This window comes from Maniola hyperantus, chromosome 1 (genome assembly GCF_902806685.2).
Source record: "Maniola hyperantus chromosome 1, iAphHyp1.2, whole genome shotgun sequence".
Taxonomy (NCBI): domain Eukaryota; kingdom Metazoa; phylum Arthropoda; class Insecta; order Lepidoptera; family Nymphalidae; genus Maniola; species Maniola hyperantus.
In genome coordinates, this window is record NC_048536.1 from 5,331,026 (window position 1) to 5,853,556 (window position 522,531).

The window sequence follows — 522,531 nt, forward strand, 5'->3', positions numbered from 1 at the left end:
GGACGCATAAGCTATCTCTGTACCAAAAGTTCATTAAAATCGGTTGAACAGATGGGCCGTGAAAAGTTAGCAGACAGACAGACACACTTTCGCATTTATAATAATAAGTAGGTATGGATATGGATTCTGTGCCGTTGACCTAATGAGGCTTCAAAAGATTGTTACTTATATCTACATATTATTATCTAAATATAATAGGTACATAGATTCTATAGAAACGTATCACACGCAAAATCCGATGGTTATAATTCCACCGAATTTATTGTGCCAATATTTTTTACGCTAGAACGGTTCCCGGGACGATACCGGGACAATGTGATAATCCAATTGTAGTCGGTGTCCAAAGCTCGTGCTCAATGCGCGTGAAGTGCACTCGGATGTACATGCTCATACAAGGATATTGTATGTTTTGAAATAAAATCACGATCAATGTTATGCTTCGTATACATTAGAGCCAACCGCTTGTCGAGGTACTGCCTCAACACGAGGAACGCCGCGAGTCTAGGTAACGATGGTCGATGACGTCTGCCGAGATAACGGAGGTATTCTATCAAGGTAACGAAAGTCGATGTCGAATAACAAAGGTCGATGTCGACTGCTGAGGTGACGAAGGTCGATGTTGACTGCTAAGGTGACGAAAGTCGCTGTTGACTGCCGCGTAGACGAAGGTCGATATCGATTGCCGAGGTGACGAAAGTCGATGTCGACCGTCGAGGAGACGAAGATCGATGTCAATAATTGTCAACTGTCGTATTAAAATTGTACGGTACATACACGTACGTATTGTACAATAAAGAGCTGGCGAGACTAGTCTTATTAGTAGGCAAGTGCCGACTATTCCATTGCTAATTTACTTTTGCCTTCTAGGCACTATCGAGTATCGATCTACTTACCTACCTAATATTTTTTTGTCGTATGTCACCATGTGATATAGGTATTTACATGGTATTTAACTATGCCAACCTGCTTAAGAGCGATTGTAAAAATAAATGACAAAATGTCACCTCGACAACTCACCATTAATTACTATTCCGATGTCTTAACTCCGACATTAATGATTCTGTTACCTATTAGGGGTATACAACTGCCAGAGGAACCTACCTACGTCTACAGTGTAATGTTACTCAGTTTTTATCTTAGGCCTGAATATATTGGTCCCATTGGTGCTTTGTAGTATAACATTTTAAGTAGTTTTGAATTAATTAAACCTTTTTTAAATACTAACTATAATTTCAAAATGGTTCTGAAGGCAAAACGGCACGGCAAAATTTCAATACACAATTTTCTTTTTCTTCAAAACTAATAAGCATTGGTATATTTTTGAATACTAATTAAGCATCTCGTCCACTCATTTTGTCATGAAAAGGACAAAAAGTCTTCGGAAGGCTTGTGTTTACATAATCATTCAATTTGCAATTTTAAGTAGCGACCATCTGGTTTTCTTGCTTTTAACTCAATATAAATATATTAAAAAACACCATTACGACATTGAATTACAATAAAATTAATATTTGTTTCCTTCGTTAATGTATTAATTAAAGAAAAGCTGGTGTTTTTACATATTACATATTTGGTAAGAACGGTAATAAGTAGGTACTTTTATCAGCGAAGTTAAAATTACCTAGTCAGCCTACAAACCTACAAATTATCTAACTACCTTCTTTACATTATGATTTCTGATCATTTGAAAAGGAAACTTTTACGAAAATCGTTATTTGAAATAAACTTTAAGCTTTATGTATTCGTCCACAGACAGACAGATTCGTGACTTTTTCAATATTTACTTAATGCCTTGTGTATCAACTATCAATGTACGAATTAGTTACTTGATGAAAATCAAGAATCTGGCATTATTCGTGGAATTTCGTCTAAGGTATTGGAGGTAAATTGAAACAAATGAGTTAATTTACAAAATTTAATTTCTCCTCCCTCTGTCTTTAAACTTAGGCTAAAAAGTTGTAATGTTCTTTTTTACTTTTGCAAGTAGTGGTAACACCATACTGTAATTTTTTACTAAAAATCGCAAGACGAGGTCATAGCTTTTCGTACATTTCCCAACACTTCATAGTATTAAAGGTAATCGTAAATCTATGCAGTGTATTTTCACCTTATAATTCAGGTGACGTCGACAGTGGATATTGGTGATAGATGTACAACCAGCTAAGCGTGAACAGTTACTCATAAAACACCCTGAGAGATGGCAAGATTCACTAAACGCTAACATTTTATGTACATGTATTAGTATTATGTCATGGTTCATTACAATTAATTCTAGTTATACAAGGGCCACGTTTGATGAGCTAAAATTATGATGACGTAATTATTTATACATACAAGTAGCCTATCTATCTTAGTCATATTCTCGGCTTGTCGGCCTCTCTTTTACAATGAGCTTAGTACACCAGTTCAACGAGAGCTGGTGAAGGAATTATTTTAGCGTTCGCGTCGGTCCGATGTAGAAGGCTCAGCGAAAAGTGTTTCAACCATCGATTTCAAGTCAAAAATCTCACCTTTTGATATTATAAACTCACCTGAGTCACTAGATAATGCACGCGACTTCGTCCACGTGGATATTTTTTGAAATTCTCGTGGGAACTCTTTTCTGGGATAATAAATAGCCTGTTATTCTTCAGGTCTTTATCTCTTATATTTATTCATGCAAATCATGAATTCGTTACTCCGTTGCAGCTTGATTGATAGACAAACAAACACACTTTTGCATTTATTACATTAGTAGAATTTCTGTGCGATAATAAAACTATAGGAACTATGCTTTATATAATAGACAAAAATATTCCTTCTGAATGTTTATTAAATAAGTTTAATGTCTTCTTTAAATTACCAAAAATCATAATTTGTTAGTTTCTGTAAAAAGAGTTTTCTGAGTTTAAACAGTTTTGATAAAGGGGGGCGAAATTTGGGTATAATATTCCCAAAGGCGAATAAATATTGGATTCATAGTATCTATATTGTATAGGTCTGTGGTTGGATTAGTTAGATGTCAGACCTACGCTCGCTGGACCGGGCGTTTACGCAATATGAGACACTAACAATTCCCGGGCACATTTTGTAGCAAAGTAGGTATCACAAGTCACGTGGCCTATGTATAAATAGTCCTAAAACGACATTTCTTTTATACTAATATCTTAAAAGATATCATTCTGTGTTTTGTTTCAATTATTCATAATATGTCATGAAAATATGCCGTTATCTATGAAACACCGACATACATGTAATATTGTGTAGCAGATAATTTAAAATACGTATATAATATATATGCAATAATTGTCTTACCTAATAAGTAAAAGGAATGTTAGCGTTTAAGATTACTTACATTCGAGTCTGATTCTAGTTTCTCTTGGTGAAAGTATTTTTTAACTAATTTTTTTAATGATAAGGACGCTTGACTTTCTGAACCTAGCTAATCGATTTACGGCTGAAATATAGCCGGATTGGATTGATTAATATTGTATTTATTATTTCGGCCATTAGCAAAAAGCTAGTCCTCCTGATAATTCACATAAATGTCTGTTGCACTTTGCATCGAAATAGTTTTACAGGTACAGTTCTTGCAATTCACGAAGACGAGTGGACTTTACTTGTGGTTACGTCGGATACGCGGGCATTGCGTGAGTGTGCGTGCATGTCACCAATCAGTCGCGAGCAAGCGCTCGCAAACGCACTCATTAATTGTACCTTCCTTATACCGATACGACTTAAACACAAGCATGAGCCACTCGCCTTCGTGAATTGCAAGAACTGTAGTAGGTAGAGAGACGGTAGACAGATTCAGTGTACAACTTCTGTCAAATGGGCGCGCGCAAATGGCATACAATCAAAAACTTGTCTCAAGTCCGATTAAAAAGTACGGGACTGCATTTCTAGCAGAATCAAATCGAAGCCTAAACGTTGCATAGTCAATATCGTACCGTCCTAGTTTTCGTTTTTAATTACGAGAAGTTAATCTAGAATCTGACTCTTTTCTGTGTAGATATTTCGTTCACTTCACGTTTGTAGGATTAGATCTGTATTTACAAATACCATAAGTAACCAGAGAACTTCGAAGACGTTGGCATCAAAATTATTGCTAAGTTTGCTCCTAAACTTTAGGTACAAGTGTCTACTTAAATCTAAGTTTTATTCTAATATTTACAAATTTAATGAATAATATAAACGGGCTATTAGAAGATTAAGTAACAGCACGTTAATTATAAACGAAATAACAAATTTATTCGAGTTATTTACAAAGTTTGCAAATCACAGAGCATGCGTGCGACAGAATTTTGTAGAATTAAATAACGTTAATTACGTAAGTATAAAAGGTACGTTTTGGCAAGAATTAATATTTATTACCGAAATAATAAAATTATAACAAATATTACATGAGCGACATAGTTTATAAAATAAATTTATTGCTTGATTTAAATTCCTTGAAATGTAAGTATAAAAAATGTGATTTGCATTCGATTAATTACATAAGTGATATTGTTCTAAAATGCGTTCGTTTGAATTAATCTTGTGGTATTAAAGCATAACCGAAATAGGATAAAAGCTTACCTAAAGAAGATTGAAATTTCATTAAATAATAAATAACGTATTTTTTAAATTGAAAATACCCAGTGATAAAAGTGCTGAAAAGGATACCTACTTATATAAAATTAATAAATCGGTTGTAGCGTAGGTCATTTAATTATTCTTTGTATAGAGCTCTAAAAATTACTTCCTTAAATCACTTAATTGTTTAAGATATGCCGTTTTCATTTCTCCATTTACTTACATTCCTTATCACTTTTCTAAAGAAACAACGCAACTTGTGTTTAACATCCCCATTCACATTATTTCTTTAAGTATTCAGAATTGCAAGGACATTTACATAGCAGCGAGTAAGTTTTACATAAATTGCCATTTTCACAACCGAAATTAAATATTTAGTGGGTACAAACGCCAGCATAGATACATAATGCAGAGGAAACGTAGGTATAGCATAGATTTCGCATAGACACACGAACTTTGAAGTTTGTTTTAATTACATTACAACCATTTCCCGAAAGAAGTAATTAAATTACTTATTGCTACGTAGGTACCTATCTACAATTTTATATTTCATTTATACAATCGAAATATTAAATATATATAACCCAAATAGAAGTGTGCGATCTATAACGCTCCAACCAAATACTAATAAATTATTTATTAAGTTGTAGACACATAACTGTAGTGATGTGTCGCAACGAAATCTAGCTCTCGATCGATCAATCGGAGCGGGCCTCGGCGGCAATTAGGGTGCCGGTGGTACATCTTTCAGGTATTTCAAATGTTTGCGATCGCCTTCTGACGCATCACGACATCACAACAGTAATGTGTTTGCATCTTTAGTACTTGTATTTTGTCATTTAGTTCTAAATTCTCTATGCTCTAAACATAACTACGCCTAAAGTATGCAATGATGGCGTAAGTACCGACTTAACAAATATGTATATAACTTAACAAGGGCCTCGTCAATTATTACTAACCGCATATTCGTTGAGATAAGTATTTAATAAGTAAAAGTGCCGCGAGTAATAATTTACTATTGCCGTAGAGTTCTATAGTCTTTTGCACAACACTGTCACTCGGTGTCCTCGTCACTGCATGGTCGAGGTTTGATGGTCGTGGTGAGGTCCAGCGCGGGTTCTGACATGGTGGAAGCTGTGGCAGGTATGTAGGGCGCCATTCGAGTCGGTTCGGGCTCCGGTATGGAGTAAGGTGGAGTCCAACATCCCGCCAATGAAGGTTGAGCTTTCGGTCCCGTTGCGCTGAGATATGAGCACGCCATCATCTGCAAAATGAAAAATGGTTCGATTAATATAACAATACTAATATTTTTCTTTCTCATTCGGGTAATTCAGGGTTCGATCTCGAGCACGCATCTCTAACTTTTCGGAATTTGTGTGTTGTGAAGAAAAACATTCGTGAGGAAACTGCATGTTTGAGTGTTCTCCATAATGTTCTCACATGTGTTTGAAGTCTGCCAACCCACAACTGGCCAGTGCGGTAGACTACGGCTTAGTTCTAAGAGACCTGTCTTCAGTAGTAGGCCAGATATGGGTTGAGATAAGATTATATTTTATTTAGAAGTTTTATTCTAACGTCATTAGCAATTTAGAGCCTCAATAGCTCAATCGGTAAAGGAGTGGACTGAAAACCGAAAGGTCGACGGGTCAAAACCCGCCCGTTGCACTATTGTGGTACCTACTCCTAGCACAAGCCTGTCGCTTAGTTGGAGAGGAAAGGGGAATATTAGTCATTAAATATGGCTAATATTCTTATTAAAAAAAAATATATATATTTGTATGCGCATTTTCAGCAGATACCCAAAATTATTGGCCAATCAGTGTCAGGATTCTTGCAATTATGTCAATATTTTAAGTAGAAAATAAATAAATATTTTATTGGCAAAGTCTGTAGCCATTTGGCGCGTCAAAAGGCAATCCTCGTTGCGAATGTAATCACCGAGAGAGTAGATTGGAGTAAAACAGAGCTTACATAAATAATGAAATATGTATTATGAGATGAGAGGCCTAAAGAATTCGCGAGTGGCGCCGGGTACTCTAATCACGCTAATGGCCAATGCGCACTCTCCCCTCCAGTGTCATTAGTATGAGATTTTACATCTAACGTGGATAGAGTTCGAGCGTCAAAACCGTAAGTAACAACGGATATTCCGGCATCCGCATCGGCAAATGCGAAACATCCGCATTAATACAGACATCCGCATCCGCATCAATTAATGCGGATCTTAAACGAATGCGGATTCATCTTTGCAACAAGTAACGACCTGCAAAAAAGTGGGCGGGGCCTGAGTGGCACGTGCCTCCGCATCCGCAGATGTCAAAATATTGGCATCCGCAACAACCGTGATCGACACTTCAGCGTTAAAGTGGACCTTAACTGCCTTGTTTTATTGTAGACTGTAGAAGTTCGTCATACATCTACAGCCAGTGCTTCAGTCGGAAACTGTTGAAATATGAATATTAAAATCGGTGGTACTGCATTTTTGATTTTAAATGAAAACCTTTAAGGACATTTTACTCTGACAGTAATTTATTTAACGCTCGAATTGTATCGACGTTGGTGAGATGTAAAACTCGTACTAAGCACACAGCAGGCTTTCAGGCTAATATAGGGTTGCCATACATACTGGTTTTCTGGGACATAATATACCAGTTTTACGATAAGAGGTTCTATGTATTAGTTCTGTAAACAGATTTATTTTTAAATTTATACAATTTTTACTGTAAATATTATATGGTGTCCGCGACGTCGAACGCGTGGATTAAGGATTTTTTTTAATCCCGTGGAAACTCTTTGATTTTCCAAAATAAATACCTAGTAGCCTATGTTACTCTCAACTATACCCATGCAAAAAATCACATCGATCCAGAGCTCTATGTAATTGAAGGCCAAACCAACAAACAAACACATTCACGCATTTTTAGGCATGTGCCGCGAATATAAATTTCTTATCTATATTTTTGAATTTCCGTTCGGACTGCAGAAAATCGGATAATTCCTCTGACAGAAAATTTCGAACAAGTTCCTCTTCGACAAATTATACGACAATGCAAGTGCAGCAGACACATTGACAAAAAACAGAGTTTTTAGTTAAATGTTTCGATATATACCTATATATAAAATATTAACTGAACCCTGAGTTTGCACAGACAAACACAAGGTTAAATTGATATTTTTGTAGTCACACGGCCCGGCAACTTTTCTGGCACTGCACAGCCGAGGAGCATTGTACTGTGTACATATATTATCTCATGCGTAGCAACCCTAGGCTAGACTTATGTACAGTGGGCGCAAGAGCAACTAGTTTAGTATAGTATAAGAACTATAGACCGCGTCTTTTCTACAAAACTTTCTTATTTAAGAGTAAGAAGCGCTCGACTAAATCAACTGAAATTATGTCCGTATCGTATATTTTTACGCGACGCCGAGTTTATTCTTAATCCTTTATGTACAAAACAAAGTTTCGTAATATATTTTCGTTTAGGATAAAATCTTTTTATGTAAAAGTTTTATCTTACTTTTTACTTACGTGAAAAATTGATAAGACGTAGAAATATGATGCCTAGTAATAACAATAATTATAACAAGATATTTTCAGTGAACGATTAGGTACTTTTTGCGAATAAGCAAGAAGTGAGGACCTAAGCTTGCAAGGTGTCGCACAAAAACTTAAATTTTGTAAGCAGCAATGTAGTTAAGTCTGTTAAGTTACATATTCTTTATTTTGAGAGATTCGAAAAATAATAATTGTAATTGTTGATAGTTTTGTATCTACCAAGTTTGAAAAAGTTGTTAAGGAACTTAGATACGGTATTTAACCTTCTAAAACCTAATGGAGACAAAGATTAATAAAAAATCAAACCTTGTAGAGAAACGACCTCATATATTATTATACAGATAATTAATGTCAACTAAGCCTATAACAAACAGTCGATTACCGTTAGTAGTATCTAATAGTGTAGGCGTAGTCATTAACAGGCGTATAAAAGCTGCAAGGTGACTAGTCCATCGATAGATTGTTTCCCACGTACCTATAAACTAATTGCTGATATATCTTGAGGAAATTATAAATATGGCATTTAGCCGGCTATACATCATGGCCGGTGCACCGGCTATTGGCGTCCATTTTTCACACTTCGTCTGAGAAATTGATTATACGGTGCAAGCTGCCGTTTGTAAGCCGTGGTCAATAAATTCTATTACAGGGTGTAAAATATATATATTTGTTTTAATGTAATCGATTAACACAATTCGTTTATTCTGTTACTATCTAATGAGGAAATTGGTAAATGAAGAAAGGTCATGCTGCCGGGGCAGTACTAAAATCTTTACGTCATTTAAGTAGGATGTACGGTGTAAGTGTCTGTTATTATTACAAGATTGATCAGTGATCACCCTAATCACCCAAATAGTTATCTAAAGACGTACCTATATTTTTTTATAATAGCCTAGGTGCATAGGTCTTTTAACTTCTTAATACAACATCCACACAAACTCTGGAGAGTTTTTGGATGTAAAGCGGATAAATGTACATTTATTATTTTGGTCGAATTAAAGAGAAAATAAAATAAAAATATATATAAGAATTTTATATTATTCTGTTGTACTCTAGCTCTACAATGATAGGTCTAAATGATAGCGATACATTTTACCCTTTCATAATTTTATTCTCCCTGCAAAAATGGTAGCACTGAATTCAGACAAAACTTGACTTTAAAAAAAAAAAAAAATGTAGATGAATTTAAAAAAAAACGTTCCCAACTCTATTTTCTTGCTGGATTTGAACTTAGCTGCTAGGGCTTAGCTGAGCTAAGCTGCTTATAATGAAAATGAAGTTGGTACTACACCCCACGAACTTTTATAGATCTTATCACTGCTGGATAATATTGAAAAATTGGGCTAAAAATGACGCTGCCCTTGAGTTTAATTTAGTTTTTACTACATTTAGAATTATTACTCACTAGCTGATGCCCACGACTTCGTCCGCGTGGATTTACATTTTTCTAAATCCCGCGGGAACTCTTTGATTTCCCGGGATAAAAAGTAGCCTATATGTTAATCCAGGGTATAATCTATCTCCATTCTAAATTTCATCCAAATCCGTTCAGCCGTTTTTGCGTGATTGAGTAACAAACATCGAAACATCCAAACATCCACACTTTCACATTTATAATATTAGGTATATATATTAGGATAATAGGTACTTGTCATAGAAAAATATCATCAAATCGCTTATTAAGTAATGTGAAATACACTCGCTAGGATTGATGTCCCGTAGGTTGTAGGGATGTCTATTTGCGGGTGACTAAAGAGCTTTCACTATTAGTAGGTAAATTATAAGTAATTAAAAGTCGGTCCGGCCAGTGCCCGCACGAGGATCGTCCAATATAAACAGTCGTTAGTGTTGTTACAATCGAATACGACTGTCCCGGCGTGGGTATCGCTCGCAATCGTTTTGTGTTCACTAAGAGAGACTATACACTGGATAACTAAAAAATATAAATTGAAATAAATGAATTACTCTTTATTATACAAACGCTAAAATAAAAGTTAAAATCAAATATGACTTATTGGATTAACAACGCCGAAAGAAAAAATAATAAATAATTCGTAATATATACTTAAAATAATAAATATATAATAATATAATATCTACTCTTTATTTGGGACATTCTGAGCGACATAGTACAAAATAAGAAAATCACAGTCAGACAATAAACGGAAATCACGCGAAACACTTTCATTGCATAAAAATTACGAAATTGACGTTGCCTATTAATGTTTTCTTTTTTAACCGACTTCAAAAAAAGGAGGAGGTTCTCAATTCATCGGAATCTTTTTTTTTTTTTTTTTTTTTCTTTTTTTTTTTTTATGTATGTTCCCCGATAACTCGAAAACGCCTAGACCGATTTTGAAAATTATTTTTTTGTTTGAAAGGGTATATACTTCAAAGTTGGTCCCATTTCAATTTGGTGAAGATCTGATGAACATCTTCGAAGATAGATACTGGAACTCCTCAACGGATAAGAGTAAATTGCTCGCGATCAGTGTAATAGCTTAGTAAACAGTAGACTTTTAACCAGTCATAGCATAATTCCATGGGGCCACTAAAAATTGTGAAATAAAAAATTTTTACAAAAAAAATAAAAACCGACTTCGTTACACAAACACTAAAAATTGAAAAATAATTTAATTTATTACCGAATATATTATGTATACAAGAGTTAATATAGTTCCATAATAATATTTTTTGGGGTCGGTGCCAATGAGGTGCCATTGTGGAGTCCCATAAAAATATGAAGTCTAGACGATTCGCGCAGCTAAAGCTAATTGGCACCGGCACCAAAAAGTATTATTATGGAACTATATTAACTCTTGTATACATAATATATTCGGTAATAAATTAAATTATTTTTCAATTTTTAGTGTTTGTGTAACGAAGTCGGTTTTTATTTTTTTTGTAAAAATTTTTTGTACTAATATCGAGACTATGATACCTGTAAAGTTGTTATTGTTCAGTATACGTGTACCTTAGTTTCTCTACATCCCGCGATATCTGCTGATTAGTTAGTTAATTGAATACCTATTATACACGCGCCTACCTATAGAATACACGCGCAAAGATAACTTTGTATTCATTGCCAATATTTAGTACCTATGTAGGTATATACGTTTTGCACTATTTTTAGAAGAGTAACAAGAAAAATACATGTATTTACGACGCTTTTCAATTATTTATTTAATTGAACAGTTTCAATCAAACATAAAAATGTATCACTGGTAAATTTTAAGTTGTTTATGTTCAGTGTACAGGTTTCTTTAGAACGAGGATGCGTCCCGCAATGTTTGCCGACTAGTTAATGGAATGCCGATGGACCATTGTACGCGTCGAGACGTTTTCTATTCAGCGCCGATATTAAATTAAGCGCGTTAAGCCGTGTATATCCCATCCCAAGTTGTTCATACAAACTGTTATAGTAAATCAATTAACTTGTGATTCAGTGCCTTTGTTATGGCCTGTTTCTATTTAGTGTTTATTGTTTTAGAACATAACGGTATCCGTATATAGCCTATTGTATAAGCTGTATTCTAAAACCTAATGCACACTTGGTCAAGAGAACGCGCTACGCTAAGGTCTGATTTCCTCTTGCGCTGACGTCGGTTGCGTATTATCGGTCACATACTGAGGCACATGAATATCTAAAGCCTCTGTGACTTATATTCACGCGCGTTTTTACAGCATACCCAATCCTGCATGCCACTCGCACTCCTTTAATAAACTTGTACGTATGCATGCCATTAATCGCTTAAAGCGAATGCTTGCATTAAACTTGCAATTAAATTTGCATGCATCGCACGAACACAGAATAGTATAAGAGTACAATTTTCATTACACGCCTAATTGAATTTGTTAGTCGAGCAAATTACATCCCCAAAGGCCTAAACAGACTTCGCTAAGTAATTGAGGACCTCCTCCTTTTTGAAAGTCGGTTAAAAATGCGTCTGACCCAAGGTTCAGCCGCATAAGCGCATCGAAGTAGCGCAGATAATGTCAGTAGAGGTATGTGCTGACGTAACCTCTATTTAATCCTTTTTATAGCATACCCAATCCTGCGCGCTATTCGCACTTCTTTAATAAACTTGTTCGTATATGTATTCCATTAATTGCTTAAAGCATTCCGTTAACTTGCATGCATCGCACGTACACAGAGTAGTATAAGAGAACAATTTTCATTACACGCCTAATTGAATTTGTTAGTCGAGCGAGTTACATCCCCGAAGGCCTAAACAGACTTCGCTAAGTAAAACCGAGGCCAATATGCTTTATTGTCCTGCTTATTAATGCCTCATTTCTGTTTTATTATTTAAAAAAAAATTCTTTTCCTTTATTATAAAACTGCCGAAGTAGTTAACTATATCAATGTAATGAATATTTTTTTTAGATTTAAATTTGATCTCGATGGTTACTTACGCAATTTTTCATAAAATTATTTAAATCTTTTTGAAGTATAGATAAAGGTATAGGAAGTATAGGTATTTTATAAAAAAATCACATTTAGTTATAAGATTTTTGCCCTAGTTTAACTAGTTTAATTTTCGGGATAAAAGTGACTTTCCAGATCTTTAAATATATCAAGCCAGAAAAAAACCAACAGATAAACACACTTCCTATTTTATCCAGTATTTATAATATAGCACTCGGGGATTATGTAACTATAATCAGTGAAAGAATTTTCAAAATCGGACAATTAGTTCCGGATATTACTTCCTACGTACAAACTTTACCTCTTTATAATATTAGTGTGAGGTGAAAACTAAGAATGTATAAGGAATAGAGTCAAAGTCAAATCGTGAAGAGAAAAACTTTAATTTCGAATGAACCCAAATCACACCAGTAACATAGTTTTTTTTAATAAACTTGTAGGCAGAGCAGCGGGTCACATCTAAACAATAAATATTAACAACACGCTATAACAGTCTAGGTGACAGTTTACTAGTTTTCCTTTTTTAATGCAATCAATCGGACATTTCCCTGGTAAACATACCCGGTTCCACCGAGGGGAATATGCACGCCCGAGCAAGTTTCAATATCGTTTGGAACGAAATTGTTTCAGCGCCCGTGCCCGCGACAATACGTCGCCTAACAAATATTATGCATGTTTAATTGCCACCATTCCTAATTCATAATCCGACAGTGATAAATTAGACCTTGTCCCTAGGGATGTGACTGGTGAACATCGATTTTTAAATAGTTGAATTTTTGGATAACCGATTATTATTAATAAAATCAATTGATTTTATGCTTGTAAACGTAAAATTTTTGAAAGAAAATAATTAAAAGTAGTTTTTCCTCACGGAAATAAGTAGAACCCATCTAATGTTTTTAGGCATTTGCTAAATCTGCGGCTTGACAAAATTCTTAACAATAGTGTTAAGAAATTTATTCATTATTTATACTATTATAATCAAGTGGCAGGCCACGCAGAACTTGCTTAAACCCTTCTAATGCTTCATGCATTTATTAGCACAGGGTTTTTTATATAACGTAGGTGAGCACTAAGAAATTTTTGAAAATTCATCTCCTAACGAGTTTAAATAGGAGATGAAACTATGGAAGTTTGTTCGGAAGTTCGTCATTTTTAAAGTTGGAAACAAGGAAATTGGTGTGTAGACTGTTCTTTTTATAAACAAAAGTCTGACAGTGATTTTCACTCATTTACGAAATGAATTTATAAAAATGGTTCTTGAGATATTGCCGATGGGAAATATCGGACACACACAAAATGTTAGTCATGTTTAGCATGACTAATATTCTCCTTTACTCTCATAAGGTTGGGCTGCTACGAGTAGGTGCAACAATATTTATGGATATTTGTGGTATTTCAGTCCGTATTCTAACCGTTTAATGAGTCTGAGAATCACGATATAAAAATCGATTTTTATCGTAACAATCGGTTAAAATTAGAATCGATTATCTTCTCACATCCCTACCCGTCCGCCCGTAATTAGGTACGCAATTATCGCGGCTTGTTTGAATTCATTACCGAAAAGTACTCGTGATTTATTGCGTAGTGTCTTGGTATAAATAATTTATTTTAATATCGTTACACGTAGGTACCCGTACACTGACCCCCTTCTTGTCTATCAATCACGATTATACCGGTACAATTTTAATCCGGACAATTGCAATGCCATCAATTAAATAACTGTGCTTTTTAAGTAGGTACGTTCCATTGATTTATATTTTTCATTATCTTTTTAAAACTTTATTATTTATAGTAGACTAGCTGATGCCCGCAATTCAGTCCGAGTGCATTTAGGTTCTTAAAAATGTCGTGGGTAGGTACTCTTTGATTTTCCGAGATAAAAAGTAGCCTATATCACTATCCAGATCTTTAACTATACCCATCTACACCAATAAAAAACGCAGGTCACACGCGTACGGGGGAAAATCCGAAAACCGTGAATTTGTGGTTACATCACAAAATGTGGTCATGAACAACTAACTTTCAAAGTAACATTACCCACTATACCAAGTGGGGTATCATATGAAAGGGTTTTGCCTGTACATTCTAAAACAGATCTTTTTTTATTTTTATGCATAATATTCTTTGATTTATCGTGCAAAATGTCGAAAAAATACGACTGTAGTACACAACCCTCGGTGCGCGAGTCTGACTTGTACCTACTTGGCCGGTTTTTGTTTATATTTTCGTTTTGTAATTTAATTGTTTAAACGCACATAATATCTAAAAAGTGAAACGTGCTTTCCCGGGATGGTACCCCTGCTTCTCCGAATACCGAAGTCTTAGCGACTAGGGAGGTTAACACAACTATATTAAGAAGTTACATTTAAAATAAATATTATTCACCCTCCCAGTGTTGCCAGACTTGTTAGAACCATTATAGAGCAATAAGCGCGCTTTCCGCACCGATGCGTTATTGGAAGCCCTATACGGCTATTTAATTCAGCTAGACCGACGCTACCTGGCTCGATGGCGAAACAATTGCCGAGCGCCTAATTATATTTTAATCGCAACGCGGAGGGACCAGGGGCACAGTCCACGCCCAAAAGCCAAGTCCACACTATTGAAAAATCTCTAAAGACGAAGAAGAAGACCATGTAGTCCTCCTTCATAAACTTCATATTCTAATGTTTTATGTATTTAGTGATTACCGATTTGACAGACTAACATTTTATCCTTAACTAGCTTATGCCCGCAACTTCATCTGCGAGGACTACACAATTTTACCTCTAGGGAATATATTATTAAAAAAACTTTATTAGTGGATGTCTACGTCATAACTCATAGTAGCGATCTGCGTGAACTCGTAATAGCAGTCAGCTTTTTTTTTTTAATCTCCGCAAAAATGTCCGCTCAAACACGATTGGGTATATATTTGCCCCTTATTACAAAATGCGAAAGTGTGTTTGTTTGCTGGTTTGTCTTTTAATTACGTCCGATGTGACTTTTTGCATGGGTATAGTTTAAGACTTGGAGAGCGACATAGGCTGCTCTTTATCCCGGAAAATCAAAGAGTTCCCACAGGATTTTTAAAAACCTAAATCCACCCGTAAGAAGTCGCGGGCATCAGCTAGTTTTTAACCGACTTCAAAAAAAGGAGGAGGTTCTCAATTCGTCGGAATCTTTTTTTTTTTTTTATTTTTTTTATTTTTTATGTATGTTCCCCGATTACTCAAAAACGCCTGGACCGATTTTGAAAATTCTTTTTTTGTTTGAAAGGGTATACTTCAAAGTTGGTCCCATTTCAATTTGGTGAAGATCTGATGAACATCTTCGAAGATAGATACTGGAACTCCTCAACGGATAAGAGTAAATTGCTCGCGATCAGTGTAATAGCTTAGTAAACAGTAGATTTTTAACCAGGCATAGCATAATTCCATGGGGCCACTAAAAATTGTGAAATAAAAATTTTTTACAAAAAAATAAAAACCGACTTCGTTACATAAACACTAAAAATTGAAAAATAATTTAATTTATTACCGAATATATTATGTATACAAGAGTTAATATAGTTCCATAATAATATTTTTTGGGGTCGGTGCCAATGAGGTGCCATTGTGGAGTCCCATAAAAATATGAAGTCTAGACGATTCGCGCAGCTAAAGCTAATTGGCACCGGCACCAAAAAGTATTATTATGGAACTATATTAACTCTTGTATACATAATATATTCGGTAATAAATTAAATTATTTTTCAATTTTTAGTGTTTATGTAACGAAGTCGGTTTTTATTTTTTTTGTAAAAATTTTTTAATAAAAGAAATTGCCCTTTTTGCGTTTGGTTTCCGTGTAGTGGGTACCACTTTTGTTTAACTAGTTTCGGTCAAATTAAACACGCTTAATTATTCCCCAATGTTCCACAACCGTCCACTGCCCGCGGCGTTTGGTTACTCATATAAGTTTACCCCTCATACAACACTAACGGTTATACATAATATTAGTTTTAATTAATGATCGCAGTGTAAACTCATCTTAAGATTTGGGGACAAGCAAGGCCGGAGGCCGTAACTCCACTAATTAATTTGCGTAGTACGACGTCCAGCGCTTTTGGCAATTGGTTGTTTTCAAAGTAGAGTTTAGATCATAAAGCAAAACACAGTATCGATTAAAATTAATTTAGTGTATTATTATTATGTAATTTTGCAATGCAATCTATCTTCACTAGATTATTATTTTGTGTCCAGGGCAGTTTAGTAAAAAGAGTAAGACCCATAGCTTAGTAAAAAGAGTAAGTACATTATTACACAATATCGATTGTAATTAATATTGAATCTCACAGTGTAAACGCATCTTAAACAATTTTATTACAAGCAAGGCTGCAATTAATTTACGTAGTATCGTGTCCAATGTCGTTGGTAATTATTTCCTTGCGGAGATTCTAAAGTATAATAATACTAGCTGATGCCCGCGACTCCGTCCGCGTGGTTTTACATTTTTCAAAATCCCGCGGAAACTCTTTGATTTTCCGGGATAAAAAGTAGCCTATGTGTTAATCCAGGGTATAATCTATCTCCATTCCAAATTTCATCTAAATTCGTTCCGCCGTTTTTGCGTGATTGAGTAACAAACATCCAAACATCCACACTTTCACATATATAAAAATGAATCGCTAAATGTGTTGCTGATCGCAAATCTCGAAAACAGCTGAACCGATTTCGCTAATTCTTTTTTTATAATATTCCTTGAAGTACCTACGGGGATGGTTCTTACGGAGAGAAAAATTTAAAAAATTTGAATCGACTGTTAGGCGGTACGAAGTTCGCCGGGGCAGCTAGTTTATAATAATATTAGGATTAGGATTAGGATTATAACGAGTATTCGACCTATTACAGCAGCTACTGAGTTTCTTGCAGACTTCTTGTTCAGTACAATTTAGCATTCCGAAACGGTGTTTAAGTCACAAGTTCTCTTTCGTCGACGACGAAAAGAAAACTTGATCTGAGCTGAAAAAGCTTGAAACATTCAAACACTGTATAATTTTGTAAGCGGTTTGTAAATTGCTTCAAGCAATTTCGAATGTGTGGACGCCACGTCGAGTAATGTTAGGCGATACGCACACCGACAGAGTGGAGTAGAGGCGGGGCGCAGTATCAACAATTTAAACTTACCACGCTCTAATTCTAATCTAATTTATTTTGGCATAAAGTGCTTTGACCGAACTGAAAACAAAACACGGCGAGTTTCAGTGTTTTGTTTTCAATCTACCAATTTTAACCGTGTATTAACGTGCATAAAACTGAGTTTCGATCGTTATCAAAAAGGCTGGGCTCACCACGTACTTCGCCTGTGTGCACTGGTCTTATAAGCTCTATAATATGAAGCTCGCTTATCAAGCCCATTAAAGCTTAATTAATTAAGAGATCTCATAACTAAACAAGACTGACAGATCTATATGTAGTGCTGTTCATTTTCACAATATTACCAGTGGACTTTTTTTTGCAACAGATTTAGCATCATTGTCTCTGCATCTGACTCACCTATGTATATTTTGTAAATGCAATGTAAACGTGTCTTAAGAGTTAGGGAAAAGCGAGAGGGACAAAACACTACTAATTCATTTGTGTAGCTGGCCGGCTAGCGCCGTTGGCGATTGTTTATTCTCATAGGAGAGTTTAGGTCCTAAAGCAATAGCGACGGTTAAACATATTAACTAAAGCATTTACGCGAAGGACTTAATTATGCACTATACGCTTTAGCGTGGGTACAATAGCGCCAAGTTAATTAAGCCGTACATTGTTTTGAAGGCATGTCGTTCATAGACATAGACGCTTGTATTGAGGGTACTTATTTTTATCCAACATTCTGTATACCTACATCTAATTAAAAAGTCTAAGGGTCATTACTTGAAGGTTGATTAGAAAAAAGGTTATATTAATATTAATGAAGTGGAAGGGTTAACAGACTTTTGGTTGAAATTCAATTTGAAAAGAAAAAAGAGAAGGTTTTATTTTAATTTGATGAAATCCATTTTGGTTGAATATGAAAAATATTTTGTATGAATAGGTAAATGAACGAGTGATGTTTTTTCAGGCAGTAGGGCAAAGATTTTTACAAGTAATCTATACAAGAATACAAGATAAGAAGCATGCCGCTTTATTGTACAACTAGCTGATGCTTGCGACTTCGTTCGCATGAGTTTAGGTTTTTTTAAAATCCCGTGGTAACTCTTTGATTTTCCGGGATAAAAAGTAGCCTATGTCACTCTCCAGGTCCTTAAATATACCCAATACCCATGCAAAAAATCACGTCGATCCGTTGCTCCATTGCGACGTGATTGAAGGACAAACCAATAAACCAACAAACAAACACACTTTCGCATTTATAATATGGGTAGTCATAATATGGGTAGTGATCACGTCTGTCGGAAAGTAATGATATCTAGTTAAAGGACTCAAAATATTTCTATTTCTACTAGAAGACTATTAAAAGAAGAAATTACATACTAATTATTATCCTTTGAAAGTCCATAAGCTACCTACACGGTAGGGTGGTCTTTTTCTTCTACACTAATATAGAGGTAAAGTTTGTAAGTTTGGATGTAGGTGGTAATCTCCAGAACTAATGATCCGATTCTAAAAATTCTATCACTGATAGATAGCTACATATCCGCGATTAATTATATCAGGCGGACAAGGTCGCGGGTAGAAGCTAGTATTTTAATAAAGTGACCTCAAAAGTGTCCTATACGCCGGAGAGTTCTCCATAATGTTCTCAAAGGTGTGTAAAGTCTGCTAATCCGCATTTGGACAGCGTGGTAGACTATGGCTAAAAATCATTCCCACTCTGAGAGGAGACGCGTGCTCTGTAGTGAGCCGACGATGATGATGATGATGAAGACCTCAAAATGAATGCTAACTAAACCACCACAATGTACCTGCTTAGTCGCGGTAAGGTTTATACTACTTGCACTAACTTCCGCAGAGTTCATCAAGTGCAATAAATATTAAAGTTACAATATCATTGTTAGAACACCCCGTATACGAGCAGCTGTTGGCGAACTATTGCCAATTGTGTGGAGACCTTTGTTCGCGGCGCTCTATATGAAAGTGTCATTATAATGTATAACCAATTTGTGTTTCAATCCAAAACTATTCTTACACATCGTTACTCCTGTTCTATGTTGCATTTTCCCTGGATTTAATAGGGTTGGCTCTGTACTTTATAATAATTTTCATAAGTTCTTGGCTCTGGATACTAAAACCATTGAATCTTTCTTGAGCAATATAAAATATGTATATCAACGCATAGCTCAAACCATACTGGACGGATTGGCCTGAAATTTGGCATGCAGAAAGGTTTTTTGAGAATTCAATCCCTAAGGGGGTAAAATAGGGATTTGAAATGTGTGTAGTCCACGCGGACGAAGTCGCGGAAATAATCTAGTTCCTACATATAATTAAAAAACCGGTCAAGTGCGAGTCAGGTTTGCGCAACGAGGGTTCCATACTACAATCGTATTTTTTCGACATTTTGCACGATAATTCAAAAACTATGATGCATAAAAATAAATAAAAATCTGTTTTAGAATGCACAGGTGAAGCCCTTTCATATGATACCCCACATAATACAGTTATCTTACTTCGAAAATTGAAAATACTAATTATTAGTTCATGACAACAATTTAATTTTTTTGTGTGATTTAACCACAAATTCACGGTTTTCAGATTTTTCCCCGAATGTCAGTTATGAGACCTACCTACCTGCAAAATTTCATGATTCTAGGTCAACGGGAAGTACCCTGTAGGTTTCTTGACAGACCGACAGACAGACAACAAAGTGATCCTATAAGGGTTTCGTTTTTCCTTTTGAGGTATGGAACCCTAAAAATACGCCCAAAAAGAAGGAAAACTAGTTTATTTTAAAGTAGAATAGTATTCAATATACTTAGTTTCAGTAGCATAGGCGGTTTCTGGTTCGGTAGTCCAACACAAAATAGTATAAGAGAACAATTTTCATTACACGCCTAATTGAATTTGTTAGTCGAGCGAGTTACATCCCCAAAAGGCTTGAATAGAGTACAACTGAGTCCAATATTCTTTATTGCTTCGCTTATTAAGCCCCTCACATTTACAAAACAATTACATTTTACATTTAATTTTATATCCTGGTATAATGTTATTAGGCTGAATTAATTTATATAGTACTAGATGATGCCCGCGACTTGGTTCGCGTGGATTTATAGGGTTTTTAGAAATCCCGTAGGATTTCTTTAATAAAGTAGTAAATGGAAAAAGAGAAAATACACCATAAATAGCTGTTTTCTCTTTCGTATAATCTCGAAAAATGTAATAATATCGAGTAGCGATCGTTATTCGTTACTGAACAATCATTATTGCAGTTGGAGACGGTGGTGACCCCTGTCCGGCAGTGGCGTGCACAGTGTTTGAAGCCAGGGTAGGCATTAGTTAGGTAGGAACCTGTTTACTGACAGGTCATAATGAAAAATATGCATTGAGCTATTACAACTGGGGTAAGCAGTGCATTTATGCCTCTATGACCTGCACGCCACTGCTGCCTGGCCACCCCTGCACCTTGCACATGTTACTAATGAAGCTATGAAATTTGACAGCGGTGGTTAGAGGGTTTTAATTAACAAATACGCTCCAAAACCTACACACATTAATTTGTTACCCATAATTAAATTAGAGAGGGAGATAAATAATACTATGTAGATGATGCCCGTGACTTCATCCGGGTGGATTTAAGGTTTTTTTCAATCCCAAGGGAAATTTTCTATTTTCCGGGATAAAAAGTAGCCTATATACATCCTCGGGATGCAAGCTATCTCTGGACTGAAATTCGTCAAAGTCAAAAAGGAAACCTTATCACTTTGTTGTTTGTCTGGCTGTCTGTCTGTCAGTCGTGTCTGTCAAGAAAACCTATTCCCGATGACTTTTTTGATTTTTTGAAATACACTATTTGAAAATAAAAATAAAAATGTATATATTTCATGGAGGACAACTAGTGTCTCGAAAGCTACGTTTGTGACTCTACCACCGGTTCAGAAAGCAAATTCTAATGAGAAGAAACGCCAAGAAACTCAGCATTTCGGTCAGTTCTTTAGTCTAAATAGGTTCTTCACTATACATAATTATTGTATTACAATTAAATAATATTGCGTCTATGGAACAAAGTCAATAAGTCAACGACTCACGAGTTAATTGATTTACAATAACAATTTGTATGAACAACTTGGGATAGGATTAATATCGATACTGCATAGAAAACGTCTCGACGCGTACAATGGTCTATCGGCATTCCATTAACTAGTCCGCAAACATTGCGAGACGCATCACTTTATTAAGGAGCCTGTACACTGACCATCAACAATCGTCGCGTCGCATATATTCTTGGATTAATAAATATAACTCAGAATAAATTTTATCTTTCATCTCCTCTCCAAAGGCAACCATGCTGAATTTCGGGATAAAAGTCCAGTCCCATCCTATATGTATGAACTCAAATCATACCAAGTTTTATTGTAATTCATTCAATAGTTTAAGCGTGATACGCGGCCATGATACAGACAGACAAACATAGAAAACAAATATAGATAGATATTTTAGAAGATATCTTCAATGTACGGAATTGGACCTGAAAAGTAAATCTGAAGCAGTGAATCCACGTGTGCATTTATTTTATAATATTTTTTTGTACAATATATATACTCACTAAATACTGCTTTAAATAAAAATCTCATGTTGTTCAATTGATATCCAATTTATATATTTCGTTATAACAGTTTAGGAATTGCGATCGACGCGACGCTTCCAGTTTTTGAAGAATTTTGTTTCGAACTTGTCTGTACCTAAGCGCACACTCACGATAAAAAATGATTGCTAGCGATACTCTATGCTAGGACAATCGTATTCGATAGTAACAGAACCGACTATTTATATTGCAGTTTACGGGTAGGACTCGGCCGGACTGACTTCGCGACATAAAGCATGGATGGCCACCTAAATAATTTAATAGTTTTGTCTTGAACTCGACTAGTGTGTGAGCACTCTTACGCAATACGAAATGATTGCTAGCGATACCCTAAGCTAGGACAATCGTATTCGATAGTAACAGAACCGACTGTTTATATTGCAGTTCTCGGGTAGGGACCGGCCGGACCGACTTCGCGACACAATGCATGGCCGCCTAAATAATTCAATAGTTAAAAGCTTTCAACTGTTCGCAACTCCATAAACTGCTGACGAAGTACGAGGATGTTTGTTGATGTTGGCTTGTTGTGAGGTCAAGAGGAATTAGGATAAATCGCAACGTATGTTTATTTTTTATTTTATTTATTTTTATTCATCACAGAATTCAGGAGCGGTAAGTGTGTTGCCGCGCAGATGCCTAGTATTTGCATCAGCGTTTGTTAGTGTATAGACATAAGTATTATTTGCATGCAGTTTGCATGGCACTACAGTTTAATGTCCTTTGCTTTAAAAAAATTATGTATATGTATAGTTGCACTGCGACTCCCCCTCTTACAGTTTTATAAGTTCTTAAGTATGGGTTGCCTGGAAGAGATCACTGTAATGATCGCCTGGTCGCCCTTTGTTTTTAAGTATATCCTGTATTTTTTTATTATTTGTCATAGTATTAAGCAATAAAGATTTTTAAATAAATAAATAAAATAAATAAATCTCTGTATGTGCTGCTAAGAATCTGTGGCACGCTGTCCTGGTATTAAAGAGAGGTAACACCATTTCTATTAAATTAATTTTGAATTCTGTGGTTGAAACCTAGCATCACACTGGAAATTAGTCTAAACAAGTACCTATAAAGCGTATAATTTTAGTAAGTTGAGGCAGAGATACGGTAAGATAGGGCAGTGATAGCGGCCTAGCGGGGGTGGAACAATAAATAAGGGTGGGGTTGGTGGCGTGCGCCGCGGCCGTTTGTCGCGTCGCGTGCGCGCGCGCTCATTCCTTATTCATGCGGATGTGGCACGCGAGTCGAGCGCTGGCACGCATTTGTCATCCACGTCTTCTATCTGTTGGGTTCAGCTGAAGATTTGACATTTACTTAGCAATACCCTATTATTATATTTGCTTACGAGTATGCTCTAACTGAGACATAGTAACTATAAACTCATTTTGCTATATGTAAATCCGATAGAACTAGACAAATTTCTATGGTGCAACACATTGCAGGTAGGATATAAACCAACCGGCCTTGCACCCATAGCATATATTGCAATGATTCAACATGATTTTTCTATACGTACGGGTAGGTAGGTAGACCAACACCACACAGATCCTTAAAGAATCGGGCTTTAAGTCGCACAGCACACTACGCTCATTTCACGACTGAATCCCGACTCACTCCAAAGGATTCTCAACAGAACGCACAACTGAAAACCGGCCAAAGCCAAAATTTTGGAAGAATCAGGTTACGCATAGGAAAATAATTTTGCTGTGTTCTCGGCTCTTGTAGAGTCTTTAAAAGCAACGCCTGTTTATATCTAACATTTAAGTATGTTAAGTATTATGTTATCCAATCCAATGCATCAGATTGTATGCGTCCACTCCTGGACAGAGTGGACATAGGCGATTAAAAGCATTCCATCAAACACGGTCCTCACCCACCGGCTTCCCGCCACCTTCTTCGGGTCATCACTCCAGCGGGACGGAGATCGTCCTACACTGCGTATACCTGGACCACACTCCAGTATTATGTTAACCAAACGACAACTCTCATGGAACTATCAGCAGATTTTACGCAATTGTAATTCTATTGGTGCGGACGATCTACTTCTGCAGTAGGTTTTGAAGGTCCGAGTGAACTAATTTCTACGGCTACGAACATTCAATTTCCTTGCTTTACTGGGGTTATATTTACGTAGGTAGCTATAGAGTGCTCAACATTTAAATAAAATTGGTCTTGCGTAAAATTCTCGAGAGACCATTTAGGTGTTCACACATGACTGCTTAAATATTCCTATATATTTTACATAATAATAATATTATTATTAGGAATCGTAAGCTAGAACGTCAAAGGATTTAGCATTATTCCCGATTCTCGTTATCGTTCGAGCTCTCTTACTTCAAAGCGGGGTTCAGTTACAGTTTATTATTAATAAAATTTGGTCGCGTATGCGGTGCGGCGGGCTAGTACGGCTACTGCGGTACGGGCTATCCGTAATGCCCGGGATACACGAGGGTAGATCTTCAAGTCAAATCAAGTGAGCTAGTATTAGGATAATTGTTTCCGAAGTCACTGTTTCAATCGAATTGTGTTTTTTTACGAATGCAGTTGTTCATTTTACTTTACGAACGTCATGAACCTGCAATGTCACTGCAATGATACTGGCTTAACAACTGCGCTGCCAAAAAACGAAGTATACAAAATTTTCATTTGAAAATGTGGTTTTTTCAAAAAAATTATAACTGATGTCACTCGGGATGATGTAAGGGTTCTAACGTAACCCATACATCCAAATCTGTCTAAATATTTAGAAGTTTCTAAAGCCGTTTGCGAGCTCCTGTGAAAAAGGACCCCGAATGGGTTCGAAATTAATCGGGCTTACGTCGACTAACCACGTGAGTACATCAGAGAGCACATTTAGAAATTATGGTGGAATAAAGAAACTCACATACATACATGAACTCTCAAACACTTCTTTTTTGGAGCAGTCATGTAAGAACTTCGTGTATCCCGGGCATAACGAGGCGGGCCGGCTCGTTATCGGGCGCCCGCGCGCCGGTCAACGCCGCGGAAAATTTGCCCGAAACTGACGCGCGTGAAAATTTAATGAACGGCCGGACGCTAGTTAACTAAAAGGTAAAGTGCACCCTCTTGACGTGTTCGGTAAATATTAATAGTGAGTGTGCTAGCGTGAGCCATTAAAAATGCACGATTCCGCGGACACGGGGCCCGGCCTCGTTCATTAGCCTCTTTACATGCGTTCCTATACAAATTACTGCGATACCCTCCACTTACGCTTGCCAAACAATGAAACTGATGTCTTCGTTAATTTTATTTATAGTGACTGGGTACTATTGGATTTAAATAGACGACTGTGACTACTCCGAACAAAAATCGTGTTCTATGAAGCTGTCAAAATTAGTATAACAACGAGTGCAGCCTGCAAAATATTTGTTGAGAACGACTCGTTTATAGTGGTAGTTCTAGATAGAAGTCGTTGATGACTTTAAGATTCCCGTGACCTTTTATTATTATTCTTATGTAGAACAGAAACTTACGTCCGTAGGTCTCTACCTACGTAAGAGTTTTTACCCCCGAATATTTAAATATGATCGTCACTTTTATGTTTTAATGAAACGTTTGTATATAGCATTTGTAACTGAAAAAATATAATTGTGGAAATTTATTCCCGATAAATCATTTGTTTTTGAACTACCTGTGTGCCCTGGCGATTCGTACGTCAACTTTGCAACCCGCTGATCTGTGTCAGTTAACTGACACAGGTCAGCTCTCTTTATTTCTGATTTGATCACGTAGAGAAACTCCAAGCATATCTCTCAATCGCTAAACTTAACACCGATAGACGACCTAACAGGAAAGCGCAGTGTTGGAAGACCCCCCTAATAGTTGGACAGAAGAGATCAAACGAGTTACAAAAAGGTGCTGAATTCAGGCCGTGCAAGACCGTGGCGCGTGAAAGTCCCTACAAGGCCAGCAGTGGAAGTCTAGCTGTTGATGATAATGAAATCATTTTTAAGCTAAGTCTATGTACGTGTACAAATTCTATTTATTAATATTTATTCCAGTATACATCTACCCACTGCCGCCACTTTTCCGACAGTTGCACTTTGTGATTATCGAATTTGTGCAATAAAATCCATTCAATATGAAACTTCCGCGTCGTGTACGTGGCCCAGAGAGCACTTCCTGAGCGGAACAAGTTCTGTGTCTGAGCCATTTTAAAACTCTTACGACTACTATTAGGGATAATAGAAACTGTTTAGTTTGGAACTCAAGGAATTATGTGAGCCGTTGGAATGATCTAACTTCCGCCTCTCGTGTCGTTGGCTGGAAAAGCAATGCAGAGGACGCGGTGCGCAGTAATAGGTTTTTTAAACGTTTTATTTTAATTTATATTCTTTTACTCTTTATTTTTGTATAGATATTTGAACCTTAACTTGTGGTCTGTGGCTTTTAGATTTCAGGGTATTGGGAGCGCAATACTAGGACATAAACATTAGTTTTATAAAACTAATAGGTATTTAGATAATAAGTTTGTACTGTGGTATTATTAACTACCGATATTATTATTATTCCTTTATTCATTTATTATTCATGCATTCCAATATTGATTATATAAATTATTAAACAATTATTTTTATAATTACAATATTGAAACCCCGTTGGGGCACAGCAATTTTAATTATAAACACAAAAGTGTGTTTATTTGTTGGTTTGTCCTTCGATCGCGTTGCAAAAGATCGACGTGATTTTTAACATGGATATAGTTAAAGATTTTTAGGTATCCCGGAAAATAAAACAGTTCCCATGGAATTTTTAAAACTAAATCCACGCGGACTAAGTCCCGGGCATCAGCTAGTTTAATTGATAAATAATTATGAGTTTAATTAATTAATAAATATTATGATTTTTAAAGTCTCGATAGCTCAACGGTTAAAGGAACGGACTGAAAACCGACAGGTCGCGCGCCGGTTCAAATCCCACCCGTTGCACTGTTGTCGTACTTACTCTAAGCTTTACGCTTAATTGGAGGGGAAAGGGGAATATTAGTCAGCAACTTGGCTAATATTCTTTAAAAAAAATACGAATTCTAATATTACACAAAAACCGCTATTTTATTGTTTTTTTTTCATTTGCCGACCTTGCTTAAAATTAAAACACTACGAAGTCGCACGCTACAATCTACATCAGATCACGCTATGGATAAAAAATTAGTAAGGCGTAGAAAGTGTACAATTGTGTAACTCCTCAGAGGGTGGGGCGATGGGCGATGGGTGATAAGGACATCTGTAACGCAGTAATGACGATCGTTAATTATGTATCGTAAGGTGCGTCTCAATCCGAAGCGGTTCGGTGTCGTGGGCTCTCGCGAACGAGGTCAAGGGTTTCTCAACTCTCAACTCTGAGGGGCTGCCAAATTAATGAGGCACTCCTTTGTAATAAAGATATAACAAGAATTGCGCACGCGAACCCGGCGCCTGCCGCCCGCCGACTTCGATGTCATTAAAGACGTCGCGAAGTCTCAACGCGAGTCGTTATCACTTCTTGTCTAAACAACTGAGCCTATTCATTCCAAATTTTCGCAAATTAAATTTGCAGACCGAATTAAGAAATTTCGGTAGATACCTCTGTCGTAATTGTATTTTAACTAGCATATGCCCGAGACTTCGTCCGCGTGGACTACACAAATAATTTCAAATTTGATGGGATTGATTTTTTTTTTTCAAAAATCCTTTTTTAGCGGATGTATGCGTCATAATAGCCATCATGCATGCCAAATTTCAGCCCGATTCCTCCAGTAGTTTGAGCTGTGCGTTGATAGATCAGTTATTCAGTCAGTCAGTGTCCTTTTATATATAATATATAAACTAGTTGATGCTCACGACTTCGTCCGCGTGAATTTGGGGCGTGGGTTTTTTCAAATGCCGTGGTGGGAACTCTTTAATTTTCCGGGATAAAAAGTAGCCTATGTGCCAATCCGGGGTATAAACTATCTCCATTAGGTACCAGTCAAATCAATTTAGTCACTGTGTCGCGCAGGAGTAACAATCATCCAAATTTTCACATCAAGTTATTTGAATCTACATTGAATACTTAATTAAAATTAAAAACAGGCGATAGATTTATTACCTTCTTAGTTCCCTACATATTCCCTATTGTTTTACGAAATGTTAATCCACAATAATATTTTTAAGCTAATAAAAATATTTTTTAGTCTGCTGTCGATTAATTTAGGTCAAGTCTCTTTACTTCGGAAATATTTGAATTGAAAAACTAACTTGTTTTATGTTCGGCGTACGTACGGTTCTGCTATGAATATGAGTAAAAATTGTAAATATTCCTTCAAATGAAACCTGACACGCGCAGAGCGGGGGCGCTCGATTAAAATGAATCACAACAGTGCTAATTGGGCCCGGGCCGGCTCATCCAATTAGCCGCGACTTAGAAACCCTGCCCGCAAGCCGCTGTAATCTACCGTCCCGCCGGACCGGTACAGTCCTTCAGAAATCTACTCCCTTACATGTAGGTATGTGTATTTATTAACTTTACTACTACATAGAATACAACGATAGTCTTCATTGGCTAGTTCCATTCAAGCTTCCATAAAACATGTGTGATCGTAGTCAAGGGCAAATCTGAGGTCGAAAAAAAAACTTTATGCATATAATAATATGCTAGTTTAGATAATTATCAATTAATATAACTGGCTCATTTTTTGCGCAACGGATCAGCCAGGCTGTCCAGCGCGGAAATGCAGCCAGTATTCTTGGCACCATTCCACGTGGGCATGATTTATATAGTAATTAGATAAGGCTAGCTTTAAGTTTTATTGTAATATATTCCACTAAAAATATTAATATAATTAATATTATGTTCGTAGTTATTATTATACTAGTACATCAATAAAAAAAGCTCTAGAGTCTAATTCAGAATAGTTAATTATTTATTAGGCCCATGCAAACGTACTAACTACCACGTAGAAAAAATCATCATCAAACCCTCGGACCAAGGCAACGAAAAAACAAAACCTTAAGTTACTTTATAAACGAGTAGGTACTTATATGTAGGACGCACTAATCAAAAAACTCGTAGGTATACGTGCACGTATATTCTGAAACTGAAACTAAAATCTCAAAGTATTCATACACGTCTTTTCTAATTCAAACCAAAAATTTATCAACTTATTCCATTCACATTCGGTGAGTGACAGGAGCTGCACTTTATAATGTTTGCAAGATTGGATTCGGCGTGGGCCTACGTTTTCCATTCGGCGAAATGCATTCGATCGCATCAAGTAGACCTCCATTAGTCCAAGTTCGAGGTGGCCAACTTTACGAAATCGTAATGCGGGACGAAATATGAGACGTGATTTTTTTTATTCAGATACAAGTTAGCCCTTGACTGCAATCTCACCTGAAGGTAAGTGACGATGCAGTCTAAGGTGGGAGCGGGCTAACCTGGAGGGAGTATGACAGTTTTTATTAAACCCATACACCTTTGGTTTCTACACGGCATCGTAACGGAACGCTAAATCGCTTGGCGGCAAGGCTTTGCCGGTAGGGTGGTAACTAGCCACGGCCGAGGCCTCCCACCAGACCAGATCAGAAATTTAGAAATTATAAAATTCCAAATCCCTGCCAGGAATCAAACCCGGGACCTCCCACTAATAAGACCACAGCGCTTACCACTGCGCCAGGGAGGTCGTCAAATTCATTTCAGTATTGTGTTTCGTGAAATTGTACCTACTGAAAAAGGGATATAAATAGAAATGAAAAAGTTTTAATACAATGACAATAATGAGACTTTTTACAGCTAATATATTTTTTACGTGGGCGCATAATAATAATTATTTAAGGGACGCGAAGCTGAAGTGGCAATGAGCTAGGCGTTTTCTTCGAATTAGTTCGAAGATCCGAGAGGCGTTTGTTTCCGCGCTGGAATGGTAACCTCACACTGAAAAACACAACATTGGCAGACCTTGGTAGCATCAAACATCTATTTGGTTGATGATGATTGATGACGATGATATTTGTTACATAGGGAGGTACAGTAAGTAATTCATAATCATTTTGTAATCACTTTGTTCATAGGAATGTTTTATAGAAACATTTTAAATTAACGTACTGCCGTAACGTACTAAATATTTTGGAGTTTTAATAACTCGTCCACGTAATCGTGGGCGTCTGGCCACCCTATGCGAGTTTACAAAACAGGCGAGAGCGAGACGACACGAGAAACCACTTCCGCGATGAGATAGCACTTCCTGTGATTGAGACGAGCTATCCTTTTTCCCGAAATTAGCTATCAGTGGAACACGCTTAAGTGCTGGAAATATTTATATGCGCATACTTAATGATGAGTGCTGTATGAATAAGAGGGTTTATTTTAAATACACAAAAACATACAATGTGGCTAATTCTGTTGTAAACGATTTCTAAACTGAACTATTAGTTGACAGGTCTAAATCTAGCGCTATACTTTTCCACAGGGAGTATTATGAAAGGAATAGCAACATATTTTGTCATTTCATGACATTTTGTTATTTTAGTTTCGTTTAGAGATTATGTACAACAGAATTGGCCACATTAACTATTATTATTGTAACTTTTGCTAATTATTCGCATATAAATAGAGCTTCAATACATAGCTCAACGGTTTAGGGGTGGGTGGAAGGAAACCTGAAAATTCATCAAGTCGTCTTTCACTTCTACCGTTTACTGTCGTATTATTACGCTTGGTTGTATAAGAAAATTTTCTGTGTAAAAAGTCAATTGAAAGGAATTTAAAAATAAAATTCAAATTCCGATTGAAAATAAGTTTGGTAGAAATAATCATCATCAAAAATCAGGGTATTCTTGAGCAACCAAATCGGTTCAGTTTGATTAAAAACTGCTATACCCCCTCCCGGTTATCCCGCTTCATCATTATAATCACTTATGACCAGGATAAGTACATGATAAAAAAAACAGGTAACGGCGGAAGATATACCTACTACAATATGCGTTGCAGATACAGATAAGCCAAACAAAAACCCCCAATGTAAAATATAGAGGTATAGGAGTATAATTGTCGCGGACGTGAGCAACGAATGTTGTACCACAATGTGTAATTTCCTGCATTCCATCCCATCTCTCTCGCTCAGCTAAGTAATGACTTAGATCCATTTCCAGATAAATAGCAAATTGAATGTGGCCCGTAGTGTGCCGCCACCCTGTCCGTACACGCCGCACCTAGGGTTGCATCTCGATTAAAATTCCGTGAATGTAATATAACTTTTTCGCCGCTTTGGTTCATTTATTATTACCACCACTTAAAATCACAAAACCACGTAAATTGTCACCACTGTATATCATAATCTTACAAATGCAACAACCAACCATCAAAAAGTAATTTATTTCCAATTTTGAATAAACCATTTGACTTTGACTTTATTAAAAAACATTGTAAAAACATCACAAATATTTTATTTATTTATTTAGAAAATATCTAAATAAGCCGAATTTTCATTTGTTTAAACGGAAAATAATAGTAATTTATTGTATACAGATTGGAGTCGAAAGATGAATAAAATACCAACGCATGAACACATTTATAATATTGATCTTACGTACCTAGTACTAACTCTTATAATCATTGTACTAAACCCACGTGCTAACTGGTTCTTCAAACTTTCATGGTGCATAATCATTGAAAATTTGGTTAAAAATATGAAAATAAGCTCGCGAATAAATTTTCTGAGTTAATGATGAGCTGACACCCCTAAGAGCTTCATACACTGGCCTGTATCGTGTCTGTGTGTGGTGTTTTATATTGTTTAATTGAGACGTTTCAGTGATTAGTGATATTATGCGCAGCAAAACTAATCTGCCGACATGTTTCTATGAAATACAGGTTTCTGCCAACTGATTGCCATGCTTTTTTTTTTTTTTTTTACACTTTATTGCACACAACACAAAGTAAACATTGAAAAAACACAATACAGGATCTTATTCTAATAGATGTAGCATGCAAAGGCGGCCTTATCGCTAAAGCGATCTCTTCCAGGCAACCTTTGACGAAAGGAATCACGAAAGCACGGGTTGGTGCGGCAGCCGAAAATGGCCCTAGTTATTATTATAAATTAGACTACATACACAGTACATTCAAATAATACACAAATAAATATAATTATATATACCCATATACATATCTCTATAATATACTACATAATTCTGTTTACATAGATAAATAATAGTTCTTCAAACGATTTTTGAAGGTGTTTAAGGATTTCGCCTGACGTATTTCAGCTGGGAGAGAATTCCAGAGCTTGACACTGTTAGTGGTGAAAGAGTTACCATAGTATACCGTGCGGCTGTGTGGAGTCATAAGCTTATTGTCGGTGCTGGAGCGGAGGGAGAACTGATGGTTCTCACCAAGGTAGGAAAACCGTTCTTTTAAGTATGATGGTGTTTGAGGGTAGTACAGAATACGATATAGGAGCGACAAAGCGTGCATCTCCCTCCGCCGAGATACTGGCAGCCACTTTAGTTTAGCACGGAACTCTGATACATGATCATATTTTCGTAGGCCGAAGATGAAGCGAATACACATGTTTTGTAGTCTTTCCAGCTTGTTTAAAAGTTCTTGTGTCAGGTCCGGTTTGCATGCTTTTGTTTCTTTTGAATTTTTCCTTCGGCGGTTACCTAATAATTCTAGTTAAAGTGCTCAATCACTGCCTCTCTTTCTCTCTTCGCATCGTATTCCTCATTGCTGAGGGTCGTTATCCCTTTCCATTAATCACATAATGGTAGGAGTTTTCTTGGGATAGTATAATGTGGTGGGTTTCCAAATCCTTACGCATCTATCTATCACTGTCTAAGTTTGATATAAATAAAGACAAAAATAACCCTGGTTAAAGAAAGAATGGTTGCACAACAACAATAGCTGACATCTTGTATGTCCTCTAAGACTTAATTGGCTCACTCTATTTTTACACCGCAGTAACAGAATCGTTTTGTACAGCCGGTACTAAAGCGGAAAAACAGGTAATTTCGGGTGCAACAACCGCCATTAAAACTAGGTTTTTAAAACTAATTCCCTCGGTAATAGCTGGCTGCGCCGATAACCTGCAAGCATTTACAATGTTTTTGGCTGCTCGTATTTTTGGCTTGTTTTACGGTCGGGGAATATGAAAAGTTTTGAGAGGCTCTCGGTGAGAGGCGTAAAGGCGGTTTACGATGCGTCTTCAAGTTGAATGCGCCACATGTTGGCGTGTTTCGCTGAATTTCAACACGGTATAACCGCATTATACGTGCTATGACCTGACCATGAAAATTTTAAACGCCGCAATTCAAACTAAAAGGTTGGTTGCGCTGCGCTGAAATCGTGCGGTTTCAAAGCTTTTTGTTCTAAAATATTCAAACCGAAATCCCTTTAACATTATCCAATCGCCTCGTACCCGAATGCAATTTTTTCCCATCCCGGGGCAGCAATTGTTCTTATATATATTCTCGATTAAATTTTGGATACGAGCGCCAATGAACACAAATTCCTAGAGGCGGTCCAATAAAGGACGCTGTGCAGCCGCGTTAGGAGGCTATAAACGAACGTATTATCCATGTAAGGCGGAATAGCCGTTGCACAATTAATTGTTTCATTTTGGGAAACAATTCCCGCTCCTCATTCAATTAAGAGCGGCGAGTGCGGGGGGAGGGGGCCGGGACCCTCCCGGCGCTCATGAGACGGACGTATTAATAGCGCCTGCAATATTGATATACTCGTATCGTATCCTATGTACCGCCTCGAATACGATATTGTTTGTAAGCGAATTCGATTTGTGTCGATCATAAATCTTGCGCCTTATGTCGAATTTGGAGTTGATTGAATTCCATTGCGAAGCGAAAGAAACACTTAGTAATTTAAGGGCGCCCGCTCGTTCATTAGCAGCGGCTAAATGATAAACGAAATGAGCGCGCGAGAGTGTGAACTGTGAACGCTCAGGTGGTGCCAGCGGGACTCAATTAGTAAAAACACACAGAATTAAGAGAGACAAACACGTCGGGCGGGACACGTGACGAGATGCCCTCCTCAATCCGAATTTTATATCACGCATTCGTTATTCATTGTGTTTGTCAAGAAAATTACTGTGGACCTTTTAATATAACTTCGCGAGTCTCTGAAACAGGCTACAAATTGGAGTTGCTGGAAGTTTGCAAAAGTCACGCTCTAACCTTAGCGATTATTAGTAGCTGCGTGTCAACCGTCGAGCAAATTTAATTTTGCGCTGTATTATGCGGATCATTAGGCGTGATGAGTTTTTGATACTAATTATTTAGCGATCAATTTAAATAATCATTTCGTACATGTAAAAGCTGTGATAGCCTAGGGGTTAGGACGTCCGCCTTCTAATCGGAGGTCGGGGGTTCGATCCCGGGCACGCTTCTCTAACTTTTCAGAGATATGTGCGTTTTAAGTAATTAAATATCACTTGCTTTAACGGTGAAGGAAAACATCGTGAGGAAACCTGCATGTTTGCTGCAACCTGTAATTACCTAACTAATTATTACCTCACCTTGGTTTCGAATCCTATGAACGCCACTGTTTGGGAATGAATCTGGATTCTAGATCCCTTTATCCCTTGTCTTACCAAAAAGGAAGTTAAGGCGTCCAGTCTTGGTTATCCTGAGTTTAAAAAGATTTTATTCGAACTAAACAGACGCAGGCGGTGTCGCAAGTAAAATCCAGTCTACGGAAACTTAATTAATTCGCAATAGGATATAAATTGAATAGGAAACCGTTCCAAGTGTAACCGTAATTAACTAAAGGCTCATCTTGTCACAGCTTTTAAATCAGCGGTGCTTTCTAAAGATTGGAGAGCAATCTGTTAGATTGGTTCATTAGGGCCTCCATTAGTGAAGTAATGAGTCGCGATGCATACAAACCGGAGAGTATTGCAAACGGGCGTCTTGCAACCGTTAAAGTTTAAACAACTATTTTAAATTATTATGGTGAAAATACTTTTAATTAATCAGCAAGTACCCTTACTCTGTTTGGCATTATAAGTGTTATTAAAAAAGATGGACGACCTTCGACATCACGTTTTTTTCTTTCGCTCGTAGGCCGTAGCTCTAAGCTACACGTTGCTTTAAATTTTTGTACGTCTGCATTTTAGACAACATTTACGCTAACCACTATCGCGAGTACTCAACTGATATTCCTTTACCGTTCATAAAGCCCCATTGATCCCGAATCAAACTAACGCGTGAGCGTTTAACTTACTGCCCATCTGCAAAGCAGTCAAAGTTGAAGACGCTGTACTATAATTTATACGAGTATCCCTACCTCACAGACTTTTCTTTCCATCTTCATCAATCTCTGTCATCCAAACTGAAACCAATACGTGAAGTACCTAGGTACGCCAACTAACATTTCAATCCTGCTAAACTACTACATTTAGCAGTGACATCTCTCGCTCGTACACTGTCCTACATGTAGCGTTTGAAATATCGCCCATCTACACAGCCGTCAAAGTTAAAGACGCTATACTATTGGTATGAGTACCTAACAGATTTTCCTTTACCATCCATAAAGTTCCACCCATTCTGAAACCAACGTTAATCTCGTCGAGTAAACTAATTTTTCAATCATCCTAAAATGCCGTCACTTTAACTATTGCTCGTAGTGGTGTGCTACAAACAGCGCGACTTTAAGTTACTGCACGTCTAAACTGCAGTCAAAGTGGACGACGCTATAGCGTCGTATAGTAGGTATACCTACTGTACAGTAATGAACTGATTTTTCTTAACCGTTCATAAAGTCTCAGCCATTAAAGCAGAAACCAACGTCAATGTCGTAGAATGAACAAATTTTTGATTCATCCTTACTGCTGAATTTACATTAGTTTATCTCTCCCCCGTAGCTCTGAGTTACAAACGGCGTTTAAACTGCCGCCCGTCTGCACAGCCGTCAAAGCTGAAGACTCAATACTATACGAGTGACTAACTGATTTTCCTCTACCGTTTATAAAGTCCCAGCCATTCAAGCAGAAACCAACGTTAATCTCTTAGAGTGAACTAATTTTTCAATCATCCTTTATCTCTCGCTCGTAGCTCTGAGGTACAAACGGCGTTCAAACTGCCGCCCGTCTGCACCGCAGTCAACGTTTAAGACGAAAATTAGCTGCAGTGGGAGGATTTCGAGTATGAATACAGGTCGGTGCTGTCCATTAGCATAATTGGAGCAGCCACCTACGGGACCTTTGTCAGTGTTATGGGAAAGAAAAGGAATAGCTTAGTGACATTTGACTAATTGGATGCTCTTGTTTAGGATTGAATTAAAGTCTAGTCTTTAACTCATCGCATGAAGTACCTTACCTTTCGTTACGTTAAAGTATGAACTTTTCTTATAGCTTTCTTCAACTTTTTCTATAAAGGTATTGCGATTTTTTTAGTTGAACGAAAAAAAATACGCTTCAATAATTTATTAATATTTCTTTAAATTTGTCTCGAAGGGATTCACGTGGTTTTAAAATATAAATTGCGCGTAAATTGCTCTTTTAGAGATCTTTTAAAGATATTAGATAGGCCAAACAATTTGTGGCAATAAATCAAAGAATTTTTGTATATAGTAAACCCAAACATAAAGTTTCCTAAAAGGTCTTTTGTAAAATGTAAAATATGTCAGAAAAATTTCGCTATAAGTAAGTGAACCGGTTACGAAGCAAAACTTTTTCGAGGAATATCAATGGGTACATGGCAATCCTTTTAGTGTATGCTGGAAACTATAGCAAGTCAATTTTACTACGCTTTCTTTGCAACTTCTTTCTGAGACCCCAAAACTAAACTAGCTAATTTGGCACTCGCGAATCGTGAATCTAGTAGTTGACTTTTGTTTTTGCTAAGACGTTAGAGTCGTCAGAGTGAACTAGTCTTGCTGAACCTGGATACTAAGCAGTGGCGTGCAGGTCATAGAGGCATGAATGCACTGCTTACCCCAGTTGTAATAGCTCACTGCTCAATGCATATTTTTCATTATGACCTGCCAGTAAACAGGTTCCTACCTAACTAATGCCTACCCTGGCTTCAAACACTGTGCACGCCACTGATACTAAGTACTAAATGACCACAAAATTCCAGTAAACTTAAAACTGTAAAATATATCATAAACTTTTAAATTAAAAAGTATAATACTTTTATCTAAATCTGTAAAACTTTGTTACATGAGAGCTTAAAAAGCTATTAATGGCAACAACATACATAGAAATCACGAGAAAGTATTTTCTTTTAGGGGGAAAGGAAGTATGATCATTGACGTAGGCGAATAACTTTAGTTAAAGGTATCAAAAAATATGATCAAGGAAAAATTATAAGAAAAACTATATTTTTATTTTTTAAATATCTTTTACAACGAGTGAGATAATAAAGATCAAAGAGTGCTTTTTCGAACGACGTTTTATCAGAATCGCAAGTAGTGGAAAGGGACGTCACACGACATTTCTTGCTCTTATACTCTTCGTACACCCCAGAACGAACTAAAACAATAACAAAATTAGTTAAAGGAGTTTCCGATATTTAAACGGTGTTGCCTTTATAGGAGAAGAAAGGTTTATTCCAAAATCAATTCCAAAAACACGCTAAATGGACTCTCCATTTAGCGTTTCACATTTATATTTATAACATAAACAAAAAGACCTTAGATTGCACGGAACACAAATGGTTACATATTTTATATTTCAAAGTGTGGCAGCGTAGAAGCAGGCGTCTCCAATCCCTTGGCCGCAGTGAAACTTCCCGCCGCTGTTTTTTATTGCGCAGAATTTAAATGCATTTTTGATGTTACGAGATGACACGCGGCGGACGCACCCCCCGCGCTCCCCCTTCCTATAATTTTCCAACTTGAAACTTCACTACGGTATTAAGCCTTGATTGCCTCGAGAAACTTGGGACATTTTGGCGTATTCTTTGGACTCCCAGAAGATAGCGCTGGCGTAGGCTTTATTGCACTAGCAGTTATTTGAATTAATTTAAGCAGTTTTCCACGAGATTATATAAGATTAAAATGGCCTTTATAAAAATTTGAATTATTGCTTATGTTAAATGAAAACGCCAGGAGTGCGCGAGATGTCCTAGTAGACGATAAGTTTTCTGTCAGTTTTGCCTCAGTCACTGCTGTAACCAAGCTGTGATTAACGAATAACCTAGTCCTTAATGGATAATTGATATTTGCACGACATATCTGGATAATTCTTTGCTTTATTGATAGCTGATAAAGAGATAAAGTTTGAGAAGTGATAAGAGATTTTGATGAAATGTGGTACAGATAGTTAGCTTATATCCCGGGGAAGGACATAGGCTACTTTTTATCCCGGAAAATTAAACTTCCCACGGGATTTTTAAAAACCTAAATCCACGCGGACGAAGCCGCGGGCATCATCTAGTTGATAATAATTCTTCACCCTTAATAGAATTGACTGAAACAATCGTCTAATGGACGCCTAAAACACGAAGCGCGGTGATTTTTATCAACAGGTGAATTTCCACTGCCTCGGAGGTACTTACCGCATGCGATATATCGACCGAATTTTCAACAGACAGTCTACTAGTCGTTATCTCACCTACAGTCCTCCATTACCTCAATCCTTACATGCTGTGTATCGATGGAGTTCTCGAACAATTAAAATGAGACAAAATATTTCTAGGATGTAACATACATTTTATAACAGCTCTAGTTCCAAGTAACCTAATTTTCTTTTACGGTATAACTTTCAGGGTTTTCTCACCGATAATCGGTATTCATCACCATCATCAACCGATAGATGTCCACAGCTGGGCATAGGTCTCTTGTAGGGACTTCCACACGCCACGGTCTTGCGCCGCCTGAATCCAGCGGCTCCCTGCGACTCGTCTGATGTCGTCGTTCCACCTAGTGGGGGTCTTCCAACGCTTCGTGTTCCGATGCGAGGTCGCCATTCCAGCACCTAGGGACCCCGACGTCTATCGGTTTTACGAACTATGTGCCCTGCCCATTAAAACTTCAGCTTCGCAACCCGTTGAGCTATGTCGGTAATATGAAGTATTAAATGAAATCCTTAAAACTAAGTTACATGGTAAATAGATAGGCGGTATCACCTGCCCGCAGGCGACATTAAACGTATTGTCGTGTTCACATCACCCTGAGTTTCGATCGAAACTTAACTACTTAATTGAAAACCATCATACTGGCTGATACATGGTAACACTTTTATCGGGTCTCGGTACGATTTGGTACCTATACACGTGGGTACGACCACATAAATCTTCAATTTATGCTTTATCTACTATAGTTATGGTAGAACCTTCAAAACTTATCTGTTACGCATATATAACTTACAAATAAAAATAATTAAAACCATTGTACCTAAAAAATTAAATTAAAATTTGATTATTCTAAATTATTTAAATACTGCAAGTTACTGCCAGTGCTAAGTAAGGTTAGCCTGGCGATCTTGAAAGAAGAATATCATAACATAAAGCACCTAACATGTAAAGAGAGAAACAGAAATCTGCGCATCTTACCAAACTACAAGAAGTTTAAATTACCTAAGACTAATAATAAGTACGGATCTAGAACATGTTCATATATCTTAGCAAATATAATAAATAACTTGCCATTAACTCTGCAAAATACCTACAGTAAAAGAGCGATTTTCATAAGAAATTGTAAGAGTGCAACAAATGCACTTCCTGGATCTAGGTGCCTCTTTGGATGCCTAGTCTAGGTCTAGGAAGTGTTTCATGTAACGATATTTATATGTACAAATATGCATTAATTAACAGCTTTTATTTTTATAACAGTTTTTTACCTATATTTTATTAAATTTGTATAACGCGAACTCGCCATCCTCACATAAACTTTAACAGTTTCTAGAGGATGGCGATCTGTTTATTTTAAAATGTATTATTGAAATTTACGTGATCAATAAAAATAAAAAAAAACTATAATCCTGCTTTTAACGATAAAGTTGAAAAACGAAAACCTGACTATTACTACGTCAGTACTATTATAATATATTCTGTGCTATTATAGGTACTGACTGGTAATAATAAAATAGCATTCGGTTTATATTTTTTGTATGAGAATTAAGACCTTTCATACTCAATCTGATGTTGATCATATTGCATCAAAGTTGATGCATTTTTTTTTCTTGACCAGTCGCCATAATATAGGTTTGTCAAACATCGTTCGTCTAACATGCGAAACGATAACGAAACCAATTCAACGACACCTCATTTATAAAATCTGTTTGAGAAGTTTGATTATTATGAGGGTAGCGATGAACCATACATATAGTGTGCGACACGTCGAGATGACAGTCGGGTTATGAAGGGGGGACGCCCCTCACACCCGCACGTCACCCGGGTTTGCGCGGGGGCTATGCGGGTGTGCGAGGCGTTCCCTCCCCGATTGCTATTTCAAGCTGTCGCGTACTACAGATAAGCTCAAAACATTACCACCACTGCCATGGTCGAGTAAAAATTAATAGGTACTTAAAATCAATGATATTCTACGCAAAATATTTTTTCTCTACAGCGCGGCAACATGAATATGCAAATGAATTCGAACCAAAGTGTCAATTTCCTTTCCGAAATGTCTTCATTGAACACCGCCGGGCGGATTTATATGGCCAAAGCTTGGCTCAAACATATTGCTGGTACCTGTTAACGGTCGGTACACAGTAACGCGCGGACCGATGTAATAATTAACCCAATGATTGTGGCTCTGATAATATCGGGAACTTTATTACAGAACTCTGCATTTTTTAGCCTTCGTTATACGGGGTTTATGTTCATTTCGACTGTAGTTTTATGTAAGAACTCTTTATTTTTATATTCGTGGTAGATAGTGCTTCATTGCAACAGTTCCTGATGAAAAGGGATGATAAGGTCCCAAGTTAGGATGCAAGAAGATTGCTATTCTCTCTGTCAAATTAGATATTATTACTTTGATTAATCTAATGAATGTTATATTTAATGTTTTGTATTATTATTTATTTTTTAATCTCTAGCAAATTGTTATATTTAGACTTTAATCCATTATGTGTCAAGTTTCATTACTCCAGGGATGGGCGATAGAATTGCGACGCAGTGTTTCACTAATGCAGTTCTATCGATTGTGTTGTTTTTGTTTACACATATTATTTTACTGATTATTAATTATTATAGTGGTTTTGTAAATTAATTGATTGTGTACCAAGTGATTAATAAACAAATTCTAATTCTAATTCTAATATAGATGTAGGTACTAGGTAGTAGACCAACAGTAAGATATGTGCTTTCCTAGGTATATCTACCGTACTTATATAAAATCGAGAAATTAGATCGATTCTCATGCAAATGTTTTCATAAGCTATATTGGATAAACAAACAACAAGGAACGCCGTTAAATGAACCGGTTCTATATTAAAATTGTGATTTAATATTAATAGATGAGAATAAACAAATAACATCACTCTATAGGGGCAATAAAATTAAATTGTGACAGACCATTACCGTCATTATTAAAATAATTCACAAATCGGTCATAAATTTAATCGCACGTGCAATACAATTTAACAGAAAATTAAAATAGCCACCGCATACTGCGGATGTCGATTCTCATAGACTGTCCAATAGAGTGAGAGTTAGCTGCTTTATTTATTACGGATTAATTGCATAAAGGCGTCGAGGCTAGCAAAATCAAGTTTTCAATCTACTGGCAACATCTAGATTCTAGAGAAGTTAAGAGTTTTCATGCTGTGACCAATGCATTGTTGGTTGAATCAATGAAGCTTATGCAAGCCTCCTAAGGAGTCAAATGATACGCAGTAGTGCAGTCCGAATATGATGGTAGAGTCTAAAGATCTATACAGCATACACCCTGTATCCTTTGGTTTTGGGATACTGAATCAGCATAGTTCCTTATACCTACGCATGGCTAGGGTTTGGAATACTCTTCCGAGATCAGTGTTTCCTGTCAACTATAGTCCGGGTATCTTTAAAACAAGAGTGAATCGGCATCTTCTAGGCATCCCATTATAGACCACATCATCATTTTTCATCGGGTGTGATCGTGGTCAAGCGTGTGCCTATAGTGAATATAAAAAAGTAACTAGGCTAGTACTAACTAAACATGTCACTGCCACTTAGTATAATTCAGCGCTAATTAACTTAATTAAGTACAAGGGTTTGCTTAAATAACGGAGTGATATGCAGTCTACTTGTACATACCTTTTTTATTTATTAATTTATTTTTATTTTCATGTACCAAAATTGTAGTTACAAAGTAATAATAAATTAAGTTACATCGGAAATGCTTATTTTTAAACAGAGATTTCTTCCAGCTTCCCATTCAAGGTAACTTTTACCTAAGGTATAAGTGACGATGTCACTAAGCTGGCACCTGGTGATCTAGAAGATATGTGGCAGTTATTTGAAGCCATATAAGTGTGCGTAATAGACTACTATGCGACTATAAGTCTGCCAATAAAGATGTAGGCCATACCTTGGTAACCAAAGCTTTTCACTCGCAGGGTAACCGTGTGAATGCAACCAAGCTGCCTGAAAACTAGCCGTTGCGGCATTCCAAGCAATCAAGCCATAACCCGATACCGTATAGAGTTACGCTAATTATTTTACTGCATTCGATCCATAGAAATTTTCAGCCAGCTCGTATTTTATGTAGTTTGTCCAATTTATCATTGCTGAGAGTGGTTCGGGAATAATCGTAATCGAAGCGAGCTGCGCCGAACAATATGGCCCGATGTCGGCCTCTCTAATTGGCCCTTACCTGAAGCGCACTCCAGAATGATAAAGCCCCCATTAGCCGCCCTATTATTTACCTACTCGTCATTAGCGTAGACTTCATTAGGATAACGAGATAACGGAGCCAACTCGAGTGCGTATTTTGGTGTTTTTGAACGGAATCACGGGATTTCTGAAGAGCGGCTATCGAGCGCCCGAGGAAAAAGAACGAGCTAATTATTTACAAGCAGGTACTCCTCAGATCGCACTCGAAACTGAGTAATGACGACAGCTCGGGAGAGCGACGAAGAGGTTACAAGTTACGCTTGTAATGTTGAGTCACTTTTAAATGTCAAACTGTCATCAGATTTTGATAAAATCAGCACGAACTTTTATTTATCTAATACCAAGATCAATACTAGTTATTGGCAATCACTCACCGTAACTTATCCGTTAAAAATTGATAAAATAAGTGCGCCGGCGAAATAGACTTTATACCGAATACGACTGACCATCTACCTCTGTCAGGTGTTTTTATATCATATCCAATTCCAAACAATTAATATTTAGACCACCCGTATGTAGCACACGTCATTAAGATAGTAATCGATTATAATAGGAAATATATCGACGCACTGAGCCCCCACGTTCGACAAAAAAGCACGCCGAATTTATTGTTAATTATAAAACTCCGGCGTCGAATATTAACCCGGAGATGCGATGCCGAGATAGGAGAGGCCTATTTATTTATTATTTAGATATCCGTTGGCGCGGTCACGATTCCATATTGTTTCGCTGTAATGGCATTAATGACCTCGGTTTAAAGTTGAAGTGTTAATTTGATTTAAAATTATGCCCGCGATTACGATCTTCACGTGGAAGTTTCACCCTAAGCATTAATTATGGCGTTGATCCCTGATCAGTTTCCGTGATATGGCTCGTTCACATTTATATTAAGCCTCGTGCTTTTGTATTCAGCACTCGATGATTAAATGTAAAAACACCAATCCGCCCATTGCGAATAAGTGCACTCAGCATACGTACTTCAATTAAAGATAAATAAATGTTTGATTGGTGATTATTGGATGTATAAATCTTTTGCGTGTCTAGAGGTGCTTGATGTGTGATAATTGCTAGAAATCTTTCATTAAAATAAAAAAAACAACAGAGTTAATTAATAAATAACATTTTATTGCATACTTTAGTGAAAAGACTCGCGTGTGGGAAGATAGAACTTAGCTATTAATAAAGTTCAATGTTGTGTTAATTATTATTATTATTACCATAATATTCTTAGGAAAGGATGTACGATTCATTCGCGTTAAAGACAATATTATCGCGTTTATTTTATACATTTAATGCCCCTTAATTGATTTGAATGAATGATATTGTTGTAATTTATTGAAATTATAGTACAATAAAAATATGTAGTGTCAGGCGATCGCTTTATTGTGCTGATGTTTTTTCGTAGCTGACTCTCCAGAGCTTGCAGAACTTCGATTAGTGTCTCTATGTGATATGATGTTAGTATTTATGTACTTATTTGTAGATACATATTAATATATAGAACGTACATTTTAAGATCTCACTCACCATTTTAGCTCCGTCTCAACTGTCATATCAAAAATACGGTTCAGCTTTAAATTAAGGTCTAAAATCGTACTTTTGAAATGACGATTGGCGCATAGACCTAAAAGGGCCAGGGAAATCTCAAAATGTATGCATTACAATTTATAATAAGTTACTTATTTTATTATTCTAAGGGTCGCAAGCGATGTGCGTACCGGGAGTCGCGGGTGAAATACGATCGTCGTTGATCGTAAACGTCGCGTTAATTAGCATCGCCGCTAATGAGGAGTTATGGCGGCGTAATGAGCGACTTGCGGCCGACGGATTTATTAGCTCTCTACTATTGTACGAGTATTGGCACGATCGGAATGCGGCGTCACAGAGATGAGATTGAATTGTAGAATCACTGGTGCAAGCTTTTTTATTAGACTTAGGAAAACCTAATGAGGATATGCGACCATGATGCCTTCTCGACGTGTCGCGTTGATAGTTGACTTATTGTTTTGTGACAAGTAAGGGCGCTTATTGCACGAGTCGCCGCACGGAACGATTTGCGGTAACGATACACAATACACGACATACTGCACACGATGTGACGTTTGTACGTTTTTCCACGAGTGAGGATTCCGCAACCACACGACAGTTACCTACTTATCTTGTGTGAGACACGGTCTCGAATTTAATCATCTGAAACTTCTTGCAAGCTTGCTTTACTTTAGAAGAATGCAAAAATTATAACTTGCAGAAACAGCTGAAAACGGCAAGCGGCGCAAGTATGCCTCTCTTATAGAGAGTTACATTTTTGTGCCGTTTGCCGTGGAGACCCTGGGGCCATGGAGTCTTAGTGCTAAAAAATTTTTACGAGACATTTCACCGCGATTAATAGCCTCAACTGGTGACAGAAGGGCTGGCTCATTTTTTGCGCAACGGATCAGCCTGGCTGTCCAGCGCGGAAATGCAGCCAGTATTCTTGGCACCATTCCACGCGGTCATGATTTACATAGTAATTAGATAAGGCTAGCTTTAAGTTTTATTGTATTAAAAAAAATATATTAAATTTATATAAATGTTGGTGTGGTATGGAACTATGAGTCATGTGGTGCGTCGTCAGCAAATCGTCACTTTATCGTCATATCAAAAAACTAGTAACAACACATAATAGTTCAATCTAACAACATAGCGGTACCGACGAAATAGTCAAAAAGTCGTCTGCAAAACTTGCGTCGTGCTGTGTTGTGTCGTTAAAGGAACAAACGGTCCATAGGAATACTTTTATGTGGCGCTCGGAGTCGTCACCGCATTTCATCGTGCCGTGCGGAGGCTCATGCATAAATGCCCTAAGGAAGCGTTGATTAATGATTACGCTCTATACTGTATCTGATATTATGATCTTACGACTTGTTGTATTAGGTTGATGGCATAGTGAGAAAATTAATAGTTTTTTTTTTTTTTTTTTTTTTTTTTTTTTTTTTTTTTTTTTTTTTTTTTTTTTTTTTTTTTTTTTTTTTTTTTTTAAAAAGAATATTAGCCATGTCAAATGACTAATATTCCCCTTTCCTCTCCAACTAAGCGTCAGGCTTGTGCTAGGAGTAGGTACGACAATAGTGCAACGGGCGGGGTTTGAACCGTCGACCTTTCGGTTTTCAGTCCACTCCTTTACCGGTTGAGCTATTGAGGCTTAAATCGACTCGAATCGGCTTAGATATCTACCTAAGTAGAATTTTGAAAATGAAACTTTTGTAGTGCTTTGAAATTAGCCTCTTTGAAGTCGCATTGTCGTCACGTGGCTTTGAATGCATCTGAAAAATTAATTTCGATTTTATTAATTAGCTTTTTGTAACCGAGAAATTGATAATTTTTTTATTACATACTTATTTTCAATGGCGTATAAACAATTCGAAAACAAATAAGTATCTGTAAAACATTTTTATATGTTACAAAAATGCTTAATAAACAGATAGCAATGTTACTCAAACATAATTTACTCGGATACCACATGACGCCGGAGCACAGTTGCCAGTACCAAACTCTAGTACAAGGATTTCAACTTATCAATTACAGCGTTTGCTACTTACCGCGCGAGAAGGGCGAATTGATTTAATGTAACCGGAGTGCTTTGACGAATATTATTAACGTCTTTTTACGCCCTCCTCGGAGGTAATGTGCTTTGTTCTTTAGCGGGCTTGAACACAGAATCACACTTATTCGGACCTTAAAGGGTTTTACTTTTGGTACTTGTTAATATTAGGCAGAAGATATCTACAAGGAGAAGTTTTACTTAATTCTTTAACGTTAAAGTGCTTTTGCGCATACAACTAATGTCTTTATAGTAATGCTTTCATCTTTAGCGGTCTTTATGATAGAGACGTCTTATCATTATTGTAAAAATGTTGCGAATGGGTAATGTTGTTACGTAGCTTTTAAGCTACTTGGTTTTTGTTTTGAATTTTTTTGTTTAACTCCTTATCTTAAAGTTTTTATAATTCACTATTCATTGTATCGGCTATAGTTTAACCGAGCTATGTGGTTGTACCATTTTATAGACTAATATGTGCTTTTACAGTTTAATATCGTTGTAAACTTTTTGGACTAAGTTTTACCTATTTTTGGGGGTTTAATTAATTATTGTAACCTAGAATACAGTTTTTGGTTTTTTAAAATAACTTCATATAATTATTTAGTTACTAGGTACTAAAAATAAAATCTGCCCTTGTAAGTCTCGAATCTCTTTTCGGTATAAAATCAATTTTCAGAAAGCATTTGTTTACGGAGATACGAACTCTAGATATGTATATACCTACATAAATTACCTACATTAAGTATCAAATTAATTTTATATTGTATATTTAAATAATATATTCCTATATTGGTGCATAAAATTAATTCGAAACGCTAGAGAGAGTTCACGTAATTTTGTTTATACAATAATACTTTTAGTAAGTACATCTTAATAAATAATAATAATTAATTCAAAGTATAAAGTGCAGGAAGCCCAAACGAGTTGAAAAGTGAAAGTTTAGTGACGACCAATGAAATGAAACCGGTCAATAAGCATTACTTTAAGATTAATCGCAGATTATGCTCGGAATGATTATGAAAGTAATGAGCGTGATGAGAACGATCTTGGTGCATTTGTGAGGAAAGTGAATTCGAATGGTGGCCAATCTTAGTACATAAAAATACTACTAACGACACCGCTTCGGTTAGACACTTGAAATTTTTACAGGTTTCTATTATGATGTAGGTGCTAACTAATAAAGGATTTTTTGGAAAATCGACTTCTAAGGGGGTTAAATTGGGGGAGAAAGTTTTTATGAAAATCCATCATTATTAAGTTCCATATTCAAGAACCGATATTTGTCTTTTGGTTCCCGCAAATTGCTATTGCTCTGGAACCATGTCTCATTAAAATCGAAATGACGTCATTTTGACGTCGGCCGTAATAAAAATATACCATCAGCTCGAAACTTCAGTATAGTGCTGACGTCACTAAAATGGCGGCCACGCGCATTAGCAATGTACGGGACTTATACCCCTTTAATGCGTAGCTCTATGTCAACTGTATGACATTACTATCGCCTTTCGAAAAGATTTCGAACCCTAGTAATAGGAATCTCCTGGCTGGCCAAATGTGGATTGGCATACCCATCGACTCGTCTAGTGCGAGTATTACACAGTGGTCGTTGATATCATGACACTAACTACAGCATTTCCAAAGAATTTCGAACTCTAGTATGATAGGATAATATTGAAAATAGCACGAGTGCTATGGCCTGCTCTGTGATAACGAATGTGTTATGTGGGCACACTTTGAGAGGGATCATAAAGGAGTTCACCGGAAGAGATCACGCGACAATATCCTAATTCACTCGCGCGCGTGTAATCCATTAGTGTACTCGGCATGGCCGCCACCCCTACCGTGAAGTATTCGAGCATTTCAGGAGCATTTAACCGAATGGCTCGTGGTTGATTTCAATTTGTTCAGTATTTTATGTGGATCGAATCACGCGCATTTTTTTTTCAAATATACATACCTATGCTTGTAGCATTAAATTAAATGTATAGTAGCCGGCAGCACAAACCTATTGTACATCGACCTTTAGAAACAGGTTCCGGATTCATAGAGCGCTGTCTCTGTCACTCATAGCTATGTGAAGTTTTGCCGGTTTCAACGACAAAGACAACGCTCTACAAAACGGCTATCTCTTTTTAAAGGTCGATGTACAATATTTTCTGCCGGGTACTGTAGGTGCAGAACGAATAAAAATCGTTGTCACTCATAGCTATGTGAAGTTTTGCCGGTTTCAACGACAAAGACAACGCTCAACAAAACCGCTATCTCTTTTTAAAGGTCGATGTACAATATTTTCTGCCGGGTACTGTAGGTGCAGAACGAATAAAAATCGTTTTTAACTGACTTCCAAAAAGGTGGTTCTCAATTCGGCCCGTTTTTTTTTCGACTTATTTTTATGTATTTACATCGATTTTTTCCAGGTTTCTGGTCCATTAACGTGTTAAAATTAGTATCACACTGGATATCCAGTAGGTACAGTAGGTACGCGGCAGAATATAATGTACCTTTAGAAAGAGGTAGCGGTTTAGTAGATCACTGTATCTGTCGTTGAGATTGACAAAACGTCACATAAATATGAGTGACAGAGACAACGCTCTACAAAGCCGAAATGTCATTCTAATGGCCGATGTACATTATTTTCTGCCGCGTATTGTACATGCAAAAACGAGTTGAAGCTCGCAAAAAATTTGTTTGAAATGACACATCTAGTTCATTTACCTTCTTTTAGCAGATAACTATTATGCATCTAAAAGTGTTGCTATTAATTTTCTTAAAATGATCCCTGCTGAAAATGATAGCATTAATTTTAGACGTGAATAATTAAACGCAGTATTCCTAACCATACCTATAGGTGCATAATGAGTAGTGTTAATAGTTTTACTATTTTAACTAGATACATTATGCCATTGTGACGTTGGATAAATATTTAATCTGTATCGACTGCGGCCACACTTTGAGAGGGATCATAAAGGAGTGCACCGGAACAGATCACACGACAATATCCTAATTCACTCGCGCGAGTGTAATCCATTAGTGTTTGCCGCAGGGTTGTCACAACTACCTTCTTCCCAAGCACTAAGCAGTTTCGCTCTTTCAGAGTATTTTCTTAAAGCATTTTTTCTTTAATTACTAAGTATTCAGTGCCACGGGTTCAAGTTGAAAGGTTTTACACAGCTACCGAGAGATGAACCCCTGTAACTTATTTAAGCAACGTAGAGTTAGGATAGATAGTTTTAAAATATTAAATAAATAAATATTTACTTAAGAAATAAATAAATAAAGTAGGCACTTTTGAATCGTCAGATGCATCTACTACTGGTTCTGCAGTAGTGTGAGCCATCAAAGGATTATGAGTATCGATTATAAAGGTGGTCATTCGTAGGTCGCGGCCAAAGCGACAGACGTAGACGAGGAACGCACCGCATCTGCCGCAGTGTGTCCATAGCGGGCGTCAATCATTTCAGCCGCAACCCACGGAAGGAAGTCTACACTTAAGAAATATAAAAAAATGACATTTTAATATCCATAATAGTATTGTGGTCTTTTCGATATATTACATTCTCATTCTCAGATTTTTTGATTTTTTAGTAGCGATGTAAAAAGCGATAACCCTAGTTTTGGTCCCCCGTCGGCCCTCAGGGCGCCTCCTCCGCCATTCATAATATACCTCCATATCATTTGTATTGGCGCATGTTTCATATGACTAATGGACGAGAGAGCACATTATAAAGACATCTGCTTATTGCAATCAACGTGTTTGTAAAAAACTATGTTAGATTGATTACAATTTGTCGGATAAGTAGTGTTCACGAAGTACTTGTATAATTTTACAGTAGGTAATTTCAAGATATGATCAGGTAATGAAGTATTTTATTTAGTTGCTTAACAATATCTTTGATATTTTAGAGACTATCACCGCAGATTCAGATAAGGGGTGATTTATGCCGGCCGGGGCCGTGCCACGTACGAGGCGCGTGCCGGACGCCACACGTTGAAGCATATACTGCTTCATATAAAATGTTCGTGATGTTTTGAATCCGTGCCTCATACGTGACACGGCCCGCGCTCTCCACGTGTTAGCATAAATCATCCCTTAGTTGGCAGATTAAAAAAATATATTTCGTGTTGAATGACGAATACATGACTCGGACAAAGTTAAGTGAAATAAATAGAACAAAATATTTTGCCTCTAGAGAATTTATTAATTTATTAATATAAATATTTCCAAAGTTGAAACTTGATATAAATACTGTGTTGGTTACCTTAAAAATAAAATAAGAAACAATAAATGTAAGAATGAATAAACCAAATAATTTATTTAAAAGTTTAATTTCTTAATACTATGTAATTATATTCAATAATTCAATGTGATCGATACGTAAGGCAATCTCGAGTGAAGAGCATTTTATTCTAAAGTATTAAGAACCTTAAAAACGATTAAATGGCAATAAAATTAAGAAATGTGTTGAGGACTTATAGAAATTTAAAAAAAAGATTAATAATATGTAAAGCACAGCCAATGAAAGTCCCAAAAACCTGAATTCTATTGATAAACAGAGTTCCAGAATTACTTAACACTAGTAAATTATATTCAATGTGATTGATCCAGTAGGCAGCTCGGGTTAACAGCATTTAATCCCGCTAAAACGCTCCGAACCTCCATAATGAATATTTATCTTCAACAGAAAACGACGCATACTTTTATGACGAATACATATTTTAGTAGCCGGCGTAATTCCGCTGATTACTTTCTTTAATTTTTCTGAAAACGCCATTCCGTCTATGCAGATAAGTGTATTAAAGCTCAGAGGGCAAACATAATGAAACGTCTATGTTTTCATTTAGAAAATTAATTGTATAGCAATATAAAACACGTTGGAATGTTTCAGTAAATTTTTATCTTTTTTTCCGTCGTATGGTGGTATATTATGTGGTGTGGTATTGGTTAAAATAGAGTTATATAAGATTGTACCTATAAATATGAAAGTCATATCTGAAAAAACTCGACTCAATACTAGCAATTTTTATGGCTTTAGATCATTATATAGTCATGAGGGTAGGTAGAACACCTTCATTTACCTATACAATATATCTATTCGAGTTGAAACTCTGTACAGTTGCTGTTGATACTTGCGTGGTTTTTTTGGTATAGTAGGTACCCTCAACGAGTCGTAAATTGAGTCTACATTGCAACGCATGCCGGGCATTATTTAGTCTACCCTAATATCTATCTAAATATATAAAACTGACTGACTGACTGGCTCACTGATCTATCAATGCACAGCTCAAACTACTGGACGGATCGGGCTGAAATTTGGCATGCAGATAGCTATTATGACGTAGGCATCAGCTAAGAAAAGATTTTTGAAAATTCAACCCCTAAGGGGTGAAACAGGGGTTTGAAATTTGTGTAGTCCACGCGGACCATGTCGCGAGCATAAGATAGTTATTATTATAATGTTATTATTATAAAGAGGTAAAGTTTGAATGTTGGAGGTAATCTTGGAAACTACTCATCCGATTTCAAAATTTATTTCACTAGTAGATAGCTTCATTATTCCCGAGTGCTATAGGCTATAAATTACATCACACGGACAAAGAAAAAGCAAGTCTGTTATAAAAAGTAATCATTATAATGATGGTTCAAGATTCTAGTCTATAAAATTGCAAAACTTAACTGTTTTACGTGAAAGCAAGCATCTGGTACCTAGACACTACCCATATTATAAATGCGAAAGTGTGTTTGCAAAGGATCGACGTGATTTTTTTGCATGGGTATAGTTAAAAGCCTGGAGTATGACATAGGCTACTTTTTATGCCGGAAAATCAAAGAGTTTCCCCGGGATTTTAAAAACCTAAATTCACGCGTATGAAGTCGCGGGCATCAGCTAGTAGGCTATAAATTATATCACGCGGAAAAAGAAAAAGCAAGTCTGTTATAAAAAGTAATCATTATAATGATGGTTCAAGATTCTAGTCTATAAAATTGCAAAACTTAACTGTTTTACGTGAAAGCAAGCATCTGGTACCTAGTATAAAATAATTATACAAGTATTTACATACAATTTCTAGCTAATTAACCTGGCCGGTTGTTGAAAGAAGTCTAAACTTAGCTCCGGGTAACTAACTACCTGAATCGAGCTTGCGGGTTAGGTAACTAATTAAAAGAGTAGCTCTTCTGGTCTTATTCATTATATACGTACCTACTTGTAAAATAAGTAGGTAAGGTTGGTCTAGTTAGCATTCATTTCAAATACGAAATTTTATAGGTATTTTTATTTTTAATAATATCTTTCATGATAGATTTCCACTATCGAGATATCGGTTAAAAATAAATTCACGTATTAACTAATACCGAAATGTATAAATTATTAAAATTTATTTTCAAATTGATGTTTTGTAGTCATATAAAGGTACTTTACAAGGAAGTCCTATGTCCAGCAGTGGACGTGCAAACCAAATAAACAAATCTTTACCTCATCTATTTCACATTCAAAATTGTAGAACATTTTAGTTAAATCGCCGCCTCCATCTATATGTAGGAGCGTTGTGAACACTGGCTTCACTCTAAGATCCACTAATTAATTACCAACTCGCTTTCAATTCAATTAGCTAGAACTGGCCAGTGAAGTACACGCCATCTAGTCACTTGAGCGTTAATATTGATTATTTATTGACGTACTTTTAAATAAATTATTTGTAAGTATACTTAAATACGTGAATAGTAGTTTAAAAAACTAGATTTCTATTTGGAGTTCAACCCAAAGGTTACGTAGGTTAATAGACTTGAGATTTGAAAGCGCCCCAAACTCTCGAGTTGTACCTATTTAGAAAGACCCTGAGCGCCCACCCATAAATATTATTCCAAGAGGAGTTTCTTGTGGAGTAATCACCCTATGGAATAACTGGATTTTTAAAGAATTCAGACATTATGGAATCCCACAAAGTGGTTAATGGAAGGACTCACGACCTCCAATAATGAGGGTTACCTACTTACAAAGTAGAGAAAGACGTTATACGTCTTTACGAGTGAACTAAACGAGGAGACTAGGAAGACGTAAGTAGGTATAGTACGTGACAGGTCGAGACGGCAATCGGGGTATGAGGCGGGGGGACTCCCCGCACACCCGCACGTCACCCGCACTCGCCCACACTGGGTTATAGCGGGGGCTGTGCCCTCCCCGATTGCTATCTTGACATGTCGCGTATTATAGATACAAGCTGGTCTATTAGAATAATTTCAAACATCAATCCAATAGGTTACTATTATAGTAATTGCCACTAATATCATAATCCATATTGTCTCCATCAAAATGTAGGAGCGTAGTAAACACTCGCACCACTCTAAGCCTCTAATTAATTACTCCACTCACTTTCAATTCAATTAACTTGAACGGGGCATCGATATACGTGGCATTGTAGTGATTAGGGTTGTTAATATCTGATCTTTATTGATGAGCTCGTTGTACTATGTTCTTAGTTTTTTTTTTCGAAATTAGGTTAAGAGAACTTATTTATAATTTCCTACTGTAAAAGTCTGAACTACGGCAGAGTGAACTAGAGTGAGGGAACTCTCGGTTTGATCCTGAACCACTACCCATATTACAAATGCGAAAGTGTGTTTGTTTATTGGTTTGTCCTACAATCACGTCGCAACGGAGCAACGGATCGACGTAATTTTTGCATAGATGGCAAAGGCATGGAGAGTGACACAGGCTACATTTTATCACGGAAAATTAAAGAGTTCCGATGGGATTTTTAAAACCTAAAGCCACGCAGACGAAGTCGCGGGCATCAGCTAGTCGATATGTCAAATGTAGGAACATTTGACGCCTGCCAGTGACGTCGAAGCTTCGACGTTTTGTTACAAGTTCCCTGACTGTCGTAAACGGTGACTACAGTAAATTCGAAGATTTTCCAACAAAACTAGGTACTTAACAAAATAAAAATCGTTTGATCGAAAGTATACATCATACGAGTTATAAGTAAATATAATTAGTGAGCGATGAAAAAAATCGCATGTCGTTATACATTTCCCGCTGCTGTCAATGTTTACGCGGCTTTTTAGGTGCTATTGACGCGATGGATGTTTGATTTGTTCTTATCGACGCACAGATCGATGATAAACACTGATAAGGGCTGATTGAAAAAGCCCTTATTGCTAGTGCTTACGCGTTATTGAAAATGAGTGCCACCCACTGAGATTAATTACGAAAATTAGTTATATGAAAATTAAAAATATTGTGCTGAGTGTGGATTTAACGAATTATATTATTACCTATTAGCTGATGCCCGTGACTTTATCTGCGTGAATTGGGGTTTCTATAACAATCCTGTGGGAACTTTTCCATTTTACGGAATAAAAAATATCCCATATCCGTCTCCAGGATGCAAGCTAACTCTGTGCTAAACGACAAATTCGATTAGCGACTAATCCATGAAAAGTTAATAGACGGACAGACACATTTATAATGTTAGCTGGTATTCGAAAAATCATTACGGATACGGAATAAATGTTACATTTCAATATAAAAGACAATATTGTAGTCCAACTCTAAAGTCCAAAGTAATAAAACTGCAATGCACATAAAAACAGAAGCGAAACAAAAACATAATTTGGAAATTTGTATCTTAAATACGGAACACTAAAACTAAATTGGCCACTCCGAACTAGTTGAACCGAGTTTTAAACTGCGCCCTTAGGGGGGAAGAGGGGACGTTTTAATTACGCCGTTTAAGTAAAAGCGGCGCAGCGTCTAGCTAGGTGCATTACACAGATTCAACCACCAAAAGCCTCCACTTAGCTAATGAAACATGCTCGTGTATAGTGTTTTAAGCGTCTCGTCGCAACGGGCCTCGGCCATTGTGCGCGGGACTCGGCGAACGCGGGCGGATTCGGCGGACTCGCCTCCGCAAATCCTCATTTACTTGCATTATTTTAATGGAGCCATTGTGGGCGGGATGTCCTTTGTCGTGTGCTATGCGGATCCGGCGCACCGGGCTGTGGGAAATGTGCCGGTGCATAAGTGCATCACTGCCCCCGTTCGGCCGGTCGAACCCGAATTAAATAGCAGAAAGCTCCATTTCAATTTAGGGGATTTGAATAGCTTCCACTCTTGAATCACGGAAGAAAATGAGGTTTATTGTAGTCGTAAAGTCGATGAAATAGACGCAACCGGGCAGCGACGTATCCATTTAGCTAATTAACTGGGGCGAAGTCGTTCCGAAACCGCGCTCGTGTCCACAGAGATCGCTCGGACCTCCTATTTTTGACGACTTCCCTGACTCAGCAGTGAGTGTTATCTAAATATATAAAAGGCAAAGGTGATTGACTGAGTGACTGACTGATCTATCAACGCAAGCTCAACCTACTGGATAGTGGACAGATAGGGCATGCGCTAAGAGAGGACTTTAAAAAAAATGGGTAAAATAGGGATTTGTGTGTAGTCCACGCGGATGAAGTCGGGGATATAAGCTAATAGTCTTATAAGTGGGAAGTCTGAGATTTGATTCTCAGCAGGAGCAATGTAAGAACTTACAGTTTCTAATTATCTCTGGTCTTGTCTGTAGGGAGGCTTCGGCTTGGCGGCAACGTACCACTAAGTGATTTAGCGTGCCAGTAAGATTTCGCGTAAAAAGTGATACTTATGAGTTTATTAAAAACTGCCATACCAGGTTAGCCTACTTTTATATTAGACTGCATCATCACTTGCCACCAGGTGAGTTAGCAGTAAAGGGCTAACTTGTCATCTGATTTATATCATAAATAATACAATTCACTTAGGTACATAATTAACAGGGTAGTTATGATAAAATTAATTTAAAGCTTTTGAAGCGTATCTATAAAGAAAGTATTATTAATATCAATCCATAATATTCGAATTCTACAAAATTGTCATCGAATTAAAGATATAGAATTGGCTTAATCTAAGAGATTGACTCTCTCGTGTAAACATGCAATCGTCATAGCGGGGGCCAGTGTTCCGGTGACGTCGTTACAACTTTTCAAATTTTCCGCTAGCTCTACATATTTTAATTTCAACTTTCAGCTGCAAATGCAAATTGTTTTCTTATTTACTTTTAGTTTTAGCTTAATTAAGTACAACTTGATAAAGGTGCTTAGTAGTGCTTAGGCGTCAGGTAAAAAGAACTGAAGACGGCAGTTAAAGAGGACATGTGTCTACATGTCAATATACATAATATATGTATAGTACTTTACTATAGCACGGAAATCGAAATAACTTTGTATCACCAAATAAATAGAAAAATCACCCACTTTAGAGAGTTTATAAGCCAACTGTATTTTTGAAATACTTTTGAAATAAACATAGGTATTATTGTACAGTTGTATTGTAAGCGTTTGTTTGTGACATTACCATCGAATATATACATACTCTTTTTATATCTTTATTAGTAAACCCAATTTGATAGAACGTGTTCCTTATAGGTATACAAAGCAACGTAAATTAAACGGTAACGCTATGCAAATAAAACCGTTTTAATAAGAGCGCTGATATTTTATTAGATACCAGGCGCAGCTACAAACTTTCGTTCCTTTATATCCATACTAATATTATAAATACAAAAGTGTGTCTGTCTGTCTGCTAGCTTTTCACGGCTCAACCGTTCAACCGATTTTGACGAAATTTGGTACAGAGGTAGCTTGCAACCCGGGGAAGGACATAGGCATACTTTTTATCCCGGGAAATCAAAGAGTTTCCACGGGATTTTAAAAACCTAAATCCACGCGGACGAAGTCGCGGGCATCAGCTAGTTCTAAATAACGCACACTGATGTTTCAATAAACATCTTCGGGGAACAAACTTACACTGCTTTACCATTTCTATAGGTACCTATTTGGAATTCTGTGGTCGTCAGTCATCACCCTGCTAGCATAAGTGTCAGGCTTGATTAATTTCTTAGTCTGACGCCTAAGCTGCCTTCGTAATAACTAAACTAGACACGAACTGGGGCCAATGAATAAATTAAACACTAATTTCTTGACACACTTTGGTCTGAGCCGGATCACCTTGCCCGTAATACCAGTAATATCGCTATTATAACTTTTAGCTTAGTAATTTATAACTATATCACACGATTATTTGACTATAAGTGGGTACTTTTATGGGTAACTAGATGATGCCTGCGACTTCGTCCGCGTGGATTTAGGTTTCCTTAAATCCCGTAGGAACTCTTTAATTTTCTGGGACAGAACGTCCTTCTCCGGGATGTAAGCTAACTCTGTACCAAATTTCATCAAAATCGGTTAAACTGTTGGGCCGTAAAAAGATAGCAGATAGACAGACAAACACTTTCGGATTTATCATATTAGTATGGAGTGTGATATTTCGCAAATATAATATAATTCATATATATAAAATAAATATAAACCTTCCGTCTGTAGCGGTACTTTAAAGAGTAGTCAGGGTTTTGTTTTCGAACGTTATCTTGTTTAAGTTTTACTCAACGATATCAAATTCAAACGCTTTACTTCTGACATCAAATATAATAATGTGGAAATGCTTTTAGTCTTTATCTCAACATTTCCAAGGAAAATATTATGTAGTTCGCAATAACCAATCATGATTTCTCACTACCCGATTCTAAGAATCGATAGTTTTCCGAGTATTCGCTCGTTGACGCAGCTATGTCGATTAAAGACATCGAGAGTACTGTATAAAGGCAAGAATAAACGTAACTGCATGTTGCAAATGCGTTTTAAACGCGAAAAAACCATCGGTATTTTCGGCTCCTTAGCTTTGAACTTGTGATGATCACAATTCATTACTCACTGTGATCATCACAAAGTCGTGTTTTCTGTAAATAGTGGAAGAGCCTCAGTCAATTTGGGAGTGATTGTAGCTGTACAAGTATGGTTCTAAGAACCACCCGGTAAAGCTTTTTTCTGATCTGGTGTGCTCTCATATAATTACTCGTACCTGCCGTTCAATAGCAATATAATGAAGTTACAGAAATGTAGTTGTAAGTGCGTTTTAACTACGGAACATTGGTGTCAAAATCAGCTACCTCTAGCGGTGACATCCTAACTCCTATCCTAGGAAACCAATTTATAGTTTCTAAATTCTGGCCTAGTCTGGTGGGAGGCTATCGCCGCGGCCAGCAAAGTCGTACTACCAAGCGATTTATAGCGTTCCGCTACGCGACTTGTAGAAACTGATAAGGTTTAATAAAAAGACTATACCTCTTCCAACTAAGCCCGCTTCCATCTTAGACTGCATCATCAAATACCACCAGGTAAGATTGAAGTTAAGAGCTAACTTGTAATGGAGTAAAAAATGATGATGACGCAGTAACGTGTATGGCGGCCTTAACTTCGATAAATATTTACCGAGTGTACTTGAAACTGATAATTAGTGTGAAAATGATTAAGGTGAGAGCAGCGGATCGTTACCTGCACGCAATGGTAGCGGGTTCGACGCCCGACTCGGTCTTACGAAGGGCACCGATCGTTTAGGTAAAAAAAATGTTAATGTAAATAACCTCGAGTCTTGGCTTCAAATTAGAGGAAAACGTTTCTCGACCATGATTATCGTAATAGCTGCTGCTTGCTTTGGTATTTAATAATTGTAAACAGGTGCTTCAGTATTTGAATTTAAAGTAAATACAAGTTTTTTAATAATATAAACCGTCTTCAAAAGCACTGAAAAACATTTTTTGCGTATTACTGCGTACTTATGAAAGACAAGCTTATGCTCGCGACTTCGTCCGCGTGGACTACTCAAATTTCCCGTCTTAGGGTTGAATTTTCAAAATTCTTTCTTAGCTGATGCCTACGTCATAATAGCTATCTGCATGCCAAATTTCAGCTCGATCCGTCCAGTAGTTTGAGCTGTGCGTTGATAGATCAGTCAGTCAATCAGTCAGTCAGTCAGTCACCTTTTCCTTTTATATACTTAGATAACTACAACCAAAACTTTTCTGAAAATATGTATATTACACTTGTCAAAAAATCATCGAAATCGGTTCATTGGTTGCGAACGTAATGCGGGTCGAATATAAAACCTCCTCTTTAAGGTCGATTAAAAATTATGATAACGAAGATACAGGGACAAAAAGACTAGGTATTCCTACTCTATTATGTAGTATACTGCAATGACGTAGACCTACCCTGAAGTTGCACTGTAGATATAAACAACAACGTTGACTAAAATCCGTAAACGTATATAAAAGGAAGAAGAAAGCATGAATTCTTTAGTAAAATTAAATTTGACCGGCTCTATACATTTCAAAAACAATTTCTAAAGTTACTTAGATAGGTAATATGTATCCAACTAATATTATAAATGTGAAAGTGTGGATGTTTGTTACTCAATCACGCAAAAACTACTGGACGGATTTGGCAGAAATTTGGAATGGAGATTAGATTATACCCAGGATTTGGAAGGCTACTTTTTATCCCGGAAAATCAAAGAGTTCCCGCGGGATTTTGAAAAAAGTAAATCCACGCGGATGAAGTCGCGGGCATCAGCTAGTTACTAAATAATCTATTACTATACTTACTCATCAAGAGCGCGAAAACTTTTTAACTCTACAATTGAATTCAAAGAATAAAAAAACTGCTATGTATATATTTAAAGTCTTAATAGAAATGTGACTTTTTAATATGCCAGTAAACGTAAATCAAATGAAAAGGGAATATTTAATAAGTCTAACTTTCGAATGTCGTGCTAACTCACTGCAAACGACCTCGCGATTGCGTGCCGCTACCGTCGTCGGTATATAGAATTAGATTGCTACTAGATTATCTATCTATCAGTCATCAATCACAATCTATATTCGTAACTTTGTAACACTAATGTAAACCGCGTACTGATACAGTACGCGGTTTACATTAGTCTCATTAGTCTCCGGGACTTCGACCTAGTATAAAAATTAGATTTTAGAGTTGCGTACCTCAAAAGGAAAAATGGCACCCTTATATTATGATCACTTATGTCGTGTCTGTCCTATAAGGTTCTTCCCGTTCACTTAGAATCATGAAATTTGGCAAGTAGGTAGGTCTTACCACAGACCTAAAGGCATAAATCCGAAACCCATGAATTTGTGGTTACATCACTAAAAAAAATGTGTTCGAACAAATATAAAAATATTCTCAATTTTCAAAGTAAGATAACTATACTAAGTGGGGTATCGTATGAAAGGACTTTACCTGTATACATTCCAAAACAGATTTTTATTAATTTTTTATGCATAATAGTTTTTGATTTATCGTGCAAATGTTGAAAAATACGACTGTACTACAGTCGCGGAACCCTCGGTGGTCGGTTTTTTTTAATTGTTGACAGATTTTGAGCTTGTACGGTCGACCAGTACTTTAAGTTGTCGTTAGGTAATAGGTGAAATTAATGTTTAGTATCATATCCCTTAAATTTTGTAGAAAAAAAAAACTTGATAGGACAATTATTTTGCCAAGATTTTTCAGTAGACTTTGTTTTCTTAGTTACTTACTCGTGGGTAATCTATTCTCAGTTTGTAGAAAAGTAGAATTTGACTAAGTATTTAGAGTTTTAGGAATTTCAATTGAAAAACTAGTTTTAAAAAAAATGTCTTTTCGACTGAGATTTACAAGGATGCTCTTACATGCCATAACAACTAGATCAACCTGCGGTAAAGCGAAACAACTGCGAAGTTTACCGACGCCTATTCACTTATCCTTTGACAAAGAGTTGAGGATCTCACCTGTCCAGCGCATTAAGTCAGAACCGAGATCACAGCGGACCTCGAATCTAGCCCCGAGCCATTCCCCTTTGTGAAAGATTCCCAAAGCGAAACGCCAGGCCACTTTGATGTCGGGCCCGGGGGGTAATTTGGAAAAACGCTATTTAATTAACTTTCGACAAGTCCGAGTAATCGTGTTACAAAGCCGAAACGGTCAAGTCTTTTGAACCGGTGGCTACTGGCTAGGGCGGGTCCAAACTTGATTTTTACACCGAATACGCGCGATAAAGGCGCTGTCGTTTCCAGGTGCTTTCCAATTAACATCGCGCCTTTGACCACCGTCACAAAGTAATAGGGCCCTCTGTTTTGTATTTACAGCATAGTTTTAACGGTGTGCTTGTAATGAATTCCCGTGGGCGTTTCGATTAGTTTACCCTATTAGACTATTACAGTCGCAGAGACCACCTTTAAACTTTTTATGGGTCGAACACAAAATGAATTTATCATAACAGCTGTTGTCTATTGCTCTATTAGCGTAGAAGGTAAAAGTAGCGTAAAAGGTATTTATTAAGTATTAAATTGTCTTTTGCTTAAAACTACAATTTATGAATGAATAATTTGGTCTATGTAAATAATTTAATTTATTAGGAAATGAAGGTCTCCTAGTCCTGATGCAGCTCAAAATATAAAAAAATATGTTCCCAGTATTAGATAAAAACAGGGGTTTTTTGTGAGATAAAAATTACTTTCATTTTTTACTTAAATAATTAAAAAAAAATTGAAATGAATTTTAACTTAAGTAATAATAAGTAAAGTAATTTAAAAATGTAAAATAAATATTCTAAAATTAAATTAAATAAGATTACCCTACAATTAATAAAGTAGGTGTGTTCCATGTCCATTGTCCGTGCATGAAAAATGAAATCGTTTTCGGATCGTGAAAGCGGGTACGACTCCAAACTGTAAAAAATTAACTGCCGCCTCTCATCCCCCAACACCGCGCCGGCGTATAGTGTTTATAGACTTGTAAGTTGTTTCATTAGCAGGACTGGACAATAGTTTTATGAGTTGCCGAAATAAGTTTCGGGTATTTAAACTTTGGGATTGGTTAGCGGAGCATTTTGTGAAGCGCCGAAAGCAAGTGCACGGGTAGGAGACGCCCGCGGCAGTCGGACGATGGTCGCCTCCACGAGATAATTAACTCTATGAACTATCTCTGTTGGTACTGCAATGGGAAACTTGTATCAAAGCGTTTATAAATATCATTAGCGGTGTTTAGGGCCGACTGAGCGAAGAATGAGTAAACTTTGACACGTTAGCTCTGACACTACAAATAACAGAGGGATAAAGGGTTTGCACTTTACAATACTGTATGTGACTTGGATACTACAGAACGGTGCCTTATCATACTTTGTCATCAAGCAGAAATTTGCACATTTGCATAAACAGGGTAAGGTTTAATTTTTAGGGTTCCGTATCTCAAAAGGAAAACTGAACCCTTATAGGATCACTTTGTTGTCTGTCTGTCTGTCTGTCTGTCTGTCGGTCTGTCTGTCTGTCTGTCTGTCGGTCTGTCAAGAAACCTACAGGGTAGGTAGTCCCGTTGACTTAGAATCATGAAATTTCGCAGGTAGGTAGGTCTTATAGCAGACTTAAGGGGAAAAATCTGAAAACCGTGAATTTAGAGTAACATCACACAAAAATTTAATTGTGGTCTTGAACTAATAATTAATATTTTCAGTTTTCGAAGTAAGATAACTGTATCAAGTGAGGTATCATAATATGAAAAGGCAGACAGACCTGTGCATTCTAGAACAGATTTTTATTTTATTTATATGTCTTAACTAGGCACTAGCACAGCTATAGTGTTAAGTGCCTAGTTAAGACAGGCCTCTTATTAGGGGTGTCCGAGGTTTGATACCAGGCATTATTTCATACTATCCGAAGTAAATATGTAGAATAGTCCCGTTGTACAGTGTACACGGGTCTTTATTTTCTTGTTCTAACGCTTCTAACATGATAAAAATATCTAAGTAGTCTAAAGTTAGTGCGTTCCACGCGAGTAAGTCGCTCATAGGTATAATAAACAAAGCGCACTTTGTGTGGTGTTCATTGAACAGCTTAATTGCATTTCTTCACCATACTCTACTCCTTTGCACGTCTCATACTCGAATTAATGCATTAAGGCTTTGTTCCCACTGCTAACATAATGGTCTGGACAGGAGTTCTGATTTTTTGAAATTCAGATACAAGTTAGCCCTTGACTGCAATCTCACCAAGTGGTAAGTGATGATGCAGTCTAACATGGAAGCGGGTTAACCAGTGGGAAGTTTTTATAAAACCCATGCCCGTTTGGTATGTACCCGTTATCTACATTCATACATATAGTTTTGATCCCAGAAAAAGTTCCCGCGGGATTTTTAAAAGCCCGTATCGACGATGTCGCGGTCATCTTCTAGAGGAATAATAAACGAGGCAGATACACGCCGTATCTTTTATTTTCATTATACCAATTTCGACCGTATAGCGAATAAAATAAAAAAATGTCGCCGTGCTCTACCCCTGTAGGTCTGCGTTCTCCCTTAGGTATTTCATTAGTTGTGACTGGTGGTATAAAGAGTTGGTAGTTTTACATCTAAAGAAATCTAAAAAGTGCATAGATAAAAGTAAACGCGAAACGCAGAGTTGTGAACTCAGCACATTAGACCGTTGGCAATGTAACTGACTCCTAATGTGTTAAGCAGCTCTTTTGCTCACATAATCTACCAAGCGGTTACTTTACAACTTGGTCTAATGGAAGACCATTAGACCATTACTTCTCTTTTTTTTTTTTTTTTTTTTTTTGTTTATTTGAAAGTAATCAATCCACTAAGAAAATTTTGAAGTTAGGAATTTTTTTAACACAAAAATAAGATGTTTTAACTTTTAAAAATTTATCTCGCGTGAAAGATAATTAAGTGAAAATCTAAAGTTTTTACTTTAAAGTCATATTGGCACCGATCTTTCTCCATACTAAATTTAGAGTATCTGCATCCTTTTCTTTTTAACAATGCTAAAAAGGGACAGAACATGTACTTTACATTTAATGACTCTAAATTTTAGTGCACGCTACAAATTTAAACAGTAGGCTCGCTACTGTGCGCTTAAAAAATCACGGGTTTTAACATCTAAAAATTAAATTTAAAACTATCAAACTGCGTCCTTTTCATATTAGATTAGTAAGAAGAGGATGCGAATACTCTAAAATTAGGTTGTGCTCAGAATCAGTACCAATAATGTTCTAATTAAGTATTAGGTTGTTTAAACTTGTTTTAGATATTATCTAATACAGTCCAACTATCAAATACCTACATCGATACGACAGTTTACTTAAAATTAATTTGAAGCTATGAAAATTTAACGATTTGATATGTACATTTATTACTTACTAAGAGGGATTGGTAGGAATAGAGTACCTATGGGATGAAAAGTTCGTAGATCTACGTACTTTTTTTCTGGGTAAAATGAAGAGAGTAAGGTAGTGTTTTGTCATACAATTTATTCATTTTCATCAATTTCATCCTCACGCAAATGAAACTCATACATATTTGTTAAAAAATTCTTGCAAAGGTCGCTGTTTTTTTATATTTAATTTTTGTAAAAAGTAGGCCAGTTAGTGTTTAATTGAAAAGTCTGTTTCTTAAGTTTGTTTTCATTAAGTTGTTAGTCCGTTTGAATTTGAACTTTGAATCGAAATGCATAGTATCTCTATGATAGTACGACATAGTGCATACAAGGCTCTTTTGGCACTTGAATGACATTGACAGGGGGGTGTAGTTGTAGAACAAAGGCTGCCAGCAAATAAAATCTCCTCAATTTTACGGAATATATTGAAAATGTCAATGTCGAAAGTCGAGTAAGTTTTATTTAATTTTAACTGAATAAGAAATTGGGAAAGCCGTCCCTGTTTCCAAATAGAGAAAGAATAATAAAAACCATTTATAGGCCATGGACTAGCTATATTTAGTTACCTGGTGCTAAATATAGCTATAAGATGCAGACACATTTATGCTGTACAATATATTATTAGGATATATCATGATGTTATTTAAATGGAATGGCTCTAATATTTAACAAAAACAGTCAATTTAATTTTTTTTTACTTAGCAACACTGCATTTAAGGTCACACCGTGATACTTCAAAAGATGGCGACTTTATTTTCGCCACGCGCCAAAAGAGTCTTGTCCATAGGTCTTGTCGCGTATTTCTGACAGTGACACTAGTGACAATTTCTGCAAAGCGAACGTTCCATTTTACACAGTCACACGTATATTGTTGTAACTGTGTAAAAAGGTTATTAAAAACTTTTTTTAATAACTTTTCATGAATGAAAAAGAAATTCAAATTATGCCCATTCAGCCTCAAAAGGCTAAGTAGGTATTCGATTACTTTGTACAATTTGATAAAAAATACGTAGATTCTGGGACTGAAGTTCGTAGGTTTGCAGGAAAGGCCTAAAGTTAGTAGATCTACGTAAAAAGACTCTAGATGTGGCAACGCTGTACCTATGCCCTATGCTATTCATATCAAACCCTTGCGAACAATTTTCGATAATATTATTTTACTAATATATGAGTAAAATAATAAGAGAAAATGGATTTGTACAAAACAAGGCAATTAGATAATATATTAACATGACCTTCGGAAATTCTCATTAAAACAACTGATACGTAGATAATAATACTTGTTTAACATTAATTAAATTTTATTATACGTGTCCGTTTATGCCATACTTGCTTCTGGAATTAATTTAATATTTTATTAGGTACTACGTTAAGATACAGTGTTTAGGGTTCCGTACCAGAAGGGTGCCAACAACGGGACCCTATTACTAAGACTCCGCTGTCCATCCGTGCGTGCGTCCGTCCGTCCGTCTGTCAGTGGGCTGTATCCCATGAACCATAATAGGTAGAGACCTGAAATTTTCACGGAATGTGTATTTCTACTGGCACTACAACAACAAATACTAAAAATTTCAAAAAGTGAAATTAAAGTGTTATTTCTTGTACAATGGTACGGAATCCTTCCTGTGCAAGTCTGACTCGCATTTGACCTATTTTATGTTTTTTTTTATTATTTTCATTCTTTATTCGAAATCGTATACCGTACGTGCTCATGCTATATTTAATCCCTAATAAAAATTTAAATGCAAATGTGTAGATGGACATATAGACTACTTTTTGCCCCGGGAAATCAAAGAGTTCCCACGAAATTAAAAAAATCCCCAAATCCAAATTCATAATACAATAAATGATTTTCGCGATTTCGACCGCGTGGAGTTTTTTAAAATCTCTCTCTCTCTCTGGTATGAAAGCAATTTCTATCAAAATCTATGTAGCGGCAGAGAGGCAGACACTCTTCCACATTTACATGTACATAGATGAAAATAAAGAAAGTGAAAAATTAAAAAGAAGACATTTTTCGAGGGATATTTTAATGTAGATAACGGGTATCTATACCAAGATTAATTTGAAGTTTTTATTTGTCGATATTTCAACCCAATTGCACGGGTCGTGGTTACCGGGGTATGTACCCGTTATCTACATTAAAAAATGACGTTAAACCACGAAATAAGCTCAAAATAATTTTTTTGAGGGATGTCTGTCGTTTGTAAATTTTAGAAAATCTTCCTACATACGTTTTAAATAAACTATCTTTACAAAACAACGAATCAGCTTATCTAATTATTGTGGTTCAAATATATCTTTATTGCACAGTTATTTGAAAGATCGGCCATGAGGCGAGGACATGAGGATAGTAAGATAATATCTCCACAGTTTTACGATACTACTCGGTATCAGATTTCTTAACTCAAAATTTTATTATTAGACAGAGGATTTCTAAGCGGGCGGCCTTGCAGATAACATGAGACGAAATGCGAACAGATAAAAAACCGGTTTAGTGCGAGTCAGGCTCGCGTACCGAGGATTCCGTACTACAGTCGTATTTTTTCGACAATTTGCACGATAATTCAAAACTATGATGCATAAAAATAAATAAAAATCTGTTTTAGAATGCACAGGTCAAGCACTTTTATATGATATCCCACTTGATATAGTTATCTGCCTTCGAAAATTGAAAATACTAATTTTTAGTTCATGACCACAATTTTATTTTATTTTGTGTGATGTAACTATAAATTCACGGTTTTCAGATTTTCCCTCTAATGTCTGTTATAAGACCTACCTACCTACTAGATTTCATGAGTTTAGGTCAACGGGAACTGCCCTGTAGGTTTCTTGACAGACCGACAGACAGACAGGCAGACAGCAAAGTGATCCTTTAAGGGTTCCGTTTTTCCTTTTGAGGTACGGAACCCTAAAAATATTAACAAAAACAGAATACTTATATGCTGTAACGTTAATGTGTATTTCATTTTGTGGCTACCTCATCATCATCATAATCAACCCATCGCCGGCTCACTAACACGCGACACGGGTCTCCTCTCAGAGTGAGAAGGGTTTGGCCATAGTCTACCACGCTGGCCATGTGCGGATTGGTAGACTTCACACACCTTTGAGAACATTATGGAGAACTGTCAGGCATGCAGGTTTCCTCGCGATGTTTTCCTTCACCGTTAAAGCAAGTGATATTTAATTACTTAAAACGCATATAACTCCGAAAAGTTAGAAGTGCGTGCCCGGGATCGAACCCCCGACCTCCGATTAGAAGGCAGACGTCCTAAACACTAGGCTATCACAGCTACTTCATGCAAAAGAATTACTTATAAGCTTTCATCATCACCATTAATCAGCCTGTTTGCATCCATTGCTGCACATAGGCCACCCCGAGAGCTCATCACCACACACGGTCCTCCGCTTTCTTCATTTACCTACTTCCCGCTACCTTCATAAGGTCATTTTAGCGTTTAAACTATCGTGAGTGATTTCCATTCATAAGGTCGTTCAAATGGGCTAGTAGAGGTCGTCCCACACTACGCTTGCCAGTACGTGGCGATATAAATAATATAATCTATATTATCACCAAAAAACCTAGATTGTAGGCTCTATGTAGACGAAATAAAATATGGTGAATATCATCGCTCCTCATGATAAATTTTGTAGAGTAGACATAAGCAGCCATAATCGCGGCTATCTAGTATTGGGTGAAATTATAATGATTCCGTGTTTATTTGGCGTCCGAATAAACCTAATCACGGTAGTTAACTGACATCAGTTAGTGCGGTGGGCATACAACATAAATATTAATGGTGCAAATGTTGTATGTAACGGTCGTTTCCGATATAATTTCATAGTTATGATATTTGACAATTATGTCAGTGTATCCAATCAATTTGTGTCTATTTCCATTTAGACTTTAGAGGTAATTAATCAGATAATTGAGATGCTAATTGCAATTAGAATAAATTGGATGAGTTCACACGGATCGCGCTGATTGATTTAATTTAAATCAATCTCTTGCTTACTTCCATTAATTTCTTGCGTTTGATAAAATGTTACCATATTTTGCAGTGCTATAGATTTACTCTACGTTGGTGTACCTACTACTTGTTTGAGATCAATTATGTCTGGGAGAAGAATGATGTAGTCATCGATCTACTATTATAGAACCTCTCATCTCATATTACATTTGAAGGAGAGCCTTCCAAATCTTTGTGAAAATTATGGTTAAAATTTACGGAAAAAAATGTACGGCAAAATAATATGTGTACGATATATCATCCATAACGTTAGCATTCTTTTACTTATGAAACTGCTGAGCAAAACACTTTCGATCCGAAATCCGATGAATACTTTTTCAAGTCAATACAGTTGAAATTTTACACTTATGAGATTCGTAAACACAAAATAGGAGAAAACAAAAAAGTGGTGTTACCTCCTCGTAGTCGCGGTGCGTGAGTTGTGCGGGCGCAAGCGCCGGCGCAGGCGCAGGCAACGCTCATTCGCGCGAGCGGCGCGGACGACCCACTTTGCCCTTCCGCACGGGCGCGCCGGGCGTCGCTGCGTTTGCGTTCTTCATTAGTTTCTGCCAGTCTTGCTCGCAGACTAGTGACCCCGCGAGCATGTAGTACCTGGTGGAAGTACTCTTTATGTATGTGGCACGTTTTCTTGGACCATCAGTACATTAAAGTGCGAAGGTGGTGCGGCAAGTCTATGATCACTGATCAACACTGATTTTAAAATTTCTTTTTAACGAGGGTGGGAAGGACAAACATTATTTACCAATATCAGAGGTAGTTTCAAGTAACCTCGAAACCTGATGCTGAAATTATATTCTGCCGCCGCGCCGATCCGAACTCTTGTTCCAAATTCTGTCTCCTAGATTCAGTTACAAAACTAATCTATGCTGTTGCACCGATGACCCACCGACGAACTGTGACCCACTAAACGTAAAGTCTGTTGTGGAGCGTTTGTCCACAGCAAGAACTCGTCCATGACATGCAATGTTATCATATACACACCTATCGCCCTGCATGAGGTGTGACCCGCATTTCGAGCACGCGAAGCATTTTATGTGGAAGACGTGTAAGGGCTGCTGTGGTGCGTTCGTCCGCATCACGAACTCGCTCGCGGGGATGGCCTGGCCGCACGCTGCGCACGCGCCGCTTGAACCGAACATTCTGTAACAATTGGATAATAGCTGTTAGTTAGTGGTTAACTTGGCTTAAAGCTTTTTAAGCGCTGTTTAGATCGTATTACGCATTCCAAACAAATAAATCATAGACTTATTATAGTCTGAAATAAATACATTGAAAATTCGCGGTCAAAGTAAGTCGACGACGAGTAGCTCACGTCAAAATAATGAGTTTGACGTGAACTACTCACAAATTAGTCATTATTTTGACTAATTTTTTAAACTGGACACTTTCAAGTAAAGATTTTTATATAAACCTGTGAAGATGATATTGCAGTAGGGGCGAAATTTGAACGCTATAAGTCTACTTTGTCGCATTAGTTTACAAATTGTGAAAAACCAAATTAAATTTGTATTCAGTCAATAAATTCAACAATCATATGAAATAGGTACAGGGAGCCGTTATTTTGTTCCATGTATTGTTGTAATTTGTGTGTAAGTTGGTAATATATCCCACATCAATTAGCAGCTGTTTCGTTACACACTTAGTACTTAGTAACATTTATTCCGTTACATTGTAATATAACATCTATAATATTATGTAGGTCTGAAGGTGCATTCCAACACAAGTGTATTTGTGGAAATGGATTGGTCAAAGCGTTTGATTTTAGAAATAGCAAAACAACTAAATCTTACTCAATTTATTGGTTCACTTTTGAGTGTTGAATTTAATGTTTCTTGAATAATTGAAATGGAAAATACGGATAGAGGTTTTGAGTTTTATTGTACCAATCTACTTGATTCAAGGTAAAGTTTACAATTTTTTCTATCGTTTCGTAGTTCCATTAAATTATTTCAGTACTTTAATAGACAAACACGATAAGAATCAAAAAAATTGAATGAATGAAACTGAAAGAAACATTTTACTTTTATTTTTGTACAGTACGCGGCAGAAAATAGATATGTACATCGACTTTTAGAAGGAGACAACGGATTTGTGGAGCATTGCATCTGCCGTTGAGACCGACAAAACGTCACATAGGTATGAGTGACAGAGACAAGCTCTACAAAGCCGAAATGTCATTCTAAAGGCCGATGTACATTATTTTCTGCCGCGTACTGTACAACTGTGGTAAGAAAAGTACTAGCTTTTTCCCGCCATTTAGTCCGCGTGGGCTAAAGTTCTTGTAGGTTTTCGTTATCGGTATCTACAGAACTAACATGCAAGATCTCAAGGTTCTAGATTGAGGTTCTAGATCTAGTCTCCAGCATGCAAGTTATAGAAATAGCTTGCATCGCGTTAGATATAATATGATACGGAACTCAAACGTCAAAATCGGCGGATGGATCGTGAAAAGGTACCTAACAAAAACAACAATTTACAAAACAAGTAAAAAAAATTCTTTTTCTTTCTTTCTTTCAAACAGACAGACACTTTTGAATTTTTAATATTAGTATGGAAGTATGGATTATACTATCGAAACTTACGAAATATCATTAATTTTTGAGACGACATTAGTCAAATCTGTCTTGGCAGTGTGGCCGCCCCTTCAGAGCGGCAATAATTTTAACAAGCGAAATAACCGCGATTACAGCTCGTTAAACTTTGATAAATGGACAATAAAGCAAAATAATGACAACTGCCATAAATCAGCGGGCGCTACGTACAATCAGAAACACATGCTTTATTATCTTATTTTATTAATACTTTTATTTATTGTCATCCATATTTAATTAAATGCTTTAAAGAGGACATATGGGTACAGTTGGCCGATTAAGGAAAAGCTGCATCAATCATTTTATAATCTTATTGGTAAATTATTGGGAAACTAGCTCATGCTCACGACTTCGTCACACACACTATAATGATGGGCTTAGTAGCTATTGCTATTTATCGATATTTATTATCTGTACCTAATTCATACATATAAAGTATCTTAAGTATGTACTTAGCTAGTATTTTTTAAAAAAATCTATAAATTAATTATATTTTTAATTTATTATGAGTGTGTTGCGTCATCTTTTGCTTAGTAACACAATTAAAATAATAATTGACTTCATATCCGATCTTCTATATTAATCAGGTAAGTAGGTATAAATAACTCAACCCATAATTTTTTACCTCATAATATACATTTAACCACCCTACAGATGCCGTTAATGCAGGAAAACACCTTGCCATGATTGATCGATATTACTAAACTAATAATTAAAGTGTACTTAAAATAAATTGTTTTAACATATAAATAAGTGCTATTACCGTATTACTTAACTATGTCCATCAACTGACCCATTATTATGCATTAAGTACCAGTCATATTTATGGTAATGGAAGTTGATTAGATATATCGATCGCTTATATTTTACTCGTATAATACACACACACACACACACACACACACACACACACACACACACACAAGACGAAACGTCAGATAAAGATCCAAAAATTGTTATTTATATAAATGTAATTAAGCTTTTGCCTGTGGCTTTACACGATTCTGATCCTGGTCAAGGTGTACATCACATTACATTCATCAATTTTGGTCAAACCAAACTTAAGAAAACTATCCATATCTACATCCATCTCAACACATTTTTATACAAATACTTATTAGGAATCATGGCGATGCCATAGTAAGAGCGTTATAGAATAGCCACGAAGCTCTCGCCGCCGCTTGTGCAGCTGTTGTCGTTTAATGGCCCCATTCAATACTTAATGAGTAATCATTGCAATTGCCATTAGCGTCGCGGACAGGCCCGTATTATTTACAACTGAATATTAATAAATCGCAACAATCCGTTCGAAAGCAATCAAAATTTAATTACCTGCCGCTACGCTTCGAAATAATTTGAGGCAAACATCGCTAAAAGATAAATTTGAAAGTCTTAAAAGATAAATTCACTTCAATCACTCGCAGCAAATAGGATTTCGTTTCATTTACTCCGGTAAGAGCGTTTTCAATTAAGGAGCGCCCGACAAACAGTAGGTATCGGCGTATGAAGGTAAAATTAATTAAACCGAGCCAAGACAAACATGTACGAATCTATTTGTGTTGGCCGCTCGCGAACATGTGTGATACACGATAGCAATACATCAACTTATCGGTAAAAATATATCGTAAATCCGAACTCATACTATCTCCGTTATTAGTCGTTCTTCGTTGTAAAACAAAGCGTACTAATGTTCTAACTAGTTAATGTTATTGTTGCTCAAGATCAATGCTGTAAAGTTTCAGCAATTGTTGTGGGAACAATGTACTTTAGATAGCAATAAGTAAGTACCTAATTGTACTTGGTACTTGGCTTGGACTACACGTAAGTATAATTAATATTAAGGATGTAGTCAACTAATCAAATCAGCGTCTCTTTATAAATCTTCAAAACGTTAGTATGGGAACTTGTATCAAATAATTATATATCGTGTCGTCATAAACTATGACGTCCATTTTTAGTTGTATCAAAACAAAAATAACAAATGACGTAGATTTTACGTAATTGGAAGACCCTCTTTTTTTTAATTATTTTTGGTATACAGGTAACTGAAAACCCCTGTTACTTTTATATATATTTCATTATATATTAATTACTTAATTCACTGAAAGTCCTTACGATATTCTAACTAAGTATACTGAAGGGTGTGTTTTATTAAAGTCTAATTATTTACACATACGACTTTAATCAACATTCCGGTGAAAAGGGTTTCCAAATTACTCGAAACTTGAAGGACTTTTAGATTACTTAATACCTTTATGTGTGTCACGAGTTTATTAGAAATTTGGAATAAGAACTAACTTTTAGGGTTCCTTTCAAACTGGTATTCAATTCATTACGATGTATGTAATAAGTAAGTTTGGTTGCAGGTACTAGGGTTGTAGATGGTGGTGGGTAGGTACACTAGAAGTCAAAAATTCCGATTAAAAAAAATGCGGCACAAAAGCGAATTGTATTATTAATGCCGCAAAAAGATAAGAGAAGGTACCAAAAGGGCCAAATACATAATACAATGTTATTTCACGCATCTATGTACCCCGATTTTTTTCTATTTTAATAAGTTTTTGAAAACTTATTTTTATGAATACAGCAATTAATTATTAAATTGTTGTAATTACTTATTGTTATATGATTTTCAAAACAATATTCTACATATACATATCTATAATATTAATAGAGGCAAAATAAATGCAAAATTCAAATTACTGAAGCAGAAAATCTCTAACAAAACGTCAAAAAGCGTCCCTAACTATAATGATTACAATTTACAAAGATGTAATCATTGGATTACTATTATTATACAGTGATGACCTGACTGACTCTAATGATTGTACACTATGGCTTAACCACCGAGAAGCAAACCAAAACCCATGTTAGGGATATTGCAAGACCCAGAAATTTTAGAAGTATGACTTTCTCTGAGTGAATAGATAGGATATTCCACTACGCACAACAGACGGAAACGTTTAAGTGCGGAAACCAGACCAGAGCGAAGAAAGAAAGAGGATATTCCACTATGACTTCAGCGGCTCTAAAATCATTATCGTACATCCCTAAGAAGTAGCAAGGGAGAAGGAGCTAGTCGAAGTTTATTTGCCTTCGTTAGGTGTAAAATTGAATACGTTGCCGTGAATCCTCATTAATTTAAGATGAAGACTGTATCTTGACATGTTATTTTATTCATTACGAGAATGTCTCGGGACTGAATATACACGTGTCGAGTTTAGATTGTTATGAGGAACATAATTTAAAAGCTCTCGGCGAGATCATTAGTGGAGAGGGGGATAAGGACAGGTGAAAGCGCGATTTTATGCAATAACTCATAAACCTTTAACGCGGGCTTCCGAGTAGGCAAAAGAGAAAAATCTGAATAACAAATGCGAATTAAGAAGATTCGTAGTATTCTTAAGACTTGTACCTATGCTATAATAATGCACAAAATCATAGTCACATTGTACTCAGCTTTATACCTATTAGAAACCACTCAAGATTATCTGTCTTTCTATTGAACAGAAATCAGACATCCGATATCTCTCTGCACGTAACAAGTAACAACATACAACACACGTCTTACATTAGGACAACACAAAGTATATGCCATCTCGACCTGTCGCGTACTATAGGTAGGTATATGACTACCTGAAGCCTGCGACTTCGTCCGCATGGATGTAAGATTTAGAAATCCCGTGGGACCTTTTTTCATTTTTCGTTAAAAAGTAGCCTGGTGTTACACTCCACTTCAACCGTGACTTCACTCAAGTTCAACTATATACATGCGAAAAATTACGTCAATCCATCGCATTACTCCGCTGCCGCGCAATTGAAGGACAGCCCAATAAACTAACACACTTTCGCAATTAGAATATATGGGTAGTGATTAACAAAAGAAATTACTTTCATGGACTAATTAAAATACAAACTTAAATAAATAAGAAGTAGAATTAAATAATTAAAAACTATGAAATCCTTGCAGCACGAGTAAGCGGCTTACGAACTTAATGGAACAAAACTTCGTCACGAACAAATCCCCGACACTCCGAAACTACCTAATGTTAGAGAGATAAAATACGTTAATATGAAAATTAGTAAGAGAAAATACAAGACATTAGTTAGGTACCTTTGTGACTTGAAATATAGTACGCGACAGATCAAGATGGCTATCGTGGTACGAGATTTCAAAAACCTAAATCCACGCGTACGAAGTCGCGGCCATCAGCTAGTCTAAAATAATTAAGTAAATAGTGCTTGTCAATCAATCTATCTTAAATACAAATATCAGCAATCAGCACCTTTTTATCAATGTCTTAGAAATTAAAAAAAGATGAACGTTGGAGATACTAATTAACCTTAGCGCTAAAACTCGATCGGATGTCCTGAACCGAGACGATCACTACAGACAGACAGCCGTTGACACAGAAACAAAATTACGACTAATAAATGAATGAAAATGAGTACAAAGAGCTGGGACACATCTCATTTAGATCGATCCTCTCCGATCGGGCTCCCAATGCGTCCGCGAACGGGCCGTCTTGCTCGTACCTACTTGTTGCTTTCATACCGTTTGTAATCTCTACATCTCTACATACTACATAGTATAAAATAAAGTCGCTTAATGCTGTCTGTATGTATGTATGAACGCGTAGATCTTTTAAATTACGCAACGGATTTTAATGCGGTTTTCACCAATAGATAAATAAATAAATAATAAATAAAAATCTTTTTTATTCGAATAAACTTTTACAAGTACTTACGAATAGTCGGATGCATCTACCACTGGTTCGGAATGCCTTTCCTAGAATTCCTAGATAGAGTGATTCAAGAGGCTATAGTTTAATTCTCAAAAAATTAGAGATCCCTAGGGAAATTGAAATAATGTGAATTAGGTCGAAAATCCTCTCATTTGAGTTTCAGAGGCAATGACACCTCAATGACACCACATTAGTATCTACATTGCACCCATGCGAACCCGGGGCGGGTCGCTAGTCTATGGTTAAATTGGTTCTTCTTTTCGATAGTAGTCTTTTTCATTGATGCTTTGTTATTCGAATTCGAACTGATCCCGCTTTCCATAATTTTGGAACCGATTTTATGGTTTCTTTCTCTTCAAGGTTTCTTCAGAATGCAGAAAGATTAGTTCGGCCGCGATCAAATAAACTTACATACAGCTTTTTTACCTGAAAAGTGTCTTGTATGTCTATGAATGAGTTAATTTGAATTGGGACAGTTTCCTTTACATTTTTTTTTTTATAACTACTAAAATGCTATTTTGCATCGCTAATGATTTTCATGCGAATTGTAGTTAACTAATTATTTATGCGATTGAAAACTCGCATTACACTCCTGTACACCTTATACTTGTGTTCACATAATAATTATGCGACCTTACCTTCAAATCTTAATTATTTTCCTTCCTTAATTGGTAAGTTAATAAATATTTGCATCATTTGCAACAAATAAAGGATATTCGAGTTTCAACTACTCAATCGGCGTAATCGATCTGATCCGGTCTTAGGTTAGATCGATTGGTCTAGAATCGTTCTGAGGCTGAGGGATCAGAATCTAACTTGTTGCCTCGAATATTATTTGCAAGAGCTAAGTTAAGACTTTAAGTAGCACTCACATATAATCTACTCGCAATTTATTAGACAGCCAATTGGCTATGGATATCAGTTTCAGTGTAATCACTTAAGTCGCGTATGGACTGAGGCGAATAGTTCAGGTATTTTGCGGTTGCTTGTTGAAATTGTTTCCATTTAAGCAGACTACCTACATTGTCTGATGGAAAGCTTCGGGCGTGGCTAGTTATCAGCTTACTGGCAAAGACTTTTTTGACGACATCCCTGGCGCAGTAGTCTTATTAGTGGGAGGTCCTGGTTTCGATTCCCGGTAGGGGTTTGGAATTCATAATTTCTAAATTTCTGGTCTGGTCTAGTAGGAGGCTTCGGCCGTAGCTAGTTACCACTCTACAAGCGAAACCGTGCCGCCAAGCGATTTAGCATTCCGTGGGTATGAGTTTAATAAAAACTGTCATACCTTTTCCAGGTTAGCTCACTTCCATCTTAGACTACATCATCACTTACTACCAGGTGAGATTGCAGTCAAGGGCTCACTTTTATCCGAATAAATAAGTGCCACATTAGCGTTCTAGTACGATGTCGCGTAGAAATAATAATAGGCATATGAGTAAAGGAAGTTTTACTCATGTGCTAGGGGTATGGACTAGGTGGTATGGATTTATTTAACTGTCATACTTCTACTATTTGAAATCTGTTGTAAGGGGCTAACTTGTCAGCGAATAAAAATACTTCTAGAATCGACGATTAAATTAATGCTGCGTCGCGTTTTATAAAACCCGGAAAATCAAAAAGTTTTTAAATAAAGACCTCAATCCATGCGGACAAAGTCGCGAGAATCGTCTAACGTCTAGTAAACAATGGCACCGATTCTAAGCACAACCTAATTTTAGAGTATTCGCACCCTCTTCTTACTATTGTAATATGAAAAGGACAGAAGCAGTTTGACATTTCTAAATTTAATTTTTAGATGGTAAAACCCGTGGTTTTAGCACGCACTCGCGAACCTACTGTTTAAATTGCTATTGTGCACTAAAATTTAGAGTCTTTAAATGTGAAAGTCATGTTCCGTTCCTTTTTTAGCATTAGTAATAAGAAAAGGATGCAGATACTCTAAATTTAGTTTAGAGAGAGACTAGAGAATCGGGGCCAATATGTACGTTAATTTAAGTAAAGCATAAACTCAAAAAGCGTTGATAGCCTAGTGGTTGAGATGTCCGCCTCCTATCCGAGAGATCGTAGGTCCGATCCCTGGTATATACCTCTACTTTTCGGAGTTATTTGCGTTTTAAGCTATTAAATATCACTTGCTTTAACGGTGAAGGAAAACATCGTGAAGAAACCTGCATGCCTGAGAGTCCTCCATAATGTTCTCAAAGGTTTGTGAAATCTACCAATCCTAACTTGGGCAGAGTGCCGGACTATGACCTAAACTTTTATTATTCCGAGAGGAGACCAGTGCTCAGTAGTGGGCCGGTGATGAGTTGATCATAATAATAAGTTAGGTCGAAATCCGTATAGGAGCAGTGCAGCGTTGCGGGCGGGCGGCACGCGTCATTAGCAAATTCTTAGCTGTTTAACGCTAACGAGCTTCTTGTAACGACGTGCTAACTTGATACAGCGTGCATTGTGATTATAGCGACACCCGATAACTGGCGCGCTTTATTGCCACCGCAACTGCTTCAACCTATCTTTATTGTTAACGTTTACATGAAGCCGCCCATTAAAATTGCATCGTAACTATAACCACAGGTTAGTTACTTCGTAAACAAAGTATAGTACGCGACAGGTTGAAATGGCAACCGGGGTGGGGACGCCCCGCACACCCGCACAGCCTCCGCTCTAACCCGGTGCGGGCGAACGCGGATGACGTGCGGGGCGTCCACCCGCCTTATACCCTTTTCATCTCGACCTGTCGCGGACTGTACATAATAATAATATTTAATAATAATATTTATTTATTTGAACAACTCAGTACATCTACTCGTAGTTTACTAGCGTGGCTTGTGAAAGTCCCTACAAGAGACATATGTCCAGCTGTGGACGTATATCAGTTGATGATGATGATGTTGATTAAAATAAGACGAACAGATACAGAAATAATCGTTAAACGGACATGGATACTTTTTATCCCGGAAAACAAATAATTCTTGCGGATTTTTAAAAACCCAAATCCAAGAATACGAAGTCACAGGAAACGGCAAGAAAGTATAGTTTTTCTGAACATTACCGCACCTACACCCGCGCAATCCCGTATTCAAATTGACATAGGTGGTAAAACAACAGAGCCTCCGGAGACCTATTTCCAACAGTGGATGTTGATTAAAACAATACGAAAGAGACAGTATGAATCGTTAAACGGATATAGATACTTTGATCCCGGCAGACAAATAGTTTTTACGGATTTTAAAAATTACGAATACGAAGTCACAGGCAACGTCAAGTGAAATGAGGTTTTTCTAAACATTACCGCACCTATACCCGCGCAATCCCGTATTCAAATTGACATAGGTAGTAAAACAACAGAGCCTCCGGACTAAGTTCCATAAACTCGTTCCGAACTCCCCTCTACACACTCTATCGGCGATTTTTAATTAAGTCCCTAGCGAGAGCCGAGCGAGCAAAGTAACACCATCAATTCATTATCCTAAACTCCGGCCCGATTGTTCCTCGCTCGCTACTTACGCAAACTTTCATTTTAATCAAGCGTTTAATTAAAAATTATCCGAGAAAAACAAAATAAGCCCGTTAGGGCGGTCTGAAACTAATTAAGGCGCATACGATGAGCCGTCCGACAACAGTGAGGTGAGCATCCTTTAATTAAACGCTTGTTCTACTCCAGCGGCCGCCCGCGCCCGCGACTCCTCTACTATGTATTACTATTATGAAGATACGTCCATTGCTAATAGACGTCTTATATCCGACTTTAAAGAAAAGAACATTAATGAAAAACATATTAATTAAGATCTGTTTCTTAAATATACGTAATTACATAGACTTCTTAATTTTAATCCGCCTTTTTTGCATTGCCTAAATTAACGTAATTATACTGTATACTGCCAAGCAATTTAGAGATCCAGTACAATGCAAGCTGCAGTATGGAAGCCAATCAGACGCTCTATAGAAGTCATGCGTAATCATTTACTATTGATTTAATGAGTAGAACCTGTCATCAATAAAAAATTAACGAGCAATAACATCCCTAATAGAACTAAAAACTTGATCGTATGTAAGGGCCAAAGCACACACAATACTTTTTAGTCTCGGCAATCGCCCAACTGACCGCTTTTCGTAGATTCGCATAGTCACTAATGTTAGAATAGATGTTATGTGGAGGTGTTTGATGCTCATAGAAACAAACACCACATTAGATAGACAGTTTTTATTTTAGTTATTTATTTATTTTGGATTACACCACTCGCGCGCGGAATCCTAGTGAGGGGTTTATTCGAGCCGGAGTCTCTTCTTTAGTCTTTCTTTGAGATCTAACCGGCAGGCAGAGAACCTGGATCCGTAGCTAGATGCAGATGGGACTTGAAGAATTGAGAACTGATTGATTTAGTGGAAATGTACAGTATTTATCATCAGATGCTCAATAAAATTCACGCATCATCATTTACGTTCGATTTAATGAGTAGAACCTGTCTTCGATAAAAAAATAACGAGCAATAACATCCCTAATAGAGTTAAAAACTTGATCGTACGTAAGGGCCAAAGCAGACACGATACTTTTAAGCATCGCCTATCGCCATATTGACCGCTTTCCGTAAGTTAGAAAGCTGTGGCTGCGAATTCGAATATCGATTGTCATCAGATGCTCAGTAAAATTCATGCATCATCATTTACCATCGATATAATGAGTAGAACCTGTCATCGATCGAAAGGGAATAGGATTAAAAACTTTACCTATAGCAATCGTTAACTGATCACTTTTCGTATGATAGAAAGCTACGACTGCATTTCAGCGGTCTCCGCACACTTTGAATTTCGAATGTCAATCGCAACGATTAATTAGGCTGGGGTATCTGTAATTTTCATACCATGCTCAAACGCAATAAATCATCAAAATGTAGCGTTGTAGCAGTCGTTGCATTGCGCGACTTCTTTGCCGCGATCGATCGCAGTTATTGTTGGCAAAACGCGACGCACAGTACCTATCGATGCAATCAAAGCGCTGGTTGTCGATGCTAAAAGTATCGCGTGTGCTTTGGCCCTAACTTGTGGGCGTGACAAGTCCGCAAGTTGCTATTGTAGATCGTCTGTTATACGCTTCATGGGTATTAGCATGTTTATGCTCCTTTTTAACATCAAGCGAAAAATCGGCGATCACAGCCGTTTGTCGACGATTTTCATGCGGTTTTTTCAATGGGTGAAAAATCAGCAGTCACGGTGATTTGATTTTCATGCAGTATTTTCATTGAGCCGACTAAACGCTTGAGAATAAATTTTTAATTGCCATCCTCGTTCCGTTTCTATTGTAGATACGAATTAAATGAGTTATAAATGTACTGGTATGTATAATAATACACACATGTGTAAAAAAACACTGAAGAACTTTAGAACCTTTTTTTTGGTATACCTAGGTACGGTTTGCTTAAAAATTAAATTCTTCCACTAAGATACATCATCAATTTTTCGTTTTTTTTTTTAAATTAATATTTATGTAGGTAAGTACTAGTTATTACATGAGTTGTGGAGCGGATGAACAATGAACGGAAATTATTGAAAATTCAATTCAAAAAAATATTTGTCTTACTTTATCTGCAGTTCTATGAATCATGTACGAGTACCTCTGGGACCCGGTGTAAAATAAATCGACCCTAACAAGGACCTTTTACGGTTCCGTATCAAAATGGAAAAAAGGAATCCTTATGGTGCTACTAAGTCCGTCCCGTCTCTAATCTGTGTTTGGGTGTCAAAAGTCAACGCAAAGATAGAGAATATCCATAGGTACTAATATTAAAAATGCGAAAGTGTGTCTGTCTGTCTGTCTGCTAGCGTTTCACGGCCCATCCGTTCAATTGATTTTAATGAAATTTGGTTCAGATATAGCTTGCATCCCGGGGAAGGACATAGGCTTCTTTTTGCCCCGGAAAAACAAAGAGTTCCCACGGGATTTTTAAAAACCTAAATTCACGCGTATGAAGTCACAGGCATCATCTAGTTTTCTATATAATTTATAACCTATAATCATTCGGGGGTAATCTATCAGGTAAAGAATTTTCAGAATCGGATCATTAGGTAGGTATAGTTCCGAAGGTTTCTCCCTGGTCCCTATGACCAAACTCATAAACTTTACCTCTTTATATATTAGTGTAGATTAGTGTAAATGTATTGACAAAATATAGACCTCATACGCAGACAGGACTCAAAATCGATATCCCCGAATAAAACACAACGTTGGCGAGGCAGACGAGACGCAAACTTTTCTAATTAATGTTAATTTATCAATTAACTTGCGAAGAATTAATTATCTCAGTATTACGATCCTGGCTTTATTAATAAACTTCCACTAATCAATCTTCTAAAATAGCCCGAGAGGAATGTAGAAAATTGTACTTGCAACTAATGAGGACAAGGCCAAGAATAAATGTTAAGCACAAACGAGCAAGTTCTTTTGCAATTTCTAGACGCCGAAAATTGCCGTCTCTGCGGTGAATATCTTTTTTATTTGGTTGCTGGGCTATATATTGTCAGCAAGGTGCAAGAATAGCAAAGCAAGAAAATTAATCACGTTGCGAAAATAGTACAAAGGGCACTACTTTATTTAATTCAACTAAAAGCAAGAAATCAAGTTAATAAAAACAAGTTATTAAGCTGCAGATTAAAAGAACATTTAAATCTTTTAGAATAACTTCTAAATGACTTAAATGTTCTTTTAATTGCCCTAATGCCGTAACAAAAAATTTATGAGGCCTACGCTTATTAGGATTAACTTTTTTTTATAAAAACCCATAACTCTATTACCTAAATCAAATTAAATCGTCTATCAATTTTAATCTTATAAACGGTTAACATTTAACATACACTTTTGCATGTAAATTATTTGTGGATTTAGCCGTCCATTAAAGAGATTTTAAATATCTCGTCAATCAAGTTTGCTTATTAAACTTAATATTTTAAAGCCATCATTATCATTTTTTGTATCACTGACGCTAATAAACATAGCAAACGCATAAAACACTTTTTTTAATAAACTGGCAATCCTTAATCCATACGTATGTACCTATAATAATATTACAAATGCGAAAGTGTGTCTGTCTGTTAGCTTTTCGCAGCCTATCCGTTTAACCTAATAGCTTGCATCCCGGGGACGGATATAGTCTATTTTTTATCCTGGAAAATCAAAGAGTTCCCACAGGATTTGTAAAAAACTAATTCCACGCGGATGACGTCGTATAAAAGAAAAAATCGATATACCTCTCAACTGGGTCCAGCCATAAACTTGAGATTTTGCTTGTAAGTTTTCTTATAATGTAGACCCCGCTAAGAAAATAAAAAAATTCTACATGAACGAAGCCGGGACGGGTCAGCTTGTTCATTAATATGCACATAGTTTAGATTTCATTTAAAGCAATAAGCGTCGGTCAAACACCGGATTTAATTGGCCACGAGCACGCGTATTAATTACACCAATTATCTGTAACATTCATAAATAATAATAATTTATTACTGGTAACATTTGTCAAAAGCCGCGCTCACACGATGAGCTAATCGACTATCACCGCTAATTGCCCCCGTCCCCCAGCACCCACCTGACCCCCGGGGCCGGGGCACGGTGTGGGCGCTCTCCCCTACCCGCCGCTAACTAATTAGATAAGTTTGCAACTCCACTGTACTTCTGGTGCCCCGTTCTACCGGTAAGCATCAATCTTTTTAATTAAACATTTTTGACGCTGCAACGCGATTAGCCATCGAACTTGTTTGAGGCATCACTACTGAGCACAGGTCTCACAATGAGATGGGTTGAGACCATAGTCTGCCACACTTGCCTAGTGCAGATGAGCAAACTTTACACACATTCGAGAACGTTATGGAGAACTCTGAGGCATGTAGTTTCCTTTACCGTTAAATCAAGTCATATTTAATAACACTCCAACAAGTTAGAGGTGCGTGCCCAGGATCGAAACCCTAGCCTTCTGAATAGAAGGCCGACGTTTTAACCACTAGGCTATCACCGCTTTCACTCGTTTGTGGTACCTACTATTACACTATTAAAATTAGTTTATTTAAGTACATAGTTTTGTGTTTAAAAAGATTTTAATTCATATAGCTGTGGGCCTTCGAGGAGGTAGTTGGTAACAGCTGGAAAGACGTCTGCTCTTCCTTCGTCATTTGTTATAGGTTTCTGAAAATATATAGCCAGCAAACGAACAGGCGAGTCACCCGATGGTGGTTTCAATCGCCCATAAACATTTGCAGTACCAGAGGAACTGCCAATGCATTGCTGGATTTTCAGGAATATTTTCACCGGTTCCCTGAATGCTGGATTTTCAGGAATATGTTCACCGGTTCCTTGAATAACCCCATGTGGAAATATAGTGGGAACAGTGGTGGATTACCAGGTATTAATTTTACATTTTACATCGACAAAACTGCGCTGTCTTAATTTAACACAAAGCATTTCTATGTATTTTTGGCCACAGCTAATTTAAATAACCTATTTTAAAAACTCCCGATAAGCAGAGCTTTATAGAAATTTGCTATCACTACCGACCCCTATTATAAATGTGAAAGTGTGTTTGTTTGTTAGTTTGTCCTTCAATCGCGTCGCAATGGAGCAACGGATTAACGTGATTTTTTGCATTTTTAGCATATATATAGTTTAAGACCTGGAGAGGGAAATAGGCTACTTTTAATCCCGGAAAATAAAATAGTTCCCACGGGATTTTTAAAAAACCTAATTCCACACGGACTAAGTCGCGGGTATCAGCTAGTTTATAATATAGCATCTTGAACATGAGAATGTTTTCCAACTTTTAACTAAGACGTTTATACAGAAAAACCATATCTTGTAAAGATATAAGACGATGGCATTTAATAAGCGAATATGTTGCCGTAGATAATTAATTAGGTATTTCAACATTATGAACCTACCTATTTGAATTAATAACGTAAAACATCTACCTTGTTAAAACTTGATTGTTGAACTTGAACCGAGCAAAAACAAATATTATGTTATATTGTGTTTTGTCTAATATAATATTTAGTCGAACTTTATTGATGCTATTAATTAAAGTTTCTAGATTAGTCATTTTGAAACGTTATCGATTTTATTAATTTATAACTAAATTATTCTTAGTTCTTAATCTCTCGTACTATAAAGGCTCATATTCCTATCCTATCTTTTATTTGCTATCATGGTGATCAACCCATCGCCGGTTCACTACCGAGCACGGGTCTCCTCCCAGAGTGAGAAGGGTTTTGGCCATAGTCTACCACGCTGACCAAGTGCGGATTGGTCGACTTCATACACCTTTCAGAACATTATAGAGAACTCTCAGGCATGCAGGTTTCCTCACGATGTTTTCCTTCACCGTTCAAGCAAGTGATATTAAATTTAATTACTTAAAACCCACATAACTCCGAAAAGTTAGAAGTGCGTGTCCGGGATCGAACCCCCGACCTCTGATTAGGAGGCGGACGTCTTAACCATTACGCTATCACAGCTATTTACCATAGTGTATACATATATTTACAGTACCTATAGTAAGGCATTGAATCGTTTCGTTCTATTTTAAATCATCTCGTAGACAGACGAAGTCGCAGACATAATATGCCCATTAGTTATAAGAAACACTCATCTTACACCAGATCCGTCTATTAAAACAAGCGTGCAACTATTATAGACCGCAGTTGGTCAATATATCAAGAGCTACAATAGCTTATTGTCCGTCGCTCACTCTGATTAAATAAATAAAGGGGTGCCGATCCAAGACGCTCGCGATCTTATCGCGCATCTCGCGACATTTATAGATCACACACTACATGCGGAATTGATCTCTCTATTAAATAACAATAAGAGCGATTTATCTTTGTACAGAATTGGAGCCATCTAATCTGTTGGAGCTTTTTCAGCGCCCCGCGACGCTAGCTCAGCCAGAAAGCCGAGCTTTCATTTCAAGGTAAAGGCTCTATGCGCAATGTTCCATTCTGCCACAGTAGCAGACCATTTGGGCCAAAAAAATATATGGAGATGTTGGCGAAATATGCGTAAGTTATCAATATTTGAAAAATGCAAAATGTAAATTATACCTATTTATTCAAAGTATGTATCTATATAAAGTTATATTTATATTAGTACATACTTAATTATTTTTCTAGATCGCAACAATTGTTTTGCTATTAACTAGGTAGGTAGGTACACAAAGCACAGCTAGCTGTAATAGATACCTTATTTATGTAGTTCATTTCTTACGTTTACGTCATAGGGACGAATTTATTTTGGTAGAGCGCTCGGTCTCGACTCTCGAGTTACTTTTGTCTAAATGCAACAATTTCGTCTGTCACATCAATTCTGTGCTAACGGCGGGATACACATTTTGAAAGCTGCCGCTAGAGCCTTCAGGCCTGATGTTGAAATCATGAGGGAGACAATGTTTTTAGTTGGTGAACTCCCTTAATGCGTGTTGAATTAAAACTTTAGCCGCATAAACTTTTTAGCTACAAATACGTTATAATAGAAGTTTATGTACAGTAAAGTAGTTACGTACGCTTAGTACGAGATTTTATGTCTCACTACCGTTGATAGTATTCGAGTGTCGAAACACTTCCGCGTTATAGTAAACTGGATCTTAACTGCCTTGTTTTAAAGCTCAAGTTTGTCTACACGTCGCTCTAAGCGGAAACGTTGCGAAATTAAAATCAGTGACATTGAATTTTTTACTTCAATTCAAGGCTCTTTAGGTCCATTTAACTTTGACGTTATTGTGTTTCGACTCTCGAATTCTAGCAAAGTTGGTGAGACGTAAAATCTTATACTAAGCGTAGGACGTGAGCGCAGCAGTGGGGCAGGGGGCTACTCCTAGGCGTGTAGATAAGGCTCGAATTTTATTCCGATTGTTTTTGACGGTGTCTCGGATGGCGCGCGTGTCTCGTTAGTTAGACTACGCGATGCGACTGTGATGGATAGTTGCGGTTCGGACTGGGAAGGTGGAATCTTTCATCGACGTACGCTCGATGACGCGCGAGCTTGAATAATTGGCAATGCTGTATTTCAATCATACACGGTAGAATTCGATTTAGTATGATTTCAATTCTCTATTTCATACTAGATGATGCCCGTGACTTCGTCCGCGTGGATTTAGGTTTTTTTAAAATCCCGTAGGAACTCTTGGATTTTCCAGGATAAAAGTAGTCCTACCCCATGATGCAAGCCATCACTGTACCAAATTTCGTCAAAATCGGTTGAACGGATGGGTCGTGAAAAGCTAGCAGACAGGCAGATAGACAGACGGACAGACAGACACATTTTCGCATTTATAATATTAGTATGGATTAGGATTGGGATTAGCCTAATCTATTTAATAAATCTTAGCATTAGAATATCTTAAATACCTCTTTAGATTTCACTCTATTTTAATTATGTTGTTCGGAGCAAAAGTAATGAATAGTTAATTAAGAGAGTGCCGTTTATATTAGTGAACGTACATAGTTACGTACATACACTTACATCATTAATGTAATTCGTCGTACGTTTATGCGGTGTCCAGGCTCCAGAATCGTTAGGGTGCTTTATTTAGGGTAAAAGGCCCAGTAATTGGACGGGCCGGATGCACTCACAGGTGCTTGCTCGGTGCGTAGGTACGTACTCTCGGTGGGCGCAGGAAATGAGAGCCAATTTGAATTCCTTCCGCGGCGAATCGATTAATTGCGATGCCATTAAATCACTCGTTCCGATTTGTTATGATATTTATTATAGACATTTTAATGAGATGCCAAAACAGACATATAATAATGACTGTAACTAATTTGGTTTATGATTATTATTAACCCGCTTCTAAAAAAGAGGTTTTCAATCGGCGCGTATTTTTTTCTGTGTAACTACGAGTATGCACACCGGTTTTTTGATGCGTGATTTTTTTCTTTAAACGATAGAAGCAGCCTGCGAGGTGGTCCTAAGAAAATGAGGCTACAGTGGTGCTTATCTATATAGACATAGGAAATATCGATTGTGAATTGATATTGGTACCCTTAGGTACTCTGTGTTGTAAGTACTAATTATTTTAGACTACATCGTTGAACTCCAGGTCCAAACTACTTAATCTGATGCTTCAGGGTACCAACTACACAACTAACAGTTTTTTTGAATGCACGAGGTTTTTCTAAACTGCGAGGATTCTAAAACTGACCTTAAACCTTATTACTGACTGTAGATACTTAAATATTTTATCACATTTTAATTTTTTACGATAAATTACCTAACTACAAGAACATTCAAGCTTTTTAATCTAAGTTTAAAATGTAAAGTTATGAGAAGTATTCAAATTAATTAAGATACATTATTTGATTTCAAATTTTAAAAGTTTGCTATAACTTGAGTAGGTAGATGACCTTAGACATTAAATTAAGTACGTACCTACGTAACTATAATAGATATTATTTTTAATACACTACAATTGTGTGTGTGCACCCTGAGGACACAGGCTGTTTGAATGATAATAAACTATGAAGAGGATATAAAATATTCTTCCATGTTGAAAAAGAGTGCAGAGTTAAAAAAAGACAAATTATTCAACTAATTGAATTGGACAGACTCAAACCTTTACGTTCCTCTCAACACAATTAAGGCGACAAAAGTTACGATAAGCCACTCGGTAAACGGGTTAAGGGCTAAGTTCATGTTTATTCATAGCCGGATTGTCGGCCACAATCTGCACAGGATCTCGGCACGAAACTCATTTTTCAACTTCATAAATTATCGGCCGATATCTGGGGCCTTTACCTTAATGAGGTTGTAAACAACAGTCTAATTAAACTCCTTAATCGCAAAACTCAAACGGTTACCGCTTTTAAAACAAAACCTCGCAATTTTCGAGCGACCACCGCGTAAATAGCCTTCGTTATATCGGGCGATCGCGGCTCATTACCTTCCCCCCTCCCTAATTAGACACCCTCCCTTCCTGCCCCCTCCGCCCGTGCTCTGCCCGGTCGGGATTGTTTTCTAATAATTCCTTAATTTTCGTAAAAGTTTAACTCCCTAATTATCCTTGTACAATTTAAATTATTATTTGGAATTGATTTATTGCGTTACGTCGCTCGCGTAATTTGTCCTGAGGGGTTTCTATAGTACGAGGGACTAATAAAAGGTCGTTTGTCTGCACAATATTACTGAACGAATGTAATTTTTTTTTAAATATCATTATCGAACATCAGTGCATAAATTCACGTTGCTCCGTTACGGCGTAGTTGAAAGACAAACCAACAAACCAATAAGCTAACAAATCAAGAAAACACTCTTTCGCATTTATATGGGCAGTTGGCCAGTAATGCGAAAATGTGTGAATGTGTTTGTGATTTTTTTGCATGAATATAGTTAAAGACCTAAGGTGGAGAGTGACATAATATTATAAGCTCCTTTTCCCCCCCGAAAAAAAAAATAAAAAAATAAGAAGAATGGGATTTTTAAAACCAAAATCCACGCGAACAAAGTCACGGGCATAAAACATGTTTGTTTTTTGGTAATATCTACAACAACCGAAGTCCCGTGGTCAACTCGCGTCGGCACAAAAGCAGTTTTTTCGCCGCAATAGACATCCCGACATCATTAACGTATCGACGGAGTTAGCCGCGCAGTTATTCGCTAATGTGACAACAACACAGAGAAAGCCCGCCACAAATGAGGGACCATCTTTTCGGGTAAGGATTGGGGCACACTGAGTTCTCAAAAGCATTACGCCAGAAACATAATATTGCCATCACCTGAAGTGACGACGTCTTGTTGTTGTCAAGTGCTGACAGTTTGAACTATTGTGAATAGTAATTTACGTAGTAAAGTGACGAGTATGAGATACATGTATAGAAAAATTGGATTATATTCATGCTATTAAATATAATTATTATAAATAAAAAATAGCCCTGATTAAATGAATCGGGTATGGTATCCTAAGTTGGTGAATACCAATTGAAATAAAGAGAAAATTTACGAATACTTTTTATCGAAAAAGAAATTAATTTGATGTAGAAGCATTCTTAGTATAGTTTTAATCGATCAACGGAACAATAAAAACCGACTAACGAAAATCATTTAAAAATAAAAAGTATAAATGAGTAATGGTGTATTTTTACAACGCCAATTAATGTTTAACTATAGAATAAATTAGATTTCATGACTGTGTTTGGACAATTTATCAAAATATTAAGGAAAAATTAGCCCCAAACGTTTGAATTTATACCAAAAACTATAGTGAAAACATTGAATGTACTAAGTATAATAATTCCTCAAAGAATGAATAACTATAAAAGTCAAAATTAGAATCGCTCAGTGTGCCCCAGGTATTGGGGGTGTATTCTAATCGCGCGTTAGCGTGCCCCGTTTTTGCGCTAACGAACAGGTTGCGTTAAGACGACGCGACGTCGAATCGAGTCCGACGGAGAATTTCGTCTCATTAAAACTTGTGACCCGCAGCCAATTTAGACGCGACTCCGCTACTTATTAAAAGAACTGGCTTCACACTATCATTCGGATTTGGAGTCAATTTGGACTTCGAAAGTCAACTCGCTCCTTAAAAGGCGGAGACGTTTAGGAAATTTATTCCCTTTTTAACGAACTTCAAAAAAGGGAAGAGATTCAGAAGCGACACGTTTGATTTTTAATGGGGCGTCACAAAAGTTTTTCAAACATTATAGTCTCGCCAAAAGAACAGATTCCAAATATCTATAAAGTATACCCCAAATACCTAACTAAAATAGAATATGGCAATCTTTGACCTACAATTGGAGAATACTATAATTCTCAATGTTCTTTTTACTTATCTCCGATTACAATCAGAAATTGACCTATCAATTCTATAGAGTAGGTAAGTCGTAAGACTAAAATGATGATGTTTCTGCCTGAATCTTAGTCCACCTCCTTGTAGGATTAGGTACTAGAAGTTTGAATGAACTCTTTTAACGATTAAGGGCCACTTGTACCAGGACAGTTAAATTGATTTATTTACATTTTTTAATCTCTCTTGCCAAAAAGTATCAGTTTAACTGTACTGTGCAAGTGGGTTTTAGTAGTTTTTAGGGTTCCGTACCTCAAAAGGAAAAACGGAACCCTTACAGGATCACTTTGTTGTCTGTCTGTCTGTCTGTCTGTCTGTCTGTCTGTCTGTCTGTCTGTATGTCTGTCTGTCTGTCTGTCTGTCTGTCTGTCTGTCTGTCAAGAAACCTACAGGGTACTTCCCGTTGACCTAGAATCATGAAATTTGGCAGGTAGGTAGGTCTTATAGCTGACATTCGGGGAAAAATCTGAAAACCGTGAATTTGTGGTTACATCACACTAAAAAATTAAATTGTGGTCTTGAACTAATAACTAGTATTTTCAATTTTCTAAGTAAGATATCTATATCAAGTGGGGTATCATATGAAAGGTCTTCACCTGTGCATTTTAAAACAGATTTTTATTTATTTTTATGCATCATAGTTTTTGAATTATCGTGCAAAATGTCGAAAAAATACGACTGTAGTACGGAACCCTCATTGCGCGAGCCTGACTCGCATTTGTTTAATGTAATCTTCTTCTTGCTTGTGTGTTGCTATAATGTTGCTATAAGAGAATGTAAAAATAGCAACAATTAATTTATTAACTGTTATAAATAAAATACTTGCATAATATAGCAGTAAAAAGAAAATAATGATTCAGTGCGTGATACGAGTAATATCTACTCGTTTATGTAAACCATGTTCGCTGTTTCGATTTTTTTTGTATTTTTTAATTTATCGCTTCCAATTCCTGCTTTTTTAGTGCACAATAAATAATTAATTAGTCAATGAACCGTGGTGTTGCAAGCCAGTATCCAGTAGTGTTTCCTATGTAACTTTCTATTGCGCAAAGCAGCAACCAAATAATATCGTAAGCATTTAAAATTCACATAATTATTATAATATACCATTTAAGCCTTATGTTCTTATCTGTACAGTGTACTGTGTAGGTACATTTTTGTTATTAGTGTTTGATTTATTCTGTTGCATACAGTCTCTACAACTAAAATGACAGGTCTAATTAATAATTATATTTCTATCTCTTTCTTAATACTCCCTGCAGAAAAGATAGCACTGGATGTAGATTGTAGAGTAGGCGATGAGTTGATCATGATGATGTTGATATCCTTGAAAAGAAAAATTAATTAGTTAGTGAGCCACAGCGTTACTACTGTTGCTAGCCAGTGGCCAGTCACCAAACTATTTCCAACTTTCTAATACGCAGTCCATCAACAAATTCATTATGTCGTAAACGTGCGAGACCGAAATATCGCGGGGCTCGTAAACCCGCTCGTAAAGGCGTTTGTTTACTAATTCGAGAGGCAGGTGGGGCGAGGGATGCTGCGAATAATAGCTCCACTAATATAGTACACATAAAAAGAAAAATTACTAATATGGGAGTAAAGAAAAGCTGTAAAGGTACAGGTTTTTGACGTCTCTTTGTCAGACGAAAGTAACGCAGAAGTAAACTGTTACAGGTGGAAATGCAGGAAGTGATTTTGGGAGGGCCCAGTGAAACCGCTAGTAAAAATGTTTGTTTACTAATTCGAGAGGCAGGTGGGGCGAGGGATGCTGCGAATAATAGCTAAACTAATATAGTACACATAAAAAGAAAAATTACTAATATGGAAGTAAAGAAAAGCTGTAAAGGTACAGGTTATTGACGTCTTTCTATCGCACGAAAGTAACGCAGATGTAAACCGTTACAGGTGGAAATGCGGGAAGAGATTTTGGGAGGGCCCAGTGAAACAGCTAGTATAATGTTTGTTTACTAATGCGAGAGGCAGGTGGGGCGAGGGATGTTGCAAATAATAGCTCTACTAATATATAGTACACATAAAAAGAAAAAATACTAATATGGGAGTAAAGAGAAAAGGTGTAGGTTATTGACGTCTCACAATCGCACGAATGTGAGGCAAATAATATATTAAGGTGAAGTTTCCACTCTTACAGGTGATGGAAATGGATTTTGAGAGGGTCAGTGATTCAAATAGTGATACAAAGACTGTAAACTATATTCAAGGATAAAAAAAACAGTCGTTGCGAATAATAGCTCTACTAATAATAAGCCTACCCTTAAGGGATGATTTATATTATAGGAGAAAAGAAAAGCCCTAAAGGGTCGACGACTCTCTGACGGACCAAAGCAGATGGTAGAAATATTGCAGAGATTTCGGGAGAAAACTGAAACTATTCAAGGGTGGTAAAAAATGACAGTTGACAGGATGTGTCTGCGCAGAAGATATTCTCTCGACTGTCATACAGCGTTTTTACCTCAAATCAACTATAACAGTTCCAATCTTTTTAAATTCACTCGCAAAGCTTTGAATTGATCGTAGCGACTGAAGCGTAATTGAATTTACTTTACGATAATTACCCACAGCATTCAATTCGTGTAAATTAACGAATCAAATTCGTTAACAAGCAATGAGCATTTGTGATGACGATCAAATCGTATCAATTAGGGGGGTTTCAATGAAGTAGAAAGGGCATAGTTGCAGTGAACTGAGCTGTCATATTACTAGAGGTCATACCGCAATATGTCTGCCTGGTGTAAGCAATGATAATATTATACACTATGATTGGGTGTAGGTACAAAGCTAGGCTTGCACCCGCCAATGTAAGTGAGTGTCGGTCGTCTGGGCCGGCCCTACCATATGGCGAACGGAGCAGTCGCTCCAGGCGCAAATGGTAAAAAAGTAAGGCAACCTGATGGCCGCCCATGAACATTTGTACCAGAGGAACCGGCCATGCTTTGCCAGTAAGGTTGCCGGCTTGAAGAATTTGCCCCAGCGGTAGCGCGGGAAGACCTTCATATTGTGTCTTAGCTATTTATAGCCAGTATAGGTATGCTTTCTATTCAATTGACAAATCGCCTGCGGCGCTGTCAACTGCCAGGTATTTTGGATGGTTAAAAGTTTTCACGTTAACGTTAACTGTAAATCAGTTACTTAGTTTAGTCGCTAAATTAACGGAACAAACATCGTGGTTTGACATCTTCACACATCTTGGCAGATTTAGAATAGTTTCACTAAAGGATCTGTAGTTTGCTTTGAGAGTCCAGCCTCCATCAATACATCTCTCTGACTAGCTCTATCTAGATCCACCTCTGACATCAATTAACCTTACCACAATTAACCTCTATAACGCTCTATTTTTCACGCGTGTTTAGTTTAGATTTAGACTAACTAATGACCGCAACTTCGCCAGTGTAGATTTTAACATAAGACCCTTAGGTATAATGTTTTCATCAGGCTACGTACGAGTTTTTTTTAATTACTTTCAGCTATGGATGTACGTTTTAACAACCAAAATACTTCAGTACCTCATCTTAGATAGTGATACCTCATGTTCCTTCATTCTAGTAATTTTACGATCGAAATTTCTTCGTCCACTCCAAAAGCGAACGAGCGGGTAAGTCACCTGATGCCGCCCGTGAACATTTGCAGCACCGGAGGAACCGCCAATGCGTTGCCGGCTTTTCAAGAATTTGTTAATCCTTGTCAAATAATACCATATTGAAATCTAGTGGGTTAAAATAAACGATTACAGCCTCATTAAAATTGCATTTTAAATATCATATCCATAACAATTTATTTCCCACTGTGATTAAATTAAGCCGCAAAGCTCAAAATCAATCCATATCAATTTACGTTTTATACGTTACTTTAAAATAATTCACACATTATACGAAGTTATTGAAACAAATTGGATCACGTTCAGCGGTCGTGCTGACGATCGAATTGTATTAATTAGGAGTTTCAGTGAAGTTCGATAGCAGCTTGTTAATAGATCCGCCACTGATCTTAATTAACTTGTAGCAAGTTTCACACTTCATACCAGATGGCGTTGTACTTACTAAAATATACCGTACGTAGATCGCGCTAACAATAATATTTATGTACGGATTTTAGGGTTCCGTACCCGCGAAAGGTGCCAGCGGGACCTGAGCGACGACGCCTCTGCTGTCCGTCCGTCTGTCTGTCTTTCTGTCTGTCTGTCTGTCTGTCTGTCAGCGAGCTGTATGGTGTACCTATCTCATGAACCGTAATAAGTAGAGATGAAATTTTCACAGCGTGTATTTCTTTATTTTTTATTGCCGCTATAACAAATAATATAAAAATGGCCATGCAAATTAAAAAGTATATAGTGATACGCGATGGTATGGAACCCTTTATATGCGAGTCCGACTCGCACTTGGCTGGTTTTTATTTAATGTCTGAGATCAATCATACTTAAAAAAGATTAACGTCACTATTTGTTAATATTATAGAAGCAAAAGGTAAGAGCAAACAGAATACATGAGTTGGATAAAACAACTGTCACGGATACCTTCCATCCGAACGGAAAAATGATCTATTCATCCAATAAATCTCGAACCATGACAAGTTAAAACTTTTGCTAACTGAATCTCGGGCAGTAATATTAAAAATTCCTTTGACAGTGGTGGCTATCGAATAATGATTTGTGTACATCACGCCGGCTTCCACTGTCATACTTGCGCCAAATTTTCACCAGCGATTTTTTACTATTTTCCGACGGTCGGCCGGACGCTGGACACTGCGTTTATTTATTAACAAAATTCGTCCGTCTACCTAACACGTCTCGTTCGTTTGCTTCGCCGGATCGTAGCCTCTGAAACAATGGCATAGAGTCGCAGATCCGCCGGCCCGTCGCAACCGAGTTGAGCCGTTCTCTCGCGGGCGAGTACCGTTTACGAGCGTGCATAGGCGCGACGCGGCAATGCGCTCGTGCGCTCCACCCATATCAATTTCGAATAGGTTTCCTATCCTATTCGGGCAGCACGGGGAGATTGCGTTTTGATCGTTTTGTGTGTAAAACTGTTGCCCTAAATTAAACGCTTTAATAATAGAATAGAAATAAAACCGGGCCGCTCTGTTGACGGATGCATCGGCACGTAAAAATCGAGCGGGACGTGCAGATTTGCCTTTAATATTTTATGAATTAGTCGCTCGTAACGCATATGTAAATAGCTCACCCCTATCCCGAACGACTGCATCGATTCCGAGTATCATCAATTACAAACAAGTTCCAATTAGAGATAGTGCAGTTACAAATCAAATTCAACCGAGAGTCCTGTACGAGAGTCGTTCACTAATTAGAGCTGCGGGCGAGGTGCCTCCTGCGAACTAATCAGGTGGCTAAATAATGTAGTCGTGACGGCGTCGTTAGCGCTCGTGAGACAGACGTTATTAATTAACATCACTCTTCCCCCTCCCCGCCGCATACACACCCCACTCTCACCCCTTGCTTGTCCCGCGTGTCGCTTGTGTGGATCGTCTCGTTTCTGTGGTTATTATTCATCAATTTGGAACTTCTAATAATGATCTCCGCGTCAATACTGAAATGCTATCATGCTGAATTTTTATCAATATAAATTTTTAAAAACCAGTCAAAAGCGAGTGAAATTTACCCACCGAGTGTTCTGTAGCCTAGAGAGAGTAAATGTAAATAATTTTTAATTAAATTATTGTACTGTCTCAAAAAATAATCCCCTTTTATTTGGAACCCGATCCCGGCAGCTTTTTCTAATTGAATGTGAGCTATTTCTACCAATATGATGTCTTCTGAAAGCCAATTAGTGTTATAAATCTATACACGTCCAGCTGTCATACTTTTCTAATCCAGTTAGTGCGTTTTATCCCAGACAGCATCATAGCTTGCTATCGGGTATCAAATCAATGTGGTTAAACTTCTACCGCTTCTACCTGTGTACCAATAAAAAGTGTTTAAATAATCTAACTGTGCTAGATGTCAGATAGAGAGAGAACCAGCGCGTGCCAGACCTTTCTTATTTCATAAAAGCTGAAAGCTTCTAAGCGTATTATTGTCCCCAACTCTGGGAGGAACGTTTGTTTGGATCATGGTGGCTTTGGGAGATAACAGGTAGGTAATTAAGGTGCAAAAATCTTACGTTAAAATATAAAGTCTATTTTTTTATATTTTCTTCACGTCATGCATTGCCAGACACTTAGTGTCGTGGCAACCCCTTGCCAGACACTCTTAAACTTTTAAACTTTAAGAATATCTGGCAGCGGGTTGCCATGTTACTAAGTGTCTAGCAATGCATGTCGTGATTTCTTATACTATTCTGAACAAATTATATAAAAAATTAGACTTTATACTTTGACATAAGATTTTTTACACCTTCATTACTTGTTATCTCCCAAGCCACCATGATCCAAACAAATATCCAAACAAACGTTTCTCCCAGTGTTGGGGACAATACGCAGATAAACTTTTAGCTTTTATAAAATAAGGAAGGTCTGGCACGCGCTGGCTGTTAGTCCGAGAATATTGAAGCAGAAGGTGACAACGATAATCAAGATAAATGGTCTCGACGTTTTGAAATTGATTCTTTTTTTAAATCACTTCAAGATGGAAACCAGTTCATATTATTTTCTATACAAACTCGCAAGCATGAGTTATTATATGATAAATATCCTCTAATGCATATGCAATAAGTCTGAGCAAACATGCTGCGTCAACAAGTAAAGGAAAACGTTTCATTACAAGCCTTCCCAGAAATGTCTAGCAACTATGAACTAGGCTAGTTATATACATATATTGAAGTTGCTACAAAGATTCATTAGTGACAAAACAACCTTAATAAAAACCTTCAATATGTAATCACTAATCAGAGATTGAAAGCCTACTGTTACAAAGTCAAGGTCTCCGAAAAATGGCGGGTATTTAACAGAACTTTTTCAAGTATGTAAAGGTATATAATTGAAATCGGTTCAGATGTTTCGAATATATGAAGTATAATCTAATTCGCCTGTCGTACGTTTGGCGTTAGTCGTTCGCGCATAGTGATTAGTGATAACTGATAGCATTCGTGTTATTGAGTTGGCATAAGCTAAACCCAAATCCAAATCGATGGCTTAATTGTGAACTAAATAAAAATACATGACAAATTGAGAACCCAATTTTTTTAGGTCATTTGGAATAGGGCAACTGTGTGGGATATAATAGTGGCCTAAGTAGCCTTTATGAAGGACGTCATCCAAATTCTCCCCAAAACCCTTTAGTTAAACCTCTTAAACTGGCTCTATTGCAAGACAACGTTCAATTAAGAAGCCGAAGTCAATTTATTATAACAAAGACTTGGCACATGTGACATGATTGGGTCATCTCGTGATTTCCTCGTGGCGTCCGTACACGACTTCAGCCAGCTCTCAGACTGCGAACATGTCCGATTACTCTTACAAGAACGACGTTGATAACTTGATAACGACATAACAAGTGTTGACATGTTTCCTAACGAGATCTTTTTAGATTTATTACTCATAACTACATAGTATAAAGATAATTGGATTATAAAAAAAAATTTACCGGCTTCAATATACGATTAAGTTGTATTGTTGCATTCAAACGAATGATTACTGATTAGGTAGCTCTGTTGTTCGATAAAAGGTTCTATCCTTTAAATCGAAAGATCTAAATCAGATCCATCACATGTATTATGGTCACAAAACTGAAACTAAAATTTATCAAATGAAGAAGAATCATTCAACACCGGGAATGATCAGCGACTATGAAGTTTAGATCACGGTGGATTTGGGAGATAACAGGTAAAGGGACAAAGGTGTAAAAAAATCTTACGTCAAAGTATAAAGACATTAGAAATGCAATCATGCATTGCCAGACACCGTGGCAACCCCCTGCCAGACGCTTTTTTAAGTTTAGGGTGTCTGATAGGGGGTTGTCACGATACTAAGTGCCTGATTATTCCAAAGAAAATATAAAAAAATAGATTTTATATTTTGACGTAAGATTTTTTACACCTATATTACCTGTTATCTCCCAAAGCCTCCATGATCCAAACTTTATAGTCGCGGATCGTTCCTCCCTGTGTTGCGACAATATGCAGAGAAACTTAACTATAACTATAAAATAACGAAAGTCTGGCACGCGCTGGCTGTTAGTCCAGATGTTTTAAAAGTCTTCTTCTTTTTAAACTGACAGACGGAACGTCCGTTAAACTCAAAAAAAAAACACTTGATTGATTCCATTTCAATTTTTACCAATTGTGGCAATAGATAGGCGGGCAATCTTTGTCCTGGAGAGAGTAACAGGTTTCGTAAATTCGAAAAAAAAGTATTTCCAATGTTCTATCATAGTTCTATTTATCGTAGAGTAATTTAAATAAAAGAGTTTCTTGTTACCTACTGTAAACAAGTAAGTAATGTAATTCATAGCTCAAGTAGCTCAACAGTCCAGAAAAAAAATTGTTTTGATGTCGAGTTCTCGAACCAAGGAAATTACAAAAAAAAAAAATTGCAAATAAAATCAATACGCAGAAAATACTAGTTGTTTTCCGTTAGTATTATACAAGTAGGTAAATACATAAACAGGGATTTATCTAGATTGAGTGCTATACCTGAAAAAAGATCCAATTACACTCGTACGAACTGAGATATATCCTAGTCTATGCCCAGACAGTTAACGTAATTATTATTATAGTATTACATTGTATGTAGTACATTGTGTAGCAGTTCATACTAGACCACAATATAAGGCATTTGTCTCTAGCACTGTTTGAAACTATCCAAAGAGCCTAGTAGTAAGTAGGTAAACGTTGGCCCAACACCTGCCCAACACGCTCGGTCTATGCATACGTCAAAGGTGTACAGACAGGGGAACCTGACATACACCTACGTTTTTCAAAATGTACTCCGACTTTTGTGCTTTCATCTCGGTACAACGTTTTCGCTACAACTGGAAGCTGAAAATTGGTTCAGTAGCATACATATACATATCTACCTTATTCTACAAATTATTGTGGAGCTGACGAACATACACTTTTGATCAAAATACTTTTTTTCTTTTATCTGAATACAAATCTGAACTCAGCTAAAATTCAGTCCAAAGTCCATGATTTCGAATAATTCTTTTAAAACTTAACAAAATTTCAAAATTGAATGAAAGCTATTGAAATTTTACTGTAAAAATGAGTACAGTAAAATTTATATAACTTTCATTCAGTTTTTTACTCCTCCTGTAAAATTTTATTTCGTGCAATTACAACGTTTTCCTCGCCAGCTTCTTAATTTATTTATGGTAGGTCAATTATACACAATTAATAATCGTATAGTGCAAGAGCAAGTTGAATATCAACGTTAGCTCATAAATATGGAAATGGAGTGTAGCTGTCAGTGACCGATTAGATGCATTTTGATTTACTGCCGGGCCTGCGTAGTGGACTGCGGTAGTGGAGGCAGTGCACGTCAAAAACAGGAGCATTATTACTGCGTTTGACAAATTTAAGCCGTTTGTTATCGTTGTGATCACTAGTAAATTACCAACGTCCACCACCTACCTTTAATTTCCTAGTAACATAGTACAGACATTGGCGCCGACTCTGTTATCTTCTCTTATTCAGAATCTGCATCTTTTTCTTTTTAATATTGCTAAAACGGGACGGAACATGAGTTTTACATTTAAAGACTCTTTTTAGTGCACGCTACAAATTTAAACAGTAGGCTCGCGACTTGCAACTAAAGTCACGTGGTTTGACGGCTCTAAATTAAATGTAAAACTAAAACTGTGTCTGTCCTTTTCATATTACATTAGTAAGAAGAGTATGCGAATACTCTAAAATTTAGGTGTGCTCAGAATCAGTGCCATTATGTATTTCCTCATTTAGAGTAACAGAATCAACTGGTTGTATTATTATTCATGTAAAATATTAAGAGGTCTAAGCAAATTGATTCAATATCAAGCTCATTCCAGTTCCATCTATTTTATTTACATAGGTAATTTACATACATAATTACATAAATATCTACCTATAATTGTGGTATGACGCTCGTACCGTGGAAGATGGGCAGGTCGCTTGTTTGGGATGCAACTTGTGTAGACACTTTAGCTGCATCCCACATTCAGGCGACCTCCTCTATGGCGGGTGCAGCGGCCATCAGCGCCGAACAGGCCAAGAGGCGCAAATATGAAAACCTCGATGGGAGCTTCGTATTCGTGCCTTTTGGTGTGGAGACCTTGGGGCCGTGGGGCCCGGGGGCTCGAGCTCTTTTTGAAGAAATTGCGAAAAGAGTTATCGAGTCAACCGGAGACCCGAGAGCTGGCAGCTACCTTGGCCAAAGAATTAGTTTGGCCATCCAAAGGGGTAATGCTGCCAGCATCTTGGGTACAATGCCACGCTGCGGTGGTCTCGATGAGGTTTTAGATTTAATTTAATTTATTTTAGTTTTAATTTAATGTTGTTTTTTAGATTTAAGTTTATTAACCTATAATTCAAACATATATAATTAACTTTTTCCAGCCTATATATTTTGTTATGTTATATTTTACTTCTTTCTTTACTGACCTACGGTACCTATTCTTTAAGTTGAAGCGAGATATTTTTGCGTGAATTAAAATACTTATTAGTTTTCATTTCTGTGGTATGAATATTATGTATGAATTTTAATAAGCAAACAGCTATCTATCAGATAATCTTTATTAAATTGTTTCCCTAAGTAACCACACAATAATAGAGTTGTTAAATAAAATGAATGTGCGAATTTACCGTCCATATAAATTGTTTAACAGGCATAATATATTTTAATACCGTGTTTCCGTATGTTTGTGCGCGGAAGACAGTCGTTATAATCGAGGCCAGCCGGCTCATTAAGACTGACATAAATAATTAAGAACAAATCTTACATTTAAACCGCTTTCAATAACGTTAGTTTTTCTGGTCATTTTATATTATTTGACTTCAGTTCGACTATGATATGTAAAAAAGTTAAAATAAGAACTGTCTAGGAAAATTCCAATGTAATGTGATTAAGATCGCCTTTTATTAATAAAAATAACTGCAAATATCAATAACAATATAATCACGCCTTATCTATTTTCATTTTTGGTCTCTTTTTAACAGACTTAAAAAAGGAGGTTCTCAATTCCACATGTTTTTTTTTATATTTTTGATTGTATGGATTTTTGATGATTGGATTTATGTATTAGATAAGTATAAGAAAATCAGACATGGCACAACGGTGCAACGGATTGACGTGATTTTCTGCATACTGCATTTTAAAGACCTGGGGAGTGACATAGGCTACTTTTTATCCAGGAAAATCAAAGAGTTCCCACGGGATTTCTAAAAAACCTAATTCCACGCGGACGAAGTCGCGAGCATCAGCTAGTGTACACATAAAGTAAAGACATCGTACACGTATTAGCAAGAACTAACGACAGAGCACTTATACCGTGACCATGCTTTTGAAGTTTACCCGAAGGCAACAACTTTGCATGACCAAAGTGGATATCCGTAATAGAATTCTAGACGTAGATAGGTTCGAACGTTGTTTAGATGCGATGCTGCGACGGACAGACAAAGAGACAAACGAAATTAATTGAGGTCATGCGCCGCCGGCGTAACCCAATCGTCCAGTCTGCGAGCGTTTTACACGACTCGACCAGCAAGGAACTCCTAACTTTGCGACCACTACCAATTAATAGTCTGCAATACGAGTTTACAGCTTCGATTGATGTGTGTAATTGTGTATTATTATTTTTAACTTGCAGCAACAGACTACCTTCTTTTTGTTTACAGGGAAATAATTTTCCTACGTTAAGATTTTTTACAATTGATGTACCCATGGTACCCATTCTTCAGCCTTGTGGACGTACAACTGTACGTTCACAAGGATGAAAGATAAAGTCAGAAGTTGAGTTTAGTCTGGTTCTGGTCTGAATTACTAGATACCTTTGGAGTATGGACTTAACACCTTTCGCATCTCTCTACTACCAGTTGTATATTACCAGATGATAGATGTTGTATGTTACCAGAATTTTAGCCTTCGCTTCGAAGGAAACGGATATGGGATTTGGTAAGAATTCAATTTATCAGTGGATATAATTTGCTCTCCGTAAGGTATCCGGTGGCCCTTACGTATTCTTCCTTAGCATTTAAGGTGGTAGTTAGTTGAACGATATCGTGTCTTAGATAAACGTTGGTCTCGAAGTGATTGTCGACATCAATTTACACGAACAATGTCAATTTGCGAAGAGAAACGTTTGAGTCCGAGACACAGTGCCTCATTAGAGGTGAGTGGTTGAGTCTTTTGCGCGCTAACGAACGGCCAAATTGGAAACCGCCCGCCTTCGACGCGTGAACATAAAATATACATATATTTTTAATATTAAATATTTAAACATTTTAACTAGGTACCTACCACAATATTTGTACGCCTAAGGAGTTGAACTTTTATAATAATTATCATCTTTTGTAGCACACATTATGCAAATAAAGAATTTCTATTTCTATTCCTATTACACATAATAATATAAGGCCAAATGGAATAATATAGCAGATGTAGATACTCGTGGGTAAAACTAATTTCAATTCCAAGTAACATGCGCAATAATTTCGAATAAGTTAACCAACCATCCACAAATACCAAAGTCAAAGTCAAATGATTTATTCAAAATAGATAATAAATTACTCTTACCTACCCACAAATATGATTTAAATTCACAAATTTGTGTTACAAGTTGCAAATGTAGGTAAAATGTGTGTTGGTGAGTGGCAAGAAGTTCGCTGGTTGGCTCGTTAGCGGCGGCTGATTGCTGATTGAGCAGCAATCGCGTGATTGACGCTGCTCTAACGAACCCGCTTCAGGAGTGGACGTGACTGCGCGCTGCGATCTTTTAACCGAATATCAAAACTTTGACACGTGTATTTTGCACAAATTCTATATTCGAATAGTAATGATTTTTAAATTGTTTTAGTGTATCGAAAGAGTCAAATGTAGGTAGGGCCTGTGGCTAAAGTAAAATGCTGTAGATCGTTAATGGAGGTTGATTGCCGATTGAGCAGCAATCGCGTGATTGACGCTACTCTAACGAACCCGCTTCAGGAGTGGACGTGACTGCGCGTTGCGATCTTTTAATCGAATATTCAATACTTTGACACGAGTATTTTGCACTATACACGTATAATGATAGTGTTTTTACACTTGTTCTTTAGGGTGAAAACTTTTGTACTGTTGCTCAGTTAGTGCTGGGGCTCGTTAGGGGCGGCTGATTGCTGATTGAGCAGCAAATGGCTTGATTGACGCAGCTCTAACGAACTCGCTTCAAGAGTGGACTTGACTCTACGTTGCTATTTCTAACTAAATGTAAACTCAAAGGTGAATTTTGTCAAAACTTTATGGGATCATACTAGGTAGAACCTCATTAGTTTCGTTTAGGGGATAGGGAACTGAATGAATCATGTATTTTTGTCTAAACAAATACCTATATTTAGGTATAGTACACGACAGCTCGACACGGCAATCGGGGTGAGGACGCCCCGCACACCCGCACAGCCCCCGCGTTAACTCGGTGCGGGCATGCGGGGCGTCGCTTTAAATTTATAGAACAAATCATTATTCTTGTAAGCGATTGGAATGCTAAGCCGGTCACTATCTTGCGACATTGCAACCTAAATTCAAATAATTCCAATATTACCATTTTGATAATTTTCCTGGAGCAATGCTGAGCGTTCTTATCTTACAAGTGGTAGATCCTGTGTTAAATTCCCTATTAGGGAAATTTAGAAATTTCGAATTTTGAAGTTGTCTCTGGTCTGAGAGATGGCTTCGATTGTGGGTGGTCATACACTACCGGCAAAGTCCTGCTGCTGAGCAATTTAATGCCGCGTAGAACCGATTAGGGGTAGGTACACCTAGGTAGGTATGTGTTCCCAAGTTAGCCTGCATCATTACTTACCATACCACCAAGTAAAATCGCAGTGAAGGACTAAATTGGCATCGAATAAAAAATAAATAAAAAATATGCAATATTCACGTGTCAAAGTTTCCAATATTCGGATAAAAGATCGTTACGTGGAGGCACGTCCACTCTTGAAGCGAGTTCGTTAGAGCTCCGTCAATCATGCAATAGCTACTCAATCCACAATCAGCCCCCGTTAACGAGCCAACCGACTTGCTACTACTCTTTTTTTTAATAATCACTAGCAAAAATATTCGAAACTTCTGCTGAAATGGCTGAACACGGTAACGACGCAATTATGAGTGTCTCACTAACTCATCGGGCATTAAAGATTTATCCTGTTCGCCGTGAAAACAGGGGCTTGGGGTCTTATTGAAGACTAGCTCATGCTCGCGACTTAGACTTATTTTAAATCCTTTCTTAGCGGATGTCTACGTCATAATAGCTATCTGCATGGCAAATTTCAGCCCAATCCCCCCATAGTCAGTCAGTCAGTCAGTCAGTCAGTTAGTCAGCCAGTCAGTCAGCTTTTCATTTTCTATATAGACTAATTGCAAAAGAGAAGAATATTGCACTTTATAGCGTCGTTCAAGAGTGGCTGTTTATTTAAACATCTTTGAGGAGTGCTAGACATCATTAGACGAAGTGTTCCGTGGAATGTTGGCAATTGGCGAAATTCGCGTGTCAAAGTTTCCAATATCCAGTTACTTAAAATATAGGAAGTTGGGAGCACGCCCAGCTCTTGAAGCGACTTCGTTAGACCTCCGTCAATCACGAGATCGCTCCTCAATCGGCAATCAGCCCCACTAACGAGCCAACCAGCCAACTTGGTACCCACACGCACACATTGTTACCGACGATTTACAAGTTCCGTGCAACTTTCAGAATAAATCATTTTTAGTGTCCCGTACTCGTTACAGAAAATGGAACACATAACAATCGCTTCGGTTTTTATGTCTGCCTACTGTACTTTTTATTGAGATAAGTACTATCCCTACTAATTTTACAAATACGAAAGTGTGTCGGTCTGTCTATTTAATGTTTTCCTTCCTTTTCCCCCCGACATGGCGTTCGGAGGTTGTTCTAGGTCGGTACTCTGATTAACTTTTTTTGTTTCTTTTTTTGCTTTGAATAAATCTGTCTGTCTGTCTGTTTCCTTTTTAGGGTCCATCTGTTAAACTGATTTTGACTAAATTTAAAAAAAGTTACTCATAAAAACATTTTGTTTTTTTGTTTTTACGCCTTGTTTGTGAGAATTGTTTTTTTTTAAATTTACTTCTTGGTAGTACGGAACACTGATTGAAGAAGAACTCTCACTTCAGTTTTCTCAATGAAATATTATGCATTCCGTCTAAATTGTACCTCGCTGATGGTATTCGATTACCCTACTTTCTTTCTGTAATCGTTATGAGTATTTAAATTATTTAGCCATCAAGCTATTACGTTTCATTTGCCATTAATCAATTGTTTCATTTCATAATGAACAGTTTCGATATAAAAGGTCGCGATCGCGTGCCAGCTTTAAATTAGTTTAAGCAAATACGTATTAGCGGTCCGTAGAAAATTAAAACTCATTAGCTAATAGACCAATGGCTTCAATTGCTTAAATTGGCGTAGTAAAGCTACTTTCCGAGGGTATTAGAATTAAGGCCAGATCTTATACTTACAAATTAACTATTTGTTTAATAAAACACTGGCAAAACAACGACCCATACCCTTACTAGTTTAAAGCGGTCTTTTAAATCCATACTAATATTATAAATACGAAAGTGTGTCTGTCTGTCTGTCTGCTTTTCACGACCCAACAGTTCAACCGATTTTTATAAAATTTGGTACAGTGTTAGCTTACATCCCAGGGAAGGACATAGGCTATTTTTTATCCCGAAAAACTAAAGAGTTCCCACGGGATTTTTGAAAAACCAAAATCCACGCAGACGAAGTCGCGGGCATCATCTACTAATGTAATATCATCATGATCAACCCATCGCCGGCTCACTACAGAGTACGGGTCTCCTCTCAGAATGAGAAGGGTTTTGGCCATAGTCTACCGCGCTGGCCATGTGCGGATTGGTAGACTTTCACACACCTTTGAGAACATTATGGAGAACTCTCAGGCATGCAGGTTTCCTCACGATGTTTTCCTTCACCGTTAAAGCAAGTGATATTTAATTAATTAAAACGCTCATAACTCCGAAAAGTTAGAGGTGCGTGCCCGGGATCGAACCTCCGACCTCCGATTAGAAGGCGGACGTCCTAACCACTAGGCTATCACAGCACACTAAAGTAATATAACAATCATCAATCGTACAAAGACGTTAGAATTATATGAATTTAGTTTGTGATGTATGTGAAAGCTTCTAGTACCGAATAAGTAGTTTAATGTTTTCTAAGATTGGGATAGTGCATCCTATTGTAAACCAGACGTATTCACATAGTGTCGCAGAGCCCTCAGTCTGATCTTGATACCTATACCCACATCAGTTAAACAATTCCCCCTCAACTCCCAAAGTTAATATGAATAATCTTAATGTCTTCATTTTGCTACCATTACTTATAGTGGTTTATGGTAACAATAATTAATTCTAGCCATTATTTAACTCCGATCTCTATTGATTTTTTACTGAAGAAAGGGTACTGTACTTATATATATTTGCACAACTAACCTAGGCTTATTATAATGGTGGTTGGAATAGAGCAATTGAAGTGAGAGGAATGTACCCCTGGAATGTAAGATGGAAATCGTTTCCAAGTAGGTACTTGAACATCATTTTTAAATTTATAGACTAGGTAGCGCTTGGCTGCAATCAGACCTGGTGGCAAGTGATGATGCAGCCTAAGATAGAGCGCGCTTGCCTAGAAGATGCCTATTCACTCTTGACTTGAAGGTACCCACACATATTATAATTGGAAGGGAAAACTGATGCTGGAAAGGTGTTCCAAATCTTAGCGGTTCGAATCAGAAATGAGGAGGCAAATCGCTTCGTACGTATCTGTGGAATTTCGACTACGTACGGGTGTAGACCTTGGCGATGCCTTGCGGAACGATAGTAGAAAGGAAGTGAAGTGAAGGAGGAACCAGACCCATTGTAGTAAATTATAAAACATTCAAATATCTACGTCTGGACAAGGCAAACAGTTCTAATATCAATGAGCAAAAGACGTACACTTTAATTGCAACCGCTTGCCTCTAATGAGGCACTGTGTCCCGGACTAAAGCGTTCCTCTTGTGCAAATTGACATAGTACATAAATTGATGTCGACAAGCTCCCAGTAAGATGTTAATCGTTTAAGCAAGGCGCGGTATCGTCCAGTGAACAGGGCAATATGGTTTCATTATGATCTAGACAGCATCGTAAAAGTATATTATCGACTTATTGATTCAATAAGAGCAAACAATCATATTATTACCTCAGGTACGAATCTCTCGGTGCGCACGTCCGACTCGCACCTAACCGTTTTCAGGGTTCCGTACCCGAAGGGTGCCAACTGGACTTTGACTTTCCTGTCCGTCCGTTCGTCTGTCTGTCAGTGGGCTGTATCTCGTGAACCGTGAAATTTTCACAGAATGTGTATTTCTATTGCCGGTATATATAACAACAAAGAATAAAAATTTAAAAAGGCCGGCATGAAAATAAAAAAATAAAGTGTTAATTTCTTGCACGATGGTACGGGACCCTTCGTGTGCGAGTCCAACTTGCACTTGACATGACCGATATTTTTCAAATCGGTTAGAAAACCAATAAAAACTCGTCTTTGTGTTCACGTATAAGTAGTAGTGAAACATTAAAGCGGTGAATGTAATTTTGTTTGCCAGCCGTAGAGCTGCTACGTGCTACGAGTTTTCTGATTGCTCGGCATTTTCAATCGAATAATTTAGTTCGATTGATGCTGTTGAATCTCTACGGGCTTTGCTCGTTTTGTAGTCACGTGGCCACACATACACACGACACACAATTACAATAGGTGCGCGAATAGAAAAATAAGGCGTATATTCAATAAAGGCTATGAAGCTATAAAATAACTTTTTATCAATAGAGTTAGCTCGTAGAATCATAAAATCTTTGACTTATTAGATCAAGGGCTATTTCGTAATACTTATGACTAAAAAAATCCACTTCTTTCATTTGACATTCCACTCGATATGATAGCAAAAAATCAGAGACCCCCATTTTTTTGGATGCAACATCCGTCATATTGATTTTCTTCGTATAAAATGTAGCTTATGTCACCCGGCACCACCCGGATCATAATGATGAATCAATTGACATCTTATTTATCAAAATCGGTTCAGTAGCTTGACTTGGTGCTACGGAGGAACTTAGCAAATACAAACATACATAATAGACTGCTAAAGTAACAATCATTCCTTTTGCTTTGCCGTAATTGGGGGGAAAAATACAATCGATAAAAAAAGATATAAAACGAGTACCTACTGAAAATTACAAAAGTCAAACCAGTAATTTAATTAAAAATAATAATAAAATGTTATGGACTAATTTTATACAATACAATTTTTTTGTCGTCCGCACAAAATTTATTTGTTTTCTGTGATCATACTAATTGGTAAAACTTCTCGATTGTGAGACGAAACTACTGCAATAAACGTTAGTTTTAATCCCGAGTTTTCAACTGATAAGATAACATTTATAAAAACGAATAACACATAAGATTAAACGAAACAAGATAAAGCGGTGTAAACGCGGTCTTATCACAAAGCGATCTCTTACTACCTGGAGCCGTAGAATAGTTGAATTTATGACCTTGAATAATTCTAGGTACTTCAAGGAAACTTAGTTAAAATAATTTACTTGACATGACGAAATACTTTGTGCTAAATTGACACTACTAAACTGCCTGAAGAAAAAGAAGAAGATTAAAATAAGAATAAAACTACTTCACAAGGATTTATGTTTTTAATCTTCTAAATATATAAAAGGAAAAGGTGACTGACTGACTTACTGATCTATTAACGCACAGCTCAAACTACTGGATGGATCGGGCTGAAATTTGGAATGCCAGGTACCTATTATGACGTAGGTATCCACTAAGAAAGGATTTTTAAAAATTCAACCCCTAAGGGGGTGAAATAGGGGTATGAAATTTGTGTAGTTCACGCAGACGAAGTCGCGAGCATAAGCTAGTACATAATATACCTCCAATTCTAATATGTACCTTAAAGTCAAGTAAGTGTTAATAGGCATCTTCTTTTTTTATTTTTTATTCATTTATTCATATTAATTGTACAGGTTTCTTACATTTCTATCTCGCCAAACTGGTGGGCCAGTTTGTTGGCGAGGTTCTATGCAAGCGCGCTCCATCTTAGGATGCATTATCACGTGCCAGCAGGTCTGATTGCAGCCAAACGCTAGTCTATAAATATTTTTTCATTATAGGCACACGCTTCACCACAATCACACCTAATGGAAAGTGATGATTTGGCCTAAAATGGGACGCGTTTATTTTGACCCGTTTACCTATCTAGATAGCGAGCACCTGTAGGTCGATTTCGTAAAATCTGTATCAATCATTATTGCAATCTCAATTGTTGTGATTGGCTGAATTTGTGCGATTCTTGTTGCAACAAGGCATTGTAGCCAATAGTGAGCGAGCGTCAACCAATCAGAGGTGATTGCGATCGTGACATTGTAGCTATCATTCTACCGCAATCGAGCAGCGGATGTTAATTAAGTGATTACTGCCTCCCATGAACATCTGTACTCTGTAGCAGCAGAGGAATCAAATAATGCGTTGCTGGTTCTGTTTATCTGCCTCTAGAATAACCCCATATCTTAGCGTAGAGAAACACAGTAGATTTAGAAACAATTGGTTTACTCTCGTAAACAAAAGGTGTTATAAATCATTATAAAATCATAATAATTAAGCTGTTTATGTTAGCTTTTGTGTTTGTCTCGCACATAGAGAATATCTAACAACTCGGCGACTAATTTCGCGCGTAAACAGTAATCAACGTGAAACATCATCATCGTCTTTGTGGTGCGAGACCGCAATTCATCATATCGTGAACAAAAGGCGGCGGATAAACGCGGCATTTTGTTTACGCGGCTGAGCGTTAATTTTGTTAAGGAGTCTCAATCAGTGAACACTTGTGTGGGGTTGGCGCACATTGCATACAGTATCTAGTACTACTACTATAATTTACTATGACCAGGAACACATTACAATTATTTTAGTAGGTACGCGTCAGGTAGGTTTAGTAGGTACGTTGGCAGTCGCTCTTGGCGTGGTAAAGTAACGTATAACAAGTGTGTATTACTCTTTTACTCATCAGAGAAATTTGAAAATCGTTTATTAATTACCTACGAAACGGTAACCCCATGGTTACGGTTTCGTTTATGACAGCTGTTTTATGGTATTCTCTACACTATGGAAAATTGCAAATGTTGACTGTACAATAATTTGTAACAGTTAAAAAATATGCTAATTTCAGCACTTGTATGCAGTGAACAACAACCTCGAGTATCAAGTCGAGAAGCGGCCGCAGGAGCGATTCGAGCGAATTACCGTACCTGGAGGCGCAGGGGCCGACTCGTTAGTTGTTGTTTGCCGAGTGACGCGGGTCAATCAGCAGAGACATGCACGGAACCGCACTTCTTCATCCCCCTGCGTCCCCCCGAGCCCCACGCCCCGCCGCTCGTTAGGCCGCGCCGTCTCTGTCAACTGTGAGACGAGCTTTATCGAATCTACGACGCACGACCCGCGCCGCGGTCGGCCCACTCTTCGCTCCTAGTTTGGTCCCAACCGCCGGTAAACAAGGGAAATCAGTGTAAAACGAATTTATATTTCCTTTATGAATGGCAAATAGAGGGAGCTCTAAATTATGAAGCTGATACACCAAATATACTTAATAGAGATCGTGACTTACTTAAACCTATCTATAGCAGGTACTATATACACCGTAGGTACACGAGACCGGTCCTCATTAAGTGGTAGGTAGAAACGTACAGAAAATCAGGGTGTAAATATAACGAGAGCCGTGTACCACAGCGGGGTGGTGGACTTAGTTAATTGGGTTGAATTCCTTGCGTTTAGCTAATTAACGTCGAGGGCGCCCGAGGCAGCTGCGGTCCACGTGCGAGACCGGAGCGGCGCCGCGCCGGCCCTGTTTCTATTACGTACATCTATCCACAGAAAACTTGCGAAAATCATCCCAAATAAATTATTTATTACATTTCAATTTAATTGTGTGAAAGTGTCTCATCAAAAAATAAGAATGCGGGTGGTACAACATCGTTGCAATTAATGAATGCGAAAATATAACAAAAACTTTGTTACCGGCGTCCTAAATTAGTCCTTAAGTTTTTTAACGATGCCAATTTAGCGGGCTTTAGAGATTCCAACGATTGGTCGCTGCGCAAAGCTGCACTTTTTGTCCCTTCACAGGTAGAAATACAACGGCTCAAAGCATTTTCATAACAATGCGCCCGGGGCTTTCTCGGGTTATTTTTTTGGGTGTTCGAAACGTTTGACAGACACGCTATTGTCATCGTTAGATGATGCACTAAAAACTCCGCCTTTTATGGATAATCAATGGCGATGATCGGACGAGATGGATCGAATACTAACGTCTGACCAGGTATTAATTAATTAACGTGCCTGTACCCGTAGTATAAGATTTTACGTCTCACCAAACGTTGCTAGAATTCGAGAATCGAAACAAAATAACATCAAAGTAAAATGGACCTAAAGAGCCTTGAATTTAAGTCAAAAATTCAATGCCACTGATTTTAATTTCGCAACGTTTCCGCTTGGAGCGCTGGCCGTAGATGTGTAGACAACCTAAAGCTTTAAAACAAGGCAGCTAAGATCCAGTTTAATATAACGCGAAAGTGTTTCGACTCTCGAATTCTAGCAACATTTGGTGACACGTAAAATCTTATACTACGGGTACTGAACATGAGCGTATTATTTTTATCTTTAAAATAAATGGTCCAGATATCTTTAACTACTCAAAATATGAGTTTGAAAAATTTAAAACTCACCTCGTGTAGTCGCTTTTGCACAAGATCATCCCTCCTTTGAAGTAAAACGAGCGTCCCATATCCGCTAACGCTTGTCCACAGCACGTGCATTTTAGACAGCCGTGGTGCCAGTATCTGTCGAGGGCGTGGAGTAGAAACCTCTCTACGATTTTGCCTCCACAGCCTGCGCATTCCTTTAGTGCTGGGTTGTTGTTGTTGTGTGGGTAGTCGTGGCCGTTCGCCGCGAACGCAGCCTCCGGCGAGGGCGGGTGCGGCGAACTCAGCTCCGCGTACCCGTGGTAGTGCGGGTTCATGCTCAGCGCGCTCGCTGCCAGCTTGACGTTTGGAGCGGGAACCGCTCGCACCGACCACCACAATTACACGCCCTGCGGACAAAATATCAACATTTAAGAACTACCAACCATATATTCAGAGCTGGATAACCCTTCAAAGCTGGAGATGAATATGGAAAGATTTTTCTTTGAAACGAGAACTTTTGAAGTAACTTTTCTATATCACAACTTTTTGATTACCGCATAGGCCTATGGACGGGCGCGTTTATAAAATTTTCCAATTAGCAATTTCATACAATTAGGATGGGGGTATCTGCGGGGCGCGGGACGCGGTGCGTCAACCCGATCCAATTAGCTCGCGGCCGGCGGAGCGGCGGGACGTCGTCTGGGCGCTCCTGTCGCCATAAAACTTAATTAAACGTTTTAAAACAAGTATTCATTAAAGAATAATCAAGCTTATGTAGTCATAAATAACAGGATTGTCCCGCGCGGAACGGGTGCCGTAATTAAGACTGCAGGAGTTGATCAAACGTACTGATTTGAAACTACCCTTCATTAAGAGAACGCGAGGCGGGCGCGGGAGCTTCCGCTGCGGTGCAGAAACTAATTAAGAATAACGGACGCTTTAAAAGCGTAATTAATTTAGATTGTAATTCTATTTCTCCGAGAGTAAAGTAGACAATTATTTCAGCAGCCCTTTCTTTTGGAGCGATTTGCTTTGCTGAATGTAATTTGGTTAATTTCTGTGTCCGAAGGGTTGTACTAAAGTTGTAACCGTATAGATTATGTTGGCGTGCCCCGAATAAAATCTCACCGACAGAAATGATATAGCGTGAGCTGAGCAGATGTAAATATTGTCGGGTTCGTAGTTGCTCAGCAAGACTCGAGCGTGCTGAAAGCCATTACTCGTTGTCGGCTATGTCTAATGAAGGCTATAAGGGTCGGTATAGGTGGCGTGTAGTGTACCCCATGACCGAGTTGCGTGCGTACTAATGAGCGGGCGTCGCGTGCATCCATAAGCACTTCGTTAAATCGCACCCGGACTACGCGGATCCGCTGGCCATATTTGCGTCAAATTACGTCACAATTCACAAATGGGTATTGCATAATTAAAATATGAACACCCACAAATGTATCAATGTTGCATTCGAAGTGGTTTCTGCTTATTTCTTACCAAAACCTTATACAACTTGTTGGCTTTCACATTGTTCCTTTTAAATATTTATTGCAGTGTTGAAAGCCTAGGTATAAATCTATACGTTTTATAGCTACTCTTGGCCAATTTTGATGATCAGATCTTAACTTTCAGACCTTCAAGTATTTTAAAGTTTATATTCTGGCCTTGTAAAAATCTGATTTAACAACATGTTCTTACATTAATGCATAAGATGATCTATCTTTTATAATAATTCAAAGGTTTCTAAATATTTCAACAGTCGCTTCAGTACTGAGTGAACATACATATCACAAATTTCGTCACTGGCAGCAAGCGAACCGTAGCTTAGCTGTCAGAGCGTTGGGCGCGGTCCCAGGAAACGCGGGTTCGAGTCCTGCAGGTCCGCAATTTTTGATATAAGTGTTTAAAATATTAAGAAATTTCCTTGAAGTGTAGATAAAACACTATAAAAATTATAAAATTCAAGAGTTGTTATCTTCTCGAAAGGTACTCGGTTACATGGTGCAGTTGACTTAAGGCAAAAAGAACACCTGCCTTGAACCTGAACTGTAGGTGATTTCACGATGTACCTATTCGGTGTACACTTCATACACCGAATTTTCATAATGGGGTATTTTCCTACTTATGAATTTGATAAATATTATTACTTTATTAAGTTACAGGCATTTTAATTTTGGAGTGGGAGGGTCTTCTATCCCTTTCTCGCAAAACGAAAATTTGTATGAAACCGCACGAAGCCACTATGGCATTAGCAAGGTGTGACGTCGAAATGCTATATCGCTATCTCTGTCTAATCAGAAATATTTAAATGCTAATAACTTTTTGTTATTTGATCGATTTAATTTTTTTTTCAGTTTACGTCACTATTTTTATCCTAGTTTATAATAAAGTAATAAAAAAATTGGAGTCAAATACCCAATCAACCTATCCGCTTCACGTTGTAGGAAAGTGTAGTACTTAAGTACCTACCTATGAAGTATGAACAAACGTCTCCCTTCCACTGGCATTCAAAGCTTATTATGCCAACTGTAGAGCAACTCTTTAATTCGCACACGAAGGTCCAAATTAACTTTTATTATTAAGTTTGGATGATTTTGCAAACACTTGTTTAGTTGCACGTAGCTTTCGAAGATTGTAATCGCTCTCGAGCACCATTAGCCAGATTAACGGTTGATTTACAACCACAATAAAAACTTTGGAATGGAACGTGATTGTACAACAACTATTAGTTCTATTCCACTAATGTCATTGACCTTCATGTTCGGTGCATGCAAAGCTTCGACACTGTTATTTCAATGATTGTTTTAAAATGATCGTATCTTTTTGTCATAATCCATCCATATTCTACACTATTACGAAAGTGTCTGTCTGTCTGATGTTAGCTTTTCACGGCTCATGGTTTTAACCGTTTTTGACAGGTAAAGGTGCAGAGAAAGCTTACATTCCTGGAACGGACATAGCCACAGAAAATCAAAGAGTTCCCGCGGGATTTTCAATAAACCTAAATCCACATGGACGAAGTTGCAGGCATCATCTGTTTTGTAGAGAGATCTTACATCCTGGAGACTGACATAGCCTACTTTTTATCTTGGAAAATCAAGGAGTTCCTACGGAATTTTTAATTCATCGGACGAAGTTGCCAGCATCATCTAGTAGTTGGTCAAGATGTAAGGTTTTAAACTAATTAAGCTTAACCTCATTTCGTGGATGTGTAAAACAAATTTATAAAAGCATATTCAGTTCTAGCTCTTTTGAAACAAATCTAGTCTACCGCCAGTTCGGAAATTCTATTTCTATCATCTAGATTCCAGGGGCTGCAAAAATTCTAATTGCTTTAAAAAACATTTTCATGCTAGTTATTTTGCTTTACTCGGAATTTTGATGGTATCTGTTTTTTTAAACAGTTTTGTTTCAATAATGTAATTTCTCAGATCTCACATTCCACACGTACACGTCCATTGTTCGCTGCTGGCCGTACGTAAAAATTACATCATTTTTTGGAACACGAAATGCCGTTGCGTATAATTACACTAGCGGCACGCTATGATGGCCGGTTTGACACATTACAATAGTGATGTGGAATGTCAATTTATTCTCGAACAAAAAACAATTAAGTTTTGTTTTTGTACCTGATTAAATAGGTTTAATAAAACAAAAATGTATATGTTTATTTAATTTATTTGAACGAACTGAATATTTGAACGAAAATGAATATACATACTTTATATGCACACAAGAAACATATGAATACAAAAGATACCGAAAAAGGTGCCACAAAAGGCCATAATTAATCAGATTCGTCCATACTACTATTTTCACTGTCGTCACTGCTATCATCACATACATTAATAATTATATGTTCGTTTTCTATAATATTATCTATTTTCACATCTCTTTCATAATCTTCCCTTATTAATTTAACAGTTCTATTCACAACCTTTTCCCAGTCTCCTTTAGTCACATGTTCACAAGCTTCTTCTAATAATTTTAGCATTTTTTTTGTGGTAAATGGGGGTTCTGTATTGTGTCTTGCAGCATATCCCTTAATTTGAGCCCACACCAACTCAATCGCATTATACTCACAATGGTAAGGCGGTAACCGTATAACTCTGTGCCCATGTTCTAATGCTATTTCGTCAATGACGTATCGGATCTTGGTTGGTTTGTTTTCTTTTAAAAGACGTACTAATTCCGCTTTTAACATATTCATGTTTGCATCTACGCCATTTTTACGAAGCCATGCGACGATATCAGCTTTCTTTTGGGATTGGGCAGGTGGCTTGTCAATTTGCATCGAGTGGTATGGGGCGTTGTCCATAATTATAATAGATGGTTCAGGGAGGCTACACAACATTGAGGTAAACCATTCAGTAAACTTTTCTCCATTCATGTCTTCATGATAGTCTCCAGTGGTTTTTGACGCAAAAGCCATGAGAGAACCTTCGACAAACCCGTTGATGGTTCCGGCGTGACAAATTATAAGTCGCGATCCTTTTCCTACAGGAACTTTGGAAGTAGATGCTGCTGTGTCATCGTTCCAAGAACGGCCTACAGTATGGTTAGCATTAAGCCATGTTTCATCCAAGAACACAACATTTTGCCAATTTTTGATTTCTTTCACTTGCCGTAAAAAAGTATACCTTGCCATCGCTATATCAAATCTTTCCATCAATATTTTGCGTTTGTTACATTTTTTGTATCGAAATCCAATGGTCTTCAAAATCTTCGTTAAAGAACTTTCCCCACCGAAGAATAATCCAGCTTCCTTCAGTGAATGCACCAACTTTTTTCTTGTTGGATACTCCTTCTGTAAATAGTAGCCGTAAACATGTCTTCGGATAGCATCGGCATCAAAGCTATCGATGCCTACGACTGGTTTTGCTCGTTTTCCTCTTTTTTGGTGTGTGAAGTTTATTTTCTTCTGTGCCAGTCTCGCCATATTTTTTTTTAGTTATCCGTCTAACAGTTCGTTGTCCAATATTAAGCGCATCAGCTACGCGTTCAACCACTGACGTTATAGGTAAAATTGGCCCTCCATTTTGAGCTTCACGATCGAAATAGTTACGAAGGCGTATTAGGAACTCACGTGTCTGACTATTTAGAACAGTTCTCTGCGTACGTTCGGTCATATCGACGAAATCCACAACAAAGGGCTTGAACAGAGTCCAAATTAACGAGCAAGGGTCAACAGTAATGCAGTATCAATATTTGAAATCCAAAGCCAGGTCAAAACTATATCACAATCGCATTGCACTGACAGTTTATACTTTTCGAAGCAACGTCAATTCGAAACTGCTTTGTTTTGCATTGAGCATTGACGCGAGTTTGCCGGAGGTAGTAGTTGTGCTAGCCAGCGATCCTATGTGACGATCGTATTAGATTCCATTTTTAAAAATTTATTGATATTTTTTTGCGATTTCAGAGGTTTGTCCACATAGTGAAAATTGTTCATATTCACAAGTACATTCACCCCTTAAATGGTGCAAACTGATTTTTCTACACTTGTATACATTTAAGAAATCAATTTAATAAATAAATTTTGAGTCCTAAACCTAAAACTACATTCGATAAAATTTATGAATCTCTGCACATCACTATCGTCAATAAAGTAATACAATTATTTCCTTCAAAGTCGTTATCAATTAATACGGAACTTCATGAGCGGACAAACGTCAAACCGGCCATCATAGCGTGCCGCTAGTTTAGTCAAACTTATGTCTGTTTAAGTCCCGTAAATAGTGACAATGGAAATTGAATTTTATGTTTAACTTATTAGAGTTGCAAATTGTACTTTAGGGTAATTTCCCGCGTAACCCGGTGCGTGTTTAGACCGAGGGTGGCCTGGGAACCTGGCAGGTGCCGTTTTCATTATTCAAGCACCATTGATTGGATACTTTGTTGGAGTTTAAAAATCTTATTAGCAACCGCCTGACAACAAAGAGGAACTCCCGAACGAGCCTCCTCAGTCCTCACAACCCTCTATTTACCTGTTAAGTGATTTTTTTTCAATTACAGCGATGAACTGCACATTCGAATGTTTAACGAAACTGTAAGTCATCTTGTTAGACATTTTATCACCTGGCGTGCGCTACATCTAGGGTTGCCACGTACCTACCTGTCTCACGACTGCTAGAACTACACGGTGTTTACCAAAATTAAGTAGGTAGGCATAGTCCGCGACAGGTTGAGATGGCAATCGGGGTATGAGGCGGGGGGACGCCCAGCACACTCGCACGTTCCCCGCGCTCGCCCGCACTAGGTTAGCCCGGGGGCTTTATGAGTGTGCGAGTCGATCCTTCACCGATTGCCATTTCAGCCTGTCGCGTACTATAGATATGTGAACTTCCTTAAATTTATTTTTATAAACGTAATTGTACGTTCCGCTCTAAACAAGCATGAAGCTTGTGCTCGATGCAAAAGTCGTCTTCATAAATATTCAAACAAGCTTTTCTATGTTATACCTATTAAGTAGGTATGTTAATTTATGCGATAAGCAAGTAATAATTTTAATTAATGATAATTTTTAGACGTACATTAAAACGTCTTTATCATTTCAATTAGCTTCACAGAATTCTTTTATAGTTACAAATTATAATCTCTATATATAAAAATGAATCGCTAAATGTGTTGCTGATCGAAAATCTCGAGAACAGCTGAACCGATTTCGCTAATTCTTTTTTTATAATATTTAAAAAATTTGAATCGACTATTAGAACTGTTAGACTATACGAAGTTCGCCGGGGCAGTTATTCATTGAATGAAATTTAACATACATTTCAAAAATTGTGACAGCCCTGGTCACATTTCAGTGTTTATTACGGACGCGATGAGTTTACAAGTTTTTACGATGGAATGAACTTTGCTGAATAGGGTAAGGTTTAAAGGCAATCTATGTACGAACTTAATAAGGTCCGTATGAGCTAGATATGTACGTACGTACGTACGTTAGGTAATAGACGAATTTCAATTGTAGGTACTTAAATTTTATAGGTATAGTACGCGACAGGTCGAAATGGCAATCGAGGAGGGAACGCCCCGCACACCCGCACAGCCCCCGCGCTAACCCGGTGCGGGCGAGCGCGAGTGATGTGCGGGTGTGCGGGACGTCCCTCTGCTCCATACCTCGATTGCCATCTCGACTTCTCGCGGACTATATGTAAGTAGCAATGAGGGTGCCTAGGTATATTTAATTAGGTGTCTATAGAACTAAATAAAAATATACCTTTATGTACGATATGCCGATGATTTCGCTTTCAAGGAACGTCCCGTAAAATCGATCTCAACACAAAAAGTTTTAAGAAAAACAACGCAGCGCCCGCGAATAACGTAATTAAACCGAAACCGCTGGCGAAATTGAACGCGAAAATGGAATGAGAATGTGAGCCTAATTAGAGCCGTGGGCGGGAAGACGTTGCACTGCGCCCTCTAGCGCAGCCCTGCTGAATCAACCGCCTCGTCTCTATGACAATAATTATCGTGATTAGGGCAGTAAATTAGTTAGCTACACCCCTTGTTTTATTAAACGTTCATTTTGTAAATACCTATCGAACTTATTTAGCCCGGACCTATTTTTATAATACTCGAATAATATTTGAATTTTCCAAACATAAAACGACTGACAGACAGACAGACAATGAAGTGGGTTCCAACGAACGATAAGGGTTCCTTTTTTCCTTTTGTGGCACGGAACCCTAAAATGATGATGAATTATAAGAACAGATCCGTTACTGCATCTATTTAAAAATATTAAAATGCAGTGCCCACGAAAAACGCAATTAAAGCAAAACCGCCGAAATTAAACGCGAAAATGGAATGAGAATGTGAGCCTAATTAAGGACGGGGGGTAAGACATTGCACCGGCTCCCTCTCCCACAATCGCTGAGTAACCCGGCGTTTTTTCCCGCTTTCCTTCTACTCCGGGGTAATACAGAGGTTATACTTTAATCTTTATTGGTAAAGAGTTTATGACGATCATTTGGGCCAGAAAATTAAACCAAGATATTATTATTAAATAGTGCTACTTTTTCAAAAGTTACGTTACGTCACATTGCATTTCCGAGAATATCAAACTGAACGATTTTGCTAAAATTGCCGGTAGTCAGTCAATAGCCTATTGTGGCTTATGTTGTTTTGAAACTTATTTAAATTGACAGGACTAAATCTAGTGCTGTCCTTTTCCGCAGGGAGCATTATGAAAGGGGCAGGGTGTAAACTGTACTATATTATTAACGAAAATTGAACTAAAAGGCATTCCGAGACAAGACCGTGTACTATGAAGCTATCAAAATTAGCATTACACCGGACATCAAGTTGTAAACAAAAGGTTGCAGTTCGCAAAAAAATTGTTCGAAATGACCCGTCTAGTGCTTAATCTAAATAGAAGTCGATGCCGTATGAATGATAAATAGACTAGTCAAAAATTAAATTAAACGATTAGCCCACACCACTCTGGTGTGAAACACTATAAAACTAATTTGGTTTCCTCACAACCACACTAATTAAAAAACTGCGGTCAATTGGGGCCCACTCCCGCCGAACATAAAACATCCATTTCACTCACGACCCGCAACGTTGATTAATTTTGTCCAATCGGACGAGATTTTAAAATTTCATTCCCATTCTCAGAAATCATCTGCAACTGTAAAAATGCGGAGTTGATTAACTTTGTTAAAAGTTACTTTTGCGCGCGATTTTATGGGCATTCAATTTTTATTTCGGTTATCATACGAGTATTTACGATTAAAAGAGCTCTTGCCACCATAGATATTCCTGCGCTCATTGAGCCGGCAGGGATTAGTCGGGATGATGGCAAGAGACCTGATGGATTGACGCTGGTTCCCTGGGAACGGGGACGGGCGCTAATGTAGGACGCAACTTGCGTTGACACATTGGCCCCGTGTCATATCAGGAAGACAGCATCAAGACCGGGAGCCGCAGCAGAAACAGCTGAAAACGGCAAGCGGCGCAAGTATGCCTCTAGAGTTACATTTTTGTGCCGTTTGCCGTGGAGACCCTGGGGCCATGGAGTCTTAGTGCTAAAAAAAATTTACGAGACATTTCACCGCGATTAATAGCCTCATCTGGTGACAGAAGGGCTGGCTCATTTTTTGCGCAACGGATCAGCCTGGCTGTCCAGCGTGGAAATGCAGCCAGTATTCTTGGCACCATGCCACGCAGGCATGATTTATATAGTAATTAGATAAGGCTAGCTTTAAGTTTTATTACAGAAATTATAAGAATATTCTACGTAAGTAATAGTAAGTATGACAGCAATAGTTTCTTTCTTTTTCTTTCTTTCTTCGCTCTGGGCTGGTTTCCGCACTTAAACGTTTCCGTCTGTTGTGCGTGCATTGCCCCTCCCCGCCGAAGTCTTCACTCCAGCCATCCAAGCTCGCTCCAGAAGCCAAATAGACCGCCCAGGTTGCCGAGGGCTTCATGGAGTGAGGTCGGGGATCCTAAATGGCGCTCGCGTTGATCTGCTACGCCCGTACATTCCAGGAGTACGTGCGTCGGTGTTTCATCGACCTCCATGCAGGCCCTGCACAGAGGACTGTCGGTGACACCTATAACGAAAAGGTGTTTGTTTAGTGGGCTATGCCCTGTTATGAGTCCCACCACCTTCCTAAGTTTACCTCTGTCCAGGCGGAGTAGTATGTTAGTTTGTCGTTTGTCTATGTTGGGGAAAGCCTCTTTTGCTTGCCTGCAGTCTGTTGTGTTAGCCCATAGTTTCGAATGTTCTTTTAGTGTTAGTTCATGCAACCAGGTTTTATACTCACTGAAGGGTATGGGAACGATAGGTTCTGGTCCTGTCACCTTCAGTGTCGTAGCCTTTCGTGCTAGTGCGTCTGCCGCCTCGTTTCCCTGGTCTCCATCATGTCCTTTGACCCACCTTAGGGTGATGTCATTTGACATGGCGAGAGTTTGCAGAGCCTTGTGGCAGTCTTGTATAAGTTGGGAGGTCGTCGAGACAGCAATAGTTTAAAAATTATGACAAAATCTATCAAAAAATAGCAAATCTAAAAAAAAAAAAAAAAAAAAAAAAAAATATAATTTAGGACTCGGGACTCTACCACACTCTACCAACGCGTCGGAAAGCTGTGGTTGTTGATCCTGGGTTCGATTCACGGCAGGAGAGGACTTTTCAGGTCTGGTCTGGTACCGGCAAAGTGTTAGCTGTACCGCCAAGTGATTTAGCTTTCCGGTAGGTACTATGCCTTGTAGACATCGATTAGGTGTATGGGTTTAATAATACTGTCACACCACAAGTGTCACACACCACTGTAAAGTTAGCCTACTTCCATTTTAACACTTATATATACCAGCTGTAGTTATTGTACCACCTAATCGCGCATGCCAGGTCCACATCTAGTAGACACAATTAACAACTAATATTTCTGTATATCTATTAACTTGTTATCATACAATAATTGTAGTCAGTTTTGTGGACTAATAAAAAAAAACACGTACAACACCCAGGTGAGATTTAAAGTCACAGTTCACGACAGTTAGGGACTTATAACTACGTAGTAGTACTTCCAACTTCTTTGCTTGTAACAAAACGTCGAGGCCTCGACGTCACTGGCAGCCGTCAAATGTTCCTACATTTGACGCTAGGCCCATGAAATCGCCTGTTTTGTTTTTATTTCACGTCACCCATAGCCTACACACTTGACACTAGCTTATGCACGTGGACGAAGTCGCAACTACACAAATCTCAAACCCCTATTTCACCCCCTTAGAGGTTGAATTTTTAAAAAATCCTTTCTTAGCGGATGCCTACGTCATAATAGCTATCATAATAGTTTGAGCTGTGCATTGATAGATCAGTCAGTCAGTCAGTCAGTCAGTCAACCTTTTCCTTTTATATATTTAGATATCGTGGATTCAGGATCAAACCGAAAGGCCGAGAGTTCCCTCACTAGTTCAATTTGCCTCTAGTATAAGACAGCTCTCTGACCGAATGTATAAGATATTGTTTAACGAGTAGGTAGGTAGATAAGTACCTACAGTACTTGTTAATGTTCAATATTATTTGCATATAATGACCGCTAATGGCGCGGGCGCATTATTCATGGGACGTGACCTCAAAACAACCATTTCGGTTTGAGTTTTGAGCCGCACTCTCTGTACACAATATTAAAACTTAATTATAAAACTGACTGGTTCATTCGCCCCGACTTTTAACGGTTGGGCTTACCTATAACTTTATAATAGTATACTAATCTATGTGATAAAAGCTTTGTGAAATAGGTATTCAAAAACTAAAACCAGGGCAAGTTGACCAATCAGTTTGAACCTACTTACGATTTATCTAATATTGTATCCAAGAGAAAACCGAACTGAAAATTAAAATCTTACCGAGATGTAAGTATGTAGGTAGACAGGCAGACAAAAGCGAAAATTGCGACTTTTTCACATATTAAATTAATAAGCACTTAAGTAATGGGCGCCAAACCAACTACGAGATTATATGTTCGTCGCTTCATCTTTCAGTACAGTTAGTACAAGATTGAACAATGCATTTATCGTTTATCGTTTCGTTTACTCCTCACGGTCAATGTTTACGTATTGTCCGGCAGTATGAGTTGGCCATAACAGTCAGTATTGGACTCATCGAGTAAAAGAAATAGTAAACGTGATGGTCCAACTCTCGCCACAATTTGTCTCTCTTACACGTTCGCAAAAAAAGGGGGACAGATATACGCTGCCATTTTGTTGAGTTTGGCATTTATTATTTCGTTTATTGACGTTTTTGACAGATTGACAATGACAGATTGACAGCGTGACAATGACAAACAAGTGACAGTCCACCACTTAGTCTATGGTGTGTGTGTCTATGGTAATTTGTCTAAGATCACTAAAAACCTCAAGAAACTTGTGTCCAGAGCCAAATTTTCATCAGATTAAAAAAAAAGTTACCGCTTTCTAGTCTGTTACTCTGTCATTGTCAGTAAAAAAATAAATCAAAACAAACCAACGAAACCAACATAACCTTTTATCATAACTGAAACTGAGAGTTGAGACTGAAACAAACGGAACAATCGCTTTAGTTTTAACTAGAAAACTGAAGTTTTACTGATTATTAGGTATATATTATTGTACGTAATACAACTTTGTAGAAACAACTTCGACAAGGAAGCTGACAGAAAAATAAGCTGGGCTGGGCAGCATTTGGAAAATTGCGTCAAGTCTTCAATTCGTCGATACCCCAAAGCCTAAAGACGAAAGTCTTTAATGAATGTGTCCTACCTGTGATGACGTATGGTGCTGAAACGTGGACACTGACAGTTGGCCTTGTCCACAAGTTCAAAGTCGCTTAGCGGGCTATGTTGGGTAACTCTGAGGGACAAAATCCGTAACAACGAAATCCGTTGGATGACCAGAGTGACTGACATAGCCCAACGAATTAGAAATCTGTACTGGCAGTGGGCAGGCCACGTCTGCCGCAGAACCGATGGGGCAGACGTGTTCTGAAGTGGAGACCGCGTATCAGCAAGCGCAGTGTGGGACGACCTCCAACCCGCTGGACTGACGACCTTAAGTAAGTTTACTCTCTCTCTTCGGATCACGCTCACATAATGTACTAATTACTAGGTAATACAAATCTCTTGATCTGAATTTGGACACATAGACAAGTGGCCAGGTTTGAAGAGTATAGTTAAATCATAACATAACTTCATATGTACCTACCTACTTAAATAATTACTGTCTACTAGTTACCTAGCATTAAATGAGTTCAAAAAGGGCTGAGCCATCATTAATAATTATATTTGTTAGAACAGTTTTGACTACTGACCGCTTGATAAATGACAACACATTTTAGACATAATCTTGTGGTACACTGAAGTTAAAGTTGCAATAAAACATCTAGGTAATCTATTACAGAAAGGCAACTCTTTAATAATCAATTCAGTTTTCTTTGTTTAAGACATGTAATTAAGTTCGGGACCTTGAGTTTGAGCTGTATTTTAGTGTATGTATAAAGGTTATCTGTCTATCTATCTGCTGGCTTTTTACAGCTCATCCGTTCAACCAATTTTGACAAAAGGTACAAAGATCTTTCATCCTGGGGATGGATATAGCCTATTTTTAAATAAACTAGGCTCTGAAAATCGAACAGTTCCCACAAGATAAATGAAGTTGCGAGTATAAATTATTTAGTGTGGAGCTTTGTTACATGCTGGAGAAGGAGATAGGCTACTTTTACCCTTTAAATCAGCGCGGATAAAGTCACGGGCATCATCTACTTATTAATTAATATTATAAATAAAACTTAGACCTCATTAAGATAGATAGTAAAATAAGAAGAATAGTTCTTGTCTAATTAGCAATTTAAAAAATTAAAGATCAATAATTTCTATTTTTTCAGTGATAACTGTGGACCAGTTAGTTACGTTATGTTAACAGCCTGTGAATGACCACACCACCTGCCTAATCCACTTTGTTAGAAGAATGCAAGTTGATTTTGCTGCATCAAGACTACACTCTACAGAATCCTCATAAGTCATCTAAGTGCAGTAACACTGCGCAACAAACTACAGTTTTATAACAATATAAAAATTTAATAGTAAATAAAATGTTTTTTGTCTCTGCTTTTCTATTATGAACATAGTGTTTTTATAGCTAGTCATGCCATAAGATTCTTTTATAGGCATTTTAATTCATACCTACATACAACGGGCTAGCTTTTGAGACTTGCCGCCTTGATGGAGAAAAGAAGAGGAGATAGGGACGTTCCGGAGTCTCTGGATTCATCCATACAAAACGTGAGTGAGTCTCTGGCTGAAGGAGTGAAGGGGTTGACTTACCCCGCCGCCTCCTACCGAGGCTGTTTTAAGTCAATGACAATTTTATCAAAATTAAAAATCATTTAAAAAAGTATACATCCCCGGCGGAAAATCACTCCTTCCAAGGGAATGATTTCCCTCCCCTCCCTTTTACCTCAGCTACCCCCATCAAGGCTGCACGTTTCAAAATGTTCATACAAATAAACAAAATTGAGAATTGCCTGTTACGTTCTCAATAAGCTCATAATTAAAAAAATTGTGAGCTAATCTTTGAAGTGTTGAACCGATTTTGATGAGACTTGGTGCACAAACAGTTGGGGACAGTGTGGCTAATTCTGTTAGACGAGGTCTAAATGTATTGCTATCCTTTTCTGCAGTGCAGGGAGCTTATGAAAGGAACAGCAATACACATAAACCTGTCATTTTAATTTAGTTTTGATCATAGATTCCCGGAAATATCCAGGCAGGCAAATTCCAGAATACTTTTTAACTATTATTAGTATCATCTGAAAACTTACTTTTTTTAGGATGAAATAAAACAAATTAAATTCTTTTGTTTAAATTTAAATTAGATACTATAAGTAGGTAGGTATGCGTATAAGTATTTTACATCAGCTGTAAAATTCATAAGGTGTATTTAAGTAGGTACATCATAAACAGTTCAAATTATATAGGTATTCTACAAGTCTGATGACCCCCAGGTTAGTTGCAGTCTTGACTCTTGAATTAAGTTAGGTTCTAGTGGCCCTAGCTTAGGTAGCTGGAAGATAGGCAACATAATCTGGTAAGTATAGGTTAGGTACCATAGATGATCTGCAACCTGAAAATAATAATTTATTTTAGAAAAATACTTAATATAATAAGCTAGCTAAATTTGGTAGGTAGGTCCATTTCATACAAAATTTTACTAACTTATACCCTTCTATACTAGATTGTGCCCGCGATTTTGTCCGCGAGGACTACACAAATTTCAATTAGATAGATCAGTCAGTCAGCTTTTCCTTTTTTATATATAGATAAATTAAGTACCTACTTTCTTGTTTGTGAATGGATGCAAGTAATGGTAGGTAGTAGGTAGGTATTTTCTGTTATTGTATGTATGTTTCTTAATATACCTGGTAGGTAGGTACCTACCTAGGTTTCTATTCTGGTGAAAAAATGGGTTGATTTTATCAGATGTAGGTACCAACTTATATGTATAATTGAATCATAAATTAATGTAAGTAGGCACCTACTTAGTAGGAAATTTGAGCCACACGTTTGATGTACCTACCCATAAGGCTTAGAATAATATTATGTAGGTATTAGGTACCTAGGTATAGGTAGGTAATAAATTGTGCATATCTTACCTTTGCCTCAATGATCAAGGTGTGACATACTCTTTGTGATCGATCTTACAACGCTACAAGTAAATGCATTCTGCGAGCTATATGTATGGATGGCTATCGCTGCACAAAATGATTCATCCGAGATGCACTATTATCATTATCTATCATTTTAGCCTGTGGATGTCTGTCTTCTACATCCAGTCATCGCTGCACAAAATGATTCATCCGAGATGCACTATTATCATTATCTATCATTTTAGCCTGTGGATGTCTGTCTTCTACATCCAATCATCGCTGCACAAAATGATTCATCCGAGATGCACTATTATCATTATCTATCATTTTAGCCTGTGGATGTCTGTCTTCTACATCCAGTCATCGCTGCACAAAATGATTCATCCGAGATGCACTATTATCATTATCTATCATTTTAGCCTGTGGATGTCTGTCTTCTACATCCAGTCATCGCTGCACAAAATGATTCATCCGAGATGCACTATTATCATTATCTATCATTTTAGCCTGTGGATGTCTGTCTTCTACATCCAGTCATCGCTGCACAAAATGATTCATCCGAGATGCACTATTATCATTATCTATCATTTTAGCCTGTGGATGTCTGTCTTCTACATCCAGTCATCGCTGCACAAAATGATTCATCCGAGATGCACTATTATCATTATCTATCATTTTAGCCTGTGGATGTCTGTCTTCTACATCCAGTCTTGAGGCATCCTCATTCAGCCACTTCACGTTAGGTACCTACTCTATAATATGAACGGTCCATCGGTCGGTACCCCACTAGGTACTTGTAGGTATGCTGTGGTACCAAATCTCAACTCAGTAGGAACGCAGGCATGGATTGTTCACTGCCACTTCAACTTGCTGGGTGGTTTCGACTATGTGAGAACCTGTTTCTTTGACGGATGCTCAACCAAGTACGACAGGCATGGATTGTTCACTGCCACTTCAACTTGCTGGGGGGTTTCGACTATGTGAGAACCTGTTTCTTTGACGGATGCTCAACCCAGTACGACAGGCATGGATTGTTCACTGCCACTTCAACTTGTTGGGGGGTTTCGACTATTTGAGAACCTGTTTCTTTGACGGATGCTCAACCCAGTACGACAGGCATGGATTGTTCACTGCCACTTCAACTTGTTGGGGGGTTTCGACTATTTGAGAACCTGTTTCTTTGACGGATGCTCAACCCAGTACGACAGGCATGGATTGTTCACTGCCACTTCAACTTGTTGGGGGGTTTCGACTATTTGAGAACCTGTTTCTTTGACGGATGCTCAACCCAGTACGACAGGCATGGATTGTTCACTGCCACTTCAACTTGTTGGGGGGTTTCGACTATGTGAGAACCTGTTTCTTTGACGGATGCTCAACCCAGTACGACAGGCATGGATTGTTCACTGCCACTTCAACTTGCTGGGGGGTTTCGACTATGTGAGAACCTGTTTCTTTGACGGATGCTCAACCCAGTACGACAGGCAAGGATTGTTCACTGCCACTTCAACTTACGGGGGAGTTTGGGCTATGTGAGAACCTGTTTCTTTGACGGATGCTCAACCCAGTACGACATGCATGGATTGTTCACTGTCACTTCAACTTGCTGGAGGGTTTGGGCTATGTGAGAACCTGTTTCTTTGACCGATACACTGCGCACATCACAAATTACGCCGCTGAACCAAATTTAAGTTACACAATCACGACGGTTAGCTTTGACTACCTTCCCAAACATTCTCCTTGCCTCCGTGGGCAAATTAAGGCACTTCACTTATTAAATTTCATCATTTTGTTTAATTATCAATAAGCTTTCACGCTTCTCTCACCGAGTATTTTTTGGTGAGTTACAATTCGACTATCGACTCGTATCCATAAGCGAAAATGACGTCATTTACTAGTTTTAGGACGTCAAACTTAGGACTCGTACTGCCAAATTACTCGATATTGGTATTGGTGTAGGTAAACGCAAACCATTCTCGATGGTGACGTAGTTATGTGGTAATTGGTATCGTAAAGTTGAAAGCTATACTCGCAAACACTCGATCATCTTTAGTTCGCAATATTTCCGCTGTGTCGCTGCCTGTAGATGTATGGAAACAGTCGATTTCGACTTTGGTATTTTTAAAACTATGAAATCTTATACTAACTGTACAGATACAATTAACAAGGTAGTCCTTTTAGCCTACAGGCATCATTCGCACGTTTAGAGCATCGATTTGTAATCGATCTATATATATTTTTTTTTTTTTTTCTATGGTCACTCCCCGCCGCGCGGGCGGCTCGCTACCTTCGTCATTCTTTTTCCGAGCGGGCAACGTTCGCACGTGCCTACTAAAGTTTACAATAATAACCTACATTTGGAAGAAAAGTTTTGGTTTTATTTTTACTTTTTCTTCATCATGCCAAAAAGAAGAAATGAAGAAAAGATACGACGATATCAGCGCAAGCTTCGAAAACTCGAAGCGAAACACGATAAGTACAAAAGGATTGTGTACTCGTCAGAAGATTCTGATCAATCAGGTTAGTACCTTATATTATATTTTTCAGTGATATTTACAGTAGTAAGGCTCGATCCCTTTGAGATTGATCGTGTGTCATCACAAAGGCTTTCATCCCGAGAGGTTAACCGTGTGTTAACACGTGGGAATTTCGTAATCATCCGAAGGGTGATTACATCATCTTGAGAGCAAATAGTGGGATTACGCATGTAATGCCGGGAGGTGGATCGTGTATCCTCACGAAGGCAATTCTTAATTACATGCTACATAGTACCGAACATGTAATGCCGGGAAGTGGATCGTGTATCCTCGCGAAGGCAATCTCTTAGTACATGCTTCGGAGTATGCGATAATAATATGGAGTGCCTGGAAGTGGATCGTGTATCCTCGCGAAGGCGATCTTTATATTAAAAATTACCACATGGCAGAAAATATTTTCTTTACCGAAAAATTTTCTTCATCTACCCACAATATTTAAATTTTTTGCCTACCCTCAGTAGTATTCTGGTTTTTCCAGACGATGGTATTGTCGAGCCTGATCCACAAAATTTGGAACCTGTAAATCAGGATGACATCGGGGATCATGTTGAAAATGATATTGGGAACAGCGGTGAACCAGCGCCAGGGCTGGCTACAGAACCGGCTGCTCCAGAATTAGATCCGGACATTCTTTCCGCCCTAGGAGAGACAACCAAAGAGGTCCCAAAATTTGGTCCAAAGATTCATGATAAGCTCTCGTGCCTGTGGTTACCTATATTAAAAAAGGGTTTAAATAAGGACGTCAAAGAAAAACTGGTTAAGGAGTACCTTATACCAGAAAATTGCTCATTGTTGCAGGCGCCAAAATTGAACCCAGAAATTTCGGCGGCCGTAGTCGAGGGCGCCCGCACACGGGATAAGAGGGTAGAAACGGTACAACAGCAATTAGGACAAGGCATCGCCGCCCTTAATAAAGGTTTAGAATTGCTGTTAGACGATGGAAAAAACAGGATCCAAGCCATAAAGTTTCTAAGTGACAGCTGTCGCATACTATGCGACCTGCACTACGTAGAAACAGAGTCGAGAAAAAAATTTATTACGCCAGGACTAGACAAAGCTTTTTTAAATATCATACAAGATGTAGACAGAGACGACTTGCTTTTCGGTAATAAGCTTTCCGAAAAAATAAAAGCAACAAAAGTAATAGAAAAACAGGGGTTGCAGATAAAAAAGCCTCCTCCAACCCCAAAAACGTCCACATCCACATCTACAAATCAAGCATCGACGAGCCGCTCACGTCAGGGAAACTGGACGGGCCCTCCTCGCTTCTCCTCGATCAGGGGGGGGAGGGGAGGGCAAAGGAGCAGAGGTACTCCAGTAGGACGGAGGCCTCAATCAGCGGGTCCTGTCCAGCAGAAGCAGCCTACGCAGACCAAACAGCCGCGTGCAACAACGCAGCAATAAAGGTACATGCCGGTAGAATCCAACATTTTCAGAAATGCTGGCTTCATATTACTGATAATTCTGAAATACTTAAGTGGGTTTCGAAAGGGTATTCAATACCATTTTGTAGGCAGGTTAAACAAGTTTCAAGTCCAAGTAACCTACTCTCTGGTACTGATCGTGTAGATATGATAGACTCAATTAATAAATTGCTAGACCTAGGTGCTATATCTGTATGCAATAGATCTAAAAATGATTTTTGTTCAAGAATATTTTTAGCTCCTAAGCCAAATGGGTCTAAAAGATTTATTTTGAACCTCAAAGCCTTAAATAAATTTATTCATACAACACATTTTAAAATGGAGGACCATAGGACAGCAGCTAGATTGGTACCTAGATCAGGTTTTATGGCAAATATAGACCTCACCGAGGCATACTTATTAGTTCCTATCATAAAAGCACACCGTAAATACTTACGCTTTGAGTTTGACGGAATGTGTTATGAATTTAACGCCATGCCCTATGGTTTATCCGTAGCACCTAGGGTATTTACAAAACTTATGAAAGAAGTCATGAGTTTTTTACGTAAGATGGGCTATAAATCAGTAATATATCTCGACGATATTCTATGTATCGGAAATACATATGTAGAATGCCAAGACAATGTCAACAAAACCATTTATTGGCTTCAGTGTCTGGGGTTTGTCATTAATTATAATAAAAGTAACCTCGAACCTCGACAGGTCTGTAGGTTTTTAGGTTTCATATACAACACGTTAGATATGACTTTAAGTTTACCGGACGAAAAACGTCAAAGTATTATGCGGTTAGTTAAAAAATTTATCACACTGCCCAAATGTTCAATCAGAGAATTATCACAATTTATTGGAGTTCTCACTGCGGCTTGCCCAGCAGTCAAATACGGTTGGTTATATACAAAAACCCTTGAACGCCAAAAGTACTTAGCCTTAAAACAGTTTGAAAATTTTGAAGTTAAAATTAGACTAACGGACGTTATTTTACCTGACTTATATTGGTGGCGAGAGAACATATCATCAACTTGTAACCTTTTGAGATCTGACAATAATTTTGAGTTAGAAATATTTACGGACGCTTCAAAAATCGGTTGGGGCGCTTTTTGCAATGGAAAACGTGTAAATGGGGGGTGGAAAGTTGATGAATCTTCTTTCCACATTAATAGGTTAGAATTATTAGCTGCCTTTCTGGGATTGAAATGCTTTGCTAGCACACAGCATAATTGCTCCATATTGTTACGGGTTGACAATACAACAGCCTTATGCTATATTAATCGCATGGGGGGTATTCGGTTTCCTCATTTAAATGATTTGGCGAAACAAATTTGGCAATGGTGTGAGATGCGAAACATTTCATTATTTGCGTCATATATTAATACACATGCAAATATAGAAGCTGATCAGGAATCACGTAAAATTAATTGGGATATAGAGTGGTTACTGTCACAGTGGGCATTCCAAAAAATTGTTAAATCTTTAGGGGAACCACAAATTGACCTATTTGCATCTCGAACCAATGCCAAATGCAGCCTTTATGTTTCGTGGAAACCTGACCCCGACGCAACGTATATCGACGCCTTCACAATTAACTGGCAGTCTCTCTTCTTTTATGCATTTCCGCCGTTTGCCCTAATTCTTAAATGCCTGAGAAAAATAATCACTGATAAAGCTACGGGCATTCTAGTCTTCCCGTACTGGCCCGGGCAGGCTTGGTTTCCGCTTCTCAAAAAAATGCTTATTTCAGATATTGTTATCTTTGAACCTAATCGGGATATTTTACGTTCAAATTACAGATCGTGTCATCGACTTCACCGCAGCCTTTCCCTGGGGGCCGCGACACTCTCAGGGAAGCATTTAGTAGACTAGGTACCCCAGAGATAGCACTTGATTTAATGCTGGCATCGATTTCGGACAATACGATGAAGCAATATTCAGTCACCTATAAATTGTGGTGGTCGTATTGCTTAGAAAACTCTATAAAGACTTTTGACGCTCCATTATCGGCAGTAATAACATTTCTCGTTTACCTTTTCAATAAGGGTGCTTCCTATGGTACCCTTAACAGTCATCGATCTGCCCTTTCGTTACTTCTAGGAAATAATATCGGGTCAGACGAACGCGTAAAACGCTTATTAAAAGCTTTTTATAGACAAAAACCATCCCATCCGAAATACACCACGACATGGGATCCAAAAACCGTACTCGACCATATTTCTGCATGGTACCCGAATAGCGATCTAAGCTTGTTTGAAATTTCTAAAAAATTAGCAATTTTGTTAGCCTTGTGTACTTCTCACCGAGTACAAACGCTGTCTTTAATTAAGATCACCAATATTAACAAGACCGTCTCAGGTATAAAAATCTTAATACCCGACATTACAAAGACCTCGGCAGCTAACCGTGAGCAGCCCGTGCTTTTTTTACCCTATTTCGTTAACAACCCAAGCATATGCCCGGCAAAGACCCTAGAAGATTATCTTCAGGCAACATCAAAGTTACGAACAGAGGGTCCTACTAATTTGTTCTTAAGCTATAAGAAACCTTTTAAGATTGTAACATCACAAACAATAAGTAGGTGGATAAAACAGACTCTGGCGGAGAGCGGCGTCGATATCTCAATATTTAGTGCACATAGCACTCGTCACGCCTCCACCTCGGCGGCGGCCTCCGCAGGTGTCTGTATTGACACCATAAGAAAGACAGCTGGCTGGACTAGCTCGTCCTCGATGTTTGCTCAGTTTTATAACCGTCCAATAACAGACGAAGGAGCATTTGCTCGATCGGTTTGTGGAGTTAACAATAATGATTGATTTATTGATGATTAATAGGTATAACCAATTAGAAATAACTGATTATAGAAATTAGCTGATTATTAATATTGCGTGTTAATTAAGAAACATAATATTACTCTTAATTTACGTTACTAAATATTAAAAGTTTTTTCAATTATGTATCTGAATGTTTTTTACTGATGTTAAAAAATAACTTATCATTTCTCTGAACATCTACCTTGTTAATTGTATCTGAAAGATGAAGCGATGAACATATAATATAAGATCAAATGAACTTCGTGAAGTTCGATCATTATTATATGAGTCGCTTCATCTGAAGATACAAGTTCCCACCCACCCACAACCAAAGGGAAAAAACTTTTTTATGTAATATCTCTAAAAAGAATGACGAAGGTAGCGAGCCGCCCGCGCGGCGGGGAGTGACCATAGAAAAAAAAAAAAAAAAAAATATATAGATCGATTACAAATCGATGCTCTAAACGTGCGAATGATGCCTGTAGGCTAAAAGGACTACCTTGTTAATTGTATCTTCAGATGAAGCGACTCATATAATAATGATCGAACTTCACGAAGTTCATTTGATCTTATATTGTCTCTCATAAATTGTTAGTCATCGCGTAGAACGTGTTTAGTCGTTTACTTCAGTAGATTTTATATCTGCCTAGATCCTTTGGCAGTGTGTCACTTGCTTTTATACATGTGGAAGACTATCATTCAAGGTAGATGTTTGAAAGAAGAAGAAAATGTATGCTCAAGTCGAAGCGATTTTCAGACTCCAAGAGCACAGCTATCTGGAAAAAGATGAAAGAGCTTAGAGTTCCATATGAGTTTTTTAAACAAGTTTACCAACGCATAGGCAAAATTAACCTCCAGGCTCCATTGTACACAGAAGAGGTGTGCTTGGTTAACCAACTACTAAGTATAGTCTTTGTTCCCACCTTCTCAAACTCCGTGCAAATAATCGTCTACACATTTCATTAACCTCAAATGAAATTTTACGGGGCAAGTCGCACGCGTCACGCATGTTAAGTGGCCCGTTTTGCTCGACACTAATGGGCCAGGATTTGTCATTGTCGGACAAGTGTGTCGTGACGAAAAACACGTGTAATGACCATACAAATGCATACAATGTACCAGATCGCGCTCTCGCCGGACCGTAATTAGAGGCGGCCAACCGTGCCACGCGGAGCTATGAAAACCAATCTAGTTTGGTACCTAACGCAATTTGTGACTTTGTTCTAAATTAAATATTCTATTCGGAGTACTGACCTCTCGTTTATTACATTTCACCAGCTAATTAGTAGTCATAATTAATCGTTAAGCTTGCAAACAGTTTCACTCGTTTACTGGTTAAGGTTTTAAGGTTCTAATATCAAACTGACCTAAAAGATTTTACGCCATTGTTTTATTATCTATATTCTATATATACCTACATTAAGTTTTAGTTAAAACGAGACGGATTTATATCTTTAACATAGCTCTGTCTCATTTTAACAGTGCTCAGTGATTAGTGAAACTGTAGTGTAAGTGCTGAAAGAACACGAACAAATTGTCTCATAATCAAGAAGACTAAGAACCGACAATGGACAATTTCTTGGTATAAGTAGGAATAAGATAATTTAGAAGTTTAGTTTAATAAAACTATTAACTAGTCCATTAGGCTAGATCGTAGTTCAATTCATTGGCACTCAGTAATAAGAAAAAAACTCGAAGTGAAGTCTGAGCAAAATCATAACTACGCTCTATAGACATTAAAAGTAGGTAAGTATATCAAAATGTGAGCCTGATAAAGTTACGTCTCTAAATTTTAAAGTAGGTACACACCTATTTCACACTCTTACGAAATAATTATTGTTTTAAAGTTTCAAACATACCAATATAATAAAATACCTAAAACACATCGTGTCCAGCGGAGCGGTTCGTCATGCCGGACTGGGCACAGTGCGTCCGAAAAATATATTAAGTGTCCGTGATAGACCAACGGTATGTAATTTTCGAACGTTTCCAACATACGTGAGACTCGACTTCAAGGGCCAGATTGACTTAATGCTACGGGATTCCGGAGATCCTTTCTTTTGTGTTGCGAGATTTTTGTACGAAATCATTGCAAACCTTTGAGTGAATTTGCTGGGAAACGTGTTAAGTACACTAAATTACCTCCGCAGGTATTAATGATACATCTAAGGTATGACCTTTTTACATATAAAGAAGAAGTATGTGAGCTACCATTGAAGAAGTACGGTATGAATAGCTGCGATCTCCTACAAGAGGAACAGTACGTACTGTGACCGGTTAAATATAAATTTGGTAGTCATTTGCTTTGCGAGGGGGAAGTTTTATTAACATTAGAGGTAGAGGAACCTATTTGCAAAGTTATTAATTTCTATAGACTCTGGCGATTTGTCCTGTACTTTGATGTCAGTCGACCACTTTCTTCTTTTATAAATATAGATTTATGTAGAAGTTTTAGTTGTTTTTCATTTGCAAAATTTTAACTTTCGGTGTTCATACCTTGTCAATTGTAAAGAATGACATCACGCAATTGTGATTGCTGATGGACCAACAGCGATAAGGCAGCGCCCATTGTTCCCAGTCAACGCACTTTGCACAATCAGGTAAAACAAATAAATGATAATAATTAGAGAAAAAGAATGTTCCATTGTCTTGTGATTTTATCGATAGACTAACAAGAGGCACGTGTTTCAATTTGTTACGACACATTTTTAAAGAGGTATTTCTATTGGTGGCATTAATCATCCTCATCCTAGTCAGGCCACCCTTGAAATAAAGTTTGTCAGTAGGCCTGGACAGTTGGACACCGATTAACTACTATTGGCTACAATCGCTTCGAGTATCGCATTTCAGCACCAGAGCATCATTATTAGCAGCAGCTTTCTATTGATTGGTAGCGGCTTGGACGTCCCAACTGAAGCATATTTTAAGAGTTTCATATATTTCATTAATTTCTTTAGACGCTATAGTTGCTAAAGACTCGATAGTCGATACCCAGCCTAACAATTTCAAAAGGTTGCTTCTATGGCGATATTCAATACTTCGATTGCTGGGATGCCTCCTCAATTTGAGCGACCATGTCTATTATATCTAAATCATGTCTAAGTATTACGTCTTTTGTGAGCTGGCGATCTCTTGCAATAAACCGAGATTGTCTTGGAAACGAAAATTGGGCAGTCATTCCGAGTTTTTTTAGCGTAATAGCGGGCAATGAGCATGAATTATTATCAATCTTTATTCAATACTGTACTGTGGTGTACTAAAAGTAAATATTCCTTTCATGTTTAACAATAATTTATAACTCAAAGTATTGCAGATTTAATCTTATGTTTATTATCTGTTGTCCACTTCGAAACAATTTTAAATAATGTCTCTATGGCGCATGGAATCTTGTACATGCGCCGGCGCAGGTCAATACGCCAATGTCATGGTAATTTATAACCTGTTTACAGGGCTGTCGAAAGGTATAACAGTGCCTACTCAAAATTCAGGCAGAAAAGTCATTGCTTTGATGAAACTTTAAAAATTCATTTGTACGTACCGTAAAATGTCGACTTGTATAATTCATATCTTAACTTTTACCCGGGAATCAGACAACGAGGTTTTAAGTTTTTTTAAAAATCCCATATGAGCTCCTTGCTTTCCCGTAATAAAATGTATCTCTATTCCAAATTTCTTTTGGATGGTTTCAGCAGTTGAGCTGTAAAATAGTTAATCCATATACGAACTAGGAGATAAAACTATGTCAAGTAGGTAGTTACGTTATTTTCTACTATATCTATATAAATCAGTTAAGTAGGAGTTGAACTCGGGTTCCATACGATGAATATGTAAGTTTATATGCGCACAATATTGAGAGATTTGCCATGTCAAAGTTAATGACCATTTGAATCAGAATCAGTTTATTTTTAGCTTAGGTAAAGGCCTAACCAAAATGATTTCAAAGAAAAAAATATTCTTCTAAGACTTCACCAAACTATTGCCGCCCCTATAATCTTTATATTATGTACACATACAATATTATGCACTTTCCATCAGATACAAGCAATAGCCGTGTTATCGTCGGAGATAATATTTTATCAGCAAAAAGCATTGATTTATGTTCAGTAAATCTATCATTTGTCATGTTTTATTATTTACTATAGGCCATTTACATTGAAAAATCGAACTTATCCGAAGAATTTCGATATACTGGCGACCATATTTGAATAATCGTATTCCAAATACTGATATTATGTATGTACTTTCTATCGGCTACAAGTAATAGTGATGTAATCGTCAGAGATATTATTTTATCAGTGGAAACCTTGATTTATTTCAATAAATCTATCATTTTGTTGTTTTTATTGCGTGTAATACAATTTTAAAATCTTTAATGAGGCAGTTAATCATGTACCTACACTTCGTCGTTATTTTTATTATATCAAGTTGAAGTAAGTATGTAGTTAGGTATATTATGCTCATAACTAATCACAATCATCGGCAAGAAATAATAATTCGCTATTTAATTTTGTTCGACTTTAGTAAGAATCCTTATAACAGGCGTAGGTCTTTAATTTCTAGGTTTAAGAGAAAATTTATAATTTCGTAACATTTTACTTACCTACATTAAAAAATCCAGCCAAGTGCGAGTCAGGCTCGCACACTGAGGGTTCCGTACTACAGTCGTATTTTTTCGACATTTTGCACGATAACTCAAAAACCATGATGCATAAAAATAAATAAAAATCTGTTTTTGAATGCACAAGTAAAGCCCTTTCATATGATACCCCACTTCGAATATTGAAAATACTAATTATTAGTTCATGACCACAATTTAATTATTTTTGTGTGATCTAACCCTAAATTCACGGTTTTCAGATTTTCCCCCTAAAGCCAGCTATAAGACCCACCTACCTGCCAAATTTCATGATTCTAGGTCAACGGAAAGTACCCTGTAGGTTTCTTGACAGACAGACAGACAGACAAAGTGATCCTATAAGGGTTCCGTTTTTCCTTTTGAGGTACGGAAACCTAAAAAAACATTTAGGGAACGCATTTCTAAGAAGTCGGGTAAAAAAGGAAAGTACATGCTTATACCAAAATGATTATTTGCCACTTTTTATTCACGAACACGATACACAGTTATTATAAAACGGTAAATGATGTACAACCGTTAACCGCTCATGCAGTGTCAACCACAAATAGAGTATCAAACCGTTTTGATTTACAAGGACTGTCTTTAGTTTAATAATGTGGCTAATTCCTTTGTACACAATCTCTAAACTAAACTAAAATATCACGTCTAAATCTATTGCTATCCCTTTCATAATGTTGCTTGCGGAAAAGGAAAGCACTAGATTTAGACCTGTTAATTTAGTTTAGTTAAGAGATTGTGTACAAGAGAATCGGCCCCATTGGTTATCGATAATATTGTCATACCAGGTCATACTTAGGTGCCTATCCATACTAATATTATAAATGGGAAAGTGTGTCTGTCTGTCCGTTTGTCTGTCTGTCTGTCTGCTAGCCTTTCACGGTTCACCCGTTAAACCGATTTTGCTGAAATTTGGTAGAGCGATAGCTTGCGTCCCGGAGAAGGACATAGGCTAATTTTTATCCCGGAAAATTAAAGAGTTCCCACGGGATTTCAAAAAACCTAAATCCACGCAGACGAAGTCGCGGGCATCATCTAGTTAGGATATATAGGAATATCTGGCTATAGACAGTATTTACTACGTACAGCCTAATCAATTAAAAAATGCTCATTAAAATACGCAATAATTCAAAAGTATCCGATCGTCTTACCAATTCATGCGAAATTTAGATTAAAGATCCACAAAGCATATTAAAATATTAAAATTATTATACTTATTCATTAAATTTGATTACCCGAAACGTATCATTGAATTCGGTAACAGGATTTTCCACTATTCCTTCCTCCTTCCTTCTTGAAAATCCGATTCATTTATTATTTATAATATCTACGTTATTAATAATGTTAAACGAATCGCCGTAATTAATGTTCTCTGGTCGAGACGCGATGGCCGGCGGCTAAAGAATATAAGCTCAATTATTATAATGAATGTAGCTAATTTCAATCAAATAATACCACTAATTACCAGACATCGGATCGCTTTGTAATGGACCGCTCGACAAATGACTCAATCGGCGATTTTTAATAGGTTCGTAGACTTACCGCTGAGGGTTCGTTATAAAGGCTCGGGTAGACGCAACGCGTGATTGCAGCATGTACCTACAACGCGGCTCCTGGAGGCTGTAATATTAGTACAGTACGCGGCAGAAAGTAATGTACATCGACCTTTAGAAGGAGATAGTAGATTTGTAGAGTATTATCTGTCGTTGAGACCGACAAAACGTCGTATATATAGGTATGAGTGACAGAGACAACGCTCTACAAAGCCAAAATGTCATTCTAAAGGCCGATAGAATAAAAAAAGTCTAATTTTATTGCCTTATGTTAGCCGTCGATCGAGAGCGGGAAAACTCGCTAAGAGTTGGCCGCTCTCCACTTTTGTGACGTTCTGCCATGTTGCTGCCGTGGCACGTCGATGCCGTCACGGGTTTTATATCTCCAAACCCTTAATAGGTTCTGCTGAACGTTCAGTGTTCATTCTATGTCGGTAAGAAGTGACATAAAAGAATTGAATCGTAAATTGTAAAGCTGTTTGTAAAAAAAGAGCGTAGAGCTAATAAAATTTGTGTGTTCAGCCATCTAACACTAGAATTCATAATCAAGATAGGGGCTTCTTTAGGAGATCATTCAGTCTTCATGAATGGCGAACGCGCACCGGAAAGCGTAGCGTTGCATTGGAAGACCCTCCACTAGGTGGACAGACGACATCAAACGAGTCGCAGGGAGAGTCACTGGCATGTGGAAGTCCCTGCAAGAGACCTATGTCCAGCAGTGGACGTCTAGTGGCTGATGATGATGATGACGATCATGTAAATTGATTGATTTAGGTGTTGTCACATTGTAGAACATAGATGAAGAGCCTAGGAGTTTTCTAGCCAGTTACGAATGACGATACCAAAGTAACGAAACCAGGCAAGTATTAAACCCGTTTCTATAGAATATTAAGTGCATTTACATGCATAATCTAGCATTATAGCCATAATTTATGGCAATTGACCCACTAAGTGAGTAATACAGTGAGGAGGTACATTTCGTAAACCTACTTAGTACTTACACTACAGAGTTAGGGCTGCCTAAATAGGTATGCCTGCTGCAATATCCTATACCAACCTCGTAGTTTAAGCCACGATCATGGGGCTAACTCAGTGATCATCACTGAATGAAAGCCACCAAGCTCATTTAACATTTATTTATTTATAATACCTTACTTAATTTTTAGGGTTCCGTACCTCAAAAGGAAAAAGGTACCTACCGTTATAGGATTACTTCATTGTCTGTCTGTCTGTCGTGTCTGTCAAGAAACCTATAGGATACTTCCCGTTGACCTAGAATCATGAAATTTACAGCACCTTTAGATGAAAACCGAAAACCGAGGATTTGTGGTTAGGTACATTACAAAAAAAATGTGTTCATGAACAAATAATTAGTATTTTCAACTTTCGAAGTAAGATATTATACCAAGTTGGGTATCATATGAAAGGGCTTTACTTATGCATTCTAAAACAGATTTTTATTTATTTTTATGCATAATAGTATTTGATTTATCGTGCAAAATGTCAAAAAAAATACGACAGTAGTACCTACAGAACCCTCTCGGTGCGCGAGTCTGACTCGTACTTGGCCAGTTTTTTCTCTGGAGAAACTGAACCCCAAAAATGAAGGACAAACCGTCCAGACAGTATCACAACAGGTTCATTATTCGTAGCCGGGGGCACCGCGTGTCATTTCACCTACAGATCTGATACCTTTGTTTTTAAACTAATTAAGAGTTTACCCGGCCCTTGTTCTGTCGGTTTGACAAAACAATGCTCATTAAGCATTCTTTAGGATAATAATTGCTACACGTGGAACTTTGTCAACATTTTCGCTATTGTAGGATAAGCTTCCACTGGAGCGGTGACTAGCAGAGCGGAGAACATCTTAAGTTCTTAGTGATTCCAGATTTGAATAACCTCATGTTGTAATCTAATGGGAATATCACCGAAGGGAGTTGATTCCACAGTTTGCATGTGCGTGGAAAGAAGGATCTGGCACAACGGACGGTCGAAGTGCACCAGACACCAGATAATAACTTGCTTACACCAGATAATAATTGCAACACGTGGAACTTTGTCAACATTTTCGCTTCTTATAGGATGAGTTTCCACTGGAGCGGAGACTAGCAGAGCGCAGAAGAATTTAAGTTCTTAGTGATTATAATGAACACAATGACGCGCCGTGGCTGATGCGACAATATTATACACCTATTAAGTGCGAAACACTTTGTTAATATATATGTAAAATATATCGTAGTGGTAGCCGCCTCCGAGCCCCCCCCCCCCCCCCCCCCTCCCAAGTCGCATGACATGGATTTCAAGTACAAAGGTAGTTTTGCACGTTTCGTTGCCTCTCGGCATGTCTCTGCTTCAATGGAAAGGCACCTTTATATTTCTTGTTCTTTTCCAACGTTACAATGAGGGCTAATGAGTAGAACGCACCTAGGCGGGCTGTACCTACCTACCTGGATACCTACCTGCAACAGAAATACGCCTGTAATTGGCCAGGCAACTTAATTTTTATTGCGAACAATAAGATAGATATTTGTAAGAAATAATTAGGTTGGAACTTGTAAAACTTATGAATAATAAGATAAGTAGGTAGGTACTTGTGAGAAAAATTTTCAAACAAAAGCTAAACTGTGTCATCATTTGGTCCTGAAATTGGGCACATTATATTTTAATATATACCCTACTACACTTGATTTAAAAAAACACAGGGTCATTGAAATAGTCATATTACAGTCATTGAAATGCGATTTGTGGTGCAGTATGTATCAAAGAAGATTCGAGTGCGTATAGTACGCAACAGGTCGAGATGGCAATCGAGGTATGAGGCGGGGAGACTCCTATTATGATGTAGGCAACCGCTGAGAAAGGATATTTGAAAATTCAATCGCTCAAATTCATACCCTAAGAAGGTAAAATAGGGGCTTGAAATATGTGTAGTCTATGCGGACGAAGTCGCGGGAATAAGCTAGTGTGGTGTAAGCGTAGAAAATCCCAAGGTGCTAGTAGTCATTTCAATAACTATACAATATAATATTATACCTAGTGAGAACGAGGTTGACAGTCATCAACTCACTATATGTACCTCACTTTCCTCTCATGACGTCTCGGAGAAAGCTAATTATACTGTTTGACATAAAACTACTCAAATGTAATACGCGACCTTCATTAGTGACCGCTATCCAAATCTAACGTTTAAAAATAAAGTGGCTAAATATATTACGAAGCAGCACGACAACACTAGCAAACTTCATAGAAAATATCAATGAACACTCATCGGCACATAATATTATATTATTTTCGTTGATTTAGCTACAGTCTGTCAGCATTTCCACTAAGAACGAGGGCTCAATTTGAACGAAATACGTTTTGACTTTTTTATTTATTTATTTATTCAACACACATTACAGATTATGACAATAATAACAAACTGAGTAATATATGCCAAGAACATTAGCGAAACCAATAATTAATCTATGGCCAAGAATAATAAAACTAGTCACTCTCCAAAAAGAAGCGTGGTCGAAGGTACAAGCAGCAGTTTATCGGACGTGTGACTACTCACTATTAGACAATATCTATGCTATAATGAAAGAAAACATCTAAACATTTACTTTTTGTGAATGTTTTATGTATCATGACAAGATCATAATACAACATCTGTCTTGCAATTTTGCATCAAGAAAACGCAAAAAATGTGTCTCGCGACTGCCGCACGTTGCCCTGGTAGAGATAAGAAAAACTACTTCAAATTAAACCCTGAAGTTATAGTTTTGAGACGATGATTAGGATGAGTCAGAAAATGGACGCACAATCTCTTAGTTGATTAGCAAAGTGTATGGCTTCATAATTTTAAATATGTACATTGTACATATCAAAAATTGCAAAAATTTGGCAGGAATCGAACCCGCGTCTCTTGGGATCGCGCCCCGTTCACACACACACAGTAGTGGTCACACTACAAGCTACGGCTCGCTTGCTGCCAGTGACGAAATTTGTTATATTATGTACCTATGTTAACATTGAAGCGACTGTTTATGCATAGTAGCGACACTTATGCAGCTATCGAAACTACTTTCAAAGGCCCATATTAAATGTATGCTACACTTAATCGTAGTTACTTAGTTGAGAGAGAAAGGGGAATATTTTGTCATAGGTACGTACATAGTACATACACGTTATTCCATCTAAAGTACCATTTCATTTTATCATTCGGTTAAAAAATAATATAAGACGGGCTTATGGACAAACCACGGACAGACGCACGACTGACGGATATTTTTTGTTCTACGAATACATAGTGACATTGATGGACACGGGGCTCGGCTGATGGTGTTGAATGGGTGGTCCTATAATATTAGTTTGTACTAATTTAACTACGCTTTTCACTCACATCACGCAACATCAATTTGAATCCTGATTCAACAGTAAACATATTAGGTATTATGTATCAGCATCATCATCACTAACCCATCGCCGGTTCACTACTGAGTAAATTATTTCAAATTCAAAGCTATGTTTTACAACTATTTAGAAGAAAAGACTACCAAAACTTGTAGTTTTATTTGATAAATTCAACTCTTATTTTAAAGACTCTCAAGTGGTTACCGAGTGAAGCAGTGCGCCTCTGTTTCAAGGGCACTTGCTTACCAGGTTTCGTGTACGCCGATGGCTTAAAAATAAAAGTGGATTCGTATATATTCCCCGTTTCTCAGTGTTGGCGCTGCTGGCAGCTAGGGCATGTAGCCCGTAAATGCCCAAAAAATAAGATAACGTGCCCAAAATGCTCTGGCAATCACGAAAATTGTGACACACAAAGTCCCAAATGTGTTAACTGCTCAGGTTCTCACATTTCAATGTCTAAAATCTGTCCAAAATATAAAAAAGAGAAGAGATTGAGGGAAATAATGGCAGAATTCAATTGCACATATAGGAAGGCCATGGACGTGTATGTGGAGCCGGAGACAGAAGCCCAAGTAAATGAAGAGACAATGCATGGGTACGACGAGCCGCCCTCACCTGGCTACACAGTTGACGACTCTTTTCCGTTGGGTCAAAGAACTTTTTCGGCAGTTCTGAGGAACAAAACACAGAGTGACCCTACAGTACCAACTCCGAAAAACTCAACGAAAAAACAAACAAAAAAACAGCGTAACGAGAGTCAACCTGGCAACGAGCGTGATTCATTTAATTTTGCATATGAAACTCCACCTTCCTTTGAACGTGATGGTCCTACCACAAGTTCACAAGATACACCTATTAAATTCAGTGAACTTTTAACAAGAATAAAAGAAATTTTATTTCTACGGGAAGTGTCGGTCAAAAATAAGTTATTAAATATAATTAGATGTTTTATACGGTGGTTGATAATAGTTGTAGCTAGTAATTTTGCAGATTCTCCATGTTTGAAGTTTGTTTTAGACCTTTTTGATGCAGAATAACAACAACAAAACTATACAGTTAAACATATTCCAGTGGAACTCGCAAAGTTTAAGACCAAAAAAGTTAACTTTAGAAAACTTGTTAATACAAGAAAAAGTTCATATTTGTGTAATTAGTGAAACTTGGTTTGAACCGGATAGCTTGTTCAGCATTGGTGGGTACAAAGTTTATCGTAAAGATAGAGCAGACTCATATGGGGGAGTGGCAATAATTATCCATAATTCTATAAATTCGTATGAAATAGCGGACTTTTCACATAATATTAATTCAGGAATAGAAGTTATCGCGATTAAACTACTCAATTGCAAGAATATTGAAAACATTGTTTCTCTCTATTGTCCACCATCTAAACGGACGATAAACAGCGATTGGGAAAATATTCTATCGAAATTCCAGAGCAGAACACTAATACTTGGAGATTTTAACGGCCATCACCCAAATTGGTCAAGTAAGCTAGATTACAGGGGCTGTCAAATTTTTGATAGCCTGGTAGATAGCAAATTTATTACATTGAATGATGGAAAACCGACAAGAATTAAACTAGTAAGTGGAGAATTGAAACAATCTTCCCCTGACTTATCATTAGCATCGTCTGACATAGCTTTCTCCTTTAAATGGAATGTTTCAAATGAAACATTAGGAAGTGATCACAGAATTATCAAAATTTCGACTAAAATAAGATGCATAAATAAACCCTGTTCAAAAAGAAACTACAAAAAAGCAGATTGGGTGTCTTATACAACCTTTCTGGATAATATTTACTCTAATCTGACATTACCCGCAGATCTACAAGATGCATATGACGTTTTTACGAAATATCTAGATGTAGCCGCTGATACCTATATCCCTAACTTTAAGATAAATAATGACCCTACAGGAAAATTTATGCCAAAACCCTACTGGAATCAAAACTTATCTAGATCAGTCGCTGATCGACGCTTAGCTCTGGCCAAATTCAGAAGGAATCCTACCCCTCACAATCTAGATATATTGAAAGATAAAATTAGAACAACGCAAAAAAATATGAGAGAGGCTCAACGTGATGACTGGCGCTCGTTCTGTTCTTCGCTAGGATATGCAACATCACAAAGCGAAATATATCGCAAACTAAATTGGATAAAAGGTTATAGCTCTAAACCACACATAACCAACGAAAAATTAAATGAATTGCTAAATAATCTTGCACCCGACTCAGTGCCCCCTGAAGACCCGGTTTTTCCAACATATAACTCATGTATAGAAATTAAAATATCAATCCAGGAATTAGAAAAAACGTTACTTCGTAGTAAAGATACATCTCCAGGTTGCGACAATATCCCTTATTCTATGCTTAGATTTCTCCCAGAGAGCGGTAAACAGGTGTTATTATCACTTTTTAACCAATTTCTTGATAATGGCTTTATTCCTAGACAGTGGAGGGAAATTAAAATTGCTCCAATACCCAAACCGGGCAGAGACCCTAACTGCATTTCTGCATTGAGACCTATATCATTAATGTCGTGTTTATGCAAAACTTTTCATAACATTCTAATGCTAAGATTAGAATGGTTTATAGAAAGGAATGATGTATTATCTAACAAAACTACAGGATTCAGAAAATGCCGTTCGACCTTGGATAATCTCACTAGCTTAGTTTTATCGATACAATCAGGCTTTTCCGAAAAACAAATGACTATAGCCAGTTTTATAGATGTTGACAATGCGTACAACAACGTGGACATCAAAAGTTTGATGCACATAATGAACGACTTGGGTATTGGATCAAAAATGTGTACCTATCTTTACAATTTTCTTAAAGAACGACATCTCAAAATTTTTACCGAGGACGGTTTCATTTCTAGAAAAACTGGACGTGGCTTAGCCCAAGGAGACCCTATTTCTCCAATTTTATTTAATATTGCTACATCAAAAATTTGTAAGAATATTGCTAATGTTTCGATATCCCAATATGCAGATGATTTCATATTGTTTTGTACTTGTAAACAGATAATGGAAGGAACAAAAAAGTTACAAGCTGCACTGAAGATCTTTACAAAGCTACTTGGTAATATTGGCTTAGAAATTTCGCCCTCGAAAAGCAAGGTGTGTGTATTTCGATTAAGTAACACTCAAGATGTAGTAGACTTAAAAATTGGGGAGACATCATTACAAAATGTAAATACTATCAAATATTTAGGGGTATGGCTGGATAAATCCCTTAGATGGTCCAAACACATTAACGAAATAAAAAGTAAAGCGTCAAAATGTATGAATATTTTAAAAATTTTAGCAGGTTCAGGGTGGGGTGTACATCCGAGGCATTTGCGTCGCCTTTATATAGCGTTGATACGCAGTAGATTGGACTATGCGAGTTTTCTGTATGACAGTTCATGCAAAACACACTTAAAAAAGATAGATGTCCTGCAAAATCAGTGTATGAGAATAATTGGAGGGTATCTCAAAACTACTGCTATACACGTTATGGAGTGCGATCTGAACTTACAACCACTATATGTTCGAAGAAGCTATCTGGCGGGCAAGTTTTTGCTAAAAACCAAATCGTATAAAGATAATCATGTAAGTAATGTATTAGATAATTTTTTTTGTAGTCAGGGAAATATGTATTGGCGAAATAAAAAAACGCCGTTATTAGTTAAACTATTAGAGGTACTTAATACAGTAAGTTTTAATTCGAGTCAACAGTTGGAAATATTTTCTTTAGATTTTTGGGTCAACAGTCTGGATTTGTCAGATATAGTAAGAATAAATATGGGTAAAGATATAAAATCTAAAAGGAGTCGTAATACAGTAATTTCAGTCGAATTGTGTAATGAGTTTTTAAATAATAGCTATTATCAATTTTATATTATTTACACAGATGGATCAAAAGATCACACTGGCGCCGGAGCGGCCTTCTATGACCCTCAAGCAAATATCTCTGTTAAATTGTCTATAAAATCCAACATAATAAGTATAATGTTTGTCGAACTGATTGCCGTAGCCGAAGCATTGTCTTACATAGAATCTCTGTCATCAGGTAATTATGTCATTATGACTGACTCTAAAAGCGCTCTGCAGTATTTAATCAAATGTACGTTGGGCTATCGAGGGGCACCGATAGCATTTAATATTTTGCAAACTATAAAAAAGCTGAAAAGCAATAAAAAAAATGTATTATTACAGTGGATACCTGCTCATATCGGCTTGATTGGAAATGAAATTGTAGATAAGTTGGCCAAAGAAGCTGTAGAAGAGGGTATTTCTTTTAATTGTACACCTTACTGGTCGGATGTTTTACATGTGGTAAAAAGGCATTGCCTTGGCATTTGGAGGGAACATTTCGATGAGATATCTTTGAGTAAGGGGATATGGTACAGGACTATCCAACCAACGATAGGACGGGTTTCGTGGATTGAATCTGCTGATATGAGCAGGGGTGACATTGTCACTGCCTTAAGACTTCGTGCTGGACACCTTCCGCTAAACACTTTTGGTTATCTAATGAAAAAGACATCTAGCCCGAATTGCTCGGAATGTGGAGTGAGAGAAGATATAAATCACATATTTTTGGAATGTACCCGCAATGAAGTCGAAAGGTTTAATTTTTTTATAATGTTTAATTTAGAAATTAGGAATATTGGCGTTTGTAATAGCATTTTGGCCTCTCCATTATCGCGAGAGGCCAGAATGCTATATAAACTATTTAATTTAACTTTAAAACGAAGATAATTATTATACATACCTATTGTGATTTGTTACAAGGGTGGCATGTTCTGATTGAACAAACCCTTTAATAAAGAAAAAAAAAAAAAAAAAAACTCTTATTTTCAGACTGACTTTGAAAGTTTGACTGGTCGTAAAAGATTAGATGAGTAGGTACACGCCATTGAATTAGCACCTTATAGGAAAGTGAACCAATAAATCCCAATAAGCTGTCAAATAATTCTTAATTCTTATTCTCTAAATATAATGAATATTTATTAAATTCCACAAACAATTTTAGACTTGCCTTTACCCAAGTTTATAATAAAAATCTATTAAAAGCATGCTCCTAAAAAGAACATAGGTATCATACAGTTGAAGACATGTATGAAAATGCTTGGATTTGATTTGCTCCAGCAATGCTGCTGCAATTGCTAGTACAGTATGGTATAATAATATTGTAAATTGATCACTTGAAAAGAGAAACCGCAGAGTTTCTTGCCGGTTCTTCTCGGTAGGAATAGCATTCCAAACCAGTGGTATATTAAACTAGTTAACGTTTCAAAAGCATTTGTAAAAGTTTACTTGAATAAAAATATATTCTCTTCTATTCATGCATTTCATTACTTACAGTCTTAACTCTCAGTTGCTACATCCCATTCCATATTCCATATTATGCCTGCATTATAAGAATGTATTCGTTTAATCATGATCCCTATTCCGTTAATAATAAGGATCACATTTCAATGCTTTCCGTAGTTGCCCATGATAGTGACAGGCACATGCCAGGTGGTGCTGGCGACAAGCTCTCTGACCCGATTCCGTTCGTCACCCCAATTAAACTACACAATAATAATTTATTTGGCTGTCAGATTAACATCATATTAAAATTGAGTTGGAGTTTTTCTACACGAAATGTTGTATTGTTAGATTATAAATATGTTTAAGTACTTACTAGCGGATGCCAACAACCAGGCTTAGAAAAATACAGTTTAAAAAATCAATCAACATATTTTTGCTTAAAACAGGATTTAAAATTTAAAATATATTGTTTAAAACAGTTACTTAACTGATAATCTGCTCATTCCAAATCTCATCCACGGACATACTTGAGAGCAGAACAATTTTAGGTAGAAATTGCTATCAAGCGTCAAAAGATAAACAAAGAATTCACATTAAATTATGATACATAATCAATCGACACTCGTACAAGTATCCGAATGACGATTACTAAACTGATAATCTGCTCGTTCGAAATCTCATCCACGCACACACTTGAGAGCAGAACAAATATAAGCTAGAAATTGCAATCAAGCGTCAAAAGATAAACAAAGAATTCGCATTGTATACGATGCAACATCAATCGACACTCGTACAAGTATCTAAATGACGATTACTAAACTGATAATCTGCGAATCTCATCCACAAACACACACACTTGAGAGCAAAACAAATATATCTAGAAATTGTAATCAAGCGTATAATAAAGCTAAATTGATTAGCGGTGGTCCCGCGCAGGTAGGCCGCATTCCATCCCCCCCTCTCCCATCCTCGAACGAGACGGGAGACGCGGGAATGTTTGTCATAATGTAACCCGACTTGGGGTTTTAATAAAAAGTATGATTCTTCAGAATATGGGACAAAAGATGATAAAAAATGTGTCCCAAATGTTTTAACGATTGAAAACCCTTTGAGATAAATCTAATAACTGTTAGTTATAAAGTTAAGGAACGAAATAAAATTAATACATATATAGATCTAGATAGTAGTTCTGATTCGGTTGTACATAATCCCTAAACTTAACTGATATCACAGATCTAAACGTGCCTAGTAAGTATAATACCTTTCACAATGTTCCCTTTCGAAAAGAAAAGCACAATTTTTAGACTTTTCCCCTTTATTGCAAAACCAATAAGTCACTAAAGGTGGACTCCTATCTCCCAGAGGAAGGTGTGAGAGGTGTGACTGTGCAGACTTGTTAATTTAATTTAATTTAAAGATTCTATACAACTGAATAGGATATTTTACCCTTTTTTGAAAAGTGATAATAAACCCAAAAAAATTACAAAATTTTATTCGATCGATAAGTGCAATAAAAATGCATTTAAAATATGTTGCATTTCAAATTTCGTCGCGAAAACGCTACCCGCCACCTTTTTAGGTTCATGAGCTGTCTTGACGTCACACGGATGTAAGCAACGGTATTTTCTTAGTAAAATACATTACAATTTCAATTCATGTGATCCATGTTTCGCTTGCACTAACGCAAAACAAGTAGGTAGTCAATCTGAAGTTGCAACATGGCGATTTGCGCAGATCATAGACTAAGAACTAAATACACAAGCGCAGCTGTGATCCGTTTTTGTACAGTGCACAGTGATACGCCCCGTGTTCAGATTGGACTACTTGTTTTGCGGGCACTATAACAGTATCATACGCTACTAAGTGCACCTTTGAATGTTGTTGAAAAAATAGGTTGATGTTTGTTTATGTATTAAATCATCTTTAAATACTATAATAACTTTCGTAGGTACATGACACAAATCTGCGCAAGCGCATGGTGTTACGAACGAGGTGAAAATGAGCATAAAATTAATATCAGGCCAAGGATGCCATCAAAGTAACGTTTGGCGTACAACCAGTGTTTATATCATGCCATGGAGTAAACATTAATTTTATCCAGACTGCACAACATAATAAGCAGGTACATCATCATGCCTGCTGTAATATTTAGGCTATGGTTAAATATAATAACACACAAATGCACACCAGGAAAAACATCTAAGTATTCATAAATCATATTGGCAAGCTTTGGGGACTATTTATTTTTATTACACGTAAGAAGTCGAAAAGAATTATAATAGACGAGTATTTTTACAGTCCACGCTTGTTATTCGCGTACTCTACATTATATTCACGGTCACAGCTAATTATATTACGTAACTATGCGATCTAACTACTACGTTAAGGCCCATAGCAGATACGATGCTTTTAGCATCAACGATCGGCGATTTTGCAACCTGCATCGATGCTTCATCACATTTTGATGATTTTCTGCTTTCGATCACAGTATTGAAATTGTGCGTTTTAGCGATTGTTTCGATGCTGCATTGCTTTTTGGTGACTTTTTGCGTTCGATCACTGTATTGAAGTAATAAATAAAGTCGACTTGGTCGCTGCAACTTGAGTTGAGTACGTGTGCGGAATGGAGCATTCAATCGCGGCATCTAGCCTGTAAAAATCACCGATCACTGATACTAAAACCATCATGTCTGGTATGGCCCTAAAACAGGTTTAAAAATATAATATAAGTATTTATGTCGTCGTTAATTAACGCGTATTCTTTTCTTGGTATTTAATAGCAGTTCCTATAATATCTACCAAAGGAAACTGCGTCAGCAATCCGATGTATATTTCAAAGCATCATCGGAACCACGACTTTGAATATCGTCCTTGTGTTATATATATTTTACTGTGTTCCGAACATTTTATTAGAGAACGGGCAGCGTGGGCGCATGTAAGTAGGTACCTATACCTACGAACTATAAATTTATTACCGCTGGCAATAAAAATACTACTAACACGTTTCCTACTCTTTGATTTGACCTGTTTACACAGATCAAAGCGGCAGAAAATAATGTTGGACATATCAAAGATTATAACTTCAACTTCACAAACAATCTGCCACATAAAGACGTGCTTTACAGCGTGGTGTTAAAAGATACAATGATGCTAATTTAATTCAATATCCATCTAATTATAAACGAAATCTAAAATTATATTATTTTAGACAGGTTGTGTTACCTCTTACCAATTGTGATGGCAATACTGAGTACCTAATTTTAAATAGCATAACAATTGGTCTAGTTTTTTTACTAACAAAAGTTTATTTGAAGCCAGTTGTTGTTAATTAAAGAAGGAAGGTTTATTAGATTTCATTTTTGTTTTGAATACGCTTGGTTACGCGCAAATGATCTTTGTTGCGCTACGGACTACAGTCAATGTTTCCCCGGAAGAAGTCCCGGCATCAGCTAGTCAGAGATAAAATCGAAGTAGATAGTTAGAGCATCGTACATCGTACAGTAGCAAATCGTAGTTGGTGAGCGACACACGTGGCAGCGGGCGTAGTGGGTTTCCTCGCGTGAAGGAATCCCAGCTCTAATGAATGAACACCGATCGAACTTCCATTCAACCCGTTTGGTCGCGCACTGATTACCGCATATTCTTGTCCAACGTTATCTACTACGAGCACGGCGATGGAACTAAACGGTTAAGAACCGACAACAGCGGCCGGCCATTCGGGTGTTCGCCCAACAAAAAGTGCCCGCCTCAGCCATATAAATGTTCCACTAGATGCGCCTCTTCATAGTAGCAACGTGTTCCAACGAACATTGGTGCCCGCACTCCTGTCAATCGTAATCTGCCTACCGATTTTGTAAGAAAAACATTTTAATCGTAATGGTAATCGGTAGACAATTCTGTCCCTTGATTGGTTGTGAAAAAATTTAAACAGCGAATTGAACCAATCAAGGGGGCAGAATTTGCTGTCGATTACGATTATGATGAATCGTTTTTTTACACAATCGCGGAGCTGCTTCAGACGCAGTCCGTTTGTAAAAATTAAATTTGTGCGATAACTCAGGTAGCTTTAGTACGTTTAGTCGGTTCTAACTTTTCTATGATTGTAAAAACGAACTACAGTACGCGGCAGAAAATAATGTACATCGACCTTGGGCATTCCGCCCCTACACATACACATCAAAGAAGAAGCAACACTCGCATCCCTGAGACTGAAAACCTCAGGGCATTGGAAAGAACAAAACACAATGCACACTAAAATTCTAGGGCAAAGCATAAACAAAGAATCACGTTTGCAGTGGAAATGCGACAGAACCGAAAAACAACACATACTAGACAAAAACTACAAGATAAACTCAGAGAAGAACTTAGATCCGAAGCCAGCACAAGACACAATAGAAGTGTACACCGACGGATCCAAAACGAAAACGGGCACAGGAGCTGGAGCCTACTGCCAAGAACTAAACATGAGAATAAGTCACGCACTCGGTAAGGACAACTCTGTCTTCCAAGCAGAGTGTGTGGGCATTATGACCGCGGCTATAGCCGTGGCCAATCGACAGGTAACAAACTTTAAAATTAACATTAACTCTGATAGCCAAGCTGTTCTTAAAGCCTTGGCTAGATTCTCGACGACCTCACAACTCATACAAGACTGCCACAAGACTCTGGAAACACTCGCCATGTCAAACGACATCACCCTAAGGTGGGTCAAAGGACATGATGGAGACCAGGGAAACAAGGCGGCCGACGCACTAGCACGAAAGGCTACGACATTGAAGGTGATCGGGCCAGAACCTATTGTTCCCATACCCTTCAGTGAGTATAAAACCTAGTTGCATGAACTAACACTAAAAGAGCATTCCCAACTATGGGCAAACACAACAGACTGCAGGCAAGCCAAAGAGGCTTTCCCCAACATAGACAAACGGCAAACTAACAAACTACTCCGCCTGGACAGAGGTAAACTTAGAAAGGTGGTGGGACTCATAACAGGGCATAGCCCACTAAACAAACACCTTTTCGTTATAGGTGTCACCGACAGTCCTTTGTGCAGGGCTTGCATGGAGGTCGACGAAACACCGACGCACGTGGTCCTAGAGTGCACGGGCGTAGCAGAACAACGCGAACGCCATTTGGGTTCCCCGACCTCATTCCATGAAGCCCTCGGCAACCTGGGCGGTCTACTCGGCTTCTGGAGTGAGCTTGGATGGCTGGAGTGAAGACTTCAGCGGGGAGGGGCAATGCACGCACAACAGACGGAAACGTTTAAGTGTGGAAACCAGCCCAGAGCGAAGAAGAAGAAGAAGAAGTACATCGACCTTTAGAATGAGATTTCGGCTGAGTAGAGCGTTGTCTCTGTCACTCATACCTATATGTGACGTTTTGTCGGTCTCAACGACAGACAAAACGTCAAATATAAAAAACCGCTCTCTTTCTGCCGCGTACTGTACGGCTAATGCAGATTAAAGGATTGACAGGAGTGCGGACACCGATGTTCGTTGGAACATGTTGTAACTATGACGCGCCCATCTAGTGGAACGTTTATATCGCTGGCCCGCCTCGTTTCTGACGAATTTCCTCTTTCATTCACACCTTTTTGTAACCCTTTTTTCATGAATGAAGTCGTGTTGGAGATAATTATTGAATTTCAACGATTCGATACGAATATCGATGAACCGGAAGCCTGCCGGCGCGGGTGATTGCGTGAAGTGATCAGATTCCGTCGCCCAGAAAGTAATTTTATGGTTTTTAAACTAGTGTAACGGGCGTTGTGATTTATCAATTTTAATGTGGTTTTAACAATGTTTATCTTGACTTTACCTCATCCATATGAATGTAAAAGTGTATTACCTTTTCACAGTTCGACCGCTGAACCAATTTTGATGATATTTGGTAACTACAGAGATAACTGATAATTTTTATCCAAATCAAAGAAATTCCACGGGAAATTTAAAAAGGAAAGTCGGGGAATAGAATAGGTAAGTATAAAGATAATATTATTATCTCGGTAAGTAGGTACGTATAAGTCAAAGTCAAAGTCCAAGTCAAAGTCAAATGATTTATTCAAAATAGGTAATAAATTACTCGTATTGATTGTCTAGTATGGTGTTAGATTTGTAAGATATAGTGGTGATAATTATTACGCAAACTTAAAACTAAAGCTACGAGGGTTCCAAACGCGCCCAGGTCTGAGAAGAGCCCATAGAATAGAATAGGTAGATAGGGAGGTAGGTAGGCTACTCGATGAATATATCTACCGGAATTAACTATGAGGTCAGCCAAATACTTTGCTCTTAGGTAGAAAAGTCATAAATTCGAGTGCTATCGATCGCAAAAAGCTACGTTAGAACTTTGAGGAGAAAGAGGACTTGCAAAAAACAGTAAGTACTTAAGTAAGTATATAAGACTAATAAGTATGAATTTATCGAAAATGTTTATCAAGGGCATTGCCCTGTAATACTGCCGAGTTCTATAAAACTTTATGCTGTTACGAGCTCAAATCGATGTTCTACTTATCGTTCGAAAATGCTAGTTGAGTTACTAATGTGATGACTAGGAACGTGAGTTTACAAATAAATAAATAGGTGAAGATCATAGTTGATCACATCATTACAGAGATTATATCCCACAAGTTTATACGTGCTGAATATTATAGGTTAGACAATATTATTAGACCGCGCCGGACGCTAGTGGTAATTTATATCGTGACTATCAGTGTCGGCAAACTCATGGAACTATAATTGGTTCCCAATAACTGTAATTTGAATTGTCGTATTAAATTTTCTATAACAAACACGAATATACTGCAGTCGGACGGGTATTAGAGCGGCATTATAAAACGAATCAGCGGTAATAACGCAGGGGATCTAATTAAATTGCCGCCGATAATAATGGCACTTGGGCTCCCCTCACAGACCCCTCGACATTTATTATTCCTGCAACAGTTCCCCGGAACTCTCTGCTTCAGTTTGTTCAACATGTAAATGGAATGAATTATAGATCCAAGATACGTTACCGATCGAGTACTTATACTCACTTAATTTGTAAATCATCATTTGCACTGCGAATTAATGCTTTAAAAACGTTGGTTTTATTTTTATACAATACTAGATGATGCCCGCGACTTCGTCCGCGTGGATTTAGTTTTTTTTTTAATCCTGTGGGAACTCTTTAATTTTCCGGGATAAAAAGTAGCCTAGCCCGGGATGCAAGCTATCTCTGTAGCAAATTTCGTCAAAATCGGTTAAACGGTTGAGCCGTGAAAAGCTAGCAGACAGACAGACAGACACACTTTCGCATTTAAAATATGAAAGGCTACGTTGCTAAGCTACGGATGTATGTCAAATCCACCAATATTAGTTTAGCCTCGGCCACCGCTTAGGGTAAGCCCGCACTGCAAAATGTCACCGAGCGATTTTTCTCGCAGAATTCTGTGACATGGAAATTGTATGAAGCCGTTCGCGTGTACTTTTTCGCGAGTGCTTGCGGCTCTATACAATTTCCATATGTTCTACAAAATTCTGCGAATAAAATCGCGCGATGATAATTCGCAATGCGGGCCGACCCTTAGCCCCGTGTGTGATGTATCACACACCTCTGGTGGAAAGGCAGCCTTAAGCATTCAGAGATTGTTATTCTTTGTATTCTCTCCGAAAATCGCCCCTATACTCGCACGACCCAATGTCGAATTGCAATTCACGGCAATTCAGACACCTTTATATTGTTATATCTCCATTTCATTTCATTGCTCGCCTGGGACTACATCTGCTCTCCCCGCCCCGCGCCCTTCCCCCCACGTCCATTAGTGTTTTGTGAATGATTTAAAAGCTCTTTCGGATAACTACTCTGTAAGTGAGTAATTTAAGACTTGCTTCCCATTCTATCAGTGCTCCCTAATTTTGAGTGCGCATTAAAACATTACAAGCGTATATTGCTTGCCTAATGATGAACCGTTTCTCGTAAAAGTATTTAATTTTTATTTAATGCCTATGAGGGATGTACGAGAGCTTAATCTTCATCAACGGTGCCGTTTGAGGATTATTTTGCTATTATCCTATTGACGTCTTTTTATTTTTAACTCAATAATTGAGCTGAATCACAGTTTTAGTGGCTGAATGGTGAAACTATACATTTGTAGGTAGATGCTTTTAAAGGTAGATACATATGCCCTTTATATCTTGAAAAAATATTATTACTAGCTTTTGCCTACGAACTCATAATAATATTATGTGTGGGTTGGATTTAGATTTTTAAAGTCCTATGATTTTTTTCCCCGAGATAATATAAAGTTACTATTCTAGATGTCTAAAAGTTACTGTTCTACGGTGCAGACTATCTATCTCTGTGGATACCAAATTTCGTCAAAATCTGTTCAGTGAAAGGTAGCAGACAAACAGATAGATAGCTACGCATTTTTAATATAATTATCGATAGGTAATTATTTAGATACTATTCGTTCCACTTACCAGCGGCATATTTGAAATGTCAAACATTAAATAATCGAGATTTACTTAGATAAATAAATAAAAACAGTTAAAATACAAAGCAAGTAAAAAAAATTTATATACCTAACCTAACTACTTACAAGAGTTACGTGGTAGGTATAGTACTTTAAAGATCGTCTTTATTAATGGAGTAAAATAAACTTGTCAATGTGGAAACACTGAAAGCGAATTTAATGGCAAGTATAACAAATAATTAAAATTGAAAACCAAAATACAAAGGACAATTTGAAAGCCACCAACAAATCATTTCAGGGACCCGACATCGGAGTAACGGAAGAAAATCCGTCATCTCCCATTCGTAAATAATGCGCGTCGGTACATGCAAATCAGTGATGAGGTAAAGGCCGATGCAGATTAGCTTTATTTGTCGCTGCATTTATTTTGTTCTATTACATAATATTTTAACATTTTAAATATTACATTTAAGGTAGAGTAGAGCCAAGACTCGGCGTCTTTCTTAATGATAACTCAGGTAACGTTTAATACATTTGACTTTGATATAAGAGCGCAATGTGCGAATCGCTCAGGCCGCGCCACGTATCATTCTATGTTTTTAGGGTTCCGTACCTCAAAAGGAAAAACGGAACCCTTATAGGATCACTTTGTTGTCTGTCTGTCTGTCTGTCCGTCTGTCTGTCCGTCCGTCCTCGGTTAATCTCAGAGATTATTAGTGATAGAAATCTGTAATTTGGCATGGGTATAAATATTAATGACGCCGACAAAGTGGTGAAATAAAATTTTGATATTTTTTTTTAGGGTAGCTCCCCTACATGTAAAGTGGGGATGAACTTTTTTTGCAAACATGGCGAAACTATAAGGGTTCCTTGTTTACTACGGAACCCTAAAAACGACCATAGAAGCAAATATGTAAGCAAATTGTAATTAACTTCATCGCATAACACATTAAAATCTTTTACTCATTACTGATTCTTTTACTCATTACTTCATTATTTCAATGTACCTATTGAAGTGATAATAACTACTCGTGAGATATGATTTTTTTTCTAAAGTCTTTCACTTGTTCACTTATTTCATCATATTGTGGTCACATGTCATCGGTATTTTACAGTAACGCACGCAGCGTCATAGGTCCCTTGTCGGTTTCCACCGTTATGGTAATTTATCGGGATGGGGCGGTAATGATAAGATAAGGTATTGTTGTGGCCGGAGATACGGCTCGTTCGCTTGCACCCGCTCCACACCGCCGCGCCGCACGAAACAGTGGAAACACGGAATTGAAACACTTTTTTATAACAAAAAAACAAAAGGTTTTTATGTACTATATCAAGACCCGTTCGGACGAATGACCGGTAACCTGAGCCACTTGTAATGTATTAAGTTTAAAATTACTCAGATGTACCTACATAATTTTATCAATTAGATACTTTGGTGATTTCTTGCAATACATAATTATGTATTACTAGCTGATGCTCGCGACTTCGTACGCGTGGATTTAAGTTTTTAAAAATCCCGTGGGAACTCTTTGATTTTCCGGGATAAAAAGTAGCCTATATGGTAGGTACTCTCCAGGTCTTAAACTATATCCATGCAAAAATCATGTCGATTCAGTTGCAGCGTGATTGAAGGACAAACAAACACACTTTCTCATTTATAATAGGGGTAGTGATTATGATTTAGCAGGATTATCCATAACTCCAGAGAAAAAAATGAACCCTTATAGGATCACTGCGTTGTCTATCTGTCTATCAAGACCCGTCAAGGGAACCAAAACCTATAGGGTACTTACTTCCCGTTGACTTACGAATCATGAAATTTGGTAGGTAGTAATGTCTAAGTATGTACAGCAGAAGTAAAGGGAAAAATACGAAAACTGTGAATTTGTGGTTACAAAAAAAGGAAAACAGCGTTATTTCTTGTATAATGTTACGGAACCATTTCTGTGCCAGTCCCGGCTCGCACTTGAGCGGTTTTTTAAGTTTTATTTATTTATTTAAGTATTAATTAGTAGTTACAGCCATATTTGAGTTTAAATATGCCATGAACGCGATACCTAAATGTAAAAAAGATTATGTCCAGCAGTGAACGAGTACTAAGCCGATATTATACTGATGATGGTGTGGTTTGGCTTAATAAACTGAATATTTATAATACTGTGTATTTTATCAGTGGCATATCATGTAAATCATGATAAACAACAATTACGTGGGATGGGTACATTATCAATACAATTCATCAATCGCTAATCCGCCTTATCGACACAAAATCGCAGTTAATTTTTCTCACTTAATGTTAGCTGTCATCGAGTATTAACAATAGGATAGATTGGGGTAAATTGGCAGATAAAAATAATTTATCTATTTTTGTGTAGTTAACGAGCGACGCAGCGGGAATCTTTGGGCCCTGCTTCCCCTTCAGACGTTTTGTCGCCATTATTATCATTTTTATCTCTTTTCAGATTTATTTAATAATATTTAAATTTTGTTATATTTAAATTTGTTAAATCTTGATATAAAACAACGCAAAGTGCGTACGCGCAATAAGCGAGTTATTGTACAAATTTCAAAACATGGATGCACAAATCAGAAAAGGCGTCGTTCATGGGTCCAATAGATTCTTACTGTCAGTAACTATTGAGCATGTTATGCTTATATAGTTAAAAGGTACTTAAGTTAAGTATATTTCTTTTACCACTTACTTTTGACTAAAAATATTTTTAACTGTTCTCTATAAGTGCGTAGGCACGCACGGGGTCATCTATTGTTCTCTATATTCTGTAATAAGGGTCAGGAAAGGTTCAGCACGTGCATGGTAATTAGTAAGCTATTTTTAAACTTCAAATGTGTTTAAAATACTTAAACAATAAAGATGTTTTAAATTAGATTAAAATTGAAAATTAGGTACCTTATATTTATGAACATAAGTACACGTTCATAAACATAAGGTAATATAGGAAAATAATAAAAAATATACAGACACTGCATAACGTAAGTACACGTTATGCAGTGTCTGTAAATTTTTATTATTTTCCTATATTGTGTATTTTGCGCGTAGTTACTGCATAGGTATCTTAAAATAACCGACTCAGATAATAATTGGATCTAAATAACTAACTCAAAACAAACAATCAACCTACTTAGCAATATTTTAATGTAGATAAAATAAAAAGCTAAAAACATCAAATCTATCTTGGTATGTACCCGTTATCTACATTAAAATATGTCGTTAAACCACGAAATAAGCTTAAAATCAATACTTAACGCTAAGCGCTTAAAATCATTACTTAACTTAACTAAGTAAGTATCTAAAATAAGTACCTAAGTAACTTACGTAGGTACATGTAAATCAACGAATTCTTATTAAAATCTGCCACTCCGTAACCCTACGTTACCCATGTCGCATAAATTCGTGTCGCATAAACTAAAATCATGTATCTAGGTATCCTTCAAAACTGCCAATCTGTGACCTACTGATCTCATTACCATCACCCCAAGTTACTTTTAAAAGATGCGTAATTGATTGGATCGACGCGAGCTCATTTGGCTGATTGTACGGAGCACCAAATTGCGTATTTAACGTATGGGAAGGACCCTTTTGAACCGTTGCCAATTTAGCTCACCCTCCGTCTCGGGGTGAGCGTACTGTTTATGTTGGATTTGTATTATTTACGCATTTTTTAAATATTATTTCTGCACAGTTTCAATAGAAAATTCTAGAATATAACATTAATGGAATAGGTACTTTAATGACAGTTATTTTCAGGGTTCCGTACCTCAAAAGGAAAAACGGAACCCTTATAGGATCACTTTGTTGTCTGTCTGTCTGTCTGTCAAGAAACCTACAGCCTACAGGGTACTTCCCGTTGACCTAGAATCACGAAATTTGGCAGGTAGGTAGATCTTATAGCTGACATTTGGGGAAAAATCTGAAAACCGGGATTTTAGGATTAGATCACACAAAAAAAAAATGTGGTCATGAACTAACAATTAGTATTTTCAACTTTCGAAGTGAGTGACTATATCAAGTGGGGTATCATATGAAAGGTCTTCATCTGTGCATTCTAAAACAGATTTTCATTTATTTTTATGCATCATAGTTTTTGAATTATCGTGCAAAATGTCGAAAAAATACGACTGTAGTACGGAACCCTCATTGCGCGAGCCTGACTCGCACTTGGCAGGTTTTTAAATATTATTTCTGCACAGTTTCAATAGAAAATTCTAGAATATAACATTAATGGATTAGGTACTTTAATGATAGTTATTTTTTATCTTTTATATTATTTGAGTGGCGATAGATCTTATTGGTTTGGTTTAGTACATCTTAAAATATCTCATTGATTAAAGGGATAGTATAAGTACCTACTGAATGCTTATTTAGTATTAATTAGAATTTAGTAGGTATCTACCAATCACCTCTTTTTGCGTACTTGGTATGCAAAAAAACATTACTCTAGTGTTTCTTTACCTTGAAATGTATGATGTTATTTCAGAACAAACAATTCTGCCGAGTACAAATTTTAAAATTCCTAGTGCTTTATGGTTATTAGGAGATTTCACATTTATTATTCAGACTGCCACCAAACTTTTGAATTATGTAGGTGCTCGGGATGAAGTTTTATATTGGCAAAGGATGGAAAATAACTCAAATTGAAGCTTGAAGAAAACGTAGCAAATCGCGGCGTATAATGGGTCACTTGCCATATTATCAGCGAGCAAATATCCCGCCCCGCGCAGATTAGATAAACCACAAAAGACGGGCTTCAAACTACGTGAGAAATCACCGATTTCAGAGCAAATATTGCACACGTTTAACAAACCTAAGTACCTAACCTATGTAATTTATGAAGATATAGCATGTACTTATTTATTATCTAAGTATATAAAAGGAAAAGCTGACTGACTGACTGATCTATCAATGCACAGCTCAAACCATTGGACGGATCGGGCTGTTTGACATGCAGATAGCTATTATGACGTAGACATCCGCTAAGAAAGGATTTTTAAAAATTTAACCCCTATGGGGGTAAATTTATATTTTTTGTAAATATATTTTTTTTAGTAATAAGTTTTTCTGTATGTATATACTATACATATATAATTTTTTTTGGGGGTAAAATAGAGTTTTGGAATTTGTGTAGTCCACGCGGACGAATTTGCGAGCATGAGCTAGCTTAATCCATTAGGTACTGTACATTGTAGAAGTCACGTGGAATGATGCAAATAATACTGGCTGTATTTCCGCGGTGAACAGCCAGGCTGATTCTTTGCGCAACAAGTTAATAGTAGGTAAAACATTATTGATCTGTAGGTTTTCTATTGACTTGGAAGAAATACAGGTAGGTAGTAGGTACCTTAGTCTGTAACATGCACCTAATAAAACCAGAAATTATTTCATTAAAATTAAGCATCTTCTGAGTCCTACAGTTATTTTAATATGGATTTTTTTTAATTCGACTGGTCTGTAGAAAAATTTCGCCTGTCCCATTTCTTGTACAAACTTGCCATTAAAATTCACTAATGACTTATTGTAAGGCATGTCAAACTAAAGGATGATTTATGTTTATTAAGGTTCATTAGAATAGGTACAAATCATCACACAAGCCCATATTTTATGATATAATCCTTATTGTCTGCCGCGCCTGTCATTTTGGTCATTAGAAATAATCTTCCTTCTATTATTCTTTCAAGGTCTTTCAATTAAAAATGATTGTACCTGATGTCACTCCTCAATTCAAGTTCATACCTACTCCATATAGTGAGTACATTTTTTACGCAACTAATGCTGTAAAATAATAGGTACCTAACGTGAACATCCTATCGTCTCAAATGTTTTCAAAGTAACATAATATAGAACTCTATTATTATATATTTATTCTTCGGCACTTAAAATTAACTGAACTTAAAAAAAATTATAAATTAACTAGAATTAGTTTGGCCATCCAAAAGGGTAATGCTGCCAGCATCTTTTAATTTAATGGTTTTTTAAACTTTTAATTTATATTTAAGTTTATTTAATAGAATTGTCTGTTATTATTATAACTTCCAAACTTGTAATAGAAAAGTTGTTCAAGAGCGAATCAACAAATTCTTGAAAAACTGGCAACGCATTGGCGGATCCTCTGGTGCTGCAAATGTTCATGGGCGATACTAGATATAAGCACTCACAGGTGACCCGCCTGTTCGTATACTTCGCTAATTATATTAGAAAACGTTACTATGTAAATATGACAGTTCAGTATAAATAATTTTTGTATACTTACAAATTATTTAGAAATTTCCTTGAAATGTAGGTATAAACACTAACATAAAAGTTATAAAATAAGATAGGTTTAATGTTACCATTATTGTAGTATGATCCTATGAAGCTGTCTTGCCATCCTTAAAATATATCCTTGAGATTACTTGAGCGTATTCCTGTCAATAGGCCACGGCTATCGTCACTCGTCGCTCCACTAACAGATGGCTCATTGTGTCTGAATGGTTGATAAGCTATGCTTTACATATTCGAGCAGGACTCCTGCACAAGGATCCGAATACAACTTGAATTTCGTTGAGAATTGGGTTAAGTTAGCAAAGTATTGAACTTGGAAGAATACATATACACATAAGCTACTTAACTTATGCACTAACTTAATTAAATATATTACTTAATTATATCCTTACGATTTATAATTAATTAAGTAATCGCATTACACAATCTGCAGTTTTAATAAGGTAACCTATTTGTCTGAGTCAGCCCATATAAATACGCATTGTCTGCGCCATTATTAAATTAATAACCGCAATGAGTCAGCGTCTAAAATAAATTTAATTAGATGGCTCAATAAATTGGAAACAATGAAACAAAGTATGATGTTAAAAGTCGCAATTAATAGTAGACAATGACTAGAAGACCAAGTCGCCTCATCAATCAGGCATCTTCTTCCCCTCCTCGCTCGTTACACATAATTAATCATGGAATATAATTAAAATTCCCGATGACACGGCGCAATCACCGCAAAACGAGGAAGGATTGAAAAATTGGCGTTATATTCTTAAAGGGTTAACTTCACTTTCTTTGCTATTTCGAATCACAAGTTTCAAACGAAATCTTGTATCACCCTTTCTATATGTTTTTAAAAAGTAGTTTAGCATCTACCCTCAATAACTGCAAAGAGCTGGCGATGGGTTGATCATAATGCTGGCCTATGTAGTTCTAGAACTTTTCCACTCATTCCACTCGTGTTGGATATTATAACCTTTTACCTCTAGTTACAATCTCAGAATAAGGAAGTATCTAAGTACTTAAAAGCATATTTAAGAAGGTAAAATAACAAATAAATACTTTCTTAGATAAGTAATAATACTTAATTAAAATGGCCGTGATAATGCACTTTAAAATATTAAATGTGTAAGCATTTTGTGTTTTAAGTATGTAGTGGTATTCTTTCCAAAATTCTGTAAAAAGTTATCAACACTAGCTCATAATAATGAGCCAAAAGATAATGTTAGATTTGAAGCGCCTTGCAGGCGTCTGCTGTGGTGTAATTACCTAGTGACTCAGCATGGCTTTGTTCCTTGCATAGGATCCGCGAACAAACTTGTTTTAATTAATTTCGTGTCTCGAACAAGCCTTCAAGCTGATTGTTATCTACTTAGTTGCTGTTAGCGATCCGGACGCCCCGATAATGAAGCTACATATTGTTCTAAAGTCTGGTTATGATTTTGATAAGGTTTAATGGCAACTTTGCATCATATCACTAACACTTATCGTCATCATTGTAAAGGTTCACTGAAAAGAAAGGTCATTTAACAAATGAGAATTTCAGTTGTTTAAGCATTTTATGCTTATAAGTAATTCCAAAAAGATAATTACCTGTATATATTTATTGTACAAACCACACAATATGATTACTGGCAATAAAGTTAAAATTATGAAAACACATAAGACTACTAAGAACCAACTTAGTTATAAAACAGTTTAAAACCTTACTTGGTAAATTCAATAAAGAGTCATGATGAGACCAGAATTTCGTTTGGATGAATTAATCACACTGATCAACACAATAGTTGTGGGGAAAACAGTGATAAAGTTAGCTTCAGTGGTAGCAACCAAGTAGGTCCTCTATATGAACATTCATAATTTTACTTGATAAAAACCAACTTTTCATAGCAGCGATCATTTTGTTTTTTGTAATAGTAAAAGTGTAAGGATAGTGGGAACCTTCAGTTTTATTACTATAATAAATCTCAAAACAAAGATGGATAAAAAATTAAATATGAATATACCGCTGGCATACTCGTAATAATTAGTAATGTATCTTTTGAATCAGAAGTCATAAGCGATCAATTACTCCGTAACTAATGCAAAGGAATGCGAATATGAATTAAATGAACAGTGGTACGAGTTTTTGCGGCTAAAACGAGACGTGGACTTGATAGTGGACATACCGCTTTTACTGCACTCTCACCAGTTCCATACTTAGTAGAATTTATAATCTCACAGCGTGGCGCGTGTTTGTTGCGCGTTGCTATGGCGACGGGTGAAATATGGGTTCTGTCTTGCCACGTTTATTGCCGTTATTAGCCAACGATATCCATTTATTACTATTAGGACTTCTTACATAATCTTTGATCGGGAAACCTCTTTAATTAATTATTTAAATTGATTCGAGGCTAAAAAAGATACTTATTAATTGATACGGCACACATCCCTAATCTAGTTGGCACGTAAATATGAAATATTGGTTCTGTCATGTCACGTTTATTGCCGTTATTAGCCAACGATATCCATTTATTACTATTAGGACTTCTTACACAATCTTTGAGCGGGAAATCTCTTTAATAATAATTATTTAAATTGATTATAGACTAAAAAAGATACTAAGTAATTAATACGGCACACATCTCAAATCTAGTTGGCATATAACATGAAATATATGGTAGGGGAGCCCAAGAAGGGATTTTGCGATTTACTCGAGCGCGTCAGATTTAGACAAGGCAAGTTAATTAGATGCAGAAAAGTGTGCATTTCACTGATGTGACAATTTGAGCATGACGTAAGGAAACGGGAGAGTCGCAAAGTTTCAAAAATCAGCCCTACATCCTGACGTTTGACGACATGACGTTTTGTCGGTCTCAACGACATCGATAGGGACAACGCACTACAAATCTGCTATCTCCTACTAAAGATCGATGTACATTACTTTGTGACTGTATAGTTCATTAATTATTCAAATGAGTATAGACTATAGTTACAACTTCATATCTCTATATCAAAAAGACTTAATAAAGAAGTGAAGTGACTGTAATTGCTTCAATCCAAGAATGAGTATAGTTGCAGTGGTAATGGTTAATACAAAATAATTTACAATCATTCGAAAAGATTTCAAGGCAATTATCTCAGCATGATATGAGTTTTATAATGACTGAGATGAGGGTCGTTCCTCTAAACAATAATTAGTACCAATTACTTTACTAAATTTCCTCTATAATCAAATAGGATGACTGGCACATATTGGGTGACCGCACGCAAAGGGAACTTTAAGGATAACTGGATTTTATTGATCTTCTACTAAAATTTTAGTTGACATTTAATTTATCTTTTTTATTTATTTGAATTAGTGTTACAACATACTTTTATTTTATTTTATTGTCTTTGACACTTGAATACATAACAACTCGCATTTGAAAGCTCTCTTATTTGTATCATAGAGTTTAGCTAGTTGGTCAACCTAGAAATTATACGATTAAGTTTTTATAACATATATCTATAGGTATATATGCTTAAAAATAGGTAAGTACTTACTTACATATATATATATTTTTTAAATATAAGTAATTAAATATTGAAAGAAATTGTATTTACTTAAGTAATATATATACCTAATCGAAAAAAGATTAGTACATATAACCGTTTTTTTTTATTCCTCTTTATCAATATTAGCCCTGCTGAATAAAGTTAATTTTTTTTTCTATGATTAAGTAGGCTTTTATAGCTATCATGAACTTAATAGATGTCAATCCCATTTTAAACTAGATAAGCAGGTAATTAGGTACACGCAAGAAAAGCAAGAAATTCTTAGCTAGTTAATTAAACTAAATTAAGTAGTACCAAACTAGTTAATATATTTCGTAGATCTACATTTTTCATAGATCCGAAATTCTTTCCATTTATCATAAGCTTCCGTACATTGGATTGGATGGAGACATTGTCCACAAAACAAATAAAGTTTGGGCGGCTGTTTATTTTCCTACGTACTTAAATTGGTTATTCCTGGAACACTGAACAAGATCGGTAATCGCTCGGTAAATAACTGTATGGTTTACTACGTCTACAAATAATAATACAGAAATCCGAGAATATTATTGTAAGCATGGTAACAGAGTTAAGTCGCAACTAGGAGGGAAAGTAAAAGAAACAGTTCATAAATAAAATGCATCGATAACTGGAGACTAAATTTTATCAAGGTCCATTAACAGACAAACATGTAGGCAGTCTATCTTTCCCATTATTTCATAAGTAAACGATGCTCACGACTTCGTCCACGTGGATTTAGGTATTTAGGGTCCCGTACCTCAAAAGGAAGAACGGAACCCTTATAGGATCACTTCGCTGACTGTCTGTCTGTCGGTCAATAAACGTAGAGGGTACCTACTTCCCTTTACCTAGAATCATAAAAATTTGGCAGGTAGGTAGGTCTTATAGCACACGTAAGGGGAAAAATCCGAAAAACGTGAAATTGTGGTTACATCATGAAAAAAATATTAAAATGTGTTCACAAAAAAATAATTAGTATTTTCAACTTTCAAAGTAAGATTACTATACCAAGTGGGCTATCATATGAAAGGGCTTTACCTGTGCATTCTAAAACAGTTTTTTATTTATTTTTTGGCTGAATAGTTTTTGATTTATCGTACAAAATGTCGAAACAATACGACTGCAGTAGGTACGGACCCTCGGTGTGCGAGTCTTACTCACACTTGGCCGGTTTTTTCTTAAGTCCTGTGGCAACTCTTAGATTTTCTGGAACGTTTGTCCTCCTCTAAGATGCAAGCTATCTCTGTACTAAATTTCGTCAAAAACGGTTGGTCAAACATATGGGAAAACTAGCAATCAGACAGACACATTTCCGCATTTGTAAAATTAAGAAGGTATTGATATTTAAAAAGCTGTGATAGCCTAGTCACTAGTGGTTAGGACGTCCGCCTTCTAATTGGAGGTCGGGGGTTCGATCTCGGGCACGCACCTCTAACTTTTCGTGAAGGAAAACATCGTGAGGAAACCTGCATGCCTGAGAGTTCTCCATAATGTTCTCAAAGGTGTGTGAAGTCTACTAATCCGCACATGGCCAGCGTGGTAGACTATGGCCAAAACCCTTCTCACTCTGAGAGGAGACCCGTGCACTGTAGTGAGCCGGAGATGGGTTGTTCATGATGATTGATATTTATTGGATTAATTAATTTTGGCATCATGCGAAACCAAAGTTTATTTCATGGATGAAGATTTGTTTCCGCCAAAAGGATATATTATAGTTATAGCTTTGTAGTTGGTATAACCTGTAATCGAAACCGGTTCGGTCAATGTGGACTTACGGACAGGAGAGGGCATGCGCGATACTAAAGCAGGTGTGAGCCTACTGACTCAATGAGAATTCCTTTTCTAGCTTAAATTGTATAGTTAGACCAAGATTTTAAACATGTAGTTATTTTATGAACTAGATTCTGTATAAAAATTAAAGCATTTCAAAAATCAACCTATTGTATTATTCAGAGAGGTGAGTTGCAAAATGCTAACTAGCGTCAGATTTGAATAAACGTTCAAACAAACTTGAAATTAGCTTCCTTATTGATACTTAACCAAAATTGCTTTTTTCCGGATAGTTATCTATAATGAGGTACGTGAACATAAGCAACTAACTATAAGTTTGTTTCAAGATAAACACCAAACAATATGGTGTCCGCAAAAAATATGAAAACTTCAAACTTGTCTACAAGTAATGATTCAGCGATCTTGGATCTACTTGGATAACATCGAGTAGATATCCAAGATGTTAGGGTGGCGTGTTTATAACGCGTGTTTAATAATTTAGCAGCGCCGGCGCGCGGTCCCTTGCCGGCCTGGATGCTGAATAATGGATGCAACAATAATATGAGTAGACCGTCTACATTCAATACTTTAATGTACGCGACTGGCTCGAACGTTGGCAGACGTGGCAGACTAATCATGGTAATGAATTGTGTAACATTTATGAAGAACTAGCTGAACTGCCTCGGCGTCAATCAGATGGAATTTCGGAACATCCTTTCTTACGTTAGAAAGTAAACTTACTCATGCATCTCTCAAGTTTCTAAATCCAGGTACCTTGATACGTCAATCAGTCAGTTTTTTCTTTTCTCACTACCCATATCATAAAATACTAGCTTATCCCCGCGACTTCATCCGCGTGGACCACACAAATTTCAAACCCCTATTTTACCCCCTTAGCGGTTGTATTTTCAAAAATCCTTTCTTGCGGATGTCTCTATCATCTTTAAAGATTAAGAAGAAAAGGTGAGACAGAGGACAAGCGTTAATATCTACATTTGCCTTCTTTATTGGCCTAACATGTACATGTAAGCCGGTTTGAGGTAAAATTTTACAACGAAACATTAACGTTATCAGCATGTATCTTACAAACGTAAACATCTTAATTAAAAATCCAGCAAATAGGTGATATAAATTATTATGGGTACTTCATTTCATAATTAGTAATTACTAAGTAAATTAATATTAATGATAATATATATATTATAAAATTAACATATTACTTTATCCCCGCGACTTAGTCCGCGTCGACTACACAAATTTTAAACCCCTATTTTATCCCCTTAGAGGTTGAATCTTCAAAAATCCTTTCTTAGCGGATGTCAACATCATAATAGCTATCTGCATGCCCAATTTCAGCCCGATCCGTCCAGTAGTTTGAGCTCTGCGTTGATAAATCAGTCAGTCAGTTTTTCCTTATATATGTATCATATTATATAGAAGATTGATGACCTCGCCGTAGTTATTTAATGGCTAGCAACTTAATAAGGTAAAAGAGATAGCGCTCCAGTGAGTATAGGCATCAGTTCAATACACTACGGTAATCTCCCTTAATATTATAATTAAGTAATTAATTACACACAGACATGTCTTATGCAATAACTTATACGGATATATCATGTATTTGCATGAGGGTGCAGCAGAATGCATTTAATTCGTTAATAAATCAGGCAGCAGGGAGGTGCGGGTTCATTAGGCAGATCGCCCGGGGCCTTCCGGGGAGCTGCCCACTCCATCCGTCCTTCTATTGCTTGATGCATTTAATTTAGCGAGCAATGCATGATAGACTCCCCGCTAATTTGATTCGCCGGTTACATTTCAGTTCCTACACCAAGCATTTCAATGTTTGCCCAACGAGCTTTACAATTGAATTCTTGTTTGTTGTTTTTGACATGAACTGATTTCAGTGTAGTGAATTTTAGATTAAAAATATTGTTTATAATGAGTGGTGACAAAACATCTTGCACTCTGATTACTGAGGTGCATTGCCTTATTATCGGTTGTACATTGGCTGTCGACTTGATTGACTCGAAGATGTTACAGATGCTGTAAGCAATAATTTGATAAATGAAGAAATTATATACAATTTACTTCAGTATCCCTTTATAGTCCAATACCTTAGGTCTGATTTATCAATCGCCAAAATAAGCTATATATAAAGACAGATATCTACTTAATAATATAACTGCCAAATCTATAATATAAAAATGAATCATTAAATGTGTTGCTCGTCGCAAATCTCGAGAACAGCTGAACCGATTTCGCTAATTCTTTTTTTATAATATTCCTTGAAGTACGAGGATGGTTCTTACGGAGAGAAAAATTTAATTCAACCTCCCCCTCAATTATCTAAACTCTACCCGAGCGAAGCCGGGGCGGATCAGCTAGTTTTAAATAAATTTCCCAGATAAGCCCTATATGCCTATTAAAAAAGCAATGTTAAAGATTTAGAGGGCAACCTCCCAGTATAAACCTTTAAATAATAATACTGGGTTAATATGCAGTTTGGCAGTAACTATTGTTAGTTGACTATAATTAATTCATAGGCCATCGTGATTAAAAAACATATTTTACTTGCTCAACAATGTCGGTCCTTGTGAGTGTAAAAAAAGCATCATGCGATTCATTAAAGTTCCTTATCTTTATAATAGTTGCTGATAAAATCTCACCTAAAATAAGTTATTAATTGGCTCTCATAACTCAAGCTTATCGCCGGCATAAATTAAGGTAGATTCGCGCGGCGCCTCGTCCACGCACGTAGTGAAACTTTTAATTGCATCGAGCTCTATCACTGTCGTCAACACTACGAGTTATGAACGCCCGAGTGCCTGTACTCTTTGGAATATACTTATTGAAACGTATAAGTATCCCTATATTATCTCATTTTAACAACTAAGTAACTAAGAGTTAGCTTAAAATACTTACATATATTATATTCAAATGAAGTGAACAGGAAAGTGAGCAATGAATCACGTACTTATTATGCCACTATTGACTGACGGGGTTCTTTCAATAGTTACTGTTGCAGATTGAGAAATTGATGAAAATATTTACCGCAGCAGGAGAAGCTTGAGCAGAAGCATTATACGAGTAAGTTAATGGGGGTAAAGAACTATTATTCACACTATTGGTAGAGTTTGTTTTACTTTAAAGAGGTGATATGTACCGTGATTTTCTTCATTTGAATCATGTTTCAACAACAAATCTCCGATCGACATATCGTCAAAACTCAAGTTCGATCGTGCATGGAGAACTGCAGCCATTTATGGGATGGCTCTGCCAAGTATCAGCTTGATGCATTGGATTCAGTGGTTCTAGAAGACTCATTGGTGACGAAGCCCTGGTCAATTCTAAACTTCAATGTTTGGAACATCGGCGCAAAGTTGCATGTCTATCGGTATTCTACAGTATATATTTCGGAGAGTGTGGCGAAGAACTTTTCAACCTGCACCTCGATTGTCTAAAACCTGCATCAATCATTATTACAATCTCAATTGTTCTGATTGGCTGAATTGGTGCCATTCTTGTTGCAACAATGCATTGTAGCCAATAGTGAGCGAGCATTAACCAATCAGAGATGATTGCGATCGTGACATTGTAGTTGTCAAACAACCGCGGTAGGGCCACTGGTTTCTCCTTCACCCTTCTACTATCGTACCGCAAGGCGTCGCCAAGGTCTGCACCCGTACTTAGTCGAAATTCCACGGATACCTACGTACGAAATAATTTGCCTCCTCATTTTTAATCCGAACCGCTAAGATTTGGAACACCCAGCATCAGTTTTCCCCTCCAATTATAATATAATATAATATAATATAAATTAGTTATATATATACCTATTAGAAAGTATTTTGGACATTAAGTAAGTACTAATGTTTCCCCTTCACCTATTGAAAGATAAATGCCAAGCTGTTGTCAAAATTAAGAAATATGATAGGTAAGTAACCAAAATAATATATTGAGAAAATTACTTACCTATGTATCTGCCTATGTGATATACCTATTCAGGGTAACGTAAATTTATAAAATAATAGAGGCCAGGACCGGACGAGAGTCTCATTAATTTAGATGATTGTACAATTATCTAAATATAAGCAGAGCGAGACGCCCATGCGGGGGTAGGGTGTACTTCAACCCGAAAAGGGAGGGGTGCGGGCACTCGTTTTTAATTAAACCGGCGATGAAATGAAGTGGTCCGTGTAATATTGCTTAGACATATTTTAAAAATTAATTTTCACCCCAACTCTTTAGCAACCATTTCAACTGCTAAATGGTATATACATGGACCAATTTAGCAACAATTCTTTGTGAGGTATTCCAATGAAATACGAATTTCTACTGATTACAACTTCACCATTATTATGTGGTGAATTAATGTTATCATCTATTTCTAACCCGTAGTTCTCATGGTAGATATAATAGGTATCTAGGTAGATAAATTAATCTGTTTGCTTCTTTGTATTTACAAGTTAGGCTACTAGGTCTGATTATTATTATCACCATTGCATTTCTTAATATCATGCACCTATCTCGTATGATACTTATGCATTATCTACATACAGTAATATTACTTCTGATTTTTCAATTGTAACGATTTCATGAAAATTCTAAGAGGCTTTCGAATTTGGTGCAGCCAATCGTTATATTGGCTCACAATTTTCTCCTGTTCTTCCAATCTTATTGGTTGGATTTTACAGAATTATCTCTTCAATTCATACAAAATCATTGGCAATGCAATGAATGTCTTGTAATAAAATGCACCAAACGCTTCATCTCAGTTTCTGTTACGTTGATAGTATATGCTAAGTGGGTTCTGCACTTGGACCCCAATTAAGTTGATGGATAGATTTTTTAAATGATTATACAATTTAATTTGAGCTAGGTACAACGGTTTCTTTGGCCCAATGATTATGCGAAAGGGTTGAGCAGGTTTACTATTTGTTTTTTCGTTAGAGCTTTAATTAAAAGAAGGTTGTTTTAAAGAAAATGAATGTTCAAAGTAAATAAATCTTTAATGGTTTAATTATCTTTTTGTAATTAAGTTTCACCTGACGGTATAATAATTAATACTGCGCGCACCCAATCTCTCTAATTGCTGATTTAAAGATAGCGTCTATTTGAAACGTATTAATTAGATGTTTTTTGTTTTTGTTTTGAGGGTGGCCTTGTAGTGGCAACATAAAGTTTATCAAACATCGGCTTTGTTAAGTAATTTTATTCCATGCCATTCAATGAATCGGTTGCCAGCAGTGCACACCGTTCTAGGTGGATACCAGGGTTACAAAGATTGACATAAATCGCTTGGTAGAAGATCAAATCAAAACATTCTGATAATTTACATAGATCAAAATGAGATTGCTCAATAATACCTTCTTTAAGTGGGTAGGTAGATATAATTTAGAATTCGGTCCTAGTTACATTTATATGAATGTTTATAACATAATTAATAGAACTTTAATTAATAACTAGTAAGAACAAAGAGGTACTTCCTTAACTAGATTTATTAAGTAGGTAGGTATATTTTCTACTTCCTGACTTTTTGTATAAAATTAAACATTTACGAAATGAAGTAGGTAAATAAGCATTACACTCAAAGTTAAACTTCAGACAGCTTTATTTAAGCTCAATATTAAATGTATGACATAAAAACTTCCGTATTATAAAGGTTATTGTTGTATTTCTAAGTAAAAGACAGCTTGGATAAGGCTGGGATACACTGCAGCTGCACGTGGTATTTGTTCGGCGATACTCCTAGACCGCCGCTCGTTCAAGGCAGACACCGCTCGTTCAAGGCAGACAATACATGTCAAATTTTATCCTCCATGCATTGTGGGTTACCATAGTTATTAATATTTGCAGTCTAGAAACATGTAAGCGACACCTGGTAATTTATTTGTGAGTTTGTTTACAAACAAACCCCATTGCTAGATTTGGTATCCGCGTTTTGGCACGTTGCCTATCTATAACATGCACAAATCCTTTAAATATTTACCTAAAGGCTATGTCCCTTGAGGTCCGTAACCGCGCGTCCAGGCTTGGTGCCTCGATAGACGGTCGAACACCGGACCGGCACGATGCACCAAACAAAAAAACAACAATAACAGAAAATAAAAAAACACCAAACGTATTAAACTTTATTAACTACACCGCCGAATGCAGTCTCGTATCCTTCAAGTTCGACAGGACAAAAGACTCGAAGCACAAAAACCTTCTCGTAAAACTTTAGAACAAAAACTGTACAGAGAACTTCGAAAAAAGTAGACGCGTTCGCGGGGATCGACGACACTTCCCCACGCGGCGATTCGGTCGCGACTGAACCACGCGGTCGGGCGCGGGAGGGGAGGGGCACGGGCGGAGGGACCGGCCCCGCACCTCCGCGGTATTATTTGATTAATTCGCCTCCCCTTGTATACTCGGCGAGTCGTCATTACGACAATGAACGTTAAGTTTTTAAATTCCAGTGAGAGGGCCGCAACCTTCACCTACTGTTTAATTATATTTTAATTGAATAAATTAAGATCGCCCGTCGTCGTCGCCAACAAAGATTAGACGTTAATTAGCAAACGCTGAAGTACTCGTCCCGTTCATGGTTAATTACGACGTTGCAGTACGGTTGCAGAAAATCCCTCCTCAAAATAATGAGTAATAGGTACCTACACTACCTACCAAGAAACGTTAGTCCCGCTAATTGGAGTGCATTTGCATACTGAAGTAAAATAAAGTCGGAGTGAGTTATTTTGATGAAGTCGAAACACGGCAAACAGCCAACTAATAAGGGGAATACAAAATGCGTGTATGCCAAAGTCAGAATTCTGTAATTAATCACTGAAGAATCAAAAAATAATCTTATTCCATCTTTTAACATAATTAACCTCCAGTTAAGTTAGGTAATATTGTCAAGTTGTAGTAAGTACAGAAACTATACAAATTAACCAAAAAAAATCTAAACTAACCCTCTAACAAATAGACGTGGAATAGCAGTGAATTAGTAATAGGTAGGAAGGTAGGTACTCTGTTTTGTCTTTTTCCTTCAAATTTCAAATTACTGATGACAGAGAAAGATAAAATAAAGTAGGTATAACTATTTCACCGTTATTCCACGTTTAATTGTTAGGCAGTAAGGTTCTAGAAACCCTCAGTTCTACCAGTCAAAATAGATACATCAAGTTTTGGAAAGTAATAAATGGTGGTAACTTTATCAGAGTAGGTAGCTTGAGCTTGATCGAGGCAGCGCGGGCGCAGGTGGTCTCTAATCGAATTTTGGTCCCTGGAACATTAAATTAATCTAAAAAATCATAAATAAAAAATAAATACTTAAATGTATTTTATTCTGTGATCTAAGATGACACGTAGGTATATGTACAAAATACGACACGAATAATATTTAGATAGTAACTAATGTTAATACGGGGGTAAATATAGATAAATACTTATAAATTTAAAAGTATAGAATCCATTTATACTTACAGGAAATATTTATCTATTGCCTTGAGTTGGACGTTAATCTCACAATGACATTTGAGAAATCCATTGCCCGGCTACAGCCTACAGTGTTTCTTAGAAACAAGCCAGAAACAAGAAACATCTACCTCTCTCTTACTCCTACTTTTGTTTGATATTGGCTACAAATTAGGCATACATCACTATTTGTCATACATTGTTCTGTGACTCGATTGAACTGAAGATTTCCATCTCTATAACTTCAATAATAGAGTTCAATTTAAAACTCTAATTTAGGGCATAGATTAGAGTGACAGGTGAATGTAGTATTATTAATATTATACATTTTAATTGGATACGTGGATGATAAGTTATTAGAGGCGGTTAGAAATTTAATGGATGTAAGTGGGCACGGCTGATATTATTTTAGTTTTGGACATCGCCTATGAGTAATGATTTTTGTTAGGCTTTTAGGATATTAATGGAAATTGAAAGTGCAGTCGACGTGTATATTTTATTACTAATCTACATAATATACCTAGTGAGATTCGATTAATTTAATTCATCAATTACGATTTGATTAATTACTATATAAGTATGTAATTATTTTAGGTTTTTTCGAAATAATAAATTTATCACGAGTTTAAAAGTTGTTAAAGAATAGAAACGTATCTTTTGTTATTAGCTACTTTAAATCATTATTAATAACAGTTAATAAACCCATTACATTTATGTACCAGTAGGTTATATTTACCTACTAACATAAAAGATATTTTTCTGCGTTTTAAATCTGTCATAGAACTGTATTTTTTGAAACAAATTAGAGATTAAAAATATTACCAAGAATAGTTTATTAAAACAGGGGGACAATTAAGGCGCTTGTACACTGCACAAGAGCGGCCACAATGCGTCAAATGAAGTCCACCCGGTACGCAAATGAAGAATATTGTCGGACGCTCTGAATGCTCCTTAATGATGCACCAAGCTCCCGCATGCTAGAGTCTAGACTAGACATCACCTTCACTACATTTGCGCAATTGTTGACTTGTTAATTTGGCATTATTGTCCCATTTTAGTCGAAGGCAAGCGTCTTTCGTCATCCGTGGTACTTTACACTGGGTTTTGCTTTATGATTTTCAATTGGCGATGTGGTACTTGTACCTACATCACTAATTGATGTAATATGTACTTGTGGTAAAAAACATTAATTTAAGGGATACTTAATTAAATTAACATTTCGACAAATCCGCAATACGGCCATATTTCCAAGCACAGTCTGTAGCCAGCAGCGCAGTGAATTTTCTTCGACTTTGCGTATAATCCCAGAGATTTAGTCCCAGAGACGACGATGTTAAGACATCTGGTTACGTTGTGGTTTCCGTACTACTGATCGAATCATTTCTAAGACAGGCTTCCTGCAACTTCTCTTCCTTAGGGATTGGTCCCCGCGTCGAAACGCATGGAGAGTGGAGACCAATCTTAATCTAAGTTCTCCTCGGGGTCTCAAACATTTAACCTACTGCGGATGTGAACATTGCGTCGTCGTGTCGGTCGCAACATATTGTGACGTTGCACATGCACCACAGCATTACATCTCGGCGTGTAAAAGAAATAAATATTTAAAAAAATACGAATATTTTATTCGCTGAAAAAATTAATGTATAAGAACTAGGGTACAATTAAGGCGGGAGCACACTGCGACGCTACAATTACAATGCAACAAATGAAGGTTCGATCGGCTTGGTGGCAGTACGTACACAAATGAAGAATTTTGTCAGTCAGTCAGTCAGCTTTTCCTTTTTTTATATGTATCGACTTAAGCTACCGGTTCACTGATATCAATTAACTTATCAACAGACCAAATCAGTAACGTAACTTGCAACTTTTTTAACTAATGGACCCTAAATCACCGTTTAATTCGAAATTTGAAAACAGAATTTGAAAACATGTTTAAAAATGTTTTGCGAAAAAAACTAGCAACTTATAATGGTCGTTGATATAAATTAATGTATAAGAAAACAAGGGTAGGTACAATTTAAGCGGCAGCACACTGCATGGCTGCACAAGAGCGGTCACAATGTGCCAAATGAAGGCCCGTTGCCGGTACGCAAATGAAGAATATTGTCGGACGCTCTGAATGCTCCTTAATGACGCATCAGACACCCGTGTGCTGGAAGCATCACCCACACGGTATTTGCGTGATTGTTGACTTGTTAATTTACCATTGTTGTACAGTTTGTCGAACCTAAACGGAATAATGTTTGTTGGTTTTCGTTTTGTTAACAACATTGTACGTAAAATATTATAAGCAATATCTTTTATCTTAACACTAGCTTATGCTCGCGAGTTCGTCCGCGTGGGCTACACAAATTTCGAACCCCTATTTCATCCCCTTAGGGGTTGAATTTTCAAAAATCCTTACGTAGCGGATGCCTACGTCATATTAGCTATCTACATGCCAAATTCCAGCCCGATCCGTCCAGTAGTTTGAGCTGTGCGTTGATAGATCAGTCAGTCAGTCAATCATTTTATATATTTAGATTATATTTTTAAGGAAAAACCGAAAACATATCAAATTCTAATACATACTTAAGTACTTGTATAATATCATCCGATTTTCGATTACTAAAATCAGTATAGATAGTAGGTATAAGCTGTTTTTATCTGCATTCCGTGATTTTAAAAAAAACTGATTTAGTTTAATGTCTATTTGATCCATCACATTTCGTTCTGAATCATGTATAGCAGTAGGTAGGCAATTTTGTTTTTGTAAAGACAGTAAAACAATAGAAACTCTCAATTTAAAAGAACAGCGCGTTATAAATATCTGTAAAAGCGACCAAACTTTTAGCAAACACTAAAAGAGTCAAAAAAACACAGTTACATAACGACACATTCCCACGTTAAACGCTAGTAACCTATTAAAGTTCTCGAAATAGTCACATTCTGGGAACGCTAGAAAACTCGCCATGTCGCATTCTGTTATATTATTACTGGTTGTAAAATCTACAGAGACAAACGGTTATTATAATACACGTTACGAGGGCACTAAATGTCGGAGTGTCATTATTTTGCTAGTTTGAGCCATTGAGTTGAAACTTGGACCATAGAGCAGCTAACCTCTAACTCGCACATCAGGCTACAAATTAGTACCCCCACATTATAGCTACAAAGATGTATGTAAATCGCGGCCGTAGGCAAGTGGGGGGGTTTTGGGGAGTAAACCCCCCTTCCCCCCTTTATACTAAAACAAGAATGTTCAGTAAAATTTACTCTTGCTGCATTATCGAAAAAGGAGCATCATACTCAACCCATGCATCATATAATAAAGATAGTGCTATTATGACAGTTATTATCGTGCCAACCCTGCCTGACACCCTTAAACTTTTATAAATTTTTGAAGTTTACCGGCCTACCTGTTATCTGCCAAAGCCACAATGATTGAAACTCCATAGTCGCTGATGGTTCCTCCCTGCGTTGGGGCCATTACGAATATATAAACCCTAAAAGAAACGTTCAGCTTTTATAAAAGCTCTCTCTATAAAAGGAGATCCGGTAATTTTCTGATTGGCATAAAGCACGACTGTTGCATTTAATAGACTTTTACACAAATCTGGTTGCGTCTATGTTGCGGGTTATGGCTGCTGCGGTAGTAAGTATGACAACTCTTTGGTTTGAGCTAACACGTTTAAACCTCGTCATTTAGAATAATACCCTGAAAGTTTATTTTTTGTTACATAGTTGAGAGAAAATTGCAATTGCAATCTACACAAGAGGAGCTAATGCCATTTATGTCCTTGTTGATTGGTACATAAAGACCTGACCAAATGATTTATTGTTTGTAGTGTTTGTATCATTGTATCTTATCCTAATTTTAGGGCTCATTTACACTAGGTTGGCTGAATTCATTGACGGATGTTCGGTTCAATAGACGTTAAAGATTGATTGTAAAATTCGGCTACCGACCTGCAATGACTACCGACCTAATGTAAATACGCCTTTATGGGAAGACAGTATACCCGCCTAGGTAATAGTGTGCTGGGGACAGTACAATCTGAGATGGAATGTGCTACCTTGTAATAGATAGAGAGCTTATTTCACACTACGGGATATAAATTATATTATAGTCCGGTCCAAATAGACATTCAAGGTTACAATAATTCGCATAGGGCTAAAAATTGGTACGAATATCCGATCCGAATCCGTGAAAATACGGATTTAAAAAAATTCTACCTCATAATATGTCCTAAGCTACTATACAATACAAAAAGGGACGCATTTTCACGGACTCGGATCGGATGAGTGCGTAACCGCCGTAAGGTTACGGAAGAGATCGCTATTATAGCGATAAGGCCGCCTATAGTACAGACATCCTTGCTATATTATATTTCTTTATGTGGTGAATAATAAAGATTATTTTACATACTTTTACTTTTACATAAACCCTGATGAAAACATTGCTCTCCCTTTTTTGGACAGTCCTGTAAAAAATTACTTATTACCAAATACATTTTTCTTTAGATCATCTTTAGATAGGTAAAGAAGACAAGAAGTCGTAATGAATGGTTTACAGTTGACCCCTGCCCGCCAATAACAGCACAAAGAAAGCGATGACGTGACACACGACTCGGTTGATCCATGTCCTATGACCGAATATATCAGCAGCTGTCACACTATTCAAGCCACAGAATAATGCCTATAAGATTTACGTTGATCTAGTTATTACTAGTACAAATTAAAGTAGTATAATAAAATTACTTTCGTTGATCATTGATGTTGAATTGTTGTTAATGTAATTGTCGTTTTAAAAAAAAAGTATGTGAAACAAGTTGTAATTAAAAGAAAACACGACTGCCGAAATTTGAAAAATTGAATTACTTACAAAGTGAAAAAATCGCATTGGAAAAGTGCGCCACACAGCCGACATATTTAATTTTTTTCATGAAAATTATAGTTAGTGTCACTCAGGATGAAAATATAAGAATTCTAAATTCAAACGATACACCATACATCCAAATCTATTGAGACATTTAGAAGTTATGGTGGAATAAAGAAACTCACCTACCTAATCTAGCCTACCATGAACCTGAATATTTCGATTTATCTAACGCTCTGTAGAGCCGGGCGTTGATAGTTACGTATTTCATACATAATATTTTGTCTGAAACTTCTAATATTATTAGTGTTCTAGTGTGGTGTTCTACTAATTCTTACTAAGTACACATATTCGAAATCGATGCAACATATTATATAATACAGATGTCATAAAACGAGTCGCAAGGAGATGCCTGACGCAAGGCCATGGCGCGTGGAAGTCCCGTCAAGACAAGTAAACATTTGGCTAGCAGTGGACGTCTATCGTTTGATCGGAGGATACCTACATAATTCTACTTACTTACTTGCAAAAATAAACGTGTTACATAATACAGGTCATCGAAATACGTGTGTCTTGCAATTTTTATTACCTACATTATGTCATCATTATGTGGAATTTGCAAAGTAAGTGTGTCAAGTTTTTATGTTTTACATTAAAATATTTTGTAAGAACATTTAACAAAAATGCTTAGATAGGTCTGGGAACTAGTTTTTGTCGCAATCTAGTTTACCTGGTATTTAGTTTTTCCTCACCTGAAACTGCGGGATTTTCCCAAAACATTTTTTGCCAGACCTATAGGACTTCAGCAGAGGTTGCGTCTGGTTTTAGCTCGAACACACGAGCGATAAGAAAGTGAAAAGGTTCATACGAAATCTACTTGTAGATTTGTTTCCGATAGATTAATTAATTATCTACAGATGTCAGAACTCGAAACACGCAAAACCATACCAATCCGCAATCCCTGCGTTAAAACAGATCTATTGTACCGCTGCGCTGCAGTTCGGCAAAGAGCTTTTCCTTGTTTGAAATCCAGCGCAGGTAACCAAAACCTTTTATGATTTGGGATTAGAGCGAGTTTAAAGAGCGCTGCAAGAATGACGAAATTGGCGAGAGACAGGACCAACCGGCTTAGCGACGTCATCGAACGAGCGCGCATTACGTTCGATTGTAGGGCCAAGCGCGGCCTAATTGCCAGCATTGTGTCGGCATGCAGATGTGAATGGGCTTTGATTTGGGCCCAGGGGCGCGGAGGCCGGGGCCAGGGGACAAATCGCTCGTTACGGCTGCAGGTAAACTTTCATTGAGCGTCGGAAGGCGTCGGACGTGAGAGGCGGCCGACAAAATGCCCTCGTTATTCGCCGCCGAATCACCCGCTCATTGTGTTCGGGGAAACGGTAGACGCGGTCGCCGAATCACGAAAAAGACTTTAATGAGGCGTGAGAACGCTCCAAATGAACGATTGTATAGGGCTCGGTTTAATGAAGGATTTATGTTTAAGTGGCCTTGATTAAAACTCAAGCTCTCTATTATGAAATCTCTGCAGGAAACTATAGCAATGCAGGTATTCTATCTTCGTCACAAGATATTTTGTTCAGGAAAACTGTAGACGCGGTCTTCGAATCACGAAAAAGAGCGCTCCAAATGAACGAATCACGATTGTATTGGAAGGAGTTATGTTTAAGGCGAGTCACCGAGGCTAAGCGGAAAAAACTGGTTTGCTAGATCAGATGTTTTAGGTATTTACTATTAAATAATGGCCTTACTAAAAAATATATACAATATACCTAAAGACATTGTCTAAAGAATGTGCTACTTTGATACACAATAGGAAGTACTTCACTCGATCAAATAAAATCTTGAAATAAGCCGAAATAAAAGTCTTAAACGAATTATTTAATACTAAAATTTCTGACTTGGCAAATAATTTTTATATGGAAATATTTGTCTTTAAGTACTACAGAGAGCCTGCTAAATTTTGGTTTTGTACAGGACTTCTATAATTTATTAAATTCAAATTTAACGTTTGAAACACAGAATTTGAACGTTGCCAAGCGGTTTACCTACTTCAGAGCCGCGCAGCCCGCCTCGGTGACTCGCCTTAAGGTATAATTTCATGACAGGCGGTGAAAGTTAAGTTACTGTTACTGTTAAAAGGTCGTCAATAAAATACAAATTGGGCTACACGAGTCGGTATTTATATTTCCATAATTAAGTTTAAAAGTAACCCATTTTGCTTTTATTGATGGTCAAAGTTTAACCGTAACCATAACGCAACTTTAACAGCTTTACGTGGACCGTGGACCTTAGAGCTCCTGATCAGAACCATAGCTGGTATCTACAAGAAATCTTACATCCAAATCTTACTCTCATAAATTATTTTGCACTTATGTCGAAATCCAAATGTGTTTACGATAATAAGACGATGGCCTCAAATACGATGTCTCTTTTAGATTATGATTAGCCAGCACATGGACCTAGTAAGCCTGCAGATATTAATAATTAGTGTAGACATATAAGTACCATATAATTAAACAAGATTCACTGAAAAAAAGAATCAACCAAACTAGTTTTGTTGCTTAAATTTTAAACAAACTTTAGTCGTTAATAAATAAACTTTGACTATTTATTACATAACTAGTTTAGTGTGTGTTCTCAAAGGCAGTTTGGTTAATGTAGTAGGTTAATAAGTTACAAAACGTTTGGTTACTAGTAACTGAAACAACGTAAATCAATTAGTTTTTCTATAGCAAAAAAACCGATGTCTAATACATAACATAACTATTTGCTTATTATTTATTTAATATTTGATCATATTTTACAAAACGTGTACATTTAATGAATTACCAAACTTTTGTAGACATTAAAAAGCTTAATAAATTTGATAATAACATGTTACTTTATTTATTATCTACAAAGGTTTTACAGGTGATACTCTATTTATTTTACTGATAACAACCGTACTAAATGCTGTATTAATATAGTCAAACTTTAAATACAAATAATCTAACAATTTCAAAAATAACAATCAAACTTTCTTTGATATTTTAGCCTGTACCTTGTCCTTCAATTTTATTCAGTGATCAGTGAGTGTGTTTATTTGGAGTCAGCAAAAGGAGTGCCTCGTAATTAGTGTTTACACTATTGTTTCTACGGTGCGGTACGGTTTCTACATCAGGTGCGGAGGTGCCTAATGGTTTTCGTAAAAAAGTTGTACCGTACAGCACCTGGCCGAATATTTAAGAACATGAGCGACTTCGCGGAGGCGGCAGTGTCTGACGAAGGCACAAAGCTGGCTGAGCCTGACAATATCAATCTTCTATGATATTATCATAGAAGATTATTTAAAGTCGTGGGCCCTCGAGATGTACATTCCGAAATTTAAAGGTATGTACGCTGGTAGTAAGTATATTCAAAGTAGGTAATAGGTAGTTGTATGGTGGTTGCATCATGCTTTTTTCTGCCCATACAAAAATTTAACTTAAAATAGTCCCGTCGTCGTGGGCTGCCCCTTTATCGACACCCTGATCCTGATTGTTGGAATATCTAGATCTAGACCTTCAAAGTAGGTGCATAAATCATAGTAGGGTATAATAAAGGACGGTTTAGGTATAAACTGTCTGTGTGCCAAATTTCATCGAAATTTTAGTGTACCTAGGCGTGATAGTGGAATGTGGAAATAACAAATATCCATACTTTCGCATTTTTAATACAAGTGATATTATATTTGTCCCGCCCGTTTTAAATGGTTTGATATGTACAGTGTTGCGTGTTTTTTATGTAGGTACTTAGTGTGTATCAGCATTTAATCATTATTTCTGAATTATGTTTACAATTATATTCTAGAACATGGCATTGACTTTGAAACATTGTTAATGTTGGCCGAGAACAACAAAGGAACTGGTACCCATGATTGGACACAGCGAAACTGATAAAACAAGTTCTATCCACAGTTAAAAATATGCTAACAGATGCTTTTCCGTCAGACCAGCAAAGTGATGTAAGTACAATCTTCTTAGCATGTGCGAGTGTAGATTTAGCTCTCTGGTGTAGTCGTCCTTCTCCAAATAAATTAATTCTTTGTTTAATTTTTTTCAGTGTCCTGTCCTGTGGATGAAAATATAGAAAAAGCAACTACAACAAAACCATACTTCAGATGATTTGGAGCTCCAGAAACAGAACAGATACAGAATGTGTATGTATAAATAAGTTTTGCAGGTAGGTAGGTACTTTAGTAAGGTTGAATTTTTATTTGTTTAATGCCAATTTAATGAAAACATATTTAATGAATAATGCATAATATTATATAATTGCTGTCAAATTACAAGTGAAGATACCTTCGTACTTAAAAAAGCTTGTGTAATTTCATTTATGATGATTAAAAATATTTTTGTTAATGATAGAGTTATTTTTGAATGTATACAAATGACATCATAATATTATAAAATTTTTGTAGACTTGTTTTTATGACTGTAACTCAAATAACTGATTAATAATTAAGGTAAAATGCTATTTCGAAGCTATGTTATAAATAATACTGAAACGGGTCAAACCATCCTCCAGGATAAAAAATAGATATTTCATACAAGAAGCCACTGCTCATTGGAAAACGTATGAAACAGCCCTTTTTAATTCTGGAAAATCGTCTCATAGTAAAAGCTATGTTTATGTTTCATCTGTAAGTTTTATAGGTTTGTATTTTTAATTTTGATATTGAGATTGTCAATTTTCGTAGGCTAACAAACCTCCGTTTCGCTGATGACATTATCCTATTTTCATCATCGGCGGCGGAACTGGAACAGATGCTGAATGATCTAAACTCGGTAAGCCTTGAGGTTGGGCTGAATATGAACATGTCAAAAACCAAGCTTATGACAAATAGCACCAAGCGGAGGATAGAAGTGAGAGGGGACAGAATTGAATATGTCCAGGAATATATTTACCTTGGCCAAATAGTTTCTTTTCAGGCTCGCCAAGATAAAGAAATCACAAGGCGTATCGAAAATGCCTGGAGAAGCTTTTGGTCATTGAAAGAACTGTTTAAAGGCAACTTTCCATTACATCTTAAGCGAAAGCTCATGGACATGTGCATTCTGCCAACTCTCACGTATGGTGCTCAGACTTGGTCCTTGACAAACTCTCAAAAGTCCAAGCTCAAGGTTTGCCAAAGAGCCATGGAACGCAGCATATTAGGTATAAAACTAGCAGATCGCGTAAGGAATTCTGCTATACGTTCCAAAACGCGAGTAGCTGACGTTGGCCTTGCAGCCGCTTTACTCAAATGGGACTGGGCAGGTCATGTGTGCCGTATGCCAGATGAGTTATGGGCAAAATCTGCTTCTTTTTGGACGCCCCAGAATCATCAACGCCAGCGTGGTCGGCCGAGGCGACGTTGGCGTGATGAATTAGATAAATTTACAGTTACGTGGCCTGAAGAGGCACGAAATAGAAAATTGTGGAAGGATCGGAGGGAGGCCTTTGCCCAGACGTGGGACAGCACAGGCTGATTTAGATTTAGATTTAGATACTCGTACCTACCTATGTATGTGAGACGAAAAATAAATAAGTAGAAAGTAATGAATAATTTTATTTCAAATCAGTAACTTTAGCCAATATTAATTAACCAAACTGTTTAGTTATAACTTATTACTAATAAGTAACAAACCTAGTAGAGTAATGGTAGGTACGGTTCATGAAATCTAGCTTGTAATAGTATCTTTATTCTTATAATTTTGTAACAGATGTAGTAGTTTGTTGCTGAAATGTAAATGTACCGATGGGTTTGTTGGTTTTTGAACAAACAGACACAATATTGGTATAGGTTTACATTTTAGCTTGCAAATTATATCTACTGCAAAAAAATAAGTATGTAAATACTATAAGCTAGATTTCATTAACCATAATACCATTACTCAACTAGGTTTCTTATTTATAACTGAACAGTTCCCTACCATTACTCAACTAATTTAGTTACGTATTACTAAACAGTTTGGTAACTACTAACACACCAAGATATCTTAATAACAATCACACTGTTCACATATCAGTAACAATAAAAAATAGTAATCCGTTGACAAAGTGTTTTATAACCAAATGCACACCATTAGGCTACCAGTAGGTAAACAGTTTGTTAAATTGATACAAAACATTTAACATATTAACAACATATCGACTTGTTAATAACAAACGCACAGTAAAGGTACCAGTAGGGCGCAGGTTGCTTAAAAGATACAAAATCGAAAAGTACTTAACAAGAAGATGGAGTGTTATGCGTTCATAAACTGGTTGCTTAAAAACAGTAAAACAGTTCAATTAACTTCAACAAAATAACTTTAGCAACTAGTACCTCAACTCAAATAGCAAAAGTCAGTTTTGTAGCTAGTAAAACATAGTTTGCAAGTCACTTTTTTTGTGTAAACAGTAACCAAAGTTTTTGTAACTGTATACAAAACATTTCTTTCAGTGTTGCCTTGCACATTGTCTTCCTGTACAATCACATTTTCCTTACATCCTACCTAGTAACCCCAAACATAACGAACATGTTGGTGCAGCAGGCAGCTGCAGAGACCTAGATTTTTGTTATAAGATAAAAAAATCGACATACCATTTTTGGTATTTTTTATTGCAGTAGGTCTACTACGTCTTAAGAATTGCACTTGAATTGCAATACCTATTTTCTTAGTCTTTATATTTTATTAGTCGACCTATAGTAGGTATAATATATAGTAGGTACATATATTTATAGTATGTAGCATGTACCTACTGTACCCCATACCCTTCTTGCATAGGACAGGTGGCGGTTCTGCCCAGGGCACAACGGCGTATGAGCGTTGCATGTTGCCGACATGTGTTGGCAGATACACTAATGTCATTGTTATTTATAATTTCATATTAATTTGCTGTAATCACTTGGCAAAAACGCACTGACCTATTCTATTGAATAATTACAAACCAGCTGATGCCTGCCTGCAACTTCAATCCGCGAGGATTTATGTTTTCAAAAATCCCGTAGCAACTCTTTGATTTTCCGGGATTAATAGTAGCCTATGTCACTATCCAGCTTCCAGGTCCCACATCCATGAAAAAAATCACTTCGATCCGTTGCACCCTTGCAGCGTGATTGAAGGACAAAGCATCAAATCAACAAACTCATTTTCGTATTTATAATATGAAAAGTAGATGATGCCCGCGACTTCGTCCGCGTGGATTTAAGTTTTTTTTAAATCCCGTGTGAACTCTGTATTTTATTTCACTGAACTGACGTCTATACCTACTCCACACATACCTATTTGTAATAGAATTATAGCTGAGATAGGTATACTTAAATCGGGGCTTGAAGTGGGATTTTCAAATAACGTACGAGTGCTGTATTTTAATAAAGGTTTTAGTAAAGCTAGTCCAACAAAAATTAAACAAATATTATAAGCTATGTAGACTGTAGAGTCAAGTGTGTTGCCTACATATTCCAACGACGACATATTATTATGTAGTTTTAAAGTAGTTAAACCAAGAGAGGGATGTGAAGAGGTGCATTCTGTCGTCACACATCGACGCAGTCTCTTAGTTAGATTAGATTAGATTAGATTTAGGTCGTCATAATGTAATACTCTGCATCTGACATTGATTAGAGCAGACGTTAGGTTAGATTAAAATGTAAAGATCTTAGAATAAAAGTAAGGAAATTACATCTTCGTTTCCTTCAAATATCCTTATGGCTGCCGCTTATTACGACTTTACGACTTACGTATAAGTCCCGCAAATTGCTAATGTGCGTGGCCGTCATTTTAGTGACGTCAGCACTAGACTGAAGTTTCGAACTGATGGTATATTTTTATTTCGGCTGACGTCAAAATGAAGTCATTCCGATGTTAATGAGAGTAATGAGACATGGTTCCAGCTCAATAGCAATTTGAGGGACTTGTAACTAGTGTCAACTAGTTTACTCTGACGCGCCAATTTGTTGACAAAAACACAATAAAACAACCTTCTGCGGTACTTTTCGTGTTAAATATGAAGGTATTAATGTAATAGTACCTATGTTATTGTTCTTTTGTCCCTTGTCCGGCATACGAAAATAACTATAGGTACATATTTACATTTAATACAAGTACGTATAGTACGCGACAGGTCGAGATGGCAATCGAGGTATGAGGCAGGGGAACGCCCTATACACCCGCACAGCGCCCGCGCTCGCCCGCACCGGTTTAGCGCGGCGGCAGTGCAGGTTTGCGGGGCGTTCCCACCAAGATTGCCATCTCGATCTGTTGCGTACTACACCATCATACGTGTAAAGTAATTAATACAATGTAAGCAGGCCGCATAAACGAAGCTTTTTCTTGTCGGTGTCTATTAACATTGTGCACATATTCCTTATAATGCTTAATTTCTTGCGATGGAGTCTCACATTCACGTGATTTCAATAATTCATATCAAAGGCTGCGTTCACACTAGTGCGGTCGGCTCGGGCCTCACGCGCTCCACTCCTACAATTACGCGCCTGTGTCATATTTACAGCCCAGGTAATTGCCATTCAATTACGAGGCCAGCCCGCTGTGCGAGCGAGCGAGATTATCGAGACCCGTATACTGCCCTCTCGTTCCCGCACAGCATGCAGCAGACTAGCCAGCTGTAGGCTTACCTCACGTTCCACTACGACCTAGGATATTGTACGAATCACTCATCATCATCATCATCATCATGATCGACCCATCGCCGGCTCACTACAGAGCACATGTCTCCTCCCAGAGTGAGAAGGGTTTTGGCCATAGTCTACCACGCTACAAGTAGTAGTACGCACGCTAGTAGTACGCAACAGTACAAACCAAGCGATATGTAAAACCATTAAAAAACCATTTCAAACTACTCTTAAAGTGAAATTTAAGATACCTCCTACCTACCTTACCTAGCTCCTTAATTTTTAGTAGGTAGATACAGTTCTTTTTATCATCAGCTGACAATCGTCGTTGCTGGTTCACTACTGAGCACGGGTCTCCTTTCAGAATGGATTTGTAGGATTGGTAGACTTCACACACTAGCTCATTCTGAGAGGGGATCCGTGCTCTGTAGTGATTTCAAAATTCAAATAATTTATTCAAAATAGGTAATAGATTACTCTTTTTGATTGTCAGTTGTTGAATTTGAATGATATGAGTGGTGATAATTACTACGCAAAATTAAAACTATAGCTACGAGGGTTCCAAACGCGCCCAGGTCTGAGAAGAGCCAACAACAAACTCAGCCGGGTATTCTTTTTCTTATCACCACTTTACAATTAGAACTATCACAAAGCCGTTAAGGAACTCATTCCCACCCTTGCTTATCATTTAAATAATCCTTTACATTGTAATTAGACATGTGTCCGCTATAGCTTAACTTAACTGAAAACCGCTGCCGTGCCTATAGCGTACCGTAGCGTTATTGTTGTAGCTAGCAACGGTTTTCAGTTATCATCTATGACGAACCACCTGACAACGCAACACTGCCAACTGGCAACTGACAATGCATTGTTTGGTTTTTTGGTAACTAGAAACGCAATAATTATGCCTTCTCTTTCTTTCTTTCACTGAAAGCTGAGAAGGAGCGGTTATTGGCTACTGGCTTAGTAACTAAGAACTTGGTAAACCAAAGCCGACCTTATCTCTATTACGCTAAGGCTTAACTGTACAAGTACTTGTCCATTACACTTTGATCTATCATTCTAAATACAGTTAGCCTTAGAGTAATAGAGATAAGGTCCTCTTTGGTTTATCAATCTTCATGAAATGTTTTTGGTTAACTGGACTGTGGCAAACTATTCGTGCAGGCGTCCACTATAGTTTGACCTATGTCAATGATCAAATTAAACTTTACTGCTATGAACTTAAGGTTGTGATTACTTCACGATATTCATGAAAGTAAAATTGGTTTATTTTAGTGAATATGCGCGCGCTAGCTATACAGACGGTATTGATACGGCAGCTAGCTTAGTTACTACTACGGAAACCGCTGCGCGTTGCGCATATTAAATTAGTTGAAACACAACTCTGATACCGATATTCGGCAACGGTTAACAATATCGGTATTGAAACTAAGTAACTGTTGATTAACCGTTGCCGTAAATAGCCAATAACGCCCATCTTTACTAGCTATGGGTTTGTACGGGGGCGATGTGCAGGCTCGACCGTACCAAAGGGAGATCTCCCACTGAGCGGTCGGCTGTGCTCAGTAGCGCCAGCTGGGCCGACGCGACGGTTGTATCTTGAAAGTGAAACTTCTATATATAGTCCACACCTGCCTACTATATATAGTAACTTTTATATATAGTCGAGCCTGCACACCGCTCCCGTTCAGGTTGATCATGATGATGATCCACTCTTGTCCCAGTTCACATTATCAAAAAGATGGTGAGCGTAACCATCAATCATCGAACACCCCCCGCTGCACGCAGTAGGGATGGGACTCGTCACAAAGCGTATCTCAGTTCAACTGTCCAACAAAGCTCGGTAAGTGGGCAAACGCCACGCTAAATTGATTCGGAACCATTTCGATTTCGGACGTTGTTTAGCTGTATTAATTTAACTTGTCCATTATTGCGCCCGAACTCGATTATGGACGCTGTTCAATCGAATCCAATTTGTTGCCGTCCACGCTGATCGTTTAAAAATATTTTTTTAGTGCAGTGCGGAGATAGATATTGGCTGAGTGACTGTAGGTAGAACTGATAGGTGAAACTTACGCCATGTTGAGTTCTGAAAATATAATAATAACCAATGGTACCTGTACCTGTATACTTAGTTCCTGTAGTAGCCACCTGTTTCAGATAAGAAAGGGGAAGAAGTAGCTGTCATTGTATGGTCAGATTGAAAGTCAGTATACCTACAAAACTTGCAGTATTTGACTTGCCGCTTGTTTCACAGTACAAAAATTCTGCAAAAAATTGCCATGATAAGTTCCAAGCCAGTCAGCCACTCTTGGTCTAAGGCTATGAAGCAGACAGTAGTTATCACTACTCATAATATATATTTTTTAAATAGAAATAGCGAGCAAACGAGCGGGTCACCTGATTTTAAGTGATTACTGCCGCCCATGCACATTTACAGCACCAGAGGAACTGCCTTTTAGGAATTTGTTGGTCCACCCCTTGAATAACCCCATATTGTAATCTAGTCTGAACACAGCCGATGCGAGTTCCACAGTTTGCATGTGCGTGGAAAGAAGGATGGAATCTAAATGCGAAAGTGTGTTTGTTTGTTGGTTTGTCCTTCAATCACGTAACAACGGAGCAGCGCATCGGCGTGATTCTTTGCGCTTTTTATCCCGGCAAATCAAAGAGTTCCAACGAGATTTTTATAAAACTAAATCCAAGCGGACAAGGTCGCGGGCATCAGCTAGTAGTGCATAATTCAAGGTCACTAAAATGTTATTATAATAGGTATTTATAACAAATAAAACAACCCCGATTTTCGCAAAATATTTCATCATATCATTTTACAAACCTTATATAATTGTCTTGCATTTACGTGAAAAGATAACTTTTGTAATTAAAATTAATTACATACGAAAATACCCGATTCGGGTATCACTAATTAAGACTTAATTTAACGCTGGTTGTATGCGAGGCTCGAGCATACATTAATGATCTTTTTCCTTATTTTTCATTTTTCATATCTACTTAATTAGTACGAGTTTATATTATAAGACCGTAATATTATGGTGCTACTAAATGAAACAATTTTAATTAACGTGTTAACGAGTGTAATATTATGCAACTCCAATTAAAATTATACAACTAAATATCTACTAGTTTAATAGGTACCTTTGATATTTGTAATTAGATTTAAGTTTCAGCTAACATGTGCATTAATTACCTACCCTATTTACGAATCTCAGGAAAAATATCAATTTACCAATATAGAGTATCGATAAAAATAAGTGACTGACAACCCTCGTTCATTCGACGGACTGCCACAGGTATGCAATCTTTTGCTTTATGCCTTTGCCCTGTTGCGCTCCGATTCGATAAGTTCAATATTCATTCTATTTTTTAATAATAAAATAAAATATCTATACATAGAAGTAATTGTCTATCCCTGCTCTAATCTATTAAATAAAATAATAATAACTTTAATATTGCTGTTAAATAATGATTAAGCATTCTATTAATATGAGTACGTAGATATTTTAATTTTTAATACTGATGGCAAGGCCATACAAGGGCACGTTATACATTATGTACTTGCCTATATCTAAGTACTAAGTAGGTAGCTAAAGGAAAACGAATAATAATAATTAAATGTCTGATAATTTTAAAAATAAATACGTTACTTAAGTTAAAAAGTTAGGTTATTAATTAATTATACTTAATAAGATACCTATTACTTAAATCGCCAGACCGTAACCGTTAAGGTGTGAATGCAAATATAAAAATTACATAAGTATACGACTTAAATAAATGACTTTTGAAGATAAAATTGTTACGAAAAATCTAGGCATCAAATTACATTACGAAGTGTTTTTTTTAATATTTATTAAAAACTTAAAGCTTGACTTTACCTAAAAAAACTGCTACCTTGCCGTGAAGCAGTGTGTACATTGTGCAGTGCTTTTATTTGTATGTAGAGACGAGTAGGTACAATTTGACCTGGCGGACATAGTATGTAGCCTTCTTGTGACATCATAGTTCGAAGAAATATTTTTTCCAAAAAACTTTTAGTCTCTCTCTCTGGTCGGTTCTTCGTTGCTGAAGCTCGTGGTCGTGGTCAGCTTCTGTTGGTGGCCATTTGACGATGATATAAGTATTTGCACTTGTCTGACTCTTTTAGTTGGTCAGACCACCTAGTTGGTGAGCGGCCTCTCGCTCTTTTGCTCTCACTCGAGACAAGTATAGACTGAAGCTTCGACGAAACTAAATTAAAAATTAAATCACCCCTGACATGTGGGATGTACCTACATATATCCTCCACTTTTCTGCTCCAACATCAGCTGCCTTGATCACTGTGCTACCAACTACCCATCAAGACATATTCAACCAGTACAATTCCGGTAGACCTACGATTAATAGCTCAAATCCTGTAAACAACTTCCTGCTCCATCATTAGATTCTAGTCTGATCACTGAACTTAGCGTTGAGCTAACTACTCACCGAGACCAAATCAATGATGAGCACAACCATGACACATCTGCTGTCGAGGAGCTAGGAGTCCGCAGACTGTCCTGGTTACAGCATCAGGTCAAGGTTACCGTATTACATATTTTTATGTGATTATGTGATGTGTGAATTTCCCAAATTCCAAGGTAATTTGACAAGTAGGTAACAAAATACCAATTGAATGAAACCCTGCATTGGTTGAGAAAAATGCTGATATCCTCAACAACTGAACAGATTTTCATCAAACATAGCTTAGAATCTCTCGACTTAACACTCCTTCGAAAACGAATTAAAAAATTAAAAAAAAACGCATTCAAATTCGTCCATTCTTTTGCGCTACGATGCCACAGACAGACGTCCAGACAGACAAAGCGGTCAAATTTATAACACCCTCTGTTGGTATCGGAGTTAAATAAAAATAATATTTAAAAATATATGAAAATTACATTATAAACGTTCCTTCTCATTCAAATAAATAATATCTATGTTAAGCAAACTAGATATTTGTATATTTTCAGGGCCAATTCACACTTACAATGCAAAGACATTTTACCAATGCTTGTAATGTTTTAATTAAGTAATGTCTTTTATCACAGTGTGTGTCCATATTTATAGAACAGAGCTTTATTTTGATTTCTCGGCGTGATGCGGAGATGTAGGTAAGTACTCATATTTAGCATATAATTACTGATAGCTATAGATGTCGTAAAATAATAATCACGACATCTAACAATAACCTGATTGGTTGACAACACACGTCTCCGCACCGCTCTGTTCCACGCAACTCCGCTCTGCTTCTGTGGAAACGCACTCGTAGTGCAGTAAACCACCGCGCCGTGAGTGTGGTGTGGGTGGACTCTTAGCAAGTTATAGTTACAAAACGAACCCGTTGTGATTAGGTACTTATTAAGAGATGACGTAAAAAAATCATGTCATCTATTAATAACCTGATTGGTCAAAAAACATGTGTCCGCTCCACTCCGTTTCATTGGAAACGCGCCCTTAGTGTACCTAAGTATATACAATTGCATTAACCGCCGTAAGTGTGGGTGGATTCGTAGCAAGTTCGAGTTACAAGGCGAACCCGTTGTGATTAATTAGTGAGGTAGCTAATTAGCGAGCAGAAGTCAAGTCAATAGTAAACGTAATTGAAACAAGCAAACCAAGTTTTCTAAGAAAAATCTCGGATTAATTTACCTACGCTACGCTACGCTGTAGCCTAAGCTTTCGAATTGCTATTTTAGCGTAAGTGCAATGATCTTTAGACCCCGTTTTCTATTAACATAATATAATATTATAACAATTAATAATTATTTAATATTTATTAGGTTATGGAGGTAGGAAATAATAATTATAGGCCTTTTAATGACGAAAGAATATGACATTTTAAAAGAAGCCAGAAGAAGAAGAAATGCAAAAAAAGTTTTAAAGATTTCCAATACAAAAACTGTCAAAAAGTCACATTACGAACATTCAAATTTGGTCAACGTTGACGAGGTGTAAAATCTCATATTAAGCCTATAGATCCGAATAAACTCTAAACCCAATATAGCATTTTTCCAAAATATGTTTTAAAAATATGTTTACAAGAAAAAATATCTATTTATTGATTAATTATATTAGTTTTAAGGTTTATTGTAGTGATCAAACAAAAGAGTTTTCTTTCTTTCCTTTCTCTCTTTCTTCTTTCTATTTATCTATCACTGAAAACTTACGTATTATAAGCTTTCGAATGAATCATAGTTTAAACTTCTATGTAATCAATCCTATCTATCAATAAATTAATTTAATTATAAACACGCACACATGTCTTAACTCAATATCTATACTAATAAATAAAACTGAAGTGTTATTAAATAAGATCCATCGAACGGGTTAACAGATACATATAATATTAGAGGTATTTACGTTTAATCTGGTTGGTGCTTACAGGTCGTTGAATTAAGTGGTCAGTGAATTAAGTCTTTCCATTACTATATTATAAGCGAAGCGAAAATGTGTGAACGATTAATATATCTGAGCAAAATAAATAAATGATTATGATTATGATTATATTTATCCATACCACCTAATCTTTATTTCATACTAATATTATAAATGCAAAATGTCTGTCTGCTACTTTTTCACGGACCTTTCGTTTAACTGATTTTAGCATTTGGTCATACCTTTATCGCAGAAACGGACATATAAGCTACTTTTTATTCTGGAAAATCAAAGTTTCGTTAATATTTGATGGAAATTTAAAAAAAAACAAAAAACTAAATCAAAGCGGATGAAATCGCACATTTAGTAGTTTTAAAATAATTTGTAGTGATAATAATTTCAACGGTAAAAATATCCGAAGATTTTGGTTTAGTGGGTGTTTGAATGCGGAAATCGTAACATGTTTTGAATTCATAACATAATAGGTACTTATTGTTTTTACTATAATCTAAATATATAAAAGGAAAAGGTGACTGACTGACTGACTGATCTATCAACGCACAGCTCAAACTACTGGACAGATCGTGCTGAAATTTGGCATGCAGATAGCTATTATGACTTAGCATCCGCTATGAAAGGGTTTTTGAAAATTCAACTCTTAAGGCGGTGAAATAGGGGTTTGAAATTTGTGTAGTCCACGCCGACGAAGTCGATAGCATAAGCTAGTTGTATATTATATACTTATAAGAAAATTGCAGGTCTGACACGATCACCACGAAACCAAAATGTCACGGATAGCTAGATAGGATAGGACCATCGTTAAATGGAGACAATAGGTTCTTTCCCATTCGTTCTATTTCATCATCTCCTGTTGTGAAACTTTCGTAAATTACTCTAGAGTCTAGAGTTTTGTTATAACTAGTATAAATATGCTCCTCGGCTGCCGTAGACGTCCATGCTCTTCACTTATCACTTACCTACGACCGCTACCGCTATAAAAACCGCTATAAAACCTTAGTTTATGTCACAATGATCGATCGCACTCGCTTAGCATAGTGATGAAGAGGCAGCACACAAAATTTCATTATAATCTTTTATTAACGTATCCAATTAAGTGCATTAAGCTTATCTCGGGCTACTCATTATGGTAAGTGATGGTGTTGTAAGTGGAATGAGTAGTGCTTCATTATTTACTGTCACAGATTGCGACTCGAACTGCTCAAAGTCAGTATTAGATAGCGCTCGTACAACGGTTCATGAACCAGGTGTGTTCCCGGACATAATCAAAATAATTATTCCCACAAAACGGTAAAAAGTTACAACGAATGATCGTATTATTTATTAAAAGAACGTATAATTTTGGCGTAATATAAAGTTATTGTTTTAAAGAGCCCGCGAATATCCTTCATTTGATTTTTCGAAGACCATTGCAAGTCACATATGCGAGGTTGTACTTCACATTTTATTTACCGACTCATACTTTGTGGATTGTTACATTATTGTGTATTTGATATAGATAGTCTTGCACAAGCTGAAAGTGTCCAAACTTTTTTTCATATTATATCGACCATCGCGAAAACATGATAAAATTCTGGTCGTCATTATACAATAACATAGTTCGGATTTTTCATTCAGACGACGTCCGCGTCGCCGTCGCGTCGCTCAAATAGCTTGAAGAGATAGAACGTTTAGCTTAGCAATATATAGAGAACTAGCCTGAAAATTAAATTTATCTTGGATTAACTTATTCAATTAAGAGAATAGCATTTATCTCGGGCTTTTAATTATGATAAGAGGTGGTGTAAATGGTAACGATCGGTGCTTCGTTATTTATCTAGTTACAGATTGCGATGAAAGTTCAGTTAGTCGGGTGTCCTCGGATAACTGTAATTTTATCAATAATAATTTATCACTTCATCCTCATCATAATCAACCCATTGCCGGCCCACTACTAAGCACGGGTCTCCTATATTAATTAAAAACATAGTATTTTTTTATTTTTTTTAGGATAAACACGGACTTCATCGTTGGCAAATGTGTTTACTATAGATTTAAGCTCTTTCTTGATTTTGACTATTATTTTCTCCATATTAGTGTGTAAGACTTCTTTGTAGTGGGTCTAGACCCACTTTCCGAAAATGATCAAATTAGTTAATGACAATCAATAATTGGCTAAATAATTCGATGATCATTTCTAGATTAGGTTTCAATAAGAACGATTCGTCATCAACAGATTAGGTAATTGCCTATTTTATTTAAAATACATTTTGTTTGATTAATCATAGTGCGGCATTCACGTTTCTGTAACGCGATCAGGAATGGGTTCATCTTTAAAATGAATATTATAATATAATACCTAGCTTATTAATTTGAATAGCGTTTCGGAAACTGTGTGATAATTATTTCTGTAACTCGAAGCAAAACCGTACATCGTATTCAGGAAAAACGTAAGGTTATACTTACTATGTACTTATTATACAATTTTACGTACCTTAAGCAAACTAGTTGTTAACTGTTGGATGGGAAAATTAGCATGACTGTGAAAATTATGTTTAAGTACTTAGCATTCATTTGCGGAGATGCGCAAAGTACATCTATCGTAATTTAAATGAATAATCACATGCAAATGGTTTTTATATTATTTCCTAATAAGACCTAGTGTAGAGCCAGACAACCGCTAGCGCAATTTACCTAGACAAGATCTGGGTTTCTGGCGGTTGACCGATTTCCATATTATGAAGATATAGAATGGATCTGTATTTAAGTCTGCATAATTAATATTTGAGATTAATTAAAAGTAAGGACTAAACATTTTTTTAATTCGTTTGCTTGCTATTAGCATTAAAAAATTGAAACATTAATTAATATTATGGTTGGTTGCTCTGATTTTCCGTGATACGTGAATAAACAAATACATAGCCTATTAGAAAAACTAATTGAAAATAATTGGTTTATATATGAGAATAAGCTTCCTTTAATTTTAATTAAGAAAGCTTATTATGCTGGACTAGTGAAGGATATGACCAATGCGCTTCCACTGGCGACGTCCTATTTAAATGTATTTATTGCATCTTCGTTACACATGATTTACAAACAAGAATAACATTGACGCAATTATCCACAGTTATTATTAAGAAGACGTCAAATAACAACTCGTTAGCCATCGACGGATTTGCATTCAGCTTGCGTGTTGGTGTGCACGTGACTTGAAGGAGCTAATATTATAAACACATCCAAGTGGGCGCACAGAGCACACGGCAAGTGTGTGGTTGTGCCTGTACTCTATATTGTGTGATATGAATAACTTCTGCGATATTGTTGTTTTAGATGCTGATTACTAGAATTGTGATCGCACACCAGAAAACGCGGTGTGATAGATCCTGTAACTACCTACTTAGGGGGACTTACAATACGAAATAATTCGTAGGGAGTCATTGAAATCTGGATACAACTTACAAGTAACACAAGATCATGAAGTGTGGAAATCCATTCAAGAAGCCTATGGAAGTCCAAAGTTTCTCTTTACAGGTCAATCTTTATTTACTTAGAAACTCCAAAGTCATTTCCTCGCCTGCCCGTTTGCTCGCTATATCTATTTTAAAAAAAAGTCATCATATCAAGTAGGATATCAGTCTCTAAAAATAAGTATTTAAGAAACCTTATACTTAAGTCAGAACTAGGTACAACTTAACTTACACTATCAATTACTACCGTGTCACGGATTCTTGGATTGCAGGATTTCAATAACGTCTGGATACATTGCGATCCTGCCAATAAGTACCATCAATATTTCCTCAGCACAGGATTGCGTGAAAGTATTGACAGTCTAACAGACCTCATAAGGGTATTACCAGCGCAATAGTTACCTGTCACATTAAGACCTCACTACCCTCAATTTGAAACTTAATGTCCGTACATTCCCATAATCGTAAGCCGTGTTAAAGTCATTTTATGGTTCGCAAATAAGTTGCCTTATATTGTAGTTACAAACAGCCTGAGTAAAGCTAATTATATATTTGCATATTAAGGTGACGCTGGATGCACGTCCGAACTGCTCGGCCCACGTGGGTAACCTGTATGCTATTTCACCTAACATTGTGATAGAAAGAAATAGACTCAGTGATGAGCAGTGTAGCGAGTGCATGCGCTCACACTAGCGTCCGGATATATTGATGATGGCACACATATAGTTGGACAGATGTCACCGATGAATTTTTGTAAATATATGATTTATGAAGGAACTACTTATTTCAATTATTATTGTATAAGATTTTATGGAAGAGCGGGGTCGCCTGCCACGAGTACTCGTAGCAATACTAAAACACTTACTGGGATGGTCCCAATTACTACGCACTATGTGAAATTGTTTTACCTACTGAAATAGATATTTTTAATTTTTTTTTGAATGATAATGATTACCTACTTATCTTTTGATGAATACTATAAAATCTCACTTACATACATACCTATTAGGTAACTACTACCTCAGCGTGTATAAACAACTCGTACTTATATTATATTATAGAAATCCATACTTCTATGAAGTGTCTGTCTGTAATTTCGAAATAACTACCGCAAGCTCATAATATTGTTATTTGAACTGTACCATAACAGCTGAATCAAATGTTTTTAAAAACTGTCTGTCTGTCTGTCTGTTTGAAGTTTGAACGGGCTAATCTTCGGAACGGCAGAACCTATTTTGACGGGACTTTTACAGACAAGTAGAGAATTAACAAAGGATACTTTTTTAACCGACTTTTAAAAAAGGAGTTGTGTTTTTCTACCTATGTACACAGAAATCTCCGAGATTTCTGAACCGATTTGCGTATTTTTTTTAATTGATAAAGAAACTTTGCAACATTGTCCTATATAAAATGTGGATTTCAACTCCTCAATCCTGATGCTGCAGGGGACATGACCACCAAAACTTATGGGATTTTGAAACTGTCGGTTATAAATTGATATTGAGAGGTAGGTACCTATATCTACCAAGTAAAGACTTTATCATTGAACTCGAAGACCCACTTCTCGACCCTGATGCTGTACCTAAGGAATTGCATTGCTAAATCGTGGTGATCCCACGGAATTTTAAATGAATCATCGCCCACGCCCGTTCGGTACCCTCATTCCGCACATTGTTTTTATTAGTCAGTCCACCAATCACAACAAAGCATTCTCCCCTGTCCCCCGCCAACATTTTACGATTTTGTTTTCATGTAAATCCTTGTATATGCGTACTCTAGGAGTTGAATTCTCTGTGCTGGCGGATTACCTATTAGGAACACATGATTACACATTCGTTTGTCTGTGAAAATAAATTTTGTTGCCTACACTTATCTATTAGTAGCGACTAAAAACTATATATACCATCTACTTGTGTATAAAAAAGTCTAAATAAATTCCACTTTGATCTCAAAAATGAAAATTTTATTTTTATAAGTAGGAAGTAGGTACAATTCAATTTCCCTCTAAAAGCCCACTACACACATAAACACAATATGTATCATTTTCTGTTTCAACAGTCACATTAGATGTATCATTCGACGCAGAACTATTGAAGCTCTCCATTTCATTTCTGGAATTAATAAACATACAATCAACGTAAATATATTGTGAGTATTATCTATATAGAATGTATGCAAAAAACATAGCATAACAACTTACAAGTATGGTATGGGTAGACCTTTCAATATTTAGTACGGAATTGAATGTTGCAGCATCATGTTGGATTTCAGTGGTACGTATATTGGGCACATTCATTTTATTTTCCTTGTTTTCTTCTAAAAGGAATGTCTTGAGTCACTAAAATACAACATAATTCAGCATTGACAAATCTGACAACAAATAGTAAATCTCTATATTATTATATAAAAATGAATCGTTGAATGTGTTGCTGATCGCAAATCTCGAGAACAGCTGCACCGATTTCGCTAATTCTTTTTGATAATATTCCTTGAAGTACGGGGATGGTTCTTATGGAGAGAAAAATTTAAAAAATGTCCTGAAAAAGAATCGACTGTAGGCGGTGCGAAGTTCGTCGGGGCAGCTAGTAACATAATAATTATATTATCCTAATCCTAATTCCTAATCTAAATATATTAAAGAAAAAGGTGACTGACTGACTGACTGACTGACTGACTGACTGACTGACTGACTGACTGACTGACTGACTGATCTATCAACGCACAGCTCAAACTACTGGACGGATCGTGCTGAAATTTGGCATGCAGATAGCTATTATGACGCAGGCATCCACTAAGAAGAGATTTTTGAAAATTCAACTCTGGAGGGGGTGAAATAGGGGTTCGAAATTTTGTGTAGCCCACGCGGACGAAGTCGTGGGCATTTGCTAGTATCTAAATAATATCAACTTACAAACACAGTGTCAAACTTTCAGAAGCTGGCTCTAAATGGTACGGTGTGATAGCATCATAATCTAATTCAATTAGATTTTTTGCTTTGTCGTTTCCTTGCCAAAGAAAATCCCGTGATCCACTAAAATAGAAGTATAATATATAAGTATTTATTAAAAATAAATAAATGTCATCATCAAATTCACCATCCTGGAGAACCTTGAAAACGACACTCGCGTCTATTTTTTATAAAAAGTGCTGGCCCGCCATCTTAGATTAAAAAATTAATGTCATTATCAAAACCAGCATCCTGGAAACCCTGAAAACGACACCCATTTCTATTTTTTGTGAAAAGTGCATGTCTACTATTTTGGATTTGAAAATAAATGTCATTATCAAATTCAGCATCCCGGAAAAGTACATATTCAGTCAAATAAAATTCCCGTCGAGTCACATTGTTACTCACGTCGGGTGTGACGCACGGGAATAACCCCGAAAAAGTAATGGCATTATCATCACAAGATAATATTATGGTTTGGAAAGATTCTGATGAATTTTAATAGATCTCCTCTTTGCAAGGGATTTGCTTTTGCGAGAAGCTTTTGCGAGTCTAAACCGTTTCTTTTTCCTCTTCCGCCAATCCATTTTTGTTTCTGTTACACGAAAACTCAAGTATATAATTAAATTGTCTAAGCACACAATATGACCTACATACTTATATTTGTAACTAGATGATATACGCGACTTCGTCCGCGAGGATATAGTGGTTTTTTAATCCCGCGAGAACTCTTTCAAAAGCGATCACTATTTCAAATTTCAGCCAAATCCGTCTTGTACTTTTTGCGTGAAAGGGTAACAAACCTATACACACACACACGCAGATACAAAATTTCGCCTTTATAATGTAAAGTGTGATTTGACAACCCTGACTTTCGGAATTCGGATAAGTCCAAATTATATTTTATTACTAGTTGATGCCCGCAACTTCGTCCGCGTGGAATTAGGTTTTTAAAAATCCCGTGGGAACTCTTTGATTTTCCGGGATAAAAAGTAGCCTATGTGTTAATTTAGGGTATACCCTAAATTAACACTTTTATCTATCTCCATTCCAAATTTCATCCAAAACTGTTCAGCCGTTTTTGTGTGATTGAGTAACAAACATCCAAACATCCACACACACACATCACTACACCTATTATAAATGTGATAGTGTGTTTGTTTGTTGGTTCGTTGGTTTGTCCTTCAATCACGTCGCAACAGAGCAACGGATCGACGTGATTTTTGCATGGGTATGGTTGACCTGGAGAGTGACATAGGCCACTTTTTATCCCGGAAAATCAAAGAGTTCCCACAGGATTTTTAAAAATCTAAATCCACGCGTACGAAGTCGTGGGCATCACCTCATCATCATCATCATGATCAACCCATCGCCGGCTCACTACAGAGCAGGGGTCTCCTCTCAGAGTGAGAAGGGTTTTGGCCATAGTCTACCACGCTGGCCATGTGCGGATTGGTAGAATTCACACACCTTTGAGAACATTATGGAGAACTCGGCATGCAGGTTTCCTCACGATGTTTTCCTTTACCGTTAAAGCAAGTGATATTTAATTAATTAAAACGCGTATAACTCCGAAAAGTTAGAGGTGCGTGCCCGGGATCGAACCCCCCGACCTCCGTTTAGAAGGCGGACGTCCTAACCACTAGGCTATCATAGCTTCACCTAGTTTATACTATTAGTAGGATATATGTAAACTACTACCACCAGCTGTCGATACGATGCATTCTAAAATAAATCGACCGACCGACCGACAGACCGACCGGCCAAGTACGAGTCAGACTCGCGCCCCGAGGTTTCCGTACTACAATAGTAAAATGTTTATCTCTAAATCTCCGTTTAGAGATAAGCATTTACAATGTAACTTAATTTATTACTACTATGTAACTAGAATTTCGGTACATATAAAAATGAATCGCTAAATGTGTTGCTGATCGCAAATCTCGAGAACAGCTGAACCGATTTCGCTAATTCTTTTTTTATAATATTCCTTGAAGTACGAATATGGTTCTTACGGAGAGAAAATTTTTAAAAAATTCCTGAAAAAGAATCGACTGTTAGGCGGTACGAAGTTCGCCGGGGCAGCTAGTGAAAAATAAAAATAAATAAATAGGTAAATAGTATTTTTTGACATTTTGCATGATAAATCAAAAACTATTTATTATGCACTAGATGATGCCCGCAACTTCGTCCGCGTGGATTTAGGTTTTTTAAAAATCCCGTGGGAACTTTGATTTTCCGGGATCAAAAGTCAAAGTCAAATGATTTGTTCAAAATAGGTAATAAATTACTCTTTTCGATTGTCAGTTGTTGGATTTGTAAAATATAGTGGTGATAATTATTTCGCAAACGCTACGAGGGTTCCAAACGTGCCCAAGACTGAGAAGAGCCCACAGCTAACTCAGCCGGGTATTCTTTTTATTATCACCACTTTACAAAATCATAAATTAAACTTATTAGAACTATCACAAAGCCGAGCAACTCATTCCCAAGCTTGCTTATCATTTAAATAATCCTTTACAATGTAATAGGATTTTTTAATTAGTTTACGTTTTATGAAAACTTTGAACTTATGACAGTCACTTTGAACTTATGACAGTCACTTTTTTTGTTAATTTATTTATGTTTTTATATACGTACAATAAATTTTCAAAAATATATTGATTATGCACTGTCATAATTTTAACTTCTCTAAATTTAGTTCTCAGCGACTCTCGTGGTCCCATACTATATATGGCTCGAACAGCCCTTTTCTGCAGCACAAAAATAGAATTTATATCAGCAGCATTACCCCATAATAATTCCGTGGTGCCATCTGAATCAGGGTTTCTACTGAAAACCAGCGCTGTATGTTTTTGTACTTGTGCAAGACAATATGCATTTATGCTGAGTAGGGACCTTTTTTTTTGGGTTGTGCCACACATGACATACTTTATTCCGGCGCTTCTTCTACTTGAGGTTTTTTGACTTTATTACTCAAGTATAAGAGGCGCTGGGATAACCTAACCAGTTGGTAACTGGTAATGTGTGGTACAGCTTTAAAAAATAAACGTTTTTTCTTTTCTTTCTTTTTCTTTTCTAATAATATGCCATATGACATAATGCTGTGAAAGTAACTAAAATATACTAGTCTCGCCGTTTCTATGTCTGTCAACTGGCGAATCTTTTTTACCGCATATGCAGCAGAACTGTCTGTTCGATAAGTTATTTATATGAGAGCCCCATTGAAGTTTCGCATCTAACGTTATTTCCAGAAAAATAGCGGTATCCACTAAATCTTATTTATCATAAAAGTAGCCTATGTCCTTCCCCGGGATGCAAGCTATTTTTGTACCAAATTTCATCAAAATTGGTTAAATGGATGAGCTGTGAAAAGCTAGCAGACAAACAGACGGACAGATAGACAGATACACTTTCGCATTTATAATATTAGTATGGATAAAAATAAATAAAATCGGTTTTTGATGTACAAGTAAGGTCCTTTTATATGATATCACACTTGGTTTACTAATCTTACTTGAAAGTTGAAAATACTAACTATTCGTTAATGAACACATTTTTATTTATTTTTCGTGATGTAACCACAAATTCATTGTTTCAGATTTTTCCCCTTACGTGTGTTATAACTGTTATTACCTACCTGCCAAATTTTATCATTCTAGGTCAGTGGGAAGTACCCTACAGGTTTCTTGACAGACACACTGACAGACTGACAGATAGACAGACAGACAGACAACAAACTGATCCTATAAGGGTTCCTTTTTCCTTTTGAGGTACGGAATCCTAATGATCTCTCTTTTTGCACTGCATTTAACCTGAATCCAAGAATTTCCGATCCGAAATAGTCGTAAGCAAGACTGTATCGTCACCTACCACCAGGTGAGATTGCAGTCAAGGGCTAACTTGTATCTGAATCAATATTATTATTATTATTTTATTACTTATAATAAAACTGTAACAGGTGAAATTCTGTACATTGAAGATATTTTGAAATTTTTTTTTTCGAGGGCACTCTATAATCGATACTGAACCCAAAACTGGAATTTTTTTCATTTTTGTCTGTCTGTCTGTCTGTCTGTCTGTATCACGGCCGCGCATCACGCTGAAACTACTTAATGGATTCCAATGAAACTTGGTACGATTTGACGTCATACTATAAGGATATAGGATATAGGATACTTTTTATCCCGAAATTCAGCATGGTTCCCTTAGGAGAGGGGTTGAAAGTTAAAATGTATACTGAGCTGTAATTCATTAACGCGTAGTCCGATTTCATTCATTCTTTTTTGTTAGAAACCATACATGTTAAAACTTCAAGTGCCAACTTCTCAACCATCATCATAATAATCACGGGTAGCTTTTGTACTTTTGGATTTCAATCAGCTGTTTTAGGAATAGTTGATGTTGAATTGATATTAAAGGTACGCTTAGAATAAACTATCTCTGGTTTAGGTACCAAGCAACGACTTCATAATTCAACTCGATATCCCAACTCTTCAACCCTGATGATGCAGGGTATTGCACTCCTAAGCCACTGTTGATTGTGAGATAATATTGTAGATGCCAAACATATATACCATTATTGAACTTTAAGTTCCAACTCTTCAATACTGATGCTGCAGGGTACTGCACTCCTATTCTATGGGTTTTAGGAACTGTTGTTGGTGAATTAATATTGTACCATTTACTATTGTACCAAACCACGACTACATGGTTGAACTCCGTTCACAAAAATCCACGCACTCCATCGAAATCCTATTCTATTCCAAACTTATTCGCCAGCGTGACAGGAGTGGAGAAGGCGGATAGGGACGTGTGAGGGGTGCAACGGATCAACGTGATTTTTTCCATCATCATCAGCCTGCGGTCGTCCACTGTTGGACATAGGCTTTCCCTAAAGAGCGCCACCACACCCGGTCCTCAGCCTTCCTCACCTAGCCACTTCCCGCCAGCCTCTGTATATCGTCGGTCCATCGTGCTGGAAGGCGTCCCACACTACGCTTACTTATACCTACGCGGTCTCCACTCAAGAACTTTCCGGCTCCAACGGCCATCACCTCTACGACAGGCATGACCTGCCTTCTTTTATCCCAGAAAATAAAAGAGTTCCCACGGGCTTTTAAAAACCTACATCCACGCGGACGAAGTCGCGGGCGTCAGCTAGTAAATAAATAAAAAAGTACTATTTGTACGAAGCGTTGCGTACTTTATTTGTAAGACGGACAGACAGACAGACAGACAGATAGACGGACAGACAGACAGACGGACAGACCGACAGACGAACAGACGGACCGACGGACGGGCAGACGGACCGATGGACGGACCGACAGACGCATGGACGGACGGACGGACTGACGGACGTACGGACGGACGGACGGACGGACGGACAGACGGACGGACGGACAGACGGACCGACAGACAGACAGACAGAGGGTTCCGTTTTTTCCTTCTGAGGTACGGAACCCTAAAAATACAAAGAAATACCACCAGGTAGGTACCTACCTACCTATATTATTATACATATACAGGTACCTTTTTAGGGTTCCGTACTTTATAAGGAAAAAAGGGACCCTTAGGATCACTTCGTTGTCTGTCTGTCTGTCCGTCTCTCCGTCTGTGTCGTATCTGTCACACAAACCTATAGGATACTTCCCGTTGACCCAGAATCATGAAATTTAGTAGGTACGTAGGTCTTAGAGCACAAGTAAAGGAATAAATCCGAAAACCATAGATTTGTGATTACAACTTACAAAAAAAAATTAAAGTGTGTTAATGAAAAAATAATTAGTATTTTCAATTTTCAATGTATAATAAGTATACCAAGTGGGGTATTATATGAAAGGGCTTTACTGTATTGTGTGTATTCTAAAACACATTTTTATTTATTTTTATGCATAATAGTTTTTGATTTATGGAGCAAAATGTCAAAAAAATACCTGAGTACGGAACCCTTGGTGCGCGAGCAACTCGCACTTGGCCGGTTTTTTAAAATTAGATAAAATAAATAACTAAACAAAGTTACTTACCTATTGTACTAGGACCACACGAGTAGATATCCCTACTAGGACCTCAACAACAAAGTCAGGTCAATAAACCAATGAATAAAATTGGTGTCCAAATTTCAAATTCCAGAGGTCAATGTACAAAATGCAATAAGTATTTGAAGGACTTATTGACTCTGCTCTGCTCAATCTTCTACACATTTGCATAGCCACTGAATAAAAATTAATTTTATAAAATCATTACGACTTTTGTTTTTGAAAACATATTAATAACAACAGTTGTCGTCATAGAAACCACAATATTACACGCGCAGCCGCGCGCCGCTGGGCTGGCCCTTCCCTCCGCCACCCGCGCGGTGTCTAATGTTTTGGGGTGAGAAGCATGATGATTTTAGCCGAACTCTAGCGCTTGAAAAGGGTTGAACAGTAGTTTGGGAAAAGTATTTTTGAGAAAATACTACTGAATTTAGGTTTGCAAAGTAAAGTTATTTCAACTAATGAATAAATAAACTATGTCTAATGATAATTTTTTTTAGAATTTTCCTATTCCTAATCTTATTTATTTACGCCCAAAGTTGACATAAATTTAGTGTTAAAATAGGAATCTTTTGAGGCTCGTAACTTTTAAATCAATATTTTTTTCAATGTTTTAGATATCATTGAACCTAGATAATGACGAGATAAATCGATATAATTCTTAGTTTTGTGCGTACAATATCGAATATTGTTGTATTTTCCCTCCTACGTTTGTATGAAGAAAGCACCGAACTGAGCTGCCTTAAGTGACATTTACCTATCATGGAATATTTCAAGCGAGTCCAATGTTTGGTCTTAGTAATTAAACTCAAGCTTTTACTATGTTAATGGAATTCAATTAAATGAAAATTACGCCCGTAGTTTCTTGTTGATACTAACTTGCGATTGGTTTCTTCCGCTGATGTTATAAATTTAAATGATGTTGCAGTAGCGAAGCTTCGATCGTAAAGATAGACTGCCTGTGTGATATTTGAGACTTTTTTTCATTAAAAAACAATTGTAAGTAAGTCGGTAATTAAAATCATGATCGAAAACAGATCTTACCGCGAGTTTACACTGACGAAACATTTACATAAAAACATGTTAAAAACTCTGCTTTCTGTTATTGTATCGAACTGCGTTTGCATTGTCGTTTCGTTGAAGAGGAACGTGTTTTACAATTTAATTAAGTGAAATCTGTCAAAGAATTTATCCGATTTTCTGCAATGCAAACAGAAATTATTCAACAAAACAAATTATGAAATTCGTCACATACGAAGATCTGTCCAATATTCACATGTTTAATGTTTTTCTCTCGGTCTCAAATGCAAACTCACGGTCAAAGGAAACTTCGATGTGTGACAAAGTTTACCATAATAGAATTTAATATTTTATTATCAATGGTTAACAAATAAACTATTAATAAACTTAAATCTAAAAAAAAAAACATTAAATTAAAACTAAAATAAATTAAATTAAATCTAAAACCTCGTCGAGACCACCGCAGCGAGGCATTGTACCCAAGATGCTGGCAGCATTGCCCCATTTTTGATGGCCAAACTAATTCTTTGACCAAGGTAGCTGCCAGCTCTCGGGTCCCCGGTTGACTCGATAACTCTTTTCGCAATTTCTTCAAAAAGAGCTCGAGCCCCCGGGCCCCACGGCCCCAAGGTCTCCACACCAAAAGGCACGAATACGAAGCTCCCATCGAGGTTTTCATATTTGCGCCTCTTGGCCTATTCGGCGCTGATGGCCGCTGCACCCGCCATAGAGGAGGTCGCCTGAATGTGGGATGCAGCTAAAGTGTCTACACAAGTTGCATCCCAAACAAGCGACCTGCCCATCTTCCACGGTACGAGCGTCATACCATCATGTCTCTTGCCATCGCTACGTGCCAAACCAATAGGTTCTAGTACAGCTGGCACATGGGCGGTGGCAAGGGACCTCCGGATGATGTCGTTAAGGGTACTATGGCGGGAGACGCGTCCAGCGCTTCTCGAACAGGAGAGCCCATGGTGGCCGAAGGCGTCAACGCAGTCACCGCAGTGGCAACGGTGAGGCTGGTTTATTGTGGCGCCAAGCCTAAGACCAATCAGAACAGAAAGTGTCGTATGGTCTAACATAGTGCCCAGGTTGGCAGAGGGAAGAGCATGTAGCCAGTAGCCGGACTCTTTTGCAGAGACAGCGAGAAGACGAGCACGGTCTTTTTTAGAATTTGCGTTTGCTAGTAAAGTGTCAAATGTCGTTTTGCAAATAATGTCGTCCCACTGTCTCTGGGAAGAAAGAGAAACCGGCACTTGGCTGGGACTATGCATGGACCATTCATTTCTTGCCTCTGTTAAGCCAGACACCTCTATGGAACCCAAAGAATTCCATATATAATATAATCTTGCCATAGAGAGTGTGTGTACTGTAAACAGAGGAAAGAAATGCTGGCAGCGAAACACTAGAAATTTTGCGAATTCCCAGACCTCCATACTTGATTGGAAGAGAAGCCTGGGACCATGCTTGATTACTTATTGGACAATTTAGAATACTAGTGAGAATATTTTTAACAAAAGCATCCAAATTGTCCAATAAAGTATTAAATTTCCAAAGTGGAGAACATCTTAGATAGTAAGTAAATTTTGGAACAAATAATAGTGTATTTACTTGCTTTATCTTAAATTAAACTACTTACTCTGGCATACAGCGAAAAAACATAATGTACCTATTCAGCCCTTGACTCCCTCCCGGATATGTTTAAACTATTAATAGGTATTATGATAAACTAAGATTGTGTGTGTGAATAGGTACACGACGAAATCCGTTCACGTTTATTCCAGATTCTATATAAAAAGTTGTACCGTTTATTCTTTTATTAATGTGTAATGTGTTTAACCACTACCTAATTAAGCTTCTAATTACGTACCACATCATATTCAAATTACCAACAAACGTAAAATTAATTGCGGCATCACATCTAAAACCCTCTTTGCGAAAATATGAATAAATTATGCTCTATTACTGAACATACTCAACCTATTAATTAGAGATTTCAGAAGCCAGCCAGATTTGAAAGCACTGCGATATCAAACGCTCTGCATGGAATCAGAGTCCTCTTATTGGCAGTGCGATCGACGTTCTCCCAATCAGCCCCATCAAAACTCAAGCTCATTACTCAAAATCAATTAGCGTTATTAGTGCGGCGCGTCTTCGTTAGCCCGTGATGGAGGGTAATTTATTGGCATCTCTTAATTAGGGATAAGTCTAATTGGAGGCTTAGTCGTAACGAGGCCCTCGAAATCTGACGTCCCGGCGAATAAATTGGTCGAGCTTCGTACGGCCTCCACGCACTCCAGCCGCTCTATTGCCGCCTGGATTGACGCTCCGAGCCAATTCTGTACTCTCGAACATCTTAGTTCATAAGATATTCCTATCAAATAGCTCAGATTATTTTAGGTCAATATTTAAAATCATATTAGATCGAATATCAACTTCAGGTATTCGCAATTAGCTATTTCCATTATTTTAAATTAAGTAGCTTAAACTCAATAACTTGAAGAGTCATCTAAATATAAAAGTTGAATAATAAACCCGACTACGATCGGCCCGGTAGGGACAGCAGTATAACATAGTCCGAAAGAGAAAAAAACCTTATTCGTCAAAATCGGCTCAGTAGTTTAGGTGCCACGGTGGAACACACATAAATACATGCATAGACTGCTAAAATCACAACCCTTCCTTTTTTTGTATGTTTCGCTGGCAATTTCTGTAGTTCACGTGGACAAAGTCGCTGGTATAATATAAAATAATAGAAAGAAATAAAGAAAGAAAAGACGTTTATTTATCTGATGTGTATAAGTAATAAGAGTAAAAGAGAGAGATAATAAACTTACGTTTTTGTAATCAGTAGGTAAAGCCTGATTTAAGTATGAGGTCGCAGCTAGTCCCGGGTACTCAATGTATTCAAAGATCTATTTGCGGACATTTTGCGGCCTGAAATATTATATACTTTGAGACTTTGAGCTTTGCTGGAACGTGCTGCGTTAAGCGATGCGGTCGACTCGGCCGTTCAAAGCGGTATAAGAAAAAAAGGAGCTGCAAATAAAAGAGTTCGGACAACGGCATGATCAAGTGCACCGAACGATGTAACGTGATATTTTGTAATGTGCTTTATTTTGCACCGCCCCGGCTCGGCCCGTCTGGCCGGCTATCTATAATTAGAATTAAATATTCGCACATCGTTGAAAAATTTGATATTTGGATATATCTTGGAGCGCTGATCTCTGTGAAGTCTGTAACAGCTACAATGCGCAATGGTAACTGTTGGAACTGGCTGTAAACTAAATTGTTTATATTTAAATATGTTCTTATTCTTATTTTTTCTAAGACATTTTTGTTTTACATTCGATGACATATTCACTCACTTCAAAATATATATCTCGAACAGGACGTCCAAGTTTTTCCTTTTACTGATTTTTCCCTATTAAATCAAAATATCCCAACAGTAACTATGCGTCTTCTAGAATTGTAATAAAAATAACTATTTGAAGGCGTTCAGGTGAAGAAAAAGGTAAGCTACGCGCTGCTGTTTTGTGACGTGCTACAGGCAGTTAAATGTTTTACAAATCGTACATACCTGTAGGAACACAAACGCGCGCGTTTAGTGTAAGGACCTACCATGCCGTTGTGGTTTCGTGTTTGATGAATCAGTAGAACGCCCTACTTACAAGTAACAAATTTGTAGGCAAGTATTGACTAACAAGTCGAGATGGCAATAGGGGTATGAGGCGGGGAACACCCCTCACACGCGAACGTCACCCGTGATCGCCCGCACCGGGTTAGCGCGGGGGCTATGCGCGGCGTTCCCACCACGATTTCCATCTCGACCTGTCGTGTACTATACTTACCTACTTGATTTCTGTGAAACCATTTTTCACAGTTTAATCGTCTTCCGATTTAATTAGGACTGTAACTAGCTAGCTAAATCTTTTGAGTTTTGATGTTTGTTATAAAGATGGTTTAGCGAAAATAGATAAAAAAGATTAAACCTAATGAGCTCTAGCTAAAAAGTTAACATAGGTAGGTATCTCGTAAAAGTATTGTACTATTCTAATCAAATAAATTATAAATTAAATTTATTAACTATGTTAATATTATTTTACCGAATAAATGTATGCTTTCCATTTTTGGCGAAAATTAAGATTAAGTATAATAATATTCTGTATATGTAGTAATTTATTTGAACCTGAATTTGCACTTTACCTAAGTATCTACTTAAGTTTTTAATCTAAATTTTTATCATACGAACTGAACACATAAAAATAATAATTGGAATATTAAAAATCGTCGCGCAATGTGAACACTAACCCTAATTACCTGAAGGCTTGGACAAACAACGCGCAATGTTAAACTGTGGCCCTACCGCGGTTGTTTGACAGCTACAATGTCACGATCGCAATCATCTCTGATTGGTAAATGCTCGCTCACTATTGGCCACAATGCATTGTTGCAACAAGAATCGCACAAATTCAGCCAATCAGAACAATTGAGATTGTAATAATTATTGATGCAGGTTTTAGACAATCGCCCTGCAGTAGACATTGGAATGATGTCTATGTCAAGAACATATTATTTCTTATTAATTATTAGATGGGTAAGAAGACGGTCTTCCAAAATTCGAAAAATCCACATCCCCTGCTAGTTTTAAGTTTGCTAATCCTTTTAAATTATTGATTTGACTATAGAAATAGGTACCTACTTACGTCAAATTACATCAAATGACGTCGCACATGTATTTCATACAAGCTCCCATTCTAAGCGAGCGTTTTGACGTTTAATAAAAAAGTTGCTAATTTGACTATGCAGTCATCATCTCTGTATGGTGCGCCAAAGCGATTGGGAACCGCTCAGTAGTGTGACGTTCACCTTAAAGTTTCTTGTATATAATGGTGGTATATAAATAAATAAATTGCGAAATTTATGTGTGGAGTGTGTAGTGTCCTCAAGGTAGAGTAATAGTTACATGGCATATGTATTGCATATTTGATTACATATTGTAATATTTTGTATTTAAAAAAAAGAGCAACTACTGAGTTTCTTGCCGGCTCTTCTCAGTAGAATCTTCATTCCGAACCGGTGGTAGATACTTATCATAAATGGCACCACGATGTACTCAGTATATGAAATAAATAAATTTAATTTAATTTCATTAACTAAATTACTAACAATTTAAGTACCTACACCCGTTCAGTCCTGCCGTGCTGCTGATGCCGTAACGCTTTGTGTATGTCCAGACCTTTACTTGCGGTAGTTAGACGGGAATAAATAACTGCTAATCTAAATTAAAGTAGTAGAACCAAAAACAGCAAAATACAATTAAAATGTATGGCAATAAGACGTACAATTTACTAGGTAGGTACGTCTTAGCGCGTTGTAGTATAATTAACGTAAAGATTAATTTATTATGGCTGTAGACTAGTTTATACAATCTGAGTAATGAGAAAGTAAGTAATGTACTTTAGATAGGACTAGCTTATGCCCGCGGCTTCGTCCGCGTGGACTACACAAATTTCAACCCCTATTTTACCCACTTAGGGGTTGAATTTTTAAAAATCCTTTCTTAGCGAATGTTTACGTCATAATAGATATGCGCATGCCAAATTTCAGCCCGATCCGTCCAGTGGTTTGAGCTGTGCGTTGATAGATCAGTCAGTCAGTCAATCCTTTTATAAAGATTAATTGGTCAACAGAACCACTTTGGCTAACATCACTACCCATATACCAAACCATATACAACTAATATTAAAAATTCAAAAGTGTATCTATCTGTCTGTCTGCTAGCTTTTCACGGCCCATCAGTTTAATTAATCTTGGCGGGTACAGAAGAGATAACTTGAATTTCAGGGACGCACATACACTACTTTTATCCAGGAAGATCAAAGAGTTCCCACGGGATTCTTAATAAAACTTAAATCCGCGTGGGTAAAGTTGTGGGCACCTAGTATGTCCTTCGATGGGATTCAAGCTATCTCTGCACCCGTCAATATAGGTCAAGAAAATGGGCCGGACAGTTAGACAGACAGGCACACTTTCGCATTTAAAATATTAGTATGGATTAAGAGGAGGTCACGGCCCGAGAGAAAAATTCGGCATTCGTAAAAGCCATAAAGATCACAGCGCTAATCCAAAAGGAGGCTTTCAAATAAGAGCAAAAGCGCAGCCTACGTGGGCCATACATTACCCTTTCTTAGGACGACGTCTCGGCGGACTAATGCCTACAATGTGTATTATAGCGTTTAATATAATAATAACGTAATGAAACGTCTCGCGCGAGGGGGGCGAGGGGGTGACGGAGGGAGGGGCGGGGTGGGGAACCGCGGGAACCGGTCTGTTGAGGTCATCGGCTGCGAGCCTTCCGCGACCAGAGTTACCAGCGTAGAAATGACTCCATTGCCCATTTATTTCATTATTCTAACTGCCTCGTTGGTCTAGTGGTTAGCAAGTTCGACTGCAGATGACGAAGTCCTGGGTTCGATTTCTATGGCCAAAAAATAGTTTAAGTATTGGGGTTTTCTGAAAATAAATTCTTCGTACTAGACCGGAGTTAGGAAGTTGGCGTTATTCCACCCTCGTGCCTCGGAGAGCACGTAAAGCTCTGTTTCCGGTGGTGTCAGATTTCCGTCCCATCGGACTATGAGAGTGAGGGAATAGAGAGAGCTCCTGTGTTTGCGCACACACTTGTGCACTATTATATCTCCCGCGCAGTTGGCTAATCAAATTGGCCGCCGTGGCCGAAATTCGATCGGTCCTCACGACCGAATTTCGGCCACAGCACTCATTATTATTAATTATTCTAACTAGTCGACTGTAGACTGTAGTGTAGAGGTAAGTGGGACAGTCCCATTAAGTTACCATTTTAGGATCATGTGAGCTTGCACGGTAAGTGGTACGAATATATTAGCGATATTGTCAGTATTTTGCATTTTTATAACCCACTTAGCACACTCGGTTGGCTAAATATGTATGATTAAATTTTAAAACATGATCAAGTGTTAGCATAATCGTTTTAATTTTAACTTCATTTGCGGATTTTTTTTTTCTTATTTCGGAGCATTTTATGCAAATCACCACACTGAGTATGAGATCATTTAGATGTTTTGTTTCAGCTTTTCATATTTAAGTATTTAAGGAATATTGCACACAACGAAATTTTTGTTGTAGTTTGTCATAGATAAAAACAAAGTACAAATGTAACATTTTCATAACATTACTCTAAATAAGTTTATAGCGGATCAAATTCAAATTCTAAGATTCTTTTTTCGAATTTTTAACAGTCTTTAATAAATGATCTGATGTTATTTTTTTATTAATAGGATTTAGGATACAACGTCATAAGTATAATTTTTATAAAAAATAAAATTTTAGGGTAGTTTTAATTTGTGTAATAACAACACCGCGAGATTTAAGGCACACTGACGCGCCGCCGCTCGCGCGTATGTTAATGCTCCATTAAGATTATACTAATTGAAAGCCAATAAATACAACGGCTATGAATATTAATTTTATTTGGCTTCGCGCAGTTACTTCCATCTTGAGTCTTGAAACCGGATGGATATTTCGCATGCATGAAATAACTGTTTGTCTTCAATAAGTAGGTAGGTAAGTATAATTATCTTCATAAGTACTTCCAAGATACATGGTGTGATATATGCCTACACCTAGGACTAAGTAGGTAATATTTTTTTTATACTGATACAGGTAAGCCCTTGACTGCAATCTCACCTGGTGGTAAGTGATGATGTAAGCTAAGATGGAAGCGGGCTAACCTGGAAGGAGTATCTATGGCAGTTTTTATTAAGCACATACACCTTTGCTTTCTACACGGCATCGTACTGGAACGCTAAATGCCATGGCAGCACGACTTTGCTTCCCACCAGACCAGATCAGAAATTTAGAAATTATAAAATTCCAAACCCCTGCCGGGAATCGAACCTAGCATAATACAACATAAGTTGTAATTGTTCAGTAATTGCAAGTACACTGAAAAAAAGAATCAACCAAACTAGTTTTGTTGCTTAAATTTTAAACAAACTTTAGTCGTTAATAAATAAACTTTGACTATTTATTACATAACTAGTTTAGTGTGTGTTCTCAAAGGCAGTTGGGTTAATGTAGTAGGTTAATAAGTTACAAAACGTTTGGTTACTAGTAACTGAAACAACGTAAACCAATTAGTTTTTCTATAGCAACAAAACCGATGTCTAATACATAACATAACTATTTGCTTATTATTTATTTAATATTTGATCATATTTTACAAAACGTGTACATTTAGTGAATTACCAAACTTTTGTAGACATTAAAAAGCTTAATAAATTTGATAATAACATGTTACTTTATTTATTATCTACAAAGGTTTTACAGGTGATACCCTATTTATTTTACTTATAACAACCGTACTAAATGCTGTATTAATATAGTCAAACTTTAATTACAAATAATCTAACAATTTCAAAAATAACAATCAAACTTTCTTTGATATTTTAGCCTGTACGTTGTCCTGTTTCAATTTTATTCAGTGATCAGTGAGTGTGTTTATTTGAAGTCAGCAAAAGGAGTGCCTCGTAATTAGTGTTTACACTATTGTTTCTACGGTGCGGTACGGTTTCTACAACAGGTGCCTAATGGTTTTCGTAAAAAAGTTGTACCGTACAGCGCCTGGCCGAATATTTAAGAACATGAGCGACTTCGCGGAGGCGGCAGTGTCTGACGAAGGCACAAAGCTGGCTGAGCCTGACAATATCAATCTTCTATGATATTATCATAGAAGATTATTTAAAGTCGTGGGGCCTCGAGATGTACATTCCGAAATTTAAAGGTATGTACGCTGGTAGTAAGTATATTCAAAGTAGGTAATAGGTAGTAGTATGGTGGTTGCATCATGCTTTTTTCTGCCCACACAAAAATTTAACTTAAAATAGTCCCGTCGTCGTGGGCTGCCCCTTTATCGACACCCTGATCCTGATTGTTGGAATATCTAGATCTAGACCTTCAAAGTAGGTGCATAAATCATAGTAGGGTATAATAAAGGACGGTTTATAAACTGTCTGTGTGCCAAATTTCATCGAAATTTTAGTGTACCTAGGCGTGATAGTGGAATGTGGAACTAACAAATATCCATACTTTCGCATTTTTAATACAAGTGATATTATATTTGTCCCGCCCGTTTTAAATGGTTTGATATGTACAGTGTTGCGTGTTTTTTATGTAGGTACCTACTTAGTGTGTATCAGCATTTAATCATTATTTCTGAATTATGTTTACAATTATATTCTAGAACATGGCATTGACTTTGAAACATTGTTAATGTTGGCCGAGGACAACAAAGGAACTGGTACCTATGATTGGACACAACAGCGAAACTGATAAAACAATTATCCACAGTTAAAAATATGCTAACAGATGCTTTTCCGTCAGACCAGCAAAGTGATGTAAGTACAATCTTCTTAGCATGTGCGAGTGTAGATTTAGCTCTCTGGTGTAGTCGTCCTTCTCTAAATAAATTAATTCTTTGTTTAATTTTTTCAGTGTCCTGTCCTGTGGATGAAAATATAGAAAAAGCAACTACAACAAAACCATACTTCAGATGATTTGGAGCTCCAGAAACAGAACAGATACAGAATGTGTATGTATAAATAAGTTTTGCAGGTAGGTAGGTAGGTACTTTAGTAAGGTTGAATTTTGATTTGTTTAATGCCAATTTAATGAAAACATATTTAATGAATAATGCATAATATTATATAATTGCTGTCAAATTACAAGTGAAGATACCTTCCTACTTAAAAAAGCTTGTGTAATTTCATTTATGATGATTAAAAATATTTTTGTTAATGGTAGAGTTATTTTTGAATGTATACAAATGACATCATAATATTATTAAATTTTTGTAGACTTGTTTTTATGACTGTAACTCAAATAACTGATTAATAATTAAGGTAAAATGCTATTTCGAAGCTATGTTATAAATAATACTGAAGCGGGTCAAACCATCCTAATAAAAAAATAGATATTTCATACAAGAAGCCACTGCTCATTGGAAAACGTATGAAACAGCCCTTTTTAATTCTGGAAAATCGTCTCATAGTAAAAGCTATGTTTATGTTTCATCTGTAAGTTTTATAGGTTTGTATTTTTAATTTTGATATTGAGATTGTCAATTTTGATTAAGTATACTCGTACCTACCTATGTATGTGAGACGAAAAATAAATAAGTAGAAAGTAATGTATAATTTTATTTCAAATCAGTAACTTTAGCCAATATTAATTAACCAAACTGTTTAGTTATAACTTATTACTAATAAGTAACAAACCTAGTAGAGTAATGGTACGGTTCATGAAATCTAGTTTGTAATAGTATCTTTATTCTTATTTTTTTGTAACAGATATAGTTTGTTGCTGAAATGTAAATGTTACGATGGGTTTGTTGGTTTTTGAACAAACAGACACAATATTGGTATAGGTTTACATTTTAGCTTGCAAATTATATCTACTGCAAAAAAATAAGTATGTAAATACTATAAGCTAGATTTCATTAACCATAATACCATTACTCAACTAGGTTTCTTATTTATAACTGAACAGTTCCCTACCATTACTCAACTAATTTAGTTACGTATTACTAAACAGTTTGGTAACTACTAACACACCAAGATATCTTAATAACAATCACACTGTTCACATATCAGTAACAATAAAAAATAGTAATCCGTTGACAAAGTGTTTTGTAACCAAATGCACACCATTAGGCTACCAGTAGGTAAACAGTTTGTTAAATTGATACAAAACATTTAACATATTAACAACATATCGACTTGTTAATAACAAACGCACAGTAAAGGTACCAGTAGGGCGCAGGTTGCTTAAAAGATACAAAATCGAAAAGTACTTAACAAGAAGATGGAGTGTTATGCGTTCGTAAACTGGTTGCTTAAAAACAGTAAAACAGTTCAATTAACTTCAACAAAATAACTTTAGCAACTAGTACCTCAACTCAAATAGCAAAAGTCAGTTTTGTAGCTAGTAAAACATAGTTTGCAAGTCACTTTTTTTGTGTAAACAGTAACCAAAGTTTTTGTAACTGTATACAAAACATTTCTTTCAGTGTAGGTACCTAAGTATTTTTATTTGCCAATATAGAGATCGAGGGGAATAAAAAAAGAAAAACACTCATTGTTTTGGCTCACTGACTCATTGGCTGGGCGATTGGGTCTAAAGGTTACACGCATTTCAAAAATCTCTACAGAAAATATAGGTACCTACCTAAATTAGAAATTCACTTTCAGCTCTACGTTAGCGCGTAGCTAAGCGTGGGTTTGTCTAATGTTTTAGTTAGGAGATTATCATTCATCCTTTTGTATTTTTCGTTTGCAGAGCTTTGAAAATTAATAGGAAGCTGCTGTATTAAGCATTGGCGAACGCAACACTGCATGCCATCTCCGGCGAGCGTGACGGCTCGATGTTCCCGTCAATCCCGCTCAGCCGTCGATTACGCAGGACAAATCAATTACCGCTCGCATTCCACCGGCAGCCGACCGACGAATTCTCTGTCATGATCCTATCGCCTACTGATGACCTCTCGTCGGCTGCGGCGTCAATCTGCGGAATGCAGGACATTGCGCCACAAGCCGCCCGATCCGAACCCTAGATTGGCAGCCCGAGCGCAATGGAAGACGTGCTTCAATCAACAGACCGTGAATTCCTTACATTCAACCAAACATATACACGTCAGAGAAACGTAATGCACCTCAAGTATGGCTCAGATTTGACCACGTCAAGAATTTCGTGTTCAAATCCTGAGCCGGAATGTTATCAGTGCTTTGCATCGGCACTCCGCATCAAACATGTCAGACTACATTTCTACGTTTGTTAACTGTTAATCTTAACTACATTTATTAATGCATTGTACTGTGTTATTCTCGAAGATACGTCACGTATAGTATCGCTGTACGTTTAATTAATCTGATTGGATAAGAGTTACTGATACCACGAGTAATTACAGCTTTGTTTGCGTTAGCGCAAACCGGATAAAAATAGCTTTAGGAAGACGTATAGAGTTGTAGGAACAACTTTATTTTAAGCGCTCGTTACAAAGAAATTGTGTTGTAATGAATAACATAGAAGTTCTATGCGACAGCCTATTTTATGGGCCCTGTTAACTAGCTCTCAGATTCCTAGGATTTTGATACAGTTTTTTACTTTGAAACAGACCATATTTACAGCTCTAAAAGCAGTGATAGCCCAGTGGTGAAGACGTCAGTCTCCTCAAGCCCGGGAACGCACCACTAACCTTTCGGAGTTATGTTGAACAGTCACTGCTACAGTGCTTTCTTGTGGCTTTTGCAGCAAGTTTTTTTAAGCTATTGAGTATCACTTGCTGTAACGGCGAAGGAAAACATCTTGAGAAAACGTGCATGCCTGTGGTTCGTTTTCAAAGATGTGTGGAGTCAGCCAATCTACACTTAGCCAGCGTGGTAGACTATGGCCAAAACATTTTCATTGTGAGAGAAGCCTCATGTTCAGTAGTGATCAGTAGTGAGTTCATTAAAATCAAGTTCAATAAATGTGTAAAATCATTATCATGACGCCATCATTAACATGAAACCATCGCAGGCCAACTACTGAGCACAGATCTCCTCTCAGAACGAAAAGGGCTTAGGCCACAATCTGCAATGCTGGCCCAGTGCGGATTGGCAGACTTCACACACTTTTGAGAACATTATGAAGAACTCGAATTTTGGCAAATATTACATTTGAATTTTGTGGTAAACATTGCACAAACTTGCGTAGTTACCGTGTAATATTTTGTATACATCGTCGCAACCGCATTTCGTCATAGAAGAGGTACCTTCAGGTCAATGTCGGTGCTCGCGGTTTGCTTTCATGGAGCCGTCAGGTCAAGTAACTGCTAATTATTTTTCGGCCGCCGTTGCGAAATAAATGTGGTTTAGTGGTCATGATCTATTTTGAATTATAATCGCGTGGTTAAAGATGATTAAGAAGCTCCAGTTTCTCACCTACAATAGTAGGAATGTGTATTCGAATCAGTGGTTATGAAGACAAAGAGGAACTTGATGCTATGTACCTACTGAGCAATATGTACCTACCTACCATATATCATAATTTGCAATAAATTTATTTGGAAATAAATAAAATAAAATAATTGGGTCCTGTTTCACAATCGCCAAATAATTATTTTTCTAAATATATAGAATGGAAAGCTGACTGACTGACTGACTGATCTATCAACGCACAGCCTAGCCAGCCTATCTATTAGTCTAGATAATCTAAATAAACTATAATAAGATTGGATTGGTATTAACATAAATTTTTCACTACGTCTTCTCTACATCGTACCTAGGACTCTATAAGACCGCAATAGGTAATATTCTGCCTACGATCAAATATATACAGTTTTGACAACTAAACAAAATGGTGACGTCAACAGAATATACAGGTTGTAACCAGAACGTTAGCAAAAACGTTATTGTTATACTACCTAAACACAACCTAATACCAATAACCATTTGCCTCATTTTGTAGTTTTAGTGATTTAGTTTTTTCAAACCCGCAATGTATAGCGTGCAAAACCCAACGCCCCATCTACGACGTGGCATTGACTCCGAATGGCCTACTTACGCAACATTCGTTGACCTCTAGCGTAAGTCAGATGTTTTATTTGCAATATATCGTGTACTTATACAAAATATAGGATTTTTTAAATATTTTTCGCGTTTTGTTTTGTGGTTTTTGTGGTATGGTGTCAGTAATCATCAGTACTATCACCTGTCTTCAGTTTTGCTAGCGTTCTGGTAACACCCTTATCCATCCATACTAATATTATAAATGCGAAAGTGTGTCTGTCTGTCTGTCTACTAGCTTTTCACGGCCCATCTGTTCAACCGATTTTGATGAAATTTAGTACAGAGATAGCATGCATCCCGGGGAAGGACATAGGCTACTCTTTATCCCGGAAAATCAAAGAGTTCCCACGAGATTTTCCAAAACCGAATTCCACGCGGACGAAGTCGCGGGCATCATTTTATTGTTACCTACTATAACAATATAAGTTCGTAGTGAAACCGTCAAAGTAGGTAAGTACAGTCTCACATTTGTTTGAAGGAACAGACTCTATCAAGCAAATAGTGTTGAATATCGCAGCAAGCGCCCACGCAGCGTCCTTTCCACTTTATGTTAATCGAAGAGTCATGTTCAAGTCGAAATATAGTATTAGGTATGACTGTATAGCGACGCACAGAAACACATTAAGTACATTAACCACAAGCAATTTTCACGTTTACGACTTTAAATTGACACATCGTAAACACACTTTATGGCAATGCTATTACCTTATTTGCAGTTAAGATAATTGTTTTCCATATTAAATTGCGTGAATAATTGTTTCTATATTGATAAGAAACTAAACTGTTCAGTAAAAATTTATAGACAGACAGTTCTTTGCACACTCGATTTCAGGATATAATCATGCTTTTGACTGCTACCCAAATATAGCAGATGATGATGCTAAGGTGGAGTACGCCTGCCTAGAATGCCTATTTTCTCTTTTTTAAAGTTAAAGTAAATATAAATATTTAGGGGCACCCATACAACAGACATGATTTTTTTAACGTTTTTATAGATAATGGTACGGAACAATCTAGAATCTAGGCGGCCTGTACCCGGACTTTTTCTAACGTTAGTAATTAAATGAGAGAAAGCATTGATTTCTAAAGTAAATTCCTGCTGAAATGTAGACGGTGACACGCCGCTGTTTTTATCAATTCTATTGAATTTTATTAATAACTAGGCAGATCCTACAGTACTTACATACCTAAGAGACACTTATTTCTCAAACATTGGTTATTTTTTACCTATCCAACTAGTTACTTTAAAAAAGGTTATGAGTTCGACAATCGACATGCATTCGCTCTATAGGTACCCGTGTATCTTCTCTCCCAGTTATCAATTTCTTACATTTTAAGTAGGTATAATCAACATCCCGTTACAAACACAACGAACAGAACATTGAGTTTCCTCAAGTAAAATCCTTTTCGAGTCGCCATTATCTTGACAATTTCTCCTACGCACACACCTACTCGATCAATGCCTGCCTCAAGATTGGAAAACGCAAACATCCTGTATTGTAAATGTTAAGTAAATTGAATGGTGGTCATATACATGGGGCAAATTCCATAGATATTACGCACTTTATTAATGGCATTTTTATCCCGAATATTTCAAGGTAATTTTTGAAACATATAGAAAAGGAAAGACGTTTAGATCATCTATAGATCCACAGATTAATACAAAACTGAATACTTTTTATTTGCAGTTTATTTGCCAAATTCATACGGTTCGATAAGGTGATGCAGGTGATGACCGTACTTGAAACACATAAGCACTTATAATGAAGAAACGCACCATAGAACTAGGAGGCATTCTCAATAAATTACGTTTCGAATCAACATCTTATTTGGGCGTCTCTTTATTACATGGCGACCCTGCCAGTCGGTGCCTCCACCATGCGCGTGCACGGGCTGGGCACTGGAGAATATGAGATTTGAAAATTGAGATTTTTTTAAAATGGTCGATATATATCACGTTTAGAATCAACAACTTCATAATTTGGGCGTCGTTACAGGATAGGATTCCTCATTATATCTACCTGTGAGATTAAGTAATTTCTTAATGAGATTGAATGAGAGAAATATCAAAATTTATGGATTTTAGCAAGCAATTTTAATTTAGAATTATAATAAAAGTTAAATTATGGTACAAAAAAACCGGCCAAGTGCGAGTCAGGGTCGCGCAATGAGGGTCCCGTACTACAGTCGTATTTTTTCGACATTTTGCAGGATAATTCAAAAACTATGATAGATAAAAATAAATAAAAATCTGTTTTAGAATGCACAGGTGAAGACCTTTCATATGATATCCCACTTGATATAGTTATCTTACTTAGAAAATTTAAAATGCTAATTATTATGTTCATGACCACAAATTATTTTTTTTTGTGTGGTGTAACCACAAATTCACGTTTTTCAGATTTTTCCCCAAATGTCAGCTATAAGATCTACCTACCTGCCAAATTTCATGGTTCTAGGTCAACAGGAAGTACCCTGTAGGTTTCTTGACAGGCCGACAGACAGACAGACAGACAGACAAACAAACAGACAACAAAGTGATCCTATAAGGGTTCCGTTTTTCCTTTTGAGGTACGGAACCCTAGAAACATGCTTCAGATGTTTTTCCGAGCTATAATTTAACTTTTTGCATAATTGAAATCGATCAAAATTCCAGTTATTCTGCGTATCTAAGTCCCGAGCGCGTGAGAACAGCCCTCTAAGGAAACTAATTACAGACTCCGGCTGGGTCTTCAGTTAATTAGAGCCTGAGTGGCGCAACCCTCCTAATTAAAAGACCCTTGAGATGATCTCCTTACGCTTATCTCGTCTGCTTTGTTTCAATTGTTAAATAATAACTATTCTTAGCTTAGCACTAATTTTTCAATTTCAAGATAAACTTTAACTGACGAATATAGTTTTAGCGTTTAGACTACCGTGAGTGATTTCCATTCTAAATAATATCTGTCCCGGCTTTACTCACGTGTGTAGTCGACGTTAGCCCGACTAGTTTCGAACCCATACGGGGTCCTTTTTCAAGGGAGTCCGTTCGCGCACGCGCCGCGGTTTTGACTGCGGGACGCGCGTGCCGCTGCCCGTAGAGCCCGTTGTGAGTAAAGCCGGGACAGATATTATTTAGAAAGAATATAGTTGTTCATATTACCTCAGTTTCTCGGATAAAAAATATTTGAAGATTATAAAATAGTTAAACAAGTAAATCGACCAAATAAGTACCTGCCTAGTCAGTTACCTTTTTTTAGGGTTCCGTACCTCAAAAGGAAAAAATTATAGGATCACTTCGTCGTCTATCTGTCCGTCTGACCATCGTATCTGTCAAGAAAACCTATAGGGTACTTCTCGTTGACCTAGAATCATGATATATGAGAGTATCATGATATGAGAGTATAGCACAAGTAAGGGCATAAATCCGAAAACTGTGTATTTGTGGTTACATCACAAAAATAAATTAAAATGTATTTTCAATTTTCAAAGTAAGATAACTATACTAAGTGAAGTATCATATGAAAGGACTTTACCTGTACATTCTTAAACACATTTTTATTTATTTTTATGCATAATAATTTTGATTTATCGTGCAAAATGTCGAAAAAAATACCTGAGTACGGAACCCTCGGTGCGCAAGTCTGACTCGCGCATGGCCGGTTTTTGTCTCATATGCTACTTGTACAATACGCTACAACTTTTGTGGTATTTTTAATGCAAAAAGCTACGAATTAGGGAGGAATTTGGGACTCATTGAAAATTATTTATCTTATAGGTAGTAAAGATTTACCTATATAATATCGTAATGTAACCACTAGGTATTATTTCTTCGTTAAAAGCTTAATATTGATATTTTGCCTTATAAAGATTCTTCAAGGTATAAACTATAAATAAATAACACACACGTCATGATAAATAAAGAAATCACTTGCTCTATATTCTGTAATAAACACCTTAAATAAAATAATAAACTATTTCATAGAATTTATTTTAATAAATCTCCAACTAATCCGATCCCTTTATAAGCATAGTTTGCTTATTATACCAAACCTTATATGGCAGTTTTTACATGCAATTGCCTTTTGACCTTCGCGGACCGTTATGGATAAACCAGTAGCACATAGGTACATTTAACCATTTAGGGTTAGCGACTGTTAGCAGATATTAGTAATAATGATCATGAACAATATGATTATGAACAACTACCTTACGCTAGAGACTTCGTCCGCGTGGACTAAATAAATTTCAAACCCCCATTTAACCCACTTAGGGGTGGAATTCCGAAAAACCCTTAGTGGATACCTACTCTTTACAAAGACTACAAGGGATATCTATATATTATTATGTAATACTAATATCTATATAAGTTGAAAATAATTTGGATTTAATGGTCTCGCTACGCTCTACATAATATGGATAAAATGGGTAGGGATAATGGATACCTACGGATAAAACTTTATTTTACACTTAATAACTTAGGTGAATGTTACCTAATGGGTTCAAAATAGACATTTTGCTGACGGAATAGTGAAGTCCTTATTTTTTTGCGTTTTGCATAGTTCGAGTTAATAAAATGTTTGCTATTTGGCGCGTAGGTAGGTATTACAGGTCTAAGCGCGTGAGAACAGCTCTCCAAGGAAACTAATTAGTGAATGCGGGCTAGGTCTTCAGTTAATTAGAGACTAAGTGGCTCTACCCTCCTAATAAATAGACCCTCTAGATGAGCGCCTTATGCTTACCTAGCCTGTTCTAAACAATTGAAACAAACAATTGTTGAAATTGTGATGAATAGAGTTCTATAAGTACTACACTCTATGCATTTCGTGCACTTAGTCACTTTTTAAAACTTAAAATTCAATAACTTTTCCGAATAAAAGAAAACCGGCCAAGTGCGAGTCAGGCTTGCGCACCGAGGTACCTACCCGTATTACAGTCGTATTTTTTCTACATTTTGCACGATAAATCAAAAACTGTTATGTATGTATAAAAATAAATAAAAATCTGTTTTAGAATGTAGAGACAGAAAGGCAGACAGACAAACGGACGGACGGACGCCGCACCGCATCGCAGCGCACCGCACCGCACCGCAGCACACCGCACCGTATCCGTACCATAGTTCAAGATATTTTAACATTTTTAACGCCATCTATATGAGATTTAGTAATTTTTTTTGTTGTACATTTTTTAGGGTTCCGTACCTCAAAAGGAAAAACGGAACCCTTATAGGATCACTTTGTTGTCTGTCAGTGTGTCTGTTTGTCGGTCTGTCAAGAAACTTACAGGGTACTTTGGCAGGTAGGTAGATCTTATAGCTGACATTTGGGGAAAAATCTGAAAACCGTAAATTTGTGGTTACATCACACAAAAAAAATTTAATTTTGGTCATGAACTAATAATTAGTATTTTCAATTTTTTAAGTAAGATAACTAGGTACATATCAAGTGGGGTATCATATGAAAAATCTTCACCTGTGCATTCTAAAAAATTCAAAATGTCGAAAAAATACGACTAAATAAAATAAAAAGTAAAGTCAATTTTTAACCGACTTCAAAAAAAGGAGGAGGTTCTCAATTCGTCGGAATCTTTTTTTTTTTTTTTTTTTTTTTATGTATGTTCCCCGATTACTCGAAAACGCCTGGACCGATTTTGAAAAATTTTTTTTTTGTTTGAAAGGGTATACTTCAAAGTTGGTCCCATTTCAATTTGGTGAAGATCTGATGAACATCTTCGAAGATAGATACTGAAACTCCTTAACGAATAAGAGTAAATTGCTCGCGATCAGTGTAATAGCTTAGTAAACAGTAGATTTTTAACCAGTCATAGCATAATTCCATGGGGCCACTAAAAATTGTGAAATAAAAATTTTTACAAAAAAAATAAAAACCGACTTCGTTACACAAACACTAAAAATTGAAAAATAATTTAATTTATTACCGAATATATTATGTATACAAGAGTTAATATAGTTCCATAATAATATTTTTTGGGGTCGGTGCCAATGAGGTGCCATTGTGGAGTCCCATAAAAATATGAAGTCTAGACGATTCGCGCAGCTAAAGCTAATTGGCACCGGCACCAAAAAGTATTATTATGGAACTATATTAACTCTTGTATACATAATATATTCGGTAATAAATTAAATTATTTTTCAATTTTTAGTGTTTGTGTAACGAAGTCGGTTTTTATTTTTTTTGTAAAAAAATTTTATTACTGGAATTTAACAGCAATCAGCACTTTACGGTAGATAATATACCTACAGTTGCTGTAACATCATTGCATTCGGTCAGCTGTCGCAATTTGTCGTGAGTAAGTATGTAATCAATAATAAATTAATCTTCCCGCAATTAAATACAGGGTGAACGTTAAATTGGATGGCTCCATATTTGCCGCCAACATGTTATTACCACAAGCTGCCAACTCTACAGAAAATCGGGACAAAATGTAATAATTTAACTTAAATAAAACTTAAAGCTAGCCTTATCTAATTACTATATAAATCATGCCCGCGTGGAATGATGCCAAGAATACTGGCTGCATTTCCGCGCTGGACAGCCAGGCTGATCCGTTGCGCAAAAAATGAGCCCTTCAATGGTGACTGAAGTGCAAAATTAACTTAAATTAGCCTAATGTTAATGTCAAACGAATATTAAACATTGAGAATCTACGCTACTTTTTAACCCTGAAAATCAAAGAGTTCCCGCAGAATCTTTAAAAATCTAAATCCATGCAAACAAAGTCGCGGGCATCAGCTGGTAAATAATATTTTTTACTAGGTGAACTCTTTTATTTTCCAGGTTAAAAAGTAGCCCTATGTCCTTCCCCGGGATGTAAGCTAACTCTGTACCAAATTTCATGAAAATCAATTAAACCGTTGCGCCAGCATAGACAGAGAGACAGACAGACACACTTTCGCATTTATAATATTAAGTACCTATTCTAGGTTATCCACACACTCATCATCATCATACCTAATCTTCGACATACTTAATCAAATCAAAAACTTTGCTTTATCCGATAATAATTATGTAGCGTCCCAATGCAGCTACATCAATAAACAAAATACACTAAACAAAAAACGAGCTAAGTACCAACTCTCAAAACAATAATACCCCCGACGAGGGTGGTCAGGAATCTTTATTAAAATCTCGAGCGAGTAATAAAAGTACAGTTAAATGCAGAGAACTCTGATGAAAATATTAATTAATGTTTGAGAAAGCCAAAGGGAAACATGTTGCTAATTAAATGGCGATATCGCATAAAACGTAATTAGAGGCCGGGTACATTCATTTCTCACGGACGATGCCCCGCGCCGGGTCCCGCCGCTCGCAGGCCCGTGCGGTACCGTGGGCACTGATGGGCAGGGTGACAAGATTTAGCACGATCCTGCCATTTTAGCAGAATAGTTCCCTAATTTAACGGTGGTCTCTCTCCGTTTCAAGTTACATATAAACGTAGTTTCGTTCACATTTGAAAATTAACCAATCAAAGTTGTTGTAATTTTTGTAGACACGTTCTAGAATCTAACTGCAAACATAGAGTTTGATTGGTCAGTATTCAAATGAGAGCCGAACTACGTTTGTTTGGAGCGCACTACGAATAAAACCCTCAACAGACTAGCTTATGCCAGCGACTTCATCCGCGTAGACTATATCACAGAATATATAGTACTACGTACAAACCCCCGTTTTACCCCTTTAGAGCTAATTTTCAAAAATTATTTCTTAGGGGATGTCTACGTCATAATACCTCTCTGCGTGCCAAATTTCAGCTCGATGCATCCAGTAGTTTGAGCTGTGCGTTGATAGATCAATCAGTCAGATGTATGTTCCCCGATTACTCGAAAACGCCTGGACCGATTTTGAAAATTCTTTTTTTGTTTGAAAGGGTATACTTCAAAGTTGGTCCCATTTCAATTTGGTGAAGATCTGATGAACATCTTCGAAGATAGATACTGGAACTCCTCAACGGATAAGAGTAAATTGCTCGCGATCAGTGTAATAGCTTAGTAAACAATAGATTTTTAACCAGTCATAGCATAATTCCATGGGGCCACTAAAAATTGTGAAATAAAAAAATTTTACAAAAAAAATAAAAACCGACTTCGTTACACAAACACTAAAAATTGAAAAATAATTTAATTTATTACCGAATATATTATGTATACAAGAGTTAATATAGTTCCATAATAATATTTTTTGGGGTCGGTGCCAATGAGGTGCCATTGTGGAGTCCCATAAAAATATGAAGTCTAGACGATTCGCGCAGCTAAAGCTAATTGGCACCGGCACCAAAAAGTATTATTATGGAACTATATTAACTCTTGTATACATAATATATTCGGTAATAAATTAAATTATTTTTCAATTTTTAGTGTTTGTGTAACGAAGTCGGTTTTTTTTTTTTTGTAATTTTTTTTTTATATTTATAGATATTGTTGCAGGTTGGAAAAAACTGGCCGTTTTAAAATTAGGAATGAAAATACAAGTTACTTTGTTAGTATAATTTTAGAGCTTCCTCAAAAAAAATTGAATAAGTCTCAACAGTTTTTATTCTATCGGTTAGCAGGATCATCAATTTAAATCTGCACACTTACATTGGGTTCATGGACAGATCTGACTCGAAAATATTCACGCAAGCAATGGAGTGGTTGTACCTAAGATGTACCAACACGAAAACAGGTTAAATGCAGTGTTCCTAACTTGCAAGTTCAAATTGATTAAGAAAAGTACAATGGGACGGACTGACAAAGATATAATATCCTTATGATGACCAGTAAAATGATAATGACCAAGAGTTTTTTTCAGCATCTTGCCGCAGCGTTATTGTTCGAGTAGTAAGTCCGCTGCAGTAGTTTAAGTTGTCAAAGAAGTTATCCAACACTACAGCGATAAAAGATTTATTTAGAGACAAAACGAAATTTAACTTTGACTTTATTTTGATGAAGTCTAAGGTCGACACGATCATGCCCCTATATGGTAAGATCAGGTAAAACCTGGCAATTCATACATAACTAACTAAGTAGTTTATCTACATCTTATCGGTTCGCAAGATTGTAGCTTTTTCTTTTTAAGGAACATAGCTCAAATTATTTATTATAACGGTATGCAAAAAACCAATTTATATCAGATAAAAATTAGATAACATAAAACATAATGATTTAGATTTAGACCGAAATGGTCTGTAATTAAACACAGATAAACTTTAATAAGTATAATTAGAGACCGCTAACGGCCATATTTCACGGAAGATACCCAGAGACCCCACACTAAACGGTAAACTGTATCGTGCACTCTAAATCTTCATACATCACATTTACGAAAGGAATGCAGATTGTGGCAATCATACCTACATCCAAACTGGTTACAGTTAGGGCTGCAGCTTTTACAAAAAAAAAATTAAAAAAAATTCTTACTAATACTTTTCGTAATGTTTGTGCATCATGTTAAACTTATTCTATTGCGCAAATGATACGTGAATTCATAAGTTACATACACTTACATGGAGTACATACCTAACCTACCAGCTGGTAACTGAGTTGCCACCAAATTGACCAATAATTTCCTAGTAGCGTCCGCAGCATAATTGCCAGAAGCTTCTCAAAGCAATGCATAACAAAGTGCAATGCAAAGTGCTTGATAACTGCTGAAGAATAAGCGGATGCATATATCACATATCTCAGCCCAGGACCACATAGCTAGTATTCTGTGCCAGCACGATAAAACGTAGGTACGCGTGGTGATAGGTATGCCATGTTCAATGTACATAATTAAAAAAAATATATGATAGGTGACAACCCTAGCTGCAGCCGTCGATGACAGGCTTCACTACGATCTCACCTGATGGTAAATGATGAATGCAGTCTAATCTACGCATGCCAGTTTTGTGCATGTACGAGTAGAGAGACCCATTGCCTTTAATGGCATAAACATACTTTCTGTTAGGGTTAGGCAAAGTCCTCCTGCAGCCCAAACACAATCAGCGCCACAGTGCTTTCTTGTGGCTTTTGTAACGCCTTTCCGATGCAGAAGCCTCGGAAATGCTTATCTTTACCCATATTATAAATGCGAAAGTGTGTTTGTTTATTGGTTTCTTGGTTTGTCCTTCAATCATGTCGCAACAAAGCAACGGATCGAAGTGATTTTTTTGTACGGTTATTGTTAAAATACGTGGAGAGAGACATAGGCTACTTTTTATTCCGGAAAACCAATGAGTACCCACGGGATATTTAAATACCTAAATCCACGCGGACGAAGTCGCGGACAGCAGCTAGTCTTTCATAAATCATAACAGTCCGTCGCGTCGTTTAATTTCTGGGTCTAGAGTAGAGACTATTGAAAAATTCTTTGATCGACTTTCAAGTTTATAGTGGAAATTCCGCGAGCGAAACTATGAACATTCCCAAGTCGTCTTTATTAAATACACTGACTGGCAACTCGTGTTGACGGACGGCTGAATGGGCGGCGTAATTAAAAAAGTCAATGATCACTCATTGTAATTAGCGTTTTATCGAGGCCGACAAAAGGTAATTGTTTCTCGTCAGACATCAATCTCGGATCTCACACGGACAACACGTGCAGTCTCAATTCTCACTATCGTACGTGTTACCATATCACATCTCATGTTAGGACATAATGTATTATCTTATAGTAGAGTTCACTTCAGAGTTATCTTTCTGCTACTAATTTTTGGTTTTAGATCTAGTTACTTAATTAAAGAATCAAATAGCTGACCTATCTCAGTTTTGCTTGAGTGGATTTTAATATTACCTATTTTTATTAGCGGGAGTCTACGTTATAGAGGGAAATCTCTAGTTTCTAGGCCCATAGTTGCGTAGTTTGATGCTGTACACACAACATACACATATATAACATATTTCTCAATCGATATGTTATCAGTTAGTTTCTCCTTTTACTACTACTACTACTATACTATACTAGATGATGCCGCGATTTAGTGCGCGTGGATGTTGGTATTTAAAAATTCCGTGGGAACTCTTTGTTTTTCAGGGATAAAAAGTAGCCTATGCCCGTCATTGGGCTAACTTTTTACCAAATAGATGATATCGGCCCAGCGCGGCGCGGCGCGGCGACTTCGTCTAGGTGGATTTAGGTTTTCAAAAATTCGTGAAACTCTTTGATTTTCCGGGACAAGAAGTAGCCTATTTCATCTCTTTACCAAATTTCATCAAAATCGGTTAAACGATAGGCCGTGAAAAGCTAGCAGACAGCCACACTTTTGCATTTATAATATTAGTATGGAATTACTATGGATAGATAACCATCCGTTAGTGTAATTTCTGGATTTAATTTATAGTAGGTATTAGTAGAAATTCATCCAGCACAACTACAAAAATCCAAAGTGGCAGCTTTATTAAACAAGCCTTCTGGCAATTTATTACAATGACGTTGGGCTGAATGGGCGTAATTAAAAATGTCAATGATCACTCATTGTAATTAGCGGTTCACCGAGGCCGGGCAAAGGTAATTATTTCACTGCCACCATCAATCTCATATGTCCTCGGCCTCGCTCGGACAACACGTGCGAATCTTGTTTGTAATTGTCCTTCATGTTATGATAATGTTGTTTTATACAATATAGTCAAGACCACTTGGCAAACTGATGAACATATCGCTGTTTAGTAATTTTAAATGCATGTCAAAAAACCCCGGCCTAGTGCGAGTCAGGCTCGCGCACCGAGGGTTTCGTGCTACAGTCGTATTTTTTCGACATTTGCACGATTATTCAAAAACTATGATGCATAATAATAATAATAAAAAAACTGTTTTAAAATGCACAGGTGAAGACCTTTCATATGATATCCCATTTGATATAGTTATCTTGCTTCGAAAATTGAAAATACTAATATTAGTACATGACCACAATTTAATTTTTTTGTGTGATGTAACCACAAATTCACGGTTTTCAGATTTTTCCCCTAATGTCTGCTATAAGACCTACCTGCCTGCTAGCTAACTGCCAAATATCATGATTCTAGGTCAACGGGAAGTACCCTGTAGGTTTCTTGATAGACCGACAGACAGACAGACAGACAGACAACAAAGGGATCCTGGGTCGATAAGAGTTCCGTTTTTCCTTTTGAGGTACGGAACCCTAAAAATTGCAGTACACATGAGGACATGAGAATTAGACATTGATTTTCGTCTTACTCATGTTCATTATTAGGCCTACCAGTTGAGAAACTCTGCTAAAGTAATTGAGCATTATAGATAGGTACATATTTATGTTTTTCGATTACAGTAAATTGACTATAAGCGTTTCGATAAATTATGTCTCATTAATAACTAAGCATGTAAATGATGAATAAATAACCACCTTGCGAGACTATCCAAGACAATTGGAAAATATGACAACCCTACTTGTCGCTCTAATCTTGTAATCGACATTAGTCTTTTTGTTACACGTACAACATCATTTAATAAGATGAAAATGATCTTGCTAATACATACATTTAATTAATAATGCATGGTATGCATATTTTTCTTGAATACGGAAAACTGGCCATGAAATCTTTTTTCTCACTCTGTGCGGTCGGTGCAGCCATTTTAGTTTGGGTTCTTTATAATAACCAAGTTGTACAAGTTGTGGATATATTTATTCCAATAGTTCCAATTAAAGTTAGCGATACCAGGAAACAAATGGTTTTAAAATGGAACGATCTAAATTCAAGTAAATAAACATTCCGTGCAATAGTCATTACAAACGAAATGATCTTATCCGACAATCGAACAAACGGCAGAAGCCCGGCTATTTCATAATGAGGTTATTGCCTAGCATTCTAGTCCTTATCTGTCTAGTATGCCGTAGCGAAGAACGAAGAGCAGCACCAAATTGGCGTGGCGGAATACAGCGCAGGAGATCGCCCAGAAGATATAGCTAATTAAGGGCCGCATGCGCCGATCTATTTGGCAAGATCTGCTCGCTGACGTGTGAAAACACCCAATTAATTAACGCGAAACGTTCACCGATCGCGTGCTATAAAAGCCCTAGCCTAGCTCCCGGGTTCGCGATTTAATTTGAAACGTTTCCTCGAATCGGGTGATGTAACTGTTCATATGCATATCGCGATTTGCTTTATAGTTGGGACCTTTTGTTCAATGCAATTATGTTGCGTATGTTTGCTGGGTAGGTAGCCTACTTTGTTTTATTAAAAGCCTTTTTTAAATTATTATTTTTTTACTTACATTTGTTGGTTTTAAAATATAACATTAATGAGGATTGAAACGTGTTGTAGGTTTAACATATACCGTTACAAATGCCGTATTACATGTTATGACTTGTAATATTTTTATTTAGACAACATTCTATTTTATCCATACTGTGCTAAAGGTGACGTTACTACGGGATAGCCCGCTAGAGCCGCAAGAAATGCACATAACCCATTACGAAGATATACGATGACATAAGCAGGAGAAGTCGGCACAGACGAAACAACTGCTCACTCAATATACCTATTAAAAATGCGCCTCTTGAGCTTTTCGCGGCTGCTTCGGTATAATTCCCGCAAATTGCTATTGCGCTGGAACCATATGTCTCATTAACATCGAAATGACGTCATTTTGACGTCAGCCGAAATAAAAATATACCATCAGCTCGAAACTTCAGTCTAGTGCTGACGTCACTGCACAAAATGGCAGCCACGCGACCTAGCAATTTGCGAGACTCTTACTTGCGGGGGTCTTGGTATGTCATTATCTTTGGCTTCATAAATACAAAGTACCTTGGGACCTTCTTCGAATTATTTGCCCCGCCTGTTGAATTTACAATACCTACCATAATGTCTAATAAACCCAATATCTGACTAATTACTACACTGCGACCATTCAGGCATGCAGTGTGCAACGTAGATCAGTAACGGTAGCCAGTCAATTACCACGCACGGTCGATCTATCAAAAAGCCTACTACGAGCGTAACTTGACATCGTTATGTATTGGCGTGCATGATACATCTATGCTGCAGTCTATCATATTATATGTACACTATTAGGTTAAGGGCTACGACCACCCAGGATAGTCTGTGTGCTAGAATGTATCCAACGCGGCTCCTAGCAGCATCAGCATGTAGCATCTAGTTGTTAAAGCTTTACTAATTTACCTAATTATTATTACGAATTTATGACACTCGACGAGATTAAACTAAATCACTTCTGAAATAAAGTAAAACGCTTTTACAAGGCCTGATTTGCTACATTGCATGCATTTGACACATTGTTTTACTTCAGATAACTTCTTTAATATTCTTATTCAAACTCTATAATTGTAGTTAACTAGTTTTATTTCTTAACAGTACCAGTACAACATACTTAGTCTGTTATCTTACAGTAATCAACAGAACAAATAATTAACGAGCTTAATCGTTGTAAGAACCTACTAAATAATCATTAACTCCAATTAGACGTTAAGTTCACGCTAATCTGGGAAAACTTTAGATAGGATATAATAGATTGCAACGGGCGGTGTCGAGTGTTAAGCGAGTGTTAATGGACCGTACGCGAACGCCCGTCTAATTGGGCTCCTTGGAGGCGCGGGCGCACGTTCCACTGCAAGCAAACACGATATCGGAGCTCGGACACGCTACAAGTCTAATGAATTGCGTGAATTTAAGCAGAGCTGAAGTGGTAGTGGGCATGACACATAGTTCAACCAAGTCTTTATTAGAATAAAAAACCGGCCAAGTGCGAGTCAGGCTCGCGCAATGAGGGTTCCGTACTGCAGTCTTATTTTTTCGAAATCTTGCACGATAATTCAAAAACTATGATGCATAAAAATAAATATAAATCTGTTTTATAATGCACAGGTGAAGACCTTTCATAGGATACCCCACTTGATATAGTTATCTTACCAAGAAAATTGAAAATACTAATTATTAGTTTATGACAACAATTTAATTTTTTTTGTGTGATGTAACCACAAATTCACGATTTTCAGATTTTTCCCCTAATACCAGGGTCATTGTACAAGAAATAAACTTTTTAATTTTTTTAATTTTAATGGCGGCCATTTTGAAATTTTTATTATAGATGCGTTATAGCGGCAATAGAAATACACATTCTGTGAAAATTTCTACTCTCTGCCTTTTTACTGTTCATGAGGTATAGAGGTGGATACAGAGACTATACAGAGATGGACGGACGGACGGATGGACGTACCTACGGACGGGCTAAAAGCGCCGGCTTAGTAATTGGGTCCCGTTGGAACCCTGAAAATTTTTTTTTGAAAAAAAAATTATAGCCAGTGTCACTAGGGATGATCTAACGATACCCTATACATCCAAAATATGTTTGGCATTTATATCGGAACTATCTGATGCCCGCGACTTCGTACGCATGGATTTTGGTTTTTAAAATTCCCATGGAAACTTTGATTTTCCGGGATAAAAAGTAGCCTATGTTACTCTCAAGTTCTTAAACTATACCCATGCAAAAAAAATCACGTCGATCCGTTGCTCCGTTGCGACGTGATTGAAAGACAAACCAACGAATAAACACACTTTCGCAATTAATACATGGGTAGCGATAAACAAAACCCACCTATATATGTACACCGTACACGAACCCTAAAAACATTACCTACACTCCTTTTTTGGTCATTCGTGTAAAAACCGATAGGTCGTCCCAAGGTGCTAGAATGGCAGCTTCGCACCGGAAAACCCCAGCGCTAGGCCTTTGGTAGACTCCTCACTAGGTGGGCACTGGGCAGACGACATCAAAATGGCGTCACAGGGAGTCACTGGATTCAGGTGGCTCAAGACCGCAGCGAGTGGAAATCCCTACAAGACACCTAAGTCTTCCAGTGTCTAGGTCGTCGTCTGGGGTTGACGATGAAAACGACATTTTACTGTTCCAATTGGAAGTGCACTCGAAATCTATCAACTGTAGGCAATAGTCACGTGACACGAATCGTCCCGGCACAAGTCCGTCGGCCGGTCGGTTTAATTTCCTGCTGGCACCGCGGTCTACTGTGCAACATTCACTGCCGAGAAGATTGCACTTCTCACAATGAAGTCTGTTTAAAACCGTCAATGTTTCTGTCAAGCATTTGGTTAGAGACGCTTTACAGTACGCGGCAGAAAATAATGTACATCGGCCTTTAGAATAACATTTCGGCTTTGTAGAGCGTTGTCTTTGCCACTCATACCTATATGACATTCTATCGGTCTCAACGAACGAGAGAATGCTCTACAAAACCGCTAACTCCTTCTAAAGGTCGATGTACATGTATTTTCTGCCGCGTACTGTACTTCTACACTGACATGACTTCATATTAATCCATACTAATATTATAAGTAAATGCGAAAGTGTATCTGTCTAACTGCTAGCTAATCACATGGCCACCGCGATGTCACGGCCTAATCGTTTGCGTTTAACCGATCTCGACGAAAGGCATAGAGATAGCTTGCAGCCCGGGAAAGAGATGGCTATTGACTTTGGCTATTTCAAAACCTAAGTCCACCTGGACAAAGTCGCCGCTACAATCTATTTGGTAAAAAGTTAGGTAGCACCCAAGGACATGCATAGGCTAATTTTTATCCCGAAAAATCATACAGGACCCATGGGATTTTCGAATCCTAGAAAGCTGACACAGGCGTCATCTAGTTGATGATAAATTATATTGTTTGTACATAATATGTCCTAAAAATGTATGTAAAAATAGTCTGTATATGTAATAAAATAGAGATAGGTTATATAACTCACTCTACCTCGGTATGAAATAATCGGCATGTTCTACTCATATTAGAAAACATTCTAATGAAAGTACAAACACACATAAACAAGCTGTTGTAAATATTAAACCTAATAAACCGATGAGTTTATTAAGCAATAGATTATCGAATGCACACAGGCTCAGACGTTATAGGGCTTAGCTGCATCGCGCAGGAAATTAACCGACGACGCTCGGCTACTGCTGGCTTGTCCGTCGCTTAATTACAACCACTTACTTACTTCACGCACAGATTATAAGGCCTCGTTCTCACTAACTGTCTATTCGCATATTATAATATAAGGGGAATTATAAAACGATCGAATAAAAAAATCTTAGCGACTGATGATAAGATACTGTTTTAATTTGAGCGGTATGAATTTGAGTAAGCGAAAAATTAAATAATTAAATTAATTATAAAATCCACAACGAGCTTACAAAAAGTGGGTTGTGATTAATCCATTTCAGATATTACAATTCTATGATTAATCCATTTCAGATATTACAATTCTAGCCGTGTTAATAAATTACTAAGTGAGCGACTAGAAATACAGACAGGGCAACTTCAAAATTAATATTAACCTTTAATATTCAGAAGATAAAAAAAATACAAACGACAAAGTAGGCGACAGGTCGAGATGGCAATCGGGGTATGAGGCGGGGGGGGGATGCCCCGCACACCCGCGGGGTGGTTACGTATCTCGCGACAGGCTTGCGACAGGCGTAAATCTCGCGATCATTGCTGTCAAACGTCCGGCTAGAGAGAAACAGCCATAGCCACAAAGCAAAATAAGAAGAAGAAGAAGAGAGACAGCAAATGAACTATCGTATTGCTACTGCTGTCGCGTTGCTGTCGCTACTACAAAGTTTAACGTAACTACCCCGCGGAACTTTCTCGCGCCGCCGGGTTAGCATGGAGGCTGTTGTGAAATGTGAACTATACGTTTGTATGGAATGCCCTGAAGAGCGCGCTAGGGAAACACTACACTTCATCAATACAGGTGTAACCAGAACGCTGCCCAAAACGAAGACAGGTGATAGTACTGATGATTACAGTACGCTTAGTATCAGATTTTACGTCTCACCAACGTTGCTAGAATTCGAGAGTCGAAACACAATAACGTCAAAATAAAATGGACCTAAAAAGCCTTGAATTGAAGTCAATGCCACTAATTTTAATTTCACAACGTTTCCGCTTGGAGCGCTGGTTGTAGATGTGTAGACTAACTTGAGCTATAAAACAAGGCAATTAAGATCCAGTTTACTATACCTACGAAAGGGTTTCGATACTCGAATACTATCAACGTTGTTTGTGAGACATAAAATCTCGTACTAAGCGTACTGATATGTTACCACAACAAAAAACGCGAAAAAATATATTTAAAAACCTATAATTTGATAAGTTTACGATATATTGCAAATAAAACGTCTGACTGACTCTAGAGATCCACGAACGTTGCGTAAGTAGGCCATTCGGAGTTAATGCCGCGTCGTAGGCTGGGCATTGACCCGAGTTTTGCACGCTATACATTGCGGGTTTGAAAAATAGTAAATCACTAAAACTACAAAATGAGGGATATGGTTATTGTATTATGTATAACATAACGTAAAATTTTTTTACTAGTGTTCTCGTTACACCCTGTGTGTATGTATCTATCATACAGCTTGTTTTACTAGGTATAATGTATTTGTTAGACAGCTGTTTATAGCGTTAACTTATTTATCCCTGACACACCTACACTATTACCTCTAACTATGTAGTTACAACTTGACTACAGTGTTAATAGAAACTCTTAGTATCAGATCGCTGGCAGTGGCCCAGGCGCCCACTGCGAAGGAAATTAAACGTCATTCGGTCACTTTCTTCCGCACAATGCAGATTAATCTGCAAGACTCATTAAGACTGCGAGCTGCGACGTAAATAGGATGCTCGAGGTTTGTTAATTCAGGCTGCATCTGAATTTAACATAAGTATGATGCTTTATGGAATAAAAGCTTGTTTCATTTAAATTTCTTATAAGTACTTAGGTACGCTTTATTCAATGCCTCAGTAACTAAGGTCAATTTAGTTACAGCGTCCGTCAAAATACGTTCTGAAGCAGTAATAGAACTATGTATTTGTATGGTAGCATATGACGTAGATATTTTTTATATCCGTATTTTCATGGATTCGCACTTTCGCATTTATAAGATGAGTAGTGATTTTGTTTTAAAAACTAAAACAAAATAATATTTGAATGAAAACAAAAGTAAAATCACTTTTCATTTCAGCTTATCAATACTAGATGCCTGGCCTAGTTGCGATCTAAAAAGCATGGAAGTAATTTGTCCGGGTCCGAATGTCGCTCGTGCCGTGTTTGCGAGCTAGGATTCGGGTTTAGTTCGGAAATTAATCAGTGCCTATTGTGGACGCTTTGTCGCGGACTCCGGTGCCAATTATTGGCTGCGCGCACTCGCGTAATTGAACCTGCCTGGAGGCAGTTTTCGACTCTGTCAAATTCCAACTTTTTTCGAGGCGATATAATGGCCCGACTGGGTATTGGATACTTTTGCGTCACATATCGGTATTCTGGAATATAAAACACACTTTCACTGAAAGCTTTATTAAATTAAGGTGTTCATGATCTTTTTTGTCATATCAAATCTATTGTAAGTAGATAATACTATAATAATGTATTTATTTATGTATCACTTTGCCAGACACACACACTAAGTAAGATTAGCGGAAAACATACCACGTAGGAATTTAATTATTATGTATTGACTAAAAATTTAATAAATTCTGTCTTTTGTTTTGTGCTAATTATGATTTTTGCTATCTACTGATGCCAAAATAAATTTAATTAAGTAAGAACATCCATTAATTTAATAACATATTTCAGTTGTTTCGGTATAAACGATTAAAAATAATTAACACCCTTGCGTCAAATCTAAAAAGTCTTTTAAACGTTACGAATGTAACCACATCACGTCACTGCAGTTTGTACAAATCGTCCCAATCAGGAACGCTCGACGAAAAAAATCTGAATCGAGTATAACCCGTGAAATGCAGTTAACAAGCACATCATAAGTAATCACCTGCGAGTGAATGAAATAAATTGCACGTTCACATTTAAAATATTCGATATTTCGCCCCAGAGCCCCCAGGATATTTTGAGGAAGTGCTTGATAAAACCTAAAAGCAAGGTTCCGTGTACTTTGTAATTTATTCATCATCTGTCAGAGTCTAGTGCAGGACTTATGTTTATTCACTTACAAGCCATTTACTTCTGCTTTGTGCAAGCTGAATAATAATCAATTAAGGTAAACTACAGCTGCTTGCTGGTCAGCCAGCTATTTACGTCGCCTGAATCCATCTGCAACTGTAGCTACACCTCATACGTAACATGAAAAAGTGATGACAAGTTTCAATTTTTATAAAGTAGCTTTAGTATAATCTTCCGAAAACAAAATTTTAACATGCCATAGTCACCTTAATATTATGGTGCAAGACCTAAGGGCCCGCGCAGAATCCCCTGCCTGAGATTTAAATAAATCTGCCAGCAGGGATGGGGTAGGCCCATCCCTGCTGGCAGATCAAATTGATTATTATCAGGTAACCATCTTAAAAACGTTTCCAAAATTTTAGGTTTTACAAAGCACCTCCTCAAAATATCCTACGAACTCTCGAATTATACTCGATATTGGAAAAAAATGGATGAAAACACGGTTGGTTCGGCCTCGCAATTTTACTGGTTGTATGCGCGACGCAATCCTGTGATTGATTACAATAAAATAATTTGCGTGAAAGGACAAATATTGTTCTATCGTTTTTCATGTTGTGTATAGTTTATGTGGATTTTATGTTGAAAAAGTTGAATAAACGATAAGATAAAGTTAAACAGCAATAAACCCGAGTTATATATCTATTAGGTACTATACATGGGTATCGTTACCTTTTAACGTTAACATAACGATACTTTGGTAACACTATGAAAAAAATACCGGTAATTCGGTGCATACTGATTACTGATCAGTGATAACTGATATCACGTCCGATCCCAACTCACAATCATAACGCCCGTTCTGAGTCCTGACTCATCAATTCATCATTACTTAGAATACGGTTGCAGCAATGTTTTAGTAGTGAATATTCTCTTCTAAAACTTCACCCTCGGAATTGAAAGAAAATTTAAGCAAACAAAAATGCAAAATGTCGAAAAACGGGCCATAAACACGTTTAAGTGTAAACGGACAAAGCGCAACCTAAACTCATTCCGTACCACCCCCGGTCACTTATACATTTAAGAGGACAATAAAAACAAAAACAGCTAAGTCCTAAAGTATACCCACGTAATGCAGAGGGTTAATGAATTTAAGCGTACAGTCCTAGGGTTAAAGCGAAGGTATTAAAGTCTTGGGCATAGCCGAAGCGCGACGGAAGCTACCCAGTAAGACGTCATACTAAACGCACGATTTATAATACAAGAGACTGTTTACTTTAACAAGCATGTTACACTATCCCCTCCCTGGAGGCCCCGGTTTGATTCCCGACGCGACCGACGCGCGACGTGGGAATTTATAATTACAAAATCGGATCCGACCTGGTTAGAGAGACAACGTGACACAAGTGGTAAGAGTTCAGTTAGGGGCTAGTTATCACTCTGCCAGCAAAGACGTATCACATAACCTATGTAGAAACCGATTAAGGGTATAATTAAACTGCCATATCTCTTCTAAATTAGCCCGTTTCCATCTTAGACTGCATCACTAATTTCCACAAAGTTAGACTGCAGTCGAGGGCTAATTTATTAAAAACTTCTAAAAGCGTGTTGGGCACGTTGTCGCGCTACGCGTTGTATGTGTCTAAGCCTTTAAAGCGAAGGCATTAAAACAATGGACTGTAACGTACTGGTAACCACCGCCGAATTTACATTCCTCATGGCGAAAACGCATAAAAATGTTCTCATTAACCTGGGGTGGTCAGAAAAACCACCCGCTTCGGTTGCTTGCCAAATATTTGCTGTTTAACAAAAAACAGTGCGTCTTTTCAGGAATGAGTGCTGTTTTTAGTAAATACCTTCTGTTTCTAATTTTAGTTAAGGCGTGCCTTAGCTCGGGCTCTGGAGCAGATATGATAGATGCTATAACTAGAGCAGACCACTCTCTCTTTTTACTAGTAACTGGCACTTTACCAAGCGCTTTACTTTTTACTCCGTCTGTCAATAATATTGCTGTCTTTATTTTTTTATATGGTATTGTAACAAGAGCCAACGAGTTAATATATCATTATGTTTGTATAAAATATAATACATAATTCAATTACGTCTTTGTGTGGTCAGGTTGGGGCGCTTTTTGGCGCCTGTTATAATATTATATGAAGTTTACATCTTTGTGGATTATAATTACGATATTACACCCTGTGTTACTGTGCATTTAGATTGCATTTTACCTAGGATCTAGCTGTTACGAAACTCGTGTTTAAATTTTTGTTACACAGGCTTGAATTTACCATATTATAAAATAATTAACGTCGCACTCTATGGTAGCGTACGTAGAACAACCTATAGTGTGCTATACAAAGATCGCACATTCGCTTGTTTTCATTACAAGCTGCTTAACATACCGGGAACACTCTGTATACACCGTGTACCAACATTCCTCGGACTGGACTTTTATTGTACTTAATGCTCACTGCGGCTTCAATGTTTTTACTAAATGAAACTTCCCCGGTCGTCATAGAGAAAACGGTAATGTAAACGAGTTGCTAGACCCGCTGTTAAGGGTACTTTATAAATAGCTCTCTATTATTGACGTGCCTTGGACCTCATCACCAGTACAGTCAACCCCACTTATTGCAAAACAGATATAATTTAAGTACAAATAAAGTTTATTTTAAGTAGGCCTACATTAGAGACTTGCAGCCGTGATAGCCTAGTGGTTAAGACGTCCGCATCCTGTTCGGGAGGTCAAAAGTTCGATCCTGTATGTGCGCCTCTAACTTTTCGGAGTTATGTGCGTTTTAAGCAGTTAAATATCACTTGCTTTAGTGCTGAAAGAATACGTCATGAGGAATCCTGCATTCCTGAGAATTCTCCATAATGTTCTTAAAGGTTTGTAAAATCTGCCAATTTGCACTTGGCCTTAGTTTCGGACTATGGGCCCTTTTCATTCTGAAAGGAGACTCATGCTTAGCATTGGGACCGAGATGGGTCGTGAATCGTGATGATGATGTTGAGAGGTTCCTGAAACCTCAGGTCTATATAGTGACTCTACCACCGGTCCAGAAAACACTTTCTACTAAGAAGAAGACTGACAAGATTTTTTTGTTGTTTGCTCACGCGACGTATCTTTGTTATTAAAATATTGCTACAGGTTTATCGATTTAACTTAAGAAAATTATTAGCTTTATAATATGTGTAGCAAGAAGAAAAGAAAATGACACAAAATCTACGTTAAGCGCTGTATTACAAATGCGTCAATTGAAGATATGGAAATTGCGATTCGGCACAACCTGTCTATAATATAAAGTTGAAAAGATTTATCATAAACACATTTTATTAAACATAAAACTTTACGATTTAATATCTCTCAGGGTAAGATAAAAGCTCTCAAAAGATTATAATATCAAAGACGTCGAGATTTCATTAAATCCGCTTATCATTTAATACAGTATCATAATAATTTATTAAGAAACAGTAGTGGATATAAAGGTGTTATCCTACATGATTAAACATTAATATTATTTACAAATAATTTAAAGAAACCCTTATGTTATGTTAGGTACAATAAAAAAGACTGACTGACTGACTGAATGATCTATCAACGCAAAGCCTAAACCGCTGGTTTGACTTGAAATTTTACAATAGATATACCTAATAGGTTACTTTCATAACGTAGGCGCTCACTAGGGTAGGATTTTTGGATATTATTCCATTCCTGAGGGTTAAATACCGAATGAAAATTTGTATGAAAGTCCATCATGTTATAACTGTACAAGTTATAACTAAGATATATTATTTTGTATTTAAATGATAAAAATAATACCTTTCAACTCTCGTTACAAAAGACTAATCTATGACTAACTTTGCAAAACCTATTAACAATCTGAATGCCACTTATTACTAAAAAGGTATAGGTTATTAAGAGTAAGTAGGCTCCTTACCACGTTCATAATCACGCGGTTTTCGGGGCTGGTATTAAGGCCACTGCGTCGACATTGTCCCGTTAACACAATTTTATGCCCGCCATATTAAAATAATAAAAACTTATGCCTCTCTTAATTAAATAATTTAGCGACGGCCTGAGCGGAGATATGTAAATTGTTTTAGGGGATAGATCAAACAACCCTTTTTTATGACTTTAATATGCGGTTGGTGAGGCGGGCGGGGAGGAGGCCGTGAGACAGAGGCACGGGCGGGGGGAGGTAAGTTATGAAATATTTAATAACGGCGCACACGATTCCATTTGAATTACTTTCGAGGAAATGACGACACCTTAGGCCCGTGGTACACAGGGCTTATGAGCCGGTCCGAGATTTACAATGACCGTAAGTAAGTATATAAGTATTTGTTATTTTCATTCCTTTCTAAAAACTAAAATAATGTTCACAACTTTGTTTGTGTGTTTTCAGATTTTTAAAAATTCCGTAGGAAATCTTTAATTTTACGAGTACCTACCTATAAAATTCGATTAAATAACAGATGAGGGAATATTAATAAACCCTTACTTATCTTTTTATTGGCAACTACGTAAAAAAAAGTTACGCAGAGGCGAAAATAGGCAACTCCTTGGGGCATATTCTTTCAGCGGATGCTCGTCTTTCATAAATAACTAATCATGGAAGTTGATCGAAAACATTTTTTTAGTACCACTTGCTCAAAAAAGTGACATTCTATGCCACAAAAGCGAACATAACAACAGTCATTTTTAATCTGTTAAAAACAGGGAAAGAAAATTGTACTGAATTTCATTCAGCCTATTCGTTATTTATCAATCTAAACATTATCTACCATATATTCTCTATCACGATTAAAAACAGACGAGAGTAGATAATATTTTTAATACCGTATCTCATTACTCATACCAATAACAAACGTGCCTTCTCTTGCTCGTTGTGCCACCGGTTTTGCGTAAGTCGCTTCACTGTCTCAAATACCGGGGGAGTGTTTTAATTAATGTTTCCCGACAAATTGCGAAAAAACCAGAGTAATGACGTCACATCGTGCATGTTCCATGTAGACATGTAACGATGCTTATTACCCTGATGGGCGCTACCAAATGCGGCTCTTTTAGCCAATGACTGCGGGAGTGAAGAGCCTTGTAAGGAATAAGGGCCTCGCGGTGGTAATAAAGTCATTGTCATCCACAATTAATGCAAAAATGGTATAATTAAAAAACTTTTAAGCAACTCCCTGCGACTTTTATCTGGGTCGGGAGTTCTGAGTGATGTTTGAGCGTGTAATTTAGTCTTTTCAGACATAATGGGACGTGCATTAACCATTTTGGATATACTACTGCTTTTACTTTGATGATAAAAGCCAATATGACAGCAAAAATACTTAATTAAGACTGTAGGTAGATTCCAGTGACTGTTAGAATCTTTTGCTAGGGTTGGAGAATTGAGAACTGTAATTTTTATGAAAGACTGGTTGATAAGATTAGATGTCATATTTCATGTCATTTATTTTTTAAACATTTAATATGAGGAGGAAGTTTAATTTCCAAAGGATACGGGATAATAGTGGCAGATTACACACTCGAGCTTCTGGATTTCAAACTTTTTTGGATTCTGGTGGTCTCAAAGCGCAATTGTCAGGAAAAAACGCGAAAGTGTGCTTATTTGTTGGTTTGTACTTCAATCACGTCGCAAAGGAGCCACAGATAAACGTGATTTTTGCATGGGTATAGTTGAAGGCCTAAAAAGTGACATAGACTTTTTATTCCGGAAAATTAAGGAGTTCACACGGCATTTCTAAAAACCTAATTCCACGCGAATAAAGTCACGGCATCAGCTAGTTATTTATATTAAAGTCATTGTCATCATGAATAACCTACTATCGGCCCACTACTGAGCACGGTTATCCTCTCAGAATAACGCAGATTTAGGCTATAGTCCACCAGGCTGGTCAAGTGTGGATTGACAGTCTTCACACACCTTTGAGTACAATAAGGAAAAAACTTTTAAGCCACTTCCTGCGACTGAGTCGAAAGTTGTGAGTGATATAAGTAACTTAGTCTTATACTTTGATGATAAAAGCCAATTAAATACCTAAAACACTAAATTGAAATTTTTGTGCTCTATAAGTGACCCTTCTATTGGGATCTAAAGGGTACATTACCTATTACTAAGCTTAAAAGCTTCTCAGAATCAAGAACTATTTTTTTTTCGAATAAAAGACCTATCCAAAACTTTCACTACGCGGAGATTTTTGAGAGGATAATGTGACATAATTTCTATAGATACTAGATTGATGCGCGCGACTTCACCCCATAGATTTCAGTTTTTTGAAAATCCGTTGGAAACACTTTGATTTTTCAGGATAAAAAATAACGTATATCCATCTCTGCATGCTAGACCATGCTAGCTATTTGTGTACCAAATAAATGATGCTCGTGACTTCATCCAGGTGAATTTGGGGTTTTTAAATCCAGCGGGAACTCGTTGATTTCCGGGACGAAAAGGAGCCTTTGTCCTTTCCTGGGATGCTAGTTATAGTGCTAAACTTTGTCAATATCGGTTAAACGAATGAGCCGTGAAAAGCTAGCAGATAGACTGACAGGCTTCTGCATTTATAATTAATATGGATTTGTACCTTTAATGTTATATCCCTAATTGATAAATTGTTTTGATTAGGAAATAAAATACACAAGCATGCCGAAAATTCTCAAACAAAAATGAAATAGCTAGGTAAAGACCGGGACAATACACAGCGGCGCGGTGGTAGAGCAACGCGCAACGACGGCTGTAGAACGGTCTGTAGAACGTCACACATTTGACGTGATTTGGCGTACTTTTTTAGTTAAATCGATAATTTCAAATGGTTAGCAAACGTGGATTTTATGAATTTTGGAAGACCCTCTATTTAATAATTAGGTACTAAGAAATAATTTATTTTTGACGTCATTTCCATTTGCGACCGTGAGTTGCATTAGCTGGACGTCGACAATATGTGAGTCGTGACTCGTGACACAGCAGCGTGACCGCTATGTGCTTTTCGCAGTGTGAACGCTTTTATTTTGTGCGTAGTATATATTGTACATAGAGATGGTTGAAATCACCTGATAGAAGGTAAAGAACAGGTTGTCGTTGTGCACTGATGCTTTCTCGCGTTCTGCCTTTCCAAGCCTTTATTCTTTTTATATATTGACAAAAGAAAAGAAAAGTACACAAAGATCGGACGGGTCAAACATAAAAAACACTCGCCATTACCAAACCACTAAAGCCGTGCTCAATCGGCAATAATCGATGCCTTACGAGATAAAAACAAATATACATTTTTTCTTTGCACTCGCTTCGCTCTGAGAAGACCGAGAGGCGCGCTTCTCACGAATTAAGTGACTAGGGTTGTCAAAAAATACAAAATAACTTTTGGCCTTTGACTACGATCTCGCTTTATGGTAAGTCTAAGACCACATCAGTAATCACCACTGCACCAGGTAGGTTATCAATTATCGGTACGATGAATAAGAAAAAAAAGTGTTACGCGATGACGAAAAAGAAACTTTTTGAAATTTGTCGCAGTTGCATAATATGAACAATTTATCTTTTTTGCGAATTTAGGTGATATGGTTTTTAGCAATCCTACATATTTAGAAAATAAAAGTCTTCAGAATACCTTTACTTTAGTGCACTGTACAACACACACGGCCTGCGCCACAAATCAATATAAAACTTGTTATCAATTATTCAAAACGTAGTCAAAAGTCGAAGATATAAGCTTTTTAGACACATAATTAAATTATTCATTTATTTATTGTTATTATCTCTTCCCAACCCTATTTAATTTTCTAGATGCACACAGCCCTGATCGTCACGTACCGGTCGTTATTTCAAACCAAACATGAGGGTTAAAGCGCTCCGATTTGATTTTATAAAGAATCCAATGAATACCTACATTATGTACCTACAAAAAAAACCGGTAAAAAGCGTGTTTAATACCGATGTTACAATAGGTACATTGCTTGTTGGAGCATAATTATATTAAAAATGTAAATGGGTATGTTTATATAAGCTGAAATTATAATTATCCTGAAAAGTTTACAAAGGTGGCACATATACTTGATCATATGTTTTTTTTAAAATCTGGTTTATGAAGATGATGACAAATGATAAATGAAACTGTTCAATCCTTTACCACCAGACGCTTTCTTGTCTTGGAGTTGGGCCTACCTATTACAATTTTTGCAACATTTCTTTAATCTCAGTTTCTTATTGCCATAATCGTCTACGTAAGCTGTTATACTTATTCATTTGACTATTCATAAGCACTTGTAAAAAGTTTACTTGAATAAAACATATTCTATTCTATTCTATTCTATCCTTTGAAATCTGCAAAACTCTATCTATTAATATAGATGACGAATAAACCTAGACATTAGTTTATGTTATTCTTAGAATAGGTACAGGTAGGTACATATTAATATTACAAATGCAAAAGTGTGTCTGTCTGTCTGTTAGCTTTTAACAAAACTTGGTACAGCATCCCGGAGACGGACATAAGCTACTTTTTTATCCCGAGTTTCCACGAGATTTTTAAAGGTCCATCCGTTTAACCGATTTTGATGAAATTTACTACTTGCATCCTGGTGATCCCGGAGACGTACATACCTACTATATAGACTCTTTGTTTCCTGGAAAATCAAAGAGTTCTCACGGGATTTTAAAGAAGATAACTTGCATCCTGTAATTTGGCTACTTGAAAATCGATGACCTCCCACGTGATTTTTTAAAAATTTAATCCACGCGGATGAAGTCGCGGGCATCAACTACATATATATAAAATGGACCGGAATAAATCATCTTTCTTACGTATCATGCCAATAACTCGTTTATTTCTCAGAATGATAGCGTAGGGCGGGATCACTACAATTTTCATTATAAACGCTCATCACAAATTCGCATATCAACAATAGATTGTACCGACATCAGATTATCTTCATACAAATGTTGAAGACACCATTCATCTCGCGCCTTCGGGCGGAGGCGTGTATCATGGGGTCGTGAAAACCATCGCCCACAAAGTTATAGAGTTTCTAGAGAAGCAGATTCTGCAAGGTGCAGACCTCATCATATACCTATCAAATACCTAACAAATATTGGAAAAGAGCAACCGCCAAGTTTCTTGCTGGTTCTTCTCGGTAGGAAAGGCATTCCGACCCAGTGGTAGATGCATCCGACTATTTGAAAGTACTTTTAAAGGTCTATTTGAATAAAAAAGATTCTTTTATTTTTTTTATTTTTTTATTATTATCAGGCACTAAAAAAGTGATCCCAATTCTTAAATTGTACAAAGATAAATATTTTGAAGTAGACATGAATACATATGTATGTTATCTCAATATCTCTTTTTTTTTAAATGAAAATATTACAATAAGACTTAAAGCGAGCCTTATCTAATTACTATACAAATTATACCCGCGTGGAATGGTGCTAAGAATACTGGCTGCATTTCCGCGCTGGACAGCCAGGCTAATCCGTTGCGCAAAAATGAGCCAGCCTTTCTGTCACCAGATGTCGCTATTAATCGCGGTGAAATGTCTCGTAAATTTTTTATAGCACTAAGACTCCATGACCCCAGGGTCCACGGCAAATGGAACAAAAATGTAACTCTCGATAAGAGAAGCATACCTACTTATGCGCCGCTTGCCGTTTTCAGCTGTTTCTGCTGCGGCTCCCGGTCTTGATCCTGTCTCCCTGATATGACACGGGGTCAATGTGTCAACGCAAGTTGATCCCACTTTAGCACCCGTCCCCGTTCCCAGGGAACCAGCGTCAATCCATCAGGTCTCTTGCCATCATCCCGACTAATCCCTGTCGGCTCAATGAGCGAAGGAATGTTCATCGTGGCAAGATCCCTTTTGATCGTATCGTTAAGAGAGCCATGCCTAATCAGCCTACCAGAGCTCCTTTAGCAAGAGAGTCCGTAGACATTCTCACCTCTAGCATAGTATGACACCTCTCTGCCATCAGCAGATAAATCGATGGCTAATTCGTAATGGCTCATTGTTGTCTGCGTTTACAAAGAACACAACTTTCTCGTCTATTGCCTTGCACAATAGGGCATATTTGCCAATAACACAGTACCTGGACCTGCTGCATCCCGCGTAAATATACCTCATACTGTAATATTATTTGTATGATGCGTTGTATGCACATTGTGTGGCAATGGTTCTGGAAAATATTTTATCTGTAGAAGTATTTATAATGTTTAACGCACGTAGCATTTTAACAAATTATCTATTGCTGTTGTTAACTTTTTGCCTTACACCGAGGTTCGATTTCCCACTGAATTTAATTGCTTCAGATTTTTTGGTTGTTTATTTAGAAGCTTTGCTACAGTTATACAGAATGCTATTTTGGGAGCGGTCAGTGAGCCAAAAATTTAAACTATAAGGGACAGTAGAATTTGATATCGATATTAAAGAAAATTTCTCGGTCCTGACACTTTTTGAAGATCTTTGAATGCAGTTTTTATTTTCTTTAAAATTGACTACATGATTCCTAGACCAAATTAACTACTCTATTCTGACCGCTCCCAAAAATAATTAACTCCCAAAATAATGCCAAAAAAAATTAAACTATAAGGGCACCTAATGGAAATGGATTTTTTTTCAATCTTGATCTGTGTACCTGACACTTTTTTAAGATATTTGAATGCAGTTTTTATTTTCTTTAAAATCTACAATAATATGATTCTCAGCCCAAATTACTCTATTCTGAGCGCTCACAAAAATTACTTCTAAGGTCATAGTTGTCACCAATGTTGTCACCAAAAAAACTTTGACGAGTGTTTTCAATTTAAAAATCTATCTATAATCTATATCTATCTACTGACTGACTGACTGATCTATCAACGCACAGCTCAAACTACTGGACGGATCGGGCTGAAATTTGGCATGTAGGTATGTGACATCCGCTAAGAAAGGATTTTGGAAAGTTCAATAAACCTAAAGGGGTAAAAGAGGGGGTTAAAATTTGTGTAAAGCAAGTGCAATAATGATCGGGAATATTAGACGAATTACCTATATGCCAGCGTTACAAGATTGTGAGCACAAATATAAGGGCGTGGACATACTGCGTGGAGCGGGCACGCGTGGGCCACAAACATGGCGGCCGTAACAACTTAATAAGCGGTTGTGGGTGATTTACGCGCGCCCTCGGCGCCGGCGCTCTCGCCTGCACTAACATGTTTATACTAATTTATGATGGATAAACATCGATTTTGTTTAGTGTAGCTGTACCTATCTAGAAATTAGTCATCAAAGTCTAATTTCAAAAATATTTTCCTTATCGAATTTCGGCCTAAGTAGGTACCCTAAAGACTAGCTTACTACTCAAGAGATATTGTAGTGCGCAAAAATGTGAGCAAACTCAGTTCTCTATTCCGTCACTCTCTTCATTGTACATATAAGAGACTGTGCATTATCCAGTGCCAAAGCGTGACCGGTGAGAGATCAGGCACAAGACCAAGTACTTTAGGTGCTGTTCTAGATGTTGGGGTCTAACACCGTCATGTACTGTTCTTGACTCCGGGTTTTAACTAAGAATTTCGTGATGGCAAAATCAAATAACCTTTTGGCTCGACCTATGACAACCCAGGACCTCATGACCTACAGCTGAATAGACTTGTTTTACTTTTTCATTACCTACTTACAAAGCACTCAAATATTTTAACAAAATGTCTTGAATAAAAACTGCTAAAGGTCAGGAGTTCAGAGTTCAGCGAATGATATTGATCTCTACACACGCAAAAGAAATTGACCGTAATGGTCAAAAAAGCCACTAGCAATTATGTATTTATATGCCATATTTGATTGGCCAGTTTAAATAGCGGAACAGACAACTTTGAAGTTTGAACCCTGTGGCATGTGTGTCAACTGCCAAATCTCATTGCTATCCTCACAACTAAGCCAACAGTGGAAGAGTGTGGTGCTCAGAAGTCTAGGTATGTACTTCCGATAAAATTCTATTAAATATTTTTGGTGGCTGGGAAGAGTCCGAGCAGGTACGGGAAGACAGTGTCGGAAATTTAATTATCAGCTGGAGAGTGACATAGGCTACTTTCTATCCCGGGAAATCAAAGAGTTTGCACTGGATTTTTAAAAACCTAAATCCACGCGTACGAAGTCGAGGGCTTCAGCTAGTTACAATATAAAACGAAGCTACCTTCATAAACTCTGTTGAAACTCAAAACTGTAACCCAATAAATTAGACATCGGTCGCAGAAAGTTCAAATGCCTCATTAGCGTCGATAAATCTGTATTAATAAAGTTGCCCCGACCACTGAATCGGATATAAATCGGCGCTCCGCTAATTACGCTGGGACCGATAAATATCCGACATTATAGAGAGAGTTAGTACTCTTACCGCCAATAAGGTATACTGAGAAACCACGCAATGAAGGCAGAGGATAAAAGCCGCAAAAGTCGATCGAGACATTTTGCAGTGTTCAGGTACCTGGTATGGTGTCTGAATGGCTGGTATTCTTCCATTTTCCGCTATGCCAGGTCTTTTATGCTACGTACCTTCAATTTATGGATCTAGTTTCCACCTGCTATGTTCAATTAAAACTACAATATGAGGCTATTTAAGACGTACCTAACTAAAACTACAATATGAGGCTATTTAAGACGTACCTAGATAAACAAAATGTTTATGCAATTTTAATATGTTGATAACGCAATGCAAATTACGGCGCAAACTGAAAACCAGCGCTGAGCAGTGTGAGCGGTGCTCGGCTATGCTGAGTTTGCGACCTTATTGTATATTGTTAGTTTTTAGTTTAGATAATAATTATAATATTAGATAAAAACATTGTACATAGTTACTACTAGCAACAACATATTAATAAGATACATAATAACATATTAACATATTAATAATAAGATATTATTTATTTATTTATTTAAAATCCTCAAAAGCCGGAAACGCATTCCTCTAGTGCTACGAATTATTCATGGGCAGCGGTAACCACTTAGGTTTACCTACTCATTTATTTGTATTACAACATTTATTTACTTGAAACAGGCTGTAATATCTCATCAGAATTGCAACTTATACACTTGGTATTTCCATCGGGATGGACAATCACTTAACCATCATCATCATCACATGACCAAAATGCTGGTTTGCTTTCTGTTAAAATTTGATTTTTCAGTATGTACTGAAATTGCGTGTGACATCAGTAGTGAGATTCGGCTGCAATTGGAGCATTAAAGAAATGCTGATGAGGTCAGAAGATTGGTACTGAAGCTGACGTGTCTCCGTTTACAAAACGTGTTGCTGATCGCTCCAAGTCTTGCGGCTCTGGCGGCGTTTGTGCCTTACGTGTTTTGTGTTTTTTTTTTAAATAGATATAGCGAGCAAACGAGCAGGCGGGTCACCTGATGTTAAGTGATTACCGCCGCCCATGAACATTTGCAGCACCAGAGGAGCCGCCGATGCGTTGCCGGTCTTTTAGGAATTTGTTGGTCCGCCCCTTGAATATATATGGTTGTATGCGATCTCCTTTATACTACCTAGCGACATAGGCCATAGACCCCACTCTACGAGGCCCTACAGAGTTATGACCCTTGGAATGGCCAAGTCGCTGAGAGTCGCATTATTAGAGCAGTAATTCCCCGCAAACCGGACCTGACTGGTGTAGGGATAAAGTTCACAAGTCATATTATACTTTGTCAAATAAAGTATAAATACTGATATTTATTTTGTCAACTAGCTGATCCCAGCGGCTTCGCCCGCGTAGATTTAGGTTTTTAAAGATCCCGTATAGCCTATGTCACTCAGGAATAATGTAGCTTTCTACTGGTGAAAGAACTTTTAAAATCGGTTCAGTAGTTCCAAAGACCCCCTACAAACAAACTTAACGACATTACCTCTTTATATAATAGTATAAAAGTATAGATAATAGTATAGATATAGATGACAAGTTAACGCCTTGAATACGATTGCACATGGTAGTATCATGATGCAATCCATCATGAAAACGGGCTAACCTGGAAGAAGTAGAGCAGTTTTATAAAAACCCATGACTTCTAATCAGTTTCTACCGCGGCATCGTATCGTACCGGAATGTAGCAAACAGCCATGGTTGAAGACTCCCGCCAATGTTCAATGTTGTTAGTTTATATAAGTAAGTATTGTTATTTAGCTTTAAGTATTATACCATTAAATTAATGTGCTACGTGTACCTATCTACTGTCGACGGCATTGGTGTACGGAAAAACTTATGATTTAAAGTTTATGATTACACCTAAACTTATTGTAAAATGTACATATTCTTCCTAAATAAATAAATTATTTATTATTATTATTAAACAAGACCTGAGCCAATTTATAAACTAAAAATTCCTAAACTGAACCAGTTAACTAATCGAAACGAATCCGTAGGAATCCAACTCAGTATCCCCCACTTATAAGACTATTATTTTTTACTTAATTTTACTTTGTATGTTATAAGTTGCCTTCTTAGCACATCATGCGACTCTTTGCTAATAACAAAAGTAAAAGGTTACTATACTTTAACTTATATATTAAGCTATAGAGTGTACATTGACTTTACTTAGAATTAAAATGAAACAGATTTGATAGACATACATCTGTCTCGTTTTAACTGTAGGTATCTGAAATCTGAGCTGTAAGTAAGCTCTATAAATCTCAGCCTCAGCCTAGTGACGGCACTTTTTTGACGTCTGATCTTTAAAGTTTTCTGCTCCACGGTCAAACGTAACAATCAGTGTGAATCGAAAATAACCGGAAAATTTCCACAACTTGTCTAATAGCTTATTGTTGTTTGTGTTATTGCTGTTGCAGTAATTCAAAACGACAAAACTTAAGTGCTGTTTCGTGTTAAGGCTAAGGTCGCGCCAAATATTGCTAATGCTGTATGGTTATTGTTGAATAACAATAAATTAGCGAAGGCGAAGTTTAAAATTTCGCACTTTCGTAATCATCTCGTTTTAGCACGTTCACACTCAATCACTGAAATTAACATAATACAAGACGGTACGCTGGAAGAGGTGACCCATCCAAAGTTATTTTTTTGCCGAATCAAGTGCCTCACCGAACGTACCAGGAATTTAAATTGACACTTTGTAAGTATCAAATAGTCTTCGTGTTGACACTCTGTTGACAGATGTCTCACCACTAAAATTAAGTTCCGAGTACACTCACATGACGCTCACTGCTGCTATCAGTCAAGTTGCATCCAAAACAGGTCGGCAATCGCAGGTCCAGCGTACCTTCTTGGATTAGTAGAGGTCAGTGCATTCAAATTATACATTACCTTACTTAAAGCTAAGCCAGATAGAGTCGTAAAGAAATAAAAATAATATTGATTATAATATCACCGCTTATTTATGAATGCAAAAGTGTTTCCGGTTTTAATTCTACAAATAATAATAAAATAGGAATAAAATTTTCACCTACAATATCAGAACGAATACGGTAACTATAAAACGCATTTACGAAGATATTTTGTATGAACTATGACTATTACCCTCACATTATACGTTTTCTTCAAAAACATTCGATTTTTATACAGATTTTTGCAAACCCTTTTCCTGTACCAAATTAATTTAACACTTTAATTTAATACAATTTATCTTACAATGTAATTGCAATAAGATAGTGGAAAAAGTAGGTATGATGTAGTACCTATCGTACTTATCACACACAATTCATATAGAAATATTGGGAACCACTCAGGTGTTCAGTGGTAAAATACATGCAAAATTCTGTCTTTCGGTTTGTGCGACAGTGCGGTGAGTTTTATAGGCTTACAATTTTCGGTCTACGGGTTCCAAAATAAGTACTTATCTCGAAAATACCTATTCGTAGGAACCACATGAACAAAAAAATTCAACAGTGAAATATCATACAACGCGTCTTTTGTACAGAATATAACAAAAGACATTCGGGGTAAAATCTGAAAAATATGAATTTGAGGTTACATCACACACAAAAAAATTGTGGTCATGAACTAATAATTAGTATTTTCAATTTTAGAAGTAAGATAACTATATCAAGTGGGGTATCATATGAAAGGTCTTCACCTGCGCATTCTTAAACAGATTTTTATTTATTTTTATGCATCATAGTTTTTAAATTATCGTGCAAAATGTCGAAAAAATACGACTATAGTACGGAACCCTCGCTGCGCGAGCCAGACTCGGTTTTTTGGAAATGCAGCCAGTATTCATGGCATCGTTCTACACAGTTCAGTACAGAGTTAGTACAGACTTCATAGAATCACTAGGGGGACATACGTCATCAAACGAGCAAGGAGCCGCTGCGTGCAGGAGTCAGGCGCCGCCGCAAGACCGTGGCTTGTGGAATTTCCTATAAGAGACCTAAGTCCAGCTGTCTATCGGTTGACGATGATTAATTATGATAGACTTGAGGTTTTCTACTTTTTTTTGATATGCAAATCCACCACGAAATTATGGATACATTTACATTACATAACAAAGATATCTGAAAGTTCGCAGAATCGAAAACCCAATGAGGGTCTTTTTAAAATCCGTTAAAACCATATATCTAAAGAAAGCGCTCGCAGCAAACTCAATTAACACGTAACAGTTATAAAACACGATTCATCACAACAAATACATCAAGTAATAATCGGACGGGTATAATAAAGAAATGCCTATTTATTACCGGCCGGCCACGATAACGTTGGGAAAGGTATAATTAAGGGTATCGGGGGGGTCATTTTCGATAATTCATAATGTATGCTAATTATGGAGGCCCTGTTGCCTCAAGACATCCTTGTTGCTGGCCCTTATCGAGTAATGGCTTTAAATATTGTGCACGATACCCAAGTATTAAGACTTTCAACTTTTCGTTAATCCACGCCTCTTTATTTATAAATCTATAGCGGTGAATCAACTAATTCCGTTTTATAGAACTTTAGATTGTTACTGATATTATATAGCGCAAAGTTATGCACCCCTACCAGGATTGAGAATGTCATAAGAATTAAATATATAACTGCGTTGCTCGGCGAAAATATAAATCTTGTTTATTCCCTATCCCGTGGCAATTTAAAAATACGACCTTATTCCTTGTCTTCAATAGGAAGGAAACCTGTGCATCAGCTGTCTATGTCCAAGCGTTTGAGCTTTGAGTTGATGATTCAGTCAATTTTCTTTTTTAATTTATTTAGAAGATTGTAAGTTTTCCAGGCGCCAAAGTCCTGTCCAAACTAAGATGAAATTTAAATCTTTACATAGCATGCTTACTCAGCACAACCACGCAGATCTGAGTAGAAAACTTGTTACCACAATGGTCCTAGCTTGGTATCAAATAGGGAGGTGCTTTAGCACTTAAAAGCAAGCTTTTTCAGCACAGACATTTTAGTTGATTGGTGCATTCATTTATCATTTTGTAACCTGACGTACCTAATTGTTATATTAGGTACCTACTCTCTCATATATCCATTATCTTAGAGCCAGCAACGAGTCGCAATTAGCGGTTCAACCGTATACTTTGATACGAAAATTCCGCGCGCAAACCGTTCACAACACTTTTGTGTGTGTTTTTCACGGCTCCAACGAGCGATACTGAAAACTGAAAAGCCTGGCTCCTAATTAGACTGGAGTCGGACGTGCCAATTAATTCAAGTTTCACTCTGAAACTTTGCTGCATCAATTAATTTCATAGTTAATTAACAGGCGGACAAAACCGCGTCTAGGAAAGAAAGGCTAACGAAGCCCGCCCGCGGCCGCTTGTGCCACAATGCGCCAATTACATCACCTTTGTTGCGTACCATCGCATCACATGCTTGATGCTCCTCCGATCTGACGCGCACTCTAGTGCGCTAACTATCCCCGCTGTTTACAGCTTCAATTCAATCTACATATTATTATTCCTTTCATTTTTATATGCATATTCAGATAGCCAGGGAAAAATGATCTACTTTTGCGTTTGTTATTTTGAAGTATGTGAGCATTTATATTAATTAGCGCAGCGTTCTTTTCGTAATCACGACACGTAAATAATGGTTTATGATAGTTTGACTTATGATACTTAAATGTAAGTACGTGCGTATCTTACCTATGTACGTGTTTTTTAAATAGGTAGAGTCTTTTCTATCTGTCCTAAAATATTTACCGCTCATGAATTGCCTGTTATCTACGTACTTTTTCGTAATAAAAACTATTTGGTATCGAAGGTATCTAATCGAGGTATGTATAATAAAATAAAATAAAATAAAATAATATTGAAATTCATAATATTGCTATACTAGGTATACCTACACTACAATGATTATACTCGTAAGTTATTCGATTCTTGAGCATTTAAACTTAAAATATGCTTGTCTAAAAAAAGCGTTTGTTTCAATGTCTTCCATTCTGTAACAGTACCTTGTAAGGTTTCAGTTAATTTGTCCAATACTTTCCTAATTACATTTTCTAGTAAACTAAGTAGGTATATGATATTTCCCATAGAATATCAGGAATCAGTGAGGTGCTCGGAGTGGAATCCATCCCATCATTGAGTTTGTGCGCGCGGCGCGATGCGTCTCGACAGGCTTATGGAACGTTCGCTCCACAGGTTCCAGAGTAAATTCTTGTAAGAAACGACTGAATTTTGTATCGCCTCAAACCTTGCAAATATTATATTTTATAATGTTACATAAATATGTTGATTTATATAAAAAGAAAACAAGCATATCAACGTACAGCTCATACCGCTGCGCTGGGTTCAGAAACTTAAGATTTTAGATGTTGTTTCTTATTATAATAATAAGAAGTAATAAGGTGCATTATTTTCTCTAATAATATTCTTTAAAAAAAAATTAAAACATTGATTGTATTTTAAATTTTAATTATCATATTTTACCTACAACAAATTGTATTTGCAATGCCATGACAGGGCCCCATGTATATTATGTAGCTTTAAGCACAGATATCTACTCGTGTGCTTTAAGCATCCACCATCAAAACATGATACGAATGAATAAATGAAATGAAATTTGACCCGAGCGAAGTCAGAACGAGTAACAAAAAATAAACAAGAAAAACAGTTTTGAAAATTCATGAAATATGTATCTTTAATATAAACACACTTAAAAACAATAAAAGGGTTTGCTTGAGCAATAGGTGCTAAAATATCGAAGGCGACTACAAAAACAGTATAAGGCGGTTTTCTCACCTCCAACACTTCTTTTTAACAATGAAGCCTAAGCTAAGACCTCTCAAATAAAACGGCATTATCCAAGAATCGAGAACTCTTTACCGCGACGAGGCCCTCCTCCGCTAACGAGGTGATTCTGCATTACCGGACAGGTCATTAAGGGTCACTCCACTCTGCGGCGTTGCTTCAAATATTATAAAAATACAAATAATACTTTATTGAATTCGCACACAATCGCAAAATTCGAAAGATTAGCAGGAGAAGCAAAGCTGCCAGGGCCGCAAGATCCGCAGTTATCTATACCGATATTATAAAAAACTTTTGTTAGTTTGTATGTAGGGGACTATAGGAGCGTAATCTCCGGAACTAATGTTCTGGTATAAGGTCGCAGGTAAAAGTCAGTACTGAAAATTCGAATGTCAGTGCGACTTTAGTGCTTGCTTGACCAGAGGTACCGGAAGCGCTGATATTTACCGACGTCATCCGGATTTCTTCGATGCGCCGGATGCGATATGATACTGTTGACGTCACACACATTTTCAGTATTACCCAGAGGTGTTGCCTAATAGCAGCATTTACGGCTTTTGCGCTTCTTTGCGGCCGTATGAAACACTTTAAGGTCGGCCGTATACCAATTATCAGAAAGTGTCTGTCAGAAAAGTTTCTGTCGCACTCTGCGAACATCAATCCAATCCGATTCGTCAATATTCTGAGAGTTTGCTGGGTCTATACCAGGGGTGTTACGGATAGTCTCATCTGCATCCGCATCCGCATCCGTATCAATTAATGCGGAGCGTTTACGGATATGGATTCATATTTTCAACAAGTAACGACCTGTTAAGAAAGTAGGCGGGGCCAGAGTGGCGCGTGCCTCGCGCGTGTTTGCATCCGAATCCGCAAATGCGAATGCGAAATATTCCTATTAACAAAATATTGGCATCCCTAACAATTCTGGTCTATACATATTGTAATGTATAAATAGAGTGCATCCCGCGCGTCCGAATTTTTTCTGACTAACAATTTCTGATAATATGCAGCTGGCTTAAGGGTCACTCCACTCTGCGGCGTCGCTTCAAATATTATAAAAATATTGCTTTATTGGTGACTGTCTGCGGGCGAGAGATACTAGATTGTACATTTGATTCGTGCTATAAACTCGGTTCGGATAATCGGTTTGTGATTTTTATCGCGCATTCGTTTAATAGAGGTACCTACCTTGGATTGCGTTGTGATTGTATAATTTAATACGCATAATTGTAAGTGAACTGAAATTGGTAATTTGTACAAATCACTATTTGATTTTAAGAGCTTTTCGCTGATAAAACTAATGTCCATTTAAATTACCTATCAAAACTCAAAAGTTTTTTTTTGCAGATAAATTACTAGCAGGATTTAGAAATTATTTAAGAATTTAAAAAAATGTAATGAGCAAGAGCAATATGGAAAATACCTAATCAAAATTCTAAATTCAACAATTTTACTACAAAAAATTCATTTGATCGTGTGCCCTGCCTAAGTACTTACCTTCTAATCAGAGGCCTTCCCGTAAGGCACTGAGTATTACTTTTTTATATTTACCTTGCTGTTAGCTCGTAAGATAAAATACGTTACCTACGTACGTACCCTATTTACTAGCTGGTTAGTGTTTTGCCTTTCAAGTTAATCATAATCTGCATCATCAACCCATCGCTGGTTTACTACGGAAAACAGGTCTTTGCCATAGTTCACCACGCTGGTCACGGATTGACAGACTTCACACACATTTGAAACTATTGTAGAGAACTCTCAGGCTTGTGGGTTTCCTCACGATGTTTTCCTTCACCATTAAAAATCAGATGATATCTAAATCTAAATATATAAAAGGAAAAGGTGACTGACTGATCTATCAACGCACAGCTCAAACTACTGCACGGATCGGGCTGAAATTTGGCATGCAGATAGCTATTATGACGTAGGCATCCGCTAAGAAAGGATTTCTGAAAATTCAACCCCTAAGGGGGTGAAATAGGTGTTTGAAATTTGTGTAGTCCATGCGGACGAAGGCGCGAGCATAAGCTAGTTGTATAGGTATGTGATGATGGTAGCTAAATTAATAAAAAAACCTTAGCTTCCAAAATTCACTGTGTATTATTTCTCTAGAAGTAAGAAATAGTTATCGAACATGAATATATTTAAACTTGCACTCGTCGAGCGGGAAGCGTTCCGTACCTTGAATGTTTGTACGACTCGTCATAGTTAGGTGCTGAATATTATGATGGGAACGCATACGTAAATACATTCGCATACATTAGAGCGGTTTGTTAGTCCGCACTTGCCCTTTGTGAACTTTAACTTGGGCTTTTTAACTTGTTAGAGTCGGAGATGAAATTATGTAAGTAGTAGCGGCTCACGCTGACTTCGTCCGTGTTGAAAATATACTTATACATAAATCAAATCAAATCAAATCGAATATTCTTTATTGCACATGGGACAATATACAGATGTTACAGTTATTAAAGTTACACCACAAATAGCTATATTATGGCATGCAAAAAAATAAAAACTAAAACCAACTTACTGACTTAAATAACAATTGAATTATCTATTATTACTTATCTTTATACAGTTAATAATTATATTTTATACATACCTACTAGATTTAACAATATAATACAATACAATTTAAAGACTGCTAATAAAAAATGCTACAACTTATTATAAATTTGTGTCTGTTAAATACTCTTTAATAACAATATCTTTAATAATAATACTCTTTAATAATCTCTAAACATAATAATATAGGTACATATAAGTTACATCCATCTGCAATTAAATGCTTTTCAAATAGTGAAAGAATTTTTCAAGTAGGTAGGTAGATACAGTGGTTCCTAGGATTACCTAAAAGTACCTATTAGGTATATCAAGTAAACTTTCACACGTACTTTCGAATCGTCGGATGCATCTACCACTGGTTCGGAATGCCTTTCCTACTGAGAAGAACCAGCAAGAAACTCGGCGGTTGCCGTATAGTTAGTATAGTATAGTTAAAGACCTGGAGAGTGACATAGGCTACTTTTTATCCCGGAAAATGAAAGAGTTCCCACCGGATTTTTAAAAACCTAAATCCACGCGGACGAAGTCGCGGGCATCATCTAGTTTCATATACATCGGTAATTGTTGGACCGTGAAAAGTTAGCAGACAGACAGTCAATAATACACTTTTGAATTTATAATATAAGTTGTATGGATATTAAGTGCACGTACCTACTTATAGATACCTAAGACGACTTTACACAACTTCAATTCATCATATAACAGCGAGTTCCCTCCGCAAAGTGAGAAACAAATAAAATTATTTTGTTCTATCCGAAGGCATTGTCTTGGACCAATAATGGGCCACGAACGAGCTCGATACACCGAGGAGAATTTAACGGCACGCCAAGACGGCATTCGAGCAATAACTCCGTGCAAATAAAATTTTAACCTCTGCTTAATATCTCAAAGAACGCTTCAACGAAGTGAACCCGCCAAATTGACAGACTGTAAAATATTTTATTCGCGCAATAATTTCATTTAGCAAGAAAAACAAGGAGGACGCCCCGCAAACATCTTCCACGTGAATTAGCCTATTATGCCGAATTCGAGAAATAAATTTCACTTACAAAACTCGTAAAATCCTTGATATTTTCAATGTCATAAAATTTTCGAGGCTTGAGTTATGTTTGCTCAATATTTTGAAGCCTTATTAAAATTCAATTCAGAATCAAAATTACCTAGAGGTAGAATTAAGACGTATCTATAGCTTAATACCACATTAATAATCTTCCTAGGTCCTAGAATATCTAAGTAATTTGATGTCAGATAGGTACCTACCTAGGTAAATAAATATACCTACAACCCGTTTACTAAAAGATTGGACCTGGCGTCGATTAAAAATTTTAAAAAAATTAAAAACTCAACAAGTGGCAAAGAAAAATTCGTAGTACGTGTATGTTCGCATCTTTGTCACTGATACAAGTACTACGAATTTTTGTCTGCCACTTGTTGAGTTTTTAATTTTTTTTTAATTTTTATCGACGCCAGGTTCAATCTATACTAATATTATAAAGTGGTAATGTCGTTAAGTTTGTTTGTAGGGGGTAATCTCAGGAACTACCTACTGAACCGATTTTGAAAATTCTTTCACCAATAGAAAGCTACATTATTCCTGAGTGACATAGGCTATATTATATTCACGCGGGCGAAGCCGCGGGGATCAGCTAGTCTTTTAGTAAACGGGTTATACCGATATTTTTATCTGTTCACCAAAGTACGTTTTTATCTTTGCTTTCTATTAATAAATACCTTTCAAAAACTATTCCAAACTTTAGCACTTTTTAATGACAGCCCAGATTTGCGATCGGAACGTCGGAAGTTAATGCAGAATCTATCGGTTGGGTTAACACTGCGCTGCCGGTGGAAGGTCGGAGCGGCCCCGCTGCTTTGTTTTCGCGATGTCATTAGTGGGAGCCCTCGATATTTCGCGAGCATCGATTATTTTTAATGGGTCGCCAGCGGCTGACGCGCCGCACGCCGCGATCCACTAACCACGATGTCTCGATGTCTTATCCTGTAAGTTATACTACTAACTATCCCACAAAAAAAATTACCGTTACACTTTGCTTGTAGATTGCGCACTACTCTTGTGAAGTGTAGAATGTTGCAGAGCTGATTTTGTAGCCCTCTAACAAATAAATGTGGAATAGCGGTGGAATAGTTATACTCTGTTTTGTCTTTCTCTGTCATCAGTAATTTGACATTTGAAGGAAAAAGACAAAACAGAGTATAACTATTCCACCGCTATTCCAGGTTTATTTGTTAGAGGGCTAGAGTTTAACCACAGAATAAAGTACGCGGCAGTAAATAATGTACATCGACCTTTATAGAAGGAGATAGCAAATTTGTAGAGCATTGTCTCTGTCGTTGAGAACGACATAACGTACCGGTATGAGTGGCAGAGACAATGCAAAGCCGAAATGTCATTCTAAAGGCCAATGTACATTATTTTCTGCCGCTCACTTTTCTTATAAATAGTAAATACGTACCTCCAGGATTTAACCGTTAGTACCTACTATTGGTTTAACTCATTTTAATCTGAGAACTAGTCTTTTATGCGTCTTAAAAGCGGTGATAGCCTAGTGGTTAAGACGGCGGCCTCCTATTTCGGAGGTCGTGGGTCCGAACCTGGGCTGGCCCCTCGAACTTTCGGAGTTAAGTGCGTTTAAAGCAATTTAATATCACTTGCTTTAATGGTGAAGGAAAACATCGTAAGGAAACGTAGATTTCTCTATAATATCTTTCTAAAAGGTATGTGAAGTCTGCCAATCTGCACTGAGCCTGCGTGGTGAACTATAGCCTAAACTCTTCTCATTCTGAGAGGAGACCCGTGTTCGGTAGTGGTCTGGCCATGAGTTGATCTTGATGATGACTAGCATTACGTCAGCGACTTGCCAATAAATATAGGTTTACAACATCACGTTCATTAGTGTTGCAGTATTGTATTTAACAATAATAGTAAAATAAAACCCCTGCAAATAAAAGAGACGGTTTTATGGGGAAAATAAAAAGAAAACCATATTTTGAGGGCAAACCGAAGCGCAGTCCAGGGGCACGATCATTACGAAATCATTAAACGTTAACGACAACACTCGACGTCACCCCCGGGTCCGCTTCACACGTCACCTGCCAGCGAATGGTTCTAATGGGAGCCTGCACTCGCGCCTTGCGGCGGTAACTACTATCGCAAACGAATATGCAACAATCTGTTTTTAACTTTTACAGTTAAAAAATGTATATGACTATAGATTTCAAGACATACAAAATTTTAAAAGGGTTCCCAGTCCCATCTGGCATCTATTCCACTAAACTAAATCTTCTATAATATAAAAATGAATCACTAAATGTGTTGCTCATCGCAAATCTCGAGAACAGCTGAACCGATTTCGCTAATTCTTTTTTTATAATACTCCTTGAAGTACGAGGATGGTTCTTCTCCTTCTTCTTCTTATTTTGCTTTATGGCTTTCAGTAGTGCCACACCAAACACAATGCTACAAGGATGGTTCTTACGGAGAGAACAATTTAAAAAATTTGAATCGACTGTTAGGCGGAACGAAGTTCGCCAGGGCAGCGAGTATTCAATATTCGTCAATATTCAATATTGGAAGCTTAGATGTAATATTATTGTATAGTTACTAACCGTTTTGTGGATAAAATCAGTCAAATCTCGCAATTATTATCAAAGTATCACAGTTATTTCACCATGGTAAAACTTACTGCCTGACAGTTCTCTATAATATTCTCAAATGTATGTAAATGCCAATCCGTGCTTGGGCATCGACTATGGTTTAAACTCTTTTCATCCTGAGAGGAGACTCGTGCTCAGTAGCTAGCCGGCAATACGTTGAGGTGACCATGATGATGATTAATAATTTTTTATTTTTAACAAACCTTTACACCTATAAAACACAATGTTAAAGGTCCACAAACATAATTTGTATTCAAACGCTACAGCCATAAACATGCTCGCTATAATCCAGACTCATTACGCGCACCGCAAATCAAAATGCATGGAGTAATGCACGTTTATATGACACCGATTTATCAGTGAAGAGATACGTAGTTAGAATCTGCGGGGGTGAAAAGAGTGCTAACAAAGTCGGTGCGGTGTCGCGGCAAGCAAATGAGGCGCGACGCTCACTGCTAACTAAACCAATCGGCCGTGCTGCCAGCGCACACGGGCGGGAAAACGCTCAAGTCATTTTATTTTACTGAAAATTTTCAGATTCATCTGAAAAGAAAATCTTCTTGCTCAAAAGAAATTTAAAGACTGGCGATAGGTTACCGTAACGGATCTTATCACGGAGAACAAATTAAGCTAAGTGATTATTTTTTGTCATTTTTAGTACGCCCAAAATGTTAAATATCAGATTATATGCATTAAAGTCTTTCAATGCATAAATTGCATGCAATGCATAATGTTTGAGTATCAGGCCATAAAATGTATTTTTTTAATTCAAGAAATAATTAAATGTATGATTAATTTGGAAAAAGACAACACTTCTTGACACATTTGATATGTATGAATTACATCACAGAGAAATCATATTCACTTCGAGTTATAGCGTCTAAATATTTTAAGTGCGTCTAAATAGTTTGGTTTTTTGTACTTCAACGGAAGGGAATGATTCATTACTTTGACTTAGAGAGGATTTCGAGTTAACGGGGTTCGAGTTAAAGAGGTTCCACTGTAATATACAACTGTAACGCATAGCATAATATACCCATAAGTGCGCGTTTGTAACGATCATAACCGCTTTTATTACGTACCTCTACGTAACTCTACGTTAGAATTTAACTACACTTATAATTTTTAACTCTATTTAATAATCACTGAGAAATAATTTATTTTTGATGTAGTCAAATACCCAATTAACCGCTTTTCTGACGCAACTATACGTCCGCCGTTCAACAACGAGCACACTAACGAACCGCACGACACATCCCAGCCGTCTGTAACCGATCTGTTATTCATTCACCGAGCCGTTGGCCCGCGCGGCACCACCGACCGTTTGAAGCTATCATGTAGCATCATTAATGTGAACTTTAATCCCTCATCTGGTTTAAATATATTCAAGTGTTGCCCGTTCTTCTTGTTATAATTTAGAACCGCTAATTTTTGGCCTACCAGTTTTTTTATTTTCAATGTGCGGAATCGTTATTTTTATTACATCAAAATTGAACGAAATATTTTTATTTGTTTTTGTAGTATTATACAGCGGTAAAATAATATCACCTTGTCAACGTTTCTAACAATAATTACCGCTTTTCTGACGCAACTCTACGTTCGCCGTACAACAACGAGCACACTAACGAACCGCACGACACATCCCAGCCGTCTGTAACCGATCTGTTATGCATTCACCGAGTCGTTAGCCCGCGCGGCACCACCGCCCGTTTGAAGCTATCATTTAGCATCGTTTACGGGAACTTTTATCCCTCATCTGGTTTTAATGCGTTCAGTGAATCCTTTTGCGCTTGCTTGTTAAAGGAACGCTCCTGATTTCAGTTTAGTACATCTTTATTATGAAAGTTCGATAAATATATCGCATATATATTTCTAATTGCACTGTCAGATTGTTGCCCATATTTTCTTCTTTTTTGTATAAAAAAAGCTTCAATAATTTTATGTAGATACTTATTTATTATCTGTTATCAAGCTGCGCTTTCACAGCTATTTACATAATCAGTACCCATATTATAAATGCGAAAGTGTGTTTGCTTGTGGGTTTGTTGGTTTATTGGTTCGTTGGTTTGACCTTCAATCACATATTATAGTTAAAGACCTGGAGAGTGACATAGGCTACTATTTACCCCGGGAAACCAAAGAGTTCCTACGGGATTTTTAAAAATCTAAATCAACAAGAGAAGAGTACTTACTATGCATAGAATTAAAACACGAAAACGAAATAATTCCTAACTCCATGGCTGACTGACGGACAAAACAGAAAAACCGTTATCTGTATACATATATACACAGATTCTCGTAAGCATCCTATAACTATAGACGTCTCTAACACCATACCTAGACTAGACTAGACTTAGCCCAGATGGATTTAGATTTTTAAAAATCCTGTGGGAAATCTTTTATTTTCTGGAATAAAAAGTAGCCTATATGTCACTCTCCATGTCTTTAACTAGCAATAAATCACACCAAGGTTTGCAAGGTTGTTTATACCTTTAATACTTGTTATCTCCCAAAGTCACCATGATCCAAACTTCTTAGTCGCTGATCGTTCCTCGCTGTGTTGGGGACAAATAACGAAGATCTAGCACGCCCTGGCTAGTTTAATATGTAGTTAGGTATATCAATAGGCAGTAAACAATACAGTCCTTGAGCCTACTGTTGCATAGTCAATAGCATGAGGAAATTAGAGAACATGTCGCAGGCTCGCAGGTCGCAGTAATTATGATCGTGCTCTAATGAGCTGCATCGACATCGGAAGCTCTAATTCTGCTTATATCACCATTGATGTGTTGGTTATTCAGAGGATAGAATCACATATTCATAAGCAAAGTTATGATCACGTCCTACGGTTTTAACGATCTACTTTGTCTGTGTTTGCATATTCAAATATTTAGTAGGTAAATCGTTAGTTAGTAGTCGTTGCCTATTAGAAAAGACTTATATTGACCTATGTAGTCTAGTCTTGTCTTTTACATATTCCAAAGTAAGTATAAAGAGTCACCTTAAGAAGTTATTATTATTTTTTTACTAGCCCGCGCCTTCGTCCGCGTCACGCGTGGATTTAGGTTGTTAAAAATCCCGTGGGAACTCTTTGATTTTCCGGGATAAAAAGTAGCCTAGCATGGGCCATGAAAGGCTAGCAGACAGACAGACATACTTTCGCATTTATAATATTAGTACGAATTTTACGACTTTACACAGAAAGTCCCTGAGGCTCTAGTTAACTTCGAGAAGGTGTCAAGTTAACGATAACATGCATAAAAAAGGGGTGACAGCTTATGCCCTAGTGATTAAGACTTCGGTTTCCTATACGGGATCTATGCGCGGTTCGATCCCGGGCACACATCTCTTACTTTTGTTTGTACTGGGCTACCTACCCGCAGCCCCCCACTGCATTAAAATTTGTTGCCCAAATTAAGTTAGTCACTCGACTGGATTACTTCACTTGAGATCCAAAACATTCGTGCTCATGGCACTGATCTGACAATTTTCACGTCCCAAAATGCAGCTACAATACGATTTGAATGCTATGGGCGTTCTGCACAAGTCATTTTAATAACGTGAGTAAATCGGACGTTGGAGAGTGGAGCCTTCGACGCGTCGCGCGTTGCGTCGGTAACGAGCGGCATCGTTATCGGCGGCCTCATTACGCGATATCATCACGCTTAGCGCCTATTATCACTCGCTCTGCTGCTTTGTTTGTTCTAAGCTCCATTTTTGTTTAAATTAAAACACAGACTGAAAATCAATGTGCGTTTTAAACAGTTGCTTTAACGGTGAAGAACACATCATGAGCAAATTTGCATACCTGCCTGAGAGTTCTCCGTAATAAATACTCAAAGATGAGTGAAGTATGCCAATCCGCCTTTGACCAGCGCAGTCGACTATGGCCTAAGCCTTTCTCATTCGGAGAGGAGATCCGTTTCTATTACTGTGCTGATTATCAGCATCGTTATCGGCGGCCTCATTACGCGATATCATCACGCTTAGCCCTTATTATCGCTCGCTCTGCTGCTTTGTTTGTTCTAAGCTCCATTTTTGTTTAGACTAAAGTACAGACTGAAAATCGACAAATAATCAACGACTTCTAAAAGACTGGTTAAGACGCCGGCCTCTTATTCGAGGGGATGGAGGTTCGATTCTGTTACGCACCTCTCACTTTTCGGAGTTATGTGCGTTTTTAACAGTTACTTTAACGGTGAAGGAAAATATCATGACTAGCAATCTTACATACCCACTTGAGAGTTCTCCGTAATGTTCTCAAAGATGGGTGAAGTATGCCAATCCGCCTTTGACCAGCTCAGTGGACTATATGACTTATGACTGAGTTTTTGATTCATCGTGCAAAATGTCGAAAAAATACGAATGTAGTACGGAACCCTCGTACTTGGTCGGTTTTTCAGAGCTAATGTGGGTTTAAAAAGGATTCCGACAAATTGCGAACCTCCTCCTTTTTGAAATCTGTTTACAAATATCACTTGCTTTAACAAGAACAACAGCGCGAGGAAACCTGCATGCCTGAGAGTTTTAAAAATAATCTTAAAGATTGTGAAGTCTGCTAATCCACACTTGGCCAGCGTACTGTATACTATGCCTAAACCCTTCTTATTCTGAGAGAAGACCCGTGTTCAGTAGTAGGTCAGTAGGTTTGAGATGAAGATAATGATGACAAATAAATAAAACCTTTACTATAATGGTAGTCTATTATATCTCTAGTAGGTACTAGAGACTCATAATCATCGTTAATGAGCGAAATCGTTATCAGTGCAGCCTCATTATGCAATACAAACATAAGCGGCTTATAGAGTAAGTATCAGATTCCTAGGAAAATAGAAGGAATGCTACAAACTTTTCTTATCCAACGACTTTGTCTACGTGGGATTGAATATTTTTAACCGACTTCTAAAAAGGCTGAGGATCTCAATTCGACCCGTTTTTTAGGGTTCCCTACCTCAAAAGGAAAAAAGGAACCTGTAGGATCACTTTATTGTCTGTCTGTCTGTCCGTCGTGTCTGTCAAGAAAACCTATAAAGTAGGTACTTCCCGTTGGTCTAGAATCACGAAATTTGGTAGGTAGGTAGATCTTATAGCACAAATTAATGAAATAAATCCGAAAACCGTGAATTTATGGTTACATCACACAAAAAAATTTGTTTATGAACAAATAATTAGTATTTTCAACTTTCAAAGTAAGATTAATATTGGTGGTGGGGCATCAAAGGGCTTTACCTATTGTACATTAGAAAACAGATTTTTATGCATTATAGTTTTTGATTTATAGTGCAAAATGTTGATAAAATACGACTGTAGTACGGAAACCTCGGTGCGCGAGTCTGACTCGCACTTGACCGGTTTTTTTCTCATCAAAATGTAACTCGTCCTTCAATCATGTCGCAACGGTGTAATAGATCGACGTGATTTTATGCATGGTTATAGTTAAAGACCTGGAGAGTGACACAGGCCACTTTTTACCCCGGAAAATCAAAGTGTGCCCACTAGACATGTGTCCGCTATAGCTTAACTTAACTGAAAACCGCTGCCGTGCCTATAGCGTACCATAGCGTTATTGTCGTAGCTAGCAACGGTTTTCAGTTATCATCTATGACGAACCACCTGACAACGCAACACTGCCAACTGGCAACCGACAATGCATTGTTTGGTTTTTGGGTAACTAGAAACGCAATAATTATGCCTTCTCTTTCTTTCTTTCACTGAAAGCTGAGAAGGAGCGGTTATTGGCTACCGGCTTAGTAACTAAGAACTTGGTAAACCAAAGCCGACCTTATCTCTATTATGCTAAGGCTTAACTGTACAAGTACTTGTCCATTACACTTTGATCTATCATTCTAAATACAGTTAGCCTTAGAGTAATAGAGATAAGGTCCTCTTTGGTTTATCAATCTTTATGAAATGTTTTTGGTTAACTGGACTGTGGCAAACTATTCGTGCAGGCGTCCACTATAGTTTGACCTATGTCAATGATCAAATTAAACTTTACTGCTATGAACTTAAGGTTGTGATTACTTCACGATATTCATGAAAGTAAAATTGGTTTTATTTTAGTGAATATGCGCGCGCTAGCTATACAGACGGTATTGATACGGCAGCTAGCTTAGTTACTACTACGGAAACCGCTGCGCGTTGCGCATATTAAATTAGTTGAAACACAACTCTGATACCGATATTCGGCAACGGTTAACAATATCGGTATTGAAACTAAGTAACTGTTGATTAACCGTTGCCGTAAATAGCCAATAACGCCCATCTTTAGTGCCCACAGGGTTTTTAATAAATTAAATCCATGCGAACGAAGTCGCGGGCATCAACTAGTTAATAATAAAATATTATGGCGCACAAAGATACTGTTTCCCGTTTCCTAGAAAATCTAAAAATATATAATACACAAATTGAATGAAGTCTTCATCTTGTCTGAACTTTTAATTGGCCTGAATAATGAAAACGCTTAACATCTATTCTACATTGTTTCTCAGAATCAATGCAGGGAGATAATTGGAGACTATGTTCTCGTATTGTTGTTACGGAATTGTTTGATATTTTTATATCTATTTTATCTTTAGCGATTAAATTCTTAAAAGTTTTGTTGACTTGTTCGTATGATGCCGTATTTTTCGACTAGATACCTTACCTACTGATTTTAAGCTTATTTATTAAGGTTTAACGACATATTATAATGAATATAACGGGTATACATACCACGATTAAATTTTGTTTTTATTAGTCGATATTTCAACCCAATTAATCATGGTCTATTAAAATTAAAATAGGTACCTACTTTCATTTGTCCGATTTAGTTGATGAACACTGGTTTGGCGTCAATTTCAAAAAATCCTGAAAATAGATATTTAGTGATAGTTATGGTCAGTCAGTGTTGTGGTCAGACGTCTTCATCGGTTTTTGGTCATCATTATGTACATCAGTCAGTAACGAACAGTACCTATCGTTATCAGCGATATAGAAATAAAGAAAACTAGTCAAGGAATTTTGTTTTGCAAATCAATTAGGCTCATGATGAAAGTGAAACGTTTTAGTAAAATTCTACTGAACGTATTATTGACAAAGGGAACGTATGCAAATAGTAAGTACTTAGGTAGAGACTAGAGAGTAAGTCGGTGACTCGTAATCGTCATTGCGTGGTAACGAGGTGCATCGTTATCGGCGGCCTCATTACGTGATATCATCTCGCTTAGCGCCTATTAAGTATCGCTCGCTCTGCTGCTTTGTTCTAAGCGTATTCTTGCTTAGATCGCATTGCTTTCAACTCTTCAAATGAGTTAGGATAATTTTTTGCCACGCGTTTAGATTGTTCTTTTTCAATTCGTGTTGTGTAGGATAAAGGCTAATTATTCATTAGTGCGCAATATCATGTACTTACTCGGCAAAGATGTTAAAATAATGCATCTTTTCCGAAGAGCTCCCAGCATTACTATAGTCATCCGGCGATCTATCACGTTTGTAGAGCACTATCTCTGGTAGGTATTCTCGTGCGTTTTGTTTTACTCATTACAGAGCGGCGAGCACGAATTTCCTACGCTAGTGATATGAATGTCACAATACGGTATTTTGTTACACCAAGCGAGAAAAAATCTAAAAATGTATAAACAAGATAGTAGATATTAAAAAATCGTAGAGTACCTATCGAAAAAAATTAAATTCAGTTAATAAAATTATATACCTATTATAATGAATTTTATACCTAGTTCATTTTAGAGAATTATTGCAACAAACATTTTTCTCTGCGTAAGAACCATCCTCGTACTTCAAGGAATATTATTAAAAAAAGAATTAGCGAAATCGGTTCAGCTGCTCTCGAGATTTGCGATGACTAACACATTTAGTGATTCATTTTTATATTATAGAGAATAACTATATAAGAAAAAATAAGGGATATATATAGAAATGTCATTGGCTGGTAAGAAATGTCTATCATTCATTTTCTTTGCTTATTTAACCAATACTATCTATCTATAGTTAATTTAATCATAAGGTGACCAATAAGAAATGGGTCTATGTAAAAAAAGCCCTTCCAGATTAAACGCATAATCCAGAGAGTAGTAGATATATTCCTTGGCACAATCAGATAAGATCTCATCGGCATCATACTCAAATTGAAAGCAAATAAAGGAAAAAAAATCTTTGTCTAACGTTCTTAAAACGCCAAGTAGTAGTGGATCGAAACAAATCATTGATATATTCGGCTGGAAACGTTTTTCCAGCACTGAAACGTCCGCCCAAAGCGTGTAGTTGAAGCCAGGTTCTCCCCGCACCCCGCACCGCGCCCTGCGCACATCATCGCTGACAGTGCGATTCGTTTTATTGGCATCACAATCTTTTTATAACAATCCTAGGATCGCTTTTCTATGCCGATTAGCATTCTTTAAACATACCTACTCTATGTATAATGTAGAGTTGCCTTATCGATAGTCCAATATCGTTATAATCGATAGTTAAGGCAAAACCGATAGTAACTGCAACCTAGCGATAGTACCTACCTATCGTGACGTCGCAATACTATCGATGGTATCGATAGCAAAAAACAATACTATTGATGAAGGCTTTCGATACCGATATCGATACTTTCGATAGTACTTCTTTCGATACTAGGTACCGATAATAGAGAGAATAATAATAAAGATATCAAAGAAAATACCTATATCAAAAGCTCATTTATTCTCAATGATGAAAGTTCATACTAACTATATTATTATAGACCTATCTAATTATATTATCAAAAAATATTTAACAAAATAATAATTTATTTGTTTCAATTACAATTTTGCTTAAAATTACCCTCGACCCCCAAACTAGGTTAACCCGTGTGCCGTGTGTGTCAAAATGAATTTAAATCTTACCTACTTAGACAGTAGGTATAGATCACCGCCAATCCCTTTAGAGAGAGAGCCAGCTCGTGCCAGACCTTCGTTATTTTATAAAAGCTGAAAGTTTCTCTGCGTATTGTCCCCAACACAAGGAGGAACGATCAATGACTATGAAGTTTTGATCATGAGAGTTTTGGGAGATAACAAGTAATAAAGGTGTAATAAAATCTTACCTCAAAGTTTAAAGTCCAATCTAAATATTTAGTAAAAGAAAAAGCTGACTGACTGACTGATCCATCAATGCACAGGTCAAACTACTAGACGGATCGGGCTGTTTGGTATGTAGAATAGCTATTATGTCGTAGACATCCGCTAAGAGAGGATTTTTGAAAATTCAAATCCTAAGGGGGTAAAATAGGGGTCTGAAATTTGTGTAGTCTACGCGGACGAAGTCGCCGGCATAAGCTAGTTTTTTAAAATATTTTCTTCCGAATAGTAATAGAATAGAAGTCACGTCATGTGTTGTATACTTGTATCATGGCAACCCCCTGCCATACACCCTTAAATTTTAACAAATTCTTTTTAAACTTTAAGCGTGTCTGGCAAATGGCAATGCACGACGTGATTTCTATTCCGAACAAAATATAAAAAAATTGACTTTATACCTACTTTGACGTAAAATTTCATACGTTTTGTTACCGGTTATCTACCAAAGCCACCATGATTCAAACTTCATAGTCTCTAATCGTTCCTCCCTGTGTTGGTGACAATACTCTGCGTATTGTAACTTAGAGCTTTTATAAAATAATGAAGATCTGGCACGCGCTGGCTCTCTCTCTCTAAAAGGGATTGGCGGTGACAAAAAGTTCTTATCGAATTGGAAAAACGATCCGCGAATTGCCATAAAAAGATCGTTCGGCCAATAACGAATTGCATTGTCAGCGATGATGGGTACGGGGTGCGGTGCGCGGGGGGAGGGAACACGGTTTGGGCGGAAGGTTTTGTGCTAGAAAAACATTTCCAATACGAATAGACAGTTGATTTGCAGAGAATAAAACGAAACTTTTCTATTGTGGTTTAGATTAAATTGCACTTTTTACCACCACAAATATCAACGGCACTTTCAACCTAAACGACTTCCGAACTGGGGTAATATTGAATGTTTCGTCATTTTGGTACTTAATAATTACTTAGCCAACTTAGATATTTATTTATTTATACCTACTTGGCTTATGTTTGAATGTAAAACGTCTCAATCTCTCGGTACAATGCACTAGGATAAAGCAATAAAGTTGGTGTTTATGCAGGAACATTCACTGAAGAATATCTTAGAGCTAAAACCTGTTTGAATCCTAAAGGTATAAAAAATAAATCATAGGTAACTCCATAGTCCATACTAATGAATTCTACCTGATTAAGGCATTTTATGGTCAAATAGGAAGATCCTACTAAAAGTGTATTTAACATCATACTAGACAACATTTTTTTATCATAGTACCTAAGTAGGTACCTAGCTACTATTACTTTATGACCCTCTTAAGTATGAAGGTTTCAGTAGATAGGTAAGTACCTAAGTATAGCTGTGCTTTGAAAAACATGTTTACTTGTACTTATCTATTAACTTACTTGGCGTGTACATGAGGTCGTGCGACTGCTGTCTACCTCGAAGAAACGCCTACTTATGCACAAAAAAATTAGTCACCCAAGTCTCATAAACTTTCAGTGAAACACGCTAAATTGGCGGAAACATATTCCGCAGTCCGCGCGAAATTGAGCAGCGAACGTCGCGTCAGCTCGCCGACTGGAGCTACGAGCTAATTAGGTAATGACTAAAGACAGATACTGCAACCTTCATACTTAAAGTACCTAAGTGAAAAATATGTCTACTTGTATCTACTAACTTAAATAGGTACTTGGCGTGTATGTGAGGTCGTGCGACTGCTATACCTCAAAGGAACGCCTACACACATAAAAAACTGTCACCCAAGTCTTATAAACTTTCAGTGAAACTCGCAAAATTGGCGGAAACTTATTCCGCAGTCCGCGAGAATATGAGCAGCGAACGTTGCGTCAGCTCGCCGACTGGAGCTACGAGCTAATTAATGACTAAGGACAGATACTGCAACCTTCATAATTAAAGGACCTAATTGGAAAGCATGTCTACTTACTACTTATTTCTCTATCTACTAACTTACTTGGCGTGTATGTGAGGTCGTGCGACTGCTATACCTCAAAGGAACGCCTACACACATAAAAATCAGTCACCCAAGTCTCATAAACTTTCAGTGAAACACGCAAAATTGGCGGAAACTTATTCCGCAGTCCGCGCGAAAATGAGCAGCTAACGTCGCGTCAGCTCGCCAACTGGAGCTACGAGCAAAAGCGGCCACGTTCCCGGCAACTGCGCCGCGCCGATAGGCGGAGACAGATCTCACGCCGCCTCGCCCCGCCCACCCTGCGGCACGCCCACCTGAATTAATAAAGGCGGCAAACACCGCCGGACACGCGGACAATGCCGCATTGTCCGGTGTCCAAAATAGTTTCAATTAGAATCGACGACAAGACACAAAAGCCTCCGCCGGTGACTCATTCACGACGAAATTGACCGTTGCATGGCCGATTAGTGAAAACCACACGGAACTGTCATTATTAGTTCGATTGAGCTATCTGTCAGTCGATATGGGAAAGTTGAAAGATTGTTTGATATCTACACAACAACGTAGGTAGGTAACCTATCACTACTAGTCGCTCCAAGTAAGAGCTAGACCATTTCGCAGGTAGCATGTGAAAAATCACGTGAAAGACTTTTCATATGTATCATTAGATAGGTTAAAGTAGCCTGTAAAAATCAAGAAATCAAATCTCAAAGTTTGAAAATTTTTAGATACGTAGGTAGGTACTTACATAATATATCCAATCCCCCTTTCTTTTTTATTTCGTGCGCGTTATCGACCTAAGTTAAAACGCTAAAGAGTGTCCGACCAAGAAGAACACTCGCATCGCTTCGTGTTAATATTTAGAAAGAGCAAATTGCAACACATCTACAGTAGAAACTCGATTATCCGGCCCTCGGTTATACTGATTCACGATTATCCGGACTACCAACCGAAAATTGTTCGGCCAAGTGCGAGTCAGACTCGCACACCGAGGGTTCCATACTCGGGTATTTTTTCCGCCATTTTGTATGATAAATCAAAAACTATTATGCATAAAAATAAATAAAAATCTGTTTTAGAATGTACAGGTAAAGCCTTTTCATGTGATATCCCACTTGGTATACCTAGTTATCTTACTTTGAAAATTGAAAATAAGTACTATTATAGTGAACTACAAAGGTAATATGCACAAAACCCGCTTTTTTTCATACATTCGATTATCCGGATTTTTGATCATCCGAATCCCTAACGACAACAATTAGTCCGGTTAATCGAGTTTCCACTGTAGTTAAATTTAATGTATAGCCAGCGAAAATTCACTTTCCGTGAAAAAGTCAACGCTATATTGATCATAATTATTCTCAGTTTTAGTGTTACATAATATAGTTACACGATTGTCAGTGGGAAAATTGAAAATCACTTTCCATGAAAAATCACCTGTGAAATTATTTTAAAATAGCAATAGGTAGATACTTAAAAGTAGGTAGGTAAGTAATCTCTACTCTGAACTAAGACCTTCAGTCCTATGAGTTTGTGCCACCGTACCTGGCTACCTACATTGTTAACGGTCCAATACAATACATTATACACCACAATACAAATTAATTACAAATTATCTATAAAAAGTTTTGGAATGGAAAATCAGAGAGGCGGTCTCTCTCTCGCAAGAAAAAATGTACTACTTTTCCATTCTAAGACTTTTCCATTCTATTCCATCGGCCGGTAGGTACCTATACGTCCACTGCTGAACATAGGCCAAGAGTGCGCCACTAAACACGCGGGGTGATTACATATCTCGCGACAGGCTTGCGACAGGCGTAAATCTCGCGATCATTGCTGTAAAACGTCACAATAGAGAGAGACAGCAATAGCCACCAAGTAAAATAAGAAGAAGAAGAGAGACAGCAAATGAACTGTCGCATTGTTACTGCTGTCGCGTTGCTGTAGCTACTGCAACGTTTTACATAATCACCCCCACGGTTCTCACTACTTATAAATATCTAATCAATTATATTTCTATTTGATATTTGACTAAAGTTATTTCGTTAACTTTCGTTAGACTTTGGTCCACTGATTTACATATTACATTACAGATATTAGTTTTGTGACTTTGAAGTAATTGTGTGCAATATTAATTCAGAAGGAACCTTTAAGTAAGTATGTACCTACGCTACATAAACGGATCATTCCGAACTAAATTATTTGCGGGCAGCAAGTCAAGTCGCTTTTACTTAAAACTTGGTCATTATCATAAAATACAACACGATTTTTGTTCAGAATGACTATTTCCTTATCTAATGCGCAGTACACAGAGGAAATTGAAATTACATAATATCAGTCGTATAGTAAAGCAGAGTGGACACTTTATCTGCAATCGTTTCCTGCCTCACTTCACTGGGCACTAGTCAAGTATTTGTTCTAACTTCTAACATCGGATATTTGAAGGTAGACTGGCTATTTGCTCGGACGGGAAATCCTTCCTCGGCAGCAAAGCAAACGGATTGCCTGCTCAGGATTGGGCGAAGAGCTGTGATGCGTAAGAGGAACGTAACTTAAATTAAGTCATCGAACCATAGATTTTCGCGTTCCACCGAATGTCCTGTGACGTCAAGTGTGAATTTTTTTGTAATATTATTTTACAAGAATTTTTATCTACCTAAGTTTTAATAGTAAACTAAATAATTTTGGTAAAAAGGTAAGTAAATAGAAGACTAGGTAAGAAGTAAAAGCTTCAACCTTTAAGAAGCTGCTTTTTCCCCCGACTTCAATAAAGGTTCCTAATTTGATGCGTATTTTTAAATCTTTTTTGGTGATGTATAAGCTATGACTTTCCGACAAAAAGAAAATGTAAGTAAAGGGTTTTAAAATAAATACCTAACCCTTATATAGTTGTTATTATTAACCTGCACAAAATCGCCCTCGTATAAAAAACAAAAATTTAAATTAGGTAACCCGTAAATGCGTCGACATTTTCCACTGAAGTGAAAAGCGACTTCGATGAATTATCGGGGGTGCAAACACGGTGAAGGAGACAATTGTCGCTCGGTCACGTGGTTCAATATTTATTTTACCAATATTCAACCGCTTCACAACGATTGTTTGATTTTATCTTACTGGAATTTCAGGAGAGAAATAATTCTTATTAGGTATACCTACCTATTCAGCAAAATTAACCCTAATAAAATTATTATACTTATATGCAAAAGTGAGTCGTGCTTGACACGTCGTATGCTTTGTAAGATAATTTGCATGCCTACTAAGTAGTAGTAAAGAAACAGACGAACATTCAATAGCCACTGTAACACATACCTAGGTATTTCTACTTATGATACTGAAGTGGATTGAGTTGAGTTGAAACTTAAGTAATTTTTAGTTATTTCTCTATTTCTAGTGGGAACTCCTTAATTTTCCGGGACCAAAAGTAGCCTGTGTCCAGTGTCCTTCACCGGGATGAGATGGCAGGCAGTGAAAAGCTAGCAGACAGACAGGCCAACATTCACACTTTCGCATTTATAATATTAGTATATGGAAGTATGAATTGGAGTTTAAATACCTACTTACTTTAAAAAGAAGAAGGTAGACTTAACAACGCTACTTAGTTAGAAATGTTTTTAATCATTTATAATTTTTATGATAGTGTTTTTCACCTACACTTTAAGAAAATTTATAATGTCTGCCAGTTCCGCAATTTTTGATAAGTATGATTTTAAGATGATTTTTAATCATTGCTAATTTGCACTGGCAAAAGAGGTTTTCAAAATACACAGCCTAATAAAAAACCAGCCCAAAATTAGTATTTCGTTAGCGTTTTCCTAAGGCACTTTTCTTCACTGTTGACAACTCTCACGATAAAAGAGACTCGATTGATATTCAGTGCGCGAAATAATTGGCCGGGAGTTACACTTGTCAAAACGTTCGGATGGTGTTACATGGATAAAAAAACTGATTTATGTATGGGTATCTTTTTTGCAATATTTTCAAATTCCGAGTGGTCACCTTCTTAGTTATTTATTAACAAGCTACGTGTTGACTGTTGAGCTGAGGCCTCTTAGCCTAAAATTCTATTGAAGGGCTAAAAAAAAGATATTTGGAAATAATTCAAGTTAAAACTATAAGTATAAATAAATAACGTGCTTTAATCGCCAGTCGTATGATGATATCACCGTCGCGATCTTATCTTAATCCATGGGCGTCCACGGATTACTGCGGCCTCTTAATTTTCTGAATTGATTTCCAGACTCCCCATGTCCTACATTTCCCTATTCACTTACCTAACATTTTTATATGAAAACAAACATCATAAAAACATCAATGCATTAGATATGTACCTACTCACTTTTACAAGGCCTTTTACGGACATACTTCTCCCTAATTTTCCATGACCATTTGTAGATAAGCACTAACCCTAATTCATCGTAATCCCCCAGGGCTGCCGGTTCCCGGGAAGACGTCACGTCACCCGTCCACGTCCGGCCATCATTGTTAGATAACTTGCAAAAATACGCCAAGTATATTTGTCGGAACCTAATTCTGTACATCTCACGTCTCTGCCAGTCAAATTGTGAATAGGGTTGTCACTAGAAATATACTTAAAATAAAAAAAAATCATAAATCATTTATTTATAGTTTGTCACTTACCGGTTTCTGAACTCGTCAGTTATTTTCTCATTAGCTGTTAATTCAATAAAGTTATGTATAAGATAAACGTCGTTTAACTGTTAATGCGTTTCTGCATACCACAAAACTATGAAACCAATAACCAATTCATTATTCTGGCACTAGATGGGTCTGTTACAGGAAACGAGTTTGAAATGCTTAGGTATTATTATTTTATTTTACCATCAACACTAGTTTTATTAATAATAGTATTTTTATATGCTAAATAAGTGGCTAAACACTGTTTTTGCAAAGTGACGAACAACTTACTATTAAAATAATTTTTAATCTAAAAATACGCAAACCCTGAACTATCTACTGACAAATGAAACGTCAAATAACTTTATGGAATCGATAAACGGCGCACATTGGCCAGTTAGGTTTAAACGGAATTTATCTTGCATTGCGCTGTTCAGAAACGCACTGTCTCGAGTTATCGGCCCAAAAGCGCTGTTGAATAGATAAACCGTCGTTAAAAGTACTTCAGAAACCGGGTATTAATCATTTAGATATTATTTGAAGGTATTATATCTCAAAATGGTAAAAAACATGGGGTCTCAAAACTATACCAAACCAGTTTTGCATGCCATATCTATAAGTATTTCGGTAATAATTTCTTTATCTAATCCTGCTATCTTGATTATTATCGTTGTGATAAAAAATAAATTAGAACTTTCTGTTGTTATGTGGTAATCCATTTTATAGATTAGGTTTTCAAGCCGAATAAGCACTGAATGGCTACTAATTATAATAGCGCTTTGGATAAACTTATTAGATTGAGTTTTGGTCAATTCAACATAGACATACCTAGATACATATTAGAGATTACTATAGTAACCTTAGTACTTAACTGCTGAATGCAGGTATTTTGAAATCACCAGTGAAAAATACTTATTCAGAAAATAGACTGAATAATGCTTGTTTTTATCTATATAGTATATTATGTATTAAATAAAAGAGAAATACCACTCACTGACTAATAACGAAATCTCAGAAACTACAAGACTTACAAACTTGAAATTTAGAAGGTAGGTTTTTTTCTACGAACTAGGTATCAGCTAAGAAACGGTTTTCAGAAAATCGGGAGTGGACTGGGGGTTAAAGGTTATATGAAAGTCCTATGTTTTAACGTTAGGGACGTGAAAATCGACATTTAAGCTTTTAAGTTTTGGAAAATCCCCCCTTAAGGGTGGTAAGATAGGGGATGAAAGTTTGTATGGGAAAGTTTTAATTATTGTTGTTCTTAACTTGAAATTTGGAAGCTAGGTTCCTTGTAGAACGTAGGTATCAGCTAAGAAATGGTTTACAGAAAATACTCCCCTAAAGGGGTGCATTGGGGGGTGAAAGGTACTACAAATGTCCTATGTTTTTGGAGTTACAGACGTGAAAATCGACATTTGGGTCGACATTAAGCTAATAAGCTTTATATAATAAAAAGCTTTGCCTATAAGTAATTTCCAACATCCCCACTTAAGGATGGTAAAACAGGGGATGAAAGTTTGTATGGGAAGGTTTTAATAATTATTATTGTTAACTTGAAATTTGGAAAGTAGGTTTTTAGGGGGCCTGTATCAGCAAAGAAAAGATTTTGTGAAACCTAAGGGGGTAAAATGGGACTTGGAAGGTTATATGAAAGCCCATATTTTTGACGTAGTAGTAGTATATGAAAATAAGGTCAGACTGAGTGAGTAGATAAGTAAGGCCTTTTGCAGCAGGAAATCTCTTGAGAAACCGGAAATTTTACGCAGACGAAGTCACGGGCAACTGCTAAGTTATAAATAAAACCGCCCTCAAAATTCAAATAAGTACTAGTATCTATAGTATTAGTATACAGTATTTTAATGTATAAAACCGGTACATACCACGATTAATTTCCAGGAAGTTCCAGAAAAGAACAAGAAAGAGGGTAGTTCGCTACTGCTCTTGACAGTTCGAACTTCATCTCTCGCAGCACCGCAGTCCCGTCCTGACCACGACCCGAAATTGGTTTGAAATATCGACAAATAAAAACAAAAATTAATCGTGGTATGCATCCGTTTTATACATTAAAATATGTCGTTAAACCACGAAATAAGCTAAAAATCATTAGTATACAGTACCTACTAGAAAAAATCTGCGTATTTTGAAGTCGCATACTTACCTACCTACCTGCAGATTATGAATATCCTAAATCCGATTCAATATCTTAGCACAACTTTATTCCAGTCTAGAAGTCTACGCGTAAATTAGTCAACATTCACATGAGAGCCATTACGTGTATCTACTCTACAGAAAGGAAACGGTGTATCAGCCCTGACTACTTAGACAAACAGACGTCTTCGTTCGACTGACAGCCGGCGACATATTTTATTCACCGCACACCGCTCGTAATTCCGTCGATGCAGATAAATTGTTTTACCGCGGAACTCGGGAGCAAGCCACGTCCCACGGCTCCGGCGTTTGCATGATGAACTCGTTTTTTATGCTCGAATAAAATTGTGTTAGCCACCGCCACCGCGAACGGAGCGACGTGTGAACGCCGGCCGTGGATTCACAAGAAATTGTTTTCGGGAAGCCTGCTTTGATATTTATGAAAGTTGGCATGTCGAGGCATCCGTTTGAGTGAAGGGTACGCGGTGGATTTTCGGAATCCCCTGGACGGGCTAGTCGAGATATTTCTCTTCATGTTACAATTTTACAAAGAAAAGCGATAAAATTTTGGTAAACTCTTGCAGACAAAATTCTTAATAGATCTTTATACTTACTGGCCGAGAAGATATACTTAAATTGAGAAATTTATGTTCATATTTTTTCCGCAAAAGATTTTTACACAGAAAAACGTTTTTTTTAGAAAAGCAAGGCAAACCTTGCGGATAAATTTGTTGATAAGATCTATGTACTTAATCAGAGATTATTGACCAAGTCGGTAATTACCAATAGTTAGATAAAAATCGAACAACATTTAGAAACAAGTATTAGAAAGATTTCAACACATAGACTTACATGCAGTGGATAGATTCACATAAACAACTACTAGTTGCAAGAGTCGAGACTATCGCAGACATAAACGTTGACACTGTTGCTTCACGATCGTCACGGGACACAGCCAGCTATCAATATTAAATCTGTCGACAGGTAAACATCTGTAGTGGAAAGCAAACGCGGAGGTTTGATCGTCATGATTCAATTACAGAGCTCGCGAGTTTCCTTGATATTTACTTACATGGTAGTTGAAACACGTTTAGCTAATTTAACCTTCCCCCGAATGCTTAACTAACGAGTTTCGTAAAGAGAATTTGAGTTAAAATTTACACCGGCAGAATTTAAGCTGGTAAGTATCCGCTAAAAAGGAATTCAATGTTGACCTCAACCCGTACGGTTTCATAGAGGATTATTATGTTTATACTGAAAATAATGCGCGCTTGCGGCCTTCGGCGCAAATATTTGAAGACGCAGTCAAAGGGCGCCTTTTTGCGAAGGTCCTTTGAGCCGGCCGCGGTCTGCGGTCAGATAAACCGATTAGCCGCTGCCTGTGCTTGGCGACCCGCCGAAGTACCTATAACTAACGTCCTACTCTCTACAAATAATACATAATATTTTAACTAGAACAATCACATTATTTCGCTTGTATATTTAAATAAGTTTACTAACCATATTAAACCAAACAAAATTACTACAAATATAAAAGTGTGTTCGTTTTTTGTATTATTATGCTGTCCTTCAATTACATCGAAATGCATCAACGGAGCACGAGAGTGACATAGGTTACGTTTACAGAATTTTAAAAAACAAAATCCACACAGATGAAGTTGGGGCGGGCATCAGCTAATAGATTATAATTATCTATGACACACCTACTCACTTTATCTTTTAAACCGTTATTATTCTAAGTTTTAAACTTTGCACATTCAATATTCAATTCGAATGTAACGTAACATCGGAAATGCACCACCCCGTATCCACTTTGTTATTTTATAAAATTTCAATATCACCTTTACGATCGATAAAATAGAGTGTTTCAAATAAAAATGGTAATCACTCAAAATACCTCTTGCTCTTCATGTCGAATGCAACGGCAAGAGCCTATTCTAAAACGCAGATGTAAAACGCTCTGGAAAAGTGCACGGTGCACATGCAATTTTTCTAAGGTTCAGGAACTCTTACGTCTTTCGCACCGAATTACTAAATCTGGTTAAGTTTTTTCTAAGCTTTAATTTTTTGACAAGTTAATTCTGAGGCTGATAAGAAAAAGACACATCTATTTTTAATCCCAGAGACTAAAATCACGGGTAAAAATGTCAAACTTAAAAATAATGATACCAGCTTAGCAATAATAGTGTTGTCCTCGTGGTTCCGGTTAACAGATTAAAATCGTTAATAAAGTAATATTCTGTGCATAGCGAGTAAAATTAATATACGAAATGTGTAATTACGAGTTTAAAAAGTAGCACTAATCACATATCATTTTCGAATGACTTAAAGAATAATTAGTAAAGAACAAAAAAAACAAACAAAAAAATGTAAAACTCACAAATTAAGAATCAGCCCATACCTACATATTTTATTTTAATTGGAATTATTTTCAACACATTTTTCTGTAAGGTAAACACACATACAAATATTTATCGGTAAGTATCGATTGCACCACATCACTATTAAAGAGCCGTAAAAAACAGGCAACACAGGAAATGTCATTTTTGTCTCCGACGCCTGGGGTTTTTTTTTTTTGGTGAGTCCATTGCAGTGCGTTTCAATTTTTTTTCTCTATAGAACACTATTTCATAAAATAAAGTATGGGTAACTAAAAATTATGTTACAAAGACGGTCACATCTAGAAACAGGAGTAAAATTCCGTGTTCTGTTGACTTATTCAAGAACCCTCGCAAAGGCTTCGCGCACTCCACCTGCGGTTAGGTGTAACTTAACGAACCCTCCTGAATCTTTAATATAGTTTCATTTAATGCCAACTTGTTGCAAACTTTGCGAAAGGCCCGCGTTTATTTTGAATGCCATCCATTTTAAAGTAAAGGTAAAGTTAAAGATGTTTTTGATCCTTAGTTTACTTGTAGTTGCTGCCAAAATCATATAATATACATATTTCATGCATTCTGGTTTGTGGATGAAGCGAAGGAAACCAGAATAACTCGCACTGTAGTTTACCTTGGAACTTGAATACCTTCCATAAGTTTATTAGGTACTTCACTCAAGAAGCAAAATGTATCGAAGTACCAGGCTGCGACGTGGATTAACTGTATGAATTTTTAAATCAAGAAATTGTATTATTGACTGTATTTACATAACTATACAATCCCTTAGGCAAATTATTTTGAATTAAAACCCCTTTTAAAGGAACACAAATTATGTCATTGCTTTCATAGAAAATCAAGAGCTGAATTAATTCCATTACCAATACAAACAAGCACCTTCAGGCCAGGTACCCCGTTCTCAAACGAGCCACTCGGTTCCCTACTTCGCAAATTAGATTTCGCATAAAGCCTATTTTAATTTGCGCCGTCGCTAAACATTTCAGCTCTTTAATGTTTAAGCGGGTGCACAAACTTGGCTATTGACTCTTCGGGCCGCGGCGAAGGCCGGTTGACATTCGCGTACAAAGCAAATATGTTCTTGGTGGCGCGACCCGGGCGCGATAATAAGCTTACCGGCGGAGGGCGCCGCCCCGCGTCTCCGCCCAGCCATTGTCGTATTATTAAATTCTTTTGTTGGTAGCCGCAATGGAATTTTCACTTATTTACGTGAGGTCCGAATACGGGATATTTCAAATATGCTCCCACCTTTGAAGTTTTACGATCGTCGGGTAAAATATTTCTTCGCGAAGTCTGACGAGCTTACCATGAAAGTTCGGAGAGGATTTGAATTTTCCGAGATGTATCTATGTCTATGTGCGGGTTGTTTCGACGATTTTATATGAGAAGTTGTTCGAAGCAGGTGCTCTGAGCAGAGTGCCGTTTACACTGTAATTGTGTATAATTGCTCAGCTGAAGGCAATTATAAAATAAACTGCATAAATTTAAGCGTGGAAATCCGAGCGCTCACCCTTTTATGAATTTAGACTTCTAAGCCGGGGCGTGCTTCATTTTCAGAGGCGTACAACAATAAAACTCATTAATTCGCTCGTGCGGTCGCGTTTTATAAATGTTTCACGTATTAATAAAATTAACAAAGGTGGTACGCAAGAGGGCTATTTCCCGACAAAGCGTCGGAGCGGAGTACAATGGAATCTAAAATAAATACGAGGTCTTTCGCAAACAGAGCTTACAAAGCGTGCACCTGGCGCAGCGAGCGTACGAGGCTCTGGTCTCCAGACTATTGAAAATTAAGTGGCTCACCGGACTTCAATTAATGCCCGCGAGGCGTCTGCCCAGAGCGACGCTCTCTTATTTTTACAAACGCTTTTAAGGCTCCTTTGCTAAGCAAAAATGTCTCAAAAATCACCTCCATTACAAGACCCTCCAGCCAATACCAATGAGTACCTACAACTGGGAGTAAGAATGTCAATGCAACTGCGATTTTTTTTTTCAAGTAGATTCATAACATTTTATTTTTCAGTAAAGTGTTCACATGTCTATAGTTTCTAACAATTTGTGTAGTAAATAACTATGAATTGTCCTTTATCAAAGATCAGCTTTAAAATACAATCAAAATACTTCCAAAACCATCAATACTAGAAGTCATGCCCAGTAAGCTTAAAAAAAGCTTACCTTTTATTTAATGCACTAGCGTTGGAATGTAAGCCAATCATTATTTTATTCACCCCATCTAATCCGCGTTATCTTACTCAAAAACGTGGAGTTTACCGAGAGCCCAATATCGGAGCGACCCCATATTGGCAGATCCCAATCTCGTCCAGCGTTTAGTCGACAAACCACTGCTTATCTCGCAAATTACACCATTTTACCAGATCCTCTCAAAAAACTGCGAAAGGTAAAGCTTTTACACACAGGCGTACCACAACCCCTACTATAGACTCGCCGATTTATGTTTATTTATATTTATTAACACAGGATCTTGTCTTTACGTTTAGTAGGTATATTAGCTATGAAATTTTCTCGTCATGTGTTACCGTTTTATCATGAATTTTATTGTATACTTATTTTACTTTATGTAATAGTGTACTATTTGATTTCCAATTAAATTTAAAAAAAACAGAGGCAGGTGATTCTAATTTGTCACTTGCAGCTTTTTCAACATTTTTTATGTTTCGCTACTGTTATGTTATGTTTCGTCTCTGTCAGTTTAGTAATTTTTGTGAGTTACTTACCGTACAAAAAATAAAGTGATAATTTGTTCCCAAAAGTAATAGCACGCCTATTATTTAGTAAGATATACTGACTGCAGTCTACATTCTAAAACCCACAGTAGGGGTTGAAGCTTAGCAATCGCCAGTTAAACCCCCGGCGGTGGATTTTATTGCCATTCGTATTGTCGACCGAGATTTACTTTGACATGTCGGAAATTCGTTTGTTGTCTCTTCATCGATTTTTTTTGCCATTTTTCCTTTTTCCACCATTTTACTTCGTCGCGAAAGGATTAATTTGTCGACATCCAATTTCGTTGAAATATTGGCAGTGATTTCACATATTCATTTCAATTTAGAAGACACCTAAGTAGGTACCTACCTACCTGGCACGACCGAGCTTGGCTTTTCGATTTAATTGGTTTCATCCTTGAATTCCCGCGGAACTCAAGGATACCAGTTTGCTATAAAGATAACCTTGGAAAGTAAAACATTATCTACTTAAAACAAAATTTCATCCAAATTGTTGAAGCCTTTTCCAAGAAACCGATTTTAACCTGGAATTAACCAGCTCGTGTGAAATATAGGCTATACTCATATAATTATATACTCTTTACACTAATCATTAATTTCAGTTTGACCCATTTAATGCTAAACCTATCCGTTTGTTAAATGTATAAGTATGTACAGTTAAACATTTAAAATAGAAAGAAAGAACATAAACGGCTACAACTTAGAAATTGTCCAGAGAAAATAGTCGCCAAAGACTCACGCCACACTCACACGATCACAAACCTTTTTAAAACTCGCTTAAAATAGGTATTGCAGATAAATTATGTGAAAAATGTAGACACGTGTGTATTGGTTGATATACATTAACAGTGTTTCCGTGGACGCCTTTGTCTGCACTCGAATTACGAGGAAAGGCGGAAATTTAAATACCCGCCGGGACTGTTTTACATGTAAGAGATGCACTTAGCATGTAATGTGCCCATTAAATGAGACTCTGTGTCGTTGATCACGGAGGTGTTAAAAATTTATCGCACGATGTGCGAGATAAAAACACGGAAATATATTAATATAGGGCGTAAGCACTAGACCTTATGCGTAAGTCAGACCATGAAGGAGGTTCTCATTCAAGAAGATTCTAATAAAGTATATGAATAAAGTTTTTTCGTGTGCGTTCAAAATTCAAAAAAAATCTTATCATAAAAAAAATTCAACGAACTTCATTATAAATTGTTTACTCTATAAAGCTGAAACGGAGTAGGTAGGTATTATGTTCAATTTAATTTAATAAAAATAAAAATGAAGTGTTCCAACGGGTCAATACTGTAAGGACGAACCGCGTTTCAGAACGTTTCATGATGTTTCATTTTTAATAGAAAGAAAAAATATATGTACATAGACCACAGTTCGTTACGTTCGAATTTCAACTCGTACTTTGCCCGCTAGCGAGGAGCAAATATACCACTTTCCACACAGATTACAAAGGAATCCTTTCCGAGCGAGTGCGATGAAAAGAAAATTGTCCTATAGCAGCTGCAAAAATGTACCTCCAATCAACAGACCTCTACGAATAATTAATAACATATCGATTAAGGCTTTAAGGGTTTCTGTTTTATTTTAAAATGGCACCTCCATTTACAATGGCTCCGTGTCCACGTGTCGCCAGTATTCATTTGAGGGTGACACAAAGGTGCAAACTGCAAAGCACAAGAAGGGAACTCAATTAAACCGCCTTGTTTCCTCGACCGCTTATATTATTACGACACAGTCAAAGCCTGCATTAAAAATTAGATGTTAATTTCCGTGTTAAAAGTCTTTGACGCTTTTACTAGATAAATTATTACACAAGTGTTATGTTAGCGTTGCTATTGGGATACAAGAGTCTATCGTAGATAACTATAAGTAGCTGCTGTGGTAATACTGAGGCCAGACCATATCCTCAAAAGTTTGCAAATGATTTATGGGCTGTAAGGGTACCTAATACTTAGAAAATAGAAATTGTGAAATAAAAAGCTTTCATACAAAATATTATTTATTAACATAAATATGTTTAGCTTACGAAGTTAATGAATACCATTTCATACCTTACATCAAGCTTGAAAAACGTTTAATCACGAAATTGGGAAAATATGTAGACTTGTTTCTTTGGCAAATACATGCACAACAGATCAAAAATGTCAATGTGAGTTACAAAGTGATATCAGCCTGCTCGACCTTATAAGCTCTAATTTAAAAAGGTTTTAGGCAAACGGATTTTATTCAAGTTTTTAACTATCTTACACTCATGGCAATAGAGCTTGCCAACTTGACCAAAACTTGACTATTGTTAACTTGATGTAGGAGTGCAAGGAAACCGTGTTCAAAAGCTAGTTCTGGAGAAAAGCGCAAGTATCTTAAGTCCGACGCGCGGTCACAATTTTTCCAAGGGGCGTAAACGGGCGTGCCGGACCAATGACCGTCTTGGGGAGGGTGGCCGCGGGTGATAACGACTTACGAAATCAACACGGATCGACCTAATCCGTGCTGTTATAGCGTTATCGGTGAGAATTTGGCTGCGAACATGTTCTTTACGGTTCCGTCGTATCTCCAGAGAAAAAAGAACCCTTATAGGATCACTAATTCTTTGTCTGTCTGTCTGTACCTATAGGGTAGGTACTTCCCGTTGATCTAGAATCATCAAATTGGACAGGCAGCTATGTCTTAGTCGTCTTAGTAGCACAAGTAAAGGGAAAAATCCTAAAATCGTGAATTTGTGGTTAGGTACATCACAAAAAAGTGTTATTTCTTGTACCATGGTACGGAACCCTTCGTGTGCAAGTCCGACTTGCACTTGACCGGGTTTTTTTATTACAGAATAGGCTTGCACATAACGACAAAGTAATAATGAGGTCTACCTAGGTTGAAGTGCGCTTGCCTAGAAGCCTATTCACTCTTGCCTTCAAGCGCAAGCCTTTACCTACATATTATGCTGCATTAATAAAAAAATGTCCACAAAACTAAAAGGTACCTACCATCTTAAGTCACCTGTTGCCGATCCTCGAAGGAAAGCATTGGAACTTTCAATTTCCATAGCAATTACCATAAATTTTACCATAAAAATCATTAAGCCCACCCAAAATTCCCACTCATTCAAAATGAGCGCAACTTCATGAGGTAGGTACTGTTGAACATAAAACGCAAACTTTTTACGTCCTCACTAAGAAACGCTCAAGTGTCGTTATTTGGAACACCTCCGGGTCCCGATGGCGTAATTCATTTTCAAGTTGGCTCATTAATTAATTGGGCGTCTACCGCGATGCCCGCGTGCTTTTTATGACTACAATAAAGTTGGCCGTGTTACTGTCGCCGCGGGTGGGGTATTTATTTGTAAAGGCCCTTGTAACATTACAATAACATTTCTTGCTGCGTATAATGAAGCTATTAAAACGTTATAGCTTTTTTGGGCGGTTAATATGACGCACGTGTCCGTCGTTATGTTCCGTAGAAAGTTCTATTTACACTAGGTACTTACAATGATTCCGACAAAAGCATCTTGCAAAGTGTGCCCAAAATGATGAACCGTAGATGTGCTTCTCAAAGTCGGTACCTACTACTGCAGGTTGACTGTCATCTTATCTCATAAAGTACTGCCAAACAGATTCCCATCCATTTTGAAGTTCTTAGCCATACCTACTGCGAGCGTTCCATCTGTGACGTCCTGTCACTGGGGCAAATGCTGGGGGCTTGCTGGGGGTGATTAAATGAAACTCGCTTACAATCTTTACTGCCGTGGGTACCGTTCGCGCGGCTCCCATGACAGACAACGAGTGTTGTCCGCTGTCACTCAGACTACCCGCCTAGCGAACGGCAAACACAGACCATTTATTTATCATTCTATTTATGTGTGTAGCACGTGTGTAGTTATTACACATTAATAACTACTTATACGTCACACAATCTTCAACCTCATCATCACTTTCTATCAGATTCAAAGTATTGTCATCAACCGCGAGCCAAAACTATATTAAAGAACCCATTCGCATAGTAAATTATGAATGATCCATATCTAAGTACCCAGCGTAGTTTCCACGTACGTATTTTCCATTGAAGGCTTTCCATTTTATCCTGAAAGTAATTAAACAATTCTTAGACTAATTTATTTTACGACTCGGCAATATTCCGCGAGCTTTTTAACGTCGCAATCGGATTTACGATGTTTTGCGTCAGAAGTTTGCGATTTTACTTACTACTTGAATAAAGTTACCTATTGATTCGTATGGTGTTTTCAATGCTAGGATAACATAAGAAGCACTTTATAAAAGACTAGATACCTTCAAACTTAATCTTCTGAAAATGTATTTACTGAAATGCTGAAACGGTGGAGGTTCACACATGAGCTGTTTGCCTCTACTGCAAACTCAAATAGACAGTTTTTAATATTGCAAAGACTCAACATTTAACTAGAATACTTATATGAAAGCAAATTTCTGAGTACGTAAACAAAAATATTTGCAGAAGCTCATCATTTCTGGCAATATTTATAACGAACCAGTACCAGCGACATATTGTATTTTACCTATGTCATACAATATGTCGCTGACCTATACCTACCCTTAAAATAATTCATCTGTTCCAAAGGCGCTGTTTAAGTAAAATAAGAAGCCGGGGCGTGTCAGCTAGTAAGTATATAAAAATGAATTGCTGAATGTGTTGCTGATCGCAAATCTCAAGAACAGCTGAGCCGATTTCGCTAATTTTTAGGGTTCCGTACCTCAAAAGGAAAAACGGAACCCTTATAGGATCACTTTGTTGTCTGTCTGTCTGTCTGTCTGTCCGTCTGTCTGTCAAGAAACCTACAGGGTACTTCCCGTTGACCTAGAATCATGAAATTTGGCAGGTAGGTAGATCTTATAGCTGACATTTGGGGAAAAATCTGAAAACCGTGAATTTAGGGTTAGATCACACAAAAAAAATTAAATTGTGGTCATGAACTAATATTGCTATTTTCAACTTTCAAAGTAAGATTAATATACCAAGTGGGGTATCATATGAAAGCGCTTTACTTGTACATTCTAAAACAGATTTTTATGCATCATAGTTTTTGAATTATCGTGCAAAATGTCGAAAAAATAAGACTGTAGTACGGAACCCTCATTGCGCGAGCCTGACTCGCACTTGGCCGGTTTTTTATAATGTTCCTTGAAGTACGAGGATGGTTCTTACGGAGAAAATTTTTTGAAAAAACTGAATCGACTGATAGGCGGTACGAAGTTCGCCGGGGCAGCTAGTCCTATATAGGTACCTACTACCTACTAACACGTATATACGCAACAAGTCACACTAGTAGAGTAGTTCAGAGGTAGGCGTAAAAATAGATACGGCATTTCCTTAGCTTTTGCCCGACATTTCGTCCGCAGTAGGTATATTTTATAATTTATAGGCGATAGCACTCGGGAATAATATAGCTATCTTATCTATCACTGAAAGAACTTTCAGAATCGGATCACTAGTTCCGGAGATTACCCCTACATCCATACTTACAAACTTTCTAATAGTTTCTCGTTGTTCTATACTAACATAAGTAGATCTAGGTATATAATATTTAAGACAGAACTTTTAATAGCGTGCCGAATGTAAATCACGCGCCTCGCTGTGCCACCTGTATTTACGCCTTCCCGCGCCCTACCAATTTTATAACTTCCAAAAAGTTGGGCGACGGAATTGTCGCACGCTTACCGAATACCTATTACAGCTGAAAGAATCTTTTAAGCGAGTAAAAAATATGAAACGACCAACAGTTGTTTATTTCCGTATGCACACTGATTTTATTTTTACGAGATGACGTCCACGACTCCGCGTGGTTAAAAGGTTATACTTATTTGAAAAATCCCGTGGAAACTCTAACTTATAAAAATGTCACCTACGTGACTCTCTGTCTTCAAGTACCTAGTCTATTAGAGGACAAAACAAATACAACCATAAACTGAACGTTAATTTTATTCAACAATTTATTAAATAAATCATTTCATAAATACCGTAGGTATATCTGTCTAATATACAACGGTATGAAATAACCATAAATATATAAATAGGTAACACATTTATTTTCTTTCATTATTCGTACTTACAATGGCTTCAGGTACTTTGTTCACAAAATATGAAAAATATTCGAAAAATATGCTAATTTTTTACCTAATTACTTACAAAACTTATAGAAACTAATAGTAGGTAACTATTTATACTAACTTTACTTTGTTACCAATCAAAACATATAAATGTTTTTAGGATTACTGATTACAAGCAAGCAGTATAAAAATTACACACTTCTATACCATTATCTTTAACCAAAAGTTGACACAACATACAAAAAAAATTTGGTCCACCAAGTTAGTCCATTAAAAAATCTGTACTATTCTACCTTTCAGGAATGATAATACTACATAAAAGATAATAAGGTATCTTACATAATATTAAAAAATATATACTTACTATGGAATTACATTAACTTTTTTAATAAAAATAATATTTACATTTAATATAGGAAATAAATAATTACAAATGTATAATTTCACACCAGCTAATATTTTAAGTACACAAAATATACTGATTTTACAATACTTTAAAGTAAAATTCGCTCAAACGATTTTAAAATTAAACTTACAACTAATTTATCTCTATATTCGAATTTATTCTTATTTCTTGGATGTTTCTTATCACCTACTCGTCTCCCCGTTCATTTCAATCTGCAAAATAAAAAAATAGGTCCTATATATTAATTTCTAATATGTACAGCTAGTTTTTCTCATTGAGTCTTATGAGATCCACCAATAGGCTACTTGACACTTTTTTAAAGTTGGTCTTAAATGGTTAATATTTGTGCTATTATATCAAAAAAATTAACACTATATTTTTTTGCGCCCTAAAAACCGTAAAACTTTCATTTAAAAATATATTTTTCTTAGACAGGTGAAAACACTGTCGGCCATGTTTGGCCGATAGATTATCTGTGCTCTGACGTCATGCATTTGTAAACAACAGCATAACCTCCCAAAGTTTAATAAACATGACTTCTATACTAGTGTACATGAAAAATATAGTAATTTTCGTTATTGTATCATCCGAGAATGTAAAAAACGCATCGATAAAGACCACAGGAAAGTTGTGGATTAGAGTGCCCAGTGAAATAAATATACGTAACACGCGAAGACTTGCTTAAAGGGATCCTATATGACTAACGACTTCAACCCAAATTTATTTTTGCAAAGATCACTTTGTTGTAATAACTTATTCAATTTATAAAGAGAAAACGATATTTTTTTACGTTTACTATGAGTTTTTAGAAATATATAAAAACTAGCTTATGCTCGTGACTTCGCCCGCGTGGACTTCATAAATTTCAAACCTCCATTTAACCCACTCAGGGGTGGAATTTCAAAAAATTCTTTCCTAGTGGATACCTTCTCTTTACCTACAAAGAACACACCCACCAAATTTCATGTATCTAGGACCAGCTGTTTAGATGTTTAAGCTGTGCGTTGATATATAAGTTAGTCAGGACTCTAAATTTTATATATATGGATACTACGTTAGTCCCCGCGTGACATAGGGATGACATTTCTTTGTTTACATATTTAATGACGTCACATCATGGCTGACAGCGTTTTCTGCGTTTCAAATAAAAATAAAAACTGTATTTTTTAAAATTGGATTAATATATCCATCCTGCGTTTTTAATAATTGTTATTGATATATTTCGTTGTCTTAAGCAAAATACTATAATAAATAATCATTTATTGGACGAAATTAGATATGAGTCAAGTAGCCCATTTTCTCTCATATTAGCTATAGAATTTGACTGACTGCCATCATCATCATCAACTACCGATGACCTCCACAGCTGGACATAGGTCTCTTGTAGGGACTTCCACACGCCATTGTAATATACTTATTATGTTTAATAGTTTGTATCCATTATTAATCAGTACCCATATTATAAATGTGAAAGTGTGTTTGTTTGTTGGTTTATTGGTTTGTTGGTTTATTGGTGTGTTGGTTTGTCCTTCAATCACGTCGCAACAGAGCAACGGATGGACGTGATTTTTTGTATGGGTATACTTAGATAAAGACCTGGAGAGTGACATAGGCTATTTTTATCCCGAAATATCAAAGAGTTCCCACGGGAATTTTAATCCCAAATCCACGCGTACGAAGTCGCGGGCATCAGCTAGTTTTTCAATATTTTTATAAAAATATTACCTATCTAACAGTCCAAAAAATAGTCAATATAAAAATCGCAATGCACCTAATGAATTGGGAATATCAATAAAATGTACACTCGTGTATGGGTATTATAAACGTAGATTACTTATAAAGCATAATTATTTAGGTGCCAATTGGGTATTTGACTCCAATTTTTTTATTACTTTATTATAAACCAGGATAAAAATAATGACGTAAACTGAAAAAACTAATTAAATCGATCAAATAACAAAAAAGTTATAAGCATTTAAATATTTCTGATTAGACAGAGATAGCGATAGAGCATTTTGACGTCACACCTTACTAATAATGCCATAATAGCTTCGTGCGGTTTCATACAAATTTTCGTTTTGCGAGAAAGGGATAGAAGACCCTCCCACTCCAAAATTAAAATGCCTGTAACTTTGTAAATCTTTGTTGGATTTTAATATTTTTTTCAGCTTACGTCATTATTTTTATCCTAGTTTATAATAAAGTAATAATATTCATTTATTCAATCAAATTCAAAAGTAGGAAAATACCCAATCGCTGTAAGAAGAATTTAACGTCAGCTGTTTATTTGTAACAGAATTTTTCAGACCCTTACCTTGTCCGTAGCTTGGCCAAGAATAAGCGGGGCACAAGGCGCGGTAGGACAGTCCACATTTTTAGTATTAACGCTTCTTCTAACCATCCCGCTGTTGCTATGGGCTTCGGCAGGCAAAAGCCTCCATACAATCGGAGTGAATAGTTCTGCATCCATCTTTGTTTCATCTCTTTTGTCAAAGAACCATCCGACTATAGCACCAACGGTCAATGTTGCGATGAGACCAAGTGGTGCAATCCAATGGTACGAAACTCGAAAGAGGGGGAATACAGTGTTCGGATCCTGTGAAATAAAAGATAAGTATTTAAATAAAGGCATATAATTTCTCTAACAATATAAAGATAACAGTAAAATGCGGTCAAGTGCGAGTCGGGCTCGAACACAAAAGGTACCACCGTATATAACACTATGTACTTTTATTTAATACTAGATGATGCCTGCGACTTCGTCCGCGTGGATTTAGGTTTTAAAAATCCCGTGGGAACTCTTTGATTTTCCTGAATAAAAAGTAGCCTATGTCCTTCCCCGGGATGCAACCTATCTCTGTATCAAATTTCCTCAAAATCGGTTGAACGGATGGACCATGAAAGGCTAGTAAACATACAGATAGACAGACAGACAGACTTTCGCATTCATAATATTAGTATTGATGAATGACGGCCATTTTGAAATTTTCCATCTTGATTTTTATTATTTATTTGTGAAAATTTCAACTCTTTATCTATTACGGTTCATGAGATACAGCCCGCTGACAGACAGCCGGAAAGACGGAGGGTCAGCGGAGGTTCCCGTTGGCACTCTTCGGGTACGGAACCCTATAAACAAAGTTCGAGCCACCAGCAGTGGCGCGAAGTGAAGAACGACCACGCAGGTCACCAAAACTAGGAACAAAATACACCGTCCCCTATTAGAACACTGGAATCCTCCTGTTTTGAAAACTAAGGATTTAGTAATAAGTGATAACGCCTGCAACGAATCTAATAGCACCCATCTACAAGCAATTTTGAGGGCCCAAAATAAAAGCCACCTTAGCACACAATGTCATGTCTAAGAAATATTTTTCCAGTTGTTATTTCACAAAAAAGGTTTTGTCTATAAAAACGAAATACAAATATGGCGTTATCACCACACTCCCCGGGCACTTTCAGTGGAGGAGCTCGCAGGCCAGACATAGACACGGTCCCGGCTAACAGAGCCCCTGCTACTACCCCTGCGATAGCGCCTCGTGGACCCTCACACCAGCACGCCATGCACAACTAAATCCTATATCCACTGAGATACGGAATTATACAGAGTGTAACTAGAACGTGTAGTAGCAAAAACTTAGCGTTAGTGTTATACCTACTACCTAAACACAATCCAATACCAATAACCATTTGCCTCGTTTTGTAGTATTAGTGATTTAGTATTTTTCGAACCCGCAATGTATAGCGTGCAAAACTCGGGTCAATGCCCTGCCTACGACGCGGCATTGACGCCGAGTGGCCTACATACGGAACGTTCGTTGACCTCTAGCATCAGCCGCATGTTTTATTTGCTATGTTATATTATCGTGAAATTTTACAAAATATACCTATAAAATTTTTTCGCGTTTTTTTCGCATTTTAATTTTATGGTATCATATCACTCATTATCAGTACTATCACCTGTCTTCGTTTTTGCCAGCGTTCTGGTTACACCCTGTAGGTCTAAGCAAAGTAGGTACTTACAAAATCATCAGTTGGAACAAATGTGGCGTTAAGAGCACACTCCATGGTCATGTTCAACGGAGGAGCTCGCAGGCCAGCAGCGGCAGCAGCCTGGGTGCCCAAAGACACGGTCCCAGCTAACAAAGCCCCTGCTATGGCTCCCGCGATGGCGCCCCGCGGCCCCACCCACCAGCACGCCATCCCCAGGGTGAAGATGCCGCAGGTGGCACTCGCTGCGATCGCTGATAGGGCAGTTGCCACACCTAATTCAGAAAAATGATTTTTGAATCATTGCATTAGGTACCTACAAAAAATTTCTTGAAACCAGAATATCCGGGTCCTGTAACCGAATTTCAACCCAAAAGAATAAAATAATACCGTTCAAGTAATGGTCTGATGTTTTCGACGTCATGATGCGTGTCGTGTCATTTTTGCAACGCACTGCATCTTAAACGTAGTAAATAAAAATACTACTGGAGCATTGCCAATATTTTTACACGATTGACTGCAAGAAGTAATCAATCATCGTTAAAGAAAGATATTGCATGTATCTTAATTCTTAATGGTTTCGAATTTTTAAGTGCATGTAATACCCTTGTGATATTTATTCGGGGTAAGCATACGTACGGGGATAATATCATCATCATGATTAACCCATCGCCGGCTCACTACAGAGTACGGTCTCTTCTCAGACTGGGTAGGGTTTTGGCCATAGTCATGCTCCCCACGCTGTCACGCTAGCCATGTGCGTATTGGTAGACTTTACACATGTTTGAGAACATTATGGAGAAATCTCGGGCATGCAGATTTCCTCAAGATTTTTTCCTTCACCGTTAAAGCAAGTGATATTTAAATAATTAAAACGCACATAACTCCGAAAGTTAGAGGTATCGCATCGTCCCCGGGATCGAACCCCCGACCTCCGATTAGAAGACGGGCATCCTAACCACTAGGCTAACACAGCTTTTTGGGGATAATATGGAAGCTAGAAATTCACTCACATACCTATTGCAATTGAACTAGCAGATCGAAAAGAAGAACATTCTCACCAAGAACACCCCCAAGCTTCTCAATAACGATCAGCATTACTACGGAGACTACAGCCAAGGCAGCTGTGACGGATCGCGCCAAAATGCCTTCTGTTAAGGGCTTCAAGCGTAATCGCAACCATCCACGCATTATGTCCTCAACGGCAACTAGCGCACATGCGTTCAATACTGCTGACAGTGAACTGTGAAAAGAATAAAATGATTGTGAAGAAAAGAATAGAATTTATAAGTGAGCCCTTGTTTTTATAACACACTAGCTTATGCCCGCGACTTCGCCCGCGTGGACTACACAAATTTCAAATCGTTTATTTTAAGTTGAATTTTCCAAAATCTTTTCTTAGCGGATGTCAAAGTTCAGCCCGATCCGTCCAGTAGTTTGCGCTGTGCGTTGATAGATCAGTCAGTCAGTCAATCAGTTAGTCAGCATTTCCTTTTATATATTTAGACTATTCAACAATATGGCAATATGCCCACAATCTCCTAATATCTAGTTTTATTTCTCAATACAGTATTTTAAACCCAACGAGAAAAATCTAAAAATGTATAAACAAGATATTATTAGCAATAAGCAATTGAAAAATGTTAATTTCAGTTTATAAAATTGTATAATGAATTTTATAATTCATTTGGAAGATTTCACTTTTTTATCTGTTCTACAAATATCTAAAACACATGATACCGTAGCCGCCATGTTAATTTCGACTGTGAAGTCACATGGATGGAAATTGACATGTATTTCACTAAGAAAACGCCGTTTCTTACCAATCCGTGTGACGTCATGACAGCTCATGAACCTAAAAAGATGGCGGGTAGTGTTTTCGCGGCGAAATTTGAATGCATTCTAATTGCACTTGGCGATTGAATAAAATTTTTGGTACTTTATCATCAAATTAAGACACTTCAAAAAGGATAAAATACCCTATTAACCACACAATCTAAGCCCTCTTCAAATTTTGCCTCATTATAGTGAATGCCTTTTTTCTGATGTTGGTTTTGTCAATACAGCTATTCTGGAGCCATGTGTATAGAAGAAAGCCTTGGTCAGGATCGAAAACAATGCCGACTCTTACCCTACCCAGTCATTTACCCTATAATGGGATGCTCAAAGGACAATCATGTACTTTGAAATGAATATTCGTTTCTTGTCCTCACCTTAATCCTGCACCAAAGACTCCAGCAAGGAACACGCCAGCAAGCCCCGGCAGATGTTGTACCTTGGCCACATAGGTGACGAATGCAGGCAGTAGACGGTCGTCGACGAGAGGAACGCCTGCAGGGTCGCAGCCTCCCAGCACCCAGGCAGCCCACGCAGTCAAACCGCACCACACGCACAGGGAAATGGCCAGGATAGCACCAATACAGAATATAGCCAGCGCACTGTAATGATTTTATTGTACTCATTTATTTAAATAAATAAATAAATAAAACATTTATTTTCAATTATCTTGTTACACACATACGATTGGATCTCAAACAATTTGCATGCTTATTGGCGTAAGCATATACAATTTCAAAAAAATGTTTCAAGCTCAAGACCTGGCTATCCTAGCTAGACTTTTAAATCTGTGTTAAGGAAAACCAAACCAAATAAATACACTGTTTTGATAATAAAAAAGTATAATCACTAACGAGCAGAGAGCGAGAATGTACTTACGTAATAGCTTCTTTTTTAGAGGGAAGAGCAATATATCGCTGGACCATCGTCTGGTTGACGGAGTTGAAACAGGTCCAGTACAGAAATCCTCCAACCACGGCACCCCATCCCGTCTGGCGTTCGTATGGTGAAAAGCTCCAACTGTAAAGTTTCAAAATAATATACCATGTACATATATGTAACACTTAGCTTTGAATTAAAAAGGTGGCGGGAAGTGGGTGTATGAGGAAGGCGAAAGCAGGCTCTCCAAAAAGCCTAGTCATGCAGTGGACGCATGAAGCTAATGGATGGATGGATGGATCGATGGATCGATGGATGGATGGATAGATAGATGGCTGGATGGATGGAGTACTATAAGACGAAATCCAAATCGAAGCTTTAGATATAGTTCTACTCGGTGAAGGGGGTAAATTAAAATATAGAACTCCGTAGATTCAAATTCCACCTGTTCGTGGAAAATATTACATGTATCATTTTTAGGCATAGGACATAATATAGAGGCGAACACGTTATAAGATTCATTGGTATAAACAACCTGCACACATACACTGTGGTATTATGTGATCATCTTTAGAAAAAAACAAAGGTCATTGGGGATAAGAGCATACAAAATAAAATCAAAATGCATATTTTTCACACGAATATATTTTCTTGATTTAATAAGTTCATTGACATACTGACTCATGCAAATCACTCTGACTATGTAACAATAATCACATAACTTCATGTAATAGGTACGTATATACCTAATACATAAACTCCCATTCTCCTTTCTCCTCATAGTAAATGTAAAACTTGACCTAAGACTAGAAAGTCGGTTGGAATTTGAACTGACGATTTTTGTTCGCAGCCTAAGGGATGATTTATGCCAGTACGTGGCGGGCGACATGCGGGCGACGTCCGTGCACGGACACAGCACGGTGAAGCATGAACTGCTTCATATAAAATGTTCGGGATGTTCGCGTCCCATAGTTTGTTTCACGCTTTAACATTGTGTTTTGTTTATTTATTTATTTTAAATAGTTGTAATACCTAGCTGTAAATTATTAACTACCCATATCTTATGTTTGGGAAGGCACTGGCCCCTAAGACACGGGATTTAATAGTTTAGGGGTCAGGATTCCAGAGAGTTGTTTACTGTACTGAGTTGTTTAAATAAATAAATATTATATTATAATATTATGAATCCGTGCCTCGTCCGCGCGTTGTACGTGGCACGGCCCGCGCCCGCCACGTGCCGGCATAAATCATCCCTAAACCGTTGAGCAACAGTTGAGTTTTTTATTAAACGAAACAAAGGAAAAAGAAAAATAAAATATATCTCACTTAGACAATTCGAGCCGGCCGGATTCTCTTGCAATACCAAGAACAGCGTCCACACCGCCGACGGCAAGCGTGCCCGCCGCTGCCACCAACAGAACTCCTATAAACATCACACCAGTCTGCACGGAGTCCGTCCACACCACGGCGCGGAGACCACCCTGACAAACAATATAGGTAAATTGATTAAAAAAATCTTTAAATACTTATACAATTTTCTAATTAAAGAAACGGTCAAGAGCGAGTCGGCCTCTTCGGACGGTCGGTTCCGTAACATCGTACTGATATACTTTTTTTATTTTATTATATCGTTTTATTATATTTTGTTGTTGTAGCAGCAATAGAAATACACATTGTGAAAATTTTTACTCTCTATTACTGTTCATGAGATACAGCCCGCTGGTAGACACACAGACGGACGGACAGATGGACGGCGGAGGCTTAGTAATAGGGTCCTGTTGGAAACCTTCAGGTACGAAACCCTAAAAAATAACTGTTAAAACACAGACTAAGATTATCAAAGTGTTGTCGTTTCACTTTCAAGAATCAGGATATAATATAGTAGACGCATTTTAAACTCAGTCGTCGAGTTATCTGTCTGTTTCGCTCGCACTTACCTACGACCTGTAAGTGCGAGCGAAACAGACAGATAACTCGACGACTCAGTTTAAAATGCGTCGACTATAGTATCCATCTAACAATTTAGATCAATTCTCCGAAGAAACCTCTTCGTGTTGGGTATGTCCTCGCGCAAGAATGCAATTGCACGGGAAATACTTATTTAATTGTAGAAAAATGGAAACTGTATAAGGAATACTCACTAATACTGTATACAGTCCGCATATCGCAACCATAACACCACCCACAGCGAAGACATTAAAACCCGTTACTGAAAATAATGGTAATACGGTAATATGGTAATACAAAGTGAAAGAAATTATGAAAAGTAGGTAAGTATAACATAATATTTTTAACAAATACTTTATTAACATAACTCACATTGATTAAATGCTAGTGCAGGAACATACACAACCATAGGCAGGAACAATACCTGAAAAAGAGTAAAATGTGTTTCTGAATAGGTTTTTGGGTCCTACCCTCCTAATGGGCTTCCGAGACGTAGATTTATGCTTGAGCCAAGCATTCTAGCCGTTTAAAAAGTTTCCTTAATGCTTGTGTCAAGCATTTACGTGCCTGATGGTGATTGGAACTATTTTATATTTATGCTTGACACGACGTTCGGACAGTGTTAGAGAAAATGAGAAATGTGCCGTATGCTGGCTCAAGCTGCTTGACGGGCGCATCAACCTATAGGGCGATTGTCTAAAACCTGCATCAACCATTATTACAATCTCAACTGTTCTGATTGACTGAATTTGTGCGATTCTTGTTGCAACAATGCATTGTAGCCAATAGTGAGCGAGCGTCAACCAATCAGAGATGATTGCGATCGTGACAATGTAGCTGTCATTCTCCCGCAATCGCGCAGCTGCTTGATCAAGCAAAACAAAACTACGTGCTTGACATCAAGCCGCTTGACCGTCTCGGAAGTCCTTAACAGATTGTTAAAAAACATTATTTTTAAACATTGCCTCATTAATCCTGAATGCTCAGGTAATTATAAATTTTTAGCTCGGGTTTTCCTGAAACAATTGTCTCGCGGGAAACGTTGTAGTACTATAAGTAGGTATAACCTACGTCATTACTCATTAGAAATAGAATAATGTATATCCTATTGTAGTATAACAGGGATATACAATATACATATATAATAACCTAATCATGTAAGTAGGTAGGTATAATAACTTTTACTTTATTTTTAAAATGGTTGTGACATACAGACAGGCAGACGGACTACCGGATTGAATGAAACTATGCGAGTTTCTAGTTTTACTACGGTTCGGAACCGTTACTACAGCCTAGCAATATAACTTAACCAAGTGCAATTTTTTTATAAAATGACTACCAACGTTTAATTTTACACAATTCACAATGAGGCAGTTTGGTGTTCTCTTTCACGATGGACTTTGTACACTAGTCTTTGTTCACAAGACAATGTTTGTTAATAGTCTTAATACTTACCTTCATTAGACATTTTAAATTACCAATTGACTGCGCCCGGGCACTTTAGTTCGAAGCGTGAGTAAAGTCCAGATTTAAGACCATCCTTGTCCGGCAATTATGGTCTATAAATAATTTACAATACCGAAGCAAAATGAACATATTAGACAATATTCTAGGTATTCAAAGTAAGTATTATATTTCAATACAATTTCGTGATTTTCGCACAAATTGTTCAATATGGACTTAAAACATGTTATGTCACGTAGAGGCTTAATAAGTAGAGTTATTTGTTCTTTATTGTCATAAATGTGATACAGTCGAGAGTACTTTGGACCTGGGACAGATCGCACAAAGCACATTTTTGTCTATCGGTATAACTAGGTAACTACTACTTTTAATTCAGCCAAAGTTCAAGAAGTCGTTAGTCTAGGGCCCTGTAGTTCTAAATACAGTAGAGCAAAGACAAAATACAACCGGTCCAGTTTTATGCCTACTATAAGTAGGTACCTATCCACTATTGTGCAACGAAATGTTTATTTAGTACAAAATCGTTCACGTAATGTAGTTGACCGGATGACCTGACAATACACACTGTGTCTTTGGCCCTCACTACTGTACTTTACGTATACATATAGATCTCTCATATTTTATTCATAAAGCCCTTTAGTATTCCCTTGTTTTAATTTTTTTAAGTATATAGCTGGGTATGTATAATGAGCCGGTTTAAAAATGAGACAGATACATCCAATCCATATCATAGTTCCAATCATCGGGTCCAGTACAGTTCACGATATAGGTATTGCGAATAAAACATCTGACTGAGACTAGAGGTCAACGAACGTTGCCAACGTAAGTAGGCCATTTTGTGTCGATGCCACGTCGTAGACGGGGCATTGAACTGAGTTTTGTACGCTATACATTGCGGGTTTGAAAAATACTAATCACTAAAACTACAAAATGAGGGAAATGGTTATTGGTATTGGATTGTGTTTAGGTAGTATAACAATAACGCTAAGTTTTTGCTAGCGTTCTGGTTACATCCTGTATACACCTGCAATATTTTAATGAGTATAAAATTGCTTACCTCGTCTAAAAGGAACAAAACTGACGCAACGGCGCGGACGTGGCGGTTAAACCGGAGTTCGAGGTACTGCAAAAAATTAAACATGATTGAAAATAAGATAGTAAGATAAAGTACAATATTTATTATTAATATTTCATATAATTGTTTGAGCCAACCCTGATTGGCTCAAACAATTATATGAAGTATGCTCGAAAGTGTCAAAAGGAGCGTAGGTAAACCCCGCGCCAATATCTATGTAACGTGTCACACACAAGCGTTTTAACTTTTAACTATACAATTGTATAAACTTTGCATGTCTGGAGTATATATTCATAATATAAACCGTGACTAAAAAGTTATAATAATACATAGAAGATAACTTATATATCTCTATAAGGCTAAGGAATTTTTCAAATTATACTTGATATGCTAGAGAAGATAGTACGAGTGTCTACTATGTGCAAATTAGGTAGGTAGGTACAATAATATATCTCTCTTATCACTCATTTTGCTTTTCATGGCAACACGCTTGTATTGGCGTTGGAGCCACTTGGAAAAGCTTTTGGACGAAAAAATTGTAAAAACGAGCTACCTTTTATCACAACACATAGCCCATGTTGACGAAAAAGGGAATCATTATCATCATCATCTTCAGCAAACGATTGACGTCCATTGCTGGACATAGGTCTCTTGTAGGGACTTCTACACTCGCCTGATGTCTTCCGTCCACCTATAGTGGGGAGGCTTCCAACACTGCGCTTTCCGGTGCGAGGTCGCCATTTCAGCACCTTGGAACCCTAACGAATGTCTATCGGTTTTTCGAACTATGTGCACTGCCTATTGCCACTTCAGCTTCGCCACCCGCTGAGCTATGTTGCTCTGTTTCTCCTACAGATCTCCTCATCACGGCTTTCTTATGAGGCCCAGATAGTTAGCGAACATGTCTCGGATCTATGTCATAACTGGCAACACGCACTGTTTGAAGAGTCGAAGCAGGGAATGCTTGCTGAGTATTCTTTCTTTTTACCTCATATGACGACGAAAGCCTTAGAGTGCAGAATACTGGTAGATACACAGTGGCCACCACCACACAGCTTAACGTGACTCCGACAATCACCAGCCAGTACTGCGTGCCGTAGTTGTAGATCTCAGCTGGCGTTCCAAGAATCGTTACTCCTGAGACGTAACTATAGACAAAAGAAAAAATACAATAATAGTAGGTATAGCCTAGAAAATGGCCCTTGATTCGCACGTGAAAAGACTTGAGATCACGGGTTTTAAAATAAGAAATTGTCAGTTTAATTCTTTAAAGAATCTCATTATACTTACATAGAATCTAATAAATATTATTTTATAGGAATTTTACTGAGGTGTGAATGAGGTAAAGCTATAGTGATTATCTTTAACTGAATTAAATTACAATGTCAATTAATAATACATTTATGCATCATTACGAGTCTCTGCTACTTATCTATCGTCGTTAATCATAGTCTTTAAAGATAGTTAAGGTTATAGTTATAATAGCTAGACGATGTATATAGGATTATAATAATCTAGACTTTATCTATGTTCTCCTCAATATAAATATTGTAAAGATATTGCACGTCGATAGCAATTTCTATTGTCACAAGGTCATGATTTTTTACATATTTTATTAGCTGATGATATCCACGACTTCGTCTACGTGGATTTAAGTTCTTCAAAAAAATCAAAATCCGTGGGAACTCTTTGGCGTCGTCCTAATACGAGTACAATAGAACGCGATTATACGCGATCATTGCGTGGGTAAGCGATGCGACCATCGCGTGTTCGGGTCATAGAACGCGAATAGGACGTCATCGCGCTAATGCGAATTAAGACGTATGTTTGATCGCGCGTTCGTACGAGTACAATTCGCGCGAACTTGCGATGATCGCACATTCGCGATGTATTTTGCCGACGCGACGCCTTTGATTTCGCTGGATAAAAATTGTCTGTCACTCTCTTGGTCTTTTGTTGCTACGATGTGATTGAAGGATAAGCCAATAAACCAACAAACAAACTCCCTTTCGCATTTGTACTATGGATAGTGATATACCTAAGCATTAGATATCTCCATAATTACCTACCTCGCTATTAATGACATAGCGACTGGAAAAGTGGACATCGCCTTTCCGCCCAGTAAATAGTCTTTGATGTCCACCACGGCTTTACTCCGAGAACCTATAGCGCTGTACCAAACTCCGCCGGCGCAGGACGACGCGCATAGGACCCCAAATGCGACATAATCTCCTACGCCAAAACCACCTTCTTTCATTGTAAACGACATCCTGGTAATCTGTAACAAAGAAAGAAAAGTTATTTACAATAAGTGCAACACTTCACCAGTTATAACTAAAGGTAAGTTATCCCAGAGCCTTCACTACTTGGGAATTTAAGCTAAGACTTTAGACAGAAGAATCTCCGGAACCAACTATGTCATCGTACAACCTGAAAAAAGGTCCCAGCTCAGTATATTAATAACTATGTATGAACAAGAGCATACCGCGCTGATTTTCAGCTGCGATTCTGATTCAGGTCGCACCACGGAATTCTGCGAATTCAGCCTTAAAAGCTTATTTCTCTATGTACTAACAATGTACTTCTACAAATTCGACACATCTTATTGTCTACAGTATTGCGAACTTAGCCCTTTTAAGGATCTCGCATTTTTACAGAGGTTTTTACTGTTTTAAATCCCAAAAAGACGTATTTAGCCCTACTTGGTGAATTGATAACGAACTGATATAACTGTTAAGCTACTTGTTATAGGTACATAATATAACAAAAATCAAAATGGTCATAGAGTTAAATAAATAATTGTTTCATAAGGGTTTAATGTTTAGTACATTCAAATACTGATGTTGAGCGGGTCTTGAGTTCCATGAACTAACTTGATAAAAACATCGCGACAATAATAATATTATGCACCTCAAAATCGATGACTTAGACATATCAGAGACAATAATTTTTATTATGAATCTAACAATACCTGAGACAATTTTTCAGCTTTTCTAACCCTTTTATTCAGCCATCCTTTAATAATTTAAACATATCTTATCTAGCTCTAATTTCAAAGATAAACAAGAGATAAACAGTTGTTTACTTGTCATTATGAACGACAATTTTATAACAACTGTCCTTTTAATTTTGACTCATTTTGACTCTATTGTTGTTAAAAATAGGCCACTCTGCCAGTTATTTTTTGGTTTAGATTAAGGAACGTAGTGACTCTTTTTTGTTAATAATTAATCAACAGACCTATTGAATCAAAACATATCAAAAACCACCAGTAAAACCGAAATAGCATTTAGATTAGGAGTCAATTTTTATTATTAAATCTTATACCTATCAAACATACGGAAAATACTGACGCATTTGCGTAAACTGACTCTCGTCGTCTCAATCAATTTCCTCATGCGATAAGAAACCATTTTTAGGGTTCCGTACCCGAAGGGTGCCAACGGGACCCGATTACTAAGCCTCCGCTGTCCGTCCATCCATCCGCCCGTCTGTCTGCAAGTGGACTGTATCTCGTGAAGAGTTGAAATTTTCACAGTGTGTATTTCTATTGCCGCTCTACAAATAATAAAAATAAAACTACAAAATAGCCCCCATGAAAATTTAAAAAAAAGTGTTATTTCTTGTACAATGGTACCTACGGAACCCTTCGTGTGCGAGTCCAACTGACCGATTTTTTATGTATTTTTGATAGGTAGGTAAGTAAGATACCTAGGTGCTTATACTAAACATTGATCTTGCGATAAAATATCTAGAATCAGAGGTGGAAGTCCAAGGATAAATCGATTACGTACGTAGATAAAAAGTATTGCATAAAATAGGTTGTCGCCACATCACTGGTTGTCGCACAAACAATTGATTTTGAAACTTCAATTTAACAATACAATAAACTACTTAAGTAGATTTAAATAATTTTAATTTTATTGCACATTTTAATAATTAAATTATTTACTGTAACTACGGAATCAGATTATCACCTTTCCAAATGGATTATATTTTTTCGAATATTGCGCAATAGGCTCAAACTTTTTTTCCTTAAACTAGTTCTGAGTATAATACCTCATAGGTATACGGGAATAACATAGATACACTCGTATATAAAGATCCAATTAAGTACTTAAGTGTAAAAGCATTTTATTGGGTCTATCTAAATGATTTCGCAAGGTCAACCGGAATTATTTATGTAGCTATAGATACATACCTACTCTACCTACCCATTAGGTTAACAAGTTTTTATTTGTAAAGGATATTCGCGAGAACATATTAATACGGGAGATATTACGGTGCTCAAGAGTCAAGTGGGTGCACAGTGCTCACACACTGGTGCATTCTCTACTCCCTCACTCTCATAGCTCGACGGGACGGCAATCCGACATGACCAGAGAAAGATAAGTCGGGACCGACGCCTTTACGTGATCTCCGAGACACGGGGGTGACATATCGCGAAGTTCCTAGCTGGTACACAGAAATTCCTGACAGGAAAAACCTAAGTATTTTTGTCTCGGGCTCGAGAATCGAACCCAGGACCTCGTCATCCGCAGTCGACTATAATGCTATCCTCTACTAACGGGCAGTCGGGCATGACTCATGTGCAGTAACCAGGTGTAAGTGCATAATTTTATGTTCATGTATTCATAATTCACATTTTTATCATACCAAAGTGATATCCATCAAAATAGATAAATACCTACCTATTAGATGTAAGCATTGAAAAGTCGTTGAACTAAACGTAGTAAGTATGTAGCCGTAAAGCAATGTAAAGAGGACGGTTCAAAGTCCAAGTGGTCATAATAATATTTGGAAAGACATTTCGCAAGGCGGTTTAAAATGTAATCTGCTATGAGATAAAACTAGTTTTATAAAAATAGCAAAGACCTCATACTACGCTCTAGATGGGTCATTTTGAACAAAATATTTGCGGGCTGCATCTTGCTTTTGTTTATGAGTTGATAGCCTGTGTCATGCTAATTTTGACAGCGTCATAAAAGTAGGTTTTAAATTATTGTTCGGAATTACCCATCTAGCATGTAGTGTTTAGAGGTCCTTGAATAATTAAATTAAAGGTAATTTTGTCCAAAGTTAACAAACTCTGACTTATGCAACACAATGATTTTATTGACGGTCAAACAATAAGAATAACGGTAACCGTAACGTAAAGACCGCCTGTAGTGAAACTGGATAGTAAATACGTATATTTAATTGTCGTTAGGTGCCTAAGCAGCTTAGTTAAGTTTTGATGAAATATCATTATTCGTAAGACTTTAAAGTTATATTTTTTAAATTATAATTTTGTATTATACAAAATAAATAAATTATACAAAATATTATTATTGCCTGCCACTACACCTACGTCACTCCCACCCATGGACAGAATTTATGAGGAAAAAATTACTTAAAAAACCATCAGATTTATGTTTCCTACACAATAGATTTTATGTTCAATTACCAAGTATTAGGTACCTACCTACTTACTACTAGGTACTTCATCGTTATAATAGGTATTTATAAAAAGTCCTTGCTCATAATCAAGACACATTTCTTCGAATCATGTGTAGATGTACCTAGGATACACATAAACAAACCAATCGCATTTCATAACGTTTTCTAAGACATCTTTAATGATTATAACACGTGTTAGAAATCTAATAAACTTGCTCTCATCGTTACCTAAGTATTTCCACGTGTCTACTAACTTATACTTACCTATTTTATTATTACTTAATCAGCAGGAATGTTTAAACTACTATATTATCAAACTACGTACTATACAATTAGGTACCTGTTCGCTTAAATGTTTTGTTTCAAGAAAAACGTGTATGCCGGAAGAAGTTGTGTGATAAATTCCTCGCATATAATGGTGTATTGCCAATAACACAAGGCCACATACAACATGATATGAACGTACGGCAATGTCAACAAGTCTACTCGATACGACTTTCACTTAACATCACTCACAACTCACAGTATCAAAAAAAATCTCGAGTCTCGACACACGGTGCCTACATTCTTCGGAAACTACTTTGAATTTCCCGCGCACACTCCTTACAGATCACTAACGTCATTGTCAGTTGACCACACACGAGCACTCACATCTTTGCGATCGGAAATATACCACACGCGAATTTAATTACGAAAACAACTGCATGAAAATATAATCGAACGTCCGTGACGACATGCGGCCACTCGAGGCGCGAATGTTGTTTAAATGAATGAATTAGGTATGTATTTATTACTCACGTAAACGCGGTAAAATTAGTAACACTTTTTAAAATACGACGCACACATAAGCATAGGTTGCAAATACCACGGAACAGAAAGAACAGGCAAATACCCACAGCAAATAACCAAGAAGCGCTACTGTAGCGCCAGCTATCGGTGACCTACAATATTTATGAGAACTGCTTTACCGACAGTTTGAATGGAAAACGCGGAAAACTTCAGTGGAAATTTTGTATCTTCGTGAAGTAGCGAATGCTAGCTATGGTCTACTGTGACTGTTTGTATGTGTGTAATGTTTTAGAACTCATAGAAAAAATATTTAACTAAAAAATTACACTGTTAATATCAAACCAACATAATAAAGTTGTACTTACTTATAATTTACTATGAACGAAGTTATATAGTAGGTAAATAATATATCGTATTTCATAGGTCAGTGTCACCTATGTAATACATATAACCTACATTATTGTCACACCAACCCTCACCTACCCTACAGTGGTTATCAACTAGTCTTTAGATATCAATAAACAATCGTCAAATTAAAACCTCTTTTTAGAAAATGCGCAATATGTAACCTTAGTTGTTTTTAGTGCTGTGCATTTTGACGAAATTTCCTTAAAATGTCAAATCCGCCAAATCTGATTTGCCAAATAAATACAAACATAGTCCGAAGAGTCCGAGTCTACGAGTCTACATTTTTATTTTTATTATTACTGAAAATGCCGCCGAAACCAAAAGAGTCGGCCACCACCAAAAAGCTTACAGCGCAAGTATTAAGGCCAAGTATCAGCAATTCTAGTCTAAATTATATTCCAGACGATGCTTTAGAAGGTAGGTTTTACAGGTTCAGTTTTGATTTACCTATTAGTCAGGTATATTTCTGTCCTTGATATTTAGCTTTGGATATACGAATTAATAATTAATCTACAATATACCTACATTAAATTGTTTTCATAAATAAGTCACTTTATTTGTTTTCGAGCGAGTATAACAAAAACAATTCAGGAACTCAAAACCAAGTTCTATAAAAAACATATTAGTTACAACACAATCTTAAGGTTTTCAAGAGCGCATAGAAACCGGTATTAACTGGACGTTAATAGAAGAAGCTGCTCGGTACCATAGGGAAAAGAGTATGAAGGAAAATATTCCGGTATTGACATTTTCCGAAGCACTACAAAAGAAGATTCAAAAGAGCATTCTACACGGATTTCTTGATGAAAAATCCACATTCACTTTACAAGAACAATGGGAGACACTTCTTCCAATGACTCTTTGGGATAATGAAAAATGTTCAACTGACGAAGGAAAAATTTGCTTCAATAATATTAACTCTTTAACTGACGATGTGATTGGGTTGATAAAGCGAGCGGTGCAACATGATGATCGGGAAGTACTTAAAAGGGACTTTAAAATGGTGACCGTGTTGAGGGTGAACGACTCTGAGGTATGCTAAGGAAAAGCGTAGGTAGGTATATTTATGTAGCTTATTGATATCGCCAAGGTCCTAAAGTTCCTACTACAGTATGAAGTGAACTGCGAAGCCGGCACACTGCCTCTGTTTTTTTTTTTTAAATCACTAAATTGATAAAATATCTATCGGATGTTTCCTTGTAAATACTTAGGTAATATCCGCTGTGTCCAATTTTCCACATTACATTTACCTACCTATTTATTCTATGAAATTGGAGAGGAATGTAATGAACACCCATCGTGCTACTCCAATGTGGGTTGGAGAAAATAATTTTTTAGAATTAGCATTTGTAACATTTAAATAATTCTTCTGCATGTAGTTTTCCTGACAATGTTTTCCCTTACCAAGAACTGAATTCCTTGCACTTAAAATGCTACTCTTAGATATTCAGAAACTCAAACTCAAACTCTCTAGTTAAATTAGGGCGGAGCTGGTTGAGAAAACAGAAGTCCTTTTTGGTTTGAAAATGGTTTAATAATTGATTGTATATAAAGTAGTATATATTAAAATCAAAGATACATCTGTCTGCGTCGATTTTGGCACACGAAGGCGCTAATGTGTGCTGTCTTCGGCAGATACACGGCGTCATCTCTCAACACATAGTTAGTTTTGCTGATGAACGAATTCAGCTAACGTAGCAGTCTTGCTTTTATTTGTACACACATGAATGTGTTCTGGAGGGTTACCTGCAATTTAGCAACACATTTTGTAATGAGGCTTCTCCAACCAGAACTTGCCTTGAGCATGAACGATCGACACTTCTTCTTTCATTGGTGGCTCGGCTTTGCCGGTATGCCAAATTTTATCCAAATTAAATGCCTTTCATCCCAATCCGTCTAGTAGTTTGAGCTGTGCGTTGATAGATCAGTCAGTCAGTCAGCCAGGTTTTTCTTTTACATATAAGTATACATTAGAAAAACACTAGTGTATGTCTTAATATATGAAATAGTCTACTACAATATAAGTACGACTCGTCTGATGCCGTATGACACAGGTACAATTTGTCTGCACTCTGCAGCTTCACTCAGTTGATGAACTCAAATCTCAATCCATGAACACAAAAATCTTCTAATGCGTTCTTGATGGTTATAGATGACTGAACTTGATAATGGACTGAAGGAATACCAAAATCTGGCTACTTTGAATCTTTGCGGTAACTTTATTTCGGACGTAGACGCAAGCGTCCTTCCAGAAGGATTAAGAATGCTGGAACTAAAGGCTAATCGCATTAACTACATACCATTTGCTGAACATATGCCTCCTAATTTGATATATTTGGGGCTTAGTCGGAATCTACTGATTAATGGTTTGTGTCTAAGTTGAGATATTTAACTATAGCTTTTTGAAAAAGTGCTGGTGGTACTTAAACAGGATGGTATTTTTGAACTGTATTACTTTCCAAATCCAAATTTAAATTTTTGAGACGCTTTATTTTTTGACGGCATTGTAGCTCCCAAACGATGGCTCAATTTCAATGTGGTTTATTTTCTTTGAAAGCCAAGTTATCTACTTAAAATGAACTATACTTACTATAAGCTATATTTATCAGGGTCCACGACGCATATTTATTTTGAGCTCAAATGAAAACGAAAACATGTAGTGCCGTTGTTTCGACTGAAATACACTTTGTTTTTTTTAAAGTAATCGAATTATTCCTTTTACCAGATAGTGTCGCGGAGCTTGCTAGGTTACCATTTAATATATCTGTTCTGGATCTATCGGACAACGACATCTGTGATCTGGAGGTAGTACTAGCAGCACTATCTGCGCTGCCGAGTCTGGTTGCGCTACAGTTCGCGGGAAATCCATGCTCGGTATGAACATTACATTTTATGTTAATTTCCTCAGTTGCTAAGAGATGGTGGATGACATTTAATTTTTAATTTACCCATAAAGCCTGACCAAAAAAATAAAAAAAAAACGCTATGGGGATACCGTATTTGTTAGCAAAAGAAAATATTAGTTCTATTACCAGTAGAATAAATTTAAACCCGCTTCTAGTTTTCCGCAACATGGTGAGGCTTTTTATTTTTTAGCAGAATGATTCGCTAACTCGGTGTATAACGGTGAATGATAGCCACCGAGCTCATTTGATACTGCTTCACTTCACACAGTGACATTAGAATATTTTTGAAGAAATCCTTCGATCGATTAAAATGACACGGAAAACCTCATTCAAATCAGAGTCGAAATCTTGTTCTTCTCTTGAAGTTTTAGGCGGAAGGATCTGGGAACTCACGGCATTGATTTGTCAATGCGGTGGGTTCCCAGATCCTCCCATTAGGTAGATATGTGATTAGTGGAAAGGAAAGGGTTCATGAGCTTCAGCAATAAAACAGAGAAAATGCATGTTTTGACAAAAGGACCTAAATGTGTTAGATCTATTTTACTCAAGCCTTTAAGTATAAAGTTTTAATGTTCGGTATTCCATCAACGTTGGTGACTTTTCAGTCTTACTAATCCTACAGGTTTCTGCAGCATACGCGCGTACCACCTTGATGCGCCTACCTCGTCTCCAGTGGCTGGACTCTCGAGAAGTTATCTCTACGGACAAACAGAAGGCTTCCTTTGAGTCTAATCCAGATGACTTGCGTTCGGCGTATTTCAATTTTACTGTCATCCGAATTATGGGTGCTCTGCAACCGCCTAAGCCTGAAAAGGTAACCTAAACTACATTTATTATGTGCTGAACGAATTAGTTTTATTATTATCATCATCATCATCATCATTTGTCGTCCACATAATTTAATGTCCTACTTCTGGGCAAAGTTCTAGAACTGAAACCTAACTACTATTTTCCGGTCCGACAAAAGAGTCTATTACAGCTGCGAAACATTTTATATGATACAAAATAAAAGGCTGCACAAAGCATGAAACCTTTAATATGATACCAAACTCGATAAGCTCCCAATTTTTCGGCAGGTAGATTTTCCATGGCAATGTCACACGCAATATTTTATTTTATGATTCAATTCCTTAGACTACAAAATAAATAGGTACCTACTCTTCAATTCAATTTCAATTTTGTTTTATGGCACGCAGTTATAGTCCGTAAAAAATGACTCCTCACAACACAAGCATTTAAATTTTAACTCTAGGCGTCAACTGTTATGGCAAAAGTTTGGTTCGCCTTTAACACAAAGACTAAATCTGTGACTAAAATCCGTAGGTACTCTAGACATGAAATTTGACACATAAAGTTAAAATGGCGCGTGAGGAGTCATTTTTTACGCATCATATTTTATGATAGTATCATAGTACCTACTTAAGGTATGATTCCGAACCCCGCTGCACGCAGCAGCGCTGCCGCAACAGTGCTGTCACCAGCTGTCACAGTCCTGTCGCGGCACTACTGGTCCCCATACAATCTCTATAAGCTTGATATGACATTACATTCCGAACTAGGCAACCATGTCGCGGCAGCAATGTAGCGGAACATTGCTGCCTAGTTCGGAATGTAATGTCATATCAAGCTTATAGAGATTGTATGGGGACCAGTAGTGCCGCGACAGGACTGTGACAGCTGGTGACAGCACTGTTGCGGCAGTGCTGCTGCGTGCAGCGTGGTTCTGAATCATACCTTTAATATCCATTAATATCAAAACGAAAGATACGCGTAACGTCAAAATAAATCGAATGATAGACCTCATTTATCAAATTTAGATGTCATTCTAATAATTCTATTCTGTATATTATAAAACTAAAAACTTTGGCTATTATTCTTTCATTCTGGACAGGGAGCTATTACGGCCTTTCACGTCGAGTTAGAACTGCCTCTATTAGATTCGACAAGAAGAAAGTTCCTCATGTACCGTAACAATGAATCACTCGTAGAACTGCTACCGCCGCCCGAGGACGGGTGGCCAACGCCAAATTCCTTTATCATCCCACACCTTGCAGATAGCAACAGAGTTGTAGGTAATTAAATTGAGAAGCTGGCGAACAAACGGTGTACAGTCACTCTTGGTCAAAACATGTTTTTTCTTTGGTTCGGACGTTTTTGACCCACAGAATACAAATCTGAACACATTTCCAATCAAAACAGCCTAAAACTAAAATTGAGCGAAAGTTTATGATTACGATACTTACAAACTTGAACTCATTTGAGAATTGAACGGCTTAAAATCGTGTTAAAACTTAAATTTGATTCCAAAGTTCATGATTTCGATTAAAACGGTACAGTATAGTAAAGTTTCAATAGCTTCTATAATTTTTTTTCTCCTTTTGTAAAATTTAATTTTAAAAAACGGTGTACGTTTTGTTCTCCAGTTCGTCATTAATCGTCTACGCTTTTTGGTTTTTTTAAACCATGCTGGTTTAAAAAAATACACACCTATTTTATAGCGTTACGTGCAGCAGTTTCAATGGATTCCCTATGATAACAGATTGAGAAAAATTACCCTCGGATCCTAAAAAGAATACTGAAAATCGTCGGACACAGCAAATGAAACTGTGCTTTTACCATTTTATTGCTTTACCATTCTCATTTTGGCTTTAATGCTGACGTGGGGGAAGCGTCGGAATAACCAACTATTAGGCATAACATGTGATGTGTGGTACAATTTAAAAAAATCATTTTTCATTCTTTCTTTCTTCTTTTACTCGCCAGTTAAAGTTTATTTGGTGATTTGAAAATCAGCTTTTTGTTATCTGTCACCATCAAAACATCTTGATTCCAGATGCCGAAGCGTCAACTCATGATTCTGACATCTACAGTCACTTGCAGCCGAGGAACTCCCGTGAAATCATTAACTTCACGATATTTGAGAGCAATCGAGTCCAGTGGAACAAAGTGATGAACTTCCAAGAGCCAACCGTTAGAATATTCTGTCCGAACCTGACCGCTTTGAGGGACACCTTTCGCTCCGTTATTACTCTTAGATTAATATTTACTATGGTGAATAAATATTTTACTTTTTTATATTAATACCTTCGCCCAACCAAATAAACAGCTGATTAACAAATGTCAGACTGCTAACAGAACTCCTGTTGTTTAATAATAATTTGTATTTGTAGTAGTTTGGGTAATAATTATCACCACTATATCTTACAAATCCAACAACTGACAATCGAAAAGAGTAATTTATTACCTATCCATACTAATATTATAAATGTGAAAGTGTGTCTGTCTGTCTGTCTGTCTGCTAGCTTTTTACGGCCCATCCGTTTAACCGATTTCGATGAAATTTGGTACAGAGATAGCTTGTATCCCGGGGAAGGACATAGGCTACTTTTGATCCCGGAAAAGCAAAGAGTTCCCAAGGGATTTTTAAAAAACATATATCCACGCGGACGAAGTCGCAGGCATCATCTAGTATGTATATAAAAATGAATCGCTAAATGTGTTGATGATCTCAAATCTCGAGAACAGCTGAACCGATTTCGCAAATACTTTTTTTATAATATTCGTTGAAGCCCCGCACATCCACACAGCCCCCGCTCTATCCCGGTGCAGGATAGCGCGGGTGACGTGCAGGTGTGCGAGGCGTTCCACCACCTCATAGCCCGATTAACATATCGACCTGTCGCGCACTGTAATCTACTATAGTAACTTCTACAAAGGGCGATTGTCTAAAACCTGCATCAATCATTATTACAATCTCAATTGTTCTGATTAGCTGAATTTGTGCGATTCTTGTTGCAACAATGCATTGTAGCCAATAGTGAGCGAGCATTAACCAATCAGAGATGATTGCGATCGTGACATTGTAGCTGTCAAACAACCGCGGTAGGGCCACTGATTTCCAAATATTGTATTGTATTGCGATTCTTTTTTTTTGAGGGCAAGCTTGAGCTTGACTTGCACCCATCGCCCAGTAATAACTAACATTAGCAGAAGAAATATTTTAAATTTTCAAAACCGACCCAATCGATAATCGATTCCGATAAATCGCCAAATTTACTTTCTTTTAAAGAAAAAACCGTAACAATCTTGTTTAGTCACGATACGACCTCTTCAACAGACGGTAACTGCAAAACAAAGCAAGCCCGGCAAAAGCAGCCAGACTCTAAAACTACCGGGAGAGCAACGGCTGACTCTAGCCACGATCAAATGTGCCCTCAGACGACCGGACTGGAGCCAACCAGCACAACACTTCCATTGGGACGACTCGCTGGGCACTGATGAAGCTATTCACTGGGGAGATGGTGATCTGTCTGTAAGTATTGATTAAAAGCTGATTCAAGAAAGAGATTCGGCGGCTAAGTAGACAGTGAAAATAAAGCTTTTTCTGGCAGACTGTTGGAAACAAATTCAAAAAATTTGATTGGAGATTAAACTAATAATTTTATCACAAGAATTCTATGGAATCTGGTGATTAAATTAGTTTAATCTTCACTTCAATTTTGAATTTATTTCGAACAACTTAGACTTACTTCTTCTTTAACATTCAGTAGGTACGTTGAAAACTGCAATAGATCTCTAGCTAGCGCAAGTCCATATATGGAGTACTGCTCTCACCTTTGGGCCGGAGCACCCCAGTACCAACTCCTTCCATTTGATTGGATCCAAAGGCGGGCAGTTCGACTTGTGGACGATCCCAAACTAACCGGCTCGTTGGAAAGTTTGGAGCACCGCAGATACTTAAACTCTCTTTGTGTGTTCTATCGACTCTATAATGGGAAGTGCTCTGAAGAGTTGTTTGATCTCATTCAACCCTCCTTTTTCTACAACCGCTCCGCAGGCCACCGTAAACAATTTCACCCTCACCACCTGGGTGTCTGGTGCACTTCGACCGCCCGTTGTACCAGATCCTTTTTTCCACGCACATGCAAACTGTGGAATCAACTCCCTTCGGCGGTGTTCCCATTAGATTACAACATGGGGTTATTCAAGGGGCGGACCAACAAATTCCTGAAAGACCGGCAACGCATCGGCGGTTCCTCTGGCACTGCAAATGTTCATGGGCGGCGATAATCACTTAACATCAGGTGACCCACTTGCACATTTGCTTGCCATTTTTATTTTTAAAAAAAAGCTAGGTGCTCCTATAGAAAAAATGGTTGTCGATCTCTGCATGCCAAAATATTTTTTCATAAGCGACTGCTGATATTATCTTTTTCAGTTAAGCTCAAAAGAATCAACAAGTTGCTTAGGCATTAGGATTTCATGCTTTGTATACTAGGCACATTACACAAAACGCCTGCTTCTTTTAACCTAGCTGACAGACAGACACACTTTCGCATTTATAATAAAAGGTATGGATATGGATTTTGAGTTTTGTTTCAGATTTTGCAGTACACACAACAAGCAGTGAAGCCGATCAAAGGCAAATCTGAAACTGACCCAGGATCCGTAAGGCAGGCGATACCCGAAAACTTGACTTGCCACTTTGGATTCGGAATAGAAACATTGAAATAATAAATCATAATGTTGAATTTGGTTATTTCCCTTTTATATACTTACCTAAATAGATTTGTAAAACAAAGATGGCCGTGGTTGGTTTATTTTATATCTCACTGTCCTATAAAACTTTATTTAAGTATCTATTGTTTCTTCTCACACTATGATTCGTTTTCAAATAATAGTTATGTCCAGTAAATAGAAAAATAAATTGGCATATCCTCAATTTAAGCAATCGGTCACTTTAGACAATGATACGGCTATCGTTTTAGTTGGTTGTGAATGGCAGGGGGACAGCACGAACGCTGGGGTAGCCAGGCCGAATATTTGCTGTCATGTCTGGGTTACGCGGTCGGTATTGGAAACATCTGGCGGTTTCCTTATTTGTGCTATAGGAACGGAGGTGGTAAGTGCTTTATTTTAATAACAAAGATACCTCCTTCCGCAATCAATTCCACTCTCACCACCTGGGTTTCTGCACTTCGACCACCCGTTGTGCCAGATCCTTTTTTCCACGCACATCCAAACTGTGGAATCAACTCCCTTCGACGGTTTTCCTTTTAGCTTACAACATGGGGTTATTCAAGGGGCGGACCAACAAATTCCTAAAAGACCGGCAACGAATCGGCAGTTCCTCTGGTGCTGCAAATGTTCATGGGTGGCGGTAATCACTTAACATCAAGTGACCCGCCTGCTGGTTTGCTCGCTATCTCTATTAAAAAAAGCCCCACTTATTATCTGGATCGCTGTCATTCGCGTAGCCTCAACCGATAGGCGTACCTAGATATACTGCTGGACATCTATGTCTCTCTCTCTCTCTCTGATCTCTTGCAAGAATCGCCACATCTTGTAATGCTTGTGTCGAACGGCTTCCATGAGTCTCTTGAGATCATCTGTCCACCTAGTGGAAGTAGTGGACACTATAACAGCCTAACTGTAAAAACAAAAGTTCGTTAGCAAATGTTTGCTAATCGCTAATATCAAAACCAAAAATTTTCAAAAACGTCTATAGTAAAATATTTCGACTTCAGTATATTTATTACAAGTTTTAATTCAAGCTTCAATCAATTAAATTTAAATCGATGTTTTAACATTTTAGGTGCATTCCTGATCCCGTACTTTCTAACACTCTTTATATTCGGAATACCGTTAGTTTATTTAGAGACGTTACTGGGACAATTTGCAAGTGCAGGATGCATATCAGTGTTCAATATAAATCCTTTGTTCAAAGGTGAGGACATTCATTATTTTTATTTAACAACTAGCTTTCGTCCATAACTCCATAAATATGTAAGTAAGTAGGTATATAATTTATAGCCTATATCATTCAAGGATAATGTAGCTATCAGAGAAATAATTTTTAGAATCCTATCATTAGTTCTGGAGATTACCCCCTACATCCAAACTTATAAAATTCACCTCCTGACCTATAAGTATAAGTAGATATGGATGTCGCCCCTATGTCACATGGCTTATATTTTATGATATTGACAAAATAATTATTAAGTAGTTAATATCAAGTAAGTATCTACAATTCGTCCACGTGGATTCAGGTTTTTTTTAAAATCCCGTGGAAAACCAGTCTATGTCCGTCTCCGGGATGCATCACATGTAAGCTATCTCTGTACTCGTTAAAATTTTAAACAGTTTCTCATTTTAAAATATAAATGGATTTATATAATTTCAAAGCTCCCCGTGGATACTTCACTTCGCCCACAAGAGATTTTTTCATAAACTCTGTTTTTAATTAAAAGATGTCCTTCTGCATTAATAGGTAAGTTTTATTAAGATAAATTTAATTTTATGTTGCCAGGAGCGGGCTACGCTACGGTAGTTTTAAACATAGTAGCGATGATATACTTCGCGTCAATTATGTCATACCCAATGCTCTACATTTACCATTCCTTCAGCTCGCCGCTGCCTTGGCAATCTTGCGGCAATTCATGGAATACTGAGAAATGCGCGGAGGTACTATATTTAGATTTAATATATACAAGAACAAGTTTATATTTGTGAATGTTATTGTATACTGATCCCTACTGATTTTGCAGATTACAGGAAACTTCAGTTTGATCGCGAACGGCTCTTTCAGAACTCCCGAGGATGAATTCTTTCAGTAAGCTTTTTAAAGTATTCTGTGACGAAGGAATGGGGTATGCTCATTGCTGAGATATAAAATGTTACATTATTTGGCTCGGCCACGTAATAATTCTTTGTCTTAGAATATTCATATTATTCCACTACTAGCTTATTCGCAACGGCTTCGCACGGGTAGACTAATTTATTTTATTTAACAGGAAAACTTACAGCTAATGTGAAAAAATGAATAGGTAAAACAAAAGATTAAAGCTAATGACAAGTTTTCACGGATAGAATAACAAAAAAACTCGACGGGGGAGAGAAAATTCAGGGAAAAGTAATAAAAACGAATTATTAATAATTAATAAATATTTATTCATTTTCATTTTTTTTCATTTAACTGAAGTATGAGCGTTAATCCTGTTAATCCTGTATTATAAATCTACTAGATGATGTCCGCGACAGTTTTTAAAAATCTCCTAGAACTCTTTAATTTACCGGACAAGAGTCAAGCTATCACTATTCTAATTTTTAGCCAAATGGCGTGAAGGTGTAATAAACACCCAAACTTTCACATGAGTAAGTAAATATAATATTAGTATGATGATCTACTTAAATTCTTATTCAAAATCTTTTAAAAATAAGTAAGTACCATACGGCTCGGCTATATTTTTGGATCTAAAGTATTACGATTATTGAATCATGGTATACTTATTATTCTAAGTAGGTAGGTACTCTGTGTAATCGGCAGACTGGATCGATTGCCACTTGACCTCTACGATCAGAGAAAGGATAAACGAATAGGAATAAAATACATTGAAGATGGTAAAGATTCAGCTCACTAGCTAGTTTATCAGCTGTTATTCCATGGTATTGTTATTTTAAAAATTAATTCCTAGATAATATTATATCGATCCATAAAGAAAACCCGAGTTATTTTAACTTTCAGTATAAGGCTGTTGCGCATGTCACCAGGCCTGGATCATATCGGTGGTATTGTTTGGCCTGTGTTCTGGTGCAATGTAATCTGCTGGATCATTGTTTACCTTTGCATCTGTAACGGAGTGAAGAGCGTCGGGAAGGTAAATCAAACAGTCTTATTTTAATTTTTATTTACTGAACTAAAACTAAATCATGATGTTGGTATTTCTCTCTCTATATCGTAAGACTCTATCTATTAATGGAGGCTCACCTAATTAGGAGACTGGCGCGGCGGCAAACGGTAGCGACTGGCGACAGCGACAGACTGTTGCTGCGATAGGGTTGACTGTCGTTGTCGGCTGCCGGTTGAATCAGTGGCCCTACCGCGGTTGTTTGACAGCTACAATGTCACGATCGCAATCATCTCTGATTGGTTAATGCTCGCTCACTATTGGCCACAACGCATTGTTGCAACAAGAATCGCACAAATTCAGCCAATCAGAACAATTGAGATTGTAATAATGATTGATGCAGGTTTTAGACAATCGCCCTACAGTTGTCGCTCTATCGTCAGCGTCACTGAGTTTCGCAGCAGCATGGCATAATTATTATCACTATACTCTATAATGTTTAAAAGTAATTTTCATAAACCTTTTCAGATTGTTTACTTCACTGTGCTGTTCCCATATGTGGTACTTTTAGTTCTATTTATACGTGGCGTAACTTTACCCGGAGCATGGAAAGGAATTCTATACTATGTGCTACCTGATTGGTACCAATTAACTAAACCAAAGGTATCGTATTATTCCTTAAATACACCTATTATTTCTAGATAAAAACTGCATATTCTTCAGCATTATCATTTTCATAGGTTTGGGCTGATGCTGCAACACAAATATTCTACTCCTTGGGTCCAGGATGGGGTGGACTAGTCAGTATGGCCAGTTTCAACAAGTTTCACTACAATAACTTGAGGTTAATTAACTTTTTTCAGCATGGCTTAATTGAGTAGGTAATGATATAAATTGTCCTGAGTCCTTAAGCAGTCTGCGATAACCTAATTTTCATTCGAGTTAGATGTTGCTATTTTACAAAGTAGTTATTTAGAAGTTAGAACATAATAGCTGGTATACAATATTATAGACTGTGAAAATAAAAGTGACGCAAAACTTCTTGAATGCTCTGAAATTCTTTCGCCTGGAGCGCGATGCAAACAGGTGTAGGTATGCTTTGCTCCCGCCCCTGCCTTTTTGCTGATATCTGTTAATGCTAATGCGACGCTACTCGTCACGACTTCAAAGCATTCAAGAAATTTGGCGTCAGCTTTACCTGTCCAAAATCTGTATTAAAAAAGTAACCTTTTTCTTAGTATGTAAAAACAATTTCTTCCAGATCCTCAATAATAATTCCTCTAGTGAACAGTGGTACAAGCATCTGGGCTGGATTTGTGGTCTTCTCTGTTCTTGGCTTCGCAGCAGAGCGTGCTGGGGTACCAGTTGGCGAAGTAGCAACAGCTGGCCCAGGCTTGGCCTATGTCACCTACCCAGCAGCTGTGATTATGATGCCCGCGCCCAACTTCTGGGCTATTACGTTCTTTGTGATGCTGTTCTTTCTCGGTATTGATACAATGGTAAATGCAAAAGTCCCTCTATTAATTGTAAGGGTTTCGTACACGAAGGGTGCCAACGGGACCCTATTAATTAGCCTGAGCTTTCTCCGAGCTTTCTTATGAAGCCTATCAGATGGTAGATAAATTATATTCCAGTAGGTAGGTATCCGTACAAAACGAGAACTCATTCGCCATTTTAACTTTATGTCTCTACTGTCATATGAAAAGTACGGGTCACCTCTAAAATAAGGACTAAAATCGTAATTTTGACATGACATTGAAATGGCGAATGAGATCTCATTTTGTACGCACTATGTCTACTTGTCCCGGGTACCTATATTTACCTATCTATACCTAGAGATATAATGATTATGTACGATTAGATCTATGTACTATGATCTATGAGTATACCTATAAGTAGATGATGTAGAATTATATATAAGCATAATATTATGTTTTATGTGGCTGTAACAATTATATTGAACTATCATGCATAAAAAGTTGTAGCAATGTAGGCTTTTACATCCGTGACTCATTTGGTGTTCGTAGAGGGGTCTACGTTAGTCTACGAACTCAAGATTAATTAAAAAAGGTAATAGATGCTATTATTTTTTTTTTTTAAATTTAGATACAAGTTAGCCCTTGACTGCAATCTCACCTGATGGTAAGTGACGATGCAGTCTAAGGTGGGAGCGGGCTAACCTGGAAGGAGTATGGCAGTTTTTTTATTTATTTATTAAACCCATACACCTTTGGTTTCTACACGGCATCGTACCGGAACGCTAAATCGCTTGGCGGCACGGCTTTGCCGGTAGGGTGGTAACTAGCCACGGCCGAGGCCTCCCACCAGACCAGACCAGAAATTTAGAAATTATAAAATTCCAAATCCCTGCCAGGAATCGAACCTGGGACCTCCCTCTAATAAGACCACAGCGCTTACCACTGCGCCAGGGAGGTTGTCAAATTTTAATTATCTAATCTAGTAGGTATATATAATATTAATATTACAATTGTATTTTTTCTAGTTTGTCACGATCGAATCTGTTATCGCCGGTCTTGTGGACGAGTATTCATTCCTGCGGGCTCACAAAAAAGTGGTCACGCTATTGACGTGTATTGTCCTCTTTTTACTCTCGATCATCTGCAATACAGAGGTAGGTACCTACCATTCAATATACATTATTCAAAGGTAAACGGGCACTTTAGTGTGGAAACCACATATTTCAGATATTCAATTGTTAATAAGTACCTACCCCAACTTTAATATTTCCTGACAAAATTGTAAGTTTGCGTGTTTGCCAACATTATCAAACGTAAGTAGGTTACCTAGTGGAACAGCCGGCAAAAATGATTCAATCTTCCGTAATGCAAATGCAATTCTCGTGTTCGAAACAAAAGCGTTTCAAATACCTACTAATGTTGGGGTTAACGGCCTTTATCACGCTATGGCATAGTTTTCTATAGTAACGAATAATTCGTTTTCATTATTATTGTTAAGTATAAAATAAATGTTTTCTATACAATTTTTGTGATAGCAACGAGTTAGTAGTAACATGTTTTAATATTAGCATATGGATATATGGATGTATTTTTTGATTTTCCGGGATAAAAATGTCCGTTTACGAGATCTATGCCATTTCGGTATCAATTTGGTTAAAATCTGTTATACTCGGGATAGACCGTGAAAAACTGACAAACACACACTTTCGCATTTATAATACTAGTATCGTCATCGTCGTCAACCGATAGACGTCTACAGTTGAACATAGGTATCTAGTAGCGACTTTCACAACACGACAAGCCAATAACTTAGATGAATGACCCCAATTTAATTGAATAAAATATTTTATAAGTCAGGAGCCTCAATAATATTTAACCATGTGCTGAAAAATATTATACGAATTATTTTAAAGTGCACGTTTTTCTGACGAGTCAAATCAAGAAGTTTTTCCGCAAGTCAAGTCCAGAATTTTCTTCTCTTTTTTATCAATTTTCGCACCAACCCGTTCCTCGACTCCTCTCACCAAAGCTTGTCTGGGAGAGATTACTTGTGATATGAGTGATAGGCCTCCTTTTCACGCTAATGTATAATTTTAGTTTTTCCTGTTGTATGTTTCTTTCTTTATGTATGTGTGTGTACAATAAGCATTCAAACAAACAAGCAACAAACAGTTTTTCCCGATATTCTTAAAAAGTAGAAAAATATGTCGAATAAAATTGAATACTTACTGCTATCTTCGATATAAACTTTAAAAGGACCATTCAATAAAGAAAAGCGCGTGTCGATTCACGGATAATATCCATTTCCGTTTATGGAAGCAATGATAATATCACGTGGATATCACCATAATGTCGCATAAATAGCTTCGTTGCATAACCTTTCAATCTACCTAACTGCTCTATTGGGAATAATTTCAAATTGAATCAGATTTAGGTCACAATCGCCATTTTCCTGAAAGATAGGTACTTTTTTCAGGTAGATAAATAAAGTTATTACCAACCACGAACACTTGAATCTTCACAGCTTCAGAAAAACAGGTAATAAAGAAAATCTGAGAATGCAGTTGAAAAACGTTTAGCACTTTGTCGTACATTGGCCACATGGAGTCAGCCCTAGCTAGATTTTCAATTTCGTACATCAAAAGACGTTAACGTAATTCTTAATCATCGTTACACGTTGGCCGGCACTCTCCAAACGTAGTGGCCCAACGTGCGCTTGAGGCTAGAATAGAATAGAATGGAACGATTTTCTATTCAAATAAACTTTTACAAAGTACTTTAATCATTAAAAGAATCTACCACTGGTTCGGAATGTCATTGCTACCGAGAAGAACCAGCAAGAAACTCGGCGGTTGCGCTTTTCAAATGTTTATTTAACCGCAATCAATGTAACATTCAACGTCTAATCTTTTGATGTATTTATCTTAGGGTGGATTACACATCGTAGGACTTTTGGACACTCATGTAGCCATCGCCTGCGTGCCCTTGGTGTGTAGCCTAGAGCTCATAGGAGCTGTATACACGTATGGACCGAAGAGGTTAAGCCAGGACGTGCTGTTCATGACAGGCAAGCCTTTAATACAGTTCTGGTTTATATTGTGGCGGTACATTATACCAGTATTGCTTTTGGTAAGTTCCTAGTGTCTTTTAATTATTTTATAGGTCTTTATAAATACTATCTGTCCCGGCTTACTCACGTGTGTAGTCGACGTTAGCCCGACTAGTTTCGAACCCATACGGGGTCCTTTTTCAAGGGAGTCCGTCCGCGCCCGCGCCGCGGTTTTCAGTCAAAACCGCGGCGCGGGCGCGGACGGACTCCCTTGAAAAAGGACCCCGTATGGGTTCGAAACTAGTCGGGCTAACGTCGACTACACACGTGAGTAAGCCGGGACAGATAGTATTTATAGGTCTTTAGTTAGATTTTTCATCAAATTAGGATATGAGTTTGTACAATAGAGCTAGCCTTGCCCTAATCTCTTTTAAGATAGAGTTCATGATATAGACATCCCTAGCTTTCTCGTGGATTCCGTTGGCACGTCACTACACGGTCAGTTTAATCAATTCATACCTAAACTAGCCTTACAAAAACAAAATTGACGTTGATAATCAAAAGTAAGGAATAAGGATCCTATTCTATCAATCCACGCATTACAGCATCAATCTGACCAACGATGCTGCTGGACTTATGTTATTACTAGCTGATGCTAAAATCCTGTGGGAACTGTTTGATTTTCCGGGATAAAAAGTAGCCTATGTCACTCTCCAGGTCTTTTTCTATACCCATGCAAAAAATTACGTCAATCCGTTGCACCGTTGCGATGTGATTGAAGGACAAACCAACAAGCAAACACACTTTCGCATTTATAATAAGGGTAGGACTGATTTCTACAACAATGCATTCCAGCCAATAGTGAGAAATGAAAAGTTTCGGTCAATCAGAGGTGATTGCTATCTTCACTGCACTGTAGCTGTAGTGTGTAGATGTATTCTATAACACCGGTAGCCCCCAGACAGCCCCCAGATTGATATCATTTCAGATTAATCATACTCACCGATTTTGTTTATGGAAAGGAAATAGAGGTAGTCAGTATGTTAAAAACCTTGCATAATCAGCATGCTGTTGTCAAACCCCATACTTGTTTCTTTCAGGTCATAGCCGGTTACTCACTTAGCGTCGCGTCTGGTATAGCTGGATGGACTGTGGCATTGGTTTCCGTTATTTGCATCCCGATCCACGCCATTAAAGTCCTATGGCAAGCTAAAGGATCACTTATAGAGGTATATTATATCATACATATCGGTAAAACTATATAGCCAGTTCATCAAATCTTGCCCCTTTTTGAAGAACTTCTCTATCTCTCTTCCTTGCCCTCTGTCTCTCTATTGCGTTTTCTCGTCTTACAGTCCCAAATTATATTTTCCAACTGAATTTTAAATTTCAAGAACAATTTTCAAGTTCCGATTGACATGTAATTGTAAATAGGTTCAAATATTATGGTCTAAATGAAAATAGTTGATTGCGGCAATGGGACTCATGTTTAACTAGCATAATGTAGCTCCCTAAATAAACATTTTCCATTTTAGATGAAAATATAATTGAAAGTGTAGGAGCTACATAATAGATCGTTGGATAAACACCAAAATTGTTTTTATTTCATTTTAGAGAATACGAGAAAGCTGCAAACCAAATATGGACTGGGGACCATTCGAGCCTGAAGTTAGAGAGCGCTGGAAAGCCTTCCAGAATCAACACAACACTGCCGTGACGTCACTTCACCTTTCTACTAAGCCCGAAACATTATAGCATTTTCTACACATTGTCTGCATTGTAATTCGCAATTTGCATGGGTAAATAAACAAATAATAACAATAAGTACTTGTTACAAAAATATTATTAAAGGTGAATGTTGAAATAAAACAATGTTTTTATGAGTAACACAGCTTTTAATGGATGTTTATTATTCCCAAGAGTACCAATTATGAATTAATATGAATACAAAATATCATTAATCACTCATGCATTAATTTTACTTTTATCATAAATGCGAATAACTTGGGCGTGATTACTCATTACATCTTTAAAGACGTTTAGTTCATTTTGTGATATAAAATTTTATTGTGTATAAATTGTGCGATTAATTTCATCCAAGTTTATTCAAAGCAAAAAAAGGAACAGCACAAGCAATAAAAAATATTTCCAATCCTATTTATAAAATAACATGAAAAAATTTTTGGCTGGAAAATGGAAATTAAAAAGCTCGACCAAAAGTGAAAAGTGTCAAAAATTATTATCACGGCTGCGTCAAAATTTTAGCGCTATTTTTCGGTAAATAAATTTTTAAAAAAAATAATCAATCCAAATTTTTGTATATTTTATAAATAAATAATATAATGTAAAACAATTTCTTTGGAATCAACAATCACTCGAAATTATTAGTTACAACGCCCAGAATAAATAACTAAAAATGGGTGACGGAAAGAAGGATAACACGAAGGGAGATGAAAAAGACAAGAGGGTAAAAATCCAGGTTGGTAAATTATGTTTTTAGCGTTCCGTACCTCAAAAGGAAAAACGGAACCCTTTTAGGATCACTTTGTTGTCTGTCTGTCTGTCAAGAAACCTACAGGGTACTTCCCGTTGATCTAGAATCATGAAATTTGGCAGGTAGGTAGATCTTATAGCTGACATTTGGGGAAAAATCTGAAAACCGTGAATTTGTGGTTACATCACACGAAAAAATTAAATTGTGGTCATGAACTAATAATTATTATTTTCAATTTTCTAAGTAAGATAACTATATCAAGTGGGGTATCATATGAAAGGTCTTTACCTGTGCATTCTAAAACAGATCCTTATTTATTTTTATGTATCATAGTTTCTGAATTATCCTGCAAAATGTCGAAAAAATACGACTGTAGTACGGAACCGTCATTGCGCGAGCCTGACTCGCACTTGGCCGGTTTTTTACTACAATACTTAAATTTATATCTGTCCTAAACTTGGAAAATGGACCTCTTGGCACAAAAGCGGTAGCTTCACTGAAGAATGAGTCACCATAAATTTGATTCAAGGGAGTTGGTAGGCTATATTTTATCCCAGAAAATCAAAATGTTCCCACGGGATTTCTAAGAAACCAAATCCACGCGAACGAAGACGCGGGGTGTCGGGGTACACATGAAAAAAAATTACTGCCTTATTTACCTACCCATCAGATTTTCTGGTGCATAGCTCATAGCTATCAATATGTTGGTTACTAAAATAAATTAATTACCTTCAGGCTTCAAATCAATAGTGAATATAGGCATCTGCTAGGCAAGTGCGCTCCATCTTAGCATCTGCCTCCTGCATCATCACTTGTCAGCAAGTCTGATTGCAGCCAGCGCTTGTCCATAAATTAAAAAAAATATGCTTACCTAACATTTCGTTGCTACGCATATTATAATTCTCCAACGTATTTCGTCCAAGGTGGAAGGAGAAGATGAACTTGGAGGAGAAGGTGAAACGGGAAGAAGGAAGATGAAAAGGTTCCAGTTACCAAACCTACCGCGATGGTGGCAAGCGAAAATCATACAATATGCGTAAGTTTTTGTTACATCACTGACCGAATTTTGGACACGCCAAATACTAAGAGAACTTCGAATACTAAGAGATGTCATAGTACACAAGTGTGAGAGTATACACAGGCACACTCTGTTCCCTCACTCCCATGGTCCGATGGAACGGTAATCGTCTCTGGTGTTACAATAATATACAGCTTTTTCTTTTGGTTAAGGAAATAAAAATCTAACTCACATTTTGATATCGCAAAGTTTGAGTTACAGCCCCTTTACATGCTCAAAAAAAAACTACGAAACGCTTTCACCGCAACGAGTTCTCATAAATACATGTCATCACATAATGTAATAAATTAATAAAGTTACTATTATTTTGGTGGTACGAAGGCCGCATCTTGCTGACCCGGTCGTGCCCGGAGACGGTCGCGCCATCTGGGTCATTCGACTCCTCGTAAGTCGTACCTCTGAACTAGGCCGGATGCGTTCGCCTGAGTGCTCCTTTATCGAACTAATAGGCAGCTACTAGCGACAGTCCGTGGCTTCACTCGGCGAAAATATAATTCCTTTGTATTCCCATTCCCGTGTGAATTTTGAAAAATCCGGCCTTACTTCTGGTTTATATTATATAGGGAATCTCTATGCAAAATTTCAGCTTTCTAGGCCCAAGGGTTTGAGCTAGGCTCGCGTTGATGAGTCAGTCAGTGAATCAGGACTTTTTTGTTTATACCTATATTTAGAAGAGTATAAATTCTCTTTATTCCCTATTACTATGGAGAGGGCTATGTTAGGAGTTTCCCTGAGGGATAAGATCCGAAATGCAATCCGAAATCCGCATGAGAACCAAGGTCACAGACATAGCCCAAACTATTAGCAAGCTGAAGTGGCAGTGGGCAGGTCATGCCTGTCGTAGAGGCGATGGCCATTGGAGCCGGAAAGTCCTTAAGTGGAGACCGCGTTTAAGCAAGCGTAGTGTGTGCATGGGACGCCCTCCAGCACGATGGACCGACAATATAAAGAGGCTGGCGGGAAGTGGCTGGATGAGGAAGGCTAAGGTCCGGGTGTGGAGGCGCTCTTTAGGGAAGGCATGTGTCCAACAGTGGACGTTCACAAGCTGATGATGATGATGATGATGATTCCCTATTACGTGGAAATTTAAAAAAATCCAGCCTTGCCTCTTTGTAAAATTTTAGCTTTCTATAGGTCTAAGGGTTTGGACTGGGCGTTGATGAGTCAGTGAGTGAGTCAGGACTTTCCTTTGTAGGTATTTATTTAGAATTATTTACTAATCCAACCCCAACGCACCTTGCTCTATATCCAATTCATTGACCTTTCTGGTAAACAGATATAAACCATTAACCGAACATTCTTCAGGTCACACAATATCAATTTGCGCATAACAACTTAAGAAAATCATTTTCTTACATTTTCTAAAAATTTGTATCCTATCCTAACTTTAATAAAAGAAAATCACATTGACCCGACGACCTTGCTCCAACCTCCATCGAATCGCACATACGAAGTTAATTAAAAAGCATTCAAATGTAGCAGTCAAGTGTCGATGTTGATATAGCTGAGTGAGTGCGCGGAAAATTATCCGTGATGGTGATCTACTATGCGTTACAAATGTGAAGACCATCGCCATATTATTTGAAATATCAAACATTATTATTGAGATTTCATGTTGTAGGTTTTGTACATTTTCTTTAGTCACTTTAGCCTTTAGTCAGTGGGGACTGCAGACATGAGTGGAAACTTAAAACAATAGTGGCTTTTTTTGGAATTTCAAATTAATTGTAGTAGGCAGGTAGCCTATCAAAATTAAAATTTCATAATATCTAAATTAAACAATAGTTTGGTTTTTATATTTATCGGCATTCCGAGCATTATCTCATAGCATGTCGGTGACGCACCTTGAAATTTTTACTCATCCCAAAATTGCCTAACTCGTCTAAAGAAATTTCCACTACAATGAAAACAGTAAAATACATACGAAGCGATAAAATGGTTGCAAGTGCTAAAAGTCGTAGTTAGCTACAACTTTCGCGACTAAGAGTTTTCACATTTGAAACGCATAGTAAGTGTGAGGGCGTGAGTCGTGAGATTAATGTTCGCGTGTGACACGTGGCACGGGGAGTCTAGGGGTGGCTTGGTGAGTCTTTGCTACGGTAATGGCGGCAGCAGTCATTGCACCTTTGGCCGCGAGTGAAGCAACATGCATCAGTACCATAGACAGTAGTAAGGCATACGGGCTCTAGTGCTATATCACACCATGCAGCGAACATCGTCGAATGCCTCTGAAGGCACCTTTTGGACCACTATAGAGCTGCTTGCTGACCGCGGTCGGCGTCGGTCAGCCGGTGACTACGATGACCTCTCGTCGATAGAGTCCGAAAGGACGCAAAGGACCCCATCGGTGCTCAGGTGCCTCTTCCTACTTATATCTTAACTAGCAACCCGTCCCGGCTTCACACGGGTAGCTTATTAAATTTATTTTGAAATTAAAATATAGTCTATGTTACTCTGGAATAATGTGGCTTTCTACTGGTGAAAGAATTTTCAAAATCGGTTCAGTAGTTCCAGAGATTACCCCCTACAAACAAACTTACAAACTTTACTTCTTTATAATATTATTAGTATATTAGTATTAGTATAGATTAGCTTTTGCCCGCATTTCGTCAGCGCGGATCTAGTTTTCTTAAACCCATAGGATAATAATTAGCCTAGCTTACCTACTACTTGTATAGTCCCTTACCAACTCATGAAAGTCCCAACAAAATCGATTTAGTTGTTACAAGTTAGTCTGAAAAACTAAGAGACAGACAATAAGTTAAAAAAATTGTGTTTGTAATAACCATAATAGCCTAATAAAAGGTAATTATTTTACTTGTATATCGTTCGTGAGTAGTGACACTCATCCTATTTGCTTATTTAAACTCAAATAGCTACTTTTCCAAATTATTTTTAACTGTGACAACGTTCTCGTGCATAAATAATTAATCTTGAATCTTAAAACACGTTTTAGTGTCATGTATTTCAAAATTACCTACAATAAGATTTCCATGTTTGTAAACAAACCTACGCAGTTACACGTAAAAAAATGTACATGTCGTCAGATTTGTTTATACTTATTAAAAATCAAAGCATAGCTCAGGTTCTGGCCAGAGAACCCGTAGGAAATTTTACGAGGTTTTAAGTTGGACAGTTTTTAAGGTATGTAGCCAAAAAATATTATTATAGAACTACATTACCTCTTGTATACATAATATATTCGGTACCTAATAAATTAAATTATTTTTTTACTTTTTAGTGGTTGTGTTGAAGTCGATTTTTTTTTAAACTTTTTATTTCACAATTTTTTGTGGCCCCATTGTATTAAAATATGCTATGCCTGGGTAAAAACCTACTGTTTACTAAGCTATTAATTTACTCGTATGCATTGAGGAGTTCTGTTCTCCATCTCCGAAGATATTCATCAGATCTTAACCAAAATAAAATGAGACCACCTCTGAATGGGACCTACCAAACAAAAAAGAATTATCAAAATCGGTTCATATTGGGCGAATAAATCGCGTAACAAACATACACAAATGAAGTCGGTTAAAAAACAAAACGGCAGTCAACTCTGCCGTGACATAATTTTAGGAGGCGTGCTTGATTTTAAATGCATCAGATGGTTTTACAGTTTTACAATAGCAGATGATTAAGAAATCCCAAAATACCTGACAGACTCCACCTGAAATAAAAGAAGTTATTAATCAACCAAGGACGCGCTGCTCGCTCTATGCAATAACAATCTAAAAACAAAGAAGAACTATTCCAACTATCAGAATTGCTTAAATAACTCAAAATTGCCTCCAGGCTCTTGGGCTATTGCGCATTATTAGAGGCACGTAAAAAATCGTAAAACAACGACGAAACTCCCGCGATCTAAATAGGTTTACATTATCGAGACGTGCTTTGGTTCAGTGCTCACGGATAAGTGTACGCGTAACCATTTTGCGTCATCCCGTATACCCGTGAACTTCTGATAAATCTTCGACGAAATCACTTTTCACTATCGCTGTAGATTAGTTGTGTTAGAATAACAATAGTTTCCCGGTAAAATAACTAGCTGACCTGCCCTGGCTTCGCTTAAATGGCATTTCTGAAAATCTTTCTTATTGGGGATCTATTTTATAGAAGAATTCTCAATGTTTTGAATCTGAACGTTGATATTATGTCATTGTCAATTTATTAGATAAAGTCTCTACCAAATGCGCTGGTGAACAAAGCGGAAATTACAATTCTGATCAAAATACTTTTTTTCCATCTGGACGTTTTTGGCCAACTGAATACAAATCTGAACATACTTCCAAGTGAAACAGCCTAAAACTGTGCTAAACTTGAGTCCAAAGGCCATGAGTTTAAAATCATTAAATACAACTCTGAAGTCATTTCCAAACAAAATGGCCTCAAATGGTGCTAAAATTGGTCTAAAAATCGTGATTTCGATCTTAATGGCATAATTAGGTACAGCAAAGATTCAAATTTATTTCTTTCAATTTTTTCTCTTCGTGTAAAATTTAATTTCATGCATTTATAGGCGCCTGTTACCGGACGACCTCCTGTTGGCGTCCACCTAACTTACCACTGTTACAAAATGCTTAAAAATGGAATTATTACAATATTTACTCTTTCAAAAAATATGCATCTATATCCCAACTTAAACATCTTAACAATAGACAGAGACATAAAACTAGTTACCTACGCGTAAGATTCAATAAAAAAGTATACGCAGGGTCATGTTTTACTTTTATGAGTCACGAATAAAGTTTGCTGAAAGTTTTAGACAATTTTATATTTTAAACAAATTCATCGCCACCAAAATGAAGACGGAACAAAATATATATGTACTTACTGTATGTAAACGGCTGATGCTAAGGCAATACGCCCATTGGTAAGGTACACTATCACGAGCGATCATTTTTTTCAGTAGCTGAAGCATGCACGAAAGTGCAGCTCGGGCGTCCTATTTAAAGCATAGCTGCCGTTGAAGAGCTTTAGTTTTGAGGATGATCCGCACTGAAAATCTTTATTTTGCGATTTTCCCGCAGAATTCTGTGATAGGTATATAAAAATCGAGTGCTTGCGGCTTCATACAATTCGATATTTCATAGAATTCTGCGGGAAAAATCGTGCATTGAAATTATGCTTAGGCTGCCAGAGAGGCTAAGCGCTCAGGTGATCGTAGCCAATGAACGGCCAGCCTAATGCAGTAAATAGACCAATGTATTTAAGAAGCTTTTGAGACTGAGACGCGCGTTTTATGGCTGTTAAAAATATCGCGGCTTTTCAGTTTTACTGCCGACAGTTTTACTGGTTACTGATTCTTAAATGTTTCTATTGGCCAATATTATCCTGATCTGACTACATATTTTCACTTAATTACGGGAAGGTTATGGTCTATATTATATGTATGTACCTACACGTATACTTATATCACAATATTTACAGATTTATTTTCAAAAAGGTTTTTTTAATTTCATATCTCCTATAATATAAAAATAAATCGCTGAATGTGCTGCTGATCGCAAATCTCGAGACCAGCTGAACCGATTTGGCTAATTCTTTTTTCATAATATTCCTTGAAGTACGAGGATGGTTCTTACGAAGAGAAAAATTTAAAAAATTCCTGGATAAGAATCGACTGTTAGACGGTACGAAGTTCGCCGGGGCAGCTAGTTTATTTTATAATATAAATATGTGTGTTTGTCAGTTTCCCTCTTATTTCAAAGTTACTGATACATCAAATTTAAAAAAAACCTTTTTGAAAGTAAATCTATAAATAATGTGACACACTGGATTCAAACGCTGATCGTGAGGCCAGAGATCAGCCAACGTACTATCATCAGTATGTTGCTTTCTGCTGCTGCTGGTGCGCATGGTGCGGTTCAAGTATACTTCATACTTCTGGACTATTTTGTATAGAATCTAGCATTCTAATTTCTAGCACATTAACTATACTCCGTGACAGGTTGAGATGGCAATCGGGGTACCTATGAGGCGAGGGGACGCCCTGCATACCCACACGTCACGCGCGCTCGCCCGCACCGGGTTAGCGCGGAGGCTGTCCGGGTGTGAGGTGTGTTCCCTCCCCGATTGCCATCTCGACCTGTCGCGTACTATATCTAGATAGATATAGTAGTAAATAAGCATCATCTAGGCAAGCGTGCTACATCTTAGGCTGCATCATCAATTACCACCAGGTCTGATTGCAGCCAAGCACTGGTCTATAATGTTAAAAAATGGATAGAATGTGATGTCCTCCCTACGCAGTGGGGAGCGGTCTTTCAAGTTAGAAGTCCCGGTTTCAATTTCCGTTAGGATCAATTCGGCTGTTGCGACGAGTGCTTCGTTACCACTTACCATCCTAACAGCAAGGCGGTGCCGCCAAGCAACGATTACCTGCCTAATCTGTGGTTCCGGTACGATGCCTCGTAAAGCTATTCATGTAGCAGTGTTATAAAACTGCCAAGGCTCCCTTTCATCTCAGACTCGTCAACAGATATAAAAAAGGAGATAACCTTGACTTCCTCTTCCTGACTACAGCTATAATTCGTGAAAGCACTTTTGTATCGGCGTAACGGCTCATAAAATGCGCGCTATTTATCGCCCCGATTCAAGCGAGATTTCATCTCCAGTATAACGAATGAGCATTTTTAGGTCCCGCGAAAACGGATCGTATGCTAGTCGCACATTAACAGCGTTGTCCTAAACGTATTTTTTTATATTTACCATGGCAGCGAATCTCAACGCATTGAAGTGTGAATAAGTGTGTAATAAGTGAAAGCATTGACTTACTTACTGAGTGAAAGTGATTCGGATTTGTCATTTGTCTTCTTCTTTGTAACAAACACTCTAGGCAGAGCGATCGTGGTCACATCTTTATGGGCGATGTTGTTTGCCTCACGAGCATACGTCTCCCTGATAGATGAGAGCCTGGTACACTCGTGCACTGGTACTGGAAAATGCGTCGTGCGACTCATCTCTAATGTGCGATCAGCATCGGACTGCGGTTTACGTCAGACGCGTGACGTGCTGAGACAACGTGTCGTCACGTGTAATTTGGGTTGTGTAAACACTTTTGGAGGCTACACGTAAATATCTGTAACTGAATGACGAGAGAACTGTATTTACTCGTAACGGTTTTGCTCCACCAATCACCACATATTTTTGCCATCACACAGCATGTGCAAGGAGATTAGTTAAGATAGTGTAACACTAAAGGCTGATCCACACCTTTGCACGCGCGTAGGCGCGTACAAGACAATCAAGACAATTTAAAATAGCAACAGTTTCAAGTACGACACTTTGTACAAAATTGTTGTTGTTGGTGTTGTTAAAAAATACTTGTATAATAAGAATATATTCAACAGATCATACAATTGTGTTATAAAATTTCCTCGATAAACTGTATAGACAGTTGAAAGGTGGATATTTTATATTTAGGAAATAACAAAAACAATTTCAAGGCCAATGATGATTGACTGTTGTTGATGAACTAATATTTCGTCTGCGATTACAGAAAAAATTGTTATTTGGTACGTGGTATAGCAGTCTCGTCATTATTTGTGCTTTTATTATCGTATTTACACTCCATAATTACCTTACAAATGCGAAATTTATAGGGTTCGTTCCTCGGCTGTCCGTCTGTCTGTCAGGAGGCCGTCTCTCGTGAATAGGCAGAGGTTGAAATTTTCTCAGAATTTGTATTTCTAATGCCGATATGGCAACAAATAGTAAAAAAATCACTATAATATTTGTCTATAAAATTCTTTCTCAGTTTTTCAACCACAAAATGCAAAAAGATGGAAGTGAAATTATCTTTTTGGCATTAGGAATCCTAAACTTTTAATTTATTGCTTAAAATCGAGCCAAAAACACAAAAGTACGCTAACAGCTTCAAATTTATAGCCGTATCTAACAAACAGATAGCTGTGGCCTAGCAACAGCACAGAGATAAGAATATACTAAACTTACCGACCAAAAATAATATTATTCGTCTTTTAAATAATGAATGCTTAGATATCCATATTATTATGAACCATGCTAAAGTTAGTTGAACGGATAGGAAACACGTTTTTGTTTCGTGTCGAGAAGGTACTGAAATGTTAGTGCTCAGGAACCTAAATGATGTAGGTATTGCCAGCTTTTCTGGCTGCGGCTCAGAATCTGGTTTTATAATGTTTCCCTTGGAATTTTATTTATTTAATTAAGTAGGTGCCTACTTTTACTCAAATCCCTTATTGTAAGAAAGCATGAAATGTTAAACTCATACCTTTCTATTTATACTCTTTTGTTTGAGTTATAAGTAATACTCGCATTGTTGTATGAATATTAAATATATAATGGCTGGATGAAAATAAACAAACCATCATCATGATCAGCCCATCGCCGTACAGAGGTCTCCTGTCAGAGTGAGATAGTAATAAACAAGGGCTGTATAAATAAACCATAAATCCTATACAGACCTACTCATTATGTTCTCTTGGTGTCTACCAGGCATGAGTGCAGCAAACGGCTTACTTTATTAAGTTATGTATTACGATGCACTTACATTAAAATCCTTACGATAATAACTCAATTACCGCTACGATATTTTCAAACATTTTTAAAAATAAAAAAAATGTTCCAAAAAACCTAACAATGACATTTTACTAAAGCACCTTTGACCTATATAGTTTTGAGGACGCCCTGTACGTGACCAAACCAACGTGGGGTAAAACTCTTCGTCTTTGCAATGTCTTCAAAGCTTCAAGGTGTGCTCTAAAAGAGACTCACTGTATTTTTGTATTTGGTTTTTTTGTGTTAAGTATTTTGTTTTAGGTAAACAGGCACCTATGCAAAGCCATCCAATACTAGACTTTTCTATACATAAAATCATGTGCATATTATGTTATTAAAAATACATGCTTATGATCGTAAATTAATGTTTTAAATGATGATCAGAATCGCATTAAAGAGAATCGCGGAATGAGAACCTTCTTCTTGTCTTGAAGTGGTGTAAAATTGTACACAATGAAGAAATTGTATAATAACAATTTTCGAATGATTTTACAAACCTGTATTTAAAACTAAATATCCTGTAGGCAAATCATTGACATGCGATTCGTCAAATTCCATTGTCTGAATTCAATCTGAATTTCAGGTAATATCTATCGAATTCTCTAGCCTGTAATTTTATCAATGACGCCGCGGCTCACGCCCTTGCCACGCACCCCATGCGATAAAGGTTCCGTATACATAATTACAAATGAACCCTTTTAACGCCTGAAACAGCCTAAACGATGGATAGCGTTTCGTTTAGACAGTTTTATGTTTTGTGACGAAACCATTAACCCCTATTATAACTCGCCTTTAATGACATTTAATCACCTGTTTGCACCAAATCACTTTTACGGGGATTTACGACGTAGATAACGTTACAATGAAAATATTATGAAGAACATTGTAGTTTAAATTTTTTGAGTGCAATTTAAATGAACCAAAAACAAAAGTGATAAATTTATACAGTTCAAATGAATATATGGATGTATACAAGTACGATGGAGTCGATGGAAGACGTGTACCATACAAAATGACAGTTATTTTTTGCCGATTCGAAGCGCGCGCTACCGAGCGTACCGGGAATTAAAATGTATACTGTGTTAAATGGTCTTTACTCTTTGTGTTGACACTGCGTTGACAGACGTCTCATCACTAACATTTAGTTCCGAGTACGCTCACATGACGCTCACTGTTGCTATATCAGCACTAAAATGGCAAAATCGAATTGTTTCAAAAACAGGTCGACAATCACAAGTCCAGCGTGTTTTAATAGAGGTCAGTGTTTAGTACCTAAAGATAACTCTTCTAACTAATAGCTTAAAGGTGCTACTAACCGAATTATTATCAGGCTTTGGTCTAAAGACTAATAAAAGTGCGAAAAATGTTGTACTTATTTAATATTACTTTCTAGTTTAGTCCAGTCTACACCTAAATACAGAAATTAAGGTGTTTGCTAAGAATCCAAAATACTGAAGTAGTCTACACTGCAAAATTAGCATTGAAAAACGATTCCAAAATTCAATGGCGAAGACGAAGCGATGAAATTCTCAATTTATTCAGTGGATTCGCCGCCAAATCCTCTAACATTCATTCTAAAGTCATGTATGATTTAAATCTCGAAAACTTTTTGTCACGACACCTAAAGACACTGTTATACTGGATAGAAATTTCATACGACTTTTTGTCATTATTATATTTTTTTTAGAAATTCTGATTCTTGGTCTGTCCGCTCGAGGCACTGCACCGCCTCAACTAACCGGGCTTTTAGTGGAAACGGATAACGGATTTGAGCAGATTCAGATTACCTCAGGTCGAGGCTGAGTGTTTGGCCTAGGGCTGCATAAATGGTTTTAAAGCTTAGCAGTATAGCCTATAGACTCCATATAAAGTGTCTGTGAAATTATTACAGTGGTCTAACCTGAGAGGTTTAGATCTCTACATTTCATTATTTCAGTCGGCCTTTCAGTGATGCATGTCTGCCCTTATTAGCGTATCGCTATTGAGATTTTTACCTAACAGCCTTTTAATTAGGGGATTCATGGTATCGTTCATTATTACAATCAACTAATGATACCTATACAGTCAGAACAAGGAGCTTTTCAAATATCTGAAGTAGGTAAATAAGCGAGCCTTTTCGGCATTTGCCATTCCTTTTTAACTTCCCCATAAACTGAATTTTATTAAGTTGTACATATTCTCGAGGCAAAATACGTGACGACTACCCAGCGGATTAAAAAATACAGAATTCCTTCTTATTATGTTAAAAGGCTGTGATAGCCTAGTGGTTAGGACGTCCGCCTTCTAGTCGAAGGTCGGGGGTTCGATCCCGGGCAAACACCTCTAACTTTTCGGAGCTATGTGCGTTGTAAGTAATTAAATATCACTTGCTTTCACGGTGAAGGAAAACATCGTGAGGAAACCTGCATGCCTGAGAGTTCTCCATAATGTTCTCAAAGGTGTGTGAAGTCTACCAATCCGCACATTGGCCAGCATGGTAGACTGTGGCCAAAACCCTTCTCACTCTGAGAGGAAACCCGTGTTCTGTAGTGAGCCGGCGATGGGTTGATCATGATCATGATGATGATGTTAAAAGCATGAAAAATTCACCTATCATGGTAAAAAATTAAATCGATGACTAAGCGTTATAAAGCTCGACGCTCGCCCTGTTCTTGGTAAACCGCCGATCAAGTATGAACACCACGTTACATGAAAATGTGTACATGTGGTATCGGTGGGGGCCGTGCCATACCGTGCCAGCACGGCCGTGTGCCGTGATAAAAGCCTCAACTATGGTCTATGACACGGGCAACCAGCGTCAAAACTACTTTACGTCGGAGACATCGAGACGGCGGCGGGTCGTCTTTCGCTTTTCGTACAATATTCCACGAAACTCGACATTCAAGACGAGTCGGAAAAACTGCCAAACTTCGTGGTGAGTCAGTGCAAAAAACCGCGTAGTAGAAAATGTGTGTTTTAAAATGTGATGTACTTTACTTGATCATGTGAACTTGAATATTATTTTATTGATTTGTTTATGAAAACAAATAAGTAGGTACGTGCTTTATTTATAAGTAACTTACATAAACAGGCTAGTTTTGCCTACCTTCGGGCATTGTTTAAACGTAGTTTTTAGTTTTAGCAATGTTAAGTTCTTTTTGTGAGCTTCAAATTCATCCACAAAAGCTTCGCACGTAGGAGTGTCCAAGTCTGCGCGACCCTTAGAATTTTAATATCCTAATGAAAATTCAAAATTTTCAAAGAAACTTCCCTCACATACTTTCCTTAACATTTGGTAAAATCTAGGTAAATGGTATGGTTTGTTTCAGCTTTGCACACCCGCATGTCCGCGCTCGGCTGGAGAAGCATATGGGCTCGAACCTGGTCCGGCTGACGGACAAGAGCTACATGACCGAGCTGGAGGAAAGGATCCGCGTCGTAAATGAAGAAAACCTCAATAAGAGGATCTCTTCTAGAGTTGTAAGTACAACAATAATATTAATACTCGATATCCAGTAACGACCTGCAGTACTAAGAGAAGGCTGTTAGTATTGTTTGAGTCGGCACGTACCTATTGTGAGGAGGTTCCTCACTGTGGGCCCTGACCACCGGCAGCTGAGGTTCTATTCCGCTGCTAGTGGAACCAATTCAACCGTATTTGTTGAAAGAACCTGTTGTTTTACTAATTGTAAAAAACATTTTTAAATATCATTTGTAATAATAGGTATGTAATGGGTATTGTAAATACATGAGAAATAATACTTGTACCTACAATAAACATACTGATCAAATAGTTGAATACTATTTTAAGTTCATAATATTTAACCAAATGGGGGCTTTGAAAACTATTGGTAAGTAGAAAGTCTTTTCTCTGAGATCACGTAATACCTTCAAATATACTACAGAATTTATTAAGTAGTCTGGAAAACTTCAGTCAAGGTAAGTATACTTATAAAATAACCTAAAGCGTATGCGTTTATTTTCAAGAAAACGGCGCTAAGAAAATTTTGTCTTAACTATTTGTGTTTGTCAGAAAACTATAAGTACACTTAATTTCCATATTGCATATAGGCATAAAACCCTGATGAACATTTCAGATAGAATTAAAAAAAAACCGGCCAAGTGCGAGTCAGGCTCGCACACTGAGGGTTCCGTACTACAGTCGTGTTTTTTCGACATTTTGCACGATAATTCAAAAACCATGATGCATAAAAATAAATAAAAATCTGTTTTAGAATGTACAGGTGAAGACCTTTCATATGATACCCCACTTGATATAGTCACTCACTTCAAACGTTGAAAATACTAATTATTAGTTCATGACCACAATTTAATTTTTTTTTGTGATCAAACCCTAAATTCACGGTTTTCAGATTTTTCCCCAAATGTCAGCTATAAGATCTACCTACCTGCCAAATTTCATGATTCTAGGTCAACGGGAAGTACCCTGTAGGTTTCTTGACAGACAGACGGACAGACAGACAGACAGACAGACAGACAGACAGACAGACAGACAACAAAGTGATCCTATAAGGGTTCCGTTTTTCCTTTTGAGGTACGGAACCCTAAAAATCAAAAGTCCGGTTTATTGCCCTCTCAACTACCACGGCAAAAGCTAAGTACCTAAGTAGTATATTCCGTAGAGTTGGGACATTTGCGCAGATTTCTGATGTAAATAATATCCGAACGTGCGTAAGATTCAGCCGCCTGAACTAGCCCCAAGAGATGTTTACTAACTGTAATAAGTATAACACTATTTTCCTTTCCTGTAGCTAGACGAGATGGAACGGTTAAAACGATTAATCCTAGTCGGGAAGACACCGTTGAAAGAATGCCCGCCTGAGCTTTACCATCACCCCGTGTTCGTGTTCTGGAGGATGGTGAATAGAGAAGTAGCGAGAGCGACGAAGAAACGAGCAGATGCATATTACAGAAAATTGAAAGCGTCCCAAAAAATTGACCAAGTAAGATATAATAATTTTTTCACTTCTCATGCTCGTAAAGTTCTTATTTATGCTGGCTTTAACTGTTTTTCATGATCTTGTGCATAAAGTGTTTATAGGTTAGCAAAAATCTATCTGATGACATAATATGGATGACTCAAAAAATATTTTAATTATAGTGCCAGTAACATTTTCATCTTATGATGAGGTTGTATAGGTCTCCCGAGCTATAGGTACCTACCGACAACCTAATTACAAAATTGCTCGAATTTCACTTCATAAGTACATGTACTTGTAATAATATTATTGTTTCATTTCCTCGCAATCGAAGTGAAAAGCAGTGTGTATAACTCGGTCATAAAACCCATTTTATCCTCGACTTAAATATCTGCCCTCGCCTTCGTCTCGGATAAGTAAACGTCTCGGATAAAATGAATTGTTGTATGCCCTTGTTGTATAATCTACTATTTACAGTTTACTAACGTTTTTATCATAGAACGTTTGAGCACCATTTTTTATCAGGTCTTTGAAGCTCTATCTGCAAGCAAAACTCTATCCGAACTTTGACCAATGATAAAACGTTCTAAATAGATACACCGGCCCTATGTATCTAGGTGACTCATAAGTTAATAATACTTTCAACCGAATTTCAGAAAACTTTTGACCATTATCAAATAAGTCCTCGTCATCTTTATTGACGCCCAAAGCTCTTCATAGGCATCTTGTCTCCGACTCCCTGCAGCGACTCTTTTATGTCGTCTAATCCATGATGGTGATATACTAGTTCTGATCTTTGTTTTCATCGCCATCCCAGTACCCTCCCACCCCAACAATTATATTGTTTCTCTAAGCTATGTGCTTCGCTAATTGCCACTTCAGCTTCGCAACTCGTTTAGCTATTTTAGTTTCTCTTTTCCCTTTTCATTTCTGATTTACAACAAATATAAAAGTAAGTACTATACCATAAACAGGGAGTAGACGAGGAAGCGGAAGCCGAAGCAGTGAGCGAAGAAGGTCAGCAGTTAACCGCAGAACAGCTCCTTGCTAAGTGCGTCGCGGAATTGGAGGAAATCAAGCAGTCGGACATCGAGAAGGGCGTCCGTTTTAGCGACGATCAGTTCACCGTCCTCAAATACGAAGCAAACGAAATTAAAATATTGAAGAACCTTACTGTAAGTCTAATTCTGACAGCTATTTCTTTGATAATTATGTCAATTTTTCCATCGCCGAATAATGTTTAACACTGAGGAGTGGGTCGGTACACTGTTATATTTAATCATCATCATCACGGGCAACCCATCGCCGGCTCACTACTAAACCTACAGCATGTATAATATTTATCATTTATGGAGCTCGCACCCATAGAAGTCACAAGAGCCGTAAGAGTCACTAGAGGCGTAATTTTCAAACGAAAATGCGAGTGCATGCGTGAGCAGAAGACGTCACGTTTGACCTCTGCTAACATTCATACTATGCAGCAGCATAACAGCGAATGACATTAATGATATTTACAGAGTACGCGGGAAGAAAGATGGTACTAAGAACACACCAATAGTAGTTGAAATCTCATCTACTATACTAAAGGCCGAACTTTTAAAAAGGTGTAAAAGCTACAACGTTAAATACAATTCAAAACTATGTGCCAAAAACCTGGGACACCGTACTGCAGAAGACACTCCTATTTTTGTGTCGGATCATCTTACCCCTAAAGGGGCCCGTCTCTTTTTTCTGGCACGCGAACTCATAAAGACGAAGGCATACAGATTTTGCTGGACAGCCTACGGCAAAGTACTAATAAGAAAGGATGAAAATTCCCCAATTATCACAATAAAAAATGAAGCTCAAATTCCGTATCTTTTGCAAGGAACGTGACTATATAGGGGTCTCTTCAAGATTAAGCTTAATTTTAAAAGTCAATTTGTAAACAGTATGATTTATCTAACAATACTAACCTTAGCTCTAATTGTTCTATGTTCTACTAATACCTATTCTCAGTTTACACAAATATTATACTTATACATCTCACATACACCTACACATCATGATACACAACCACAGACCACCTTGAATTCTCTGAATTCTCTGTTTACACAACCTAACCCACATAGTACAATAAAACAATACGTGAAATATAATAACACTGATATAATAATTTCTTCCAAAAAAATGTTATCAATGATTGCTGCATTCAGTCTTCCTTTATTATATTATGGATAGTACCTTAGAAACTCAAACGGATCTAGACAATTCAGAAATATCACAAGCAGTGCAATGTGATATTATAGACCTACCTAATCACATTTGCGTAAAGAACAAAGATTTTACGGTCATTACTCAAAACATTAGAAGCATCTACTCGAACTTTGATGATTTCCAGGTGACCTTGTCCCAGTTGAATTTTCAACCTGATGTTTTAATATTAACTGAATGCTGGCTCAGCCAAGAAAAACCTATACCACAACTTGCTAATTACACCTCTTATAAAACTACAATGCATTTAAACCAGAATGATGGAGTTATAGCCTATATTAAAAACACAATTAATGCTCTTGTTAAAGAAATTAGATTAGTACATGCATCATGCTTACAACTAACTTTAAAAAATAACAGTATTATTTTAGGCATCTATCGCTCACCATCTAACAACAATGCTGATTGTTTTATTGAATCTCTTAACTCATATTTAGATAAAATAAAAACCTATAATAACATAACTATAACTGGTGACATAAATATAAATATTATTTCAAAACCTTTAGAACATACATATGAACGTAATAATAGAATCAATTACCTTAATATGATTTCTCATCACGGATTACTTCCTGGACACTTATTACCAACTAGAGAAGATAATTGCCTGGACCATTTTCTTCTAAAGTTGGAAAAAACTAAACGAACCGCATTTATAGCTGTACTCGACACTACTATTACTGATCATTCTACGCTACTTCTACATTTAACAAACATCAATAATGAAACAAGATGCCCAAAAATCAAGACCATAACAAATTTTGATGAAGCACTAAAGAGTCTTGCGAGTAAAAATATCTCTCTACTACTTAATTGTGATGACCCAGAAATATTAATCGACCATTTAACAAATAAAATCAAAGATTCTCTTGATGAAAATACTAAAACTATACTTATTCCTAAATGTAAGCGAGTAATTAAACCCTGGATTACTCCAGGAATCTTGCGCTGCATAAGGCACAGAAATAAATTACAGAAAAATCTTCGTTCTGACCCTACTAATGAAACCTTGAAAAGCACGTACAAAAGATATCGCAATTTTTGTAATAATTTGATTAAAAAACTGAAACGCAACTTTGAGAAAGAACAATTAGCTAAATCGACAAAAAATTATAAAGCTCTTTGGAAGAATATTAAAAGTTTTACTCATCTGAATAACACAAAAAATAATAATACAGATCTGTTAAGTGTTAAGTCCTCTCCAATTGAGTCTGTTAATCAGGTTAATTCCTATTTTGCCAGTATTGGAAAAAGATTGGCTGAAAACATTATTCAAAATAATCCTCAACAGTTATCACCTAGGTTTGCTAGCTCGTCTTACTCCCACTTTTCATCTTTTGGCCTCCTTGACACAGATCCTAAAGAGGTTAATGCTGTACTTATGAATTTAAAAACTGGTAGTGCACCAGGTTGGGACAATATTTCAACGGAGTTCTTGAAATTGGCTAACAGCATCATTGCTCCTGTAATTGCGCATTTCGTTAATCTGTGCTTCTATAAAGGTATTTTCCCTGCGATCTTAAAAAAATCTATTATAACGCCTGTGCATAAGAGTGGTAACAGCGATGACGTCAACAATTATAGACCGATCTCGGTTTTACCAGCTATCTCAAAAATATTGGAAAAGTTAATTAACGTTAGACTTATTAATTATCTAGATCAACGTAATATTATATCTAACTCCCAATTTGGATTCAGACGAGGCAAATCTACAGAAGATGCTGTCACAGCTCTTAGCACTCTGATCGTAGACCAGTTAGATGGTAAAAATAAATGTCTCACGGTCTTTCTTGACCTAAAAAAAGCGTTTGACACCGTCTCTGTGCCCATTCTTATGCACAAACTAGAATCCATTGGTATAAGAGATAAGACCTTGTCTTTATTTTGGAGCTACCTAAGTGGGCGTACCCAGATGGTTAAGATAGATAAGTACATAAGTCAAGAGATAGACATTAGCTACGGTGTGCCACAGGGTAGTGTTCTGGGCCCAACCTTATTTATGATATATATCAATGAACTATGCAATATGAAGATACCGAATGGGAATGTTATCTCGTACGCAGATGACACTGCCATTGTATTCACCGGTAATTCTTGGGAAGATGTTCGTAATCATACCGAACAAGGGCTCATGAAAATTGCTAAGTGGCTTAACTTGAATCTCTTAACCCTAAATACAGAAAAAACAAATTATATGTGTTTTACCATATGTGAACGTTCCCAACCAGTCTCTAATTTTAAAATAAAGATCCATACATGTGCACAATTGGACAATAATGTAGACTGTAACTGTCCGGTTTTAAAAAAAGTTTCCACTATCAAATACCTTGGTGTGATGCTAGATTATCGTATGACGTGGTACTCACATATAGATTTAGTCTCAAATAGAATAAGGAAATTAATATGGATTTTTAAAAACCTTAGACATATAGCTTCCAAAAATATTTTGACCACTGTATATCTAACTCTTGTACAATCCATTATATCTTACTGCATAACTGTCTGGGGCGGAGCAGCCAAAACAAAGCTTCTGGAGCTAGAGAGAGCCCAACGCTCTCTTTTAAAAGTTATGCTCTTTAAACCTTATATGTTTTCTACTACTCAGCTCTACTCTGACTCGGGCTTACTTACGGTCAGAAAGCTATACGTTTTAAGCATAGTCTTAAGGAAGCACAAATCTTTACCTTTTTCACCTTCCAATAAAAGAAATAGATTTATTGTAGCAAAAACATCTCGAACCAGAACTGCTTTTGCTCGGAATCAATATTCCATACAATCAAGTTATCTATATAACGTGATTAACAGGAAGCTTAAAACATATCCACTAAAATACAACGCTTGCAAAGAAATTTTGAAAAAGTATCTGTTATCACTAAACTATGATGAAGTGGAATCGCTTTTATTACGTACCATATAACAACTATTGTAGTACTTACTAGGTTTATTTGACTATTTTGTTTAATACTCACATAATATAAGCATAGACCACGCGCGCACACACACACACGCACACAACACACACGCACACACACACACACGCACACACACACACACGCGCACACACACACACAAATACACACATACATATATCTATCTATACACTTACTAACTCACACACGTTTGCTTGATATCGCTGATGAAAATATTGTTAAGGAAGAGCGGTGTCTTCTGACACAGGAGTAGTTCGCCTACTCCTAAAAGAAGGCTCCAACCTCCTACAGCTACTGTAATCTCAAGTTATTTGAAATAAATTATTATTATTAATTATTAATTTTGGTACATGAAAAATAATAATAAATAAATACTTCTCGGCAGACAATGCGGTGGGTTGACTTTACAATACTTACTTACTATAAAGGAGAATGGGCACTTTTGTATGAGTTGCGTCCCCAGAGTGTATCAAGTTGTGATATATGTCATTTCAAAGGTCATGATAATAGCTTCATTTTATTGTATGACACCAACAATGAGTTGCGTGCAGGGAAAGAATTAGGAAGCATTTAATTTCATTAATCCAATGAAAGTCTGAATAAAATAAAAATATCTTTTATTAATTTAAACTCTTACAAGTACTTTTAAATCGTCATATGCATCTACCACTGGCTCGGAATGCCTTTCCCACCGAGAAGAATCAGCAAGAAATTCGGCGGTTGCTCTTTTAAAGATTTGATATACAATATTATGCCATAATTATCTATATAAAAAGTAATTGCAGTCCCGCTAAAACAGTGTTATACGTTTTTACATTTATTACGTTTTTTTTAAACCAAGAATATATTACTTTTAGTTTGGCCTATATTTGGGTGCTAGCATACCGTGCGGTGCGTACCTATTCGTACGGTGCCGGGGCGGGCTGGTGGGGGACGGCGTCGGCGGCGTGTTGTTACTTGTCCCTGTAGTCGGTTACTAACGCGGCGCGCATACGCACACACATTTTGCTCTTTTGGATCCATACTTTTTTTTCGTATTTTTGACCCGAGGTCTTAAAGGACTTGAGTTTCTACTTACACTTTGCTTGTGGCTAGTTTTATGGACCAACTAGCTGATTCCCGCGACTTCGTCCGCGTGAAATTAGGTTTTTTAAAAATCCCGTGGGAACTCTTTGATTTTCCGGGATAAAAAGCCTATGTCACTCTCCAGGTCTTTATGTACACCCATGCAAAAAATCATGTCAATCCGTTGCACCGTTGCGACGCGATTGAAGGACTAACCAACAAACAAATACACTTTCGCATTTATAATAAGGGTACTGATTGCAGAAGGATTGGATACGTTGTTAAGATGGCAGAACTTGTGAATCATTGTTATCATTTACATTGTGTTAGATGTGGTCGTTCCCTGACTTGACAGCGAGAACGCCACCGGCTCAGTAGACAAGATTTAGAGGCAAGACCTGGATTTGCAGAATATGTATTTATTTTACAATGTCAAAGCACATATCACTTTGCACTTTTATTTGTGAAATACCTACGTATAATATACGTAGGTATTTCACAAATAAAAGTGCAAAGTGCATTATAAAATAAAATATGAACTTACGTGTATGCGTATGCGTGATGTATACGTAAATGATCCAATACATATTCTGCAAATCCAGGTCTTGCCTCTAAATCTTATCTACTGAGCCGGTGGCGTTCTCGCTGTCAAGCCAGGGAAGGGCCACATCTAACACAATGATTTACAAGTTTTGCCATCTTAACAATGTATCCAATCCTCCTGCAATTGGTCCATAAAAACTAGCCACAATCAAAGTATAAGTAGAATCTCAAGCCTTTTAAACGAGCAGAGGTCAAAAATACAAAAAAAAAAGTCTGGATCCAAATAGCAAAATGTGTGTGCGTATGCGCGCCGCGTTAGTAACCGACTACAGGGACAAGTAACAACACGCCGCCGACGCCGTCCCACACCAGCCTGCCCCGGCACCGTACGAATAGGTACGCACCGCACGGTATGCTAGCACCCAAATATAGGCCAAACTAAAAGTAATAATTTCTTTGTTAAAAAAACGTATTAAATGTAAAAACGTATAAAACTGTTTTAGCGGGACTGCAATTACTTTTTTTTATATAATTATGGCATAATATTGTACATAATATATCAAATCTTTAAAAGAGCAACCGCCGAGTTTCTTGCTGATTCTTCTCGGTGGGAAAGGCATTCCGAGCCAGTGGTAGATGCATATGACGATTTAAAAGTACTTGTAAGAGTTTAAATGAATAAAAGATATTTTTATTTTATTCAGACTTTCATTGGATTAATGAAATTAAATGCTTCCTAATTCTTTCCCTGCACGCAACTCATTGTTGGTGTCATACAATAAAATGAAGCTATTATCATGACCTTTGAAATGACATATATCACAACTTGATACACCACTGGGGACGAAACCGCCCATTCTCCTTTAAGAGTATGAAGTGAACAAAGGTTGAACTTTGAAATTTATAATAGGTATGTACTTAGGTACTAATTTTCCATCTAGAAATTATAATATTATGGCGCAATTACGATGTATCATATCGTGAATTTCTCGATAATACCACGCGAGATAATAAGTTTAATGTGATGACTTTGCCATAATTCAACGAATGCACCTATGACACTTACACAATATTGATATCGAATCCGGATCAGTTTGTTTACATGAAAACCGTTGAAACATAGAGGGCTCGTGACAAACTAGCGCGTACCAGATAAACTCCAGCACAGGTTGACCCAAAGGTGAACATGTACACATTGTGTGATCATCAGTTTTGTCTGAAGCCTCCAGTTCACGTTGTCCCAACGCGTTCAGCGACTGCCCGACAACGTTTCAACGCTTTTCGTGAATTGCGTCCGAGATTCTATGAAAGTATGAAATCCGACACTATTAGGCCACATTCGGCAAAGCAGGCCAGAGCTGGCCACACGCAAATTGCACGGTGTATATATGTGGCCGTTATAAATGGCCCGTAGTCTATGACTGTATATTTATATTTAATTATGCAGGGTGTAACCAGAACACTAGCAAATACTTAGCGTTTGTTATACTGTCTAAACACAATCCAATACCAATAACCATTTGCCGCATTTTGTAGTTTTAGTGATTTAGTATTTTTCAAACCCGCAATGTTATAGCGTTTAAAACTGGAATCAAACCTACGATGTGGCATTGACTCCGAATGGCCTACTTACGCAACGTTCGTTGACCTCTAGCGTCAGTCAGATGTTTCAAAATTCAAAATTCAAATAATTTATTCAAATAGGTAATAAATTACTCTTTTTGATGGTCCGTCGTTGGATTTGTAAAATGTATAGTGGTGATAATTATCACGCGGACGGACGCTACGAGGGTCCCAAACCAAACATAAGTATTAATTTATTTGCAATATATCGTGAACTTTTACAAAATATAGGATATTATTTTATTATAATTATTTTTGTGTTGTTGTGGTAGGTACCTATCATATCAGTAATCATCAGTATTATCACATGTCTTCGTTTTTGCTAGCGTTCCAGTTGCAACCTGTATATTTACATATATTTCACCGAAAATATAGATCCGGATTACATTAGTTCGCTGAATCAACGTATAGGTACAAGGGGCAACCTACAAGTCCGTGAAAATACGTTCCTTTTTGTTTCTTATGGTAGATTATGACATAATATGTCGTAGATAATCACTGGTGTTCTCACGGATGACGGATAGAACTCGGATGACGGAAGTGAAGTGCGTAATCGCCGTAACTATTACCGCGACTGCGTTATGAAAGAATATCGATCAAAATAATACAGATTTTAGCTACGCATTGAATGTGTGGCTGGTACATTATATTAACTTAGTACTTAAGTATGAGCTGTGTGCAAATTTTTTTACGTTCTGTACTAAAAAATAAAAATTTAACACACCTAAAATCACCTCGGTGTCCGTCTGTGCGCCCGTTTCATTCAGAAATCGTCAAAAATACCTTATCATGGGCGAGTTACGATTTCCTAAATTTTTCGACATCGTTACTTTTCTTGTTATTTGTGTTCAACGTACAGACATCTTTAAACTTTCATTTCATGTGATACGCGTGTACATAGTCTTCCTCTTGCAGTAAGTAATTTATGACTTCACGCGTATGTCACTCCTTTACATTGTTGCCTAGGGTCTATAGACTCTGCTAAAGATTACGTAAGTACAATGCTTTGTACAGTGGCGGATACACGTACTTAGATAATATTTATGTTCGTTATGATCATAACATAACCATAACCTCCTGCTCGTTCTGGTATGCAAATCTTTAAATCTTGTCACCTCCCACGCGAAATTATAAAAATCATTTCATAATTTTTCAAAAAAAAAATATAGGTCCCGCCCAGGAGTGGTGCGAGTGGTGCAGTTTAAAGAGAACAGAAATATCAAAACCAAGAAAGGTCCATTTTTCTTATACCTGTAAGTATTACTCACGTAAGTAGCTTACATGATTTACTTACTACAAATTTACTAATGTAAATACTCTTTTTGTTGTCAACTGTTATCAGTTAATTAAGTAAGCTACTTACGTGAGTAAAACTTAGAGGTTTAATCGCGGCCTAAAATGTATTTTTCCTTTATTTTTGAATACCCCGGGATATTTCGCCTGGAATGGTCGCTCCGTAGTTCGTTCGCTCTATTGTAGGGCTGGGCCTATTCTCGCGCGCACGGAGAATCTTTGAAAAGCTATGATTTAGAATTTAGAGGTTTTTTGTGTCAGAAAATCTTCAGTTTAACCTGAGTTTTTCCAAATTTTGAAGGAGATATAAGGTTTCAAAGTAAGTACCTTCTTTTGGAGCTAGTTATCTTATCGACAATGACAACATAATAATAATAATAGGTATTGTCATAGAATACCCAATTGTAATAAACTACCTACTAAGTAGGTATTAATGTGTGCGCTCATAACACAATTATATTGTGTACACAATTAATGTTAACCAGTATTAACTGGAACTTTATCTATTTAATCTACATTGACATTTGACATTTTTGATATTATGTCCTTCATTTCGTCACGTACTCGTATGGTACAATCAAAAAAACTCCTGGTTCTTTAGGCATATCGATAGTTCCGGGTCAGAAGTAGTCGATGAACGTGAATATGCAACTCCGATGCCTGTCACTTTCCAAGACAATTGACAACTCTTGTATTATAAAAGCATACTTACATTTGAGATTTCACTCACCGTTATCGCTCTAAGTGTGCTCTAAGTAGGTAGGTATGTGTTGACACATACCGTAGTACTTAGAGGACTAAAATCGTAGGTACTTTACAGTCAACTGTCATGCCAAAAGTACGATTTTAATCCGGTGAATCTCAAAAAGTAGGTACTCACTTTCCACTATCTTAAATGCGAAAATAAATTTGATAGGTACAAATAAAATATGTTTTTCGTACCACTTGCTCAAAAAAGTGACATTCAATGCCACAAAAAGCGTACATAACAATAGTCATTTTTAATCTGTTAAAAACAGGGAAAGAAAATTGTACTGAATTTCATTCATCCGCTAGGGAGAGAATGTGATTTAAATTTGGAATACTTAGGTACCGAAATTTATACTGAACTTTTTTTTTTTTTTATTCAGATACAAGATAGCCCTTGACTGCAATCTCACCTAATGGTAAGTGACGATGCAGTCTAAGGTGGGAGCGGGCTAACCTGGAAGGAGTATGTCAATTTTTATTAAACCCATACACCTTTGGTTTCTACACGGCATCATACCGGAACGCTAAATTGCTTGGCGGCACGGCTTTGCCGGTAGGGTGGTAACTAGCCACGGCCGAGGCCTCCCACCAGACAGACAGACTACATCTGTGTTTTTTTTTAAAATTACCAACATAAAGAATGTTTAACAAATCCAATTTAGACACAGCAAAAACCAAGAAGGTTTACACCATTGAGTTTGTATATAAAGCATTATACATCTTTTTGAAAAAGGAATTCGCATTTATTATGCAGTTATGATTATTAAATAAAATTACGAAAACCGACAAGGCCGTATGAGATTGATGCATTTGCTTTTCCGACAAAAAATATTAGTCTAGGAATTTGCCGCGTTTTTGTTTTTTTCAAATACATAAACGTTAAGTTTATTTTAATTTATTTTTATAAATAAGTTAATGTTCTAAAAATACGTTTAATAAATGCTTATATCATATTATTATTGTGTTAATTTTTTCGCAAATGGTACGAAAAGTAGAGTATTTACCTCGGTGATAAAGCTGTCTTAGTCTTGGGTGAACTTAAATCGTCACCCGCGACAGAAGACACTGCTTTATCCCCTTGGTTAATAATCTACTATTATTCAGTATCGAACAGTTGCACATGGGAAAAACGATGTTTCACCCTCTGTCTAGACTTCCAGGTAACTAACTTTATTAATAAACATGTAACTTTCAAGACCGACGGACGTCTTCTTTGGTGCGAAAGTGCGCGCTGTGACCTCATAATTGGTATCCCATTTGGAATCCCTTGTTCAATGCTTGGCAGAGAAAGTCTATATTGACTGATCGGGTCTCGCAGGAGAGTTATTTTGTGAGATTTGTCTGTAAATAAATTCAAAGTCATCGCTAAAGTGCGCAAGCCGGTTAGACCTCATTTTAAAATTATAACCTGCTGGGCCCGCTAACGGCTAAAGTATTCCTTAAAAAAAGTGTTCCTCAGTACAGCTGGTTAATAATGAACACGAGGCGTATGACTGTGTAGTGTACAAAAATCAAAAACAGATTTTAGCGCGGACCGCCATGTCCTTGCCACTTCAGAATAATTACTACTTGTTTTGTAATCACTGTAACTACCAGTAAAGACGTACCGCCAACCAAATTAGCGGTCCATTGCGATGCACGATGTGTCACGTAGGAACCTATGGTTATAATGGTAGGGCCATCTACCTATCTTTTACTGCACACACAATCAAGTAAAACCGGCCACGTGCGAGTCAGACTCGCGCACCGAGGTTTCCGTACTACAGTCATATTATTTCGACATTTAGCACGCTAAATCAAAAACAATTATTATGCATAAAAATGAATAAAAAAATTTAAATGTACCTACAGGTAAAGCTCTTTCTTATGATACCCCTTTTGGTATATTAATCTTACGTTGAAAGTTGAAAAAACTAATTATTTTTTTCATGAACACATTTTAATTTTTTGTGATGTAACTACAAATTCACGGGTTTCGGTTTTTTCCCCTTACGTGTGCAATAAGATCTAGCTATCTTCCAAATTTCATGATTCTAGTTCAACGGAAAGTACCCTATAGGTTTCTTGACAGACACTACAGACAGACAGACAGACAGACAGACAACGCAGTGATCCTATAAGGGTTCCTTTTTTCCTTTTGAGGTACGGAACCCTAAAAAGCTTTATCTAAGTACCTACCTACATATTTGTTTTCGTGTTTATGATCGCTTAATCTTGAGAGCATGAACTTTGCGTTAAGAAATTTTAATCATCCCGTAACTATACGACAAGACAAAGAAAGTAAACATGCCTACCTAATAAATAATATACCAAATCAGACAAACAATCAGTGCTATTTGTGTTATCGAAAACACTTAATTGCTTGCATGAGTACGACGCGTGCTTTGTCGGTACAATTCAAAAGAGACACGTATACGTTACTACCTAATAAATCATAATAAAGAGAGTTAGATAGAGAAAGTGATTTAGAATATGAAAATCATAATTTAAAAATAACTAAACACTTTTGTCCAGAAAAGTGCTCGCTATTTCAAAAGCTCTAACTTGTCTTTGTATCTAAGTAGATCTAATTTACCTTAGATGCCTCTAGCATCTAACGTATTTTTTGGCAAAAGTTTCGCTTTATGGTCGGTTCACATTATTCCAGTAGCATTCCAGTCCAGCATTCCAGTCCAGTGCTGGAATGCTACTGGAACAATGTGAACCTGCACTGGAATGTACCCATTCCAGTGATCAATCCAGTCCAGTGACTGGAATGACGGTCTATTTTTCATTCCAGCTCGCCCATTCCAGCGCCACTGGAATAGTGTGAACGGCCAATCCAGTGCTTGATTACACGTTTTACAGTGAACACGCATTGTTGTTTTTTGTGGAGTTCTATAGCTAATTCCTAACAATGAAATTAACTGAAAACCAAACTCTTCTGTTTGTTTCTTTGTATAGAGAACATGTGTGTCTGTGGGATATCACTTCAGAATTTTATAAACACAAAGGCATGCGCCAATCCGCCCTGCAAAAAATTTGTGAGGGTATGCAAATAGAAGGTTTTACTGTAGAAGATGTAAAAAATAAAATAAAAAGTATGCGATCTACATACTACCTTGAACTGGACAAGATTAAAAAATCCTCCACTTCTGGTGCTAGTGGTGATGTTTACCAGCCGAAGATAAAATGGTTCGCCGAGTTCAATTCATTTATAAGAAATGCAATGGTGAAAAGAAAAGTACAGGTTTGTTTGTTAAGAAATTAAATTATTCAGAATTTATTAATGAAATTATATAATTCTAAGATTATTTAGAATGAATGATAAATTGAAATGAATTTTCGTCTACAACCAGTGACTATAAAATTTACAGTTACCTACTTTTTAAAAAATCATATTATTTTGCCACGGTACTTTCCCTTCGTTCACAAAATAATTAGTATACTGTGTTCTTTTCTCTCTTGCACTTAACGATGAATGGTTACTGCCTTGCTGTGTGATACTGTTTAAACCGCGTACGTCAGTTCTCCACATACCTTCAATCAAACTGTGGGTATCAATATCATCGCGGTCAACAGAACAAGTAGTTAGATAAGCGCTCGACTTTTTTCGTAACCAGTTGTGTAGAGAACAAGCTGCAAATACAATGTGATCCACAGTATCTATCTTTGTCGAAATAGCCTTTTCGAAAACTCGAAATCGGTTTGCTAATATTCCAAAAGCATTTTCGACAATGCGTCTGGCACGTGATAATCTGTAATTAAATATTTTTTCTTCAAAACTTAAATTGGGCCCAGGATATGGTTTCATCATGTATGTTTTTAATGGAAAGGCAGCATCAGCTACAATTACCCCTCCTTCTGGTATAAAGCCGCTAGTTTCCAATTGATTATAGATAGAACAGTTTTTGAAAATACCACCATCAGATGCACTTCCATTTGCTCCTACGTTGATATAGGTAAAGCAATAATCGTGGTCTACAAGTGCCATTAAAACAATGCTATTATCTTTTTTATAATTAAAATTCACACTTCCATACTCCTTGGAGCCCGTAATTTTAATATGTTTTCCATCAATCGCTCCGTAGCAAAGGGGAAAGTTCCACTTATTCCGAAATCCTTTCTCGATTTGTCCCCATTCGAGTGGCGTACTTGGTACCTGTAATAAAATAATAATTTTATTTTCAGGAAAATACAGAATCTCAATCTAGAGTGCGGGCTGATGACGATCCCTCCGCTTTTGCACCAGAAACTCCTACACCAGAAACTCCTACACCGGAAACTCCTACACCGGAAACTTCTGCACCGGAACCACGAAAGAAGAAGTCTAGATTAACAGAGTTATCTGCAATTGTCAAAAACATGAAGGAGATCAAAAATGACTTCTCCAACTCAGAAAGAGAGGAAGATGAATTTGATATCTTTGGAAAATACATTGCAACGCAATTAAGAAAACTTTCCACAGAACAGGCTATCCTAGGCCAAGAAGAAATACAAAAAGTGGTAACAAAATGTAGACTGAACGATTTGAGATTTAGTAATACGAGTTATTCTCACATACTACAAGCGCCTGGTCCAAGTTCTAATACATTTTCAATGAGTCCAGCATCTACTACAGACACCCAAGCCACTGATGATTCACTTAATTTATTGTGTGAAGATACAGAATACGCCAATATTATTATGAATGCTTTCAATCAAGCTTAAATGTGAAATAGTGTTAAGTATGAGGAAATTATAATAAAGAAAATTAGTTACCTTGATGTGATCTTTTAATGCCCTTTTTATTTCTTGACAAACTTCTGATATGATTTGCGATATAGATGATTTTGGCAACCGAAACAGATGACTGAGGCTTCTGTAACTATTTCCAGTAGATAAAAAGGATAGAGTGACTTCTAGTTTTAATTTTGCAGGTATGGCATCTCTTAATAATGTATCGTTACGTTGAATATTGTTTGAAATTAATGATAACAACTCCTCAAAATTTTCTGCTGTCATTCTCATTGCCAATCTATATTCATAGGCATCTTCTGATTTCAGCTGTTGCAAAAGCATTGTTGAGCCTCCTTTTACATTTCTTTCGCTTATCCAGTTTCTCACCCAAATCCGCTTTTTTCTTTTTAGTTCTTCTTCAACTACATCAGTTACTTCTTCTAACAGTAATAATTGAACAGTTTTAAAACAATTTCTAAACTCCTTTCTTGAAAGCATTGTCACTATAGTGTTACCGATCTAACAGCTTTTGAATGACTGGAATAATGTGGACGATATAATCCAGTCCAGCACTGGACTGGATTAACTCGCTGGATTACTGGACTGGAATAATGTGAACTGACCGTTAAGCTTTACAATTTAGATATCGATTGAAATACTTAAAAATAAAATCTTGATGGATTTGTGAATGAAACAACCGTAATAAATAATATAAAAATAACCATAAACTTTTAGTAAAGTTGTCCAGAAAAGTCCTTGTTATTTTAAAAGCTCTAATTTAACTTTGTATCTATAAACAGGCCTAATTTACTTTGCTAACTCTAGCCTCTAAAATAGGTATTCTTTGCACTTTTTAAATATGAAAATATAAAAAACTGTAAACGTAATTTTACTAAATTTCATTATTGCAGAAGCTTTTTTTTCAGCTTTCTAACCATGTAGCTCTAATTTACCTTAGCTACTTACCTATAAAGTATTATTCAAATTTTTCAAATGTGAAAACAAGAATAAACAAACTGTTTTGATTATAAATCAAAATCAAAATCTATTTATTTGTTGAAATAGGTACGTCCTACATATATGTAGTAGGTAAAGTTTTCTTCAAAAAAATAATCAAATTACGAACACCTATACCTACTTGTATAGTGTCTACGAGTTGGTATTTCGACAAATATTTGTTCCTAATGTACTGACGTTCCATTTACTAGTTTTAGAACCAGATAATGGTAATTAATTAATTAATTGTTAATCTCTCAACCCAGATATTCGGCAAGCGAACCGACGAAGTCTATTACCTAACGTGAACGTGATGTACAATTACAGATCTTAATGTTTGTCATTAAAAACTAATTGACACTCTATCTAAATTGGTTTTTCAATACTATGTACTTATTAATATATAATGTGTACCTACTAAATAATTTGGTAAATGACATGTTCACTTTTCAAAATCTACAAAAGTAACTACTTACTTAAGTATAATTGCGAAAGATTAAGTATATTGTATAGCAAAAAACATTACAATCTAATTTATTTTACCAGTTCAATGCTCCCCCTAACTACTACATCTACCGCAGGTGCAAGTTGCAACAGATGACTATTTTATTACTTTCGTTATTATTGTTACCTAAACAAGTGCTAAGATTAGGAATTGATCGGTAAGTCACTATGTAAAAGGCCATTCTACGTCTCGTGATAGAATGTTGAGTAGATCATCATCATTAGAACCCATTGCCATCGCCGCGCGCCGATTTCCTTCTGAACGTGGGGCTCCTGTCAGGATAAGAAGGGGTGAGGGGGAGTGTGAATGAGTAGATAACCAAAATCAGGCAAAAAAAACCCCTTGTATCGACAAGTAGAATTACGCAATCAGACCTCGAGCAATAAACGAAAAAAATTATATTCACAAATTATTTTGTTATAGTCACGAAATCTGCCCTATATAATATATAGTTTATCTAAATATATGAAAGGAAAAGCTGACTGACTGACTAATCTATCAACGCACAGCTCAAACTACTGGACGTATCGGTCTGAAATTTGGCATGCAGATAGCTATTATATGACGTAGGCATCCGCTAAGAAATGATTTTTGAAAATTCAACCCCTAAGGGGGTGAAATAGGGGTTTGAAATTTGAGTAATCCACGCGGACGAAGTCGCGAGCATAAGCTAGTAATTTATAAATGCGAAAAAGATATATTAGGAAATCGTACTGTGCTTCACCAATAAAATATTATGATAGGTAGGTACATAAATTATAGCAGGTCCTACTATGGTTCATGTATTTTTATTTTTTTATTTTACTTTTATAAGTAAGTAATACAAGTTAAAATAATTAATTTGTATCTTTACAGACTGTGGAAGAACTCTACGCATTGGCCGATAAAATTATTGGAACAAAACGTCTATAAATCTATTGATTAAATATAAATAAGTGACTTAATGACAATTTTTTATTGTTTTGTATTAATTAACTGAAAAATATATTGTTATAATATAATTACGTTAATAAATCGGTTTTGACGTGAGATGTACTAGAATATTAAGAAAAAACATGCATAAAAATAGTGTTGTTAAGCAGTAACGTGATTTCATTAAACACTTAAAAATATTATATATTCCAATTTTATTGTACTTACCTACACACCTATTTATTAATAACTAGGTAATGGCTTTTTAGGTCATAGTTTGATCGCTGCACTGCTCTCTGCCACAGTATTCTCTAGTGCAATTGGTAAGTATGTAATATTACTATATTGGGTTCCTACCTCCTTGCGATATTTTCTTTCACGATCAGGATTTCGATAAGTTCAATATATTATATCTTAGTAACTTTTAAGAAAAAACAAGTCGCTTTGCCCTGATCTCTGCGCCAATATTATCTTGAACCTAAGTGTTCCGCCCTTGGCAGAGATCAGATTACGTAAGTATCACGTATGCATTTTTATAGCAGATTGTTTTTTATGTCATAACTTGTAAGTAGTTAAGCTTATCGTCAGTAATTTTAGGGAATAACTTTTTAATTTATTTGTACGAATATTATTAGATTGAAATAAAGGTACACGTATTGTACTACAATCAGATTTATTACAACAGTAAAATAAAAATAAACAAGCTTAGTTCGTGATACATAGCAATTTGTTATAGCATAATATTAATTAAGTTTATATCTTGACTAGATATTCAAATTTTAATGATTTTTTTAAATTTTACATGCATTGTTATTTTATTTATACATATAAATAGCAGACAATGCACAGTCTAAACCGGTGGACCTAGAGATTTGAAATTTGGAGGACATATTCCTTTAGCCAACCTACAGTTTAGGGGTGCAATCAAGGTAGAATTTTGAGAAAGTCCAAAGGGATCTTTAAAAAACGTAAATCCACGCGGATGAAGTCGCGGGAATATGCTTAGTTTATTATTTTAAAAACATAACTTACTTATACTGGTAAGTGATAGTAACACAATGAAATATTAAGCTTGATTGATAGGTAGTTACAACGCCCTTAGTATAAGGGAATTCGATATTGTTCACACGAGACAAAAACACCTTCGCATTTAAACAATACATAACTGAAATACATAAGAAACGAACTTTCAGTCACATTTCCATAGCTGCCTCATATATGAAACTTGCTACACTTCGGAATAAGATGTAGCGTGCATTAGGTAATATTAATTATTACTAATATTACCTATTGCACTCTATACATCTACCTAATAATAAATTTCCTCAAAAACTATAACATACGTAATTACAGTATGTTATTACTTATTACTAGTATATATGCACACACAACTGCGTTATTCTAAGTACAAAGTACAAAGAAACCACGCCAATTTACATCAAAAAGGTAACACTACTCCGAGAGGTGCAATTTTCATTTATGACACCGTAAATTCTAAAAACACAATAAGTTATGGCCTAAGTAAAGTCTTATGAAAAATCCTATATGACTGAAGGTCACAAGTGGCTCTTTGGTCTTCTGCGAAGTTGCGCATAGATGAGACCTGCTGGCTTGTCTATGGGCTGGTAGATGTAATGACGAGGATCTCCTTTAGTCACATTCGCGGGGAACTTGGAAACGTCGATATTGAGGTAATGTTTGTTCGGCATCGACATGCGGATCCACGTTATCTGCAACCAAATGGGTTATATTAAGGTCATTGCGAAAAAATAATATTATGTTTAAGAACGTTTCTGTAACAAAAGAAACTGTAACTTATTAATGAAGTATCAAAGTTTAATTTATATTTTTAGCTATTGTCGAATAGTTATCAGTCCAGCTGATACGCGAAAATGGCATATGACGATTGCTTTTGAAGAGCCATAATATATTTGCTGATAAACTTTGACCAAGACGGAGACTCGTGGACGCGTATCACGTGACCCGATAACTAAGAGTACGAAGGGTGTGACGCCTCGCTATCGCATATCGAGGACTAAAATTAGTTTTACTTCGAGGAAGGTAAACAACTTTGATAATTCTGGAAATCTAAATTTAGGGAACGATGTTTGGTTTGCTTTTATGTTTTATATTACATACTCATAAAACAGAAACCTGTAACGAGCTTCTCAACAATGTCTGTTATTTCTTAATTTTATGCTATTTCTGGATAGATAGGTAGAGGTACTAGTACATTCATTGCTCTATATATTGCAAGGGCTTATTAGGGTTCCGTACCCGAAGTGACCCTATTACTAAACCTCCGCTGTACGAGCCTCTGTCTGAAGGCGGGCTGTACCTATCTCATGAACCGTAATAGGTAGAGTTGAAATTTTCACAAAGTGTGTATTTCTATTGCCGCTATTACATCAAATAATAAAAACGACATGATGAATTTCAAAATGACCCCCATGGAAATTAAAAAAAAATTAAAAGTACGTAGTGTTATAACTATTGCGATGGTACGAAACTGTACGAAACCCTTCGTGTGCGAGTCTAACTCGCACATGATCAGTGTTTCACGATATTTAAGTATTCGTAAATTCATTTCTGTTCGATTTGCTATCTTTTATGTTATCTACAAAGTACAAAGGCACTTGTCACTCTATGCAAAAAATGTTCAATTATTCTTTGAAATATATATCCAAAAGTATCGATACACTTTGTGCTTATTTCATTAATAATATAGCAATAGGTAAATAGATCCTGTTAAAGGATACCGACCAGTTTTGAGCCCAGTCTTGGACACAGTCTTGTTACAGAAAAAAAATTGGAAAAAATCCTTTATATCAAGCAAAATCACAAAAAAATTGAATTTACAGTGGCTAAATACAAAAAAATATAAACGGAAATGTCTATGTTTTGTCGAGGTTATTGCTGTGATTGTATAGTGGGATTGCACAGTAGGATTTTGTATTATTTTATGTTGGATTATTTTATGTACTTAAAGGAATCCAATCTAAACAGTTCACTAGTTGTCTAATTATTATTAACTTGATTGAAAATTGCGAAAATATTGTTCAAACAACACAAAATCTAACACAACCTAACCATGGATTTGAGCCCATATATCTCCACTCAAACTGAAACTGAAGCAGTATAAAGAAGATATTTTTCTAATAAACACACTAATTTGGAACTTGTAACGGTTCATCAATTTCTGGACCCAGCGAATGCCAATGATGTATGGGTCATATGTATGTATGATGTATATGTCTCTTTTCAAATATGAAGATAACGCGAGCACATAAATACGTAATCATGTTTGCGAGAAACCAATTACTCAATGCAAAACAATATAATATTATGACTGAAGGTATTTTGTGTTAAGATACAGATAAATAACATTATATTTACGCCTGTTCGAAACCACAGTTCACGGCAGAACCTTGACATGCCCAGTGCCCACTCAATCAGTTATCTCTAAAGTCTAAACCAAGGTATTATTATTAAAGCTTTGCAGGCAAAACAAGCCCTAAATAACAGCAAAATTTTCATATCGAAAATAATATTAAGATGTTATCATCATCATCATGATCAACCTATCACCAGCTCACTACTGAGCACGGGTCTCCTCTCACGCGTGACCACGATCACACCTGATGAGAAGTGATGATGTGGCGTAAGATGGGACGCGTTTGCCTAGAAGGTGCCTATTCACTCTTGTTTTAGAGATACTCTTATGATAAGGGTTATAATATTAAAGTATTTAAAAATTTGGCTATAGAGCTGATAGTAAACGCAAAAAGCAATATTAAAATAGACGATAACCTAGTTTAACAAGTAGTTAATTCATTCGCAATTATTTTCTTGATGGATAAACGTCATCATATAAACCTATTATAAGTATATTTGCCCTACAAATAATATACCTACTTATTTTTCAAGGTTTGTTTTGTCCACCGAGTTTTGTCCATGGGTCTTTATAGAACCATTATTTTTTAAAGAAAAACCATAATTTAAAGTTAGTTAAATAAGTTCTTGGCGCTTACCTCGGCAACTTTTTCCAATACAGTTTTCTGCGCTTGATAGAGAGTATGTTGAACTGAGGGTGAGTAGACGCCGGTGTCTGGGGGGCCGGCGAATTTCTCTAGGATGGCGTCTTTTACAGTCAACCATGCGTTGTCGAAGTCTGCCGATTTCATATTGTCGTACGTCCATTCCGCTTCAACTACCGTACTGGAAAATAAAACTCATTTTATAAACAAAAGTTACGTCATACTTATATGTACCTACCTACTAAAAATATTAAAATTATTATTACATTATTTTAACTAACTAGCTAATTTCTGCGACTTCATCCGCGTGAATTTTGGTTTTTTTAAGAAAAAGGAATTTCTCAAATTCATTTCTTAGTGTCTACCTTATATGCAACCAACTTAGGCCCTCTGTAGGTATATCAGTCAATCAAGGTAAGTAGGTACCTACCTAAAGATATACTAATCCATCCATACTTAATATTATAAATGCGAAACTGTGTCTGTCTGTGTGCTAGCTTTTCACAGCTCAACCGTTCAACCGATTTTGACGAAATTTAGTACAGACGTAGCTTGCAACCCGGGGAAGGACATAGGCTACTTTTTATCTCGGAAAATTTAAGAGTTCCCACAGGAATTTTAAAAACCTAAGTCCACGCGTACGAAGTCGCGGGCATCAGCTAGTATTATTATAAAAAGGTCGTTAGTTTGTGATTTGTAGTGTTAATTTCCGGAACTAAAGATCCGATACTGAATAATAAAACCGGCTAAGTGCGAGTCAGACTCGCGCCTCGAAGGTTCTGGTGGTTCTGTACTACAGTCGTATTTTTTCGACATTTCGCACAATATATCAAAAATGTGTATGTGTGTCTATTATGTAAGTATGCATAAAAATAAATAAAAAATCTGTTTTAAAATGGACATGTAAAGCCCTTTCATATGATACTCCACTTGGTAGTTATTTTAATTTAAAATATTAATATTTGTTCATGAACACATTTAAATATTTTTTTTGTGATGTAACCACAAATTCACGGTTTCCGGATTTTCCCCTTACGTGTGCTATAAGACCTACCTACCTACCGAATTTCATGATTCTAGGTCAACGGGAAGTACTCTATAGGTTTCTTGACAGACACGACATACAGATCGACAACGAAGTGATAAGGGTTCCTTTTTTTCCTTTTGAGGTACGGAACAGTTAATCATATATATAAAAGAAGAAAATCCTAGAATCCTAGAACTTACCTAAATATTCTTTCAGGGGCATCTGCTAGTGTCGTGTATTCGTCTTGTACAAAATCGACAAACGACGATTGTGTCGTCTTCAGAACCCGTAGATCACTTAAGCCTGATTTTACCATGACAGCCTCTGTAAAAAGGATTTACAGATATTCATTATTGCCAAAGCATGAAAAATGTGTTTGAAAGGTGTTTGATTTATTGGATGTGAAAAGGTATAATTTATAAGTATTGCTCACCATGTCTAACTTGAGATACCTCGCACCATCGCGTTGCTGTCGGTGAAAATATAAAAGCATGATTATGAGGTATTCCGGCTTGTAATCTTTCCCATGGGTATTCCATTATGTGACACTTCGCTTCTAAAACTTGCCTATACGTATATAGGAAATGATTCACTACAACCGCACCAAATTCTTCTGGAGTCTTGATACCGTATTTCTTGGCCAGTAAATAGACGGTATTCTTTTGGGAGTCTGTCGCGACGACTTCTTTATTGTCGCCGACTACGTATGCTGATTCACTGCTCAGCTTCAGTTCTGTAGACACTTCGAATTCCCGAATAACATGATATTCTCCATCGCGATACACATGCAAAAGTTTCACTGAACTCTTCCCATATCCATGGTCGCTTAGTTCGAAGCGACCGCCTGTGTCCGCCGCGGCTGTGGTCGCAGCCTTCGCCGCTCCCGTCGAAGGGAACAGGACTCCTTCACCTGAACTCGTGTTCGAGGGTTTAGCATAGATTCTGTAATAAACCAAATTAGATAACAAAAAATTACAAATCATTATTACTAAGTACACACACAACCACAAAATTACAAAAACAAAACAAAAGTGCACATGTTTTTTTTATAACTGAAAGTTACACTATAAAATATATTTATTTTATTATTTGGTAAAACTTAATTCACCTGTTCGTGCTTGTCCACGGCATTTTTTCGAATAACTAATTACTTTATTTTTAACGTGTGCAAGAAACAGCGTCGGCTCATTTACTCGCGAAGACACTGTGATAAGTGCCGGCGACGAGCTCATATATAATGGGACCCTGTGACCCTCATTATCACTGACGAGCACGCGCCTAGTGCGCAATCTGGACCTTATCGAGGTCTACATTAATTTAATTTATCTAATACGGAGCAACATGTTTATTCTTATCAGAGGAAATTGTAAATAAACAACAAAATTTTAAAATTAAATTTTCTTAGGTACTAGGTGTTAATTTATATTTAGCCCTGCGCATTTAAAGAATGTTTTAGTAGGTAGGTAGGTATATTTTTTGTTTGAACTAATTCACGCTAGTCCGTGGCACAAAGTTACAAACCTATTGAAATATTTTCACCGGCTGGAGCAAGAAACGGTACCTATCTGTTGGTTTTCCAGATTTCTGTAAAAAGGTACTTACTTAGTTTTATAATTACACGGACTCAAAGATTTAGTAGGTAGGTAGGAACATACAAATCCTTGAACCCGGTAACTTCAAAACTACAGATTATTACGGAAATCTGCTAAACAACAGACACGGATAAGTATTTGTTTCTAGAACGTTTATAACTACAAAATTTCATTAAGTTTGATTGGTCATTATTCAAATGAAAACCAAACTACATTTATACTTTACTACAAGTCGCGGGCATCACCTAGTTCAATATAAATTAAGCAAAATAAAATATTCCCGGAATAGCAAGTTCAAATTAATCACACGTGATCTCTCATCATAATACATCATCTCAAAACTTAGACACTCTGACGTCGTTCGTATCGTTCTCGTCTTGAGAAAAAAGTAACAAACAGGGTCACATAGTTTACCAACAGTTATACAATGAGTTCCTACTAAAATATCGTTAACGGTTTATATTATACTACTTAGATTATGCCCGCAACTTCGTCAGGTTTTTTTTTAATTCCGTGGGACCTCTTTGATTTTGTGCGATAAATGTATAATATTATGTTTGACTCCATAATTCAAGCTATAGCTAAAACTTTATCCAATTTCATTAAAAATCGCTAAGCAGATGGATAGAAGATAATAGACAAATACCTAAATAGACTCACTATTTAGCTGGCATCATTGATGGTACGTGAAGTATGGCGAGGGATAGATATGTGTGAAATGTGAAGTGAAATTCATTTAAGTATTTTAGTATTTTCACAGCTTAACTTAACCTTTTCACCAGAGTAACTTATTGTTTGGTGGAAAGGAAGCTGTATTTTTGGAGCATTAGTGCGGAATAAATACTTCTAAGATTTGCTATAAGAACGAAAGACACAGAAACTGGTTTTCTGATACTTTCGTCATACAACAAAGCCGCCAGACCCACGCGGCGACGACGCGCAACGATTTTCTTCAAAAATAAAACAAGGTACCTACTTAAACGATATACATACATACTTGCATACTTGCATACTTAATAATTATACCTACCTACTTAACTAGCAAAATACTGATAACTCATTTACTTATTACTCATTAATTTTATAATAGGACCCTCTAGATATCTATGTTAATTAGATCATTTAAGATTAGCCAAGTTATGAATATTTGTCAAAATATTATTACAACTTAAAGCAAAACAATTTGCTCTTGCCAATGTTGTTTTTCTTTAAGTTGTAGGTATATTCAGTAAATAATGGTTTTCTTTAACGATATGGTCTTGATTTTAAATATTTAACTAACTTATACTTTCCTTACTCCCACCTTGCGCATGCTGTCTCGAAACTCGAATCCATCAAATCCATCGAAAATATTTCGTTGGATGATTCGATATCGAATCCATTTTGTTGTGCTTTACCTAAATACCTAAGTAGACATAGGAATATACTCGAATAGAAAATTATTATTCATCTCATCTTTCAATAGACATAATCAATCACTTGTACCTAAAGAGCTACAATTTCAATATTTCACTTCGCGCAAATATTTCTAACATTTCAAACAAGAGTGGCTGGCAATTTTTATAGTGATATCGTAACATTTTATGTGCTTTTATAGTTATTGCAAACCTAAGGATGGATTTTCGCTAGACTGTGCACGAGGCGGGTGTCCTGTCCAGTGGGACACAAGCAAAGAACTGTTATCTGGTTTTGCATACTTAAATGCTGAATGATTCATGTAGGACTGTTCCGCGTGCGAGTCCTGACAAAACTATTGACATTTCTCTGGGCAGAGGCCGTACACGGTCAGAGTGCTGCGTAGCATAGTTCATCCCTTATGATATATACTGGGATGATATTTTATTATATTTATGAGGAAATTCTTGTTAGAAGTTTTTATTGATGTCTGCGTAGCGATGGGGCTATTTTAAAAACGATTTGAAGTTTTGAGTCGTATAGCCGTAAAGAAATATGTAAGTTGCGATATTTCCGACAGCGTCTTTCTTGTAGTAGTCAGGTAGGTAGATACCTACTAGGTATAGTGTAGTTTTGTTATTGTTGTTAGTGAAATTCGACTGGCTACTGGGTACTTTCTAGGGTCCCTTGTCTGGCTGTATGTCATGAACCGTAATAGGAAGAAAGTTGAAACACAGAGTGAACAACAACGAATAAGTTATGAAAAACCAAGATTCTCGAACCTTTCGTGGGTGAGTCCGACTCGCACTTGACTAGTTTATTTATTTATCTTAGCAACAGTCCTGTATTGAAATCTGAAATATCTGGCTAACTCTACTAATAATAATAATTTTAGATGATATACGACGTAATTAGCTAGCATAACAAATGTAGGCACCTACCCAGTATACCCAATACGTTAGTACTATTATATATTCTGTGCCACAACTCTGTTTGTAAAGTGGTGATAATAAAAAGAATACCCGGCTGAGTTTGTTGTGGGCTCTTCTCAGACCTGGGCGCGTTTGGAACCCTCGTAGCTTTAGTTTTAAGTTTGCGTTATAATTATCACCACTATATTATCTTACAAATCTAACACTATACCAGACAATCAATAAGAGTAATTTATTACCTATTTTGAATAAATCATTTGACTTGACTTGACTTGACTACCTACTAAGTATTATCTTCTCTATAATATAAAAATGAATCACTAAATGTGTTGGTCATCGCAAATCTCGAAAACAGCTGAACCGATTTCGCTAATTCTTTTTTTATAATATTCCTTGAAGTACGGGGAGGGTTTTTACGGAGAGAATAATTAAAAAAAGGCGGAACGAAGTTCGCCAGGGCAGCTAAGTAGTTTATTATGAATTTATGATAGTACCTACTGCAATCAATCAATCAAACAATTTATTGCATATTTGGGTTTACACATTAGATTCTTACTCATCTCATATTTTATCTGACTCATTTAAATTTACCTACTGGACATATGTAATTAATTCAGCGAATTAATTAGAGATATTGTTATGACTAAGATCTAGATTCTAGATCATACATCAATGAACTGTAAATACCCGGCTAAGTTCTACTAGATACCTAAATAAGTGTAAGTATACTTAGATACACTGAACGTATATGATGGACTCCTTAGGTGCAATCTACTTGTTGGTACTATACAGTTGCGAGCTCACAATCAGGTAATCGTAAATAGATTGAACTCTACTAATAGCCCACGTAAGTGATTATAAATAAAACGTTCTAATATGTATAACGAACAACTGAGTAAGTACAATATACCAGACACAACGTCGGCGCTTGTGTGGTAAGCAGACTTTTCGTTTATTCAAATTCAAATAACCTGGATTCAATTAAGATTTACGATCGTCAGAAGCTAATCATCGTAATACTGATATTAGTCAACTTATAATTAAAGTTAAGAAAAGGGTCCTAACACGCCCTGTGCTAATAAGAAGCACGCAAGAATATTTTAAATAATTTCAATCCATTATTTTCAGTTTCTTACAGTACGCGTCAGAAAGTAATGTACTCGTACTCGTACATCGACCTTTAGAATGACAATTCGGCTTTGTAGAGCGTTATCTCTGTCACTCATACCTATATGACGTTTTGTCGGTCTCAACAACAGAGACAACGCTCTACAAATCTGCTATCTCCTTCTAAAGGTCGATGTACATTACTTTCTGCCGCGTACTGTAATTTACTACATGTTGTATTTTAAATAACAGCTGTGAACTTATTTTGTAGATACTTATGGGATAATTTTCCCACCATTCATCATGATAAACCCATCTGAGCTCAGAATGAGAAGGATTGAGGCCATAGTCCATCACGCTCTGGCCAAATGCGGATTAACAGACTTCAGAGTTACGATGTATTCCTTCACCGTTAAAGCATGTATAGTATATCTCCGAGAAGTAGAGGTGCGTGCCCGGGATCGAACCCCTGATCTGCCGAATAGGAAGCAGACGTCTTAACCACCTCTAGTGATTAATAACATCAATTATTATTAGTTACTCGAAAAGTGTAGAATGGGAAAGCCATTCTGTCTTTATGAACAACAAATCGTTCATACGTATTTATTATCAGCTTATACTGATGACTATGAGATTTCGTCATTCGCGCACTTATCGCTTGATTCATTGAAGAACATCAGACAAGGAAGTAAAATGGCATACCGTTGCTAAATCGCATTTTAACGGGGTCGCGAGACTAAGGCGGGCGGCATAATAGTGATGTAATAAAATCCCATATTACATACCTATATCGATATCTTACGTTAAACTCGTATACCTTGATCATTTCAACGAACAAATTACTTGGACTTTTTTTTTATGTCATTGTTAACTCGTCGATGCCGGCGACTTCGTCTGCGTGGATATAGATTTATTCAAAAATACCGCGAGAACTCTTTGATTGTCCGGAATAAAAAGTTGCCTAAGTATATGTTAATTCAGGGTATAAACTATTTTTTTCCAAGTTTCAGCCAAATCTAGTCAGTCATTGTGGCGTGAAGGAATGAAAAAACATCTAAATATGCAAACTTTCACATAATTAAATTATCAAAATGAAATATCCGTAGTATCATTTCTAACTGTATCTACATATTATTTCAGTCTCTGTTTATTGTAAAACAACAGTCACGTATTTTAATGTAGACTAGCTTATGCTCGCTACTTCGTCCGCGTGGACTATTCACCCTATTTTACCTCCTTAGGGGTTGATTTTTCAAAAATCCGTATAGTTTAAGCTGTGCGTTGATATAGATCAGTCAGTCAGTCAGTCAGTCAGTCAGTCAGCCAGTCAGCCAGTCAGCCAGTCAGTCACCTTTTATATATTTAGAAGATAACGGGTACATACCACGATCAATTTGATGGTTTTATTTATCGATATTTGGCGGACAGCTCGTTTTATTTGTTGATAGATGCCGGACAGCTCCTAAAGTTCCAGCGAAAAGTACAAGAAAGAGGGTAGTTCACTACTGTGCATGCCCTGTTATCTACATTAAAATATGTCGTTAAACCACGAAATAAGCTAAAAATTATAACCGTCACGTCTTTACTATCCAGGTATAATAGAAAAAAAATGGTTTATCAACAAAAATCTTGTCTTAGGTTCGCTAAATTAAAGATACAATACGATAAATACAGTTTCCACTAATAATAATAATAATAATAACGGCTGAATCGAAACTGATGCGAACATTTTGAGTTACGGCCGTAATTAGTAAGCTAACTATCCACGATTTGCCCTACTTAGGATAGAGATTTGTGGTAGCTTGTATGGAGTTATGGCTTTGTATCTTTAGTAGAACAAATCGTGGATAGATAACTTATTAATTTCGGCCGTTAGAGACTGCAGATTAATGACTTAGAAGTTCATCAGTCAATTTGATATTGATTATACTTATCTAAGATAAGATTATATTTAGTAGTTTTGATTTAAGTAACAAATTAGCCATTTCATTGTGTTTTTTACCACACGAAACTAGAGAGGTAGTTAGTTAGTATATCTAGATATTATATCGATACAAAATATTGTAATAAAGGGACAGCTCTTTATCAGCGCTGAAACTGAAAAGCGCATGCGCGAGGGCGGGCGGGCGCCGTGACGCGTCGCCGGCTCGCCAGCTGACGGCACGGCCGCTTGTACGCTGTGACGTTTACACGCACCCGCGAGCGCCTCGCACGTCTGCAGCGGGCGATGATCGTGAATCTCTAGTGTTAATACTACGTGGTCGTTATTACCTACCCTTTGTGATACATCATACAAATGATGGTGCGACGCAGTGGACGTTACACTGTCAACTGGCGGGGGTTTAGAGACTACGCCGGCAATAAGCCCCCCGATGACGGTGAGTTGCTTGTCGGCGAAGAAACTTAACCTCAAAACTGTCATGCATACTATCTGCATTAGTTAATGGAATGTGCATAAATTAAGAATGCAGTTTATGATTATTTGATTAATGTTACCTACCTTGACGCCTATGTTTTAAATTTTAAATTGCTTACCTTCATTAAAATTTCGTATGTACATACACTAGGTACGTAAATAATAATTATACTTAGGTACATGAAATAAACCTTCTCTAGTTACGCGACTAAATAAAAAGTTTGAAATCTCTCAAGTTTTTAAAAAAGCTTTCATTCCTTGATGAAAAAAATACCCTTTTAATATTTTATTCGATGTCCTTTTGATTGCGATCTGACCTGATGGTAAGTGAAAATCTGAAGGGATACCTATATTATGGCAATTTTATTAAATATCCAAAAGTTTAATAAAACTATCATATCCGTTCATCGTGACCCTTTACGCGGCGCGGCGTACCGTTACGCTAAATTGCTTTGCTGTAACTACGAAATTAAACTCTACTTTGGAGTTAAATGTTTTAAGACTCATCATTATTGTAAGGCGGTGATAGCCTGGTGGTTAAGACGTCAGCCTCCTATTCAGGGGGTCGGCGGTTCGATCCCGACCTCTAACTTTTAGGAGTTAGGTACTTATAGGTATGTGCATTTTAAGCAATTAAATATCACTTGCTTCAACGGTGCAGGAAAACATCATGAGGAAACTATGGCCAAACTTTTCTCACTCTGGAGAGGAGACCCGGCTCCGGTTTCACTAATGAGCGGCGATGGGTTGTTGATGATAATGAGGCTCATCCATATCCATACTAATATTATAAATGCGAGAGTGTCTGTCTGTCTGCTAGCTTTGTACGGCCCAACAGTTCTACAAATTTGGTACAGTTTTTTATCCCGAAAAATTAAAGAGTTCCCACGAGATTTTTAAGAAACCTAAATCCACGCGGACGAGTTAGATCTAAAATAAGTCATAGACAAAAATATTTACCTACTTAGTCCTCAACAATGTATGTTCCGACTTCCAAGTAGACTCATGTAGAGGTAGGGTTTATATTTATATGCAATATGACGAACTCCGGTATGTGTGTAAGTCATGTTATCGATTTAGCCGTTTAGCAATGAAGGTTAAACGATTTATATTTCCTTTGACGAAAAAAATATTTGCAAAAACAGATTTCTCTTAATTTATTAGCAATTTAAAAATAAGTTCAAGATAGGCCGCAAAAAATCTGAGTATGTAAACCTAAAAGGCTGAAATGTAAAAAGTAGGTAGGTACAGTTTTCAGTTTATTGTATGTACGTACGCGTCGATTTAGGTTTTAAAAATACCGGTGGGAACTCTTTGATTTTCCGGGATAAAAAGTAGCCTATGTCACTCTCCAGGTCTTTAACTATAACCATGCAAAAACACGCGTCAACCGGTTGCTCCGTTGCGACGTGATTGAAGGACAAACCAACAAACAAACACACTTTCGCATTTATAATATGGGTACTGAATGATACATGCAACTCCTATACATATACTACACAGTACGCGCAGAAAATAATATACATCGACCTTTAGAATGAGATTTCGGCTATGAAGAGCATTGTCTCTGTTACTCATACCTACGCGCTACGTGACGTTTTGTCGGTCTCAACGACAGAGGCAATGCTCTACAAAACCGCTATCTGTTCCTAAAAGTCGATGTACCTTAATTTCTGCCGTGTAGGTACTGTAGGTATAGCCCGAACTACGGGCTTATTTATTTATCTAATAATAATCGTTAAGGCGAGTCACCGAGGCGGGCAGCGCGGCTTTGAAGTAAACCGCTTAGCAACGTTCAAATTTTGTGTTTCAAACGTTAAATTTGAATTTAATAAATTATAGAAGTCCTGTTGAAAACCAAAATTTAGCAGGTTCTCCGTAGTACTTAAAGACAAATATTTCCATATAAAAATTATTTGCCAAGTCAGAAATTTTAGTATTAAATAATTCGTTTTAGACTTTTAGTTCGGCTTATTTCAAGATTTTATTTGATCGAGTGAAGTATACACTACAGTACTTCCTATTGTGTATCAAAGTAGCACATTCTTTAGACAATGTCTTTAGGTATATTGTATATTTTTAGCAAGGCCATTATTTAATAGTAAATACCTAAAACATTTGATCTAGCAAACCAGTTTCTTCCGCTTAGCCTCGGTGACTCGCCTTAATTTCGGACTTTTACCAGCCTTCATTCGGTCTCATCTAAGGCTGAGATCTATAGACACTTTGACTTTTCTCAGACTTAAGATTCAGTTAAAACGAGACAGATTTATGTGCGAGATATCTCACACCTCATTATAACTCTGTCTTAAGTCTAAGCTCAGTCAGTGTTTGGTTTTCATTTGAACCGACCGTGTCTTTACCGCAATAACAGCGAAAACTGCTGACGCCGCGATCCGACCGTCGCCGCGGCCGTGCGTGAGCCAAAATGACCTAATTCCGCGTTTCGTCGCGTCAGGTTTATTATAAAATAAATAATCATCGCTATACTACTTGGTTCCTGCAACTATGGCCGATATAAAAATAGAATTAAAAACGGAAAATGAGCGCTTGCTTTTTAACGCATTTACAGAAAAAAAAGCTGAAAATGAAAAACTCCAGCTTATAACTAAAAAAATGGAGCAGCAAATTTTGGAGCTCCAAAAACAAATTAAGCTCCTTTCTAATAAGGATAACAACCCAATGGATACGTCCGGATACAAAGAAAGTTCGGGTCCATCTGCTGAATATCATACGGACGAAGAGGAACTTGCGCAAGAAACAGAATGGATAAGAGTGAAGAGTAGGAAAAAAAGGAAACTAAGCACGTCACCCATTCTGTCACAGAGTAGAGAATTCGAAACGTCAAACACAGAAACGCGTAAAAATGAAAAAAAGAAAACTAAGAAAGTACCACTACCCCCGCCTATAATGGTGTCCGGTGTGGAAAACTATCAAACATTTTTTGACTTACTGTCAGGAAATCTTCCCGAAGCCTCATCAGATTTTACATTAAAAATGATGAACGCAAAGAATGTCAAAATAAACGTTACCAATGAGGACACCTACCGATCCTTGACGAAAATCTTAACTCAAAATCAATTTCTGTGGCATTCCTATGAGAATAAACAAGAAAGACCTATTCGTGTTATGGCTAAAAAATTGCCTGCCTCATGCCAGCCCAAAAGAATAATTGAAGACCTTCAAAGCAAGGGTTATAAAATAGAAAATGCAGTGAACAAACTAAGATGGCAGAATAAAGAGCCGCTTAATATGTTTACTCTAACATTTAATAATGTAGAAGATATAAATAAAATTTATGACATTAAACACATTCTAGGGTGTAAAGTTGAAATTCACCCTATCAAAACATCAAAACTGGTACCTCAGTGTAAAAAATGCCAAGCATATGGTCACACGCAGAAATACTGTGCCAGAGAGGCCAGGTGTGTAAAATGTACAGGAAAACATCTGACTCGAGACTGCACTAAGCCAGCAGAAGAAAAACCCAAATGCTTACACTGCGGTGAAGCGCACCCTGCTAACTATCGGGGTTGCATGGTTGCCAAAGAAATGCAGATCCTAAAAAATAAGAATCTTAAAAATCATCAAAATCATCCTCATCTTATCCTCAGCGTTCATCGAAACCTGAGAAATCTACTAATTCCCATATAATTAAAACTAATGAAGACACGAACAAAAGTGAACATCAAACTTATGCTCAAAAAGTCTCTAGAAATTTGCCAAGCACAAAACTGCCCCAGGGAAATATGGAGAGCAAACTAGATGAAATTCTCAAATACATGTCCTCGTTTGACGAAAGATTGCAAAAACTTGAAAGTGGCGCTAATAAGGCTACCAATAAGCCAAAAAAATGAATAATAAGCTTAAAATATTTGCATGGAACTCAAACGGACTACTACAACATCAACAAGAGCTACAAGTAGTCCTTGATACACTAAAGATTGATATTTGTCTAATATCTGAGACACATTTTACTAAGCAATCGTTTATTAAATTTAACAGTTATAAAGTGTACCATGCCATACACCCAAATAATACAGCGAGAGGCGGCAGTGCCATCTTAATTAAAGAAAATTTGTACCATTATCAAGAATTCCAATATGAGGAACAGGAAATTCAGGCAGTAGCTGTGAAGGTCAAAACTACAAAATACGAATTTTCGGTAGTAGCTATATATAGTCCCCCAAGGCATTCAATTTCAAAAGAATATTATGTGAACTTCCTCGAGAAAATTGGACATAGATTTATTATTGGAGGTGACTTTAACGCGAAAAATACCTTTTGGGGCTCCAGATTGACTACTACAAAAGGTAGAGAACTCTTAAGTGCCATTAAAGATTTAAAATGCGATGTAATAAGTACAGGTAAGCCTACCTACTGGCCTACAGATACGATGAAAATACCAGACCTAATTGACTTTTTTATTTATAAAAACATATCAACAAAATATCTAGACATTGATGAAATGTTCGACATGAATTCAGATCATTCTCCTATTCTCTTAACGCTAAGTGACACAATCATATATAAAGAAACCTATCCTGGTCTTGTAAACAAAAATACAGACTGGGACAGCTTCAAAATGGATTTGACTAACAATATTAACTTAAATGTGCCGCTTAAAAACTCGGAACAACTGAACGAAGAAGTAAGAAAATTTGTATTAGATATTCAGCTGGCTGCTTGGAATAATACACCAAAGCTTAGGAAAAAGCCCCAAGGAGTGGTTGCTTATCCCAAAAATATCCTTGAACTCATCATTGAAAAGAGAAGGCAAAGAAAAAAGTGGCATCATTCAAGATCTCCACTTGATAAAAGGTTGCTGAATTACTTGACTAAGGCACTAAAGAAACAAATCAAAAACTTTAATGATTCGTCAACCTACAGTTATCTCCAAAGCCTCACGAGTGAAAGGAGTACCGAATATTCACTTTGGAAAGCAACTAGGAATTTAAAAAGACCATGTATGCATATTCCTCCAATTAAAGAAGAAAATGGAATGTGGGCAAGAAATAGTGAGCAAAAAGCTAAAAGATTTGCAGAACATCTCGAAAAAATATTTCAACCAAACGAAGGAGAGCACATTGATTTTTCTACGATGGAAACAAATCAAGAAAACTCTCCCATTAAACTAGTAACGCCAAAGGAAATACTCAGTATGATTAATAAACTGAACTTAAAAAAAACTCCAGGATATGATCTTATTACTACAGAAATCCTGCGAAACCTTCCAAAAAAAGGAATCGTAAAATTAACGACGCTGATTAATGCAGCATTTAGAATTAAGCACGTCCCTGATTTGTGGAAAGTTGCAGAAGTAATTATGATTGCCAAACCAGGCAAACCACCAAATGAGGTTACATCATACAGACCAATTTCTCTGCTACCAATTATCTCAAAACTTTTTGAGAAGCTACTGCTCAGCAGATTGAAACCTATATTAGATGAGAAAAATCTGATTCCTGACCATCAGTTTGGATTCAGGGAAAAGCACTCGACAATCGATCAAGTACACAGAATAACAAATATAATTGAAAGAACACTAGAAGAAAAGAAAGTCTGTTCAACCGTATTTCTTGATGTAGCACAAGCCTTTGATAAAGTCTGGCATGAAGGTCTTGTTCAGAAACTTAAAGTATTACTTCCTCAACCATTTGCAAACATATTAGAATCATATATATCTGATAGAGTATTTCGAGTGAGGCAAGAGGAAGCTTACTCCAAACTCAAGGTGATCAAAGCTGGAGTACCTCAAGGAAGCGTTCTGGGACCTGTCCTTTATCTCCTGTACACGTGTGATCTTCCACAACCCGATCACAATACCATCGCTACTTTTGCCGATGATACTGCTATCATAGCTGTGGGTAATACTCACCAGGAGGCATCGGGAAAAGTTCAAATAGCTCTAAATGAACTACATAAATGGACGAAAAAATGGAGAATAAGACTTAACGATTCCAAGTCTGCCCATATTGATTTTACTAATAAAATACCAAAATATTATCCCATTTATATTGACCAACAAAAGATACCCTATGCTAACACGGCAAAATATCTTGGAATGACTCTTGACAGTAAGCTACGCTGGAAAGCACATGTCAAGAAGAAAAAAGAAGAGCTAGAGTTACGGTACAAAAAATTGTACTGGCTCATAGGCAGAAACTCATCACTGTCAACTAAAAATAAGATACTATTATACAAACAAGTCCTAATGCCAGTGTGGACTTATGGTATCCAGTTGTGGGGCTGTACCAGAAAGACCAATTTACTAATAATTCAGCGATTCCAAAATAAAGTGCTTAGGGGTATCGTCAATGCACCCTGGTACGTCAGGAATGTAGACATTCATCGCGATCTCCAAATGGGCTTCGTGGACACAGCTATTAGCAAACACGCTAAATCCCACGAACGCAGGCTCCATGAACATGTTAACGTCGAGGCTATCCAGCTCCTCGACAACACAGACCTAATACGTAGACTTAAGAGGACTAAGCCTTTTGAGCTAGTGTAGTTATAGTGAAAGTGTAGTGCTAGTGCAAATCAAAGATCACACGAACAAAGTGAAAGCATAGTGCTAGTGCAATTTAAAGAACACAAGAACAAAGTGTCTTCCAATAAGGTATCTTAACTATAAACTAAGCTAAGTCAATGGACAGATTCTTAGGTATAAGTACGTTTATAAGTTTAGGTTAATATAATATTGCTTATTAGCCTCTTTCATAGGCTAGATTGTAATGGTAGTAAAGTACTGGTGACAGTGCTTTACGACAAAAAAAAAAAAAAAAAAAAGTCTAAGCTAAGTCAGGTCTATAGATCTCACCCTTAGACACGACTACTCAGAGACATGCAAAAGTCTAAAATGATAAAACAAGTTTGTGATTTCGGCGTTTACTCGACTCAATCATTTCGCTGGATGTCGCTGTAAATCGGAAGATTTCGTTGGTAAATCTTAGGTTTGACTGGAAAATCCTAGGATTAAGCATGGGCCCAACTTTTATATAATTAAAAATATGTAGCTAAGTAGTTTTAATTTTCAATACCCGAAACAAGAGAAGGGGCTTTTTATTTTTATTTTATTTTATTGAACTACCAAGAGAATCATACAAAAAAATTACATTACTCAAATCCAAAGTGCCAAGTCATTATATAATTCAAATTAAGTACCTATAGGTGGCTACAGCATGCCAATTTAGACGGATACGGGATAAGTCGTGCGAAAGAAAGGCTTTTACACAAAGGGGGTATAATTTTGGTCCTCGATGCACTATTTCATGTTTCATGCTTTCCAAACCGTTGAACAGGCTTGAAGTATAATAATATTATGCTCGAATTGAGATTTTGACTAGGTAGGTATAGTGATTTGCGAATGATAATAACTCATATAATAGATACCTGTTGTGATAAACCTGTCAGGAGTTGTGTTTTCTACCTACGTAGGTACACCGAAATCTCCGAAATTTCTGGACCGACTTGCGTAGTTTTTTTTTTTAATCGATAGAGAAACTTTGCGACGTTGTCCCAAAAAAAAATTTGGCTTCCAACTCCTCAAACCTGATCCTGTAAGGAATTGCGTTCCTAAATCATGGTGATCCCACGGGTTTTTTAAAGAATCATCCGTTTAAATGTTTTTACGAAATTTGGCACAGAGATAGCTTGCATCCCGGCCCCCGGGGCAGAGCTACTGAAGATAGGCTACTTTTTGTCCTGGAAAATCAAACTCCATGGGATTTTTAAAAAACCTAAATCCACGCAGGCGAAGACGCGGGCATCAGCTAGTAATTAATAAATTATTATGTCATCATGTTGTATTAGATTATACAGTTTCCTTAAAATTCTAAATAAATACATAAGTAATTATTATGTGATTTTAATTTTTTTTTCCCCGCAGAAAAGCAAAACCAAGAACCTGAAGAAGATCTGTCCAATCATGAGGTTATTTTTCTAAAAAGCATAGTAGAAAGCCCGGACTTCGGTAGAAAGTATGCGGTGAGAATAATATATTATGTAAAAAGTATAAGAATTAAGAAGAGCGAGCTAGTGGGAATAATAATAATATAAGCATAAGCCACAATCTTTTGTTGAACGGTTATTTTAAATTAAACGCATTGACTTAGTTATTTTTTAATCTGTTCTACAAAGCCAAACATTTTGACAGATTTTACTTGACAGATGACAGCTATAAGAATTTGTCTGAATTTGTTTTATGAGTTTGACAGACACAAGAATCGATACTCTGTTTCCGTGTCGAAGTACTATACCGTTATCTGTTATTTATAATCAACCCTAACAAGATAGAAATAAAGCTGATATTACAATACGTAATAACGACTCCCAATACCATGCAGGAAAACTCATTGTGAACTGAGTAATTACTATGAGAATCATAGGTGGGTGTGTACTTATTTGCTGGCGTTATTATTTTCCTAAAAGCTTATTTATTTAGATAAGATTAGTTTTGTACATATAATTTATTTAGGAAATCTAAACAATCAATTTCAATATACGTGTTGCAGTAAACGTAGTAATTTTCATTCACAAATTCAGACTATAAACAAGTGCCACGCCTAAAGTCGAACGTCGGTCGTGTTTTTGTTTCATTCGAAATTCGAACAAAGATTTATACCAAGTCCATTTTTTAAAGATATTTTGTGGTGCTGGTTTTTCAGTCCATCGATTCTGAAGAAGATTTGATCGTGAAACCTGTGTCTTTGGATAATGTAAACATAATAAGACTGCTAAGCGAATACCGTGGCACGAACATACGGACTATTGAACAAGCAGAACTTGCGATATTATTATCCAGGGTGCATTTTAAGGTAGGAATTGACTGATTATATTTTATTTAACCGTGTAACAAATATACAAAGCTACTGTGGATGTTAAGGTTACAAAAATTAATAAAGTCAATGTAGACACAAAGGATGTTTGCCAACTTTCCTTGATAAAAACCTGTTCTACAAATTAATGTATGCAACTAAAATTTTTCAGGAAATTAAACCTACAAATATACTTAACAATTTACTAAAAGATAAAAAAGTACTTATTGAGTTTGCTGCATCACTAAAAACAAGCCTCTATAATTTATTCTTGTTCTAAAAGAGTACTTAGGCACATTAATTAATATATTCCTGTAATAAGTAACAAGTATAAATGGCTTTGACATTGTCTTTTGTATATAATTATACTTAATATAAATTTTTCACAATACTTTATTTTGTAGTAATGGGTACCTACTTAATAATATTATAATAACATGTGTTTTTAATTACTAATTAGTATCACACACAATATGGTATAAATAGATATACCTAAGTCAAGGTGTCACTTAAATGATTTCCTGTGGTGCCAATGTACTATTTCTACAAGATAAACTAATCCTTCGTGTCTTCATGTGTGTGATAAACTAATTCCATCAGTTGTGCAGAGAATTGATATAATTTTATTTTGTTAGGCTCTTATAGATGCACATGATCAAATTGGCAAGATTTGGCTAGAGCGCGGTTCAGGCATAGATGAAAAGACAGCATTAAAGGATATTGCGGAGGCTTCAGATCTCAGTCCAGATCAAAACGGAGACATGCCTGTGGAGACAGTCAAAGTTGTAGGGCTCAGGAAGGTGCCTGGGCAGCCTTTAGGTTTAACTGTGAGTATATAAAAATGTACAGCTGTATAATATGCAAAATCTGCTATCTTGATGGCATTTTGCAAGCAAAGCAAAGCAGCATATGGCAAAACTTAATTTTAGCATGTGTGTTGGTTTAAGAGATAACATATGATTTTAACCAAAATTTGTTTTGGAATTAAATATACTTACAATGTTACATACTTTCTCCTTAAAACTTCGGATTTTTCGAATTTACATGCACAGCAAGATTCTATTTTAAAATTTAGGCTAAGTTATTGCAGTTTCTAGTAGTCTGAGATCTCTATGTATGTTAATTACTACCTAAATGTCATTGTTTTGTTTTACAATTGATAGATGTCCACTTCTGGGCATAAGTCTCTTACAATGATTACCACAGAACACAATCCAGCGGCCTTTTCACCTAGTGAGGGGTTTTACAATGCTGCGCTTACCCATGCATGGTCACCATTCAAATATCAATTGTCACTTTTCGACTGCCCAAAACTATGTATTTCAAAATATTTTAGGATATTCTATAAATTATTAGTGTTATAGTGACATACTATCAAACTAGCTTAAGCTCGCGACTTTGTCCGCGCGGGCTACATAAATTTACCCCCATTTAACCCACTTGGGGGTGGAATTTCGAAAAATTCTTTCTTAGTGGACACCTACACTTTACAAAGAACACACCCTCCAAATTTCATATCGGGCCAGCGGTTTAGGCTATGCGTTGATACATAAGTCAGTCAGTTAGAACTTTGAATTTTATATATTAATACAATAAAATTAATATAGTAATTGTGATATTCCAGGTGACAACAGATGAACATGGTCAATTAATTGTAGCAAGAATTCTCGCGGGCAGTGCGGCCGCTAAACAAGCCTTGCTTAGTGTAGGTGATGTGCTGTTAGAAGTGGACGGAATACAGATAGACACGGAGGAACAGTTGAAGGAGGCAGTCTCTAAGCCCAATGACAGAGTAACGCTCAAAGTTGGACCTAATCTTAAAGATAAAAATGCTCAATTAACTAATAAACTTAGCGTGAGTTGTTAATTTTACTTCTGTACTTTAGGGCAAATTACACGAGTTAGATCAGTATGCGGCAGAAAGTAATGCAAATCGACCTTTAGAAGGAGATAGCACATTTATAGAGCATTGTCTCTGTTGTTGAGACTGACAAAACGTCATATAGGTATGAGTGACAGAGAACGCTGTACAGAGCCGTAATGTCATTCTAAAGGCAGATTTAAATTAATCATAAATTTTAATCAATTTTAAACTCTAATTAAACATCTTACTTAGTACATGTCACTTACATAGAAATAAATGGTCTTCAAATCATTATAAATTGTATAAAGTGAATTCAAAGTTACCAAGGATAAGCCGGAAATTTGAAAGTTCACTGCACTATTTTTGCTCCAGAATTCTGTGACATAGACATATTAGCACTCGTCAAAAAAGGCGCGAATGGCTTAAAACTATTCCATATTATATTATATATTACGTCACTGAATTCTGCAAGACAAATCTCAAAATATATGTACTTCAAAATAATTATTAATCTATACTAATATTATAAATGCGAAAGTCTGTCTGTCTGTCTGTCTGCTAGCTTTTCACGGCTCAACCGTTCAACCGATTTTGACGAAATTTGGTACAAAGGTAGCTTACATCCCGGGGAAGGACATAGGCTACTTTTTATCCCGGAAAATCAAAGAGTTCCCACGGGATTTTTAAAAACCCAATTCCACGCGGACGAAGTCGCGGGCATCAACTAGTTATTAATAATTTTAATATTGGATATTACAATATATTTCTAATCTACAATTTTTTTATTAATGAATATTAATTTCATGTTACAGTGCTACATGCGAGCTCTGTTTGACTACAGTCCTGCTGAAGACACATTAATTCCGTGTAAAGAAATTGGTCTAGAATTTAAGAAAGGTGATATTTTACAAGTAAGTATACGATCTAACTCACCTACCTCACTACCTCATTCAGTATCACAAACACAGACCACCACCTATAGGCGCTTAATATCCGGACACCCCCGATCGGTACACACACACAAAGTCAAAGTCAAATGATTTATTCAAAATAGGTAGTAAATTACTCTTTGATGGTCAGATGTTGGATTTGTAAGATATAGTGGTGATAATTATTACGCAAACTTAAAACTAAAGCTACGAGCTTAAAACTATAGCACACACACACGCACCAGACACACTTACAAACTTTCGCCTTTAATACTAGTGTGATATCATCATTTATGAATGTTTTATTACCTTGTAGGTATCAGATAGGAAAGATCCTAACTGGTGGCAGGCGAGTCATGTAGAGAAACCTGATGTTGTGGGCTTGATCCCGTCCCCAGAGTTGGAGGAAAGGCGTAAAGCCTATGTGCCTCCCGAAGCTGACTTTGTGCACAAAATTAGTATATGTGGTGCAAGAGTAAGTAAATAGCTATAATCTCATGTAAATCAACCAGCATTAATTATATTTGAGAGATTTTTTTAAAATTCTGATACAAGTTAACCCTTGACTGCAATCTCATCTGATGCTAAGTGATGCTGCAGTATAAGATGAAAACGTTTTTTTATGAAACCCATAACCCCATTGGTTTTTACACGGTATCGTACCGGAACGCTAAATCGCTTTGCAGGTAGGGTGGTAACGAGCCACGGCCAAAGCCTTCCACCACACAAGTTATTAGTGACCAATTTGTAGAGAAGTCATCATTTATATTTCCATCCAGACTCAACGAACAACAAGTAATCGAATATGATGTGACTAACTTTACTTGTAATTTTTATGTTTATATCAACAGATATCAAGAAAGAAAAAGAAATTCGTGTACGAGTCTCGCTCGAGCGTACAGCTAGAAGGTGCTGAGTTAGCGCTATATGAGGAGGTGGCGCGCACGCCGCCCTTTCTGCGCCGCGTGCTAGCCCTGGTGGGCACGCGTGGAGTGGGCCGACGGACGATCAAGAACCGCATGATTCAGGACCATCCCGACCGGTTTGGAGCCGTCGTACCGCGTAAGTATAGTTGGGTATTTGACTCCAATTTTTTTATTTTTTATTATAAACTAGGATAAAAATAATGACGTAAACTGAAAAATTAATTAAATCGATCAAATAACAAAAAAGTTATAAGCATTTAAATATTTCTGATTAGACAGAGATAGCGATATAGCATTTTGACGTCACACCTTACTAATGCCATAGTAGCTTCGTGCGGTTTCATACAAATTTTCGTTTTGCGAGAAAGGGGTAGAAGACCCTCCCACTCCAAAATTAAAATGCCCGTAACTTTGTAAATCTTTGGTGGATATTAATATTTTTTTCAACGTACGTCATTATTTTTATCCAAGTCCATACTTCCATACTAATAATATAAATGCGAAAGTGTGTCTGTCTGTCTGTCTGTCTGCTAGCCTTTCACGGCCCATCCGTTCAACCGATTTTGACGAAATTTGGTACAGCGAAAGTTTGCATCCCGGGAAAGGACAAAGGCTACTTTTATCCCGGAAAATTAAAGAGTTCCCACGGGATTTTAAAAACCTAAATCCACGCGGACGAAGTCGCGGGCATCATCTAGTAAAGTATAAGTATAAATACGGAATGTGTGCTGTGCGTGACAACGACGTGATAGAATGCCGATTAGCCATCAGCTGCCTGTCGCCGTGCCAGTGTGGTGGTTGCATACAGAAATTATTATACTTACGTGGCCATAATGGGTAAAGCTATGTAAATATGCTGCAAATATATAATTAGCTGTGATAGCCTAGTGGTTAGGACGTCCGCCTTCTTATCGGAGGTCGGGGGTTCGATCCGAATAACAGCTGCCTTCGCACGCAAAGTAACTGAGATCAGAGGTAACGTGACGCCGGTGACAATTCTTTCACGGATGTTTACATAAAATCGGCAACATCGCATTATTGTCCGCTCGGCATGATCCCGAGGATTGTTTTTAATTTCTAAAATCTTTCTAAGCTCCGAACCCTACGAACTGGCAACGTAGCACAGATGGAGCGGCGCTCGATATTTAAAGTCCTTTTCATGAAAGAGGTCCCCCAGACGCAGCGCTGTAATCGCGTGACATAATGGCATTGTAAACAATCTTTAAAATGCACTAAGCTAGTTAAAAACTCACAAAAATCTACCACAACAAACGAACTTGATAACATCGACGAACGACAACATGGCCGACAATCACCGCCAACATAGTCCGCCGACATCATAGTTCCAAAAATCACCACGGGACTTCTTTCATGAAAAGGACAAACCTAATTTTTCATACAAAATCTTTTGTTTCACGTGTCGGAACGTGACGAGAAAGAACATTTATTTCATAGGAGCGACATCGCTCTACTCAGCTGTAGTCAGTACAAGCACAAGTTTCGATATCTATAGTTAAATAGGGAAGTACTAAATATTATTTATGGTATATTAGGCACCTAGGTAAGTAAAATAATGTGTTACGATAACCAATTAAGTAGAAATAGGTATTATATTATATTGATTAAAAACACATTTTTATACATATAATTTTAGTGGGGGTGCACTGCACCAGCGCACCTTAGGACAAGCCGCCTGTGCTCCTGGCTTCACTGGAATTGGAAAACATAGATGAATTAATGCTGTATCTATACATATAATGTACTAGCTTAATCACCGCAACTTCGTCCGCGTGGACTACACAAATTTCAAACCCCTATGTTACCCCCTTAGGGGTTGAATTTTCAAAAGTTCTTTCTTAGCGGATGTCTACATCATAATAGCTACTTATCTGCATGCAAAATTTTAGCCCAATCCGTCTAGTAGTTTGAGCTGTGCGTAATGCGTTGATAGATCAGTCAGTAAGTCAGCTTTTCCTTTTATATAATACTAGCTTATGCTCGCGACTTCGTCCGCGTGGACTACACAAATTTCAAACCCCTATTTCACACCTTTAGGGGTTGAATTTTGAAAAATCCTTTCATAATAGCTATCTGCATGCTAAATTTTAGCCCAATCCGTCCAGTAGTTTGAGCTGTGCGTTGATAGATAGTCAGTCAGTCAGTCAGTCAGTCAGTCACCTTTTCCTTTGATACATTTAGATATAGATAAAAGTAATAGTGGATTCGTAATAGGATCCACACACATGGTGCCGTCGCACGCGGTGGGACAGTACCTACATTAGCGGCGAGTTTTTTTTTAAATTCAGATACAAGTTAGCCCTTGACTGCAATCTCACCTGGTGGTACGTGACTAGTCTAAGATGAAAGCGGGCTAAGAGGTATAGCAGTTTTTAATAAGCCCATGCCCCTTTCTACACGGCATCGTACCGGAACCCTAAATCGCTTGGCGGCACGGCTTTGCCGGTAGGGTGGTAACTAGCCACGGCCGAAGCCTCCCACCAGACCAGACTAGAAATTTAGAAATTATAAAACTCCCATTAATAAGACCATGGCGCTTACCACTGCGCCAGCGAGGTCGTCAGAGTTACACGGCGCCGTGGATCCACAGGCCGCCTCCCGTTACTGTGACTGTAGAGACTCACCTAGTGTGACGAAATCTCTTAGAGTCATAGTGTCCACACACATGGAGCCGCCGCATGCGGTGAAACAGAGCATTTGCGGCGAGTTACACGGCGCCGTGGGTCCGCAGGCCACCTCGCGCTACTGTGACTGTAGAGACTCACCTAGTGTGACGAATCCATCATAGGGTCCACACACGTGGTGCCCCCGCACGCGGTGGGACAGCATATTTGCGGGCAGTTACACGGATTCGTGGGTCCGCACATCTCCGCGCATATCCCCACCTCGCCCTCTTTGATGGTCGGGCAAGAACCTTCACGACATATCGAGTATGCCACGGACAATACTGAAATTAATAATTGTATCAGTATAGATGATTATGTGCAATTAGGTATTATTTAACAGAAGTTCATCATGAAGTTAAAACGAATAAAATTAAACACAAGACTGTGCTGAAAAACCCTTTCCTAGCAGTGATAGCCTAGTGGTTAGAACGGTGGCCTTCAGGAGGTCAGGGGTTCGATCCCGGGCACGTGGGGGTGGTGAAGAAATCTCTATTAAAGAGACGTTTTCTTCTAGTGTCGATTTCATATTTTTGTTCCTATACAATAATTACTTTTGGTACGTAAATAATTATAGAAAAATCTTTAACTTTCGTAGCACAAACTTTTTGTTAGAGCCTCAATAGCTCACCGGTTATAGGAGCGGACTGAAACCTGAAAGGTCGGTGGTTCAAACCCTAGCCCTACCCGTTGCACAAGCTGTACTCTTAGTTGGAGGGGAAAGAGAAATATTTATTATTAGATGATCCCGCGACTACATCCGCGTGGATTTAGGTTTCTTTAAATCCCGTGGGAACTCTTTGGGTTTCTTTTCCAGTATGCAAGCCAAATTTCGTCAAAATCGGTTGAACGGATGGGCTGTGAAAGGCTAGCAGACAACAGACACACAGACACACTTTCTCATTTATAATATTATTATGGATCATAAACATGGGGTAGCATTCTTTTAGAAAAAAAATTAAAACGTATAATGAAATAATAATTAATGATTGAGTTTTTTAGTTTTCGTAGCACCTTTGTGTGTCTTACCACCAGGTATGATCGCAGTCAATGTCTAACTGAGACTTACCCAACACCATCACTGCAAGAGCTGGTCGGAACATTGTATAGCTCGTATCAACTTTATGGTAAACTTAATTATGTAAATCAATAATTAATTATTCTAGTAACAGTAACGATAGGTACTAAGACACGTTCACGTGACACAGTTATTGTGTTGTGATACAAGTGATTGTGCTGCTCCAAGCAGACTTTTAATTTCGTTTTACAATACAAAAGGCAAAAAGTGGTGGTGGTGGTATAAGTACACAGAAGTAGTAAATGTGTTGACGTTTTTAAAAGCAAGGACACATAGCGAACTACGTGGACCAATCGGCTTGGCCCACGTAGAAAACGCGCAACACAGGTGTTGCGCGTTTTCTTTTACGCCGCATCAATTATTTATTTCTTACATTAATTATGCTCGATCGCCTATGTTTATAATAGGTATTATGTTAAAAGAATTACGAAAATTTTTATTTAAATGTAATAATTTGGCCTTCTGATATTCTGTCTTGAGACACAGATCAGACACACTATCAGATCACACTATCAGATTAGAGCAAGCAATGCCTCGCAAAACTATCTTAAAACGGACTTATAAACAAGGAATACATGAATCGCTGAATGTGTTGCTAAGCGCAAATCTCGAGAACAGCTGTACCGATTTCGGTAATTCTTTTTAGGGTTCCCCAGTAAACAAAGAACCCTTATAGTTTCGCCATGTCCGTCCGTCTGTCGGTCCGTCCGTCCTTGGTTAATCTCGGAGACTATTAGTGCTAGAAATCTGTAATTTGGCATGGGTATAAATATTAATCACGCCGACAAAGTGGTGAAATAAAATTTTGATTAATATTTTTTTTAGGGTAGCTCCCCTACATGTAAAGTGGGGATGATTTTTTTTTTCTCGTCTACTCCATAGTGTGGCGTATCGTTGAATAGATCTTTTAAAAATACTTTAGGGTGTGGGAACATCATTTTTCGATTTCTAGATTCATTTGTAAAATATGATGTTTTAAAGTGCTAATTTTTATTAGAGTCAAGTGTCCCCCCCCCCTCCTTTTTGTCTTTCCCCCCATTTGCTTTCGAGGCATGGAGGAAACGAAAAGGCCAAATTCTAACCTCTAAAGTTGGTTAACCATTCAGTTACCAACTTAGCTCAAGGAAAGTCACAGGTCTTAACCAGTGCAATCGACTGAAATAATAAGCTTCCATCGTAGACTATTTCTTTACCTACAGTAAGTAATTTCTCATAATCATAATCACTTATTTATTTTGCACAGATATGGTAGGGTAGGTACATGCATATTATTTACATGGGGTCTTAAAAATTAGGTAATCAGTCACATATCCTGCCAAGCATGGCGTGCAAAATTAATCGAACCCAGCATCTCCCTCTCATTTGCCCATATAAGTAAGCAAAAGAGAGTATGCATAAACTTCGCGCTTCTGACGAATGTCCCACGACAACTTACGGCTTTTTTTTCTGTTCTAGATACATCGCGTCCCCCTAGACCGTTAGAAGAGAACGGCGCGTCATATTGGTTCGTATCGCGCGAGGAAATGGATCGCGACGCTCACGCGGGGCGCTTCCTCGAGTATGGGGAACACAATGGGCATCTGTACGGAACACATTTGGACTCCATACGAGCTGTGATCAAGGAAGGTTAGTATTTGTATCACGTTTTCCTTCCTTCAGGTTCATCGCAACCATTAGAGGGGCTCGGCACGGCTCATCATATTGGTTAGTATCGCACGAGGTGATGTATCACGACGCGCAGGCGGAGCATTTGTTGGGGAACACAATGGATTTAATTTTTAACTATGATTATCTATAATTTGAAAATAGATGTAATTTTTGTTGTAATACATAGTACCAGCACCCTAACTAACCTAACCTAAACTAACCAAAAACTACACCCATATCAATTTTTAGGATTCCGTACCTCAAAAGGAAAATCGGAACCCTTATAGGATCACTTTGTTGTCTGTCTGTCTGTCTGTCGGTCGGTCAAGAAACCTACAGGGTACTTCCCGTTGACCTAGAATCATGAAATTTGGCAGGTAGGTAGATCTTATAGCTGACATTTGGGGAAAAATCTGAAAAACGTGAATTTGTGGTTACATCACACAAAAAAAAAATTACAAAAAAATAAAAACCGACTTCTTTACACAAACACTAAAAATTGAAAAATAATTTAATTTATTACCGAATATATTATGTATACAAGAGTTAATATAGTTCCATAATAATACTTTTTGGTGCCGGTGCCAATTAGCTTTAGCTGCGCGAATCGTCTAGACTTCATATTTTTATGGGACTCCACAATGGCACCTCATTGGCACCGACCCCAAAAAATATTATTATGGAACTATATTAACTCTTGTATACTTAATATATTCGGTAATAAATTAAATTATTTTTCAATTTTTAGTGTTTGTGTAATGAAGTCGGTTTTTTTTTTTTTTGTAAAAAAAAATTATTTCACAATTTTTAGTGGCCCCATGGAATTATGCTATGACTGGTTAAAAATCTACTGTTTACTAAGCTATTACACTGATCGCGAGCAATTTACTCTTATCCGTTGAGGAGTTCCAGTATCTATCTTCGAAGATGTTCATCAGATCTTCACCAAATTGAAATGGGACCTTTCTTCCAACTTTGAAGTATACCCTTTCAAACAAAAAAAGAATTTTCAAAATCGGTCCAGGCGTTTTCGAGTAATCGGGGAACATACATAAAAAAAAAAAAAAAGATTCCGACGAATTTAGAACCTCCTCGTTTTTTTGAAGTCGGTTAAAAAATTAAATTGTGGTCATGAACTAATAATTTGTATTTTCAATTTTCTAAGTAAGATAACTATATCAAGTGGGGTATCATATGAAAGGTCCTTCACCTGTGCATTCTAAAACAGATTTTTATTTATTTTTATGCATCATAGTTTTTGAAATATCGTGCAAAATGTCGAAAAAATACGACTGTAGTCCGGAACCCTCGGTACGCGAGCCTGACTCGCACTTGGCCGGTTTTTTTCCATTAATCGATTGTGCTACTAAGACATAATCATTTCACTGCGGGAAAATTTTACGTTGTATAAAATGTTGTGCTGTGATAGGCGATAGCCTAGTGATTAGGACGTCCGCCTTCTAATCGGAGGTCGGGGGTTCGATCGCGGGCACGCACCTCTAACTTTTCGGAGTTATGTGCGTTTTGATTGATTGAATATCACTTGCTTTAACGGTGAAGGAAAACATCGTGAGGAAACCTGCATGCCTGAGAGTGCTCCAAAATGCTCTCAAAGGTGTGTGAAGTCTACCAATCCGCACATGGCCAGCGTGGTAGACTATGGCCAAAGCCCTTCTCACTCTGAGAGGAGACCCGTGCTCTGTAGTGAGCCGCCGATGGGTTGACCATGATGATGATGAAAATGTTGTGTTCAGGTAAGATGTGCATTCTGGACTGCGCGCCGCAGTCGCTCAAGCTGCTGCACAACAGCAGCGAGTTCCTGCCTTACGTCGTGATGATCGAGGCGCCCGGCATCGAGCAGCTGCGCAACCTCACCTACGCCTCCAACCGGAACCTGACGGTAACTTGATATACTCGTGCATTGTTACTTGAAGATAACTATATACATGTAAACGTCTTGTGTTCAGTCTAGTGCTGACGTCACTAAGCATTAGCAATTTGCGGAACTTATACATGAATGAAGATTTTTTTTGTGTTAGCATGTTTGTAGATGATATTATATTATGTTTGTTGTGCATGCGTAGTTCGACCGGCAGAGCTCCATACGTTACAGTTCGCGGCGCGCACGCACACTGGAATCGCTCGCATCTCTCTACGAGGTAACAAACCTTTTTTATAATTTTTTAGTGTTTTACCTACACTTCAAGGAAATTACTAAATAATTTTAAATACATATCAAAAATTGCGTAACTGGCAGGAATCTAACCTGCATCTTCTGGGTTCGCGCCCGATGCCTTGACCACTCGGCCACGGTCTCGCTTACTGCCAGTGACGAAATTAGTGATATGTATGCCATTGAACAGTCGCTTCAGTACTGAGTTAACATACCGCGGTTACGCAATTTTTGATATGTATTTAAAACCTTTTTTATCTATGAAAAACAAACGTACATATATATTATATAAAAATTGCTAGTTTTCTTTCACACGCTGATCTTCGGTACTGGCGATCCACCGCGAAGGTAGACAGCGTTGTCGCTTGTTAGCGCTGACCGATCGACGTAACAATTATATGTATAATGCGTAAAAAATACTTCTCACGCGCCATTTTGACTTATGTGTCCAATTTCATGTCATAAGCACGATTTCAGTTCTTACTAGCTGATGCCCGCGACTTCGTCCGCATGGGATTAGGTTTCTTAAAAATCCCGTGGGAACTCTTTGAATTTCCGGGATAAAAGGTAGGTAGGTAGCCTATGTCACTCTCAAGGTCTTTATCTATGCCCATGCAAGAAATCACGTCAATCCGTTGCACCGTTGCGACGTGATTGAAGGACAAACCAACAAACAAACACACTGGGGCCGATTCTCTTGTACACAATCTCTAAACTAAACTAAATTAACAGGTCTAAATCTAGTGCCATCCTTTTCCGCAAGCAACATTATGAAAGGGATAGCAATAGATTTAGGCGTGACATTTTAGTTTAGTTTAGAGATCGTGTACAATGGAATTAGCCACAATGTCGCATTTATAATAAGGGTACTGATTTTAAAGGTGAACGGTACTTTTGACATGATAGATAGCAATCTGATAACGTTTGTCACTCCTGCAACGCACAACTAGGATAATTCAGTAAGTACAGTGACAACGTTACAACCCATAGAGTTAAAATGGCGCGTGAGAATTCATTTTGTACGGACTATATTCGATATGTATACCTACATATTGACCGCCTATGATCAGCATGAGAATAAATCCGTCCTATGTATCCGGCCTTTGCATAAAATAATAGTTATAATAGTATAAGGTCTAGTGCTTGGTAGATTTAAGCAATACAGCTGGGCCTTCAAATCGTTGCATTGTTCCGCGAAAAATTCCAATTTTTTAAGTGTTTGCTTTACCAATTACCTACCGCATGAGGTATTTTATTTGTAAGTATTCATAAATAAAATTAAACATATTAACTCAGTAAGCAAACTTCGCTTACAAATCTTACATTTGAGTTCAAATTGAAATCATCTCCAAAATCCATACCTTCTAATATTATAAATGCAAAAGTTTGTCTGTCTATCAATGTTTTCTGTCTGTCAGCGTTTGCGGCGCGGGCATCATCTAATAGGTAGTTATTTATTTTTTTGAGAAACAATACCAAGAATTTAGGGTGATTACTGAACTCCGGTGATCTGAAATCTCACCTATGTCTTGTTAAAATTAAAAAATATCTTTGTTGAATAAAAAATCATGGACAATCGACAACCCTAGTTTAGAAATTATTTATTGGCTCCATAAAGAATTCTACTCCTTCCAACATATTAAACACTTCAACACTACATCAAGGCAATTCTCTATACAGGAAGAGGACATGAAGCAAACTCTAGAGGAAAGCGCGCGCGTCAAGCGGCAATACGAAAAGTACATCGATCTGGTGCTCACCAATAGCAACTCGGACACCACGTACGCGCGCCTCATGGACGCGCTCCATTCGCTCTCGACTGATCACCAATGGGTGCCCGTCACTTGGATTTATTAGCCCTAATTTGCTTATCATACTTTAATTATGTAGCCCAAAATTTGGCATATCGGCACTACACCTGCAAATTAGTGCAGCCTTATTTATCCTTCTTTAATTATGTAACGCAATATTTCTTATGTTTTTTACTCCTGCAAAATTTTGAAACCTAATCCTATTGTCCTAGCTAAGTTTTTTAAATATTATAGTTTATGATAATTTAAGACCAAATTCATCATCACATGGTTGTATTATTATTATTGTATTTAAAAGTAATCTCATTATGTATTAAGGCAAAAACATAGATTTAAAAAAGGGATAGAATGTTTTGTAAGACTAACCGCAACACACAAACAATATCCACTTCCCAAGTACAACGGGAGCGCGCAGACTGGGTGCGAGTTATTCGTATTTATATCCAGTCTACGCACTCCCATAATACTAGGAAGATAGGTATTGTTCGTCAGTTTTCGTACGTATTCATACGAGTAAAATTCGTAAGAATACGCATCCAAAGTGCGGCTAACCTTAACATTATAATACGCGTATTAGGAACAGTTTTGAAAATTAAACCATCTGATATCATTCCTGTGATTTACTTTTTTTTTAATTTTCTTCTTAATCAGTGTTGCCAACGCAATATAGTTACATCGAAATAAGTCTACTGTCTATTGTTACAATTTTAGATTTATTTTTTATTTTCATCCTATCTTAAAGGTGAGTCGGGAACGTAGATTAACAGCATGTTATATAACTTTAGCTGTTTAACATATCAATTTGTTAATTATAACATGTGTCCACACTTCAAAAACATGTTATATAACTATGAAACCATAAAACCATACTATTGTGTTATTTATAAGTCTTGACGCACCCGAATAACTCGAATCTATCACAATTTTATTTTTAAAGTGTTCAAAATTATTGTATCCCACCAACATTTTATTTCGATTAAATTAGTATAGTGTTTTTGTATGATATAGAGCCATTGATAGATAAACGATAAATTTATTTTTAAGATTATTATAATTGTGTGCATTTAAGTATGAAATATAACAACACAAGTAGTATAATATTTTTGCTATAGTATCGGCCTATCTATATAAATATCTTATCTTTATTTTAAGCTGTTGTAAGTGCAGTGTATATTAACTATTTTAGCTTAAAAAATGTTGCCACTTAGAACTAAGATTTTGCATTACAAAGACACATCACTAAATATTTTATTCTGTCAATTTTTTATTTTAAAAATAAAAATAGAATATTTTATGTACATTTTAGCAGCTTTTAATAATATAAGTCGTCGCTAGGTATTAAGTACTTTTACCAGAGATATTCATATTTAAATCGCAGCTTAACTTAATGTTAGCTTGAATTTCACTAAGAAATTTACATTCCGTCCATTTTATTTTGTTATTTAGCTGTAAATTTTATTGTATCAATGATATTCAATATACATTATGTAACTTTATGCTTTATTTTATTTTTGCGCACTGTGCTGCTCCTTTTATTTTATTTGCAAATAAAATAAAACGCTTATTTAATTTTAAAACATTCAATTTATTTGTATTGACGACTCCATTCAATAAAAGATGACAAAAAATTAATTCGCTGGTCGCGTAGTATTTTTGTGATGACGCACTGAAGTTTTGAAAATATTAGGGTCAATGTGGTTTAGGCCAGTCTCGCTGCTAACGGAGATCAAGCTACTCTCAGGTTCCGTTTTGTCTAACAAATGTGGTGCCAGTAGAAGGAATAATTGCTGAAACAAAACTTAATATTCATCTTATGTTAGTTAATTACAGATAGGTACCAATTTAGGGGTGAGTCGGATGTATCTTACAAGTTTTATTATTCATTCATTCAAAGTCGCATCGCCAAACGATTTAGAGACCGGTACGTGCGATGCGTAAAAACTGATTAGGCAGAGGCGTATTAAACTGCCTTGTCCATTTCAGGTTAGGTCTTCCAACGCCAGACTGATCTGTACTTACCATCGCAGCCATAACTTGTCGAATATAAGGATTTTATCACAATAACTTTAGATAGCTACCTCAGCCCAGGGTATAAGGGGCAAGTTCGCAAAAGCGGCCTGCCAGCCTGGCAAGCCGAAGTGAACTAGAGCCATCCTGAAGTAATGAGTGAAGGAGTCAGCGAGCCAGCCCCATGCGCCCTCCCTCGTTGCCAACCATACCGACCAGGACCCGCCGGTATATATTAAGCAAACCTTAAAAGCGAACAAAATTTTATACCTACATATTCACCGCTTTGTCTGTCTATAAAATCTGTAGACTAAAAATAAGTCGATGAGCAAAAGACTATTGAAGCCGCAGACATTGGAATATTTTTAATGCGACAGATTTCAATCGAAGTCCTACTATCTGATTTTTGACGATCGAAGCGCGCTCAGGCACCGCAGACTGCGGCTCTGCCGTCTGCGTCGAAAGTTAACTAATTAATAACGCTTGGGATCGTACATCAATCCGTGCGTAAGATAAGTATGGTATCGAGTAGCCTTCCGTTTAGATTTAATCTAGGGATAGAAGGGATAGGTATATGTGCTAAATAACATTAGTAAGGTGCTATCCTAGTGGGTTAAGACGTCGGCCTTCTATTCGGGTTAACTTAACCTTTACTTAATTTCTTGGACTTCGGAGTTTTTTAGACTGCACATTTTAAGCAATTAAAATATATCACTTGCTTTAACAGTAAAGGAAAACATCGTGAAGAAACCTGCATGCCTGAGAGTTCTCCATAATGATCTCAAAGGTGTGTAAAGTCAGCCAATTCGCACTGGGCCGATGTGGCGGACCATGACTTAAATCCTTCTCATTCTGAGAGGCGACCCGTGCTCAGGGCCGGTGATAGGTTGATCATGATGGAACAAAATTGGATACTAATTCCCACCTTTCCAATATTACGGCAGTTGTCTAACTCGAAGACTTTGCTTTTAGTATTCAAAACAGGGCGCGGTCCAGCATTCTGGCGCGTCATTGAGAAGTCTAGGAGATCCTTCAGCGCAGAGGACAAGCACAAATCATTTAGGGTGTTTACTCGAATTGATCCAACTGGTAAAATTTCATCAGCTGTAATATTAAAGGAATAACCTGATTATTAGATACCTAATAGATATTTAATTCCTCTAAGAATACCTTTCAGACTAAAGACGATCTTTCTGGCACGGCACGGTTGTGAACGCTCCGAATTGTGGTTTAATAAATGGGAGGTCCTTGGTTGATTTTCCAGCACAGTTAATTTGGGGATTTATTATTTCTTATTGTCTGAGGTCTGGTGGTGGGTGCAGCGAGTTACCACCGTGCCACCAAGCATTCTATTTCAATACTTTCTATAGAAATCGATTAGGTAAAGGTACCCACTTACATACCAGCTGTACCTATTTACTTAATTTTGATAAGGTTAGTATCCTGTCTGATTGTACCTACCCACGTATGTATCGTGTCTTAAGTAGGTATAAGTTAAATATCAATTTAAAAAAGAACGGTCTATCCGCTGGGAGATACCTAACTAGGTAGGTACCTACTTAATGGGCAGAAACAAGATCCAAAGGCTTTGTAAAGAAAGTATCTTACGAGATTTTTTTTAATTCATTAGGTACTTAGTTATAAGCAAACGCTTGACCACAATCGCACCTCATGGAAAGTGATTCGAGGCCTAAGATGGGACGCGTTACTATTAGATACTTAATGGGTAGGAATTAAACCCAAGATTTCATTCTTCAAACACAACAAAATCTTGTCCTACTCTTATTTGGTAAATAAATACGAAAACGTCATAACTTTCCTGAATATTTATAATGCCATGTCAGCTGAAAGCCATCTGTGGACGCATAGAAGTTTCGCAAATCATCGGGCAGTGCTGCAGAATGCTTTTGCTCCCAGTTGGAAAGTGCGACTCTATCGCATGGTGCACGACGCTCCACTACGACGTTCGATATTCTGGGATCAGACTCTTAAAAAATACTCATATTTTATTATTGGGTTTGTTTCTTTGTTTTTCATGTACCTATATCTACCTATCTTCAGTACCTACCCGGCAAGAAAAATTCTACATCAACCTTTAGAAAGAGATAACGGTTTCGTAGAGTGTTGCCTCTGTCGTTGAGCTCGAGACCGACAAAACGTCACACTGTATGAGTGACAGAGACAACGCTCTACAAAGCCGAAAGCTCATTCCAAAGGTCTAATAATATTGTAAGGTATTGTAATATGATTTGAGATTTTTTCTATTTTAGGATAGGTACTATTCTTTTGAAAATAGCAGAAAAATTAGTTCATTAAAATGTGTTCACGAAAAAATAATTTACTAAATCACAATTCACATATCTAGATGGTGCAGTCCGTCATTAACTTGCAGTGTTCTAGGTACATAAAAGTGTTAGGTATACCTTGTACGAATGTACGGAACCTTTCGTGTTCGAGTTCGACTCGCACTTGATCAGTTTTACCGGTTATTATTATTAATAGCATCTTACTTTTGGTAAATGTAAATCCCTTCTATATTTCCAAAATCTAGTTTTTTTTAATTCAAAATATTACAATTAAACTTAAAGTTAGCCTTATCTAATTAGGTAATAGGTACTATACAAATCATGGTGCCAAGAATACTGGCTGCATTTCCGCGCTAGACAGCAGACACATCCTACCATCCTACTCTATGAGCCAGACTACAGCCGACAGGTAGGGTAGGGCACGGGTAGGGTATGAAGAAATCCAGAGTCAGTGACAAAAAAAATTAACCATAGACCCTGGCTAGATGTCAATATGTGTCATTGTGAGATATTGTTATGGCCGTAGTGTTAAGTTGTTAGCATTGTGGATTGTGAGCGTTGCCAGAATGTTACTTTTGTAACATTTTACGTTACTTTTGACCCTCTCATGTTACCTCCGTGTTACACGACTCAAAATGTTACTTTACGTTACTTTTAGGACTTTATAAAAAAATATTCAATTTTTTTCCAGAAACCAAAATATAATTTAATATAATAAATAAATTGTAAAATGGAACGCATTCAAGAAGTTTTTGCTCGTCGTGTTGGCGCACTTGTTTTGTTGGACTGACGCATGACTGACGGAAAAACGTAGTGATTATATTCTCTTTGACTGCCTAAAAAAGCATAAAATCACTTACGTGTTAGGTTTTTAATGGAAGTGTATGGGTTTTAAGGTAATGGTGGTTGGCTTTACTAATCAGCCGCAGGAATTCTAAATTACTGAGGCTGGAGATGCAGTTGATATCCCTTTCTTATATAGGTACCTTCCTTATTAGTAGGTACCTACACATTTGGTCGTAAATATGTCCCAAAATTTTGCGTCGCTTCGCTCGCGCTTTGTTCGTATTAGTGATGCCCGCCCAGAACTTTGTCCGCATTTATTTAGGTTTCAAAAGTCCCGCAGGAACCTTTTTGATTTACGGGATAAAAAGTGTAAGCATGTTTCCGGGATGCAAGCTTTATAAAAGATAGACCGTGAAAAGGTAAGGTAATAATGTAGATAGACAGACACGCTTATCGCATTCATATATTAATAGGTAGGTTACAGTACGGTACCACCTACAGATTTATTCGTAAATATATCAAAAATGTTACTTTTCACGTGAAAATGTTACTTTTTGAGCTGTCTCATGTTACATTTGACTATCTTCTGGCTGGCAACACTTTGTGGCAACCAAACATAGACAACAAGAAGCAACAAATTGTCAATTGTCAAAATTGACAACATGCGACATCTTTTATTTCTGGTCGGTGATGCGACATGGAATAGCATTGGAGTAGCGATTCGTATTTGATTTTTTCGATTTTTTATCAATAACAAAGCTGCTTCATTTTATTGAAAATATTAAATAAATGCTAAATAAGATAAAAAGTTTCACAAACGTGCAATGATAAAATTAACCTACAATTAAGTCACCATTTTAAAGTACACGATATTAAATAAAATTACCCAACATGAACAAACATAATGCTGGTGTATGTGATATTAAAAAAGAATATATCATTTTGAAACAGGATACTTCACTCAATGTTGAAAATAACGACCTCAGTCATAAACGCAAACTCGGTGAAAACAATGATACCGACTCGAAGAAGGCACGAAATAATGAAAATAATGACCAATCCAACAAGTTCAAAATAAGAAAAGAGGGTCAAAATAAAGCAAGACCAAAAACATTCAAAGCAACAAAGAAAGTAACCATGCCCCAGTATTGTTAATGTAATTCTAAGATGAAATGAACCTTGCCAATTCGCTGACTGTAAATATATTCACAATCCTCTGGACTATTTAAGTCCAACAAGAAGATTTGATAAAGAGTGCTATTTGTTTAAATTAAGAGGGAGTGTCCAGAGGAATATCATGTCGTTTCGGTTCTAGTCACATAACAGAAGATGGCTACAACATGATAGATGAGGCAAAGGCTAAATTATGGAAGGAAGATACTAAAAATACTCTCCAACATGATCTTCAATTAAAGTTGCAAAAAAGAAAGTATGATTTTACTTTGGCTGAAAAACTGGTTAAATCTTTAGATACAAGAAATAAATCAGACAAAAAAAATATTGAAGTTGATTCAAATAATTTACAGACAAAAGACTCTGATGACTCCATTAAGATTGGTGCTATACTTGATGAAGATTTAATTAAATTATTACCAAGAGAAGAAAAATGATTGATTGGCATAATAAATTATATCTTAGTCCTCTTACCACAGTAGGGAATTTACCATTAGGAGAATTTGTAAAGAATATGGGCAGATATTACTTTGTGGTGAAATGGCTCTGTGTGAATCATTATTAAAAGGCTTCAAACAAGAATGGGCACTGGTTAAGAGACATGAGTCTGAAGATTTATTCGGGGCTCAAATATGTGGGAATAATGCCTATGCAATAACGAAAGTAGCACAGCTGCTTAAAGAAAATACTGAATTAGATTTTATCGATTTAAATCTTGGATGCCCAATTGATTTAATTTATAAGAAAGGTGGAGGCAGTGGAATGATGCATAGAATGCCTGCATTAGAAGTATCAGTTAGAAGTGCCTCCAAGTTGTTAAGTATACCATTCACAGTGAAAATTAGGACTGGAGTGTATCAAGATAAGAAAATTGCACATAACATCATTCCAAAAGTAGTGGATTGGGGAGCATCGCTTGTAACTCTTCATGGGAGATCAAGAGAAGCTAGATACACTAAGTTAGCCGACTGGGAGTATATTGAAACCTGTGCCAAAGCTGCTGCACCATGCCCGCTTTATGGCAATGGTGATATCCTCAGTTATGAGGACTACAAGTACAGAAGAGAAATAGCACCAACTGTTCAGGGAGTGATGATTGGCAGAGGTGCACTAATAAGCCTTGGATATTTACTGAAATTAAGGAACAGAAGTTGTGGGATATAAGTAGCAATGAAAGACTTGATAACATTAGAAAGTTTACAAACTTTGGTTAGAACACTGGGGCTCAGATACACAAGGGGTTGAAAACACTAGACGCTTTTACTTGAATGGTTATCTTTTTTTATACCGGTATATACCTGTTGGCTTGCTAGAGAGACCACCTCAAAAAATTAATGAGAGACCACCAACATATTTTGGACGAAAATGATTTAGAAACTTTAATGGCCTCTGGTAATTGTGCAGACTGGATTAAAATAAGTGAAATGTTACTGGGGTCCAGTCCTGATGGATTCCAATTCCTACCTAAACATAAGGCTAATTCTTATCAGTGATTGATATTGTTAATATCTATGATTATCTGTCATAATACTATTTGTATGTTATGAATAAAAATGTTTTTTTTTACCTAAATGTTTTGTTAAACCCAATGTAATGTTTCTCATAAAATGAATCTTCAGATACTAAATCTACGCAAAACTCATATTAATTTTTAAATATTAATCAAAAGATACTAGTAAAAAATTAAACACTATTAAATAACTTGTATTGATTGATATTATTGTCCTGGAAACTAATAAGCATTCCTTAGATGAATACTATCTCTATGAAGCATTCTTTCTCATCATAGACAGTAGAATATCTTCTATGGTTGCCATCATTCATAGCTGTGAAGTGTGTTCATAGCATACTAATGATACTACTATTTTGTGAACAAGGATTACATTATGTCTAAATCTATATGTATACTATTATATAAAGAGGTAATGTCCGTTAAGTTGTTTGTAGGGGGTAATCTTTGGAACTACTGGAACCGATTTTAAAAATTCTTTCACCAGTAGAAAGCGGGATCTTAAAAACCTAAATCTATGCGGGCGAAGCCGCGGGGATCAGCTAGTCTACAATAAACTCAACGTTTTGCTTTCAAATTTTATTCTATGAAATAAGATACATATATATCTATAAGTCAATAGTTTCTAAGGGTTACTTAAAAATACACAGTTTATGAAATAATGTACTCAATCGGAAAATAAATAGGTAGTGCGTAAAGCGCAGGCTACACTGAGAGCGTAGCGAAACGAAACTAAGTTCATTTCGCTTGCTTAACAAGGAACATTCTATAGAGCGCCCTCTGACTTTGCTTAGACTTAACAGAGCTATATCTCACATAAATCTGTCTCGTTTTAACTCAATCTTAAGTCTGAGCGAAGTCAAAGTGCGCTCTATTAGATCTCGGCCTTAGTTTCGTTTCGCTACGCTCCCAGTGTGACCTGCGCTTAAGAATGGGCAACCATAGTACGCGATATGTCGAGATGACAATCGGGATGGGGACTCCCCGCGCTAACCCGGTTCGGGATAGAGCGGGTGTGCGGAGCTCATACCCCGATTTTCATCTCGACTTGTCGCGAATAGTTCCCGGCAGTTAATAGTCGCGTCTGACCTACGATGTAAGGGCGTGATCGTGTTCCTCTTTAACGCGTCGCACGCCCCACTGACGTCTAAAAAATCTATTGCGACGCGCCTAGGGTTAACTTCAAGGATGACTATTTAGTTGGCGCGAACTGTTTTACTGAGACGGCTCGACGTGAGACAGGGCGCGGGTTTCGGAAGGTTGATACTTGTCGTTAAAATAAAATCAAGAAGTTTAATTTTTCAGTCGCTATCACCCACCCACACCCTACCTCACAAACATTTAGTATACAGTCCACTACCATTCCAAGTTCCAAGCAATCTACTATCCAGAATATTACAATTTTTTTATCTTAAACAGGTCTTACAAATAGGGTACTTGAAACCATACCTACGACTTATAAGCCCCAATTGGGGCTCAAAGGGCAGACTTTGGACAGAAGGGAACTTGCTTGTTGCAAGCAAGATCTTGCTGCTGGACTATTACTATTCATTTGTAGCTAAATAGTTCTACAGCAATGCATTGTTTAAATATAATGAGTTAATAAGCCCCATAAAAGACAATATTATTATAAATCAAAATAAACAGTTACATAGATAATTATACTGAATTATTTTATCTCTTGTAGAACTTATTTAAACACATTCTTGTATTATATACTATTTCAATCACTTCAAAGTATTTTTTTTATGTAAATTGGGTGGTATGGAAAAAAAATTCAAAGGGGTTTTGCCTAAAAAAAATCAATCTAGTGCCATCAAACGCATAATATATGGAATGAAAATAACTAGTTCCTTAATTTACATTGTTCTGTTACTGCACATTCTGTCAAGTTCACCTCCTTCTACGACGACGCGAATCTCCGTTGTATCCGTTTTCTGAAATAAGAAAAATACTAACGTCATTTTTGTTTTAATACACATTCAATATAACAGTATTATGTGAAACAATAGTAAAAAAAATTAGTGTTCTCGAAAAGCCATCCATAATCGCATAATAGGTGTCATACATATCTATAGTTGCAATATCATGGGTGGCATTTCTGGACAGGTATATGTTAGAGAGGTGAGTTTGCATTGGTTTGAATGTAACAAACCTCAATCTCATTCACCGTCGTTGGCGATTGCCCGGGCGGTCATTTCTGTACCCCATGGAGCCATTTGCCTGCGCACCACTGGAATATTGATCCATACCAGCTGCGAACGGTCGGCCAGGGCCCATGTTTTGATTACCATAATATTCAAGACCATTCATATTGCTTTCATTGTAATCTGCGTCAGGATTTCCTTGTTGTATTCTTTTATTATTATTCTTAGGCCCATAGGAACCAAAAGCCGTGAAGTTAGCTCCCTGTTGTCCACTAAACTCGCCAATATCGTGCGGAAGCATGCGCGGCAACAGGCTCCCATGGGGCACGTCGAGACCGCCAGGAACCAAGCCGCCGGGAGCCTGGCCCAGGCCGCCCAGTCCGCTCGAGCCGCCCGAGCCGTGAGACCCGAGACCACCGCTCGGAAGATCCGAGCTATAGTCGTCGTGGTCGCGTCCTCTTCCGCGGCGGCGCCGCCCGCCGCGCGAGCGCGAACCGCCTTGGCCCTCGTCGGAGCCGAGGCCTCCGCTGAAGCCCAGGCCGCCCGAGCCGAGGCCGGCCGAGCCCAGTCCGCCGCCGCTAGACCCGAGGCCTCCGTCAGCACCCAGCCCGCCGCTGCCGGAGCTCGAGCCGTACGAGCTCGAACTTCCGAGGCCACCAGAGCGACCTCCTCGTTTTCTGGAATCTGACTCCACGCCACTTTGTCCCAAACCACTCTGTCCATAATTGTAATTGTTTTGGAACCGTCCGGCGGCTTCAGCCGGAGGAGGAGGAGGCGGAGGCGGGGGCGGAGCGCCCCACGTCGACGCATCGAGCATGGGGCTCGGAGCGAAGTTAGGCATTATCACACCATACTGCTCGCCAGGAAAATAAGAAGGCATGACGAAGCTTTGGCCATTGGCTATAGGAGGAGGAATGCACATATTCATTTGGGGATTCAAGGCCATCAGAGGTGGAATGGCATTCGCCTGCTGTACTTGCTGCAAATTTGTATCGTTACTGATTTGGTTATTACTATTATTACTTTGATTGTTCTTCTGAGCGAAATCTTTATCATGAGTACGAATTTTATCATCGCGAGAAAGGTTCGGGGGGGCATCTCTACCGTTATGTCTGTCGAACTGTGCCGGGGGCAACTGAGGGCCGATGGGCGTGGGCAGGAGCGGTTTGGGCGTTGGCAGGAGCGCCTGGGGTGCAGGCTGAGGCGCAGTGTTAGAGGCGTCCTTCTGTGGGCTGCACTTGCCTGAGCGAGATCGGCTTCTTGAACGAGACCGTGAGCGTGAGCGACTTCGCGAGGATTTTGACGATCTGCTACGGGACGATCTGGAGGAACTGTGTCTGCGACGGCGGCGGTCGCGAGATCGAGAGCGCGTGCGCGAGCGCCGGCGTCGGTCTCGGTCTCGAGAGCGCGATCGTGACCTCGAACGACGTCCTCCTCTGCGATATCTGCCCCCGCGTCCGCGATGTCCTGCCACAAAAGATTTATAATATTTGTATCCTCATTAATGTTTGTCTCAAATAAATAATTATCGCTATAGAACTAATATAATAATCGTATCAATTAACTTACGTCTTCCACCACCTCCCCCACGTTCTGACAACTCTTGTAGTTTAGGATTGACAACTTGCTTGGCTTCTTTTAACACTGACACGAGATCACCAGCTTTAGCAGCGTTTGACGGGGTGAAGAATGTGTAAGCAGTTCCAGTTTTATTAGTACGCCCGGTTCTTCCGATTCGGTGAACATAATCTTCAGAGTTACTGGGATAGTCAAAATTAATGACAAATTTCACATCATCAACATCTGCAAAATAAGAGATAATGCATTAAAATAAAGTAATGAGCTAATATTGTATGAAATCTTAATGATATTCATGAGCATTTTGATTTGACTTACCTAATCCTCTTGCTGCAACATCTGTAGCTACAAGAATAGGGGCTTTGCCACTACGAAAATCTGAAAATTTTTCATCTTGTTAGTGTGCAGTTAAACTTTTATCAAGTGCAATTAGTTACCTGAGCTTTTTGTTATTCTTTTCATTGCTTCAATTAATTTCAAAAGTTTGTCTTCATTTAAAAAATATATAGTTATTAGTTATGCAAGGCTGCAAAGTTGTTATTTAGCACAAGTGCTTGAATTGAATACTGAGCAAGCGGTTGCCCCTAACATTGAACCACAAGCTTACTGAATGGTTCAAAAACAGAATCCTGCGAGTAGCAAGGAACTCATAAGCACGGGACGCTAATAATTTTGCAGCCATGCTAAACACAAAATTTTTCATCTCACTACAGCGAGGAAAATGCTAGCTTAGATTTAAGAAAAACAATTCAATTTTTTTTCAGAGATTCTGAATTACAGTACGCGGCAGAAAATATTGTACATCGACCATTAGAATTAGCAAAAGATAGCGATTTCGTAGTGTTGTCTCTGTTATTGACTGACAAAACATTGGTATGAGAGACAGAGATAGTGCTCCACAAAGCTGCAATCTCATTCTAAAGATCTATGTACAATATTTCTTGCCGGCTACAGTAGCACCAAGCAACTTAAAAAAAATTTCAATTGATTTGTTCTTGCTGTGTACAAGTACCAACAGGTCACTAATAATGCTTAACCATATTATTTATTTTTTAAATGTTTCAGTGTTTTTTTTAATAGAAACAAAGTTTGTTACACCTTCAGACAAAGCCATAGATCATGTTTGGATTTCGAAAGCTTTTTCCAGACTAGGAGGCATAATTAACTTTTCCATGCAGATTTAGAATGACTAGGGAAGCCTTTCCAATATAATGAGATGAAAAACTATTTTTGTTCATACTTCAGTACTTATTTTCTCAATAATTTATAAATACATATCAGTAATTTAGGAACCGGCAGGATTCGAACCTGCGTCTCCTAACGGATCGCGCCTGACGCTCTGACCGCTAAGCCACAGTTCGCTTGCTTTGCTACCAGTGATGGTGATATGTATGTTCACTCAGTACTGAAGCGACTGTTAATGCCGTCTAGTAGCGACACTTTGCAGTTATCGAAACTACTTGAAAAGCCCATATTACAATGCAGTTCTTTGAACGAGAAAAGACTTATTATTGCTTTTTTGCTATTTTTATGATAGGATTCCAGACGCAGATTCGAATCCTACCGGTTCCGCAATTTTTGATATGTATTTAAAAATAATTACGAAATTTCCTTGAAGTGTAGGTAAAAACACTATCATAAAAAAATATTTTCTCAATTCACACAACTCACACATTTATAGTACGCGACAGGTCGAAATGGCAATCGGGGTATGAGGTGGGGTAGGCCCCGCATACCCGCACGTCACCCGCGCTATCCCGCACCGGGTTAGCTCGGGGGCTCTGCGGGCGTGTGGGGCGTCCCCACCCCGATTGCCAACTCGATTTGTCGCATACTATAGATTGCATTGCCTTTACGCCATATTTAATGCCTTATAATTTTTTTGTAATCCGTCTGTCTGTGATTGTCTCGCGCGCTACCAATTCCATTCATAGGAAGATAATAATTAGTACTGTATTGTTCACTGATGGTACAATGCCAGAAAACTTCATGCAAGTGTCAACAACAATGTACAAAGTTTCAACTTGATCATATTGTGAACAATGCGCAAAAACGCAAATTCTATAATTATGTAGATTAATTCATTAATAGTAATTAATAATTGATAATGGTACCAAATGAAAGGAATAAGATCTTTTCAAGGTTATTTGAAAAATAAATCATATAAAGGATTGATTGTTTTCTAAGAGATCAGTGACCCTTGCATTTGATACAAGTGTGAAGGGGATAAACATTAATTCTGTGCAATCTACTTTATAAATAGTTCGATAGAAAGACGTCATCAGACATCAGTTGTTAATAATATCCTCCTTTTTTTCTTCACAATGGCTCTTAGTACTGCACATTTTCGCTTTCTATAATAGTAACTTACCACTGCCAAAGTTTAATAGTTTGGCATACCACACCAATAATACTCAAAGACAATTATATAAATAAATAAGCTTTTACTTTGTACTATATATAACTATTATCCACTTTTATGTGTGTATATTGTACGGTGTGAATTAGGAGAGGCACCAATTACTATGCTCATTTTATATGAACCAAATATAACATAATGAACAATTTATTAGATTTAAAACAACCAGCTATGGACAAAATATTTTGTATCTGTATAGGCTGCAATTTGATGGTTTTAAAAACTTACTAATTAATTTTCCATCAAATATTAACGTAGGTCAGGGCATTTGAAAATGAATTAAAAGAATGGGTCGTCCTCGAGCGCTCTCGGCACAAAGCGCGCGGGAGCCGCGAGCCCCCGCGGTCGCGCCTGCGCGAGAAGCGGCGCAGACTAGCCGCGTGGCTACGAGTCTTAGAGCCTAGCGCCCGCTGCGGGCGCAGCTGCGGCGCCGCGCGCTCAGCGACGCCCTGAGACGACGCCCTGAGCCGCCGCCGTCTGCCCGCAGCTCGCCTCGCCTGCACATGCAGACATGCGTCAGACACGGGCTGCGCGAGCTATGCCATCAGTCGACACCGCTTCTCGACTTGTTGCAACTCTCGTCATATCTTTTGTAACAAAATCTACATTTTTTTATTAGTTCAAACTTTAAGCAGTCATATTTTATAATATTAAAGGGACAATAGAAGGTACTGTCTAATAGAATAGTCTGGTAATTATATTTATGCAGTATTGATTGAAATAAAAAATAAAGCATTTATTTTAAACTGTTCAGCAGGCTCTCACCTTGCAACACCCAGTCACGTTCATTCTGTGACTTATCACCGTGAATGCACACTGCCGGCCACCTGTCAAACACATTTAGTGAATTATTATATTTACAATAATGAACTTATTTTAAAGGAATGTTTTGCTCAATGTCTGACTAACCCATCTCTTTTCATTTTTCGAGTTATGTCATCCACTCTACGTTTTGTCTCAATAAAGATTATGGTTTTATTTTCCTTTTCAGCCATGATTTCTTTAAGTAGAGTACTCAACTTTGTTTCTTTCTCATATTCCATACAAACATCTATAATTTGCAGAATGTTGTGATTAGCAGCCAATTGCAACGAGCCCACGTTTATCTGCAAATAGTCCTTTAAGAACTCTGAAGCTAAAGTCTGTACTTCTCTTGGCCAAGTAGCTGACCACATGAGGGTTTGCCTATCCGGTCTGATTTGTTCTATGATTTTTCTAATTTGAGGTTCAAATCCCATATCCAACATTCTGTCTGCCTCATCTAATACCAAATAGGTACATCTTTTGAGATTTGTTCGGTTACTTTCTAAAAAGTCCAGTAAGCGGCCAGGAGTTGCTATAACAATCTCCACTCCGTTATCCAAATCTCTGGCTTGCGGCCCTTTAGGTGCTCCTCCGAATAAACATGTGTTATGAATTTTAGATGTGTTCGCAAACTTGTCACAGACTTCTTGGATTTGCTGAGCGAGTTCTCTCGTAGGGGCCAGCACTAAGGCTATTGGTCCATCACCTCGGCTGGATTTGGGCTGGTTATTGATGTGTACAATAGCTGGTAGAATATATGAAAGAGTTTTTCCAGACCCAGTAGAAGCGATGCCAACCATATCGTGACCACTCAATGCAATGGGCCAACCCTGAGCTTGAATCGGAGTGGGCTTAGAAAACCCCATCTTATCAATCTCATCCATCACATAGTCAGGAAACCCAGCTTCTTCGAACGTCAATGTCGGTTTTGGTATATTACGACCCTTTAATGTGATATCAGTTTCGCTTCTCCAAGCTTCCACTTCTGATTCAGTCCTACTTTCAACATCTGGATGGGGTACATAGAAGTCCTTTTTGAATGGTTTCAGTCTACTCAAGTCCCACTTAGGCTTGCGTAAATTAGCACCAGGATTGTTGCGGCGTCCGCTGCCGCCGCCGCCACCGCCATAGCCGCCGCCGCCGCCGCCGCCTCCGCCAGAGCCGAGACCGTAACGAGGGCTGCGACTACGACTTCTACTCCTACTCCTACTCCGACTACGACGCCGGTCCCGACTGCGATCCCTGAAACCGGATAAAATACATTACAATTCAATATTAAAAAATAAAAATCTGAGTCAGCCTCTCAACCTTTCTTTGTATAAAATTATTTACCTTCCCCGTCCCATGTCGGTAACTTAAGTTCACAATTTCTTTTGTTTTCACTTTAAATCATATATTTATGAAAAAACAGAAGTATTTTACTGATTTTATTAAGGAAATTCATACACAAAAGTTTATCCACATGAACGAAAAACAAAATGGCCGCGGAGAACCGCGCATCGAGCGAAGTACAGAGCGAAGCGAAACGGAAAAATCAACAGATTATATACAGATCACACAGATACAGTACGTTGTCAGCCTTATGAAATCAACCCGTAACTGTACATCCCAATTTCTACTGTCTCAAAGCCGGTCCACACTCCATAGAGTAAACAGACATTGAACTATAAGTTGCCTCAGACTAACTATTAAGTAGACCCGACACAGGCGTATACCCGAAAGGGACAAAACAACAAAAGAAATAATACTTACGTATGAAAGGTTATGTTTTATAATTTGCGTTCGCTACAACCTTTACACAGCAATGCACCATAAATGGCTTCTACACACCTTCAATTCTAAATTTTAAACAGAAAACTAAATAAAATCTCGTAATATTCGCAATCAATTACTATCACAGAGGTTTGTTGGGGACAAACTAAGACTTGCCCAACAAAAAAAAACTAAACTTTGACAAAGACAAAAAACCTGTGTTTATATCTCTATCACTCTTCAGAGCTTTTCTATATACCTAGCTTGCTCTAACAAGCTATTATTATTTTAATGCCAAATCTACCTTGATTCTTAATCTGAGTAAGTTGCACTCTGCCTGTAACGGAACGTAACTTTAGGAAATAGAAATCCAAATTAGAATGTAGTCTGCAAAGAGAATATAATGTAGTCTGTGGCGGAATCCATTTTCTACGTTGTTGTGACATTTTGATTTTCGCTCTTCTGTTGTGAAAAGAAATGAAACTGTGTTATTTAACCTTGAATTAAGTACTTGGAATAAGTGATGATTGAATTGCACACGTTTTTCTTATGCTCCAAAAAATATAACACATGTCTAACTTACGTGAAGTAATACATAATGGGTTGAAGTAGTGATTGGCTGCGGCATTATAATTCTTCGGTTTATCACATTACTTTAAGTAATAAGATCTAAGCACGTTGTATAGAACAATGGAGTTGGACGTGTCGCCGATGGATTCGATTAATAACGATATGGAATACTCCAACAATTCATCCGAAAGCAAATACATGTCATGCAATAATAACGACCAGTACACAGTTATTCGCATACCTCAAGATGGTGAAAAGCCTAACAAACACTCGTCTAGGAAACAGTCAAAGCGAAGAAAAAAGAGTTCCAATCATTCTAGGCCTCTGCCACGAATAATCGTTAAGCCTCTCCCTCCACCTCCTCCACCAGAGAATCGGGAATGGACGGCGGCCACTTCATGCTCAGATACGAGCTCCTCTGCTAGCAGTAGGCCTTCCACTATGCGAGAGGTATTAGCTAGTATACCAGGATTTTGTATGAAACCTAGAAAGCGGAGTGGTAAAAAGCTATCAACTGCAGCTCAGCTACAGCAAACTAGAGAAGGCTGCATAGATTTAGAAACTCCAGATTCCATATTAGTTAACACAAATATTAGGGCTCTTCTCAATAAGCATACGTTTTCTCTACTCCCTCCTTTGTATCAGTATAAGCTTGGACAGTTGCTCCCCAATGTGGATAGACCTAGTACTTCTGGCAGGCTAAGTTCATCTAGTCTTAATAATGAATTTTTTGCCCGAGCATGTTTGGAATGGCAAGAGTCTCTGTCAGGAGGTGAGTTTACACCAGAAAATCAACAGAAAATGAAGACTGAAGCTGAAAAAGAAAAGAGTAAAATTGATCCATGGAAATTAAAACACTTTGAACCTTTCTGGGGTGAAAAGCAGCAGAGGGAAAAGGCATCAATGAATTTAAACTCAGAGCGTCCATCACTAAAAACTACTATTAAATTAAGGCCCACAGCTTCAATAACAAGTAGCAGCACTGTTCCGAAAATCAAAAAAAGCAAATCATCTAGTTCTAGTAAAAGGCTGCGTTCTGTTGGAGCTGTAACAAGGTCCTCGGCAAAAGAGGCTGAAGAAGCTGAGGATGAATCTGCTGTTGTGGGCAACAAGTCAAGTGCTCCAGTGCCTGGCCTACTGCCACTCAAACATGTCAAGAGTCAAGGCTATGTTGAATGCCAGATAGATTTTAACTTTTCTGACTCCTCTTCTGCAACAAGAGTGGAGGAATCTGTATCCTCTACCCCAGTTGATCCTCTCTTACTACCTGACAGTGAATCAGGAAATGAAATTAAGCAGGACTTAGATATGACTGTAGTAAAAATTGAAGAATCGAGTACATCAAAGGATTGTGATGAAGATAAAATAACAGATTCAGAGAGCAATATTGCAGAAACAACCAAGAGATTAAGTAATGACATTAATGAATATAGATTCTCGAAAAGAATTAAATATGAAGAAGAATTTGAAGAAAATAATACAAATTTTTTGGCTCAGAATAATGTTGGAAGTGAAAGCGTCAATAATTCTGACAGTGAAGCAAATTACAACACTGAGCAACTCGGTCACAATGAAGAACTTAACATGTATACAGTACAAGACCAGGGAGACACTAATAGTGAAGACAGTAAAGCAACAACGTCTGTCTATGAATATGATGAGCAAAGCATCTCTTCCATGTCAAGTTTAAAAATTGAAAGCCATTTAAATAATGTCTCCCTTGTCACAGAATCATCTGATAATGTAACTGGATATGAAAATACTGAGGTGGAACAAGTAGATCAAATTATAACAGTAGGAAAGGATGATGATTGTAAAGATTCAGTCTCTCCTTTACAAGACAGGCAAGATGAATATACTAGTTCACAAGCTCATGTAGCAGAGATATATACTGCTAGTGTTGACTCTGTAGAAGGTAATAAGTCACCACTCACTGCAAAAGATATACAATATGAAAAAATGGAAATTATTAAGGAACTAGACTATTCTGTAAAGCAGCCTTTAAAAGAAGATATAAAACCTGATACACAAATACCTGAGAAAAGTGATCCAAAATTAAAGGAGACTGAAGACATTGTTCCTAGTTATTACGATGAACATTTTAAAGATGCAGAGTCGTTTATATTAGAAACTAGTGGTCTCCCAATAATGACAACTCGTAAGTTTGACTTTGTAATGGGAGTAATTTACAGCATGCAATAAATTGTACTTGAATTATTGAACCATCACCAATTTATCTGTAAAACCTGTAACTACAGGTAAATTGGTTTTTTTTAATCACATTCTATAGGAACTTCATTTAATGCTGGGTCCACATGTGTATAGTTTTTGTATATTTTATCTCTATATGATAGCTAAAGGGCTAACTATTTATTATTTGTGTTACGGTACACAGGCCTTCATAACAATGATAGATACACCAAAATTAAACAAATCTAGGGACACAGCCTTAAGAAGCACATAATGTTGTAATTCATAATAAAATTATACAATAAGTACTTCATTTCTTTTATTTAACTTTATATTTCTCTATTATAGAAAATGAAGAAGAAGAAAAATACACACCTCAAACAAATCTAATGGAGCTTACTTCTTATATGAGTGAAGCAAGTAAGTGAATGTTATTAATTTATTCTTGTTTGGTAGATTTTGTTTTAGTACACTAATGTACCGCTACTTGTATGCCTGGCTCATATTTTTTGTTTAATTTGACATGTACTTAATATTTTATTGATTGAGAAAAATATCAGTGATTATGGAGGGTAGAATTAAAAAAAAAATTATGAAGTCTTTTTTCTAACTTTCGGTTTCCTTTCAAAACAAATAAATGTTTCGACTTTTAAAGTATTAGGCATATTAAGGTAGGATAGAATGAAAAATCATATCATAAGTTACTTTAAGAATTTTACATTTTCATTAGGTTAAAATTTGTCGTAAATCACAAAATGAATTTATTGTTTGTGTAAAATGAATCTTTCGATTTCTTACTTATTGTTAAGTTCATGTGACTAATGTAAGTGTAATTAACAATTGCAGATGTGACTGCTGTTGTTACAATGCCATTATCACCAAACACATCTATTCCGATGATGGAAGTCACTAATACCTCAGTGAGTATGAACTTCCTTGTGGCTACTTAGAGTTCTTGTAAAGTTAAAATTACACTGTTTTTTCATAGTAAACTTAAGTTTAGAGCAGCATCATAAGTTTCATACTACAGCCGGCTGCATTGAAATTCACCAGCCCCTTTGCAGTTGCAATAAAGTCCATGATGTAAAGTCAAACTAGATAATTGCGACTGCCTGCGCGAATTTAGGTTTTGTAAAAGTCCTTTTGGAATTCTTTGAAAAAATTTAAAATAATACACAGAGATAGCTTGCTATCTCTGTTTCGTCAAAATTAGTTAAATGGATGGGCCGTAAAAAGACTAATAAACACACTTTTGCATTAATAAAATTGATATAGATTTGTAACTTGTGCAACCGTTTATTCAATAAAATTGCCCACCAAATCTGAGCTGAAATAAAAATAATAACCTTACTAAACCAGAAATTGAGGCCAATAGTCTGATCATTGATACCACTGCTCAAAAATTGTTTAAAATCTGTAAGTAATGAGGAAATCATCACGTTCTATCTCATTAACTGGTCAGAAAATGTGAAAACACATTTTTTCATATTTTTTGCAGGTTGTGTCTTACCCTGATGATCACCTGCAAGATCCGGCTAAACCCAAAAACTCGGCAGTATCATGGAAAAGTGATAGTGATTGGGCTCATAACGAAAATGTAATATCAATTCAAAATTTTTCCAATGTGAACACTGACAGTGCAAAATATGCTAGTGAAGATTCCAAAACCAGCATGGAGGATGTAAATATGAATGAAGAAAACTGTATGTACAAAACAGATAGAGATACTAACTTTATTATGGAATCGTCAAATTCATCGGAGAGCTGTCATTCAATGAAAGATGTGCTGGTTAAACAAGAATCCGAGCTGGCGACAAGTCTCGTATCTAGTACGACTGCAGCTAACCCACCGATTAATTCTACGACGATGACACAAAGTGTCAGAATTGCTCCAAAGAAATCGAAATCTGGGAAGGAGTCAAACAGGTAGAGTTTTCAAATCTTAACTGTATCAGTGTGAAGTATGATTGCAAAACAGCAACACTAGATAAAAGTAAATCTACTGTTATAATGTTACATTCTATCTAACAACTAAGTGGCAATCGTTATAAAACATTGTTAATAGGAGCCGCAGTTCCAACAAGGTTCCCCCTGGTGCAGTGAACCTAGAGCGCAGCTACCAAATCTGCCAAGCAGTCATACAGAACAGCCCAAATCGGGACGCGCTGCGCGGACAGCTGCGCCCGCCGCCCGCGCTGCTCACCCGCCCCGCGCGCCCCCCGCGACCGCCGCCGCCCGTGCTCATCAGGCAACTACCCACCGCCGTCATGCCACACGCTGAGGTCAGTGTTACTGTCCCTAGCGTATGATGATACTACAAGCGTCGTCATACAGAATAGCCCCAACTGCGACTGTTGCTCACCCACCCCGCGCGCCCCCCGCGACCGCCGCCGCCCGTGCTCATCAGGCAACTACCCACCGCCGTCATGCCACACGCTGAGGTCAGTGTTACTGTCCCTAGCGTATGATGATACTACAGCCTACAGGCGTCATCATACAGAATAGCCTCAACTGCGACTGTTGCTCACCCGCCCCGCGCGCCCCCCGCGACCGCCGCCGCCCGTGCTCATCAGGCAACTACCCACCGCCGTCATGCCACACGCTGAGGTCAGTGTTACTGTCCCTAGCGTATGATGATACTACAAGCGTCGTCATACAGAATAGCCCCAACTGCGACTGTTGCTCACCCGCCCCGCGCGCCCCCCGCGACCGCCGCCGCCCGTGCTCATCAGGCAACTACCCACCGCCGTCATGCCACACGCTGAGGTCAGTGTTACTGTCCCTAGCGTATGATGATACTACAAGCGTCGTCATACAGAATAGCCCCAACTGCGACTGTTGCTCACCCGCCCCGCGCGCCCCCAGCGACCGCCGCCGCCCGTGCTCATCAGGCAACTACCCACCGCCGTCATGCCACACGCTGAGGTCAGTGTCACTGTCCCTAGCGTATGATGATACTACAGCCTACAGGCGTCATCATACAGAATAGCCCCAACTGCGACTGTTGCTCACCCGCCCCGCGCGCCCCCCGCGACCGCCGCCGCCCGTGCTCATCAGGCAACTACCCACCGCCGTCATGCCACACGCTGAGGTCAGTGTTACTGTCCCTAGCGTATGATGATACTACAAGCGTCGTCATACAGAATAGCCCCAACTGCGACTGTTGCTCACCCGCCCCGCGCGCCCCCCACGACCGCCGCCGCCCGTGCTCATCAGGCAACTACCCACCGCCGTCATGCCACACGCTGAGGTCAGTGTCACTGTCCCTAGCGTATGATGATACTACAAGCGTCGTCATACAGAATAGCCCCAACTGCGACTGTTGCTCACCCGCCCCGCGCGCCCCCCGCGACCGCCGCCGCCCGTGCTCATCAGGCAACTACCCACCGCCGTCATGCCACACGCTGAGGTCAGTGTTACTGTCCCTAGCGTATGATGATACTACAGCCTACAGGCGTCATCATACAGAATAGCCTCAACCGCGACGTGCTACTCACCCACCCCGCACGACCCCCGGGACCTCGGCTAGTTTGACAATATTATTTAGACTAGCTGTTGCCCGTGATTTTGTCCGAATGGATGTAGGTTTTCAAAAATCCCGTGGGAACTCTTTGATTTTCCGGGATAAAAAGTAGCCTATGTTACTCTCCGTCCTTTCATCTATCTCTACACTAAAAATCAAGTCGATTGGTTGCTTAGTTGAGGCGTGAAGGAAGGACAGACAAACAAACGCACTTTCGCATTTATAATGTTAGTATAGATAATGTGCTTACAAATCGTTTTCATATTCCAGATAAACGAGAACAGGTCTAACAACATGGGCCAGTATATCCTGGTTCAGAGGACGCCCAATGTCGCTCCCAGAGCGTCAAGTGCCCCTCCATCCAATCAGAACACTAATGTGGTTAGTAGTATTCCTTTTATCAACCATTTCTCACTACATAAAATTGTAGGCCAATCATGTTTACTGGCCAATCACTTTGAATCTTATTTTTTTTGTGTTCACTTGTTTTATTGGATCTTTTTGTTATTTTTTCTTTGTCCGTTAAATCAAATTGCCTCAGCATTAAAGATAATAATTATTGTCACTATCCATATTATAAATGCGAAAGTATGTTTGTTTGTTGGTTTGCAATTGGTTTTTTGCATGGGTATAGTTAAAGACTTGGAGAGTGACATAGGCTACTTTTTGGCAACGAAGTCACAGGCATCAACTAGTTATCTATATTGTTCAGTATGGCGGGGCTGTATGGCGCCATTTTAAAATGCGAATGTTTTTTACTGTTTAAACTGTTTTTTACTGTTTGTGTATTTGGGCAGGGCAGTTGTTTTTTTTACTTTTTAATCATCACTTGTTCATTTTACAGAATGTAACTCGCTGCAGAAGCGTAGGTGCAGACGACGCGTGCGTATGTAATTTGCGCGCAATGATACTGTGCAAGAAATGCGGCGCCTTCTGCCATGATGACTGCATCGGCTCCGCGGAGCTCTGCCTCACGTGCCTCATCCGCTGACCCCTGCACCGACTGCGCCCTCTGCACCCCGCACCGACGTCTTGCCATACCCCCTACGCGTTGTATGGATAAATTAGCGAGACTAGTTGAACAACATGTATTGTGTATGTGCCCTTGAATACTACACACGCAACAAACTTTGAAATGCTCCCCATCTCGTTCCTTTCCGTTTTGTTTGAATTTGGAAGAATTAATGGTTTATAATTGTGCATCCTTACTAGATTTCAAGGTTACTAAACTTACCTGTTGTCGATGTCATGAGTGATGATACTGTACACAAAGGGCTGCTTTGGCTTCGCGCAGCTCATTCGCTAACCCCTGCACCATTTGCACTCTCTGCATCCCATACTAACGTCTCTCCTACCAGTTGCATCTATAAATTAGCAAGACGAGCCGAGCAACACATATTGTGTATGTGTCCTTGTAAACTACACTACTACTACAACAAACTAAAAAACTCATCTCATTCCTTCCCGTTTTTGGTTGAATTTGAAAAACTAACGATTTGCATGTGCAATGCATTATACACGCTGTATTGCGTCCATCCTAACCAGGTATCAGGATTGCTAAAATGAACTGTTGTCAATGTCATTTGCAATGATACTGAACATAAAGTATTGAATTTTGAAATTGTGGAACTCTGCGTCATGTGCCTTCTGCGCCGTCTACACTTTCTGCATCTCATATATTTTGCCAATTGCCATACCTTTTACAACTTGTAAGGATGTATTAGCGAGAGATGAAAAACACATATTTAATTGTCTATGCCCAAGCATATTACATGCGTGCCAAACTCAAAAACGCTCTCCATCACCGTTTTCCCCGTTTTGATTGATTTTGGAATATTTGGTATAAAGAATCGTACTGTATGCTTAATTTTAACAGCGCACGAGTTGCTACGTGATACGTACCTTGTTCATCGGTGTTGTTCGTCACCCTCGCATATATTTTGTCGACGGATGCGCTATAAAACACTAACTAGGATTTCTCCTGTACTGATGTCTGCCTCTTTCAATATACTTAACAACAGCAAGAGTTTTCTTACTTCCTACAGACTACAGTCATGAAATCACATCAGTTCAGCAACCTTGATCTCTTGTATGTTATGTCTCTATACCGAGCATTATTTCTTCACTCTATTGACTTATGTGGGCATAATATAAAACTGTTACATACTAAATTTAAACCAATCTATATCCTGGAAAATGCATTGTGTAATGTACTATGATCGCCTCAACTCTTGCTAATTTTCTATATAAACATGTGCCTGGATTGATTCGAGTCATAACTTAGTGGCTTAGTGAAGTGAATATAAGCAGAACATTATGTGACAGTGTACAGTGGAATGTGGTTGTAGGAATGGTGGTGCTATATGTTAAAAAAGAATGAAGAAAAACCCAAGCTTAATTTTATTTATAATAGTATCATTGTGAATTAACATAACCATCAAGTGTCTATAAGACCGAACCATGTCTAATGATGTACATATAATTAATTACTTTATATAAATAGGGATTGACGCTCTGTACGGTTGAAAGTATTAATAATAGGTTCTAACAATAGAAAATATATTTATACAGGATACATTTATACATTTAAAAGTTATTTGTACCTCCACTCTAGCAATACTATACAAGTAAATGATATAACTTGCAATCTATATGATATAGGTTAGTAATAATTGTAATGACGTGATGTAATCAAACTCAAAGTATATATGTGTTAATAAGAGCACAAGTTTATTCTTTATAAAAGTCTTATCATTTAAGTAATATGAATAATTAATTTTCACCTAAATGTGATTTGCTAAATTTTAGTTAAAATCCAACTGAAGCGAATTTAGCGCAGGGTATAGTAAGCGATTTGCTCGCACTGATTGCGTCAACGGACTTGTATGAATATAGACCCATCACACACGGTGGACTAGTCGCCCGGCAACTCGTCGCCGGCGACCGTTAGAATCTGTAGTTAATATGTAAGATGGCGTGTGTATGTGTATACCAAATAGGAGACTTCCATATAAATTGCAGATTCTAACGGTCGCCGTCGAGTTGCCAGGCGACTAGTCGACCGTGCGTTAGATCGTATACACACTAAAGGTCGATTACTGTGGTTTGATAGCTACTTTCTGACGATCGTAATTAACGCTGATTGGCTAATTCAACCACTCACAACAATTGAAACTTTAGCAATGTGATAATTGCAACTTTCGGAATCGACTTGCTAGACGTGGGACGTTTACTCGCGGGTAGTTGCATATGATTCGCGTCCCGCAACCTGCGCGGAATTCGCCTCAGTTTAAATCAAGCTTAGAACATGTAATGAAGTCCAGACTACATATTTATTTAAATAATAATGCCATCATATTTTGTTAGATCTTTGTAAGTCATTATTTTTTTATAAGCGCTTTTTTCAGTTAGGGGTTTTTGTACTTGTATAGGGTTAGGAATTAGTTTGGCATTTGTTTGTCAGTCTATCTAGTTTTGTAATTAAGGTTATGTACAGATATTTATTGACTTGGAAAGGCTGGTGGGGCAAACATCAGATAGTTTAAGAGCCAATACATACAGTGTTGTTGATGAAGATATGAAGACAAATTCAAATAAAGATGTATTTATAATAAATTATTATACAGACATCTCCATTCTATATAAATAAAAGAAAAATCTTGAGATTTAGCATAATATAGTTATCTGTATAACGTGAACCACTCTAAGAAAGGATTTTCACAAATTCTACCAAAGCGAAGCTGAAGGGGGCAGCTAGGTAAATAATATTATACTGTTGTAGTGTATTGTAAGTGTCTTTGCGCGTATTCAAAATGAAACATCCTGATTGACTTAACTTTTTAGGGTTCCGTACCTCAAAAAAAAACGGAACCCTTATAGGATCACTTTGTTGTCTGTCTGTCTGTCAAGAAACCTGGTACTTCCCGTTGACCTAGAATAATATTTGTAGGTATTATAGCACACATAAGGTGGAAAATCCGAAAACCGTGAATTTGTGATTACATTTAAAAAAATTAAATGTGTTCATGAACAAATGATTAGTATTTTCAACTTTCAAAGTAAGATAACTATAGCAAGTGGGGTATCATATAAAAGGGCTTTGTCTCTACATTCTAAAACAGATTTTTATTTATTTTTATGCATTATGGTTTTTGATTTATCGTGCAAAATGACTGTAGTACGGAACTCTCGGTGCGCGAGTCTGACTCGCACTTGGCTGGTTTTTTAAATTCATTGGTATGTATTTTTGTAACGAACCTTTTAAATGTTCATGTAGTTTTAGATGGAATGGACTATAACTAGCCTTGACAAGGGTTGATCTAGAAAATGAACTGTTGAACTATGAAGATCAATAATTAGTTGTACTTCTGACCCAACTCTTGTGTGTATTGACCTCAAAGGTAGAGTTAAGACGTTGGTGTTAGTTCGGTTGTCCACTAAATTGTCAAGTCTAAAAGTATTGCTATCCTTTGTTTCCAACATGTAAAAGGACAAAACTATTTTTAGACCTGTAAAAATGTATAATCGAATTAGAACCATTCTCTTTTTAATGTTGTGTGGTACTTAACACTATGTCTATAGTGTTAAATCCCAAATAACAGGTAGGCGTTTAATCTAAGGTGCCTATATAAATCTCCCTAATAAAAAATAATATTAGTAATGTTTTACTAGGTATAGAATATGACTTGTTACTTTGAATTCTTTCTTATGGCGTGTAAACTAATACTGTACTAAGTAACGCAATGTAAGTATATTTATAATGTACCTTTAATATTTTTATAAGGAACTTTTTTAAACCACAGAGCTTCTTTGACAATTTATAGTGTAAGAGTCCAAGGGTGAATTCGTGAAAGAATTTGATAAAAGTTGAAAACGAAACAAAAAATTTAGAGTCAAAAGTGGACATTCGACTATTTTAACCGTTACCAAACAAGTTAAGATTTATATCTTGGGCTCTTAGTCTATTAACTTTTATTAACTATGCCACTAATTGAATGAAAAGAAATACCATTAGATACATTGCCATTTGTCATACTCGTATTTCAATATAAATTCCTTAAATGTTATCATTTACTAGCGGATATCAGGCGTGTGTAACGCTAAAAAATTCTTTATACATTTTTTTATTGGTCTTAAACCATCTTCGCATTACTGAATTTCTCATGAAACTGATTTGGGATACATCGGTTGGATGGTTTCAAAATCTGTAACAGACACAGGTAGACACTTTTTTTGTGTTTCATATACAGGTGTAACCAGAACGCTGGCAAAAACGAAGACAGGTGATAGTATTGATTACTGACTGACTGACGGCATTGACCCAAATTTTGCACGCTATACCCCGATTGCGGGTTTAAAAATACTAAATCACTAAAACTCCAAAATGAGGTAAATGGTTATTGGTATTGGATTGTGTTTAGGTAGTATAACAATAATGCTAAGTTTTTGCTAGCGTTCTGGTTACACCCTGTATATGTATAGTATAGACATTTGAAACCATTAACTTTTGAGTTTATACCAATATGTCCCATCATACTACTGTATTAATTAACAATGTCCCGATTTGCTTTAACAAATAATTATTTTCGCCAATAAAACACTATATCATCACAAAGGAATAATGTTTATAATATAATCTTAATACATAATAATTATTAAAAGGTATGTAATAATTCATAAGTCTACAAAATGTTGCTCACTCTCAATCACAAGTAATTTATAGGTAATAATATGTATACATAGATCACATTAATAAGGACTGTTAAAACTAATATTTTAAGTAGATAGTTTATAAAAGCCTATTAGCAAACAATGCAAATTTTTTATATTACAAATTACATGGCAGCAAACTGGTTAAAAAGTTATCGGAAAGAATTTTATTTCTTTAGGATAACATTTATCGGTATATAACGTCTGCCAACAAAGAAACGAATTTGAAAAGAGCGGCGTCAATTATTCGATCTCTGTTACACATAATATATGTATAGTGTATAACACCTTTGTCTCGTGTATGAGTGAGACGAAATGATTAGCGCTGCTTCGTGCTGACACACGTTATATTGTTGAATATTTTAAAAAATGTTTCATATTCAACTATAGCAGCAATTTCGTCGCTGTAACAACTTTTCCACTAAAGAATACCTGATATAATTTTGTCTTTTCAGTTTTGTGTCAAGTTTCATTGATAAATCCACTATAAATCAACTTGCACATAGAAGCTTTCATACAAGATTTTCTCTAATCTGTGAGTTACCTGTTACATCTGATAAATGGGTAAGCTCAGAGCCACTGTCTTTTTTGATTGGTCTGTGGTCAGTCAGCGCATGAGTGTTTTAAAGGTCTTTTGGTCAAGACCACTAAACATTTGCCCTGTGTGTGAACGTTTGCTACTTGAAAGAAAGAAAGAAAGAAAATACGATTACAGTACGCGGCAGAAAATAATGCACATCAGCCATTAGAATGACATTTCGGCTTTGTAGAGCGTTGTCTCTGTCACTCATACCTATATGACGTTTTGTCGGTCTCAACGACAGAGACAATGCTCTATAAATCTGCTATCTCCTGCTAAAGGTCGATGTACATTACTTTCATACAAACTCATAGAATCCACACAATCACAAAAGATCGTTTATTTAACTGTTAGTTATTATTTATCAAGGACACTGAGACTGCTCATTATGCCTTTGTTTGATGACTGAAGCTATAATGTGTGTATTTTTGTGTTTAATACTTGCTGAATATTCGCATTATTGTTATTTATTGGTAATTAGTTATTTTAAGTACATACGTGAACATTTTTCTCTAATAAAATTATGTTCTTACGCAAAATATGTGATTTTTATTCTTAACTGCTGACCCGGCGAACTTCGTACCGCCTAACAGTCGATTCTTTAATTTTTTTAAATACTTTTAAAAATTAAGAACCATCCCCGTACTTCAAGGAATATTATAAAAAAAAGCATTAGGTACCGAAATCGGTTCAGCTGCTTTCGAGATTTGCGATCAGCAACACATTAAGCGATTCATTTTTATATATAGAGACTAGATAACGCCCGCAGCTTCGCTCTAGTGGATTTACGTTGGATAATCCCATGGGCCTATCCGCCAATCAATCGATTGATTGACTGGCGGATCTATCCGTATTAGCCCGTCCCCGGGATGCAAAGTAGGTAAAGGAATCTCTTGTACCACTACACAATCCTCCAATATCAATTTATAGCTGACAGTTTCTAATTCCGATTAGTTTTGGTGGTCAGGTCCCCTGCAGCATCAGGATTGAGGAGTTGGCCTCCAAGGTTTTTATGGGACAACGTCGCAAAGTTTCTTTATCAATTAAATACCTAAATTACGCAAATCGGTTCAGATTCAGAAAATATCTCGGAGACTTCCGTATACATAGGTAGAAAAAACACAACTCCTCCTTTTTGAAAATCGGTTAAAAAAGTTAAGCTACTTTTTGGTTTGGTTTTGTGACTCCTTGGTTAATCCTCTACTTGTCTGTGAAAGTCCTGTCAAAATAAGTTCAGCCCGTAGATAGAATAATAGGTAGATTTAAGTACTGTGTAACCGCGTATGAGATAGCGATAGCACGACGTAACGATGAATAACACGACAATTATTACCATTGTTTAGTAGTCAATATTTGTATTAACCGATCAACAATATTTGGATTAAACGATTTTTATGTGAAAACAAGTAAATAACTCATGAGAAATACAATTACGCCACGAATTCTCAAAGTTTGTTTCGCAACTAAATTTGCATGCCTTGTATGGAAGTTGCATGTATTCTTGAAAAAAACCAGTCACACGATAAGGAACAAAAAATAGGTTAGCTGCGTCTCTGTTTATCACATTAGTAACTTTATCTGTGCTCTCTTTTTAGTGTGAATGAGAAAGCAAACGTTCCTACATCTATCTTTATTACTCTATCTACGACTCTAAGGGAAGGAACAAGGAAGAATAGTTTGACAGAAGTCAGTGTCCAGTGTGACGTTCAAATTAGAAAATTTTGATTTTTCCTTGCTTCAGTTCCAAGTTCCAACTTCCAGTATATATAATGTACTCTGTGGCTTCAGTTTTGTTTTCGTTGTGGTAGATGAAAGTACCTATTGCGGGCGTTCGCCGTGAATTTAAAGCTTCATATGAAGTGAAATTGCCGCTATTATGTAGATTTCCTTTCAAATCAATCGCTGTGGCCGGTAATTGTGTTGTTGCAAAATGTCTACTGTTCTTCTCGCCGTCGTTGCGGTCATATTGTGTGTGCTTTTTCGAATACTGAACGTGAATAGCCAACCTCACAAGCCTGTGATATATGGCAGGGATAGAAATTTCATAGAAAATATTCTCTTTATTGCTCCGTTTCTCAATGAACCGTAAGTATTTTTTCATATAACTTCAGTTTTTTAATGTTTTCTCACGCCTGGTTGTTTGGTGATGTCATGCCAATCAGCTGCCGAATCAGTGACTGCGGTGACTAAAAAATGAGGTGCCTGCAGCGGTAGCATTTTGCCGATCTCAATTTTATCAGCAATACTAAAATGTTTGCATTACAATGCTGGTTGTATGCATACTATAAGTCTGACCATTCAAGGCCAGTGCTTTATTCAGTTATAGGTAATTTTGTAAACATAAATAAGCATACTATCATAGTTTCTTATTAGATACCTATTATATACCTCAATTTAGTTCATTAAATTACATTTGAATAGACATTTCATTCAATATAATTAATAAATAATAATAATAAAAAAATAAGCTCGAGTGGATAATATTCCTATTCCAAGTTATAAGGAGGGAGTGAGGACAAAAAAGATAGTAAATACAGTTAAACTACATATTTAGGAAAAAACTAATAACTTATTGTGATGTAAGTATAATTTTTATCAAATCTTAGTTTTTAACTTTCTTTCATGTTGCTCATGGATCCCATTCAAGATTTAGAGTTTGAGTTGTAGATAATAATTAATAATAATAATTTCGGTGATGTTCAACAAAAGTATAATATTCTATTCTACAGACAGACAGACAAAAATGGAAAAACTACAGTATTGTGTTCAGTATCGTTTATAGAGTGCCCTCCAAAAAACTTTTCAAAATATCTTCAATGCACAGGATTAGGCCTGTCAGTTTTATTATAAGTTTAGTTACATGCTTTATTATTTAGAACTGTAAAAGTTTTATCTCACGCCCCTTTCACACGGCAGTCCAGTTTTTTGCAGGATCCCATTTTCTGCTGGATCCCGTTTTCTGCAGGATCCTGTTTGATGGCGAATGTATTTGTATGCTAGCGTTCACACATGTGGGATGCTCGCTAGCAAAAAACTGGATGCAGTGTGAAAGGGCTGTCATTGGTTCAGTTGATTTTGTATGCTACAAGCAAACATGTATATTATGTGGTTTATATACAACATTTATAATACTTAGTAAGCACTTATCACTACCATCACTACCCATATTATAAATGCGAAAGTGTGTTTGTTTGTTGGTTTTTTGATTTGTTAGTTTGTCCTTCAATCACGTCGCAACGGATCGACGTGAATTTTCGCATGGGTATAGTTTAAAACCTGGAGAGAGACATAGGCTACTTTTTATCACTAAAAATCAAAGAGTTTTCCCGGGATTTTAAAAACCTGAATCCATGCGAACAATGCCGCGGGCATCAGCTAGTTGTAAATAAAATTGTCAATAAGTATCTAATTTTTGGCATAATGTCCCAAAAAACAGAAGAGTTGGCAAACTGTGATATTTTGTGGATATTTATTTTGGTTTAGACTTGACAGTTCTATTAGTGTGACCTTGTCTCTAGTTGATTTTTTGATACTATTTAGCTAAAACAAAACATCTCACATCAGAATCATCTATGAATGAAAAAAGTCTAGTCTAGTCTAGAGTCAATAAATCCACCTGTATAGGTGGATTTATTTCATACTGAATAGGGCATGATGCAAGGAATTGTAGTATCATAGTATGAGAATGATCTCTAATCTCTTGCTTCTCGTGCGGCACTTGGCGGTTGCAAAAGTGCGCCGCGCTAGAAGCCAGGGGGCTCTGATATACATTTTCTCATTGGGACTCTCACCCATTCTACCGTGCGTTATAGCCGCAACTCGGTACGCCGCGCCCTGTCTGCACTGGCCCTAAGAATCGGAACTGTATGTGACTATCCTTAGTATCGCCTGGTGAGTCATATTACCAAAAATAGAAGTATTGAACAACTTTGTAATTGTTTCAGATACATACCAACACGATTATGGGGTTTCAGCGGCCATGTACAGACCATACTTCACAGCCTGATTGGACGCGTCCGGTGCCCCTGGCCTATCGGCGGCCGCATATCCCTAATCTTACCAGACAAATCAACACTTACCTATGACTTGTATGAACCTCTTGGAAGTGAACATGAAGGTATGAAATAATGGTGGATAACTATACTGTTCATGCAGAGGGATTTGGGAGCCTACCACATTTTATACCAAGGTCATTATGTGATCTATGAAAGTAGATGTCGAATATATTGCACAGGGACTAGAGATACTTCTATTATATACTATTTTTAATAAGCAGGTATACATAATTTTGAACATACTCATAATTATCTATAGGATCACAGTCCACAGTGTGTGCATTTTGCATCACATTTTTAGTTGTATGAACTGTAACCCTGAACGGACTGAACTTCTGGGAAGTGACTTCCTAAACATGATGATCAACGGCACCATGACGTCGTCGTTATCATTGTAGAAATAGTGTGGCCCTAGATTTAATCTATCTGCACCTCGATTGCGGGAAACCTGCATCAATCATTATTACAGTCTCAATTGTTCTGATTGGCTGAATTTGTGCGATTCTTGTTGCAACAATGCATTGTAGCCAATAGTGAGCGAGCGTCAACCAATCAGAGGTGATTGCGGTCGTGACTTTGTAGCTGTCATTTTCCCGCAATCGCGCAGCCACAGATGAGTGAATGCGCAGCCGATTTCATAATGACATAATATACCTACCTAATCTACCTACGTACTATGTAGATCTATTTTGTTATCATACATTTTACATACATATAATATACTTAAGTATAATCATCATCATGATCAACCCATCGCTGGCCAACTACATAGCACGGGTCTCCTCTCAAAGTGAGAAGAGTTTTAGCCATAGTCTACCACACTGGCCATGTGTGGATCGGTAGACTTCACACACCTTTGAGAACATTACGGAGAACTCTCAGGCATGCAGGTTTTCCTCACGATGTTATTCTTCACCGTTGAAGCAAGTGATATTTACCTAATTGCCTAACACACACAACTCCGAAAAGTTAGAGGTGTGTGCCCGGGATAGAACCGCTGACCTCAGATAAGAAGGCGGTCGCGCTAACCGCTACGCTATGACAGCTTATATATTAAGTATAATAATGATTTTGTATTATTCGTCATATTGCTAAATCAGTCTGTTCAGTACAAAATGATCAAACAATCAAACCAATTATTGTAGCTACTAATTTAGCATTTGACATATATTTATATCTATTTAAAAAGAAATTCTTTATGATGTAAGGTGTAGTCTCTTTGTAGAGTTGATCTCTTCCGACATAAGCAAAATGTTAAACTCCAAATCGCGATAAATTCTTGTCAAAATATAAGACTCTTGATGATAATAATTAAAATGTATCTAATGTTTTATTTCGCATTATCTAACGATAAACACGACATATACCTATAGCTGTTATCACATAAAAAGTAAAGTGTAATTATTTATACTTTTATATTCTTCTCTATAGGTACTAGGTATTTGTTTCGTAAGTGTCGCGCTCTTGGATTTTCTAAGCTTTTTCGGTGTTAGTATTTCTCTTCCTTCAAACCCAAACTTTCCCTTCGCATTTCAATTTCTCAAAATTTCTATACCCTCCTTCTTGTGATTTTCCTTGTGTTCATTAGATATTTTTTGTTACAACTGATCAAAATACCTACAGTAAATAGATACTTACACGACGTGTATACAGCTTGTAGCACTGCATGGGAGCAGTTTAACCACCATAACCATATACGACAATACCTAGTTTAAGAATTATTTTGCATGCCATATTTTTCACGAAAAAAGCGAGCGATTTCGTGCCATGAAGCGTGCTACTGCCCGAATGCAGTCTTGCGACACGACGTTTTGCAAATAGTTACTTCGAGATCATCGCAGTTTTTGACGATGATACAAGGATGTTACGGTTTTGGGATTCGGTAGAATGACCTATGGATTTCTTTGTGCAGATGACGTGACGGTGGCGATATGTCCCGGCATAGGCAACACGTCGGAGAGCGTCTACATACGCACCTACGTGCACTACTCGCAGCGACACGGCTACAGATGCGCAGTTCTCAACCACATTGGTGCCCTTAACAGTGTACCCGTCACCAGCAATAGAATATTCTCCTATGGTATGTTATTTCATCAATCGATAAAAATTCAAAACTATTTATTTCATGTACATAGGTCAATTTGTAGCTCTTATGATATTATGTCATCATCATCATCATCAACCGATAGACGTCCACTGCTGGACATAGCTCTCTTGTAGGGACTTCCACACGCCACGGTCTTGCGTCGCCTGAATCCAGCGGCTCCCTGCGTCTCGTCTGATGTCGTCCGTCCACCTAGTGGGGGGTCTTCCAACGCTGCGTCTTCCGGTGCGAGGTCGCCATTCCAGCACCTTGAGACCCCAACGTCTATCGGTTTTACGAAACGAACTATGTGCCCTAGCTCATTGCCACTTTAGCTTCGTAACCCGTTGAGCTATGTCGGTTACTCTAGTTCTCCTACGGATCTCCTCATTTCTGAATTGGTCACGTAGAGATACGATGTGATATTATGTCAAGGCTAGTTTATCACCGGTTTGAAAATCTAACAGAGACGTTAGATTAGAATCGTGACGCATGACGGCGACACGTTAGGGTAGAAAAAAAAGGGTCGCGTGTCGCCGTCGCGCATAGCGGTCGCGTACCGCAAAATCTACCTTAGATAAAGGGAGCCGGCAAGAACCTCAGCAGTTACTCTTAATAATAGACAAAATATTACAATTAATTATGTAGAATTATAGGTAAGCAAGCATATCAAATATAACAAACTACCTACTGTTGAGCTACTAACTATCTTGTGGCACAGTGGGTAACTAGTGCAAACCCTATTGGTTCCGTGCTACTTTTTATGTATATATAAATTCTATTAAGTAATAAATTCGATTAAGCATCGTAATAATTTATCATCTTTATTGAACAAACTGCTAATCCGTAGATTGTCGTGGTCGTTCTATAGAATGAGATTTATCGATGCGTAAGAAACTTGGCAGCCAAAACTAAATTTCTTAATGAAAATAAACAATATGCTATAATTATCTAGCATTTCACTAGGAAGCTTCATAATATTTACTTGTCTATAAGTAAGACTACTGCACCGGTGTAAAGTCGGACTGGTTAGCTAGTTTTACTGTATATTAAATTAATATGCTGTTGATAAATATATCTATGGTAAAACGTGGACCGAATTTTTATATGTAAGCCGGCAACGACCTTCCAGAAAACGCGCAGGAAAATCAATTCGAATTATTGTCTGTCGAAGTACCTACTTTATTTTGATTTAATGTTTGGTACTGGAATATTTGCTATATATATGTAATTATAAATACATAGAAAATAGAAATATAGGTACTAGGTATTATTATCATAATTTCATAACAAATGATATTTCACTGTAGGTACGTATATTTAATCCATGTATTAACTAATAATCTATACCTATAATCCTAATATCCTACTAATATTATAAATGTAAAAGTGTGGATGTTTGTTACTCAATCACGCAAAAACGGCTGAACGGATTGGGATGAAATTTGGAATGGAGATTGATTATACCCTTGATTAACATATAGGCTACTTTTTATCCCAGAAAATCAAAGAGTTCCCGCGGGTTTTTGAAAAATGAGGTTTAAAATTTGTGTAGTCCACGCGGATGAAGTCGCGGGAAGCTAGTATAATATAAATCCAAAAGTTTGTCTGTCTCCTAGCTTTCACAGTCCATCCGTTATACCTTTTCACGAAATTTAGTACGGAAATAGCTTGTTTCCCGGACAAACAGGAATTACTTTTTGTCCCGGAAAATCAAAGCGTTTACATGGGATTTTCAATAACCTAAATCCACGGCGACCAAGTCGCGGGCACTATCTATTTAGTACAGAGATAGCTTGCATCTCGGAGACGGATATGGGTTACTTTTAATCCCGGAAAATCAAAGTGTTCTTATGGTATTTTTAAAAACCTAAATCCACGCTGATAAAATCGTAAGCATCATCTAGTATATTGTTATGTGTTTAATTGCAATACAGTAAAGTATAGGTGGATTGACAAGTGACTCAGTAGGTATTTATCTTTTCATTAGTATTACGTAATATTAAATTTTATCACAACAATTTTATGCTACTTTTGTAATATCATGACGCAAAATGGTGTTCATTGTTTTTAAAATTACTAAACTCTACTTAATAGGATAGATAGATACAGCGTAATATTTGTATACTAGGCTACTGAAATGGTAATCTCTACACGGCGGAATGAACTAGCTTAATTTTTGAGAAAGATTTGATGTAAACAGTCATACCTAATAAATAAAGCAAGTGATGAAAACAAGTGTCAAAGGTCTCTAAAGTGAAGGTTATTGGAACGGAAAAGAAGTGATAATAGTAAACTCTCCGCTCTTGCCAAGAGCCTTATCAATTATTTACCTATTATGTATAGTCATACAAACTTACTAACAATAAATACTTAACATATTTCTTTTACCATTAAATTAGGTAGATAGATACGCGTTTCTCGAATAAAATATAAAAATTGAGTCTAGAACGCAAAGTTCGACGCATACCTATGGAATAGACAGAATGAACTTTATTGTACACAAAACATGATTGAATGGAGTAGTGCCGCGGCGCGCGCATGGTCTTTTTTGACAGCAACTTAAACTCAGCTGCTCGATTGCGGTAGAATGACAGCTACAATGTCACGATCGCTATCACTCGTTGATGGTCGCTCACTATTGGCTATAATGCAATGTTGCAAACAAAAATACCATAAGTTCAGCCAATCACAACAATTGCGATTGTAATAATGAATGATTTTTCGGAATCAACCTAATTTAAATTGCTATAGGGAAATCGAAACACAGAGAAGACTCAAAGGGCGCTATTTTATTTATTTATTTTATTTATTTTAAAGTGAATTTGCTGAATTTCTAAAGAAAGCTAAGTTTGAGTTATCTTTAGTAAAGTTCAGACATATTGAATCACTAGCTGACCCAGCGAACTTCGTTCCGCCTAACAGTCGATTCAATTTTTTTTTTTTAAATATCAATTCACTATCAGAAATTCTAAAATCCCCACGATTTAGGACTTCAGTACTTTGCAGCATCAGGATTGAGGAGTTAGGATCCGAAGTTCAATGATGTAGCCTATGCTTGGTACCTAAAATAATTTTGCATCATCCGCAGTTCCTGAAACATTATAGTTTAGGAGTGCTGTACCCTACATCATCAGGGTTGAGGAGTTGAGACTTGAAGTCTGAGAATAAAGTCGTTGCTTGGTACCTACAATATGAATTCACTATGAACACTTCCTGAATCTTGATAACTCAGGCGGGCAGTAACCCTGCAGCATCAGGATTAAGGAGTTGAATCCAGAATTTTTTATGTGACCACCACGAAAACTTTTTTTGTTGATTTAAAAAAAAATTTGCAAATCGGTCCAGAAATCTCGTAAAAATCGATGTAGAAAAAAGAACCACCTCCTTTTTGACAGTCGGTTAAAAGCCGATGATCTTGAAGTTTTTACGGAACAATTTTTAAAATATCCCCTTTTTAACAAAAAAAGAATGAATGAAATCGGACTACGCGTTAATGAATTACAACTCAGTATACATTTTAACTTTCATCCCCTCTCCTACGGGAACCATGCTGAATTTCGGGATAAAAAGTATCCTATATTCTTCCTCATAGTATGACCTCAAATCGTACCAAGTTTCATTGGAATCCATTCAGTAGTTTCAGCGTGATGCGCGGCCGTGATACAGACAGACAGACAAAAATGAAAAAAATTTCAGTTTTTGGTTCAGTATCGATTATAGAGTGCCCTCGAAAAAAAAATTTCAAAATATCTTCAATGTACAGAATTTGACCTGTTACAGTTTTATTATAAGTATTGATGATGATTGATGATACAATGATATTATCTCGCGCTTGGTTGATCGTGTTACGTGTATATACCTACCTAGAAATGACCATGTTTCTGTTTTTGTTATCTTATATTATCTTTTGTTATCTTATCTCGAAGTTCCGGCAGATGGACCAGCACGATTACATATTATAGGGCTTACACCCCTATAGCAGAGTTCACGACAGTTAGGGTCTAGGGAATAAGGGAACTTACGCACGGGAGAGCGGAGCACACCAGATCTGCATTAGCGTGAGTGCTACCCCTGTACACGAGCGCGTGGAACAATACCTGTGCGTGCACCCACTCGCATAGTAGATCAGAGACGACTATTTAGTTGCCGGTAACTATACATTTGACGCAGGTAGCCCTAAAGTAGTACTTAAAAAATTTAATGCAAATAGAGTTATAGGTTATAGGCAAAGACATTTTAATATGTCTTTGGTTATAGGTATGTATACCTAAAATCTATTTTCGTAAATGACTTATTTCACAATATATCTGTAGGTAGATACTTATCTTTTATTATCTTAACGTCCCAACTGATTGAATAACGCGCAAAAATCTTAAAACTAGCTCAATTTAGCTAATTAGGTAGTGCACCTATCTATTAAGATGTCGCAATATTTATTCAACCATTTGTTATCTTTAGTCCTACTCTGTACGGCGTCAATATATAGGTAGTTTTAGCGTTTAAACTATCGCGAGTGACTTCGATTATACATGTCTCACACCCGGCTGTACTCACATGTTCAGTCGACGTTAGCACAGAATAAGTACTGACGTTAGCCCGACTAGTTTCGAACCCTTCCGGATTCCTTTTTCAAAGGGACTCAGTCGACTAAACACGTGAGTGAATCCGGGTGTGAGACATGTATTGTATAATATAGGTAGTTCTTATTCTAGGTCTACTTACTACAGCTATTGGATTTTAAACTGAGATACTTAAAAATTCAGCATTTGTAAAATTAGCTTGATTAGTACTTAGTAAGTAGCTGCTAACAAGTTATTAGGTGAAAAATTGTAGCGGATTTATTTAAAGCATGGCCATTGGCCGTGCAGATGAAGTCATCGTGTCATACTTCTATACTAAAAGGAAAGTTTTTATTTTTTTTCTATAATGGTGATTCATAGTTTGAATGTGTATGTACACGAACGAATCTGTAATTTGCTTTAGCAACAATACGTCATAACAAGTTTTATTTTTCCTCGCGGTTGTTAACGCTTCGTTCCACTTGTACCTACTACTTTACAATGTCAAGGTTGACGACATTCGATTTTAATGGTAATACCTACATACCTTAAATTTGGGTCAGGACTGAGAAGTGAGAACTTACGTATATTATCCAAACTATTAATGTTATAAATGCGACACTGTGTCTGTCTGTCTGCTAGCTTTTCACGGCCCATCGGTTTAACTAATTGTGACGAAATTGGGTATTTTTTATCCCGGAAAATCAAAGTTCCCATGGGACTTTTAAAAACCTAAAAACGCCGACAAAGTCGCCCGGTCATCATCTAGTTGTAAGTAATCCTACGAATGATAATGCTATCTCATTAGTCATCACGTGCCTCTCTTCAATACTAATTTCGATAAATTCAATACGCGACAATTCTTTGGTTTTCCGAGATAAAAAAAAATTTGAATATGTCCATCTCCGAAATGCAACGTGTAGTTACCTTTTCGTCGAAATTAGTTTGGTTCGCACAATCTTCAAAGATTTATCTTATTAATAAATAAATGAATTCCTGCGAAATACGTATACGAGGAAGTAGAAAATAATTAATTAATCGAAGGCAAACTCTAGTTAAAGGTACCACCCTATCTTATTCAAAGGAAGCCCTTTGCCCTCTTACGGATGCGAAAATGTACAAATAGGTAGCAAGTAGGGTCAATTAATTCCTACGTTTAATCAATGTCAGACGAAACTAGGACACCACAACGTAAATGAATAATGTATATATCTCAATATTTACATATAATAAATCATTTTATGTTAGTGTTTTCTCATAATCAGGTGACACATCGACTGTGAACTGGCAACCAGCACTACCTTAATTTTGATAACTTTACAGGCGGAAAAAAATGGGTCAAGTGAGAGTTGGACTCTCACATGAAGGGTTCCGTACACGAAATAACACATTTTAATTTTTTTAATTTTCATAGCGGCCAGTTCTTATTATTTGTTGTTATAGCGGCAATAGCAATACATATTCTGTGAAAATTTCAACTCTATACCTATTACGGTTCACGAGTCCGCTGACAGACGGACGGACGGACGTACGGTCGGATGGGCAGGTTGTTGCACAATCGCCCATACTTGTAGTTAGTAATAAGAGTTAACTCTTAATTAATAAAAGTTAACTTATGTTACTTTAAATAAATAGGCAGGTTGGTTGGTAGGTATTACGTAGGCCTACGCCTAAGTTAGGTACCTACCAAATCATGCTTCTAAATAAAGCATCTGATGTCATTCCTAATTTTAATAAGGTAAGATGACTCAAGTAGGTACAACAAGCGTAGGTAATGTTCAACGATTGTTGATATTATTCAATAGGTTTTCTTATAATTCATCATGATCCACCCATCTCCGGCTCACTACAGAGAACGGGTCTCCTCTCAGAGTGAGAAGGGTTTTGACCGTAGTCTACCACGCTGGCCATGTGCGAATTGGAAGACTTCACACACCTTTGAGAGAACTCTCAGGCATGCAGGTTTCCTCACGATGTTTTCCTTTACCGTAACGCCCCTTTCACACGGCAGTCCAGTTATTTGCAGGATCCCGTTTGATGGCGAATGTCTTTATATGCTAGCGTTCACACGAACATCCCGCATGCGGGATCCATGCGGGAATTATTATTAGTGTAAAATTACTTACTTATATAAGAAGTAGAACCAAACTAGTGCCCAATCTAGTTACCTGATATAGGCACGAGCACAGTGACCCTGTTAACCTTAGTAAACGAGTTCATGAGTACCTAATCGGTACCGGGCACATGCTCTAGTTAGTATTAAGGGAATAAGGCAAATTCTGTTGTACACTATTTCTAAACTAAACTAAAATGACAGGTCTAAATCTAGTGCTATTCTTTCTTATTTATTGAATAACTAGCTTATGCCCGCGACTTCGTCCGTGTGGACTACACAAATTTCAAACACCTATTCTACCCCCTTAGGGGTTGAATTTTCAAAAACCGTTTCTTGCGGATGTCTACGTAATAATCTGCATGCCAAATTTCAGCCCGATCCATCCAAGCTGTGTTGATAGATCAGTCAGTCAGCTTTTTTTAATGTATAATACTAGCTGATGCCCGCGACTTCGTACGCGTGGATTTAGGTTTTTAAAAATCCCATGGGAACTCTTTGATTTTCCGGGATAAAAAGTAGCCTATGTCACTCTCCAGGTTTTTATCTATACCCATGCAAATAATCACGTCAATCCGTTGCACCGTTGCAACGTGATTGAAGGACAAACCAAAAAACCAACAAACCAATAAACCAACAAACAAACACACTTTCGCATTTATAATAAGGGTACTGATAATTAAGTATTTTAAGTCCATACAAATATTATAAATGGGAAAGTGTGTGTTTTTCTGTTACCAGGCTATCCACTTAACCGATTTTGGTAGGTACAGACTACAGAGAAAGCTTGCATCCCACTTGCATCTTTACTTGAGACGAACAAGGCTACTTTTTATCCAGGAAAATCACAAAGTTCCCACAGGATTATTAAAAAACTTAAATTCACACGAACGAAGTCGCTAGCATCTGGTCTACTATCTATACTTAGTAGTGTGTAATTCGTACCTACTTAATAATTCAACCAATTTCAAAGTTTATCGCTATCACAATTTAAAAAAGTGCAAGTTTTTGAACGAAATGCAAAATAGAATATTTTGCATTGCAAGCGTTTGCGAATTCTTATCATCATTAAAATAAATTAGTACAGAAAATATCCGAATTAAGCATTAGTTCGGTTAGAGCAAGCTATCACACAGGTTCGACTGTTGAAAGTTATCTTTGGGCGTCAAGGCCAATGTTCTTGATTACGAATGGCGTGATCGCATAACTTATCTTATATTTTTACTTTTCAGGTCACACAGATGACTTTAGCTACATGGTAGAGAACTTAATGGAGCGATATCCTAATACGAAGCTGATTCTAGTCGGATTTAGCCTCGGCGGCAATTTGATTACGAAATATTTAGGAGAGGAGAGGAAAAGACCCAAGAACATTATTGGAGGCATTTCGATATGCCAGGGATACAATGCCATTGAGTGAGTATTGGTATGGAATATAGATGACTAGATGATGCCCGCGACTTCGTCCGCGTGGATTACGGTTTTTAAAAACCCCTAGGAACTCTTTGATATTCCGGGATAAAAAGTAGCCTATGTCCTTCCCCGGGATGCAAGCTAACTCTGTAGCAAATTTCGTCAAAATGGGCTGAACGGATGGGCCTTGAAAGGCTAGCAGACAGACAGACAGCCAGACACACTTTCGCATTTATAATATTAGTATGGATTTAATTTTTGATATCAGTTGTATCGTGGTAACCTACCACGGTGCTTGGCTGTTAAGCTTCAGCTCTTTTATGGTTTGGTACAATGTAAAAAGACGACCACTATCGGACACTCCAGTATCAGATCGGATAATGTGAAAACGCACTTGTCTTACATCAAAAGTTACATTTATAAAAGAAAGATTATATGCTTTCTAATCATTTAATATTCTCCTTTCTCTTTTAACTACGCTTTACGTTTGCACCTATTACGAATGAGTAGATACGTCATTGGGACGAATTTGAACAAACCGCATAGTTTTTAGGGTTCCGTATCCGAAGGATGCCAAACGGGACCCTATTACAAAGCCTCCGCTGTCCGTCTGTCTGTGTGTGTCTACCGTAATAGGAAGAGAGTTTACAGTTTCACAGAATATGCATTTCTATTGCCGCTATGATAACAAATAATAAACATTTAAAAATGGCTACCATGAAAATTAAAAAAAGTATTATTTCTTGTACAATGGTACTATCGTGTGCGCACTTGACTTATTTTTTTATTGCTTAGAAAGAAAAGTACTTATTGGATTTGTTGTGAGTTGTGACACAATAAAAAATATTATTTCTAGAAAATCATTGATTGTCGTGGGAAAGCGTAATATTGCTGCAGATGGTGATTTTATTGCTGCCACCACTGATACAAAAAAATACATATATTTATTCGTTTCGTACATACTTGTTACAAGTTTTTGCGTTAACTCAAAAACAGCAGAATGTCAAAGCTGAGTCAAATATAGCAGAGTTTAAAATTGTGCCTCCGCTCTATTTAACTAAGCAGATGTGCGTTGCCCTTTACATACATCAATTATTATGAGTTCAATAAGGTAATCCCTAATTATTTCTTTTTTTCCAGTACAATGGTTTATCTTTTACAATGGCAGAATTTCCGTCGTTTCTACTTGTACATAATGACCGACAACTATCGCAATATTATAACTAGACATAAACGGATGCTTTTGAATCCAGAAATGAAGAACACATACTCTTTAGATGAGAAAATGATAGTTTCTGCTGGTACCTTGCCAGATTTGGACGAAGCCTATTCTAGGTAAGTTTCCTTTACATTTTACTTATACCTTTTGTAACAAGAATCTTCCGCAGTGGAAAGAGGTATTGATAGCCTCCTACTAGGTGGAGAGACGAAGTTAAACGAGTCGTAAGGAACCGCTGCTTGAGAAGACCGTAGTGTGCGGAAGACCTAAGTTCAGCCATTGACTTCCATCAATGTAGACGACTATGTCAACGATATTCCTTAGTTGGAGCTATAAATTTTATTAGTGAGCTATAAAAAGCTTTATTGGAAGATTAGCGAGCACTCGCGGTTTCACTCCTGTGGAAATTAAAAACCAGGTCAACTCCTTGTTTACATTATAAACATGAAATTCTGAACCTCTGAGATAAAGTGGCGGTCATCATCTATTAAAAAAAATGTTTTCCGATCTTAGAAATTGATATACATAATATTATGATAATAAATAATGCCGCTTAGGTATTCCAAGAATCAATGTTTTGTTCCTTCTTATTGTGGTGACGTAATAATTTGAACATGCAGATTCTTGTAAAATGTTTGCGGTTAATAATGTAATCAAATCTAAATATTAATCTTATGATGAACAATCACAATTTAATTCTTAACTTCGAGTATGTCTTTTGTCATAATATTTATACTAAGAAACATAACCGAAAAACATTTTCTTAAGTCTCAATAATTTTACTGTCATTCTCGGCTTTAGGATCCTGGTTTTTTACACGAGATTAGTTTGTGAATTTCCAGTACTTAATTGTGTTCATTATAATCACAGGTTAATAAAGCTCCGATTGGTCGGACAATATTTTAAAGGCTTACTTTATGTTATACCTTTTTTTTTGTTTACAGAAGAGTTCATGGATTCGAATCAGTAGCAGAATTATATAAATGGAGTTCGTCGGCTTTCTATCTCAAGAACATAAAGACACCAATGATATTTATTAACGCACGAGATGATCCGATTGTGCCCGAACCCTTGCTTCCCACAATAAGAGAATTTGTCAGTAAGTAAAAGTTTATTATAGTTGTTCTTAACCTGTTCGTACATTATACGAGCCGCAAGCACCGAATTTTCCAATACTGGAAAAAGAGTGCTGATACCATTGTCCACATTTCTTTACCAAATTCGAGGTTATTTAGTAGGTACGTATTAGAAATAACTATCAGGTGCGTGATTAGCATTAGGATTACAGGTAGAGTTGTGATGAATTCGATACATGAAAGCACTGATCCTTTTTGTGCAAGCAAAAACGCATAGGTATTTTATTTCTTCATTCCAATTAAAAATGAAAGGATAATAAATAAATAAAAGGATAATACAATTATTATATTTTTTTTGTCCAATTTGTCTACCATCCAACGTGCGAACCATCAAAATTAATATTAATAATGTTATAATAATTAGTGTTCTGTGTTAAGCTGTTATTGTACTAAATATTTAGTTCGTAAATGTTTGCTTCGCGTGACCAAATAGCAAAACATAATCTTGATTTACATAGAAATTCAGTAGGTACTATATTATTGTAATCTTATACCTTTTTGGTCGAATAGAAAAATTACTTATGCATATTTAGGTAATTTTGTCACCTTGACCCAAAGTTCAAGGTGCACTCGTGTATTGATATTCTTGCGATTTTGAATAAATTATATTGATATTGTAGGAATATGAAGTATTAATATTTGCGTTGCCTGAACCGATATACCTAGTACCTGCTCATAATATGACAATTTGTACTTAGCCTTCAAATCAAGTAATAATTGCAAATACAAATACAACAAATACAAATTTCTTTATTGCGAATCTGGGTAAACAGTGGAGATGTTACAAAACAAAAAGGTACAGCCAAATTCTGCCTATTAGCATGCAATATGTTATCATAAACCTAACAACGTGCAGTTGATGATATCTCTAAGATGGACATTTCGTAATCATCAATCAGAAGGTTTTATAATTATCGGAATGTAGCTATCAGAGGGCTTATTATGGCCAAGGGCTGTTTACCAGATTAGAAATAAAGTCTCCTCCGTTATTTTGAAGCGAAGCTTTTTTACGGGGGCTTCGCGCGCCGCCTTCGTGAAATAAAATGGGAAAAACGTCATAACGTTAACTTCTCCGAGATACACACTAGATAGTAATTTCTAATTACTTTTATTTGATTTCTTCGTATTGACAGATTGGTTCGAACTGGACAATCAAAACAACTTTCACCGAAAAATGCGTAGAAGCTGCGCTTCTATCGGGCCCGTGCGGGCGTCAACGGACGCTTGATTTTGTTTTCTTTTAGATAGACCTCTTAATTTGTACAGCTGATCTGCATACTATTTTGACATTTCACTCACCATACTTTTTGTATTTACTTACCATGATTCCAAACTCCTCAATCCATATTGCAGGCTTGCACGACAACGTGATGTTCTTGGAGCTTTCACACGGCGGTCACCTCGGCTTCTACGAAGGTGGTCTAGTGTACGCCAACCCCGTGACGTGGCTCGACCGTGCGCTCGCCGCACTCGTGGGCGGCCTTCTCATGGCGCACCACAAGTGCGCGCCCAAACCGGCCCTCACGGACACTACTTCCGATCTCGGGCTACCCGACGATGAACCTGATCTCATCAAATCTGCGACTATCATCTACAGAGATCCACTCGATAAAGTCCCACAGAAGGCATAAAGTTAAGGTATTTTTATATAGAGGATTTTTCTAGCAGTTTTGTAGTATCGTGTGGGAAACAACGGCGATAGAGTGGGTGAGCTCATCGAATACGCAACGTGTGTGAACTCGTTGAAGGCGAGGTAAAATTCCATTTTTGTATTCTCGTGTTCAGCTTTAGCGTAATTTTACCAGAAAAATTATTATCATAGTAGAACGGTCGTCATACAAAATATAATTTCAACTAGTTTTATTTTAGTTATGTAATTAGCTGTATCTGTCTAATTGTATCTGCTTGCTACACGCAGTACAGTTCTTGCAATTCACGAAGGCGAGTGAACTTTACTTGTGGTTACGTCGTATACACGGACATTGCGTAAGTGTGCGTGCATGTCGGACCAATCAGTCGCGAGCAAGCGCTCGCCAACGCACACATTTACTTTGCCTTATACTTATACTGATACGACTTAAACACAAGCATGATCCACTCGCTTTCGTGAAATGCAAGAACTGTACATGATACAGCATTTAAACGATTGTGTTGTATTGTTTGACATTAAGCGTGTGTGTTTGGTGTTAAATTGTATTTTTGAAGTGGTTTCATGTTTCATAATACGAAAGAAAATATTTATAGGGGCGGAATCGGATGGTTCATTATTTATTAGATCCATTTCTGATTCTGCATCAATGAAGAACCATACGTGAAATGTCTGAATATTTTAATTCTTATTTCAAGGGAAAAGCACACACGATGCTTTTAGCATTGGCCACATGATTGCTTTTCAGCATAGAGGCTTAAGGGCGGTTACGCACTACATCCGGTCCGAATTCGTGAAAATACGTTCCGAAGTAGTCACAAAACTATTTGTATGATAGCTTACGCACTAGATCGGACTTATCAATCTGATTTCTCTCATAGTCATCCGTGAGAATACTTCGGATGTCCTTCGGATTCAAATCGGACATATGGCGTAGATATGTCAAAGATGTCCACTGAATAGTTTGGATTTGGGTCATAGATTGGATTAATGAATATCTAAGCAATATCCGAATTCGGTCCGAGTTTTTTTATATCTGTATTTTCACGACTTCTAATGGGATAAAGTGCGTAACCGCTGTAACTCTGCAAATAATTTGATCGTTAGCATCGGAATCAACTGCGTTTCACAGCCGCACACATTCCAATATGTGCGGCCGTGAAACGCTAGTTTCAGCAATTTAGTAAAAACAAGTCGATTCTGTGTGCTTAATGTGTGGTTTTACATCTCACCAAAATGTTGATAGAATTCAGGGTCGAAACACAATAACGTCAGAGTAAAATAGAACTTCTACCACCGAATTTAATTTCGTAAGGTTTCCGCTTAGGGAGCTGGCTTCAGATATATAGACGAATTTGAGCTTTAAAACAAAGCCGACTCAATTTTACTTTACTTAAGTTTTGCGACGCTCGAATTAAATCAACGTTGGTCATATTAAAATCATACTAGCACACAGTAATCGCTAAAACATGCGATTTCGATGCCGCAACTGATGGCGGTTAGTTTCGAAAACGCTGTTCGCTGATGCTATTAGACAAAAAGTACCATAAGTGTTTGGCTCTTATGTCTGATTTTTGTTTTTGTTTGTGTGATAAAAGCAGCTGTTCATAATTCATCGTCTTTTGCTTATTGAACCGTCTGATGTGAGCCCTAGGATGATCATTCCTTTTCGAATGACTGAAATTACGTACGTTTTGTACGAATTTGAATGTGCCTAGTAAATGTAACGATACAATATTTTTAAAATGACTAATATTTAGAATATAGTTTTTAGATTAACGAGCACAAAAAGTAGGAAGTTGTACGTTATTTCATTCTGCACGTTCCTATGTTTTTATTTATTGGAATAAAATTAAATATTTATGAAAATAGACAGTGGTTTGTTGAGATTTGGGTTGTGTACCTAACATGATAGTTTTTAAAAAGGTGCAAACATACTATTGTTGTGGTGTTGTGCTGTGTCGCGACAAAAGGCGATCGATCATATATTTGTATTATGTGTACAGTTGCTTGTCTTAACACTCTGGCGCGTTTGGCTAAAGGCGCGTTCCGATAGGTAGATCGTCGCGCCAGATTGCGTTGCAAGTCGCAACGCACAACACTATAGTGTGTCTGCACATTTAAACTTGCTTGAAGAAGAAGAATTCCAAAATGTGATACAGTTAATTTTTACGTTTTATTTATTGATATGTTGGTGTTTTATTTCAAAAACTACATTTCTTTAAAAAATTGATCAATTTGAAAAATCGAACTATGTGCATATGTGTGTGTAAACTTTACATGCTTTTACTTGCACAAACAATGATTCGATGTTGCAATTGTAATAAAATGAAGTTGCTACTCATGAATTATTATATTATAATAATTCATGAGTAGCAACTTCATTTTATGCATTTTGTTGCTTAATGTATCATTGCCACCTGCATTTATTTATTTTTTAAAATGATTTCAGTTTGCTGTGTTGAATTTTAATATATGAAAACTGAGGCGTAATTTTTATATTTATTGGAACATATCATAGCTGTGCTATGACTAGAAAGAAAGGAAAGAACAGTTGTGAGTTTAGTTCGAAATTATTTATTAATGATAGGTAGACTTATTTTTGGTTGAACGACATGAAATAATGTAATTGTGCCTATTTTAGACAGAAAAATCAGATAAGAAATTAAAAGTGCTAATATGCAGGCAATAAGAAAAGTAGACTATACCGGCGGGGTGATTACGTATCTCGCGACAGGCGTAAATCTCGCGATCATTGCTGTCAAACGTCCGGCTAGAGAGAGACAGCAATAGCCACAAAGCAAAATAAGAAGAAGAGAGACAGCAAATGAACTGTCGGATTGCTACTGCAACGTTTTACGTAACCACCCCGATCGCACATTATTGATCACACACACACGGAACGAACAATTATTCGATCCGGCAGGGTGATTAGGTAAAACTTTGCAGTAGCGACAGCCACGCGACAGCAGTAGAAAAGAGTTCGAGAAATTCCAGCAGGATCTTTAAAAACGTAAATCCACGCGGGCGAATTGTGAAAATAAGCTAGTCTACGTAAAAATATATGATTTGGTCGCAGTCTTTTCACGACACATAACAGCACAATGTGTTTGGGCCTTTAGATCACACTTCGGTACGAAACGAACCATCAACGCTTCAAGCTTTTGCAGTACTGGAATGCGTGCTGATTGAAATCAATTGTTTGGAGAATTCACTTCGAATTGTAGATCGGCTCAGCGGCCTTATATTGTACCGGATTTGCCGTCACGTAATGATAATAAAATTGACCGTTGCACATGATCTTAAATACGGATCGGGAAGAAATTTGGCATGCAGATAGCTAGTTACTAGTAATAATAATTAATTTGAGGCCTGTTTGTAGGAGGGACAAAAGCGTCACCAAATGATTCAAAGCGCAAGTACGAGTATAATGTTTTGTATCAATCGTTAGACAAGAACCATAAATGATTGAAGAAATACAAATAACTTTACAGCTACTGTCATAATAATCTACTATCATACTGTTTAAAAATAAGATGATTATTTAAAAAGTTTCTAAAATTTCACGTACAAATTACACCGCCTTTAGTTTTTGTGAGGAATACAAACAGATATAATCAATAAGTGTATTAAATAAAACGAATTAAGGCAAAAACATATTTACAACACGTGATGTCAGGAGGGTTAGCACGAAGTTATGATTAAAACATTCCCATAATTCTGTTGTAATTATCTGAATTTATGGCATTCTTGTTGCAGTCAAATATGATTTTCAATGACACCACGCGCATCGCGCATTGCTTTATCGCGTCGCCTGTTATCAGTATGTTTCCATTCTTATTATTTATGAGTTTATTTTATGTAAATTTTTTTTTGAAGTTGTGTACAATTTTGATTAACAATAAATTGAGAGTTCTTTAATATTGAAATCTGTGCAGCTGTTTTGCTTGAAATAGTTCTATACTTACTCAAAGTACTTACTGAATATGACCAATGAAAGTTTTGATCTCGTGTGTGTATATGAGTCGAAAATGGGCGGGACCATCCAATAAGACAGTCACTGAAATGTCAGTCACGGACATATTAGGTATACAAGTTCGCTGGAAATGTGCCATACAAAATAAGTTATTTTTTTGTGCCGATTCTAAGTACCCCACTCTAAGAATACTTATACGAGTCATGATATAGGTAAGCCATGTATAAGCACTGTATGCTGCAGCACTGCATGTTTTAATAATAAGGGTCTCATAATGTGGAGAGATAGGAACAGTGCCGCAAAATAAGTATACTAGGGCCATTACGAACGTGCGAACTGGGTCATAAATCATTTTAATCGGACCGCTAGCTCGCACTTACATGCCTTATGGAACTGGAACCTGGCAGTTTGCGTAGGTCATAGACTAATGATAAAATAAACAAGCCCATCAGAATTCTGTTTTTTTATAATATTTTCTAACTTATACGTCTAGCACTTATCTTAGACAGTGTCAATATGATGATGGCAATCTATTCCGACTGTCTTGCACTCTTTTACTATGAAATATTGATATATCTAGCCCAAAAAAAATAATGACCGCACTGTGATAGTCTCAAGATCGGTGCTAGGGGGGCTGTGATCTATCATCTAACGGATGGTCCCAGATAGTTGTATTAGAAAAAAGTCTGGTCCAATAATTGAGATCTATATAATTATGTAATACATAATGTAAGTGTCTAGATGGTGACAAGCAGATGTTTGATACTAAAAATTAACCAGTGGCAAGTTTTTTTAAATGTTAACTTCATGAACACTAGTAATTGTATTAAAAATTGAACCCTATTAATTTGCTTTAAGGTACAAATGAAAGATTTTTCTATCAAACAACCGCTCTAGGCCGTCTAGGCACTTCCCATAGTAATAATATAATATATTGTTGTGCAATATGAAATATTGCAAATCATAGGTAATATTTTAAAGGGCATTTATTGTAATCAATTAATGATTGTTTGTTGTGTTCATATATTCGGAACTTTGTATTGCGAGTTTTGAATAGCTGGGATGTACAGCTACATATTGATATATTGTGTAAAAATTAAAATATATTAATTTTTTTATCAAATGACAAGATGAAATTTTAGAATTGTTTGATATTTAAAAATACCGATATCGAATACCAGACAAAAGGGGTACCTAATCTGACATGTTTTGTAGTCAGAGGTTACTAGCAGTAATATTGAAAATTATTGTTAGAATGTGCTAATTTTTCTAACAATCAATATTGCCTAATAAATGTGATCGAAATAATAGACATATTCGTTTCATTTTTCCCATTCATAATTAAATTAATCATTACAAAAAATTTGATAAATAAGTATATTATATTTCTAAGTCAATTATATAAAACTTTAAGAGACGGGTGAATTTACGCTGTCTTAAATTACTAACGAATTATATCCTAAGCTTAAATTATTTTGTAGATGGAATATCATAATGTCATCCTTTAACATGAACTTTATCCATATAACATTTAAGGGCCGTCGCATACAGATGAAGTGGAGCAGTCTTTTTGATTACAATTCAAACTCTGCTTTAAGTGCTTTGGACGTACCTACTGTTGAAATTGGTATACTAAAAACCAAAGAGATGCAAAACTAAACAGCTTAGTTGTTATCAAAAAAGACGTCTTGGCTCCACTCCACTCTATGGATGTGCGTTGTGCCTAACTTGGACGTTGAACTACCGTCGCGAACGATCGAGCACTGAACTAGGTATCGCAAACTATTTACACGAGTCGATCCATACGTTTCGGAAAAAAGTGACAAAATGACAAATTATGTAACTTGATTGACGACTTAGGTACCTTCTCCCCTAGCAGCTAACTAATGCAATTCGATAAGCTAACACAATATACATAGAAACGTTTCAATGTCGTCATTTCGCATACAAAATTCTGCTACCACATGGTAGCAGAATTTTGTATGCGAAATTTCGCTATATTTGTCCCTGGAGATATAACGTCAACCAATTTAAAAAACAAGTTTGCGCTAAGGGGGTCCGATATACGGGCGCGTTCGTTCTTCGACGGTAATCAAATATATCGCCATGTAATTAAGACATATTAAACTAGATGATGCCCACGACTTCATACGCGTGGATTTAGGTTTTATTAAAAATCCCGTGGGAACTCTTTGCTTTTCCGGGATAGAAAAGTAGCCTATGTCCTTCCCCGCGATGTAAGCTTACTCTGTACCGAATTTCATCAAAATCGGTCAAACTGTTGGGCCGTGAAAACCTAGCAGAAAGACAGACACACTTTCGCATTTATAATGCGAAAGTGAACTTGAGCAATAAAAAGAGATCGGCACAAAATTATAGCGTTTGTTCAAAAAATTCTATAGATCATACATTATATTTCATACATACCTACTAAGTAAATAGGCTATATTATAACATTATCATACAATTTGTCTTTTGAAGTTCAGGTATATACCTACTAAAACAGATAGCATATATTGTTTTGGACACCAAGGAGGAGATAAGGTAGAGTAAGAAAAGTGTAGAAAAGGTATAATCATTTGAGACTGTTTTAGTACATTATTAAGGTATAAGGTACCTACCGTTCCGTTCACTGAGATGGCTCGTGAAATGGAATGGGAGATGCGGTAGGGTGATAGTTGACGTAAAAATCAAGGCTCTCAACGTCGCGTTGCTGTCATCCTCCCGCAACCAGCAACCTACCCTACGAGCCGTCTTATCAGGCGGTATACCTATATAGTGTACATAATAATACGGCCGAATACTGAAACGTCTCTTAATAGTTTCTTAAATACTAACGTACAACTTACTGATTTTATACAGCAAATGTCAAAAATAAATCATTAATATTTAAGAAGCTCTTAAGTATAATAGTACAGTGCCCGGTAGGAAATACTATACATCCACCTTTAGAAAGAGATAACGGTTTCGTAGAGCGTTGTCTCTGTCGTTGAAACCAACAAAACGTCACATATAGGTACATGAGTGACAGAAATAACGTTCTACAAAGCCGAAATCTCATCCTAAAGGTCGATGTACAATATTTCTTGTCGGCTACTGTATTATAGTAACAGGAGGTTCTGTATTACTAACGACAAAGTGATTCAATCCTTATGGTAGAAATAGAAGACTTTACTGGCCAATCGATCAAATCTGAAATCAAGTAAACCGATCGTAAAGATTTAACTGCATGTAAAGAATAAAAATAACGACAGTAGGTACAAATACGATTTGTTAGTACAATAACTATAAGTAATATTCATAAAAAATTGCGGCAGTGTGCTTAAAAAATCTATCGAATGCAATATGTATATAATTATTATAACTTATTAAATTACATAAAAATCAAATCTATTCAGTTCTTAATTTCTAGTTTTTGGCGGACCTTCAGAAGGAGTGTCCTAGAATGCTGTTTTGATAAATTAATAATAAATTATTTTCAGGCGATAATCAAAACTTAATAAGAAAAAAACATAATGTAATAATTTCAAACAATAAAATAGCTCCATCTTGGAAGTTGAAACAAAAATCAGAGTAGGTACTTAAAGTCAATCAATTTCTAAAAAAATCTAATCGGTTAGTATCACCCACCACCTACATATTATTTTTATTTGAATAGGCATCTTGGGGTTGCGTAAAGAAGTTAATAAAAGGTAGAAGGAATTGCTAAAGGTAAACGTACATAACCGCAGGAACCGTAAAATGCGCATTTTATTGAAAATGGGAATGACATCAGCTGTAATAGTCGTCTGCATCGGGCGCATCATAAGAGGCTAATTCAGCGCCGACATCATCAGTATTTCGTCGGTGCACCCGTGTGTTCGTATTTTCAGCACTAAAGAATGCGTTGCGTGCGCGCCTTACGATTCTTGCGGATCGTCTCATGGTATACCTTCACCTTTTATCGACAAAACCAAATAATAGGTAAGTATAAAAAGGTCAAGTGTTATAAATATTCCAAATACAAATATCACAACATTTTTCTTAAAACTATTTCTCTTTACACATACAATATCTTAAAGTAGTACACATCAATATTAAGTATTTCAGCAGCATACATCAATAAATTTACATTAATATAGGTATTCATATCAGTGCCAGAACTAATTAGGAAAACCAAGTCTTTAGGTACTTTTAGAGAGCTTTAAACTTAAATCTACAAATTATAGATATATCCATAGTAAAATATGGCCACTGGGAATAATAATAAATATCAGAGTCAATCGTTACCTAGGTTTATGAGACGGAAATGGTTCAAACCAACTGTGGCATATTGAGAGGTGCTTACTTATTATTCTTAATTTCTAATAATAACCATTTGAGAAACATAATATTAATAAGATCATTTAATACTAGTCTCGGAACTGATATTTTACAGTCTTTTTACAAATCTGTTTATCTGAGTATTTTTTCAGAATAAATTAAAGCTCTTTGTACAAAATTTGTGTTGTATAAATTAATTATGTAAATGCAATTAAATCATAACTTAAATTATCATATAGTCAGCATACGGCTGAAGGATCGCCTTCCAAAGTGCACGCTACATTATCTAATTTATGAGCTAAGTGCATTTTGTTTTCTAGACCTAATATAATTTGTTCTCTATATTTACTGACATAGATGTACAACTCTTTTAAAGCCGATAGAGTATCGAATTCATTCAACTGCTCGACTGATAGCTGCTGCATAGAAGTACTTAGCTCTTGGTCGGATACTTGAGGTAATTGAGACACTGCCTGGTAAAAATGAATAACCATTTCCCTATACGTTGGCAAATCTTTTGCAAAAAGTAACTTGTTTGACGGCGAATCTTTACACAATCGATGCTCCGAAGATGAACACGCATCCATAAAAGTTTGAGCAATCACAGATAAAGAGGAATCTACTGTTGCCGTTTTATTTATATCAAATATAAAATCTGGATTTTTTATTAGATTTACCCAAAATCTCAATGGCAAGCTATTTGATTTCCAGGCATGAACAACCTCGGGGTTTATAATACCATGTGCTCTGGCTGCATCGTCGAAAAGATCAAATAGCCACTTAACAGCAGGCGGCAAAACTTCATTTACTGTTAATATGGTACTAAAAAAGTCATCAACAAACTTATGAACTGTGCCTTTCGTAGATAAGAGGCGAGTAAGGAAAATCTCTGGAATGGCTTTGTGACTATGTTCAGAAGACTTGTTCACAATGTGTTGGTATTCAATAGGTTTAACTAAATGATAGTAGTGCACATTTTGGTCACTAATGTCACTTTTGTAAACGCGTATGTGAGAATTGGAACAATAAATTCCTGTGCAATTTTTGCAGGGAATCTTATAAGGTGTGTTGAAACTGTCGTTTTGCCGCGATATTAACGACATAACCGCAGATTCCTTTACACCGTAATGAGCTAACGTATTTAATTTTCGCCAGCCGTTAAGAGTTTTCGTTGTGAGATCTTCATCTTGTAGAGTGACATGACCACCTCTTCCATGTCGCCATTCTAAATCAACATCGTGGACGGAAGGTCTCATACTAAATGGAGTATTTTTAAATAAAGCATCAAGTATTTTAGATTTTACTTGTGATATACTATCACAATCTAAAACTTTACATTGGACTTTATCATCAAAATCATCTTGCACAATATGTAAAGTAACTACTTGATAATCTATCTGTTCTTTCAAAAGCTTTTCTTCAGATAAAGAATATCTAGCTTCGTGGGTTATAGCATCTACAACACCCTTTTCTATCTGATGTTTGATTGCTTTGAACAGCAAAAAGAGAGATGAACCAGCATACTCCTTTAGATAGTAATACATACATAATGCCATCCAGTTTGTAAGCATTTTTTCAACAACACTCTCAGTTCTTCTCAGCATCAGCTGTGGATGTTTGTTGCACACTGATTTGTCAATAAGACGTAAAAGTAGTGACTTCAGAATATCTGTAGCATATTCCATTTTACCCATTAAAATTACCATCAATAGAGAAGCTACATTAACTTTATCTCGTATATTAAAAGATTTTTGGGCTTCTAATGTGTCTATAAATGACAGAAGGAAACATTTATTATTCAATAGCTGTTCAAATTGAACCATGGCTGCATCATAATTAGTCCGAGGCGTATTTATAAATTGACGCTGAACATTTAATATAGGGTGGTCAGATACGCCAGGGAAGAATACTTTCATGACGTAATTTACATGGTCTAAGGTTGGAATGCCTGAATGTTCCAAATCTGCTGCCAAATCAGACATATCAGTTTGAAGTTCTGCAAAAGCCAACTTACATTCTAGTCTTACATTACTTTCTAACGTGTCCATTTGAATTTGTATTCTTTTATACTCCCGTTCTGCCTTTGTACTTCGCCTTCGATACATAACTAAAACGATCATGAAAATAAGAACTAAAAAGAAGGTTCCTGCTGCAATCCCTGCTATGGCCTCTGGTGGGAAGTTATAATTTCTAAGTAATTCGTAATGTAGATATCCAATCGGAAATCGTAAATTTCTGCCTATTTTTACGACTACTAGTGGTAAATTAATATCTGTAATTTGAAAACCGTTCTCGTCAGTATTAGGAGGTTGTAGTTCAGGTGGTGTACAGAGCAACTGTTGCATGGTTAGACTTGTGACATTGCATGGCTGGGTACCAATAGTAACAATTACATCTGATTCATCACTTGCTCTGATTAAGTTTTCACCTTCTATAACTAAAGGATCACCTTTGTAGGATTTAATTCGATTTGGAAAATGATAGACATGAGGATCTTCAACAAATACCATATGAGTTCTGGGTGGATTGAAATATTTTTCTAAATCATGCATTGTTTCTACATTATCCATCACAAAACCTACTTTCATAGCTATTTGTGGTGTACTAGTTTGGGATTTAGTTGCTTGTAATATATCATGATATTTTTTATTCACAGCAGGGCTGGGACATTCCATTTGATTCGAATTTAGTACAGCACAAGCCGTGGCGTTAACAGGGATCAGTTCATTTGCATAATATAATTTCATAAGTGGTTTCTGGATTGTATGCAAATTTGTACCATGAACTGTTATCATTCTTCCCCCAGATACAAAACTTTTTAACGGTTTTATCTCCATAATCGTAGGGTCTGCTGTGTAATTAAAAAGATCTCCATACAAAGATCTATTAGCATTGTCTATAGACACTGTCAATGTATGAATAATACGAGGTATATTAGCTTTAGGGGTAATGCATATTAATCTACTATTAGATGTCTGAGTTGTGTTTACAGAACATGATAGTTCATCCAAATATGCTGAAATAGCTGATCCGATATTAAGATGTTGCCCACCAATTGCCAATTGTGTACCTCCTGACACAGGACCTAAGGATGGATAAATACCTTGCAGTTTGATATTTTTGTAACTAAATAAAACAGAAGATTCAGTATAACCTGCATCATTTTCAACTATAACTGGAGCAACTACTGAACCATTGGATGGACCTGTTTTACAAGTTATGCTAACAGATACTTCAAAGTCTACAATATCACAAAGTACATCACCAATCCTCACTTTTCCAGTTACTTCTTCAACCCTCAAACCTAAATTGCTACCTTCAATGGTAACTACAGTTCCACCTTCTATGGGTCCACTCAGAGGTTTAATCATGTCAATTCGAGGTTTGGGACACTCTGTCACAGGATTTTCCAAACAAGATTCACTGTAAGAACATGAATTGCCACACCAAGTGCACTGATAAACAGAATTTCTTGTAATACAAAGAGAACAGTCAGCGTGGTCCCTGTGAGATCCAAGAATTTCACATTTGTATAAGGTTATTGTAATAGTATCTATATAATGTTTATGATTCCAAAAAACTTTAACACTTATGTTATATTCTCCCACATCTTCCTCATATGAGTACATTGTTTTGTCACATACAATAAAATGGTTAGATTCGACTCTTGCCGGTAAAATCATGTTAGCTAACTCAATACTGACAATACATTGAAACCCTGTGTGCCCAGGTTGTAAATGTGGCAAGTTTTCAACTTCTAGCTCTAATTCTTTTGGTACATTGTTGGGCAACAAGATTGGTTTCTTGTATTGCCTAATTCTAGGACAGTGACCAATGCCATGATTGAGTAGTTTAGTTGGATTATTTTCACCACTTATAATGGTCCTCTGGCAAACAGATATATCATGAGTACATTTATTATCATAAATACACCAATTGCAAGCCCACTCACTCATTATGCATGTATGACATGTAATGTGCTTTGAACAGTCATAAAATGCAAAGTTACGGGAAACAAAATCCTTATTTGTTTCCGACGAGTGAACAGAGAGGGGTACATAAATATGATCTTGGTTTTGAGTTATTTTAGGTCTGTGTTTAATGTCAGGTGTAGGGCATGCCAAGCCAGTTGATGTCACTGCTGCATCTATAGGAGGAGCATTTCCAAAGACACACTTATATTTGGCTCCAAATGGAAGTTCTGGTAAAGTTCTGATAATTAATTGAACAGTAGTCACTTCAGACATTGATATTCTATCAGGTTGAATTTGTTCAAAATCAATGCATTGTTGTCCTGTGTACTGAGACAGCCACCTGGGTGCACTTTGTGTACCTTTTTGACACATACTTTGGACTGTACACCGTTTTTCTAGAGAGCACCAGCCACAGTGAGGGTCATTTGATTCCAAGCAAGATGAACAGTTGCCATGATCTGCACATTTCTCAGTGGGAATCTGTACTATTGTATTTTTTGCCAAAATATAAAGTGTTTTACCATAAGGTGACAATGTGGTGTCAGGTAAAACCTTCTGACCAGGAAGTAAAGCCTCACTAGAATACTGTAATGCCTTTTCAGCATCTATTAATATTTTCTTCAATGTCCCATCATTGGTACCTAGAAATGCTACCGTATGTAACCCAGTCACAGACATAGTAATGGAAGTGATCAATGTATCATTCCAATATATGACAGACATTGCTTTAATGGGATAAAGACCACTTATTTTAAGGCCTACCTCACAAAAATTAAGAATGTTACCAGTGGAACCGACACTAGGACATTTACCGTCGGATATCATGCCTGAAATGTAACCCATATTACGAGCCTTAGTGCTACCATTGAAACACATATGGACATTTTCATTGAACTTAATTTCTATTTCTTGTAATGAATATACACAAATCGCTGATTTTGAAGTAGGTTCATTCGTGATTCCTTTAGACGGACTAAATGATATTACAAGTACAGAATCACCAGTCTCTATTCCAAACTGTGTAGCTAAATTAACACCAGCCTTAGCTATTTTTGCATCTTGAACTAAATTATAATTGACAATTTCACTCTTACCACTAGTTTCTTCTCGGACATTACACTCCAAAGTCACCTCTGTATAACTGTTGTAGTTGTCATCATTAACACATGTGCGGGCTAAACGAGATACATATCCCAGCTCTTCATTGCCAGCAAGATGGGAGTGTTTCTGTATAATAAGAAAATAAGCATAGTCACTAGCATTAAATCCATACACATATTGCACCAGAAAATTGTCCCTGTATTTAACATCTATTTGTATTAAGCTTTGCTTTGAGAAAGTAAACTGGGCCAGCTGAAGTGACATGAGATCCCTGCTGGAAATTGCTGGAACGTCGTGTCTGTACTCTCCATTGTTCGTAAACGTAGTTCCCACATATAGCACATTAGAGCGGTCCCAGGAGTTGTATCTTTCGGGACCAATGAACGCGTAAGTAGAGGCTTCCGCGTCGTTCGCTGCGACACTCTCGGCCACAAACTCAGGCTCCGCCGAAAGATCCCCCAGTTTATACTTAAAACATGAACCCTGTGCCACTGATCCGCAAGCTATCACTATTCTCGCTTCTTGATCGATAACTAGAATCTTATTTACGTTATCAGTCCATGTTGTTTGAATGTCCGTCGAAGGGCAACCACTGGCATGGCATACAGGATTATCGAGTTTAGGTCCGGTCTGAACAACATGTATCGGCTTCAGGTCAGGGCTAAGCTGATGAAGGGAGTTCACTGAACCTACGTATACCTGGCCGCTGACTCTATCGACGGCAAGATGATTAAAGTGGAATGTCTCATTTTGGATTTTAGGATATTGTGATATAAACTCGTATCCATAAACTATTGTGCATCGAAGCCAAAATGTTATGACTAATAATGTCATAAATGCAGCCATGATCACATCTTAGTTTTCTTCGTATATTTTTCACGTTTTCACATCCACTACTATGACTTTTATTTCATTTTCAACCCATTTTAAACTACAAAAATAATAAAAAGCTTTTCAGACATCGATGCGGATGACATGGAATTGGAATAAACAATTTTATCAAAGAGAATAGAATCATGATCACTACGATTTTTTTTTTAAGCTAGTGTTTTCACATTTCAATTCTATGTTTCAACCAGTCAACCGGCAGGCCGATTGCGAATCGACTGCATCTATCATTTAATGACAGCATCAATGTCAAAATATGGTTTTCCTATCACGGTTCGGTGAGACAGTCCACAAAGGATAGATGTGGACAAAAAAATGTTTTGACAGTTCATTTACACTATCGATAAAATTTATTGTATGAAAAATGCTATTGCGGACGCGTTTTGAAGTTTGATGTCATATAAGAACCTCGACAAATGTTACGTCAAATGAGGTTTTCATTGAAACAACTCGAGAGGTGTTTTTATCAGTGACATAAGCTATCCGCAAATCGTTTTACTACTCATATTAATTAAAATAAAGTTATGAAAGGGATTAAAAAATGCTATAGTAGTTCTTCTGCTAGATTAGAAATCAATTATTAATTTTAGAAGCTAGTATAATAGTATAAAAGCATTTTTAGATTAATATAAGTCTCATAAGTACTTTTAAAAGAATATGTGATGACTTTCTAGTATATAGTAGATAATCTATGGTGATGACTCTTTCATTAGTGGGTTTGATGCACAGAGTACATTAAATATAGAGGTATACTAACACTGAGAAATGAGAATCACAGAGTACTTTTTACATTTTAAGTAAATAATTAAATATCATTGCTTTAACGGTGATGGAAAACATCGTGTGGAAACCTGCATGCCTGAGAGTTCTCCAAAATGTTATCAAAGGTGTGTGAACTCTACCAATCCGCATTTGGCCAGCATGGTAGACTATGGCCAAAACTCTTCTCACACTCAAGAGAACCGTACTCTATAGTGAGCCAGCGACAGGCTGAACATAATAGTATACCTTTGACTCCTTTGAGAACAATATGGAGAACTCTCAGGCATGCAGATTTCCTCATGATGTTTCCTTCACCGCTAAATCAAGTTAAGTATAATTAATTGTTTAAAACGCACATAACTCTTAGAGATGCGTACCTAAAATTGAACCCCCAACCTTCAATTATTCAGAGGTGGACATCCTAACCACTAGGCTCTTCGGGGGACTTCTAAAATTATTCCCCAAAGTAATGTCCAAAAGTCAAATCATTTTCTGATTTAATTGATTTAGCTTTGGAAATTACTTTGGAATTTAAATTATTTAGGCAAATAAAACAACAGTTTGATGATTTTTTATGTTTTCTTTTATTAAAGTACATTAGATTCTGACATCTTAATTATATCACCATCTGCTTCTTATAAATCTAATCTGGCACCGTTCATTATTTTATTTGTCTCTGCACGGGGTCCAAGAGCTCGAGTTCACAACATATCCCAATCCATATCTTTGTCAGGATGAAGAAATGAATGCAGCACTGTATCACCTTTGCCTGAAAAAAAATTATGATAACTGAGTAAGTGACCACTGACTGTGTTGCTTAATCTATACCACTAGGCACTACCAGCTTCTGTTTAGGTATGACGTTGTCTGCGAAGACTTTAGAATCAGTGTATATGGTATCTTTATTACTAATTTAGCTAATCCAAATTGTTTCTTTAAATATTTGTGGTGCGAAGGAGTAAGAAACATCCAAACTTTCATATGAAGAGCAACGTTTTAGGCAGCTCTAGATACATAAGGAAACATACTCGAGAAAGCACTTGTAGTGTGGAGGTACTTACTATGAAGTCATAACCACCAGTAGCAATGGACTCAATTTGTATAATAGGTACTTTATGAAACGCTGTTAAAACTCCTCTAACTTTTCGGAGTTTAATACCATTGTAACAACTATATATCACTTGCTTAGCTGTGAAGGAAAAGGAAGATCGTGAGGAAACCCGCATGAGAGCCTTTACTTGTATTGAATGATAACGTTTGTTAACTTACGAGTTCTAACTTCTACCACACATCGTCACACAACAACTTCTCGAAGCAGCCACAGTCCGTCAATAAGGGTCCCAATACTTAGGCAAATCAGTGCCCAGGCATTTGCGTATAAGTTCAGTGAGAAAAACTAAGTCTCCGGAGTCCGAGGAGCAAGCAAAGTTGCAGAATTAATCACAAAAAACAAACGGGTAAACTAAGGAAAAACAACAAAAAATTGTACTCTGTGGTCTGGGGTTCTAAATAGTTAGGTACCACAGACTAACTACTTATTTGTAATAAGTAACGTAGCCAAATTTAGGAGACTGTTATGTCCATGTAAATTGCTAGATTACCAAGTGATTACCATAGATATTCGATTTAGTCGGGTTATAAATAGGTCCGTGCTACCAATACGTCATCAAAATGTCGATAATGACCAATTGCGATATAGTGCATTAGTCGTCCGCGATAGCAAATTTATCAACTGTAACGATCACGATTCTTAAGGATATTTCTATTGCGATGTCACATGTCAGTTTACGGCAATCGGCCTGCATGTTTCATCAACATTTCTTTATTTCTTTTTCCCTACTTTTTCCACACATTCCCTTTTTCCCTACATTTTCAAACTTATCCAAAGAGAATGAAGAGAATCCAGAGAGCATCTTGTTAATCACAGACAATAACATTATCTATTTTTCTGATCGGTGATCTGTTGTCTGTGATTTATACAATTTTACGAAAATCGAAATTCCCTAGATAGGTAGGTAGGTACCTACATTTCCAAACTTATCCAAAGAGAATGAAGAGAGTCCAGAGAGCATCTTGTTAATCACAGACAATAACATTATCTATTTTCTGATCGGTGGTCTGTAGTCTGTGATTTATACAATTTTACCTTTTATGAATTTTACGAAAATCGAAATTAAAAACTAACTTAAAGTTAAAACCTATTTTTTAACTGAATTATTGTGAATAAGTGTGTATCTTATGTTTACTACAAAAAAATGCAATAGAAAGACTTTTGTAGATTAAGTTCTTTATACTTAACCTATACTAACATGTAGGTAAATAACGATGAGGTTCTATCCTTGTGTTCAGTGTTGTTGATTTCTGATGCAAAAGCAAAATGCGGATTTAATTGCCAAGTGAATGTTATCGTGAGTGTTTTAAAGATGATGGCTACAATGTCGGCTGGTGGTCCAGGGGACCCGCATACACAAATGAATACATATCGCAGCTATGTGACGATGTTGGCGGACCCTGGTGCTAAGGACGAAATCAAACTCAAAGCTGCACAAGAACTTAGCGAGAATTTCGAGGTAGGAACTAGGAAACCTGTGTATTGTGCTTTAGAAAATTGAATATTCATAGTTGAATAAACAAGTCAGTTGGACCTGCGAGCTCTATAATTTTCCTCAAATTTATGTATAAAACAGCATTATGCATTTACATGTTCCAAGTGTCGGCTTTTGGTTAATTTGATATGTTTTGTTCCATACTGTTTTAATACAGTTCACATTTTATTTTAATACAGTAAAACTTTAAATACATAAAAAACTACTAGGAATTGGTTTACTTTAATTGGTTACCTTTTCCTCTTTCTGGTTTTTAAATACTGTTGATTTGATTGTGTGTATCATCATCATCAGCCTGTGGAACGCCCCCTGTTCCTTGAGTGGAGACCGCGTTTAAGCAAGCGTAGTGTGGGATGCCCTCCAGCACGATGGACCGACAATATAAATAGGCTGGCGGGAAGTAGCTGGATGGGAAAGGCTGAGGACAGGGTGTGGTGGCGCTCATTGGGAAAGGCCTATGTCCAACAGTGGATGTCCACAGGCTGATGATGATTGTGTTTATATCAGGAAATAATCATTGAACCCATTTAGATACTTTCATACTGTGCTAATTTTGGTTTAAAAAAATCAAAATGAAACCTGAGTTACTGCTTAATTTATATTACATATATGACCAAAGTGATGATCAAGACAATGCCATATTATGCCAAACTGGTATTTTATTTCATGCGTTTTTTATTTTAAGTAACAAATTCCTATTTTAGGTAATATTGAGCTCCCCACAGTACCCACAATTTCTGGACCATTCTCTCAAAATATTCCTCAAGATACTACAAGATGGTGAACCACACTTCATAGCTGAGTACAATATACAACAAGTTAGGAAACTTATACTTGAAATGATCCACCGCTTACCGATAAGTGAAACCTTGAGGCCTTATGTCAAGAGTATTCTGATTCTGATGTTAAAACTGATGGAGATTGAGAATGAGGAGAATGTGCTGGTCTGCTTGAAGATATTTATGGAGCTCCATAAGCAATATAGGCCTGCTTATAGTACTGATGTTGATGTAAGTTAGTTCACAATGTCCTAATTTAAACTTTAACCATTTTAAATGGTTCACATTTATAAATGTTGTCCTTTGGAGTAAAGTTGAATTTAAACATGTTTCACATGATTACATAAAGGTATGTTCAGATATAAATGTGATATTCACTGCTGCTGTGGGTAGCAGACTGTTCAAATCCAAGCTGATATTGCCACATCATGATCACAAAGATCAATCCAAAATTGTTTATTTTTTTGTGGAATACTCTGAAAAAGAAGACACTTGATTTACTTGATGTTGAAGACGTTGATTTAGTCTACTTTGAAAGTAGTATACATCTGTAAGTCATTTTTTAAAGTTGTGATTAAATTATAAGTACAACTAGATAATGCCCGCAGCATCGCCCGCGTGGATTGGGGTTTTTAAAAATCCAGTGGAACTCTGATTTTCCTTGATAAAAAGAAACCTATGTTACTCTCCAGGTCTTTAACTATACCCTTGTAAAAAATCACTTTGATCTGTTGCTCTGTTGTGACGTGATTGAAGGACGAACCAACAAACAAACACACTTTCGCATTTATAATAAGCGGGGTACTAATTTTTAAATATTTGATTTCATAATACCTAATATTCTCAAATGTACTTGTAAATATTCTCAATTAGGCCTCCTACGCACTGGCGACCATAGACGCGGCCAGGCCGCCGCGGCTATGGTCGCCGGTGCGTAGGCAAGCGCGACATGTGGACGGCCGAAAAATTTGCAGTCGACTTCATTGGACTTTATTGGAGTAATCATTTGATGCTAAATCCCATAAACCTCTTCTATTTTCAACTTCAATTATGAACCTTTCCGTGTCGAAATTGGCCATTGTAAAATAATCACTCTGTAGCTAGCTACACGTCTGGTCGCCGCGGCCGATGCGGTAGCACTGATGAATTTTAATACAGAAGTGATGTTCTCGACGGCCACGATTGGTCGCTGGTCGCGTGGCATCAAATTGGACGCCGCGGCCAACGGTGGCCGCTGGTCGCTGGCCGCTAAGTGCGTAGGGGCTATAGCGATTGCCATATAAAGTCCAGAATTCACTGGCCGCCGCGGCCAGGTCGCGGCGACCATGGTCGCCAGTGCGTAGGAGGCCTTATACTCAAATACCTAATATTAGACAGATGTCGATTGAGGATCAAATCAAGAGCTCACTCACTCTACTTCACTCAGCTGTTGCTGTCAAACTATGGCAATGAACCCTTTGTATGGGTGAACTATTGAGTGTTCATGTTCAATTATTTAATTACTGATTGTAGGTACATAAAGTTGTTTTATATGGGATAAAAAGTACCCTATGTCACTCTCCAGGTCTTTAATCTATACCCATGCAAAAAATCACGCCAATCCGTTGCACCGTTGCGACGTGATTGAAGGACAAACCAACAAAGCAACAAACAAACACACTTTCGCATTTATAATAAGGGTACTGATGTTCTAAGCCACAATAAAATGATTCAATATTGTATTTTTTAGATTCACAAGTTTTTACAGTGGGTAAAGGGAATATATTCTGATTTGCCAAATCATTTGCCGAAAATCTTTGAGCCGAAACCCATAATTAGGGTAAAGGATTTATCTGAAGTTAATATAGATCAGCTCCTGCAAGAGACCTACACAACAACACCCATACACACTGAGAAAAAATTACTAGATGGGAGTGTTGTAACTGTAAGTACCTATTTATATACTTAACTAGCTACCCCGGCGAACTTCGTACCGCCTAACTCACCGTAAGAACCATCCTCGTACTTCAAGGAATATTATAAAAAAAGAATTAGCGAAATCGGTTCAACTTTTCTCGAGATTTGCGATCAGCAACACATTTAGCGATTCATTTTTAATTATAGAGATTTGAATTTTATATTTTTGGAGCTATCTTTTTAAACAGCTGTTTGAGATATGAACCTAACCCAAAGAAAAAGTAAAATGAACACAGCTATGAAATGCATCTTATGGAATAATTGAGCCATATGAATTATGAACCATGCTAGTTCAGGCTGAATAAACTGTATCAATCATTGTTACAATCTCAGTTGTTGTAATTGGCTGAATTAATGGTTTTCTTGCTGCAACTGCTGCAAGTGATTGTGATTACACTGTAACTATCATTTTACCGCAGTCGACCGCAATTAGCTTCTCATATCAATTTTCATTTGGTTTTCAGTACAACCTCATTCCACGGTCAGTATTATCATTAAAAGTGATCCAAGAACTGCCAATTATAGTTGTTCTTATGTATCAACTTTACAAGCAGAATGTTCACCAGGAAGTCAGCAACTTCATACCTTTGATCATGGAAACTATAACATTGCAGCCTGCAAATACACATAGGCATGACATATTTTTACTATTTTTGCAAAAGAATAATCTTCTTATTATAAGAACAATACCATTTTTACAAATATTAAATCTAGTAAACTATGTAGAAAACTAGTTTGCGCCCATGATCTGATTAACTCCATGTTTATTTAGGTGTTCTGAAGCAAAGTTTCTTAACAGTCTGTTGTGGGCCCTTCTCAGATCTGGGTGCGTTTGGAACCCCATGGTTTTAGATTTAAGTTTACGTAATTAATTATCAGCATTACGTCATTATCTTACAAATTCAATAGTTGACAATCAAAAAGTATACAATGGTATCTACTTTGAATAAATGTGTTGACTTTGAACAGATGTTCAAAACCTGAATGGCAAAAAAGTGGTTGAATAAATGCCATTAAAATATCTCATTTTTTCTTCCTTGTGATATATTATACTAGATGATGCCCGCGACTTCGTCCGCGTGGCTTTAGGTTATTAAAAATCCCATGGGAACTCTTTAATTTTCCGGGATAAAAAGTAGCCTATGTCCTTCCCCGGGATGTAAGCTATCTCTGTACGAAATTTCATCAAAATCGGTTGAACTGTTGGGCCGTGAAAAGCTAGCAGACAGACAGACAGACACACTTTCGCATTTATAATATTAGTATGGATGTGGATGAGTGAATGAGACAAAGTACAATCCTTTATTTCTTAGGATATCCTGCCCTAGGTTGTGTTTAAGTTTGGCATATAAAAGTAAAAAACAATCAACACAGTTTTAGATTTACAATATTTGTATGAATTCTAGGCAATCAGCATCATTTAATAAGGAAGTATTTGTTGACTTTATGGGAGCCCAAATAAAGACACTGGCGTTTTTGGCATACATCATCAGAATATACCAGGACACGATCGCCAACCATGCCAATTTGATGGTGAAAGGAATTATAGGGCTACTCACACTGTGTCCACCTGAAGTGGCACATTTGAGAAAGGAACTAGTGATTGCTACACGACATATTCTGGCCACAGATTTGAGATTGAGTGAGTATTTATTATTTATCAATTTATTTGTTGCAACAAAGTAGCCTTGCTGCGCCCACTCGCGTACTGCAGACTGGCCGCCCGCACCTCGTACGACAGCCGACAAAACCTGCCGTAGACTAACCTAGCCATAGCCATGGTGGCATTGTTCCCTAACAACTTTCTTTTGGTGTGATTGCAATCAAGCACAAATCTATAATCATTAGAAAAAATACTCAAAAAGCATCTTATTTTAGTTCGTTAAATATACAGTATAGAGCGTCTATTCGACGAGGATGGGTTACTTTGCGGAGGTTGGTACTCCACACTGGCTCACCTAATGCACCATGTAAGACAGACGACGAAACTTGCAATTGACTGACTTAGCCAATCTAGCCATAGCCATCGTGGCACATTGGTTCCCTTGCAACTTACTTTTGGTGTGATTGGAATCAAGCAAAACTCTATAATCGTTATAAAACAATACTCAAAAACCGGCCAAGTGCGAATCAGACTCGCGCACTGAGGGTTCCAATCGTATTTTATCGACATTTTGCACGATAAATCAAAAACTACTTACTAGATCTCGTTTAAACCAATTTTCGGTGGAAGTTTGCATGGTAATGTACATCATATATTTTTTTTAGTTTTATTATTCTCTTATTTTAGAAGTTACGGGGGAGGGGGACACACATTTTTCCACTTTGGAAGTGTCTCTCGCGCAAACTATTCAGTTTAGAAAAAAATTATACTAGAAACCTCAATATCATTTTTGAAGACCTATCCATAGATAGTACACGTACACACGTATGGGTTTGATGAAAAAAATATTTTTGAGTTTCAGTATGGGGACCTCCAAAATTTTCGGAAAAAAGTGTCTGTGACATACGGACGGACAGACAGACAGACAGACATGACGAGTCTATAAGGGTTCCGTTTTTTGCCATTTGGCTACGGAACCCTAAAAACATCTTGTTTTAGAATTCGTTCCTTATATGGAGCGTCTATTCGACGAGGACGTGTTACTCGGCGGAGGTTGGACGGTGCACGAGTCGCTGCGACCGCTCGCGTACTCCACATTGGCCGACCTGGTACATCACGTGCGACAACACTTGCCTCTGACCGACCTCGCCATCGCGGCGCATTTGTTCTCTAAGAATGTACACGATGAATCTCTGCCAACCAGGTATGTTAACATCTTATACAGCTTTAAATAACTACCGTAATTTAGTACTAGGCGGGCTAGCATGATCTTCAAACCATTCTATATGATTTCTGATCTAAAATACAGGCCTGTATTGCTATCCATTTTATAATGCTCTTTGCTGAAAAAGATAGCACTAGTTTTAGACCTGTCAATTTAGTTTAGTTTAGAGATTGCATATTATTATTAACAGAATTAGTCTCAAAGTCTTTTAATAAGTTATGATAGAACTTTACCACCAACCTATGGGCTTGCTTTGAAGTTAATTTTGTTGGATTCGTTCGTTACCTACCGCTTATGGGTAGGCAGCATAACTTTTCTGATGTAGAATAATTCAAAATCTTCACCAGTGAACATATTTTCTTATGATAATAAACTTTGTTTCTAGCATCCAGACAATGTCTTGCAAATTGTTGTTAAACTTAGTGGACTGCATACGACAGCGGTCGGAAAACGAAGCGGGTGCGCCCCAAGGCCGACACTTGCTCATGCGTATTCTCGAAGTGTTTGTGCTCAAGTTTAAGACCATTTCTAAGCTACAATTGCCAGCCCTCATGGCTAAATGGTAAGAAAATTTTCATTGAAATTAATGTCAGATTAGAAAATCTGTCTCTTCATTCTTGAAAATTTCTATCTTGACTCTTTTCATCCAAAATTCATGTTGACAAGTGATCACATCTGTTAGCATTACAGTTTGAGCCTTTTGCTTGAGAAACTAACTGGCTTACCACAGAAACTCTTTAAAGTTTTAAACAAACGTTAAATCTGTTTAGCCCATACATATGCATGTGTTTAACATTAATCTAACTTTGTTTAAGTTTTTGTGGTGAGAACCATGAACGTGTAAAAAGTTATAAAAATACTTCGCTTCTGTTTCATCCCGTAATATGTTGCGACGTGATTTTCTTTGCTGTGATTCATTTTGATTCATGGAAGCAATTGAATGCGTAGATATTTTGACCAAACCGATTTCTTCTGATATCGTTTTCCTTAGAAATCCATACTTAATATTATAAATGCGAAAGGGTGTCTGTCTGTCTGCCTGTCTGCTAGCTTTTCACGGCTCAACCGTTCAACCGATTTTGACGAAATTTGGGACAGAGGTAGCTTGCAACCCGGGGAAGGACATAGGCTAAGCTAGCTCAAAGAGTTCCTACGGGATTTTAAAAACCTAAATCCACGCGTACGCAGTCGCGGGCATTAGCTAGTAATTAAATAAACTAGTCTGATAAACGTATCTAGTGTCATAGCTATAAAAATCAATTATATTTTGTCCCGTTAGTAAACAAACCACAGCTACTCCAAATGGAACAAATGGGAGTACTAACCCCAGTACACCGACCACACCGGCTCCCACTGCAACCACTCCTGAAATCAAAGTCGAGGAAGAGAAACCAACACCAGACTTCTTGGACAGCATTAACAAAAACGAGGAAAAGTCCAAAATTGGCTTCCCTACATCGCAAATGAACAATCTCAACGTAGGCGACTATAGAACACTGGTCAAGACTCTTGTATGTGGAGTTAAGACTATTACTTGGGGATGTGCGTCTTGTAAAGTGAGTATTGCGTACGAAACCTATATAGTCCGAAAAAATTGACTCCTCTCCCGCCATTTTAACTCTATGGGTATTTTTTGACATGAAATTTGACACAAAAACCTTAAATGGCGCGTGAGTAGTCATTTTTACGCGTTATACTAATATTAAAAAGAAAGAATATTTTATGAATTTTGTGAGTATTTGTGTGTGTGTGGATGATAATCTCTGGAACCTACAGGAGTTCTATTTAAAAATTCTTTTATCATATGAAAGGTATATAATTTTTGATGGACATAGGCTATAATATATTACTATATATATCAAACTCTATCAGAGTGAAACTGGGCGGATCGTGTATTATCGGTTTCTACATCTCAGTATCTGAAATACAAACCCTTGCTGGGGAATCTTTATCAGCGGGGCAGTTATATTAACTAGTTGCGGTCGAACCAGACAAACCAAACAAAGGGCCGAAGAAAACTCTTTAAAAGCATGTTTTATCATGATAAATAAAGATTTTTATTCTATCAAGGTACTTGATATATTGCCCAAAATACAATAATATTAGCTCTATGGTTTTGTGCAGACAACAACAAACAGTGAGGGTACATCTACAACAACCATAACAGGTCAAAAGCAGTTCAGTGCCCGAGAAACACTCGTGTTTATCCGGCTAGTACGATGGGGGTTACAATCTCTAGATATTTATACTCTATCGGCGCCGAGAACTCCCGCGCAGCCTCCGGCGCAACCGCACGTGCGGTCAAAGGAAGAAAAAGAAGTGCTTGAACATTTCAGCGGTGTGGTAAGTTTTAATGTTAATCTCTTTTATGCACGAAATTTTTTCTCTTTTTTGTTAATTTTCATAGTTAAATCATTGAACCGATTTTGACAAAACGAGCATGTTACATACACTTTCGATAGATTTGAAAAGTCATAATTCCATGTAGACAAAGTCACAGGGAACACTTCTTTGCACTATAACTTTTTAACAATAGACTTAATTTTTATAATGGTCGTAATTTGTTTTCTCCTTTCAGTTCTCAATGATGAATCCTCAAACTTTCCAAGAAATTTTTACAGCAACCATATCTCACATGGTCGAAAGAATAAACAAAAATCCCACTTTACAAATAATCGCTAACACGTTTTTGTCTAATCCGGCAACATCGCCTATATTTGCCACAGTATTAGTAGAATATTTGCTGAAGAGAATGGAAGAAATGGGCACCAATGTAGAGCGATCGAATTTGTATCTCAGGCTATTTAAGTTAGTCTTCGGTTCGGTTAGTTTGTTTCCGACAGAAAATGAACAAATGCTGCGACCTCATTTGCACAGTATAGTCAACAAGGCGATGGATTACGCTATGACGGCTAAAGAGCCATACAATTACTTTTTATTATTGAGAGCATTATTCCGCTCGATCGGAGGCGGTAGTCATGACTTACTCTACCAAGAATTCTTGCCTTTGTTGCCCAATTTGTTAGAAGGATTAAATCGTCTTCAGAGTGGTTTACATAAACAACACATGAAAGATCTCTTTGTGGAATTATGCTTGACCGTACCCGTGAGACTAAGTAGTCTGCTACCTTATCTACCTATGTTAATGGATCCTTTGGTATCTGCTCTTAATGGATCCCACACATTAATTTCACAAGGCTTGCGAACTCTAGAACTCTGTGTGGATAACTTGCAACCAGATTTCTTATACGAACATATTCAGCCCGTAAGAGCAGACCTAATGCAGGCACTTTGGAGGACGTTACAGAACAATGAAGTGGCAAGAATAGCATTCAGAGTGCTCGGGAAATTTGGCGGAGGAAACAGGAAAATGATGATTGAACCACAGAGGTTAGAATACCGAGAAACAGACGCCCCTCCTCCCGCCGTCCAAGCTTACTTCCAAGATCAACCCAAACCAATCGATTTTGAAGTTGATAAAGTGATAGAGACCGCATTTTCCGCACTAAAGTCAAGTACAACAGATCCGTTCTATCGCCGGCAATGTTGGGAAGTCCTTCGTTGTTACTTGGCAGCGTCATTGAATCTGGACGATGATAGAGCAACATTACAAAAGCTGTTCAATCATCCCAACTTCCTCGAAGGCAAGATTCCGCCACAAAATGGACCATACTACAAATGCAACAACACCATTGTCAGAAATACTCATTGCACTGCTCTGACGGGCATGTTCGTTGCTGCAGCTATCAAAGAACTGAGGCATCATGTATTACCTACAATGGTCTCTCTCGTTCGACATTATACATTGGTAGCTATAGCTCAAGAAGCCGGGCCATTTGCGGGCACAGGAGGACCGAAAGATGGTCTCGATGCTTTAGTATTAGTTGACGCGATCGCAGTGGTAATGGGTCACGAAGAAAAGGAGCTGTGCAAACCCGGTCATTTGGCTTTGGTTTTGATGATAGAGACAGCAGCAACTGTGCTAGGCAGCAAGGAACGAGCTTGTCGCCTACCGTTAATGGAGTACCTAGCGGAGCGAATGTCTGCTCTATGTTACGAACGTGCTTGGTACGCGAAATTGGGTGGCTGTATCGCTGTTAAATTTATGTTCGAGAAGATGGCTCCAGAATGGGTTTATAAACACGTTTTCACGTTTTTGAAGGCCGTGTTATTCGTTATGATGGATTTAACTGGTGAAGTTTCGTCTGGAGCTATCGATATGGCAACTGTTAATTTGGAACGTTTAGTTCGAGTATGCGTCACTGGACCGGGCGGGCAAGGCGTAGAGCCAGAAGGCGACGTGGCTGTGGCAAAAGCACGCGCTTTACACGATGTCTTGCAAGAACTCGTCCTTCAAGTCACTAGTCCTCATCTTCTTGTTCGACAACAGGTATATATTTGTTTCAATTTTATATTGACAGGAAGGTTCACTTGTATAAACCCGCTGACCCTCTGGCGTAGTAACGTTTTGTAATGTTATCGCTTTTTACAAGTATCAAAATCCCGAGGTTAAACAAAAAAGTACAAATAGAAAATTTTATTAAACTTGCTTTAGCGGGTTCGTGGAAGTGAACCTAAATTACGATTTAAAAAAAATTTCTCATTTGTGACTCTTTAATAAACTATTCTAATTCCTCAGGCAATGAAATCGTTAGAACTAATCGCGGAGCTGCAAAATAAAACAGTGACAGAAGTGATGGACCCTCACAGGGAAGTTTTGGCGGATATAATTCCCCCGAAGAAACATCTATTACGTCATCAACCTGCCAACGCGCAGATGGGCTTGATGGACGGCACCACATTCTGTACTACGCTAAAACCGAGACTGTTTACAATAGGTAACCTTGGATTTCTCTTCTGTTTATACAGCTATTTTATTACCAGATTTGTGATTATTGTATTACGTTCTTATCACTGTTGCAATTGTCGAAGTTCAGAACATTCTTGCCAACTGTCAGACAAACAAGTGGACTGTAAACCGAAAGGTCGACGGTTCTAACCCCGCCCGTTCCACTATTGTCGTGCCTACTCCTAGCACAAACCTGACGCTTAGTTGGAGAGGAAAGGGTAATATTAGTCATTTTAACATGGCTAATATTCTTATGAAAAAAAACCATACTGCTATAATAGTCGTCAGGAAAAAACTCTAATCTGAACCTATGAATTTGGTGATTCGATCTATTTGGAAATATAAAATGAGGTGCGTAGGCGCGCGCGATCGTTTCATTCGTTCCTTTTGTTTCGTGCGCAATATGAAATTACAGTTTTAATGCTTTGACACATACCGTAGACTATCGTCTAGCGATCTTTTCATGTAAGTTGTAACATCATACCAACTGTACAGTTGGAAGGATTGCAAAGCTTGTCTCTTAGACCCGGTATCCACAGAAGCGGATTTGAGCGGAGCAGAGAATTGTTCCGTCGACCAATCAGATGACGTGATAATTTTTCTTTTAAACTCACCATCGCTTTGATGGATACCGGACCTAAGGCTTACTTAAGACTTTCCATTGCTACTATTGAATTTTTAACGACATTTGTAATTCATAGATCTGAATATAAACGAACACAAAGTATTCTTCCGGGAACTGCTGTCCCTTTGCGAGGCGGAAGACGCCATGCTCGGTAAACTGCCGTGCTACAAGGGAGTCAACTTAGTACCCTTGCGCTCCTCGGCTCTTAAGGCCCTGGCCGCCTGCCACTATATACAGGAGAAACACTGCCGAGAGAAGATATTCCAAGTTTTATATAAGTCGCTAGAGAAAAATGATCAAGAATTACAACAGGTGAGTTCGATTTATTTCTCTGATATAATATAGCATGTCCTCTGTATATAGTACATATAGTCAGACTACTTTTACTTCTTTAGAAATATTCCAAATGTTGTACAAGGCCCTATAAAAACTATTTTAAATGTGTCTGCAAGGCGAAAGATGCCATGCTTGGGATGCTGTCATGTTATAACGGTGTAAGTCAACTAAGTACCCAAATAGGCAACCAAAACCCATGAAAAATTGGACCAGTGCATGTGATAAAAGATAATACTATGTATAAATGATAAATGATTGACATAACAAGGCTTGATTTTTGTTGCAGGCGGGTTTTGAATGTATGCAAAAGTTCCTATCAGGTTTCCAAATTGATATGGAAATGGTTCACCCGGTAATGCGTCCATTGTTACTGACGTTGGGTGACCATAGGAATGTTAGTGTGAACGGGGCAAAGAGACTGTCGTATTTGACACAACTCTTCCCTTCGACGTTCAGTGAGAAACTCTGTGAACAATTGCTACAGTTGTTGAAGAAACTTTTGGACTATTCAATACAAACAAATAGAGGTAAGCAAAAGTTTGATTAATATAATTTATTAAATTCACTACTTCAAACTAAGTTTAGTTTATGTAAAAGGCACACTTTTTTGCGGACTTTTTCAAATTGATGTACCTACGATTTTTAAGAAAAATGTTGAAAAGGTTGGTTTCTTCAGAGATTTCCAGTTTTGCCCACTATTTAAACTTTTCAGGTGGCAACTTCCTCCAAAGTGTATCAAAGAACATGGAAAACGAGCAGAAGATTATTATATTGATCGGGATTTTCCATCAAATACCCGCCGCGTCGCCGCGTTTTATAGACGTTCTATGTAGACTTATTTTCCATACTGAGAAATCACTCATGATCGAAGCCGGTTCGCCGTTCAGAGAACCATTAGTAAATTTCCTGCTAAGGTAAGTTTGAGACCATTAATAAATTATTATACAGGGTTTGTTTTTACCTTATTTCATAATTTGTTGCATTATTTTTGAAAAAAAATCTACCTAAATCGAACAAGTATCAGCGAAACCGCTGTGAATGGATGTGGAGTATAAAATTAGTGAACGCACATGTCAAATCTCTGAAGGCCATCAAATGGAATGCGAAATCTCTGTTGACGCTCTTCGCCCGCTATGTACGCATTATGAGTTATGACTGCGTGTTTACGTGGAAAGCGCGGGTACGGACGCAATTTTGAAAACGGTTTTACTAAATCGCTTTCTTGTCGGTCTGTTTATTATATTGCCTGTTCGATACAAATTTTACAAAACGATTTTAAACTAACTTCCGGATACGCTAAAGAATTGAAACTTTAAACATAGGTTTTATATAAAAGCGCGCGAATTTTTGTCATTCACTGACCTACATCCTACTTCATATGTTTTTGATACTTCGCGAGCACGTTACCGTGCCCGCTACGTATTATGAGTACGCACTGAGATGCATTTCGATGGTAATAATTTTTATTTTATCGTACAGGTATCCGAAAGAAACTTTAGACCTAATAATGAGCGATAACAATATCAAAGACCAACAATGGAGCCGCTTCCTCGTATATCTGGTCAAACACTCAGAAGCTGGTCCCGCGTTCAGGGAAGCTTTACAAACTTCCAAGAAGCCTCGTCTCATGCAACTACTCGCAGCCAATAGCGGAGGAGCCGGGGCGACTATACCACAGGCCGATAAGGCCGAGATGCAGTTTCAGGCTATTCGGGTCATATCGCTGCTGATAAAGTTTGACGATCAGTGGCTTTCTACGCAGCACGATTTGATTGAATTGATTAAACGTATTTGGTGCACTGATCAGTATCATGTAAGTAATTTTTTGTACATATTTCCATATAATATTAAAACATAACTTTTTTGTAGACTTTGCTTAACATAGTATGTAGATATATTTGACCATTTTGTATTGGTGGAATTGAACATTTTTGATCATACTTTTGTTTGCTATCATACCTACTTTTAATAAGTCATTCAACTCTCGATATAAATAGAAAAAAATCTTAAATAAACACATTTTCTTTATAATATATGCTAGACTATGATACGCGAATAATTTTGTAGGATGTCCACAAAAAAGTGGAGAATGTAGACTGCACACATTGGAAGGAGCCAAAGCTGATAGTTAAAATTCTACTGCATTACTTCTGCCATCATCCATCTAACATCGACTTATTATTCCAACTGTTACGAGCATTGTGTGACCGTTTTATTCCGGATTTCCAGGTAAGTTTATTCTTGAATTATTCTGTCAAAGGTCTGTTCTCTCAATTGTTGCGATGGGTTGAATGAAAAAATTTATGATATTGTTGCTGCGAGTAGAAATTTAGCCAATAGCAATCAGAGCTTATTCTGATCGTCACTGTAGCTGTCAAACTATGAGGGATTGTCCACTTCTGGTCGATTGCGGAAATGCTGCATCAGTCATTGCTACAATCACAATTGGCTGAATTTTTGGTATTCTCGCTGCGACAATGGATATTATAGTCACTACGAGGTGATTGATTCAATATATCACGTCTGATCATCTCTGATTTGTTTTTACTCTCAAACTACGGCGGTAGAACTCCTACTGGTCGATTATAAAGAAGAGATTACAAGTTAGAACCCCAGATGGGGGCAACCTTCTGCGGGTTTCGCGTGTGTCATATTGCATACTTTGCTTTTGCATGTGTGAGCCACAAAATTGTCTTAATAAGTAATAATGTTATTGTTTCGCAGTTTCTCCGCGATTTCCTTGAAAACACAGTAGCGCAGAACTACACAGTCGATTGGAAGCGATCAGCATTCTTCCGTTTCGTGGAGCATTTCGCCACCGACGCCATGTCTCAGGAGCTCAAAGCCAAAGTGCTCCAAATGATCCTCATCCCATGCTTCGCAGTCAGTTTCGAGAAAGGGCAGAAGATCGTTGGCGGCCCGCCGGCTCCGTATCAAGACAACTCGGACAATGTTGTATCCGTGTTCATAAATAATGTAAGTAAAAGTATTTTTTATTTATTTATTCAGGTACAAGTTAGCCCTTGACTGCAATCTCACCTGGTGGTAAGTGATGATGCAATCTAAGGTGTAACCTGGAAGGGGTATGACAGTTTTTGTTAAACCCATATCCCTTTGGTTACTTTGGTTTTACGGCATCGTACCGGAACGCTAAATCGCTACTAAAAACCAGTGCAGGCGTGTTCTCTGCGCATGTTTTTTTTATTCAGATACAAGTTAGCCCTTGACTGCAATCTCACCTGGTGGTAAGTGATGATGCAGTCTAAGATGGAATTGGGCTAAAAGGGGTATGACAGTTTTTATTAAACCCATATCCCTTTGGTTTCACGGCATCGTACCGGAACGCTAAATCGCTTGGCGGTAGGGTGGTAACTAGCCACGGCTGAAGCGTCCCACCAGTCCAGACCAGTGGAAATTAAATCAAAATGATTTTAAGCTTATTTCGTGGTTTAACGACATATTATAATGTATATAACGGGTACATACCACGATTAATTTTCGTTTTTACAAAACAAAAATTAACCGTGGCATATACCCGTTATATACATTAAAATAAATTCCAAATCCCTGCTGGGAATTGAACCCGGGACCTCCCACTAACAAGACCACAGCGTTTACCACTGCGCCAGGGAGGTCGTTCACAAAACCTCAAGACAAATGCGACTACAATGACTTCAATATTACTTTCACCAAATTTTTCCATCATCATCATCATCATCATCATCATCTAAATCTCAAGTCTCAACCCATCGACCCGAACATCGAATCCACTACTAAATACGGGTCTCCTCTCAGAATGAAAAGGGTTTTGTTCAAATACAGATTGACAGACTTCACCTTTGAGAACATTATGGAGATCTCTCCGGTACCTATGTCGGTTTCCTTTTCTCGCTATATATTTTTATCACCATTAAAACAAGTTATATTTAATTGCTTGAAATGCATGTAACGTTTCTTTCATAAGCTGTTAGTTATAATAGTTCTTTCGCACGACTTATCCGTCTAAATTTGCATGCTGTAGCCGCCTATAATTTGAATCATATAATAACTTAGCACCTAGGATTTGAATAATGTAATTTTTCTTGGTGATTCTGTTGGTGGTTCAGTAAAAAAATAAAAATAAAATAAAAGTAACTCTAAAAAGTTCGACGTGTGCGCGTGGTCGAACCCTGGACCCCCGATTAGAAGGCTCTAGGCTTACGAGTTACGTCTTAACCATACAATTTTTTTTAATCTAAAAAAGTTATATTTCTCTTTTAGGTGATAGACCCAGAAAACCCGTTCGCGTGTTCCGACGCCGTCCGAATCTCACTACTGCAGTTCGCCTGTCTGTTGCTAGAGCAAGCGTCTGCACACATCCACGATGCCAATAACAAGAAGCAGGGTAATAAGCTGCGACGGCTTATGACCTTTGCCTGGCCGTGTCTGCTCGGTAAAAACTACGTCGACCCTGCTACAAGGTATTTAACGGATAAACTTTAATTTCTTGTCATTACGACATAATTTTCTTTCACTTGGCGAAACTAGTCATGTAAAGGAAATTAAGGAGTGATAAATCAGGTTACCAAAACAGTCGCTTCATGATCAACAATATCCATCCTAGGAGAAAAACCCAGCCTATTTATTCACAAAATATACAATTATGTAAAAAAAAGTAAAGTATAGGTACATAAAACTTACTGGGAATGTTAAAAAACACTTCCCAGGCGTCACTGTCGACAAACAAATCTGTATCTATTTCTTATTACTATTTTGATCCACGGATAGCCAGTATAAAAATATTGCTAGGCAATCCGTCACAAAGCATCTTGAGAATACTGTTCTGAGATTATATAATTTCCAAAACTCTTCAACTTTTTATCATCGGCAATAAACGCTTGTTTCAGGTATCATGGGCATCTACTGCTCAGTCACATCATCGCTAAATTCGCCATACATAAACGAATTGTTTTGCAAGGTAAGTATAGTTTCATAATAATTAATTAGTTCTGTGTATCTAGCACTTAGTTAGCTTATTGACATGTTCTTGAGATCCTATGATACCGAATCGTTATACCATCGTCCTTTTATATTGTTTTTCAATAGTGTTCCATAGTCTACTGAAAGCACACGCAGTGGAGGCTCGCGCGGTGGTTAGAGCCGCACTGGAGATCCTCACGCCGGCCATGCCGCAGCGGATGGAGGATGGCAACACCATGCTGACGCACTGGACCAAGAAGATCATTGTGGAGGACGGACACTCGGTGCAGCAGCTGTTCCACATTCTGCAGCTCGTTGTGAGGCATTATAAGGTGAGAGACTCGCGCGATAGATAGAGCAGCACTCGAGATCTTTACGCCAGCCATGTCGCAGCGGATGGAGGACAGCAACACCATGCTGATGCACTGGACCTAGACGATCATTGTGAAGGATGGACACTCGGTGCAGCAGCTGTTCCACATTCTGCAGCTCGTCGTGAGGCAATATAAGGTTGATAATTTCAGTATTGTGAATCAATTATTTTAGCTCCGCTTGCCATTTTCAGCAGTATAACGTATCTAATTCCCTAAATTACTCAGTGTCGCATTAGTTTCACTGAAAATCCCTAAAAGTAAAATCATAACCTACCGTTTTATATTTTTTGTGGAAGAATTTCTTAACGCAGAATTAATCTTTAAACTTCTTGTAAAAGGTACGAAAACGTAATGACGAATCATCACGAAATCATCTCACTTCAAATGCAGGCTACGTTCAGTAGTCGTACATTTTACAGGTATGGCTGAGGCAATAGTTCTGGTGACATGGCAAGAGCAGAAAAAATTGTTAATTATCATGGTGTGTGTTCGAAACGAAGTTTAGGTTGTCTCGTAGAAACACTTCCTATCCAAAACCGCTTCTTTTAATTTCGAGTAGCTACAGCCCCATTTCATTGCTTTATATCCTCCAACCACTTGTCTAGCCCTGACAATGAAAATTGCTCTATTTGGAAAATGGATAAATAAAAATGGAACTATTGTGGACAGGTATACTACCCAGTACGACACGCGTTAGTGGGCCACATGGTAGCGGCAATGCAACGGCTCGGTTTCTCGAACACAGCGTCTCTGGAACACCGTCGGCTTGCCGTGGATTTAGCTGAAGTGGCACTAAAGTGGGACCTACAGAGAATCCGTGACCACACTCCTATGGATACTGTGGTGAGTATGGACATTGTGTAACTTTACGTAATCTTTTCACTTGTTGAAACGTAAAAGTGACATCCCATTTTTATTACACGACTGCTAAAAAAAAGAAGTGTAATGTTTTCAAGATTTCTGTATGTATGTGAGTTTGTTTATTCCACCATAACTTCTAAATGTCTGAACAGTTTTTAGATCTGTATTGTTTAGAATCTTTACATCATCCTGAGTGACATGGCTATAAAAAATTTGAAAATGTTCAATGTGGCACCATTTACGAACTTAAATATTTTACTTTTTAGTTTGATTTTGATAAAGCAGTGGTCAGTGGTGTGTTATAGTTTTTTTTATTTACGACTTGTTATCGAAAATCCTCGAATATTTTAATTCGATTTCCCAGGTAGCGACGTCGCCAAGTGGCGCAATGAAACGCATGTCCTCAGACGAGAGCGGTAATGAATCTCGCAAAGCGCTCAACACGGGCTGGGCGAGCCCGCAGGCGAGCGTGTCGCGCTTAGAACCCGACGCGGCCAAACCGCTCGAAAGGCAACATGTCGATGTTGTCGTTAACTTGCTCCTAAGGCTCGCGTGTCAGGTTGGTGTTTATTCGTATTAGCATTTTTTAAATATTCTCTATACTGATATGTATTATAAATGTGAAAATGTCTGTCTCACTACTAACGTTTCACGGCCCATCCGTTTAACCAATTTTGACGAAATTATGTAAGTACAAAGATAATTTGAGCATTTTTTGATCTGAATAATCAAAGAATTCCCACTGAATTTTTAAAAACATTTGTTACATTTTAGACCGCAATGCTGACGCAAACGGAATCGCACTGTATTGCGTCTTAATAAAAGTCGCTATTTATGTGAACGTCTTTGTGAAGTGCCTTCTGTATGTAAAAGGTACTATTAAAATACATTCCACAGGTGAACGAGGGTAGTGTAGCGGGCGCCGGAGCGGCCACAACGGCGGCGGGAGGCGGAGGCGGTGCGGGGGGATCGCCAGGCGAACAGTTGTCAAGGCGCTGCGTACTATTGTTACGTGCTGCGTTAAAACCTGATGTGTGGCCGCACCTTTGCGAACCCAAACTCGCCTGGTTAGACAAGGTAAAGTTAACAGTTTACAGGTTAAAAATAGTGGTATAGACGAGTCAGCTGCGCCAGAATTTCTGATCACGTTGGCACCGATCTTGACGTTTTGCACAACAATTGTTTACCTGAGTTTTGGTGATTTTCGCCGCCTATAAATATTTGCAGCACCATAGAAACCGCTAATGCGTTTGCGGCTTTTCAGGAATATGTTGATCTGCCCTTGTATAACTGGCGTTATTCAAGGGTAGAGCGTTGGGTTGAAATCTAGTGGGAACACTGCCGACGAAATTCGTTCCACAATTTGGATGTGTGTGGAAAAAAGTCTGGCACAACGGGTGGTCGATGTACATCAGGCAATCATGTGATGAGAGTGAAATTGCTATAAAGGATTGTATTTTGAAAGTAATAAGTTCCTTTATGGCCTAGGTGTTCTCAACGGCGGATACGAACGCGGCTGCGTGCGCAAATGCGTGCACTGCACTAGAGTTGCTCGTGTTTCTACTGGGCGTTTTGAGACGGGATCAAATCCTCGCGGCGCTGAAACCTCTGCAGCGAGGTCTAGCGGCCTGCGTCGCTTCAACTAACGCGAAGATAGTACGACTCACGCATAACCTGCTGGCGAAGCTAACGGCATTGTTTCCTACTGAGCCTTCGGGAGCGGCACAAGCATCGAAAGTGAGTTGTAGTTTATTTTTGTCAAATGTTTTGTAATATATTTTGAAATTATTTGACGGTTGGATACGAATTAATAACTTGAAAACTTTCGCAGTCTTTATCTTCTAGTGATATAGGCAGAATATTTACGCTATGACATGTTGTACGATTTTTTAGAACGTCTTTGAGAGCTTAATGTTTTGCAGTGGTAATGTTAATTCGGATCGATTAAGGTACAATTCATAGGTAATTTTGTTTATAAATTCAACTTTCGTTCAACTCGTGAGTTATCTGACTGTTCTGCGTGACTGCTCATTAGACTTGAAGTGTCATTAAAGGCGCAGTACAGTAGCCAAAGCAAGCTGCACGTAGATTTAGTACAGTAACCGTCAAAATTTTTTGACGGCACAGTTCTGTGCCCATAATATGTTGTATGGTTTATCCCTTTATATACGAGTCGGAAAACGTTCTGAAGGTTTCAAAAAAACTTTTCTTTTTTTAGTACGAAGAACTTGAAACTCTATACGCGTGCGTGAGTAAATATGCCTTCGAAGGGCTGGCTACGTACGAGAAATCAGCTGGTGGAGCGGGTGCGACCAGTGGCGCCAGTGCCTTATTAGGGCCTTTAATGATGTTGAAAGCCTGTTGCGCATCCAGCGCTGGCTATGTGGACCGATTGCTGCTGCCTTTGATGAGGGTGCTGCAACGTATGGCGAGGGATCACGTCGCGCCCAACCCTGATGCGGCCACTTCGGATTTGTTGGTGAGTTTATTTACTTATTTTCATCAGTCTTAATGGTAAAAGTATCCATAGAAAATTGCACAGTGAATTTGTTGGTGAGATTTTAGCTATGGTTGTTTATTTTCAAAGACGTAATACGAAAAAAAAATAGGTTGACGAGAAATAATGTGTTTACAGGGGTAATGTACAACTGTCATTTATAATTCCATTCTAGTTTATATGGGTTGAATTACGTAGGCAAAGTCAATACCTACCATTTAACGTCAATGTACAGTTACTATATTTCTGGTTTCCGATACTAAATTATTTAACCTTTATAAATATTTTATTGCAGATATTAGCATTGGATCTGCTGAAAGCAAGAGTTTCTGTAATGCCAGTTGAAACAAGGAAAACGTTTATCGGAACGATACTCGTTGGACTTATTGAAAAGACTAATGATGCAAAGGTATGAACATACACATTAGAGCTAGCGCGCACCACGGTAAATTACCGTACGTTTTCTTCCCCGCAAAATCTGTGAACTATAGAACTACATAGAAGTGCGCGCATTGCGGGCTTTTTTCCATTGAATTTCACACCGGATTTTGATACATTTAAATTCAAATATACGGATATTAAAACGCACCGTAACTCACCGCAGCGTGGTGCGCGCTAGCTCTTAAGGTTTTCTATCATCTAGTTTCAGAAATGCTATTTAATTATTGTTGTTTAAGTTAGCGAATCTGTCAACTGATTTTATTGGTGATTGATTCACACCACATTGATTTTATTGGAAAAAAAACTAGCAACTTATTCAAACTCTACTTCTAAACTCGGTAATTCCTGCTATAATGATTTCTTGTTAAAAGTAACTGCTATTTTGGTTATCAGTCAATTTAAATAATGTTTTGAAAACTATTGCGAAAGTATTACTTTGACAAATTATCATCAACAATCCATCGCCGGCTCACTACTGAAATCGGAGCTGAGTCTCCTCCACCACGCTGGCCAAGTGCGGATTGGCAGATTTCACACATCTATGAGTACATTATCGAGAAGTCTCAGGTGTGTACTTTTCCTCACGATTTTTTCCGTTTTCCTTCACCGTTAAAGCAAGTGATATTTAAAAAAAACTCGCATAACTCCGAATAGTTAGAGGTGCCCACGCTCGAATCCTAACCTTTCGAATAGGAAGCGGAGGCTCATCTCTTTACCACTAGGTTATCACCGTTAAAACTATAAAACTTACAAATATAAAATGATCTAATCTATGTGTATTAGGTAATGAAAGCAATAACCCGCATGGTAGAAGAGTGGGTGAAATGGAAGGGAATAGCTGCCGGGGCGGCGCCCTCGCTGCGGGAAAAATCCATTCTACTTGTAAAGCTTATGCAGTATGTGGAAAAACGGTTCCCCGACGATTTGGAGTTGAACGCACATTTCCTAGACCTTATCAATTACGTGTACAGGTAACGTAGTAATACTTTTAGGTTTTCGATATTAGTTCTTGGTGCTTCCAGACTATTTATCACTAGATGATACCGGCTACTACGTCCTCGTGGATTTAGGTTCTTAAAAATCCTATGTGAACTCTTTGATTTTCTGGGATAAAAGGTAACCTAGGCCCCTCTCCGAATGTAAAATATGTATGTACTAATTAATTTTCCTCAAAATCGGTTCAACGGCTGGGTCGTGAAAGGGTCACAGACAGACAGATACACTTTCATTTTTATAATATTAGTATGGATAGTATGCGTTTAAAAAAATACAATTAAACTTAAAACGATACCTTTATAATATTTACATTTACCTGTGGCCACATTAAACAATTTTGCATGATGATTAAATAAAATCAATATTATTCCAGAGATGAGCATTTAAAAATGACAGAACTATCAATGAAACTGGAACCAGCATTCTTAGCGGGTTTACGATGCCCGCAACCGCACATTCGCGCGAAGTTCTTCGAGGTGTACGACGGCAGCGTGCGACGCCGCGTGTTCGATCGTCTCCTATACATCATTTGTTCGCAGAACTGGGAACATATCGGACAGCACTTCTGGATCAAGCAGTGTCTCGAACTATTGCTTGTTACTTGTGTTTCGAGTGAGTGTTGTTTTTGTTGAATGATTTTCTATCTATCTTTCAGCTTTTATCCTCTTCTATCATTTTACAGAATTTGTAAGTTTTTAATTTTCTTACTTGTATATCTTTTAAACGAGGTCAGAAAAATCAATTTTTGCGCAAGAACTAATAATCTAGGCAACTGCTAAATTAGTTGTAGATCATGTGACTAATAAGCAATAATGACCAATAACTAAGCAACAGAAAACTTTAGTGCTTTTGCAAACGTTTGAATAAGAACTTCATATTCTATATTTTAATGTAGAAACGGGTTAAAATACATCAATCATTAAACCACGAAATAAGTTTAAAATCATTAACTTCATATTCTGTTTTTAGGCACGCAAATTCGATTGTCGAATACCAAATACCTGCTTCCGAACATAGCAGCGGTGATTAACTGGGCCGACAGTGAGGAGAGGAAGTCTTTTGTAATATTTAGTACTGTGAAGGAGGAATCCGCGGACGGGTTCAGTGATTCTCTTGACCCAGACAAAGAGGATGTATTGGATATGGATCTGGACTCCAGTTCTAATCAGAAGGATGATTTGACCAAAAATGTGCCCAACAGGTAAAGAATAAATAAAAAAATGTGAAATCCAGTAACAATTTTGGCCTTCCTCATATGGAAAAATTAAAATATCTGCTTATATAAAACTATATTTTGACAAGTTAAGTTTCTGTGATGAATGAACAGTGAACAGTGTTGTACCACTACCACTTTTATAAGTTACGTCGATGTATCTGCGCAGAAATCTTATTTTTGAATGGCGCGAAAGTATTTCAGCCAATTATAACGCGCGTCCGTTTGGTTGTTGCCTACGCGCCATGGTACGTGCGAATTATGAGCGAGATAGCACGAGTCTCTGTTGTTCTTGTGTTTGAAATCTTAATGTCAAGCAATAAGGTCTATATTTCATTGGTGTATATGAGGTTTTTGTCGGCGTTAAATTGCGCATTTCTGCGCAAATGAATTTTGCCGATGGGAATTAGTTATGTACATGAAGTTGAAATGAATACTTTGATTTTGTGAAGGATTCCATACATGATTCGTGTGAGGTCAAAGATGCAGAAAGAGACAGCCCTGGCACAAACTACGGTCTATTTGGGCTGCAAATTGCAAACACCAGTCTCGGTTTTTATCTAGTGCTTTGGTCTAAAAGTGTGGTGTAAAATGTTCACTGTTCATTAAGTCGAAATTAAAAAAAAAACATTGCAATGTACGTGCCAAATTAGTAGGTTGTCCTTTTGGGTTTTAATTATAGGTTTTTTTTCAGACAACGAGCCCTAAATCAAATAGTAGCAAAGCAGTCGGAGTTCCTAGAGCTAGCGCGGCGCGTGCGCACGGAGCAGTTGGTGACCGCGGCCGCGCAGCTCGCGCACATGGACGACGCGCTGGCGCACCACACCTGGCTGCGGCTCTTCCCCGCGCTGTGGGCCGCGCTTGATGAGCGACAACTTACTGTGAGTTACAATTATTTCAGTATCATACTTTTGGCTCAGCATACATTTAGAATTATTAATACTTTCATTGTAAAAAAACTTAGCAGCATTCTCCGACACATGATAATTTTTTTACGCACCGTTTTTAGGATTCCTTACCTGGAGGGGGCCACCCGAACCTTATTACTAAACCTCCGTCCGTCCGTCTGTCAGCGGGCTGTATCTCGTAAACCGTAATAGGTAGATAGTTGAAATTTTCACAGGATGTGTATTTATATTGCCGCTATAACAACTTATAATCAAAATATCATAATGGCCGTCTTAAAAATTAAAACAAAAAAAATTGTTATTTCGTGTACGATGGCACGGAATCCCTCGTTTGCGAGTCCGACTCGCACTTGACCGGTTTTTTTCATTTTTGGAACTTATGGTGAAATGCTTCAGGATTAATTTACAAGCATACAGCGCAAATAAATAATTGTTTAGAAAATGGTGTCTCTTGCAAATGCTGTTGAGCGAGGGATGAATAGAAACAATAAGTATTTTCTTCAACACGAAAATTTAAAACTTAATGTACCTACCAATATTATTAACCAATATCTTATATTTTTATTTAAATATTGTTTTCTTTTCAGACAATAATGAATGAGATAGTACCTTTCATTATATCCGGAGTGCATGTTATTCAGCGCGACCAGCCCCTCAGTGCGCTCAACACATTCATTGAAGCTCTCGCTCGATGCAACCCACCCGTTTCAATTAAACCGTAAGTTAATTGTACCCTGTTTTCGTACCATATTTTGTTTGCAATCATTTTAACTGTTTACCCAGATTCGCAATAAAGGTATTTGTATTTGTATTTGCAATATAATGTATTTAAGTTATTCTAATAAAATTTAAAAAATACCATGGGAACGCTTTGACTTTTGGGGATAAAAGTAGATAAAGTATGTTCGTCCCCGGGATGTAAGCTAACTCTGTACCAAATTTCATCAAAATCGATAAAACTGTAAGGTAAGTATTAGTAAGGATTTGGTGATTTGGCCCAGAAATTGACAAAGGTAACTTTTTATCCCGGAAAAGCAAAGAGTTCCCATAGGATTAAAAAAAACTTAAATTCACGCCAAGTCATCATCGACAAGGGGCATCATCTAGTTTTATATTAATTAAATATGCCACATTGGTGAAAAGAACTCGCATATAAAATCTGACAGTAAAAGGATTACTTCGACTTTAGTTTGTTTACTGCAGAATCAAAAAAAAAGTGTTTCAATATTGCATTGTAAAACTTATCTTATTCATCAATTATCTAAATATATAAAAGGAAAAGGTGACTGACTGACTGATCTATCAACGCACAGCTCAAACTACTGGACGGACGCTGAAACTTGGCATGCAGATAGCTATTATAACATAGGCATCCGCTAAGAAAGGATTTTTAAAAATTCAACCCCTAAGGGGGTAAAATAGGGGTTTGAAATTTGTGTAGTTAGTTAAGCATAAAATATAAATTCTATATATAAGTCTTAAAGTATAAATCGCCTAAATAACAAATTACGCCTAATCGTGGTTGAGCTAACGTTTTCGCGGACACTGACTGCCGTAGGCTCATCTTGTAATTTTCATCAAAGAGCTTACTTAATATGTAGTTTTTGCGTGACATTTTTGCAGACCTATGATGAAATACCTTGGGAAGACACACAATCTGTGGCACCGAATGACTCTCAACTTGGAACAGATGGCTATCGATCAGGCGAGCGGTCGGACAAACCGGGAAGCTCTTGAGATATACGACTACGATGTAGAAACCACTCCACCCACGGTAAGTCCCTTCTTTTCACCGGCCACTGGTGCACGGCACGGCAAGAGATTTTCATGCTGAAGTAGAAGGGTGGGGGAGTGGGGTTTGTCCCCGCGCAACCCCGACGTAGTTGCCGTCAGTATGCGCTTCATAACAAAGATCCGGCAAACGGAAACCGGCAAACATGTGTTGCAGATAAAACGAAAGCCATGAAGTGTCCTGAATCTTAAAAACTCGGTCTCACTTCTTTAGCCGATTTTAAGATGGGTAAAAACGTCAAAGTTGCGTCACCGAGCTGCTTTTAGGGGAGTGTCAAGAATGCTTTTGGTAGTCTGAGTACTTTTTAACAGCTCCAAATTTTTTTTTATAGTTCAGTTCTGTCGGCAGTTCCCACTGACTGTCATTTTTTTCGTGGAAAATCGAGTAAACTTGGATTTAATTGCAGGAGATACTAGACTCTTTGAGTGACATGTATGAATTACTGCAAGAGGAAGACATGTGGTCCGGTCTATGGCAGAAACACGCGCGGTATCGAGAGACGAATGTTGCTATCGCGTATGAACAGCAAGGCTTCTTCGAGCAAGCCCAGGTATGAGATCAGTTTCTAGCTTATCAGTTTTAGTGCATAATTGCTCAAAATTACATGGTGTGCCATAAAAATCTTCACATAGCATAATTTTACTCCAAATCTAAAATAAATCTATAATGGATTTACATGATGATTTAAAAGCATTTGTATAAGTTTTTTTACTAAAAATATTTCTGATTCAAACAATCATTTATTTGAACAATGAATCAGTTGGTTTCACTCAAAATGAAAGAAGATCTGATGATCTTGGAAGATGAAGGACCAAGATCCCAAGGTAAACAGTAAATCACTTACAAGCAGTTTACTTCATAAACTCATCGAAATTTAGTTTTTTAAGTCGTATAAGTATAAATAAAGAAATGATAAAAAAATCAAGCCTATTTTTTATTATTCAGGCTGCGTACGACGTCGCTATGGCCAAACTAAAACAAGAATACTCAGCAAACCCGTCGTCTTATAATATGCACAAGGAATGTACTCTGTGGACCCAACATTGGATCAAATGCGCCAAGGAGCTAAATCAATGGGATTCATTATTGGAACTCGGCTTGACTAGGAATGTTCGAGACCCGTTTTTGATCCTCGAAAGTTCATGGAGGAATCCGAATTGGCCAACTATGAAGGATGCGCTCGCTGAAGTGGAGTATAACTGCCCAAAGGAATTAGGTAAGTTTATTTAGTTAATATGAAAATGGTATTCCCAAAGTGTGTATAATATTCTGTCAGTCTTTTTTTTCGTTGATCATATTCATGTGCCCTTGGAGCTAAAACTTGCGACTGCTGAAGAATGCTCTGACTAGACGTCGTGTGCTTTGAGAGAAGACGCAAAACTTGGTTGCGCAGAAGCGGGTGAAGCAGGATATGTCAGAATGCGAACCCCATCAAGAGTTAACGCAACTGAGAGAGGCCTAGGCGTTTTTAAACATTAGACTGCAGTGCTGTGCAAGCTGAATCACACTTTATTGCGTCGGAACAAGAGTTGTAACTATTAAGTTAAACTTGTGCCTGGAAGGTACAATTAGGTACTTTACTATATTCTGTCTGTGCTATGAGAAACTGCAGGTAATGCTTGAGGCATGTTGCCAGCGTGGCTCGTGAACCTGTACCGCGGGTACCTGTGCATTTGCGCGGGCGGAGAGCAGCAGCTGAGCGGCGTGGAGCGCCACGCGGAGGCCGCGGCGGCGCAGTGCCTGCGCGAGTGGCGCCGCCTGCCGCGCCTCGTGTCGCACGCGCATCTGCCGCTGCTGCGCGCGGCGCAGCAACTGATGGAGCTCAGCGAGGCCGCGCAGATACATACCGTATGTACATTCTACTGAATATCGTCGCTAGGGGATTGTTTGATACAGCTAGGATAGAAAAGGCAGTACCTGTGCAAAGCGGCGCTGCCTGTCTCGCCTTATATCGCATGCGTTTGCACGTACACAGCGCAACAACTCATCGGGCTTAGTGACGCCGCGCAAATACAAAATGTATGTCCAAAAATAACCAAGTCATTCCCTTTACTTATAGTGATTTAAAATATTTAGCATTTAGAACATACTGAAAATAGACATTAGAGACTGCTGAGGAGGAACGATAAAAAGGCTCGATCATCTTGAGGAACTAGAAATTTGTTGCTTATTAAACTCTATAACAGCATTTCAACCGGTCACTATTACACAATCTTACCTTGAAGCAATCATAAACCTAATCTAACTTATTTTGTATCGTTAGGGACTCCTTCATAGTCGACCGACGTCGCTACACGACATGAAGGCCATAGTGAAGACGTGGCGCAACCGACTGCCCGTAGTGGCCGATCCTCTGTCCCACTGGGGCGCCATCTTCACTTGGCGCCAGCATCACTATCAGTTCATCGCATCGCACTATGATTCTCAGACCGACCACGCGTCCAACCACAGTATGCTTGGCGTGCACGCCAGTGCGCAGGTATGGCCTTACCAAAAGATTTCCTTATAGCTCGATGTCATCCTATTGATGTCCAAAACGACCACTTAGAATAGTATTACCAACAACAAGTGATACAAAAAATTTGATTTTCTCTACTAAATAATTTATGATTTGTCCAACAATCTATTTATCGTATTATTATTATTTAGAGATCGGACAAGCTTCAGAATATGTATACTTCGACCCTTATGGAATCTTTGGTGGTCATAATAATTTTAGGAACTCTTGGTTAGAAGCAGACCGATGCACGATGGTGGAAGATAATCATGTCTCGCACAATACTACAGCGCTATGACAAATAATACGTTCCATTCTTTCCTTTTATACATTTTATCATAAATTAAGAAACATTTAGGGTAAGCATGCGCTGCGGAATTTCACCGCGCGATTTTTTTCCGTGAGTATGGAGCCGCACACACTCGTCAAAAATATGCGCGAACGGCTTTATACAATTTCAATGTCACAGAATTCGATGGATAAAATCGCTCAGTGGAAAGTCTCAATACGGATTTACCCTTAGGGATAGCCTGCATTTTAAAATTGTTTTTTTTCAGGCAATAATACATTTTGCTAAGATAGCAAGAAAACATAACTTATCCGGTGTGTGCCTGGACTCTTTACACAGAATTTACACAATACCCAGCGTCCCCATAGTAGACTGTTTCCAAAAAATAAGACAACAGGTCAAATGTCACATCCAGATGTCATGGACAGAGGGAAAAGACGAATTGCAAGAAGGGTTGGATATGATAGAATCGACCAATTTCAAGTACTTTACAAAAGAGATGACAGCGGAATTCTACGCTTTCAAAGGGTTGCTTTTGGCCCAGTTGGGAAGATCTGAAGATGCGAATAAGGCGTTCGCTGCGGCAGTACAATTACATGATACTTTGGTCAAAGCCTGGGCGTTATGGGGTGATTATTTGGAGAAAATCTTTATAAGGGACCCGCGGCAAACGCAAGTAGGAGTGTCTGCTATGACGTGCTTCCTCCACGCTTGTAGGCATCAGAATGAATCGAAGTCCAGGAAATATTGCGCCAAGGTAAAGTATTGCAGTCTCTTATTACAATTTATTCTTTAGTTTTCTCTACGAATTGCGATTATTGATGGTACGGTACATTAATCAACCATCTATATAAAGGGCAACCGATGTTTGATTGAGGTGCGAATTGAGAGTAACTCAAATCTTTTTCGGATAAGCACCGCGAATGCTACTTCCGTCCATATTTAAAATGGCCACCAAACAGAATTGCTGTTTTGAGGTAGCTATTTTTATCGAGTTGTTAGTGCTATGGGTTAAAAGTTCGATTTTGCTTTAATTTAGTTCCGAGCTGTCAAGGGCAGTAGCGAACTACCCTCTTTCTTGTTCTTTTCGCTGGAACTTTACGAGCTGTCCGGCAAAATACACTCACAACGTCACTATTAACTTGGTTTTCATAGTGATTATTCTATTTTTCTCTCTTAATTAACTCTTATTTAACTCTTCGATTGCTTAAACTAGGTTCTCTGGATGCTGAGTTTCGACGACGAGAAGAATAGCCTCTCCGAGGCTCTGGACAAGTACTCGGTGGGCGTGCCACCCGTGCAGTGGCTGCCGTGGATACCGCAGCTGCTGGCCTGCCTCGTGCAGTACGACGGCAACGTCATACTGAACCTCTTGAGTCATGTGAGTGAAGCTCCTTACGGATTTACTCCATTTTTGACAATCGACTCGTGTGGTCAAACATAATCGAATATATATGTATAAGTCCCGCACATTGCTATTGCGCTGGATCTATGTCTCATTAACATCGAAATGACGTCATTTTGACGTCAGCCGAAATATAAATATATCATCAGCTTGAAACTTCAGTCTAGTGCTGACGTCACTAAAATGGCGGCCACGCGCATTAGCAATTTGCGGGACTTATAAACAGATGTTATAACGTGAAACGTAAACTCTTAAAAAGATTTTGTAACAAAGAAAACTAGAGGATTTCACTGCATATTATTAATCCACCGCCGCTCTAAGTTCGTGTTTGTTCAGGCTAATCTCAGAATGATAATAACGATGATGAGGATTTTATTACGTATTTAATGTGCATTAGATATTAGTAAAATTTTAGTAAATATGACAACTCACGCTTAACCGAAAATTGACTATGCCAAAATTGTTTTACAAAAAAAGAGCTGAAGTTTCCTAAGACAGTTTCCCTCTAGGGTTTTAAAATTCCCATACAGCCCCAGTTAAAAAAAACCGGCCAAGTGCGAATTAGGCTCGCGCAGCGAGGGTTGCGTGCTATTACAGTCGTATTTTTTCGACATTTTTCACGACAGTTCAAAAACTATTATGCATAAAAATAAATAAAAATCTGTTTTAGAATACATAGGTGAAAACCTTTCATATTATACCTCACTTGATATAGTTATCTTACTTCGAAAATTAAAAATACTAATTATTAGTTCATGACCACAATTTTTTTTTGTGTGATGTAACCACAAATTCACGGTTTTCAGATTTTTTCCCGAATGTCTGCTATAAGACCTACCTACCTGCCAAATTTCATGATTCTAGGTCAACGGGAAGTACCATGTAGGTTTCTTGACAGACCGACAGACAGACAGACAGACAACAAAGTGATCCTATAAGGGTTCCGTTTTTCCTTTTGAGGTACGGAACCCTAAAAACACACTGTATAATAAAATTATAACTGCTGTTTCTATGACAGATTACTACATTCAATAAGGTCTAGATTTTAATATTGTGTCTTTGGCAGGTGGGTCGCCTATACCCGCAAGCAGTATACTTCCCCATACGCACGCTGTACCTGACGCTGAAGATCGAGCAGCGCGAGCGCCACAAGACCGCCGAGAGCCATCACCAGCCCACCACTGCCGCCAGCACTGTACGTAATAAGAGTCTAAACTCTAAAGTAATGAATATCTAATGGATCCCATTTTTATCAGATACTAGTTGATGCGTGAGAAACTCTTTAATTTTCCGTCATAAAAAGTAGACTATGTCACTCTCCAAGTCTTTGACTATACCCATGCAAAAATCATCAATCACGTTGATCCATAGCCCCGTTGCGACGTGATTGAAGGACAAACAAACAAACTAATAAACCAACACCCAAACACACTTTCGCATTCATAATAGGGGTAGTGACATCGTCCGTATGTTTCTGGTTTTACTTCGGCGGGAAGGGGCAATGCACGTACAACAGACGGAACGTTGAAGTGCATAAACCAGCGCTGAGAGAAGAAGAAGAAAATGTTTTTGGTTTTAGCAATAGGATGGGTTTCATAAGGCCTCCTAATATTTCCGGTTCCAGAGTCTGTTGGTAAGGGGACAGCATGGTAGTAGCAAACAATACATCTTTCCGGTGCGTCGCTAAGTGATTTAGATAGGCCTACAGGGGTCATACTATTATTTACCTTTTTTCTTAGCTAAACAGTCTCACTCCAAGCATATCCAGTTTTCTTAGTACTTCATCCCTGAAATGCATTAGTTTTTATTCGTCCGGCACGACTTCCAACTAAAAAAAATATCTAATCTAAATAAAAAATTCAATATGCTAGGCGGGCACCAAGCCCAGCGATGGAGCGTCCACGTCGAGTGGAGGGGCGAGCACCAGTTCCTCCGAGGCGGGGCCCATCAAGGCCACGCTGCCCATGTGGCGCTGCTCCAAGATCATGCAGCTGCAGCGAGAGATACATCCCACCGTGCTCTCCTCGCTCGAGGGCATCGTCGATCAGGTATTGTGTTACAGGCGACTCAGACAGCTGTTGGGGTAGGATGTGTGTTGCGGAAGGGTGACAACGTCTTAAGAGCCTTGATTTTTATATCAACTGTCTCCCTCCCGAGCTATCTCACGACTCACAAGACGTCTCAATGAAACAGTATAAACTGTAATTTAAAAATATGGCAAAATTACTTATCCAGTAACTTTGCTCTATTTTAACGAGATTTCTAATGCTCCTCTTATAAAATGTTTCCGTGTTTTTATTATTAGTCATAAGTTTTTTTAACATTTTTGTAATGGGATGAAAATTATTATAAATATCGTTTTGATATCGGTGTCATTCGTAATTGCATTCGTATGGTTTTTTTATAATAAAATATTTGTTTATTTACTTATTTATCCCTGTGACTCGTTTGATATCGTCTGTCCACTTAGTGGGTGGTCTTCCAACTCTGCGCTTTACGGTGCGTGGTTGCCATTCTAGCACCTTGGTACCCCAACTTATATTGGTTTTTAAAACTATGTGCCCTGCCCATTGTCACTGGGATGCCACTGCCGTTGGACGTGGCATCCCGTTGGGCGTGGACGTTGGTTGCGTGTGGAATTCCCTATAAGAGTCCTATGCCCAGCAGTGGACACTGGACATCTATTTGTTGATAATGATGATGATCTAACGGCTGACTGTGGTGCAGATGGTGTGGTTCCGCGAGAACTGGTACGAGGAGGTGCTGCGGCAGCTGCGCGCCGGGCTCGCCAAGTGCTACGTGGTGGCGTTCCACCACCGCGCCGCCGTGGCCGTGGCCACCGTCACGCCGCACACGCTCAACTTCATCAAGAAGGTCGTCTCCACCTTCGGTATCGGCATCGGGATAAGTGAGTATACCTAATGTTTGCATCTGCGAATTGTAGGAGTGCGCCGAGGAGTAAACCAAAGAAGAACGTCACCGTCAACTTGTTGATTTTCGAACTATACCCATGCAAAAATGACGATCCGTTGCTCCGTTGAGACGTGACTGAAGGACAAACCAACAAACAAACACTTTTACATTTATAATATGGGTAGTGAATGTGATACATGTATTTAAAATTACTTTTCCCGAAAAATTCTTAGAAATTTCACTTCTGTTGGGCGCCCTCCGACGTCACCTTACCTCCAACTAATAAAAATATATAAGGACTTTAGTTTGGGTCGGATTGGTTCTGACCAGAATCTAATTAAGTTTAGATTGGTTCTTATTGGATCAAACAGGTACGGCTGATAGCGTACGTAATATTATTTAATATATGGATTTAATGGCGAAATAAAAAAATTCTTACCAACACATACATTCAACTTTACCCATGACGTACGAATGAAAGAAGAATTTGGTACATTCTAGACGTTTCTAGTATAATTGGAAAGGTTCGGTATAGTAGAAATATCACTACTAAATCAATGGAGATGGTTGTTTATCACTATGTAACTTTTAAGTTACACACATGAATTAAAAAAGAATCATTATACTTATCGTAATTGTAGCCGATGTCAAAAATTTATTAAATAAACTTTTCCATAGTAGAATATATTACTTGTACTAACACTTAGTTATATTTGATCAGCGGCGGCGGGGTGATTCGCTGATTCAGTGTCTAACACTGAATGATAGCCACTGAGCTCATTTGACATTGGTTGGTTTTACAACTTCTACATTGCTGCTTTATTGAGTGATATTAAATTAATAGAAAGGAAACCTTCAATGGATTAAAAACAAATGTCAAATGAGCTCGATGACTATCATTCAGTATTAGACACTGAGCCAGTGAATCAGTCTACAGATACTGCTATGCGATTGTTGATTTTTCTTGTGGGTTTCAGATTGGTAATGTTTTGTTTTTTGATGTCGCGTGATCTGAGTGGGCCTTGCGAGAGTTTATACACGTACTCCATTTTGTATGTCTACAGAAAGTGTTACAAGTTCTGTAAGTGGTGCATTCTCTTCAGCTGCATCGGAGAGCCTCGCGCGGCGCGCGCAGGCCACCGTGCAGGACCCCGTGTTCCAGAAGATGAAGAGCCAGTTCACGGCCGACTTTGACTTCACTCAGCCCAACGCTATGAAATTACAGAACCTCATACAGAAACTGAGAAAGTGGGTCAAGATACTCGAGGCCAAAACTAAGGTTCTGCCCAAGTAAGTAGCCCTACAGCACTGGCACTCGCGGCCGAGGTAAATACAGAAGACATTTCTATTGTGCCGTCCATCCTTCACGTATGCTGTAGTGGCGCTTACGACATAACATCCGTAGTTCCGAGTAGGATCGTAATCACCTCACGGGCTTGCGGGCAATTAGTTAGCTGATTAACTGGCTTGCGGAGTATAACATGTACTAACATGATCATTTTAGCGATTCTCGTAATGCTTCACACCATAACAGCTTTCGAACCCATTTTAGACAGTCTGATAACTTTTTTAACCTTTTTGTAACAGATCGTTCCTTATTGAAGAAAAATGCAGATTCCTGTCGAACTTTAGCCTGAAGACGGCTGAGGTGGAATTGCCTGGGGAATTTTTACTGCCGAAACATACCCATTACCACGTCAGGATTGCGCGCTTCATGCCGCGCGTAGAAATTGTCCAGAAGCACAACACGTCTGCCCGTAGACTGTACATACGGGGGCATAACGGCAAGATATACCCGTACCTCGTGGTCAACGACTCTGGGCTGGGCGACGCGCGAAGAGAGGAGCGGGTGCTCCAACTGCTGAGAATGCTCAACCACTATCTCGGCAAACAGAAAGAAACTTCTCGACGGTTTTTGCACTTCACTGTGCCACGAGTCGTGTCAGTGTCGCCTCAGATGCGTCTCGTGGAGGACAATCCCAGCTCCATCTCTCTACTGGACATCTATCGCACTGAGTGCGCCAACAGGTACAAAATCTAACTTATTTTATTTATTTATTTTTATGAAATATAACCTCAATAGCTCAACTGTTTAAGGAGCTGACTGAAATCTGAAAGGTCGGGGATTCAAAGTTCAAACTCCACCTGTTGCACTATTATCGTACGTACTCCTAGCACACGATTTACGCTTAGTTGGCGGGGAAAGGTGAATATTAAACGTGATAAATATCACAAGCTAGCTGGTGCCTCCGACTTCGTCCGCGTGGATTTAGGTTTTCTTAAATCTCATGCGAATTCTCCCCAGCAGGGCTAACATGAGGCCTACGAGAAAATTTTGTCTACGCATTTTGTCGTCTTATCTCTCCATGTCTACCGAAGCTAACATGGTTGCAAACGTCATTCGCCTCGTGACGTCTCAAGTAGAGATAAAGTGAATTTTTACTTATCTGTGGTATTTTTGTCTACGAGCGCTAACATGCCAACCTAATTTTCTCGACTTTTGACATTTAAAATAGCGATAATTGTCGGTGTCGTTTCTTGTGGACGAGATCACTTGTCTTCAATAGATTAACGGAATTGCGATGGCGGTTAATTTTTATAATTACTTGATATCGTTATACGAAGAGCGAGAGGCGCGCAAAATCCAGCGCAGACGAATTAGGGATGTGTGTGATCCATTTGATTTAGGCGATAGAGAGTTTCAATCGCTTTGGCGGATCTCCAAGCCGATGGCTCATTATATTGTAGGGAGACTTTCCGAGGATTTGGAGCCTCAAACCAGTGACGGCCTGCCTGTTCATCTCAAGGTAAGTGAAAATGCCTACCTACCGCTCGGAGTTATGTGTCTAAGAAGTACTTACTGAAAAAATAGTAATCTAAATATATAAAAGGAAAAGGTGACTGACTGACTGACTGATCTATCAAAGCACAGCTCAAACTACTGGACGGATCAGGCTGAAATTTTGCATGCAGATAGCTATTATGGCGTAGGCATCTGCTAAGAAAGGATTTTTGAAAAATCAACCCCTAAGGGGGTGAAATAGGGGTTTAAAATTTGTGTAATCCACGCGGATGAAGTCGCGAGCATAAGCTAGTTTTATCAATAAACAATGGAGCCTCTTTGACTCGATGTTCAAGGGAAAGGTTACTTAACGAGGTAATGAACCTTTGACTACCTATCGAAGACTTTGTGACAAGGGGTTTTTAATTATCCTATTTAAACAAAAAAAGCAAATCAATGTTCTATGTAGACAACACAAGATAAGTCTTCTAAATATATAAAGGAAAAGGTGACTGACTGGCTGACTGATCTATCAACGCACAGCTGACACTACTGGACGGATCAGACAGAAATTTGGCGTGCAGATAGCTATTATGACATAGGCATCCGCTAAGAAAGGACTTTTGAAAATACAACCCCTAAGGGGATGGAATAGGGGGTTGAAATTTGTGTAGTCCACGCTTGTTGATGAGTAATGAATGACACTTTCAACAAAGCAAGAAACATTTTGTACCTACACAGATGTGAACAAAAATGTAAATAATAGTTGTTGTTATTGAGAACTTCTGCAAAAAAAACCGCCCTGTGAGCTAATTGATTTCTTGGAAATGGTTATTGAAATTCAAATTTCATTACTTCCTGTTTAAATTAATATAATTATTAAATTAATGACTGTGTCTTAGAGAGGATTTCGAGTTAATGTACTGATCCTAAAGAATAATGGTATTGTAGGTACTGTGCTCCATCCAATTTCTTGCCAATGGAGGGTACCAGAGGCAAGTTGGGCAAGACCACACAATGTGCCAGGCCCAAACTACTGTAAGCAGTTTTCTTGGACAATTTCTGACTTCTATTTATAGAAGGTAAAATCATTTACGTTTAAATTGTTTTCAAAAAAATATATACCTACTTCTAGTGTTTGTCTACATAAAATATACCTATGTACCTACCTACCTACAAATTTCAGACTTTTGGCTGAGTGGGTTCATTTTCCTGGCTCTGAACCAAGCCGGAGGAGTGTGGCTTCAGAGTTTGAAGCGAAATTCAATGTGCCAGGAATAGTGGGGCTCCTGGATTGTACCCACATAAAAATATTTCCCCCGTCCGGCCCACAAGGGGCCCATTATAAAAATAGAAGGAAGGATGCACACACCATTAATGTACAACTGGTATGTCTTTTTATTTCTTTTGTTTCATGTGATAAATAATATTACTTCACAACTTTCACACTGACGACACAGATAGATGGAAAATAAAGTGATCCTATAAGCACTCCTATAAGGGTTTTTCCTTTGAAGTACAGAACCCTAAAAATTTTAGAATTGAGTACTGAAGGTTTGCGAAATTTGAATTATGTGTATTTCTATATTCTAAAGGGAACTGTTTACAGTTCTTTTCGCAATTCATTTTGAAGTTATTGTTATAGATCTGTGATTCTAACTGTAGAATACTCAGCGTCAATGCGCGCTATCCTGGCAGGGTGCATGATGCCTTTATATGGCATCATTCATCTATACGAGAGGAGATGAAAAGGCTGCATGACAGAAGAATCGGAAATTATTTCCTCTTGGGTAGGTCAACATACAATTTACACTTAATTAATTTAGGAAAACATTCAGACACTGTAAAAAACTAGATAATGACGCTGAATTATTTTAATAAGTAAAAAATATATTATTCGGGGCTATAAACATATTATTAGAGCTACAGACTTAACTACCACTAGGCTATTGTTACATTATTTTAATAACTTAAATATGTTATGGTATAAACATACCATAACATATTATTTAAGTTATTAAACTTTGTATTTTCACTATGTATTAACATAGTACAAATATACACTGAAACCATGAATAATAAAGCCATTTTGATATTTTATTATTGCAGGTGATTCAGGGTATCCATTGGAACCTTGGCTAATGACCCCAATTCTGCATGCAGAACCTAACTCTCCTCAACAGAGGTACACGGATTGGCACTGCCAGGTACGGAATGCAGTGGAGAGGACAAACGGGTACCTCAAGGGTAGCCTAAGATGCCTGGGGATAGACAGAGTTCTGCACTATTCCCCAGAAAAAGCATCTGAAATTATATATGCTTGCTGCATCATTTATAATTTGATGAAGCATTTTGGGTAAGCATTTTAATAATCTCTACATAACATTATTTTGTTATTAACTGAAGGTAATGTATTTAATTTATGTAATGCTGTTATGTTTTTACAGTGTACCATTGGAGGAAGATGTGATTGCAGGAAATGCTGAGCAGTACGGAGACAATGAGCCTGGAGTGGAAGAACCTAGGCATCTCCTAAGATTCTCCCGAGCCAAACGGGAGCAACTCATCGCCAATTATTTTAACTAGCTTATACTCGTGACTTCGTCCGCGTGGACTACACAAATTTCAAACATCTATTTCACACCCTTAGAGGTGGAATTTTCAAAAATCCTTAGCGAATGCCTACGTCATAATAGCTGTCTGCATGCCAAATTTCAGCCCAAACCGTCTAGTAGTTTGAACTGTGCGTTGATAGACCAGTCAGTCAGTCACCTTTTGCTTTTATATATTTAGATTGAATGAAGATTTTAAAAAAAATCACTGGTAGTATAATATTTTATTTTGCTTTTTACAGTGTACAATTAGAGGAATATCCTGAAAATGCTGAGCAGTATGGAGACCTAGTTGAGTGGAAGAACCTAGGCATCTTCTAAGATTCTCCCAAGCCAAACAGGAACGACTCATTGCCAATTATTTCAATTGAATGAAGATTTAAAAAGATTTCACTGGTAGTATAATATTTTATTTTGCTTTTTACAGTGTCCAAAATTGGAGGAAGACTCTGTATCAGCACGGAGACAACAAGGCTAGTGAGGTGGACAAACCTAGGCACCTTCCAAGATCTCCCAAGCCAAACGGGTACACCGTAGGTACAACTCATTGTTAATTATTTCAATTAAATGAAGATTTAAAAGCATATTACACAATTGAAGATTATCTAAATGATAAAAGAGCGTTGATTTGACCTGCAGCTCGTTCCAGCAACGCGCAGGACTGCAAATACTTTTCTTATACATGGCATAATATTGTATATCAAATCTTTGAAAAGAGCAACCACCGAGTTTCTTGCTGGTTCTTCTCGGTAGGAAAGGCATTCCGAACCAGTGGTAGATGCATCTGACGTTTCAAATATACTTGTAAAAGTTATTTTATTTTATTTTAACAGTATAGTACTTGTAAAAGTTTGATTGAATAAAAATCATTTTTATTTTAAATTTGTGTTTTATTTATTTATTCATCATCATCATCATCATCATAATCACAGCCTGTTAGTAAGTAAAAAGTCAGATTCAATTGTTTATGATTAGTTTATTAAAAATAATGAAGTAGTTTACTAAATCATATATACATAGATTGCGCAGTCCGTCATTAACTTGCAGTGTTCTAATAACTAAACGTGTTAGGTACCTATATCTTGTACGATGATACAGAACACTTCGTGTGCGACTTAGACTAGCACTTGACCAGTTTTTTAGGGTTCCGTACCTCAAGAGGAACCCTTATAGGATCACTTCGTTGTCTGTCGGTCTGTCCGTCGTGTCTGTCAATAAAACCTATAGGGTACTCCGTACTTCTCGTTGACCTAGAATCTTGAAATTTGGTAAGTAGGTAGGTCTTATAGCACAAGTAAAGTAATAAATCCGAAAACAGTGAATGGGTGGTTACATCACAAAAAATATCAAAATGTATATTTTCAAAATAAGATAACTATACTAATATGAAAAGGATTTACCTGCATACTCTAAAACAGATTTTTATTTATTTTTATGCATACCTAATAGTTTTTGATTTATCGTGCATAATGTCGAAAAAATACCTGAACTTACGGAACCCTCGGTGCGCGAGTCTGACTCACACTTGGCTGGTCTATTTGGCTTATAAATGGCTATTTTGGACAGTTCTCAAGAATCAGTTTTAATGCATTTCAGTTTCTTAGAAGTAGATAAATATGAGCTGAAAATGTTGTTTTGGACTTGGTACAATTAATTTTCTTAATTGGGACAGTTAATTTTGTTATAGGAGTCTGACTCGCACTTAGCCGGTTTTTGCTTATGAGGTACCAACGGAACCCTAAACAAATTAAATCATTTTTTACACTTAATACTAACTAATAACTGTTGTAAGCTTGCACTAAAAATATTAAAAAAATCTTAAATAACACCTGTAACATAAATCGTCCTTCTAAATACAAAACATTATTGGCGCTGATTCTGTTGTCTTTCTTGAAACTAAATTTAGTGTATCTGCATATTTTTCTTCGTAATATTGCTAAAAAAAGGACGGAACATGAATTTTACATTTATAGACTAAATTTTAGTGCAAGCTACAAATTTAAACAATAGGCTCGTGACAGGCAGCTAAAATCATGAGGTTTGACAGCTCTTAATTAATATTAAGCTCTCAAACTGTGTCTGTCCTGTCCTTTTCATATTACTTTACATATTATAGTAAGAGGAAAATCTCTAAATTTAGTTGTGCTCAGAATTAGAGGGAGGAGGGCAGCGGAGACGGGCGGACTCTTCTTCTTTTTTGTCTTTTGCAATCCTATAACAAGATAAACACAATGTTATAAAGTACACAAACATTTAGATACTTTATTATTGGGGTGGAAGAAACTATTTTCTAAGGATGAGATCTATAGAGCGCACTGTGACTTAAGCTTAGACTTAAGACAGAGTTAAAACGAGACAGATCTCTCACACTCGTTTTAACTCAATTTTGAGTCTCAGCAAAGTTAAAATTGATTTAAAAAGATTGCACTTCTAGGTAAAAACATGAAACTGCAGTGTAATTGTTAAATATCCCTTAGGGTCCACACATTTTGGAGAAGGAGTATACTTAAGTAGTATCAGAGAGCGATAAAGACGATTATATTCAACGGTAATCTTACAGTCTATTGCAAAATAAGGCTGCTAGATTATTTTTGTTTTATAATAATATATGTGAATCACTTGGAGGATTTGATTGTACTTGTCCTTCTCCAAAATATGTGGACCCTGCGGACCCTGTGGTGGATGCTGCGGACCGAGCTGTGGATCATGCTGTCCTAATGCTGTACGAAGATTTGCTAACATCGCCGCGCCGCTAGAAGGCGGCAATCATTCGCCGGCATGGCATCTGCGGTGGCTTCCATAGTGTCTCAGCATGATGTTTAATGTGTCAATAGATTTTGTGAATAAAAGTTAAAATGATAAAAAAAACCCTTACAATTACAATACATTAATGCTTACAAGTAAGAAAGGTGCCTTTGTGCAGTGATGGCCGCTTCTCGTCGTAAAGCGTTTGCTTCTGCGCGTTGAATATTTGCTGCTTCGCGTAACACATTTGCTTGTTTGCGTAATGCGTTCGCTGCCTTAAACCAAACAAATACACAATAGACTAGCTACACCATCAACAAAGTATGGATATAAAGGCAGAATACATTTGTCCATTCTAAAGATTATCTTACTTTTGCTAAATTATTGCTCTCCAATTGAGCTGCTAAAAATCGATCATGTGGCAAGACTTTTCGAGCTCGGCTCTTTTGACCGCTTGGTGGTGCTGGGCGCTGACCAGTTTGTGGTCCTTGTTGCTGTGGAACCACATTTTGCATGCCCGAGGTGCTGGGGAATGCCACCGGTTCTAGTGCATGTTCTGCTTGCAACTGGCCAAGAGCTGGCAGTGGAGTTGTGGTCTCCTGAGTGAACTAAAAGAAAGAGGAAAGTAAACACAGTTAAATACAATAGGTACTCAGTGTAAATTCTAACTTTTAGTATTTAGCTATGCTTTAACAAATTATGCAAAATTGAAAAAATAAATGTTTAGAAATAGATTTAGAGCCTGCAATGTGCATAGCCGTGGTAGTCTAGCGGTTAACAAGTCCTATTTGGGAGTCGGGTTGAGGTTGTGGGTTTGATCGTGGGCATGCAAATCAACTTTTCAAAGTTATGAGCTTTTTAAGCAATTTAAATATCACTTTAACTATGAAAGAAAACATTGTGAGGAAACCTGCATGCGTGAGAGTTTTCTGTGTTCTCAAAGGCGTGTGAAGTCTGCCAATCTGCACAGGGCCAGCGTGGTGAACTATGGCCTAGGGTCTAGATCCTTTTCAATCTGAGAAGAGACTCAGTAGCGGGGCGATGATGGGTTGATCATAATATATGTATATATTTCTTACACCAATTGGTGACTCCTCAGGACCACAACCCACTGCCATTTCCTGGCCAATTGTATTCAGAACATGCACTGCATTGTCTGAAATTTGTGGAATCTCCACGCAATTCCCGGTGGCATTCCGGGCCTTTGTTGAGGCTCCACCCTCTTCTCGGGCCTTGCGTTTCTGGTCACGCCAGCACTTGAAACAAAAAGTTGTTAAATTAATGCACTTCTCTGTATATCTTAAGGAAATTGCTATAGTATATGAATGAATATTTATGTTCAACATAACTTTTAGATTTTGACAAATATAGCATTGATTTATTACATATATCATATATTTGCACTTACAGTTGCAGTGCAAATCAACCTCTGTCCAGTGAATATTAACGAATTATCAAAATAGTAGTCATGTTTTCTATAGTGGACTATTTACAATGTTAATCACTACAAAATTTTATATCTCTACTAGCTTATGCTCGCTACTTCGTCCGCGTGGACTACATAAATTTCAAACCCCTATTTAACCCATTTAGGGGTAGGATTTCGAAAAATCCTTTCTTAGTGGATACCTACTCTTTACAAAGAACACACCCTCCAAATTTCATGTCTCTAGGACCAGTGGTTTAGGTGTAGGTCAGTCAGTCAGTCAGGACTTTGAATTTTATATATACAGATAAATACGTATCTCAGCAACTTGAAATTACTTACAGATATATTATGTAAAGTGCAAATAAACCTCTTTCCAGTGAATTCCACTAGTCACTGATGCAAATGAAAACAGGTAGGTACTTCAACTTACAATTTTCCATTGCTCCACCGATCTCTGCGGGCCGAGCTCGTCTAGCTCGCGCTTCAACTTTTCCCACTGGGAATTACAACTGGACGCCCCTAAAGGCGTCCTATAATCCCCAGCAGCAAATGCTGGGTGGCCGGCCATAAACTGGCACAAATAGGCGATTTGTGCCTTGTTGCTTCTGATACTGAAACATAGTGGTTTAATTAATTCATGTTTGACTCCATATTAAGTAGGTAGGTTACTAGGTACACTTAATAATATCCATAATATCATCAAATTAATTTACTTACAACTTCTTATTATTTTCCATTTTCAAAACGTTCATTAAAATTGTGAATAATTATGTTTTCGTAGTAAGTACTTAAACATGCGCTGTATTTTCAAAAACAACCTTAAAACAAGTTCTCAATGTCATTATGTCAAATGTCAATGTTAAAACGTCAAATTCAATACGTCAAATTGTCATAAAACGTCATTTTTAAACACAGACTCACCACAGACAAAACTGAATCTGATGGTTTCAGACAAAAATGAATGAACGAAATCGGTGTTGCAACATTAGAATATCGTATGATTTTGGTAAAACGCAACATCGGTTTGTCTACGCGAGAATGTCAAGTCTTCGACGAGAATATTGCCTCTCGTGCCGACCATGTTAGTGTAAACGGGAAAACAGTAGACATCGACAAGATGTCTCTCTCTCTTCGCGAGATATCTCATGCGGCACATGTTAGCCGTGCAGGTCTTTAACTGTACCCATGCAAAAAATCCGTCGATCCGTTGTGACGTGATTGAAGGACAAACCGATAAACAAACAATTCTTATAAAAATTAAAAATAAATGGATCACCTCAAACAGAAAATTCATGTTTTGTGTGTTGTACAGGGGAGTAGAGTACGACGCGCCAATAACGCGGTACTACGAGCGGCTCGCGGCCGTGCAGGCGCGGGGCTCGCAAGCGTCTCATCAAGTTTTACGAGACATTTTGCGAGAGGTAAATCTTATATAAACTTTATGCACAAGAGAATTAACTTCGATTGTGAAATTACTTGGAACTGTAATACAGTAATAAAATTTTATAACTTCAGCATTCCAGCCACCAATAGAATTCAAGCAGTTGCGCAATCTCACTTCTAATTAAAAGTTGAAGATTTAGACTTCCGGTGGGAACTCTTTAGTTTTCCGGGACAAAAAGTCCTTTCCCGGGCTGCAAGCTGTCTCTGGTGCCGAAATTCGTCAAAATTGATTTAATGGTTTGGCCGTAATAGCAAGCCGATAGATAGACAGACGGACACACTGTCGCAATTACAATATTAAAGAAGGGATTGATCAGAAGGTCCCTTTAAAAATGCAGGTGCAAGCAACTATGGTGCCACGAGGCTTAGTGCGAGAATGGGCGGCGCGTACATTCGCTGCGCCTACTGACTACTGGACCTTCCGCAAGATGCTGACATTGCAACTGTCCCTCGCTGCCTTCGCCGAATACGTGCTGCACCTCACGCGCCTCAACCCGGACATGCTCTACGTGCACCATGACTCGGGACTCCTCAACGTCGCTTACTTCAAGTTTGACGTCGATGATACCACAGGTTAGTAACTCTATGGTAGCATTGCAACTGTCCCTCGCTGCCTTCGCCGCATAAGTGCTGCACCTCACGCGCCTCAACCCGGACATGCTCTACGTGCACCATGACTCGGGACTCCTCAACGTCGCTTACTTCAAGTTTGACGTCGATGATACCACATGTTAGTAACTCTATGGTAGCATTGCAACTGTCCCTCGCTGCCTTCCCCGAATACGTGCTGCACCTCACGCGCCTCAACCCGGACATGCTCTACGTGCACCATGACTCGGGACTTCTCAACGTCGCTTACTTCAAGTTTGACGTCGATGATACCACGGGTTAGTAACTCTATGGTAGCATTGCAACTGTCCCTCGCTGCCTTCGCCGAATACGTGCTGCACCTCACGCGCCTCAACCCGGACATGCTCTACGTGCACCATGACTCGGGACTTCTCAACGTCGCTTACTTCAAGTTTGACGTCGATGATACCACAGGTTAGTAACTCTATGGTAGCATTGCAACTGTCCCTCGCTGCCTTCGCCGAATACGTGCTGCACCTCACGCGCCTCAACCCGGACATGCTCTACGTGCACCATGACTCGGGACTCCTCAACGTCGCTTACTTCAAGTTTGACGTCGATGATACCACAGGTTAGTAACTCTATGGTAGCATTGCAACTGTCCCTCGCTGCCTTCGCCGCATAAGTGCTGCACCTCACGCGCCTCAACCCGGACATGCTCTACGTGCACCATGACTCGGGACTCCTCAACGTCGCTTACTTCAAGTTTGACGTCGATGATACCACATGTTAGTAACTCTATGGTAGCATTGCAACTGTCCCTCGCTGCCTTCCCCGAATACGTGCTGCACCTCACGCGCCTCAACCCGGACATGCTCTACGTGCACCATGACTCGGGACTTCTCAACGTCGCTTACTTCAAGTTTGACGTCGATGATACCACGGGTTAGTAACTCTATGGTAGCATTGCAACTGTCCCTCGCTGCCTTCGCCGAATACGTGCTGCACCTCACGCGCCTCAACCCGGACATGCTCTACGTGCACCATGACTCGGGACTTCTCAACGTCGCTTACTTCAAGTTTGACGTCGATGATACCACAGGTTAGTAACTCTATGGTAGCATTGCAACTGTCCCTCGCTGCCTTCGCCGAATAAGTGCTGCACCTCACGCGCCTCAATCCGGACATGCTCTACGTGCACCATGACTCGGGACTCCTCAACGTCGCTTACTTCAAGTTTGACGTCGATGATACCACAGGTTAGTAACTCTATGGTAGCATTGCAACTGTCCCTCGCTGCCTTCGCCGAATACGTGCTGCACCTCACGCGCCTCAACCCGGACATGCTCTACGTGCACCATGACTCGGGACTTCTCAACGTCGCTTACTTCAAGTTTGACGTCGATGATACCACAGGTTAGTAACTCTATGGTAGCATTGCAACTGTCCCTCGCTGCCTTCGCCGAATACGTGCTGCACCTCACGCGCCTCAACCCGGACATGCTCTACGTGCACCATGACTCGGGACTTCTCAACGTCGCTTACTTCAAGTTTGACGTCGATGATACCACAGGTCAGTATGCTCCAGCCAACTCATCCTCTCTTAACCCAGATAATATTATGTTATAATACCACAGGTATAGTTCGCGACAGGTTGAAATGGCAATCGGTGTATGAGGCGGGGGGAACACCCAGCTCACCCGTACGTCACCCGCGCTCGCACGCACCTGGTTAGCGCGAGGGCTGTACGGATGTGCGGGGCGTTCCCTCTCCGATCGCCATCTCGACCTGTCCCGTACATTACATTATTACACACAATTAACAAACGGGCCATCCGACGGCTTGACGTGCTCTCCGAGGCACAGAGGGAAAAAAAAGGCCGAATTTGAACCTCCATATAGTCGGTCACCCATCCAGTTACCGACTTGGGTCAAAGTTACTTAACAATCGCAATTGATATGCGTTGTCGCAACTCGGCCATATGATGGTAGGTAGTATGTTGGAAACCTTTCCGTGAGTTCCAACTGCTGTACAAGTTTCAACTCAATCGGACTGACGATGCACGAATGCTTAGATAACGAAAAGACAGATCGTCAATTTTTATAAATACAATACTTCATCTATGACATAAAATACGATTATGTCTTCATTTGAATACTTTTATAAATATTTATAAACCAATTACAACCCGGGTATCTTTAAAACAAGAGTGAATAGACATCTTCTAGGTAAACGCGTCCCATCTTAGGCCACATCATCACTTTCCATCAAGTGTGATTGTGTACAAGCGTGCCTATAAGGAATTTTAAAAAATGCCCGCGACTTCGTCCGCGTGGATTTAGGTTTTTAAAAATCTCGTGGGTACTCTTTGATTCTTCCTGGATAAAAAAATAGCCTCTGTAGCACTCCAGGTCTTTAACTATACCCATGTATAAAATCACGTCGATCCGTTGCGACCTGATTGAAGGACAAGCCGACTAATACAATTTCGCATTATTTTATAATATGGGTAGTGATAATAGCAGTTTACCCTTTAAGACGAACGAACAGGATGAAGAATTAGCCATTAAATGTTTTATGATAGTAAAGCTCTTTAAAGCTTTAATAGCCTCCGTGGTACCTTGGTAACATAGAACAGGTTTTTTAGTTTATTTATTCTGTACCACACTGCATTTTGCTGCGCTAAAAATTAACAAGTTTTGAGTTCTTCATTTTGTGCACGTCAACCAGTATGTTAATAATAAAATCAAGACTATAAAAGCATATAGCTATATAATTAAGTGCAATATAAATGCCTTAATCTACTGCAAGCGGATGTGATTCAGGAATCGCATTCGAAATTCAATGGTATTTTTATTTGTCGTCTGCGCTCTAAAAATTAATTTTAATAATGATGTGATTGACTTTTGGAAAAACACGATTTTAGTAAAGCCATAATTAAGTGGACATTCGATACTAACGGCGTTCCGAACCAGTGGTAAATTAAAACTACCTGACTATTCATAAACACTTGTAAAAAGTTTTCATGAATAAAAAAACATTCTATTCTATTCTATTCTACTAAAGTCTTCGAGTGCGTGTTACCACTTACCAGTGATGACATAGGTAACATGGTTCGGAGTTTCTCGACGTGATCAAATCAGAAATGACAAGTATCCGTAGAAGTATCAAAGTAGGCGACGTAGCTTAATGGGTTGCGAAGTTGACGTGGCAATGACAGGACACAGATCGAAGAACCTTTAGTCGTTGGCATTGATTTAATGGTCGTTCGGGTCCCAAGAAATGACCTCGCACCGGAAAGCGTGTCGTTGACAACCCTCACAAGGTGGACTGACGGTTCGCAGGGAGCCGCTGGATTAAGGCAAGTCCCTAAGTCCCTAGTGGATGTCTGTTGGTTGTTGACGACGATAACGAGTATAAATTACGTTGAATAGGTGTATTAATCATGCATCAATCCAGCTTATAGGTGGTAAATCAGGATTATTTATTAGATACTAGCTGATGCCCGCGACTTCGTCCGCGTGAATTTACATTTTTCAAAATCCCGCGGGAACTCTTTGATTTCCCCGGATAAACAGTAGCCTATGTTCTTCCCCGGGATGCAAGCTATCTCTGTACCAAATTTCGTCAAAATCGGTTGAACGGATGGACCGTGAAAGGCTAGCAGACAGACAGACACACTTTCGCATTTATAATATTAGTATGGATTAGTGACTTAAGATTTAAAATCAAGAGACGTGTTTTATACGGGACCCTCAAAAACTTGGGTACAGACGCGAAGATAAATATTATAAACGATTAAAACAAAGGTTAAAAGACTGTATTAATCGTTTTGTTGTTGCGGTGGAACTGGACGAAAACCGGCCCGTGCCATTTCGAACATTGCTATAAGAAGTATTTTAAGTGAGAATTGAGTATGGAATGGAAACTCGCTAATCTGGAATTTGTACTTCGAGAGATTTTTTTTTTTTGAAGCTTCAGTCGTCATCCACGCGGACGAATTGTCCGCGAAATAGTTGTCGATATAATGCGGGTTAAACAAAGATCCCGGAAAATTATTAGTGATCAATCACTAACTCATGCGAAAATGCTTATAGTTGGGCCATTATGAACGTCCGAACAGGGTCATAAATCTTTACTATCAAGGTTGTGAGAATGCCGCAGAAGTTGTTATCGATAAAGGTTTGCCGTTTGGACGTAGGTATAAAGCTGATAGCTAATTTTGTATTGTTTGCCCTCGCTCTTTGTAACCTGTAATCCGCGACTATCGACAAATCCTTTTTTTTGCTGTTACTTTATTATTACATCCAACACCAGAGCATTCATGTTCCAGTTCCATAAGGGCTGTAAGTGCGAGCGCGAGGTCTGATAAAAATGATTAATGACCCAGTTCGCACGTTCTTAATGGCCCAACTATAGTCTACAACACCGTCGCAATGTCGTCTGTCGGATATATTTTGGAGAGTGTGCTCAGGAGCTCCACAATCTTGTTCTTCCGTTCTACCACATAAAAGCGAGAAGTCGTGATCCTTATCGTCGTGTACCTCGTGGTCGACATCCAATCTACTCGCACGAAGCGTTTTTGCTCAACCTTTCTGACACGAACCGCTAAGGTCGGGAACGCTCTTCAAGCGTTCGCGTTTTCTACCACGTACCTTCAAGGCAAGAGGGAGGGCGGTTGTCCGTCGCGTTTTCTACCACGTACCTTCAAGGCAAGAGGGAGGGCGGTTACGCACTCATCCGATCCGAGTTCGTGAAAATACGTTCCGAAGTAGTCATTAGAAATTTAGAGGTACGACGTAGAAATTTTTTATATCCGTATTTATCAAGGATTCGAATTGGCATCTTATAGGCAAGCGCGCTCCAACTTAGACCTCATCATTACTTTCTTTAAAGCGCGATTGTAGTCAAGCGTACCTAAGCGTATCATGCAATTAAAAAAAGAAGATTATAACATCGTTTTGTTGCAGGGGAATTGGACGGCAACCGGCCTGTGCCGTTCCGTTTGACGCCGAACATTTCGGAGCTCATCACCAACATCGGAACGACCGGGCCCCTGACCGCGTCCGCCATCGCTGTGGCCCGCTGTCTTGTCACACCTAACTTCAAGGTAAAGCCATAATTCTTTATTTGCATTTTCTTTCTTGTCCATTGAGTGTTTTTATAAATGAACTCTACTTTCTATTATTATTTGTTATTTCTGTCTTTTTATTAAATTAAAAATCATGATCATGATCATCCCATCGCCGGACCGCTACTGACTCTCCGAATGAGAAGGCCATAGTCTTCCACGTCGGCCTAGTGTGGATTAGCTGACTTCACACACCATTGAGAACATTATGGCGAACTCTCAGGTATGCAGGTTGCCTCACAATGTTTTCGTTCACCGTCAAAGCAAATGAAACTAATAATATAAACAGGAATAATTAAGCTGGAATGCGTAGCAATTTGTGAGATAAAACTCGCTTATAACCTTATAAACTATAATTATAACTTATAAAAATATATAACTATAATTATTATATTATAGATTCGGTATTTGTTAGGTTTCCTTACACGAAACCAAATAGCTACATCACTTAGCGACGTAGTCGTGTAAGCGGCCAAGCTCATTAAAAAAGATTGAAAAAAAGTACATATTGTGCGAATAAAAAAAGTAATTTTTGTATAACGTGCAGGTAAAACTCTTTGGGTTTCAAAATTGTTCTTTACTGTACGTATTGAGCTTCACTTATATACCGGCCATACTAATGGCCGTGCTAATAAGCTGGAACTGCAGTTTGTATAATTTTATTGCATATTCTCGTATACGAGCATACAACCAGGTGCCAAGTATGATATCATATATCCCGTCTATGCATATATTTAACAGGTTTAGCTTGCTGTTGGCAGCTGGCTTGCTGGACAAGAGTTTGATATTCTAACAGGAAAATTAATATTTGATTTTGAGTTTTTGAGTATGCTTTTTACAAAATATAAGTTTAATGATTCATCGCATAAGTCGGTTACAAATGCGCAACAATCAGTAATAATAATAAATTTTTTAGAGATGGCATACAGAAATAACAAATGAAATATTTATTAGGTAGGTAATATAACTTTTAACTAGGTTTTAATATGTATATTATCTTGAATTAATTATAACTTTCAATACTTTTTAATTTGCTGATGCAAATAACCAGGTTTCAAATTTTTATTGGATTGTGATATTTCTAAGCTATAATAAGACTAGTGGTTAAAACGTCGGCCTTGTATTCGGGGGTCCAGGGTTCACCTTCAACTTTTCGGAGTTATTAAAATATATCACTTGCTTTAACTGTGAAGGATAACATCGTGAGGAAATAACCTGCTCTCCTGAGAATCCATAATGTTCTCAAGGTGTGTGCAGTCTGCCAATCTGCACTTGCCAAGCAGGTGGACTATGGCCAAACTCATCTCATTCTGAGTGGAGACCTGTGTTCAGTAGGGAGCAGGCAATGGGAGATTGATGATGATGATTTCTACAGGGAATGAGTGTTTTGTCAACGAGTTAATATATTTAATTGCATGGTTTGTTTACAGATACAGTCCATTTTAAGGACTATCTTGCGAGACGAAATGATAACCGGCTACCGAAAGCGGCTCGAGGATAAATCTGGCATCCCTACAGCGGGAACCTCGACCGATAATAAACCGATGGAGATGGACAATGAAACCATCATCAACATGGTCACCAAAGCCGTGACAGTCATCATGAACAGACTGAACTCTCTCGCGCTGTTCGACGGCCCCGACAGCAAAGTGGCGACCCTGGTCACCGCGGCCAACAGCCACGACAATCTTTGCCGTATGGATCCCGCATGGCATCCTTGGCTGTAAGGGCTGCAGAGCTGTTTCAAAAATTTACGGAAGTGAAAATCCCTTACTGTAAAATAGCGATTACCAACTGCGAAGGGGCGATCCCCAACTGTGAAATGGCAAGCTGGGGTCCACGGCTGCCAACAGACACGACAATCTTTGCCATATGAACCCCGCATGGCATCTTTGGCTGTTTATAATTGAATAAACGCTAAGGTATATATTGAAAATGGCGACCCCCTAAACCCCGAAGGGCGATCCCCAACCGTGAACTGTTGATCTTTGCCAACAGCAAAGTTATTCTTTGTTGGATGGACTATGGACCCTTGGCATTATTAGGCTTGGTTTCGAGCTAAGAAAAGAAATAAAAAATATATTGACGCACCGTTCGACAAAAACGCTAGACTGATTAATACTAAGACACAAATGTGAGAATATAAATATTTGCCGTTTGGCAACCTTGGCTAAAGTGTATAATGCCACCAATTACGTATTGATTAAATGCTAAGAATCCCAAACAAGATACCAAGATGCAGTTTAAAGCTGTAATATCGTGACAGGCAATCTTTCTAAAGTTTTCTAGGGATTTGCGAAAATTCATGGGTAAGTTCTGTCGCCCGTCAAGATAATAAGCGAATGCGAGAAGTATAGTAGGCGAATAGCTAACCGCAATGGGGCTATTGTCACTATCAATATTATCACGTGATACGCAATATCGCGATCCTTTATCGAGGAAATCTGGATGGTATTGACAGTTTCGCAATGTTCTTGAAATCCTGCGATACCAGAATCCCGCGACGGTATTTAAAGTGTAACCACCCCCCCAAACAGTCTCGCGGCTTATTAGCCTTAAGGGTATGTTTCTGTTTAAGCCGTGACGAGCGGAGTGGAGTGTGGTGCAAGAATAGACCAACCAGACGGGATAGATTGCGATTGACGTGATAATTTTGTCACGCGACCTCAATAATTTGATTTGTGTGGCCATGCGCTTCGCTCATCTATACTTCAGTCAAACGCGCATTTCGTATCTGTAGGAGATTTTTTCTGCATCTAAGAATTAGTTAAATTAGTGTTATGAAATCATAGGCGCTAAGTACTGTAAATAATCATATTAATATAAAATTAATGTAAGATAGTGAAATGTAGTTTTTAACTTCGTATAATTTACATACCTAGCAATTTATTTTTGTCTGGAATATGAATATGAGTGTTGTGGCTAAAAATTAAGTTTATTTTTTTACTGAGCTTACATAATAAAGATTCATACAAAAGCTTTTGTTTTGTAAATTAGATACGAAAATTGTTATATCATAAAAAGAAAATACCTTAAATTGATTCGTAGTTCTGACAAAATCGTTATTTTATTAATGCTCATGAAGCTTTGTGTGCATAAATTCTTACTAGCCGTATTATGAAGTTAGGTACAGTCCTTGGCTATCTTAATGCATGCGCTGGACCACGCGGCAAGTTCAACCAACCAATAAACTATCCCCAGCTTGGTCTGCTTGGTCATGGTAAGCGTGCACTTTCCGCTGACACCTGGAATTCACGTTCTGCTCATCAAAACGCAGCTATGTTCAGAGCGCCCATCAAGATTACGGTAGTCTGTAATATAGAACCTCCACCATACCTGAGTATGAAAAACTGGATCTGTCGACCGTTCCTTGCAAGATTGATTTATCCTCACCAAAATGTATCATTGTGGCTAATTTCGTTGTACACAATCTCTAAACTAAATTAACATGACATGTCTCTAGTGCTATACCCTTTTCCACGGGGAGAGTTATGAAAGTAATAGGAACAGAATAATTAGCCACTATGTTTGATCTTTTTAGAATATTGTAGTTATTTTAAGTGGCATCCGCCGACCGTTACGGCAACTTTATCTTAAATACACGTGTTGAGATGTGTACAGTTTTTTATCAAATACAAATCAATATGAGTGAAATTGATTCCTATTTATTTTAAAATCTGTATGCTGTTATTAGGAAAATACTTCTTGTTATACAAATGTATGATTCTAACTCTTGAAATAGGTAATGTGTTTTTTTTGTCATTAAAGTTTTAAATCTTAGGTACTTTGTTTATTTTTTCAACAAAACTAATCTTTAGATTCAGCACGTAAAGAGGAATAAATCATTTTTATTCTCCTTTATTGTTTCGAGTATTTCTTAATAGTAATAAACACCAAACAAGTAATGTCACAATAATAAGGCTGATATGGCCAATTGTGTTGCTTCGCTGTCCGTCCATCTGTCAGTCTGTCAGCGGGCTATGACTCATGAACCGTATAGGTAAAGAGTTGAAATTTTCACATGTGTATTTCTATTGCCGCTATAACAAGACAATAAAAAATGGCCACTTTGAAAATTAAAAAAAAATGTACTGTACGCCGCTGGTACGACAGGCACCCTAGTGTGCGAGTCTGACTCTCACTTGGACGCTTTTTTTGGGGTAAAGTAGGTAAATGTATACCTATAAGGACTGGCTGATCTATCAACGCATAGCTCAAACTACTGGACGGGTTGAGCTGAAAATTGGCATGCAGATAGCTATTATGACAGACATCCGCTAAGAAAGGATTTTTGAAAACTCAATTCCTAAGGGTGTAAAATAGGGGTTTGAAGGTGTAGTACACGCGGACGACGTCGCGGGGATAAGCTAGTTATCAATACAAAAAGCCGCACCGGAGATTTATTAGTTGTGTTTTGATGCCTCGCTGGTAGATAAGTACATAAATAACTGGTTGCATGTGGCAGGTAGAGTGAAAGTACCGGAGCTGCATCAAGTGCGGTTAACGAGTCTGAGCTCGCCAATCTCGCTCCATCGCTAGATAGTAAAACTGATTTCATCACGCTAACAATGGGAAAGAAAGTGCAGTAATTGTAGGATAAGCAGGAACTACTAGTGTATTATTTGGTCTGAGTCTGTTATGCGGTTTGCTTACGGAGTTACGGATCCCTTCACTCGATTTAGCCATTTTGAAATACGTTGAGGACCGTTTATTGTTGCACTTTTGATAGATAACTTTTGTACAGGTAAGTAGGTAATAGGTATAGGTACTACTTATTATGAAATTGCAGTGATCACGGATTGGATTAAATAATAGAGGCCCGGCTTAAAGATCTGATGCAATGCAATGCGTTTCTAGGTTGATAATGATGATGATGCAGTCATGTACGCCTCGTGAAACTGTGACTGGTGTTTAGATTGGGATAATTGCTTTGGGCGCACTATACCTACAACTTAACAGTCGCGTCTAATTCTATTTATTGGTTTGCTAGAACGGAAACGAGAAAACTAATAAAGAGGTAGATCATGCTAATTTGAAATTTTTATACTTTTATGACGCTGCTGCAGCCTTTGCCTAGCCTTGAATAGAAAGGTAACTCCTCTACCGACCACGGTCGTCGGAGGCTATCTCCGTTCTCAGGAGTACCTACCTAAGTACATCTAATCTAAATCTATTGACTAATTGATTGACCTATCAACGCACAGGTCAAACTACTGGACGGATCGGGCTGAAATTTGGCATGCAGATAGTTATTATGACGTAGACATCCGCTAAGAAAGGATTTATGAAAGTTCCACCCCTTAGGGGATATAATAGCAGTTTGAAAATGTAGTCCACGCAAACGAAGTCGCGGGCATAAGCTAGTCCTAATATATAATAGGTAGGTACATACCTAGAAAGGTATGGTAGGTACCTATCTTACAAAGTTAGAATACGAACCCGTGACCTCTTACTTACGAAGAGGCCATTCGCACCGCGCTGTCGCAGTGCAGGAAAGGTTATATAGATAGGCATAGTATAGGTACATTTACATAATTTATTTACAAACTGTGAGATTCGGAGCAATGACCGATTATAGAATCTCCAAGCAAGCACGCTCTCTAGGGTTGCTCAAGTAACTGTGGTCCTTGTAGGGTCCTTGTATCTATTCAGTACTGTAGGTACTTGCATGTTATTCCGTAT

General features: G+C 37.4%; 17 protein-coding genes and 3 long non-coding RNA genes across 31 annotated transcripts; 11 read left to right on the forward strand and 9 right to left on the reverse strand.

Annotated features, from left to right (window-relative positions):
- Window positions 1-1,901: 1,901 nt before the first annotated feature.
- LOC117997279 (LIM domain transcription factor LMO4) lies at window positions 1,902-281,264 on the reverse strand. 2 transcript variants are annotated; one of them, XM_034985537.2, is made up of 5 exons: window positions 281,155-281,264; window positions 112,877-113,241; window positions 69,767-69,925; window positions 69,181-69,376; window positions 1,902-5,818 (listed from the first exon to the last, which is right to left on the reverse strand). In XM_034985537.2, exons 2-4 carry the CDS (start codon window positions 113,167-113,169, stop codon window positions 69,244-69,246), a joined length of 585 nt encoding a protein of 194 aa, XP_034841428.1. In that variant the 5' UTR covers window positions 113,170-113,241; window positions 281,155-281,264; the 3' UTR covers window positions 1,902-5,818; window positions 69,181-69,243. The 2 variants fall into 2 exon arrangements, with proteins under 2 accessions (XP_034841428.1, XP_034841421.1); XM_034985530.2 differs by lacking the exon at window positions 281,155-281,264 and adding an exon at window positions 176,622-176,954.
- LOC138402529 (uncharacterized) lies at window positions 130,355-132,413 on the forward strand. Its single transcript, XM_069499500.1, has 2 exons — window positions 130,355-130,475; window positions 130,971-132,413. Exons 1-2 carry the CDS (start codon window positions 130,355-130,357, stop codon window positions 131,894-131,896), a joined length of 1,047 nt encoding a protein of 348 aa, XP_069355601.1. The 3' UTR covers window positions 131,897-132,413.
- On the forward strand, window positions 220,000-221,778 carry LOC138403023 (uncharacterized). Its single transcript, XR_011237325.1, has 3 exons — window positions 220,000-220,278; window positions 220,738-220,891; window positions 220,989-221,778. It is a non-coding gene; the product is annotated as an uncharacterized lncRNA (long non-coding RNA).
- Window positions 281,265-299,260: 17,996 nt separating the features above from the next.
- Window positions 299,261-317,317, reverse strand: SLC5A11 (Sodium/solute co-transporter-like 5A11). 2 transcript variants are annotated; one of them, XM_069501399.1, is made up of 13 exons: window positions 316,960-317,317; window positions 313,067-313,275; window positions 311,986-312,145; window positions 310,980-311,045; window positions 308,831-308,882; window positions 308,653-308,720; window positions 307,838-307,992; window positions 306,512-306,652; window positions 306,010-306,234; window positions 304,858-305,039; window positions 303,830-304,071; window positions 302,121-302,402; window positions 299,261-300,018 (listed from the first exon to the last, which is right to left on the reverse strand). In XM_069501399.1, exons 2-13 carry the CDS (start codon window positions 313,264-313,266, stop codon window positions 299,989-299,991), a joined length of 1,803 nt encoding a protein of 600 aa, XP_069357500.1. In that variant the 5' UTR covers window positions 313,267-313,275; window positions 316,960-317,317; the 3' UTR covers window positions 299,261-299,988. The 2 variants fall into 2 exon arrangements, with proteins under 2 accessions (XP_069357500.1, XP_034829134.1); XM_034973243.2 differs by having other exon boundaries at window positions 316,777-317,317.
- Window positions 317,318-317,637: 320 nt separating this feature from the next.
- Window positions 317,638-326,124, forward strand: LOC117986482 (uncharacterized). Its single transcript, XM_034973322.2, has 9 exons — window positions 317,638-318,050; window positions 318,278-318,666; window positions 319,786-319,999; window positions 320,359-320,507; window positions 321,162-321,353; window positions 322,431-322,611; window positions 323,373-323,590; window positions 324,657-324,851; window positions 325,922-326,124. Exons 1-9 carry the CDS (start codon window positions 317,840-317,842, stop codon window positions 326,051-326,053), a joined length of 1,881 nt encoding a protein of 626 aa, XP_034829213.2. The 5' UTR covers window positions 317,638-317,839; the 3' UTR covers window positions 326,054-326,124.
- Window positions 326,125-326,286: 162 nt separating this feature from the next.
- Window positions 326,287-335,581, forward strand: LOC117986427 (sodium- and chloride-dependent glycine transporter 2-like). Of its 2 annotated transcripts, none has more exons than XR_011237289.1 (12): window positions 326,287-326,441; window positions 327,135-327,266; window positions 327,849-328,003; window positions 328,087-328,151; window positions 329,064-329,196; window positions 329,695-329,829; window positions 329,907-330,010; window positions 330,428-330,665; window positions 331,670-331,798; window positions 333,573-333,711; window positions 334,794-334,922; window positions 335,308-335,447. XR_011237289.1 is itself a non-coding variant. In XM_034973260.2 (12 exons), exons 1-12 carry the CDS (start codon window positions 326,318-326,320, stop codon window positions 335,446-335,448), a joined length of 1,686 nt encoding a protein of 561 aa, XP_034829151.1. In that variant the 5' UTR covers window positions 326,287-326,317; the 3' UTR covers window positions 335,449-335,581. The 2 variants fall into 2 exon arrangements, 1 of the variants encoding a protein (XP_034829151.1); XM_034973260.2 differs by having other exon boundaries at window positions 333,573-333,773; window positions 335,308-335,581.
- Window positions 335,582-336,016: 435 nt separating this feature from the next.
- LOC117986469 (uncharacterized) lies at window positions 336,017-368,494 on the forward strand. Of its 3 annotated transcripts, XM_034973304.2 has the most exons (6): window positions 336,017-336,172; window positions 337,111-337,223; window positions 349,112-349,262; window positions 350,555-350,746; window positions 351,697-351,897; window positions 368,237-368,494. In XM_034973304.2, the coding sequence occupies exons 1-6, from the start codon at window positions 336,110-336,112 to the stop codon at window positions 368,291-368,293; spliced, it is 777 nt and encodes a 258-aa protein (XP_034829195.1). In that variant the 5' UTR covers window positions 336,017-336,109; the 3' UTR covers window positions 368,294-368,494. The 3 variants fall into 3 exon arrangements, with proteins under 3 accessions (XP_034829195.1, XP_034829204.1, XP_069358348.1); XM_034973313.2 differs by lacking the exons at window positions 336,017-336,172; window positions 337,111-337,223 and adding an exon at window positions 339,368-339,620; XM_069502247.1 differs by lacking the exons at window positions 336,017-336,172; window positions 337,111-337,223 and adding an exon at window positions 348,530-348,717.
- Window positions 363,798-366,062, reverse strand: LOC117986438 (uncharacterized). Of its 2 annotated transcripts, XR_011237484.1 has the most exons (3): window positions 365,923-366,062; window positions 364,547-365,323; window positions 363,798-364,192 (listed from the first exon to the last, which is right to left on the reverse strand). It is a non-coding gene; the product is annotated as an uncharacterized lncRNA (long non-coding RNA). The 2 variants fall into 2 exon arrangements; XR_011237476.1 differs by lacking the exon at window positions 363,798-364,192 and having other exon boundaries at window positions 364,413-365,323.
- Window positions 368,495-368,949: 455 nt separating the features above from the next.
- Uro (Urate oxidase) lies at window positions 368,950-374,623 on the reverse strand. Its single transcript, XM_034973281.2, has 5 exons — window positions 374,466-374,623; window positions 373,791-374,299; window positions 373,558-373,681; window positions 372,325-372,511; window positions 368,950-370,023 (listed from the first exon to the last, which is right to left on the reverse strand). The coding sequence occupies exons 1-5, from the start codon at window positions 374,486-374,488 to the stop codon at window positions 369,850-369,852; spliced, it is 1,017 nt and encodes a 338-aa protein (XP_034829172.1). The 5' UTR covers window positions 374,489-374,623; the 3' UTR covers window positions 368,950-369,849.
- A 5,951-nt stretch (window positions 374,624-380,574) lies between these two features.
- Window positions 380,575-404,223, forward strand: vari (MAGUK p55 subfamily member vari). Of its 3 annotated transcripts, XM_034969583.2 has the most exons (12): window positions 380,576-380,761; window positions 388,691-388,788; window positions 389,469-389,618; window positions 390,254-390,445; window positions 391,243-391,473; window positions 392,295-392,393; window positions 392,728-392,886; window positions 393,263-393,473; window positions 398,552-398,722; window positions 400,498-400,643; window positions 400,828-400,902; window positions 402,597-404,223. In XM_034969583.2, exons 1-12 carry the CDS (start codon window positions 380,680-380,682, stop codon window positions 402,771-402,773), a joined length of 1,791 nt encoding a protein of 596 aa, XP_034825474.1. In that variant the 5' UTR covers window positions 380,576-380,679; the 3' UTR covers window positions 402,774-404,223. The 3 variants fall into 3 exon arrangements, with proteins under 3 accessions (XP_034825484.1, XP_034825474.1, XP_069357699.1); XM_034969593.2 differs by lacking the exon at window positions 400,828-400,902 and having other exon boundaries at window positions 380,575-380,761; XM_069501598.1 differs by lacking the exons at window positions 380,576-380,761; window positions 388,691-388,788 and adding an exon at window positions 389,073-389,189.
- LOC138403198 (uncharacterized) lies at window positions 394,842-397,327 on the reverse strand. The gene is made up of 3 exons (XR_011237486.1): window positions 397,088-397,327; window positions 396,121-396,302; window positions 394,842-395,047 (listed from the first exon to the last, which is right to left on the reverse strand). It is a non-coding gene; the product is annotated as an uncharacterized lncRNA (long non-coding RNA).
- Window positions 404,224-404,326: 103 nt separating the features above from the next.
- LOC117983142 (tubulin polyglutamylase complex subunit 2) lies at window positions 404,327-410,698 on the reverse strand. Its single transcript, XM_034969623.2, has 5 exons — window positions 410,567-410,698; window positions 406,554-406,721; window positions 405,660-405,838; window positions 404,806-404,979; window positions 404,327-404,514 (listed from the first exon to the last, which is right to left on the reverse strand). Exons 1-5 carry the CDS (start codon window positions 410,601-410,603, stop codon window positions 404,356-404,358), a joined length of 717 nt encoding a protein of 238 aa, XP_034825514.1. The 5' UTR covers window positions 410,604-410,698; the 3' UTR covers window positions 404,327-404,355.
- On the forward strand, window positions 408,497-410,565 carry Dus3 (Dihydrouridine synthase 3). Its single transcript, XM_034969603.2, is given in 8 exon segments — window positions 408,497-408,959; window positions 408,961-409,104; window positions 409,106-409,431; window positions 409,434-409,490; window positions 409,493-410,110; window positions 410,113-410,208; window positions 410,211-410,362; window positions 410,364-410,565. Coding segments are annotated over 8 exon segments (1,764 nt in total). The 5' UTR covers window positions 408,497-408,717; the 3' UTR covers window positions 410,493-410,565.
- A 381-nt stretch (window positions 410,699-411,079) lies between the features above and the next one.
- Window positions 411,080-418,954, reverse strand: LOC117983091 (uncharacterized). 2 transcript variants are annotated; one of them, XM_034969557.2, is made up of 7 exons: window positions 418,790-418,954; window positions 417,563-418,699; window positions 417,419-417,480; window positions 414,553-414,612; window positions 414,226-414,459; window positions 412,665-414,123; window positions 411,080-412,446 (listed from the first exon to the last, which is right to left on the reverse strand). In XM_034969557.2, exons 1-6 carry the CDS (start codon window positions 418,801-418,803, stop codon window positions 412,676-412,678), a joined length of 2,955 nt encoding a protein of 984 aa, XP_034825448.1. In that variant the 5' UTR covers window positions 418,804-418,954; the 3' UTR covers window positions 411,080-412,446; window positions 412,665-412,675. The 2 variants fall into 2 exon arrangements, with proteins under 2 accessions (XP_034825448.1, XP_034825464.1); XM_034969573.2 differs by having other exon boundaries at window positions 413,899-414,123; window positions 418,790-418,953.
- Window positions 418,955-419,603: 649 nt separating this feature from the next.
- Window positions 419,604-432,320, forward strand: Asx (Additional sex combs). The gene is made up of 7 exons (XM_034969545.2): window positions 419,604-421,937; window positions 422,318-422,389; window positions 422,816-422,889; window positions 423,468-423,895; window positions 424,035-424,251; window positions 425,763-425,873; window positions 426,337-432,320. Exons 1-7 carry the CDS (start codon window positions 419,900-419,902, stop codon window positions 426,481-426,483), a joined length of 3,087 nt encoding a protein of 1,028 aa, XP_034825436.1. The 5' UTR covers window positions 419,604-419,899; the 3' UTR covers window positions 426,484-432,320.
- A 1,237-nt stretch (window positions 432,321-433,557) lies between these two features.
- Hydr2 (abhydrolase domain-containing protein 2) lies at window positions 433,558-455,298 on the forward strand. Its single transcript, XM_034969612.2, has 7 exons — window positions 433,558-433,866; window positions 435,726-435,898; window positions 437,749-437,916; window positions 445,827-446,010; window positions 447,148-447,342; window positions 448,171-448,325; window positions 449,716-455,298. The coding sequence occupies exons 1-7, from the start codon at window positions 433,712-433,714 to the stop codon at window positions 449,991-449,993; spliced, it is 1,308 nt and encodes a 435-aa protein (XP_034825503.1). The 5' UTR covers window positions 433,558-433,711; the 3' UTR covers window positions 449,994-455,298.
- Window positions 455,299-455,302: 4 nt separating this feature from the next.
- Window positions 455,303-464,355, reverse strand: PlexB (plexin B). The gene has a single exon (XM_034969540.2). It carries the CDS (start codon window positions 464,207-464,209, stop codon window positions 458,528-458,530), a length of 5,682 nt encoding a protein of 1,893 aa, XP_034825431.1. The 5' UTR covers window positions 464,210-464,355; the 3' UTR covers window positions 455,303-458,527.
- Window positions 464,356-467,137: 2,782 nt separating this feature from the next.
- Nipped-A (Transcription-associated protein Nipped-A) lies at window positions 467,138-520,629 on the forward strand. Its single transcript, XM_034971917.2, has 47 exons — window positions 467,138-467,583; window positions 468,324-468,629; window positions 470,128-470,322; window positions 470,819-470,985; window positions 471,761-471,996; window positions 472,957-473,161; window positions 473,568-473,744; window positions 474,462-474,738; window positions 475,307-475,525; window positions 475,761-477,572; window positions 477,822-478,020; window positions 478,733-478,968; window positions 479,279-479,519; window positions 479,705-479,906; window positions 480,472-480,805; window positions 481,060-481,221; window positions 481,717-481,968; window positions 483,253-483,452; window positions 483,879-483,949; window positions 484,078-484,283; window positions 484,995-485,168; window positions 485,551-485,745; window positions 486,084-486,263; window positions 486,675-486,923; window positions 487,405-487,665; window positions 487,979-488,092; window positions 488,908-489,095; window positions 489,494-489,732; window positions 490,090-490,321; window positions 491,028-491,214; window positions 491,829-491,959; window positions 492,865-493,015; window positions 493,440-493,583; window positions 493,979-494,249; window positions 494,670-494,881; window positions 495,297-495,512; window positions 496,088-496,576; window positions 497,036-497,200; window positions 498,291-498,419; window positions 499,096-499,272; window positions 499,952-500,132; window positions 501,202-501,427; window positions 501,725-502,165; window positions 511,018-511,126; window positions 511,487-511,721; window positions 516,689-516,828; window positions 518,280-520,629. Exons 1-47 carry the CDS (start codon window positions 467,437-467,439, stop codon window positions 518,574-518,576), a joined length of 11,577 nt encoding a protein of 3,858 aa, XP_034827808.1. The 5' UTR covers window positions 467,138-467,436; the 3' UTR covers window positions 518,577-520,629.
- On the forward strand, window positions 502,541-506,413 carry LOC138403026 (putative nuclease HARBI1). 2 transcript variants are annotated; one of them, XR_011237340.1, is made up of 7 exons: window positions 502,541-502,944; window positions 503,871-504,001; window positions 504,106-504,307; window positions 504,565-504,709; window positions 505,029-505,275; window positions 505,367-506,068; window positions 506,171-506,413. XR_011237340.1 is itself a non-coding variant. In XM_069501932.1 (6 exons), exons 1-6 carry the CDS (start codon window positions 502,720-502,722, stop codon window positions 505,503-505,505), a joined length of 1,089 nt encoding a protein of 362 aa, XP_069358033.1. In that variant the 5' UTR covers window positions 502,541-502,719; the 3' UTR covers window positions 505,506-506,413. The 2 variants fall into 2 exon arrangements, 1 of the variants encoding a protein (XP_069358033.1); XM_069501932.1 differs by having other exon boundaries at window positions 505,367-506,413.
- LOC138403079 (uncharacterized) lies at window positions 502,795-510,711 on the reverse strand. 2 transcript variants are annotated; one of them, XM_069502169.1, is made up of 6 exons: window positions 510,627-510,711; window positions 510,136-510,316; window positions 509,356-509,532; window positions 508,648-508,884; window positions 508,430-508,551; window positions 502,795-507,743 (listed from the first exon to the last, which is right to left on the reverse strand). In XM_069502169.1, the coding sequence occupies exons 2-6, from the start codon at window positions 510,271-510,273 to the stop codon at window positions 507,668-507,670; spliced, it is 750 nt and encodes a 249-aa protein (XP_069358270.1). In that variant the 5' UTR covers window positions 510,274-510,316; window positions 510,627-510,711; the 3' UTR covers window positions 502,795-507,667. The 2 variants fall into 2 exon arrangements, with proteins under 2 accessions (XP_069358270.1, XP_069358235.1); XM_069502134.1 differs by lacking the exon at window positions 510,627-510,711 and adding an exon at window positions 510,423-510,620.
- Window positions 520,630-522,531: the final 1,902 nt, after the last annotated feature.

Coding starts and splice junctions, on each gene's coding strand:
- LOC117997279 (XM_034985537.2), bottom strand. CDS start 113,169: ATGAACCCGCACTACCACGGGTACGCGGAGCTGAGTTCGCCGCACCCG. Junction 69,926..112,876: donor TGCAAAAGCGACTACACGAG/GTGAGTTTTAAA, acceptor CAATTGTTACAG/AATGTTCGGTTCAAGCGGCG. Junction 69,377..69,766: donor CACCTCATGCAGGGCGATAG/GTGTGTATATGA, acceptor TACTTCCACCAG/GTACTACATGCTCGCGGGGT.
- LOC138402529 (XM_069499500.1), top strand. CDS start 130,355: ATGCCAAAAAGAAGAAATGAAGAAAAGATACGACGATATCAGCGCAAG. Junction 130,476..130,970: donor AGAAGATTCTGATCAATCAG/GTTAGTACCTTA, acceptor TGGTTTTTCCAG/ACGATGGTATTGTCGAGCCT.
- SLC5A11 (XM_034973243.2), bottom strand. CDS start 316,848: ATGCGAGGAATTTATCACACAACTTCTTCCGGCATACACGTTTTTCTT. Junction 306,653..307,837: donor GGCCGGCTCGAATTGTCTAA/GTGAGATATATT, acceptor GAAACTTTACAG/TTGGAGCTTTTCACCATACG. Junction 304,072..304,857: donor GAAGCTTGGGGGTGTTCTTG/GTGAGAATGTTC, acceptor TTTCTGAATTAG/GTGTGGCAACTGCCCTATCA.
- LOC117986482 (XM_034973322.2), top strand. CDS start 317,840: ATGTCAAATCCGCCAAATCTGATTTGCCAAATAAATACAAACATAGTC. Junction 320,508..321,161: donor TCGCGGGAAATCCATGCTCG/GTATGAACATTA, acceptor CTAATCCTACAG/GTTTCTGCAGCATACGCGCG. Junction 323,591..324,656: donor TTAGATTAATATTTACTATG/GTGAATAAATAT, acceptor CCTCTTCAACAG/ACGGTAACTGCAAAACAAAG.
- LOC117986427 (XM_034973260.2), top strand. CDS start 326,318: ATGGCAGGGGGACAGCACGAACGCTGGGGTAGCCAGGCCGAATATTTG. Junction 328,152..329,063: donor CCCGAGGATGAATTCTTTCA/GTAAGCTTTTTA, acceptor TTTAACTTTCAG/TATAAGGCTGTTGCGCATGT. Junction 334,923..335,307: donor CTAAAGGATCACTTATAGAG/GTATATTATATC, acceptor ATTTCATTTTAG/AGAATACGAGAAAGCTGCAA.
- LOC117986469 (XM_034973304.2), top strand. CDS start 336,110: ATGGGTGACGGAAAGAAGGATAACACGAAGGGAGATGAAAAAGACAAG. Junction 336,173..337,110: donor ACAAGAGGGTAAAAATCCAG/GTTGGTAAATTA, acceptor ATTTCGTCCAAG/GTGGAAGGAGAAGATGAACT. Junction 337,224..349,111: donor GCGAAAATCATACAATATGC/GTAAGTTTTTGT, acceptor GGTTTGTTTCAG/CTTTGCACACCCGCATGTCC.
- Uro (XM_034973281.2), bottom strand. CDS start 374,488: ATGCCGTGGACAAGCACGAACAG. Junction 374,300..374,465: donor CCGTGGACAAGCACGAACAG/GTGAATTAAGTT, acceptor GGTTTATTACAG/AATCTATGCTAAACCCTCGA. Junction 373,682..373,790: donor GGTATCTCAAGTTAGACATG/GTGAGCAATACT, acceptor TCCTTTTTACAG/AGGCTGTCATGGTAAAATCA.
- vari (XM_034969583.2), top strand. CDS start 380,680: ATGATGGTGCGACGCAGTGGACGTTACACTGTCAACTGGCGGGGGTTT. Junction 391,474..392,294: donor AATTAACTAATAAACTTAGC/GTGAGTTGTTAA, acceptor TTCATGTTACAG/TGCTACATGCGAGCTCTGTT. Junction 392,394..392,727: donor AGAAAGGTGATATTTTACAA/GTAAGTATACGA, acceptor ATTACCTTGTAG/GTATCAGATAGGAAAGATCC.
- LOC117983142 (XM_034969623.2), bottom strand. CDS start 410,603: ATGAGAAACATTACATTGGGTTTAACAAAACATTTAG. Junction 404,980..405,659: donor ACTGCCGTAATATTGGAAAG/GTGGGAATTAGT, acceptor TTCGCTTTTAAG/GTTTGCTTAATATATACCGG. Junction 404,515..404,805: donor CCCTTATACCCTGGGCTGAG/GTAGCTATCTAA, acceptor GTTTTGTTTCAG/CAATTATTCCTTCTACTGGC.
- LOC117983091 (XM_034969557.2), bottom strand. Junction 417,481..417,562: donor CGAAAAATGAAAAGAGATGG/GTTAGTCAGACA, acceptor TGTGTTTGACAG/GTGGCCGGCAGTGTGCATTC. Junction 414,124..414,225: donor TGGGGGAGGTGGTGGAAGAC/GTAAGTTAATTG, acceptor CTTTTGTGGCAG/GACATCGCGGACGCGGGGGC.
- Asx (XM_034969545.2), top strand. CDS start 419,900: ATGGAGTTGGACGTGTCGCCGATGGATTCGATTAATAACGATATGGAA. Junction 422,390..422,815: donor TTCTTATATGAGTGAAGCAA/GTAAGTGAATGT, acceptor TAACAATTGCAG/ATGTGACTGCTGTTGTTACA. Junction 425,874..426,336: donor CCAATCAGAACACTAATGTG/GTTAGTAGTATT, acceptor TTCATTTTACAG/AATGTAACTCGCTGCAGAAG.
- Hydr2 (XM_034969612.2), top strand. CDS start 433,712: ATGTCTACTGTTCTTCTCGCCGTCGTTGCGGTCATATTGTGTGTGCTT. Junction 437,917..445,826: donor CAATAGAATATTCTCCTATG/GTATGTTATTTC, acceptor TTTACTTTTCAG/GTCACACAGATGACTTTAGC. Junction 448,326..449,715: donor CACAATAAGAGAATTTGTCA/GTAAGTAAAAGT, acceptor TCCATATTGCAG/GCTTGCACGACAACGTGATG.
- PlexB (XM_034969540.2), bottom strand. CDS start 464,209: ATGGCTGCATTTATGACATTATTAGTCATAACATTTTGGCTTCGATGC.
- Nipped-A (XM_034971917.2), top strand. CDS start 467,437: ATGATGGCTACAATGTCGGCTGGTGGTCCAGGGGACCCGCATACACAA. Junction 481,222..481,716: donor GTTTTATTCCGGATTTCCAG/GTAAGTTTATTC, acceptor ATTGTTTCGCAG/TTTCTCCGCGATTTCCTTGA. Junction 511,722..516,688: donor TGACGTCGATGATACCACAG/GTTAGTAACTCT, acceptor GTTTTGTTGCAG/GGGAATTGGACGGCAACCGG.
- LOC138403026 (XM_069501932.1), top strand. CDS start 502,720: ATGGCGGTTAATTTTTATAATTACTTGATATCGTTATACGAAGAGCGA. Junction 504,710..505,028: donor CGGAAATTATTTCCTCTTGG/GTAGGTCAACAT, acceptor TTATTATTGCAG/GTGATTCAGGGTATCCATTG. Junction 505,276..505,366: donor AATTTGATGAAGCATTTTGG/GTAAGCATTTTA, acceptor ATGTTTTTACAG/TGTACCATTGGAGGAAGATG.
- LOC138403079 (XM_069502134.1), bottom strand. CDS start 510,457: ATGAACGTTTTGAAAATGGAAAATAATAAGAAGTT. Junction 509,533..510,135: donor CGGTGGAGCAATGGAAAATT/GTAAGTTGAAGT, acceptor TTTTGTTTCAAG/TGCTGGCGTGACCAGAAACG. Junction 508,885..509,355: donor CTGAGGAGTCACCAATTGGT/GTAAGAAATATA, acceptor TCTTTCTTTTAG/TTCACTCAGGAGACCACAAC.